This window comes from Schistocerca gregaria, chromosome 2 (assembly GCF_023897955.1).
Source record: "Schistocerca gregaria isolate iqSchGreg1 chromosome 2, iqSchGreg1.2, whole genome shotgun sequence".
NCBI classification, from domain to species: Eukaryota; Metazoa; Arthropoda; class Insecta; order Orthoptera; family Acrididae; genus Schistocerca; species Schistocerca gregaria.
This window is the reverse complement of record NC_064921.1, coordinates 1,042,928,269-1,043,486,200: the sequence shown is the minus strand read 5'-3', so window position 1 is coordinate 1,043,486,200 and position 557,932 is coordinate 1,042,928,269. Positions and strand designations below refer to the sequence as shown.

At 42.5% G+C, this 557,932-nt stretch overlaps 2 protein-coding genes and 1 non-coding gene across 5 annotated transcripts; 1 reads left to right on the top strand and 2 right to left on the bottom strand.

Annotated features, from left to right (window-relative positions):
• Positions 1–86,112: 86,112 nt before the first annotated feature.
• On the bottom strand, positions 86,113–556,527 carry LOC126335559 (UDP-glucosyltransferase 2-like). Of its 2 annotated transcripts, XM_049998978.1 has the most exons (8): positions 556,392–556,527; positions 541,727–541,905; positions 521,611–521,783; positions 507,341–507,800; positions 484,318–484,540; positions 467,901–468,120; positions 459,110–459,157; positions 86,113–87,304 (listed from the first exon to the last, which is right to left on the bottom strand). In XM_049998978.1, exons 1-8 carry the CDS (start codon positions 556,399–556,401, stop codon positions 87,067–87,069), a joined length of 1,551 nt encoding a protein of 516 aa, XP_049854935.1. In that variant the 5' UTR covers positions 556,402–556,527; the 3' UTR covers positions 86,113–87,066. The 2 variants fall into 2 exon arrangements, with proteins under 2 accessions (XP_049854935.1, XP_049854934.1); XM_049998977.1 differs by lacking the exons at positions 459,110–459,157; positions 467,901–468,120; positions 484,318–484,540; ... (2 more) ...; positions 541,727–541,905; positions 556,392–556,527 and adding exons at positions 97,342–97,561; positions 109,478–109,700; positions 129,274–129,733; ... (1 more) ...; positions 153,364–153,542; positions 183,571–183,695 and having other exon boundaries at positions 86,113–87,352.
• LOC126335560 (UDP-glucosyltransferase 2-like) lies at positions 220,651–342,561 on the bottom strand. Of its 2 annotated transcripts, none has more exons than XM_049998980.1 (7): positions 342,444–342,561; positions 308,010–308,188; positions 303,259–303,437; positions 291,081–291,540; positions 273,400–273,622; positions 244,585–244,804; positions 220,651–221,274 (listed from the first exon to the last, which is right to left on the bottom strand). In XM_049998980.1, the coding sequence occupies exons 1-7, from the start codon at positions 342,502–342,504 to the stop codon at positions 220,989–220,991; spliced, it is 1,608 nt and encodes a 535-aa protein (XP_049854937.1). In that variant the 5' UTR covers positions 342,505–342,561; the 3' UTR covers positions 220,651–220,988. The 2 variants fall into 2 exon arrangements, with proteins under 2 accessions (XP_049854937.1, XP_049854936.1); XM_049998979.1 differs by lacking the exon at positions 342,444–342,561 and adding an exon at positions 337,876–338,030.
• On the top strand, positions 437,491–437,563 carry Trnar-ucu (transfer RNA arginine (anticodon UCU)). The gene has a single exon. It is a non-coding gene; the product is annotated as a tRNA-Arg (tRNA).
• Positions 556,528–557,932: the final 1,405 nt, after the last annotated feature.

Genomic DNA, 557,932 nt, shown 5'->3' with positions numbered 1-557,932 from the left:
TATACTTCCATAAAATAACTGTTGAGGCCATCATTTGAAATACTTATGTATTCAGCATGCCTGATAAATGATCATGTTTCCTTGCAGTACATAGAACACCACTCTATTCCCCTTTACAATGTTTCTACATAATCACATATACGGGCTTTCTTGAGTGCTTTAAATTAAGCATATTCGTTTTTACACTACCATGGTTGCTCATAAAATTCCAAGTCGCCTCAGAATACAGCAGTGTTGGTGAACATTTTAACATCTTTAACGTATTGCGAGAATGAATCCGATATTGGAAAATATGCAGGAAATTGATAAAGCAATAAATAATAAAGAAAACTGAGAGACGGTGTGTAGGCAGTGCCATTACGGATCTCGCTTGTGTTGCCGAAAATATTGAGCTTGCAATAAGATCGGTCATACAAAATCCATCATTACTGTCTTAGATCATTCGCACAATTTCAGTCGAAAAGATGCGGAAGGAGTCACTTAAGAGTTTCGTATACACGATTTATTTGTGTGTAAGTGTGCATGCTTACGATTTACGGATTGTTAAGCAGCACAGTATATTAAGTTTTATAAAAAAAACAATAATATGCACTATGTGATACAAAGTATCCGGACACCCCCCAAAAGTATACGTTTTTCATATTAGGTGCATTGTGCTGCCACCTACTGTCCGGTACTCCGTATCAGCGAACTCAGTAGTCATTAGACATCGTGAGAGAGCAGAATGGAGCGCTCCACGGAACTCACTGACTTCCAACGTGGTCAGGTGATTCGGTGTCACTTGTGACATATGTCTGTACGTGAGAATTTCACACTCCGAACCATCCCTAAGTCCACTGTTTCCGATATGATAATGAAATGGAAATGTGAAGGGACAGGTACAGCACAAAAGCGTACAGGCCGACCTCGTCTGTTGACCGACAAAGACTGCCGACAGTTGAAGAGGGTCGTAATATTGAATAGGCAGACATCTATCCAGACCCTCACACAGGAATTCTAAACTGCATCAGGATCCACTGCAAGTACAATGACAGTTAGGCGGGAGGCAATAAATCTTGGATTTCATTGTCGAACGGCTGCTCATAAGCCACGCATCACGCCGGTAAATGCCAAACAACGCCTTGCTTGATGTAAGGAGCGTAAACATTGGACGATTGAACAGTGGAAAAACGTTGTGTGGCGAATCACGGTACACAATGTGGCGATCCGCGATCCGCTGACGGGGTGTGAGTATTGCTAAAAGCCGGTGAACGTCATCCGCGAGCGTGTGTAGTGCCAACAGTAGAATTCGGAGGTGTTGGTGTTAAAGTGTGGTCGTGCTTTTCATGGAGGAGGCTTGCACACCTTGTTGTTTTGCATGACACTATAACAGCACAGGCCTACATTGATGTTTTAAGCAGCTTCTTGCTTCTCGCTCTTGAAGAGCAATTCGGGAATGGCGACTGCAACTTTCAGCACCTGATCGTAATGCACGGCCTGCGGCGGAATGGTTACACGACAATAACATCCCTGTAATGGACTGGCCTGCACAGAGTCCCGAACTGAATCCTACAGAACACCTTTGGGATGTTTTGGAACTTCGATTTCGTGCCAGTCCTCGCCAACCGACATCGATGCCTCTCCTCAGTGCAGCACCTCGTAAAGAAGGGCTGTCATTCCCCAAGTAACCTTCGATCACCTGATTGAACGTGTGCGTGTGGGTGGACCATCACAATATTGAATTCCAGCATTACCGATGGAGGGCGCCACGAACTTTTAAGTCATTTTCAGCCAGATGTCCGGATACTTTTGACCACATAGTGTATTACTATTTGTCTGAACTCAACCAATTTAACAACCAAGTAAACATCTTCAACTATACTGTACATAGTACCAGAGCGTATCTAAATATTCGCCTACAGGCCATGTCGTCCAGAGTCATGATTTCAGATTAGACTTAAGATTTGTTTTTCTGTCTGTCACAAATTTTATGTTATTGCAGTAACCAAAGATTTTAGCGGTAGCATATCGAAACTTACCTAGAGTTACAGAAAGTTAGTTAAATACTACTTTCAACATTGCACCCCAGTCAGCAACTGTGATAATCTAATTTATAAGAAACTATCAACCTCTATTGCGGTAATGAAACCAACCTTTACCTAGGTTTCAGCCCAAGTAATTGTTCCTTCTTCAGAAGATATACCTGAATCTATAATTGGTCTAAGAGGGCATGGTCTGGAAACAAAACTGAAACACTCTGAATATGCGTAGTCGCATTTTAAAAATGCGGTACATAAGTGGTAAGTCAACACCAAAACTTGATTTAAGTTCTGGCTTGCGCCTCGTTTCCATGGACGCCGTCCGGAGGGCCTCGGGAGCTCACGTGAAACTAAGTAGGACTACATAACGCGCTGCAAATCAACATGGCGGAGAACACTGCGGATGTCTAAGTGAGACCATCACTGTAAAAGATAAAAACCCAACACAGTTATATCTTAAAACGAATAACTTATCTACATCTACACAATTACTCTGCAATTCACATTTAAGTGCTTGGCAGAGGGTTCATCGAACCACAATCTTACTATCTCTCTACCATTCCACTCCCGAACAGCACGCGGGAAAAACGAACACCTAAACCTTTCTGTTCGAGCACTGATTTCTCTTATTTTATTTTGATGATCATTCCTACCTATCTAGGTTGGGCTCAACAAAATATTTTCGCATTGGGGAAAAAAAATTTTGAAATTTCGTAAATAGATCTCGCCGCGCCGAAAAACGTCTTTGCTTCAATGACTTCCATGCGAACTGGCGTATTTTATCTGTCACACTCTCTCCCCTATTACGTGATAATACAAAACGAGCTGCCCTTCTTTGCACCCTTTCGATGTCCTCCGTCAATCCCACCTGGTAATGATGCCACACCGCGCAGCAATATTCTAACAGAGCACGATCGAGTGTAGTGTAAGCTGTCTCTTTAGTGGACTTGTTGCATCTTCTAAGTGTCCTGCCAATGAAACGCAACCTTTGGCTCGCCTTCCCGACAATATTATCTGTGTGCTCTTTCCAACTAAAGTTGTTCGTAATTTTAACACCTAGGTACTTAGTTGAATTGTCAGCCTTGAGAATTGTACTATTGATCAAGTAATCGAATTCCAACGGATTTCTTTTGGAACTCATGTGGATCACCTCACACTTTTCGTTATTTAGCGTCAACTGCCACCTGCCACACCATACAGCAATCTTTTCTAAATCGCTTTGCAAGTGATAATGGTCTTCGGATGACCTTACTAGACGGTAAATTACAATATCGTCTGCGAACAACCTAAGAGAACTGCTCAGATTGTCACCCAGGTCATTTATATAGATCAGGAACAGCAGAGGTCCCAGGACGCTTCCCTGGGGAATACCTGATATGACTTCAGGTTTACTCGATGATTTGCCGTCTATTACTACGAACTGCGACCTTCCTGACAGGAAATCACGAAACCAGTCGCACAACTGATACGATACCCCATAGACCCGCAGCTTGATTAGAAGTCACTTGTGAGGAACGGTGTCAAAAGCTTTCGGGAAATCTAGAAATACGGAATCAACTTGAGATCCCCTGTAGGTAGCGGCCATTACTTCGTACGAATAAAGAGCTAGCTGCGTTGCACAAGAACGATGTTTTCTGAAACAGTGCTGATTACGTATCAATAGATCGTTCTCTCCGAGGTGATTCATAATGTTTGAATACAGTATATGCTCCAAAACCCTACTGCAAACCGACGTCAATGATATAGGTCTGTAGTTCGATGCATTACTCCTACTACGCTTCTTAAACACTGGTGCGACCTGTGCAATTTTCCAGTGTGTAGGTACAGATCTATCGGTGAGCGAGCGGTTGTATATGATTGCTAAGTAGGGAGCTATAGTATCAGCGTAATCTGAAAGGAACCTAATCGGTATACAATCTGGACCTGAAGACTTGCCCGTATCAAGCGATTTGAGTTGCTTCGCAACCCCTAAGGTATCTACTTCTAAGAAACTCATGCTAGCAGCTGTTCGTGTTTTAAATTCTGGAATATTCCATTCGTCTTCCCTGGTGCTGAAATTTCGGAAAACTGCGTTCAATAACTCCGCTTTAGCCGCACAGTCGTCGGTAACAGTACCATCGGCACTGCGCAGCGAAGATATTGACTGCGTCTTGCCGCTTGTGTTCTTTACATACTACCAGAATTTCTTCGGATTTTCTACCAAATTTCGAGACCTAACATTAAGCCTCTGCACCAGGTTATGACTATGATGTAACAAACTATGCATGGATTTATATAAATTCGAACACACTGCCCCGACTTCCGCTATTAAAATATACCGACCCTTTCACAACGAATGTTGCATGACGCACCTACCGCTACTAATGAAAGATGACATAGGACATAAAACAGCGAAACTATAGAATGTTAACGGCGTAATGCAGTAATCTCCGTTAACCTGTTCAAAAATGGTTCAAATGGCTCTGAGCGCTATGGGACTCAAGTGCTGTGGTCATCAGTCCCCTAGAACTTAGAACTACTTAAACCTAACTAACCTAAAGACATCACACACATCCATGCCCGAGGCAGGATTCGAACCTGCGACCGTAGCAGTCGCACGGCTCCGGACTGTAGCGCCTAGAACCGCGAGACCACCGCGGCCGGCGTTAACCTGTACACAGACGGTCGAGTAGGTGTTTTTATCAGTTGATATAGATATAATTCTTATTGCTTACACGCACTGAATGAAGAATATTATCAAGATTAATATTTTTTCTCTTATTACTAAAAATAACGCGTGAGCGAACGAACAACGCCACTTCATCGCCATGTAATAGCAATTGACCAGCACAAGTCAAATGTCATGCGCGATGAAGTCAAGCACTCGGCACTGAAGTCAGGAAAGCAACCGGCACTGATGGGTAGTCCAGGGGTTTACCTACAAGACTCCGGCACAGCGTGGAAGCTACCCTAAGACTCCAGCGCTACGCGAGTGTGACGGCCTACCTCACTAGGGGACCGGGTTCAGTATTCAGCACGACATCACGGCATCTGACATCACGGTCCACCTGACGAGACAACACGGGCAGTGATCTGGAAGGAATGGAGTACTCCACGAAGCAGTGTTTGAATCAAACACACGCGTCGCACGCACCGCCTCCTGCAGACAAGGCGACCAATGGAGAGTGTCAGCAACTTGCCCTCCGAACTGATGCAGCGTCCTCAGCAGCCGTCAGTCCGCTGTTCGATTCAGCGGGTTCTCTGTCGGGTTTTCGCAGCCACCAGCATTCATAGAAGACACAGCAACGACTTATCTTCCGAGTAATAAACGGAATAATCTTTAATAGTGTTTTTTGTCGTCTAATGAGGCCACGCAGGTCCTGCGTCCACTTCCCGGGAGAACAGCAGGATAGAATGAAAATTCATTCTGGAAACGGCGCCCACGCTGCAGGTGAGCCATATATCCGCAATATCCTTTCTTCTAGGAGCGCTATTCCCGCAAGCTTCACAGGAGAACTTCTGTGAAGTTTGGACGGCGGGAGATGAGGTACTGGTGAATGTAAGCATGTGAGAGGGGTCGTAAATCATGCTAGGGCAGGTGTGTTGGTAGCACACTTGCCTGATAAAGGTCTCGGTACGGCATATAGTTGTAATCTGCCAAGAAAGTTTCAAAAGAGTTGGAGTTTCCAGACTGGCAGTGGGCGACCCATACATTTTGTTGCTGTTGTTTCAAAGGAAATGCCTTTTTTACATGGTGCACATCGAAATTTTTATTTTTATTTATGCACCCAGACGCGTTTCGCTTTCTTTACAAGGCCTCTTCAGTGGGTGTCTTGAAATATTACATGATTGGTCCATTTTTACGCATAGGTTATGGTTTCACATCTAGGTTATAGATTTAAAAACAGTTTCGTAACGTTTTTTTTATGAAATGGAAAGGTACTTACAGGTACCTTCTAATTCATTGCATCTAAGCGAACTGCTTTTTCCCATATGGCCACCAGGTGGACATCTTACAGTTCATTTTCAGTTCACTGTTTACGTTACACATGACTGTAACTGCCATCTTTTTAATACAGAGTTTCATTTGTTTTTCTAAGTGTTACCAACATTCTGAGTTTTCTGCATTCAACTGTTTTTTGAATGTGTGTGTGTGTCTGTGTGTGTGTGTGTGTGTGTGTGTGTGTGTGTGTGTGTGTGTTTGTGTGTGTGTGTGCGTGTATCATGGAGGGAGAGAGTATTTTCTATTTTTATTACTATCTTTTTTTCATTTAATTATTGTTAAAAATAACAATAATAATTATTATTATATTTTCCTGTATATACTTATGAGAGGAATAAGATGTGTAATCACTTGTTGGGATTTCTGTCTATTATATGATCAATCAGTGTAAACAGTGATTTGTTAGTCATATTTACTTGGTCATTTAACAGCTGTTTCTTTTCTGTCCTTTTCTTGTATATGTGATAATTTTCCTGTGATGTTAGGAGCTGTCTTTCATTATTTATTCTAATTATTTTCATATCATTTTCTCTTGTAGTAAGTTTGTGGTTATTTTCTCTCAAATGTTCTGCAAAGTTTTCAATTGTTATGATTTAGCTGATCTGTTGTGAAGTGCTGCACTTCTGTTGTGAAGTGCTGCACTTTGAGTTGTGCACTTCTGTTGTGAAGTGCTGCGCTTTGAGTTGTGCACTTTTTTTTTACCTTAAGCCCCTCCTCTTTTCATTGACAATACGGGGATGCTTCCGGTCTGGCAAGTTAAAAGTCGTTGCTTCGGCCTCCAACAGCTCCCGGCTGGTTGCAGGCAACCACCGCCGCTTCTGGGTCTGTGCACGTTCAAGGTCACTGGTGATGTAGCCGTACAATGATTTCCTCGCCGCAAAAATCGACAAGTTGATTATCCTGGTCCGCAATACGTAGTTCTAGATAGTCCAATGCCTGAACAGTTACTGGGAGGTAAATAGCGTTCGTAGGAGTATCACTGATATTACACCCTGTTCCCACGGACAGGAAGAATCCATGAATTGTACGAATCGATGTGTTGTTGGGATAAGAGTCTGCTGCTAGGCTACACTCGACACGTATTGTACTGATAGGAAGTATATCCACAGACTGATGGTATCTGTAGAATTTATTAGGATTCATCTTAAAATCATGTCCTTTTGTGAAACCCACTAGCCGTCCTATTGAATCTTGCACTCATCGTCTTTATTTAAGACTTAAGTGTATTCATATTTGGACATAGTGCAATCCCTTTTGCAGACGGTTTTAAAACTTCGTTTCACTCGTTAATATCGTATGCGTCAGGTTCTATTTCCACAATTTCTTTTTCAGCATTAATTTTCAGATGAAGTTTATTGCTTTCCTCTCTGATACTCGGAATGCTGTAGTAAGTCTCCAGTCCAGTCAGTGTAACACTCCGCTCAGTCTCAGAAAGGTCTGGACATACGTCTCTAGCTCCATAACTTTACTTTCGAGACACTGATATTTTCCATCTACACACAGACAATCTGTTTATGCACACCTATCGTCTTGGGTTGAGTGCCTGACATATGCTGTTGAGCAAGAAGGGATGCATGTGGCTCGCAGCTGTTAGATCTCCGATTACTATTAAAGGTCCCATGCAAGCGCCGGAGAATGTCTCCCATAGCGTAATACTGCTCCCACCAGCCTGAATTCACGGCATGCTGCACGTTTCGAGCCACCATTTATCTCGATGACGGCGTTTGTGAAGACGGCCATGGACGTAGTGTAGGAAAAACGTGGTTCACCCAAAGAGTCGACACGTTTCTATTAATGGAGGGTCGAATCCCAATGGTCCCGTGCAATCGCAATTGACTATGTCGTTCGGTCAACATGTGAACACGTAGGGATGGTCCACTGCGGAACTCCATGTTCAGTAATGAATGGTGTGCTCTGAAACACTTGTGCGTGCACCAGCATTGTGCAGATCACCATCTATCCTACTCTATAGCGTAGACAAGCCTCCGAACCCCACGTTCTGTGAAGAGTCGTGGACGTCCAACCATTTACTAGTGGTGGTTTCAGCGTCCTTCCTCTTTTCATAGACGCTCACGACAGTAGCCCGTGAACATTCGACCGGCTTCGTGCGTTCCGAGATGCTAGTTCACAGGCTCTGCGAAAAAAAGTCTGCGCTTTGTCAAAATAGCTTGTTCACTGCGCCACCAGGCAGTATCCAATATCCTTGTGGGCTTTGGTCGTAATGTTTTGTCGTATCAGTGTACGTGAGATTATGATTTTTTCAGGAGTGATTTATTTCTCCTTTGTAAATAACGATTTAATCTATTTACTCCTTCGGGAATATTCTGCGTACTGACATCTCATTATTTAATTCTAATTATTGTTCCTGTATCGTGTAAAAAGCTCTCCTGAAGAAAACTCATCGAACGTTGCTGCGACAGTAAATAGATCGTGGAATGCTCTTTCGTTTCACAGGAAAATGTCGGAGAACTTCCGAAGCCAGGAGGTGCAGGCACTCGGTGAGCCCTCTTAGCGGGGAAACACACCATAGGGATGGGAAAAATAACCGGTGTTTACGGTATTTGTTTGGTCTCCCTTGTAACAGGTGTTTTTTTTTGTTTACTTGTAACCGAATGAAAAAACGCCGAAGTAACACTTAGACACAGGAGCAGTATTAAAATTTTTCGTTTTTAAATAAACCTTTTTTTACAGAATGAGGAATTTTTATGCCTAAATTTTGTGTTGCTTTGAAATATCTCTTTAGTATAGAAAATGAGAAAAGCGTTCAGTGCTATTTCAGTAACAATGCAAACAGGAATGAGCAACAAACACGTGGCATAAGAATTGGTGCACGTCGTTGTTGAGACAATAGTGTAGTTGCTACCATGTGGTGTGGTTTATTAGATGGTACAAGTGTACAAACAGTGTGTAAGACTTGACGCATCTGGTCTACATGGTAGTTTTTCACCGTTGTCATCAGACATCTGTTGTATTACTCAATGGCACCATCCCTTCTCTGGTACAATACTTCCTTTGTTTAAAAAAATTAAGAAGCGTTGGAACCACAAATACCTTGTGACATAATATACAGAAAGAACCCAATATTTAGCAGTTCATTCATCATTTATAGTAGATTATATGCTGCCTTTGTCTACATAATATGTCTAACCCTTGAAAATTTATAAATTAACACGAAAACGTCAGTTTTCACCCTTCATCCGTAACAATTAGTAAAGTCCAAATAGAGGTATGAACACTGATTACAATATGATTTTCGAGAAGTGTTTCAGAAAATTAGAATCAGTAGGACAATACTGGCGATCTTTTTAGCAGCTGACTACTTATCCATTCTCGATGAAAGCAGCAAGTGGGGATGGGTTAAGTTTTCTTTCATTTGCCTGTATAACAGTTTGTTTATTTGAATCTTGAAACTGAGGAATTCAAAATTTTTGAATGTTTGTTCGATTTCCATGGTTCGATTGGCTCTGAGCACTATGGAACTTAACGTCTGAGAATATCAGTCCCCTAGGACTTAGGACTAATTAAACTCAACTAACCGAAGAACGTCACAAATATCTATGCCCGAGGCAGGATTCGAACCTGCAACAGTAGCGGTGGCGCGGTTCCAGACTGAAGCGCCTAGAACCGCTCGACCACTCCAGCTGGCTCGATTTCTATGTGACTACAAAAAAAAAAAAAAAAAAAAAAAAAAAAAAAAAAAAACACTAGAAATAAAAGCCGAAAATCGGTTATTTCTGAAACCTATGATTTTGAGAGGTTTTAGTATTTCGGTTGAACTGACGTTGAATAGCAAAATGCTATAGCTGAAAACCGGTTGTTTCGGCGATAACCGCCATCGTAGCATACCGTCGAGTGGGCACTTGGCAACAGGACCAACTTGCTCGAAAGAGGAGTCTACCATCGTCCAGGGCTACTCTGTGGCGCGGAGTCCAGGATTCGCTGCCAACAGTGGATGAGCATGCTGCCCAGGTGCAACAAGTGGGCTTGTCTGGGATGTGCAGACGGGGCCGACAGTGCAAAGTTAGCTATCTCAAGCCTAGAGTCCAGGAAGATAGCAGTCGGGCAACACACAGACAGCCGGTGCCCGCTCCATAGTGTGACCACCACACCAGTATTCGGAAGACATCAAGTCAGTTACTTTTCCTTGTAAGGTGGTGTAGTCTCCTGACCTTCATTTCTTACATATTCTGACCTCACCATCCTATTCTGCATATCAAGACTTTTCATTCGAGCCCAAACTCGATAGCGAAGAGTCAATTTTCCATGTTTCCATTTAATCGATATGCAAATCTATAAATAAATTGCAGGTGTGGTCCGAGATTAAAAAGTCGAGGCTGGCGTACACAAACATTCAAGACACGACAGCGACAGGAGTTTTTGTCCGGCAGCCCGCTGAAAAGTCCGTAGGAGGGTGAGTTAGTATGTAGCTGCACTAGCCGGCCAGGGACCAAAACAGCTTTTGACAGAGAAAAGGGATAATGGCCTGTGTGTTCACCTCAAAAGCGAAACCCGCTGTATTGTTTGGGAGAGCTCCAGCGTACGCATATTTTTGAGGGACATAGTGCGCAGTTTCAAAGTTCTCTCAAGTGGAGTGGGCAGTAAACGCCTAACGCAGTTGATATATATTACCGGATTGGTCGGCTTAGCCATTCTCCCATTTGTAAGAGTAAAGCTAACTGGTGGACTATTTCTTACACAATGACCCGGACGAGTGAGGGAAAGACAGCGGACGATATACCCTTTCGCTGTTTGTGTGGAGGGAAGTCATTCCAGCGACGCTCTTGTAGCAGGAACTCGTAGCGGGAGCGAGTGCGCTCGTGCGTGTATGCAGAGAGCGAGGAACAAAGTCTCTACTCAGTACTGCACTGAGAGAGCACCTCTGTCACTAGCGAATCGGAGTGATACTCTATATTGAGTCGCTCCTGATTAAGTATTTGTTCACGGTGTTGACTGCGACAATGTGCGGTGTGAACACAGAGTATCAGTTAGCGCCTGCGAGCGAACATTGAGTGGCATTGCGCTGGACTGGTTATCTGATTGGTGTACCACGCCAATAGTTAGACGAGGGTCAGATAGGAGTCCTTGACTTCATCAAGCCTTAGTGAGAGTTCGATTAATGAAGAGCAATCCAGATAGAAAAAGAGAGTTTTGTTATTTTTCAGCAGCAAACGATGCAGGCAGCAGTCATTGCAACTCACGATACCGTGCGGTACAGTTTAGGTGAGCCTCATCTTTCCTCCATTAGAAATAACATACTTCATTTACGTCACTCCATTACATTTCTCACGTGACAGCCTTGACTGTACTTAGAAAACTTCATTCGGATAATTATTCAAGTTGAATAGGTGCAACTCTCAGCCTTTCTGCCAAGTAAATAACATTCTTAAGGAACAGGGATAAAATAACTTTTCCATACTTTGTATATAAATGTCATTAAGTAGATTCCTACCCATAAAAGGTAATCTCCCATTCCTAAAACAACCCAGAAATTTGTGTATCAGTTTATAAATAAAAGTTTCTTTTGATTTTTCTTAAATTTTGCAATAAATAATATTTTCCGTTCTTTGAAAGTTTTCTTACACTAACTACATAAGAAAATACAACATTTTTGTGTCTTTTCCTCACAGGGCACGACTCCAGAAGATATTTATTGCTGAAAGTTTTTGAGGCATTTCGTTTTGGTATGTTAGGAGCGTCTGTCTGACTTCTGTAGTAGTGTGGAGTGGAAATTGCTTCTTGCAGGAGCCAAAGGGTACCTGTCAGGTCAGTCCGTTGCGCAACTCGTCAACGTAACGCCCACACACTGACACCCTCTGCTCTGAAGTCGAACAGGAGCCTCTGTGGGCATACAGTGGGATGCAGATTTTATAAAGAGTGATATTTAGGACTGGTTCTGTGCTTGGTGGACGAACATTGGGGACAGTGACGGAATCAGGTGCTACGTTGCCAATCACAGGCAAACCGTTTTCCAAAACCCCGGGGATTCTCGGCAACGACGCATTCATTTTCACAGCCCTGCCCGCAGTTAATTACGCAGAACACACAGAACCCGTCTTAGATTTCACTCTTTATAAAATACGTATCGCAGTGTACGATGACAGTTGTTATAGCTTCTCACGAACACCAAAGAGACCTTGAAAACAAACCCGAGCTTTCAGTTATTTGTTTCTGGTGTGGTGAGAAAAAGTTGCCTTAGAAAAATCATAAGAACGCTTTCGTGGATGATCGAAAAACTCTGTAAGTTAAGGTTACCACTAATAATCCATCTGCCTATAAGTTATAAAAATCTTATCAACATTGGTCAAATAAATATCAAACTATACATTTTTCAACTGAGCTGTTCGTAACTAAAACGCCGGTAACCGCACAGTCCCTGGTACGATCCAGAATAAAATACATGCATTGAACTTAAAAACCAAATTGCTCCACCTAGCATAAAGTAGAATGAAACAAGAAAAATTTTGATATAATTCATTTTGCGGTAAGCGTATTGGTTCCCCTGTAATTAAAGATTAAACTCAAATCTCCATAATAAAAAATCCGATAACTAGTAAAAGCAGGCCTGCTACTGCCGGAAGATCACCACCAGAGAACTATGCATGGGGGATCCTGCCTCGAGTTGGTTAAACTGTGATCGTGCTGTGACAGTGTGTCACTCGCCTTGGAATCATTGATCACCTGTCATAGTGGCGCCGGCAAGCGCATGATTGATACTTGATGTCCTATTTTATGTACTGTTCTCCCAGGCGAGTACGCAGTTCGTGGTCTATTGGCGAGTGTTGCTGCCTCTAGATCATGGGGTCCCAGGTTCGTTTACCGGCCAGGTTGGGGATTTTCTCAGCTCGGGGAATGGGTGTTTGCGTTGTCCTCATCATTTCATCATCATTCGTGACAGTGTCTACATTGAATTGGATAAAAAAATTGGACTGTGTAAAAATTGGGAATCTGCACGGGTGCTGATGACCGCACAGTTGAGGGCCCCACAAACCAAACATCATCATCACCACCCAGACAACGTGATAGCACAACTGCGAATGGTGTTTGGCTCAGTCTGAAAATATGAAAGGTTAGAGAGGGACAGGTTCCTCTCTGTGACAATGTTGTCTCCTTTTCTGAGTATTTGGCAATGTATTTGTTATTGTTGATTTATTTCATTATGAACTTTTGGGGTTTATATAGTTTGTGTCATTAATAGTGAATTTTCTGCCGGTCAAGATTATCTTCTACAATGTTTTGCTGTAGTGTCCGGCTTGATAGTGAGGGAACTTCTTAATATTAAAAGCTAGTCCTATGTAATATTTGCTGATTTTTGGTTGATCTTTAGCCATTTGTAAAATCTGGAAGGATCGTAGTGTGAGTGAAGTACGTTATTTTAAAAGAGAGAGGTTGTTAACTGGTCTTCCTTATTCTGTTGTTTCACTGGACGGGTTAACCCCATTTTTCTTTTTCGGAGTTAGAGATCTTTATTATTAACATCTTATGCATTCGTCTTAGAAGACCTTACTAGTCAGCGTTGATGGGGCTGAAATCTTGTCTCCCGAGATGCTACACGGAATCGTTATGATTGTAACTCTATTATTTGTACCTTCCTATTATATTGTTAAAGTTGCTTCGTTGTACGCCACGTAGTGTCATTAAATAAACTGTGTTGCTGTTGTGAATGATCTCAGTTTCAATTGCCTACCCCTTCCAGTCGTCAAGTAATCACTAATGCCTGGCTGCATATTAGTCATGATCAGGTCTTATACCCATTAGTTCCCATATTCATATTTTTCCTCTAATGATGGTGTCTTCCAGTTGCTTTGAAATAAGTGTCATTTCCCACCAAAATCACTGTAGAACTCCTAGTAGTTTCTAAAATTTTGCTTCATGAACTCCATCATTAGCAGCACGCACGTTTCCAAGACGTTCTTCCTGTCATATAAGACCAAAATCCTGATAATGAAGCAAGAATGAGTGACCAATGAAAATTGTATTCGGTCGAATTACGTAACATGGAAAGCTAAACGGGTTTAACGTTTGACTCTGAATAACTGCTGAAGAGGACGTAAGGGTGCGCTGAGAAATTATTATATTACCAGAGGATAAACCATTAAACCCGGTTGGATACCAGTGAGCAACACTGTAAAAAAGGCGGGATGTAACGAAGACGCTCTGTCTCCACGTATCAGAATGAGCGAGGTGGCGCAGTGGTTAGCACACGGTACTCGCATTCGGCAGAACGACGGTTCAAACTTTCGTCATGCCATCCAGATGTAGGTTTTCCGTTATTTTCCTAAATCGCTTCTGGAAAATGCCGGAATGGTTCCTTGCAGGGGGCACGGCCGATTTCCTTCCCCGTCCTTGAAAAAATCTGAGCTTGTGATCCTTCTCTAATGACCTCGATTTCGACGTGACGTTAGCTCCAATCTTCCTTGCTTCCTTTCCAGATATCAGCAGGAGGTGATGGCAAAGTACGCCCTGGAAATATAGTGTTCCGTTAGCAGCTGCACCCAGCAGAATACCCAAGATCAATATAAGCATTTTTTTTCCTTGTATTTCGCGCATCCATATCCCTGTTGCACGCACAAAAATAGATAAATTTGTTTTCAGTGAAAAACAATGGGTTTAGTGCATATTGCGTTTCGCAGAAGTTAGCAAGCAATGCTTCATTGCAATGATCGCTTCGTAGGAGCAGAAAGAAAGTCAAATCCAGTAATTGTGGGCCGGGCCGACCACAAAAATTGCAAAACTTTAAACGTTGAAAATATTTCGTACAACAAATTGAAAATAGACTTGGGTGATAAAAATCTATACTAGTTTAAAGAAATAAAATTGCTCCAACGTATGTGTTGCCTGCTGATAAATTATTCTAACTTCAGTAACTCGCTGCCAGGCACTTAAATGTGGTTTGCAGAGTACCCATGTAGAGGTAGGAGAAATTATGTAAATTTGTGGATTATGTGATGGAAATACATACAAACATACTGCTCGTAGTTTATACGTAAGCCACTTCAAATGTTTTATCGCTTCTACAGAATGAACCGACCAGAAGCTGTGTTTGCAGTGTTGCAGTGTTTTTCTCAAAGTCTGAGTAGTAAAAGAAAATGCACTTGGAAGTAGTGGATTTCCATGCAGTCTTGAAGAAGTAGTGATTTCCTTCCAATGGAAAGACAGTGCTGACTCTTGATATGCAGACAGGTAATGGGCCACAACAGAGCAAACCCACAGCAGAGTCAGTCGAAGTTTTAAAGAATATTGGTACGTAGGTCGTCACAGAGTAGACCCATTGTAGTCCTGGTACAGATTACGGTATTGGTGGGCCACCAGAGGTGCAGACCCACTGCAGTCCTTGTAGAAATAATGGTATTGGTGGGTCATCAAAGGTGTAGACCCACTGTAGTCCTTGTAGAGATGGCCAGCTGCCATCTGTTTGACTGTGCAGGCGCACAATCACCATTGAAGAGTCTTGCGGATAATATAACAAGTCCATAACCACCACTTGTGCACTCACAAAAATTGTTTTTGAAATGTCCTTAGAACCAGCAATGCTGTTATCCAGTCCCTTACTGAATTATTAACACACATGCAAACACTATCAGTCTTTACTTCTCACATATTGTCCATATACTATGACCAACAGAAACGTGTGCAGTGGAATGTAATTTACAAGTTACTTAATTTGATGAACTGGTGTCAGTTACAATTTTATAACATAAGAATGCAATAACAAAGGTACAAAATACATCTTTAAAGAACATAACAATACGAATAACATTTGCAGTAGTACAGGCTTTACAAAAGAATCGAAATAGCAAATACATCAGTGTTACAAAAATTACGACATAAGTACATACATAAAAGATCAGAATAACTTTTGAAACATCAACTTCACACATGAGCATTAGAACAAAACAGAATAAATAATGTGTAAACATCTTTACAAAGTAAATAACATGTTATTAATGCAAATTATATTTGAGGATAACAGTACTCCTCATCATAGTGAATGTAGCTTAGTATTACAAAAATTCTGCAACATAAGTCTTATCAGATAAACATATAAAGACAGAAAGAACATAAATACACAAGGGTACACAAACACATAGTGGGATAACACAAGGAAAGGACAGGGTTTGTTTTACTGCAGTATTTTGCCAACATAACTTTCTTTACTTCTCGGAGATCTCCCTTCGTTCTTCATTATTTTCAAAAAGTCCTATCTATACCTGATTTCTGTACTTTTCTCATCCTCTTTCAAAAATAGTTTTTCTCCACTATACACTACTTTTTTTGGCCAAATCATTTTCATATAGCTTCTCAATGCTTCTCTTCCAATTCATCATAGTTAGTTTCTTATATAGTCTACCCCCTTTTAAGCTAACTTAAAATCTACTGAGCTCAGATGCTAAACTAAGGGACGACGCAATGCAGCAGCACAAAACGATTAACACAATCAGCAATGAATAAAAAATGCAAGTAAGCATAGCAAGCAGCAATAAATGTAATAACTTATACCTAAACATGACAAACCCACAAGCAGAAAAAATAGTACACTAAAGACAACAATGCAGATAAGGGAAAGTTATAATCACATCTTAATGACTATGAAATTAAAATGGTGCACCACTACTTATTCAATGAAATAAATTACCAAGTACTTGAAAAGAAAATTATGTATGCAGTTCCTGTTATTAGTCGCTTCTTATTGCTCTTTCCATTCCAAGAGCTCCTTTTTCGCAGAATGTGGATCATAAAATAATTATTTAATAGATCTGTCGACACAAAGTGTTCACATTAGCAAATGCATTTAATTTTATAAAACCAAAGCTGCAACACAGCTGGAAAACAGATATCAAATGAAATAAGCAACTATAGACAAAGCCGAAAAATATCATTCAATAGTCATGTGACATTTTATAAGTTAGTAGAATTCTCTCAACTTTCGTAGAAAGACATTTTTATCATCAGGTGTCAGATGTAAGTATCTTTCTCAGTAATGAGCGTGTCGTATTTGCGGTGCTTTCTACAAAGGAATGTCAATAGAGAGGATAATGGCCTTTTTTTTTACCTGTGCCTCTGAAAGGCACACACTAATTGTTTTCTTTTGTCAGGTGGTTGTCGCGCAGCTGGGTGCCCACGACGCATTACGTGCAGGTGGTCACTTAACTGTCTTAACGAAATATTTACGACACCAGTTTCCGCTACAGTGGCAGTCTCATGTAAAAAATTTCGCAGGTCTAGAATTTGCGTTACACATCTGTAGAAACAAAATTCTATTAATATAACAGTGTCCAAAAATTTTTGGCGGCCTTGTGATACATTCACGCGTATACACACATTTCATAAACTCTTGAAGTACGATTCTTGGTTTCCAACATCCTTTTTCACAAACCAGAGTCCCTAACCACTACTCATTATTCCTTACCTTATTACACATATGTATATTCGTCGACACTTCTTCAATATGTCATCATAACAGATACGTAGCATAACCAAATAACTCATATAGCATCAGCTTAAGCATACTTCAGCAGCATAATTCACATCATCGTCGTAATAATAACATCATAACACCACAGTCAAATTCTCAAAATCTCCGTAGCTTCCTCCAAAAATTTCAAAACCTAAAAAAAAAATTCTCTGCTCATGTCAAAAGTGTCATCTGCCTCAAACGTACTTTAAAAATCATGATCCCATACCAAATATGTCATTCAAAGCTCTCATAGTATCACAATGGTTCCGAAAAAATATGAACAGTTCACAAAGTACAGACAAAATACAATTTCATAGGTGTTAAATCATCCAACTGTGTAATTGCATAAACATGTGTCATTGATGATGTAGTAAAAAAAATGTTTATCTCTCAGTTAAATGACCAGATAGCTGTGTAATTAATGTGTTAGAGAAATATGGTACCGATGTGTAAAGTTGTATAAGCAAATACCATATTAGCTAGGGCTCCTTGTGCTTGCCATACACATGGTACACAAAGTAAGCGTGTACCCCCCTGAGGATTAATGTAATTATATCCTCAGGTGTTGCAGATTACAGCAATGGAATGAAATGTATCATGGAAAACCTTTGTATCATTGTACTTCAAATATCTTTAAGAACAAATGTTTAAGTACAAAATTAATCACTCAAATACGTGTAAGGGTAGCGCTAAACTGTGCGTCTTGTTGTAAGATAATCTCTGTGGAAGTGTCGTAGTTATCGTCCTCCGAAAACTAAGTTCTGCAGAAGTCAATGTACTTACCTCATGATAAACAAAAGTGAAATGCTTTGTGTATAGATATCGTAGTAACTACGCTTATTGCCGTGATGAAGTAAGTACTGTACTGTAACGTATTGTTGTGCTACAGAAAAGGCTGTCTCATTGTAGCTATACCACAAAAGTTACTAGTAAAACATGTTTTACTTTCCAGAATTATTCAGAAAAACTGCAGATATAAAACAGATACACCGCAAAAGCAACATTGTAAATTGTCACTCATTAGTAGCGTCGTGATATAATCGTGTAGCTGTCACATATACTAACCACTGTGTCATCTGGTATCTCACAGAAAGTACTTTAAATCCAGAATGTATTTTCAAGTAAACCAAAATGTTGCATTAAAATCTCATTAGCCATACTGGTAAATGTTCTAAGTATGTGAGCCTTATAGTCGTTACGTAATCGTGCAACTAACAAGCAAGAATGTACACAAAAATGGTTCAAATGGCTCTGAGCACTATGGGACTCAACTGCTGTGGTTATCAGTCCCCTAGAACTTAGAACTACTTAAACCTAACTAACCTAAAGACATCACACACATCCATGCCCGAGGCAGGATTCGAACCTGCGACCGTAGCAGTCGCACGGTTCCGGACTGCGCGCCTAGAACCGCGAGACCACCGCGGCCGGCTAAGAATGTACACAAGCAATAACACTGTGATGTCTGTTCACTATAACAAAGCACTCGTAAATACTGTGTAAATATGTTCCGTAAGTTCTAGACTGGATAGTAAACTTCAAACATTGTTGCATGTTAACAGTTTCTCAGTGTGACAAAGCATACTAGAAATGTGAAGTGAAATGTTTTATGGCAAAGACAAAGTTAAAAAGCAGATTATCTTTCAATAAACGGTTTTACATGTGAAATGTGGTGTAAACCTTTACTCTTCCTCAGTATGCAGCAAATCAACTTGAAGTCAATCATCATGTGGTATACGGCAGTAAAGAACACTGGAATTTTGCTCAAGGTTAGCTTATGTTATTTTTCTCTGAGCCAGCCGGCGCACGCGGCTGCCTGCGGTGCGAGTCATTGTCTGTTACCTCTTTGTTGGCGCGCGTCGTTACTGGGAATAGGAGACCTAACTTCTACAAATTCACCTTGCCGTGGGGGCCCTACCCTGTTTGAGCTCGCCAGTTCTGATGGATTTCCGGTCTGTCATTATGATTATATTGTCTGTCGTCATGTCGGTTGTTCCTGTAATTTCTTGTTTGTCGGTCATGTGGTGGAGAATTTCTCCCTGAATCGTAACTGCGCGCTGGACCGTTGCGTCTGAAGTTATTCCGTCTCCCGTGATGATAATAGTTCTGGTTGCCATATTGTCTGTTTCTATGATTGTCTCTGTCATATTCATTACTACGGAAATGCGATCTTTCTCTGTAATTATTACTAACCTGCCAACGGTTGTCATATGGGTGGTGTCTGTTTTGGTCACGATTTGCGTTGTAGGAATAGACCTGTCGTGTCCAGTTATTGTTTCTGTCGTCATGGAATTGTGACGGATGTGACCTGTAGTGATTGTTTTCCTGTTTTCGTATCCGGCTACGGTCTGTGTCAATTTCTAATTCTTGTAAGAATCCCTGAAAAGCTTCAATGTAATCTCTGCAACGTCCCGCCAAAATCATATGTCGTAAATGTTCAGGCAATTTCATTAAGCAAATGTGGATGAGTTCTGTGGGGCTGTACGGGTTTGACAGGTACTGATTCTTATGTAACATGTCTTCAAAATATTTGACAAGACTGGAAAATTCAGATTGTTCGAAATGTTTCATCATTATGATGCTATGTTTTACTCGGTCTTGTGTGGCTTGGGACCAATATGCTGAGAGGAAGGCATGGTAAAATTCTCCTTCACTGTGGCAATCGTGAATGACCGATTGCATTCTTACAGCTGGTTCATTCTCTAAATAACCACACATAAATTCTAATCTGTGCCCTAGTGACCAGTTGGGAGGAAAACAATGAGAGAATTGATGGAGCCACGCTTGTGGATGAATGTCGTTGCCAGAATTCTTAAATGTTTTGAATTTACGTGTAGTAATGAACAGCTTATAGTCAAAATCATCGTGTCGGCGGGTCGCATATCGGTCATTGTTACGTCGTATCGGCGGTTCCATCTCAAAATTCGGTGTATTTTGCCAATTACTTTCATGATTTCCGAAATGCCCTGTGTTATTATTTTGTGGTTGTTCTGTATTGCTATGTCCCTCTTCCCATACTGGGGCGCGAGTGTCCTCTGAAATATGTAATTCTTGTATTACTTGAGCCAACTGATCTTGTACTTCCCGCATTTCTCTTTTGTACTGTGTGTTGATTTGATTTTGATCCTGTTTGAATTTCCTAATTTGTTCATACTCTTCAGTGTCAGTGAAGGCTACAGGTTTTGTGTCATTCAGATCATCATCTACCTTCGTAGATAAGTTAGTGAACAGATCTGCAAGTTCGGCTACTTTCTCCGATAGTGAACACATTTCCTCAGTGTGTTTTTCTGAACCAAGTTTCAGAGTGTCCATTTGTGTTGAAATCGAATCTACTGTGACCTTTAAGTTTTCCTGAGTTCTTGCAAGTTGCGTAACCGAATCGGTGGATGCAACTGAGTCAATTTTAGCTTGCAAGGTCTCATGATTTTCATGAACAATTGTTTGCAGTTCTTTTATGGCTGCTTCGTGATTCTGTAATGCATTTTCATGCCGCGAAAAAATAGGTTGGAAATGCTAACAAATTTGTGTTTTTACGTCATTACAGACTTTTTGACATTTCGATTCGATTTTATGTAATTCAGTAGTTAAATCTTCACGTGTTTGTTCAAGCATATGTTCCACTGTGTCTAACTTTTGAAGCTTTTGCTGTGTTTGTCTCTGATTTTGTTCCATTGTGTCTAATTTTTGAAGATTTTGTTCCATTGTGTCTAACTTTTGAAGATTTTGTTCCATTGTGTCTAACTGTTGCTGTGTTTGTCTCTGGTTTTGTTTCATTTGTTGCATTAATTGCAATAATAATGTATTAGTGTCTGGAATCTGATCATCTATGCTTTTCGGCAGTGCATTTGCACCGGCAACATTCACAGTTTGACAAGCAGAAAATGTGTCTCGGCTTATTTGAGAAAACGGTGAGGACGCAAAACCTGAATGTACAGTATTTGCAAGATTGTGTCCTGTCATATCGGATTCCTGACGCGAGCTGTTGCCGACCAATCGATCGATAATGCTTCCCTGTTCACTAATTGTTTCACTGCCTACACCATTATTTGCAACCCGCTCCATTTCCCTATGCACAATTACCAAATTACTACTTTGAACATTAGTTAATTCATTACATGGTGGCGCTAACACACTGCTTTCGTCTTCACTGTCATTTCTCAGTTTACTTTGGAGCCTAGTATTACGTTTTTCACACGCCATTATTGTCACAATATTTCACACGACAACACAAAAAAGCACAATTTGAAGAGCAAAAATAAGAGAACACATTAACATAGCACTGAAAATAATATCTAGTTAATTGCAAGCGCAGCTGCGTAATACTTCGTGCAAAACTACATGCATGCCACAACTATTTTACTGTACAACAATGAAAGACTGCTACTACAAAGGAAATTCTCTCTATGATTACGCGCTAGCAATAAACACTAACTACACAAACTACAAGAAAAAAAATCAGAAGATTCCAGTGAGGTATCCTCGGCTAAGGGTCGACATATGAAACGTCCCCTTTGAAAAATTTATACAAGACTGGTCTATATGAAACGTCCCCTTTGTACAATTTATACACGACTGTGCTTAAACTGACACACAATATTTTTAGCGCAACGCAATCTGACTTCCAAAAATCCCTACGAAAGAATGGCCCTGACTAGCATTAATCTATACCTTTCACAAATCACTTACCTCAGAAAAAATCTTCGTTACTCGAACTACTGCAATACAGCGAGCACCACTACTGCCAGCTAAATAAAAGATTCTAACTACGGAAGGCACTAACTACTGATAGGTATAGTTAGCAAATGAAAGATTTTAATAGAGAACAAACAGTGTATTTACCTTAATAGTCAAAAAGTATATGATAGTTCATGACATCCAGTCTTACAAATTACAAAACTCCGCCATCTCTCTCCCCACATCCACCACTGCTGGCGGCTCACCTCCAACTGCGCAACGCTACGCGCTGTTAGCATCCAGCTGCCGCTGCCCAACACTACAATGGCAGACAACAATGCAAAACCAGCCACAGACTGCACACGGCACAGCCAGTGATTTTTATACAGAGCGCTATGTGGCGGCGGCGTTACCAATAAAAAAACCTAAACAGCCTACTTACACCTTGTAAGTTCAAAATGGTTCAAAAGGCTCTGAGCACTATGGGACTTAACAACTATGGTCATCCGTCCCCTAGAACTTAGAACTACTTCAACCTAACTAACCGAAGTACATCACACAACACCGAGTCATTACGAGGCAGAGAAAATCCCTGACCCCTCCGGGAATCGAACCCGGGAACCCTCGCGTGGTACGTGGTACGATTTGACATTAGTTGACCTCTACTGCCCACCTGATCTAAGGTATGATGTCTTTGATACCAAAGGAATTTTCTCTGACGTTTCGGTAGATATTAATTGCAATTTCGTCTTTGTAATGCATAGCTGGAGTCATTGTGAACGGAAAGCGTCGATTTGTTTCTCTTTACAAAGGAAACGATTGTTATATGGGAATTTTAAGTGCCCACTCGATAGAGCAGTGCCAGTCTAGTCCAATGAGGTAATTGTTCTATTGATTTTTACCAAAGGGAGTAAAACATGAAAATTAGCCAGTACTCCAGTATCGACTAAGCAGCGCTGCTGCATGGCCGTAGCGCTCAGCCAAGACTAGGGCGGTGGTAGCGCTGCCAGAGCACCGGCTATTTTCGTGTTATGCGGTCCTACTACTTGTCGATAAAAAGGATATCGTACCTCTCTACCCAACGACAGCGTAAAACTCCGCATTAAAAACGTATTGTTTGTAATGGGGAACAAACTACACTTACTGTAGACTCTGGGCATCGCATGACATATATGATAAGTTTCCTTTAATTTACGTCTATGGTCACAATCTTTTCTGATTAACAGATTACCGGTTTCGGTCTTTAATGACCATCATCAGATCTGCAGCAAAAATGGGAAAAACATAAATACACTCGCAAACTGTATACAGCTTAAGACCAATACATAGAGCATATCGAAAAGTAATACTGTCAAAATTTATATTTGAGCGCTTTAAATATGAAGAGGCATACCTGTTTCATAAAAACAAAGTCCTAATGTACTGCAGCCACAGTGGCGTCGTCAAATGTTAAATGCGGAATCAGCACCAGCATCGTCAAATACATATGAATCACATCACATGCATGAGTCATGTTGCCAGTAAAACTACTGTTTAAAACAAGCTGCAGTACAGTAGCCTCAAGATGTTTGTGTAGTAAGTTGACCAGATGTAGCTACTGTCGGCATACACTAGTTTTCAATAATTAACTTAAACACCGAAAAAAGGTGGATACAATAGTTAAAGTCTGTAATAAGCTTATAAAGTATAAAAGGTGTTACAGTAATAAAAAGAAATAAAAAGAAGAACACGACAAAAGTAATATTGTTAAAAAACAGTGGTTGAAACATGCTCTAGTGCTCATATTCTAGATAATGACAGAAATATTGCACCGGGTAATATTAAACAACATAAAACAAATCGCTAAAGAGCCACAAATGAAAGACAATATAGTGCTGCACATAACCAGCGCCCTCTGTTATCGCTAACGCCAGAATTCCGCACAGGCGGGAAGTGGTTGGAGGAACGTGACGATGCTGGTGCTGATTCCGCATTTAACATTTGACGATGCCACTATGGCTGCAGTACATTAGGACTTGTTTTTATGATACAGGTATGCCTCTTCATATTTAAAGCGCAAAAATGTGAATTTTGCCAGTACTACTTTTCAATAAGCTCTATGTATTGGTCCTAAGCTATTTACAGTTTGCGAGTGTATTTATGTCTTTCACATTTTTGCTGAAGATCTGATTATGGTCATTAAAGACCGAAAATGGTATTCTGTTAAACAGAAAAGATTGTGACCATAGACGTAAATTAAAGGACACTTATTACATATATACGGTTAACTGTCTTTTTTCGCAGCTTGTGAAATATATGATATTTGTTTAGGCTGATTCCAGCCACACACTGCAAATATGAAATTACAAATAACTGCTGAAACACCAGAAAAAATGCGACTTAAGGAGGTAAACTCGGGATGTTTGTAGATGGCGATCAGTTTGGCTTTAGGAAAGCTAAAGGAACCAGAGTGGCAGCTCTTACATAGCACCTGGTAATGGAAGCAAGAGTTGAGAAAAAGAGAAAATCTAGGATGAAATAACAACAATATTACGAAAAGGATGGATAATTGTAAAATTGAAAACACATCCACAAAACACAGAAGGGCCTTGCTGAACCATTTCCGCTCCCACGTTGGAACTAGTAGCGACTTTAGTATCATCAGTGGCCTTAGAGAACACTTAACTCCAGTCCTGTAGTGTGGCATCTCAGTTCGCCGTCCAGTGCTGTTGGAGTTGCATCTGCGCGACGACTGAAGTCGTCTTTGACATACATTATTCATACAGCTACCGCTTATAGCTAACCGCAACTTCCGCTGCTGGTGCCCTATCACCACGGGACGCTGAATCTTAGCTTGCCCGGTCTCTGGTAAAACGAAGAGAGAGCGCGCTGCCTGGCGCTGCCCACATGACGTCACGCAGTACTGCGCAGCGGCACACAGAGATGCCCACATGTGCCTCACACGGAGAACATCCCATGGCACCAATGTGTAGACTGACAAGTTAAAATAAAAACTAGACCAAAGAAGTCCACAGGGCAGAAGGTAAGGTCAGGCACTTAATTTCTGTTTCTATAATGAAAGGTAAGATCACCAGACACTTTCATTTTGCTGCGAATCCACCTCCTTTAAGCAATACATCAACCGATTCACACTCATCTATTTTACGATAATCTCTGGTTCTCACTAGAGAGACGGCGACACCAGCCGGCGCCCAAGGTGACGTTCAAGTGGCCGAGGTGTTGAACGGGGACATCGGTCAGTCGTACTTCATGTCTAATATGCTATTTGTAGTGAGCACCAGGAATCGTCGAAACATAAATGAGTCAGAGTCTGTTGCTGTAGTTGCTATATGGTTTAAAGGAGGTGGAGTGTGTGCTAAGATTAAAGTGTTGATGTGGTCTTCAGTCCTGAGACTGCTTCGATGCAGCTCTCCATGCTACTCTATCCTGTGCAAGCTTCTTCATCTCCCAGCACCTACTGCAGCTTACATCCTTCTGAATCTGCTTAGTCTATTCATCTCTTGGTCTCCCTCTACGATTTTTACCCTCCACGCTGCCCTCCAATACTAAATTGGTGATCCTTTGATGCCTCAGAACATGTCCTACCAACCGATCCCTTCTTCTTGTCAAGTTGTGCCACAAACTCCTCCCCAATTCTATTCAATACCTCCTCCTTAGTTATGTGATCTACCCACCTAAACTTCAGCATTCTTCTGTAGCACCACATTTCGAAAGCTTCTATTCTCTTCTTGTCTAAACTATTTATCGTCCACGTTTCACTTCAGTACATGGCTACACTCCACAAAAATACTTTCAGAAACGATTTCCTGACACTTAAATCTATAGTCGATGTTACCAAATTTCTCTTCTTCAGAAACGCTTTCCTTGCCATTGCCTGTCTACATTTTATATCCTCTCTACTTCGACTATCATGAGTTACTTTGCTCCCCAAATAGCAAAACTCCTTTACTACTTTAAGCGTCTCATTTCCTAATCTCATTCCCTCAGCATCACCCGGTATAACTCGACTACATTCTATTATTCTCGTTTTGCTTTTGTTGACGTTCATCTTATGCCCTCCTTTCAAGACACTGTCCATTCCGTTCAGCTGCTCTTGCAGATCCCTTGCTGTCTCTGACAGAATTACAATGCCGTCGATGAAACTCAAAGTATTTATTTCTTCTCTATGGATTTTAATTCCTACTCCAAATTTTTCTTTTGTTTCCTTTACTGCTTGCTCAATATTTTTATTACAGAAACTGAAATAAAGTACCTATACTTTTCTCATGTCCCACGCAGACTTTTTTTTTTAGAGAACAGTCTACACATTGCTCTTGCCAAAAGCCTACGCGGCTACCGGGTGGTCGCATCGGCCTCAGACATGTGTGTGAGTTATGTATGTATGTTTTCTACTTCAGAAGAAGGCTTTTTGGACAATAGCTAAAATAATGTATAGCAGTGTCTTTGTGCAGCCTATCTGCAACTCAACGTCTCCTGTATACATGAGTAGTAATCTATATTTTCCATAATATTGTTGAAGAATCAAAAGAGCATCTAAGATTTTGCCAACCTAGAAAAAGTTCTCCACAATGTAAGATTTTCGAAATTCCAAGAAAAGTAGTTGTAAGCTATAAGAAAAGATGAGTGATATACGACACTAATACACAACATGCTTAAGAAACGAGATGGAGCTTTACGAATAGAATACCAACAACGAAATACTCAGAATGAAAGGTTGTAAGAAAGGGATGCTCTTTATCAATCTTAATGTTCAATCTATACACCGTAGAAGCAATGACGGATATATAAACTAGGTAGATGCCTGTAAAGTATCGGGCAAATCCAACACCTTCCACCAAAACCCTGGCATAATAACCAAATCTAGTAGTATGTCATATAGCTCCGAATAAATCGCGACATTAAATTAACCAAAGTAATACGAGTAGCGAGTGGGCAAATGGAATACCACAGACTAACACAAGAATGCCTAAATGCGTGTCTTACCTTCTCAGCGTGAGACCGACGCAGTTCCGAGGGGAGAAGCGAGAACAGAAGCCGAGAGCAGAACCGTGTTAAGCTAGAAGGCCCTACGATAAGGGACGGACTGGACACCCACGTCGGCAGCCTACCGCTAAGACTACCACCCGCACGTTTTAGTGTGAGACTTTTTCGCGTCTCTGTTACGTCAAGGACCACCCCCCAGCCCATGTTAAAAGCTAGAGCCCTCCAGAAAAACAGTATACATCTTACGATAGCACAAAAAGGGCCCCTACCACCCGCAAGTTTTAGCATGAGACTTTTTCGCGTTTCTGTTACATTAGGACCACCCCTGAGCCCATGTTAAAAGATAGAGCCCACAAGAAGAACAGTACAGGTCTTACGATAACGCTAAAAGGACCACACCAGCTGCAGGTTTTAGCGTGAGAGTTTTTTGCGTCTCTGTTACGTTGCCAACATCAAAAAACATTGCCCCACCACGAAAAGTATAACGTTTCTCATTGGATAGACAGAATTTTTGTAGGCGGAGCTTAAGATTAACATTGAGACCCCGATTGGTCAGATGAAAACACAGCCAGATAGCTTTTTAAAACCATCTTCCGTAAATTGTGGTGAGGAAGAGTTGTTTCCGAGATGGCGAAGTGAGCGGAGCTGTGCTGTCCGCCGCTGCCCTGGCGCTGCCTAAACATCGACAAGGTAATGAACGCACACGGTGCCGCATTTTTGAGCGCACAAGGCTTCACTCAGAACTGCAGAAGTCTCATCTGTTACACCCCCTTTTTGCGTAATACTAGTGCCGATCGTCAATTAAAACTCATGGTGTTCACATTTGCCACTTGAAGTAAAAATCTGAAACGCGATGATTTTTCTGTTGTATAGTTATTGAGAAGCCACATCAGCCACTGTAATTTACGACAAGTTAGATAAGTAATTAAAGATAATTGAGGGTCACTGTAGACCATTTTGATAGTTTTCTCTTCTGTGAAACTTAATTTAAACCTAGATTATAGATGTGATATGGCATAGGTCATCCTTCGATCGATTGTAGAACTTGGAAACCCATTCAGGGAATATTCGTTCACGTTTTTGTTGAACGCAGTTGGTTTCTACCATCCTGTATTAAAACATTTCCTTTTATCAATAGTGCAATTTATAAACGATGTTTTGTGGTTAGAATAAATTTCAAATGGTCAACTTCACTGCTTTTTAGACGTTATTTTACAAGCTAACTAAAAATAGGAAAGCCTTGAACCCCTTCCACTAAATTTAGTTAGTATTAAGATTCTTTTACAGGGAGTGCAGTGGAGCTGACGCTGAGATCATTAAGTATTTGGTTATATCATCGCTTGTCTCACTGAACTCTTCTGAATTCTACATGTCATGTGTGGTCTGGCGTCTCCTTACCAGCAACAGGTCCCAGGTTCAAACTAATTAATTCCCTAAAAAACACGCTCAGAGCGTCGTTGCGCGAAAGTGGTAGGGAGACACGATATAGAAGAAACAGGCACCACCATGAATGTTTAGATGGCTGAGGATTAAAATTCAGCTTGTAAGATTACCAATAATAATATTCGCTTATGACATTGCTATTCTCACTGAGAGCGAAGAGCAATTACAGGACATACCGGATAGAACGGACAGTCTACTGAAGACGGAATATGGATTGATAGTAAACTGAAGTAATGACGGGCAGCAGATAAAGAGATTAGAAATAAATTAAAATTCAAAATGGGTCTTCCAAGTAGAAGTAGTCAAGGAATTCTTCTTTGTTGAAAGAATAAGAATGTAGGACCGACGAAGCAAAGAGGACATGAAAAGCGGACTCGCGCAGACCAAGAGTGCATTTCCGACTAATAGAAGTCTAGTGGCATCTGCCATTGGCGTTAATTTGAGCAAGAAATTTGTGAGAACCTATACGTGATATTGCTTGAAAATGGGTCACGGATTGTGGGGGAACTGGAAAACGTGAGAATGGAAGAGTTAGTGAGACTTGGTGCTACAGAAGCTAAGGAATGAGGAAGTTCTCCTCAGAATCGGCGAGGAACGGAGTATGTGCAAAACAGTAACAAGAAGATAGGTAATAGGACATCAGGGAACAACCCCCGTAATAACAGAGGGAGCTGTGGAGATTGGAATATACAGCCACCCAAGATAGCTCCGAAACTATGATAGGAGCTGAAAAGTTTGTGGAACAAATGTTGCATGGGACAACGTGGGCCATAATATGACGTTGGGTTTTTGTTACTAGGTGGGGTCGCGTCAGAGATATGAAGGCCCACTGTTTTTTTTTTTTATGGGACGCTGTAGTCTGATACTTATTTTCTGACAGAGGCTATTAAGACGTATCCAATGATGTGTAACAGTATGGTCTTTGAAGGTCAACGAAGGTCACAAAGATGGCATGAACGTCCATTTACAAAAGGTGTTCGAAGTGATGGCCATTGGTATCAGTTCACTGCTGCAGTCTTCTTATCGTGGATTGAGTGGTATTCCTTATCACTTAGGCGCTTATCGAAGCACATGCTCTGACAATTTTCTCTCGTATATGGTGCAAATAGTAAATATTCGTCAAATGCGGCGAATCCATCTAGCGTGCCATTGACATATAAGCACGATTCTACGGTTTCTCAGTACAACACTAATAAGGACAGTAAGATTAGTACCGTCGAATCAAGCGAATGCGAATGATGTAACCCTTCGAAAAACATGTCAATATGCTTCTCAAAATGGTTCAGATGGCTCTGAGCACTATGGGACTTAACATCTGAGGTCATCATTGCCCTAGAACTTACAACCACTTAAACCTAACTAACCTAAGGACATCACACACATCCATGCCCGAGGCAGGATTCAAACCTGCTACCGTAGCGGTCGCGCGGTTCCAGACTGAAGCGCCTAGAACCGCTCGGCCACAACGGCCAGCTATGCTTCTCATTTACAGAGAATGCCAACGTAAGTCAGTGAGAGTTAGAGACTTAAACGGTGAAAGATATCCTCAACGTACGCACTCTACACGTCGTACATTTAAATCTGTATATGATAAATTGAGAACAACTGGATCTTAAACGCATCGGAAACATATCGGGCAAAGGAAAGTTACTAACAAGGAAATGGAAATTGGTACTCTTGACACTGTGGTTCGAGATCCTTGTGTTAGTTCACGTAAAACTGCAATCGAATTTGGCAAGAGCTACAGTAGTGTTGTTCGTGTTCTGCATCGCCATAAATACCATCCTTACCATATCAGTCTCCATCAAGAATTAACTGGTACGGACAGTATGCATCGCGTTGAATTCTGCCTGTGGGCTCAACTTCATTTTCAGAGGGATGACACATTTATTAATTTGATTTTATTTATTGACGAGGTTACATTCACGAACCATCGGAATGTTAATTTGCATGTTGGGCAACTGAAAATCCATGAGGGCTGCGTCTAATTGCACAACAAAAAGCGTGATCGCTCAGTGTATTGATGTGGAATTATGGAGGACCGAATTATACGCCCCTATTTCATCGACGGAAATTTTAATGGTGGGAAGTACACTACATTCCTGCAAGGAAACATCAAGTCTGTTTTTAGAAAAAATATGTTTTGGAAACAAGGAACAAAATGTGGTATCAACACGATGGGTGTCCGGCAGATTCTTCACTGATGGCTAGAAATGAGTTGCAGACACAATTCCCAAATCGTTGGATTGGACGCGGAAGGGATGTGTCGTAACCGGCTTGTTCGCCAGACTTGACGCTTCTGGATTCTTTCATGTGGGGAATTCGTAAAAGACATTGTTTGTAAGCATGTTAGAACTACCCCAGAGGATATGCGAAAGAGAACTGTCAGAGCATGTACTTCGATAGGTGCCGATGTGATAATATCACTCAGTCCATGAAAAGAAGACTGCATTGCTGCATTGACACCAATGGTCATCATTTGGAACACCTTCTTTAAATGGACGTTCTTGCCACCTTTGTAACCTTCAGTGACCTTTAAAGACCTTACTGTTACACATCATTGCATTCGTCTCGATAGCAGCTAACAGAAAATAAGTCCCGAACTATAACATTCCTAAGCGACCCCACCTAGCAACAAAAAAATCGACCTAATACACTCCTGGAAACTGAAATAAGAACACCGTGAATTCATTGTCCCAGGAAGAAGAAACTTTATTGACACATTCCTGGGGTCAGATACATCACATGATCACACTGACAGAACCACAGGCACATAGACACAGGCAACAGAGCATGCACAATGTCGGCACTAGTACAGTGTATATCCACCTTTCGCAGCAATTCAGGCGGCTATTCTCCCATGGAGACGATCGTAGAGATGCTGGATGTAGTCCTGTGGAACGGCTTGCCATGCCATTTCCACCTGGCGCCTCAGGTGGACCAGCGTTCGTGCTGGACGTGCAGACCGCGTGAGACGACGCTTCATCCAGTCCCAAGCATGCTCAACGGGGGACAGATCCGGAGATCTTGCTGGCCAGGGTAGTTGACTTACACCTTCTAGAGCACGTTGGGTGGCACGGGATACATGCGGACGTGCATTGTCCTGTTGGAACAGCAAGTTCCCTTGCCGGTCTAGGAATGGTAGAACGATGGGTTCGATAACGGTTTGGATGTACCGTGCACTATTCAGTGTCTCCTCGACGATCACCAGAGGTGTACGGCCAGTGTAGGAGATCGCTCCCCACACCATGATGCCGGGTGTTGGCCCTGTGTGCCTCGGTCGTATGCAGTCCTGATTGTGGCGCTCACCTGCACGGCGCCAAACACACATATGACCATCATTGGCACCAGGGCAGAAGCGACTCTCATCGCTGAAGACGACACGTCTCCATTCGTCCCTCCATTCATGCCTGTCGCGACACCACTGGAGGCGGGCTGCACGATGTTGGGGCGTGAGCGGAAGACGGCCTAACGGTGTGTGGGACCGTAGCCCAGCTTCATGGAGACGGTTGCGAATGGTCCTCGCCGATACCCCAGGAGCAACAGTGTCCCTAATTTGCTGGGAAGTGGCGGTGCGGCCCCTACGGCACTGCGTAGGATCCTACGGTCTTGGCGTGCATCCGTGCGTCGCTGCGGTCCGGTCCCAGGTCGACGGGCACGTGCAGCTTCCGCCGCCCACTGGCGACAACATCGATGTACTGTGGAGACCTCACGCCCCACGTGTTGAGCAATTCGGCGGTACGTCCACCCGGCCTCCCGCATGCCCACTATACCTCCTCGCTCAAAGTCCATCAACTGCACATACGGTTCACGTCCACGCTGTCGCGGCATGCTACCAGTGTTAAAGACTGCGATGGAGCTCCGTATGCCACGGCAAACTGGCTGACACTGACGGCGGCGGTGCACAAACGTTGCGCAGCTAGCGTCATTCGACGGCCAACACCGCGGTTCCTGGTGTGTCCGCTGTGCCGTGCAAGTATGGTGGGTCTGACACACCTGTGTCAATGTGTTCTTTTTTCCATTTCCAGGAGTGTATTATGGCCTCCGTTGTCCCATGCAATTTTTGTCCCATCAAACTTTTCTCCCACAGACTTTTCAGCTCCTATCATACTTTCGGAGCTGTTGTTGCTGGCAATAGTTAGTGACTCACTCCACATAGAACACACAATTGTCGAAGATGTGTGCAAGTACTGCTCTGAGTTGATGAGTTTGGCATCGAAGCAGTCTGAGGATATATATATATATATATATATATATATATATATATATATATATATATATATATATATATATATATATATATATATATATAATATATATATATATATCCAAGAATGTGCAGTTGGGTGCAATAAGAGGCTGTACAGTTTGGCAAAGAAGGAAGATTTATAGTTTAACTTGACAACGACGTCGGTTAGAGACGGGGGACCAACGCGAATTGCTTCAAGCTTGGGGTAGGAAATCGGCCGTGCCTCTTACAGAGAAACCACCCTATAGTTTCCATGAAGCTATTTATGGAAGTTGTGGAAAACCTTAATCTAGATTGCCTGACGGGGATTTGAAACGCAGTCATTCCAAACGACAGTCCTATTTCCTAATCACAGCGCAACCTCGCTCCGTAATAATGTATCGTATGCTAATTTTCGAGTTTGGAGAACTCCAAAACGAATCTTTGCTTGGGACCCTCTGGTAGCATATACTTCACTTTAGGCTTCTCAAATACCTGAAGTCACTCTCGGTGGATTTGTGCTCCCGTCGTGAGAGTTTCGTGTCTCGATCACAGTGGAATGAGAAGTGGATTCTCTGAATTTCCTTTGCTGATAATCAGTTGATATTGTGCTGGAGAAAGATATAGGGTAACTTAAGACACTAATTTTGTTGAAAACAGTTTTCACTCTTTAAACTATAAACGGAAGAATCTGCAAATGTGTTGAAAGTTAAATTTCAGTTGTTCTTTTGTTTAATTTCACATGACTATTGCCGTCCCGTCACGGGTTTACAGAAAATATGACTAAATCACATTTTATACTTTAATTTCCAGTAAAAGAAGTTAACCGCTGCCCTACTCGACATTCACCCTTTATCCAAGCAGGACCATTTTATCGCATGCCTTTTAACGAAACATTCATTCGCAAATGCACCCATCTGTTTCAGATCTTCATTTATACTTGCCATATTTTACTCTAACGTTTAGTGAACACTGTTCGAGCGCTCCTTTTTTTTTTTTAACAGTTGTAATTGCAGTCAGCCTCCATTTCAGTCGCATAAGAATATATGAACGCTACAACATACCCAAGACTTTTTGAAACCAAGGGTCAGAACAATAAATAATGATAATACAAATAGGTTTTCGTAATAGATTTCAGTCCGAGTATAAGAATGACGTATCTCTCCACACTGTTTTATCCTAAGCAACGAGAACTGTTTCTGCATATACTGATATCTATACATCACCTCAATTTTCTTCAGTTTACTAGCCTTCTCAATGGTGAAGCAAACTTGGATGATATTTACAGCTGCTCATCAATGGGACAGATCGCAGCATTCGCTTGGACAGATACGAGAAATTGTTTAATATGTGAATTATAATATCCGAACCCTTTCAAGACTGAGAATCTCCCTTACATTAGTTATCTTCCACTACTTCTATTCATTTTTGTGTATTATAGCTACCGTAACACAAATAAGTTGACATAAATTAAGACATGAAATTGTTTGCGGAAGTGCACGTCTGGAATAGCGTGATATGAAAGTGAAATGTGGACCATTGGCAATCCGGAGAACAAGAAGAAGAAGAAGAAACGTTTGATGTGTGTCGCTGTTCAAGTAAAGAATAAAGTGAAAAGGCGCTAAACGAATTAAGAGAGGAGTTCAGTCTACGGTAAAGCTTAACGCGGAAAATGGGCACGTTAGTGTGATTTCTGCTACGGTATACTCTAATATGACGGCATAACATGGGCTGAAATATACTAACATTATAACCCCTTTCCTCAGAACATAAAAGAGAAAAAATATTTTCCTGAATGTGGAGTTACCATTCATTGTATCTGGGCTTCGGCGGTAAAGAGTGCTCATGTTGTGTCGTACGACAGCCTCAAGTCACAAATGTAGATGAACGGTCTACGACAGCGGAATTGTCAGTATAAAGCACATGAGCAGAATATTATATTGAATCCTGGTATCTACGATTACATAGCGGATTTCCTCATCACGAGCTAAAAATTCGCGTTGGCTAATACGTAACTGATAAGACACTGCAAGTCATTCTGACACTACAAAATGATTCAAATGTAGAATAACGTTGCTTTCCGTCAGTAACATCAATAACGAATAATTTGGATGCACTGCAACGTGGACAATCCAATTAAAGCCCTGTGAAGGTCGTATCGTTTCACAAAATAACTGTTCAGACGGAACGATTTCCTTTTCGGAAACCTGTTGAAACACATGATTTTGCAGTCTTTCTCAGCGTATTCCACTGATGAATTCTTGTCGCGTTATTAGCTGTGGGTGGCGTCGTCCTGTCGAAACGTTTCAGTGAGTTTCGTACCCATCATCTTCTGGCGAAGAAGATGATGATGGGTACGAAACTCATCGAAACGTTGCGACAAGACGACGCCACAACTTGGCTGATAACCTGAGAAGAATTCATCAGCTATTGAAATACAGTAGAACTTTGGATCAAATACTTACGGTTTCATACCTTGTCGGCCGCTGATGAAAGTTGATTCAGAGTACAGTTATATTTTTCAAAGTTGTAAGAGCCTGAAAGAATTACTAGAACGAATCGGATATCTGAAACTTTGCAGAAAGTTGATAAAGTAATAAATATCCACGATTACCAAGTGTCAGGAGCACCCTCGCTTTTGTCAACGGTATAGAGATAAGATCAGGCACAGAAAATGAGCTGTTGGATAATTACATGCTTCTTAGAGTATTCCAAAAGTTTCTGTTGTAATGTTGTAGAAATAATCAGTTACCAGACCATGTATACAAGAGTTGCTTGTGTGTAAGAGTGTATGCTGCTCATTTACAGATTATTAAATTTCATACTGGCTTCAGTTTTATAAAACCTTAACACATTAGTTTTCGTCACTAGTCATATTCCAAGTGAAAAAATAAATTTAACAACGAAGTAGCATCTTTGTCTCGTTTAGTGTACATGCTAACACCGATTATTCAAACATTCGGTTATAGAATATGTTGTACGGCAGGAATGATTTCAGGTTAGGTTTTAGACTTGTTTTTCTATCTGTCAGACAATTTGGCTTATTGTTTCAACATTCATATATTTTGGTAGAAGCATATTGAACAATTTCCTGAGAGCGGCAGACAGTTAGACACTGCGTTAGTGGATGAATTAGTTTCTGGAATGTGAAAGTGAATTAGCTGCATTTCTTACGATTTTATGGCATTTGATAGCAGTCAGCTTCTTTCTCAAGACCTTCAGACACTGTTGATGCCTTTTTTAACCAATCCAAATCATTTGAGTTGATAGATTCTCGTTTGATTCCTTGACTCTACGATTGCAACATGGCTGCAGTAGGGACGAAAACAGTCAGGGATTGACGTCACAGTGAATTATTAATATATATGAGACAGTCCTTTCGAAAATCGCGAGTGATTCTTAGAAGGGGGAAGAGGGAGGTGTGGGGGGGGGGGGGGGGGAGGTATTCTGCGCAAGTTCAAAAACAGAGATAGACGGAGTTTTGCTTTCATATCGGTAATATGCTATAGCGAGCGAGGGATATGTGCGTTTTCCGAGAAGTTACATATACCTAAGATATAAAAAATAAATATCGAGGTTAAAATATCTGAAAATGTGCAGCTGGAAATGTCAAATACTGTTGGATCAAATCACAATACTGTGGTACAGTACGGTTTACATTGATATGCACCGAGTAAGATTATGAAGCATGGGAAATGCAGACCGTGGTCTGACACCAATATAGGCGCGGGATTAGTCGAGCGGTCTTAGGCACTGCAGTCATGGACTGTGTGGCTGGATAATTTAGGTTAAGTAGCGTGTAAGCTTAAGGACTGAAGCCCTTAGCAGTTAAGTCCCATAAGATTTCACACACATTTCAACATTTGATACCCATATCGGCAGGCTCCCGTAAATACTAAGAGAGTTTCACCACAGATTTAGATTAAACTAACTCTTACGAACTTCCAGAATGCTGAAATAATTGCAGGTCAGCAACTTCTATTAATCAGTACAGTGGAAATTTCAATTTTGACCTTTCCTACTTACACGATGACTAGTTCGGGTCCGGGACCCATTTTCAAATAATAGTAACGGATAGTCAAAATGGTATTTCAGAAAAAATGGTATTTCATGCCGAATATATGCTTATTATGAAGTGCAAAGCAACAGTTACAGCCCATACAGAAAAGTAACTAAAAGATAAGATGATTTGAAAATGGGTCTCGGCTGATAAAAGTCATCGAGTGAATAAAAAAGTTTGGTTGGTTTCCGTTGTACATAACAGAATCTTTTGAGAAATTAAACTGAAGAAAAAATAAGCTCCAGGAAAGCAAAACGTGAAACATGGCCAAATGTACGCCCCGGTGTGAAGATATCTTCCAAAAGGGTTTTATCTTATGTCAGTATACGAATCAAAGCCGTGGTGGTGCTGGAACGGACGAGCATACCGAAGCAACTGAAATGCAATATTCGAACGTCGTTTCGTTGAAAAAAAGCTGTACTAACGTTTCTCCTTTCCGTCGCAGCCTGAACGCGGAAGTGATAGTTACTGAGATGAGATCATTGAATATATAATCAGATAAAATCATTGATGAGAAGCGAGGTAACTGGACCTGATGATTAAGTCTTATACGATTTTTTTACAAATTATGTGACAGAATTTATACCATTTCTAAGCGGGCACAATCGTTTGGTTGTACAGCAGAAAACTATTCCAGTCGATAGGTAAGACACACCGCTGCTCCCTGTCATCCAGGAGGCTCCGATAAATCGTGGAGGACAAATAAATTTCTTTTCATTTCATCCGTTTTGTTTTTGTATCCCTACTTCACTGTATTTATCAGTGTCAAATTGCTGTCGAAGGCAGGAATAAATCAATGTCCCCAATCTACGTCACCTGGTATTATAGCTTCCTTAACTACTTAGTTGAATTTTCTTTTGCTTCATTCCTCTGTACGGTACTTTCAATTGTGTTCACAATATGTAGTTGCAGCTACACTTCCACAGATTTTCTGTTGCTTACAGATATAAGCACAACATTTAATTCTTCTACATATTTATAACTTTTTCTGTTAATATAAATGACTTGAGCTACAAACGACCACTTCAGAGCATTATCACACTATCTAATGAAGGTTCTCACCTAGTTTACTGAAGTGTCCCATTTTGGATTCCACTTTTCCGGGTACTCAAACACACAAAGCACGTACGGTACGTGGTCAGCGCCATGTACTGTGCCAACGATCCATTTACGGATACATGTGATCTCACCTGTATTTGACTGAAATTAATAGCAATATCATATATGCCGAGATGAAACAATTAAACTGTGGAACTACTAGTAGACATTCCATTATAAAGGAACACGAAGTTACATAAAATCAACTGTGGTTGTAAGAAGATTTTTGTAGCCTAAAGCTGATACATACTGCCACTTTTTGCGAATACATTATTACATTGTGGTTGTTTTAGCTCACCGTATAGGAGATAAAAACATTTCCTTGCTCCTAGCGGGATAATTTGATGAATATTATTCAGGATCCCCACACCCCGTAAAGTTATTCACAGTTTCGTCTTCACGACGTAACTTCAACAAGACTAGTACGTAATCGGAAAAATATTCCTCACTGCTACAGCAAATATTATATAAATATTGTAGTACTTGTACTGCAGAGAATATATTACAAGTTACATACATTTTCCCGAAACTAATAGCGCTTTTTCATTTTCACCTAAACATCTGGCTCAGAGGTTGATTATTAACCTCAGAATTTTAAACTGCGTGAAACAGGTGTTGACATAAATGCTCATTAATACTGCCGTCCGAGTACAACTACCTTCGTTCAACGGTGACAGCAAACTCAAATCTTATATGTGCAGACCCATATTATACATTTCGTAATAAATAAATAAATTCGCTACGTGTGCAAAATCAGCAGATGTCATTTTATAAGCATCTCTGTGAAGCTGAAGTGCGTATTTGGTTGCTTCTGTAGTTAGAATGTTACGAAAGTTTTCCGTTTTGATGCAGTAGGACATTAAGTATTTCATAATGTTTTGATACGATTTGTTTAACGAAATCTCAGAAGATGGTAGAAAGACAGATTTTGCGAGAACACGCGGCCAAATGAAATGTCCAAAATTAGAAGCTTGGCATGTGCTGCTGTCAACTTGTTGCAGAAAGTGCAGCGTATTGGAATACTGCGTAAGTAATTGAAATAACATGACGGTACATTCTCTTGTTCCACAGCAAGATACTGCGTTGGGGAGTAGCTACATGTGCGGTTGTAAAATATTTAATAAAGCTATAAGGCTGTTCACTTTCATTATCTTATGACTAAGTAAATCTTTTACACAGTGAAAATAATTATTCTGTGGGATATTACAGTTTTAGAGAAATCCAATCTTTAGTGTAAACATAGTCCAGACGAAAAGCATTAGCGACTAAACAAAGTCGCGAGCTCTTGATTTTGTAATTCTGTTTCCAGGAGGAATAATTTGAATCACAACATGTCGTGTACAAATATGGCATGTAAAGCAAGTCAGCAGCAGAGTTTAGGTACTAACATCAAATTTTAATCTTTCGATGTGGCGTTGAAAATTCAGACTGTAACATCATCCGTGTACATAAAGTGGAACTTGGTTTGCCATATGTGAATAACAAAGTCACGCCTGCATCCAACAGGTTGCTACTGTTAACAAAATGCTTCAACGATAAGACAACATGGCCATTCAATTGCAAAAATGTCCACACTCTAGCGCTGTAGCCTTGGCATATATGTGTGAAAAGCTGCTACACAAAGAGATTATAATAATACTTATAGGGTCGTAAATTGGAGCCCTTAATCTAGAAGTAACAGCCATATAACAGAATGAGAATTCATACTGAGAAATTAAACTACAATTTTCACCGTAATATATAACACGGCGATCTCCTTATAAATCAACAGTTGCCTCGCGCGAACGTTTTTAATGTGACACTCACAGATTGGACTCAGAACTGTAGAATATCAAAACATCGGCTTTTTCTAAAGGACAACAAATTAATAGTCAACCAGGTAATTAACTATTTTTGTGTCTGTTAACTTGATTCCACGTAGATTAGGGTAAAATTGTGAGCCACACCTAATCGGATGTTTGTTATTGTTTGGAAGAAACTGATCGATTCCATTGTAATACGAAAGTATTAAGCTAATTCCAGAATGAGATTTTCACTCTGCAGCGGAGTGTGCGCTGATATGAAACTTCCTGGCAGATTAAAACTGTGTGCCCGACCGAGACTCGAACTCGGGACCTTTGCCTTTCGCGGGCAAGTGCTCTACCATTGGTAGACCACATGCCCGCGAAAGGCAAAGGTCCATTGGTAGACCACATGCCCGCGAAAGGCAAAGGTCCCGAGTTCGAGTCTCGGTCGGGAACACAGTTTTAATCTGCCGGGAAGTTACATTAAAATAATTGTCTACTGCAGAGAATTTGTTAGTACTGTAACTGTGAATACTCAATAACTGGTTATTTATTGCCGGTGAACGGTCAACAGGCGAAATATCATATGGTGCGCAATGCCTGCAGGTGGACTTTGGAAGCCACCGCTGACACGTCCCGTATAACTACGGTTCATCTCTTTTATTGGATAATGACTGGCGTTTACAGGGTATTCTTTAGAACGGTAGAATGATAACACACCATTTGGAAGTAGCTGATATAGATTATCTCATTCCTTATCAATGCCACTCCGAAAGATTACATGACATCATCGTCATTAATGTGTTTCCCGGCGCGTACAACGTTTAGATAACTTACGGGAATGCAGACGGGTGACATCATCGACAGCCTTCGATATTTCGCCAGGTGACCACCCTGCCACTTTCAAGTAAAAGTTGCAGCAAGTGAGTTAAGAGCTGTGGAACTGAGTTTAAATAGACGACTTCCAGAGAAAATCCGGAAAGGTAACACTCAAACACACACACACACACACACACACACACACACACACACACACACGCACGCACACAGTTCAAATACTAGCAGTAGTAGACAACCACAGGTGTCCGAAGTCAGAAGTTACTCATAGTGAAAGGTTACAAAACAACCGGTGAGGGCCGGCCGCTGTGGCCGAGTGATTCGAGGCGCTTCGGTCCGGAACGGCACTGCTGCTACGGTCGCAGGTTCGAATCCTGCCTCGGGTATGGTTGTGTGTGATGTCCTTAGGTTAGTTAGGTTTAAGTAGTTCGAAGTCTAGGGGACTGACGACCTCAGATGTTAAGTCCTATAGTGCTTAGAGCCATCTGAACCATTTTTTGAACCGCTGGGGTAGCATTAACTCTATCCCCCTGTTTTTGACAAAGGAAAGAGCAAGATTCCAAGCAATATTTAAGCAAAAACCTGCATTTTTATTTCCAAGGTTACTTGCTAATATAATCTCAACTGCTTACTTAATAAGACTATCCCAACAGCTGAAAGTGCACGACAGAATCTTCATGTTGTATTCCAAAGGATGATCGGTACCAAGACAATATTCCGCAATAACATATTTGCTCGGTTGTTGTATGATGTTGATGACGATGATTTTGGCTTGTGGGACGCTCAATAGCGTGTGTATCAGCTCCTCTACAAACTCCCCACCTTTTCACATTACAGTCTCGCCATTTCCATGATGCTGAAATGATGAAGACAACATTAATACGCAGCCCCGAGCGCAGAGTCGGACCCGGGTCCTGATGGTTCAGAGGCAGCAGTGCTAACCACTAGGGGTGTGACGATTATGATAGTAGTTCGGTTCTGATGGCCTGACCAATATAGGACAGGCCACAATTGCAAAGAATACGGCAGACACCCGAGTTAAGCAAACCAAGATTATCATTAACGGAACCTAAACGGAACGTACTCTTATATGCAGGCGTGAAAATAAATTTCACATAATATTTTCCCTAAATACGACCAGTCGTGTTTCAGATGCTCCTCGTGTAAGGCAGAAAGGCCGAAGAACTTCATGCTAACTCGGTATTATCATATGTCACAAAGTGAAAGATTGGGCTATAACGCAACGTTCGTGCGATCTGTTTTCTGAAGGAATATGACGTCAAGATCAATAAACCCAGCTAACAAATTCTCAGGATATGAAATGACGTGGCCCTATGAATAGACGTAAGCAGTACGTCTTCACGTTGAGCCATCCGCTGATAACTTTCAACCTGCAGATGCAAGTCGGTTTGAGTAGACTTAAATAAAAAGCATGTTATAACCATCATCCTCCGTCCTGATCAAATACACTACTGGCCATTAAAATTGCTACACCAAGAAGAAATGCAGATGATAGACGGGTACTCATTGGACAAATATATTATACTAGAACTGACATATGATTAAATTTTCACGCAATTTGGGTGGACAGATCTTGAGAAATCAGTACCCAGAACAACCACCTCTAGCCGTAATAACGGCCCTGATACGCCCGGGCATTGAGTCAAACAGAGCTTGGATGGCGTGTACAGGTACAGCTGCCCATGTAGCTTCAACACGATACCAAGGTCCATCAAGAGTAGTGACGAGCCAGTTGCTCGGCCACCATTGACCAGACGTTTTCAGTTGGTGAGAGATCTGGAGAATGTGTTGGCCAGGGAAGCAGTCGAACATTTTCTGTATCCAGAAAGGCTCGTACAGGACCTGCAACACGCGGTAGTGCATTATCCTGCTCAAATGTAGGGCTTCGGCGGGATCGAATGAAGGGTGGAGCCACGGGTCGTAGCACATCTGAAATGTAACGTCCACAGTTCAAAGTGCCGTCAGTTCGAACAAGAAGTGACCGAGACGTGTAACCAATGGCACCCCTTACCATCACGCCGGGTGATACGCCGGTAAAACCGCAATCACGATAGGCTACAATCCGACCTTTATCAAAGTCGGAAACGTGATGGTACGCATTTCTCCTCCTTACACGAGACATCACAACAACGTTTCACCAGGCTACGCCGGTCAACTGCTGTTTGTGTACGAGAAATCGGTTGGAAACTTTCATCATGCCAGCACGTTGCAGGTGTCGCCAAGGGCGCCAATCTTGTGTGAATGCTCTGAAAAGCTAATCATTTGAAAATCGCAGCATTTTCTTCCTGTCTGTTAAATTTCGCATCTGTAGCACGTCATCTTCGTGGTGTAGCAATTTTAATGGCCAGTAGTGCAGATTAAGGAAAGGAAGGCAGCCGTTCTTTTCCCCTCCCATAGTGAAAGAAATGTTCAGGTGGACTGAAGTCATGTGTTCTAAAAAGTCATTCAAATTCTGTCATGACGCCAAACAACAAAAATACCATCTACATATCTGGAAAATACCACTTAGGTTCCAAAGCCGCTAGTTCCAAGGCACGTTCCTCGAAGTCTTCCTTAAGCAAACGGGCTTCCCCTCGCAACTCCTCCTGTCCGCTCATTGGAACCGTCATTGAACAAAAGGTGTGCGGAAGTCAACATGTCTCGCAATAGGTTTGTTAATTCAACACCAAGGCTAAACTGAGCTAACCGTAACGAATCACATAGAGGAACACGGCTGAAGAGAGAGGCCACCTCAAAACCGTCTAGAATACCAGATTCAAAAGTATCCACACTCTACAACAGTGACCCTGGCATATTTGTGTGAAAAATCTGCTACAGAAAGGGACTACAATAACACTTAAAGGTTCGCAAATTGGAGTCCTTAGTCCGCCATAGAAGTAACAGCCAGCTGACAGTCATAGAACAGAATGGGAATTCACTCAAACTGAGAAATTAATCAACTAACATATGTCAACAGTCGTCTGGACCTAACATTTTTAGTGCGACAATTACAGACTTTAATACTGGAATGAGAGCTGTAAAGTATCAAAACATCAGCTTTTTCCAAAGGACAGAAAATTAATCGCCCATCAGGTAATTAATTATTTTTGTCACTGTAATCGACCTAAGAAATCCGCTGAATTCTAAATGTGGTACTCACACAGACCAACTAGCGGACTCAACAGAATACCAAGGTGGTTCTGCTACACGATATGTCGGAGCACTGGTATAACTGACAATCGAACGAAGAGGAACCCCTTCTGGCCATATAACCGAGGGGGAACAGCACATTAAGCTCTTGACGGTTTCCTGTGAAAAGGAATTTTTCTTCAGGAAGCTGTCAGTTTCTCCGTCAACAGTTTGTTGTGGGGTCAGCACCGATCCAGCTAAACGCCAAACGCCAAACGCCAAACCAGATAGTAAACGCTGCATCCTTTTAACTTAATCCTCCTTGTCCAGAACATCGGTAATTATTATTATTATTATTATTATTTTAAATTTGAAGTAAAGTCGTATGGGACCAAACAGCTGAGGTTATCGTCCCTAGGCGTACATACTACTTAATCCAACTTAACTTACGCTAAGGACAACACACACACTCATGCCCGAGAGAGGACTCGAAACCTCGGACGGGGGGAGCCGCGCAAACCGTGGCAAGGCACCTAAGACCGCGGGGCTATTCCGCGCGACAGAGAGAACATTGGCAGTATTGCACTTGTCCTCCTGATCTACCCTTAAGTGAAAGTAAAGCAGCCCTCTCTTCTGCTGTTATTTTACTCTTTAGTGGACCACAGTCAACAAAAGACATACCTCCCTCCTAGTCCCTCCTGCGGCCTCAGAAGGTGGTACGTGCATGTGTGTGTGTATTTCGGCGGTTGTTGACGACGTCACAGCTGCATTCCCGTAATTTATAAGAGCATAGTCATTAATATTGCTACTTTCGAAGGTTAAATGAAGTAATCACTAATGAAACATTCCCTTAGAAAAATTTATGAATTACTGTGCTGATAAACCTCTTAAGTTATTTCATTTTGAAACAACTGATCAAAACTAAGACATTTCTCTCTTTACTTATTCTGATCATGACTAAATTTCCACACAATATTTTAAGCGCAATGCAATGCGGCTTTCAATAATCCCTACAAAAGAATGGCCCTGACTAACAATAACCTATACTTTTCATGAATCAACTACCTCCCAAAAATCTTCGTTACTCGAACTACTGCAGTACAGCGAGCGACAATACTGCCAGGTACATAAAAGATTCTTACTACTGAAGGCACTTACTACTGATAGGCATAGTTAGCAAATGAAACATTTTGATAGAGAACAAACAATGTATTTACCTTAATAGAGTTGAAAAGTCATCATATATATATATATATATATATATATATATATATATATATATATATATATATATATATATATATATATCACTTCATGACATCCAGTCTTACAAATTTAGTCTTTCTGATGGACAAATGTCCAGATCATCCGCTCTCAAAACTCCACCATCTCTGTCCCCACATTCACCACTGCTGGCGACTCACCTCCAACTGCGCACCTCAAACTGTCCAACACTACAATAGCGAATATTCCAACAATGCCAACCAGCCACAGACTGCACACAGCACAGTCAGTGATTTTCATACAGAGTGCTACGTGACGTTACCAACATAAAAACCTAAACAGACTACTTACACTGCTCATTTGATGAGACACTACCACGTCGTTGTTTAGCTACATTCAGTTCTATGGAAGAAGCTTTTAAGTTTCAATCTTCTAACTTGTGTGCTTGCATCGCCACTTCTGTTTTAAAAACAGATTAAACTTCCTGTCATCACTTTTATGTTAGGCCCTATAGTATTTAGTGGTACATGGCTTCGTATTATCTACGGAACAGACGATCTTATTTACAGACAAAACGTAGAATTCTCATTGCAGTTACCTTTTGCTGCCTAGCAGTAATTTTACTACGTGGGGAAAATTTTTTTGTTACTAAGTATGCGACAATTTGTGTCGTAAGCGACACTCTAGCATTTCCGATTATAACTATGAAAGAATATTTGAATCTTCAAATGAATTTAGTTTTGCACAGCTTTTGAAGCCGCTATTTATTTTATTTGTTCTTACTTATGGATACATTTGAGTTACGAAGAGCCCAGCAGGTCCTCAGTTACACCCAACCTGGCGTTAACATATTTTACCTCACATTAATTACCATTAGGTTGTTACAAGCACTCTGTCTTCAGGCCACTAGTGGCCCATCGGGACCATCCGACAGCTGTGTGATCCTCAGATGAGGATGCAGATAGGAGGGTCGTGTGGTCAGCACACTGCTCTCCCAGTCGTTTCGACTGTTTTCTTTGACTGGAGCCTTTAAAATTCGGTCGAGTAGCTCCTCAATTGGCATTACGAGGCTGAGTGCACCCCGACAAATGGCAACAGCGCATGGTGGCCCAGTAGGTCACCCATCCAAGTGCTGGCCACGCCCGTCAGCGCTGAACTTAGGTAATCTTACGGGAACTGGTCTATCCACTGAGTAAGTCACAAGGAGCGATCAAAATGTTTTGGTTCGTCTCACGTATGGTCCAGAATAGGTATGACAACGAGAGAGAATTTCCGTGTACATTGAGGCAATCTACCCGCCAACTACCAGGCTGCAGATATCCCTTCACAAAAACAGCGTGTCCTGCTGCGTAAAGAAGTCTGCAACTGCCTGTTACACATCCTAGTCCAACAGGAGTCGTCGACCCTGCAGGGCCTCTTCCAAGGGGACTATTGGTCTTCTCGTGCTCAGCTCTGTCCCACCTGAGTTGGCATCACTGATCGACAGGTGTCTTTTGTCGCATCGCGACGAGCACAGAATTTGACGCACAATCCAACAACTTTAATCTTCGACAGACTGCCCCATACACATCTTTCATTCTTCGATGGATGTCTGTCGGTGTTTGTCCTTCGGCAGCCAAGAGAAACAGCACGTTGATCGTGTGTGGACGAATTTGGTAATAACGTCAGCATATGTGACTTTTCGTTCTTTCTTTCTTTATTTGCGAATACAATTCTCGAGTCTGCCGCCAGACCGTATTGTGTAAATCGCACAACATTTCATCGATGCAACTGCTCGGCATCCTCATGTGGTGGTAGTTGCTGCTGTCACTGCTGCAAGACGCGGCTGATGATAACCGCGCTTTTTTTCCTTTATTGTTATTTTTATCACCTTATACAAGGTGGGCTGTCAGCAGCAGAGCACTCCGCTCTTCAGCCTTGAGTTTGACAAAAAGTAGTACACATAGGAGCCACAGAGAAAAACAATCAAAACGGCGGGCAAAAAATAGTAGACACTAAAAAACAAGCCCTTCACGCTGGACGAGAAATATCACTAACACTAGAGACACTCGAGAAGTTACTATTCGAAGGAGAGCTACCATAAAGGTGACGCATGTATTAACAATGTAAATACTTCCATCAGTGTCTGCTCATGTTGATAAATTCCTGCATCTCACAAGAAAATGATTTCTGAAGTGTAGCCTTGAATATGAAAATAGGTGAGAGAGTGACTTTTCCTCTCTGAATATAAGCACCGACATGTAGGCAAGGGAATACGGTGAAACCGTGCGTTTGGTGGTGAATTAGGAAACGTTGCAAGTACACGTCTCGGATTTGCACAATATTTCGTCGATGGAACTATTCGACATCTTCAAGTGGCAGTTGCTACTGTCGCTGCAGCAAGGCGCGACTGATGATAATCGCACAGCGGCGTCGAAATTTATCACTCCGGGAACAGACACTAAGAGTGCGGTGGGGAGACACTCGCCGTCGGAGGAAAGCGGCGCTCCTGCTGCCCCCTGCTGGGAGCCGCAGAGAGGCCTTCCGCGCGTGCGGTGTGGGCAATGACTGTGCTGCCGGACGCTCTTGTGGCTAAAATCTGAATTAAATCTTCGCAGTGCGTTGTGTCGCGTGATTTCGTGTAAGAGTTTGAGGAAAAGTACTGCAGTTCGCAAGTCAAACGTTCTTGCTTCTGACGGTATGTAGACGATACATTTGTGGTGTGGCCCCACGGAATAGAGGGATTACGTGAGTTTCTCTGGCAGCTGAACTAGCTCCATCCCAATATACAGTTCACAATGGAAGCGGAAAATGATGGAACTTTACCATTCCTGGATGTCATAGTCACAAGAAAAGCCGATGGTATACTGGGACATAGCGTCTATCGCAAATGAATTCATACAGAGCTATATTTGCAGGCGAGTAGTTCTCATGTTTCTGCGCAACGTTACAGTGTCTTACGCTCTTTGGTGCATAGAGCATATGTGGTCTCAGATGCCGAAAGTCTAGCCGATGAACAACAAAACCTAAGAACGGAATTCCAACAGAATGTCTATTCCGAGAGACAGATGCGCTATGCATTGCCTTTTTTCCTTTTTTTATTTTTTATTTTTATTTTTTATTTTGTGGCGTGTCTTCAAGAACAGAAAGACTCCTCAAAAGGGAGCAACTTTGCTTTTCGGCCACCAGCAAACTTAATGAATTTATTATGCTCGGTCAAGGACGGTCTTTGCCTTAGGAAACATGGCGTACATAACATCCCATGGCATCGTGAAAAATCTTAGGTTGGGTAGACAGCCGAACCGTGCAAGAACGTTGCGTCGAACACCACAATTGGGACAACATGGTAAAGCAGCAGTAACGGACCATTGCTTAAATACGGGGCGTCGTATGTTGCAGTGAAGTGTGGTGTGTCGCGCTACCTGCATGTTGGGTAGTACTTCGGGCTCTAAAGAATCTCTGGAGTCTACACTGCCCTCAACATGTAAGGGCCAGCAGTGGGGCAGCGCTGGTACCGTCAGAAACGGCTAATTGTTCTTATGTGACCAAACTGTGAACTGCACACTTGTTACTTTTATGCAAGCGTAATTTATGGCTCTAATGGAAACTAAGTGCTCACTTGCGCACTATTTATATACATACGAGTCTATTTTATGACCAAATACTTTTATCCTAATCTTAATTATCACACTCAATGATTCATAAAGCTGCCTAATCCCACCTCCCTCCCACTTATTCTCTTATGTTTATACAAGTCTAAATATATGAGAAAATGCTATCACCCTAATGTAACTACCATAATTTTTGATCAAGAATATGGCCATCCCCACTCTTAGTTTGTGGGCGTCATCCTATTTATGGTACGTCATGAGACTCATCGCTCATGCTCTTTACATCAACGCTCACCACGTAAAATCTGTGATCTGATCGACACTGGCAGTAGCATCTCGTTAATTAATCATACATGGCACTGCCGGCATAAAAAAACTGCTGGACTGTCGGGGCTACAATCCGTTTACGAAAGCTATCGCTCAGTTTCAATTATTAGAACTCTTAGATCAAGTACGCTGTAAACTCTGGAGTGGCAGTTTTACACGGTCACTAAAATTTTTGGTAGTCATAGGATACACTGTGGAGTTACTATCAGGATGTGATTTTTTCATGAGCATGCGCTGTGTGCTATGTTATGAAAAAAAGGCATTGTATTCTGAATGATATTTTCTCTCTGCAACGGAGTGTGCACTGACTTTTAATCTGCCAGGAAGTTTCATTTTATTCTGAGTTGCTTCCTGGGGAAAATTTTGAGTTTTGTAAACAAGGAGTTATATTTCCAACGTTTAATGTTCAGGCAAGTTGCTCTGGGTTTGATATACGGCATTTGGATGAACCCGAGGCCGACCAGCTTATGAAATTAGTTCCCTGGAGTTCTGACGGATAGGTTGGGGTTACTAACAAAATCCAATATGAGAACAGGTTAACGGATCAGGTACTGGTGAGGCAGGCAACCTGCTGACTCTCACTGCCTAAGAAGAGGGAGATCAGAAAGACAGCGGAGAGGTTGCTCAAAGATAGGGTGATAAGGCCATCCGTTTGTCCTTACGCAGGACCCATACATCTTCCGAAACCCAACAGTGGGGGATTTAGATTAGTTGTCGATTACCGGACGGTAAATCAAATGGTGGTCTTGGAATCGGTTCCTGCGACAGATCTACACAATTGTTTTGCCTGGTTAACTGGTGTAAGCATCTTCAATGTGTTCGATCTGAAACAGGCCTCCTAGCAAATACCGCTTGCAGGAAGTTCCAAACTTTTAAGTGCCTTTTTTACGAACTACATCTGTGCCCTTTGAGTTGTCCACCGGAGCGGCTATCTTACCCGGCTGTTCGGTTCTGTGTTAGGCTGCATGCAATTCAAGTGCTTTTATTTAGATGATACAGTCATCTACAGAGTGAGCTTTGACAAACATTTTCAGCACCTCAGGTCGGTATTATGACGTCTGAGAGAAATTGGCTTGACCATGAAACCAACTAATGTCCCACTGGCCCTCATAGAAATATCATTTATGGGCATATGGGGGGGTATGATAAAATCGCGAACCCGTCCTGTCTATGAATTCCCTTCGCCATGAAGTAAAAGGATATGACTACTTCCATTGGGATGATGATTTTTTTTCATAAAACTCGTGGCTAACATCGACTATGGCGGAAATGGGTGGAGTTGCCTTAAACAGTACATTCAGTACGTCTACGTCTACATTTATACTCCGCAAGCCACCCAACGGTGTGTGGCAGAGGGCACTTTACGTGCCACTGTCGTTACCTCCCTTTCCCGTTCCAGTCGCGTATGGTTCGCGGGAAGAACGACTGTCTGAAAGCCTCCGTGCGCGCTCGAATCTCTCTAATTTTACATTCGTGATCTCCTCGGGAGGTATAAGTAGGGGAAGCAGTATATTCGGTACCTCATCTAGAAACGCACCCTCTCGAAACCAGGCGAGCAAGCTACACCGCGATGCAGAGCGCCTTTCTTGCAGAGTCTGCCACTTGAGTTTGCTAAACATCTTCGTAACGCTATGTAGTGTAACGACGTAAGTATTGTATAAATGATTTTCTTTTGACATATGACCATGTGCAGACTTCGTCACCAACGTCAGTTACAAAACACTTCAGAATTATTTAAACTCTTTTTATAAGTGATCGCTGAATGGTTCTTGAACGAAACTTTAATTAAAACCTCATCTTTTGAGTCGTATGCGTAGAATTACGTCACTCAGTCCAATTGGTTTGCGCAAAACTTTTTCAATTTAGATGTCATTTGTTTCTTCTCAGAAATTATATTAATGCAAGTTATCTGCTTTACTAAATATTAGGACCACATTGAATAAACTTTCAAGACTCAAACTCGCGATGAACGTTGTCAAAATTAATTATCTTGTCAAATAAATCAATAATTCTTCATAAATAAATTCTCGGAACACGTAATAAACTTTTGTAGTATACACTAGTTTATTATTTTCCTATATACTACATAAAAACATGAACCTCAGCGTTGACAAGCTAGGACTGAACATTTACAACATGATTAAACTTTCTATGACGTTATTGTTGTAGAAACATTACAAATTCTTATTTTTTTCACTTTTCAGAAGCACGACGCAACAACTCGATTTCAGGATCTTCTGTTGTTCTTTGGCTGCCGACCCTCGACGTATAGTGGCCAGCAATTTTCTCTCTGGTCCCGGCAGCGAAGATGCTGTCTCCGTTCGTTGCGCCGCCCTCTCCGTACATAGAACATAAAAATAAATACCAAACTTTAGATAATTCACAACAATTATAAATATTACAAAACACTAAATTAAAGTTACATTCACCTGCAAACTGGGCTGACACAGGTGGATGAGTGAAGCTTCAATTTCACGTCCGACTACAGCTATCACGGCTACCAAATAACCCTGTAACGAAACGCGCCGCTCTTCTTTGGATCTTCTCTATCTCCTCCGTCAACCCGATCTGGTACGGATCCCACACTGATGAGCAATACTCAAGCAGAGGTCGAACGAGTGTTTTGTAAGCCACCTCCTTTGGTGATGGACTACATTTTCTAAGGACTCTCCCAAATGAATCTCAACCTGGTACCCGCCTTACCAACAATACTCCCAGATATTTTACAGAAGTCGCTGCTACCAGTGTTTGTTCCGCTATCATATAATCATACAATAAAGGATCCTCCTTTCTATGTATTCGCAATACATTACATTTGTCTACGTTAAGGGTCAGTTGCCACTCCCTGCACAACTTACTCTAGGGATTCCCGCTTTTAATAGTCCGTTCGTAGTCCACACCGACGCTTCCAACTCTAGAATCGCAACGGTCTTGCGCCAGTAATAGGAAGCAGTACGTCGTCCTCTGGCATACGTTTCGAGCGTGTAGTCCGGCCCTAAGTTTAATTATTCTGTGTATGATCTTGAGGCCATATTTCACCCTAGAGGACTTCAGATTCTACCTTGAACACAGACGCTTCAAGCTAGAAACCTATAAAGAAGTCCTGAGAAGGGTACTGGCTAGGCCATGCAAAATCGGCTTGAATAGCGCGCTGGGCCGTGAGAATTTTCGCCTCCCAGTTTGATGTTGTACATATACGAGGAACGTAGAACCAAGCAGCAAACCCGCTCAGCTGTTTGGTCAGTCAAGAAGGGAAAGATGTGGCAGAACGGAAACAGGGAGCGTCGAATTCTGCTAGCCTGGCAGAGGTGCCGAGTTTCCAGGTGGCCGCCATCATCTTAACCGAGATTCCTGAATTTTTTAGCGATCTCCAAGAGACTCAGTAAAATGATAACGAGCGTGGAATTATCCGAGAGCATTTGGAGCAGGGGCATCTGGTAAGTGGCTGTTAGTTGGAAAAGGGGTATTATATACCACACTCGACAGGACTGAAAGTTGAAAGTCAGCCTCCCTAAAATTTCTAAAAGCGTAGTACAAGCAGTGTTCAGTTATTCCCATAAGTTCTTAGGGCTGCAAAGAAGTAAGACGGAAGTCCGTGAACATCTAACCTGAGAAGGTATGGTTGCTGCGAAACAGAGTTGTCGAGTAAACCGAGGAAGGGCTTTCTGCGATCCGTAAGGGAGTTACGACGCTTAGACAACCTCTTTGTGGTCTATGTAGTACTTCTGCCCCCGAACCTCCACCGGAAATGGCTTTGCCTCTGTCGTTGTTGACGAAACAAGGCCCAATAATTCAGAAAAGAAAGTTTCATTTGTAATCTCAACTTCAAAAATATTAGTTATGTTGTTGTTTTTGTTGTGGTCTTCAGTCCTGAGACTGCTTTGATGCAGCTCTCCATGCTACTTTATCCTGTGCAAGCTTCTTCATTTCCCAGTACCTACTGCAGCCTACATCCTTCTGAATCTGTTTAGTGTATTCACCTCTTGGTCTCCCTCTACGATTTTTAACCTCCACACTGACCACCAGTACTAAGTTGGTGATCCCTTGATGCCTCAGAACATGTCCTACAAACCGATCCCTTCTTCTAGTCAAGTTGTGCCACAAACTCCTCTTCTCTACAATCCTGTTCAACAACTCCTCATTAGTTATGTGATCTACCCAAGTAATCTTCAGCATTCTTCTGTAGCACCACATTTCGAAAGCTTCAATTCTCTTCTTGTCCAAACTATTTATCGTACATGGCTACACTCCATACAACTACATTCAGAAATGACTTCCTGACACTTAAATTTATACCCTATGTTAACAAATTTCTCTTTTTCAGAAACGGTTTCCTTGCCATTGCCAGTCTACATTTTATATCCTCTCTACTTCGACCATCATCACTTATTTTGCTCCACAAATAGCAAAACTCCTTCACTACTTTAAGTGTCTCATTTCCTAATCTAATTCCCTCAGCCTCCCTTCGACTACATTCCTTTATCGTCGTTTTGCTTTTGTTGATGTTCATCTTATACCCTCCTTTCAAGACACTGCCCATTCCGCTCAACTGATCTTCCAAGTCCTTTGCTGTCTCTGACAGTTTGTATAGTTATGCATAAAAGCTTTTTGTGTTATAAAAAATATTTCACGATCTGAAGGACCGTTGAGCCGGTGGGTTTCTGGCGCCAGGCGATATCGATCCTTACTTCCATCATCTTTCATCGTTGTCCCTGTGCCTTGTTCTCTTTGCGTCTTTGAGGCAGGCTATTTGTGGTGGTGCGCATGTACAAGGTGAGAGGGTGGGTCCGCGCATGTGCCTCTAACACCCAAAACCTAGTGCTTTACTGATTTAGTTTGCTTGTGTTTTATTTAATGTTGAGCTTCTGTAAATGTGTTTGTTTGAATTGATAACATGAAATTGTATACTCCCTTCGTTGTAAGAACTTCGATTTCATGATATGATTCTATGTGATGTAGTGTATCTGTCATTTAAATTCTTTGTCCCATTTGGAGCGAAAAAAACTTACTGTATATAATTGTAATTTTGTGTGAATAATTTTTTGTAGAAATGTCAATATGTGGAAATGTTCTGTTTTATTTATTGTATTTGTTTGCTGTTATGTAAACTGCTGATCCTCACTTAGGGTTCTTAGATAGTTTGTATGTAAAAGGTGTAGTGGTTCCCCTCGGGTACGGAACTGTGTAGCGCGCGCAAATTGTGGTTGGACCATGTAGAAAAGGTGAAACAAGAGTCAGTCACCAGTCCCCTGCAGGCAATCGAACCCGGGCCCCATGCGTGGTAGGCGGTAACGCTACCGCTGCGCTACGGAGGCGGGAATATTTCCGTACTACTAATGCAACTCCACGGACAGTATTAACATACTCCACTGAATGTACTTACAAGATTATACCATTGTATGACGTACAAAGTTCAGGAGATATGACGTCACAAACATTGAGCTACATGGAATCGAAAATGCAGTGATAAAATCACTAGAGATTAAGGTGAAATGTGGTGTATAAATATTTGTGAGCTACGCTGATTGTGTGTAAAATATGTGTGAGCTATGCTGAGTGTGTGTAAAATATGTGTGAAATGTGCATACTGGTAAAATGTTCCTCTTAAAGCCCTGCATGAATTTCAAACAAAGCTGGTACATTTATTACTTACTGTCTAGAAAGAACCGTTTTAGGCATAAGAACTAGCACCCTCCTATTGGTGTGGGGTTGATGATGTGGAGAGCAAATGGGGGAAAAGGAGATAGAGAGGTCGAAGGAGGAGATTGTCAGAGAGAGGTGAGGGGAAAATGGATAGGAAGGGACGAGAACGAAATGGACAGAGAGAGGGGAGAGGATGGTCAAGGAGATAGAGGTCGTGAGAAGGGGATAGATGAGAGAGGGATATAGATTTAGAGTGTGAGGAGGAGATGGACAGATGGGAGAAGGAACATATGGACAGAGGGTGGACGAATAGAAGGAAAGAGCATCTGGACAGAGATGGTGTAAGAGGAAATATACAGAAAGATGAACAGGAGATGAACAGAGAATGCGAGAAGGGGGAGGGGGGGTTGAAGAGGTGGTCAGAAGGAATAGGGTGGACGAGATGGCCACATGGTGATGAGGAGAAGATGGACAGATATTGGGAAAAGAAGACTTAAATTAATAGAGGACTGGAGGAAGTACGCACCTCGACAAAGCCAGGTAGTCAGGTAATTTAAGATATAAATTGCCCTTCCTTCTCATTTTTCAGTTGGCAGTCTAGATCTTGTGGTGGAGACCCTTCCTGCAAAATAAAAACTCGTGTGCAGCAAAGGCAGAGTCGTTTTCCCGCCATTTAACCCCACCATCTTGGGTTACGTTATGAAACGGACGACATCGCTCTCTGCTGGTGGTACTGAGTACTAAGTCCAAAACTTGTGGTGAACACACTGTTTGACGCTGTCTTGGATAACTGTACTTGCGTCATCACCTGACGTCATGGCCGCCATCATTTCTTTGTCGACTACCAATTTTTTGGGATACAATCTCACTTGTAACTTAAATATTTGAAATAATGTCCTACAGATGGACCCCAGCTAGTATGTGGAAACACCCCCTGGCGTTATAGTGGCGCATGTATTTGTTTCTAATGGGCTGCTCTTCCTACACTGTGGCCAGCATCGATCGATAGCGTGAATACATTGACGGCAGCGGGACACCACCTCCTGTCTCTCTCCCCCACCCTCATCCCCGACACTGATTCTGGGAGAACGTCGAAGACGGAAACCTCACTGAAGCATGCGACGAGCCATAGGTTACATGTAATAACAAGAACACTGTATTAAGACACTCGTCAGTGACTTCAATTTCCTTAGACAACAAAACTTAAACTAACATGAAAGAAAAAGGAAGGTTTCACTTCCACCTGGAAGACATTTTTAAAGAATGGGCTCTCCCCCCCCCCCCCCCAACCCCATCCCAGCCCATTTGGGTGCAGAATCTAAAATCTAGGTCTCATTGTGGATGGATCCCTTCCGGATTGCTTTTACTTGGGACAGGTGTAATCTCAAGATGTGCTCACTGTTTGGAACCTGTGCCACCAAGGTTACCATCATCGCCTAATGCATAACCTATGTTGGACCTAAAAACCTACATAGAAATTTCCCCATCACTCTTTCTGACAAGCTCCTCTCTCTCTATTAAAGTTCATTCTGATGCATTCTCTAATGGACGTCCTTCATATCTTTGCCGCGAGGGGTTAGCCCAGGGGTCTAAGGCGCTGCAGTCATGGACTGTGCGGTTTATCCCGGCGGAGGTTCCAATGTTCCCTCGGGCATGGGTGTGTGTGTTTGTCCCTAGGATAATTTAGGTTAAGTAGTGTGTAAGCTTAGGTACTGATGACCTTAGCTGTTAAGTCCCATAAGATTTCACACACACATTTTTCCACTGTCTCTAATTTGTGCAGCATCACTTCCCTCCAGCAGTAAGTCGTTCATTGTCCACAAATATGAGAGGGGACTTTTGGGTTTGAAAGCAAACATGAGGGCGACTGGAATCTGCTTCGTTGATTCATTCAATGCTGTGTTAAAAGCATACACTACTGAGTATGGTCTGCATGGTAATATGTGGAGAGGGTGGCCCGCAGATTGCGATTAAGTCTCTCTGCGAACGAAGGAGTCTGATAATACTGGTTGATTGACGTATGCCACATTCCTCCTTTGAAACAAACATCAGACAGACCGCCAAGGTGAAATTCGCGACGTTATCAGCAACGAGTAACATAAGTGGCCAAAATCTGTCGAAGATCGTCTTAAAGGACATCATGGTAATCTGAGGACTTCATACTCCGCTTTGTAATCAATCAACACAGGAGAGCATGTAGCTGACGCCTTCTCGTGACCAAGGTAACGAGCACACATAACCAATGCAATGCTTTCCAATCGATTCTGCAGTCATTTAAGACCCTAGTAACACATGAAAAGCCCTGGTATCTTTTATGTTCAGTCCACAAGCCTTACACCCGTCAACCATACCCCTTATTTCTTTATCCGTCTCCTACCATGTAGAATTTTCCCTTATTTTCATCCTAGTTTCGAGCACACCCAGGTGTTTCACTACTTGTGTCTTGTGATAGCATTTAAACGCGAGTGGAACTTAGTGTTTAGAAAACACAGTTCAGTGCCCTCCGGCATGCTTTTGTGGCAGAACCACAGTGATGCCGGACACAGATGCAGCTATCTATACAGGGTGAGTCACCTAACGTTACCGCTGGATACCCAAATTTCCATGTGTCACACACGTATCTATTCCTCCTCATAGATTATTATTTCATTTTCCAGACTTGTACAGTTCATGATCCACATGCAGGTTTCGGAATCAAAACAACGAGAAGTCATGGACCATTGTTGTCATTTAAGAAACAGTCCCATCTTTGCCTTTCTATATAGTTACTTTTCATGACTAACTACGATTCAAACTCTTGAAATAGATCTTAACTGCGATAAGTATAGATGTAGTGCCTAAAGTGACATATGAAAATCTTGTGGTGGATCAGGATCAAACCTGGATTTCCAATTAATGCGAGTGTCCGCGAGTCCAGTTGGTGAAATCGAAACAGTGTCTTCTTGCCATGTGCAAGACTGCCCCACATGAGCTCCATCCTTCCGGATGGTACTGACTTGTAGGTTGCTGGCCACCAAGGGGTACCAACAGCCTCAATGCCCGTTGCAGCAACGAATTCGAGCCATCGTGATAGCAGCCACAGTCGTTCTGAACGCCTTGGTGTTTGGTTCTAATGTGTGCTCTTCACGCTCTGTGGCTGGCAGTAGGAGTTTCAAATGGTTGCTTGTGTGATGATGACAACCACGGCCATCATATCTTTACTCAGCGTGAGGGCTGGTAGCTGACGGCCTCCGTCTCGGATAGGCGTTGTGTTTATGTCCTGGGCGCTAACCTGATGCAAATCCTGGGGAGTGAGTGGAGAGGCTACGTTCTGGGAGCCCACAGTGAGAGAAACGGTCGTGGTTGCAGCAAAACACACACACAGTATTCTGTATAAATAACTGTGACTCATCACCAGCCGAGCAAGGTAGATTTGTTGCATCTTCATCAGTGATCTGGAAAAATGACCCACTATAATTACTACTTTCAGTGCTCTGAGAATAAGACTGAAGTGCGCTGACTGTTGCTGTGCAGTCCATCCTATTGATCGTCAGCTGGTGCGGAAACTGGTTGTGCCGGCTCCTGTATTTATTGGTGGGGCTGAAACCCATACAGTCAGTGCAGCACCTTCCCACCATACTTTCGACAGATCGCAGCAGAGGATGCTGGGCCAACTGTTGACAATTGTTTTACCGTGCTTAAGTGCTGATACTGACACTGCCAGTACTTCAGTACTTGCACTGTGTAACAGTTCCGTCAAAATCCTCGGAGCAGAGGATCCTGACGGAACTGTTTATTTATACGACGGTTTACGGAAAGTAAGGAATGATTGGTCGCGAAATGGAACCCACAGTGAAAATCAAAAATGTTTTCTTTGTACATTTAGCTACATCTTCCAGGTACTGCTCTACATAGTCACCGCTCCGATTTAGACATTTGTTGGAGCGTCATACCAAATTTGCAACACCATCATCATAGAAGGCAGCCGTCTGTACTTTCCGATTATTCTCCACGCTGGTCTGTAGAGCGTAGCTTGCGCCCAAGTGTTGTTTTCGCATCCATCGTTTCGTGTGAACAGAGATAATAGTCAGGATGAGCCAATTACAGCTGTCTTGTGGGTGATCGAACACTTACCGTCGAAAAGGCTGCAGGAGCGTCTTCACTGCCCCTGCAGAGTGAGGCTCAGAATAGCCATGAAGAAGGAAGTGCGTGGCAGTTGTGGCAGGGGGGATGCATTCATTAAGGCGAAGCCTCCCAGCAGGCCCTCCTACTTGGCAGGAAGCATTGCTTTCTAGGCACCTTTACTCGCTCACAGTGTGTTCACAACTGAAAAGACGGTCTTGATGCGATTGACGGGCATACCAGAGACACTGCGCAAAACGCCTGAGAAAAGCCTCATAGGATTTTCACAGTGGTTTCCATTTCGCGACCGATCGTTCCGCACTTTCCAAATAGCCCCCGTACACACACATATATATACAAGGGTGAGTCAAATGCAAACCTTAAATGTTTTTTTTATATTATTAACTGTGCAAAAGTGGTGCAAAGCTGTATCAATTTTCAACATAGTCTCTCCCACGCTCAATGCGAGTCCTCCAGCGCTTACAAAGTTCATAAATTCCTTTAGAAAAAAAATTTCTTTTGGTAGTCCGCACAACCACTCGTGCACCGCATGGCGTACCTCTTCATCGTAACGGAACTTCTTTCCTCCCATTGCGTCTTTGAGTGGTCCAAACATATGGAAATCACTTGGTGCAAGGTCTGGTGAGTATGTTGGATGAGGACGACACTCAAAATGCAGGTCTCTGATTGTTGCAACCGTTTACGGGCAGTGTGCGGCCTTGCATTGTCATGATATGATTCTATGCAACGTAGTGTATCGATCATTTAAATTCTTTGTCCCATTTGGAGGGAACAAAACTTACTGTATATAATTGTAATTTTGTGTGAATAATTTTTTGTAGAAATGTCAATATGTGGATATGTTCTGTTTTATTTATTGTATTTGTTTGCTGTTATGTAAACTGCTGATCCTCACTTAGGGTTCTTAGTTAGTTTGTATGTATAAGGTGTTGTGGTTCCCTCGGGGACGGAACTGTGTAGCGCGCGCAAATTGTGGTTGGCCCATGTAGAAAAGGTGGAACAAGAGTCAGCCACCAGTCGGGGACGAGCTACCAGTCAGGAACGAACCACCAAACTGTGCACTGCCATGTAAAAGATGCATATTGTGCTGGTCCCGAGAGAGGATTTTTCTGCTCCTTTCCAATACCTTGGATGGATGGATAAATAGCTGGAACTATTCTGGAATTTGTATCTATCATCGCCAACAAGAAATGACAGAGTCCAGCAATTCCACCTACCAACATGCAATCGCTACCACATTGCGCAATCACTGTAATGGAGCACCATAGTAATGTACAGTGAAGGATCAGCTTAATGGATGTGTTAGTGTGCTCAAATATAAGGTAATTTATAACTGAAAATATGTACCTGCCTATATTTTTCTCCTTATCATAACACCTCTCAGGTTCCTCTCCATTTGAACTAAAGTGATTACCAAGTGTCCTACTGAAATAACATTAAAGACCAGTGTTTTTGCTAATTAATGCCTCTTGAACATAGTAAAAGGAAAGTTAAAGTTAATGATGCTTGCAGAAAATAATTTTCCTAGTAAAACTGTTTATTAATGTATTGTTGCCAACTTCAAATTAAGAGTTATTAAGACGGAGGCTTATAAAGTTTTGTTTAGTAAATGATCACATTACTGCCTGTTGTAAATCGCAGAAGGTGAGTCAGTATCTTACATATATGTTAATTTTTTCTATGAATGTAGTAAAAGCGGAAAACTGCAGTGTGCAACGTTATATACTCATGTTTGCTAAGTGTTTGTCTCTCTTGTGTATTGCAAGTGCATATTAATAATATAACAGGATCCACAGTCTGTCTATTGTGTCAATGCTAGGTAACAAGTAATGGGAAAACCACTAATTATGAAAAACATTATTTCTTTATTCAAATGGTAGTGAGAAGCAACCTGTTAGTGGATTTCAATTAACTTTCATTTTAAATAGTAAAGTATTTAACTGAAAGAGACTTAACCTATATCCAGTTAATGATTCTGCAGTGAATAGTAATAATAACGTTATAAAGACCATTAAGTTTGTGTAAGCCCTGAAAGTAATAGTGTGTTTCGGTATTTGTTATAATTTTGCAAATAGTTTGAGCTGCTCTACCTGTTAGTTTCAATCTTACTATAAACACATGTATATGTCAGAGTTCACTGTACTCGTGTGTGACAAAGTATAGGTTGTGTTTATCTATTAAAGTTATTAATAACTATATTCTTGAACGAGAATGTTAATCATTCTCTTGCCTGGTTAGGTTGGCGACCGTTTTCTTTATCCGTTGAACAGTGCAGATAAGCAAAATATTGTTTGTACTGTTCAAATATTTACGTAATTCTGACTTTCATTTCCGATAAGCCACCTCCGTTAGGTACAACACGGTCAACATAACAAAGTTCCTCTCAGAGGGTAACACTGCTCTGTTGCTTTATACCATAACTGCTTTTATTTCACGACCTGCTTCCAACTTTAAGGTTATGGTATAGCAGCAGCAGGCAGACGGTAGTGTTATAAACCGAGTCAGTCTGTGACGTGACGTGCTTTCGGTGTTGTCATTGTGGGGAGTTGGCGACACCACATAACGTGTCATGGCCGTATGCCGTGAGGGCCAGTTGAGTTGGAGCAACGTAGAAGCATTAGCCGTTGCCGTAAAGTATTAAAGTTTTATTGACACGGCTGGCCAGTCGCAACCAGGATTTGCTCATACCTCGAGAGCTATGTGGATGGGTGGCGTGTGAATTTCACATGAAGAAGAAATAATTAATCTTGAAACTTTCGTGGTAGGTTCCTCCTTCTATATATAGTGAATATTAATGTTATTTTGTTCTTAAGGACTGTTGACTGTTATGCCGGCTGCGGTGGTCTAGCGGTTCTAGGCGCTCAGTCCGAAACCGCGCGACTGCTACGGTCGAAACATTTTTTTTTTTTTTTTTTTTTTTTTTTTTTTTGACTGTGATAGTTTCTCGTGCTAGTGGACAGCAAAACATTCACTGCAGTGGTGGCGAGGCGAGTTATTTTATGGAACGGCCATGAAATTATGTTACAGAAGTGGCTAGAAATAGCGCCTCGCACATGTAAGTTAGGATTTGGTGCTTAGTGACACGCTGAAGATAGCTCGTTCACTTACACGTCATTTCTTAAATTAGTTATAGATTTAGAACTTTATGTGTATTTTGGTCTGTGGCCATAGGGGCCGTGCTTATTGCATTACCGACCTATTGAAGTGACATTAGTTTTCTATTGCAATTTCAAATACCTATCCGAAGGTTGATTGTCACGTTAGGTACTGCACGTATGATTTATGTGGCGTCAGCCATTCACCAGAGACACATTATTTTGTAAGGTGGACCTTACGTCATTGGGTGTGGACTGACACATCTTTTCACGTAGTATCTAATCTCGCCCCTGGAGCTTGCAGTGTGACGGAAGTATTTGAACTCAAGGCCGATCGCAACCGGTTAACGCGCGATTTCTCTATTCCATTCAACGAGAGGCTTGTTTCAGGCAGAAGATTCCCTACTGCCCAAAGTTGAGTATAAGTTCACCCTTTCGATCGTGTGTTTGTGTAATCGTAATAGATATACGTTTGCTCGCGTCCATCACATGTTCATCAAATTGACGTTTTGCCTTAAGCTTTCATAAAGTCTAGAATCTTCCGGGCGTTGAGTGCAGTAGAATGTACAGTGTAAACAGAACAATTAATCGTACCCTTCAGGTCAGATAGCACCAAATTAATTTTACCTTTTCAGTCAGTGTAAAACTGAGTGAGAAAGGCGATAGCCGACATTGTAAACATTTGGTTATCTATTTCATATATTATTTTGGTTGCTGTTACCGGCACGTAAAGGAGCCGTTGTCACAAGTATCGCGGTTAATGTTGTAAATACTAATTGTGGATAGGGCCTTGATATGCAAATTGAGTAGTAGTGCTGATGAATTCATGTGTATGTGTAATCAATAAAGAAGTGTTGCAACTACAAACTGGTTGTGTTACTGATATACGGGGTTAGAGTGTGCAATCGCCACAAGGTGACTTTTCAATATGACTTTTTTTCTCCGGATACAAACTCTAGGGACTGAATGAGAGGGTACCGAACAAAAAATGTCTAATACGTTTTTGTAAGGAAGTACATGATTTTTATGAGAGAGACCATTTCTTCGATCACAGTTTGTTACAGAGACTGCTGTCTAATACGCGCTGTACCATGGAGCTACAGTTACAGTATACATGGTTTCCTCATAGAGCGTGGTACTGTTCCCAATATGTCATACCATAACGCCCTCTCCTGCCATAGTAATTGGTAATGTTGCGTCCGATTCACTTCTCTTGGCGACTCACCTTGTAGTAGATGTGACACAGCATTGTACACAATGGTTCCGTATTTGAATCGAGAGCTTGCCGAAACTGTTTACTTATGGAAAGGCAAATGGCAACGTGCTGCGAGCAGCAAGGTTGTATCAGAACACCTATCCCCGCCGACAACAGCCTCAGCATTCAATGTTTGCAACAGTGTTTCGTCGTTTCAGAAAGCAGGAAATCATTAAGGACGTACCCGAGATGTTCGGGTACCAGACGTGGATAAAAATGTGATTAACGCTGTGGAAGGCGACCACACGTCAGTACCAGGCAGCTGGACCACCGGTACAGGTGTGCCACAAGACGGTGGGGAACATTCTCTGTAACAGCTTTTACTACCCTTATATATATATATATATATATATATGCGAGTGTAAGTCAAATGAAAACCTCAAATTTGTAATAAAAAATCGAAATTTCGCGCCGTTATCCTGTAAGTTGGAATGCGTGGTACAAACAGCGTGCAGAATGGCCTGTAGGTGGCAGCATAGTGCAGATGCACACATACCGTCGCCGTATCAGTATAAAGATGGCCGCCCCACTTACGACCTGCACCAGGGAAGAACAGCGTTCTGTTATTCGGTTTATGCGTAGTGAAGTTGTGAAACCTATAGAAATTCATCGACGAATGAAGGTTCAGTACGGTGATGCATGTTTGTCACTGCAGCAAGTCAACGAATGGAGTAGGAAGCTCACAAATGGTGTGACTTCAGTGGAAGATGCTCCTCGTCCAGGTCAGGCACAAGAAGTTGTGACCCCACAGAACAATGCAGTAGTTGAAGCCATAGTGAAGAAAATCCGCCTAGTGACACTGAATGACATTGCAGCATGTTTACAAATTAGTCATGGGTCAGCACACCACATTGTGCATGATGTGCTCCAGTTTCACAAAGTGTGTGCAAGGTGGGTGCCACGGCTGGTGCCTCCTGAAATGAGAGAATGACGTGTTGATGCTTGTGAAGAACTTCTTCGGCACTTTGAACCAGAAGGTGATGGCTTCCTTGCAAGAATCGTTACTAGGGAAGAAACCTGGGTTCTGTTCCACCATCCGGATACTAAGGAAGTTAGCAAGGAATGGCGCCATACCTCATCAATAAAACCAAAAAGCTTAGAACACAACCATCAGTAGGGAAGGTTATGCTGACTCACTTTTGGGAGGAAAAAGAAGTCATTTTGGAGCATTACATGCCTAGGCGGACCACTGTCACCAGTGCATCTTACACAGATCTAAAAAAAATCTACGGCCTGCAATGAAATCAAAGTGACGTCCTTTTGCAACATGACAATGCAAGGCCGCACACTGCCCGTAAACGGTTGCAACAATCAGAGACCTGCATTTTGAGTGTCGTCCTCATCCAACATACTCACCAGACCTTGCACCAAGTGATTTCCATATGTTTGGACCACTCAAAGACGCAATGGGAGGAAAGAAGTTCCGTTACGATGAAGAGGTACGCCATGCGGTGCACGAGTGGTTGTGCGGACTACCAAAAGAAATTTTTTTTCTAAAGGAATTTATGAACTTTGTAAGCGCTGGAGGACTCGCATTGAGCGTGGGAGAGACTATGTTGAAAATTGATACAGCTTTGCACCACTTTTGCACAGTTAATAATATAAAAAAAACATTTAAGGTTTGCATTTGACTCACACTTGTATATATGTGTGTGTACGGGGGCTATTTGGAAAGTGCGGAACGATCGGTCGCGAAATGGAAACCACTGTGAAAATCCTATGAGGCTTTTCTCAGGCGTTTTGCGCAGTGTCTCTGGTATGCCCGTCAATCGCATCAAGACCGTCTTTTCAGTTGTGAACACACTGTGAGCGAGTAAAGGTGCCTAGAAAGCAATGCTTCCTGCCAAGTAGGAGGGCCTGCTGGGAGGCTTCGCCTTAATGAATGCATCCCCCCTGCCACAACTGCCACGCACTTCCTTCTTCATGGCTATTCTGAGCCGCACTCTGCAGGGGCAGTGAAGACGCTCCTGCAGCCTTTTCGACGGTAAGTGTTCGATCACCCACAAGACAGCTCTAATTGGCTCATCCTGAGTATTATCTCTGTTCACACGAAACGATGAATGCGAAAACAACACTTGGGCGCAAGCTACGCGCTACAGACCAGCGTGGAGAATAATCGGAAAGTACAGACGGCTGCCTTCTATGATGATGGTGTTGCAAATTTGGTATGACGCTCCAACAAATGTCTAAATCGGAGCGGTGACTATGTAGAGCAGTACCTGGAAGATGTAGCTAAATGTACAAAGAAAACAGTTTTGATTTTCACTGTGGGTTCCATTTCGCGACCAATCATTCCTTACTTTCCGTAAACCGTCGTATAAATAAACAGTTCCTTCATGATCCTCTGCTCCGAGGATGATGACGGAACTGTTTCACAGTGCAAGTACTGAAGTACTGACAGTGTCAGTATTATCACTGGAGCACTGTAAAACAATTGTCAACAGTTGGCCCAGCATCCTCTGCTGCGATTTGTCGAAAGTATGGTGGGAAGGTGCTGCACTGACTGTATGGATTTCAGCCCCAATAATAAATACAGGAGCCGGCACAACCAGTTTCCGCACCAGCTGACGATCAATAGGATGGACTGCACAGCAACAGTCAGCGCACTTCAGTCTTATTCTCAGAGCACTGAAAGTAGTAATTATAGTGGGTCATTTTTACAGGTCCCTGATGAAGATGCAACAAATCTACCTTGCTTGGATGGTGATGAGTCACAGGTATTTACACTCCTGTAAATTGAAATAAGAACACCGTGAATTCATTTTCCCAGGAAGGGGAAACTTTATTGACACATTCCTGGGGTCAGATACATCACATGATCACACTGACAGAACCACAGGCACATAGACACAGGCAACAGAGCATGCACAATGTCGGCACTAGTACAGTGTAGATCCACCTTTCGCAGCAATGCAGGCTGCTATTCTCCAATGGAGACGATCTTAGAGATGCTGGATGTAGTCCTGTGGAACGGCTTGCCATGCCATTTCCACCTGGCGCCTCAGTTGGACCAGCGTTCGTGCTGGACGTGCAGATCGTGTGAGACGACGCTTCATCTCCCAGTACCTACGGCAGCCTACATCCTTCTGAATATGCTTAGTGTATTCCTCTCTTTGTCTCCCTCTACGATTTTTACCCTCCGCGCTGCCCTCCAATACTAAATTGGTGATCACGTGATGCCTCAACACATGTCCTACCAACCGATCCCTTCTTCTAGTCAAGTTGTGCCACAGACTTCTCTTCTCTCCAATCCTATTCAATACTTCCTCATTAGTTATGTGATCTACCCATATAATCTTCAGCATTGTTCAGTAGCACCACATTTCGAAAGCTTCTATTCTCTTCTTGTCCAAACCAGTTATCGTCCATGTTTCACTTCCATACATGGCTACACTCCATACAAATACTTTCAGAAATGACTTCTTGACACTTAAATCGATACTCGATGTTAACAAATTTCTCTTCTTCAGAAACGCTTTCCTTGCCATCGCCAGTCTACATTTTATATCCTCGCTACTTCGACGATCATCAGTTATTTTGCTCCCCAAATAGCAAAACTCCTTTACTACTTTAATTGTCTCATTTCCTAATCTAATACCCTCAGCATCACCCGACTTTGTTCGACTACATTCCATTATCCTCGTTTTGCTTTTGTTGATGTTCATCTTATATCCTCCTTTCAAGACACTGTCCATTCCATTCAACAGCTCTTCCAAGTCCTTTGCTGGCTCTGAAAGAATTACGATGTCAACGGCGTGCCTCAACCTTTTTTTTCTTCTCCATGGATTTTAATACCTACTATAAATTTTTCTTTTGTTTCCTTCACTGCTTGCTCAATATACAGATTGAATAACATCGGGGAGAGACTGCAAACCCTGTGTCACTCCCTTCCCAACCACTGCTTCCCTTTCATGTCCCTCGACTCTTATAACCGCTATCTGGTTTCAGTACACATTGTAAATAGCATTTCGCTCCCTGTAGTTTACCCCTGCCACCTTTAGAATTTGAAAGAGAGTATTCCAGTCAACATTGTCGAAACCTTTCTCTATGTCTACAAATGCTAGAACCGTAGGTTTGCCCTTCCTTAATCTATCTTCTAAGATAAGTCGTAGGGACAGTATTGCGTCACGTGTTCCAACATTTCTACGGAATCCAAACTTATCTTCCCCGAGGTTGGCTTCTACTAGTTTTTCCATCCGTCTGTAAAGAATTCGCGTTAGTATTTTGGAGCTGTGACTTATTAAACTGATAGTTCGGTAATTTTCACATCTTTCTTTGGGATTGGAATTATTATATTCTTCTTGAAGTCTGAGGGTATTTCGCCTGTCTCATACATCTTGCTCACCAGATGGTAAAGTTTTGTCACTACTGGCTCTCCCAAGGCCGTGAGTAGTTCCAATGGAATGTTGTCTACTCCGGGGACCTTGATTCGACTCAGGTCTTTCAGTGCTCTGTCAAACTCTTCACGCAGTATCGTATCTCCCATTTCATCTTCATCTAAATCCTCTTCCATTTCCATAATATTGTCCTCAAGTACATCGCCCTTGTATAGACCCTCTATATACTCCTTCCACCTTTCTGCTTTCCCTTCTTTGCTTAGAACTGGGTTTCCGTCTGAGCTCTTGATGTTCATACAAGTGGTTCTCTTATCTCCAAAGGTCTCTTTAATTTTCCTGTAGGCAGTATCTATCTTACCCCTAGTGATATAAGCTTCTACATCCTTACATTTGTCCTCTAGCCAATCCTGCTTAGCCATTTTGTACTTCCTGTCGATCTCATTTTTGAGACGTCTGTATTCCGTTTTGCCTGTTTCATTTACTGCATTTTTATATTTTCTCCTTTCATCAATTAAATTCATTATTTCTTCTGTTAACCAAGGATTTCTACTAGCCTTCATCTTTTTACCTACTTGATCCTCTGCTGCCTTCACTACTTCATCCCTCAAAGCTACCCATTCTTCTTCTACCGTATTTCTTTCCCCCATTCCTGTCAATTGCTCCCTTATGCTCTCCCTGAAGCTCTGTTCAACATCTGGTTCTTTTAGTTTATCCATGTCCCATCTCCTTAAATTCCCAACTTTTTGCTGATAACGTCGCGAATTTCACCTTGGCGGTCTGTCTGATGTTTGCTTCGAAGGACGAATTTGCCATACGTCAATCAACCAGTATTATCAGACTCCGTCGTTCGCAGAGAGACTTAATCGCAATCTGCGGGCCACCCTCTCCACATATTACCCTGCAGACCGTACTCAGTAGTGTATGCTTTTAACACAGCATTGAATGAATCAACGAAGCAGATTCCAGACGCCCTCATGTTTGCTTCCAAACACAAAAGTCCCCTCTCATATTTGTGGACACTGAACGACTTACTGCTGGAGAGAAGTGATGCTGCACAAATTAGAGACAGTGGAAAAATGTGTGTGTGAAATCTTATGGGACTTAACTGCTAAGGTCATCAGTCCCTAAGCTTACACACTACTTAACCTAAATTATCCTAAGGACAAACACACACACCCATGCCCGAGGGAGCATTCGAACCTCCGCCGGGGTCAGCCGCACAGTCCATGACTGCAGCGCCTTAGACCCCTGGGCTAACCCCTCGCGGCAAACATATGAAGGTCGTCCATTAGAGAATGCATCAGAATAAGAATGCTAGGATGTGTCCAATCTACTGCAGCTAGGAGACAGAATGGGGATTAGGAACTTTAATAGAGAGAGAGCAGCTTGTCAGAAAGAGTAATGGGGAAATTGCTATGTAAGTTTTTAGGTCCAACATAGGTTATGCATTAGGCGATGATGGTAACCTTGGTGGCACAGGTTCCAAACAGTGAGCACATCTTGAGATTACACCTGTCCCAAGTAAAAGCAATCCGGAAGGGATCCATCCACAATGAGACCTAGATTTTAGATTCTGCACCCAAATGGGCTGGGATGGGGCTGGGGGGGGGGGGGGGAGAGCCCATTCTTTAAAAATGTCTTCCAGGTGGAAGTGAAACCTTCCTTTTTCTTTCAGGTTAGCTTAAGTTTTGTTGTCTAAGGAAATTGAAGTCACTGACGAGTGTCTTAATACAGTGTTCTTGTTATTACATGTAACCTATGGCTCGTCGCATGCTTCAGTGAGGTTTCCGTCTTCGACGTTCTCCCAGAATCAGTGTCGGGGGTGAGGGTGGGGGAGAGAGACAGGAGGTGGTGTCCCGCTGCAGGCAATGTATTCACGATATCGATCGATGCTGGCCACAGTGTAGGAAGAGCAGCCCATTAGAAACAAATACATGCGCCACTATAACGCCAGGGGGTGTTTCCACATACTAGCTGGGGTCCATCTGGAGGACATTATTTCAAATATTTAAGTTACAAGTGAGATTGTATCCCAAAAAATTGGTAGTCGACAAAGAAATGATGGCGGCCATGACGTCTGGTGATGACGCAAGTACAGTTATCCAAGACGGCGTCAAACAGTGTGTTCACCACAAGTTTTGGACCTGGTACTCAGTACCACCACCAGAGAGCGATGTCGTCGGTTTCATAACGTAACCCAAGACGGTTGGGTTAAATGGCGGGAAAACGACTCTGCCTTAACTGCACACGAGTTTTTATTTTGCAGGAAGGGTCTCCACCACAAGATCTAGACTGCCAACTGAAAAATGAGAAGGAAGGGCAATTTATATCTTAAATTACCTGAGTACCTGGTTTTGTCGAGGTGTGTACTTCCTCCAGTCCTCTATTAATTTAAGTCTTCTTTTCCCAATATCTGTCCATCTTCTCCTCATCACCATGTGGCCATCTCGTCCACCCTATTCCTTCTGACCACCTCTTCAACCCCCCCTCCCCCTTCTCGCATTCTCTGTTCATCTCCTGTTCATCTTTCTGTATATTTCCTCTTACACCATCTCTGTCCAGATGCTCTTTCCTTCTATTCGTCCACCCTCTGTCCATATGTTCCTTCTCCCATCTGTCCATCTCCTCCTCACACTCTAAATCTATATCCCTCTCTCATCTATCCCCTTCTCACGGCCTCTATCTCCTTGACCATCCTCTCCCCTCTCTCTGTCCATTTCGTCCTCGTCCCTTTCTATCCATTTTCCCCTCACCTCTCTCTGACAATCTCCTCCTTCGACCTCTCCATCTCCTTTTCCCCCATTTGCTCTCCACATCGTGAACCCCACACCAATAGGAGGGTGCTTGTTCTTACGCCTAAAATGGTTCTTCCTAGACAGTAAGTAATAAATGTACCAGCTTTTTTTGAAATTCATGCAGTGCTTTAAGAGGAGAATTTTACCAGTATGCACATTTCACAAATATTTTACACACATTCATCATAGCTCACACATATTTTACACACATTCAGCATAGGTCACATATATTTTACTCACATTCAGCATAGCTCACAAATATTTATACACCATATTTCACCTTAATCTCTAGTGATTTTCTCACTGCATCTTCGTTTCCAAGTAGCTCAATGTTTGTGACGTCATATCTCCTGAACTTTGTACGTCGTACAATGGTATAATCTTGTAAGTACATTCAGTGGCGTATGTTAATACTGTCCATGGAGTTGCATTAGTAGTACGGAAATGTTCCCGCCTCCGTAGCGCAGCGGTAGCGTTACCGCCTACCACGCATGGGGCCCGGGTTCGATTCCCAGCCGGGGACTGGGTGTTGTGTGTCCTTATTCATCATTTTCATCACCATTGACTCGCAAGCTGCCGAAGTGGCGTCAGCTAAAAAGGACTTGCGATACGGCGTCCGAACTCCCCCAAATGGAGCCAACAATGCAATACGAACACTTCCATTTCCACTAAATTGAAAGGTCAAGCCTGATGCGACAGTTTTTCTGCATGTACAGCGCAAATACAGTATTGCCTTCCATCATTTTGTAGAGGGTTCCGGTGAGTTGAAGAGGGTTTCAAATTATGTGTACAATTGGTGGCAAGTCACACTCATATATTAAAAGAATATAGTTTGGTTATTTGCGCATCTTGAGTTTCGCTTCGTTTTCATCTGAACCCCCACTCGTTTGAGAGATAGGTGGCTCTTATCCTACAGTTTCGTTGAAATCGATCAATTGGTTTAGGACGAGATATAGAACATACATAGATAGTGAAGCTATGCTTCCAGTTTAAGAGGGAGAGGATGAGCTGTGTATCGACTGTGCTACACCTTGTGTTTAGATTGCATTGGTTTTACTTTTCTTTCCCTGACGTGTTTGTTTGCTATGTTGTCTGTCATTAAGTGGTTGCTTGGTTGTATTTTCTCTCTGCTATCGAAATCTGCGTTTTTGCGTCCGGGAAACTGTTATGGAGGAAGTGAGACCTCCGACCGGTGGTAACCTCGTGTCGTGGCGCAGAAGTAGGGGCCTTGCTCTCAGAGTCTGGTGGACACGGGAGGGCAGTGTGGCTCTCCAGCGCGGACCAGGCGTGGTCCGTTGTACCGATTCGCCACGTGATGTGTGTCGGCTGTGCGTAACGAGCGGGTCGAGTTGACGGAAGAGTTCCCTGCGGGTTGGTTGTATACAGAATCACCCCACGAGTAGTTGCTGTTCGTTTCATCTTGGTGGGACGTTAACAAGCTTCTTTAAGTCCTCCGTTTCGACACTGGAGTTTAAAAAGGAGACATCTAACATGAAAGAGCGGTCACTACCCGTCAACGTTGCAGAGAAGACGTGAACTCCGGTGACAGAGCGTGTTGTCGCGTGACCGTGGCGTGTTGGGTACACTGGCGATGCGTGCGCGGTCGGATGTGTGGACCCTTGCCATCGGAGGTCGTGTACTGCCTGTTCGAGCATAACTCCAAGTTAAGTTAGTAGAAGGTTTAATCATTAAGTAATAAGTTTGCGTACCCTGCGTCTCTTCTGCCTTGTGGCCTCCAGCGATCGTGTTTCCTGTCCTCGGCATCGGTTCAATTGAAGACAGTGATCTTTCCTCCTCCTCTCGTTTTCACCCGATGGGAAGTGTAGTTTTGGCAGTTTAATTGTTTCGCTATTCTGTCGTGTGTTATGAGTAAATGCATGCTTGTTGTTGGTTGATCATGTGGTCTCTCATTCAGGACTGTGTGGTGTAATGTTTCCTTGCACGCGGTTAGCTCTGATTCTGTTAGCAGGTTAGGCCATCTTAATACAAGTTTTCGCTGGCTAAAAGTCGGTGCAGTGACCATCCTGAGAGTGGAAATTGTGTGTACGGGCGTATTTAAATTGGTCAGTATTCTGCCTAGCCTGAGCATCCCTCAGTGCGTGATTTGCGGCCGCATTACACGGGTCCGTCATTTCTGTGATGTTCTAATGATATTCCAGGACACTTTTGTTTTTAAACTTTTTAAAATCCTCCATTCCGTTATTGCCATTAATCGTGTTTGCTGAGACCTTTGATGTTTTATTAATGGCGGTGTTGGTAGCTTCACTACTTCACCATACTTTATTAACAAAGTTCTGTATTTACTTTAGTAGCCTGTTTACCAAAGTTCTTTAAATTTTTTAAACTGTTGCCATAAATTACTTGATTGCCGTTAGCGAAGTGTTTTGGTAGGGTGTTTATTGCCGTACTGCTAGTTTCTGTAAGATATGAATAAAACATTTGTGTGTATAAATCTTAACTCGACAGTAAACTATTAGAAATTTGGCCCCGTTTCCCAACTTGTGGTGTGGGTTGTATTAACCGTAACCACGGTGTGTGTCAGCTCTGGTAGCAGAGCGTGGTTGCGATCTCTTAGTCAGTTGTTTACTGTCGAGCTCGAGAAATTGTTTTAATATCTGATATCTTTGTGTGGTGCAAACGCTATTTAGTTTGTTCTGTTTCAGTGTCCTAGTAAGTATGGAACCGCGACAGTGCCCTGGAATAAATTGTTGAAGAGAGGACATTTGTTGTATGAATTGGCCATCCGCCAGCATCGCACGGAAGGAAGTGTGTCGGAGCTGGCAGGGCGTTTACGGTCTGCACTTTCGTCTCCGTTGGTCATCACGCCGGAAGTGATTGGTGAGCGTAAGGCGGCCTCAAAATTCTGGGGTGAGGCAGTTGATCGTCTCAGAGATACTATATCCTTCTTAGAGGATGCGCAGTCGAGTGGTAGGCAATTCGATAGGGTGCGGGAGCAGTTAGCACACCTCGGTAATCGGGTACGTGACTTAGGGTCAGTTGAATTAAGTGGCTCAGATAAGCAGTCGTTGATGGGGTTGCAGGAGAGAATAAGTGCACTGTAACTTGGTGTTGCTTGCTTGGAACTAATAAAAGGGACTCCCTGGGGGAAAAGAGGGGTTAGAGTTTCGGAATGGGATGAGTCGTGAGGGTGGCTGTGACTCTGTGAGTGCCGGACAGGTGGCGTATTCCAAGTTGCCTAATCCGACCATGTATCTGTTTAAGGATATCAGTGAGTTACGTATAGACCATCTTGAACAAGTAGAAGATTTCTTGTGGTTGTTGGCTCGGCTCGAACAGCGCGCACAAGCTGATCTTGGGGCTCTTGTATCCGTTAGCTTGAGATGAGTTAAGGCAAAAAAAAAGGCCAGCAAGATGGCCGCCGAGTAGGTCGCAGTGTGATGTGGCTCCGCATTCAGATGCAGATTTTCTCGGTAAAAATTTGATTGTGGACACTGATTTTTAATTATCGTGAACCGGGAGTGTTTTCTTACAGAGTCCGTTCTCGTTTGCTCTTTAAATACTGTAAATAAAAGAGACAGAGTGATAAAGGTGCTTCTAGTGTAGTGCGTTGGTCGTGTGCAACGCGTCAGCGGAGAGGCCATCGCCCTCCTGCTGGCCGAGCGCGTGTCGGTTTCGCCAGTCACCCGCGCCGGTTCTCCCGTGTCAGCACTCCGACACCTCACCAGCCGCAGCGGAGCCCGACGCGTCGGCAGCGGCCACCGGCGGCCACTGGCTGCCACTGGCTGCCACCGGCTGCCACTGGCTGCCACCGGCTGCCACCGGCGGCCACCGGCTGCCACCGGCTGCCACCGGCCGCCACCGGCTGCCACCGGCCGCCACTGGCCGCCACCGGCCGCCACCGGCGCCCACCGGCTGCCACCGGCTGCCACCGGCTGCCACCGGCTGCCACCGGCTGCCACCGGCTGCCACCGGCTGCCACCGGCTGCCACCGGCTGCCACCGGCTGCCACCGGCTGCCACCGGCTGCCACCGGCTGCCACCGGCTGCCACCGGCGGCCACCGGCTGCCACCGGCTGCCACCGGCTTCCACCGGCTGCCACCGGCGGCCACCGGCTGCCACCGGCGGCCACCGGCTGCCACCGGCGGCCACCGGCTGCCACCGGCTGCCACCGGCTGCCACCGGCTGCCACCGGCTGCCACCGGCTGCCACCGGCTGCCACCGGCTGCCCCGCCGTTGACGTTCGCAGTAGCGGCCGCCGGCTGTGCTCCCTGCTGTTGGTAAACAACCGCCTGCCTACCTTCGGCATTGGATTCCAGCCGACGAAGTAGCGACACCACCACACCAGAGGCCGACGGAAGAAGAAGGAAAGCGGGGGGTAAGACGCTAGCTCGAGCCATCAACGTCGCAACCGCTATGGAACACACGTAGGAAGAACTTGTGCCTGTGTCCCCCAGTCAATAGAGAGCAGCCATAGACGAAATATTGAGTGAAATAGGAGCAGAGTTAAAAGCTAAGCATGTTTCATCTGTCCTGTTAACCGTCATTAGAGACAAATTGTTTCCCTTGGCTTTCGATATAACTCGCCTTGAAGCTAAACTGCCCTGCCTGAACGATGGAAATAGGCGACCAAGACTAGAACTACAGAGAGCCTCAAATCCAGTCAAAGACTTACAAATACAAACTTTGCAAGAGAAGGCTGAGGAATTAGAGAACGAAAATAGGGAACTGAGTGTAGCGAACCAAGACTTGCAGCAACAAATAAGAGAACTTACTAATAAAGTCGCACAACAAGCACAGACACAAGCACAGACACTGACATATGCTGCCGCCTTAACTATAGAGCCCAAAACCAAAGAGGCTCGAAGAATAGAACAGGCTCAAACAAAACAGGCCACAACCCTCTATATGAAATCGACAGGAAATCGAGACTCCAAAGACAGACCGTCACCAAGAATATAAATCCCAGGAAAGAGAATATACATATAAAATCAATCAGAACCACACAGACTGCAGTTAGAGTAGAAACGGAAACACTGGAGGACTGTCGAAAAATAATAGAAAAGACTAAAGACCTGCACACCATTGTCTGTGAAGGACCGCGAAAACGCAAGCCACTCGTGGCAGTATGTCACATGCCAGATACACTTACCGACGAAGGGTTTTTAGAAAGCCTTTACGAGCAGACTCTGAGCGGTGACACCACGAAAGAAGATTCAAAACAGGGCATAGGGGAAGGGGTTTCAGTCACCAGATACTGGAGGTCAGCCCACACCTGTACGGAGTCCTTACAGTGAAAGACTATGTAAGTAGGCTGTTTAGGTTTTTTTATTGGTAACGACACGTAGCGCTGTAGGAAAATCACTGGCTGTGCTGTGTGCAGTCTATGGCTGGGTGGCATTGTTGTAATATTCGCTATTGTAGTATTGGGCAGATGGATGTGAACAGCAGTGGTGGATGTGGGGAGAGAGATGCCGGAGTTTTGAAATTTGTAAGACTGGATGTCATGAACTGCTATATATATATTATGACTATTAAGGTAAATACATTGTTTGTTCTGTATTAAAATCTTTCATTTGCTAACTATGCCTGTCAGTAGTTAGTGCCTTCAGTAGTTTGAATATTTTATTTAGCTGGCAGTAGTGGCGCTCGCTGTATTGCAGTAGTTCGAGTAACGACGATTTTTGGTGAGGTAAGTGATTTGTGAAAGGTATAGGTTAATGTTAGTCAGGGCCATTCTCTTGTAGGGATTACTGAAAGTCAGATTGTGTTGCGCTAAAAATATTGTGTGTCAGTTCAAGCACAGTCATGTATAATTTTTCTAAGGGGACGTTTCAACTATACAGTAGAAAACAAGTGTTTTAAGGGTTGCGACCTAGGACATACGACTAAAACCTGCAGAAAAGCCGACGTCACGTGTGCCAAGTGCTGCAAACAAGGACACAAGCGCAGTGAGTGCAGGTCCGCGGTTTGCGTCTGTATCCCCTGCAAATACAGAGGCCGCGTCTGCAATAAAACAAAAGGAGGTGACTGTCAGACCTATAAACAGCTGCATGACCCGCTCCTGGACAGTATAGACTATGGCAGCTAAAATCAGCACACACGCAAGAAACGCGAACGTCCAAAGCCAATCACCCAAAACACATAAATACAAATCATCGTCAACATTACAGAGAAGCTACCAAAGAGCAATTTCCTGGAGAAGCAAATAAATCTTCTGCCGGAGAATTACGCCGATAATGAACCCATCCCGCCCCTAACAAACTCAACGACGTTACAGGATAGCTGCATCAATACTATAGAATATATAGATGACATGACAATCTGTGCTTCTATCCACTACGAGGTGGCAAAGCAAATTAAAAGACAATTACGCCACTGGATAAACTTCCAAAAACCACTAATGCAAAGGATAGATGAGTTGAAAGATGAGCTTACATACACTGTACACAAGAAAATGTACAAACAAAACCGACATACTCCATCACAAATTCTCCCAGCCGAAGTACGTCACACCACACATACACAGGATGAACACAAACCAGAATCATCATCACATGGAGAACCCTACGACACACGTAAATGTGAACCAGTCAAATTTGTCTCGGGAGGCACTCTTCACCCCGGGAAAAAGGAACGAGGAACAGACAGGCACGCAGTCCCTGAACCAGAACACATCGAAACACTCAGGATACAGACCAATACAAAACTCAAAACTACCGGACTCAGACTTATAAAAGTAGACCAATTAGAGGAGGACAAATCTGAGGAAGAGACATGTGACATTTGCAACGATGTCAATGTGCGTCTAGCAACAACCTCCACTCCAACCACAAACAAACACAACATAACACGTACAGTCAGTCCCATACAAATCACCTCCATCGCCGACACCACTCCAGCAAGCACCACCAACATCAGTGAAAAACGTGTGATGGCAAATAGCATTGAAGAGGCGTGTGACAAAACGAAAAGTAACCGTGTGACATTCCAAAAAGGTCTTTAAGTGTCCCCCAATCAGCGGCCTACACCAAGCCACAATCAGTCCAGTGCCACCCCAGAGACCGCAACAGAAACCAGCACCAACAGCAAGCCAGCTGCACCTAATTATGATAATTTAGAACTTAACTTACTTTTAAGTAGGCTAGAGAAAAAGAGATACTACAGACAGCGCAGCGGATGCTACTTAGATTGTGCCATCCAAAGGGAGATTCTCTCTATTTTCCAGTAACTGAGCAAACAGACAGAATCATCCTAAAGACAGAAAATATTCCTACATCAGCAGAACCGCTGTTCGATCTCATGCTCCAGGTCTGCCTGCGCAGGTCAGAATCTGTCTACTTGGACAAAATATATATAGATCATGTAAGAGCACACGGACAAACATATTTTGATTACTCACAGACTGGCAGTAAATGTTTTGTATACGTAAAACACCCAGACCACATAGACAAAAAATGAATATCTTACAGCATAATACAAAAAACAATACGACAGTCAGCGCGGAAATCCCTAAAATAGCACAAGACCTGCAGGCAGACATCATGTGCTTACAAGAACCTTATAACAGAAACGTGCAACTGATATGTCTACCAAAACATGCTACCACAATAACAGGCAGCAATGACTGTAAGGCTGCAATAGTAATTCTAAATATAATTTATAACATAGTTAAGGTAACACAGTTATGCAGTCAACACTTGGTTACCATAGAGATAACTAATGGGAACGTCACATGGGTTATTGCATCCATGTACGCCCAATACAGCCATAAAATACAGCAGTATGCAGACTACATCAGAGACCTAGTAATGTATGCCAGAGGCAAAAAAATTGTGATAAGTGCTGACATTAATTACAGACCGACCCTCTGGAACTCAGACAGAACAGATGACAGACGACGCATAATCACCGATCTAATACAAGAAACACAATTACATGTAATGAATACGGAACAACCTATACCAACATATGCAGGGTTCGATGGTACGTGCAGTAATATCGACTTCACGCTAGCAAATAATGCAGCAAAGGCATACGTAACAAACTGGACTGTACACGACAACATAACCAGTAGTGATCATAATGTCATAACATACACACTAACTCACACTCAGAAAACAGTGACCAAATCACACAGCAGACACTTGCTGTTGCACAAAGCAGACTGGAACAAATTAACGGAAATTATCCAACGACACGATCTAGAAAACATCAATGGAAGTATCTATTTTAGAGCACACACGTTAACACAGGTGATATAACATGCACAAAACACATCAATACCGACAGCAAAGAACACAAATTGTTCACCAGTACCATGGACCAAATAACTTACGAGGCTCAAACAAGACGCAAGACGCAAACGAAAATTATATCAAAGGGCGTTAGCAGATAGGGACCGAGGAATAAGACTTGAAGCATATAGGCATGCACAAGACTTATACAGACAGACCCTATACAACACGCGTAGACAACAATGGGAGCTATTTGTAACAACACAAACAGAGCAAAATATATGGGGGGAACCATACAAAATACTGACAGAGAAGATAAAAACCCCACTAGTTCTGGGAACGCCAAGGCAGGATGACGGCATGATGACGAGGGGATGGAGGAATACAGCGGAGTTTCTGCTATATAAACTGCTCCCTGACGACGTTATCGATACAGACACACTATATCATGCAACACTAAGAGAAAACCTACACACACCATACAACACTGCAACTGTCACCTGTCCTTTTGCGCGAGAAGAGGTTGCCCTAGCAATCTCAGAACTCAAAAACAAAAAAGCTCCTGGACCAGATGGTATCCACTCGGAAACACTGAAAAAACTAGCACCGCAGATAACCCCGTTCCTAACAACGTTACTGAACGATGCCTTACGGCTGGGCAGGGTACCTACAGTATGGAAAACCTCCAAGGCAGTCATTACTAAGAAATCAGCGGACAGGGATCCTTCAGATCCAAAGACGTACAGGCCAATATGCCTAATAAACACCCTAGCAAAGATTCAGGAGAAGCTGCTGTGTAAGCGCCTGCAAACACACAGAGCTCTCAGGGGTATGAGCCAACACCAGTTCGGCTTCACATCTGGCAGATCAATAGATGATGCCATCAATCAGGCCCTGCACATAGTTAACACCACAAATCAGAAATACGACATGGCAATAATGATTGACATTGCCGGAGCTTTTGATAATCTTTGGTGGCCAGCACTGTTTCAGAGACTAAGACATCTGGAGGTACCGCAATCACTGTACAATAGTTTTCTGGACTACTGTAAAGACCGGATAGTCGAATGGCAGATGGACATCCGGAAAGTAATTAAAAGAATTACCAAAGGCTGTCCTCAAGGGTCGATCTGCGGCCCCATCTTCTGGGACATAACAATCGAACCCCTCCTACAACTTCTGGATGGGGATGACAGGTCAGACGGAATTGTCGCCTACGCAGATGACCTATTAGTTGTAGTCACTGCAAACAACAGAGCCCAGTTAGAAGAGAAAGCCAGTGGATTACTACAAACAATTACTCAGTGGTGTCACAACAACAAACTCAGGATAGCCGAAAACAAAATAACATACACTTTACTAAAAGGATCACTCCAAAGGAATCCTTCGGATAAAATTGGGGACACAAACATCAAACGAGCACGCATTACGCGCTATCTTGGTGTACACGTAGATGAAAAATTGAATTTCCACGAACACATAAGGCTAACAACAGACAAAGCAGAAAAAATACTCCACAAACTGGTGAGGCTAAATTCAAAACAGTACAGACTACCCCTACCAGTCATACGTACATACCACTGTGCACTCTTCGAATCAGTACTCAGCTTCGCAGCTAGCACGTGGGCACATAGACTGAACGTGGTCACCAACAAAGCATCCGTCAGACGAGGGCAGAGAAGTGTCCTACTTAGGCTATCTGGAGCCTTCGGTACCACCTCAGCGGATGCACTGTGTGTGGTGCTCTGAATATGGCCCATATATATCACGATCAAATAGAGAGCTGCAAGGAACTGGTTAAAGGTGGGGAGACTAGATAAGGTACACACAACAACCGGTGTGCCCATAGAGACGACACGTCACCTTAAAAGTTGGCGTTTGGATACGACTTCCTCCCTGACATAAGGGAGCGGTTGAGAATGAGACATATCGACCCCAGCCGCGGTATGGTACATTTCTTAACCGGGCACGGACCTTATCCCACGCACTTAAACCGCGTGAGTCTGAGGCAGACACCTACATGCACATGCGGGGAAGAAGGTTCCCCAGAACACACTCTTTTTCTGCGGGCAATACGTGATAATAGACATACACTACACTTAGATTACACAGATAGAGACATAGATATATACACAGCAATAAGAGACGAAGAACAATGGGCACAATTAAACGCACTGACAGACAGTATTTCAAAAACAACACATGAAGAGTATATGCGGACACGACATCACAGACATGCCTATGTGCAGCGTAACAGAAATCTCCGGAGGATGGACAGCGATACCGACAGTGACAGGAAAAATAGTGACAATGAAGAGGAACAGCAGGAGGAAGCTGAGACGTGACAGTAAATAAGCAAATTGCTGGCAATCTAGACAAGAAAACACCAAATGCTGTACATGGATGCGCACCTAATGTAGTTAATACATAAGATTAGTAACAAATAGGATAAGAAACATTATTTCTCTACTAATAACCATTTGTGTGTGTGTGTGTGTGTGTGTGTGTGTGACTGGCGGCAACGGCTGGATAAAACCATTCCGAGGTATTCACCGTCAGTCACACTCGGTGATGGTACTAACAAATCTCTCATCCATTCTACTTCTTTTTATATTCTTCTTAAACACAACAAAATTTTATTTATATTTCAACCTCAAATTATTGTTATTTTGAATCATTCTTTATAAATGTTATAGATAAAACAAAAGGAAAGAAAACTGTAAAAAGTTGGAAAACGAAAATTGTAAGATGTATGACCTGTTTTAAACATCCGGTAACAGGTCTATAATTTGGCAATAAATAAATAAAATAAGACAATTTATCTCGCAAGCAATGGAAGGAGGTTTGTCTTTAACTCAGTTAAGGCAGCGGGTCATTGATAAAAAAATTAACCAGAGGACTCGGGCAACAGCTGGAGTGCAATTATATTTGGCGTATGCAACGGAAGGACGAGGGGTTGCGACAGTATGTTGATAGAGTCAGGTTAGCGTCAGCGGCGTTGTTAGTAGGGTTTCCTGAGGAAGAACTGGTTTCGATAGTTTTAAGGGACATGCGAGCGGTGGATAAATCTGATTTCGTCTTCTGGCAGCGTCCTCTCAATTGGCAGGAGTTGGATGAGGCAGTGGGCAGTATCACAGCATTGTGTCTTGAGAACCAGCTGCCCGATGAGAGTAGGAAGCAGTTATCTCAAACTGATCTACAGGTTAAGGAGAGACGGGGAATTTCCAGCGATGTGAATAAGCAGGAGGATCGACGATGTTTCAGATGTGGAGGCGTAGGGCATTTGGTTAGGGAATGTAGTGGTCCTCGAACACCGAGAACTAACAGATGACTCCAGGTTTAAAATTCTCGAAGAGGGAGTCATTAGACCCTCGACTTCCCATGTTCCTCGTGCCCAAGGAGAAAGAGTGGCACTTCAGAGTTGTTGTTGATTATTGTCGCCTGAATAACAAGGTGATGTTGGAGTCGGTTCCTCTTCCCGACCTCCATAATTCGTTCACTTGGTTTGCGGGTGCAAATTGGTTCACGGTCCTTGATCTTAATCAGGCGTATTATCAAATTCCCCTAACGGAGGGCTGTAAGCATGTTACCGTCTTTTGCACAGATTTGAATCTGTTCGAATTTAGTAGGGTTCCCTTTGGTCTCGCTACCAGGGCAGCTGTATTGACGCGATTGTTGGACAATGTCTTAGGTGATCTGAAGTTGGTTTGTGGGTACCACTATTTAGACGACTTGGTCATCTATAGTTAGTCATTTGAAGAACATCTTGAGCATATCCGGCAGGTATTCATTAGGCTGCAGAGTGCCGGTTTGACAGTCAAACCCGAAAACGTCACCTTCGCTCGTCCGCAGGTCTCGTTTTTAGGACATCTGGAATCGGGCCGAAGTATACGTTTGACCAGGGCCGTACAAAGGCCTTAACAACACTACCGTCCCCTAGAGACAAAAGGTTAATTGCCAAATTCATTGGCATGGCTAATTATTGTCCCCCGCTTCGCCCAATTGGTGGCCCCACTTAATGAACGTCATCGGAGGGGAGTTTGAATGGGGAACCGCACAGCAGGCGGCCTTCGAACAGATCAAAGAAGCGATTGCCAATCCTCTTGTATTGGGCATTCCTGATTTTAGTAACAGGTTTATTGTGCAAACTGACGTTTCTAACACCGGGGTTTCTTTGGTTCTTCTCCAAGAAGGGGACGGGCAGAGGCATCTGCTGGCATATGCGTCGCGCCGGTTAACGAATGCCGAACTCAAGTATTCAGAGTATGAGTGCGAGGCGTTGGCGGTCCTTTTTGCTTTAGAAAAGTATCGATTCTATTTGGAGCATCGACCCTCTCATCTTGAAACTGATAATCAGGCCCTGAGTTGGGTTTTGGCTCGCCCACGTTAAACAGGGAGAATCGAGAGGAGGGCTGTGTTAATTTCCGCCTTTCAGTTTAGTGTTAAACATGTCAGGGGAACTGACAATATCGTGGCCGACGTGCTAAGTCGGATGTTTGATAGTTCATCCAGCGTTGATCACAATCAGGAGAGCGAGGAAGAGGATTTTAGATGTACGGTGTTGGGAGAGATTCCCCAGCTTTTCGTCGATCTACGTACGCAACAGGAACAGGACCCTAACCACGGTGACATTATGAGAAGGCTGAAAGCGGGCGAGGAGGTAGGCCCCTATGATGTGAACAAAGGGATTCTGTGCAAAAAAAGGGGGAGACGGTCGGAAACTTAGAATTTGTTTACTAGCAACCTTAGTACGACCAGTGTTTCGGCATTTTCAACAATCTGTTCTCGGGGGACATTCAGGCACCTATAAGACATTACAGTTAGTGAAGGAATTTCTCACTTGGCCTCGTATGGAGCGAGATATAAGAGAGATGGTAGCACAGTGTCGGGAATGCTGTATTGCTAAGCCTAGTAATGCACTGGGGCAAGGGTTGCTCAGTTCGGAGTATGAGGCTTAGCCTATGGACAAATTGTATATCGACTATGTGGGTCCGTTACCCCGGACTAGGCAGGGTAATCAATATATTCTGGTAGTGATCGATGCCTTTTCTAGGTTTACTTGGCTTATCATCAGCATAATCATCATCATTTAAGACTGACTATGCCTTTCAGCGTTCAGTCTGGAGCATAGCCCCCTTATAAATTCCTCCATGATCCCCTATTCAGTGCTAACATTGGTGCCTCTTCTGATGTTAAACCTATTACTTCAAAATCATTCTTAACCGGTTTATACCGAGTCGAAATGTAAATTCTGTCACTACCATTGCTCATTTACTCAACATCTTCAGTGTATTCAGACCGCCTAAACAATTGGTTAGCGATAAGGCTCCCGCTTTTCGTTCGGCTCAATTTAGAAGGTTTACCTTCAAGAACGTGATAAAGCATATTACTACAACTCCATATAATTCTCAGGGGTATTTTGCGGGAAGGGGCAACCGCAATTTCAAATTATTTACCATCACGATTCTCCTAGGAAGTGGTATTCAAATCTCCGTTGGATTAGTTTTGCCTTTAACACCATGTGTCATGAATCTATCAAGGCAACCCCAGCTTCTCTGATGTTTACTTTGCTGTTTATTCTCCCCTTACTAATTTGTGGAAGATTCGAGACCTAATTCCGGCGGTTATTGATCCCCAGCTTATTAAAGAAAACTCAGGTAGGGCCACGCATAACATTCTCGCTGCTCATAACAGACAAACTGTTTGTTATAAGCGGGATCGGTGTCAGTTTCAGGGCAAGCCTGGCGATCAAGTTTATATTCGTAATTACCCGGGGAGAGACGCACGACTCGACAGGCTGGGAAAATTGACTCCTTCGTTTTATTGGGCCGTGTACCATTGAGAGACGATTGGGTCCAGTGAAGCTCTTAGCTCAGGACATTCAAATGGGAAACACTATCGGGTTCATCTGAGGCAGGTCACGTTGAGGTGAGCATTTCTCTTGTAGGGTTCGGGAAGCTATGCTTCCAGTTTAAGAGGGGGAGGATGAGCTGTGTATCGACTGTGCTACACCTTGTGTTTAGATTGCATTGGTTTTACTTTTCTTTCCCTGACGTGTTTGTTTGCTATGTTGTCTGTCATTAAGTGGTTGCTTGGTTGTATTTTCTCTCTACTATCGACATCTGCGTTTTTGCGTCCGGGAAACTGTTATGGAGGAAGTGAGACCTCCGACCGGTGGTAACCTCGTGTCGTGGCCCAGAAGTAGGGGCCTTGCTCTCAGAGTCTGGTGGACACGGGAGGGCAGTGTGGCTCTCCAGCGCGGACCAGGCGTCGTCGGTTGTACCGAGTCGCCACGTGATGCATGTCGGTTGTGTGTAACAAGCGGGTCGACTTGACGGAAGAGTTCCCTGCGGGTTGGTTGTATACAGAATCACCCCACGAGTAGGTGCTGTTCATTTCATCTTGGTGGGACGTTAACAAGCTTCTTTAAGTCCTCTGTTTCGACACTGGAGTTTAAAAAGGAGACACCTAACATGAAAGAGCGGTCACTACCCGTCAACGTTGCAGAGAAGACGTGAACTCCGGTGACAGAGCGTGTTGTCGCGTGACCGTGGCGTGTTGGGTACACTGGCGATGCGTGCGCGGTCGGATGTGTGGATCCTTGCCATCGGAGGTCGTGTACTGCCTGTTCGAGCATTATTGCAAGTTAAGTTAGTGGAACGTTTAATCATTAAGTAATAAGTTTGCGTAACCTGCGTCTCTTCTGCCTTGTGGCCTCCAGTGATCGGGTTTTCTGTCTTCGGCATCGGTTCAATTGAAGACAGTGATCTTTCCTCCTCCTCTCGTTTTCACCCGATGGGAGGTGTAGTTTTGGCAGTTTAATTGTTTCGCTATTCTGTTGTGTGTTATGAGTAAATGCATGCTTGTTGTTGGTTGATCATGTGGTCTCTCATTCAGGACTGTGTGGTGTAATATTTCCTTGCACGAGGTTAGCTCTAATTCTGTTAGCAAGTTAAGCCATCTTAATACAAGTTTTCGCTGGCTAAAAGTCGGTGTAGTGACCAGCCTGAGAGTGGCAATTGTGTTTACGGGCGTATTTAAATTGGTCAGTATTCTGCCTAGCCTGAGCATCCCTCAGTGCGTGATTTGTGGCCGCATTACACGGGTCCGTCATATCTGTGATGTTCTAATGATATTCCAGGACACTTTTGTTTTAAAACTTTTTAAATTCCTCCATTCCGTTATTGCCATTAATCGTGTTTACTGAGACCTTTGATTTTTTTATTAACAAAGTTCTGTATTTAGTTTAGTAGCCCGTTGACTAATGTTCTTTAAATTTTTTTTTGAACTGTTGTATTGCTATGAATTACTTGATTGCCGTTAGAGGCGTGTTTAAAAGGCTGTTTATTGCCGTACTGCTAGTTTCTATAAGATATGAATAAATCATTTGTGTGTGAAAATCTCAACTCGACAGTAAAGTACTAGAAATTTGGCCGCGTTTCGCAACTTGTGGTGTGGGTTGTAGTAACCGTATCCACGGTGTGTATCAGATAGGTATACAGATAGATGGAAATATTTGTATAATCTATATGGATGCCGTAATACGGCAATATAGTCAGTTAGATGAGTAACGTTTTGTATTGAATAAAATCTTGAAACACATTACGAATGCTAGTTACCTCCTACCTATTGGCAGACTCAAATGTATAACATTTATCTTCAAGTGGTCATTATCTGGTAATAACCTGTTTCTTCTTTCATTTTCAAACAAAGAGCTACCAAAGCAAGGTAGTTACAGGCAGGTAACTGTAATTAATCTTTAAAATATTCTAATATCAACTCTTCTTATTGTAATTAGTTTAATGTTCACTGAAATCAGATGTGTTCGTATCGAAAGAGAGAGAGTTACAACAATACTTTCGTATTTGATTTCGGAAGTACAAATTCAAAATCATAAGATGATCATACAAAACACTGTAGCTTATAAAAATGAGTGAATATTGCAATAGTACTGATACATAGATTCCTAAGTACAGTAATATCTTTTAAAATGGTTCTATATATACCTTTTTATTTTGCAGGTACATTTTTTGTTTGTTTGCAGTTTATTTTGCATTCGAAACTTTCAATACCTAAATTATAAAATTTGTTTATCCAATACAATCCACTTCTGTATAAAGACTATAAGAAAAAGGATATTGACGAATATTGAAAGAGAGTGGAAGATTCCTTAAGGAACAAATTGAGTATCAGAAGCCCATGTCAGGGGACGAGACCGACAGCGCTACAGGGGTTTGACACACAACGGCCACTGCCGGCTGCCAGGTCAACCATTCTACACTGAAGGGTCGCCATGGCGTTTCGCCGTCCTCACAGCGTTATTACGTTAGCAGTGGACGCATTCGAAGCCATCTGACGTAGCGAATGCACCGAAAACAACTACTAAAAACTGAGTTTGTGGTCCGTCAACGTTCAGCGATGATAGAGGATGTTTCATGACATGGATAAATGTATTTATGTTCCTGAAGACACTCTCCACAATGCTTTCCAAGTCTGTCGGTATAGTTTTGTTACACCGAATTTACCATCACTGTGTGTCGAAGCGATGGACGAGCACAACTGGACACGACTTACAACCGCTGCCGGGTTGCAATCACGAGATAGTTGAGTTGCAGTTTTGATACATTTCATCGTAACTCCGATAGTGTCGTTCCAATGGTGGAACGAGAATCATACCACTCCACAGAAATGGCGATTCCACATGGAACCAACGTATCTGTGAGGATATGGAGATAAATGTTCGAGGCCCAGGTTCAGATAATTAGAACTGTCTGCAATGCATTTTCAGTGCATCACTGTTTCTTCTGCTTCTGCTTTTGTTTGCTGCCTCTGAAGAAGGAGACTACCCGCAGCGTGGCGAAGTAGACGAGGCAGAGTGTGAGTCCGGCGACCGCCAGCAGGAAGGCGATGACGTCGAGCAGCATCAGCTGCCACCAGTGCAGGTCGAGGGCGGCGCTGCGCAGGTGAGGGGCTCCCCTGTGGCGGATCACGTACTCCACCCACCACACGGCGCGCTCCAGGGAGTCCGCCCTGTTCTCGCGGAACACGGCCGACAGCCTCTTCATGTTATCCTTGTACCTGCAGATAGATAATATCACTGTGATTTTAACAAATGCACAAATGCTGAGGTGACAAAAGTCATGGGAATTATCAGACTGTAAACGTACTCTTCTCGCCATTAAAATTGCTACACCACGAAGATGACGTGCTACAGACGCGAAATTTAACCGACAGGAATAAGATGCTGCGATATGCAAATGATTAGCTTTTCAGTGCATACACATAAGGCTGTCGCCGGTGGCGACACCTACAACGTGCTGACATAAGGAAAGTTTCCAACCGATTTCTCATACACAAACAGCAGTTGACCGGCGTTGCCTGGTGAAACGTTGTTGTGATGCCTATGTGTAAGGAAGAGAAATGCGTACCATCACGTTTCCAGACTTTGATAAAGGTCGGATTGTAGCATATCGCGATTGCGGTTTATCGTATCGCCACATTGCTGCTCGCGTTGGTCGAGATCCAATGACTGTTAGCAGAATATGGAATCGGTGGGTTCAGGAGGGTAATACGGAGCGCCGTGCTGGATCCCAACGGCCTCGTATCACTAGCAGTCGAGATGATAGGCATCTTACCCGCATGGCTGTAACCTGTAACGGATCGTGCAGCCACGTCTCGATCCCTGAGTCAGCAGATGGGCACATTTGCAAGACAACAACCATCTGCACGAACAGTTCGACGACGTTTGCAGCAGCGTGGACTATCATCTCGGAGACCGTGGCTGCGGTTACCCTTGACGCTGCATCACAAACAGGAGCGCATGCGATGGTGTACTCAACGACGAACCTGGGTGCACGGATTAATCCAGGTTCTGTTTACAGCATCGTGATAGTCGCATCCGTGTTTGGCGACATCGCGGTGAACGCACATTGGAAGCGTGTATTCGTCATCGCCGTACTGGCTTATTGCCTGGCGTGATGGTATGGGGTGCCATTGGTAACACGTCTCGGTCACTGCTTGTTCGCATTTACGGAACTTCGAACAGTGGACGTTAGATTTCAGATGTTTTATAACCCGTGGCTCTAACCTTCATTCGATGGCTGCAAAACCCTCCATTTCAGCAGGATAATGCACGACCGCATGTTGCAGGTCCTGTACGGGCCTTTCTGGATACAGAAAATGTTCGACTGCAGCCCTCGCCAGTACATTTTCCAGATATCTCACCAACTGAAAACGTCTGGTCAATGGTGCCCGAGTAACTGGCTCGTCACAATACGCCAGTCACTACTCTTGATGAACTGTGGTATCGTGTTGAAACTGCACGGGCAGCTGTACTGGTACACACCATCCAAGCTCTGTTTGACTCAATGCCCAGGTGTATCAAGGCCGTTATTACGGCCAGAGGTGATTGTTCTGGGTACTGATTTCTCAGGATCTATGCACCCAAACTGCGTGAAAATGTAATCACATGTCAGTTGTAGTATAATATATTTTTCCAATGAATACCCGTTTATCATCTGCATTTCTTCTTGGTGTAGCAATTTTAATGCCAGTAGCGTAAAATGTTACTTGGAGCTAGACCCATGGGATATTCCATTTCCGAAATGGAGTGAAATTAGTGAAATAACTACAGAAATCAGTGTGTGACGTACGACGGACGTGTCTGTTGGGACAGTGCAGAGAAATTTGGCGTTAATACGCTTTGCCAGCAGACGACCAACGCAAGTGCCTTTGTTAACGACCGACCTAGCCTGAAGGCCCCCTCTCCTGGGCTTGGCACCATATCGGTTGGATCCCAGACAGTTGGAAAATCGTACCGCGGTAAGGTGAGAAGAGCTGATGGCAGCTGTTGTGTGTGGCACAGAACCCATGAAGCAATGGGCCCAAGGTGTCAACAAGGCCCTGTGGAAACTGATGGCGTCTCCATAAAGGTGTGGGCTCTGCTTTACATGAAATGGATTGGGCCCTCTTGTCCACCTGCACCGATCGTTGTCAGGAAATGGTTGTGTACGGCTACTCGGAGAACATTTGCACTTCCCAATCAACGATAGTATTTTAATGGGTGACGCTGCCCTGTGTCACCGGGCCACAGTTGTTTCTCAATTGGTTTGACGATTATTCTAGACAGTTCGAACAAATGATTTGGCTAGCCACGTCGCTCGACATGAATGCCTGACATTGACATAATCGACAGTTCATTTCGTGCACAAAATACTGTACGAGCAACATTTTCGCAATTGTGGACGGCTATAGAAGCAGCATGACTTAATATTTTTGCAGAGCACTCACTACGACTTGTTGAGTCCATTCCACGTCGAGTTACTGCAAAAGAACGGCCAAACTGAAGTCAGACTCGATATTAGGAGACATTCCGTGACTTTTGTCACCTCAGACTACATACTGAAACGAACTTCGGTATTGTCATCTTGTATATTGGCTGTTGAAGCTATGTAAACCTTATGAGAAGGCAGATTATCATGAAAGTGTCTTACTACCGGGAGGAAGCAAACACGAAAAAGAAAAAAAACCAACCCTGTATGAAATGCCTTCATTTCATATGCAGACGAGAGGTTTGCACAGTATGAACTGTAAGACTATAAACTGACCTGGGTTGATAAAAGTGAAACTACGAGAGCTTCAAATATATTATTTTTTCCACCGTGCACCAACTCTAGGCATTTCAATATTCGCAGGAGAGCTTCTGTGAAGTTTGGAAGGTAGGAGACGAGGTACTGGCGGAATTAAAGGTGTGAGGACGTGGCATGAGTCGTGCTTGGGTAGCTCAGTCGGTACAGCACTTGCCCGCGAAAGGCAAAGGTCCCGAGTTCGAGTCTCGGTCCGGCACATAGTTTCAATCTACCATTAAGCTTCAACTCTAGCTCATTGACCAATGATGTGATACGGAACAAAAAATGATCTAATAAACTTATGTCCGAAATGCATAGTTTCCATGCTAGAGGCCATTTGTTGAGTCACACTTTGCGCTCTGATACGCGCGGTAGCATGCAGCCACAGCTACAGCATGCGTGGTTTCCTCCTGGAAGTTGGTATTGTGCCTCAGGTGTCGTGCCTTAGCGCGCTCTCCTGCCACAGTAATTCGTAATGTTGTTTCCGGTGTACTTCTGTTGCTGACTTACGTTGTAGTGGATGTGATATAACGTTGTATACAATGGTTCCGTATTCGAACCAAGAACTTGGCGACATGGTATTTACTTACAGAAAGGCAAACGGCAGCGGGCGGTGGGCTTCAAGGTCGCATCATGAGAGCTGCCCCCGCCCACAAGAACCACAGCATTCAATGTTTGCAACAGCGTTTCGCCGTTTGACTGATACAGTGTCGTTTCAGCAAGCAGGAAATAATCATGGACCTGCCGAAATGTTCGGACAACGGGCTTGGAGGGAAATGTGATTTACACTGTGGAAGGAAACCGGCACATCAGTACCAGGCAAATGACCCGCCATTACATGGTACGCCAGACGATCGAAAAATGGTTCGAATGCCTCTGAGCACTGTGGGACTTAACGTCTGAGGTCATCGGTCCCCTACAACGTAGAACTATTTAAACATAACTAAGGACATCACACACATCCATGCCCGAGACAGGATTCGAACCTGCGACCGTAGCGGTCACGCGGTTCCAGACTGAAGCGCTTAGATCTGCACCGCCACACCGGCCGGCAGAGTTGTTGGAGATCCTCTTGAGGGATATTGTGCAAAATCCTAATCACCTGGGGCATTATATCGGCAAAATCTAGAGCTTAAAACGTTCTCAACTGGGCAGAGGTTCAAATGGTTCAAATGGCTCTGAGCACTATGGGACTCAACTGCTGTGGTCATTAGTCCCCTAGAACTTAGAACTACTTAAACCTAACTAACCTAAGGACATCACACACATCCATGCCCGAGGCAGGATTCGAACCTGCGACCGTAGCAGTCGCACGGTTCCGGACTGCGCGCCTAGAACCGCGAGACCACCGCGGCCGGCGGGCAGAGGTCCAGCGATATTTCTGGCCAAGGTGGGTTTGAAAAACATTAGAAATTCTCGCGGTTCCAGACTGTAGCTCCTAGAACCGCTCGGCCGCTCCGGCCGGCCCAGACGATCGTGTTTAACATTCTGCATGACAGTTGTTACTACCTTAACACTTAAAGCGTGTGCAGGGCTTGCTGAAGAGAGACTTTCTTCATCAGGAGCAGTTTTTTCACGGGTTTCTTCACTAGGCAACCACGATCCCACGATTTGTGTCATTCATCCTACTCACAGATGAGGCCCCTTGTACGCGGAGTGGTATCATATACTTTCATAACAGTGATTTGTGGGATAGTATGTGGAAACCCCATGGTCTGCAGACACCGAACCATCAGCGTCGGTGCAGCCGAAATGTGTGGGCCGGCATAATTGGTGACCGTATTTTGGGGCCAGTCTTACTTCTACGTCTACATCTACATCCACGTGGATACTCTGCAAATCACATTTAAGTACCTTGTAGAACGTTCATCGAACACCTTAACAATTCTCTATTATCCCAATCTCGTATAGCGCGAGGAAAGAATGACCACCTATATCTTTCCGTACGAGCTCTGATTTCGCTTATTTTGCCTTGGTGATCATTCCTCCCTATGTAAGACGGCGTCAACAAAACATTTTTGCATTCGGAGGAGAAAGGTGGCGATTGAAATTTCGTGAGAAGATTCAGTCGCAACAAAAAAAAAACGACTTTCTTTTACTGATGTCCATCCCAAATCCTGTACCATTTCTGTGACACTCTCTCACATATTTCGCGATAATACAAAACGTGCTACCTTTCTTTGAACTTTTTCGACGTACTGCGTCAGTTCTATCTGGTAAGGATCCCACACGGCGCAGCATAGTGTAGCAGTCTCCTTAGTAGATCTGTTACATTATCTAAGTGTACTGCCAATAAAACGCAGCCTTCCCCACAACATTTTCCATGTGTTCCTTTCAATTTAACTTGTTCGTAAGTGTAATACCTAGGTATTAAGTTGAATTTACAGCTTTTAGATTAGACTGTAACCGAAGTTGAACGAGTTCCTTTTAGCACTGATGTGGATGACCTCATACGTTTCGTTATTTAAGGTGAACTGCCTCTTTTCGCACCATTCCGCTATTTCTTCTAAATCGTTTTGCAGTTTATTTATCTTCTGATGACTTTATTAGCCGATAAACGACAGCGTCATCTGGAAACAACCAAAGACGGCTGGTCACATTGTCTCCCAAGTCGTTTATATAGATAAGGAAAAACAAAGGGCCTATAACACTACCTTGGGGAACGCCATAAATCGCTTCCGTTTTACTCGATGACTTTCCGTCAATTACTACGAACTGTGACCTCTCTGTCAGTGAATCACACATCCGGTCACATGATTGAGACGATATTCCATAAGCACACATTTACACTACGAGCCGCTTGTGTGGTACAGTGTCAAAAGCCATCCGGGAATCCAGAAATACGGAATCGATCTGAAATCCCTTGTGAATAACACGCAGCTCTTCATGTGAATAAAGAGCTAATGCTGTTTCACAAGAACGGTGTTTTCTAAACCCCTGTTGACTGTGTGTCAATAGATCGTGTTCTTCGTGGAAATTCATTATGTTCGAACACAATATATGTTCTTAATGGTTCAAATGGCTCAAAACACTATGCGACTTAACATCTATGGTCATCAGTCGCCTAGAACTTAGAACTAATTAAACCTAACTAACCTAAGGACATCACACACATCCATGCCCGAGGCAGGATTCGAACCTGCGACCTAGTAGTCGCGCGGTTCCGGACTGAGCGCCTAGAACCGCGAGACCACCGCGGCCGGCTATGTTCTAAAATCCTGCTGCATGTCGTCGTTAACGATATGGGCCTGTAATTTAGTGGATTAGTTCTACTACCTTTCTTGAATACTGGAGTGACCTGAGGAACTTTCCAGTGCCTACGGCACGGATTTGTCGCCGAGCGCCTAACAAGCCGTAACTATCGGCGTTTCTTGCGCGTGACTGTGCCTCCCGCACTGGAAGCAATGTCATTGATGACTCGAAGGATTATGTGGCTGTTACATGATGGCACTCCAGCCCACTTTACCTTAACTTCTGGACGCGTCTCAATCGTGTCCTCCGTGGTAGATGGATAGGACAAGGGCGTCCAGTTGCATAGCCTGCTCATTCACCGGAGCTCAGCTTGTTAGATTTATGGATATGGGACCACCTCAGAATTATCGTGTATGCAGAGACCATTCCAGATGTGGACACACTGGAGCAGCGTATTTATTCTACTTTTGACACTGTTCGTCTGCATCCTGGCCAACTTGAACGTGTGAGACAGAAAATACTACGGAGCGTATACATCTACATTCATAATCTGCAAGCCACCTGACGGTGTGTGGCGGAGGGTTCCTTCAGTACCTCTATCGGCTCTCCCTTCTATTCCAGTCTCGTTCGTGGAAAGAAAGACTGACGGTTTGCCTCTCTGTGGGCTCTAATTTCTCTGATTTTATCCTCATGGTCCTTTCGCGAGATATACGTAGGAGGGACCAATATACTGCTTGACTCCTCGGTGAAGGTATGTTCTCGAAGCATCAACAAAACCCAGTACCGAGATACTGCGCGTCTCTCTTGCAGAGTCTTCCACTGGAATTTATCTATCATCTCCGTAACGCTTTCGCGATTACTAAATGATCCTGTAACGAAGCGTGCTGCTCTCCGCTGGATCTTCTCTATCTCTTCTATCAACCCTATCTGGTACGGATCCCACACCTGTGAGCAGTATCCTGGCAGTGTACTGTAACCTACTTCCTTCGTTTTCGGATTGCATTTCCTTACGGTTCCTCAAATGAATATCAGTCTGGCATCTGTTTTACCGACGATTAATTTTATATGGTCATTCCATTTTAAATCATTCCTAATACCTACTCCCAGATAATTTATGGAATTAACTGCTTCCAGTTACTGAAATGCTATATTGTAGTTAAATGATAAAGGATCTTCCTTTCTATGTATTCGCAGCACATTACACTTATCTACATTCAGATTCAGTTGCCATTCCCTGCACCATGCGTCAATTCGTTGCAGATCCTACTGCATTTCAGTACAATTTTCCATTTTTACAACTTCACGATATACTACAGCATCATCCGCAAAAAGCCTCAGTGAACTTCCGATGTCATCCACCAGGTCATTTATGTATATTGTGAATAGCAATGGTCCTACGATACTCCCCTGCGGCACACCTGAAATCACTCTTACTTCGGAAGACTTCTCTCCATTGAGAATGACATGCTGCGTTCTGTCATCTAGGAACTCTTCAATCCAATCACACAATTGGTCTGATAGTCCATATGCTCTTACTTTGTTCATTAAACTACAGTGGGGAATTGTATCGAACACCTTGCGGAAGCCAAGAAACACGTCATCCACCTGGGTACCCGTGTCTATGGCACTCTGAGTCTCGTGGACGAATAGCGAGAGCTATGGTTTCATACTATCGTCTTTTTCGAAACCCATGCTGATTCCTATAGAGTAGATTTCTAGTCTCCAGGAAAGTCATTATACTCGAACATAATACGTGTTCCAAAACTCTACAACTGATCGACGTTAGACATATAGGTCTATAGTTCTGCACATCTGTTCGACGTCCTTTCTTGAAAACGGGGATGGCCTGTGCCCTCTTCCAAAATTTTGGAACGCTACGCTCTTCTAGAGACCTACGGTACACCGCTGCAAGAAGGGGGGCAAGTTCCTTGGCGTGCTCTGTGTAAAATCGAACTGGTATCCCATCAGGTCCAGTGGCCTTTCCTATTATTGTTTTTCTATCCCTCTATTATCTATTTCGATATCTACCATTTTGTCATCTGTGCGACAATCTAGAGAAGGAACTAGAGTGCAGTCTTCCTCTGTGAAACAGCTTTGGAAAAATCCATTTAGTATTTCGACCTTTAGTCTGTCTTCCTCTGTTTCAGTACCATTTAATCTACCTACCGCTTTGACATAAGACCAAAATTTCCCAGGATTTTCTGCCAAGTGAGTACATAGAACTTTACTTTCGAATTCATTGAACGCCTCTCGCATAGCCCTCCTCACACTACATTTCGCTTCGCGTAATTTTTGTTTGTCTGCAAGGCTTTGGCTATGTTTATGTTTGCTGTGAAGTTCCCTCTGCTTCCGTAGCAGTTTTCTAACTCGGTTGTTGTACCACAGTGGCTCTTTTCCATTTCTTACGATCCTGCTGGGCACATAATCATCTAATGCATATTGTACGATGATTTTGAACTTTGTCCACCGATCGTCAACACTATCTGTACTCTAGATAAACTTTTGTGTTGAGCCGCCAAGCACTCTGAAATCTGCTTTTTGTCACTTTTGCTAAATAGAAAATTTTTCCTATCTTTTTTAATATATCTATTTACCGCTGAAATCATCGATGCAGAAACCGCTTTATGATTGTTGATTCCCTGTTCTGCGTTAACTGTTTCCAATAGTTAGGGTCTGTTATCGCCACGAGTCGGTTCTCTGTTTAACTGCTCAAGGTAGTAAAATTTCTCTGGATTCCTTGTCCCTGCCACCCGTTATAAACGTTTAAGTCTCCCAGTCAATAACTGGTAAATTAAAATATCCACCCAAAACTATAACATGCTCGGGAAATCTACTCGAAATATTTTCCAAATTTTCGTTCAGGTGCTCTGCCACAACAGCCTCTGAGCCAGGGGCCTATAGAGACATCCACTTACCATGTTTGAGCCTGATTTAACCGTGACTTTCACCCAAATTATTTCAGAATCCAGTATGTGGATCTGGCGATAGCAGCTTAGTTCTGCCGAATGTAGCAATAGAAAAAGCTTCCTTTATATTGAATTAATCGACTTTTCTCCAGCCGACAGTGTCAGTTATTTATAATTTTTGTACTTCCTTCTCTGTCCGATCAACTGAAGTATCTCTTCTGTTACCCATAGTTTTATCGCAGTTACCTTCTTTGTGCCTAAGTTTTTCTTTCCAACTTTTGTCATTGGTCATTATACGATCGTTTACTCCTCTTCAACTAAATTGCCTATTGATCTGTTCATCATCGCAATATGTATAGCCTCAGAGAACTTCATCCATACCTCCTCATTTATTAGTACTTCCATATCCAACTTCTTTGTACACTGATTCTTCCTGGCTAGTCTCTTGATCTTCTGCCTACTTCAGCCTACTCTTATAATAATATCAGTTTTATTACTAGCGATAAGGACATGTCTATCATAATAGAACGGTTGTCTCAACTACTATACGCTTTACAATATACTAACTGAATGGCGTGGCAGAGGTAGGAAGAGCCCAAAGGTAGGATTTAATTTGTCATTGTTAGTACGAATTACAGTATTGAAATTTAGTGGAATAGTTACTGAGAAAGACGTAACAAGGTGTACAAAAAAAAAAAGAGACAAATGAAGAGACGGATGGAGAAAATAGAGAGAGACGTCAAAAATCAAATAAATGCATTTCTTTGCTGTTGAACGAGAAGAAAGCAAGTCTACGCTTCGGTTTTTGCAGCTGTTCTCATCAATAAAGTTACAGACTATAATTTCTGTCACTGTATAAATAGTGGATCCAGATCTGTCTGGAGTGTTCCAGAATGTTTTGTAGGAGAGAAAAGCGGATGTAAAGCTTGTGCCGCACATCTTGACTCCCGAACGGGAAAAGACGTATGCACACCTTGACTGAAATGGAAAATATTGACATTTATTTTCTGCGAAAAATCATTATTGGGGACGACGCTTGGTATTATTAATCCGAAACTAAAATAAAACGACAAATTCCAACATGGGTCCCTCATGGTTCGGCAAGCAGGAAAAAGTGGCCAATGTGACACGCAATTTGAACAACCTTCCAAAGAAGAACTTATATAAGTTTCAAGTGACCGTTACCTGCAAAGTCTTGGAACTGTCCTGAAAAAGTGTCACGTAGATGCTTCATCTCTGTAGTGTACTTCGCGTGCAATGAGCGCAGAAGCCTAGGGATGGCTGTATTTAGAAAACAATTTTAAATTGGCAGTAACGATTATAAAACGTTACTTTGACTTACTTCGTGTCTTCCAGAACCGTACGTATGGAACGTTGAAATGTATCTTTTGTGATGTCTCGAAGCTCCAGCCAGACGCCGATCTGCGCTTGCACAGCCTTGGCAGCGTTATGCTGCTGGTCAGCGAAGAACGGGATGACCATTAACGGAACCGCGTGGAACACAGCCTCGTTCATACTCTGGAGGCCGCCCTGAGTTATGAAAAGGCGGACGTTGGGGTGAGCTGCACGGAAAAGACAGCGCGTTAATTCAGCTATTGATATAGACTACACAAACATTACTGCATATGTTCAGCGACATACAAATATTGACTTCCCACTGCGATCGTATCCTAACAGCTATGCCTGTGGACTCTTAAGATAAGAAAACGTCGCGGCACGAAGGAATTACCCGAATGGCACAGAAATCGGTAGGTGTGATGTACATGTACAGACAAATAAATGATTACAGCTGCCAAAAAGTGGATGATTTATTGAGGAGAGGGAGCTTCACAAACTGAGTAGATCAATATCGCGTTAGTCCACCTGTGAGACTTGTTTTGTGGCCTTCAGTTCAGAGACTGGTTTGATGCAGCTCTCCATGCTACTCTATCCTGTGCAAGCTTCTTCATCCCCCAGTACCTACTGCAACCTACATCCTTCTGAATGTGCTTAGTGTATTCACCTCTTGGTCTCCCTCTATGATTTTTACCCTCCACGCTGCCCTCCAATACTAAATTGGTGATCCCTCGATGCCTCAGAACATGTCCTACCAACCGATCCCTTCTGGTCAAGTTGTGCACAAACTTCTCTGCTCCCCAATCCTATTCAATACTTCCTCATTAGTTATGTGATCTACCCATCTAATCTTCAGGATTCTTCTGTAGCACCACATTTCGAAAGCTTCTATTCTCTTCTTGTCCAAACTATTTATCGTCCATGTTTCACTTCCATACATGGCTACACTCCATACAAATACTTTCAGGAACGACTTCCTGATATTTAAATCTATACTTGATGTTAACAAATATCTCTGCTTCAGGAACGCTTTCCTTGCCATTGCCAGTCTACATATTTTATCTCCTTTTTACTTCGACCATCATCAGTTATTTTGCTCCCCAAATAGCAAAACTCCTTTACTACGTTAAGTGTATAATCTAATTCCCTCAGCATCACCCGACTTCATCGACTACATTCCATTATCCTCGTTTTCCTTTTGTTGAATGTTCATCTTATATCCTCCTTTCAAGACATTATCCATTCCGTTCAACTGCTCTTCCAAGTCCTTTGCTGTCTCTGACCGAATTGCAATGTCATCGGCGAACCTCAAAATTTTTATTTGTTCTCCATGGATTTTAATACCTACTCCGAATTTTTCTTTTGTTTCCTTTACTGCATGCTCAATATACAGATCGAACAACATCGGGGAGGGGCTACATCCCTGTCTCACTCCCTTCCCAACCACTGCTTCCTGTCCCTCGACTCTTATAACTGCCATCTGGTTTCTGTACAAATTGTAAATAGCATTTCGTTCCCTGTGTTTTACCCCTGCCATCTTCAGAATTTGAAAGAGTGTACTCCAGTCAACATTGTCAAAACTTTCTCTAAGTCTACAAATGCTAGAAACGTAGGTTTGCCTTTTCTTAATCTAGCTTCTAAAATAAGTCGTAGGGTCAGTATTGCCTCACGTCTTCCCATATTTCTATGGAATCCAAACTGATCTTCCCTAAGGTCGGCTTCTACCAGTTTTTCCATTAGTCTGTAAACAATTCGCGTTAGTATTTTGCACCCGTGACTTATTAATCTGAAAGTTCGATAATTTTCACATCTGTCAACGCCTGCTTTCTTTGGGATTGGAATTATTATATTCTTCTTGAAATCTGAGGGTATTTTGGCTGTCTCATACATCTTGCTCACCAGATGGTAGAGTTTTGTTAGGACTGGCTCTCCCGAGGCTGTCAGTAGTTCTGATGGAATATTGTCTACTCCCGGAGCCTTGTTTCGACTTAAGCCTTTCAGTGCTCTATCAAAATCTTCACGCAGTATCATATCTGCCATTTCATCTTCATCTACATCCTCTTCCATTTCTATAACATTTCCCTCAAGTACATCGCCCTTGTATAGGCCCTCTATATACTTCTTCCACCTTTGTGCTTTCCCTTCTTTGCTTAGAACTGGGTTTCCATCTGAACTCTTGATATTCATACAGGTGGTTCTCTTTTCTCCAAAGGTCTCTTTAATTTTCCTGTAGGCAGTATTTATCTTACCCCTAGTGAGATAAGCCTCTACATCCTTACATTTGTCTTCTAGCCATCCCTGCTTAGCCATTTTGCACTTCCTGTTGATCACATGTTTGAGACGTTTGTTTTCCTTTTTGCCTGCTTCATTTACTGCATTTTTATATTTTCTTCTTTCATCAATTAAATTCAATATTTCGTCTGTTACCCAAGGATTTCTACTAGCCCTCGTCTTTTTACCTACTTGATCCTCTGCTGCCTTCACTACTTCATCCCTCAAAGCTACCCATTCTTCTTCTACTGTATTTCTTTCCCCTGTTTCTGTCAATTGTTCCCTTATGCTCTCCCTGAAAGTCTGTACAACTTCTGGTTCTTTCAGTTTATCCAGGTCCCATCTCCTTAAATTCCCACCTTTTTGCAGTTTCTTCAGTTTTAGTCTACAGTTCATAACCAATAGATTGTGGTCAGAGTCCACATCTTGCCCTGGAAATGTCTTACAATTTAAAACCTGGTTCCTAAATCTCTGTCTTACCATTATATAATCTATCTGATACCTTCTAGTATCTCCAGGATTCTTCCATGTATACAACCTTCTTTGATGATTCTTGAACCTAGTGTTAGCAATGATTAAGTTGTGCTCTGTGCAAAATTCTACCAGGTGGCTTCCTCTCTCATTTCTTACCCCCAATCCATATTCACCTACTACGTTTCCTTCTCTCCCTTTTCTTACTACCGAATTCCAGTCACCCATGACTATTAAATTTTCGTCTCCCTTCACTATCTGAATAATTTCTTTTATTTCATCATAGATTTCTTCAATTTCTTCGTCATCTGCAGAGCTAGTTGGCATATAAACTTGTACTACTGTAGTAGGTGTGGGCTTCGTATCTATCTTGGCCACAATAATGAGTTCGCTTTGTTGTTTGTAGTAGCTTACCCGCATTCCTATTGTTTTATTCATTATTAAACCTACTCCTGCATTACCCGTATTTGATTTTGTATTTATAACCCTGTATTCACCTGACCAAAAGTCTTGTTCCTCCTGTCACCGAACTTCATTAATTCCTACTATATCCAGTTTTAACCTATCCATTTCCCTTTTTAAATTTTCTAACCTACCTGCCCGATTAAGGGATCTGACATTTCACGCCAGTTTTCTTTCTCCTGATAACGACGTCCTCCTGCGTAGTCCCCGCCCGGATATCCGAATGGGGGACTATTTTACCTCCGGAATATTTTACCCAAGAGGATGCCATCATCATTTATCCATACAGTAGAGCTGCATGCCTTTGGGAAAAATTACGGCCGTAGTTTCCCCTTGCTTTCAGCCGTTCGCAGAAGCAGCAAGGCCGTGTTGGTTAGTGTTACAAGGCCAGATCAGTCAATCATCCAAACTCTAGCCCCTACAACTACTGAAAAGGCTGCTGCCCCTCTTCAGGAACCATACGTTTGTCTGGCCTCTCAACAGATACCCCTCCGTTGTGGTTGCACCTACGGTACGACTATTTGTATCGCTGAGGCACGCAAGCCTCCCCACCAACGGTAAAGTCTATGGTTCATTGGGGGCTCTGAGACTTATGAAAACAACAAAACGAAGCAACTGCTTCCTGTTTATTGACAGAGTTGTTGGTCCAAATGGCTCTGGGCGCTGTGGGACTTACCATCTGTGGTCATCAGTCCCCTAGAACTTAGAACTACTTAAACCTAACTAACCTAAGGACATCACACACATCCATGCCCGAGGCAGGATTCGATCCTGCGACCGTAGCGGTCATGCGGTTCCAGACTGAAGCGCTTAGATCTGCACGGCCACACCGGCCGGCAGAGTTGTTGGAGATCCTCTTGAGGGATATTGTGCAAAATCCTATTCACTTGGCGCATTATATCGGCCAAATCTAGAGCTTAAAACGTTCTCAACTGTGGAGAGGTCCGGCGATATTTCTGGCCAAGGTGGGTTTGAAAAACATTAGAAACTCTCGCCCTGAGTGGAAGGACATTACTTTGCTGTAAAGTCAGCCCATGATGGCTTGCCATGAAGGGCAACGAAACGGGGCGCAGAATATCGTCGACCTACCACTGCCCTGCAACAATGCCGCGGATGAGAACCAGGGGGTTCTGGTATGAATTGCAGTAGAACATCCGACAATCTGGCTGTATGGCGTGCGATACCCCAACGCTGTTCGATACGTCTCCAGACACTTCTCCGCTGGTCATCTAGGCTCAGTTCGAAGGGGGACTTATCACTGAAGAGAATTCTACTGCATTACATCAGATTTAAGAGCTCGATGACCATCGAAAACGCCAGACAGGAGTGGGATACCTAAGTGAGTGTCACCTGCTATGCCACTTGACAGCCAGAAGTGGGGGTCTGGAATGGTATTTCATTTCATAGCAGGACCGCTTTGGTTACCACTGCGGCCGTGTTAGACCACAGCGGTACGTCTTCAGTACTCTGTGCCCACTTTTGTTGACCTTAATGGCAAGCTTTCCAGGGCTTTCATTTCTGCATGATAATGGCTGCCCACACACGGGAATAGTTTATACTGCTTGTCTTTGCGCCTGCAGAACTCTACCTTATCGAGCAAGGTCGATTGGTCTCTCCTCAGTTGAGAACGTTTGGAGCATTATGAGCAGGCCCTCCAGCCATTTCGGGATTTCACTATTTAACCTTGAAACTGGTCAGAATTGGGCACGATATCCAACAACTCTATCAATCAATGCTTGCATAGAGGCCAGAGATGGAGCACGTGTTAATGACTTGCTCTATTTTGGAAGCTCTTTCTCTTTAACAGATCATACAATTTTTGTAAAGGCATAATCGTCTGTAGACCTATGTCGCATCTGCCGATTTCCCTGCCATTCGGATAACTCCGTAGTTTTTCGTTTTCTTTTTTTGGCCCACGGCGTATTTCATTGTAAAGCAAAAAATAGTCCTCAGTCACATGTTTGCGTTAACAGTATGTTCTTACTTTTACCTCCACCATTAACATATATCTATTCAGGATTTAGCAATTATCCCATTACACTTATCTGGTGTTCTTTTAATAGTATGTGCAGTGAGTTTTATTTCAAAAGTAATTACAAAATTATTTTCATTGCCAGTAACTATTTAAGACCTTCTTATCATCCATTTAACCACTTCTACTAACTGATGCTGTGTTATAATACTACCTGACCAAAGCGGAAATGCATACTTATTTGGTCAAGCAGGTGGTGGTGTCCAATTTCTATAAGAATCTCTATTTAGCTTCTTCGTCAACCAAGAGGTTACACTCAATTTTTTTCTGTCGTCTATTACTGTCTGTCATACTGAACGCCAAGAAAGGGATGAAATAAACTTTTTGGAATATTCCATACAGCTTGTGCTGTATAATGAACTAAATTGATGTGAAACAATGAGAAGTCCAGGTTGGAATATCGACAGTCTTTTGAAAGGGTACACTGTTACTCACAGCAAAGATTACACGATGTGATGCAGACAGGCACAACGAAAAGACTATTACACATTTGAGTTTTTGGCTAAAGCCTTCTTTAGAAAGCAAAATACACCCACATTTACACAAACAAACATATCTCATGCCCACATGTCTCCATCCACTCTGGTAAGTTTGCAACTGTGTCATGTTGAATTGGAGCAGCATTCTGGATTGGGACAGTCAAGGGCGAAGGAAAGCAGGGGGCAGGATTGGGGGAACGAAATCAGTACTGCCAAGGCAGGGCATACAAGGACCAGATAATGACCAGCTGCTTGTAGCATGTGTCTGAGGTGTGGAACGTGAGGGTAATGGGGAATGGAAAAGTACAAGGGCAGAGTAGAATGAAATAACAGTGGGTGTGCTGGCAAAGATCATTGCACAATGAGGGTGAGAGGATGTGTGAATTTGGAGGAAGCAATAGGACAGATGGGCTGACACTTTTGGGTGGAGACTATAGGTAGAGTTCGTTACTGTAGGTTGAGCCTTGGGTTCGAAAACGTGTGGCCAGGATAACTCCCGTCTGTGCAGTTCAGAAAAGCTGGTGATAGAGGGAAGGATGCTGCTGGCTCAGGTTGTGAAGGAAGCACTGAATTAAAACATGTTATGTTCAGTTACATGCCACAGGGCACAAAATGTTTTCTCTTGGTTGCAATCTGGCGGTGATACAATAAGCTATGCAGTGATTGCATCAAAACTGCTATATGACATAGCTGCTTTCACTGATGGTCCAGCCACTGATGAGGTAGGGTAACCCTATGAAATGATTGGAATGTTAAGTACTGAGTAGGTGTATTGCCCAGCTCCTGCACCTGGATCTTCCACAAGTGTGTAATGTCTTTGACAAAGGACTGGGATTGTAAATAGAAAAGGGTGGTTGGCAGGTCGACAGAATGGCACTTTAGGAGGTGTGTAAAGGATTTTGGGTCTATCAACTCAGGGCGTGGTAATAAATAATCATGGCCCTGATGCAGAATGTGGTTTAGCTGTTTGAGTCTGAGGTGATATTGGGTGATGAAGAGGGTGTACCTTTGCAGGTGATTCTTAGGGTTGGTCTGAGTATTGAAGTATGCAGGCTACGGCACAGGAAATCTGTTTGTGGATAGGTCTGGGGATCTGTCTGTGAAGGCCTTTGTTAGGCCTTCAGTATAGTGGGCAAAAAAGTTCTCGTTACTGCAGATATTCTGTCCCAAGGTTGCCACTCTGTACAGAATGGATTTTTTCGTGAGGTAGTTTTGGCAGCTGTCGAAATGCAAGTACTGTTTGTGGTTGGTTGGTGAGGCAGAAGCTTTTTCTGCTGATATGATGATTTGGTCGAGATCTGATTTGAGGCTTTGTTTGTCTGTAGTCTCTTCTGCTGAGTGTTTTTCTTAGGAAAGGACCTGGGAGAAGATAGTGAGACACATGTGTAGTTAACGTGCTTCTGGAAGATAAACAGGGGGTCGTTAAGTGGGAGAGGGGAAGAAACACAATTGGATGGTGGTATAAACTGGGAGACAGGGTTTAGTGTCGACGTTAGGTGGGCTTTGGGTGGAGGGTTTGGCAGCAAAGAAATGTTTATAATGCAATACCGTTAAATTTGGGTGTCGGACTGCAGGTGGAAACTTTCTTTGGTACTGAAACTTCTATGGAGCTAAAGATGTTGTTTGAAGGATTGTTTTGTCTCTGAATTATGGGAAAAGTTGGCAGGGGGTTTGAGATGAAGTGGAAAGACCAAAACATCAAATGGGCACTGAGGGGATGCTATGAGGCTTTGGCCAGGAGGAACACTATTTGTAAAATAGGGGTTGAATAGTGGAGCTCGACGGTAGTAGTAAGATTTAAGCAGGCTGGATAACTTCTGGAATATTCCTCGAGGTGCTGGATTGTCAGGGAGTCAATTTCACACTGTTGTAGAACATTGCTCACTTTATTTCATTTTCTGATTCACCTTCCAGTTGATCAATCTCCTTCCCTACACCGTGAACTTTTCTGAACTGCATAGATTAGAAGAACCTTGGAAAATGTTTTCTACTCCAGAAATCATCCCAGCCTGAGCCTATGGTAATTTACTGCGCCCATAGCCTACACTGACCAGTTTCCGCCCTCTCTGTCCTACTACCTCTTAGTAGCTCATGTTCCCTCAACCTCTTTGTATGCTGATCTCTGATCTCTTTTTCCTCATCTCTTCTCTTGAAGTCCACTCCCCATTTCCCTCCCTCCCGCCCTCATAACCTCCCAGTACTGTGTTTGGCAGCCATTTCCTGGCAGCATCTACTGCCTGCATGCTCCATCAGACAGAACCAACTCACTCACCCCCCCCCCCCCCCCCTCCGGCCCTCGACTAATACCTGACTGTGTATACCACCCCTTCCCCACCCTCCTCTTCCTGCTGCTTCTGTTCGACATGATGGAGTTTCATATTTGGTGGAGCGACTAGAGATAGTTGTCATGTGTGCTTTCGGTGTGCATGCTTGTGTGAATGTGTGTGTCTTCCCAGTGTCTGTTTTTTAACTTCTACCTGAGTTTTTCGTCGCCTTCCAAACAGCACATGCTCCGGCATCCAAGCCACATTGTGAATGGTCTCAGCAGTGCGTGGCTTTGCGACAACGTGGGCTGTTGGTGCAGCATCTCATGTCCATTGCGTATTTTCATCTGTTATTTTCCACACCTCACTGTGCCACACGAAAATGTGGAACTTGTTCTCAGTCCCACCTTTCTCTTCTCCCGTACTTATGTTCGGTCCTTTTTCCCACGTATCTCAGTATTTTACGTTTCTGGGGCTCTTTGTAGGTATTTTAACCTGTATTTTATCACATTTATGTGTATTTTTTCTCGTTTTCATATATTTGTGAGTATTTTTGCACATTTTTACGTATATGTGAGAATTGTTTAGCATTTGTAGACATTTCTATGCCTCTTATTGCGTTTTCTTTCCAACCACCCAATGCTTTAATTTCCCATGTCTTATATTTCCCGTTTCCCTAAGGCCGTTCCTGCCACAATGTGCCACTGTCCATATTTCTGCACCAGTTCAGAAAAGCATCCCTTTCCCTTGCTACCGAGCGAGGTGGCGCAGTGGTTAGCACACTGGACTCGCATTCGGGAGGACGACGGTTCAATCCCGTCTCTGGCCTTCCTGATTTAGGTTTTCCGTGATTTCGCTAAATCGCTTCAGGCAACTGCCGATATGGTTCCTTTGAAAGGGCACGGCCGATTTCCTTCCCCATTCCTTCCCTCACCCGAGCTTACGCTCCGTCTCTAATGACTCTAATGACCTAGTTGTCGACGGGACGTTAAACACTAATCTCCTCCTCCTCCCCCTCCTGTCCCTTGTTAAAACATAATCCCACTGCCTGTTCCTCAAATGCTGCTTAAACTGCCAAGTAATATCCAACCTCTTCGTAATGTCATTTCACTGAAATTTGCTGTCTCATCCCAGCCTTCCTTTCACACGGACCATCAGATTTTTTCAGATTCCGCCAGTCCCTATCCCTCACAAACCTGGTGTAAACCTATTTTGCCGCCAACCACTCCAAAAAAAACAACATGTTTCTGAATTCATACCACCGTTCTCAACTAATCCTTGTCTGTCCCATCTGATCATACCCTGGTAACCTTCAAGAAATTATTTATTAACAGCTCGGCCTCACAATCCTTTCCCTGGTCCTTTCCTACAATCACAAACCTTTCAGCAAAAGAAAGGATAGGCATACATAGCCTCCAATCACATTCTGTCTGATTACAGACAAAGACTCCACTGCTGTTCTTATGAATCGTGGTGACTGAGTGACAGTACCCCTCTGCCAATGCTCTGGCTTTGCCACCAACAAACTGCAAGAATGATCCCATCCCAGAAATTCAACATAGCCTCCAGTGCATGTTCAACCGTGACACCCTCCTATGCAATAATGGTTATCGTCCGTCTAGAGCGAACTTCCCTACCCTCCAAAACCCTGGTCTATTCAGGTTCATTGGTGATATCTTCACAATCTGGTCTCAGGGATAAGGCATCTTATCCTCATTTCTTCACAAGCTCAACACCTCTTCTTCCACCTGATTTCTCCTCCTCAACCCAGCTCCACACGTTCGTGGATGATGACCACTTACTCTCTGATGGCTCCATCCATGTCTTTGTCCACATTAAAATCATCAGCCACCAACAGTACGTGCATTTTGAGAGTGGCCATCAGTTTTGCACCAAAGAATCTCTCTCAAGCAGCCAGGCTCCCCTCGGACAGCGTATCTCTGGCGACAGTGACTCCTTTGCCTAGAATTCTGAAGATCTCATAAAGTCCTTATTGGGCAGGCACTGTCATCCATCTGACATAGCGCTCAAACAGATTTTCCATGCCATGACCCGACAAATCTCTATCCCCCCATGACACCCAAGCATTACCTCGACAGGAGCGTATCCTATATCACTCTCAAGTGGAGGCCGCCAATTGTGAAATTCAGATTCGATTCATACTGAGCATAATAAAAGCTCATGGCCAGAGGTGTAATGTGGCAAAGCACCAAGATGCACTTCTCAGCCGTAGTCTAGAAAATCGTCAGTTAAGAGAAACCGTTGCGGTGAAATACTCTCTAAGATTAATAATTTTCTACAGCGTCGTGGCGCAGCGGTAAGCGCCCGGGTTCGCAATCCGAAGATCGCCGGATCAAATCTCGCGCCATGCAACATTTTTTCATTATTAGTTTTTTTGTAATTCAAATACACACACACATACACACACACACACACACACACACACACACACACACACACACACACACACACACGCACGCACACACACACACACACACACACACACACACACACACACACACACACACACACACACTTAAACCATTAATTTCTTATGCATGTTCGTCAAGGCGGATCGCTCTCCAGTTGTACCGCCTCCATTTTTCCGTTTGTTTCACAGCGTGTACCAAAGCTCTCATGTCGGCACTGATTTTCGACGATGTTATAAGTAGCGCTAGGGTCCGCTTCTACCTTCTTTCGAAGTTAGCAGCCAACTACGCCGTTATGCGGCGGTTCGTTTCGGCCCATTCAACATCGGTCCTTCAAGTGTAACGAGCGAGTAACAGAGTTTATATTTCATACCTGCCACAGCAAATTCGTGTTCTTGGGGTTTCTATTCTAATTTGAACGTTTGACTTACGCTATACGTGGTTAACATTATGAAGACAATTAATAACATTTGTGAAATACAACTTTGTTTGCGGAAAACATAATGATGTTCAAAGTCGTCAGTTTTTCCACGACAATCGACTTTCAACAACTTATTATATGCATAATTGTTGCAACTGATTGCCGGGAATTATATGTGTGCATACACACACACACACACACACACACACCCACACACACACACCCACACACACACACACACACACACACACATATATATATATATATATATATATATATATATATATATATATATATATAAAATAAATACTAAAAAAATGCATGGCGCGAGATTCGATCCGGCGACCTTCTGATTACGAACCCGAGCGCTTACCGCTGCGCCGCGACTCTGTTGAAAATTATTAATCGCACAGAGTATTTCACGGCAACGTTTTATTTTAACTGTCGATTTTCTCGACAACGGCTGAGAAGTGCATCTTGGTGCTTTTCCACATTACACCTCTGGCCATGAGCTTTTATTATGCGCAGTATGAATCGAATCTGAATTTCACAATTGGCGGCCTCCCCTTGTGAGTACCACCCCAGGCTGGAAGAAACCCTTCCTCAAGGCTTTATCTATTGTCATGCCCCGAAATGTGGGACATCCTACGTCTTCTGCTGTGTTCTCATGATGATAGAGACAAGTATTTGAATGACGAAATAGATGTATATCCCTGATGATGTTCCTCTATTGGCATGAAAGTAGGTTAATCATAAATAAATATTTATGCTACAGCCGAAGTGGTCTTTCTCATGGTGATTCATTACTAAAGCTATGGATGCCGACATTACAAAATTTTTTGGCTACTAAAGTGGAGTCCTGACGCCCCGCCAAACTCCAAAACATGTAAGTCTTTCTTTAACCGACTCACAATCCCAACCCCTTGCAATGTGAGTCTTTCTTCCAGCTCAAAGACCTGCTCAGTCCTACCCCAGTACTGTCACAGGCTTATCCTACTGCAGCAGAGGCTAGGCCACCTGTAACCGTAGCTGTGTCATCGACCAGCAATCATTGCACAGGTTTTTATATTAGTATGACTACCAAGCATAAGTCCACCAAGATGAATGGCCATGGCCAAACCGTGTCCAAGAGCAAAGTGCTCTACCCGTTGGAACAGCATGCAGAAGAACACAAAAATTAATGCTGATAACGTATTAATAATGCTATATCCATGTTGATAGAATGCAGTGCGGAGTAAACGAGTAAAATTAAGTATGCCTTTGGTAGTTCAGGCTATATATGATACAGGAGGACTGGAATTACGGACAGCTTACCCAGTACAGATGGCTGCTGCAGCCACTTTTTGGTCATGACGTTCTCTGGCTGAGAAGTCAGCGAGTCGCTCTCCCACTTCCAGAGGATACGCTGTGGCAGCTGTCTGAATACCCGCAGAATATCCTGGATCATCTCAGGTGGGAGGTCTTTGCTTCGCACGTTCGAACCGAGGCTGAAGTAGATCACGCCATGCTCTGCTCCGTCTAAGAACTTCTGGACATCCTGCGATAAACAAGGCCTTTGCAGAAGCTGGTATATTTCTTTAATTTTCTAAGGGTTTTTAATAGCAAAAATTATCTGGTAAACTTATTTTTATTCTACAATTTTATCTCCACTACATGAGTGCTTGGTGTCTGTTCATTCACGCATGTCAGAAAGAAGACGCATCATGTGGAATCCGCAGGTGTGTCACATGTAGTGTAAATTTAAGGTGGAGAGGGGAGAAAAGAAGGGAAAGAATTACTTATGTCAGCTGCATCAGGACTTTATGTGGGAATCAATCAATGTCCGAAAGAACAGACACCATACAGTCATACAACTGATTCGCGTTGATGGGCCATCAGTCCACCACCTTCAGTCGGATGCATTCTTACGTTCGACCTCCTGCGACAACCACAAAGTAGTGAGCATGGAGGACATGGAAGGCGACTGAGAACAGGTGGCACTCGTTGTGACCGAGGGTCAGACTGGAGGGGTACCGAGATAGTGCACGCAATTCTGGTAAACACTATGTCTGGATGCCTCAGTAATTAACGAAACTGCCTAATCACCAGGAGATCCTGGATTGGAGTCCTGATCCAGCACATATTTTCACTCGTCGCCACTGATTCTGCATTTAAGGCCTGATGCGGCTAACATCTGTAAGTACTTACCTTTCCTTCCCTTTCTTCCTCTCCACCTTCCACTTACATAATTTGGTCTGTCACTAGCCTTGCAAACACAAGTAAATAAAGACAGGAGGAGTCTGAAACTTTTTTATGAATATCAAAGCAAGAAATATCTGCTCTTACTCTCTCACTTTCGGCATTACTGTTTTTGTTTGAGTCATCACACTTCTGATAGATTTCATGTGGCAGCATTTGCATTTACGTCCTCAATTATATGCAGGCTTTATTCCAAATCTGTCTTCCCCTACAAGTTTTACCCTCTGAAAATACCGTTACTACCAAGGATGTTATTTCTGACGCCTTAGCGTTAGTCCCGTCATCCTTTGCTTTCTTTATGTTAGTTTTTGCCATCTGTGGAGAATCTCCTCATTCCTTATCATGATTTTCAAGATACTTGCGGAGCACCACATCTCAATCTCTTCTATTCTCTTCTGTTGCCTTTCTCCCGTGTCCATGATTCATTACTGTACAATGCTGTTCTCCAAATGTATATTCTGAGAAACTTTTTCCTAGTAAAAGCCAATATTTGATACCAGCAAACTTCTCTTAGCGTCGAATGCCCTCGTTCCCTGGTCGAATCTGCTTTTTATGCCCTTATTTCAAATGGTTCAAATGGCTCTGAGTACTATGGGATTTAACATCTGAGGTCATCAGTCCCCTGTACCTAGAACTACATAAGCCTAACTAACCGGCCTGCCAGTATGGACGAGCGGTTCTAGGCGCTTTAGTCTGGAACCTCGCGACCGCTACGGTCGCAGGTTCGAATCCTGCCTCTTGCATGGATGTGTGTTACGTACTTAGGTTAGTTAGGTTTAAGTAGTTCTAAGTTCTAGGGGACTGATGACCTCAGATGTTAAGTCCCATAGTGCTCAGAGCCATTTGAACAATTTGAACCTAACTAATCTAAGGACATCACACACATCCATGCCCGAGGCAGGATTCTAACCTGCGACCGTAGCTGTCGCGCGGTTCCAGACTGAAGCGTCTAGAACCGCTCGGCCACGCCTGCCGGCTGCCCTTATTTCGTTCGTGATGGGATAGAAGAATCCCTTAAGCTCCTCTGCTTCCTGACCAACAAGTTTCCGCAATTCTTATTTCTCCTACTTCTCATTACTTTCTCCTCTTTCGCTTTACTCCCCAGTCCATGTTGTACTTTCATTAGGCTGTTCATTCCATATAAAAGATTGTTTGATGTAAATTTCACAAAGGATGACAATGTCATTATCGTTGATATCTTTTCACCTTGAAATTTAATCCCATTCTTGAACCTTTCTTATATGTTCGTCAATGTTTCTTCTGTGTAGAGATTGGACAGCATGAGCAAAAGACTACATTCCTGCCTTACACAGTTTTAATACGAGCACTGCTTTCCTGGTCTTTCAGTCTTATTGTTCCCTCTTGGTTATAGAACATCCTGTATTTCACCCGTCTTTCTCAGTAGTTCTCGTCTATTTTTCTCAAAATGTCACCATTCAAAAAACTGCACCATTTCACATCGTTGAAACTGTTTTCTAGATTGAGAGATGCTATGAACGTACATTGATTTTTTCAGTCTTGCTTCGATTATGAAGTGCGAAGTCAGAACTGCCTTTCTGATGCCTCAACCTTTCCTAAAGCCAAACGTCGTCATCTAACGGATCCTCAGTATTCTTTTCCATTCATTCCGTGATCACCACTAGAGAGAGTAAAGTATTTTGTGAACAGAAAAGGGAAATTTATCTGTTCGCAAGGACAAGAGAAGATTCTGCTGTAGCCACATTTTAAATTACGAAGGAGAGCCATTTAAAATAAAGCAACCTGCACATTGAACCAGAAATCAGTAGTTCAGACAAGTAAAGTAAGTCTATATTGAACGTAGTTAGAGATGGAACAAAAATTGACAAAATGTGATAAAGTCACTATTAATTTAGATGGTATAACTATAAATGATCAGTCACAGTTAGCAAGTAAGTTTAATAAACATTCTTATGTCTACTAGTAGATAATGGAACAAGCAGTTCGACAGAAAAACAAAGCAGTATGGTAAAAAGGAAATCGATATGAATTTCAGTCACATGTAATTAAGAAAAATGTAAATTTATAGGCCTACATTTCTTTGAAAAAATTGTGCATCTGGATATGATGGTGTCACCCTGAAAGCACTGAAAATTCGTTTCCTTACAATATTGATCGTCCATTCCGAAGTAACTCAGGGTATTTTTCCAGAGATATTGAAATACGCATTTTTTTAGCAGTTCTTGCAAGAAAGGAGACAGGAGCAGTGTCGGTAACTAACGACCCCTATCACTACTGTCACCATTTCACTAAATCTCTGAGAAGATGACGTAATCCAAAGTAATACCGCACCTGCACAATAATAGTATACATTCTAAATAGCAGTTCGAATGTCAGAAAGGTTGCTCGACTGAAAATGCCAATTACACGGAAGAAAAAAAATTGCACCACCAGAAAATAATTAACGTAGAGTAATGAAATTTCAGGAATACATTTGTCTAGATAAAATATTTAAGTGATTAAAATTGCATCATCGCAGGTTATCTTAAGTGCGAAATAATCCATCGCAAATGAGAAATTCTGATACATTTTTAACAGGTGTAGCCGCCAGATTGTTGAAAGCAAGCATGCAAACGTTCACGCGTTGTGTTGTACAAGACGTCAGTTTTGTGGGATGAAGTTATATGCCTGTTGCACATCCTCGGTCAGTACAATGACGTTTAACGATATAAGTAGGCTGTTTACGTTTTCTTATTGGTAACGCCACGTAGCGCTCTGTATAAAAATCACTGGCTGTGCCGTGTGCAGTCTGTGGCTGGTTTGCATTGTTGTCTGCCATTGTAGTGTCGGGCAGCAGCAGCTGGATGCTAACAGCGCGTAGCGTTGCTCAGTTGGAGGTGAGCCGCCAGCAGTGGTGGACGTGGGGAGAGAGATGGCGGAGTTTTGGAATTTGTAAGAATTGGTGTCATGAACTGATATATATATGACTATAAAGGTAAATAAATTGTTTGTTCTCTATTAAAATCTTTCATTTGCTAACTGTGCCTATCAGTAGTTAGTGACTTTCGTAGTTTGAATCTTTTAGTTAGCTGGCAGTAGTGGCGCTCGCTGTATTGCAGCAGTTCGAGTAACGAAGAATTTTGTGAGGTAAGGGATTTGTGAAACATATACGTTAATGTTAGTCAGGGTCGTTCTCTTGTAGGGATTATTGAAAGTCAGATTGCGTTGCGCTAAAAATATTGTGTGTCAGTTTAAGCACAGTCATGTATAATTTTTATAAGGGGACGTTTCAACGATATTTGCGGATGTCGCTGGAGTTGTCGTCGATGATGTTCCATACGTGATGTATTAGAGACTCATCTGAAGATTGGGTAGGCCGAGGAAACAAGTCTACACCTCTAGAGTGTTTTCGCCTACAACAACGGTATGTGGACGAGCGTTATCGTGTTAGAAAATATCCCCTGGAATTCTATTCATGAATGGCAGCACAACAAGTCGAGTCAACATACTGACGTACATATTTGCAGTCTGGGTGCTCGAGATAACCAGGAGAAGGGCCCCTGCTCTCATACGAAATCGCACCCCAGATCATTACTGCAGGTGTAGGTCCGGTGTCTCTATCACGAATTCACGTTAGTCGGGCGTCCTTAACTGGCCTCGTTCTAACCAACACTCGGCCATCACTGGCACCGAGCTGAACAAGCTTCCATCACAACAGACCTCCACCAGGACCTACAATGAGCTCTCGCTTGGCACTACTGAAGTCGCCAACGGCGTTGGTTTGTGTCCCGTGGAATGCGCGCTATAGGGCTTCTGACTTCGACATGTCCTTGAATTAACCGATTTGTGGCAGTTAGTCGTGTCACTGTGGTGCCAACTGCAACTAAAACTGCTGCTACAGATGTAGTACGATGCGCCAGAGCCACACACCGAACGCGACTGTCTTACCTCTCGGTAACGCTACGAAGCCGTCCCGAGCCCGGTCTTCTCTTGACCGTATATTTTCCTAACCACCGCATCCAGAATAATGTACAGGGTCTAAATTCCTGCCAAGTTTTTCTGCAGTGTAGCAGAAGAAACTTCCACCCTGTCGTACCCCTATTACACTACTGCGTTCAAATTCAGTGAGGTATTGATAACTGCGTCTTTGTCGCCTTAAAGGCATTCTTCACTGACATCAACTCAATCTCAAAGGTAACTAACGTTCTCGAGCATTGCAGCGAGTATTTAGGACAAACCTGATTTTCAGTCTCATAGTGGCTCTACTACCGCCACTCGTACGAGACTGACATTAAATCTGAATAAACAGCATCTTTCACATTTGGAAGTACGCTTTCGTTGACGTCACACAACTCCTTCTTGGAACTACGACTTTTTTCACCGCCGGTGTCCTTGCGCATTCAGGAAATTTTGCAAGCATTTTACAGGGTGGTCCAGTGACAGAGACACGGCTAAATATCTCACGAAATAAGCATCAAACGAAAAAACTACAAAGCACAAAACTCGTCTAGCTTGATGGGGGAAACCAGATGGCGCTATCGTTGGCCCGCTAGATGGCGCTGAGATAGGTCAAACGGATATCAACTAGTTTTTTAAAAAATAGGATCCCCCATTTTTTGTTACATATTTTTGTAGTATGTAAAGAAATATGAATGTTTTAGTTAGACCATTTTTTTCGCTTTGTGATAGATGGCGCTGTAATAGTCACAAACGTATAAGTACGTGGTATCAAGTAACATTCCGCCAGTGCGGACGGTATTTGTTTCGTGATACATTACGCGTGTTAAAATGGACCGTTTACCAATTGCGGAAAAGGTCGATATCGTGTTGATGTATGGCTATTGTGATTAAAATGCCCAACGGGTGTGTGGTATGTATGCTGCACGGTATCCTGGACATCATCCAACCGTCCGGACCATTTGCCGGATAGTTACTTTATTTAAGGAAACAGGAAGTGTTCAGGCACATGTGAAACGTCAACCACGACCTGCAAACAAATGATGATGCCCCAGCAGGTGTTTTAGCTGTTGTTTCGGCTAATCCGCACATCAGTAGCAGACAAATTGCGTGAGAATCGGGAATCTCAAAAACGTCGGTGTTGAGAATGCTACATCAACATCGGTTGCACCCTTACCATATTTCTATGCACCACGAGTTGCATGGCGACGACTTTGACACTTCTGCCACCGGGCACAGAGAAATTACGGGACGTTGACAGATTTTTTGCACGCGTTCTATTTAGCGACGAAGCGTCATTCACCAACATCGGTAACGTAAACCAGCATAACATGCACTATTGGCCAACGGAAAATCCACGATGGCTGCTACTAGTGGAACATCAGCGACCGTGGCGGGTTAATGTATGGTGAGGCATTATGGGAGAAAGGATAATTGGCCCCCATTTTCTCGATGGCACTCTAAATGGTGCAATGTATGCTGATTTCCTACGTAATATTCTACCGATGTTACTACAAGGTGCTTCATTGCATGACAGAATGGCGATGTACTTCCAACATGATGGATGTCCGGTACATAGCTCGCTTGCGGTTGAAGTGGTATTGAATGGCATATTTCATGATAGGTGGATTGGTCGTCGAAGCACTATGCCATGGTCCGGACGTTCACCGGATCTGACTCCCCTGATTTCTTTCTATGGGATAACTTGAAGGATATTTGCTATCGTGATCCTCCGACAATGCCTGACAATATGCGTCAGCGCATTGTCAATGCATGTGCAAACATTGCGGAAGGCGAACTACTCGCTGTTGAGAGGAATGTCGTTACACGTATTGCCGAATGCATTGCGGTTGAGGGACATCATTTTGAGCATTTATTGCATTAATGTGGTATTTACAGGTAATCACGCTGTAACAGCATGCATTCTCAGAAATGATAAGTTTACAAAGGTGCCTGTATCACACTGGATTTTTTGCACGCGTTCTATTTAGCGACGAAGCGTCATTCACCAACAGCGGTAACGTAAACCGGCCTAATATGCACCATTGGGCATCGGAAAATCCACGATGGCTGCGACAACTGGAACATCAGTGACCTTGGCGGGCTAATGTATGGTGCTGCATTATGGGAGAAAGGATTATTGGCCCCCATTTTCTCGATGGCACTCTAAATGGTGCAATTTATGCTGATTCCCTACGTAATGTTCTACCGATGTTACTACAAAATGTATCACTGCATGACAGAATGGCATTGTACTTCCAACATGATGGATGTCTGGCACATAGCTCGCGTGCGGTTGAAGCGGCATTGAATAGCATATTTCATGACAGGTGGATTGGTCGTCGAAGCACCATACCATGTCCCGGAGGTTCATCGGATCTGACGTCGCCGGATTTCTTTCTGTGGGGAAAGTTGAAGGATATTTGCTATTGTAAACCACCGACAACGCCTGACAATTTCTGTCAGCGCATTGTCAATGCATGTGCGAACATTACGGGAGGCGAACTACTCGCTGTTGAGAGGAATGTCGTTACACGTATTGCCAAATGCATTGAGGTTGACGGGCACCATTTTGAGCATTTATTTCATTAATGTGTGCTGTAACAACATGCGTTCTCAGAAATGATAAATTCACAAATGTAGACTACATGTATCACATTGGAACAACCGAAATAAAATGTTCAAACGTACCTACGTTCTGTATTTTAATTCAAGAAGCCTACCTATCATCAACTGTTCGTCTAAAATTGTGAGCCATATGTTTGTGACTATACAGCGCCATCCATCGCAAAGCTAAAAGAGTGGTCCAACTGAAACATTCATATTGCTTTACGTACTACAAGAATATGTAATAAAAATGTGGGTTCCTATTTAAAAAAAAACGCAGCTGATATCCGTTTGACCTATGGCAGCGCCATCTAGCGGGCCAACCATAACGCCATCTGGTTTCTCCCTTCAAGCTAGACAAGTTTCGTTCTTTGTCGTTTTTTCGTTTGACGCTTATTTCGTGAGATATTTGCCCGGTCACGATCAATGGACCACCCTGTATAACAAAACAGCCCCACTCAGTAGTTTCTGTGATCTGTGTGAAACATTTGCATTTATAAATAACAGTATCCTCCTTGATGAACTGAGGTTTCATGGAATTAATGCTATACGCAACCAATGGATTATGTAACTTCTAACAAAAACAGAAAAAACGAACTATAATTAATAGTTGAGCCCTTTGTAACCAGGTGAAATAAATCCAGACTGGGGAGAGATCAGTTATGCCATTCTAGAAGTCTCAGTCACAGGTTTACTACTGTTTCTGATATAACTATGGAACATACCATTTAATATACAACAAACAAAATTGGTTCAACTTGTATATGTCAGTTTATGTTTCCATTATGATGAGAATTTGTAATGGAAATACCGCTTTTCTGAAATCGTAAACAACTTAGTTAAGCCACATTGGTACTTCAGATCTTGGAAAGAGACAAAACTGTAAATTAAAATGTTTTGCTAATTTTCGTTTAATAATGGCTTACGGAATACTGTACTGATGGAAGTCATACTTAAGAATGAAAATCTTTAGTGTTCCATAGTACGATGTAAGAATAATACGTATTTCTCACAAATGTTCATGCTGTAGATATCAAAATGGTTCAAATGGCTCTGAGCACTATGGGACTTAACTTCTGATGTCATCAGTCAGCTAGAACTTAAAACTACTTAAACCTAACTAACCTAAGGACATCACATACATTTATGCTCGACGCAGGATTCGAACCTCCGACCGTAGCGGTCACGCGGTTCCAGACTGAAGCGCCTAGAACCGCAAGGCCACACACCGGCCGGCTGTAGATATAAGTTTCAGGAGTTAGACATTTGGTCGTTGCTGCGTAGTATGTTTATTCACTCAAGAATGTAACTGTAAGTAAGAAACTGCAACTCAGAATTACAATATAAGAGGACAAAATTAGAAAAGTTTTAGCACAAAAATGTGTGCGCACTGTAGCCACCAACATTTCTGATCATTGACCTGATGATACGAAATGTCTGACAAACAGCGAAGTTAAATCTGAAAGCAGAAAAAGTTTATTGTTCCGCAGAAAATTGCCCTTTATTTTATGTATACAGTTACTTCCAGTAGGATGGAGCAACTTCCCATCCAGCCGGCCAAACCTTGGAGCACTTTAACACAATCTTCACCCCTGGCAGAGGGCAGTATGGTCGCGACTCTAGCTGCCCACCCAGATCACTGTACGTTTACATCTTATTGGGAACCCTCATGTCTAATGCATATTGCAACAACGCTCATAGTTTTCAAGAACTACACCAGAACATTTCGGATGAGACCGCTGGAATTACAGTAGTCCTGCTCCGATTTACCTACAGTAACTTACTGACCAGGGCCAAAAAGTTCCAAGAGATGAATGTTGGTCACTTTTAACAGTCAGGTTAGTATTCTATGTCTTTTCCTCTCCTGCTTTTCTTTGCACCAGGACCATTTTTCACTTTTAGTTTTCCCGCCATATATGTGTGTGTGTGTGTGTGTGTGTGTGTGTGTGTGTTTCCCTGTACTAGCATCTTTTCGTGTTGACAGAAATACCTTGCGTGAAACTTTGGACTAGATTTTATCTGCAGTACCGCGACGAGTGACATACCTCGTGTGAGACTCTTTCGATACAGTGGCAGAATTAGATATTTTCTTGTGAGATTCTAATTCAAGGCAATTAAACTTCGGTTCCCCTTTACTCTTACCTCTGACCTCTTCCTGTCAATCGAGCAGAAGTCGGCTGCTAGTCGCTGTGCTGTCTACATTCATGTTCCCAGTATTGCAGGTGAATTCGCTAAATGACTTTGGCTCGAAGAATTCATTGCAATTACAATGCTTCTATAAATTTTGACAAGCTTATTATTGTTACTCTCGATCTGTATTTCCGTAAAGTAAATTGTTTCATTTAGCTTTTGTATTCTGATTGAAAGCGAAGCTGAAGCGTTGTGAAATTATTTTTGTACTTCTACATCAACATCTACAACCAAACTCCACAAGCCACCTGACGGTGTGAAGCGGAGGGTACCTTGAGTACCTCTATCGGGTATCCCTTCTAGTCCAGTCTCGTATTGTTCGTGGAAAGAAAGTTTGTCGGTTTCCCTCTGTGTGGGCTTTAATCTCTCTGGTCTTATCCTCATGATCTCTTCACTACATATACGTAGGAGGGAGCAACATACTGCTTGACTCCTCGGTGAAGGTATGTTATCGAAACTTCAACAAAATCCCGTACCGAGCTACTGAGCGTCTCTCCTGCAGAGTCTTCCACTGGAGATCATCTATCATCTCCGTAACGCTTTCGCGATTACTAAACGATCCTGTAACGAAGCGCGCTGCTCTCCGTTGAATCCTCTCTATGTCTGCTGTCAACCCAATCTGGTAAGGATACCACATCGGTGAGCAGTATTCAAGCAGTGGACGAACATGTGGACTGTAACCTACTTCCTTTGTTTTCGGACTGCGTTTCCTTAGGATTCTTCCAATGAATCTCAGTGTGGCATCTGCTTTACCGTGGATGAATTTTAAATTGTCACTCCTAGTGCCTACTCCCAGATAATTTATGGAATTAACTTCCTGCAGCTGCTGACCTGTTATATTGTAGCTAAATGATAAAGAATCTTCCTTTCAATGTATTCGCAGCACATTACACTTATCTACATTCAGATTCAGTTGCCATTCCCTGCACCATGCGTCAATTCGCTGCAGATCCACCTGCATTTCAGTACAATTTTACATTGTTACAACCTCTCGATACACCACAGCGTCATCTGCAAAAAGCCTCAGTGAACTTCCGATGTCATCCACCAGGTCATTTATGTATATTGTGAATAGCAACAGTCCTACGACACTCCCCTGCGGCACACCTGGAATCACTCTTACTTCGGAATACTTCTCTCCATTGAGAATGACACGCTGCGTTCTGTTATCTAGGAACTCTTCAGTCCAATCACACGATTGGTCTGATAGTCCATATACTCTTACTTTGTTCATTAAACTACTGTGGGGAACTGAATCGAACGCCTTGCGGAAGTCAAGAAACACGGCATCTACCTGGGAACCCGTGTCTATGGCCCTCTGAGTCTCGTGGACGAATAGCGCGAGCTGCGTTTCACACGATCGTCTTTTTTCGAAACACATGCTGATTCCTACAGAGTAGATTTCTAGTTACGGAAAAGTAATTATACTGGAACATAATAGGTGTCCGAAATTCTAGAACTGATTGACGTTAGAGATATAGGTCTACAGTTCTGCACATCTGTTCGACGTCCCTTCCTGAAAACGGGGTTGGCCTGTGCCCTCATCCAATCTTTCAGAACGCTACGCGCTTCTAGAGACCTACGGTATACCGCTGCAAGAAGAGGGGCAAATTTCCTTGGCGTACTCTGTGTAAAATCGAACTGGTATCCCATCAGGTCCAGTGGTCTTTCCTCTTTTGAGCGATATTAATTGTTTTTTCTATCCCTCTGTCATCTATTTCCATATCTACCATTTTGTCATCTGCGCGACGGTCTAGAGAAGGAACTAGAGTGCAGGCTTCCTTGTTTGTGTTTCAGTGATGATTCAGAAGTTCCAGTATGCACTCGTCCGTCTGTGAAAGATATTGTTTTTTTGTCCAATTTTTAACAAGTTTTATGTCCAATTAATTACTGTTTTGAGATTGCTTTTGTTTTCCGTCATCAAGTGTTTAAAATGACTCACTGCTGTAGGCGATGCCATGCTGCCTTTCCCTATTTAACTTTACCTCTCCACATGTAGATACTGCAGATTCAGCAACACTACTGTTATCACTTTCATATTTCATTTTTATTTTATTTATTTCTCTATTATTCCTTGGGACCAAATTAAGGAGAAGTCTCCATGGTCATGGAACGAGTCAATACATGAAATTATAACACCATAGTAGATACAGATAAAATGAAATATAAGAAACATTTTCAGGCGACAAGTCTTAAGTTTAAATAAAGAAAAACAATGTAACACTGGAATTTGCTTAAATTTCAGCTCTTCCAGGAACTCGTCGACAGAATAGAAGGAGTGAGCCATGAGGAAACTCTTCAGTTTTGACTTAAAAGTGTTTGGGCTACACCTAATATTTTTGAGTTCTTGTGGTAGTTTATTGAAAATGGATGCAGCAGAATACTGCACTCCTTTCTGCACAAGAGTCAAGGAAGTGCATTACACATACAGATTTGATTTCTGCCTAATATTAACTGAGTGAGAGCTGCTAACTCTTGTGAATAAGCTAATATTGCTAACAACAAACGACATTAAAGAAAATATATACTGTTAGGGCAATGTCAGAATTCCCAGACTATTGAATACGGGGGACCAGAGGTTCTCGAACTTACACCACATATAGCTCGAACAGCCCGTTCTACCCGTTTTTCAGCCAAAAATACCCTTTTGAATCAGAAGAATTACCCCAAAGAGAATAGCATACGACATAAGTGTATGAAAATATGGGAAGTAGACTACTTTCCGTGTTGAACTGTCACTTATTTCAGATACTGTAATAATTGTAAATACAGCAGCATTTAGTTTCTGAACAAGATCATGAACGTGGGCTTTCCACAACAGTTTACAGTCTATCCGAACACCTAGGAACTTGAACTGTTCCGTCTCGCTTATAATATGCCCATTCTGTCTGATCAAAATATCGGTTCTTGTTGAATTGTGAGTGAGAAACTATAAAAACTGAGTCTTCCTGTGACTTAGCATCAAATTATTTTCCACAATCCACAAACTTATTTCATGAACTACATTATTTGATACTGTTTCAATATTACACACAAGATCCTTCACTACCGAGCTGGTATCATCAGCAGATAGAAATGTTTTTGAACGCCTGTAATACTAGAAGACATATCATATATATAAATAAGACACAGCAGTGGCCCCAGCAGCGACCCTTTGGGAACGCCCCACTTAAGAGTGCCCCATTGGGACTGAACATCACTACTACTGTCAATATTACGGAGAATTACCTTCTGCTTTCTGTTCTGAAAGTAAGAGCCGAACCAGTTGTAAGCTACTCCCCTTACTCCATAATGGTCCAACTTCAGCAGTAATATTTTGTGGTCAATACAGTCAAAAGCCTTCGTTAAATCAAAGAAAACACCTAGAGTTCACAACCTTTTATTCAATCAGTCCAAAACCTCTCAGAGAATAGAGAATATAGCATTTTCAGTAGTTAAACCATTTCTAAAACCAAACTGTACAATTGTGATGTGATTTTCACAAACTTCGCAGCTATCACTCTCCAGCAATCATCTCTTAACAAATGGTCACTTAATAGCTTTCTATTTTTTGTACAGGTGTACTGTTATTTTTCTTCTTAAGGCCTGTTTCCAAGGTGTTTATGAATAACACATGCCGCACACAAATGAATGGCACGAAACACTCCTCTAAGGAAGGCGGCCTGCTGCAAGATCAGTGACATCAGGTGACTCAAGGGACCGGACTTACATTTGAAACTGCCACTGCCGAGTTCCTGCTATCATTAAGCATCCTTCTTTGCTTTCGCTTGATACCTAGCGCCTGCCCACATGCTCTACTCTGTTAAACCTGATGCAGTGTATTCCAATCTCGGTAGTATCTTTTATAAGAGAATTCCAATGTGATGGTACATGATCCAAGACTTTCATCTTTTCGAATTGTATTTTATGTTCATTATTCAATTCACAGCCGGCTTCGCAAGTTCCGTTCGTTTGAAATATCGAGAAGACAGGCCGGTTGTTAAAGAAGCCTTGTATACCAGATTAAGTGGTGACCAAATTAATTGCCATATGCCGCTACCTCGCAGGCTTTATGGATTGCCGAAGACACACAAAGATGATGTCGCTTTTAGGCCCATTGTTAACGCAACTCCATCAGCCACCTACAGATTGTCAAAATGTCCGGTTCATTTATTAGCATCCAAAGGTGGACACTGTGAAAACCATCTTCCCCTTGGGGAAATGAAGATCTGCCAAAATGACATTAAGGGAACCTAGATGTGGTGTTACTTTTTACGTGGGTACCACAATAAGTCACGCAGGATTTTTTCGCCCGACGGTTTTCACCTGGGATCGTCCAGTTGTTCTGAGACGAATTAATGGTTCAAATGGCTCTGAGCACTATGGTACTTAACATCTGAGGTCATCAGTTCCCTAGAACTTAGAACTACTTAAACCTAACTAACCTAAGGACATCACACACATCCATGCCCTAGGCAGGATTGGAACCTGCGACCGCAGCAGTCGCGCGGTTCCGTACTGAAGCACCTGGAACCTCTCGACCACCGCGGCTGGCCGACGAATTAATGACCTTTCCATACCGTGACGAATGTTAGATTTTGGATGGGACAGTGAGGAATTGCTCACTCCTTCGGCCATTGTCAGCTTCTGCCTGGAGCGCTTTAGGGAGCCAATTCTGAACTCTGCGATATTGGGTCCTCCTTGATTTCTAAGGTGCATTGATGATACCTTCCTGGTATGGCCTCAAGGTGAAAATGTACTCCATGACTTTGTTGACCATATTAACGGTGTCCATCTGAAAATTAAATTTACTGTGCGAAGGAGCGCAGGTTTCCATTCTCGGACGCTTTAGTTGAGTAAAGGCCAGGAGGCCAGCTTGGTCACTTGGCGTACAGGAAACTAACGCACATTAACCATTACTAGAATGCAAATAGTGCCGGCCGAGGTGGCTGAGCGGTTCTAGGCGCTACAGTCTGGAACTGCGAGGCCGCTACGGTCGCAGGTTCGAATCCTGCCTAGGGCATGGATGTGTTGATGTCCTTAGGTTAGTTAGGTTTAAGTAGTTCTAAGTTCTAGGGGACTGATGCTCAGACCCATTTGAACCATTTGAATGCAAATAGTTTTCACCATCCTGTACACAAGACAGCAGTATCAAAACCTTAGTACACGGGGTAAAAATTATTTCTGGCGACATCTTTGAACTGCACCGTCTGAGGGGCTTGTCCATAGAAAATGGTTACAGAAAGCAAGGTGTTGTAGAACACACGAGTGTTTTCTCGGAAGTGAAGCGGCTTATAAACCGAGAAGATTATACACACTACAGGCCATTAAAATTGCTAAACCACGAAGATGACGTGCTGCAGGCCTTAAATTTAACGAACAGGAAGAAGATGCTGTGATAATCAAAATGATTAGCTTTTCAGAGCATTCACCCAAAGATGGCGCCGGTGGCGACACCTACAACGTCTGACATGAGGAAAGTTTCCAGCCGATTTCTCATACACAAACAGTAGTTGACCGGCGTTGCCTGGTGAAACTTTGTTGTGATGCCTTGTGTAAGGAGGTGAAATGCGTACCATCGCGTTTCCAACTTTGATAGATGTCGGATTGTAGACTATCACAAATGCGGTTATCGTATCGCGACATTTCTGCTCCCGTTGGTCGAGATCCAATGACTGTTAGCAGAATATTAAATTTGTGGATTCAAGAGGGTGATACGGAACGCCGTGCTAGATTCCAACGACCTCGTATCACTAGCAGTCGACATGACAGGCATCTTATCCGCATGGCTGTAACGCATCGTGCAGCCACGTCTCAATCCCTGAGTCAACACATGGGGATGTTTGCAAGACAACAACCATCTGCACGAACAGTTCGACTACGTTTGTAGCAGCATGGACTATCAGCTCGGAGACCATGGCTGCGGTTACCCTTGACGCTACATCACAGACAGGAGCGCCTGCGATGGTGTACTCACCAACTAACCTGGCTGCACGAATGGCAAAACGTCATTTTTTCGGATGAATCCATGTTCTGTTTACAGCATCATGATGGTCGCATCCGTGTTTGGCGACATCGCGGTGAACGCACATTGGAAGCGTGTGTTCTTCATCGCCATACTGGCGTACCACCCGACGTGATGGTACGGGGTGCCATTGGTTACACGCCTCGGTCACCTCTTGTTCTTACTGACGGCACTTTGAACAGTTGACGTTACATTTCAGATGTGTTACGACCCGTGGCTCTACCCTTCATTCGATCCCTGCGAAACCCTACATTTCAGCAGGATAGTTCACGACCGCATTTTGCAGGTCCTGTACAGGCCTTTCTGGATACCGAAAATGTTCGACTCCTGCCCTGGCCAGCACATTCTTCAGATCTCTCACCAATTGGAAAGGTCTGGTCAATGGTGGCCGAGCAACTGGCTCGTCACAATACGCCAGTCAATACTCTTGATGAACTTCGGTATCATGTTGAAGCTGCATGGGCAGCTGTACTTGTACACGCTATTCTAGCTCTGTTTGACTCAATGCCCAGGCGAATCATGACCGTTATTACGGCCAGAGGTGATTGGTCTGGGTACTGATTTCTCAGGATCTATGCACCCAAATTGCATGAAAATGTAATCACATGTCAGTTCTAGTATAATATATTTGTCCAATGAATACCCGTTTACCATCTGCATTTCTACTTGGCCTAGCAATTTTTCATGGCCAGTAGTGTAGTATTCCCAACATAATTCAAGTCCAAAATTTCAAAATAACATAATAAATGGAATGGCAATGCTGTTTTGTGGCAAAACACTCAACTTTTTATATATTTTTTCAATTAATTGCAATTATAAGTGTCCTTTCTGCTTTCTAATACAACATAAAACGCGTTTATCTTACTTAGCCTTTCATTCTGAAGGCATTAATGAAACAGTACCGCATTAAAAAGATGCTTTCCGTGAATGGTTGCCTAACTGAACAATTTAAAGTTGGTGGTAGTTATTGATTACATCGGCATGCAAATACAGATCACATACGGTAACGTTTCGGTAATAAAAACAGACTTTGCCAACCATCAGTTCCTAGCCATTGCACGTTAAATTGTAGACAGTGTGTTCTGTGTACTGTCTCTGTGTTCCTCAGTTTCCTTGTTGTGAATCAGTTCTACAACTGTGTCATCTCTCATTGCCCCTTTAAAATTTGAATCTAGGTAAGTTCCATCGCCACAGAAAAGATTAGCGTTGTAGCGCTGGATCAAATCGTGCACAATCTTCCCAAGAAACACTCAGTTTTAGCCAAAGAGATGTGACAATTTCTGGAAACCTGCAAATGTAATTCTGGAAAAATTGCTGTTTTAGTGATGTTCGTCAACTTCCTCCACTCTGTTACAAAGTTTGGCGTTTGATTTTGTGCCGAGTGGATGACTTCTTGTGTAGAGTATCCTCGCGTCTGTGCAGTTATGGACGAGTGTGGAGTGAGAGGAAGGAGAAGTCTAAATCTCAATGACCTCAAATAACCTGCTCTTCTCAAAATGGGGGTCTTAACAAAGTAAACGACACATCGATCACCATCGACAATGTGGCATGTTTTCATTGAATGAAAAACTATAGGGAAATAGGTGGATGCTATAAAATCTGTATATCTGACACCGCAGCACCACCTGTCGTGCTATTTCCAGCCAGATAACTGGGATGAAACCGTGAGACATCAGCATGTACCTTGTCGAATGCAGCTTCTTGTGTAAAATGCCACACAAATTTGTTTCATTATACACTACTGGCCATTGAAATTGCTACACCACGAATACGACGTGCTACAGACACGAAATTTAGCCGACAGGAAGATGATGCTGTGATATGAAAATGATTAGCTTTTCAGGGCATTCGACCATGGCGACACCTACAACGTGCTGACATGAGGAAAGTTTCCAACCGATTTCTCATACACAAACAGTAGTTGACCGGCGTTGCCTGGTGAAACGTTATTGTGATGCCTTGTGTAAGGAGGAGAAATGCGTACCATCACGTTTCCAACTTTGATTAAGGTCGGATTGTAGCCTATCGCAATTGCGGTTTATCGTATCGCGATATTTCTGCTCGCGTTGGTCGAGATCCAATGACTGTTAGCAGAATATGGCAATTAATTTGGTCACCACTTAATCTGGTATACAAGGCTTCTTTAACAACCGACCTGTCTTCCCGATATTTCAAACGAACGGAACTTGTGAAGCCGGCTGTGATTTGAATAATGAACATAAAATACAATTCGAAAAGATGAAAGTCTTGGATCATGTGCCATCACATTGGAATTCTCTTATAAAAGATACTACCGAGATTGGAATACACTGCATCAGGTTTAACAGAGTAGAGCATGTGGGCAGGCGCTAGGTATCAAGCGAAAGCAAAGAAGGATGCTTAATTATCGCAGGGACTTGGCAGTGGCAGTTTCAGATGTAAGTCCGGTCCCTTGAGTCACCTGATGTCACTGATCTTGCAGCAGGCCGCCTTCCTTAGAGGAGTGTTTCGTGCCATTCATTTGTGTGCGGCATGTGTTATTCATAAACACCTTGGAAACAGGCCTTAAGAAGAAAAATAACAGTACACCTGTACAAAAAATAGAAAGCTATTAAGTGATCATTTGTTAAGAGATGATTGCTGGAGAGTGATACCTGCGAAGTTTGTGAAAATCACATCACAAATGTATAGTTTGGTTTTAGAAATGGTTAACTACTGAAAATGTTAAATTCTGTATTCTCTAAGAGGTTTTGGACTGATTAAATAAAAGGTTGCGAACTCTAGGTCTTTTCTTTGATTTAACGAAGGCTTTTGACTGTGTTGACCACAAAATATTACTGCTGAAGTTGGAGTAAGGGGAATAGCTTACAACACAAAGCAGAAGGCAATTCTCCGCAATATTGACAGTGGTAGTGGGTTCAGGAGGGTAATACGGTACGCCGTGCTGGATCCCAACGGCCTCGTATCACTAGCAGTCGAGATGACAGGCACCTTATGCGCATGGCTGAAACGGATCGTGCAGCCACTTCTCGATCCCGCAGTCAACAGATGGGGACTTTTGCAAGACAGCAACCATCTGCACCAACAGTTCCACGACGTTTTCAGCAGCATGGACTTTCAGCTCTGAGACCATGGCTGCGGTTACCCCTGACGCTGCATCACAGATAGGAGCGCCTGCGATGGTGTACTCAACGACGAACCTGGCTGCCCGAATGGCAAATCGTCATTTTTTCCGATGAAATCAGATTCGATTTACATCATGATAGTCGCATCCGTGTTTGGCAACATCGCGGTGAACACACATTTGAAGCGTGTATTCGTCATCGTCATACTGGCATATCACCCGGCGTGATGGTATGGGTTGACATTGGACATTGAACAGTGGACGTCACATTTCAGATGTGTTACTGCCTGTGGCTCTACCCTTCATTCGATCCCTCTAAAACCCTACATTTCAGTAGGATAATGCACGACCTCACGTTGCAGGTCCTGTTCGGCCCTTTCTGGATACAGAACATGTTCCACTGCTGCCCTGGCCAGCACATTCTCCAGATCTCTCATTAATTGAAAACGTCTGTTCAGTGGTGGCCGAGCAACTGGCTCGTCACAATATGCCAGTCACTACTCTTGATGAACTGTGGTATCGTAGTGAAGCTGCATGGGCAGCTGTACCTGTACGCGCCATCCAAGTTCTGTTTGATTCAATGCCCAGGCGTATCAAGGCCGTTACTACGGCCAGAGGTGGTTGCTCTGGGTACTGATTTCTCAGGATCTATGCACCCAAACTGCGTGAAAATGTAATCACATGTCAGTTCTAGTATAATATATTTGTCCAATGAATACCTATTTATCATCTGTATTTCTTCTTGGTGTAGCCATTTTAATGCCAGTAGTGTATTACTTTCTTCAGGTATCTTTTGAGTGGAATTCTTGACCGGTAAATGAGCCATTACTCACGGCTTCTTCTGCGGTGCTGTAGAAAAGTGGGGTATAGGCTGTAGCTGTGGCAGAGGTGATCAGGATTAGGGCACTGCCTGTGGAAGGGAAGATTCCATCTTCTGATCTCCGTTCAGAATGCAGTTATAAGGTTCAATAAAACTACTCAACGTCAACATTGAAATATTCGTGACTCTGTGTGTTTGATTTAGTAATCTTACAAATAATAAAAGTAACTCACCTCAGGTAACGGCTCAACTTTCGTCGGTACGTGGATACCATTGATTTCAATGATGTTTGGCGTCAGTGGCCGTGCGTACTCCAAGGAGAAGTCGTTATTGGTGATGAGGAGGCTGAAGTTGTACTCCGTCTCGTAAACTGACGGTGGTTCCGTTCCGAAGAATTCTCGCATCACAGCCTCCTGTTTTGGCATTACGTCACAGAACCACTTGTAATAGACCCTTAGATAGAAGTACGTGTTGTACAGACGTTGCCAGAAGGTCATGTGGTCGGAAAAGCCCACCCAGACTTCGGGCAGGTAGGCAGGGTTCATGGGACTGCCCGAAGCGTGGTATACGGGCGCGAGCTCGGTCAGTGTCACAAATCCGACGAGAGGAGGCGAACCGACCAAGTGGGCCAGCCCGTAGTAGGCGTGGTATTGCAGGCGCTCGAAGATCACCAGGTCGAAAGTGTGGTTGCTCCTGCACAAATATTACACAAAACAATTCATTTTGATGTACATAACAGTCAAACCCAATTACATTCTCACATCTCAAATTTTAGATTAAAATGAACTATATATTTGTTGAAATAATTTTCAAATCCCACTATCACATTATTTCAGAAGTAAGTGACAGTATGAGAATAGATGGATCCGAGTAACGCACTATTCAGTTGATCAAATGAGCTTTGCTGTAGCCACATTTTGATTATGTATACGAGGATAATGGAATGTAGTCGAATTAAGTTGGGTGATGCTGAGGGAATTAGATTAGGAAATGAGACACTTAAAGTAGTAAAGGAGGTTTGCTACTTGGGGAGCAAAATAAATGATGATGGTAGAAGTAGAGAGGATATAAAATGTAGACTGGCAATGGCAAGGAAAGCGTTTTAAAAGAAGATAAATTTGTTAACAGCGAGTATAGATTTAAATGTCAGGAAGTCGTTTCTGAAAGTATTTGTATGGGGTGTAGCCATGTATGGAAGTGAAACGTGGACGATAAATAGTTTGGACAAGAAGAGAATAGAAGCTTTCGAAATGTGGTGCTACAGAAGAATGCTGAAGATTAGATGAGTAGATCACATAACTAATGAGGAAGTATTGAATAGAATTGGGGAGAAGAGGAGTTTGTGGCACAACTTGACTAGAAGAAGGGATCGGTTGGTAGGACATGTTCAGAGAAACCGAGGGATCACCAGTTTAGTATTTGGGGGCAGCGTGGAGGGTAAAACTCGTAGAGGGAGACCAAGAGAGGAATACACTAAGCATATTCAGAAGGATGTAGGCTGCAGTAGGTACTGGGAGATGAAGAAGCTTGCACAGGATAGAGTAGCATGGAGAGCCGCATCAAACCAGTCTCAGGACTAAAGACCACAACAACAACAACAACATACCTCTGCTATCTGTCTATATTAAACTACTGTCTCACGTATCCTGACAGATACCGTCACAAGAGATTCGGAATACCCTGTGGGCCATGGTCTTTTCATTAAAGTAGTTTCGATAGACAGTAAATCAAACGCTCTGTCAGTACGATGCCTAACGCTTTTTATATTTCGTTTAGACGAAAATGCTCGCATTACTGACGTCTTTAATCATGTACCAAATTTTAGTTTTAGATTTATTGGCTTTTCACCTAATGTACCGCACATATCACCAACAGCAATCAAACCTGCAATTGCGTGTCTTGACTAGAGGTATCTAAACACCACTCTGAAGAAGTACGTTGTACTGGATTTTGCTTCGCAATCCACTACCAGTACGTTACACTGACGGAATATCTAATCTGATTTTCTTTTTCGTTTTTTCGTTTGAGTCATCAGTTTTCTGATTGGTTTGATGTCGCCCGCCACGAATTCCCCTGCTGTGCCAACCTCTTCATCTCACAGCAGCACTTGCAACATACGTTCTCACTTATTTTCTGGACGTATTCCAGTCCCTGAGTTCCTCTACAGGTTTTCCCCCCTGGAGCTACCTCTAGTACCATTCTCCCTCTAGTACCATGAAAGTTATTCCCTGTTAACTTAAAAGATGTCCTACCATCCTCTCCTTTCTTCTTGTCAGTGTTTTCCACGTATTCCTTTCCTCTCCGATTCTGCTCAGTATCTCCTCATTCCTTACCTCTCCAGTCCACGTAATTTTCAAAAATTGCCTGTAGCACCACATCTCAAATGACTCGATTCAGTTCTGCTCCGTTTTCCCCACAGTTCATGTTTCACTATCATACAATGCTGTGCTGCAAACGTACATTCTCAGAAATTTCTTCATCAAATTAAGTTCTACGTTTAATACCAGTATACTTCTCTTGACCAGTAATTCCATTTTTGCCTGTGCTAGTCTGCTTTTGATGTCCGTCACTGCTTATTTCGCTTCCTAGGTAGAAGAATTCCGTAACTCCATCTACTTCGTGACCATCAATCCCGATGTTAAGTTTCTCGCTGTTTTCATTTCTGTTACTTTTCATTACTGTCGTCTCTCTCCGATTAACTTTCAATTCATATTCTGTTCTTAACCGGCTATCCATCCATTCATAAGATCCTGCAATTCTTCTTCACTTTCACTGAGAATACCAATGTCATTTGCGGATCTTGTCATTGATATCCTTTCACCCGGAATTTGTATTCCACTTTCGAACTTTTTTTATTTCCATCATTGCGTCTTCGGTCTATTGATCGAGCACTTGAGGTGAAGGACTGAATTCCTCTCTTACACCCTTTTGAATCCGAGCACTTTGTTCTTATACTTCCACTCTTATTCGTCCCTCTTTGTTCTTTTACATACTGTATATTTCCCGTCTCTCCCTATAGCTTACCCATATTATTCCCGGCATTTCAAACAATTTGCACCATTTTACGTTGTCGAACGCTTTTTCCCAGACGACAAACTCTATCAACGTGTTGAGTTTTCTCTAGCCTTGCTTCCATTATAAACCGCAGCGTCACATCTGCCTCTCTGGTGCCTTTAGCTTTACTAAAGCCAAACTGATCGTCACCTAGCGCATCCTCAATTTACTTTAATATTCTACGTTATATTAATCTTGTCAGCATCGTGGATGCATGAGCTGTTAAGGTGATTATGAGATAATTCTCGCACTTGCCAGCTCTTTCAGTATTCGGAATTGTGTGGATGATATTTTTCTGAAAATCAGATGGTGTATCTCGAGGCTCATGCATTCTACACACCAACGTGAATAGTCGTTTTTTTGTCATTTATTTCAATGCTTTTAGAAATTTCGATGGAATGTTGTCTATTCCTTCTGTATTATTTGTTCTTAAGTTTTTCAAAGCTCTTTAGAACTCTGATTCTAATTCTGGATCCCCTATCTCTTCTAAATCGACTCCGGTTTCTCCTTCTATCAGATCAGATAATTCTCCTCCTATCCGCTCTCTCCTCTGCATTTAACAGTGGAATTCCCTATGCACTATTAATGTTACCACCCTTGCTCTTAATTTCACCGAAGGTCGTTTTTACTTTCCTATATGCTGAGCCAATATATCCAACAGTCAATTCTTTTTAGATTTCTTCACATTTTTCATACAGACATTTCAAAAATGGTTCAAATGGCTCTGAGCACTATGGGACTTAACATCTTAGGTCATCAGTCTCTAAAACTTAGAACTACTTAAACCTAACTAACCTAAGGACATCACACACATCCATGCCCGAGGCAGGATTCGAACCTGCGACCGTAGCGGTGACGCGGTTCCGGACTGAAGCACCTAGAGCCGCACGGCCACCGCGGGCGGCTACAGATATTTCGTCTTAGCTTCCCTGCACGTCATATTTATTTCATTTCTAAGTGGCTTGTATTTTTATAGTCCTGAATTTCCCTGAACTTTTTTCTACTTCTTTCTTTCATCGGTCAACTGAAGTATTTCTTCCGTCACCCATAATTTCTTCGCAGTTACTGTCACTCCTTCCTCTACCACTCCATTCCAGTCCCCCACGACTATTAGATTTTCGTCTCCCTTTACGTAGTGCGTTACCCTATCAATATCCTCATACATATGTTCTGTATCTCATCTTCTTAAGCTCGCGAAGTCGGCACGTATACCAGAAATATCGTTGTCCGTGTGGGTTTCCTGTTGATTCTGATAAGAATAACACTATCGTTGAACTGTGCACAGTAACCCACTCTCTGTCCTACCTTCCTATTCATAACGAGTCCTACTCACTATACACCATTTCCTGCTCCTGTTGATATTATATTAGATTATAATCAAGTCTAAGTTTTTCTATCTTTCCTAGCACATTCAAGCTTCTTACATTCTACGCTCTGAGAGAATGTTATCCTTTCGTTGGTTAGACTATTTTTTTCTCATGGTCACCTGTCCCTTGGCAGGTTCCTCCCTGATATCCTAATGGGGGACTTTTCCGGAATCTTTTGCCAATGGAGAGATCATCATGACATTTTTTCAGTTACAGGCGACATGCCTTGTGGACACAGATTATGTGTTGTTAATTTAGTGGTTACCATTACTTCTGCATGCTCATGCCGATATTCATTGCTGATTCTCCCGCCTTTAGGGGCAGTTTCCACCGCAAAGGCACAAGAGTGCCCTGAACATCTGTGTTCTCCTCCACCCTGACTGACAGCGCCGTTGGCAGAAAGAGGGTGATTTCTTACGCCGGTAGTTTTCGGCCGCCGATTCCATTTTTTAACCAAATCTTTTGCGGTGGTAGGATTCGAATAAGGGCCCGAGGATGCCTCGATTACCCTTAGACCAACCAGAATATCGATACGATACTGTCCAATCATTGACTGAAGAGGTAAGACCACTTGGTGTCTGGGTATGGAGCTCTACAGCTTCTATTTGATATGTCATCCTATTAGATCGATTACGAATGAGTTGGACAAAATAATATCATCTATCAAAAGATACAGCATCTTTAGTGATAGGCTTTTAGCGCCCATTTTGGTAAAATTACTGTTTGCGTCGAACGTTAATGTAAGTAATGCACAGCCGACTCCACATGCAGGAGGGTCACTTCTGTAGAAATTGTCCTTGGAGGAGGAAATCGACAGTATACCACGTCCCATCAAATACTCTAAAAAAGTGCACTTATATTCGTATCTGTGTGCTGAGAGGGTCACACGAGATGCTGGAGTTGGTCATCGTGTTCGTTAAAGCAGTCTTGAACAGTTCCAGAGGTTTGCCAGGGAGCTTCCCGGTTTTCGTATACAGGGCGTTTCCCAACGAACAAAACTTGGGGCAGTGCGTGAATATCCAGTTCTCTCATACGGCACAATAAGCATGCGACCAACGGCATCACATGATCTCTAACGAGACTCACAACAGAGTAGAGACAATCACCATGACAGGTTTCTGCCTACCTTTATCGAAACTTTCTGTTGGTCGCCAATAACGTGAAGGATGACACATGTCACCCAGCCCGCCGAATATCCGAGCTTTTAAAATACAACTTCCGGGATAGGAGAACGGAGAACAGCCCCCTAATCGAATCTGTCTCTTGAATTAACGGCGAGAGCCGTTGAGCCGGCAGCCTGGATGTTGAATGGTCATATAAAACAGGTTTTACCAAAAGCAGATTCTTAGCTTTGATTCACCGGGCGAGGTGGCGCAGTGGTTAGCACAGTGGACTCGCATCCGGGAGGACGATGGTTCAATCCCACGTCCAACCATCCTGATTTAGGTTTTCCGTGATTTCCCTAAAACGCATAAGGCAACTGCTCGGATGGTTTCTTTAAAGCGAACGGCCAACTCCCTTCCCTAATTCGATGAGATCGATGACATCCACCCCCAAATCAACCACCCATAGCTTTGTTGCAAGCGACTAGAGAATATACACCGCTGGCCATTAAAATTGTTACACCAAGAAGAAATGCAGATGATAAACTGGTATTCATTGGACAAATATATTATACTAGAACTGACATGTGATTACATTTTCACGCAGTTTGGGTGCATAGATCCTGAGAAATCAGTACCCAGAACAACGATCTCTGATCGTAATAACGGCTCTGATACGCCTGGGCATTGAGTCAAACAGAGCTTGGATGTCGTGTACAGGTACAGCTGCCCATGCAGCTTCAACACGATACCACAGTTCATCAAGAGTAGCGACTGGCGTATTGTGACGAGCCAGTTGTTCGGCCACTATTGACCAGGCGTTTTCAGTTGGTGAGAGATCTGAAGAATGTGCTGGCCTGGGCAGCAGTCGAACATGTTCTGTATCCAGAAAGGGCCGAACAGGACGTGCAACATGCGGTAGTGCATTATCCTACTGAAATGTAGGGTTTCGCATGGATCGAATGAAGTGCAGAGCTACGGGTCGTAACACATCTGAAATGTAACGTCCACTGTTCAAAGTGCCGTCAATGCGATCAAGAGCTGACCGAGACGTGAAACCAATGGCACATCATACCGTCACGCCGGGTGATACGCCAGTAAGGCTATGACGAATACACGCTTTCAATGTGCGTTCACAGCTATGTCGCCAAACACGGATGAGACAATCATGATGCTGTAAACAGAACCTGGATTCATCCGAAAAAATGACGTTTAGCCATTCGTGCACCCAGGTTCGTCGTTGAGTAACACCATCGCAGGCGTCAAAGGTAACCGCAGCCATGTTCTCCGAGCTGCTGCAAACGTCGTCGAACTGTTCGAACAGATGGTTGTTGTCTTGCAAACGTCCCCATCTGCAGGACTGAGGGATCGAGACGTGGCTTCACGATCCATTACAGCCATGCGGATAAGATGCCTGTCATCTCGACTGCCAGTGATACGAGGCCGTTGGGATCCAGCACGGCGTTCCGTATTACCCTCCTGAACCCACCGATTCCATATTATGCTAACATTGCATCTAGACCAACGCGAGCAGCATTGTCGCAATACGATAAACCGCAATCGTGATAGGCTACAATCCGACCTTCATCAAAGTCGGAAACGTGACGGTACGCATTTCTCCTCGTTGCACGAGGCATGACAACAACGTTTCACCAGGCAAAGCTGGTCAGCTCTGTTTGTGTATGAGAAATCGGTTGCAAACTTTCCTCATGTCAGCTCGTTGTAGTTGTGAATGGTCTGAAAACTAATCATTTGCATATCACAGCATCTTCTTCCTGTCGGTTAAATTTCGCGTCTGCAGCACGTCATCTTCGTGGTGTAGCAGTTGTAATGGCCAGTAGTGTATACGTTATCCACGGAAGAACTGGCTTTAAGAAAATTCGATAATTCCTCGTCGTCGCTCGTCGGCCCGGAGCCACACTAGGTTGGATTAATAGAAGCTACAGAGCTGCGGGTTCGGTTAGTAAGCCGAAGAGCATTACGATGATGTCACGAGAGCGGAACATTGTATGTTTTACCGCTCAAAAAGTGCTGCCAACAACTGTGAAGTGGTATCCGTACAGATTACGCAGCCGGCCGCGGTAGTCTCGCGGTTCTAGGCGCGCAGTCCGGAACCGTGCGACCGCTACGGTCGCAGGTTCGAATCCTGCCTCGGGCATGGATGTGTGTGATGTCCTTAGGTTAGTTACGTTTAATTACTTCTAAGTTCTAGGTGACTGATGACCTCAGACGTTAAGTCGCATAGTGCTCAGAGCCATTTGAAACACTTTTTCTTACTGAGGTTCAGGACACTTTCTCTCTCTCTCTCTTGGAGTGAGAAACTGTCCCTAAATGGCAGAAGAATTAGCAATGATCAGCAGCATGAGGGTGCAGAAGGCAATGAAAACTAGGGCATTAAAGGCACATAATGTGTATCCGCAGGACGTGTTGTCTGTAAATGAAAAAATATCATGTTTATCTCTCCATTGGCAAAAGATTCCGGAATAGCCCCCCATTCGGATCTCCGGGAAGGGACTGTCAAGGAGGAGGTGACCATGAAAAAAAGTTGAATAACCAGTGGAACGATAACGTGGTACGAGTCATGGCGTGGAACATCGGAAGTTGGAACGTGGTGGGGAAGCTAGAAAATCTCGAAAAGGAAATGCAAAGGCTGAATTCAAATGTAATGGCGATCATTGAAGGTAAATAGAGAGAAAACTAGCATTCCTGGTTAGACAAGTATAGGGTAATATCAACAGCAGCGGAAAATCTTATAAATAGACCAGGATTCTGTACGAGTAGGAAAGCAGGGAAGACAGTGAGTTACTATGAACAGTTCAGTAACAGGATTATTCACACCAAAATCGACAGCAAATCCACACCCACAACAGCAGTTCAGGTGTACATGGTGACCGACGAAGGAAAGTATGAAGACATAGAAAACGCATATGAGCATACTGAACAGTTAATTCAGTACGTAAAGGGAGATGCAAATCTAATAGTCAAGAGCGGTTGGAACGCGATTACAGGGGAAGGAATAGAGGAAAGGGTTACGTGAGAATATGGGCTTGGTGGTAAGACTGAGAGAGGAGAATGACTAATTGAATTCTGCAATAAATTTCAGATTGATTGTAAGAGCGAATACTCGCTGCAGGAATAACAAGTGGAGATGGTATACTCGCGAAAGGCCAGGAGACATGGGAAAATTTCAGTTAGGTTAAATGATGGTCAAGCAGAGATTCCGAAGTCAGATACTGGATTATAAGACGTATCTAGGGCCAGATACAGACTCAGGTCACATGTTAATTTTAATGAACAGCAGGTTGACGTTTAACAGGAGACTGAGGAAGAATCAACGGGCAAAGTAAAGGGACACTGACATACTAAGGAATGATGAGATGTGCTTGAATTTGTCTGAGGTTATTGATACTGTGATAATGAAAAGCTCAGTAAGCAGCTTACTTCAAGATAAATAGCCATCAGTAAAAAGGGCAATACTGAATTTGGACACAAAAATGTCGATACTAGGACGGCAACTGCAAAGAAAGCACAGGTATGGAAAGTAATGTTTCAGTTGATCAACGAGCGAAGGAAACACAAAAATGTTCAGGGGATTTCGGGAATAGTGACGCAGAGCTCACATAGGAATGAAATAAATAGGAAATTCAAGGAAGATAAGGGGAAGTGGTTGAAGGAAGAATTTGTTGTTGTTGTTGTGGTCTTCAGTCCTGAGACTGGTTTGATGCAGCTCTTCCATGCTACTCTATCCCGTGCAAGCTTCTTCATCTCCCAGTACCTACTGCAGCCTACATCCTTCTGAATCTGCTTAGTGTATTCATCTCTTGGTATCCCTCTACGATTTTTACCCTCCACGCTGCCCTCCAATACTAAATTGGTGATCACGTGATGCCTCAACACATGTCCTGCCAACCGATCCCTTCTTCTAGTCAAGTTGTGCCACAAACTTGCCTTCTCCCCAATCCTATTCAATACTTCCTCATTCGTTATGTGATCTACCCGTCTAATCTTCAGCATTCTTCTGTAGCACCATATTTCAAAAGCTTCTATTCTCTTCGTGTCCAAACTATTTATCGTCCATTTTTCACTTCCATACATGGCTACACTCCATACAAATACTTTCAAAAATGACTTCCTGGCATTTAAATCTATACTCAATGTTAACAAATTTCTCTTCTTCAGAAATGCTTTCCTTGCCATTGCCAGTCTACATTTTATACCCTCTCTACTTCGACCAACATCAGTTATTTTGCTCCCCAAATAGCAAACCTCCTTTACTACTTTAAGTGTCTCATTTCCTAATCTAATTCCCTCAGCATCACCCGACTTTATTCGACTACATTCCATTATCCTCGTTTTGCTTTTGATGATGTTCATCTTATATCCTCCTTTCAAGACACAATCCATTCCGTTCAACTGCTCTTCCAAGTCCTTTGCCGTCTCTGACAGAATTACAATGTCATCGGCGAATCTCAAAGTTTTTATTTCTTCTCCATAGATTTTAGTACCTACTCCGAATTTTTCTTTTGTTTCCTTCACTGCTTGCTCAATATACAGATTGAATAACATCGGGAAGAGGCTACAACCCTGTATCACTCCCTTCCCAACCACTGTTTCCCTTTCATGTCCCTCGACTATTATAACTGCCATCTGGTTTCTGTACAAATTGTAAATAGCCTTTCGCTCCCTGTATTTTACTCCTGCCACCTTCAGAATTTGAAAGAGAGTATTCCAGTCAACATTGTCAAAAGCTTTCTCAAAGTCTACAAATGCTACAAACGTAGGTTTGCCTTTTCTTAATCTAGCTTCTAAAATAAGTCGTAGGGTCAGTATTGCCTCACGTGTCCCCATATTTCTACGTAATCCAAACTGATCTTCCACAAGGTGGGCTTCTACCAGTTTTTCCATTCGTCTGTAAAGAATTCGCGTTAGTATTTTGCAGCCGTGACTTATTAAACTGATAGTTCGGTAATTTTCACACCTGTCAACGCCTGCTTTCTTTGATATTGGAATTATTATATTCTTCTTGAAGTCTGAGGGTATTTCGCCTGTCTTATACATTTTGCTCACCAGATGGTAGAGTTTTGTCAGGACTGGCTCTCCCAAGGCCGTCAGTAGTTCTAATGGAATGTTGTCTACTCTCGGGGGTGTTGTTTCGACTTAGGTCTTTCAGTGCTCTGTCAAACTCTTTACGCAGTATCATATCTCCTATTTCATCTTCATCTACATCCTCTTCCATTTCCATAATATTGTCCTCAAGTACATCATCCTTGTATAGACCCTCTATGTAATCCTTCCACCTTTCTGCTTTCCCTTCTTTGCTTAGAACTGGGTTTTCATCCGAGCTCTTGACGTTCATGCAAGTGGTTCTCTTATCCCCAAAGGTCTCTTTAATTTTCCTGTAGGCAGTATCTATCTTTCCCCTAGTGATACTCGCTTCTACATCCTTACATTTGTCCTCTAGTCATGCCTGCTTAGCAATTTTGCCTACTTCAATTACTGCATTTTTATATTTTTTTCTTTCATCAGTTAAATCCAATATATCTACTGTTACCCAAGGATTTCTACTAGCCCTCGTCTTTTTACCTACTTGATCCTCTGCTGCCTTCACTACTTCATCCCTCAGAGCTACCCATTCTTCTTCTATTGTATTTCGTTCCCCCATTCCTGTCAATCGGTCCCTTATGCTCTCCTTGAAACTCTGTACAACCTCTGGTTTAGACTGTTTATCCAGGTCCCATCTCCTTAAATTCCCACCTTTTTGCAGTTTCTTAAGTTTTATTCTACAGATCATAACCAATAGATTGTGGTCAGAGTCTACATCTGCTCCTGGAAATGTCTTACAATTAAATCCTGGTTCCTCAATCTATTTCTTACTATTATATAATCTATCTGAATGTGAAGAAATCTAAAACTTAACGACTGTCGGAAGGTCTGACTCAGTAGAGAGGAAAGTAATTAATGCCAAGGGAGGTGGGAGTGAGAATGCAATTTCAATTCCACTGTTAAATGCAGAGGACATAGGTGATAGGTGGAAAGATTACATTGAAGGACTCTATGAGTGGGAGATCTGATGACGTGATAGCAGAAGAAAGAGGAGTCGATAGGGAAGAGAGATGGGATCTAGTAGTAGAATCAGAGTTTAGAAGAGTTTTGGATGACTTTAGATCAAATAATGCTGACGAGATAGACAACATTCCATCTTAATTTTTAAAATCATTGGGGCAAGTGGTAGGAAAACGACCATTCACACTGGTGCGTGGAACTTGTGAGACTGGCATTTGGCCATCAAAATTGCGGAGGAGCACTTTCAGAAGACTGCAAGAGCCAGCAAGTGTGAGAGTGGCCAACAGAGCTCTACTGGTATGAAACATACGCATTAATTTCAGGAATACATTTCTGAGAATGTGTGATTGGAGAACAGGTAGTGAAACATGGATTGTGGGAAAACCAGAACAGAAGAGAACCGATCTTAACAGCTCATGCAGCTCAGATGCCGACAAGAATTATACACAGAAGAATGGAAAAGAAAAGTGAAGAGCTATTAGATGACAAGCAGTTTGGCTTTAAGAAGGCTTACACGAATCAGAGAGGCGGTTGTGATGTTGCGGTTGATAACGCAAGAAAGACTGAAGAAATATCAAGACATTCTCATTGGGTCTGTCGAACTGGAAAAAGCATTCGACAACATCAAATGCAGCAAGATGTTCTACATTCTGTGAAAATTAAGCGTAAGCTATAGGGACAGTTGGGTAACACGCGATATGTACAAGCACCAAGAGAGAACAATAAGAGTGGAAAACCAAGAGGGAAGTGCTTGGATTGAAAAGGATGTAAGCCAGGGACGTTCAATACATACATCGAAGAAACAATGACGGAAATAAAAGAAAGGTTGTGACATCAAACAAAACAAAAAAATATTTAAGCGCGAGGTTTCGTTTGGATCATGAGTACCGCTTCGATGTCGCGCCTACGCGACCAAGGGAATGACTTCGGGCACGCTCCGGAATGGGCCTAAGGAATGGCACGTTGGCTACTGCCTACAAAGAGTTCCCTTCGTTGAGGCATTGTGGCCTCGGTTCCGCCACAAGCAGATGGATCGGACAGAGCAGTCAAAAATTCAAAGGTGGGCGAACGTGACGTCAATTTCGCCACTAACGCTCAGTTGCTTCTTGCGTATTGTTCGTATTTGCGCTCATGGATCGTAAGCTGTAACTGATACAATGAAGCGCAATACGTCATATTAAACAGGGAAGCATCACGGTTCTACTGACGTGCAGATTTAAAGTTGGAATCAGAATATGTAGAATGTTGCATCGCCGTTTTCGTAACTTTTCATTATTTAATGTACAAAAGAGATCGGAAACTCAATCTATAGCGAGGAATTAAGGATTTGTAGCATAATTCATTAGGCTGCGAAATACATTTAAATTGAATTTTAATTGAAAATTTAAATAATATCTGATACAAGAAAATTGGAGGGTGGGAATCAGTAACAGGCTTAGTGCCAAGAAAAATATTTTTTTGAGCTATACCCGAAGAACTAAGCTAAGTGTCACTGCCAACAATCTGAAAAGCGGGCTAAGCGCTACGAGCGTTTCTAGTAGAGCACGTATGGCGTGAAAAATAGTATGAGCGGTGTGTGCCGGCCCACTGCTGAGACTAGAGGGAGTCAAGTAGAACAAAGCCCTGTAATTGTCTGCAGCGTGTGACATAGATTTTGTCCAGACTGAAGACGTAAGAGACTGTAAGAACGACAGAGTGTCACTTGAAAGTAATGGAAAAGGCGACACCTAACAATCCATTTGTGGTTACTATGCTCCAGCATAAGGACTTTTTGTTTTTTGTTAAGAAAACAGCCGATACGTATATTAACACAACGAACGTAAATATTTCTGAATGAGTGAAAGGTTCATGCTGTGTCGCCATGATTGGAACATTGTTAACGAATTTAAAGGCTGGAGCACCTACAAGATTTTCAAGGAAGTGATTACCGCGTGTAGAAAGAGAGAAGTGTTTTGGGTCGTTGGCAGTGCGACAGCAGTACTTCGTGCAAATTCACTGTGGACTAAGGTGTCAACAGCTTGGCGACGGGTGCCCGTTTGAGATAAATAACATTTTACACTGCACTGGCGTGAACTTTCTGAAAGTAAACACCCTGCAACCATCGTCTGAGGGGTCCAGGACAGAGGAGCGAGGAGTAACTTTTGGGGAATGGGTTCGTGACTGTTGGTTGCAGTTCGTTGATTTAGGGGAGGGTACCGAAAAGCGAGATCATCTGTCCCATTGGATTAGGGTAGGATGTGGGACGTCGGCCGTGTCCTTTCAAAGGAACCATCCCGGCATTTGCCTGAAGCGATTAGGGGAAATCACGGCGAACCTAAATCAGGATGGAAGCACACAGGTTCGAACTGTCGTCGTCCCGTATGCAAGTCGAATGTGCTGACCACTGCGCCATCTCGCCCGGTGGCTTCGTGGAATTCCCAAGGTGATCTCATTATTCTGGAAGGCGCAATGGGCCAACACAAGTGCGCCCATCCTCACGCACTGTTTGTTTTCGCTCAGCACCATCCCGACTACCAGCACGACAATGCAACGTGTCTGACAATTTTTAGTGTCGGTGCGTGGCTAGGCGAGCACTGGGGCGAGGCTGACTGATCACCAAACTCCCCCATTAAGAACCTGTGGGGTCACTGCGATAGGGTTGTTCACACCACGGATCCTCCGCCGAGCTGTCAATGGCACTGACGTCAGTGTTGCTCCACATCGTTGGCGGCATGCTTCCAGAAACTCATCCACTGTCCTCCTTTACGTCTCGCGGCGGTCCGCACTGCAGATGGTTAACTCAGGCTTTTGGCAGGCGGCCATGTTAATGTCACTGGAGAGAGTACATTAAGATGTTCTGTATCGTAATAAATTAGACTGTGTCAAGCATTTTAATTAGATTTTAACTCAAAATTGATATAAAATCTGACGCTAGACAAGTGCACGTCCAGCAGGACGGTATGTGTTAGCGGAGATCGATACATACTACATTCCATCCTTAGTTGTGTCCGCCCCGATAGCTGAGTGGTCAGAGTGAGGGAGTGTCGTCCTGCGGGCCCGGGTTCGCTTCCCGGCTGTGTCGTGGATTTTCTCCGCTCAGGGGCTGCGTGTTGTGTTGTCTTCTTCACTTAAAACTTCCGGGCTGATAGGCCGTGGTCGAAGTATAATACTCTGCCCTGACGTTTCGTCTCCGACTGCGGGAGACAACCTCTGAGGTACAGCGGCCAACTGCGGAGAGAACTCGAGGAAGCGCTGATTATATAGGCAGTACAGAGGGCGCCACTGTAGATCACGTGGCGTTGGCTATGAGATTGTCTCTGCTAATGGCAACATTCTCGATTGAAAGTAATCGATCGTCACGCTTGCGGTGCAACGCTGACATCTAAATTTTATCCCGTTTAACACCTTCGTATTTCCTGTTGAATTTATTACGGTGTTTATCAATCTCGATAGCCTCTGTATACAAGCGTGCATAATAATGCGAGGTTTTTGATATGACGCTCGTCTCGCTGAATTTTATTTCATGATCACCTTCCTGGTAAACATGTTCCGCTAAGGCCGATTTATCCGTGTGACCCAGGTGGCAATTCCTTTTATGTTCAACAAGACGGGTGTTCACACTTTTCTTTGTAGTACCGATATAAACCTGTCCACAAATAAAGGAATTTTATATAACCCCTGCGTAGCCAAAGGGTGTCGTGCATCTTTTTCCGATCTTAAATATTCTGTTATTTTATTGGTGGGTCTGAAAATACTTTCCACCCTATACTTGCTTAAAACTTTCTGAATGCGATCTGTGACCTTACTGATGAACGGAAGAAAAACTTTGCCCTTGGGTGACTGTTGTTAGTCGTTGTTCCTGATTCTCTGCCTAGAGCGAAGTGCTCGATCTATATCCTTGTTAGAATAGCCATTCTTCACGAACGTTGACCGTAGGTGTTCAGTCTCATCTTTTAAATAAACCGGTTCACAAATTTTGTACGCTCTGTCTACCAAGGTTTTCACTACACCCCCTTTTTTGGCGAGGGTAGTGGTTTGAATCTTTATCTAGATAACGATCAGTATGTGTGACGTTTCTATACACCTTATGGCCCAACTTTCCGTCCCGTCGTTTAATCACAGGCACATCCAGGAAATTCAATTGCCCATTCCTTTCCGTCTCCACAGTAAATTGGATTTTCGGGTTAATGCTGTTTAAACGTGTCATGAAGGCATCCAACTCCTCTGCTCCGTATGTCCATACTACGAACGTGTCATCACGGTAGTGATACCATCTGGTTGGTCTCTTACTGGTAGTCTGCAAAGCTCGTTATCCAAAAGTCTCCAGAAATAAGTTAGCCACAACAGGACTGAGAGGACTGCCCAGGGCCACCCCGTCAATCTGTTCATAAAAGTTATTATTTTATTAAAAGTAGGTTGTGGTGAGGCAGTGTCGGAATAATCCCATAATATAGGTAGGAAAAATATTCGCTATGCATAAGATAGCTTCGTTTACCGGAATCATGGTAAATAACGACACAGCGTCAAAGCTGACGAGGATGTCATCGGGGCTCACGCTTGTTCCTTTAACTTGTCAATGAAATGAGCTGAATTTTTAATATGACTGCCCGTTCTACCAACACAAGATTGCAGCAATGAGGCAAGGTGTCTTGCTAAGTCGTGTATATGACCGCCTATAGCGCTGACAATTGGCCTCAACGGAATCTCAGGTTTATGCACTGTGGCTAACCTTTAAGTGAAGACAATACCGGCCGTGAAAGATTACATTGTATTTGTTGTGTTCATCATCACTTCATCCTCGTCCGGCGCGCAGGTTGCCCAAAGTGGCGTCGAATGTAATCAGACCTACACCAAGGCGGTCGGACCTGCCTCGTAAGGGGCCTCCCGGCCAATGACGACAAACGCTCATTTCCATTCCCATCCTTGGATATTAAGATTTTGAACTTATATTGGGTGCTTCATTAACTTCCTTTAAAATAGCATTGTTTTGCCCATAATTTGTGACCTGTTACAGATATCTCAATTCTGAATAGTGCACTGGGAAGAAGCGTACATATCTGATGAGGATGTGGTGTCATATCCGTAATTGCAGTTTTTGACAGCACGAAAAGTATGAACGGTTTACGAGCATTACAAGGAAGTTTTGCAGTTACCGGGTGATCAAAAAGTCAGTGTAAATTTAATAATTAATAAACCACGGAATAATGTAGATAGACAGGTAAAAATTGACACACTTGCTTGGATTTGCACGGGGTTTTATTAGAACTAAAAAAAACAAAGTTCGCATAATGTCCGACAGATGCGCGTGGTTTGGTGATGATCGTGTGCTGAGCCGCCACTTTCGTCATGCTTGGCCAGGTCCCCAGACCTCAGTCTGTGCGATTATTGGCTTCGGGGTTACCTGAAGTCGCAACTGTATCGTGATCGACCGACATCTCTAGGGATGCTGAAAGACAACATCCAACGCCAATGCCTCACCGTAACTTACAGTGCTGTTCACAACATTATTCCTCGACTACAGCTATTGTTGAGGAGTGATGGTGGACATATTGAGAATTTCCTGTAAAGAACATCTTTGCTTTGTCTTACTTTGTTATGCTAATTATTGCTATTCTGATTAGATGAAGCACCATCTGACGGACATTTTTTGAACTTTTGTATTCTTTTTGTTCTAATAAAACCCCTTGTCATTCCAAGCATGTGTGTCAAATGGTTCAAATGGCTCTGAGCACTAACAGACTTAACTTCTGAGGTCATCAGTCCCCTAGAAGGAACTACTTAAACCTTACTAACCTAAAGACATCACACACATCTATGCCCGAGGCAGGATTCGAACCTGCGACCGTAGTGGTCGCGCGGTTCCAGACTGTAGCGCCTAGAACCGCTCACCACCTCGGCCGGCCAACCATGTGTGTCAATTTGTACCGCTCTATTTACATTATTCCGTGATTTATTCAGTTTTCAAATTTATACTGACTGTTTGATCATCCTTTATTTAATCTTAAATACAGGATGAAATATTGCATGTAGAATTAAACGTAGAATACCGATACGAGCCAGAATTTTGTCGCCCCTTTAACGCTACAATGAGGATGTTATTTATGTATCAAAATGTGGAAGTTAAGCTGGTGACAATATGATACTTGTAAGTGACGTAGGTACTGCATTTTGGGGGAAGGGGTGAACCGAGACTACAGTACTCTGCGGCTGTCTTGCTCGAGAAAAGTGTTCGGAACCATTTCGTTAGCCCACATAGACGTGATTCTGAGCGTTGTCCAGCCGCGTGTTGGAAGACAGAAGTTTTTTTGGTCGTTGGTAGTGGGACAGCAGTACTTCGTGCAAATTCACTGTGGACTAAAAGTAATTCGGCACTAGTTAGGATTATGATTATTTTCTGCTAGCAGATCGGCTGAACTTGTGAAGTTTTTTGGCTGGAGTAGGTTTGGGAGTCTGATTCTGTACACTGAGGTTGGACTTTAACTCAGGTTGGCCTGTGACGGACTTAGATTTTTTCTGCTACTAATCTATGCTTCGGTTGTAGCGTTGTGTGTTGGTGTGACCCTTTTTAGGTGTGAGAAGACACGCGATTTATCTTCATTTAGGCTAACCTTTAGCTGTAAAGGCAGCATGCGTTTCACGAGCTGTTTTAAATTCTTTAATTTTATGGAGTGACTATTCCCTAATAGCTTTACTGCGTTCTCGACTCAATTTCTAACGACTGAATGGAGTAGTTGGTTTCACCACTTATCGAATTAATATGAATATTTTGAATACATTAAACATTATTAGGAACAAAATACTGTGCTGTGACTCGGTATTTATCGTAGTTTGTTCCTAAGTACAGCACATTTAACATTTGCATTGGGTTGATTAATATCATTAGGGAAAATGTATGTATTTATTTTAATTTTAAAAGACACTTAATGGTAAAGCGACGAAATTCTATCCACATTAAAGGTAACAAGGGCCATCGTCCGTGTTTTGAGCCCTTTTTGTCACAAAGAGAAGCATCCCACTGCACTACTATGTGATGATCAACGGCCGTATGGCCTTATGCACCGAAAGCGGTCACTTTGTGAATTCAGAATATATGACTGCAAATAAAGTGTGCAGATCCAAGACTGCTGAATGTCTTCACATAATTTGCGTCTTCAATCTGTTTTTCATTTTACTAATTTATTTAACGTATTCCCTGGGACCACGTGATGGAAAACTTTTTGCTCGTGGAAGGAGTCTCTGCATAGTTTATAGTATGCTACTTAGAAAATTTTCAAATAAAGGAATAAAATAATTAATAAAATACGAAACTTTGTGAGAGAATATAATAATAAAAAAAAATGTACGGAAAATTTTCTGTAGTGCTGCGGCGCTTTGATGTACAAAATAGAAGGAATGTGCAACGATTTTTATCTTCAGACCGCTGGAAACCCCCAAATAGAACATATCGTTTTGTAGTACGCTTAAGAAAGGGTTATCCTAGTGCATATCGTTTTTCCGTCCAATTTTTCGGAGTCTCTTTCTGACTGAGTCAACAACAACCTAATTATGGAATACGCGTACAGGTTAAACAGAGTTGAAATTTGGAGACTCGTAAACAAAAACATGGACGAAGCTTGACAGCTGCCACCACAAATCATCCTGACCACCCTTTCCTGGGCTAGAAATATTCTTGGTGCGCTCCATGAGTTGCTACAAAATGTAACATCATTCGACATAATAGACTGAACTTAAGCAAACATATCATCGCGTTTCAGTGTCACAGATAGCGGAGATCGTTCTTACAGAGATGATTCTGTTTCTGCACGAGATCTTGAGGGTGATGTTACCAAGAAACAGGTGTTCTAGCTCAATATGTGTGGAAAAGACTTACCTGATAAAATCCTGTACCACTGGCTCATTCAACTGCATTCGAACCGCCTCTCCTCCTAAGTCCATAATCAGGTTCAGAGTTTCCAGGGGTGACATGTAGGCCCAGGGTACAAAATTAATGTCCTTGGGAACTTTGTAAGTTGCAGATAGGTCAATTTCCGTGAGATTCTCGTGAGATACCTGCAAAGAACGTACTTATGACTCAGAGAATGTTGAAATTAACACAAACTTCTAATCATAATAACCGTATGATGTCACTGTCAACTTTTATTTTACTCTTGGAACTGAACGCAGATTTTTTGTTTCATTATCACCTGTGACACCCACGAGGTGGAGGGTCAATGTGGAGGCTGGCCGTGTGGCATCGCCCGCTCTGCCTATGAGTGGACATGTGGCCGCTCTTTCAGCAAGGTCCGAGCAGGTATACGGGGGGAAGGGTTTGTTAGTAATTGGTAGTTCCGACGTTAGGCGGGTGATGGAGCCCCTTAGGGAAATAGCGGAAAGGTCGGGGAAGAAGGCCAGTGTTCACTCTGTCTGTTTGCCGGGGGGTCTCATCTGAGATGTAAAGGAGGCCCTACCAGCAGCGATAGAGAGCACTGGGTGCACCCGACTGCAAATTGTGGCTCATGTTGGCACCAAAGACTCCCGCCGTCTCGGTTCAGAGGTCATCCGCACTTCCTACAGGCGATTGGCGGAGTTGGTGAAGGCGGAAAGCCTCTCTCGCGGGGTGGAATCCAGTGAAATTTTTTTAAGTGCATAATCTGAAAACTATCTTGAGCAGTTAAGCAGAAAACCGATTCGTGGTGATAACATACAGAATCCAAAGGAAATGGAGTCCGAAAACAAAGGAAGTAGGTTACAGTACATTTGTTTGCCCACTGCTTGAATATTGCTCACCGGTGTGGAATCCGTACCAGATAGGGTTGATAGAAGAGATAGAGAAGAGCCAACGGAGAGCAGCGCGCTTCGTTACAACATGATTTAGTAATCGCAAAAGCGTTAGGGAGATGATAGATAAACTCCAGTGGAAGACTCTGCAGGAGAGACGCTCAGTAGCTCGGTACGGACTTTTGTTCAAATTTCGAGAACATACCTTTACCGAGGAGTCAAGCAGTATATTGCTCCCTCCTACGTATATCTCGCGAACAGACCATAAGGATAAAATCAAAGAGAGGCCCACAGAGAGGCATACCCACAATCTTTCTTTCCACGAACAATACGAGACTGGAATAAAAGGGAGAACCTATAGAGGTACGCAAGACACCCTCCGCCACACACCGTCAGGTGGCATGCGCAGTATGGATGTAGAGTAAGTAGTAAAGAAGGAGTAAAGTGGTCATGCATGACGCGGCAGCTTTTCACGCACCTCAGTATTTGACGTCATATTTCCTCAACTATGTGTCGTTCAGTGACGCACTTTTATAGGTACATTTGTCGGCTTATGTGGGTATTGTCTGCGAGAAATGTTGCGAGCAGAGCTAGTGTCAACGCATCATGCGGTGGTTTTCCATGCATCTCGATTTCCGGTACTGCCAGGAGGAATGAACCGGGCTACACTTTGCTTCGCAGTGTCGAGTGAGGCGCTGCTTGATTGAGAAGTAGCGGCTTCAGGTCAAGGAAACTGACACGAGATTATATGAATGCGTGGCGTCTGCTCCTTCGAAAGAACAGACGCCACACAGATACTGCATCTGTGAAACACTGTATGTAAATGGAAGGGGGATCCCTGCTTCAGCTGCAGTAGGACATAAAAGGGAATAAGCGGCGACGAGCGAGTGTGTGTGCCATATCTGCGGATAGGTGGCGTTCGGTGAGAGTTTGGGTCGGCTGTGAGGTGCCCCGAGATCGTCGGTGCAGTTGCGATAACTCTGTGCACCGGATGGCACTATAGCTACCGCACCTGCCTAGTAATTTGGACATCCCGGTTCGAATACCGGTGTGGCACAAGACTTCGTTCGTCGCGGTTGGGTCCACTTGATGCCCCGCTGCAGATGACATTAGGGATACCCCCCTCCATTTACACTTCCGACTTGGTTTTCTCTGCAGTACAACAATGTAAGGGTTACTGAAGGATGTAGTGGCCTGAAAGCAAGTGAGCAAGTTGAGTGGTTCAAATCCAGTCCAGTCATTCGCAATGAGATCTTTGCTATATATAGACTAGGGCGTAGCTACCGAACAAAGTGACGTACAAGATATAGTTTTTCTCGTAAATTCGACGGTATATGTGAATACTGTCTGAGAAGTGTGTCACGATTACGTTTAGTAGTAAAGAAGTAATACATTGAAACGTAGGGATTTATGCGGCAGTTTTACAGCACGAACAGCGTAAACGTAGTAAGCGATAAACTCTTCTCCTTTATACACTACTGGCTATTAAAATTGCTACACCACGAAGATGACTCGAAATTATAATGAGGGGAAGAAGATGCTGTGGTATGCAAATGATTAGCTTTTCAGAGCATTCACACAAGGATGGCGCCGTTGGCGACACCTACAACGTGCTGACATGAGGAAAGTTTCCAACAGATTTCTCATACACGAACAGCAGTTAACCGGCGTTGCCTGGTGGAACGTTGTTGTGATGCCTCGTGTAAGGAGGAAAAATGCGTAACTTCCGACTTTGATAAAGGTCGGATTGTAGCTTACCGCGATTGCGGTTTATCGTATTGCAACATAGCTGCTCGCGTTGGTCGAGATACAATGACTGTTAGCAGAATATCGAATCGGTGGGTTCAGGAGGGTAATACGGAACGCCGTGCTGAATCCCAACGGACTCGTTTCACTAGCAGTCAAGATGACAGGTATCTTATCCGTACGGCTGTAAAGGATCGTGCAGCCACGTCTCGATCCCTGAGTCAACAGATGGTGACGTTTGCAAGACAACAACCATCTGCACGAACAGGTCAACGACGTTTGCAGCAGCATGGACTATCAGCTCGGAGACCATGGCTGCGATTACCCTTGACGCTGCATCACATACAGGAGCGCCTGCGATGGTGTACTCAACAACGAACCTGGGTGCACGAATAGCAAAACGTCATTTATTCGTATGAATCCACGTTCTGTTTACATCATCATGATGGTCGCATCCGTGTTTGGCGACATCGCGGTGAACGCACATTGGAAGCGTGTGTTCATCATCGCCATACTGGTCTCGGTCACCTCTTGTTCGGACTGACGGCACTTTGAACAATGGACGTTACATTTCAGATGTGTTACGACCCGTGGCTCTACCCTTCATTCGATCCCTGCGAAACCCTACATTTCAGCAGGATAGTGCACGACCGCATGTTGCAGGTCCTGTACGTGCCTCTCAAGATACAGAAAATGTTCGACTGCTGCCCTGGCCAGCACATTCTCCAGATCTCTCACCAATTGAAAACGTCTGGTCAATAGTGTGGCTGAGGAACTGGCTCGTCACAATACGCCAGTCACTACTCTTGATGAACTGTGGTATCGTGTTGAAGCTGCATGGGCAGCTGTACCTGTACACGCCATCCAAGCTCTGTTTGACTCAATGAGCAGGGGTATCAAGGCCGTTATTACGGCCACAGGTGGTTGTTCTGGGTACTGATTGCTCAGGATCTATGCACGCAAATTGCGTGAAAATGTAATCACATGTCAGTTCTAGTACAATTTATTTGTCCAATGAATACCCGTTTATCATCTACATTTCTTCTTGGTGTAGCAATTTTAATGGTCAGTAGTGTATATATGAAGATGGTATGTGTTCTCTCGAACATGTCCGGAAGAACGCACACCATCGGTGACCATGCTACTAGCAGGCCTCTCAGTGTTCTCATTGCCAATCGCTGGGGGGATGACTCTCGTCTTGTGCTGCACTACTTTTTCGTCTCCAACCAATCCGTTTGGTAGGTGAGTGGCTCTTACCAACGCAGTGATTTTTTCCAGATCGACAATCTGTGTAGAATACGTGCATGTCTATGAACGACTTAATACTGCTATAGCTGTGCCAACGCTGTACGCACTGCAGTCTGCAGCATAACCATCCGTTTATTTTGCATCGAATTTAAGGCTTTTCATAGCCCGCTTCACGTGTAATTCGAGGAACTTCCAGGTCTGGTACGATTCTTATCAGGGACGTCTGGTGAGATAATATCAACAACTGTGGCGATGCTTCGTAACAGTTCTTGCAACGTAACGCAGACAAGAGAAATGAATACTTTCCCTTCGATGAAAATCCACTGAAGGATAATATACACTGAGAGATTTGACTTGTGAGATTGTTTGCTATAAATTTACGACAATCTAACACATATTTGTGCGTGATGCTGCCTAAATGCAAGCACGAAGGCAGTGTGGTTCAAATCTCGTCCGTCTATTCACTTTGATATCTTTGCTATATTGATAAAGGCAGATTGAGGGATGACTCCCTTGAAAACAAAGCCAGTCGAGTTCCAGACCCATCATACCGCATTCCGAACCTATGCTCCATGTGCAATGACGTAGTCATCAGCGGAACGTTCAGACCTAACCTTGCATGTATCCTCTGCTAAGATGTTTTATATCTGACTGCCCAGAAATGAAACTTCCTGAACGTTACTCTCACTTCCATTATCTTGCTTACGTTGCAGGTTTATGAAAATGGTTCAGATGGGTCTGAGTACTGTAGGACTCAACATCTTAGAACTTAGAACTACTTAAACCTAACTAACCTAAGGACATCACACACATGCCCGAGGCAGGATTCGAACCGGCGACCATAGCGGAAGCGCGCTTCCAGACTGAAGCGCCCAGAAGCGCTCGGCCACGCCGGCCGGCGCAGGTTTATCATACATAAGATGTTACGGGACGAGATTCTCTACAGGATATCACTACGGTAGACTATACTGCAGCTTTCTTAAAACGAGTTTTTATGCAAACTTACCTTTAGAGGATTCGGAGTGAAAAAAGTGATCTTGTGACCTCGTTGAAGTAAAGCCTCAGTTAGTATATGAAACGGTTTCTGGTGACTTATGGACGGAGACGGAGCGACCACCAGTATCTTGGAGGCAAAGCAGCTGTGCACCAATACCAGCAGCAGCACATACGAGAGAACCCGGCAATCTGAAAGAAATCGGAACTACATCTAAAGCTTGCGCGTCAGTATACTCAGGTCGAAAACTTAATAGCTACATATATAATGCAGCTGAAATTTGCTTAGCAAACAAGTTATGAAATTCCATAATGCTACTCAAGTAAACAGTTTTGTGTCACAATGGTCTGCTGGCAAGCGACTAAAATATTATGGAAATGGAAGAGAATGTAGATGAAGACGAAATAGGAGATACCATACTGCGTAAAGAGTTTGACAGAGCACTGAAAGACCTGAGTCGAAACAAGGCCCCCGGAGTAGACAACATTCCATTTGAACTACTGACGGCCTTGGGAGAGTCAGTCCTGACAAAACTCTACCATCTGGTGAGCAAGATGTATGAGACAGGCGAAATACCCACAGACTTCAAGAAGAATATAATCAATCCAATCCCAAAGAAAGCAGGTGTTGACAGATGTGAAAATTACAGAACTATCAGTTTAATCAGTCACAGCTGCAAAATACTAACACGAAATGTTTACAGACGAATGGAAAAACTAGTAGAATCCAACCTCGGGGAAGATGAGTTTGGATTCCGTAGAAATGTTGGAACACGTGAGGCAATACTGAACATACGATTTATCTTAGAAGAATGATTAAGGAAGGGCAAACCTACGTTTCTAGCATTTGTAGACTTAGAGAAAGCTTTTGACAATGTTGACTGGAATACTCTCTTTCAAATTCTAAAGGTGGCAGGAGTAAAATACAGGGCGCGAAAGGCTATTTACAATTTGTACAGAAACCAGATGGCAGTTATAAGAGTCGAGGGACATGAAAGGGAAGCAGTGATTGGGAAGGGAGTGAGACAGGGTTGTAGTCTATCCCCGATGTTATTCAATCTGTATATTGAGCAAGCAGTAAAGGTAACAACAGAAAAATTTGGAGTAGGTATTAAAATCCATGGAGAAGAAATAAAAATTTTGCGGTTCACCGATGACATCCTAATTCTGTCAGAGACAGCAAAGGACTTGGAAGATCAGTTGAACGGAATGGATAGTGTCTTGAAAGGAGGTTATAAGATGAACATCAACAAAAGCAAAACGAGAATAATGGAATGTAGTCGAATTAAGTCGGGCGATGCTGATGGAATTAGATTCGGAAATGAGACACTTAAAGTAGTGAAGGAGGTTTGCTATTTGGGGAGCAAAATAAATGATGATGGTAGAAGTAGAGAGGATATAAAATGTAGACTGGCAATGGCAAGGAAAGCGTTTCTGAAGAAGAGAAATTTGTTAACATCAAGTATATATTTAAGTGTCAGGAAGTCATTTCTGAAAGTATTTGTATGGAGTGTAGCCATGTATGGAAGTGAATCATGGACGATAAACAGTTTGGACAAGAAGAGAATAGAAGCTTTTGAAATGTGGTGCTACAGAAGAATGCTGAAGATTAGATGGGTAGATCACATAACTAATGAGGAAGTATTGAATAGGATTGGGGAGAAGAGAAGTTTGTGGCACAACTTGACCAGAAGAAGGGATCGGTTGGCAGGACATGTTTTGAGGCATCAAGGTATCACCAATTTGGTATTGGAGGGCTGCGTGGAGGGTAAAAATCGTAGAGGGAGACCAAGAGATGACTACACTAAGCAGATTCAGAAGGATGTTTGTTGCAGTGGGTTCTGGGAGATGAAGAAGCTTGCACAGGATAGAGTAGCATGGAGAGCTGCATCAAACCAGTCTGAGGACTGAAGACCAAAACAACAACAACATTTCCTTTCAGTCTACTCTGATGAATGTCATACATAACATCGTACTGTGTGTGTGTGTGTGTGTGTGTGTGTGTGTGTGTGTGTGTGTAACAGAAAAATTGGTTGATAGCTGTAAATATGTGAATTTACATTAAATATACTGAAATTTCTAAGTACACTTAAGTCTTCATGAGGGTAAGAAGTTCCAAACCTACCCTTTTACAACATATGCCGCCATTATTTGCTGTGCGTAATGTTTCTGAGGTTCCTAGTCCTGTGTCATCACACCGCACAGCACGGGAGATAGCGAATCATATTTGTCACAACGATAACATACTGCAGAACAGGGGTTGCCGAGATTTCTGCTCGCCAAGGAGATCAGCCGGTCTTCACATTTCTCATATCGCCACGCCTCGCTGTCTGCGCGCTAGGAGGGGGAGAGGGGAAAACAGCTAACGCGCCATATTTAAGTGGCAGTACAGTTGCAGTGCGTAGGAAATGGTTTCATGTGTCACATTTCTCAGTAACACAGATCACGAACCAAACAAGATTCCAGTGTTAATTAATTATTTTTGGCACGCCGAAGACAGAATATAATTTTATTTGGCACAAACAGTCGCCATACCGTTGCCACGTAATGTTGACTATTTAGTTTGATGGTCGAAAATATGTGGATCGAAATATTGTGCCACTTTTGCAGCCTCATTATGGTGAGTTGAAAAATCCACCCGAGGAAAGCAATGTAGAGCTCCTGGACGGTTTTAACGTAAAAAGATTTCTCATTAAAACTAGGACTTAACCACCGAGGTCAGTCAGCTGCATTGGTGCGCTTTCAACTGAAATGGGAAACAGCTCGAAAACAGATGTAAGACTGACAGTGTCCTCAAAACTTTTATAAATCTATGCTTGTAATTCTTGCAAGGTCACAATGAATTCTTCAGACCCCAAGCTTTCTTTATCGTCAGTGAGCTTAGGAAGAGGCACTCTTTTGGTCAGAATATGTCCGTTCCACAACGCGATTTTTTAAAATCATCCCCCATCAAATCATAAAGTAGCTACCTTGCAATGTCTCACTATGGGCACCGTACAGGCAAGTCCATTTAAAATGAGAAATAAGCAGTCCATTCCGCACGTTCCAGTTTTCTATCTTGCACTCCTTTTTCCTTTATAAATTTAATAATAGCCAGTTTTAAATTAAAAAATCGTTGAGGCATGCGAATTGTTTTAACCAATGCACTTTTCAGTATTGTATGAGGTCTCCATACTCTTAGCTCATTACCACTACAAATTGTTGCTGTTGTCAATGCAATTATGTGTGTCACTTAAAAGATTTTACTATTTGTACTATCAATTTCTTATAGTACTCCATGGCTGAAAATTTAGCAAAAATTTAGCACAAAGTACTTCTTGATGAACAAAGAAACCGTGTAATGCTATTGTAAATATAATCCTGCCATTAATCTGTATATTTTAAAATTTTTTGTTACGTAATAATTTTGAAAAATTAAGCAAATACTATAACGAGCGTAAGCTTTTATTAAGTGTAGTTTATCTGTTTAAAATAATCTCTTTGACATTGGTGGAATAAATGTATCAAAACATATTTTGTAAATAATTCTGTAATATTTCAAGTACAACTGTAATTAATTATGTCAATTTTGTGTGTATATACTGTCATGCAATTGCAGATGGTTCATACTTAGCGTTTTTGTAAGCAGGAGTGTAAAATGAAAAGGTGTAGGGATCATAGGTAGAACGGAACTCCGTTCTGTGGTGGAATGGAAAAGGTGGTGGGGCGCGCGAGTTAGATTTGGCGCGCGTGTGGCTCAGACGGTCGGTAGCTGCCCTGCAGGTGGTGAACACGCATTACGTTGGTCAAGCACTAGAGGCACTGGGTTTTGGCCTCGGACGTGTTCTACATGATTGGCGCAGTACGGCAATAAATTAATAGCTCAGAAATCTGCAATTTTATCGTCGCCACCAAGAGGAAGACAGAGCTGTGTACATCAAGAGCCGTACCTGCGCAATGTTACTACGCAGCACCGCCTCAAAAAAGAAATGGTTCAAATGGCTCTGAGCACTATGGGACTCAACTGCTGTGGTCATTAGTCCCCTAGAACTTAGAACTACTTAAACCTAACTAACCTAAGGACATCACACACATCCATGCCCGAGGCAGGATTCGAACCTGCGACCGTAGCAGTCGCACGGTTCCGGACTGCGCGCCTAGAACCGCGAGACCACCGCGGCCGGCAGCACCGCCTCACGCCACCTTCGACATCAGTAACAGGCAAAGTACTTTATTTAGAAGTGTATCACAGTATGAACCATCCATCTTCAATCAGTGGAATATGAGTGTTAAATGTAGGTTTGTGTTTAACCGTGATTTTCCTATGTCGTTTACCTCAGTAGGGTCCTTACCTAAACGAATTTATTCCGAGTATCGTGATGTTTATTGAAGCTTGAATGATATTAAATTACTGACAACAGTACTGTTTTGATAGCAAATTCTGAAAATCATTATTAAATAGTAAAGTTTGTACGTATCAGTTTAAGGGCCACCGCTTTGCGTGACCATGAGGATAAGTTTTCAATAGCATTTCTGAAAGTAAAGTAACATAATTGTTTAACTGCAACCATCTTAACAGTAATTATTCGTGTTGCTTTTCCATTGCTATGGTCGCAAGTTCGAATCCTGCCTCGGGCATGGATGTGTGTGATTTCCTTACGTTAGTTAGGTTTAAGTAGTTATAAGTTCTAGGGGACTGATGATGACCACAGCAGTTGGGTCCCATAGTGCTCAGAGCCTTTTTTTTTTTTGCTTTTCCATGTCAAAGAAAGCCAGACAAATATTGGTGTTAGTAAAACATTAACAAATAACCGTCCTAAAGAAATGAAATTTAGTCGTGTTAAATAATAGTTTTGGTCATATGAATGATAGCTATAAGTTTAATATTTTTTTGTATCCTTGTTGAAACATATGTGTGTCTTCTTTAAATAATTACAGAAGTATAGTGATAAATTCCGTAAGTAACAGAAAGTGGGACTAATAGCACTTACTGCCAAGTGACCGTAGTATGTGAAAGTAGTTATTTATTCAGTGTCGAAAACTGACTTCATCTTTTTGTGTAGACACTGTGCCCGATTTGGGCTGACGGCCCTTAATCAAGCGAAACAGTTTATTGTTATAACAGGCTTTGTCTGATAAAAGGTTTCCAAAAGTAATTATTCACACTGTTTTTCCCCCAAACTGTATGATTCGGAGAAAAATAGTTCGATACTTTACCATTAGGTACAATATGGTTAAAATCTCTCTCCGAGAGTCGATGGTTTGGAGTGTTAGAGCTGCGTGATTTTGTGGTGGTGTTCCTGCCGCTACTTACTGCACAGTTCTGACATTCCGAATAGCGGATCTTCCGTCTTTACAGTGGTAGAACTTAAACGTTCTGGTACCGTACTGACGAGAACGCGAAAGAGCCGTTGCAACTGGTCTGTCAATAGTTGTAATTTTTTGCTGTTTCGTAGTCATTTAACGCCTAAATTCTTTCTACATGGTGCTGTAAAATCGTTCCATAGCAATACACGTCGCTATGACCATCGATCGCTAGACTAATTCTTTTTGTGCCAACAGCGACTGGACCTCTACACCTATTTCGGCTATGAACAGGTAGCGAAACGTAAAGAGCGCTGACACTACGACTCTACCGTACTCACAGAGTTGTGCTGAATGGAAAATGCCGCACCGCAATGCTAAGTGAGGCGTCGCGATGTTTTGGGTGCTTCCCAAAAGAACCGAGCAAAGCCAATTGACTGGCATAGATTTGTCTCGCACATGGCCCACATACGCTGCATGCGTAAAGTTTGGTATGCCGTACGTTGTAGGCCCTGCTTTACGACATTTGTCCAACCACAGTCACATGATAGGGAGCGTGGCAGTGGGGAGTTACTGGTGCTGGAGGTTTTACTAACCAATTATCAATTCATCAGTTATTAATGAAAGACTAGACATTACACATAATTATAAAAGTAACTTTGACTGATCACAACTGTTTGATCTCAAAGTACACTTTACAACAATTGGCCATAAGACAAGTAATGTCAACAATATGAGATAACGAGAATGAACTTTCACTCTGCAGCGGAGTGTGCGCTGACATGAAACTTCCTGGCTGATTAAAACTGTGTGCCAGCCATAGACTCGATCTCGCGACTTTCGCCTTTCACGGACAAGTGCTCTACAGCTGAGCTACCCAAGCACGATTCCCAACCCGCTCCTCACAGCGTCTTTCCATACTTCACAGAAGCTCTCCTGCAAACCTTGCAGAACTAGCACTCCTGGAAGAAAGGATATTGCCGATTGCCCTGATATGAATTCCCTGGCACGTAAAATCAATGTGAAATATACTTAATGATATTTAACCAGAACAAAATGAATATTTGACCATAGGAGTATAGCAAAGTATGTGCATCTGCAAAGTGTCATGCACGTTTTACAGAATATACAACAAAACTCAGATGCCCGTAGTATTTAGGCACATTAATTAAGCAAAGGTTGAGGCGTAGCGCCGTATAACGATCTTGCCTTGGAGGCGGTTAAGTGGGAGATGTGTCTCAGAGCTGGATAGTGGCAGATGGTGACACGAGACTGGACGCGCACGTATTTTGTGTATCAGCCTATAGAGGACAGTATTGGATAGGGGGACGGTGATTTTAGTTTCGATTGTGCCCACTACAGTGCACTAAAGTAATAGAATATTTTTCATGAAGTGTTCTAGTATTTTCATAAAGTGTTATTATGTCTTTTTGTGTATGTTAAATGTCATAAATGTGTGTTAGCAGTATGAATAATGCGTGAGTGTGGTTTGAGGTTGATATGAAGATAATTGTTTAACGAGTTATGTAGTAAGATTTAGTGTGGAAACATATCGAAAAATTATGGATATGGACAATAAGGATTTTTGAAGAACAGATTTGGAAAGTAAGTTTATGGTAAAGGGAAAGTTAACTCAATTATAAATAACAATAGTAAATAACTTTATGCATAAGCAAAACTTCAGCATATTAGATAATTACGTCGGTAAAAAGTGCCGTCGTTAGGTTTACTATTCTGCGACTGGTTATTGATGAAAAGCGTGGATTGACGAGAGAGAATGTTGTTTTGCTATTGGCTGTTGAGTAATCTGACCAATGGTAAAGCATATTCTTCGATTGCCTTTCTCTCCTAGTAAAGAAGACCGAGAGTATTCTAGAGAAGTGTGGGAGCCTAGCCATGAAACAATTCGGACGTGTGTAGCAGTAGTTCCGATGGAAACGATAAGTTGCCGGATCTAGCAGTGTTACATACATCAAAAGTGTGGTAAAGTGACGGCATAATTATTCCGATGGGCGTGTAGAAATTTCGGAATTTTTAAGTGAATTTTGTGATGAGAAAAGACATAAATTCCGCGTGGCGTATTGTGCACATCGGTGGCTAAAAACTTTGTGCATTTGGTACCGACAGACTTAATGTTTGGCGAGCATTATCAATCAAAAACAATCTGTAGTTTTCTAGCTATTACGTTTTCGGGAAATTCAACACCATAAACTTGCTAACGTGTTTGAAAGGGTTTATGAGTGACTGTGTTAAGACTAGCACGGGCTTGGCAGTGACACTTGTTCACCTAATTTTCAGAATATATTAATTGAGGACAAAATTTCCAACCTTTCACTTGTGTGAAATCTTTCTCCTGAAACGTAGATTAGTGACTTTAATTGCAGCCTGGTTCACGTCGAAGTACAGTAGGTTTCACTGGGCTTTCCTACTGATGATCTGCTGAGACAATGTTCACAGGCAGGTGCAGGTCCGTCGTAATGGGACGGAAAGAGCCGGGCCGCCGCAAGGTCACAATACTGAGTGCAAAGGAATAATATGAGACCAAAGACTGTCATGACAGATATTCACATCTACAGTTAGTACAACTAGGCTACCAGTAATACTTTCTGCTTATGAATCATGAATGGCATTTACAACAAATCACCAAATTGTTTATTGTAAATGTTCACAAAAAAGCTTTACATCATAAAAATATAGGTAACTCACGTATATCAATTAGTTTAGCCTTACTGCAATTGTTGCACTAATCCTAACAGTGGTGTCACATGCACAAACAGGCAAGATATTCTTTAGAATAAATATCGAACACAATGATAGAGGACAGGTTACTCCCTCATCTATTTTTCGTACATAGAAAATTATTAAAGATTTTATTACAACCTGACGCACCTTGAATGAGACTCTAGACAGTTAACGGCCTGAGCAAACGTTGATGGAGAATGGTAGGGCGCTAAAGGCATGAGGTATTTTAATGGTTCTTGTTGTTGTTGTTGTGGTCTTCAGTCCTGAGACTGGTTTGATGCAGCTCTCCATGCTACCCAATCCTGCGCAAGCTTCTTCATCTCCCAGTACTTACTGTAACCTACATCCTTCTGAATCTGCTTAGTGTATTCATCTCTTGGTCTCCCTCTACTATTTTTACCCTCCACGCTGCCCTCCAATGCTAAATTTGTGATCCCTCAGAACATGTCCTACCAACCGGTCCCTTCTTCCTGTCAAGTTGTGCCACAAACTCCTCTTCTCCCCAATTCTTTTCAATACCTCCTCATTAGTTATGTGATCTACCCATCTAATCTTTAGCATTCTTCTGTAGCACCACATTTCTAAACCTTCTATTCTCTTCTTGTCCAAACTATTTATCGCCCACGTTTCACTTCCATACATAGCTACACTCCACACAAATAATTTCAGAAACGGCTTCCTGTTATTTCAATCTATACTCGATATTAACACATTTCTTTTCTTCAGAAATGCATTCCTTGCCATTGCCATTCTACATTTTATACCCTCTCTACTTCGACCAATATCAGTTATTTTACTCCCCAAATATCAAAACTTCTTTACTACTTTAAGTGCTTCATTTCCTACTCTAATTCCCTCAGCATCACCTGACTTAATTTGAGTACATTCTGTTATCCTCGTTTTACTTTTGTTGATGTTCATCTTACACCCTCCTTTGAAGACACTGTCCATTCAGTTCAACTGCTCTTCTAAGTCCTTTGCTGTCTCTGACAGAATTACAATGCCATCGGCGAACGTCAAAGTTTTTATTTATTCTCCATAGATTTTAATACATACTCCGAATTTTTCTTTGTTTCCTTTACTACTTGCTCAATATACAGGTTGAATAACATCGGGGAGAGGCTACAACCCTTGTCTCACTCCCTTCCCAACCACTGTTCCACTTTCATGTCCCTCGACTATTATAACTGCCATCTGGTTTCTGTACAAATTGTAAGTAGCCTTTCGCTCCCTATTATTGACCCCTGCCACCTTCAGAATTTGAAAGAGAGTATTCTAGTCAACATTGTCAAAAGCTTTCTCCAAGTCTACAAATGCTAGAAACGTAGGTTTGCCTTTCCTTAATCTATTTTCTAAGATAAGTCTTAAGGTCAGTATTGCCACTCATTTCTACGGAATCCAAACTGATCTTCCCTGAGGTCGGCTTCTACCAGTTTTTCCCATTCGTCTGTAAAGTATTTTGCACCTTAGACTTATTAAACTGATAGTTCAGTAATTTTCACATCTGTCAACACCAGCTTTCTTTGGGATTGGATTGATTATATTCTTCTTGAAGTCTGAGGGTATTTCGCCTCTCTGATACAGCTTGATCACCAGATGTTAGTTTTGTCAGGACTGGCTCTCCCAAGGCCGTTAGTACTTGTAATGGAATGTTGTCTAGTCCTGGGGTCTTGTTTCGACTCAGGTCTTTCACCGCTCTGTCAAACTCTTTACGCAGTATCGTATCTCCCATTTCATCTTCATCTACATTCTCTTCCATTTACATAATATTGTCCTCAAGTACATCGGCCTTGTATAGACCCTCTATATACCCCTTCAACCTTTCTGCTTTCCCTTCTTTGCTTAGAACTGGGTTTCCATCTGAGCTCTTGATATTCATACAAGTGGTTCTCTTTTCTCCAAAGGTCTCTTTAATTTTCCTGTAGGAAGTCTCTATCTTACCCCAAGTGAGATAAACCTCTCCATCCTTATGGGAATGGAAGAGGATGTAGATGAAGATGAAATGGGAAATATGATACTGCGTGAAGAGTTTGACAGAGCACTGAAAAACCCGAGTCGAAACAACACACCCGAGAGTAGACAACATTCCATTAGAACTACTGACAGCCTTGGGAGAGCCAGTCCTGACAAAACTCTACCGCCTGGTGAGCAATATACGTGAGACATGCGAAATACCCTCAGACGTCAAGAAGAATATACTAATTCCAATCCCAAAAAAAGTAGGTATAGACAGATGTGAAAATTACCGAACTATTAGTTTAATAAGTCACAGCTGCAAAATACTGAGGCAATATTGACCCTACGACGTATCTTAGAAGAAAGATTAAGGAAAGGCAAACCTACTTTTCTAGCATTTGCAGACTTAGAGAAAGCTTTTGACAATGTTGATTGGAATACTCTCTTTCAAATTACGAAGGTGGCAGGGGTAAAATACAGGGAGCGAAAGACTATTTACAATTTGTACAGAAACCAGATGGCAGTAATAAGAGTCGAGGAACATGAAACGGAACCAGTGGTTGGGAAGGGAGTGAGACAGGGTTGTAGCCTATCCCCGATGTTATCCAATCTGTATATTGAGCAAGCAATAAAGGAAACAAAAGAAAAGTTCTGAGTAGGTATTAAATCCATTGAGAAGAAGTAAAAACTTTGAGGTTCGCCGATGACATCCTAATTCTGTCAGAGACAGCAAAGGACTTGGAAGATCAGTTGAACGGAATGGATAGTGTCTTGAAAGAAGGATATAAGGTGAACATCAATAAAAGCAAAACGAGGATAATGGAATGTAGTCGAATTGAGAAGGGTGATGCTGAGGGAATTGTATTAGGAAATGAGAAACTTAAAGTACTAAAGGAATTTTGCTATTTGGAGAGCAAGATAACTGATAATGGTCGAAGTAGAGAGGATATAAAATGTAGAATGGCAATGGCAAGGAAAGCGTTTCAGAAGAAGAGAAATTTGTTAATATCGAGTATAGATTTAAATGTCAGGAAGTCGTTTCTGAAAGTATTTGTATGGATTGTAGCCATGTATGGAAGTGAAACATGGACGATAAATAGTTTAGACAAGAAGAGAATAGAAGTTTTCGAAATGTTTTGCTACAGAAGAATGCTGAAGATTAGATGGGTGGATCACATAACTAATGAGGAAGTATTGAATAGGATTGGGGAGAAGAGAAGTTTGTGGCACAACTTGACTAGAAGAAGGGATCCGTTGGTAGGACATGGTCTGAGGCATCAAGGGATCACCAATTTAGTATCGGAGGGCAGCGTGGAGGGCAAAACTAGTAGAGGGAGACCAAGAGAGGAATACACTAAGCAGATTCAGAAGGATTTAGGCTGTAGTAGGTACTGGGACATGAAGAAGCTTGCACAAGATAGAGTAGCGTGAAGAACTCATGAAACCAGTCTCAGTACTGAAGACCACAACACCAACAACAACTGCCTGATCTCTAGACCGTGAGATTTTTGCATTTTTTTTTTCGTGTCCGCGACCGATACACGTCTCAACTCCACTGCACACACCTCGCAGCCTTGTCAGAGTCTACACATCTCAATCCCCACTTGCTCTTAGCACTTACATTGCAAAGCTTTTGTAGATTATCAATCAAAGTCCCTGCCACCCATAATCCGTGTCCACTGCCGTTTCAAATCAGCTGTTTGTTGTTTACAATTTACAATAAAACTTGTTTAGCATAACTTATGTCTGTCTTTGTTTTGGGAAAATAAATGTTAGTAAACTTCAATGTCACTCTGCAAAAAGGAACATACACGAGATGTATATCAATCAGCTTGACACACATAGAAGTCTTCACATAGTCTTTGCGCACCTGGTGCAACTAAACCTTGCAGAATGGAACGTTAATAACCTGGAATCAGTAGCCTTACACATATGGAACCGTATGACAGACAAGCTCAGCGCTACCAATGCTATAAATATTTAACGTTAATGAAATAGCGAGACGTTTGACCATTTAACCTCTCAATGAAACATAACAGTCCTCTGCAGCATGTAAAACATATAATTCAGATGCCAATACACAATCGACAACCCAAGCTAAACACTAACTTCAACCAATAAGGGCAAACAAGAAAAGTAGTTTGATATTCCAAAACAGGTTGGGTGAAAGCCTCATACATTGAGGTACGCACTTTAACAAAAACGTTAGCTCAGGCAACGATAACACAACTCAATGAGCAAGACAAACGTGACATCAAACGTACTAGAAAAAATATCCTGTACTGAAAAAAAAAACAGTGTACGATCCACAATGGGCAACAAAACAATGTTGCTCACTGTGCTGCTGGTCCCGGCGGAGTTTCGCGTCCTCCATCGGGCATGGATGTGTGTGTTTGTCCTTAGGATAATTTAGGTTAAGTAATGTGTAAGCTTATGGACTGATGCCCTTAGCACTTAAGTCCCATAAGATTTCACACACATCTGAACATTTTGAATATTGCTCACACATATGCTCGACCTCTTACAGTCGCAGCTGAGTAAACTGCCAATCTGATTCCGTCACTTTAGCATCAACACCAGAATGGATGTGTCAGGCCTTAGTATGCACATGGCCGCCGTATCCCTCACACAACAGAAAACATTGCGGTAAGCCGACAGCTCATACGGTTGCCAGTGTGCCAGCATCATTCATTTGGGCATTACATTTGGCGTCCGGCACTGAAGAAATGACAGGCAGACATCCTACATTCAAAGCTGGGTACGCCGTAATATCCATGGGTGTGTCTACTGCGTGACACTGAGACGTGGGAGACAAACAAACGAACTAGACTCAGCGGACGTGATTCAGATCTCCCCACTTTGCTCACGGTCGTGACCATCATTCCCAAACACAATCCGAGTGCTACTGAAACACCGTAGCCGACCATCGTCCCTGCCTCCACCGTAGGTCGACTCCATACTGGCCTCTTGTACCACCCAACGCTGCTGCACTTCTGCCTCAGCCACAAACAACAAGTCCCACACTGCATGCGCAGCAAGTCTCTGCAGTATCGGTACCCAGAGACATGCTGACGTGGCTGACTCGCCACATTTAACTTGAAGGTTGTTAGTCATAGAACTTAACAGATCTAGAAACACACCAAATCTTGTCAACAAGGACCACACGTACAAACGGAGAGAGAAACCAACAAAAATCACACTGTAGAAGAACTTCGCAACAAAAGACGAAACGCTAAAGTAATTTTCGCCATACAGCACCACACTATACCAAGATGTCCATTAACTCGACCAAACTCAAGCCATCATCTTAGAATTAAAATAAAAACTATCTAATGATATAATTGCTCTTCAGCCCCCATTTACAACTACTTTTCGGTACTAATGAAGTGATAGGGATGTGGTGTGGCGACTAGAAACGTGATGGGTGAATAAAATTTTACCAATAATTCATTAACATTAAGGGTCACCAAATAAACAGATAGTAAACGCTTAATGTGGAAGCTCTTATGGTTCTCGAGCAATAGCCTTGCAAGGCAAAATAAATACTTTAAAAATTGATTACAAACAGCCTTGACCATGGAGAACATATATTTTCGATGGTAACCGGTTTCAGAATGTGACCATCTATAGACCATGATGGTAGGCGATGGTGGTGAACCGAGCAACTGTCGTGAACGTCACCGGCCTTGGGGCCGAGCGGTTCTAGGCGCTTCAGTCTGGAACTGCACGACCGCTACGGTCGCAGGTTCGAATCCTGCCTTGGGCATGGATGTGTGTGATGTCCTTAGGTTAGTTAGGTTTAAGTAGTTCTAAGTTCTAGGGGGCTGATGACCTCAGCTGTTAAGTCCCATAGTGCTCAGAGTCAATTTTTTTTTCGCGAACGTCACTATTTTGCATAACATTACGGAGTGTTTTCCTATTAATGTCATTTACGTAACCATTTAGATTGATAAGTTATTTCTCTGTTTTCTCTGAGCTGCTACATGTCAATACAGCTAGCGCTACTTTTCTTGTGTAGAGCTTACAATGTATAAATTAATGTGAATTTTGAAAGTTATTCAGCAATTTGTACGAAAAATGAAAGTTATGTCATGAAATGTCTATCGAAAGATTATGTCTGCACTGTGTGGACCACGTTAGTCAAGTTCAGTTTTGTTAACATAATTCGACAATGAACAAATCGTTAAAAAAATATTTTAATTACAAGGTAATATATGAAGACAGTAACTGTTCTTGAAAGAACAGACCATTGATGACTGTGCAGCTTCTCTAGAATAAATGATAATTAACTGAAACCCTCAGCTCCCGATATTTGGTGTTGACATACCTTGATAGGGACAGCTGAAAATGTATGCCCTGACTGGGACTCGAACCCAGGTTCTCCTGCTTACATGGCAGACGCTCTATCCATTTTTCTTTTTTTATCTCATTTTTGTTCGCTTTTGTTCGTTGAATCTGCTCTGGGCGGACATCGTAATACATCCGTTGAAATTCGTTGTTGATCGATGAACTCAGTTTATTTTTTTTTATTACAGAAGGCAGCTAACCCTCTGACCAAACACGCGGAGCTACCATGCCGGCCATCCATCTGAGCCACCGAGGACATGGATGAATAGCGCGACTGCAGAGACTTAGCCCTTGCACGCTTCCTGTGAGACCCGCATTCCCAACTGTCCACAGCTGAGTGGATGGGCAAAGTATCTATTAGGAACATTACATATGTAGATTGTGGACAGCTGGGAATGTGGATCTCACGGGAAGTGTATGTCAACAACACCTGTCGGCAGCTGAAGGTTTCAACTAATAATCATTTATTTTACAAGGCTCATTACTACTCTTACACTTTGCTGTCATGTAAGGGTGATTTCGCTGCTTGATTTGCTAGGCGTATTCGGAAAATTGGCTCCAAAATTGAAACCACTGTGAAAATCCGATGGAACTTTGCGCAGATGTGTTGGGCAATATCCTTAGTGTGCCTGTCGCTCTTTTCCGTTCAGAGCGCAAAGTGGTCACGTAGAAATATTTAAAACAACAGTGCCTTCAGCCAAGTATGTCGGTTGCTGAGACATTTCGCCTGAAACTATGCAGCCCACATAACATAAGTGTCATGCATTTCTTTCTTCAAGGCAATTTTTAGCCGCATTCTGCAGGGGCAATCAAGACGTTCCAGCAGCGATTTCGATGGGGAGTGTTTGATCGCCCACATTTGGGCATAAACAACGGAAGGCCAACCAGCGTAGAGAATTGGTAGAAATCAGACACGGCTGCTTTCTATGTTGAGGGTACTAGAAAGTCTGTACAACGCCATGGCAGATCTGTAAGTCGCAGCGCCGACTATTTAGAGAGATAGCTGGGAAGTATGGCTAACTGTTACAAATAAAAGATATTTGATTTTCACTGTGGTTTTCATTTCGTGAGCGATCAGACCTTAGTTTCCGAACAGCCCTCGTAGATGGTGGGACAGTGAGAAAAGTTTGAGCTTACAATTAGATAAATATGGATGTGTTGTTATTGTTCTGAAATAATTGATTGCGTTCCAAAAATCCTCATTTTCATTTATCTTTACGTGAAGTCTGTCACATAATATTCTTTCTGATGTAAGTAGTCACTGATATGTAGAAATTAGTGGCTACCAACAGATACATGTAATAGCATCTTCATCTGAAACGTAACTTAAGCAACACATGACTATCACAGTAGCTGTTGTACGTCAAATGTAACTTCCCAGATACGAATAATAGATTCCTCGCCGCCATTGTAGTTCAGAGTCTCCTTTCCTAGCCAAAATAAAGCGTTCGTCTGTTTCTTGCACGGTCTCAGTGCAGAGTATACTCGTGTTTTATCATAACGAACGGTCCCTTTCTGTATACTTTCAACGACATGATTTCTCGTCCTGTTAGTATGTCTCCTACGTTGATCTTCTGCTGAATTTTCAACTCTTGGTTCTTGTCTTCTTTCTTTTCTGTCTTCTCTTGTCTGTTGACAGTTTAGAAAAATCTTAGTCTCCTCTCAGATTTTGATGTCACACTGCCACAGTGCTGCTATGGTAATTAGCTGGCTACTTATCCGTTTTGCTTCGTCTTTGTGCGTTCAGACTGTCTCCACTATCTCTGTATTGTAATTCTATTCTCCAAACTATACCTTACGACTATTACTACAAAGGAAACTCTCACTTTTCAAAAATTTACCGCCTATTTGAAAATAAAACTATACATCTCCTCTGCCCCCTTTTACACCACCACGTCCATGTTCGAACTGCTCTTTTTCATTTGTCACTTCCTTCTTATTAAACGTTTGCACAGATTATATATCTCCTAACGGACCAAAGCATTCTCTTCAATTACTGGTATGCGATCATTTTTATCGAAACTGCCAGTCGTCGTTGTTAAACTTAATTAAACTGATAAATAGAGCTACTCTAAATTAATTTCGATCGAGAAATGAACTATCAGTATTTGCAAAGTTAACGTCTGGGATTGCCGTGTCTAGCTACCGTACTAAAATTCTCTGCTTATCTCCTCTTCGGGAGGTTTGCGTAAACGAGTTGTTGAGAGTACTATTAAATGCATGTTGAGCGAAGCCTTACAGACGAGAGATCAGAGAGCCAATGTCGAGCCATTAGTTCCAAGGGGCGCAGGGCCCATTTCAAAGTTGACGTGCCACCTCTGCTGAGAGAGGTGAGACCCTAAGTAGGAAACAGCTACGCCGAGTGTAATTGTGCGTGAGCAGAGGCTCACAAGACAGCCACCATCTGCACTTTGTCGGAAGACAATGGTGCTTGTGTCCAAAGTGTCGAGTAAACAAAGACTGTTTTTAACATGGTGCGTTTGCCATTTCCAGGGCTGCGTCGCGACATTTGATCACAGGCTAACAGCCACAGGACGTGCAGAAGTGTAAACGTCTGAGCCCTGCAGGAGTCCTGCATTCTGGGAGACTCTGGGGTAGGTGCATCTCAGGGGTAAAAATCTAACAGGTGGAATGAGAAGAGATCATCCTGCACCTTTGTGCCAGCGAACTTAGCACCAGCAGCCACTAGGGCGGCGCCAGAGTGTCTGAGATTCTTGATTTTTGCTAAAATAGACAGTAAGAACTGCTACCACTGTTTAACATAGATAATTCTCTAGGTGAATAGAGAATGCCTGCGCATACACGGAGGAGGCCTTAATGGTAGGAACACGGAAAAGGACAGATAGTGGAAGTCAGATTCTGCCTGTTGTGAGCCCAGGCACCAAACAACCGCAATATTGTTAAACCGTATAAAAACTGAGTGCGGAAGGGAGACTATTGCCTTATTAAAAACATGTCTGGTTGGAAGTCAGAACTAGCACTGTCACTGGCGATCAGAATCAAGCACAATACTCCCTCTCCCTTCCTCTCTCTCTCTCTCTCTCTCTCTCTCTCTCTCTCTCTCTCTCTATACTGCCAAGGTGTTCTACAGTGCATTCCGAGCATCAAGTGGCTTTCTTTGTATATATATATATATATATATATATATATATATATATATATATATATATATAAAGAAAGCCACTTGATGTTCGGACTGCACTGTAGAACACTTCCGTTTGCAGCTGGATGGGGACACTTCAGCTGAGAGGGGACCAATTACAGGCTCTAGGGAAGAGCAGCTTCCGGTGTTGGATGACGGACTAAGAGTTCTTCAGCTACCGCAGCAGCCAGCCACTCCTGACTGCCAGTAACTCAAAGTATGGTGAGGAACAGCAGTTCTCACAAGCCGAGTTATAGGATGTACGCGAAGACCTCCGATCAAGGTTAGGAAAAATCACAGTTTTATTTTACATACGCTGATTATCAATTGCCGACTCAACATGCACTCAGCCAATGCAGCAGGTACATGCTTGGTCTTTTCCTGTTGTTTTTTCCTTCCTTCTTCATTAACAATCGGCAATCACTGTGCAACTTATGCAAACTTATAGTAGTTGCTTCCACAGATGCGAGCTGATGCTAAGTTTTTCACGCCGAATTCATTATTAAACCTTGTTCTTTATTTGTGAACTCTGAGTTCAACGTGAAGGCTACAGGTTGGTGCAATTAACATGAGTGTAACGCTGGTCTCACGGTAGCGTCGTGGACTGATAATCTAAACGTTCTCCTCCCCGGTTTCGAACAACACTACCGCTCAGATATTGAATGAAAATCATCAGCAGTGCCCTCCGAAGACTTGCGGTGTTACAAGTCGATTTCATTCTGTCAACGGCCTCCTCAAAGAGGGCGGTTGAGAGGACAGAGGTCTAAGCCACTTCTTGCCCTTATGTTGAAAACTGCACTTAAAAGACATAAGAATCAGCAACTATTAATGGCAAAGGGATTCAGAAGACAATGGGAAGCACACCATTAAACACATAACATGTATCCAGTGGATAACTGGCCTTGATGCTCTCTCCATTACCAAAAGATTCCGGAATAGTGCCCCATTCAAATCACTGGAAGGGGACTACCAAGGTGGAGGTGAGCATGAGAAAAAGATTGAATAACCAACGAAAGGATAACCTTCTACGAATAGTGGCGTGAAATGCCACGACTTGGAACGTGATAGGACAGCTAGAAAATGTGAAAACGGAAAAGCTGAACCTCTACATGTAATGGGGGTCTGTGAAGTGAAATGGAAGGAAGGCAAAGATTTATGGTCGGATGAGAATAGGGTAGAGATCTGTGCATTTAATAAAAAATTTCGGACTTTCAACTCACCTCGAAGATAAATGTTAGGTTTTATTGGTAAAGTCTATTACTTAGCAATCATCATATTTTAAGCATAGCATATCCACTGTGACGGTCTGCCTAGTGCAACCATTAATACTTCGTGCGATCCTTTAATATGTCGTCCAATTACGAGCTTTTAATGATAGCAGTTGTGATATTGTGATTTGCAATATGGTGTCTATTCAGATTCGATATATTATGGTGAAGAATGGAAAAGAGAATTCTGGATGTGTTCAATGACGATATTTTTGGCTGTCGGAAAAATAAGGGCATTGAACATGACCTGAGGTTGCGGTTGCCAATGGAATTAAGACTTAAGAAAATTCAAGACACGTTCAAACGGCTTAATGTCCTGGAAAATGCCCTCGACAATTTAAAATGGTTCAAGATGTTTGAAATTCGGATAAGAATGAGTGTAAGCTACAGTAAAAGACTGTTAATACAAAATGTGTACAAAAGCCAAGAGGGCATAATAAGAAAAGAAGACCAAGAACGAGAGGACTGGGTTAAAAGGGGTATATATTTTCGTCCCTTTTGTTCAGTCTACACATCTAAGGAGGAATGATCGTAATAAAAGAATGTTTGAAGAACGGTATTTAAAATCGAGATGAAAAGATATCAGTTATAATATTCAATGATGACATTGCTGAACTCAGTGTAAGTAAGGAAGATTACATGACGTCTCGAAAGGAATCGACATTTTAATCTGTACAGAATACGGATTGAGAATAATCCAAATAAAGACGAGAATATTGGAGACTATGCTGGCAAATTTAACATCCAAATGGGGATCATGAAACTGAAGGAATTCTATTACCTTAGAAGCGAAGCAATACAATATGGATGTTCAAAGCAAGAAAGACGTGAAAAACAGACTAGCACAGCCTAAAAGGCTCTCCTGGAATATATTGGTGCCAAACATCGGCCTTAATTTAAGGCAGGAATTTTCAAGGATGTCCGTTTGTAGGAAAAAAGTGTGTGGTGTTGAATCATGGACTGTCCGCACTAACAAAGGATAGAATCGAAGTGTTTGAGACGTGATGCTATAGAAGGACGTTGAAAATTACAAGTACTGATACGATAATCAATCAGGATATTTATTGAAGAAGCAGTGAGGAGACACACGTGTGGAAAACATTCACAATAAGATGGGACATTTTTAAAAGTGTCACGGACTGCCTTCCATTGTACTAGGTGGACCTATAAGAAAAGACTTCGATTAGAATATTTCGAATAGACAATAGAGAATAGAAACGAATCAAGGTACTGCATAACTCACTTTACTCTTAAATGGCACTGAAAATGCCAAGTTCTAGAACTGGTTTCCTATATGCCAGGGCAAATTACGTACTCACTGAACTTTAATGTTTCATGTCATCAAGATGGCAGGTAGAGCGAAATTTATAATTCCAGGGTGGCGCAGGAAGGAAATTTAATAACGTAAGATGTTGAGAAATTAAAAAACGAATAAAAAAGATTCAAGACTGCAGAACTCTACCAAATGCGCTTTAAATCCCTCCTCTTCACCTCCTCACGAACTGTCCCATCACTTTAGAGGCCACTAAAACGAGACAGCCAATCACATGACATGGTTTGAAACGAAAGATGAAGTTAATAACCTACGACAGGGGCTACGTAAATCACTATAATGTTGGGGTGACTCAGATATCAGTTTAAGAGACGGATTTTTCAGACGTAGTAGCAGAATTGTTTACTTTGGTAATTGTAATCGGCTAGAGCAGAGCAGTAGCGCTCATGTGTGATTTGCAATGTTATAGGACAAATTTTCGTCTATTTCGAACTGTCGAACTATGGTCAGCAACTAACCTATAGTTTATTTGTGAAGTGCTAATAAGAGATATGCTCACACTTTGACAAATGATACAGACAGTATAAGTGAGAAAAGATTTAGTCTGAAAGTCCATTATGCTTGCAAAGTTTGGCACAACAATCTCACTTAGTTCGTTCACAAACGCAGTTTAGCCTGTAAGCTATATCAGTTGACTTACTGTTGCAGTTGAAGAGTTTTAATGAAGCTTTATAGAACAATTAAGGAATGACGGCATTGCCAAATGTACATTGTACTAGATATCTTTATGTATTTTGATAAATAATAGACCATTTTAGAGGATCAAATTTTCACACGTGATCAGAGTGTTTTAGTTATACTTGAGTGTCACGATAACTGATATGTATATGATTTGTGTTAAAAAATCTTTAATTCTCTTCGTTAATAATTTTATTTTGGCCTCGAGGTCGTGTTTTCGAAGAATCGAAATTACCTTTTTCTGTCTATCATTGCTCTATCATCGTTTCTAGCTGCGTTCCCTTTAGTTTTCGTATTTGGTATTACAAAGTTATATTTGTTTATTATGAAAGTACGTATTTTAAGAGATGCACCGTATTAAAGATCTCGTCAACACTGTTAGTTAGGCTAGTCGTGGTAAGTTGTCGAAAAAATATAACGTCGGTGAATCCACATGCTACCGCAAGGTACATCCACGATAAAAAGTAATAATAATTAAAGCTATATTAACCCATGAATGACGTTACATATATATTTTTTGCATTATTCTATCCCCGTTCCCCCCCACATGATGAACATAACCACATTGAGGTGCCAAATGTCAACAATTACTGCAGCACGTTTTTTGTTTCTTTTTTAGCAGAACACCTTTATTTTATATACACTCCTGGAAATTGAAATAAGAACACCGTGAATTCATTGTCCCAAGAAGGGGAAACTTTATTGACACATTCCTGGGGTCACATACATCACATGATCACACTGACAGAACCACAGGCACATAGACACAGGCAACACAGCATACACAATGTCGGGTCGGCACTAGTACAGTGTATATCCACCTTTCGCAGCAATGCAGGCTGCTATTCTCCCTTGGAGACGATAGTAGAGATGCTGGATGTAGTCCTGTGGAACGGCTTGCCATGCCGTTTCCACCTGGCGCCTCAGTTGGACCAGCGTTCGTGCTGGACGTGCAGACCGCGTGAGACGACGCTTCATCCAGTCCCAAACATGCTCAATGGGGGACAGATCCGGAGATCTTGCTGGCCACGGTAGTTGACTTACACCTTCTAGAGCACGTTGGGTGGCACGGGATACATGCGGACGTGCATTGTCCTGTTGGAACAGCAAGTTCCCTTGCCGGTCTAGAAATGGTAGAACGATGGGTTCGATGACGGTTTGGATGTACCGTGCACTATTCAGTGTCCCCTCGACGATCACCAGAGGTGTACGGCCAGTGTAGGAGATCGCTCCCCACACCATGATGCCGGGTGTTGGCCCTGTGTGCCTCGGTCGTATGCAGTCCTGATTGTGGCGCTCACCTGCACGGCGCTAAACACGCATACGACCATCATTGGCACAAAGGCAGAAGCGACTCTCATCGCTGAAGACGACACGTCTCCATTCGTCCCTCCATTCACGCCTGTCGCGACACCACTGGAGGCGGGCTGCACGATGTTGGGGCGTGAGCGGAAGACGGCCTAACGGTGTGCGGGACCGTAGCCCAGCTTCATGGAGACGGTTGCGAATGGTCCTCGCCGATACCCCAGGAGCAACAGTGTCCCTAATTTGCTGGGAAGTGGCGGTGCGGTCCCCTACGACACTGCGTAGGATCCTACGGTCTTGGCGTGCATCCGTGCGTCGCTGCGGTCCGGTCCCAGGTCGACGGGCACGTGCACCTTCCGCCGACCACTGGCGACAACATCGATGTACTGTGGAGACCTCACACCCCACGTGTTGAGCAATTCGGCGGTACGTCCACCCGGCCTTCCGCATGCCCACTATACGCCCTCGCTCAAAGTCCGTCAACTGCACATACGGTTCACGTCCACGCTGTCGCGGCATGCTACCGGTGTTAAAGACTGCGATGGAGCTCCGTATGCCACGGCAAACTGGCTGACACTGACGGCGGCGGTGCACAAACGCTGCGCAGCTAGCGCCATTCGACGGCCAACACCGCGGTTTCTGGTGTGTCCGCTGTGAAGTGCGTGTGATCATTGTTTGTACAGCCCTCTCGCAGTGTCCGGAGCAAGTATGGTGGGTCTGACACACCGGTGTCAATGTGTTCTTTTTTCCATTTCCAGGAGTGTAGTTATAGAACAACTTAGATGTGAAAAATAGTGTTGTGGCATATAATCTGATTATCGACAGTTATGCTTTAGGAACCATACACACTGATTGAGTCAATATTTTGCCTGAGTCTGCAATTCTGTCACTACCTCCTGTGATTGACCCCTGGTTAGTGTGGTGCGACACTAGAAGAGGGAGTGCTTATCTGCTAGCACACAAGGATGAGAGACAGGTCTGTGAGTGGAGCAACGAGTGCTGACGGTTCTGGTCGGGGACTGATTGTTTGGCCGTAAGTCAAAGGCAGGTGTGTGTGTGTGTGTGTGTGTGTGTGTGTGTGTGTGTTTCACACACAGAGCAGTTATTGTAAACCTGCTGCGAGGAGCACTTGAGGTACTTATATCTGTAGCTTGCAAATATTGGTTGTATCGCACTGGGATTCCTTGCGTGTCACCCAAACGAAGAATACTGAGTTCATTGTGTGTATACATCTAGCTGCACCAAGAAGTATTATTTAGTTAAAAGGTTTTGTTATCTGATGTTTGCTTATACAACTTTATCAAACAACTAGCCTCAGACAGTGCATCGCTATACTGTGTTAATAACTGATGATGTAATGTGGTTGCTCACAATTTATTATGTCTGTTGTGTACATATAGATTTTGTACCAATAATATGTTATCAGTGTGACTATTGATTTGCTAAGTTTTTTTATAGGTTATGATCTTCAGTGTTATACTGTTGCACCGTGAGTAGCTTATGTTATTGATAGAGTAGTACACGTTTGTTTTATGTTTTTAATACCGAACTATTTGAGATTAATTTCTGTGGTAGTCAGATACTCGGGAATACTGTGGAATTTTTAGGTTCACAGAGCGCATGCTTTGTACGTGTAAATGTGAACTGAGGTGTCTGTTTACGGCAGTTTTCCAGCAGAAAACGCAGATGGTGCTTCAAAATGCAAGCCAATGTTCAAAAAAATGTTCAAATGTATGTGAAATCCTACGGGACGTAACTGCGAAGGTAATCAGTCCCTAAGCTTACACACTATTTAACGTAAACTATCCTAAGGACAAACACACACATCCATGCCCGTGGGAGGACGCGAACCAAGCCAATGTTCTTAACAGTTTATATTTATCGTAATTATTTTCTCTTTTACTCACTATATTGTTGAGTTTCCCTTGCACCTCCTCGAGCTTTTATGCTGTTCACATTTTAATTAGTATGTATATAGATTTAAAATTTATTCAGTCAGTGTCTGCTTCGAAAAAAATTGTTGCCGTTAGTAATATAATTTCTGTATCCACTGATCGTAGTCAGTTGCTGTAATGTGGTCTTAATTTTCGTACTACAACAGTCAAATTTAATTAATCTGAACCTATAATAACGATTTATTGCTTTATTAATATATGGTCTTGGGAACATTGTGTTTGTGAATTCAGTAGTTCTAGCGGGTTGGCCTCATCATGTCAAAGCTGTGCCTGCATGATGCTGTTTATACATGTTATCAATAAATTTATAAATATTGTACTGGTAACACACACTCCGTCTGTCGATCTCACCCTTTAACCTGCGGGGGTCCCAATGCCAGTATCAAATTACAGCAGTGTGAGCTCAACTGATTGAGTTAGGGTGGATATTTTCTGTATTAAGGTATTGCCAGTTTTGTTTACACTAGTCTGATATTTTATGAATACCTGGTGAACGATCAGGTTTCACTGAGAGGTGGTGAGCTAACGAACGAACTACAGAGAAGCAACCTAGAACCCCAAGATACAGCTCAGGAGCTGGTTGCACATGTGTGCCAGAACAGTCATGTGAAGTTAGTCAACAGATTGATATTGGAAGTGTTATATTCTTCTTGAAGTCTGAGGGTATTTCGCCTGTCTCATACATTTTGCTCACCAGATGGTAGAGTTTTGTTTGGACTGGCTTTCCCAAGGCCGTCAGTAGTTCTAATGGAATGTTGTCTACTCCCAGGGGCCTTGTTTCGTCTCAGGTCCTTCAGTGTTCTGTCAAACTCTTCACGCAGTATCATATTTCCCATTTTATCTTCATCTACATCCTCTTCCATTTCCATAATATTGTCCTCAAGTACATCGCCCTTGTATAGACCCTCTATATACTCTTTCCACCTTTCTGCTTTCCCTTCTTTGCTTAGAACTGGGTTTCCATCTGAGCTCTTGATATTCGTACAAGTCGTTCTCTTTTCTCCAAAGGTCTCTTTAATTTTCCTGTAGGCAGTACCTATCTTACCTCTAGTGAGATAAGCCTCTATATCCTTACATTTGTCCTCTAGCCATGCCTCCTTATCCATTTTGCACTTCCTGTCGATCTCATTTTTGAGACGTTTGTATTCCTTTTTGCCTGCTTCATTTACTGCGTTTTTATATTTTCTCATTTCGTCAGTTAAATTCAATATTTCTTCTCACCCAAGGATTTCTATTAGCCCTCATCTTTTTACCTACTTGATCCTTTGCTGCCTTCACTACTTCATCCCTCAAAACTACCCATTCTTCTTCTATTGTTTTTCTTTCCCCCATTCTTGTCAATTGTTCCCTTACGTTCTCCTCTGTACAACCTCTGGTTTAGTCAGTTTATCCACGACCCATCTCCTTAAATTCCCACCTTTTTGCACTTTCCTCAGTTTTAATCTACAGTTCAAAGCCAATAGATCGTGGTCAGAGTCTACATCTGCCCCTGGAAATGTCTTACAATTTAAAACCTGGTTCCTCAATCTCTGTCTTACCATTATATAATCTTTTAGTATCTCCAGGGTTCTTCCATGTATACAACCTTCTTTTATGATTCTTGAACCAAGTGTTAGCTATGATTAAGTTATGCTCTGCGCAAAATTCTGCCAGGCTGTTGTAAAAGTGAAGGATTATTTATGTGGAAAGATATCGGATACCACATGGGAAATTAACAATCTGAAACAATTTTAGGCTACAGTTTGCCAAATAATTCCTCCCAGAGCTCTGCAGGTGTTAATCTTTCATCAGTTTAGCCAAGAACAAAGAAGTCACAAATCATTACAGTACTAAGTGGATCGAGTTAAAAGGAGTGCTGTAAACTTGGAACTGGTGTATACTGGAGGCCACGTAGTAAATCATATTTCTGATGGGTTAACACCTGAGAATAGAGACGGAACGGTATTTTATCAGCTCAACAAAACGTCCACGCAATTAGAGGCAATCTGGGAATTCCAGACCATGGAATTTGTGGATTCACAAAGGGATAGCTCGGAGAATAAGGGTTTCGATGGGCAAAAGAGGGAATAAGACCATAACAGAAAGGACACCATGGAAACATTAATTCGTGACTGCATACGTCAAAGGCCTCATCTTTAAAAATTATTAGAAATTTAGTGATGGGAATGTGTTCAGGGCCGTTTAATTTGTGTGACTAAGGGTAAAGCTACTCCGCATTTTTTGTACATGTGACACTGAACAATGGGCCAGTGTGCACATTTCTTGATTTAGGCAGTGTGATGAGGCAGTAGATTATAAATAGTTCTGGGAAAATTAAAGATCAGTAAGTGGAGAAAGTTGTTAGTAAATGTGTTGCAATATGTTAGTGAAGATAAATTGAGTTTCATTGTTAAACAGATCAAATTCACATTTGGTGATTTTTTGGAAGGTTGACATTAAGGTTATGGAAAATTTAGCCACTAAGTGTATTTCGGGAACTAATTTTGTTGCTAATGCTTCAGGGCTTGTAGTCATTTGGGCTCGATAACTGTTTTATTTTAAATTGAAGTCAAAAGTAGAATTTCAGTTTTGCTGTAATGGACCACTAATGTGTTGGGGTGTACAACAAACCCACTAGGAAAGCAGATAGCATGGGTAAGTTAGACATTAGGTGAACAGTTAGTTGCTCTAGATGAATTTCTGTAAACAAATGTCGAAGCCATGAATACTGAATTCCTGGATTTCTTAACTGATGAACTGAGAGTTACTGGATTGCTGGAATACCATATTGAACTAACTGATCAGGTTCTGGTTAAGAAGCCACTCTACAGATTTTCACCACTGAAGATAAAGATAATAAGGGAATGAGTGTAAGAGCCGTTAGTGACTTGGCACGTAAGTCTCCTTAAGCTTCTCCAGTGTTATTCGTTCCTAAATCTAATTGCATATACTGCAAGGTAGGAGACTACTTTGAATTATACATAAAGGTAGCATTGAGATCAGCGCTGCTGCTGGATTTGTATTCGTATTCATAAATGAATGCAATGCATTTGAGTTTAACTATGTCCTCTTTGAACTGAATACTGGTTCCACTATTCTTTGTAGCAAATGGATGCCATATTTCATTATATAAATTTAGGTATGTTTTATATTGTGTAGTAGTGTGTAGAAGCTCGATTCAGGAAAATATACAGCATCTGCATTGGATTATGGAGCGATTAAAAAAAGCAGGCCTCAAAGCTAATTCACAGAAAGTTCTTTCAACGCGTTCCTCTATCAAGTTTCTAGGCCATATAGTTAAGGTGAAACGATTCAGACTGATACCAAAACAATGGACGCCATCATTCAGCTCCCAACCCTACTGAATGTCAAATACATTTTCAGGTTTGTCGGCATGGTCAACATGATTGGGAAGCTCATTAGCAATTTTATGGGGGAGGCAGTTCAGGTTAACGAGTAATGTGGAAATGGATCTGAATTTCTTTGGAGAGCTCTGCTGGATGTTTCATTTTTTACACTGCAGTCAGTTCTAGTGTCACCCCTACTGTCCAGTTCATTGCAGATTCATTTCTAGATGGATGGGTTGGCTCTAGGAATAGGAATTATTCTGTTAAAATAGCAATATGGGATTTATAAGGTGTCTGTTTATGACTCAAGGCGATTAAATGAAATAGAGAAAGGTATTTGATGCATTTGTTGGAAGTCTGGGCGGTTTTGCTGGGTATGGAGAAGTTCGTCTTCGAGAACAAAAACTAAGTTCTCAGTTGTGTGTTAGCCAGAACACGAGAAACTGGTCATATTTCCAGATGATCAAACGGAATCCTGATCTTTAATTTCTGGGTTACATGATACAAGGGCCTCAGAGAAAGTCGTTGCAGATGGGCTGAGTCGTATGTTTCATTACTGTGAAAAATCAAAGGAGATGATTAGCGTGGGGGTGGTGAATCCCACTCTCATTCAGGTTTCTCGTATATTTCACAACATCAGAGAATTCCAGAATCAGGATGGATGCGTTCGTCAAATTAAGCAGAGGCTTCAGAAAGTTGAAACTATAAAACCCCATGTTTTGTGAGGAAGGTAATATGCTATGTGGAGTTTTTAAATATCGCTCCATCCGCCATTTTGATGTCATGTGTTCGAAGGTAGTGAGGAGGTAATAGCCCCTGGCATGTAGGCAACCACACACACACTTGCTGTTTTCAAGGTCATATACGTGGAAAGTGGATCTGCTAGTACTTCGATATACTGCTGAGTGCAAGTGCTAGTATGAGATGAAGAGTGCCACAGGAGAATGACATTTGTGGGAATTTGCATCAAACCAGTCAGAAAACTGTTAGTGAGAAACATTTCTGTCCTATTTAATTCTGTCGTTCATGATGGCACTTTATGTCCACATACAGCAGTCAAACGAAGGAGGTTCAAATAAATTTCGTCAACCCATATTGCTTCACTAATTACTCTATTTAACACTCTGAGTACTTCCTCTAGGGCTGGTAAGAAACTTTAATGATGTAGGAACTCATTGCCGAGTTTGTCTTTCAGTTTTTAATTCAACACTATCTTCAGTAAGTTAGCGTACATCATACGCTCTTGACACATATTTCATTAGCTGTATGATTCCCAGGAAAAGTTGTTATTCCAGCTCAATGCTGTGATCCATAATTTGGTTTACTACTTCAAAATGTATCACTGTGCAGTACCTGCTTACATTACATTCTATTTTCGAACACTTAATTAATTTAGTCCTCATTTTCTTCACGTCACAGTAGCATCTACATCCAACATTCTAAATTAATTGAGAAGGTGTATGTTTTATGCCAACAAATATAACTTTCTGAAGTCGTAGCCCATGTTTGATCTTCCAGATTTATTTTTAGGGGGAACGCCATCTTTATTTCTGATAGTCTCTTCTTGTTTCCTCCTCGCGTTTTCTGTCATGTATCTTTCTTCCAAAGTAACTTCAAGCTACTTCGTCTGCTACATTTTAATCAACTGTGATTTGCTCCAGAACCCCGTAGAGTTCAGTATTGTTCCAATCGAACTTTGCAACCATATAAACCGTGTATACAACACAAAACAAGCGACAGATGGGGAACACATGAAGGGCTTATTTCAATAGTGGTACAAGTCCGTTTTTGTTCATTGTGAGATACAGAGTCGTAAAGTTAAATCAGCGCTGAAAAATCTGCAGTTGAGATACCAGAAATATTCAAGCATATGGCTTCTTGCTAGAGATGAACCTTTCTTTCTATTTGTTTGGATAATTAATTTCAGAAGCATTATAGGCAGAAAAGTGGAGGTAATGGACTTGTACCACTATTGAAATAAGCCCTTCATATGCACTCAGAAACACATAACAGCCGACAAGGTCATAGCGTTAGATTAACTTTACACGCAACATTCTCTGACATATGTTCTTTCGGAACGGAATACCTTCGAAACAAATTTTAGATCCTCGGGTTCATTGCCTTAGAATTGTCTACACACATTATTTAGTATTCGTGGAATATGTTATTCAAAATTAAATAGCAGACTGGCAAGCCGTAAGAACATATTGGAATGTGTCAGCCTTTAGGGAATACTATTCCACTACAGATATCCAAGGTCTCATAGTACTTCGTTAGCGTGTTTTTCGTTATACAGGCAACATCACAAACAAGTCATCGACTCCTCACATGATTAACCAGTGGAAGTCCACCGTTCTAGCGGACGAGAGTTCTTCCTCCAGGGCTGGTAAGAACATTTTGATTATCCTCACATTCAGAATATGAAATACTTATCTGAACAGCTAACGGAAGACTGAAAACATGTTTTCTATAAAGATATTTATTTTAAAACAGTTTAATTTTATTGCATCACAGCAATAATATTTAATAATATCTGAAACGTCAACAGAGTAAAACTACAGGAACCTGAAGAAATTACGAACTCACGTAGTTATTTAATCGGAGTTGAGGTCTTTTTAAATGATTTTATAATTCTAGTTCAATTTATTTTGGAACCGATTGTTTCGAGTAGTACGTAAATACATAAGAACTATGAGTACTACGTCTATAATTAAGTTCTTAGTACCACTAATCCGTCTTGTTTTAGGTACGCTTCAAGTCAACGTAACCTAATTGGAAAGGTCTTCTGAGGTTTTACTCACTCCTGTTTTTTTTCTCCTTTATATCTCACAGAAGGACGAGAAGCTATTCGTTGTTGAAGATTCACTCTAATGGTTGGTACTTACTATTCATTGTGTCTGGTAATGGCCGGTGAAGTGCTGCCATGCTAGAACGGGAGACAATCACACTTCTGCACGGAAGATTCTGTAGCAACCCGTAAGCCTTTGACGGTGGCAGGATGACACACTGTGCGTGCCGGATACAGAGCCGCACCGCATTTATTGATAAGTGTTATCTGTACTCCTCCAGCAGACACCATATTTCACAACCTTGTGAAGTGAACATAATTCCCTGATAAGGCAGTGACAGAACGACTGACGCTAAGGAGCCGTGTGATACTGTGATGAAAATGAAGGACACGAACTTTCTAGCCACAATAGTCAGAAGCCATAGCCATAGTCTTTGGTAAACATTTTCTTTATTTTATTTTATTTATTTATTTATTTATTTTTTGTCATCAGTCTTCTGGTGTAACGAAGCCACCCACTAATCCCTCCCATGTGCCAAACTTTTGATTTCAGTGTATCAGTTACCACCACTATTATTAGCTGGATATATTTCAATCTCTGTCTTCCTCCACTGCTTTTACCCTCTATAGTTCCCTGTAGAACCATGGAAGTTATTCCCTGATATCTTAACAGATGTCCTTTCATATCGTCCCTTCTTCTTGTCAGTGTTTTTTCCATATATTCCTTTCCTCTACGATTCTGCGGAGAACCTCCTTATTCTTTATGTTATCAGTCCACTTAATTTTCAACTTTCTTCTGTACTTTCGATTCTCTGCTTTTCTGGCTTTTTACCAGTCCATGTTTCACTACCTTGCAATGCTATGCTTCAAACGAAAAATTCTGAGAAATTTCTTCCCCAAACTGAGGCCTATTTCGAGACTAGTTGACTTCCAGAAATGCTGTTTTTGCAACAGCTAGTCTGTTTCTTATGTCCTGTTTGCTCTGTTTGGTGCTTAGGTAGCACAATTCCTTAATATCGTCTACTTCGTGATCACCAGTTCTGATGCTATGTTTGTCTCTGTTCTAATTTCTTCTACTTCTCACCACTTCTGTCTTTCTTCGACTTAACATCAGTCCATATTCAGTATTCAGTGACTATTCATTCAGTTCAACAGATCCTGTAATTCTTCTTCACGTTCACGAAGGATCGCAATGTCATCAGCGAATCTTGTAATTGATATCCTTTCATCTTGAATTTTAATCCCACTTTTAAATCTTGCTTCTTGGAGATATCTACCAACTACCAATACCATTCGGTGATGGTACCCTCTCGTTGAAGCTTCAGGATTCTTCTGCAAGGGGAATCAGCGAATGGGTCTGCAATGAGTGAAGGAACGTTTCACCACACATGGGCGACTTTCGCACGTAAGGCACAGAAGTCGGCGAATATAGCAACATAGAGCTAAAGATAACACAGTCGACCGCTTTAAAGATCTTGAGGAAACGACTTCTTCATCATTTTCGCGAATTCTTAAACAGGGAATTGAGAAACCGATGGGTCGGTCGTGGAGGAGTTGATGATAAGCTATTTGTGTCATGGCTTCCACACTCTTCCGACCCAAAACTATGCGATTTTTTACGCCTCCTCTACCAACAAACCCTCCAGAGCTGGGAGATTACACGAACAGTCCTTTTGAACAGATTGATAACATACAGAACCGAACGTGGGAAGAACCTTGACTACCGGTATCTGACGAATCAGTGGTGTGCGGGGGTGGGGGAAGGCGCACAAATTGAGCACTTGTAATATCTCAAAAAGACTTTCTGAGTTTTTCTACGTGTGCGCAAAGACCTGACGATGTGTCAAATTATTTAACTATAGCAAATTTTGTGAAATAACTTCAGTCGTTTAGAATAACCTTGTAAGACTGAAACAAGTACGTGAATACGCCATTAATGTTGACGATCTTACAACAACATTTTGTTCTTCATACTAAGTAAAAAATAAGAGTTTCAAAATTTACATGTTCCCCATCTTTCTGTGTTCCAAACAAAAACAGTTAACTCATTCAGTCGATATTACTTAGTAGCTAACTTACACGAAACTCTTGGTTCTTTTATCAAGTCGAGCGATTTTAATGAAAACATCTAAATAGGATATTACGGTACTCTATATTCAAAGATACACAGCGTTCTATGGTGGTGGAAGTGCCAAATGTCAAACACATATTTTGCTTATGAGTACACAATTCAATCTCTTAAACCGTGACTAATAACAGTTTTTGATGAATATATATATATATATATATATATATATATATATATATATATATATATATATATATATATATGACTACTCTGCAATTCACATTTAAGTGCTTGGCAGAGGATTCATCGAACCACAATCATACTATCTCTCTACTATTTTCACTCCCGAACAGCGAGCGGGAAAAACGAACACCTAAACCTTTCTGTTCGAGCTCTGATTTCTCTTATTTTATTCTGATGATCATTCCTACCTATGTAGGTTGTGCTCAACAAAATATTTTCGCATTCGGAAGAGAAAGTTGGTGACTGAAATTTCGTAAAAAGGTCTCGCCGCGACGAAAAACGTCTATGCTGTAATGACTTCCATCCCAACTCGTGTATCATATCTGCCACACTCTCTCCCCAATAACGTGATAATACAAAACGAGCTGCCCTTTTTTGCACCCTATCGATGTCCTCCGTCAATCCCACCTGGTAAGGATCCCACACCGCGCAGCAATATTCTAACAGAGGACGAACGAGTGTAGTGTAAGCTCTCTCTTTAGTGGACTTGTTGCATCTTCTAAGTGTCCTGCCAATGAAACGCAACCTTTGGCTCGCCTTCCCGACAATATTATCTATGTGGTCCTTCCAACTGAAGTTGTTCGTAATTTTAACACCCAGGTACTTAATTGAATTGACAGCCTTGAGAATTGTACTATTTATCGAGTAATCGAATTCCAACGGATTTCTTTTGGAACTCATGTGGATCATCTCACACTTTTCGTTATTTAGCGTCAACTGCCACCTGACACACCATACAGCAATCTTTTCTAAATCGCTTTGCAGCTGATACTGGTCTTCGGATGACCTTACTAGACGGTAAATTACAGCATCATCTGCGAACAGTCTAAGAGAACTGCTCAGATTGTCACCCAGGTCATTTATATAGATCAGGAACAGTAGAGGTCCCAGGACGATTCCCTGGGGAACACCTGATATCACTTCAGTTTTACTCGATGATTTGCCGTCTATTACTACGAACTGCGACCTTCCTGACAGGAAATCACGAATCCAGTCGCACAACTGAGACGATACCCCATAGCTCCGCAGCTTGATTAGAAGTCGCTTATGAGGAACGGTGTCAAAAGCTTTCCGGAAACCTAGAAATACGGAATCAACTTGAGATCCCCTGTCGACAGCGGCCATTACTTCGTGCGAATAAAGAGCTAGCTGTGTTGCACAAGAGCGATGTTTTCTGAAGCCAAGCTGATTACGTGTCAATAGATCGTTCCCTTCGAGGTGATTCATAATGTTTGAATACAGTATATGCTCCAAAACCCTACTGCAAACCGACGTCAATGATATAGGTCTGTAGTTAAATGGATTGCTCCTACTACCCTTCTTGAACACTGGTGCGACCTGCGCAATTTTCCAATCTGTAGGTAGAGATCTATCGGTGAGCGAGCGGTTGTATATGAGTGCTAAGTAGGGAGCTATAGTATCAGCGTAATCTGAAAGGAACCTAATCGGTATACAATCTGGACCTGAAGACTTGCCCGTATCAAGCGATTTGAGTTGCTTCGCAACCCCTAAGGTATCTACTTCTAAGAAACTCATGCTAGCAGATGTTCGTGTTTCAAATTCTGGAATATTCCATTCGTCTTCCCTGGTGAAGGAATTTCGGAAAACTGCGTTCAATAACTCCGCTTTAGCGGCACAGTCGTCGATAACAGTACCATCGGCACTGCGCGGCGAAGGTATTGACTGCGTCTTGCCGCTTGTGTACTTTACATACGACCAGAATTTCTTCGGATTTTCTACCTAATGTCGAGACAATGTTTCGTTGTGGAACCTATTAAAGGCATCTCGCATCGAAGTACGTGCCAAATTTCGCGCGTCTGTAAATTTTAGCCCATCTTCGGGATTTCGCGTTCTTCTGAACTTCGCATGCTTTTTCCGTTGCCTCTGCAACAGCGTTCGGACCTTTTTTGTGTACCACGGGGGATCCGTTCCATCTCTTACCAATTTATGAGGTATGAATATCTCAATTGCTGTTGCTACTATATCTTTGAATTTGAGCCACATTTCGTCTACATTCGCATAGTCAGTTCGGAAGGAATGGAAATTGTCTTTTAGGAATGCTTCTAGTGGCACTTTATCCACTTTTTTAAATAAAATTATTTTGCGTTTGTTTCTGATGCATTTGGAAGAAATGGTATTGAGCCTAGCTACAATGACCTTGTGATCACTAATCCCTGTATCAGTCATGATGCTCTCTATCAGCTCTGGATTGTTTGTGGCTAAGAGGTCAAGTGTGTTTTCGCAACCATTTACAATTCGAATGGGGAAGAAATGGCTTTAAATATTTTAGTTACTTACTCTTTCAGTACGATATTTGTTCTAGAACCCCTTTTTGTACGTGTGGTAATAAAAATTCATTTAGACAGAATTAAGCACATTTAAAATTACGTGAACTTTAGCAATCCTCTCATGCTGATAAAATTCAAACTAACTAATTAATAACATTTATGACTTTGAAAATTATTTAAATCAAATTTTTTACGTATTTCGGCCTTGGCACGTATTTTCCAGAAGCAGTGGGTTTTTAAATATTTACTGAATTCTTTCCCGGCGTTAGCTATGGAACACAAGACTGTCTCTGTTAGCATAAAATGGTTAAATATTGACAAGCCGACCTGAACATTTAATTATCATTGACAAAACACACTTCACTATACGTTTAAGCTATTTGCTTTAGAAATTGAAAGAACCAACAGATTAACAACTTCAACGTTAATTATCCGCCTATTGATGCACAAATGTAAAACCAGTAATAAATTCAGTCAGCCTCGGATCACTGTAAAAGAAAAATATCTCGTAATTTACTAGTTATTTTACCTGCTCCCGATTTACGGATTTGGTTAATTTTATAGCGGAACAATTTTTTAAATGTGCCGCCGCTGAAAATCGTTCGGTCGCGGCACAGCCCAGCAACACCAACGATAATCGCTAAAAGTGCTGAAAATTCTTTTAAGAAATATTATAGATGACATGGGCAATCTAATTCACATTAGTAATACACCATTTTGATAAATTATAATGTATTTAGACCATAACAATTATTAAAATTACACACCTTTATAATTTCTCCTCTAATGGAGGCTAAAGATCGATAGAGACAAAAGAAGTCTACTCATTCATATAATGCTACGTCACAGGTTCCTCTCTCTCTCAGATCTCGAGGGAGACGACAAAGAATGCACATTATAGAGTGCTATTTATACTACTGCTGATAATGAATATCTCTTTGTAATCTTACAACATTATTTTCCTCTGTGGCTATATTTTACATTTTTTCATCGCAGATATTAACATATTTCGTAATTACATTATGAGTATAGAAATATTACAATCATAAATACATCGAGAATATTAATACAGAAAATATTAGAATAATAAGCAACGTCCTTTATACAAAATTAAATAATATATTTTGTAAAACAATTACAGTACATACTAATTGCTTCATAGCGGCGTACATAGTACAATTAAATGTCATTTCAGTTTATTAATAGTATGTGTGCTGCCAGGGAAAGTTACACAGTACTGAAGCTGCTGCGCGTGCTGCAGCTGACAACAATAGAACCAACTCACAAAGTTCAGACAGATTTGTGTATAAATTTATTTTACTTAAGAAACGCATTGGCTGATGAAGAAATTGCAATACGTTCATTCTTTAGTCGGACAAATTCGAATGTAATGTGTGCTACTGACGGCTTTTCTGTTGTATAAAAGCAATGTTTGCATTTTGTGGATTATATTTCAATGCATCTCAGAAAAACGCGTAATACAAATCATTAGGACTTAGCTTTTCAACCGTTCGGTTACATATGGTGTAAAATACCAATTTGAAAGTGTACACGTTAAAAGTGAGTTTCAAAACCATCCACATCAAGAGCGTACCCAGGAACTCAGTTTTGCAGCCAATGGCTAAGTATACTAAATAACACAATTAACGGATCACTTTCTCGAAAGGCCGTATTTATCTCTCATTACGAGGTATAAGTTTGAATTTTGGTCCAAAGGTGGCTACAATGTTTCTAATGTGACGTCACCATCTGGATCGGCAACGCATCAAACAACGAGGTGTCAGGACTTTCAAAAAGAAGGGCAGCATGCTGAAGTTAAGTACAGCGTAAGGTAGGCTCGTGGTGTCACACTGCGATGCGTCTGAAGGTCACTTTTGTACGTTTCTCCTGAATATCTCGAAAACAGTGCTCCCACCGTAAACACATGCCACTACAAAATTTAACGATATTAAATTTCCTACAAATAGACGCGGTTCATTTTCACTGTAGGACAAAGAGCTTGCGCGAAGTGAGCGAGAGAATATGAACATCCTACGCATGGTTTCTAAGGTCAGATGTAACATTACGAGCTACATAAAATGACATCGCCAGGGCAGCTAAATCAGCCTATACATACATGTAAACAAGGTGGTCCATTGATAGTGAGCGGACCAAATATCTCACGAAATAAGCATCAAACAAAAAAATACAAAAAACGAAACTCCTCTAGCTTGAAGGGGGAAACCAGATGGTGCTATGGTTGGCCCGCTAGATGGAGCTGCCATAGGTCAAACGGATATCAACTGCGTTTTTTAAAATAGGAACCCCCATTTTTATTACATATTCTTGTAGAACGTAACGGAATGTGAATGTTTTAGTTGGACCACTTTTTTCGCTTTGTGATAGATGGCGCTGTAATAGTCACAAACATATGGCTCACAATTTTAGACCCACAGTTGGTAACAGGTAGATTTTTTAAATTAAAATACAGAACGTAGGTACGTTTGTACAATTTATTTCTTTTGTTCCAGTGTGATACAGGCACCTTTGTAAACTTATCATTTCTGAGAATGCATGCTGTTACAGCGTGATTACCTGTAAATACCACATTAATGCAATAAATGCTCAAAATGATGTCCCTCAACCGCAATGCATTCGGCAATACGTGTAACGACATTCCTCTCAACAGCGAGTAGTTCGCCTTCCGTAATGTTTGCACATGCATTGACAATGCGCTGACGCATATTGTCAGGCATTGTCGGAGGATCACGATAGCAAATATCCTTCAAGTTATCCCATAGAAAGAAATCTGGGGAGTCAGATCCGGTGAACGTCCGGACCATGGCATAGTGCATCGACGACCAATCCACCTATCATGAAATATGCTATTCAATACCGCTTCAACCGCAAGCGAGCTATGTACCGGACATCCATCATGTTGGAAGTACATCGCCATTCTGTCATGCAATGAAGCACCTTGTAGTAACATCGGTTGAACAGTACGTAGGAAATCAGCATACATTGCACAATTTAGATTGCCATCGATAAAATGGGGGGGCAATTATCCTTTCTCCCATAATGCCTCACCATACATTAACCCGCCACGGTCGCTGATGTTCCACTAGTAGCAGCCATCGTGGATTTTCCGTTGGCCAATAGTGCATGTTATGCTGGTTTACGTTACTGATGTTGGTGAATGACGCTTCGTCGCTAAATAGAACGCGTGCAAAAAACTGCCATTGTCCCGTATTTTCTCTTGTGCCCAGTGGCAGAACTGTACACGACGGTCAAAGTTGTCGACATGCAATTCCTGGTGCATATAAATATGTAACGGGTGCAATCGATGTTGATGTAGCATTCTCAACACCGACGTTTTTGAGATTCCCGATTCTCTCGCATTTTGTCTGCTACTGATGTGCGGATTAGGCGCGACAGCAGCTAAAACACCTACTTGGGCATCATCATTTGTTGCAGGTCGTGGTTGACGTTTCACATGTGCCTGAAAACTTCCTGTTTCCCTAAATAACGTAACTATCCGGCGAACGTTCCGGACACTTGGATGAAGTCGTCCAGTATACCGAGCAGCATACATAGCACACTCTCGTTGGGCATTTTGATCACAATAGCCATACATCAACACGATATCAACCTTTTCCGCAATTGGTAAACGGTCAATTTTAACACGGGTAATGTATCACGAAGCAAATACCTTCCGCACTGGCAGAATGTTACGTGATACCACGTACTTATACGTTTGTGACTATCACAGCGCCATATAACACAAAGCGAAAAAAGTGGTCCAACTATTCATATTTCTTTACGTACTACACGAATATGTAATAAAAATGGGAGTTCCTATTTAAAAAGCACAGTTGATCTCCGTTTGACGTATGGCAGCGCCATCTAGCGGGTCACCATAGCGATATCTGGTTTCCCTCTTCAAACAAGACGAGTTTCGTTCTTTGTAGTTTTTTCGTTTGATGCTTATTTCGTGAGATATTTTTCCCGGTCACGATCAATGGACCAGACAATACTGCGGGAACACTGTAGTGAAATGCAGGAAGATCATGTGAGCATCGACGACTGGAGCAGGGAAACGCAGTTGCCCCTGATTGTCCGTAAGAGAATGTACAATATTGTGAGTAAACAGACGAAAGTATCCATTAGATTAAACTGTTGGTGGGAAATCACTGAAAACTACCGGAAATTACCTAAATGTAACAAACAGGTGCCACCTAATCTGGAGGGACCGCATAGTTAACTGCACGAAAAGGCGACGTCATTCTGAGGATTAAGTTAGTTAGTTAGTTACGTGTTCCATTGATCAATATCACAGAAAATCCGTTATGATGTGGAACGTGTCAAACGTACATGAAATGCGCACAAGAAACAACCTTTTTTTGTTTTTTTTGTTTACATTATAGTGTTATACCTAAATATTTCTATGTTCGCGTTTATCCCAGTCCCTTAAATGGCACGTAATGCATATATTATTTCTCCAGATTTATTTACTCATATTCATATTCAAGAATTCATCTACGGTATATTCTGTGCCAAGGATAGGTTAAGTAAAGGATAGTGTACGTCTTTCTTTTTTCTGGTGTTGTAATCATGAATGTCGCTGATGATTTTAACTGGCCCATGCTGTTGAGAAAAAATTTCATTACTGACAAAATGTTCTGTGAAGCAGTTGTAAGAATTCCTAACCTTTTAAACAGATGCCTACAAGATGTGCGGCTATGAACCTCACACATTATTCTAACTACTTTCTTTTGAGCAGTGAATACTTTTTGGCTAAGTGTTGAGTTGCCGCAGAATATTATTCCGTATGACATGAGAGAGTGGAAGTATGCAAAATATGTTGGCTTACTAATTTCTACATCCTCAAAATTGGCACTTATTCTGATTGCAAAAGTTGCTGAACCTAGTCGCTTTAGGAGATCCAAAGTATGAATTTTCCAATTAGGATTCTCATCGATATGTACACCGAAAACGTTAGTATGCTCTACCCTGGCTACTGACGTTTTTTGATGTGTTATGTTTATTGAAGGAATTATACTTTTTGCAGCAGAAAATTCGATGTAGTGTGTTTTTTCAAAGTTCAGAGCAAGCTCATTCGCAGTAAACCAATTAATAACTTTTCCAAAGACCTTATTGGTATCATTTTCTATCAGACTTCCTTTTACTGGATTAATAATTATGCTTCTATCATCAGCAAACAGTGTCAGTTCAGCATCCTGTTTCACAAAAGAAGGGAGGTCATTCACATATATCAAGAACAGGAGGGGACCCATGATCGAACCTTGTGGAACACCTAATGTAATTTCACACCAGTTAGATGAAGTAGTTAAATCCATTGAATCACTTGAAGCATATAAAGAGACTTTTTGCTTCCTGTTCTGTGGATATGACATAACCACTCATATTCTCTAACATAATGAATGGAGGATATGCAACTAATCCGCGAATGAAGTGACTTACGAAACATTTATTCGACCGACTCTTGAGTACCAGTCGTCAGTCTGCGACCATACCAAAACCGGTTTGAGAAATTACGGAAAACATCCAGCGAAACTTGTCCGGGTCGCTGGATCGTTTAACTAACACGAGTGACTTATGGAGATGTTCAAAGCACACCAGTATAAGCGCCGGCAATCGTTATAGGAGAGGGACCTAATGTTGAACGTCGGAGAATAACGTCCAAAGAAGAGCAGAACAGCGTATTACTTCCTTCACATATGTCTGCTCCATTGCCGGAGCTTCACATTTTTCTCAGACTTTTTTTTCTGGAAACCGTTCCAAGAAAGCTTTGCAATATATAATGCTAACACGTTTCATAAGAACATCTCAATTACAATCTTAAGATGCTGACTGCTTTTTTCAGGAATACAGATGGGAAGTTGCGGTGCACAAACTGGAGACCAAGCGTCGTTGTTGGGATCCTGATGTCAGCTGATAAAGCACACTATGGTTGGTGTTAAGCAATGAATGAAAAATGTTACACTAGCTTCTTATTCTATGGAATAAATCATTTGGGAGGAACAGTATTTAAACACTCTGGCCCTGTATTCTGCAGGATGGAGGCTGAACTCCACATTCAGCCATCCTGATGTAGGTTTGCCATGGTTTTCTTAAAATGTTGCAGGCAAATGCTAGAATCGTTCCTAATACACTCCTGGAAATGGAAAAAAGAACATATTGACACTGTGGCGTCGCAACTAGTGCGAGCGCACAGTTTTCTATCAAATATTTACTGTGAAATGTAGACAGACTGTAAAGTAGCCATCAGATTAGCATATGTGCTGTAGCGGGCAGATTACCGGTGTCCGTTCGTCTGACGTCACGACCATATGGCATGTCTGTACCGTGAGAATGTAAGACCTGTGCGCTAACTAGCCGCGTGTATAACGTGGAACTTTCATCTTTAATAACTTCTAACTGAGGAACCTGAGGAAATTAAAAGTTAATATACTAGTTTCTGTTATGAATAAAAATAAGTCATCCAAATTTGAGCTTTGAAACCTGCATATTTTGGAAATTAGAAAAATCTTACAGAAAACGCAAATTTCTACAATTTTCGAGTCTAAATAAATACCATTATGTATAGATCACCTTCAGTGACCATCCAACTATGAAACAAAATCACCTTCCGTGCTTTTGTATTTATTTTGAGAATTTTACTTTTAGAAATTCACTTATAACTTTGTTAAAACCATAAATGTTTTGAATTTTTGTGAACAGTTATTTTATATGAGTAGGTGAGAGTGAATGAGTGTGCCAGAGTGAATGAAAGAGGGACATTCGCCATTCTTTGCAAGTGTATAAAATCTAGGTTGGAACTCGCAAGTGTTCAGACGATGTAACCGTGGGAACAGAGTCGCCAGTGGTTCCCCATCTTAGTGAATGTCGGATGTCCAAGAGTGTATGGTATTGTACAAGCAGCCAGAACGTTCGCGAGTATTTAGATAATTTCTGGAAATAATGTAAAGTCTAGTTTTCCTTTCGGTTTGTTAAATTATACAGTAAATTTTGTGTAACAAGAAATCATGACGTAAATGATTCAGAAGTCATGACTGGTGCGTGCTAGATTTTGGCGCGAGGCGCACCCAAAGAGTTAATTCTGATTGGCTGTGTGATGTGTGAGCCAATGAGATGCGAGGACGGTTAGCAGACTAGGAGAGTGAGTCGCGAGTGGATGAGGAGGTCGCGAAGGAACTGTGATCGAGAAGAGACATGCTTGATGTGTCCTCGCGAATAATGTGTAAAATGAAGTCATAAAACGGCTTCATCGGTTCGATACTGTGCGATTTGAGACTGGAAGAGTCCAGTAACGCGTAGTGTGAGTTTGAGTGAGTTGTGACTTTTCGTTCCGCGAAAGACGCGAGTAACTTTAATAATTAAAAGCGTGGCGGTACTTCGTAAACTTTTACTAAGTGCTTATGGCGAGCATTAACGTTAAAAAACGAACTATTATTGAACATCGACTGCAAACGTGTATGTTAGAAAATCGTCTGTGTTGCAGTTAAGTAAATTCCGTAACTTTGAAAGCTAATTCTGGCGGGGTTTGAGTGTGGATAGAATTGTGAACTGAACTTTCTTCAAACGTAGATTAGCGGGCTGATGATCAGGCTTAAAGACAATAAAGAGCTTAAATAGAATTACCAACTTCGCGTTCTCGTTTGAGTAAACAATTACTACCATTCCAATAACTCAATTTATTTAGGAAGATTGCTCATAGATTGTATTTCAGCAAACATGTATCGCGGCCTCCGGTGAGCGGCTATTAAATTGCAGTTTCTTCAACACTGCTTTTCTGCAATTTTTCCAGTAGCTGCTATCAGGAGAGGCGAGTGCAGCAACTACCTAAGAAACGAGGTAGGTGGATTTTCTTTCAGGGAAAGGAAACTGCGCGATAAGAGCCTGACCCGTCGCAACACCGGTGTGTCAGACCCACCATACTTGCTCCGGACACTGCGAGAGGGCTGTACAAGCAATGATCACACGCACGGCACAGCGGACACACCAGGAACCGCGGTGTTGGCCGTCGAATGGCGCTAGCTGCGCAGCATTTGTTCACCGACGCCGTCAGTGTCAGCCAGTTTGCCGTGGCATACGGAGCTCCATCGCAGTCTTTAACACCGGTAGCATGTCGCGACAGCGTGGACGTGAACCGTATGTGCAGTTGACGGAGTTTGAGCGAAGGCGTATAGTGGGCATGCGGGAGGCCGGGTGGACGTACCGCCGAATTGCTCAACACGTAGGGTGTGAGGTCTCCACAGTACATCGATGTTGTCGCCAGTGGTCGGCGGAAGGTGCACGTGCCCGTCGACCTGGGACCGGACCGCAGCGACGCACGGATGCACGCCAAGACCGTAGGATCCTACGCAGTGTCGTAGGGGACCGCACCGCCACTTCCCAGCAAATTAGGGACACTGTTGCTCCTGGGGTATCGGCGAGGACCATTCGGAACCGTCTCCATGAAGCTGGGCTACGGTCCCGCACACCGTTAGGCCGTCTTCCGCTCACGCCCCAACATCGTGCAGCCCGCCTCCAGTGGTGTCGCGACAGGCGTGAATGGAGGGACGAATGGAGAAGTGTCGTCTTCAGCAATGGGAGTCGCTTCTGCCTTGGTGCCAATGATGGTCGTATGCGTGTTTGGCGCCATGCAGGTGAGCGCCACAATCAGGACTGCATACGACCGAGGCACTCAGGGCCAACAGCCGGCATCGTGGTGTGGGGAGCGATCTCCTACACTGGCCGTACACCTCTAGTGATCGTCGAGGGGACACTGAATAGTGCACGGTACGTCCAAACCGTCATCGAACCCATCGTTCTACCATTCCTAGACCGGCAAGGGAACTTGCTGTTCCAACAGGACAATGCACGTCCGCATGTTTCCCGTGCCACCCAACGTGCTCTAGAAGGTGTAAGTCAACTACCCTGGCCGGCAAGATCTCCGGATCTGTCCCCCATTGAGCATGTTTGGGACTGCATGAAGCGTCGTCTCACGCGGTCTGCTCGTCCAGCACGAACGCTGGTCCAACTGAGGCGCCAGGTGGAAATGGCATGGCAAGCCGTTCCACAGGACCACATCCAGCATCTCTACGATCGTCTCCATGGGAGAATAGCAGCCTGCATTGCTGCGAAAGGTGGATATACACTGTACTAGTGCCGACATTGTGCATGCTCTGTTGCCTGTGTCTATGTGCCTGTGGTTCTGTCAGTGTGATCATGTGATGTATCTGACCCCAGGAATGTGTCAATAAAGTTTCCCCTTCCTGGGACAATGAATTCACGGTGTTCTTATTTCAATTTCCAGGAGTGTATAAAGCCACGGCCGGCTGCCTATTGCGCCCTTGTGCAACCTAACTTGCGTGTTTTTTTATGTAGTCGTGAAAAGTTTTCGACAGATGAATAAGGCTACTACGAGAACTAAAATGTCTTTTGTGCACTCTCATTTGCAGCAAAATGGATGGTATTCCCATTTTTTCTGCCGTAATGTAATATAACCCCCAGCCTACCCCCTACTCCAAAAAAAAAAGAATAAATAAATAAAAAATAACAGAAAATAAATAACAAACTCCCTTGGATTTATCTAGTTGAAGATCGAAACGCTGGACTTCTCCACCATAACAATAGTCTCAAATGTCACAGTCACTAAAACGTGCCAGCTGGAGTAGCCGAGCTGTTCTAGGTGCAACAGTCTGGAAACGCGCGATCGCTACGGGCACTCGTTCGAATCCTGCCTCGGGTATGGATGTGTGTGATATCCTTAGGTTAGTTAGGTTTCAGTAGTTCTAAGTTTAGGGAACTGATTACCTCCGATGTTAGGTCCCATAGTGCTCAGAGCCACTAAAACGGAAAGTTTAATTATTCTGATTATTTTCATTCTATTATATTCTATTATTACACACTGGTGCAGTTCTTCAGCAAGGTGACTCTGACAATACGTTTCAGTTCGGCAATATCGTGAAGATCGTTTTTAAAATACCTACGTAATCCTACCACCTCATCCTCATACATATATTTCCTTTACAGTTTTCCACTTGCCAAAAATCAGTTATCAGTGATTTTTCTGAACTCTGTGTTCAACGGAGGCGATCGAGTGACTTATCAGTATTACTGGTCCATCTTATCTACGTTGCATAACGTGTCGAGTGCTACCACGTGCTCTGTAGTGCTGTTTCCCACGGTGTAGCGTCGGCTATGTGAACTAGTTGATTACAGCATGACCACCACAGTAAACGAAAATATGGGTTTTGTGTAAAATAACATTTTCCAGAAGCTCTTTTTCTCTCTGAATGTTGTTTCCGACGGTGTAACGTCGGTTATGTGGACTAGTTGATTACCGTATGACCACCACAGTAAACGAAAATAGGGGTTACGTGTAAAATATCGTTTCCCACATCTTCTTCGTCTGATGGAATCGAATGCACCTATTACTGGAGACCATACGGGTACACATTTCTTGAGACCAAAAACAATTAGTCAGCCAACGGCCTTGCCGCACACCGCTTCTCGTAAGATCACCGATTAAGCGCTATCGGGTTTACTACACGTAATCAGCATGGCTTCAGAAAACATCGCTCTTGTGCAACGCAGCTAGCTCTTTATTCGCACGAAGTAATGGCCGCTATCGACAGGGGATCTCAAGTTGATTCCGTATTTCTAGATTTCCGGAAAGCTTTTGACACCGTTCCTCACAAGCGACTTCTAATCAAGCTGCGGAGCTATGGGGTATCGTCTCAGTTGTGCGACTGGATTCGTTATTTCCTGTCAGGAAGGTCGCAGTTCTTAGTAATAGACGGCAAATCATCGAGTAAAACTGAAGTGATATCAGGTGTTCCCCAGGGAATCGTCCCTGGACCTCTGCTGTTCCTGATCTATATAAATGACCTGGGTGACAATCTGAGCAGTTCTCTTAGACTGTTCGCAGATGATGCTGTAATTTACCGTCTAGTAAGGTCATCCGAAGACCAGTATCAGCTGCAAAGCGATTTAGAAAAGATTGCTGTATGGTGTGTCAGGTGGCAGTTGACGCTAAATAAGGAAAAGTGTGAGATGATCCACATGAGTTCCAAAAGAAATCCGTTGGAATTCGATTACTCGATAAATAGTACAATTCTCAAGGCTGTCAGTTCAACTAAGTACCTGGGTGTTAAAATTACGAACAACTTCAGTTGGAAGGACAACATAGATAATATGGTCGGGAAGGCGAGCCAAAGGTTGCGTTTCATTGGCAGGACACTTAGCAGATGCAACAAGTCCACTAAAGAGACAGCTTACACTACAATCGTTCGTCCTCTGTTAGAATATTGCTGCGCGGTGTGGGATCCTTACCAGGTGGGATTGACGGAGGACATCGAAAGGGCGCAAAAAAGGGCAGGTCGTTTTGTATTATCGCGTTATAGGGGAGAGAGTGTGGCAGATATGATACACGAGTTGGGATGGAAGTCATTACAGCATAGACGTTTTTCGTCGCGGCGAGACCTTTTTACGAAATTTCAGTCACCAACTTTCTCTTCCGAATGCGAAAATATTTTGTTGAGCCCAACCTACATAGGTAGGAATGATCATCAAAATAAAATAAGAGAAATCAGAGCTCGAACAGAAAGGTTTAGGTGTTCGTTTTTCCCGCTCGCTGTTCGGGAGTGGAATAGTAGAGAGATAGTATGATTGTGGTTCGATGAACCCTCTGCCAAGCACTTAAATGTGAATTGCAGAGTAGTCATGTAGATGTAGATGGATGGGTGACCATCCGGTCTAACGAGCGCTGTTGGCAAGCGGGGTGCACTCTGCACTTGTGAGGCAAACTGAGGAGCTACTTGACTGAGAAGTAGCGGCTCCGGTCTCGTAAGCTGACATACGGCCGGGAGAGCGGTGTGCTGACCACATGCCCCACCATATCCGAATCCAGTGACATCCGTGAGCTGAGGATGACACGGCGGCTGGTCGGTACTGCTGGCCCTTCGTGGCTTGTTCACGTGGAGTTATTTTTTTTTTTCAGAAAGTATTAGTGACAGGGTTTTCTAGACCGTCCACTCACTCTGGCAAGTTTCTCTTTTTATTTTCGTAATTCAGTTTGCAAATAGGCAATAATTTACATGTTGTCATTTATTTCTGTTATGGAATACGAGACATTAATCGGTGATTGAGCTCACAGTACCCATATGTCTGGGGATTTTCGTCGCTGAGAGGGTGGATTACTTTTCTTAATACTACGTTTCGTTTGCTGTAAGTGGCGGCTTCATTTAGCCGATGTAGGGTGGTCAGGGGCGCGCCAATGTGGCGAGTCGGGGACCCAGCCGGAAAGAAGCGAGGACAAAACGTGAAGGCAGTGAAGGGCTTCACAGTCACATTCCGTCTTTTAAGCTGCTGCCGAGTTGCCCTGCCTCGGCTCTGGGCAAATCGCTTTACAGCTAGAAGCCTTGTTTTGTTGTCATGTGTCAGAGTGCTGGATTGAGGTGCCTGCACTGCTTGCTGTGTTAGAATTGGCAGAAATTGCCCTCTGACTATGCGGGACGCCCGCTGGAGAGGCAGCGTATGTAAACCAGCAAATTTACATATCCTGTCATTGCACCTCACGCTTGAGTTGTCGCACACGTGGACTTCGTCGGCCGTGTGATTGGTGTTCGTACTGTGCTACCGGACCACAATTAAAGCCGCCTCTGGCTTTGGCGAGACGCCCTGAGGATGGCGCAGGGCGTTTTTCTGCATTTTATTTAATTATATATTTATTGGCATCCTGGAAGGTAGTGAAACATTTAATATGGGGAAACAGGGACAGAACAGAATCGAAGCATCTGAGATGTGGTGCTACAGAGGAATGTTGAAAATTAGGTGAACTGTTAAGGTACAGTAGATTTGAGGAGGTTCGTGCAGAATCAGAGAGGAAAGGAATATTCGGAAAACACTGAAGAGAAGGGACAGGATGATAGTACATCTGTTAAGACATCAGGGGGTAAGTTCCATTGTATTAGAGGGATCTGTAGAGAGAAAAACCTGTAGAAGAAGATAGAGACTGAAATACATACAGCGAATAACTGAGGTCGGAAGTTGCAAGTGGTGTTCTCAAATGAGGAGGTTGGCATAGGACAGGAATTCGTGGCAGGCCACATTAAACCAGTCAGACGACTGATGAGAAAAAAGACTGAGAGAGATTCGTGTTGAGTTGTGTTCATCTGGACACCCGGTCCAAAGTTAACTTTTGACGTGCCCTTGAAATAATCGTGCTCCGATCCGGAGTACGGCACACGGGACGCTGGGCAGCTGACGAGTCTCCTAGCTCCGACATCGTCAGCATGCACCTTTCGGCATTAGGTCCTATGTCTACCATTTTGGTAAAGTGTCGCATCACCAGCAGATAGGGAACTCTGAGCTACCTAATTCCACATCAAGCAGGTTTTAGGCCTGGAAAGTCCTGTACCAGTCAAATTCTGGCATTGACGGAACATATCGAGGATGGGTTTGAGAATAAACTAATCACTGGGCTGGCACTAGTCGACCTAAGTTCCGCCTGTGGTACAGTAGATCACCGGACACTCCTGCATAAAACCTACGAGACCCTGAAAGACTACCACCTATTCGAGATAATCGAATCCCTGCTCCAAAATAGACAGTTCTTCGTCATGCTTGCGGGGAAAAAGAGTCGATGGCGGAATCAGAAAAATGGCTCGCCCAAGGGAGCGTGTTGGTGCCAGTCCTATTCCACATATATACAAATGACCAACCAACTCCAGACAAAACTAAAACTTGTATATGCAGTCGACCTGGCAATAACAGTTCAAGGCAACAGGTTTGAAGCCATCGAGGAGAAACTCGAAACCGCCCTTTCTATAATGTCAACCTACTACAAAAAGAATTCTCTAAAACCCAATCCGTCCAAAACTCAAGTGAGTGCACTCCATCTGAGCTTGAGGCAGGCAAAGTACAGGCTCAATGTTACCTGCGATGGGACATTACTAGAACACACAGATACTCCCACCTACCTTGGCGTCGTGCTGGGCAGAACATTGTCATGCAAATATCATTGCGAAAAAACACGCAAAAAAGTAGAAGATCCGCCCACGCAAAAAAGGTAGATATTAGATTGAATGAAACATGCAGTATAGTGACAGGCTGCATGAAACCAACCCCCATAGAAAATTTTTACAGGGCAACAGGTTTCACAACCCCTGACTCACGTAAGAAAGCCCATGAACATACCGACAAGCTAAAAAAAAAACTTTGATGCCCATCACTCAATATTTGGCCTAGAGTGTGGCCCCAGCAGACTCAAATCCAGACGCCGTGTCCTAAGTTGCGCCTTAGATGAGCGCCCCTTCTACTATCCACTAAGAGAGGATCAACCAAGCGGCGTTTCTGGTAATTGGAAAACCTGGAGAATGCTTAACCGCATCAGAACTGCGGTGGCTCCTGTGAAATCTAATCTGATCAAATGGGGTTTGTTGGACGAAAATGACGACAAATCCGACTGCAGCACTCGACAGGACACGGAACATCTACAATGCTCTGCCTGCCCCCACAGATGCACCCTCGATGATCTATGGCTGGCTAAATAAGAAGCATTGGACATTGGCCAATAGTGGGCAAACAAATTGTAGTTTCCGGACACGAAAAAGTAAAGTAAGTCTGAGCTACCTTACCAAAACCTGCTACCTTGTTGCCACTCGCAGTAGTCGCAGTCACCACAAGTCTGCATGCAAAGCCACGTCTTTTATACCTGTGATCAACCATTATGTGGAGTCAGGCAAAATTCTTAATTAGTATCAATGGCCCTCCACCTACAGTTGTATCCACAGCACGTTTAATGCAGTCAAACTAGGAATATAGGCGAGTCTTGATAGCGAATCAGCTGCAATCTTTGCACATGTTGAGAATGTTATGTGCAGCCTGCGACTCTAATATTCTGGGTCAAGACACGAGTTTTACTTTTGTGCTTACGAAAATAAATTTATTTGGTAGAACTTAGCACATTGCCTTCGTGCTTCGTGATTATATCTTAATTTCCTCTCCTAGCTCAAAAATTTAGGAGGGCTTACCACGCAGTTTCCTTAGCAGCTATAATTACAAAAAATTAACCACCTCGTGTACGAGGACGAATGAAAATTAGCGTTCGATAATCCTTCTTTCACAATATCAGCGTGCGTCCTGTAGAGAATTGTGGGTATCTAAATTCTTCCCTTTTTGTCATTGGCCAATGTAAATCAGTCAGCCCTAAATAGTACTGACCACAGGCTAACTTTCAAAAATTTCAACTATTTTCAGCGTACAGCAGCATGTGTACATGAACCAACAATGCTGTAGAGGACCACCCCTTTTTCCCCCACTTCTGCATTTTTCACACTCTGTTTTGTATCTAAAGCTGAAAATGGTTCATTATCTTCAGGCTACGAGCAGACTACTGACAGTAGAACAATTAGGGATACGTATTTAATTTTCTCGGAAACTAGTTATTTTTAATATTCTTAACTTTAGTGTCTAGAGTATTTGCAAACATAATTCAGTGAGAACGATTAGGAACACTATGTACGATTGTAACCAGCAATAAAGTACGAGGGCTGTTCGGAAAGTAAGGTCCGATCGGTCACGAAATGAAAACCACAGTGAAAATCTAAATATTTTACTCCCAACAGTTAGCCACACCTTCCAGCTACCTCTCTACATAGTCGCCGCTCTCAGCTCTGACTTAGACATTTGTTGTGGCGTTGTACACTCCTGGAAATGGAAAAAAGAACACATTGACACCGGTGTGTCAGACCCACCATACTTGCTCCGGACACTGCGAGAGGGCTGTACAAGCAATGATCACACGCACGGCACAGCGGACACACCAGGAACCGCGGTGTTGGCCGTCGAATGGCGCTAGCTCCGCAGCATTTGTGCACCGCCGCCGTCAGAGTCAGCCAGTTTGCCGTGGCATACGGAGCTCCATCGCAGTCTTTAACACTGGTAGCATGCCGCGACAGCGTGGACGTGAACCGTATGTGCAGTTGACGTACTTTGGGCGAGGGCGTATAGTGGGCATGCTGGAGGCCGGGTGGACGTACCTCCGAATTGCTCAACACGTGGGGCGTGAGGTCTCCACAGTACATCGATGTCGTCGCCAGTGGTCGGCGGAAGGTGCACGTGCCCGTCGACCTGGGACCGGACCGCAGCGTCGCACGGATGCACGCCAAGACCGTAGGATCCTACGCAGTGCCGTAGGGGACCGCACCGCCACTTTCCAGCAAATTAGGGACACTGTTGCTCCTGGGGTTTCGGCGAGGACCATTCGCAACCGTCTCCATGAAGCTGGGCTACGGTCCCGCACACCGTTAGGCCGTCTTCTGCTCACGCCCCAACATCGTGCAGCCCGCCTCCAGTGGTGTCGCGACAGGCGTGAATGGAGGGACGAATGGAGACGTGTCGTCTTCAGCGATGAGAGTCGCTTCTGCCTTGGAGCCAATGATGCTCGTATGCGTGTTTGGCGCCGTGCAGGTGAGCTCCACGATCAGGACTGCATATGACCAAGGCACACAGGGCCAACACCCGGCATCATGGTGGACGGAGCGATCCCCTACACTGGCCGTACATCTCTGGTGATCGTCGAGGGGACACTGAATAGTGCACAGTACATCCAAACCGTCATCGAACACATCGTTCTACCATTCCTAGACCGGCAAGGGAACTTGCTGTTCCAACAGGACAATGCACGTCCGCATGTATCCCGTGTCACTCAACGTGCTCTAGAAGGTGTAAGTCAACTACCCTGGCCAGCAAGATCTCCGGATCTGTCCCCCGTTGAGCATGTTTGGGACTGCATGAAGCGTCGTCTCACGCGGTCTGCACGTCCAGCACGAACGCTGGTCCAACTGAGGCGCCAGGTGGAGATGGCATGGCAAGCCGTTCCACAGGACTGCATCCAGCATCTCTACGATCGTCTCCATGGGAGAATAGCAGCCTGCATTGCTGCGAAAGGTGGATATACACTGAACTAGTGCCGACATTGTGCATGCTCTGTTGCCTGTGTCTATGTGCCTGTGGTTCTGTCAGTGTGATCATGTGATGTATCTGACCCCAGGAATGTGTCAATAAAGTTTCCCCTTCCTGGGACAATGAATTCACGGTGTTCTTATTTCAATTTCCAGGAGTGTACAAACTTTCCAGTAACCTCGTCACAGAAAGCAGCCGCCTCTGCTTTCTGGCAACTCTCTTCGGAGGTCTGCCATGCGTTGCTTGTGCCAAGATATTGTCTTCGTAGCCAGTGCACAAACACCTGAATTATGAAACTATGGAATATACAATAAGTTTGACACGAAAACTTCTTGTGTCATGAACCTGTTCTCATCAAAGACTTAGTCGAAATATTTCATAATTCTCTGTATACCTTGCGCAACTCGTCTGTTCTATAGAGGATGTCAAGTTAAACGCTTTTTAGGCGTCAGTTTTCAACCTTGCTTTTTAGGACAACCAACTTAAGCGTTTTATTACGCCATCTTCAGGCACCTGACTGACGTGTAGCAATAATCTACCTCGATTGTGATCACACCAAGGCCCTGCAATACTAATATTAGGAGACATTTGTTGGAGTAACTACTTCAACCATCACCTGCCGACAGGAGAAATATTGTTGCAGAAGAAACTCGAATTTTGTGATTTAAGGTTGATGCAGAGCTTCTTACAACTTTTTTTTAAATTTCTGGATCCCAAAGTTTTATTTATCGATAGTCATTTTTCATTTCTAGTCCACTGTTGCTATTTCAGTTTACGTATGATTATTTTGTGGTTTGGAGGTAGTGAATGGAGCCGTGGACACGAAAAAATTGAGTACCAAGTGGATAAATCGGAAAATTTCGGACATATTCCTTTGTTTGAGTTCAGTAGAGGGGTGACAGCAGCGAAGACAATTACAGACATGTACCCCATGTATGGGGATAATGCTCTGTCCAACAGTTTTGAGATTAATGATTCTCAACGTTCAGAAAGACGTCCGCAGTTTGATGAAGGTCCTCAATGACCCACATCAGTTTACTGGAAAACTGGTAAATCTGAAGAATTGTGATCATTCCATCAGCATCTAGTCATATGTCCATCTCTGATTGTTCATCATCCATTGTCTCCTGAACAACATCGATCATTTCTATGCTGTATTGCTACTGGTGACCGAGAAGTGACGCCTTTAACCTAACATAAGGAAAATAAAGAATTGTGTGAGCCCAAAGAATCCAGCAACTTCTCGTATAAAGATCTATTCGTACCCGCAAAAGATAATGTTATGCATTCTATGGAACACCGACGACGTGATGTACTACTAATCACTTCCCCGAAATGTAACCATCGCTGCTGAGATTTATTGCCAGTACCTGAGATGTGCTGCAGACGCAGTCCAAGAACAACAACCAGCAAGAATGCATGAAGTGAGTGCTACTCCTCGAAAACGCCGGTTCGCATTCTGCTAGGCTGACAAAAAGCACCAAACAAGAGTTGTGTTGTGAAGTCATTCCGAGTACATCTTACTCAGTTCATCTAGCGCCCTCAGATTTTTACCTCATAGAACTACCTTCAAGGAACTTCGTTTCCAAATAAAAATGCGCTCCGAATATGACTCGACGAGTTCTCGAAACTATGTAATTTTGTGGTCGCAGAATCAGAAAAATACCCCAGCGCTGTCAGACTGTCGTAAATAGTGAAGGAGAATATATTATTGATGACTTAAGTCTCCATTATGTGTATCTGTTGTGTTTATCAGAGGCATGGAAAAATGCTACGAACTTATGCTCGAACCAAAATACAAACCGAGGAAGAGTTGTACGCGGCTACTACCATCATCTGTTTGTTAGGATACTTAGCTTAGATCGAGTTCGAGAAACACACTGCAGATATCTAATGTGTAACCGTGACGCCAATTGCTGTCTGACTAGAGATAATTCGCGCTGATTAGTTCGGTGCGAAGATCCATCGCGATAACAAAAATCCAAAGTCCATGATAGTTTATCTGATTATTAGGACATGTCGAATTTACTTTAAAATGAAAACCTTTAAGTGCAGCTGCCACAGTCATTAAGACAGTACATAGATGGATCTTTGGATACTGTGGGGTACGTGAATACCTTCCTTTGCCAGATTGCAAAATTATAAAAACGCTTCACTGAAGAGAGCCTGAGCTCATTTATTAGCAATGCTGTGTTTTTTTATCGATATGGTAAATCGATTAACAAAGTTGGCTCACATTTTTTGATAATTCTGCTTATGCCTCACCAGGGGTTTCTTTAGTATGCACGATATTTTTACGGAGATTTTAACCTTCCTTACAGTAATTTTAATTAATATGACTGTGGTAGTCGGACTGCTTAACAGAAGTGAAGGAGTGAATTAAAGAATTCGTTTTTTATCATGGCGGAGTACCCCCATTATGAACACAAAGTCTTTGTTATTTTTCTGTACTCTTACTGACTAGAAAACTATGAATAATTACAGCGCAAGTCAAGTTTGGGGACACGTTTGGAATTTTAGATACTAATGAATACGATTTATTGCTCTTACATCCCTGCTGTTAAAATTGTAATTACACCTATCATTATTCATAAGGCTGTTACTAACGAATAACTACCACTGCCTTGTATATATACTTCAATTTCCATCACGCGGCCATGTGGCTCACATTCATACCACGAACCCGTCCTCCCACCTGGCCCTATGGCTGGATGGACTCCACACTTTTCCCTTCAGACATTGCCTGTCCTTTACACTGTGGCAGAAGCTGGCAATGCTCTCGTCTTACTTAGAAGTGATATAGAAATGTCGTGTCAGTTGATGAGAAAGACGTCATATTGACTTCGTTGTATTTCGCTGATTTTGTATTGTAGCATGCAATATGATTTTTCGAGGCAACAGTTCACTGAATATCTGTGGCAAATATATCACACATGGCGCAATTTTCTGTAATTAAGCGTCAGTTAATGACGAATCAGCGGTAAAAACTTTTAGGGTATATGGAGACGAACAACACTGAAAATGTAATACGCATATACTATAATCGGCAATAACATTATGCTGATTGGCGACTCCATAGAGAGCTGTGTGCACAACGTCCATAAACGTGAAATTAGAAGGAAAGTCAGCGTTGGCCATAACTTTGATGGTTTATTGACAGCAAAATCGATTTTCAATCACATAATGATCATCTTCAGTGCTTTAGTGTACAAACTGAAGCTCATAGGCACTTGAGTTAAGTTATTATTAGTAACCAAAGCTATGGAACGATCACAATAACTGTTATTGTGATCGTTTCATAGCTTTGGTTACCGATAATAACTTGAAAATCGATTTTGCTGTCAATAAACCATCAAAATTACGGGCAACGCTGACTTTCCTTATAATTTCACAACATTATGGTCACCCACCTAATATCCGGTCTGTCCACTTTTGGCACAGATAACAGCGGTGACGCCAAGTACCATGCAAGCAATGCGATCTTGGTAGGTCTCTGGAGGGAGTTTCACCACATCTGCACACACAAGTAACCCGTTTCCTGTAAATTCCTAGGGGAAGTTGGGGGGGGGGGGGGGGAGAGAGGACAATGAGACAATGAGCTCTAACGCCACGTTCAATCACATCCCAGATGTGTACGATCGGGTTCTAATCTGGAGAGATGGGGGCCAACACATCAATTGGAACTCGCCTCGAACCACTTCAACACACTCCCGGCCTTGTGAGTTCATTATTTTGTAGAAAAATTACACTGATATCGGGAAACATGATCGTAGTGAAGGTGTATATTTCGTATGCAATAGTGCTTCGTCCCGCAGTATAAGTGTCAAGGAGCTGTTGCCCTGGAAGACGACTGATTAGCGCCCTCCCAACGGCACGATGAAGAAGGTATCAGGATTCATGAGAGCACGCAACTCTCTTTCACTCTTCCAACATCCAGTGCCGCTGGTCACATGCCCATTTTAGTCATAGCTGCCGATGTCGTTGTGTTAACATTGGCTCATGCATGGGTCGTCAGTTACGGACGCCCGTAATTAGGAGTGTTCGGTGCACTGTCTGTTCAGACATACTTATACTCTGTGCAGCCTTGAAGCCTCATGTTAGTTCCGCCACAGTGTGTCACCTATCGTTTTTACCCATCTGCCCAGCCTAAGCCGTCCGACATCTGCAATGAGAGGTGGCCGCGCAACCCCACGACGTCAGGACGTGGTTTCACCTTCGTTTTGGCACGTGTTGAAGACCTCACCACGGCATTCTTCGAACGCCTCACAAGTCGTGCAGTTTCCGAGAAGTTCGTAAAGAGCCTCTGGGCCATCACGATCTACCCTCGGTCAAACTCTGAGTGTGCCTTCCCCATTCTTCACACTGGACAGTACGCTCACTGGTGCTACATTTACTGCCCGTATGTCTGACTAGCAGTCTGCATCTACATCTCCATGGATACTCTGCAAATCACACTTAAGTAGCTGGCAGAGGGTTCATTGAATCACAATTATCTATTTCGGCACTCTCGAAAAGCGCACTGAAGAAAACGATCTTCCCGTGCGAGCTGTGACTTCTCTTATTTCATTATGATGATCATTTCTCCCTCTGTAGGTCGGCTTCAACAAAATACAGGGTGTTTCAAAAATGACCGGTATTTTTGAAACGGCAATAAAAACTAAACGAGCAGCGATAGAAATACACCGTTTGTTGCAATAGGCTTGGGACAACAGTACATTTTCATACAGACAAACTTTCGAAATTACAGTAGTTACAATTTTCAACAATAGATGGCGCTGCAAGTGATGTGGAAGATATAGAAGACAACGCAGTCTGTCGGTGCGCCATTCTGTACATCGTCTTTCTGCTCTAAGCGTGTGCTGTTCCCAACGTGCAAGTGTGCTGTGGACAACATAGTTTATTCCTTAGAAAAGAGGATTTTTCTGATGTTGGAATTCCACCGGCTAGAACACAGTGTTGTTGCAACAAGACGAAGTTTTCAACGGAGGTTTAATGTAACCAAAGGACCGAAAAGCGATACACTAAAGAATCTGTTTGAAAAATTTCAACGGTCTGGGAACGTGACGGATGACCATGCTGGAAAGGTAGGGCGACTGCGTACGGCAACCACAGAGGGCAACGCGCAGCTAGTGCAGCAGGTGATCCAACAGCGGCCTCGGGTTTCCGTTCGCCGTGTTGCGGCTGCGGTCCAAATGACGCCAACGTCCACGTATCGTCTCATAAAAAATTCAAACGCGGCAACCCCTCAGCGCCGCTACCATTGCTGCACGAGAGACATTCGCTAACGATATAGTGCACAGGATTGATGACGGCGATATGCATGTGGGCAGCATTTTGTTTACTGACGAAGCTTATTTTTACCTGGACGGCTTCGTCAATAAACAGAACTGGGGCATTTGGGGAACCGAAAAGCCCCATGTTGCAGTCCCATCGTCCCTGCATCCTCAAAAAGTACTGGTCTGAGCCGCCATTTCTTCCAAAGGAATCATTGGCCCATTTTTCATATACGAAACGATTACTGCATCACGCTGTCTGGACATTTTTCGTGAATTTGTGGCGGTACAAACTGCCTTAGACGACACTGCGAACACCTCATGGTTTATGCAAGATGGTGCCCGGCCGCATCGCACGGCCGACGTCTTTAACTTCCAGAATGAATATTTCGATGGTCGTGTGATTGCTTTGGGCTATCGGAAACATACAGAAGGCGGCGTGGATTGACCTCCCTATTCGCCAGACATGAACCCCTGTGACTTCTTTCTGTGGGGACACTTGAAAGACCAGGTTTACGGCCAGAATCCAGAAACAATTGAACAGCTGAAGCAGTACATCTCATCTGCATGTGAAGCCATTCCGCCAGACACGTTGTCAAAGGTTTCAGGTAATTTCATTCAGAGACTACGCCATATTATTGCTACGCATGGTGGATATGTGGAAAATATCGTACTATAGAGTTTCCCAGACTGCAGCGCCATCTGTTGTTGACAATTGTAACTACTGTAATTTCGAAAGTTTGTCTGCCTGAAAACGTACTGTTGTCCAAGCATATTGCAACAAACGGTGTATTTCTATCGCTGCTCGTTTAGTTTGTATTCCCGTTTCAAATATACCGGTCATTTTTGAAACACCCTGTATTTTCGCTTTCAGAGGAGACAGTTGTTGATTGAAATTTCGTGAGAATATTCGTCCGCAACAGAAATGCCTTTCATTTAATGATGGCCACCCCAAATCCTGTATCCTGTCAGTGACACTCTCTCCCCTATTTCCCAATAAAACAAAACGTGCTGCTCTTCTTTGAACATTCTCGATGCACTCCGTTGATCCTACCTGGTAAGAATCCCAGATCCAGCAACAGTACTTCAAAAGAAGACGGACAAGCGAAGTGCAGACAGTCTCTTTAGCAGATCTGATACATATTCAAGTGTTCTGCCAATAAAACGCAATCTTTGGTTCGCCTTCCTCACAACATTTGCAATATCTTCTTTCCAATTTCACCTCTTCGCAGTTATAATTCCTAGGTATTTAGTTGAATTTACGGCCTTTAGATTTGACTGATTTATCGTGTAACCGAAGTTTGATGGATTGCTTTCAGCACTCGTGTGGATGACCTCACACTTTTCATTATTTAGGGTCAATTGGTATCTTTCACAACGTACGGGTATTTTTCTAAAGCGTTTTGCAACTTGTTTTGATCTTCTGATGACTTTACTAGACGATAAATGACAACATCGTCTGAAAATAACGTAAGACGACTGCTCAAATTGTCTCCTTAATCGTTTATGTAAATACGGAACAGCAGAAGGCCTATAACACTACCTTGGGGATCGTCAGAAATCACTTATGATTTACTCGATTACTTTTCGTCGGTTTCTACAGACTGTGACCCCTCTGACAGGAAATCACGAATCGAGCCACATAACTGAGACGATATTCCATACGCACGCAATTTCACGGCAACCCCTTGAGTGATACAATGTCAAAATCTTTCTGGAAATCTAGAAATACGGAATCATTTTGAAATACCTTAGCAATAGCACTCAGCACTTAGTGTGCGTAAGAAGCTAGTTGTGTTTCACAAGAACTATGTTTTCTAAATGCGTATTGACTGTGTGTTATTAGAGCGTTCTCTTTGAGGTAATACATAGTGTTCGAATACAATATATGTTGCAAAATCCTGCTGCATCTCGATGTTAATGACACGGGCCTGTAATTTACTCGATTACTCCTACCACCTTTCTTGAATATTGATGTGACCTGTGCAACTTTCCATTCTTTGGGTACTGATCTTTCGTAGAACGAACAGTGGTATACATTTGTTAAATATAGAGCTGCTGCATCATCATACTATGAAAGGAACCTAATTGGTATACGGTTGAGAGAGGGCAATTTTCTCCCTCACTAATTTTTCATAAATATTTTGTTTGAAATGATATTGCTGTTTCAACGTTTCGCAATCGGTGCGAGACCCCAGAGGTTAACAGCCTGAGCAGACGTTGATGTAGGTAGAAACATGAGGAATGTTTATGGTTATTGGTTCTTAGAAACGGCATGTTCGAAGCTGAATGCAAGTGGCGGCGAACCATCCCTTAGTTGACCTTGCCGGAATGTCCCAAGGTCGCAAAGGTGCCGACAGAGCTCCCCCTAGTCAAGACGGGTTTCCAGCAGGACATTGTCCGCTTTTCATGCATCGTCGCCAGCGGAGAGCTGGGCTGGGGGCGACAGACTGAAGCGACGGCTCTACACACTGGGGTTGTAAACAGGGCAATGTGGACCGCGCAACGCCTAACAAAAATTTACCAGTTTTTGTGTTCGCCGAAAACTGCAAATGGGCCAGTGACCCACTTCCATCGGCCGCCTTGGTCGTGAAGGAAACGCAGGCGTCTGGGAGACGTTTAGAGACAGAATCTTTATTACACCACATAGCTAGGACTAACTTGCTCCAAGGCACTGGCAATTAAGATAAACATCTGTAATATTGTATCTGTTCGCTTGCTGCCGTGGGAAGCGACACGACTTCGGGGAAAACATCTGTTCCCACCGCGAATCTTAAAATTGGCTGTAATTGGGGGTTTCTTTTTTTCTCCAGAGACGCAGGTCTCTTAACTCTTCCTCCGGTTCGTCGTGAGTTTGTGCTGGCGTGTAGGAGGGGAAATTTAGCACCTCTAAAACTCTGTGTTTGGCTCAAGTCGAAATAGAGGGCGTGGTCGTTCGTTTACCGTGCCGAAAAGCGGGATTTGTTTCAAACTGGTGCGAGGCTCTCTGGCTCGGACGTGGGTCTGCGAGGCACTCTAGCTCTGGACTTCGGTCTGGAAGCAATTTCTGTTCGAAGTTCTGGCAGGTGTGGCTGGTACTTGGGACCCGTCCTAAGACTGACTCAACCTGTGGGAAGTTAGACTGGGGAGCCTGTGGTAAAGTTCTTACTGTACCGACAGTGTGACTTCAAACGTTTCGAACTACTCGTTGGCCGAGGGCAAACTTATTCGATTTGGTTTACCAGTCTCGATGTTGGCATCCTTCTGCGCTCTGCCGTATAAGTGAGCCGAATTGGTCCTTGGTACGATCAGCAAACGGGTGTGTCACACACAGAAATCTTCCGTGTTTTCAGGGCTCTAGTAGGGAGTAAATTACGATCCGTCTGCCTGATCGCTAGATCGTGGGATTTTTTATTTCTTTCGTGGGCGGAATCGACTTAAAGGTGCCGCCTTAAGTTTCGCCACTGCCGCACACGACTCGCTAGCTGCAAGTTACATCGGTGCACGAAACAAACGGGCTAAAGTACTGCTGCTCTGGCCTTGTCTAGGCGTACAAACCCAAATCGCCCCTTGTTCTCAGCTGCACCCACATAGCCTAAGGTAGACTGAGCAAGCCAAAATATGCTCAGCTTCAGATTATCACCGAGAGCATTATCCCCATTTTTAGGGCCAGTGCATTTGTCTCTCCTTTGCTACCCAGGATCCTTGTCCACTGTGGTCTTAAACCACCTATTAGTTGTTTAAGGTATTCGAAAATAATCTGGTTGGCTTTAGTTAGACCGGTCTTCGTTTATTTTGTTTTTTTTTTTGTGTTTTGAAATATAAATGTTGTCAGTAAACTAAATCATCACTTAAATATATTAACCCCAAGTGTTAGTTTTCTTTGCAAGCAACGTTAACAGGTAGCCTTTCATTGTGTACGATATTGCCAGGATCTCTTACTTTTTATCGTCGAGTTGAATTGGCGTCCCCTTGCCAGGAATTCGAATTGGTAGTACCTTATGTGACCGTCAGATCCTGTTGATTACCTGACGTCCCTTGAGCAGAACTTTGAATTCATGGCACCTTCTGTGACCGTCATATTGTAGATAGTGTTGCGTAGTGAAGTTTCTGTCCCCCAGTTTGGTGCACTGAGTAGAACACATTCGCGTTGCTGCCGCCTAGACATATTATTAATATTTCATTATTGTCTGTGTATTTTTTCATGCTTCGGGTTGTGACTTCTGTGTCACCTGATTGTTTGTTTCAGACGGCGAATGGCATTGTGCTGATTTGTTAAGATTGGTTGAAATTTTATTCTGTGATTATAGACAAGCGTGCTGTTGTCTGAATTCGTTGTCAGGAACTATGAATCAGTAGCTCACGAGAGAGTAATTTAGAGTAGAATCTGTGTGGCATAGAAATGTGTAGCTTTTAAATTTCGTTTGGGTCAGAATTAGAGTGCATGCTTCCTAGAAGCAAAGCACGTTTGCTACAGAAGAGCGGAAATAATTGTGTTGTGCTAACTCCCTTCTTGGGAGTTTGTGGGTGGCAACCACACGGGCCCTTAGCTAAGTCTGACAATTATATCATTTTCTTGTGCCAGACTTCTACTTCCTTCTTTCCTGTCAGCCTCTTTTGGTCAACTCTTGCTCCTTCAACCCCGACGATAATAGGTTGCGAGGCCCGAGGGTGTCTTTCATTTTCTTTTCTGACTCGTGGCTGTTAACCGAATTTCACCCGGTGTAAGTAGACCAACGTTCCCAAGTGCCAACTGCCACTAATCGGCGGACGAGCGGGTAAGCAAGGGCATCCCCTTGTCGCAGGGATGAGAAATTGTCCCAAAAGGCAGAGGAACCATTACCATGGTCAACAGTAGGAGAATGCAGAAGGCCAGGGGGAAACCACTGCTTTAACGATACCGTAAAGAATTCTTAAATAGAAACATGGCTACGTCCAATTCAAAATTTTCCGGAGATTCAATTCCCCCATTCGGATCTCCGGCGGGGAAGGTCTTGAGCAAGGCTGTAAGGAGTAAAGGAATAAAAGAACAGATGAGAACTGGAACATGGAATGTCAGAACATATTCAAAGCTGGGAAACTAGAGGAGGTTAATATGCTGATGGAAAAGTCACAGCTGGACATATAAGGAATCAGTGAAACTAGATGGGACGGTAATGGTGATTTTGTCAGGGGAGTTCAGGACCATTGACAGTGTTAGTTCTCGAACAGGAAGAAATGGCGTCGCTATAATTTGAGAGGGAAATGAAAGAACAACCACTGCAGTGATAGGATGTTGTTGTTGTTGTGGTCTTCAGTCTTGAGACTGGTTTGATGCGGCTCTCCATGCTTCTCTATCCTGTGCAAGCTTCTTCATCTCCCAGTACCTACTGCAGCCTACATCCTTCTGAATCTGCTTAGTGTATTCATCTCTTGGTCTTCCTCTACGATTTTTACCCTCCACGCTGCCCCCAAATACTAAATTCGTGATCCCTCGATGTCTCAGAACATGTCCTACCAACTGATCCATTCTTCTAGTCAAGTTGTGACACAAACTTCTCTTCTCCCCAATTCTATTCAAGACCTCCTCATTAGTTATGTCATCTACCCATCTAATCTACAGCATTCTTCTGTAGCACCACATATGGAAAGCTCCTATTCTCTTCTTGTCTAAGCTATTTATCGTCCACGTTTCACTTCCATACATGGCTACACTCCATACAAATACTTTCAGAAACGACTTCCTGACTTTTAAATCTATACTCGATGTTAACAAACTTTTCCCCTTCAGAAACGCTTTCCTTGCCATTGCCAGTCTACATTTTATATCCTCTCTACTTCGACCATCATCAGTTATTTTGCTCCCCAAATAGCAAAACTCCTTTACAACTTTAAGTGTCTCATTTCCTAATCTAATTCCGCCAGCATCACCAGCCTTAATTCGACTACATTCCATTATCCTCGTTTTGCTTCTGTTGATGTGCATCTTATACCCTCCTTTCAAGACACTGTCCATTCTGTTCAACTGCTCTTCCAAGTCCTTTGCTGTCTCTGACAGAATTACAATGTCATCGGCGGACCTAAAAGTTTTTATTCCTTCTCCCTGGGTTTTAATACCTACTCCGTAATTTTCTTTTGATTCCTTTATTGCTTGCTCTATATACTGATTGAATAACATCGGGGAGAGTCTACAATCCTGTCTCACTCCCATCCCAACCACTGCTTCCCATTCATGCCCCTCGACTCTTATAACTGCCATCTGCTTTCTGTACAAATTGTAAATAGTCTTTCGCTCTCTGTATTTTACCCCTGCCACCTTCAGAATTTGAAAGAAAGCATTCCAATCAACTTTGTCAAAAGCTTTCTCTAAGTCTACAAATGCTAGAAACGTAGGTTTGCCTTTTCTTAATCTTTCTTCTAAGATAAGTCGTAAGGTCAGTATTGCCTCACGTGTTCCAACATTTCGACGGAATCCAAACTGATCTTCCCCGAGGTCCGCTTCTATCAGTTTTTCCATTCGCCTATAAAGAATTTGCGTTAGTATTTTGCAGCTGTGACTTATTAGACTGATAGTTCGGTAATTTTCACATCTGTCAAGACCTGCCTTGTTAGGAATTGGGATGATTATATTCTTCTTGAAGTGTGAGGGTATTTCGCCTGTCTCATACATCTTGCTCACCAGATGGTAGAGTTTTGTTAGGACTGGCTTTCCCAAGGCCGTCAGTAGTTTTAATGGAATGTTGTCTATTCCCGGGGCCTTCTTTCGACTCAGGTCTTTCAGTGCTCTGTCAAACTCTTCACGCAGTATCTTATCTCCCATTTCATCTTCATCTACATCCTCTTCCATTTCCATAATGTTGTCCTGAAGTACATCGCCCTTGTATAGCCCCTCTATATACTCCTTCCGCCTTTCTGCTTTCCCTTCTTGGCTTAGAACTGGGTTTCCATCTGAGCTCTTGATGTTCATACAAGTGGTTCTCTTATCTCCAAAGAGATTTTTTCCTGTAGGCAGTATCTATCTTACCCCTAGTGAGATAAGCTTCTACGTCCTTACATTTGTCCTGTAGCCATCCCTCCTTAACCATTCTGCACTTCCTGTCGATGTCATTTTTGAGACGTCTGTATTCCTTTTTGCCTGCTTCATTTACTGCATTTTTATATTTTCTCCTTTCATCAATTAAATTCAATATTTCTTCTGTTACCCCTAGGATTTCTACTAGCCCTCGTCTTTTTACCTACTTGATCCTCTGCTGCCTTCACTACTTCATCCCTCAGAGCTACCCATTCTTCTTCTACTGTATTTATTTCCCCCATTCCTGTCAATTGTTCCGTTATGCTCTCCCTGAAACTCTGTACAACCTCTGGTTCTCTCAGTTTATCCAGGTCCCATCTCCTTAAATTCACACCTTTTTGCAGTTTTTTCAGTTTTAATCTACAGTTCATAACCAACAGATTGTGGTCAGAGTCCACATCTGACCCTGGAAATATCTTACAATTTAAAACCTGGTTCCTAAACCTCTGTCTTACATTGCATAATCTATCTCATACCTTTTAGTGTCTCCAGGGTTCTTCCATGTGTACAACCTTCTTTCATGATTCTTAAACCAAGTGTTAGCTATGATTAAGTTATGCTCTGCGCAGAATTCTACCAGGCGGCATCCTCTTTCATTTCTTAGCCACAATCCATATTCACATACTATGTTTCCTTCTCTCCCTTTTCGCACTCTTGAATACCAGTCACCCATGACTATTAAATTATCGTCTCCCTTCACTACCTGAATAATTTCTTTTATCTCATCATACATTTCATCAATTTCTTTGTCATCTGCAGTGCTAGTTGGCATATAAACTTGTACTACTGTAGCAGGCGTGGGCTTCGTGTCTATCTTGGCCACAATAACGCGTTCACTATGCTGTTTGTAATAGCTTACCTGTAATCCTATTTTTTTATTCATTATTAAACCTACTCCTGCATTACCCCTATTTGATTTTGTATTTATAACCCTGTTTTCACCTGACCAAAATTCTAGTTCCTGCTGCCACCGAACTTCACTAATTCCAACTACATCTAACTTTAACCTATCCATTTCCCTTTTTAAATTTTCTAACGTACCTGCCCGATTAAGGGATCTGAGTTTCCATGCTCCGATCCGTAAAACGCCAGTATATATATACAAGCATTTATGTCGATGTATAATTGGTTTGTGTTTAGGATCTTCGGTAGTGTTAACTCTGCCGCATGGAGCGCGAGCAGAGCGAGTCTGGCTGGAGTAGGGCTGTGGAGCAGGTGTGTTGTGTGACGCTCCCGCTTGCCGCGCTTTCGGGGTTTAGCAGCATGTAATTGCGCTTGACTTGCTATGATACACTCCTGGAAATTGAAATAAGAACACCGTGAATTCATTGTCCCAGGAAGGAGAAACTTTATTGACACATTCCTGGGGTCAGATACATCACATGATCACACTGACAGAACCACAGGCACATAGACACAGGCAACAGAGCATGCACAATGTCGGCACTAGTACAGTGTATATTCATCTTTCGCAGTAATGCAGGCTGCTATTCTCCCATGGAGACGATCGTAGAGATGCTGGATGTAGTCCTGTGGAACGGCTTGCCATGCCATTTCCACCTGGCGCCTCAGGTGGACGAGCGTTCGTGCTGGACGTGCAGACCGCGTGCGACGACGATTCATCCAGTCCCAAACATGCTCAATGCGGGACAGATCCGGAGATTTTGCTGGCCAGGGTAGTTGACTTACACCTTCTACGGCACGTTGGGTGGCACGGGATACATGCGGACGTGCACTGTCCTGTTGGAACAGCAAGTTCCCTTGCCGGTCTAGGAATGGTAGAACGATGGGTTCGATGACGGTTTGGATGTACCGTGCACTATTCAGTGTCCCCTCGACGATCACCAGAGGTGTACGGCCAGTGTAGGAGATCGCTCCCCACACCATGATGCCGGGTGTTGGCCCTGTGTGCCTCGGTCCTATGCAGTCCTGATTGTGGCGCTCTCCTGCACGGCGCTAAACACGCATACGACCATCATTGGCACCAAGGCAAAAGCGACTCTCATCGCTGAAGACGACACGTCTCCATTCGTCCCTCCATTCACGCCTGTCGCGACACCACTGGAGGCGGGCTGCACGATGTTGGGGCGTGAGCGGAAGACGGCCTAACGGTGTGCGGGACCGTAGCCCAGCTTCATGGAGACGGTTGCGAATGGTCCTCGCCGATACCCCAGGAGCAACAGTGTCCCTAATTTGCTGGGAAGTGGCGGTGCGGTCCCCTACGGCACTGCGTAGGATCCTACGGTCTTGGCGTGCATCTGTGCGTCGCTGCGGTCCGGTGCCAGGTCGACGGGCACGTGCACCTTCCGCCGACCACTGGCGACAACATCGATGTACTGTGGAGACCTCACGCCCCACGTGTTGAGCAATTCGGCGGTACGTCCACCCGGCCTCCCGCATGCCCACTATACGCCCTCGCTCAAAGTCCGTCAACTGCACATACGGTTCACGTCCACGCTGTCGCGGCATGCTACCGGTGTTAAAGACTGCGATGGAGCTCCGTATGCCACGACAAACTGGCTGACACTGACGGGGGCGGTGCACAAATGCTGCGCAGCTAGCGCCATTCGACGGCCAACACCGCGGTTCCTGGTGTGTCCGCTGTGCCGTGCGTGTGATCATTCCTTGTACAGCCCTCTCACAGTGTCCGGAGCAAGTATGGTGGGTCTGACACACCGGTGTCAATGTGTTCTTTTTTCCATTTCCAGAAGTGTAGTTTGTCGCTTGCGGTTAGGATTAGCTGGCGCACATCAAGAGCCCGTTTCGCCTGGTGACCATGTCGAGAAGAAGGCACTCCAACATCCAGCTTCTGCAACAGCGATGGCCGACAATGAGTGTCTGTCACCACCTACCCGATCGACGGCTTCAAACCTTCAATCAACCAACAAGGAAGACTAAAAGCACGTAAAGTTTTAGAACTGTATGGCAGACCTCATCTTTTCAAACTGTTGCATCACAAAAATACAGCAACTTAGCATGAAACTTTGTTGCTCACTGTCCAATTGCATTACCAAGCAGGGTCCCTTCCATTTCTGGAATGAACCCGAGTGTCGTTGAAATTCATACCCCAGCATTAAAGTAATATCATTTCATTTCACTGCTTTAATTTCAAAGTTCGGTTTAAGTATTCATAGCTGGCTACTATATTTAGATTACATAAGCAGAAATTAAGAGTGCGAGTTTTGTTACCATATTTTAGCTTACCTGTGACTGCAGCTCAGCTTGGTACGTACTAAATTTTACTATTGTTAATTGTTCAGAATCATTTAATTCAAGTTCAAAGTTAAATCTCTTATTTCTAAATGGCGTAGATTCAAGTAGCTTTTGAAATAATTGGTCAGGTAGCCCAAGACTAACCTTATTTTACTGAATTTACTTTAAATTTTCCAGTTTTATTTTGCTAAATTAAATCAGAGTGTAGAGAAATTTATTGCTTGTGACAAACATTCAGTTTTCACAAAACACGTGTGAAGCTCCAGTTACCACGCTTTTAGTGCTAATTATATGTGCATTAATCTTCCATTTTCAGTTAACTTCTTCATAACTTGATGGTATAAGCTGTGCTTCCTGAAGTATTATTCGCAGAGAAGCACACATTTTGCAATACTGGTGAGTGTGCGGTTCCTAATGAAAGATTTGACGGAATCCGCTTTCAGTTGATCACTGTTTCTTCTGCTTCTGCTTCTGTTTGCTGCCTCTGAAGAAGGAGACTACCCGCCGCGTGACGAAGTAGACGGCGAAGAGTGTGAGTCCGGCGACCGCCAGAACGAAAGCGATGACGTCGAGCAGCACCAGCTGCCACCAGTGCAGGTCGAGGGCGGCGCTGCGCAGGTGAGGGGCCCCCCTGTGGCGGATCACGTACTCCACCCACCACACGGCTCGCTCCTCCGACTCCGCCCTGTGCTCGCGGAACACGGCCGACAGTCTCTTCATGTTATCCTTGTACCTGTAGAGAGCAATATTATCACGGATGCAGAAATTACGGCCCAGGAAATACCATGTAAACAGAACTAAAATTACAGAATGCGGGTGAATGTCAAAGAGAGTGTTCCTACACGACAACAGGTCGTAATGTGTAGTGCATATTTCTGGAGGTGATTATGAGCCATGTTAAGTCCACTTAGATGCCTGATTTACTTTCTGACAGGCCATGGACGTAGTATGAATATTTACACACTACTGGCCCGAAAAGAACGGTATGAAAAGTTTATGGGTAAATTTGGAGAGGATATGGAGGCCAACAGAAACGCAGAACAACTCTTGGATTTCTGTGCCTGTATGGGCTTAGTAATCACAAACTCCTTTTTTAAACATAAGAACATTCACCGGTATACTTGGGAAGGCAGGGGAACCAGATCTGTCATGGACTATATAATAACAGATCAGGAATTCAGGAAGGCTGTGAGGGACACACGTGTATTCAGGGGATTCTTTGATGACACTGATCATTATTTAATCTGCAGTGAAGTTGGGATTGTGAGGCCGAAAGTGCAGGTGGTCAGGTCCATATGTAGGAGGATAAGAGCGGAGAAACTTCAGGATAAGGAAATCAGGCACAAGTACATAAGAGAGATCTCAGAAAGGTACAAGTTTTTTGAATGTAGTCAATTACAGTCATTGGAAAAGGAATGGACAATGTACAGGGACACAGTACTAGAAGTGGCTAAAGAATGTCTTGGAACAGTAGTGTGTAAAAGTAGAATGAAGCAAACAGCTTGGTGGAATGACACAGTCAAGGCAGCCTGAAAAAGGAAAAAGAAGGCGCATTAAAAAATGGCTACATACTAGAACTCAGGTAGACAGAGAAAGTTATGTTGAAGAAAGAAACAAAGCCAAACAGATAATTGCAGCATTCAAGAAGAAATCTTGGGAAGACTTTGGAAACAGGTTGGAGACTATGGGTCAAGCTGCTGGAAAACCATTCTGGAGTGTAATTAGCACTCTTCGAAAGGGAGGTAAGAAGGAAATGACAAGTATTTTCGACAGGTCAGGAAAACTGCTGGTGAATCCTGCGGATGTCTTGGGTAGATGGAGGGAATATTTTGAAGAGTTGCTCAATGTAGGTGAAAATACGATCAGTAATGTTTCAGATTTCAGGGTAAAATGGGAGAGGGAATGAGGATGGAAATATGATCACATTTGAGGAAGTGGAGAAAATGGTCAATAGATTGCAGTGCAATAAAGCAGCTGGGGTGGATGAAATTAAGTCGGAACACATCAAATACAGTGGAATGTCAGGTCTTAAATGGCTACACAGGATAATTGAAATGGCCTGGGTGTCGGGACAGGCTCCATCAGACTGGACAAAAGCAGTAATCGCACCAATCTTTAAACTTGGAAACAGAAAAGATTGTAAAAACTACAGAGGTATCTCTTTAATCAGCGTTGTTGGTAAAATCTTCTCACGTATTGTTGAAAGGAAAGTGAGAGAATTAGTTGAGAACCAATTGGATGAAAATCAGTGTGGGTTTAGGCCTCTTAGAGGTTGTCAGGACCAGATCTTTAGCTTACGGCAAATAATGAAGAAGTGTTATGTGTGGAACAGGTAATTGTATCTATGCTTTATAGATCTAGAAAAGGCATATGACCGGGTTCCTAGGAGGAAGTTATTGTCTGTTCTACGAAATTATGGAATAGGAGGCAAACTTTTGCAAGCAATTAAAGGTCTTTACTTGGATAGTCAGGCAGCAGTCAGAGTGGACGGTAAATTGAGTTCATGGTTCAGAGTAGTTTCAGGGGTAAGACAAGGCTGCAACCTGAGACTGGCTGGGTGAGATTAAGATATGTGAACACAAAATAAGCAGTCTTGCATATGCGGATGACTTAGTTGTGATGGCAGATTCGATTGAAAGTTTGCAAAGTAATATTTCAGAGCTAGATCAGAAATGTAAGGACTATGGTATGAAGATTAGCATCTCCAGAACTGAAGTAATGTCAGTGGGAAAGAAATATAAACGGATTGAGTGCCAAACAGGAGGAACAAAGTTACAACAGTTGGACGGTTACAGTTGGACGGTTCCAAGTACTTAGGATGCATATTCCCACAGGATGGGAACACAGATAAAGAACTAGAAGCGAGGTGTAGCAAACCTAATGCAGCGAGCACTCAGCTACGATCTACTCTCTTCTACAAGAAGAAAGTCAGTACCAAGACTAAGTTATCTGTGCACCGTTCAATCTTTCGACCAACTTTGTTGTATGGGAGCGAAAGCTGGGTGGATTGAGGTTACCTTATCAACAGTGTTGAGGTTACGGATATGAAAGTAGCTAGGATGATTGCAGGTACTAGTAGATGGGAGCAATGGCAGGAGGGTGTCCACAATGAGGAAATCAAAGAAAAACTGGGAATGAACTCTATAGATGTAGCAGTCAGGGCGAACAGGCTTAGATGGTGGCGTCATGTTACCCGCATGGGAGAAGCAAGGTTACCCATGTGACTCATGGGTTCAAAAGTAGAGGGTAGGAGGAGTCGGGGCAGACCAAGGAGAAGGTACCTGGATTCGGTTAAGAATGATTTTGAAGTAATAGGTTTAACACCAGAAGAGGCACCAATGTTAGCACTGAATAGGGGATCGTGGAGGTATTTTATAAGGGGGACTATGCTGCAGACTGAACGCTGAAAGGCATAATCAGTCTTAAATGATGATGATGATACTGGTCACGTGACGTGCTACAGACGACAGGAATAAGATGCTGTGATATGCAAACGATTAGCTTTTCAGAGCATTCACACTAGGTTGCTGACATGAGGAAAGTTTCCAACCGATTTCTCATACACAAACAGCAGTTGACCGGCGTTGTCTGGTGGAACGTCGTTGTGATGCCTCGTGTAAGGAGGATAAATGCGTACCATGACGTTTCTCACATTGATAAAGGTCAGATTGTAGCCTATCGCAATTGCGGTTTATCGTATCACGACATTGCTGCTCACGTTGGTCGAGATCCAATGACTGTTAGCAGAATATGGAATCGGTGGGTTTAGGAGGGTAATACGGAACGCCGTGCTGGATCCCAACGGCCTCGTATCACTAGCAGTCAAGATGAAAGGCATCTTATCCGCATGGCTGTAACGGATCGTGCAGCCACGTCTCGATCTCTGAGTCAACAGATGGGAAAGTTTGCAAGACAACAACCATCTGCACGGACAGTTCGACTACCTTTGCAGCAGCATGGACTATCAGCTCGGAGACCATGGCTGCGGTTACCCTTGACGCTGCATCACAGACAGGAGCGCCTGAGATGGTGCACTCAACGACGAACCTGGGTGCACAAATGTCAAAACGTCATATTTTCGGGTAAATCCAGGTTCTGTTTACAGCATCATGATGGTCGCATCCGTGTTTGGCGTCACCGCGATGAACGCACATTGGAAGCGTGCATTCGTCATTGCTATACTGGCGTATCACCCGGCGTTATGGCATGGGGTGCCACTGGTTACACGTGTCGGTCACCTCTTGTTCGCACTGACGACGCTTTGAACAGTGGACGTTACATTTGAAATGTGTTACGACCCGTGGCTCTACCGTTCATTCGATCCCTGCGAAACCCTACATTTCAGCAGGATAATGCACGACCGCATGTTGGAGGTCCTGTACGGGCCTTTAGGATACAGAAAATGTTCGACTGCTGCCCTCGTCAGCACATTCTCCTGATCTCTCACCTATTGAAAACGTCTGGTCAATGATGGCCGAGGACTGGCTCGTCACAATACGCCAGTCACTACTCTTGATGAACTGTGGTATAGTGCTGAAGCTGCATGGGCAGGTGTACCTGTACACGCCGTCCAAGCTCTGTTTGACTCAATGCCCAGGCGTATCGAGGCCATTATTGTGGCCAGAGGTGGTTGTTCTGGGTACTGATTTCTGAGGACCTATGCACCCAAATTGCGTGAAAATGTAATCACGTGTCAGTTCTAGCGTAATATATTTGTCCAATGAATGCCCGTTTATCATCTGCATTTCTTCTTGGTGTAGCAACTTTAATGGGCAGTAATGCAGAAGATAAAGAAACGTTCGAAAAATATATGATCACGTGGCAACATTGGTACACGAGACCATATTGTTCTAGTGTCCGGCCTACGAAGATTTGCGGACTCAAGTAAACGGTATTGGTACACTAAATAAAAAATATTACCTCGTGACCGATGTAGCCAGAAACTTAAACTGAATTTAGAGTGTAAGAGCAACCGAATTATAAGTGAAAACGCTGAATAGAATATTGAGAGACTGAATGAATATCCCCGAGAATTCACCGACGCCGGAATCAGCGTCTTCGCAGAGGACGACTTGAATCAAGGGATATGACATCAATAACATGGCAACCCGCAGTATGACTGACAATTTTAAGTGACTTCAGAGGGTCTCCCAGCAAGAGGAGGCTGCAGGGGTTTGGTGTTGAGCACCCTTCAGGCTACACTGGTTGATTCCACAGGGACTGCGGACGAAGTCGCTACCTCACCTGCGACCCCCTCGCTGAGCCGACGCGCTGCAGGTTCGGGATTGCTTGACGACGGTATGGGCTTTCTAGAATTTCGGTTCTAGAGATTTGCCATACTGTCCCCAGGAATTAGTGTCCGCTCCCATGAAAGAAAGTAGAGCTGCGCAACAGCGACTTCCTGAAAAATTTAACCTCCTTAATGCTGGTACCTACCAGCGATAGAAATTGGGCACTGCCAGGAAGCTATCTGCTGTGGCATTGGTGTAGACCAGAGGCCTCCAAAATACGGCCAGTGGACCACATCCGGCCCGCTAAGGACGTAATCTGCCCTGCGCTTGAGTGAAAGCTTGTTAAAGAACCGTGCGATACTTCTCGCTAATTCAACTTTTAAGAGAGGCCTCTGAGTGTATACCTTGACTTGTTCATAAATAACAGAGATAGCTTCAGCTAAATCTGACTACCAGGTTGTCTTTAATGTGTTGTTAACCCCGGTTTTCTTTCTTTCCAGTATATGTGCAATATAAAAGTAAGACAAAATTAGATACTGAGTGACATATCTTCTACAAAACGCATCGTGAAAGACCCGTTACAGAGAAAGACAACAAACCAATCTGCGTTATCTGTAACGAAACTGTTGCTGATCTTAAGGACTACCATTATCATCATCACTACAAAAAATGCATGCGCACAGTTTGACAAAATCAAGGGCAATGTACGTGAGCACAACTTTAAACATTGAAATCTGGACACTGTGTTTAATAAAACAATATTAAGATACGTATTTAGCAAGTTTACTAATTGACAGTGAAATCGAGAAATAAAGCAAGCCATTCTCTGGCGGTGATTACACAAAGACCTGCTTTTTAACTCTTTCCTTACAAAAATAAGGAATGTAAAGCACTTACTTTTTTAGGTACTATAATGGAGCCCCAAGTTGAAGACATGAAACGGCATCTAAGTTTGCTTGATACTCAATAGTTTTCACTGAAACTGCGCAAGTTCTGTTGTTTTTTGGAGCTATTTACACAGTCTTTGAAGTTACTGAAGAACTAGGACATCAGAAGCCGGCCGCTGTGGCCGAGAGGTTCTACCCGCTTCAGTCCGGAACCGCACTGCTGCTCCGGTCGAAGATTGGAATCCTGCCTCAGGTATTGATGTTGTGATGGCCATGGGTTAGTTAGGTTTAAGTAGTTCTAAGTCTAGGGTAGTCAGACGTTAATTCCCATAGTGTTTAGAGCCTTTTGAACCATTTCAACCAAAGGTTGTAGAGTGTTTCAGGGAAGCATTATGCAACGATTGACTAGAACAGGAGAAAGAAGTAGAGTACAAAACTAATGGGTAGCTTTCAGGTGAGAGAGTATTGCGAGAAGAATTTTACATAACGTTGAAGATCTAAGTCAACACAGGTCCCGGGATCAGATGACATTCCGTCTGAACTACTGAGAGCTTTCTGAGTGGTAGTCATGACAAAACTCCATCTGGTGTGAAAGATGTGTGAGACAGGCGGAATACGCTGCGACTTCAAGAAGAATATAATAATTCAAGTTACAAAGAAATCGGGTGCTGACAGGTATGAATATTACCTAAATATTAGCTTAATAAGTCGTGGTTGCAAAGTAACAACATGAATTCTTTGCAGAAGAATGGAATAGCTGGCAGCAGCCGACGTCGGAGAAGATCAATACTGACCCTGCGACTTCTCTGAGAAGATAGGTTATGGAAATACAATCCTTAGTTTATAGCATTTCTTGACTTAGGGAAAGCTTTTGACAATGTTGACTGGAACATTCTCTTTGAAATTCTGAGGATAGAGGGGTAAAATACAGGGAGCGAATGGTTGTTTATAGAAGCCAGACGGCAGTTATAGGAGTCGAGGGGCACAAATAGCGAGCCATGGTTGAGAAGGGAGTGAGACACGGTTGTAGCCTTCATCCTATGTTATTCAGTTTGTACATCGAGCAACCATTAAAGGGAACCCAAGAAACATTTGGAGTGGGAATTAAAGTTCAGGGAGAAAAAACAAAAACTTTGAAGTTTGCATATTGCACTGTCGTTCTGTCAGGGAGAGCAAAGGACTTTTAAGAGCAATTGACACGAAACGGACATTGTCTTGAAAGGAAGATGTAAGAGGAACATCAACAAAAGCAAAACAAGGATAACGGACAGTAGTCGATTTACTTACTTCCAGGTTCCCTACATTATTTTAAAAATTCTCTTATCGAAATAATGGGGATCAAGTCAGTTTACAGGACATGCGTACATGATTATTATTAAAATGAACGAACACATCATGATTTCTGGACCTACAGAAGCAGCTACACCTTCTTTAACTGGGTGATGTTGAGGGAAAATAACTGATGACGAACCGAAGTGGAGAGGAAGTAAAACGTACACCGACAATGCAAGAAAGCGTTTTTGAAAAAGAGTAATTTGTTAATATCGAATAAAGATATGAGAGTTAGGAAGTCTTTTCTGAAAGTATCTCTATGAATTGTAGCCATGTATGTAAACATAGACAATAAATTGCTTAGACAAGAACAGAATAGAAGCTTTTGAAACGTGGTTGTACAGAAGAATACTGAAGATTAGATGGGTTGGTAGAATAACTAATGGGGAATGTACTGAACAGAGTTGGGGAAAAAAGAAACTTCTAGTGTAACGTGATTATAAGAGGGGATCGTTTGGTAGGACACATACTGAAACATCAAGGAGTCATCAATTTACTACTGGAGAGAAGTGTATGTGTGTGTGTGGAGGGGGGGGGGGAAGGGGGGGAGAAGTATAATCGTAGATGTAGGCCAACAGATGAATACAGTAAACAAATGCAGACTTTCCCCAGAGTTCAAGGGTAGTGTATTTGATCAATAACAAAACGTTCACAGACCCCGGTTCAGTACCTCCCACCATTTAAATTTAGATCAGAAACCAGCAGTGGCAGCCGAATACTTCCAGCAAAAGAAGTACTCATTCTGTCAACGGCCTTATCAAAGGGGACGAAGGAGTGGATTGAGGTTGAGGGCATTTTCGTGTCTTTGGAGTGGGAAACTGTCCCTAAAGACGGAAGAATCTCTGTATTCCCCTGAACAATTTAGTGCTTAAATGTAAAGGAAGCGTTTGATATGAAATTTTTATTGCCTTGATCGCCTGGATTACCAGTTTCGACAGGACTAAGCTGCTATCGACAGAGCCACAGTGTAAATCATGCTGGCGGCACCCAACTGAGACTTAAGGTGCACTTCTTGACGTACCACACTTGTACGTCTCTGTCTTGCCATGAAGACACAGCTATGTTTTTTAATGTTTTGCTCTTTTTTATTATGAGTCCGTTGCGGTTGTAAGGAAACAAACGTGTGGTTTATCCAACAGCATGATTTCATAACCTATACTCTGTGGATCTGACTATAGCAGTCTACTTGTGTCAAAGCCAGGTGTATATACAGGAGACACGTGATCAAGGCAACAAACAATTTCATATCAGCAGCTTTCTTTATGTTGAATTAATTGATTACTCTCCAGCCGACAATATCAGATCTTTATAATTATTGTACTTTCTTCTGTCGTCGAGTAACTGAAGTATTTCTCCTGTTACCCATAGTTTTTTCGCAGTTACCATGTTTTAACCCATGTTTTTCTTTCCAAAGATTTTAACTGGTCGTTATAGAGATGCCCATTCCTCTTCAGCTGAAGTACCTACTGAGCTCGCACTATCTGTAGCCTCTGAGCACGTCATGCTTTATTACTTCTGCGTCCCACTTCTTTGCGCACTGATTCTTCCTGACTACCCTTTTAAACTTCAGCTAACTTGGCATGCTTTTCAGCTTATTCTCACAATAATATCATTTCTACTAATATTGCGATGGATGTACACTATGTGATCAGAAGTATCGGGACACCTGGAAGAAAATGACTTACAAGGTTCGTGGCGCCCTCCATCGGTAATGCTGGAATTCAATATGGTGTTGGCCCTCCCTTAGCCTTGATGACAGCTTCCACTCTCGGAGGCATACGTTCAATCAGGTACTGGAAGCTTTCATGGAGAATGGTAGTCTATTCTTCGCAGACTGCTGCACTGAGGGGAGGTATCGATTGCGGTCAGTGAGGTCTGGATCGAAGTCGGATTTCCAAAACATCCCAAAGGTGCTCTACAGGATTCAGATCAGTCCAAAACTGGGATGCTGTTGTCGTGTAACCACTCCGCCACAGGCCGTGCGTTATGAACAGGTGCTCGATCGTGTTGAAAGACGCAATCGCATCCCCATATTGCTCTTCAACAGTGGGAAGCAAGAAGCTTCTTAAAACATCAATGTAGGCCTATGGTGGAATGGTGCCACGCAAAACAACAATGGCTGCAAGCCCCCTCCATGAAAAACATGACCACAACATAACACCAGCGCCTCCGAATTTTACTGTTGGTCCTACACACGGTGCAGATGACGTTCACTGTACATTCGCCGTACCCACACTCTGTCTTCGGATCGCCACATTGTGTACCATGATTCGTCACTCCACACAACGTTTTTCCACTGTTCTGTCATCCAATGTTAACTCTCCTTATACCAAGCGAGGCGTCGTTTGGCATTTACCGGCATGATGTGTGGCTAATGAGTTGCCGCTCGACCATGAAATCCAAGTTCTCTCACCTCCCGCCAAGTGTCATAGTACTTGCAGTGGATCGTTATGCAGTTTAGAATTCCTGTGTGATGGTCTCGATAGATGTCTGCCTATTACACATTACGACCGTCTTCAACAGTCACCGGTCTCTGTCAGTCAACAGACCATGTTGGCCTGTACGCTTTTGTGCTTACGTGTCCCTTCACGTTTCCATTTCACTATCACATCGGAAACAGTGGACCTAAGGATGTTTAGTAGTGTGGGAATCTTGTGGGCAGAGGTATGACACAAGTGATGACCAGTCGTCTGACCATGTTCGAAGTTCATGAGTTCCGCAGAGAGCCCCATGCTGATCTCAAAGGATGACTAATGACTACTGAGGTTGTTGATATGGAGTACCAGGCAGTAGGTGGCAGCACAGTACACCTAATATGAAAAACGTATGTTTCTTGGGGCGTCTGGATACCGTTAATAATACAGTGTATTTATCTTATTTATGGATTCTTCCATCGCTTCTTGATAGAACAATTCTATATTTAAGGTTGAATAACACTTACACGGTTCTTTGTTCTACTAATTCCTATTTGTATGAGCTAGTTTTCGGCTTATTAGGTCATCTTCAGATAACTGCTGCCTACTGTTTACAAGGAGCTTGTGTTCTTACAAACCAAACATTCTGGACTAAGATTCAGCGTACATACATACGATCTTTAGTTGTGGTGTTGTCTTTGGAATTGTCAAATGGGTCTTTGGACTTTTGTTCTAAGAAGCTGTTCTTAAATTAATAAATGACTTTTTATGGTTTGTCAGTATCATGTATGACAACAATTAGAATTATTGTAATACACATTGTTACCAAATTACAATGTTTTGGTATTTGTTGTGAACAGTTGCACCTAACACTAATTGTTGGTTGTACCACAGCGATGTTTCCTTTTGGGTTACATTTTCTTATTAGAAAATTGTGCATTAATATATACTTAATATTACATTGTTACAGTTGAGTTAAACTTAAGAATGTAAACACATAAAGGATATTACGTTATATTGGGGTGGGAATTTGTTTACTATTGGGACACTCTTTGGTTAGTAGCAGGTAAACTTAATAGTGTAAAGCTTTAGGCTGATGATGTGCTCAGTTGCACTTGGTTATTTAGTACCAGGTGGGGATTTAGGGCTAAGTGTTTGTTAATTTCAAGTGCTTCTTGTAGGCTGAGTTTTCTGCCTTTGTTGGCTGCATGTAGCACTTCTGTGTTTGTTAGATATTTGTGTCCTTCTTTGAGCATGCGTTCAGCAAAGGTGGAATGTGATTTATTCAATCTCCAGCTGCATTAATGTTCAGTCAGCCTTGTCGATATTGCCCAGCCCGTTTGACCAATGTACAGTTTATTGCAGTCAGTGCAGGTTATTTTGTAGAAGCTACTGTTGCTTAGTTTATATGTATTGTCCTTGCTGTTGAGTAGGAGATTATCTGTAGTGCCTCTTACATAAAATGATGTTTTATGGTTTTAGGATTTCAGTGTTTTGGCTGGTTTGTCTCATAGCTTACCTAGATATGGAATAGTACCCCAGTTGGTTTTTGGTGTGCTTGATGTTGCAGAGCGGGCATAAATGTAGGGCAAGATTTTCCGTATTTGTTTCTTGTGCAGTATTTTGTCAACTAATTCAGGGTTATAGCCCCTAAAACAGCACTGAGAGCGGACCTCATTACCAATCCTTCTAGCTGTTTGTAAAGAATACTTTGAAACTGGAAGTAGTTTTGTTTCAGACATATTTGGGTGGCAAAGTTTATGTCTTCTACTTGTACTGGGTTGTCACCTGCTCTCTATAATAGTTCTGTCAGAATATCAAGAACGAAAATCATACCCTACATTTATGTCCCTTCTGCAATAACAGTCGCACCAGAAACCAACTGGTGTACTATTGCATACCTAGGTAAGCTATGAGACAAACCAGCCAAAACACTGAAATCCCAAAACTATAAAACATCACTTTATATAAGAGGCACTACAGGTGATCTCCTACTTAACAGCAAGGACAATACATATAAACTAAGCAAAAGTAGGGTCTACAAAATAAACTGTACTGACTGCAATAAACTGTACATTGGTCAAACGGGCTGGGCCATATAAACAAGGCTGACTGAACATGGACGCAGCTGGAGATTAAATAAATCATATTCCACCTTTGCTGAACATGTGCTCAAAGAAGGACACAAATATCTAACAAACACGGAAGTGCTACATACAGCCAACAAAGGCAGAAAACTCAGCCTACAAGAAGCACTTGAAATTAACAAATACTTAGCCCTAAATCACCACCTCGTTCTAAAACACGAATTGCAACTGAGCACATCATCACCCTTAAATTTTACACAATAAAGTTTACCTGCTACTAACCACAAAGTGTCCCAATAATAGACTAATTCACACCCCAATATAATGTAATATCCCTTATGTGCTTACATTCCTAACTGTAACTCAACTGTAACAACACTAGTGCACTATTTTCTAATAACAAAATGTAGTCCCCCAAGAAAACGTCGCTGTGGTGCAACCAACAATTAGTGTTGAGGGCAACTGTTCACAACAAATACCAAAGCATTGTAATTTTGTAACAATGTGTATTCCAAATAATTCTAATTGTTGTCATACATGGTACGGACAAACCATTTAATGTGATTTATTAAGTTAAGAACAGTTTTACAGAACAAAAGCCAAAAGACCCATTTGACAATTCCAAAGACAACAACAACACAACTAAAGAACGCATGTAAGTGCGTTGTATCTTAGTCCAGAATGTTTGGTTCGTAAGAACAAAAGCTCCTTGTAAGCAGTAGCCAGTAGTTACCTAAAGATGGCTTAATAAGCCGAAAACTAGTTCATACAAATAAAAGTCAATGGAACAAAATACCGTGTAAGTGTTATTCAACCCTCAATAGCTTATTCATCATAATACAACGTTTTCTTAACTTTAGTAAGTTACATACTAATTGACTGGCACGACAGAAGTAGGAAGAAGGCGAAGGGAGGATTTAATTTGTCACTGGGAATACGAAAAACAATCAGGAAAATTACTGGAACAGAAAATGAGAAAGACAAAAAAGGCATATAGAAAGTAGAGACAGAAGAAGAGAGAGATGGAGAAAGCAACGGTAGATGTCGAAAATGAAACATATGCGTTGCTTTGCTCGTGGAAAAGAGGGAAACAAGTCTGAGCTTATGGTTTTACAGCTGTTTTTATCAGTAATTTATAGACTAGCATTTCAGGCACTGTTGTAAGTGACCTTCATGAGAGTGGTGTATTTAGTAAGAATCCAGCGCCGTGCGCCGATGTAACACAATCTATCTCCACCCTAGGCCTAACTTCAATTTCTCATTGGACTTTCAAGTTTTTCTATCACTTTGCCCCCCATGAACCATGGACCTTGCCGTTGGTGGGGAGGCTTGCGTGCCTCAGCGATACAGATGGCCGTACCGTAGGTGCAACCACAACGAAGGGGTATCTGTTGAGAGGCCAGACAAACTTGTAGTTCCTGAAGAGGGGCAGCAGCCTTTTCAGTAGTTGCAGGGGCAACAGTCTGGATGATTGACTGATCTGGCCTTGCAACTTTAACCAAAACGGCCTTGCTGTGCTGGTACTGCGAACGGCTGAAAGCAAGGGGAAACTACAGCCGTAATTTTTCCCGAGGACATGCAGCTTTACTGTATGATTAAATGATGATGGCATCCTCTTGGGTAAAATATTCCGGAGGTAAAATAGTCCCCCATTCGCATCTCCGGGCGGGGACTACTCAGGAGGATGTCGTTATCAGGAGAAAGAAAACTGGCGTTCTACGGATCGGAGCGTGGAATGTCAGATCCCTTAATCGGGTTAGAAAATTTAAAAAGGGAAATGGATAGGTTAAAGTTAGATATAGTGGGAATTAGTGAAGTTCGGTGGCAGGAGGAACAAGACTTCTGGTCAGGTGACTACAGGGTTATAAACACAAAATCAAATAGGGGTAATGCAGGAGTATGTTTAATAATGAATAGGAAAATAGGAATGCGGGTAAGCTACTACAAACAGCATAGTGAACGCATTATTGTGACCAAGATAGATACGAAGCCCACACCTACTACAGTAGTACAAGTTTATATGCCAACTAGCTCTGCAGATGATGAAGAAGTTGAAGAAAAGTACGATGAAATAAAAGAAATTATTCAGATAGTGAAGGGAGACGAAAATTTAATAGTAATGGGTGACTGGAATTCGAGTGTAGGAAAAGGGAGAGAAGGAAACATAGTAGGTGAATATGGATTGGGGCTAAGAAATGAAAGAGGAAGCCGCCTAGTAGAATTTTGCACAGAGCGCAACTTAATCATAGCTAACACTTGGTTTAAGAATCATGAAAGAAGGTTGTATACGTGGAAGAATCCTGGAGATACTAAAAGGTATCAGATAGATTATATAATGGTAAGACAGAGATTTAGGAACCAGGTTTTAAGTTGTAAGACATTTCCAGGGGCAGATGTGGACTCTGACCACAACCTATTGGTTATGACCTGTAGATTAAAACTGAAGAAACTGCAAAAATGTGGGAAATTAAGGAGATGGGACCTGGATAAACTGAAAGAACCAGAGGTTGTACAGAGTTTCAGGGAGAGCATAAGGGAACAATTGACAGGAATAGGGGAAACAAATACAGTAGAAGAAGAATGGGTAGCTCTGAGGGATGTAGTAGTGAAGGCAGCAGAGGATAAAGTAGGTACAAAGACGAGGGCTGCTAGAAATCCTTGGGTAACAGAAGAAATATTGAATTTAATTGATGAAAGGAGAAAATATAAAAATGCAGTAAATGAAGCAGGCAGAAAGGAATACAAACGTCTCAAAAATGAGATCGACAGGAAGTGCAAAATGGCTAAACAGGGATGGCTAGAGGACAAATGTAAGGATGTAGAAGCTTATCTCACTAGGGGTAAGATAGATACTGCCTACAGGAAAATTAAAGAGACCTTTGGAGAGAAGAGAACCACGTGTATGAATATCAAGAGCTCAGATGGCAGCCCAGTTCTAAGCAAAGAAGGGAAGGCAGAAAGGTGGAAGGAGTATATAGAAGGTTAATACAAGGGCGATGTACTTGAGGACAATATTATGGAAATGGAAGAGGATGTAGATGAAGACGAAATGGGAGATACGATACTGCGTGAAGAGTTTGACAGAGCACTGAAAGACCTGAGTCGAAACAAGGCCTCCGGAGTAGACAACATTCCATTAGAACTACTGACGGCCTTGGGAGAGCCAGTCATGACAAAACTCTACCAGCTGGTGAGCAAGATGTATGAGACAGGCGAAATACCCTCAGACTTCAAGAAGAATATAATAATTCCAATCCCAAAGAAAGCAGGTGCTGACAGATGTGAAAATTACCGAACTATCAGTTTAATAAGCCACGGCTGCAAAATACTAACGCGAATTCTTTACAGACGAATGGAAAAACTGGTAGATGCAGACCTCGGGGAGGATCAGTTTGGATTCCGTCGAAATGTTGGAACACGTGAGGCAATACTGACCTTACGACTTATCTTAGAAGAAAGATTAAGAAAAGGCAAACCTACGTTTCTAGCATTTGTAGACTTAGAGAAAGCTTTTCACAATGTTGACTGGAATACTCTTTTTCAAATTCTAAAGGTGGCAGGGGTAAAATACAGGGAGCGAAAGGCTATTTATAATTTGTACAGAAACTAGATGGCAGTCATAAGAGTCGAGGGGCATGAAAGGGAAGCAGTGGTTGGGAAAGGAGTGAGACGTGGTTGTAGCCTCTCCCCGATGTTATTCAATCTGTATATTGAGCAAGCAGTAAAGGAAACAAAAGAAAAATTTGGAGTAGGTATTAAAATTCATCGAGACGAAGTAAAAACTTAGAGGTTCGCCGATGACATTGTAATTCTGTCAGAGACGGCAAAGGACTTGGAAGAGCAGTTGAACGGAAAGGACAGTGTCTTGAAAGGAGGATATAAGATAAACATTAACAAAAGCAAAACGAGGATAATGGAATATAGTCAAATTAAATCGGGTGATGCTGAGGGAATTAGATTAGGAAATGAGACACTTAAAGTAGTAAAGGAGTTTTGCTATTTAGGAAGTAAAATAACTGATGATGGTCGAAGTAGAGAGGATATAAAATGTAGACTGGCAATGGCAAGGAAAGCGTTTGTGAAGAAGAGAAATTTGTTAACATCGAATATAGATTTATGTATCAGGAAGTCGTTTCTGAAAGTATTTGTTTGGAGTGTAGCCATGTATGGAAGTGAAACATGGACGATAACTAGTTTGGACAAGAAGAGAATAGAAGCTTTCGAAATGTGGTGCTACAGAAGAATACTGAAGATAAGGTGGATAGAGCACGTAACTAATGAGGAGGTATTGAATAGGATTGGGGAGAAGAGAAGTTTGTGGCACAACTTCACTAGAAGAAGGGATCGGTTGGTAGGACATGTTTTGAGGCATCAAGGGATCACAAATTTAGCATTGGAGGGCAGCGTGGAGGGTAAAAATCGTAGAGGGAGACCGAGAGATCAGTACACTAAGCAGATTCAGAAGGATGTAGGTTGCAGTAGGTACTGGGAGATGAAGCAGCTTGCACAGGATAGAGTAGCATGGAGAGCTGCATCAAACCAGTCTCAGGACTGAAGACAACAACAACAACAACAACAACTATCACTTTGGGGATGGATACAGACGTGTACACAAAGCTTAATCGCTCACTCATGTACAGAGTGTACAGGAAACATACCAGTATTGGTAGATAGCTAGGAGTACACTCAGTCTCTCACCATCACACTGTACACATTGATAATAGGGCACACTGTATCAGACTGTTCATGAGCTACCTTTTCCATGCAGTTGTATTTTATACTTGTGAGCAGTTTGGATGTTTGAGCCGTTAATTTGAATGTTCTCGCTTAACGGTAATGTTGAATAGAATCGAACAGTTACGTACTATTTTTCCCGAAAACAAATATTCACGGGGTCAGTACCTTTCGGACAAACCGGAAGTATATAATGAAAAGGTAAAATGGATATGTTATACAAATGTTAGGGCTTTTCCTTACCTAAACGACGTAAGTTGGTCGCAAACTATATAAAAGTTACCTGTTTTGGACCAGGCACGGATCTGGTTCATCTAAACAAAGCTAATTTGTAGCAGGTATACGAAAAGTGTCAGTAGTGGATCCAGCTCTATCTGGATTGTTCAAAATGTTCTGATGAAGAGAAATGTGGATGCAAAGTTTGTCACGCATTCCTGGGCTCCCGAACAGAAAAACACGCATGGGCACCTCCCACCACATGACTGAAAGGAAAAATACTGAAATCTATTTTCTGAGAAAAATCATTAGTGTAGACGAGGCTTGGTGTTATTAATACAAACCTACTATAAAATGAAAAATTTCAAAATGGGTCCCTCATGGTTATGGAAGCACAAAGAAGGAGCCAATGTGACGCGCTAGTTGAACAACATTCCAAAGAAGGACTTACATGAGGTCCACGTGGCTGTGTGAACGCTCTGTGCCTTGTACGACAGTGGAGCGAGATTACTTATATCACCCGAAGCATTAAAATACCACATAAACTTTTCTCCTCTTTTTGTTAATCAAGCCTCGAACATTTTGGGCTGGCGAGTTAATTAATGCGTATTTATAGTCTTCGACTCGTGTCAGTGAGGTATGGAATTTTATTGCGAGAACCATTCAAAAGAGACGATTGCTCAGTAGTAAATGAGAAGATGCCGGTTGTGAATCGCTATTATTGACAGGAGAGTTATCAGCTAGGTCACGGAACAGACTAGAATAGATGACAGAATTAATGCTATAATGTATATTAAATAGAGGTGTGACGGAAACGTAACAAGGCAAATGGATGCAACATAAACGGAGAAAATTCGCTGTCAGTTTCCAAGACATAACACAGCGGCGAAGACCAAACGCAAGGCGAGTACGTGACATTAGAAAACACGCTGTAGCAATATGTACATACGAGTTGACTTCGAAACGTTAGTTACAGATCCCATCCCACGCTAGGACCATTGCGTGGTAACCGTAGCGCATTGTCAGGAGAGAAGGTACATGTTACGGGTTTCCTGCAGAGACAGTTCTGCTGCGATGCGGTTAACAGGCGAATCGCATTGTACGAGTGATACAGGGTGGTACTCGGAATGTTCTCTTACGTAAGCGGGACAGACGAATTCTTGTAGGGGGGGGGGGGGGGGGGGGGGATGTCTAAATCGCCCATAGATTCACGGCAAAAGTCTTGGCGCTTATGGACCAGATGAAATGCCGCGCCCAACCGTATAAAATGGTGTCAATTATTTGACCAAGGGCGTTGAGGTGTGAATGATGGTGAGCGGGAAAGAAAGCGACTGTGCATCAACCGCGTACGACAATGTCCAGGCAATCGCTGAACACGTCCGCAGCAGTCAGACATTATCCGACGATGAAGACGCTCACACGGTATTTTTGGAATGGCTTCGTGAACACTATACATCTACACGATTACTATGCAGTTCAAGATTAAGTGCGTGGCAGAGAGTTCATTTAATCACCTTAAAAATATTTCTCTGCCGTTCCAATCGCGAAGAGCGCCCTGGAAAAACAAACTCTTAAATCTTTCAGTGGGAAATCTTGTTTGTCTCGTTGATTATGATGATCACTTCTTCCTGCGTGGGTGGGCGCTAGCAAAATATTTTCACACACTGAGGAGAAAGTTCGTGATTGACATTTCATATAAAGATGCTGCCACAACGAAAGAGCCTTTATTTTAATGATTGCCACCCACACTCACATATCACATCTGTAACATTCTCTCCCCTATTTCACGTTACTACAAACCGAGCTGTCCTTCTTTGCACTTTTTCGATGTCCTCAGTCAATCCTAACTGATGGGGATCCCACAGTGCATAGCAACACTCAAAAACAAGGCGCACAAGTGTAGCGTAAGCAGTCTCTTAGTAAATCTGTCACGTTTTCTATTCGTTCTGACAGTAAATCTTAATCTTTGGCTTACCTTTTCCACAAAATTATGCATGTCATTGTTCCAGTTTGTTAACCGTAATTGTAATCCGTAAGTATCTAGCTGAATTGAAAGTCTTTAGATTGGTGTGATTTATCACATACCCGAAATTTAGCGGAATCCTTTTAGTATCCAATATTTAGAGTTAATTACCATTTCTCGCTCCGTACACATATCTTGTCTCAATAACATTGCATTTGTTTTCGATCATCTGATGGCTTTACAAGACGATAAATGACAGCATCATCTGCAAACCATTTATGCGGTCTGCTGAGACTGTCTCCTAAATTGTTCAGATCAGGACGCCACAGGGCCTATAACATTTCGTTGGGGAACGCCAGCTATTACTTCTCTTTTACTCAATGATTTTCCGTTAGCTATTACGACATGTGACCTTTCTGACCAGAAATCACGAGTCCGGTCAGACAACTGATAAGATACTCCATAGGCACGCAGTTTAATCAGAAATCGCAAGTGAGGAATGGTGTCAAGAGCTTTGTGAAAATCTAAAAACACGAAATCAATTTGGTTAATCATGTCATTAGCACTCATTACTTTCTGAGGATAAGGAGCTTACAGTGTTTCACAAGAACGGTGTTTTCTGAATCTGCGTCGGCTGTTTGTTAGTAAATCGTTTTCTTAGAAATAATTCATGAAGTTGGAACACAGTATTTGTTCAAAAACTCGCTGCAGGTCTACGTTAGTGATATGGGTCAGTAATTTAGCGCATTGCTCCTGCTTCCGTTCTTGGGTCTTGATGCGACTTGTGCAAGTTTCCAGTCTCTAGGTATGCGCCTTTGAACCAGCGATCTGTTGTACGTGACTGCTAAGCATGGAGCTATTGCATCAGTATACTCTGAATGAAAGAAACCTGACTGGCATACAGTCTGAACCGGAAGCCTTGCCTTTATTAAGTTATATAAACTGCTTCCCACACCGACAATCTACTTTTAAGTTACGTTGTCAATTCTTATGGAATATTTACTTCGTCTTCTGTTTTCAGTAACTCTAATTCAGTGTCACTGTAATGAGTAACATCACCGTTCTTGTCACACAATGAAGGTACTGTATGCGACCTGGAGCGTATTTATGCGGTCAAGATGCTGAACGTTTGGTAGAACGTCCCGACCGTTAGCTACAGGGACCTCGTGACTGTGCTGAAAAATAGTGTCATGTGAAAGAGACGTTTCTGTAGTGTTGTTGTTGTGGTCCTGATTACTTGTTTCATGCAGCTCTCCATGCTACCCTATCCAGAGCAAGCTTCTTCATCTCGATGTACCTACATCAACCTACGTCCTTCTGAATCTGCTTAGTGTATTCATCTCTTGGTCTCCCTGTATGATTTTTACCCTCCACGCTGCCCTCCAGTACAAAATTGGTGATCCCTTGATGCCTCAGAATATCTCCAACCAACCGATCCCTTTTTCAAGTCATGTTGTGCCACAAATTCCTCTTCCTCCCCCCCCCCCCCCAATTCTATTCAGTACCTCCTCATTAGTTACGCGATCTACCCACCTAATCTTCAGCATTCTTCTGTAGCACCACATTTCGAAAGCTTTTATTCTCTTCTTGTCCAAACTACTTATCGTTTACATGGCTACACTCCGTACAAATACTTTCGGAAAAGACTTCCTGGCACTTAAATCTATACTCGATATTAATAAATTTCTCCTCTTCGCAAACGCTTTCCTTGCTATTGACAGTCAACATTTTATATCCTCTCAACTTCTACCATCATCAGTTATTTTGCTCCCCAAATAGCAAAACTCAACTAGTACTTTAAGTGTCGCATTTACTAATTGAATTCCCTCAGCAACACCTTATTTAATTCAACTACATTCCATTATCCTCGTTTTGCCTTTGTTGATGTTCATCTTATATCCTTCCTTTAACACACGGTCCATTCCGTTGAACAGCTCTTCCAGGTACTTTGCTGTCTCTGATATAATTACAATGTCATCGGCAAACCTCCGAGTTTTAATTTCTTCTCCATGGTTTTCAATTCCTACTCCAAATTTTTCTTCCGTTTCCTTTACTGCTTCCTCAATAAACAGATTAGTATAACATTGCGAATAGGTTAAAACCCTGTCGCACTCCCTTTCCTAACACTGCCTCCCATTCACTCCCTCCTCGGCTCTTATAATTGCCATCTGGTTTCTGTACAAATTGTAAATAGCCTTTCGTTCCCTGTATTTGACTCCTGCCATCTTCAGAATTTGAAAGACAGTATTCCAGTCAACTTTGTGAAAAGCTTTCTCTAAGTCTGCAAATGCTAGAAGCGTAGGTTTGTCTTTCCTTAATCTATCTTCTAAGATAAACCGCAGGGTCAGTATTGTCTCACGTCTTCCAACATTTCAACGGAATCCCAACTGATACCCCCAACGTTGGCTTCTACCAGTTTTTCCATTCGTCTGTAAAGAATTCGTTTTAGTATTCTGCATCTGAGACTTATTAAACTGCTAGGTCGGTAACTTTCACACCAGTCACCACCTGATTTCTTTGGGATTACAATTACTACATTCTTCTTAAAATCTGAGGGTGTGTCGCCTGTCTCATACATCTTCCTCACTAGAATGTAGAGTTTTGTCACGGTTTGCTCTCGCAAGGCTATAGCACTGGTTGTAATGAAATGTTGTCTACTCCCAGTGCTCGTTTCGACTTATGTCTTTCAGTGCTCTTCCAAACTCTTCACGCAGTGTCATATATCCCATTTAATCTTCATCTACGTCCCCTTCCATTTCCATACATCGCCCTTGTATAGACACTCTATATACTACTTCCACCTTTCTGCTTTCTTTCTTCGGTTAGGACTGCATTTCCATCTGAGCTGTTCATATTCATACAGGTGGTCTTCTTTTCTACAAAGGTCTATTTACTTTTCCAGTAGGCAGTATCTATCTTACACCTAGTGATATATGCCTCTACATTACATTTGTCCTCTAGCCTTCATTGCTTAGACATTTTGGACTTCCTGTTGATCTTATTTTTGAGAGGTTTGTGTTGATTTTCGCCTGCTTCATTTACTGCATTTTTATATTTTCTCCTTTCGTCAGTTAAATTCAATATCTCTTCTGTTACACGTCGTCTTTCTACGTACTTCTAGCCCTCGTCTTTTTTACCTACTTGATCCTCTGCAGCCTTAACTATTTCATCTCTCAAAGTTACCAATTCTTCTTCTACTGTATTTCTTTCACCTGTTTTTGACACTCGTTTCCTAATATCCTCTCTGAAACTCGCTACAGCCTCTGGTTCTTTCAGTTTATCCAGGTCTCATCTCCTTAAATTCCCACCTTTTTGCAGTTTCTTCAGTTTTAATCTACAGTTCATAACCAATAGATTGTGCTCAGGTTCCACATCTGCCCCTGGAAATGTCTTACAATTTAAAACCTGGTTTCTAAATCTCTGTCTTCCCATTATATAGTCTATCTGAAACCTTCCTGTGTCTCCAGTCTCCTTGCATGTAGACAAACTTCTTTCATGATCCTTAAACCAAGTATTCGCTTTGATTAAGTTATGCTCTGTGCAAAATTCTACCATGCGGCTTCCTCTTTCATTCCGTACCTCCATTCTATATTCACCTACTAATTTTTCTTCTCTTCCTTTTCCTACTATCGAATTCCAGTCCCCCATGACTATTAAATTTTCGTCTCACTATCTGAATGATTTCTTTTATCTCATCATATATTTCTTCAACCTCTTCGTCATCTACGGAGCTCGTTAGTTTATTAACTTGTCCTTCTGTAGTAGGCGTGAACTTCGTGTCTACCTTGGCTACAATAATTGGTTCACTTTGCTGTTCGTGGTAGCTTACCTGCGCTTCTATTTTTTATTCATTATTAAACCTACTCCTGCAATAGCACGATTATATATATATATATATAAACCAAAAGTCTTTTTCTTCCTGCCACCGAACTTCATTAATTCCCACTATATCTCACTTTAACCTATCCATTTGCCTTTTTAAATCTGTCATTCCACGCTCCAATTCGTAGAACGCCAGTTTTCTTTCTCGTGATAACGACGTGTCCCTGAGTAGTCCCCACCCGGAGATCCAAATGGGGGGACTATTTTACCTCTGTAGTGTAGCATTCAATGAAACTTACTTTTCCTCCTATGAGCGCATAGGTCTAGCGATGGCATCACGTTCTCTGCACCGATGAATGTCGCATGTGCCTTCAACCAGACAATCACCGGAGACGTATTTGAAGGCAACCCGGTGAGGCTGAACGTTTGAAACACACTGTCCAGCGAGTGCAGCAAGGTGGAGGTTCCCTGCTGTTTTGGGGTGGCATTATGTGGGGCCGACGTACGCCGCTAGTAGTGTTGGGAGGCACCGTAACGGCTGTAGGATACGTGAATGACGTCCTCCGCCCGATATTGCAACCATATCGGCAGCCTATTTGCGAGACATTCTACATCTACATCTACATCCACACTCCACAAGCCACCTGACGGTGTGTGGCGGAGAGTCCCTTGGGTACCTCTATGGGATCTCCCTTCTATTCCAGTCTCGTATTGTTCGTGGAAAAAAATGTGGCAGTGAACGTACTCGAACACGGGACCTCTTATCTACTGAGCGTAACGCTTACCGTTACGTTAATAGCTGACATGTCGTCTTCATGAACGACAGTTCGTGCCCCCATCGTAGAAGACGTCCTTCAGGATAACAGCATCACTCAACTAGAGTGGCCAGCATGTTCTCCAGAAATGAACCCAGTCGAACATGCCTGGAATAGATTGGAAAGGGTTGTTTACGGAAGACGTGACCCACCAACCATTCTGAGGGATCTACGCCGAATCGCCATTGAGTTGTGGTACAATCTGGACCAACAGAGCCTTGATGAACTTGTGTAGTATTCCACGACGAATACTGGCATGCATCAGTGCAACAGAAGGCGCTACTGGGTATCAGAGGTACCGGTGTGTACTGCAGTCTGGCCCACCACCCCTGACGGTCTCGCTGTATGGTGGTACAACATGCAATGTGTGGTTTTCAGGGGCAATAAAAAGGGCGAAAATGATGTTTATGTTGGTCTTAATTCAAATTTTCTGTACAGGTTCCAGAACTCTCAAGACTGAGGTGACGCAAAACATTTTTTTATCTGTGCAGAACATAATTTTTAGTTGGCAGTAGAGCTTATAAAACGTCACTTTGACTTACTTCGTGTCTTCCAGAACTGCACGTATGGAACGCAGAAATGTATCTTTGGTGACGTCTTGAATATTCAGCCAGACGCCGATCTGTGACTGTGCAATCTTTGCAGCGTTGTGGTGCTGATCAGCGAAGACCGGGATGACCACCAATGGCACCGCGTGGTAGGCCGCCTCGTTCAGGCTCTGGAGGCCACCCTGCATTATGAAAAGGCGGACTTTGGGATGAGCTGCAAGGAAAAGACAACTCGTTAATTCAGCAACTGATACACAGTACAAAAATAGTACAACATAATTATTTTCAGCCATAATGGCTATGTTTGTGAGCCGTGACTGTGTGGGATGATTATTTATTTATAGTTTCTGCTACCACTCACTTTTTATTTTATGCTTAATATAACATAATGCAACGCGTTTCGATCATGTTCTGTTCAGCTCCAAGCGTTTGTACATACAAACATACATACATACATACATACATACATAGAGAAAAAAGTTACTTAAAAATAAACAGTCTTAAACTAGATTAATCTAGAAAACTTTGTTTTTTACTGTAGTTGCTGGTGTGGCATTTTGGGGGGAAGGAGGGGTGCAGTGTATATCTAGAAAACGAAGTCAGTGATGTCTTCTGCTGGTTTTCTTCTTTGTTGTTGACTATGAACATCACAGCCTGTGTCGGATGCGGATAGATTTACATCAGTTACGTGTTACGAAAACAGTGTGACAGTTGATCACTTACAATTACTTCATCTTGCTGCTTCACTTGCATCACTGGTGTAATGGCGGAGCTGTTGATTGACATTACACTATTGCACATTACATTTTATCACTGACTGCCACTGCACAAATTGCTTCGATGTTATACACACAACGCACGATGGCGGACTGTAGCATTTGAGTCTGCATCGATTATAGAGGTTTTGTTTCGATATTCTTGGTTCTAGTTAATTATTTACATTGACACTTCTTGAATCTATTGAGTTACAAACAGGAGTAGCAACTCACATTAAAGACACAGGCCACCTTTTGAAAATCGAAGACAATCTCAAAATTTTACACAAAATAGGAAAAAGTAAAAGAATGGATATCATGGAACTAATGGAGAGTTTCATACATAACACAACGCATGAAGATAACTTTCTTAACGAAATAACCGTATTCAAAAACTCAAAATTTTTCAGCAATCTTAAGCCAGTTCCAAATCAATAGATTCAAGAAATGTCAATGTAAATAATTGACTAGAACCAAGAATATCGATACAAAACCTCGATAATCGATGCAGACTCACATGCTACAGTCGGCCATCTTGTGTTATGTGTATAACATAGAAGCAATTTGTGCAGTGGCAAAAAGTGACAAAATGTAATGTGCAATAGTGTAATGTCAATCAACAGCTCCGCCATTACACCAGTGATGCCAAGTGAAGCAGCACGATGAAGTAATTGTAAGTGATCAACTGTCACACTATTTTCGTAACACATAACTGATGCAGATCTATCCGCATCCGACACAGGCTGTGATGTACATAGTCAACAACAAAGAAGAACACCAGCAGAAGACATCACTGACTTCGTTTTCTAGATATACACTGCCCCCTCCTTCCCCCCCAAATGCCACACCAGCAGTTACAGTAAAAAAACAAAGTGATCTAGATTAATCTACTTTAAGTAACATTGCTCTATGTATGTATGTATGTATGTATGTATATACAAACTCTTTAACATGAACAGAACATGTTCGAAACGCGTTGCATTATGTTATATTAAGCACAAAATAAAAAGTGACTGGAAGCAGAAACTTGCAATAAATAATAGTACAACATACTCAGACATACTTGCCGCTCTGCAGTAGGATCCTAACCGCTATGAATGTACACTCTAAGACAAACACCGGGCTTCACGACGGAATGGAACTGAAATCGGTACATGTACGGACAAAACATGATTACCGTTGAAGAAATGGATGATTTATGGAGGAGATGAAGCTTCACAAACTTAGCACGTCAATTTCGCATTGGTCCTCCTCTGACCCTTATTGAAGCAGTTATTAAACTTGGTGTTTAGTGATGTCTTCTTGAGGACTGTAGTGCCAAATCCTGTTCAACTTGCGCATTACATCAACAAAATCTCGAACTTCAAAAACCCTCACTCGGGAAGAGGTCCGGCGACCTTTCTGGCGAAGGCAGGGTTTGGCTAACAGTAGAAACTCTTGCCCTGTGTGGAAGGGCATTATCTTGCTGAAAAGTAAGCCCAGGATGGCTTGCTATGAAGGGAACAAAAGCAGGTCACAGAATATCGTCGACCTGCCACTGCCCTGCAACAATGCCGCGGATGACAACCAATGGGGTCCTGGTATGAAATGCAGTAACACCTCAGACAATCTGGCTGTATGGCTGGCGAAAGTGAGGTTGCTATCCCACCGCTGTCCGAGACGTCTCCAGATATTGGGGCTCAGTTCTAAGCCGGCCTCATCACTGAAGATAACTCTACTGTATTAAATTTAATTCCAGATTCCGACGATCAGCGAAGATGTGTATGGGGGTCGCGCCAGGCAGCGGTGGGCTAACAAAGTGACTGTCACCTGCCATGCTGTCTGACAGCTGAAAGTGATGGTTTGGGAAACCATTTCATTTTATAGTAGGACCACTTTGGTTATCATTCGCTGCACTATTTAACCACACGGGTACGTCGACAATATTCTATGCCCAGTTTTGCTGCCCTTAATGGCAAACTATCCAGGACTTACATTTCAGCATGATAATGTCTGCCCGCACACGGCAGAGTTTCTCCTGCTTCACCTTCTGTTTGCCAAACCCTATCTTTGCCGGCAAGGTTGACTTGTCTCTCCCCGGTTAACGTTTGGAGCATTATAGCAGGGCCCTCCAGCCAGCTCAGGATATCACGATCTAACTTAGCCAGTGGACAAAATTTGGCACGATATCATACAGAAGACATTCAACGGACCAACGTTTTCTTGACTCGCTGAATTCGTGAAGCTCATTCTCTTCAATAAATCATCCACTTTTTGTGAAGTTGTTTGTCAACAGATATTCGTGGCTTCCACCGATTTCCGTGCCATTCGGAAAATTCATTCGTGGTGCGTCATCATTCTTTTCTTGGTAATTTCTTTGTCTTAAGGTGTATCTCATTGTGTAATTGCGTGGGCTTCCGCGGCCAGAGTCAGTCGACATAAAAGTTTTCTGGGTATGGTACCGCGTCATAATGCAAAAACTACTGCTGCTGCTGGAGAAAAACAAACGTTTCGGCCACGGTTGCAGCGGCCTTCTTCTGGGTCTAGACACACTGTGTTACAAAAGTCACATGTTTGGGTTAATTCGTCAATGTATTAAGCCAATATGTTATTCTTGAATTTCTTGTTTTTAGAGTCTTCCCAATATTTTAACTGACTTGAGCTCCTTGAATATGCTACATACACAACCAACAAACTTGTACTCCACTATGGATGCACCCATAATTGCACTATTCCTTTGTTACTTACCCGAGTCCTTTATTAATGGATGTAAAGTATACTAGTACCGAAAATATGAATAATACTGCCCAAAAAAGTTAGTTGGGGAATAGTTACACATTTTTCTTGTAGAGAAGAGGAACAAATGAAACAATTATTCGAGGGACAAAGCACACTTTGCGAAGGGATGATAGTTCTTGAAGAGAAGAAAAGAAAACAGAAGTGAGACAGAATTAAGTGAACTAAACAAAAAGTTCATAAAAGTTATGAGATTTTAAGGGAGACAGACGATAACAAGTGTAATGGGAGGAAAATGAAACGGGTGCTCGTTTTTGCAATCACGCTATCAGACGTCTCTGTCGTGAGGAACTTAGGGACCATCAGGAAAAGTGTTTGAACATTTCTTCAAAAGGCCATGGAGTGCAACCAAGGAAAGGATCACTCAGATAACAGAGTGTGAAAATGAATGAAAAAATGAGAGAAATCTGGCATCTTGAAAGACGGAAAAATCTCTGAAAATGACAGAACAATAGTAGAAAAAGGAAAAGAACGGGAAGAAAACTCGGATACATGGAATTTTACTGTTTAAGAACGATATCAGACAGCTGGAACTACTGTGTAGTAGTTGTGATTCACAATGAAAGGACCAAGAGAGGTATGAAGAATTGCAGGCCCATTAGTCTTTTGTTAGTAATATACAAGAGTTTTACAAGCATCCTTACAACTTATGTAGAACATATCTTATGGATATATATAGGTGGCTTTATAAGTTAGTATAGCGCAATAACAGTCTAGAGATTGTACACAATGTTTTACGAAGAGGTAACGCATATTAGTTACAATACTGTATGGGGTATTCAAACTGTGAGAAAGCGTTTGACTCAGTCTCAATAAACCTCTGTCGGCAGTAGTTGAGAACCAAGGAATAGAATGTAACTGTTTTAGTTTGTTCCAGAACATGTGGAATAAGGTTATAGCCTCCATTCGATTAGATAAAGAAAGCGAAAATCTCCGAACGAAGAATGAAGATACGCAAAAGGACTCGATTACGCAGACACGATTTTCCACAATCTTCGGAGGTGTACTGCAATTAAAAGACTTTGATATTAAAAAAGGCATAATCAGTAATTGTCTCACCCATAATGAGTATTCAGGATATTGTTTTTTTATGGTTGTTCTTGATCCAGAAGAACTCAACAGTGGAAGTATGACAGTGGGTTTGAATATTAATTAGTAAAACAAAAATAATCAGTAACACAGCAATAATCAGTATTCTGATAGGACAATGTTAAGGTACAGAAAGAGTTGATAATTTTGTGTATTTAGGAAGAGTGAACAAAACAATGCGATGGAAACACTTTAACAGTTCGAGGACTGATGCAAAGAAACTTCGTAGGCTTAATCGATAGGAAATCAAGTGCATAAGATAGAATTTAAAATTTGAGGTATGGCGTGACTTTTTCGAAATTTAAATTACCATGGCAAATTAAGCCAAGTAGTGACGGGAGATGGACGAAGGGTAACTGATGTTCGATTGTCGGTGATACAAACGGGACCTAGAAAAAGATTTAATGAAGTATGAATTGACAGTGTGTCGAAATAAGCAAGACAAACTTGGATGAAAAAAGATGCGGTTCGTACTGTATGGAGAAATCTGGATAGTGCCTATATCCAAGTGTAGTTGATCAATGGGTAATAGCAATTTTGATACGTATCATTTCTGTCAAAGTTTTCCAATTATCAGACCTACAAGGACCATGTGAGTAATTCTCAGTTAAATAGTCATATCTGACAAACTGACATTCTGAAAGTTAAATTGCTGTCTTTAAATGAAAATCTGTCTCCAGATGTCTCTTATATCCAGTCGTCAATAGCAAGTTTGGTAATTTTATTCTATGGGTTCATATAAGACCAGTGACATTGTCATTAATGATAGGAAGGTAAAATTGTTTAGGTCATGATCTGTCGATTGTGTTAACACTAATACATATAACTGTGTGAATGAACTGCCTATTTTGTTCTGTTATAGAAAATGGGATGAGCAATTATCACAACTCTTGGCTAGACTAAGGCAGACGTAGAGAATGGCTGCTGAACATACCAGACAAATAGCAATCAGTATGGCTGCACAAAAGTAAAATAGATACTTGACTCACACACAAGTTACTAACTGATGAGGTCATGCCATTTATAATATTACAGTAGCTGGTGATTATGGAATGTATGCACTAAGTTGTGCTGCACAGCAGCAGAACAGAACACACATTAAGCAGAATTATTTCATCATGTGGCTAAATGTTGTTACTCATGACGGATCAGGCCTCTCATGGCATGGTCCTGTGTCAAGGAAATGTTAGTTTATGGTGTTTCATTGTTTACTGCAATACAGCAAAATACTCTACATGCATTAAGATTAGTATACATGATGTTCACAAGCCGCCTGAAAAGCTTGTAAAAATTTTGTAGGATAGATTGTGGTTAGAAATAGTTGTTAAGAAAGGAATTCGACAGATTGCGCCTTTTCTGAGTGGCCAATGAGGCCACTTCGCGCTAATTCAAGTGACCTACCAGAGACGGTATCACTGAACGTGTCCTTTGTTTGTTTTTCTAAAACCAAACAAGTGGGCAATACAAAAACTGGATATGGTATGATAGTGTAGACTGAACTGTCGCTAAAAGCTGAGCAGTCTCATGTGCTGTCACCTACACTGTGAGAACAACTGGCATTAACTGTGTCTGGTGAGTCGCTTTAATCTGAACTTGTCCCGACTTCCTATCTCCGATGTTAATTAACTTGTAATTATGTAATAGGCGTATTTAAACTGTTTTAGCATGTAATTATCTGAACTGTTTCTTATTTAAATTGTTTTGTTAATTAAATTGCATTGTGTATTATTGAGAAAGAGCGGGAAACCGCGCATAGATACATTTTGAGAAAGAGCGGGAAACAGCGCGCAGTAATACATCTGTAATGGTAGCAGGGATTGTCTGCACCAAAAACCATTGTTGGCGGCGAGACCGCACTTTTGTAGCATTGAGCGTTGGAAGCGAGCAGTTGCGAGTAAGATGTGAGACGAGGCAGTCGTAGCTAGCGAGACATGAGAGGAGGTCGCTGTAAGCGAGGTATGAATTAACACTTCGAAAGAAGCGGTGTGCTCGCCAGCCACTCGCTATATGTAGCGCAATGCTAGTTTTTAAGAATTTTTGTAAAGAACTATGCCCCTTGTAATTGTTTGTCAAGATCGTTCTCAGAATATAGTTATGTAATTTTGATGGAAAATTAGGTATGTAGCGCAACGCTACTTTTTAAGAATTTTTGTAAAGAACTATACCCCTTGTAATTGTTTGTCAAGATCGTTCTCAGAATATAGTTAACTTCTACCAGATTAAATGCATTAAGAATTTTCTATCCCAAAATCATTCACGTAAATGCTTTACGCAATTTATTGTTATCTTAAAAGAAAAGTCTAAACTGAGCTTCAGCTTTTATCAAATCTAAATTAACTTCAACTTAAAGAATTCCAGTCACAAAGTATTATGAAACTCCACCAGCAGCTTATAATTATGTTAAAGAGAAGTAAGTATATTCATTCCACAGTTTGCTGTAGCAGTCAGATGGCGATCCAGTATAAATAATTAAAGGTAAGAATCAGTCTTAATAATTTCAGGTAACGACTGAGGGTCACGGCGACAACACATTTTATGTTTCGTCGTAATAATCAGCAGGTAGTCTTGACAGAGCAGCAGTTAAAAGATTTTAAGAGACGCAGCGTTCTGTCAGCAAGCAAACGTTCATCCAATATTAGACGGGAAGGTTTCACTTGGCGATATCCATTCAGTACGACATTTTAGTGAATCTACTGTGGATATGAATATACTGACTTTGATAATAGTGTGAATAAGTTACTGTTAAGTGGCGCAACGCATATACTAAAGTGTATAACTTTTATTCACAGGTCATCGGCAATTCTGTTTGCTTTATTGATTCGGCGTTGAAAAGTGTTTGTTCAGTGTTGAATCCGCTTTGAACAGTGATATATTTTGTTGCGTGTGATGATTATAGACAATGTCCCGCAGAATAATTACTCGTTCTCAAACTGATAAAACTGTACAAAATACTGACGAGAGATTCTTTTCTGGAATAGGCAGTAATAATACGTGTGAAAACCCTGATTCTGAAACGTTAGGTGAACAGACATTTAATAACTGTAACAATATGGAAGCGTTTAACGAACAAGTAACTTCAGAAATGCCCACAGACAATGAAACGGTAGTGCAAAATAATTTGGCATTAAATGCAACAGACGGTACACAATCACAAATTCCGCATAGTAGACATAACAGTTTCAGTAACGAAACCACTACAATGCAGTCAGACAGAGAGACTCCATTAAGCACTGATTTAGATTCAAACGGTACACAGCTACACAACCTGCGTAGCAGATCCAACAGTTCTCATGACCAAAATTCCGAAATTACGGAAAACGTGACGCAGTCACAATCATCTGAGGATGTTCAAATGAACACAGATCTACAGCCTTTAACAACGAATACAAATACACACAGAAGTCAATCCGAAACGGATCCAATAATGGCATTTTTGCTACAAATGAGACAAGACATGAATCAAAACTTTAACAGAGGCTCACAAGAATTAGAAAAAAGGTCACAAGATCTAAAAAACGAAATTAAGGCAGAACACGCACACACAGATCAGAAATTAGACAACATGTACCAAAATCTAAAACACGAAATCAAAGTAGAAATTCAAACAGTCGCTGAAAAATGTTCACAATCAACACAAGAATTACGCGACAAAATTCAAGAAATATCCGATAACCAAGCAACATTTGCAGTTAGTATACGGGAAACAATGACAGAAAACTTTGCTAAACAAAACGCTCAGATTGATGAACGTTTTAACAATCACACAGAAAACTGTTTGATACGTCACCGTAAACTGGTGCGATCGCAGGATAAAGAACGAAAAGAATTACTACAAACAATCACTAAACAGCGTCAGGACGACAAAAAGAAAGTGTTTGCCCAGGGCAAAACATATGTAGACAATCACATACAGTCGATCTCGGAAGAAATCGAAACGGTCAAAGAAACAAATAATCAAATACAAGACAGGCTTACAGAAATCCAAACACAGACAATCGATGTGAAAACTTCTACAGACACTGAAATCCAGAATGTTAAAGATAAATTAACAGAGGACGTTCAGACACTAACTGACAAAATAGAACACATAGAAATTAACCATGACACAGAAAATTTAAAGGCAGATTTTAAGAAAGTCACCAAAAGCAACCGTAAATTACGAAACGAACTGACAGAAAAGATCAATGAACTCACTACAAGAATAGATCTTTTAGATACTAACAATGACGAGAGATCAGACGACACTGCACCAGTCCCAGTGCAACAGAACTCTAATAGTAATAACACGCCATTGACAAATATACAACAAACTATCACAGATCTAAAATCGCGTAATGATTCATTGCATCAGCAAATAAATTCTCTACAGCAAGAGATAGCGGACGCACAAGAAACCGCCGCACATAATCATTTTCAACAGAACACACACCGTTACGAAATGCCTCAGATCCATAATACATATAATGTTGGTAGACTTCAGAGAGTAAGAGATTTTACCCAGGAAGAAAGACACCCGAATCCATATTCAAGACAATACGACAACACTTACACACACAGACATGACAGTTTTGATCACAAACATTTTCTTTCAGTTAGAAAGTTTAAAACATTTAAAAACGACAGGGCGCAAATACATCCGTTGGATTTTATCCAACAGTTCAGGGGAGCACTTCCACCATCATGGCCAGTACAACATAAGTTAGAATTTATTGTCAGTTTTCTTGAAGGAGAACCAGCACGACGAATGCGACCAATTGCTAGACAATGTTTTTCCGTAGAAGCATTTGAGGAAGCATTTTTATCAGCATATTGGTCTGACACTACACAAAACAGCATCAAAGATCGGCTACTTAGTTTGTCAAACTTTGAAAATTCTACCTTTCCAACAATCACACAATTTTTCGAGTACATGGTGGAACAGAACCAGTACCTCAACGAGCCATACAGTCAATCGGCATTAATACAGCTTTGCATTTCAAAACTGCCCAGAGCTTTGAAAGTGTCATTACTGACAGGGCAACAAAAGGACAATGTATCCGCTTTTAGAGACATCTTACAACTATTAGAAGCACACCAGGCAGACTACGCATTTGTTAACAAAAATTTTTCACGACAGAACGGAAAACAAACAAACTCAGCTACTTTTGAACAAACACGATTTGGTAATAACAATCCGAGTAAACGCTTTCGCAGCGAAAATGACAACGAAAACAGGAGTAATGAAAAACATTATACTGACACGGTAAATTTATATTCAGGACAGCAACAGAATCCGAGACTTAACACGCAACCGAATAGGTCAAATTTCCATATGAATCATCGCTCAGATAATGCGACCGGGGAAGGCCATTACGCGGGTCGACCGCAAAATGAACAAAAACAAACGTTTCTACGGGGTGCAGGTGGGCTGCCGTACAGTCACAGTTATAACGACAGGAGAAAAGAAAACGAACACAGACCGCCGAGGACGTTCCACAATGACAATTTTAACGGAAACTACAACAGGGCCCAACAGCTGCGTTACCGTATGAATGTACCAGACACCAGATTTCATCCACCAGACACTGCTAATAATCAAAACGGCAGAACTGTACAGTTGATAGAACACATACCAAACTCCCAAGCTGAAAATCACATATCGGAAGAATTATGACTAGAGGAAACCTGCAATGAATCTCTTAATGTCGATACTATGAAACCACACAGAGAAAACATAACGACCGAAAATGCCATTATATTTGACGACGTGAGAGACACATTGTTACAGGAAAAACCAATCCTACAGAAAACAATATATCACCCAATAATAGAGATAAATTTACAGTCGCACAATATTTTAGCGATAATTGATTCAGGTTCACCTATGTGCGTAATTAACGAAGACACATTTAACAGATGCAATAGCAATAATGATTACCCAGTATTTCCTTTAAACAGAACGAAGGTCAAGGGAGCTTTTGCAGGAAAAGGCATTGAAGTTAAAAGACAGACACAATTAACATTTGTTTTTGCAGGGGAAACGTTCCACAGTGATTGTTGGATAGTTCCGAATTTAACAACAGACATGATATTAGGAATAAATTTTCTTGTTCAGTACGATGCGAAGATTGACTTCAAATCGCCATACCTCACACTACAAAAGGAAAACAGGGAAGTGATCGTAAGATTTCAAAACACAGTATCCTCCGAAGAACAAAATATGCACAGGATCGAGATTATTACTGATTCTCAAGATAACGATTGTTATATCGCACTATACACGAACACACTTAATAATGACTTGGTAGAGGAACAGGAGTACAATATGTTCGAGACAATTACACGCAAGGTAGACAATAGTGTAGCAAAATGCGACGCAGAACGCACAGAACTTGAAAATATTCTGGTACAACACAAAGCAGTTTTTGCCAATGTTCCAGGAACAATGACAGGATTTATGTACGAATTTCAGGTGAAACCACACGAGACTTTCAAAGCAAAGCATTATCCAATCCCACACATACACACAGAAGCAGTTAAGAAAGAATTACGAGCAATGATCGATCAAGGAATAATAGAACCAGCAGCCAGCCAATATATAAATCCACTACACATTGTTGTAAAGAAGGATGGATCACTACGTTTAGTTTTAGATTCACGTCAAGTTAATAAAATAATCATTACAGAAACCGACCGACCACAGACGTTAGAAGAGTTACTGCAAAAATTTCATGGCACTTCCATTTATACTACACTCGACCTCAAATCAGGGTTTTGGCAAATCCAACTACACCCAAATTGCCGAAAATATACGGCATTCCTTTGCTTTGGGGAATGCTATCAATTTTGTAAACTTCCGTTTGGACTAACGATTTCGTCTGCCGCCTTTATACGAGGCATGAATACTATTCTACCACAAGATCTGAAAAACAAAATTACTACATATGTCGATGACATTTTAATTGCAGCAGAAAACTGGGAACAACACAATCATTCTCTTCAACAGTTACTGAATACATTCGAGCAGAATGGTATAACTATAAACTTGCGTAAATCTGAATTTGGTAAAGTGTCAATAAAATTTCTAGGGCACATTATCTCACAAACAGGTATCGCACCAGACCCTGACAAATTGCAAGCACTGAAAGACATCGACGTGCCAACAAACAAAAAGGAACTTCGGAGCTTTTTAGGTCTTATCAATTATTTTAGAAAATTTATCCACTACAAAGCATTAGACACGCCCTTGCTATACCAGCTTACAAGTAAAAACACACTTTGGTCATGGAATGAAGACGTTGAAGCTGAATTCGAGAACTTGAAAGAAGCATTATTAAAAGCACCTTTGTTATCACACTCTGACCCAACACAAAACTTTTCCGTTGCAACAGATAGTTCAACCACAGCACTAGGAGTACATATTATCCAAGAAATAAAGGAAGAAGATAAGACAGTCGTGAAACACATTGCTTTTGCAAGCAGGATACTTTCTCCAGCAGAGCGCAATTATTCTGTAACAGAATTAGAGACACTATGTGTAATTTACGCTTTTAAGCGATTCCGTCATTTTCTATATGGCCGACATACAACAATATATACCGATCACTGAGCAATCCAGTTTTTATTGTCAGCAAAACTTACGCACGATAGATTAAGCCGCTGGAAATTATACTTACAAGAGTTTGATTTTACCATTATACACATTCCAGGCACGCAGAATACTGTTGCCGACGCATTGTCGAGGTCCATTTACAATAAACGCATGGAGAAAGAAAATACCTTTTGCTACAACAACCATAGTATTATGTATATTAAACAAATAGCTTTCGAAAACTTTATATCAGCAGCATTACAGGATATAGAGAGAGAACAGCAGAAAGATGAAACACTGAAAGAGATTGTAACGCTTTTGAAAGACAGAAGTAACGCTAAAGTCAGACTTCATTACACTGTACAACAAAATATACTCTTTATTCGATCATACCGAGACGGTAATAATTGGCTTTTATGCATTCCGGAAGGGATCGTAAATAAACTGATATGGTATACACATCTAAGTTATGGACACTACGGAGCGAGGAAATGCTTTCTGATTCTGCGACAAAATTGCCACTTTAATTACATGGAAAAACACATAAGAAAAGTAATAGCATCATGCAAGATATGTCAAAAAGCTAAATCATCAACAGTGTCACACATTCCACCATTGTATCCCATCATACCGGTTAAGTTAAGACACATGGCAGCAGTGGATCTTTTCGGTCCAATCCCCAGAACAAATAATGGTTATAGTTATATTTTTGTAGCTGTAGAACTAACATCCAAATTTGTAACATTTTCTCCACTAAGGAAAGCAACAGCAAGAACAGTATCAAGAGCGTTTGTAAGAGATTTTCTATCAGTAGTAGGACGTGTACAGAAGGTTATTTCGGATAACGGTCCGCAGTTTAGGTCAGACGTATGGAAGAAAATGTTAGAAAGTAAGAACATAACACCTATTTACATATCAAGATATCACAGTTCTTCCAACCCATCAGAAAGAATAATGAAAGAGATCGGGAAGTTATGCAGAATTTATTGTCATAAAAGACATACAACATGGGATAAATATATTTTACAGTTTCAAGAAGTGATAAATGCAATACCCAATGAATCTACGATGCTATCACCAACCGTAATACTGACAAATAAAGACCCACCGAACAAAATTACCGAACTAATTACTTTTCCTAAGACGCGTAGGCTTCGACATTGTGAAATAATAGACACAGCATTAGCAAACACTAAAAGAGCTGCAGATCGGCATAAGAAACAACAGAAGCAGGTAAGTCGACTACAGAAGTACGAGATTGGCGACAAAGTACTGATTCGCACTCATTTTCTTTCCAACAAAGGTAAGCACAGATGCCGTAAATTCGAACTTCTGTATGCAGGCCCTTACAGAGTTCGTAATATTCCACACGCTAATGTAGTGCATGTGGAAACGCTACGTAAGAAGAAATCATTAGGGAATCATCATGTATCCAACGTGAAACATTTCTTGACTTAAATTTTTGCATTTCAGCTGACGAAAGGACGGCGTGACACGTAAGTATGCAACAATGGTAGTTTCAGCGCGCTTCAGTAACAAACAAAGCCGCGACACGCAGCGGGCCGCTAATATTTCACCGTACCTTAAAGAACACAGCAGTACTTAATGATGCTACGCCAGCCAAGACAAATAAAAACACGAGAAACATTTCCTAACTTAAAGAGAACATGCAGACAACGACACGACGTATGAATTTGTGCACTGAGAGCTCATAAATGAAAGAAATTTTTTTTTATAACGTGACATAATTACTTAAGAAAATGTCGATTTTTGCAATAGCTAAACTGATAATATAGATCGTTCATTAATCAATTATTTTAGTGGTAACATTAACATGTACTCTTTATTCCAGAATGCAGCATTGTTGTCACACGTCATCAAAATGAAACGTAGTTTTAGTTAGAATAAGGATGTGAATCTTTAGGTCACGCAGATAGCTGACGCTAATTGTCATTACAGAAATTTTATAGGTCATGCCGGGAGCTGACGTGATTTTGCAGCAGTTAATATTATGATAAAGTGTTTTATAGGTCATGCCAGGAGCGGACGAGAAGTACCAGAAGATGTTTATTGAAGTCATGCCGTGCACTGAAGATAATTAATACTGAATGTTTTATAATAAGTCATGCCGTGCGCTGACGTTAATTAATGCTGAATGTTTATAACAGGTTATGCAGAGAGTTGACACAGATGCAGAAGAAGAATGTGTATGTTATGTTAGTATATAAGAAATGTATAATGTTAAGAAATAATTTTGCTAGCATGTGACACATTGCAACACTATGGATGGGGACCACACATTACAATGTCTAACCAGAATAATGTTTACCTTAATTTTCAGCTGCAAAAGAATACTTTAAATAATTTTATGACAGTAATTTTATTGTATATTATGACCTGACATTTGACGACTCATAACTGACGACTACACCCCTGAATGGAAGATAAAATTTTAGGACAGTAAGTCAAGAAATGCATTGTCAACAAAATTTATAATTAATGATGTAAGAAACTAAGATATGTAAATACAGAATAAGTAATAATGTACTTGTCTATAACAAATCTGTATACTATCAAATACTGAATAAGTAGGAACTTTTATGTCTTTTATATATGGGAATAATTTTCTGGAAGAATTCTTAAATTAAAACTACATATTGTTACAAATTACGACACAACATATTTTGTCATAGGGAAAATTATTTGGTAGTCAAATTATGGTACCAACAATGTCCGTGAACCCATTGCCAAAACAATTTTACCCGTACCTTAATTCCTGTGCATCCCCATGGTTATTGAGCACAGAATCAGTGAATTGTGAAACACGTGACTTCAACCAATGATGTTCTCGACGAGGTGTTTGCATACCTAGATGCACACCACAGCCCGATGTATGTCAATTGGTGCCTGCATACCTAGATACACACCACAGTATGATGTACGACAATAGGTGTTTGCATACCAAGATGCACACCACCAACCTTAATGGACCATTGGAGATGGAACTTAATCCTGATGTGGCTGCGGCAACTCAGGCTATTCGACGGCGTACTTAGTGTTTGGGTACACTAAAACTATGGAGCAAGGCGATGATGGAACCACATGGCGAAACCTGGTGTTGTGCTATGTGAGGGAAAGGAACAGACTTTTGAGTGCATTCACAGACAGTTGCCAGTGCTTTGACCATGCTATCCAATTCCTTTTGTACCTTCCTTAATTGTGGTACTAAGAGATGCCAATTTGAATTAAATGTTTCATAATGTAAACTTTCAATTGCTTCATATGATCTGTATATTGATTTTCACATTTACTCTTATTCTTGTTGTTAAACTTAAGGGAACCAAATTTTACTTGATGTACAATTCCTACTAAAACCCTTTCTATTTACATATTCTCTTCATTAGAGATAGACAAATCATTTCGTATGACAGCATTTGTGTATACACTTTGTTCAAACTATTTTCTATAATCAAATTTTATACTTATGTTGAGTCCATATGACTCAACAACGTAGTAAAATTTTAAGAAAGCCGAGTAGCGGCATATGTAATTATGTAATAGGCGTATTTAAACTGTTTTAGCATGTAATTATCTGAACTGTTTCTCATTTAAATTGTTTTGTTAATTAAATTGCATTGTGTATTATTGAGAAAGAGCGGGAAACCGCGCATAGATACATTTTGAGAAAGAGCGGGAAACAGCGCGCAGTAATACATCTGTAATGGTAGCAGGGATTGTCTGCACCAAAAACCATTGTTGGCGGCGAGACCGCACTTTTGTAGCATTGAGCGTTGGAAGCGAGCAGTTGCGAGTAAGATGTGAGACGAGGCAGTCGTAGCTAGCGAGACATGAGAGGAGGTCGCTGTAAGCGAGGTATGAATTAACACTTTGAAAGAAGCGGTGTGCTCGCCAGCCACTCGCTATATGTAGCGCAAGGCTAGTTTTTAAGAATTTTTGTAAAGAACTATGCCCCTTGTAATTGTTTGTCAAGATCGTTCTCAGAATATAGTTATGTAGTTTTGATGGAAAATTAGGTATGTAGCGCAACGCTACTTTTTAAGAATTTTTGTAAAGAACTATACCCATTGTAATTGTTTGTCAAGATCGTTCTCAGAATATAGTTAACTTCTACCAGATTAAATGCATTAAGAATTTTCTATCCCAAAATCATTCACGTAAATGTTTTACGGAATTTATTGTTATCTTAAAAGAAAAGTCTAAACTGAGCTTCAGCTTTTATCAAATCTAAATTAACTTCAACTTAAAGAATTCCAGTCACAAAGTATTATGAAACTCCACCAGCAGCTTATAATTATGTTAAAGAGAAGTAAGTATATTCATTCCACAGTTGGCTGTAGCAGTCAGATGGCGATCCAGTATAAATAATTAAAGGTAAGAATCAGTCTTAATAATTTCAGGTAACGACTGAGGGTCACGGCGACAACACATTTTATGTTTCGTCGTAATAATCAGCAGGTAGTCTTGACAGAGCAGCAGTTAAAAGATTTTAAGAGACGCAGCGTTCAGTCAGCAAGCAAACGTTCATCCAATATTAGACGGGAAGGTTTCAAACTCAGAAATGTCCTCCTCGATAGCTGAATGGTCAGTGCGACGGAATATCATGAAAAGGGTCCCAGGTTCGATTCCCGGCTGAGTTGGATATGTTCTCCGCTCAGGGACTGGATGTTGGGTTGTCGTCATCATCATCATCATCATATCATCTCCATCGACGCACAAGTCGCCGAAGTGATGTCAACTAAAATAACTCACAACAGGCGACTGGTCTACCCAACGGGAGGCTTTAGTCACAGAACATTTAATTTCAACTCATAAATGATGCAATAAATCGGATTTTTTCCTAAGAATTATTTCGCAGCAGAATTCATACTCCAAAACATTTACAAACTACTCAGACTGTTTCCCACCATCCTGCATATATTCAAAAGGCCTGTTAAGGGAATTAATATGAAACTGCAGTCCCCAGTGGTTACTATGCCAGAAGCTGTGAACAACTGAGCAGATTGTTTAATACAAATTATTTAAATAGCTATTGTTAATAATTCTATGAGGGCTAATGATCTATCCAAGTGACCATAACAAATCCTCTATTATAAATCAATAATATTTTGTATGATTAATTGTAATGGTAAAACACTGTTTCACCTTATCTGTTACTAATAGAGACAGATCAACAGTATAAAGTAAATATGTTCAAGTAAACCGTACTCCAAAATGTTACAGGGTGTCCCTGATTTCAAAATTAAATATCTCGAAAACGAAGATCGATAGAGGAACGCAGTAAACGGTATGTTTATTGTGAAAGCTCTAAGAAGTTTATACAGCAGTTTGAAATAATAGTTACAAAAGCTGGTAACAGATGGCGCTGTATTCACCATACGTAATGCCTGGTATAAATAGTGATCTGAAGCCCAGAGCGATCAGTTCCACTATTGAAACATGAAAGGAGGTTAGCGTACCGAAGGAAGAGATTAAAACAATGTACTCCATTGAACAACGCTTTTTTCTAGTGCTAGAGTACCACAGGTTAGAATATAGTCCTACGGCAACAAGGCGAAGTTTTCAAGCACGATTTAATGTTCCAGAAGGACCCGCTGCGAAAGCCATTTGTACGCTCTTCGCAAAATTTCAGCTAACAAGCAGCGTAACTGATGATCTTGTAGGGCATGTTGGCCGCAAGCAAACCGCAGTTACGCCTGAAAATATTGCCACAGTTTCTGGAATTATTCAGCGAAATCCCATGTCATCCGTCCGTAGAATTGCATCTGAGACTGGTTCGAAGCGTTCCAGCACGCAGAAAATACTGAGAAAGAGCCTACACATGTTTCCATTCAAAATTCAAACGCACCAGGCCATATCCGTACGAGCTGTGCAACAAAGGGTTGCCTTTGCTAATCAGATGCTCATAATGATTGATAGTGAAGGATTTGATGTTGACTGCATCTGGTTTACAGACGAAGCACACTTCCACCTGAATGGATACGTGAATAAGCAGAATTGTCCATTTTGGGTCTTTTTTGGGGTTCCGAAAAGCCATACTGGTGTGAAGTGAAACCCTTGTATTCTCCTAAAGTTACTGTGTGGTCTGCACTATGCTGCAGAGGCTTTATTGGCCCTTTTTTCATTCGAGAAACGGTCACTGGTTCACGTTACGTTGCAATTTTGGAACAATTTGTCGCCACACAGCAAGCGTTAGAGGATCGAACAGGTACTGAATGGTTTATTCAAGATGGAGCCCGACCATATCTGACCGAACAAGTGTTTCGCTTTCTTGAGGAATACTTTGAAAATCGAGTCATTGCTTTGGAATATCCCAAATTTACTGGTGCAGCCATGGATTGGCCTTTATATTCGCCGGATTTGACTTCCTGTGACTTTTTTGGTGGGGCACAGTGAAAGACATGGTTTACCAGAAGCATCCCGCCACGCTGGACGAGCTTAAATCGGCGATCTCTGTGGCATGTGAATCCATTTCGGTTGAGACACTACGAAATGTGAGGGCGAATTTCATTCTTCGTTTGCGCCACCTCTGTAGTGCCAATGGTGAACATTTTTAAAACATTGTGATGTGATTGTTTGCAAAGATTGTTTTCATACGATTATTTCACTTACGTATGCTGATATGAGCTGTACAACGTACAGCGCCATGTGTTAGCAGCTTTCGTAACTATTATTTCAAACTGCTGTATAAACTTCTTACAGCTTTCACAATAAACATAAGTTTATTGCATTCCTCTATCGATCTTAGTTTTCGAGATATTTAATTTTGAAATCAGGGAACACTTTTCTGGACACCCTGTGTGTAGAAAAGTAAGAATAAAATTCTAACTTTCTGTGACAACTACGTTTATATTTATAAATATATTGACTTAATTAATGAAATAGATTACTTCAGATAATTATTACATTAATTAAATCATGGTATTTATTATAAAACTTTATAATACAAACCATTTAATTAAAATTACCTTCTGTTTCAACAAATAAGATATCATATTTTGATAAATATTTAATTAAACTAACAATTAATATTAATATGTGAAAACTTATAACAATATATTTAACTAAAACTGACAGATAAATATATTTTGAGCAAGCAGTAAACAGAAAATCTTACAAAAATGAAGATGTCATATAAATTTAAGAAATGCAAACGAATAAATTATTTTATACATTACACAACAAAAAATAATAGAGGGCATGGCAGAAGGCATACCTTCACAAGGTAAATAAAGTAAATGAAACTGTCTTCATAAAAATTACATGAGGGAATTAAACTTCCTTCTTTAGCATCAAAACCCAATGTACAACATACACTTTTATGTAATATCATAAAAAGCTAAGCTGTCCATGCTAAATGATTCATACTACACTTGTGGAAATATTAGTTCACTCCTTTCCAATGACCAGAAATGGCACAATACTTCCCTTTGTATCAACGTTATGACATATTCGATCCTGGTCGCTTGATGATACTCCTAATTTGGACTTTGAAGAGAATTACAGATATAATATCATTCATCATTCTATCATCAAACAACAACAAAATTATAACTGAATTATGAATTAAATGTTTAATTTTTCAATGTATGTCATCAATAAATTTTTATTGACTCAAATAACATCCCAAATACGTTGGGGAAAAAACCACCAATAATAGACTATTGTTTACAATTAGAGATGCTTCAGTTCATTTCTGAATCCTTGATCTTATAATAACATCAAGATGAATCAACTGCCTAACATTAACAACAATCTGAAATATTACCCCAGTTATGGGTATGACTTATTGTATTTCATTAAGAAGGTTTATCTTTACTGTTACTATTCTCAGAATTACTATGAAGGCCTTATAAGGTTTGAATGGAAGGTAACTGTGATAACTTGTAGCAGACTCTACAACTAGAGGCTTAGGATTATAAACTGCAAAAGAAGTATTTGAGAAGTCTACTTCCTTGTTTCCTCAGTACTGAGAGTGATTATAGTCTTTGTAGTCAAAGAAAAAATATTTTTCAACATTAATTTTTCTCAAATGTAAGTGTGAAACAACGATTAAATGTATAATATATTTATCCTTACTATTATTTTGCTAATCACCAATTTTTCCACGATTCTTACCAAAATTAATTTCCATATAGTTAGGAGCACAAAGTCAACAGCACCCTAAACCCTAATAACAATTATAGTACTACTAATTTATTGTTACATTATGCTATTGTATACAGATTCGATTTTCAATTTTAGTTGTGTTTTGTACAAAAAGTTTTTAATCAATAGGTATTAAATGATTAATATTAAGTACCATTCTACCAAATCCAGTTAAAAGCTCAACACTAGTATCAAAGTTCAAATATACTTTAATCTCCTTTTTTAGGAACTCCAGTTAAAAAGACTACCCACCTGCAATTTTTTGTGTTTAATCATTTCTTATGGTCCCAATTGAAAATTTACATTGGAAATTTACACTTGCGCAATTGAAGTCTACAATTATAATTCAGTACACAGCCTAATTTAGGGAAGCGAGGAATAGTGTTATAAAAATTATGCTTATGAAGCATCAAGACATTTGGTATCTCTAGAGATTTTTGGGAGCTTGGGCAGGAATATTAGAAACCTCAATTACAATACCTATTGCAAATGAATTAGAACTACCTGGCAGACTGATTTGGGATGATCATACACTCCTGGAAATGGAAAAAAGAACACATTGACACCGGTGTGTCAGACCCACCATACTTGCTCCGGACACTGCGAGAGGCCTGTACAAGCAATGATCACACACACGGCACAGCGGACACACCAGGAACCGCGGTGTTGGCCGTCGAATGGCGCTAGCTGCGCAGCATTAGTGCACCGCCGCCGTCAGTGTTAGCCAGTTTGCCGTGGCATACGGAGCTCCATCGCAGTCTTTAACACTGGTAGCATGCCGCGACAGCGTGGGCGTGAACCGTATGTGCAGTTGACGGACTTTGAGCGAGGGCGTATAGTGGGCATGCAGGAGGCCGGGTGGACGTACCGCCGAATTGCTCAACACGTGGGGCGTGAGGTCTCCACAGTACATCGATGTTGTCGCCAGTGGTCGACGGAAGGGGTACGTGCCCGTCGACCTGGTACCGGACCGCAGCGACGCACGGATGCACGCCAAGACCGTAGGATCCTACACAGTGCCGTAGGGGACCGCACCGCCACTTCCCAGCAAATTAGGGACACTGTTGCTCCTGGGGTATCGGCGAGGACCATTCGCAACCGTCTCCATGAAGCTGGGCTACGGTCCCGCACACCGTTAGGCCGTCTTCCGATCACGCCCCAACATCGTGCAGCCCGCCTCCAGTGATGTCGCGACAGGCGTGAATGGAGGGACGAATGGAGACGTGTCGTCTTCAGCGATGAGAGTCGCTTCTACCTTGGTGCCAGTGATGGTCGTATGCGTGTTTGGCGCCGTGCAGGTGAGCGCCACAATCAGGACTGCATACGACCGAGGCACACAGGGCCAACACCCGGCATCATGGTGTGGGGAGCGATCTCCTACACTGGCCGTACACCTCTGGTGATCGTCGAGGGGACACTGAATAGTGCACGGTACATCCAAACCGTCATCGAACCCATCGTTCTACCATTCCTAGACCGGCAAGGGAACTTGCTGTTCCAACAGGACAATGCACGTCCGCATGTATCCCGTGCCACCCAACGTGCTCTAGAAGGTGTAAGTCAACTACCCTGGCCAGCAAGATCTCCGGATCTATCCCCCAATGAGCATGTTTGGGACTGGATGAAGCGTCGTCTCACGCGGTCTAGTACATGTACACTCCATCAGACAGTACCAACGTATTTCGAACCTCCTCCCCTCAGCCACACCAGTCCTCCAATCAACACCATGTATACCTCATCCTTCCCCTTCCCTCCTCTTCCTGCTGCTTTTGTTCGACATGACGGAGTTTCATTTTTGTTGGAGCAACTATAGATAGCTGTCATGAGTCCATGGGGTGTGCATGATTGTGTGAATGTATGTGTTTGATTGAGTGTGTGTGTGTGTGTGTTAGTTTCTGAAGAAGGATTTGGTCAACAGCTCAAGTGTTTAACAACATTTTCATCATTCCTGCCAGCAACTCAACATGCCATCCTTACAGTGGATATCGGTCTATTCGTTTTATAACATTGTTCATATTCCAACGTGGCCATTTTATTGTTTGATTTTGCCTAACAGCTGTTTTTGATGCCAAAACAGAATGAAGTATTTGTTTGCAATTATTCTCTAAAGCATTATTCGTCTTAATGTCTATTTTTAAACTTCTTTCCTGTGGTTTTTCCTCGCCTTCCAAACAGCACATGCGCTGGCATCCAAGCCACACTACGAATGGTCTTAATGGTGCAAGGCCATGTGAGCATACGGATTATTGGGGCAGCATTTTATGTCCGAAGTTGTTACCTCTGATGATTATGATTACTCCTCTTGATCTCATTTCCTCTCATCCTCACGTATTTTCGTGTATTATTTTCCACACCTCACTGTGTCAGACGAACATGTGAACCATGTTCTCAGTCGTAACTTTTTCTTCCCTAATCCCAACACACTCATTCTCCCATACCTAATCCGTTCCGTCCTTTTACCTGCGTTTCTGGACTCCATGTCGCGTTTTGGGGGTGTTTGTAGTATTTTAACTTGTCGTGTTTCAACATGTTTGTGCTTATTTTGGCGCATTTCTATGTATATTTATCCGTCTTATTGTGTTTCCTTCTCAACCATCTCCTGTATTTCCCGTTTCCTCAACTCCATCGCTTCCACGATGGGCCACCGCCCCATATTTTTGGACCAGTTCAAAAAAGTATCCCTTTCTCCGGGTGAAACACAGCCCCACGTTCTGTTCTCCAAATGCTGCCTGAACCATGAAATAACTCCCAACTTCTTCCTAATGCCCTTTCAAACTGAAAATCAGATTTTATGATTCCTCCAGTCCCTGTCCCTCACAAACCTGGTGTAAAGACTTTTTTGCTGCCAACCCCTTCAAATAACGCCTATCTAATAACATTGAACCCTGTCTCTCTGGACTCATACCACCATCCAAAACTAACACTCCCCAGTTACAACTGACCATCCCCTGATAACCTTCAAAAATTATTTATTTACATCTTGACCTCACAATGCATTCCCAGGTCCATTCCTTCTATCACAAACCTTTCAGTAGAAGAAAGGAGAGACATAAATAGCCTCGAATCAGATACTGCCTAACCTTCAGGCAGAGATTCCACTGCTGTTCTTATGAATCATGTTAACTCCCTGGAAGTGGCCATCTGCCATTGCTCTGGCTTTTCCAGCAATCAGCTGTGCCGGAATGATCCCATCCCAAAAGATTAACATAACCTCCAGCTCATGTTAAAGCGTGACACCCTCCTATGCAAAAATGTTTATGGTGCATCTAGAGCCAACTTCCCTATCCTCCCAAAACCCTGGTCTACTTCAGGGTCATTGATGATACCTTCAAAATTTGGTCTCAAGGCTAAGACATCCTATTCTCATTCCTTCACAAGATAAACACCTCTTCTTCCACCTGCACCCGCTACTCCCCCTCAACCCAGCTCAACATCTTCATGGATGATGACCAGTTCCGCTCTGATGGCTCCATCTAAGCCTTTGTCCACACTAAACCCACCACCATCAAAAGTACCTGCATTTCGAGAGTGGGCATCTTAGACAACCAGACTCCCTGGGGACAGGATATCTGCAGTGACTATGACTCCTTTGCCTAGACGCTGAAGGTCTCACAAAGGTCTTACTGGGCAGGCACTATCCACCTGACACATTGTGGAAACAGATTTTCCATGCCATAATTCCTGGCACCTCTATCATCCCACCACATCAAAGAATTAGGTAGAAAGGAGCGCACCCTACATCACTCTGTACAACCCCAGACTAGAACAAGCCCTCAAGGTTTTATCTACTATCATGCCCCAAAATGTAGGTCATCCTACCTCTCGTGGTGTACTCTCATGATGAAATGTGCCCAGGTTCCCGGGTTCGATTCCCGGCGTAGTCAGGGATTTTCTCTACCTACTGATGACTGGGTGTTGTGTGACGTCCTTAGGTTAGTTAGGTTTAAGTAGTTCTAAGTTCTAGGGGACTGATGACCATAAATGTTAAGTCCTATAGTGCTCAGAGCCATTTGAACCATTTGATGAAATAAATAAGCATTCCTAATGTTGTGGCTCTAACGGCATCAAAGTAGTTTCACCATAAATAAATATTTATGATACAGCTGAAGTAGTCATTTTCATCATGATACATTACTAAAGCCACAGGTGCCGACATTACAAAATTTTTTGCCTCCTAAAGTGGAGTCTTGTCTCACGTCGATCTCCACAACTGCTAGTCCATCCCTAAGCCACGCACAATCTGAACCCCTTGCAACATGGATCTTTTTGAAAGGTGCAAGATCTTCTCAATCCAGCCCTCCAGCATTTCCTACTCCATTCTTGTTGCAGGCTTATCCTACTGCAGGAAAAGCCAGGCCAACCATGAAAACAGCTTTGTCATACACCAGCTCTGCCGGTATGACTAGCAACCATAAATCCACCAAGATGAATGACCATGGCCAAATTGTGTCTCAGTGCAAAGCGGGCTACCCTTTGGTATAGCGTACAGCAGAACATATGCAGCACAACATAATAATTTTGAGTTGTAACACCATAGCCCTAATGCTGTACGGATTTATTTTGCCTTTTGCTTTGGTTTAATGTTATAACATTGGGTATCTGTGAATGTGTTTGAATCGATAACATAAAATTGTATACTCCTTTCTTTGTTAAAACTTTGATGTCATGGTTTGATTCTATGCAATGAAGTATATCTGTCATTTAAATATTTACTGTATATAATTGTGATTACTGTGTGAATAATTTTTTTGTAGAAATGTCAATATGTGCAAATGTTCTGTTTTATTTAAAATGGTTGTTTACTGTTATGTAAACTGCTGACCTTCACTTAGAATTCTTAGTTATCTTGTGTGTAAGAGATAGTGTGGTTCCCCTCGGGAACGGAACTGAGTAGTGCGCGCAAATTCTGGTTGGCCTAGGTAGAAAAGGTGGAATAAGAGTTAGTCGGGGACGAGCTACCAAGCTGTACACTGCCCATGTAAAAGTTGTATATTGTGCTGGTTCCGACAGAGGCTTTTCCTGCCGCTTACTAATGCCTCGGATGGATTGAGTAATAGCTGGAACTATTCTGGAATTGGTATCTATCATCGCCACCAAGAAGGAACAGAGTCCAGCAATTCTGCCCGCAAATCCACCTACCAACATGCAGCTGCCACCACATTGCGCGATCATTGTAATGGAATACTATCATAATTTACAGTGAAGGATCAGCTTATTGGATGTGTTAGTGTGCTCAAATATATGGTAACTTAAACTGAATTCACGTACCTACCTTCATTTTTTCCCTATCACAACACCTCTTATAAAGTGTTGCTTAGTTAATGATCACAGTGCTGCCTGTAGTATATTTTAAAAGGTGAGTCAGTTTCTTTCAAAATTGTCAACATTATGTTTCACTGTAGTAAAAGTGGAAAACTGAAATAGTGGATAGTTATGTATTCATGTTTGCTAAGCGTTTGTATATCTTGTGTATTGGAACTGTATATTAATAGTATAACAGGATCCACAGTTTGTCTATTGCGCTAATGCTAGGTAGCAAATAACGGGAAGACCACTATTTATGAAAACAATAATATCTTTATTCAAAAGATAGTGAGAAGCAACCTGTTAGTGGATTCCAATTAACTCTCATTTTAAATAGTAACGTATTTAACTGAGAGAGACTTGACCTATGTCCAATTTATGATTCTGCAGTGAATGTCAATAGTAATGTTATAAAGGCCATTCAGTTTGAACAAGCCCTGAAAGTAATAGTGTGTTTCGGTATCTGTTATATTTTTGCAAATAGTTTGTGCTGCTCTAGCTGTTAGCTTCAATCTTACTGTGAACATATGTATGTGTCAGAGTTCATTGCAATCGCGTGTGGCAAAGTATGGGTTGTGTTTGTCCGTTAAAGTTACTCATACCTACTTTCTTAAACAAGAACGTTAATCCTTCTCTTGCCTAATTACGCTGGCGACCGTTTTCCTTATTCTTTAAACAGCGTGGCTAGGTAAAACATTATTTGTTACTGTTCAAATATTTACGTAACTCTGACTTTCATTTCCGATAAGCCACCCCCATTAGGTACGACTCGGTCAATATAACAAAATTCCTCTCAAGAGGGTAACACTGCTCTGTTGCGTTATACCATAATTGCTTTAACAAGATAGTTTTATTTCACAACCTGCCTCCAACGTTAGGGTTATGGTATAGCAGCAGCATACAGTAGTGATATACATGGTTTTTCTGTGATAGGACTAATTGTTCTGTTGGGGCATCGTACATAGTAAGCCAAACTTGGTATTTGATTGAAGAAGCTACGTAAATGCTGTTGCAGTGTTATAGAGTCAATGATGGCTTCACAAACTGGGCCATATAGATACTCTCCTCCAACACCAGCTTTTCAGAACTGTGCAGATGGGATTTAGCCCTACACATTTTCCAGCCCCACAATCTTCCTGATCTCAACTTCCAGTAACCTATTGTCCTCACGCCCTTCGCCCAACAGTTTCTCCCCCCTCTGCTTATTACCTCCGCCCAAATCACATCCCATTATCTTCATTCTGCACTGCTCTCTAGCCGTTATCCACCAGTTTTTCCTCCTCTATGCTTCTCTTCTCTTTTCCTCACCATCTCCCCCTCTCCCTCCTCCAACATCCTACCATCACTGCCCCCTGGCTGCCATGTCCTGCTACTATCTAGTCCCTGCACACCCCACCAGGGAGCACTGATCTCTCTCTCCCCATCTTTCCCTTCTCCTGCGCACACCACTCCAGACAGCTGCTTAAGTTCAGTGTGACAGAGTTCCACTGTGGCCGAAGTGGTTGAAGATAGTTACGGTGTGTGCGTCAGGTGCGCTTCCTTGTGTGAATGTGTGCGTGATTTGCATCCTGAAGAAGGCTATGACTAGTTTGTCTTCAAGGATAAGTCATAGTGTCACTTCTGGCTCATTTGTTTCTCAAGAACCCAGATAAATGCTCTCCAAGTTTCTGGTGTTTCCGTTCTTCCATAACAGTGCATGTTAGGATAATACAGCATGCAATATCATATTTGGAACTGAAATTATTACTTTCTTCTCTAAGTGTGAGATCATTTCGCCTGTCAGCATGTACCTTGCATACCAAGTGGTACACATAGGTCGTGACACGTTTTGCTAATGACATCAATATTTCGCAGGGAAGATTGTCTACCCCTGGTGCTTTGCTTCGACGTACGTCTTTCAGAACTTTGTGAAATTCTTCTTGCAGTGCCGGCCCGAGTGGCCGAGCGGTTCTAGGCGCTTCAGTCTGGAACAGCGCTACCACTAGGGTCGCAGGTTCGAATCCTTTCTTGGGCATGGATGTGTGTGATGTCCTTAGGCTAGTTAGGTTTAAGTAGTTCTAAGTTCTAGGGGACTGATGACCTCAGCTGTTAAGTCCCATAGTACTCAGTGCCATTTGAACCATTTTCTTCTTGCAGTAACATGTCTCACCTCTCTCCATTTACTTCCACATACCGTTCCATACAATTGTCTTGAAGTTTGTATCATTTACACAGTCCTCTTTATATCTCCTACAAGTTCCAGCCTTCCCATGTTTGCCTTCTACAGGCATTCCATGTTAGCTCTTAATAGTCATACATGCTTTTTCTTTTCCAAAGGATTGTTTCTGATATCAGCAGCATGTGTCTTGCACATAGTCCTGCATGATTTTCCATTTTCCTTGTAACTGTTCCTCCTTTGTCATGTTGCGCTTTCTGATAGTCTCTTAATTTTCTGCTTTTCTTCTGTTTTCTATTTTCGATGCTAAATTAAAATGTTTATATGTATTCATAAGGCTCGAGATATTTTTCTGCTGCAGTGTGAGTCAGAAAAATTAATGATGATAATTTATTAATAATAGTAATATCATGTAGATAGAATGCAGTGCAGTATAAAGGTGCAAAATGAAGTATGCTTTTTGGAGCACAGAAAGACGGGAATTGTTACCAGCTGTTTGGCTACTAAAATGGAGTCCTGTCGCCCCGCCAATCTCCAAAACATGTTAGTCTTTCTTTAAGCCACTCACAGTCCCAACCCCTTGCAAAGTGGATGTTTCTTCCAGGTGTAAGACCTGCTCAGTCCACCCCTCCATCATTTCCTATCCCATTCTTGTCACAGTCTTATACTACTGCAGCAAAGGCCAGGCCACCTATCACGGTAGCTGTGTCATAGACCAGCTCTGTCGCAATCAGTGCACAGCTTTTTATATTAACATGACTACCAAGCATAAGTCCATCAAGATAATGGCCATGGTCAAACTGTGTCCAAAAGCAAAGTGCACTACCCGTTAGAACAGCACACAGAAGAAAACAAAAATTAATGATGGTAACGTATTAATAATACTATGTTCATGTTGATAGAATGCAGGGCAGAGTAAATGAGTAAAATTAAATATGCTTTTGGAAGTTCAGGATATGTATGGTACAGGAGGACTGGAATTACTGACACCTTACCTAGTACAGACGGCTGCTGCAGCCACTTTCGGGTCATGACGTTCTCTGGCTGCGAAGGCAGCGAGTCGTTCTCCCACTTCCAGAGGACACGCTGTGGCAGCTGTCTGAATACCTGCAGAATGTCCTGGATCATCTGAGGTGGGAGGTTTGTGCTTTTTACGTTCGAACCGAGGCTGAAGTAGATCACACCATGCTCTGCTCCATCCAAGAACTTCTGGACATCCTGCGATAAACAAGACCATTAAAAAAGTTGATACATTTATTTAATTTTCTCAAAGTTTCTGATACGAAAAATTATCCGGTGAAATTATTTATACTCTACAATTTTATCTCCATCACATGAGTGCTTGGTGTCCGTTCTTTCAGGTGTGTCGGAAAGAAGAGGCACCATGTTGAATCCGTAGGTGTGACACATATTGTGTAAATATAAGATGGAGAGGGGCGAAAAGAAATGGAACGGAAAGGAATTATTGATGTCAGCTGCATCAGGAGTTTATGTGGGAATCAGTGCATGTCCGAAAGAACAGACTCCATACATTCATCTAAATGATTCCCCTAGGCGTGGAAATGTCTTCGATGTCCAGTCCTAGCATGGAACATGAGACCACAGAAATTACAAATATGGAAGGTGGAGCACGCGGCTGGGCCTGGAGGAATTAACGTCACTGAAGATTGCCATTCTCCAGTCTTCGACGTTCCCGTTTAAAGTTCTGATAAGCATTTGAGGTAGTTGAGCGCCAGCGACTGCGATCTCCTGCTATGGTGGACCAGTTACTCGAATCGATGTTCAATTTTTTCAGATTGTTCTTATATTGATCCTTATAGCGTTTAAGAGGGCCACCTCGCTGCGTTTTACCTGTGCTCACTTCACTGTACAGTATTTGACATAGAAGTCTGTCATCTCTCATCCGCTGGACATGCCCACCCCATATTAGTTGGTGCCCAATAATGAAAGCTTCTATACTATTCATTTTCCCTTTCTCAAGAACGGTGGAATTCGATATAAAAACATCCCATTTCATGTTCGTGATGTATCTTAGCTTCTGTTGGTGGAAGCGTTCTAGTTTCTGCAGATTGCGGCGGTATAAGGTCCAGGTTTCGCAATCACAGAACATCGTTGAGACGATAACAGCGTTATACGCTATCAAATTGTTCAAATGGCTCTGAGCACTATGGGACTTAACTTCTGAGGTCATCAGTTCCCTAGAACTTAGAACTACTTAAACGTAACTAACCTAAGGACATAACAAACATACATGCCCAAAGCAGGATTCGAAACTGCGACCGTAGCGGTCGCGCGGTTCCAGACTATAGCGCCTAGAACCGCTCGGTCACCCCGGCCGGCTTCCGCTATCAGTTTGGTCTTGGGTAGCACGTATTGTGTTCTCTGCGTCTTCTTCAGATGAGAAATTATGTGACAATAAGCTTCGCCACTTTTTCCACGGGTGTATCAGAAATGGATATCCTGAAATCTGGAAGAAAAGAGCCAGGAGCTGGATGTACGAGCACCTTTGTCTTGTGAATATTGATGGGAAGACCAAATCGTTTTTATGCCTTGCTGAAACAATCAACTGACAGCTGCATATCTGCAGGTGAATGAGCTGGAGAGGCATTGTCGTCAGCATATTGTAGCTCTGTTACATGACTGGTACTTTTGAATGTTTTTGTAAAACAAAGTTTTAGAGACAAGAAACTTTCTGATGGTAAAACCAAAAGAGGCAGGTTGACAGAGAAAATGATTGATGAACTATAGCAGTAGTATGGAATGACCATTAGATACTGAAGATTTGTTGAAAATGGATCAGGGAGTGCGGTCTACCTTCTTCCAGAGACTGCCAACTGAAGAAAAACCAGTAAACCGCCTTTGTCCTCCTGGACCTGATTCATGCTGCAATTACCGCAATGCCCAGTACTCAAACAGTTCATACAGCCATAAGCATGCCATCCCAGCAGCAGTTATGGATATCACAAAACCTATTTACAGAGACCGGGCATATTGTCAATTATTGAAAAAGTGCCTGCATGGTCAGACTCAAAATTCCAATACGTCGTTCAATAATCTTATAGGGACTCGCTTACCAAAAAATGTTTTTGTTGGAATGAGGACATTAATATGGGGTGTCAGTGAAGTTGTTATTGCTTTTAATGATGACAAAATTGGTAGGGTGAAAGTGCTACAGCATATTGGAATTAATCCTGGAACAAACTGTATCATAGAACTTGAACAAAGCAGAGTATGCAGCACAGTTGGCCACTAAGGAGTCCAGATAGAAGAAAAGAAAAATAAACTTGGAAAAAGATCAAGATGATGATGCAGGGTACTTCTGATTGACTAAAAGTAAAAATTAGAGTAGTGTAATTTTCAGGGAGTAATTACATACATATCCTGAATCTAGCGAAATGAAAGAAGAACATAAGGTTATGTATAATGAAAACGTACAAAAAATACACAAAATTTTAACTGTGCAATTAAAAAATTGTATTTTCGAAAGCAGTGGTTGAAGTGTAATTACTATAGTTCAGTAGACTCAGAATATACAGTTTAATGTGCTGTAAAAGCTTCATGTCAATGGCTACACTTGTTCCTTAATGCAGGGTAGCCATGTCACTAAATTTAACATTGTCGGGTTAGGGCGTTCCAACTACCCTGAAATGCTGATACATTAACAACATGTGTAACCACCAGAATGTTGAATGCCAGAATGCAAATGTGCGGCTGCCAGTTTGTGGGACAAATTTATATAACTGTTGCACTTCCGCGGTCACTACAGAGACGGTTAACCATGTTTGTTTATGACGCTGGAGTTTTCGTCCGATGATGTCCCATATGTGGTTGATCAGACACTTACGTGGTGATCGAATAGGCCAACGCACATGCCTACACTCTGTAGAGCATTATTGATTACAAGAGCGGTACGTGAACGAGCGTTATCATGTTAGAAAACACCCAGTGGATGTTGTTCATGAATGGCAGCACAGCAAGTCGAATCAATAGACTGACGTACAAACTTGTAGTCATGGTGCGCGGGATAACCATGAGACAGCTTCTGCTGTCACACGGAATCGCATTCCAGACACTAGTTTCAGGAGTTGGTTCTAAGTTACGCAGAAAGCTTATTTGTACGTCCTTAACTAGCCTCGTTCTTACCAACACAAGGTTGTCACCAGGACAGAGGCAGGCTCAGCTCACATCAGAAAACATAAGAGGCCCCCTCCCTGCCCTCCAATAAACTGTTGCTTGACACCACTGAAAGCACAAACAGTAGTGGTTTATGCTCAGTAGAATGCACGCTAAAGGACATCTGACTTCGCGTTCGTAATGTAACCAGTTTGTAACAGTTCGCTGTGTCGCTGTGATGCCAACTGCTGCAGATGTAGTGCGATACGCCAGAGCCACACGCCGAACACAACAGTATTCCCTCTCGGTAGTGCCCCGAGGGTGTCCGGACCCGGTGTTCTTGCGACCGTACATTTTCGTGATCACCGCTGCGAGTTATAATGCACAGTGTCTACATCCCTGCCAAGTCTTTCTGCAGTATAGCACAAGAAACATCCACTTTCCCGTAGCCCTGTTAAACGATCTCGTTCAAATTCAGTGTGGTGTTGATAATGGTGTGGCTCTGAGCACTATGGAACTTTACTTCTGAGGTCATCAGTCCCCTATAACTCAGAACTACTTAAACCTAACTAACCTAAGGATATCACACACACCCATGCCCGAGGCAGGACTCGAACCTGCGACCGTAGCGGTTGCGCGGCTCCAGACTGTAGCACCTAGAAACGCTCGGTCATACCGGCCGGAAATAATGGCGTCTTTGCCACCTTAAAGGCATTCCTCGCTGTCATTAACTCGCCACGTCGTCACAAAGGTAAGTAATGCTCACGCCCATACAGCGTGTATGATTTTCAACCTCGTAGTGGCCCTACCAGGGTCACTCCTATGCGACTGGCATGAAGTCTCAATATCCGTCATCTGTAAGACGTAGGAACACACGTACCAAATTTCGTTTACGTCGCACAGCTTGATGTTGCGATTTGTAACCCGTTAGTGTACTTGTGCACTCGTCATATTTTACAACAGCATCACTACGTATTTTCTGATGAGACCTGTAACATATCTCGGGGTGGGGGGTGGGCCTTCGTTAGCTGAGTGGTGAGCGCGGTGGAATGCCACGCCAAAGTGCCCGGGTTCGATTCCCGGCTGGAGCAGCAGATTTTCTCCGCTCAGGGACTGGGTGTTGTGTTGTCCTCAGCGTCATTTTATCCCCATCTTCAACGCGAAAGTCACCCGATGTAGCGTCGGATGTAATAAGTACTTGCCCTCGGCGGCCGAACTTCACCGAATGGGGGACTCCAGGCTCACAATCCCGTACGCTCATTTCCATTTTTTCTGAGACCTGTGTAAGACATTCGCATTTGCGAATAACGGTATCCTCCTTGACGAACTGAGGTTTCATATAATTAATGCCATAAACAACCAATTGATTATGTCACTTCTAACCACAAACAGGAAGGAAAGAAGAACTGTAATTAACAGTCGAACCTGACATAATCAAGGGAAATAGTTCCAGACTGGGGAGAGACCACTTATGCCATTCCAGAAGAGAAGCCTCAGTCACAGATTCACTATTGTTCCTGATATAACTGTGAGACGTTCTTTTTAACTTACAACAAAGAAAGTTAGTTCATCTTGCATACGACAATAGTATGTTAGTCAGTCCAAACACAAATAACACAACAGAATAAATGGTAAATAGTTTACTTAAAAGTATTATTGGATGTTTTAATTTTTTTTCTGGAACTAGTTGCACCTTCATTTTCAAAACAGGACAGCATATGCAGTTTCCCAATGTAACAGTAATACACAAATGATATATGATATATCAAAGGGAAATAAGAAGAAGGGTGGAAAATTCAGAATGATTATGTGTTTATACTGACGAGAATTTTTAATGGAAACACTGCTTCTTTGAACATATAAAACAACTTAAGCCACGTTGGTGCTTTAGATCGCTGCAGATCTTGAGAAGGGACAAAACAGAAGATAAAATAATTTTGCAAATTTTCATTTCATATGACTAATACGATACTGTACTGACGGAAGTCGTATTTAAGAAAGAAAATTTTCACTGTTCGGTAGTATGATGCAAGAATAATACGTGTGTCTAACCAATGTTCATCTTGTAGACATCAGTTTCAGGAGTTAAGCATTCTGACTGCTCCTTTATATTATGCTTATTCCTTTAAGAAGTTGTCCGTAAGTAATCCATAGCAGCCCAGAATTACAATATCAGAGGAGATAAATTACAAAAGCTTCAACGCAAAAATGGGTGCGCATTGTAGCCGTCGAAATTTTTGATCACTGACCTGATGGTATGAAATGCCTGACAAACAGACTAGCTATATTTCAGAGCTGAAAAAGTTTCTTGTTCAACAGAAAATTGTCAATTTATGTTATAACGCCACAACCACATAGATGGTCACATACTTCCAACGTGTTTTACAAAGTTTGTTTTATTAGTTGTGCTGAACATTATTCTTGTATGTTATCAAGCTGCGAATGCTATTTGTTATTTAAGAAAGCGAATACGCATGGGATTTTAACATTTGTAAGTAGAGACGATGGCCTAGTCAGGAAAAAGCTATTGTCAAAGAGTATAATAAACTGTAAATGCAGTTCGGAGTCGTGTGGAGACTGTTGTTGTAGTTGGTTGTGTGTATTCACCAGTATGCCTACGCAAAAGTGCAGAGATAAAAAGTCTGTTTCCGAAGTGCGGAGCAGTGAAAATTGAAATGGTTTTTTTTGGCGGATTTTAATATGCGCAAGCTATTTGTATGGCATTTGTTGAGCACAGTACAAATGCAGCGAGATGAAGTCACATATCATCGAGAGTTTTCTGAGCCCTTGTTATTAGCTATAGTATAGCAAGAAGATCAACCTGCACCCTATTTTACCGCTAAATAAATCCGATCGACAAACCAACGAGATCATAAAGTGAAGTAAGATCTATACTTTTTGCAACTAGAAGTGTAACCGGCTGACCAGCGCAGTTGGAGTTTTATTGCTTAAATAACATTGTTTTCGTGAATATTGTCATGTAAATAATTTTCCTTAGTTTTTGTCCAAGTATTATCCATCCTATACCCTTGCACAAATCGAGATAATCAGAAAATGTACTCGAAATGAAGTGAACATTAATTTATTAGATTATGAAAACAGAATTTTCCAATTTTTGGACAATTAGATAATAATGAAATCTTTAGTTGTAGTATGAATAATGTCAAAACAGAATGATGCAAAAGCCAGTATTAATTCATCTGCCAAAAATAGACTAACGTTAATAATAAAAAATTGGAAGTAAAACTTTAGGTAACTTGGACACTGAATATCATTGTGAAAGCACGGTTTCTAATTTATGGCTTGTGGGACAATTTTTTCTATTTGAGAATTATCTGAATACTGTGGCATGTGTGGTGTGAAGTACTTGAAAGTGTGTGGTAAGTAGTGTTCCTTTGTCATGACGCCAATAACTATCCTTCTGTAAGATTGCTTACGAGTGTAAAGGTCAGTTTCAATTTAATTATTCTTTTTCCTGTGCGGAACTGGCGACCGTCGATTATTTTCATTAATGACATAGTTTGAAAAGCTTTTTTTCCAAATTTTCTACTAACTACTGTTAATTAAAATTAGTTTAAGTAAAAAAATGCGTAAAGTTAAGCGAACTGTGTTTCTAATCGGCATTGCTAAAGTAGTGAGCAGTGGCGATTCGGTTATAACCTCATCTACTTCTCTCGGTTTTGCATTATTCTTCCGAGTAGATCTTTTTCCCCACAGATTAGGGAGTTTACGTACATGCTCATATAGGAAAGCCTAATTAGCCTGGGAGGTAGGAGGGCTATAATGTGTATAGTTTGTTCGAGCAGGATGCACATTTACACAATCGTCTCCTTGACAATGTTGTTAGCAGAGGTCAATATGGTTGCGGCTCCAGCCGGCCACCCATGTCACCTGATCTCTCAGTGTGCGGTTACTTTGTTTGGGGAATCCTCAAGTCCAAGGTGTATCGTAACAACCCTCATTATCTTCAAGAAACCCTCATAGTCTTCAACAACTGCAACTGAACATTTGGGATGAGATTGCAGGAATTCCAGCAGTCCAGGTTCGATCCGCCTTCGGCAACTTGCTGTCCAGGGCCTAAAAGTGTCAAGAGATGATTGGTGGTCGCTTTCAACATCTTCTATAGTCAGCTAAGTCTTTTGTGTCCTTTGCTCTTCTGTATTTCTTTGTCTTGAAACTCTGTTCTCCATATCACTGTTTTATTTATTTATTTTTTTATCTGTTGTACCAGGAGGAATGACTTTCTCATGTGAGGCTCTTTCCATACAATGGCACCATGAAATGATTTGCTGTAAGAGTGTAGGCACTTACACTTCGTTTCTCCTTCACTTTTACTCCTGTTCTTCTTCTTGTCAGTCGAGTTGTCACCTAGTAATCGGTGTGCTGTCGGCATCCATGTTCCCAGTTTTGCAGGCGAGTTTGCAAAATGACTTTGGCTCGAGGAATTCATTGCAATTACAATTCTTCTATAAATTTTGACAACCTGATTGTCGCTACTTCCGATTTGTGGTTGCACACAGTGAATGCTTTCATTTAGCTTTTGTATTCTGATTGTAAGCTAATCTTAAGGCTTGTGAAGTTACCTACTTTTGTTCGTATTTGTATTTCAGTGTTGATAAGTAACCTTCAATAAGCAATTGTCTGTCTGTAGAAGGTTTATTTTTACCAAATTTCTAACAAGTTTTATGTCCTCTAAATTATTTTTTTGAGACTTCTTTTGTTTCTCCGTCACGACATGTTTAACATCACGCCCCGCTGTAGTCGATGTCATGCTGCCATTCCCTATTTAACTTTACCATTTGACATATAAATTTTGCATATTCAGCACACTGCTATTATCACCTTTATATTATGTGATTTTCACCACTCACAAGTAATTTATGGAACAGAAAACTGTGCAGTTATCGGTTTCCAGCGATCAACTCTTAACACTTAACAGTTTTCTGTTTTGTATGCAGATGTTCCGCTGTTTTTCTTCTTAAGGCGTGCGCCAAGGTGTTGTGAACCATACATGCTGCACACTTATATGAATGGCACGAAACATACCTGTAAGGGAGTGACGCATTCAAAGTAAGCCAAGTTTGACAGCCCCTAGTAGCTCCGGCCTGGTGCAGGGTTAGTGACATCAGGTGACTCAAGGAACCGGCGCCACATTTGAAACTGCCACTCCCGGTCCCTGCAAGCATCAAGCATCCTTCCTTGCTTTTGCCTGATATCCAGTACCTGCCCTTATGCCCTACTCTGCAAAAACTGCTACAGTTTATTCCAATCTCAGTCGTCTGCTTTACAACAGAATTCCAGTATGATGACATATCAACCAAGTCTTTTATATTTCCGTATTTTATTTTATGTTCATTATTCAAGCCACACGCTGTTTCACAAGTCTCGTTCGTCTGAAATGTCAGGAAGACAGGTCAGTTGTTAAAGAAGTCTTGTATGCCAGATTAAGTGGTGAACAAATTAACTGCCATGAGCCGCCACCTCTTAGGCTTTACGGATTCCCGAAGACACACAAAGAAGACGTCGCTTGTAGGCCCATTGTTAATACCCCACCTACAGACTGTCAAAACATCTCGCTCAGTTACTAGCAACCAAACGTGGACGCTGTGAAAACCATGTTGTTAACTGGTAGTCACTCATTGAGACCCTCAGGAAAATTAATATTCACCAAAATGACATTAACTTAACCTAGAAGTGCTGTAACTTTTTACATGGATACCACTATAAGACACGAAGGATCTTTTAGCCTAACAATTTCCACTTGGGATCGTTCGCTGGTTCCGCGACGAATTAATGACCTTTCCATACAGTGACGAATGTTAGATGATGAATGGGCAATGAGGGGCTCCCCAGTGCTCAGTTATCGTCAACTTCTTCTTGGAGCGCTTTGAGGAGCAAGTCTGAACTCTATGATGTTGCGTGCAACTTAATTCCTATGGTACACTGATATACCTTCCTCATATGGCCTCGTCGTGAAAATGTACTGCATCATTTCTTCGATCATATGAACGGTGTCCAACCGAAAATTAAATTTGCTGTCGAGACGGAGGGCAGGAATCCGTTCTTGGACGCTTTAGGTGAATAAAAGTCAGGAGGCCAGCTTGATAATTGAGCGTACAGAAAACCAAGACAAGTCCATTACTTGACTGCAAATAGATTTCACCATCCTGTGCACAAGAAAGCAGTATGAAAACGTTAGTACACATACTGAAAATTATTTCTGGCGACATCTCTAGTCTGAATTGAAGCGTTTGAGAGGCTTGTCCAGGGAAAATGACTGCAGCAAGGGAGATACTGTAAAAGCTTTTAGGTAGCAGCGACGAAGGATAACTCAGAGTGTGCGAAAGAGTAGAAGCCGGCTGCTCTCCTCCCACACTGTTTAGTAACGACCAGCAACATACGACACATGCTGCAGACACGTGGACTGAGGCCAGTCGCACTTCAAAGAGACAAAACGTGTTCCGTTAAAGACAACGCACATCGTGTTCGAATTAATACGCCACGCTTTTCACACAGTTACTAAGTGATGCTCTGAGCCCTCACGACTTGCTAAGAGAAGGGAACCTCAGAAGTCTGGCGTGGCAATGCTCGGAACACGGACATAAAAAAAAATTGGAACGACGACAGTCTTGCTTGAAGGCGGATGAGATTAGAACAAACCGCAACTGATTTAACAGACACCAAGGGTGTGTACTTAGAATGGCACGGTGGTGGCAGTTTGACATCGAAAGAAAGCAAAGACGGATAGCAAACACTTATAGGGATGCGGATGTGGCAGTCTGAAACAGTCCTTGACCTGGAACACTAGCCTTCCTGCAAATGCGCCACTTCAGCCCTCTCTGGAAGTTTCCAGACACTGCTGTTCAACTTATGTAAGCGAAACATCGTGCCAGAACAGCCAGTTCGTGACATTTATTCCCGATGACGATGGAGAAGACAGCTATCGAAAACTCGACTGTTTTCTGCGAATTGAGGCGGCTTCTACAGCGAGAAGATTATGTTATATTCCTAACATAGCTCAACTTCAAACTTTTAAAATCACGTACCAAACCGAATAACACTGCTTTCTCCTGCCACGAAACACTCAAATTTTTATATATTTTCAATTAGCTGCAATGATCGTGTAAATGTCATTTCTGTTCACAAACACAACAAAAACCCGTTTTTATTACTTAGCCTTTTATTCTGGACTCCTTAATGAAACAGTACCGCATAAAAACATTCTTTCCGTGAATGGTTGCCCCATTGAATAATTTAAAGTTGTTAATCATTTATTACCTCGGCAGGCAAAATGGTTCAAATGGCTCTGAGCACTAATGGGACTTAACTTCTAAGGTCATCAGTCCCCTAGAACTACTTAAACCTAACTGACCTTAAGGACATCACACACATCCATGCCCGAGGCACGATTCGAACCTGCGACTCGGCATGCAAATACATATCACATACACATACACATGACATACAACATATCACTTACATTAGTAAAAACAGACCTTGCTAACCATCAGTTCTTAGTCATTGCACGTTAAATTGAAGACAATATGTTCTCTGTACTATCTCTGTGTTCTTGAGTTTCTTTCTTGTGAATAACTTCCAACAGCCGTGTCATCTCCCAATTGTAACTTAGCAACTGCGTTATGTAGTACCGTATAAAAACACCCACTGTATTTTGCAATTTTATTTAAAGGCTTCAATAGTAATTTTAATAATGATGATAATAATAATGTTCTCCCCCCCACCCCCATGAACCATGGACCTTGCCGTTGGTGGGGAGGCTTGCGTGCCTTAGCGACACAGATAGCCGTACCTTGGTGCAACCGCAACGGAGGGGTACCTGTTGAGAGGCCAGACAAACTTGTGGTTCCTGAAGAGGGGCAGCAGCCTTTTCAGTAGTTGCAGGGGCAACAGTCTGGATGATTGACTTATCAGGCCTTGTAACATTAACAAAAACGGCCTTGCTGTGCTGGTACTGCGAACGGCTGAAAGCAAGGAGAAACTACAGCCGTAATTTTTCCCGAGGGCATGCAGCTTTACTATATGGTTAAATGATGATGGCGTCCTCTTGGGTAAAATATTCCGGAGGTAAAATAGTCCTCCAACCGGATCTCTGGGCGGGGACTAACTTCATTATCAGAAGAAAGAAAACTGGCGTTCTACGGGTCGGAGCGTGGAACGTCAGATCCCTTAACCGAGCAGGTAGGTTAGAAAATTTAAAAAGGGAAATGAATAGCTTGAAGTTGGATATAGTACGAGGAACAAGACTTTTGGTCAGGTGAGTACAGGGTTATAAGTACAAAATCGAATAGGGATAATGCAGGAGTTGGTTTAATAATGAATAACAAAATAGGACTACGGGTAAGCTACTACAAACAGCATAGTGAACGCATTATTGTGGCCAAGATAGACACGAAGTCCACGCCTACTACAGTAATACAAGTTGATATGCCAACTGGCACTGCAAATAACGAAGAAATTGAAGAAATGTGTGATGAAATAAAAAAAATTATTCAGATAGTGAAGGGTGACGAAAATTTAATAGTCATAGGTTACTGGAATTCAGAAGTAGGAAAAGGTAGAGAAGGCAACGTAGTAGGTGAATATGGATTGGGGGTAAGAAATGAAAGAGGAAGCCGCCTGGTAAAATTTTGCACAGAGTACAACTTAATCGTAGCTAATACTTGGTTCAAGAATCATAAAAGAAGGCTGTATACATGGAAGAAGCCTGGAGATACTGACAGGTTTAGGATAGATTATATAATGGTAAGACAGAGATTTAGGAACCAGGTTTTAAACTGTAAGACATTTCCAGGGGCAGATGTGAACTCTGACCACAATCTATTGGTTATGACCTGTAGATTAAAACTGAAGAAACGGCAAAAAGGTGGGAATTTAAGGAGATGGGACCTGGATAAACTGAAATAACCAGAGGTTGTACAGAGTTTCAGGGAGAGCATAAGGGAACAATTGACAGGAATGGGGGAAAGAAATACAGTAGAAGAAGAATGGGTAGCTTTGAGGGATGAAGTAGTGAAGGCAGCAGAGAATCAAGTAGGTAAAGAGACGAGGGCTAGTAGAAATCCTTGGGTAACAGAAGAAATATTGAATTTAATTGATGAAAGGAGAAAATATAAAACTTCAATAAATGAAGCAGGCAAAAACGAATACAAACGTCTCAAAAATGACATCGACAGGAGGAAGTGCAAAATGGCTAAGCACGGATGGCTAGAGAACAAATGTAAGGATGTAGAGGCCTTTCCCATTAGGGGTAAGACAGATACTGCCTACAGGAAAATTAAAGATATCTTTGGAGAAAAGAGAACCACTTGCATGAATATCAAGAGCTCAGATGAAAACCCAGTTCTAAGCAAAGAAGGGAAAGCAGAAAGTTGGAAGGAATATATAGTGGGTCTATACAAGGGCGATGTTCTTGAGGACAATATTATAAAAATGGAAGAGTTCATAGACGAAGATGAAACAGAAGATATGATACTGCGTGAATTGTTTGACAGGGCACTGAAAGACCTGAGTCGAAACAAGGCCCCGGTAGTAGACAAAATTCCATTAGAACTACTGACAGCCTTGGGAGAGCCAGACCTAACAAAACTCTACCATGTAGTGAGCAAGATATATGAGACTTACATAATATCCTCGGACTTCAAGAAGAATATAATAATTCCAATCCCAAAGAAAGCAGGTGCTGACAGATGTGAAAATTACCGAACAATCAGTTTAACAAGTCACAGCTGCAAAATACTAACGCGAATTCTTTACAGATGAATGGAAAAACTGATAGAAGCCGACCTCGGCGAAGATCAGTTTGGATTGCTTAAGGAAAGGAAAACCTACATTTCTAGCATTCGTAGACTTAGAGAAAGCTTTTGACAATGTGGAGTGGAATACTCTCTTTCAAATTCTGAAGGTGGCAGGGGTAAAATACAGGGAGCGAAAGGCTATTTACAATTTGTACAGAAACCAGCTACAAGAGTCGAGGGACATGAAAGGGAAGCAGTGGTTGGGAAGGGAGTGAGACGGGGTTGTAGTCTCTCCCCGATGTTATTCAATCTGTATATTGAGCAAGCAGTGAAGGAAACAAAAGAAAAATTCGGAGTAGGTATTAAAATCCATGGAGAAAAAAACTTTGAGGTTCACCGATGATATTGTAATTCTGTCAGAGACAGCAAAGGACTTGGAAGAGCAGTTGAACGAAATGGATTGTATCTTGAAAGGAGGATATAAGACGAACATCAACAAAAGCAAAACGAGGATAATGGAATGTAGTCGAATTAAGTCGGGTGATGCTGAGGGAAATATATAGGGAAATGAGACACTTGAAGTAGTAAAGGAGTTTTGCTATTTCAGAAGCAAAATAACTGATGATGGACGAAGTAGAGAGGATATAAAATGCAGACTGGCAACGGTAAGGAAAGCGTTTCTGAAGAAGAGGAATTTGTTAACATCGACTATTGATTTAAGTGTCAGGAAGTCTTTTCTGAAAGTATTTGTATGGAGTGTAGCCATGGATGGAAGTGAAACATGGACGATAAATAGTTTGGACAAGAAGAGAATAGAAGCTTTCGAAATGTTGTACTACAGAAGAATGCTGAAGATTAGATGGGTAGATCACGTAATGAGGAGGTATTGAATAGGGTTGGGGAGAAGAGAAGTTTGTGGCACAACTTGACTAGAAGAAGGGATCGGTTGGTAGGGCATGTTCTGAGGCATCAACGGATCACCAATTTAGTATTGGAGGGAAGCGTAGAGGGTAAAAATCGTAGAGGGAGACGAAGAGTTGAATACACTAAGCAGATTCAGAAGGATTTACGTTGCAGTAGATACTGGGAGATGAAGAAGCTTGTACAGAATAGAGTACCATGGAGAGCATCAAACCTGTCTCAGGACTGAAGACCACAACAACAACAACAATAAGAATGTAAGGGCTGCATCCAAATTTAAACTGAAGTAATTCACGCCCTCAAGGTGATGTGAATAAATATATTTTCAATGTTAATCAAAGCAAAATTAAGTCAAAGTATGCAGAAGGCAGTGGGCAGGGATACGTTGAACGATCGGTATAGAAGGCTCTGAGTCATCTTGAGCCGGAAGGCACGCTGGTTGATGTGGCTGGATGGGCCAGTTGCGCAGGAAAATGATGGGTTTCTAGTACCTTTTAGAACAATTTCAGTGTAGTAATACTGTTCTGATATCAGGAAATGCGTGGTATTGTGAATGCTGAGGTGAACCTACCCTGTAGAACTCGACGGCGATATTGCGAGATATCGGCGTCGAGAGAATATAGGCCCTTCACTATAAGAAAGATATATTTTAAATGTAATATAAACCACGTAATTGAGAAAGGGTTTAGGAAAACTCTCTCCTCTCTTACATGCTATTTTATTTCATTAGCTTATAAAATAAGTAACAACGTCATTACTCATCGGCGCAGAGGTACGAATAAAGTGGAGGGGAGCGTTAGTTTTGGCGTTACCATTTACGCTCTAGAGGGTCGCCCTGGGTCCCTCATGATAGACAGACCCGTATCTGACCGCTCTGTTGAAATTCTAACTTTATTCAGTCAGTAAGTACTTATACCGCACAAATGGCTTTCCAGGCACTGCTCTGGTTGTGGTTTTGACTGTGTGGTACGAAGTCTCATTGGAACTGTAATGAACATTAAAACAACGATAGAACCACGTATCGCAACTAAGATGCGGCGTCATTGACGTGGGTAAGTGATTTCTTGCATGGTAACTCTTAAAGGTTTACCGTATGCAAGATGGCCATCGACTCGAGTGCAGTTGAACGAGCCTAAATTTATTGTGTCAAGCGGTAATGTTCAGGCGAGCGAGTGTTTGTTGTAGTTGCATCAATAGAAGTCCTGCGTGGCATTGCAGAATTAATTGTTTAATTCTGAGTGAAACCGGTATCTGAATTCTACGCACGCAAAGAGAAGACTGTTTGTTCTAGAAGGGGCCAACGTATATTGCATTGTTCTGAAGGGCAGAGCGTGATTGACTGTGAAGATATTTTGTGGACATACTGTAAATGAGAGATGTGTCATAATAGCCGGCCGGTTTGGCCGAGCGGTTCTAGGCGCTACGTCTGGAAGCGCGACCCCTAATGTCGCAGGTTCGAATCCAGCCTCGGGCATGGACGTGTGTGATGTCCTTAGATTAGTTAGGTTTAAGTAATTCTAAGTTCTAGGGGACTGATGACCTCAGCAGTTAAGTCCCACAGTGCTCAGAGCCATTTGAACCATTTTTGTCATAATAATGCGCGTAAGGGAAAACGTTAGCCTGATACTCTGTCATTTGTGTGCTCTCGAATTAACTACAGGTGCCAAACATTACTGTAATAGCAATGGCTCCAGTGGTGGGGACTGTGCCTCTCATTTATATTTTACTTATAACGTTAGATCCGTGTTCTTATTTGCTGCAACGCCCATTTCCATTACAATATTACTTGGTTGATTGCTTCCTTCGCAAGACGGCTTACAGTGAGTAGCATCGAGAGCAGGATTATCTTTAAGAGCCAAACAGCTTCGAGGAAAATAAAGGTCGTGGTCTGTGGTGCTTACGACACGTAACAAATGTTGGTAGGACAATGGCCTCCTGCCCGCCTGATTTAATACATTCTATGTATCAGCAAGGCACCCAAATGAGTGAACACTGACACCGATACATAAATAATAGTAAGCAGTTCATGTTATATCACATTCTATTATTCGGCTTAGTTGCAATGGTAGTCAGGTGGAATAAATCTCAGAGTAGTAAACTACTCCTCTGACACATCTAACTTCCACTATAGCAAACGCAAATTTGAATCTAGGAAAGATCCATCGAGCCAAAGAAAAGGCTAGCGTTAGACTGAATATGGGAAAACCTTCCAAAGAAAAAGTCCGTCTTAGTCAGTGAGATGTGGAAATTTCTGGAAACCTGCAATGTAATTCTGGGGAAATTTCTTTTGGGGGTAGTGTTCGATACATTCCTCCAACCTGTTACGAAGTGTGATGGTTGATTTTGTGCCGAGTGGGTGACGGTCTTCATTGCAGAGTATCAACATGACTATGTAGTTATGGACGAGCGTGTATTGAGAGGAAGGGAGATTCTAAAACTCATTGTCTCAAATAGCCTGCTCTTCTAAAATGATGGGTTTAACTACGTCAGCGACGAATGGATCACCGTCAACGATGTTGCACGGTATCACTGAATGAAGAACTATAGGGAAGTTTGTGGTTTAACACAGTACATCACTGTGAGGAAGGTACAGGGTGATCAAAAAGTCAGTATACATTTGAAAACTTAATAAACCACGGAATAATGTAGATAGAGAGGTAAAAATGGACACACATGCTTGGAACGACATAGGGTTTTATTAGAACCGAAAAACAAAGTTCACAGAATGTCTGAAATATGGTGCTGGACAGCAAAACTGCTACCGTGATGGGTGAGAGGTACGCCGATATGTTACAGAATCGCATCATCCCCAGCCTGGCTGATAAACACCTGCTGGAACGTACGATGTTTGTGCAGGCTGGCGCTCCACCCCATATTGCTAGACGCGTGAAAGATCTCTTGCGCGCGTCGTTTGGTGATGATCGTGTGCTCAGCCGCCACTTCCGTCATACTTCGCCTCCCATGTCCCCAGACCTCAGTCGGTGTGACTATTGGTTACCTGAAGTCGCAAGTGTATCGTGATTGACCGACATCTCTAGGGATACTGAAAGACAACATCCGACACCATAACTCCGGACATGCTTTACAGTGCTGTTCATAACATTATTCCTCGACTATAACTATAGTTGAGGAATGATGGTGGACATATTGAGCATTTCCTGTAAAGAACATCATCTTTGCTTGGTCTTACTTTGTTATGCCAATTATTGCTATTCTGATCAGATGAAGCGCCATCTGTTCGACATTTTTTGAACGTTTGTATTTTTTTGGTTCTAATAAAACTCCATATCATTCCAAGCATGAGTGTCAATTTGTACCTCTCTATCTACATTATTCCATGACTTATTCAGTTTTCAAATTTATACTGACTTTTTGATCACCCGGTTTATCGAACACCGGAGGACCACCTGTTTTGTTATTTCCAGCCAGATAATTCGGATGAAACAGTATGACATCAGCGTTAGTCTTGTCGAATGCAGCTTTTTGTTTCAAGTGGGTGACAAATTTGTCTGATTACGTTATTTACTTCGCTTATCATTTCAGTGGAATTCTCAAGAAACTTGTTCGATGACTGAAAGACTAGACACGTTTTACAACTAACACACTATCAGTGTAAGAAACGTTCTGGTGTATTAAAAATTAGTGTCGGACCGGAACATGAACCGTGACTCACAGCTTTCGTGAGCAGTGGTGTAGAGAAGTAGGGTGAAGGTTGCGGCAGAGGTGGTCAGATTGGGACATTGAAGATGGAAGGCAGGAGTCCAGCTTCTAAACTCCGTTCAGAAGGCAGTTTTAAGATTCAAAACAAACATTGCACTTGCAGTGTATAATATTTGTAGCTCTGTGTGTTTGACTTATCCAGCTTACAAACAATCATCGTAACTCACCTCGGATAACGGCTCGACTTTCGTCGGTACGTGGATACCATTGATTTCAATTATGTTTGGCGTCAGTGGCCGTGCGTACTCCAAGGAGAAGTCGTTATTGGTGATGAGAAGGCTGAAGTTGTACTCCGTCTCGTAAACTGGTGGTGGTTCTGTTCCGAAGAATTCTCGCATTACCATCTCCTGTTTTGGGATTACTTCATAGAACCACTTGTAATAGAGCCTTAGATAGAAGTACGTGTTGTACAGACGTTGCCAGAAGGTCATATGATCAGATAATCCCACCCAGAGATCGGGCAGATAGGCAGGGTTCATGGGACTGCCATAAATATGGTATACGGTAGCTAATTCGGTCATCGTCACAAGACCAACCAGAGGAGGCGATCCGACCAAGTGGGCCAGCCCGTAGTAGGCTTGGTACTGCAGTCGCTCGATGATCATCAGGTCGAAAGTGGGTTTTCTCCTGCAAAGATATTAAGCAGAAAAATTCATTTTCAGGTACACAACAGTCAAACCCAACTAAATTTTCATACTTAAAATGTTATATTAAAAAAGCTACATATTTTTTGTAACAATTTTCTAATTACGCTTCCCAAGTGAGCAAAATTATCAAAATATTTCAGAAGAAAATAGTATAAGTGTCTTACGTTCAGTATGAGAATAAATGGATCCGAGATATGCAGTCAATTGATCAAATGAGCCTTAGCCTAAAAACATTTTGGTTATAAATATGCTATGTGTGCTGTTTCTCAGAGTTAAACTTCTGTGAGAAGAGAAGTATAGATTTAAGTGTCAGGAAGTCGTTTCTAAAAGTATTTGTATGGAGTGTAGCCATGTATGGAAGTGAAACATAGACGATAAAAAGTTTGGTCAAGAAGAGAATAGAAGCTTTCGAAATGTGGTGCTACAGAAGAATGCTGAAGATTAGATGGGTAGATCACATAACTAATGAGGAGGTATTGAATAGAATTGTGGAGAAGAGGAGTTTGTGGCACAACTTGAAAAGAAGAAGGGATCGGTTGGTAGGACATGTTCTGAGGCATCAACGGATTACAAATTTAGTATAGGAGGGCAGCGTGGAGGGTAAAAATCGTAGAGGGAGACCAAGAGATGAATACATTAAACAGATTCAGAAGGATGTAGGTTGCAGTAAGTACTGGGAGATGAAGAAGCTTGCACAGGATAGAGTAGCATGGAGGGCTGCGTCAAATCAGTCTCAGGACTGAAACCACAACAACAACAACAAGCTTCTGTGTCAGGTATCCTGACAAATGCCACCACAAGAGATTCGGAATACCTCTGTGGGCCATGGTCTTTTCATTAAAGTACTTTCGACGTGTAGTAAATTAAAATGTTACAAAACCTTAATACATTTCTTTCTGAGGAAAGTGATTACGTCACTGAGGTCTGAAACAAACATATGTATCATATTTTAGTGGCTCTTCACCTAACGTATACACTATAAGGTACCGCATACATCACCAACTGCCGTCAACCCTGACTTTGCGTGTCTTCACGAAAGGCATCTAGACACCACCCTGAAGAAGTACGTTGCATTGCACTTTGCTTCGCAAGCCACTGTCAGTACGCTACCCTGTCAGAATATCTAACGTGATCAGTTGTCTGACTGGTTTGATGTAGCCCGCCACGAATTTCTCTGCTGTGCCAACGTCTTCATCTCAAAGTAGCACTTGCAACCTACGTTCTCAATTATTTTCTGGACGCATTCCAGTCCCTGACTTCCTCAACAGGTTTTCGCCCCTGCAGCTACCTGTAGTACCATTCTCTCTCTAGTACCATGAAAGTTATTCGCTGTTGACCATCCTCTGCATGCTTCTCGTCAGTGTTTTGCACATTTTCCTTTCCTCTCCGATTCTGCTCAGTATCTCATAATTCCTTACCTTTCCAGTCCACCTAATTTCAATATTCGCCTGTCGCACCACATCTCAAATGCTTCGATTCACCCCTTTTCCGGTTTTCCCACAGTCCATCTTTCACTACCAAACAATGTTGTGCTCCACACACACATTCTCAGAAATGTCTTCCTCAAATTGTGGTCTATGTTAGATACCAGTATACCTCTCTTGGCTGGGAATGCCCTTTTTGCAAGTGCTAGTCTGCTTTTGATGTCCGTCACTGGTTAACTTGCTCCCTAGGTAGTAGAATTCCTTAACTTCATCTACTTCGTGACCATCTATCCTGATGTTAAGTTTCCGGCTGTTTACATGTCTGTTAGTTTTCGGTATTGTCGTCTCTCTCCGATTAACTCTCAATCCATATTCTGTTCTCATTAGGCTACCCATTCCATTCAGCAGATTCTGCAGTTCTTCTTCACTTTCACTGAGCATACCAATGACATTTGCGGATCATGACATAGATATCATTTTACTCTGAATTTTAATTCCAGTCTCGAATCTTTTTTTATTTCGATCATTGCTTCTTAGATCTATAGTTTCAGTAGTGTAGATGAAGGACTACATCCGTGTCTTATATCCTTTTCAATCCGATCACTTCCTCCTTGGTTTTCCACTCTTATAATTCCCTCTTGTTTTTGTACACGTATACCTCTCGTCTCTTCCTATAACTTAGCTATATTTTCCTCTTCACCTTGCACCATTTTAAACTGTCGAACGCGTTTCCCAACTCGACAAATCATATGAACGGATATGCTTCTTCTTTAGTCTTGCTTCCATTATCGACCGCTATGTCAGCACTGCCTTTAGCTTTCCTAAAGCCATACTGATCATCATCCAACACATTCCCAATTTCTTTTTTCTTTCTTGTGGATATTATTCCTGTCGTCACTCGAAGGCATGAGCTGTTAAGCTTATTGTGCAGTAATTTTCGCAGTTGTCAAATCTAGTCTTCGAAACTGTGTGGGTGATATTTTCCCGAAAGTCAGATGCATTCTACACGCCAGTGTGAATAGTTTTTTTAATTACTTCCCTCAATGATTTTAGCAATTTCGGTGGAATATAATCCGTCCCTTCTGTCTTATTTGATCTTAAGTCTAGCCAAGCTCGTATGAATTCCGATCCTAATATCGCATCTCCTATCTCTTGTAAATAAATTCCTATGTCTCCTATCACAACAGACAAATCTCATCCTATCCGCTCTCTCCTCGGCAGTTAACAGTGGAATTCCCGTTGCACTCTTAATGGTACCACACTTGCTTTTGATTTCACCGAAGTTTGTTTAAACTTTCCTATATGCTGATTCAGTATTTCTTTCTCGATTTCTTCACGTTTTTCATGCTGCCTTTATGTCTTAGCTTCCCTACACTCTCTATTTATTTCATTTTTAAGTGACTTGCATTTCTGAAGTCCAAATTTTTCCTGAACATTTTTTACTTCCTTCTTTCATCGTTCAATTGAAGTATTTCATCTGTTACCTATGGCTTCTTCGCAGTTACCTTCTTTGTACCAAGGTTTTTTTTCCAACGTCTGTGAGTTCCATTTTTTCATCTTTGCAGGACCTGACCATCATTTTACAGGACAATGCTGAAGCACGTACAGTGCAAGCTGATACTGATTTGTGTGACTGATGGGGGTTGCTAAGTGCTATACCACCTGCTACACTCACCTGACTTAAGCCCTCGTGAGTTCAACTCGATTTCTAAAGTGAAGGAAACACTTCACGGCATTCGCTTCAGAGCTGCTACAAATTCGTCGGGCAACAGACCGCGCCGCTCGAACTGTCAACACAACTGACACTGCTAACAAAGGAACCTCCCCATCGCACCCCCCTCAGATGTAGTTATAAGTTGGCACAGTGGATAGGCCTTGAAAAACTGAACACAGATTAATTGAGAAACAGGAAGAAGTTGTGTGGAACTATGAAAAAAATAAGCAAATACAAACTGAGTAGTCCATGCGTAAGATAGGCTACATCAAAGAGAATGTTAGCTAAGGAGCGCCGTGGTCCAGTGGTTAGCATGAGCAGCTGCGGAGCGACAGGTCCTTGGTTCAAGTCTTCTCTCGAGCGAGAAGTTCACTTCCTTTATTTTCGCAAAGTTATGATCTGTCCGTTCGTTCATTGACGTCTTTGTTCACTGTAAGAAGTTTAGTGTCTGTGTTTTGCGACCGCACCGCAAAACCGTGCGATTAGTAGACGAAAGGACGTGTCTCTCCAATGGGAACCAAAACATTTGATCGCAAAGTCATAGGTCAACCGATTCCTCCACAGGAAACCACGTCTGATATATTCTAAACGACACTGGTGACGGCATGTGCGTCACATGACAGGAATATTTTGTCGACCCACACTTGTACACTTGGCGAATGGGTAATAAGATTCTTCTACCTTGCCCGATTTAGGTATTCCTATGGATGTGATCACTCCCAAAAAACTGATGCAAACATAAGAGTTTGTCACATAAACTGCAACAAAGGAATGCAACAGTTTCACAGTAGCACAGTTTTCCCTGTGCTCTGCCAAACATATGTTTTTAACGTTTTCAAATTTTTCCGTGTGTAGTCCGTCAAATCCTGCATATGTCCAAGTAAATCTGGATATGTCCTTAAATTTTGGAGAGCAAAGTTGATTATGGGTGAGTGCCTGAAAATTAAAAATTAAACTTTTCACTCGGGGGAAAACTTGAACGAAGGACCTCTCGCTCCGTAACTGCTCACGCTGACCACGGGACCACCGCGCTCCCGAGCTGAGAGCGACCTTCATGTTCGCTATCTTGCACATGGCTAACTCAGTTTGCACATTTTGCTTATTTTTTTTTCATAGTTCCACACAACATCTTCCTGTTTTGTCTATTGATCTGTGTTCAGTTTTTCAAGGCCTATATCCATTGTGCCAACTTATAACTAAATCTGAAGGGGGTGCGATGGGGAGGTTCCCCTGTAACAGTATCCTAACACTTCCACATCGCTGGCCACGGGTTGTACACAATGCTGGTGACTACTTTGAAAGTGAGTAAAACTTTGAAACACGTACCTATTTTGTACGAGCTGTACATAAATAGTTGGCACTATTAAAGTTCTAACCCTCGTACAAGCAAATCATTTAATGGAGTTTATTATACTAATTGAATTGACAATACTTAACTTCCGTTTCTGCATAATAGGTCGCAAGCAGTTGGCGACAAGCAAATTAACAATGTCCTTTGAGAGGCACAATATCTATGCAAGCCAATTACACAAGTTCATGAGCCACTGCTGTCTTCAATATCACTGCACCTCTTCTAGTGCGCTCGCAGCTAGGCAGCGCGTCTTTTTTATTCTCTTCGTGTAGAGGCCGCTCCTGTCGTGGTGGCGCCACAGTCAGCGTGCTGCTGGCTGACGTCGTCTAACAGCCGTCTCTGCTGTGTCGTTCTTGACCTTCATACCGGCACTTGTCGTTACCCCGGAACAACGTGTGCGCAGATTGTTTGCAAAGCTACACCATGTACAAAGATTTTGTTGGGCGCACGCTTTCTGACAGAATATGCTGGTAACATGAGTTACCAAAACAGATTCATTGAATTGAACGCTGGCGCAAGACGGAACAACGTTCGTTTCAAATGTTTACTTGCTGGTGAAATTTGGTAGACAGTTTGTTCATATGTAGATGTTGGGGAGTTTATTTTTGTATATCTTTGACGTCGGTTTGCAGTAGGGTTTTGGAGCATATACTGTATTCAAACATTATGAATCACCTCGAAGGGAACGATCTATTGATACGTAATCAGCATGGTTTGTCCGCCCCGGTAGCTGAGTGGTCAGCGCGACAGATTGTCAATCCAAAGGGCCCGGGTTCGATTCCCGGCTGGGTCGGAGATTTTCTCCACTCAGGGACTGGGTGTTGTGTTGTCCTAATCATCATCATTTCATCCCCATCGACCCGCAAGTCACCGAAGTGGCGTCAAATCGAAAGACTTGCACCAGGCGAACGGTCTACCCGACTGGAGGCCCTCTTGTGCAACGCAGCTAGCTCTTAATTCGCTCGAAGTAATGGCCGCTATCGACAGGGGATCTCAAGTTGATTCCGTATTTCTAGATTTCCGGAAAGCTTTTGACACCGTTCCTCACAAGCGACTTCTAATCAAGTTGCGGACCTATGGGGTATCGTCTCAGTTGTGCGACTGGATTCGTGATTTCCTGTCAGGAAGGTCGCAGTTCGTAGTAATAGACGGCAAATCATCGAGTAAAACTGAAGTGATATCAGGTGTTCCCCAGGGAAGCGACCTGGGACCTGTGCTGTTCCTGATCTATATAAATGACCTGGGTGACAATCTGAGCACTTCTCTTAGGTTGTTCGCAGATGATGCTGTAATTTACCGTCTAGTAAGGCCATCCGAAGACCAGTATCAGTTGCAAAGCGGTTTAGAAAAGATTGCTGTATGGTGTGGCAGGTGGCAGTTGACGCTAAATAACGAAAGGTGTGATGTGATCCACATGAGTTCCAAAAGAAATCCGTTGGAATTCGATTACTCGATAAATAGTACAATTTTCAAGGCTGTCAATTCAACTAAGTACCTGGGTGTTAAAATTACGAATAACTTTAGTTAGAAAGGCCACATAGATAACATTGTGGGGAAGGCGAGCCAAAGGTTGCGTTTCATTGGCAGGACACTTAGAAGATGCAACAAGTCCACTAAAGAGACAGCTTATACTACACTCGTTCGTCCTCTGTTAGAATATTGCTGCGCGGTGTGGGATCCTTACCTGGTGGGATTGACGGAGGACATCGAAAGGGTGCAAAAAAGGTCAGCTCGTTTTGTATTATCACGTAATAGGGGAGAGAGTGTGGCAGATATGATACGCGAATTGCGATGGAAGTCATTAAAGCAAAGACGTTTTTCGTCGCGGCGAGACCTTTTTACGAAATTTCAGTCACCAACTTTCTCTTCCGAATGCGAAAATATTTTGTTGAGCCCAACCTACATAGGCAGAAATGATCATCAAAGTAAAATAAGAGAAATCAGAGCTCGAACAGAAAGGTTTAGGTGTTCGTTTTTCCCACGCGCTGTTCGGGAGTGGAATGGTAAAGAGATAGTATGATTGTGGTTCGATGAACCCTCTGCCAAATACTTAAATGTGAATTGCAGAGTAGTCATGTAGATGTACGTATGCGTAATTTTATTGTAATTAATCCTATGGATTAATTCATGGTGTATTGAAGTTGGACAGAATGTTGTAGTTTTTATTATATTGTGTGAGTATAATAAGCATTTAATTGGTTTTCTGTTGTATACGACACCGCATACCTCCAGAATTGGTACATAGTGGCTGCAGAAACTCTCTTCCCAGTTTAAAAACTTCCGCTGGCCATCAAACTCCCCAGACATGAACATTATTGAGCATATGTGGGAAGCCTTGCAACGAGCTGTTCAGAAGAGACTTCCACCCCGTCGTACTCTCGTGGTTTTATGGAGAGAGCTGTAGAAGTAGTGGTGTCAGTGCCCTCCAACACCACTTCAGACTTTAGTCGAACCCATCCCACGTCTGCGTTCTCGCGGCGGCCCTAAACGGAATGAGGCAAGTGTACCAGTTTCTTTGGTTTTATCAGTTTATGTTGTTCTGTGTAGTTTCCAGATACTTTCTTTCTTTCTTTCTTTCTTTTATCGTCGCCTTGTCCCACGTCACGTAGGGTCGGCGCTGCTCTTCTGGATCCTTCTCCTCCATAGTTCTCTATCCATTGCCTCTTCCTTCTTCCATCCTTCCTCCCTTAGGCCCCCAGATATCTTATCCTGCCACCTCATCTTCGGTCTTCCTCTCCTTCTCGCTCCTTCAATCTTTATATCTTCAACTCTGTTTCCGATATACTCTTCCCCTTTTCTCTGTAAGTGTCCGTACCACCTTAGTCTGCTCTCTTGTATCTTTTTCCCCATGGATCCCACTTTCACAGTTCCTCTAACAAATTCATTTCTAATCCTGCCCTTCCTTGTTACCCCACACATCCACCTCACCATCCTCATTTCCGCCACTTCTATCTTCCTCTCCTGGGCTGCTGTGATTGGCCTCGTCTCTGCCCCGTATATCATAGCAGGCCTTACCACCGACTTGTACACTTTCCCTTTCAACCCAATGCTCATCTTCTTGTCGCACAACACTCCACTCATTTTCCTCCAATTGTTCCAACGGCAATTTATTCGAAACAAATTTATGCGTGTTTAAATTATAATGCGAAATACGCACCCCACAAACTGACCTTGCCAATAAACAGAATGACACACTTCTATGTTTATTTGTTATATCGTGGTGATTACTTGTGGATGTCTTCGATAAGCTGTTTTAATTCATAGTGTAGCTCCGCTTATGTTAGTAACGAAGTCACAAAAAAGGTAATTTTATGTATTGATAAATGATGCACTGTTATTTACGTGGAAATGTTGGTGTGTGTTGGCAGCTAGATTTCAATGTTCTGTGCTCAGTGACGAAAAGGCCAGCCATGGACGCGCCTGGGGGCGGACCTGACAGGGGGCATTTCGGCTACAGCCTAGAGACAGCTCCCTGCACTGAGGTGTGGCGTCCCCAGTTCAGCGGATGACCGCTGATCGGCAGACAGGTCACCTGTTCCTGTCAAAACTTCAGGCGGACAGACGTGACGTCAGTTACCCCACTTAGCACACTATAGCTTTTCACATAGTGTTCGGTTTGCGCTCATACAGCGTAGATTGTAATTGGATCAGTAAAGAGTGAAACGTCACCTTGAAGAGGGGAGCACCGTAATCCTGCTGGCGCACGGATATTAACTTAATCAGAATAAATCAAAAGATACAGCACCGTGAAATAAATTTCTTGTAGCTGTAAATTAGCTATTGTTTAATAACTGTTGACGAAATTACTGCCCAGATGAACAAAGAAGCTACCAACAGTGGCTCCTCAACTACTGTTCAGCGAACATTGCTGCGTAAGGGCCTTCGCAGCAGGCTCGAGGTTTGTACACCCCTGCTAACTGCTCCTCATTGGCGAAACCAGTCCCGCAGTTGGAAACACAGCATTGAGACGGGTGGTCTTTTCAGATGAATCACATTTCATGCCTCATCGGACCCTGCAACAATCGTCGGAGGGGTCCAGGACAGAGGAGGGAGCAGTTAGTTCTGGGGAATGGTTTCGTGACATTCCCTGAGTAATCTCGTCATTCTGGAAGGCACAATATGTCAACATAATTCCTTCTTCACAAGCAGTTCGTTTTTCCTGAGTACGATGGCACCTACCAGCAGGGCAGTTTCCAACTATTTGCAGCGTTCGACGAGCAGTAGGATGAGTTTGCCTTAGTAGCCTGACCACCAAATTTTCCTATCAATAATTCGTGGGGCCACAGAGCCGTTCACACGGACAGAGCCGTTCACACCACGGATCCTCCACCGTGAAATCCAGCGCAGCTGACAATGGCAATGACATTGGTGTATCTCCACATCCCTTACGCCACAGAACCTCATTCTAACTCTTCCAGTATGCTTCTCAGCAGTCCGCACTGAAAAAGGTTGTTACTCAGGCTTTTGACAGGTGGTCATGTTAATGCGACTGGAGAGCGTACATTCAGATGTTTTGTAACGCAGTTAATTAATCCTTGACCAGCATTCTAACTAGATTTTTATTTCAAAATTGACATAAAATCTGACACTACACAAGCACCCATCCAGCAGGACGGTATGTATTGGCGGAGATCGATACACACTACATTTTACCTGTAGTTATTAAGATTTGTAATTTTTATTAGATGCTTTATTAACTGCCTGTAAAATTGCGTTGTTTGGCCAAAATTCGTGGCCTGTTACAGGTATCTTAATTTTGAATAGTGCACTGGAGAGAAAAGTGTAGATCTGGTGATAAAGTTGTGCCATATCTGTAATTGCAATTTTTGACGGCTTGGAGAGTATTGAATGGTCACGAGCTCTACAAGGGAGCTTTGCAGTTATTTAATCTTAAATACTGGACGAACTATTACATGTAGATTTAAATTTAAAATATCGATATAAACCATAATTTTGGTTCTCATGTAATGGTGCACTGAGGGTGTTACTTACGTATCAAAAGATGTAAGTTAAGCAGGTGAAACTACGAAACTCGTAAGTGACGTGGTGTAGCATTTTTCGGGAATGGGTGAATCCAGACTATAAAAGGGCGGTCGTCTTGCTCGAGGAAAAGGTCTAGAATCATTTGGTTGAAGTCACATCTATGTGATTCTGCCACGTGTAGGAACACAGAAGTTTTTTGGGTCGTCAGTGGTTGGACAGCAGTATTTCATGCAAATTCCCTGTGGACTAAGAATAGTTCGGCACTAGTTAGAGCTGAAGTAGGATTGGGAGTCTGATTCTGCAGACTGAGGTTGGACTTTGACTCAGGTTGGCCTCTGAAAGACGTGGACTTTTTCTGCTACTAATCGACGCCTAGGTTGTAGCATTGTATTAGATGGTACGCGATTTATCTTCATTTTGGCTAACTTTCACCTGTGAGCACAGCACGCATTTCACGAGCTGCTTTCAGTTACTTAATTTTATATAGCGAGTGTTCCCTAACCGCTTTACTGCGGTCTCGACTCACTATCTAACCACTGTTTGACTTCACCAGTCTTCGAATTACTGTGAATATTTTGAATACGTTAAACATAATTAGGAAAAAACTATTATACAGGAACTCGTTATTTATCGTAATTTGTACCTAGGTACAGCATAGTTAACATTTGCATTGTTGATTAATATCATCAGGGGAAACTTTATTCTTTGTTTTTAATTTTAGAGCGTACTTAAGGGAAAAGCGACGAAATATTAACCCCAGAGAAGACAACAAGGTCCACCGTCCACATTTTCAGTCCTTTTCGTCTCAAGAAGGAGCAGGACAGCGCATCACTATGTGACGACCAGCGGCCGTATTGTCGTATGGACCGAAGGTGGTCATCTTGTGAATTCTGAAAATACGATTGCGAATTATCTATGTCTTCCCATAATTTTCATCCTTAATTTGGTTTCGGTTTTATTTATTTATTTAACGGTTTCTGAGGGACCACTTGATGGTAAACTACTTGGTCATGGAAGGAGTTTGTATACAGTCTATTTGGTGTCACCGCCAGTCACCACACTTGCTAGGTGGTAGCCTTTAAATCGGCCGTGGTCCGGTAGTATACGTCGGACCCGCGTGTCGCGACTATCAGTGATTGCAGACCGAGCGCCGCCACACGGCAGGTCTAGAGAGACTCCCTACCACTCGCCCCAGTTGTACAGCCGACTTTGCTAGCGTTGGTTCAGTGTCTACATACGATCTCATTTGCAGAGACGACAGTTTAGCATAGCCTTCAGCGACGTCATTTGCTACGACCTAGCAAGGCATCATATACAGTTACTGTAATTACTTCAAGAATGCATTCTGAACAGATAATATTGTGAATAACGTACCGTCAAGAGCGAAGTTCATCATTAATGGATTAAAGTTAAGTATTAAACTAATTACGTCCGCTTTCTGAATTCTCATTCCTTGTCATGTTCGTGACCTCACGTCCGTATAGTTCTTCCCTCCTCACGCTAGCCTGCGTGAGCTAAAACGCGTGCATTTCGGCCTCCACTCGTAACACGGTGTTGGCTCTTCAGCTAACACAGAAGTCTATAGAATGCTTGTTAGAAAATTTTTGTATAAAGGCATTAAGTAACTGACAAAACGCGAAAAACTGAGAAGGAATATAAGAATAAAAAACATGTTACGGAAAAAGCTCTATGTTACTTTGTCCGAGTAATGTACAGAATACAAGGAATGTATAGCAATTTTTATCTTCAAACTGCTGGAAACCTATTGAAAATGAAACCTGCTATATAGAACATATCGTTCTGTACAGTGCTTAATCAAAGACTATACTAGTGCATATCGTTTTCCAGCCTAGTGGTTCGGAGTTGTTTCTGAGTGAGTCAGCGACAACCCGAATTATGGAATATGCGTACAGGGTTAGCAGAGTTGGAAACTGGAGACCCTTCAACAACCTGCACGAAGTCTCACAACTGCCGCCACAGATGAACTCGACTGCCCTTTCCTGGGCTAGAAATATTCTTGGTGCGCTCCATGAGTTGCTACAAAATATAACGTTATTACATATAATAGAGTGAAAGTAAGCAAACAGGTCTTCTCGTTTCAGTATCACAGAGAGCGGAGATCGTTCTTATAGAGAAAATAATAGTACTCAGTTTTTGCACGAGATCTTGAAAGTGATTCTATCAAGAAAAAGATGTTTAAGACCAAAATGTTTGGAAAAGACTTGCCTGATAAAATCCTGTACCGCTGGCTGACTCAGTTGCACTCGAACTACGTCATAACATAGGTCCAAAATCAGGTTCAGTGTTTCCACAGGTGACATGTAAGCCCAGTCTACAAAATTAACCTCCTTGGAAACTTCGTAAGCTGGAGCCAGGTCAATTTCCGTTAGATTCTGGTGAGCAAGCTGCAAAGAAAATAAGGCTATGACTTCAGTTTCTATTTTTGTACAGTGTTTAATCTAGAACGCAGAACTTTAATATTTTTTTATTCAACTACTCTGGTAGAATCCTACCTCTTACCCACTGATAATTGCCAGTGTCTTTTAGGTACTGTAATTTAGAATGTTATGATGTTAACTCACATTGTACACTGTGTGATCAAAAGTATCCGAACACCTGGCTGAAAATGACTTACAAGTTCGTGGCGCCCTATATCGGTAATGATGGAATTCCATTTGGTGTTGGCTCCCTCTTACTGTTGATGACAGCTTCCACTCTCGCAGGCATACGTCCAATCAGGTGCTGGAATGTTTCTTGGGGAATGGCAGCTCATTCTTCACGGAATTCTGCACTGAGGAGGTATCGATGACGATCAGTAAGGCCTGGCACGAAAACGCCGTTCCAAAACATCCCAAAGCATTCTGGTCAGGACTCTGTGCAGGCCAGTCCATTACATGGGTACCACTCCGCCACAGGCCTTGCATCATGAACAGGCGCTCTATAACGTTGAAAGATGCAATCGCCATCTCAAAATTGCTCATCAACAGTGGGAAGCAAGAAGATGCTTAAAACACCAACGTTGGTCTGTGCTGTGATAGTAACACGTAAAACAACAATGGGTGCAAGCCCCCTTCATGAAAAATACGGACACAGCATAACACCGCCGCCTTCGAATTTTACTGTTGGCACTACACACACTGGCAGATGACGTTCACCGGGCATTCACCATACCCACACCCTGCCATCGGATCATCACATTGCATACCGTGAACTGTCACTCCATACAACGTTTTTCCACTGTTCAGTCGTCCAGTGTTTACGATCCTTACACCACGATAGGCGTCGTTTGTAATTTACCGGCGTGATGTGTGGCTTATGAGCAGCCTCTTGACCATGAAATCCAAGTTTTCTCACCTAGCTGTCATAGTACTTGCAGTGTGTCCTGATGCAAATTGGAAATCCTGTGTGATGGGCCGGCCGCGGTAGTCTAGCGGTTCTAGGCGCTCAGTCCGGAACCGCGCGACTGCTGCGGTCGCAGGTTCGCATCCTGCCTCGGGCATGGATGTGTTTGATGTTCTTAGGTTAGTTAGGTTTAAGTAGTTCTAAGTTCTAGGGGACTGATGACCACAGTAGTTAAGTCCCATAGTTCTCAGAGCCATTTGAACCATTTTTGAACCTGTGTGATGGTCTGGACAGATATCTGCCTGTTACGCATTACGACCCTCTTCAACAGTCAGTTGTCTCTGTCAGTCAACAGATTAGGTGGTCGGGCTATACACTTTTGTGCCGTACGTGTCCTTCACGTTACCACTTCCACATCGGAAACAGTGGACCTATGGATGTTTAGGAGTGTGCAAATCTCAATTACAGACGTATGACATCTACATCTACATTTATACTCCGCCAGCCACCCAACGGTGTGTGGCGGAGGGCACTTTACGTGCCACTGTCATTACCTCCCTTTTCTGTTCCAGTCGCGTATGGTTCGCGGGAAGAACGAGTGTCTGAAAGCCTCAATGCGCACTCGAATCTCTCTAATTTTACATTCGTGATCTCCTCGGAAGGTACAATTAGGGGGAATCAATACATTCGATACCTCATCCAGAAAGGCACCCTCTCGAAACCTGGCGAGCAAGCTACACCGCGATGCAGAGCGCCTCTCTTGCAGAGTCTGCCACTTGAGTTTGCTAAACATCTCCGTAACGCTATCACGGTTACCAAATAACCCTGTGACGAAAAGAGCCGCTCTGCTTTGGATCTTATCTATCTCCTCCGTCAACCCGATCTGGTAGGGATCCCACACTGATGAGCAATATTCAAGTATAAGTCGAACGAGTGTTTTGTAAGCCACCTCCTTTGTTGATGGACTACATTTTTTAAGGACTCTCCCAACGAATCTCAACCTGGTACCCGCCTTACAAACAATTAATTTTATATGATCATTCCACTTCAAATCGTGCCGCACGCATACTCCCAGATATTTTACAGAAGCAACTGCTACCAGTATTTGTTCCGCTATCATATAATCATACAATAAAGGATCCTTCTCTCTATGTAATCGCAATACATTACATTTGTCTAAGTTAAGGGTCAGTTGCCACTCCATGCACCAAGTGCCTATCCGCTGCAGATCTTCCTGCATTGCAATTTTCTAATGCTGCAACTTCTCTGTATACTACAGCATCATCCGCGAAAAGCCGCATGGAACTTCCGACACAAGCTACTAGGTCATTTATATGTATTGTGAAAAGCAATGGTCCCATAACACTCCCCTGTGGCACTCCAGTGGTTACTTTAACGTCTGCAGACGTGTCTCCATTGAGAATAACATGCTGTGTTCTGATTGCTAAAAACTGGCAGTAGTTGGCAGCACAATGCACCTAATATTAGAAACGTATGGTTTTTGGACTGTTCGGATAATTCTGATCGCATTGTGTATCTTAATACACTACAGTTTTAAAGTATCCACAACGGTAGTTGAGTGCGCAGTGTGGCTTTTTCCTTGAGGGGCGACTGGCACCCGTGAGGTCAACTGACGCACCACTTCACTGAGAAGCAGCAGCTCCAGATCACGAAAACTGACAACGGGGCAGGAGAGAGGGGAGCTGAACCCCAGGCCGTCCATCTCTTCCTTCTCTTCCTCTCTGTCCACCGCCACCGCCTCCTCTCTCTGTTCTCCGCCCTCCTCCCCCTCCCCCTGTCATCCCCTCACTTACTACCATCTCATCCTGCTTCTCTCTCTCATTCCCTCCCCTTTTTCTGTGCTTTTTCTCCTCCCTCCTCCCCCCCCCCCCCTCGTTTGTTCAACTCCTCCTACGGCTTTATAACGGGTACTGCAGCGTGATGCGGCCTCAATGGAAGCAAGTCATGTGATTCAAATCCCATCAAGCCGTTCAGATTGAGGTCTTTGCTCGTATATCGATTAGGGCTACTGAAACACAAGATGCAATTTTTCTGGCAAATTTGGTGGTATAGGTGAATACTGTCTGAGAAATGTGTCACTATCACTACTACGGTAAGTAGTATAGAAGTACTACATCAAAACATAGCGATTCATGCGGCAGTTTTACAATATGAGCAGCGGAAACGTAGTAAGCGACAAACCTCTTTCGTTTAATCATTTCGTCACAGAGAAAAAGTTTCGTAAACGTGCAATTTTTGTTTCAGGGCTCTCAGTGCTCTCTTTCGCAAACGATGGATAAGTAAGCAAAGCTATTCACGCATCGTGGGCTACACTTCTTTTTCATCCTCACCCAACCGCTTTGATGGGTGGGTGGTTCGTACCCCCGCAGCGATTTTTTCCAGAAAATAAATGTTATACGTAACTAGTCTGATTAAATCGGTCCAGTGGTTTACTAGCAGATGTAGAGCATATACGTGTACACACATACGTCATACGAAAACCCATTTTCATAATTTTATCGGTTTCAACGTGAAGCGAGAAAGTGACTTGGCGCACGGTAGTTCAACCACTACCCCTCGCCAACCTGCCATGCCTACCGAACATCACAGTGTATGAAACTCGTGAAGTTGCTGGTTTTTAATTCTAAACAATAACTTGCATTACAGATTTGGTTTCATTGATAAATGTTTGAAGACAAGGAATGCTGTTTGTGTGTTGAGCTGAATGTTAAAGAAAGAAAAGATAATAATGTGGACTACATTTTACATCACAGAGATAAAACTATAACTAATTTTAATTTTTCGAGTTATCTGCTGTTAAACATAGTCGGATAACCTACAATGAAGACAAAATTGTGAGAGAGATCACTACGCACTGAAGAAAATCTACGTTTGCTACTATATTAATTACTGTCTGCGAAGCCTGCGGTTTTCCAGATCTACAGTCGATGTAAATTGCTTCGATAATTTTGCATCGAAGTTAAGGCTTCTCATCGTTCGCTCCACGTGTAATGCTTCCAGGTGTGGTACTATTCTTATCAGGGAAGTCTAGTGAGATAATATCAGTAGCTGTGACAATGCGCCATAACAATTCTTGCAACGTCATGGCGACAAGAGCAATGAAAACTCTGCCTTATGAAAATCCACTGAAGGATAATACACACTAAGAGATTTAACTTGAGATTATTTGCTACTAATTTAAGACCAGACTTGCAATATGGCAATATAATGGATATTGGAGCGTGATGTGGCCTAAATGCAAGCATGGAGGCGAAGTGATTCGAATCCCTTCCGGCCATTCACATTGATAACTTTGCTAAATCGCTTCAGGCAAATGCAGGGATGACTCATTTGAAAAAAGAGACGGCTGACTTCCATCCCCGTCATATTGCATTCCAAACCTGTGCTCCGTCTCTAGCGACGTCATTATCAGAGAGACGTGGGAAGCTAATATTTTATCCATCCTGATATAAGATGATTTATATTTGACTACCTTTATCTTGTTTGCATCCCCGTTTCATCGTACATAATATGTTACACAAAAGAATTCGCAGGGCGAACGAGATACCCATCAGGATATCATTACAGTAGCTTACACTGCAACTTTCTTAAAAGGAATTTCCGTGAAGCCTTACCTTGAGAGGATTTGGAGTGAAAAAAGTGATCTCGTGACCTCGTTGAAGTAAAGCCTTAGTTAGTGCATGAAACGGCTTCTGGTGACTTATGGCAGGTGATGGAGCGACCACCAGTATCTTGGAGGCGAAGGAGCTGTGCACCAATACCAGCAGCAGGAGAAACGAGAGAACCAAGGAATCTGAAAGAAATCGCAACTACCTTAATAGCTACATATATAGTGCAGCTGAAATTTGCATAGCAAGCAAGGTATGAAATTTCTTAATGCTACTCAAGTAAAACTGCATTATCTCACAATAGCTTGGTGGCAAGCGACTAAAATAATGAAAGGGACAAAAATCTCGTTTATTTTGCTAACGAAACAGGTAAGATACTACAAATCGTCTACAACAATATCTGGTCAGTATGGGACCCCCTGTTCCTATTTCCATAACTATGCCACAATACGTGAAACACTCTGACGTGCATAACCTACTATATACACTTTCGTACGGTGAGCAGCTCACTATTTAACATTTTGTAACTATATTTTTCAGTCCACTTTGATGTATGTCATACATAACATAGCCCTGTGTGTGTGTGTGTGTGTGTGTGTGTGTGTGTGTGTGTGTTTGCGTGCGTGCGTCCGTACGCGCGTGCGTTTATGCGCGTGTGTAACAGAAAAATTGGTGGATGATTGTAAATTTGCGAATTTATAATAAATATACTGAAATTTGTAACTACATTAAAAGCTTCTTGACGCAAAAAAGTTCCAAACCGACCCTTTTACAACGTATACCGTGATTATTCGCAGTGCATAATGTTTCTGAGATTCCTAGTCATGTGTTATCGCTCCACACAGCTCGGGAGATAACGACTCATATTTGTCACAACGATAAGATACTCCAGAACAAGGGTTGCCGAGATTTCCGCTGGCGGCCCATGCTGTGGCCCGAGTGACAAGACGCTCGGCCTCACTTGACATTTCCATCACCTCCACGCCTCTCTGTCTCAGCGCTTGGCGGGGGAAGAGGGGAAGATAACAAATGCGTCTTATCTAACTGGCAGTGCAGTTGCGCTATATACGACATCGTTTTATATTCCATATTTCTCAATACCGCAGATTACCAACAAAACATGTTTTCAGTATTAATTAGTCATTTTTGGCAAGCAGAGGACGGAATATAATTTTAGTTGGTACATATTATTTACATAAGGTTGCCGCGTGATGTTGACTTCTTTAGTTTCATGGTCGAAAATATTTCTGTTACACTAATGTATCGATGAAAATTTTGTGACACTTTTGTAACCTCGTTATGGAGAAAGATATACGTGAGGAAATCGATGTGCAGGTCCTGGACAGTTGTAACGTAAAACTATTCCTCATTAAAACTGGAATTAGCATGCAGGTCAATGAGCTACATCGGCACATGCACAGAGGCGCTTTCAATTGAAGCGCGAAACGGTATTGGAAACAGATGTGAGACTGACACTGTCCTCAAAACCTTTACAAAACTATCCTTGCAATTCTTGCAAGGCCGCATTGAATTCTTCAGACGTCACGCTTTCTTTAACGTCAGTGACCTTACGGAACTGGACTGTGTTTCTCAGAATGTGTCCCTTCTACAACGCGATTATTTTTTTTTAATGCATCCCCATTAAATCAGAAAGAAGTTAGCTTGCAATGTGTCACTGTGGGCAGTGTACGGTCAAGTCCGCTTAAAATGCGAAATCTCGAGTGCGTTCCAATTTTCGTTCCTGCACTCCCTTTTCCTTCATAAATTTAACAATAGCGAGTTTTGAACCTAAAAATGGTTCGAGGTGTGTTCCTTGATTTAACCAACGTAATTTGCAGTAATGTATGAGATCTCCATACTTTTCACTCATTTCCACTGCCAACTGTTGCAGCTGACAATGGAATCATGTGTGTGACTTAAAAAATTTTACTCTTTGTACCACTAATTCCTTCAAATGCTCCATACCTGAAAATTTAGCGTAACGTGCTTTTTGATGAACACAGAAAAGAAACCGATCTGTCAATAGTTGCAATTTTTTGCTGTTTCATTGTCATCTTAATATTTAAATTTCTTTTGTATGGTACTGTAAAGTCGTTTCATAGCCACAAACAGTACTCATAACTTATGCGAATTGAGAATTCTCATCCTTCTTCTTCTGTCGTTCCCATTCAGTTTAAGGGATTGTGACGATACATTGCTAGACTGCCACTTTTTATGCAAAAAGCCACACTGGAGCTGTGCACGTACTTCAGCCACGAACAAGTAGCGAAACGTAAAGTGCGCTGACACTACAACTCTACCTTGCTCAGAGAGTTGTGCTGAATGGAAAATGCTAAGTGAAACATCGCGATGTTTTGGGTGCTTCCTAGAAGGAGCTAGCAAAGCCAACTGACAGGTCGGGGCTTTTCTCGAACGTGGCCCACATACGTTGCACGCGTAAAGTTTGGCATACCATGCGTGGCTGGCCGTACCCTAGGACATTTGCCCAGCCACGGTGACATGGCAGGGCGCGTGGGAGTGGGGAGTTAATGGTGGTAGTGGTTCTGATAGCCAAATGTGATTTCATCAGCCATTAATAAAAGACCAAATCTAGACATTATACATAACTATAAGAAAAACTTCACAGTTTGATCTCAAAGTACTCTTTATCACAATTGGTCGTAAGGCAAGAAAAGTTAACAGTACAGTGTCAAGATGAAATATAATTAATGAAGTTTAAGTAGAACAAAATGAATATTTGACGTCCGCAGCTCGTGGTCGTGCGGTAGCGTTCTCGCTTCCTACGCCCGGGTTCCCGGGTGCGAGTCCCGGCGGGGTCAGGGACTGGGTGTTGTGTGATGTCCTTAGGTTCGTTACGTTTAAGTAGTTCTAAGTTCTAGGGGACTGATGACCATAGATGTTAAGTCCCATAGTGCTCAGAGCCATTTGAACTATGAATTTTTGACCATGGAAGTGATAGCAAAGTGTGTGTGTGTGTGTGAAGTTCCATGCGCATTATACAGTAAGTACAACGAAATTCAGATGCCCATGCTATTTAAGCACATTGATTCAGCAAAGATCACGATACTGTACGCAAAGGGTCGATATGAAACCAAATACTGTCATGACAAACATGCAAATCTACAATTACTGCAACTAGGCAGCCGGTTATACTTCCTTCTTCTGAATCATTACTAGCATTTTCAATAAATTACCAAATTCGTTAAGTAAAGTTCACATGAAAACATTACTTAATTAAAATATAGATAAGTCAGGTACGTCGGTTAGATTAACTTAAGTGCAGTGCAACTGGTGCGTTAAACCTTACAGGATCGAGTGGTGACCAGACAAGATATGCTATACAATAAATATCCAACACGACACTCTGCAGAATAGAACATACATGAGATGTATATCAGTTGGCTTAACACACATCAAAGTCTTCACACAATCTTGGCAACTGCTACACTAGACCTTGCAGAATCGAACGTTAACCTAAGATGGGTAGCGTTACTCATATGGAACCATCTGATTGACAGCCTCAGCGTTATCAGAACAATAAATATTTAACGTTAAAGAAACAGCGAGACGTTTGACAGTTTAACCTCTCAATAAAACACAACAGTCCATTGCAACACGTAAAATACGTAATTCAGACACCGGTGGACAAACGAAAACGCAAGCTAGACAGTAACTCCAACCAACAATGGCAAACAGGAAAAGACGTTTCACATTGGAAAATAAATTACGCAGTTGCTTGAAAGCCCCACTCACTGAAGTACACAGGCCGGCCGGTGTGGCCGACGGTTGTAGGTGCTTCAGTCTGGAACCGCGCGACCGCTACGGTCGCAGGTTCGAATCCTGCCTTGGGTATGGAAGTGTGTGATGTCCTTAGGTTAGCCAGGTTTAAGTATAGCCTGTCGGTAAACTGAAGAGCGATCGCGCGAGTCCCCACTCTGCCTACCCTGCTACGTCACAGGGCGCTACTACAGGCTGTTTCCGGCCCTGCCGCGGCGCGCGCTTTAAATCTGTGGCGGAGCCGCCTACAGATACGTCTCGGCTGCATTCATTTACAGACAAATGCGTTAAGAGTATAAGGAAAACAAAAGACAATAGCTTCTTCGAAACAAAACATTAGAGAGTAAATAATATTAACATAAGAACGGAAGTCCAGTGTGTAGAACTTAAGGCTTGTTCTTACTTTGTGTTTCTACTAAAAGGTAGAAGTTCTCTTTGAAGGGCTGCATTAAAACTTAACAATTCTTGTAACACGAAGAGTGTTTAAAAAGTAACCAGAAATTTTTAATTACTTGTGTGGTATTAGTTCGATTCGCATTGCTTTTTTTGTCATTGTCTTCGTAAACATGTCTGGAAAGTATTTCCAGGTAAATCCTATTTCACGCAATGTCTTGTGTAAAACATCTTTCTGCAACGAAAATGTATTTTTTGTTTCACGCCAGTGAGTAATTTCCGTAATGTGGGCATTATTATTTGGTTTATGTAAAAGTTCTCCATCGTTTCTCGAATGATCGATTTTGTGAAACTGTCTATAACGATGCGTTTCCTCCCTAAATTATTAGCTTTTTTCGCGCCGATTCCAGTAAACCATGCGCCTTGTTTTCACGTTCCTTCCTTATGCGTCCTGTTTTGGTGAGGCTGACGTCTGCATAAACTGCAGCCCTTTGATTGGGACTGGTAATACTAGCCAACAGTTCTTTTTGTGTAGCCTGCTTAACACAAGTTGCAATAACGTTAGAGACGTTCGAACGCTCGTTCTGCGCAAGTATCTCCTTCGTATTCTGCACATTTTTTTGCAATGCAGGGCGATTATCCATCACTTCCGGATACTGAAGTCACGCCGAACTACAACGCTAGATAGGTAACGGGCAAGTGGCAACTGATTTTGGGTGGCCCTGTAGGCCAGTGGCAGGGTTCTTCCGGGAAAGGCCACTTCCCCCACCAAAAGCGCTGCTCGCTCTTGAGTTTACAGACAGACTACAGTTCTACGTCCTAGGGGACTGATGACCTCAGAAGATAAGTCGCATAGTGCTCATAGCCATCTGACCCATTTGAAGTACACAGTTTAACAACAACGCTTGTTCAGGCAACACTGACGCAACTGAATGAACTGGACAAACATGACATCAAACGCATCAGAAAAAAATCACAAGATTGCACGATCCACAATGGGCAACAAAACAGCATTGCTCACACTACGCTTGACCTCTTACAGTCGCAGCTGAGCATCGTGCCAGTCTGATGCCGCCCCTTTAACTTCCACAACAACGCGGGAGTGACAGGTGTAGTACGTACTACAGCGCCGTATTCAACTCACAGCAATCGGCAACTCGACGTGCTACATTCGTTGCACGTGAGTCTACAGCATCGATTCGGTCATTGTTTTTGGTACATGGCAGCGAAGAAATGACAGGCAGATATGTTGTATTCAATGCCGGGTACGCTGCAACATCCATAAGCGCGTCGTACTGCACGCGCGACACTGAGACGTGGCAGACAAACTAACAGTCCGCACGACCCAGGTCTGCCCTCCTCACTCACCGTCGAAGCCACAACTCCCGTACGCAAACCGAGTGCCGCACGAGGCTTTCCCTTTCACCATGGCTTCTCAGCGCCTTTCGTAGATCGACTCCACACTGAGCAGCCGTACCACCCAGCGCTGCTGCACTTCCACAACAAGCCCCACAGTGCATTCGTGGCATGTCTTCGTGGTCTCGATACCCAGAGACGAGCTGGCACAGTTGTCTAGCCACATTAAGCCTGAAGGTGGGTGGCCAAAGAACTGCAACGTGACAGTCCGACAAGTAGACCGATCTTGTCCAGAAGTACCACTCGCACGAGAGGCTGGGAGAAACCAACGAAGAACAGATGCACAAGAACTCCGCAACTAACAGTGCAAGGACTAAGGCTGATTCTTCCTCACAGAATTTAAAACCATAAAATATAATCAACACCAAAATATGTTGTGCCACACAGCACCACAACTCGACGAAGACGGACACTAACCTAACCAAGCTCAAGTCAGACTCTTATAATGACGGTCTGATATATTAATGATTGTTCGCCCCCATTTACAACCGTGCGTAGCTGCCACCGAAGTGACAAGGAGGTGGTGCGGCGACTGATAAGCATACAATATTTCGACAAAAATTTATTAACATTAATAATCAGCAAATAATCAAATAGTAAATGTAGAAACTTTTCATGCATACCATCTTGCAGCTGTATGAAAATCTAGAATTTATTTAATTTATGAAAAAAAAACAAATGAGCTGTTATATTTTAAACTTAATGTTTAAAAAAACACAAATTTTATAGTTAATAACCTCAATTTTTTTCACAGTTTTAAATAGATTTTGAAAATCCTAGAGTTTCATACACCTTTACGTATGGTTTCTATGCTGTGCAAAGTTCATCGAAGAATCTCTCTTACTTATGAAGAAAAGTGTACATAGAGCACCAAATGCAGTCATTAGTAAGTGAAAAAAAGATGAAACTTCACATGTAAAAAAAAATTTATTTCGATTTTTTTTCGAACTTCCACTGCTGTCTTCAGTCCTGAGACTGGTTTGATGCAGCTCTCCATGCTACTCTATTCTGTGCAAGCCTCTTCATCTCCCAATACCCACTGCAACCTACATCCTTCTGAATCTGCATAGTGTAGTCATCTCTTGGTCTCCCTCTACGATTTTTACCCTCCACGCTGCCCTCCAATACTAAACTGGTGATCCCTTGATGCCTCAGAACATGTCCTACCTACCGATCCCTTCTTCTGGTCAAGTTGTTCCACAAACTTCACGATGGTTCCTTTAAAAGGGCACGGCCGTCTTCCTTCCCCGTCCTTCCCTAATCCGATGAGACCGATGACCACGCTGTCTGGTCTCCTTCCCCAAACCAACCAACCAACCACAAACTTCATTTCTCCCCAATCCTATTCAATACTTCCTCATTAGTTATGTGATCTACCCATCTAATCTTCAGCATTCTTCTGTAGCACCACATTTCGAAAGCTATTCTCTTCTTGTCTAAGCTATTTATCGTCCATGTTTCACTTCCATACATGGCTACACTCCATTCAAATAATTTCATGAACGACTTCCTAACATTTAAATCTATACTCGATGTTAACAAATTTCTCTTCTTCAGAAACGCTTTTCTTGTCATTGCCAGTTCACATTTTATATCCTCTATACTTCAACCATCATCAGTTATTTTGCTCCCCAAATAGCAAAACTCCTTTACTACTTTAAGTGTCTCATTTCCTAATCTATTACCCTCAACATCAACCGACTTAAATCGACTACATTCCATTATCCTCGTTTTACTTTTGTTGATGTTCATCATCCTCCTTTCAAGACACTATCCATTCCGTTCAACTGCTCTTCCAAGTCCTTTGCTGTCTCAGACAGAATTACAATGTCATCGGCGAACCTCAAAGATTTTATTTCTTCTCTATGGATTTCAATACCTACTCCGAACTTTTCTTTTCTTTCCTTCACTGCTTGCTCAATATACAGATGGAAAGACATCGGGGAGAGGCTACAACCCTCTCTCACTCCCTTCCCAACCACTGCTTCCCTTTCATGTCCCTCGACTCTTGTAACTGCCATCTGGTTTCTGTACAAAATGTAAATAGCCTTCCGCTCCCTGTATTTTACCCCTGCCACCTTCAGAATTTGAAAGAGAGTATTCCAGTCAACATTGTCAAAAGCTTTCTCTAAGTCTACAAATGCTAGAAACGTAGGTTTCCCCTACCATAATCTAGCTTCTAAGATAAGTCGTAGGGTCAGTATCGCCTCACGTGTTCCAACATTTCTAAAGAATCCAAACTGATCTTCGCCGAGGTTGGATTCTACTCGTTTTTCCATTCGTCTGTAAAAAATTAGAGTTAGTATTTTGCAGCTTTGACTTTTTAAACTGATAGTTCGGTAATTTTCACATCTGTCAACACCTGCTTTCTTTGGGATTGGAATTTTTATATTCTTATTGCAGTCTGAGGGTATTTCGCCTGTCTCATACATCTTGCTCACCAGATGGTAGAGTTTTGTCATGACTGGCTCTCCCAAGGCCGTCAGTAGTTCCAATGGAATGTTGTCTACTCCTAGGGCCTTGTTTCGACTCAGATCTTCAGTGCTCTGTCAAACTCTTCACGCAGTATCTTATCTCCCATTTCATCTTCATCTACATCCTCTTCCATTTCCATAATGTTGTCCTGAAGTACATCGCCCTTGTATAGCCCCTCTATATACTCCTTCCGCCTTTCTGCTTTCCCTTCTTTGCTTAGAACTGGGTTTCCATCTGAGCTCTTGATGTTCATACAAGTGGTTCTCTTATCCCCAAAGAGATTTTTTCCTGTAGGCAGTATCCATCTTACCCCTAGTGAGATAAGCTTCTACGTCCTTACATTTGTCCTGTAGCCATCCCTCCTTAACCATTCTGCACTTCCTGTCGATGTCATTTTTGAGACGTCTGTATTCCTTTTTGCCTGCTTCATTTACTGCATTTTTATATTTTCTCCTTTCATCAATTAAATTCAATATTTCTTCTGTTACCCCTAGGATTTCTACTAGCTCTCGTCTTTTTACCTACTTGATCCTCTGCTGCCTTCACTACTTCATCCCTCAGAGCTACCCATTCTTCTTCTACTGTATTTATTTCCCCCATTCCTGTCAATTGTTCCGTTATGCTCTCCCTGAAACTCTGTACAACCTCTTGTTCTTTCAGTTTATCCAGGTCCCATCTCCTTACATTTCCATCTTTTTGCAGTTTCTTCAGTTTTAATCTACAGGTCATAACCAATAGATTGTGGTCAGAGTCCACATCTGCCCCTGGAAATATCTTACAATTTAAAACCTGGTTCCTAAATCTCTGTCTTACCATTATATAATCTATCTGAAACCTGTCAGTATCTCCATTCTTCTTCCATGTATACAGCCTTCTTTTACGATTCTTGAATCATGTGTTACCTATGATTAAGTTGTGGTCTGTGCAAAATTCTACCAGGCGGCTTCCTCTTTCTTTTCTTTGCCCCAGTCCATATTCACCTAGTATGTTTCCTTCTCTCCCTTTTCCTACTACCGAATTCCAGTCACCCATGACTATTAAATTTTCGTCTCCCTTCACTATCTGAATAATTTCTTTGATTTGATCATACATTTCATCAATTTCTTCGTCATCTGCAGAACTAGTTGGCATATATTCTTGTACTGCTGTAGTAGGTGTGGGTTTCGTATCTATCTTGGCCACAATGCTGTTTGTAGTAGCTTACCCGCATTCCTATTTTCCTATTCATTATTAAACCTACTCCTGCATTACTCCTACTTGATTTTGTGTTTATGACCCTGTAGTCACCTGACCAGAAGTCTTGTTCCTCCTGCCACCGAACTTCACTAATTCCCACTATATCTAACTTTAACCTATCCATTTCCCTTTTTTAAATTTTCTAACCCTTCCTGCCTGATTAAGGGATCTGACATTCCACACTCCGATCCGTAGAATGCCAGTTTTCTTTCTCCTGATAACGACGTCTTTTTGAGTAGTCCCCGCCCGGAGATCCGAATGGAATATTTTACCCAAGAGGACGCCATCATCATTTAATCATACCAGCACAGCAAAGCCGGTTTGGTTATTGTTACAAGGCCAGATCAGTCAATCATCCAGACTGTTGCCTCTGCAACTACTGAAAAGGCTGCTGCCCCTCTTCAGGAACCACACGTTTGTCTGGCCTCTCAACAGCTACCCGTCCGTTTTGGTTGAACCTACGGTACGGCTATCTGTATCGCTGAGGCGCCTCCCCACCAACGGCAAGGTCCATGGTTAATGGGGGGACTTCCACTGCTATGAGTGTGAATTCTGAATCCTTCCTGGTCATGCTAGCAAAGTTTATGAATTTATTTGTAAAAGTATATATAGTGGAAAGTAAAATTTCCTGTGATGCCTCTCCTGCTCCAAGTCGGTCCGTTTGACGTCCAACCCCCCTTAATAGTTTGTAGAGGAAGCTGTTTCATGTATTTTCCATTAACGACCAGATACCAGATCTCACGAGCGCTCTTGTCGAGGAGGACATGGTGCACTGAAGGCCAAACCACGAGCCATGCGATCGTAGGATATCGGCTTTCCACAATGCCGCAGGATTCCTGGTTGAGCCGCCGGCCGTGGTGGCCGTGCGGTTCTAGGCGCTGCAGTCCGGAACCGCGGGACTGATACGGTCGCAGGTTCGAATCCTGCCTCGGGCATGGATGTGTGTGATGTCCTTAGGTTAGTTAGGTTTAAGTAGTTCTAAGTTCTAGGGGACTGACGACCTAAGATGTTAGGTCCCATAGTGCACTGAGCCATTTGAACCTGGTTAAGCCGTGCGCGGCTTGCGGTCATGCCGGTTATTGCTCGTCATCTTGTCTTTATCGTTCTGGCGCCTCGTTTTTTTTTTTTATTTACTAGCGTCACTAAGTTGCTCGCTTGCCTGCCCGTGAGTGGAAGCACCAGCGCTTATCGATAAGTGCACGGTCGTACTATCTCTGGAGCGACCGCTAGTATTTCCGAGTCATCGTCTGTAGGATTTCAGTCGGTGGGAACGGAGCGACAGTGAGGTGCGGACAGCCAAGACTCGCCGACCGTTGCCGACACACACAACTTGAGTGCAGTCGACCGTGGTTGGTCGTTCGGTCGGTCGTCTCTCCGGACGAGACCGCTTATGGAAACTCTGTGTGTTTCGACTTGTCATTTCTCCTTGTGGTTCCACGGTGATTGGTTTCAGGATTGTCGGAGTTCTTGGTGCAAGTGCTTACGAGGAAATGTGTGTAGCTTCTGTGATTTCCACTGAGCACATGAACGCTGTCCGCATACTGGAGTAGGCAGTCGTTCGGTTCGGACATAGAACCGAGTGTGTGTTTCCTCGCCGTGTTGATGTTGTCCGGCACGGCGTCTAGTTCCACAGCCTTTGGTGCTGGTCATATTTTTCAGTGGATATTCTACCTTGTCTGTTTTTAGATGCCAATTTTGAAGATGTAGCGCTGATGGTATCTTCGTCCTCCACTGATATTTTCCGTCCTCTTGCGGTTGGTCGACGAAGGGAATTGATTAAGTTGTTGGTCGGTCCTTGAGCCGTCCCTGGGTCGGGTTGCCATCTGATTACTTGATCTTATTCTTGGCTGCCTGCCTTATCTAATCTTACGTTAGAGTTATCTCCTCAGGCCGACCCTGGGAACACTTCTGAACACCATTGGTCTGTTGTTGTTTTTTTATTGCGATTTTTAGTCTCAAGTACTGTGCGAGGCCTTGAGCCGTCTATTAATATAGCTTGTTTTCACTTTAAGATAAGGCCTTCAGCCATCTTAAATTAAAACCTTAAAGATTCTTGCTTAAACCTATTTTTTTTAAAAAAACGGTATTTTTCCCATTGTAAATCATTATTGTTATTCTGGCTTTAAGCCTTGTGTTGTTCTATGTTCAGTATGTGGCCTTCAGCCGAACTTCACGTGAAATTAAGATAAGGCCTTCACTCATCTTAAATTAAAATTTGAAAATCACTTGTGTAAAACCTCTTAAAATTTTCTTCTCTATCTGAAATCCATGTTATCCAGGTCTTAAGTCGTCAGTTTTTCTATGCCCAGTGTGTGTGGCCTTCAGCCGAGTATTAATGTAAAGTTTTGGTAACTAAGACCTTCAGCCGTGTGTATTATTTCAGCAATTTTAATAACTTGTGTTCGGGCCTTCAGCCATATTGTTTTTAAATGCCTTTAAGGCTTGTGTAACAGTAAGTGATCTTGGCCCCTTTCCACAGCCATATCCTGATCCGCTCTGTCCTGCAAAACCAGATTTCACTACTGCTAGGCAAGTTAGCATTCACATGTCTGTATTCGATGAAAAAGGTGCTGACGTGTGAGAGAGAGGAAGGAATGTGGGCTACTGCAAAGGGTGCCATTCGAGAGGGAGGGCCTGTTCGTCAACCAGACTTCGCGATAATCTTGTTCGCCGGCCGGTCCAAAAACTGACATAAAGGGCAGCTGCTCTCGCTTGAACGTTGACTCTGCCGAGGCCGATATCTCGAGGAGGAAGTATCAGTGTGTTGTTGTGGACTCTGAAGATAAGACCCGCGCTTACAATGCAGGCGAACGCCGCCTGGAGTGCTATTGCCTTTGGCATCGGTAAGATATGTGCTAAATGAGGTAGTCGCGAGAGTAGATGAGTGGTAACAAAAAAAACCACCCATTGTAAAATGTCCAATACTCTCAGAAGGTTGCCACGAACGTTCGTGCCGATAGCTAGCGTTTATAGTTAGGTGAGATCGTGTGCTGTGTATCACACGTGAAGGTGATCCCCAAACATTTGATCTGGTCCACTAATGCCAATGGTGCCACACCTCTTCTGATAGACCTCTACTGACAAGCATAGCACCAGATTTCGTCAGGTTTACACGGCCTCCCGCAGCAGTCCCGTACTGGTTTATCCTCGCGAGTGCCTCTCGCACTCCGTCCTCCGATAGAACCAAGAACACCACATCATCTGGATAGGCGAGGCAGATGAAAGCATGCCCCCTTCTTGTTATCCCTGTAACACTGGCTCAAGGGCAATGGCGAAAACAAGCATCGACCGCAGACGGACCAACCGCATGATATTAATAGGGCCCGCCACACAGCCATTGACCAGCACTCGCCACGTAGCACCTCGGACGAGCCGCACGATGATGTGTATAAACCTGCGGGGAAAGGTCATCCGTCGGAGTACGTTTTCTAGTCAGTCGTGACACACTGGCAAAGGCGTAGCCGAACCCCTCTGTCACTAAGGCACGGCGACTGTGGCAGGTCGTGGCCAGAGCAATGACGTCACGGTAATCGCTGAGTTCCGTCTGAATGTTAATGTCGCCACCAAAGAACGTTTGATCCAGAGAAATGACTTGTGGGATGACTCGCCGAAGGCGAGCGACAATAATCCGGGTAAAAATCTTGAAGTCACAATTTTACATGGTCAATGGCCGATGACGCCCAAATTGCCCGGCCTCCCGATGCATTGGAGACCGGCATAAGCAACCCTTCTACGAATTAGGGTGGGAGGAGAAGATCAGGGTTCATCAGTTCTTCATACATCGCACTCCAGCGTGAGCGTATGATGTTGTGGAATGTGCTGTAAAACCCCAGCTGAAGCCCGTCAGGACCTGGGGCTTTGCTCGCCACACCCTTATGAAGAGCATCAGCGACGTCATCTCCGTAATTGTCGCTGTGAGAACCTCCGCAGGAGCCCCGTCGAGGGAACCTGTCAAGGAGCGGAGGACATCAGTCGTTAACCCAATGTTCTGCTAGTCTGATGTATAGAAGGCGTTTACGATATTATTCAGGGACGTCAAACGGCAACCACTGGCGTATCGAGGGCGTTGACCAGCTGTCTCCAACACCCTGCTTCTCTCGGATAATATAATACATGGACGAGGGTTCTCCTAGTACACAATCGCGACATCTTGCTGGCACAATTGTGCCAGTTTTGAATAGAATCGCGACTGTTCCCGTCGCTTGGCCGTGCCCGAGTGAGCGTAAACATCGATAACTCGGACTCCGTGTAAAGTCACAGCAAGACCCTTAGCCGATGGTAGGTAAATCACGTCACCTACCCCAATACCTTCGTCTAAAAGAATAACCATCCCACTGTCACCGTCAGCACACGACGTGAGATAAGAAACATAGCCATAGATATCGGGAAACGTCGCTAGGCAAACTTCCGGGAGAAGAGCAACATCGAGGTCCGTCTAACTCAACATTTCACGGTGCGCCTGTAGTTTGACAGAGGTGCCAATAGTGTTGACATTGATGGAGCCAATCCCGTAAACTTGTCGCGTAATTAGGACTACTGGGACGCACATGGAGGCACGGAGAGCAGCAGCGAACAGTAACGTTGTCCCAGCAGGCTGCACACCCCCATCCAGTAACCCTCTCGATTAGCAGTCGTGGCGTGGAGCAGCAGCATTCGCTGCTGTCACAACGGTGTATTAAAATTGGAACAAATGAGCCCTCGGTCACAAGTTTTTAATCTTATTAACCATATTTCAACACTTCTAAGAGTGTCTTCACCACAATTTAGACATTTAAAGTGGTCTATAATATAATTACAAATTTGGAGGTATAAAAAATATTTTTATATAAAACAGTGTAAGTACTGGCTAACAATACAAGACAGAGACAGTACCTACATGTTACGTATAAAATGAATAACAAGCCAGAAGGGCGTTAGTCACAAAATATTTAAAGGGAATGTGTGAAGGCGAGTCCCTAAGGGCTGCTCATACCTGTATAGCCAGGTATTAGCAGCCCTTAGAGGCTCCCCTTCACACATTCCCTTTAAATACTTTATGACCCCGCACCCGCTACCAAGGCAAACAGCAGAAGTCCCGATAAAACGAAATCAAAATGCAAGCAACTAGAGTGCGCAAAAAACAAAGCGACTTATAGCAAATAGCCATACTTAAATTTGTGATTAAATCAGAATTAATTACAATATCCACATACTGTCACTGAAGAAATTCTTGTACTTTCATTAACAGAATCAGTTTCAGACTATTTAAACACACAATGACAACTGGCCTCCCAGTAACTCGTAAGAATTTATGAAACTACTCATTTAGAATTAGACACGCGTCTCTCAGACACACTACTGCTACATCTACATCTACATTTATACTCCGCAAGCCACCCAACGGTGTGTGGCGGAGGGCACTTTACGTGGCACTGTCATTACCTCCCTTTCCGGTTCCAGTCGCGTATGGTTTGCGGGAAGATCGACTGCTGGAAAGCCTCAGTACGTGCTCGAATCTCTCTAATTTTACATTCGTGATCTCCTCGGGAGGTATAATTAGGGGGAAGCAATATAGTCGATACCTCATCCCGAAACGCACCCTCTCGAAACCTGGACAGCAAGCTACACCGCGATGCAGAGCGCCTCTCTTGCAGAGTATGCCATTGGAGTTTGCTAAACATCTCGTTAACGTTATCACGCTTACCAAATAACCCTGTGAAAAATCGCGCCGCTCTTCTTTGGATCTTCTCTATCTCCTCCGTCAACCCGACCTGGTACGGATCCCACACCGATGAGCAATACTCAAGTATAGGTCGAACGAGTGTTTTGTAAGCCACCTCCTTTGTTGATGGACTCTCCCAATGAATCTCAACCTGGTACCCGCCTAACCAACAACTAATTTCATATGATCATTCCACTTCAAATCGTTCCGCACGCATACTCCCAGATATTTTACAGAAGTAACTGCTACCAGTGTTTGTTCTGCTAACATATAATCATACAACAATGGATCCTTCTTTCTATGTATTCGCTATACATTCGCAACACATTACTTCAGATAGGAACGTAACAGTAATGTTAGTGCAATTCATGGCAAAACATATCCAGGGCCAGCTTGACTTCGTCGTGTGATGTAAATACAATAACCAGGAGCACTTAGACGAGGACCAGCCAGCCTGTTTTCAATTACGGATAAACACTGACAGTAGCAACCTACAAACAGAAGGTATCAACACTCCAGGCCCTAGTAAACGTTCATCGTCACATCACATACAGCTCTCACTAAAACATTGCGTACCAAGCAAGTTGAAATTAAAGACACTTGAGGACACACCCAGTGGGAGTAGCAACGGCCGGCCAAGAAACTGAAGTCAACAGCATAGAACCCAGTGGTCGACTCCGGCCACAATTTATAACGCAAGCAAGGCCTTTACCCTCTTGCTTGTTCGACGAAGCCAGTTGCCAGTTGGCCGCCGTGGCCGAGCGGTTGTAGGCGCTTCAGTCCAGAACCGCGCTGCTGATACGTTCGCAGGTTTGAATGCTGCCTCGGGCACGGCTGTGTGTGATGTCCTTAGGTTAGTTAGGTTTAAGTAGTTCTAAGTCTAGGGGAGTGTAGCCATGTATGGAACTGAAACATGGACGATAAATAGCTTCGACAAGAAGAGAATAGAAGCTTTCGAAATGTGGTGCCACAGAAGAATGCTGAAGATTAGATAGATAGATCACATAACTAACAAGGAGGTATTGAATAGAATTGGGGAGGAGTTTGTGTCACAACTTGACAAGAAGAAGGTACCGGTTGGTAGGACATGTTCGAGGCATCAAGGGATCACAAATTTAGCATTGGAGGGCACCATGGAGGGAAAAAATCGTAGAGGGAGACCAAGAGATGAATACACTAATCAGATTCAGAAGGATGTAGGTTGCAGTAAGTACAGGGAGATGAAGAAGCTTGCACAGGATACAGTAGCATGGAGAGCTGCATCAAACCAGTCGCAGGACTGAAGACCACAACAACAACAAGTCTAGGGGACTGATGACCTCAGATGTTAAGTCCCATAGCTCTTAGAGCCATTTCCTCCATATGAGTCAGTTGCCGCACATCCCGGTGCCAGGAGAGATGTAGCAAGCGAAATACACCAACGGCTACCCAGTAACGTGACTGCTTCCATGCCGGCGTTATTTGCTACGGTGCCGTCACCCGCGTAAACAGCCCTTTTTAGGTGTGCTCTTCCTGCTCTTCCACCGCCCATGAACCACGTGGGGAGGCTTGCCTGCCTCTGCGACACAGATGGCCGTACCTTAGGTGCAACCACAACGGAGGGGTATATGTTGAGAGGCCAGACAAAAGTGTGGTTCCTGAAGAGGGGCAGCAGCCTTTTCAGTAGTTGCAGGGCAATTAGTGAACTTCGGTATCAGGTGGAACAAGACTTTTGGACAGGTGAATACTGGGTTATAAATACAAAATCAAATACGGGTAATGCAGGAGTAGGTTCAATAATGAATAAAAAAATAGTAGAGCGGGTAAGCTACTACCAACAGCATAGTGAACGCATTATTGTGGCCAAGGTAGACACGAAGCCCATGCCTATTACAGCAGTACAAGTTTATATGCCAACTAGCTCTGCAGATGACGAAGAAATTGAAGAAATGTATGATAAAATAAAAGAAATTACTCAGATAGTGAAGGGAGACGAAAATTTAATAGTCATGGGTAACTGGAATTCGAGAGTAGGAAAAGGGAGAGAAGGAAACATAGTTGCTGAAAATGCATTGGGGAAGAGAAATGAAAGAGGTAGCCGTCTGGTAGAATTTTCCACAGAGCATAACATAATCATAGCTAACACTTGGTTCAAGAATCATAAAAGAAGGTTGTATAGATGGAAGAATCCTGGAGATACTAGAAGGTATGATGGTACGACAGAGATTTAGGTACCAGGTTTTAAATTTTAAGACATTTCCAGGGACAGATGTGGACTCTGACCACAATCTTTTGGTTATGAACTGTAGATTAAAACTGAAAACACTGCAAAAAGGTGGGAATTTAAGGAGATGGGGCCTGGATAAACTGAACGAACAAGTGGTTGTTCAGTGTCTCAGGGAGGGCATAAGGGAACAATTGACAGGAATGGGGCAAAGAAATACAGTAGAAGAAGAATGGGTAGCTTTTAGGGATGATGTAGTAGAGGAAGCACAGGATCAAGTAGGTAAAAAACGAAGACTAGTACAAATCCTTGGGTAACAGAAGAAATGTTGAATTTAATTGATGAAAGGAGAAAATATAAAAACGCAGTAAATGAAGTAGGCAAAAGGGAATACAAACTTCTCAAAAATTAGATCGACAGGAAGTGCAAAATGGCTAAGCAGGGATGGCTAGAGGACAAATGTAAGGATGTAGAGGCTTATCTCACTAGGGGTAAGATAGATACTGCCTACAGGAAAATTAAAGAGACCTTTGGAGATAAGAGAACCACTTCTACATCTACATCTACATCTACATGACTACTCTGCAATTCACATTTAAGTGCTTGGCAGAGGGTTCATCGAACCACAATCATACTATCTCTCTACTATTCCACTCCCGAACAGCGAGCGGGAAAAACGAACACCTAAACCTTTCTGTTCGAGCTCTGATTTCTCTTATTTTATTTTGATGATCATTCCTACCTATGTAGGTTGGGCTCAACAAAATATTTTCGCATTCGGAAGAGAAAGTTGGTGACTGAAATTTCGTAAAAAGGTCTCGCCGCGACGAAAAACGTCTATGCTGTAATGACTTCCATCCCAACTCGTGTATCATATCTGCCACACTCTCTCCCCTATAACGCGATAATACAAAACGAGCTGCCCTTCTTTGCACCCTCTCGATGTCCTCCGTCAATCCCACCTGGTAAGGATCCCACACCGCGCAGCAATATTCTAACAGAGGACGAACGAGTGTAGTGTAAGCTGTCTCTTTAGTGGACTTGTTGCATCTTCTAAGTGTCCTGCCAATGAAACGCAACCTTTGGCTCGCCTTCCCGACAATATTATCTATGTGGTCCTTCCAACTGAAGTTGTTTGTAATTTTAACACCCAGGTACTTAGTTGAATTGACAGCCTTGAGAATTGTACTATTTATCGAGTAATCGAATTCCAACGGATTTCTTTTGGAACTCATGTGGATCATCTCACACTTTTCGTTATTTAGCGTCAACTGCCACCTGACACACCATACAGCAATCTTTTCTAAATCGCTTTGCAGCTGATACTGGTCTTCGGATGACCTTACTAGACGGTAAATTACAGCATCATCTGCGAACAGTCTAAGAGAACTGCTCAGATTGTCACCCAGGTCATTTATATAGATCAGGAACAGTAGAGGTCCCAGGACGCTTCCCTGGGGAACACCTGATATCACTTCAGTTTTACTCGATGATTTGCCGTCTATTACTACGAACTGCGACCTTCCTGACAGGAAATCACGAATCCAGTCGCACAACTGAGACGATACCCCATAGCTCCGCAGCTTGATTAGAAGTCGCTTGTGAGGAACGGTGTCAAAAGCTTTCCGGAAATCTAGAAATACGGAATCAACTTGAGATCCCCTGTATGAATATGAAGAGCTTTGATGGAAACTCAGTTCTAAGCAAAGAAGGGAAAGCCGAAAGGTGGAAGGAGTATATAGAGGGTGTATACAAGGTCGATGTACTTGAGGACGATATTGTGGAAATGGAAGAGGATGTAGATGAAGATGAAATTGGAGATACGATACCGAGTGAAGAGATTGACAGAGCACTGAAAGACCTCAGTCGAAACAAGGCTCCGGGAGTAGACAACATTCCATTGGAACTACTGACGGCCTTGGGAGAGCCAGTCCTGACAAAGCTCTACCATCTGGTGAGCAAGATGTATGAGACAGGCGAAATACCCTCAGACTTCAAGAAGATTATAATAGTTCCAATCCCAAAGAAAGCAGGCGTTGACAGGTGTGAAAATTACCGAACTATCAGTTTAATAAGTCACAGCTGCAAAATAGTAACGTGAATTTTTTACAGACGAATGAAAAAACTGGTAGAAGCCGACCTCGGCGAAGATCAGTTTAGATTCCACAGAAATGTTGAAACACGTGAGGCAATACTGACCCTACGAATTATCTTAGAAAATAGATTAAGGAAAGGAAAAGCTACTTTTCTATCATTTGTAGACTTAGAGAAAGCTTTTGACAATGTTGACTGGAATACTCTCTTTCAAATTCTGAAGGTGGCAGGGGTAAAATACAGGGAGCGAAAGGCTATTTATAATTTGTACAGAAACCAGATGGTAGTTATAAGAGTCGAGGGGCATGAAAGGGAAGCAGCGGTTGGGAAGGGAGAGAGACAGGGTTGTAGCCTGTCGCCGATGTTATTCAATCTGTGTATTGAGCAGGCAGTAAAGGAAACAAAAGAAAAATTCGGAGTAGGTATTAAAGTCCATGGAGAATAAATAAAAACGTTGAGATTCGCCGATGACATGGTAATTCTGTCAGAGACAGCAAAGGACTTAGAAGAGCAGTTGAACGGAATGGACAGTGTCTTGAAAGGAGGATATAAGATGAACATCAACAAAAGCAAAACGAGGATAATGGAATGTAGTCGAATTAAGACAGGTAATGCTGAGAGAATTAGATTAGGAAATGAGACACTTAAAGTAGTAAAGGAGTTTTGCTATTTGGGGAGCAAAATAACTGATGATGGTCAGAGTAGAGAGGGTATAAAATGTAGATTGTCAGTGCAAGGGAAGCGTTTCTGAAGAAGAGAAATTTGTTAATATCGAGTATAGATTTAAATGTCAGGAAGTCGTTCCTGAAAGTGTTTGTATGGAGTGCAGTCATCTATGGAAGTGCAACATTGACAATAAATAGTTTGGACAAGAAGAGAATAGAAGTTTTCGAAATGTGTTGCTACAGAATAATGCTGAAGATTAGATGGGTAGATCACATAACTAATGAGGAATTATTGAATAGGATTGGGGAGAAGAGACGTTTGTGGCAAAAATTGACAAGAAGAAGGGACCGGTTGGTAGGACATGTTCTGAGGCATCAAGGGATCACAAACTTAGCATTGGAGGGCAGCGTGGAGGTTAAAAATAGTAGAGGGAGACCAAGAGATGAATACACTAAGCAGATTTAGCGGGATGTAGGTTGCAGTAAGTACTGGGAGATGAAGAAGCTTGCACAGGATAGAGTAGCATGGAGACCTGTATCAAACCAGTCGCAGGACTGAAGACCACAACAACAACAAGTCTAGGGGACTGATGACCTCATATGTTAAGTCCCATAGTTCTTAGAGCCATTTGCTCTATTTGAGTCAGTTGCCGCAAATCACGGTGCCAGGAGAGATGTAGCAAGCGAAATATACCTACGGCTTCCCAGTAACGTGACTGCTTTCACGCCGGCGATATTTGCTATGGTGCCGTCACTAGCGTAAACAGCCCTTTTTAGGTGTGCTCTTCCTGCTGCCTCGCACGACACCTGTACTGTCCACCAGACTTGGCAAACGACGTTACTGATAGGCGTTCCAAAGCAAAATTCTCGCTACTTGCTAGAGCGTAACCCTCGCTTTCCCATCGACCCGGTAGGTGGAGCCACAGCGCCACCGGAAAGATGACCCACACCGGCGGAGGGAATATCGCTCATCGAGCCACAGGGCCTAATACTAATACTACGCAACATTGGGGCAAAGTAGGTTTTATGTATGGTAGAGAAAACGCGATTCTATGGAAAGGATGGGAATAAAGAATTGAAGCAGTTTAGATAAGGTTTCCATTTGGCTTAACATTAAGACTCACAGTGAGAACTGAAGACTTATGGTCGCAATCAGAGATGAAAGTAACAATAACAGAAGATAGTAGATACAGCGTCCCCAGCGAAATAATAAGAAAAGACTTAAAAAAACAGTATTTATAAAGAAGAGACATTTAAAATTTGAATAATAAGTGGACACTAGCCGTTAAGCCACTAAGTTTCAAGTGCAAAGAAATATAACAAAATTATCTAAAGAGACGACAAGATAAGCTCTTTTCTTAATTTTATAGTCGTCTTCACTTCTTGTCTTGTCTGGGTTGCGTGTAGACGGGCATCTTGCGAGTGCTGTCAAATGTAAGCATATTTGTACTAATTAAGCAGATAATTTATTGATTTAATATCATTGTCCACTTTTAATTTGCAGGAGGTGATCCCGACGTCATCTCCGGCTTCCTTTGAATTAACCTGCATTCGAGTAATTTACAGTTCAACAATCGCAGTGGCCGATGCAGCCAACGACGCCATTATGTGGAAATATTAACTTATAAAATTTAGCGGAAGGGAAAAACTCACCAGCTATTAACATAATATACATTTTTCTCCACAGCCGCCCGACGTTGCAGAAAATACGTAGGTTTAAGATTGTTATTTTCAGTACAGGGCTCCGACTACGAGGCAATAGTTAACGGAGCTAGGAAAAAATACTCTCGCGCGTGTTGTAATTAATAACTAATGATTTTTTTGTTTAAAGTGAGCTGACTAGCCGAGGAAATTAATATGAAAAGCTTATTCCATTGTTCAACTTGTTGTTGTTATTGTGGTCTTCAGTCCTGAGACTGGTTTGATGCAGCTCTCCATGCTACTCTATCCTGTGCTAGCTTCTTCATCTCCCAGTACCTACTGCAACCTACATCCTTCTGAATCTGCTTCGTGTACTCATCTCTCGGTCTCCCTCTACGATTTTTACCCTCCACACTGCCCTCCAATGCTAAATTTGTGATCCCTTGATGCCTCAAAACATGTCCTACCAACCGATCCCTTCTTCTAGTCAAGTTGTGCCACAAACTTCTCTTCTCCTCAATACCTCCTCATTAGTTACGTGATCTATCCACCTTATCTTCAGTATTCTTCTGTAGCACCACATTTCGAAAGCTTCTATTCTCTTCTTGTCCAAACTAGTTATCGTCCATGTTTCACTTCCATACATGGCTACACTCCAAACAAATATTTTCAGAAATGACTTCCTGACACTTAAATCTATATTCGATGTTAACAAATTTCTCTTCTTCAGAAACGCTTTCCTTGCCATTGCCAGTCTACATTTTATATCCTCTCTACTTCGACCATCATCAGTTATTTTACTTCCTAAATAGCAAAACTCCTTTACTACTGTAAGTGTCTCATTTCCTAATCTAATTCCCTCAGCATCACCCGACTTAATTCGACTACATTCCATTATCCTCGTTTTGCTTTTGTTGATGTTCATCTTATAGCCTCCATTCAAGACACTGTCCATTCCGTTCAATTGCTCTTCCAAGTCCTTTGCCGTCTCTGACAGAATTACAATGTCATCGGCGAACCTCAAAGTTTTTACTTCGTCTCCATGAATTTTAATACCTACTCCAAATTTTTCTTTTGTTTCCTTTACTGCTTGCTCAATATACAGATTGAATAACATCGGGGAGAGGCTACAACCCTGTCTCACTCCTTTCCCAACCACTGCTTCCCTTTCATGCCCCTCGACTCTTATGACTGCCATCTGGTTTCTGTACAAATTGTAAATAGCCTTTCGCTCCCTGTATTTTACCCCTGCCACCTTTAGAATTTGAAAAAGAGTATTCCAGTCAACATTGTCAAAAGCTTTCTCTAAGTCTACAAATGCTAGAAACGTTGGTTTGCCTTTTCTTAATCTTTCTTCTAAGATAAGTCGTAAGGTCAGTATTGCCTCACGTGTTCCAACATTTCGACGGAATCCAAACTGATCCTCCCCGAGGTCCGCATCTACCAGTTTTTCCATTCGTCTGTAAAGAATTCGCGTTAGTATTTTGCAGCTGTGACTTATTAAACTGATAGTTCGGTAGTTTTCACATATGTCAGCACCTGCTTTCTTTGGGATTGGAATTATTATATTCTTCTTGAAGTCTGAGGGTATTTCGCCTGTCTCATACATCTTGCTCACCAGCTGGTAGAGTTTTGTCATGACTGGCTCTCCCAAAGCCGTCAGTAGTTCTAATGGAATGTTGTCTACTCCGGGGGCCTTGTTTCGACTCAGGTCTTTCAGTGCTCTGTCATACTCTTCACGCAGTATCGTATCACCCATTCCGTCTTCATCTACATCCTCTTCCATTTCCATAATATTGTCCTCAAGTACATCACCCTTGTATAAACCTTCTATATACTCCTTCCACCTTTCTGCCTTCCCTTCTTTGCTTAGAACTGGGTTGTCATCTGAGCTCTTGATATTCATGCACGTGGTTCTCTTCTCTCCAAAGGTCTCTGTAATTTTCCTGTAGGCAGTATCTATCTTACCCCTAGTGAGATAAGCTTCTACATCCTTACATTTGTCCTCTAGCCATCCCTGTTTAGCCATTTTGCACTTCCTGTCGATCTCATTTTTGAGACTTATATGCTCAAATCTTAAGATTCAACGAGTCTAACATTCATTAACGTTAAAAATAATTTAAGATTAACATTGTTAAAAATGAGAACTTCACAAAAGCATCTAATCGTAAATCAAAATTGAATGAAATATCATTTTTATTAAGGCCCACCATGTAAGTCGGCAACAATCAAATAATAATATATTAAATTACCACGGCCGACGTACGCGAGATAGACCATAACAAAAGAAATTGTATGACAACATCAAACGCATACCACTTGAGCACATGCGGCAGGCAAGCAATAAATTTTAGCCAAACTGGAAGATAAGCAGGAGGACGTCCATTTGCCTTGCTATGTGCCTCATCCAACTCCATTTCATTTCATTGCGGTCTTCCACACCACATTTGTCCCTTTTCATTTTGTTACCCTGTCCCTTCAAGTAATCGCCAGTGTGTGACACTGCTTGCTTAACGAAGCTATGTGTCTTTTTCCACAGATCAAGCCCAGTCGGGTAGACCGTTCGCCAGGTGCAATACAAACTTCCTGTTACTAAACCATGTGGCGAAAGAATTTACAGGCAACCGACACTACCGGCCATGGATTGGCCGTAATTAAAAAATGAAGTAACCTCTGTGAACTAATAAAATGAATTAAAATTTTCCTGTCGGCTGGCTCATCCTTTAGAGCAATTTCAGTTTTGCTGGCATGGACCAGTATGATGATGGGTTTTCCAATAAACCCAGTACCGAAACAGGTAGCGTGGGGAAATCTGACTTTAGGTGATCGATTAGCTCCTTTAGATGAAATCCTCAAAATAAATATCAAAGACGTGTGCGCTGGATTCCTGGATCTGTTGACTGGTGGACTGGGAATTATTCTACTGAGCTGCTGGAATATCATATTTAATTTAACTAAGTGAACAGGCTCTGTTTAAGAAGCCACCCTATAGACTGTCACCACCGTAGATAAAGATAGCAAGTAAACGTTTGGAGCCGCGCGGGATTTGCCGAGCGGTCTAAGACTCTGCAGTCATGAACTGTGCGGCTGGTCCCGGCGGAGGTTCGAGTCCTCCCTCGGGCATGTGTGTGTGTGTTTGTCCTAAGGATACTTCAGGTTAAGTGGTGTGTAATCTTAGGGACTGATGATCTTAGCACTTAAGTCCCATAAGATTTGGAAACGTTTGGAAAAGTTGTTAGAACGCGCAGTGTTTCGAAAATGTAAGTCTTCTGCTGCTGCTCCAACTTTCTGTTTCCTAAATGTAATGTAATCCGGTACTGGACTACCAACAATTAAATAAAATGTAGCATTGAGATCAGTGCCACTGCTCGATTTGCATTCGTGTTTCAGATGGTTTGGCGCAGTGAGGTTCTTTATCATCTTAGATTTCAGTCAAGTATATAATGAGATACCCTTTGAAGAAAATTTACAGACAGCGTCGGCGTTCATAACTGAGTGGATTGTATTTGAGTTTAACTGTCTCAGCTTTGCATTCCATACCGACACCACTATCCATAGCACGTAATGGATGCTGTATTTTTCGATATAAAATTTATGATGCAGTGGTGTATAGTAGCTTCATTCAGAAAAATGTACCACATCTGCAGGAGGGTCTTCAACAATTAAGAAATGCAGGCCTGACGGTTAATCCACAGACAGTTGTTTCTTTGTGTTCCTCTATCAAGTTTGTGTGCCTTGAAGTTTAAGGTGAAACGTTTGAGATTGACACAAAGAGAACGGAAACCATCAAGTAATCCCCAACCCCACAGTATGTCAAATAAGTTGTCAGGTTTGTGGGAAAGGCAAAATTTTTTAGGAAGTTGTTACCAATTTTGTGGAGAACGCTTTACTGTTTAATGAGTTTTATGGAAAATGGTTCGGTTTCCTTGAGGATCTTTACAGGCTGCCTCATTTTGGGCACTGAAGCAAGCAGTGAAGTCAGCACCAGAGTAATTTCTACTAGACTTCCATCTGGATTCGTTTTCAGACATATTTATTGGCTATGGGAATATGAATGGTATTTTTTTTTTATAACAACATGAAGAGGGTAAGAAGGAGGCTGTCTGTGCCTCAAGGGAGTTAAGTGAACGAGAAAAAGTTAATTCATTAATTGGAAGTGTGGGCGGTTTTCTTAGGCGTGGTAAAGTTTAGATAGTGTCTGCAATGTAGAAAGTTCATGTTATAGACTGACAACTAAGTGCTGACTTGTGTGTTAGCCAGACCATGGAAAACTGGTAATACTGCCGGATGGGAAATGAGAATACTAAGCTTCAAATCCGAGGTACATAATATAAGAGCCTCAGAGAAAGTGGTGACAGATGGGTTGAATCTTATGTTTGATTACCGTGAAAATAAGCAAGGAGATGGTCAGCATGCGCGAGATTGTTTTTTGGATCCGCAACATTAGAGAACTCCACGATCAGGTGGGACGAGTTCGTGAAATTAAGAGGAGGCCTGAGAAAGTTGAAACAATAAACCCTAAGTTTTGCCAGACGAAGTAGTTTGTTGTTACGTCATGTGCAGATAATGTGTTTGAAACAGTGGTTCCAGAGGAAATGGTTCCGTAGCTGTTCCAGGTAACGATAAGCTGCCCTTAGGCATGGCATGTAAGAGTACATTAGACACATGAGAATATCCGGCAGCAGATTATATAGCCCGATTCTTATTAACGTTCAAAAATCCAAGAAACGATGTAGATGATGCTGAGAGAAATAATTTAACATAAATCACATGGGGCGGAAATGTCGGGAAATAGCCCAGAAGTGGGCGACAAATTTGGACACATGACGTCAGCAGATGACGTATCTCGTCGCACGTGCAGTGGTGAAGCCGATCCCTCTGTTATACCTGATCATCCCAACCCAAGTCCAGTACTCACATCGGTGTGGCTGCAGGCCTATATGCACGACTTTCCGTGTGGGGCTCAGGGTTCGATTCTTGCTCCTGGGTGGCAGTATTGCTTTGCACTGCGTTAAACAATTATGTTTTTACTCTGAAGTAACATTTGCTATTTCATTTAGCTGTATCCCGGTCTCCATTGGTTAAACGAGAAGTACAGTACAGCAAAAAACTATCGCATTGCGTCACAAGTAAATAAGTATAATATTCCGAATTGCGCGCCAACAACAAATAAAATCTGTAAGCAAATGGACAAAGTGAAAGAAAAACATCATTAGAACAGCTTTAGCTTAGTTACAGCGAGGAGAATAATTTTGTAACTTATTGATATACAACAAATCACATTTACAAAAGGTGTTCGGAAGCAGGACAGCCTCACGGAGCGATGTGTAGGACTGTGCCCTATCGCTGACGGTAGAATCGACCTGCCCAATCGCTGTACGTAGTTCATCTGTTGTTGTTGTGGTCTTCAGTCCTGAGACTGGTTTGATGCAGCTCTCCATGCGACTCTATCCTGTGCAAGCTTCTTCACCTCCCAGTACCTACTGCAACCTACATCCTTCTGAATCTGCTTAGTGTATTCATCTCTTGGTCTCCCCCTACGATTTTTACCCTCCACGCTGCCCTCCAATACTAAATTGGTGATCACTTGAGCCCTCAGAACATGTACTACCAACCGATCCCTTCTTCTGGCCACGTTGTGCCACAAACGTCTCTTCTCCCCAATCCTATTCAATAATTCCTCATTAGTTATGTGATCTACCTATCTAATCTTCAGCATTCTTCTGTAGCACCACATTTCGAAAACTTCTATTCTCTTCTTGTCCAAACTTTTTATCGTTCATGTTTCACTTCCATACATGGCTACACTCCATACAAATACTTTCAGAAATAACTTCTTGACACTGAAATCTATATTCGATGTTAACAAATTTCTCTTCTTCAGAAACGCTTTCCTTGCCATTGCCAGTCTACATTTTATATCCTCTCTACTTCAACCATTATCAGTTATTTTGCTCCTCAAATAGCAAAACTCCTTTACTACTTTAAGTGTCGTGATTCATCTAGTGAGTCACATGTTCAACATTTGTCGTCCACGTTTGGGGTATTTCCCGACCTACGCGGTCCCTCTTATCTGATACTAAATTACTTGTCTCAGCATCATCTAATTCGGTTCTGGATGTTTAAAAGTTAGAATGAATAACCCTGTATCGCTATGCATGGACAAGGAAATTCGTAAAAGAGTGTACATTTTTAATGTGTGAGCTGTTAGTGAACTAATGTGGGACTACAAAGCATAACTGGACTAGTTTCGCCACATTTTTTTAATTAAATCCCCTGACACCTTGCATGCTTTTTAAATATCCCTCCATCCTCCATCTTAATACCACGTATTACAAATCAGTGATGACGTAATTGCACCTGACATGTAGGCAACCTACAAAGGCGTTTGCTTTTGTCAAGGTCATTTATGTGGAATGACTTCGCTTTCTACAAGGATGTTGGGTGCAAGTCTACGCGGAGATAAATAATTTGATGCAAGAGGGCAATATTCCTAGGAGCCTGTATCAAACCAATCAGAAAACAGATAGTGAAAAACATTTCAGTCCTATTACATTCTGGCATTTATTACAGCAGCTTACCTGCACAAACAGGAATCAATATTAGGTCACTAGCATAACAAAAATGATTAAGCGGTAAATTTCATTAACACACATTGCTTCACTGATTACTCTGTTTAAGAATCTGAGTACTTCCTCTGGGGCTGGTAAGAAAATTTTGAGTTATGAGAATTCATTACCCATTTTCTCTTCCAGTTTTAATATCAACACTATCTTCAGTATCTTAGCATAGGACGAACCCATGTCATGTTTCTCATGTGCTCTTGATGAATGTTTTGTTAACTATATGATTTGCAGATAAAATTTTAATTCCAGCTCATTGCTCTAATCCATTATTTTGTTTGCTACTTGCAATTGCAACACTGGGCAATACCTGCTTACAGTAATAACTTATTTCATTACCCGGTTAAAATCCAACTAATTTTTAATTATATTTAGGAAAAATTAATTATTTTCGTCATCGTTGTCTTCATCTCAGAGTAACAACATTTACATCCAGTGTTCTAAATTAATTGTAAGGTCTATATTTTTCACTAAAAGAAATTGCTTTCTGAGCTTGAAGCCCATGTTTGGTTTTCAAGATATACTTTTAGTGAAGAACACCCTTTTTATTTGCGATGGTCTGCTTCTTGTTTCACCATTTCTTCTTTCATCATGCATTTTTCTTCCAATGCAAAGTCATGCCACCTCATCTGCTGCTTTGAAATCAATTGTAGTCTGCTTCACTACTCTGTATAGCTCAATGTTGCTCCAAATTTCATCCATAAATGGAAATTTGTAACCATATAAACCACGTATGCAACACCAACGGGACGACAGGTGGGAAACGTGTATACTCAGAAACAAGTAACAGCCGACAGTCATGATATTATATTCATTTGATATGTATCGTTCTCCGATATATGTTCTTTATTATCGAAATATCTTCCCGGCACCTTTAGGATCTTCGGGTTCATTGCCTTAGAACTGTACTGCACTTTATTCGATATACGTGGAATATGTTAGCTTCCTCATAAATTGTAGCAAGATTAAGCAGCAGATTTGCCAGCCATAAGAAAAAATTGAAATATGTCAATATGTAACTGGTATTATTTCACAACAGAGTTAAAAAGTTTCGTAGTAGTTCATTAGTGTGTCTTCTGTTATTTATACAGCATCAAAAATAATTCATCCACTTCACACATGGTTAATTGGTGGAGGTCTTTCGTTCTCATGGACGAGAGTCCTTCCTCACGGCTGGTGAGAAAATTTTGATTATCCTCATGGATACAATCTGAAAAACTTATGCCAACAGCTAACGGATGAACGAGGAACGAAAATATGTTAGTTATAAAAATTTTTATTTTAACACACTTTAATTTTATTGTATTAAAATTGATTTATGATATTTCCAAAGTTACCCGAATAAAGTTAAAGGAACTTGAAAAAATTCTTAATTCACGTAGTGTTTAATCAGATTATGATTTTATTGAACGAGCTCAGCTGATTTTCGAACTAGTTGTATCCAGATTTCCCATTTAAAGTATTGCATAAATATATAAGGTCTAATCCATTGTTTTGGACACACTTCACGCCAACGTAACCTAACTGAAAATGTATTCCTAAGCTTTTCGTAATACTCTTAAAGTAAACTGCGTGTTTTCTTTTACGCCTCGCAGAAGGCAGAAAATCAATCTGTTGTTGAAGTTTCATTCTCATGGTTAGTACTCACTGTTCATTGTGGCTGGAGATTGACGGCGAAGCGCTCTTATGCTGTGACGGAAGACGACCACGCTACCTCACTGAAGACGCTGTCACAACCGATTAGCCCTTGACGATGGCAGGGCAACATACTGCGCGTGCGGGACACGTATTTTATAGATAAGTGTTATCTGTATTCCTGTAGTTGGCCAGAAAGCAGATTGTGCATCAGTCTGAAATAAACACGCTTCTCTGATACGACAGTGATAACTCAGCTGGCTACGAGGAAATGTGTAAGTCGATGGTACTGGTATATTCTCAGCTGTAATAAAAATGAAAGACACCAAAGTTCTAGCCGCATTTGTTAGGAGTCACAGTGGTTCTTAAACTTCATTCTTTTTTGTTCACTATTAGTCTTATGATGGGTCTGATACAGCCTGCCAAGCGTTCCTCTCCTTTCGCAAACTTTTCATCTCGTAGTGGCACTTACAACAACCTACGTCTTCAGTTATTTGCCGAATGCATTCCAATATCTGTCTTCCTCTGTTATTTTACACTCTGCAGCTCCCTCTAGTACCGTGGAAGATAATCCCTGATGTCTTAAGAGATGTTGTGTCATCATGTCCCTTCTACATGTCAGCGTTTGCCACACATTCCTGTCCACACCGATTCTGCAGATAAACTCCTCGTTCCTTGCCTTATCAGTTCACCTAATTTTCGACAATGTTCTGTAGCTCCACATCTCCAGTCAAGTATCTTCTGTTCCCTCTTTCCCACAGTCATTGTTTCACTACCAGACAATACTGGGCTGCAAACGCATATTCTCAGAAAATTCTCCTCAAACTAAGACCTGTGTTTGGTAATGGCTGACTTGTCTTAGCCAGGAATGCCCCTTTTGGCAGCACTAGCCTGCTTTCCAAGTCCTCCTTGCTCTGTCCATGATAGATTATTTTGGTGCCTGGGTAGCAGAATTCTTTAAGTTCGTCTAGTTAATTTGACAATGGTATGCTTACTTCAAAGCTTCACGATACATCTACAGATGGAAATTGCGGGCTGGCCTTCAGTGAATGAGGAAATAGTTGAACACATGCGCACAGATGTCCGTTTGGAAGATCTTAAGACTGCCATCGTGATGTTCGTGAAATCTTAAACAGGAAATTGGAAAACTGATGAATCGGCGATGGTGGAGTTGATGATAAGCAGTTCTTGTTATGGCCCTCACACTCTCCCGTCCGAAGCATGTGACTTCCGTGTGTAGGGTTATGCGAAAGACTCAGCGTTGACACCTCTGCTACCAACAAACGTATCAGAACTGGAGCTCGCATCTACAGTCCTTTTGAACAGATGGATAGAGACATGATGAGCTGAATGTGAGAAGAGCTTAATTATCGACTTGGTACTTGCAAGATCAGTAGGGGTCACATATGGATGACATGTAATATGCCAAAAAGACTTCTTTAATTTTTCCATGTGTGTGCAAAACCCTGTGAGAAAGTGTCCTACAATTTATCTGTAGCATTATCTGCAAAATCGTTTCAGTCACTTATGATAAGCTTGTACGCTACCCATCTCACTACAATATGTAAATAAAATTGAGACAAGTACATGAATATGCAGTTAATGATGAGTAAAGTTGTAGAACAACTTCTTGTTCTTCATACTAAGTGAAACATAAGAACGTCACAGTTCAAATGGCATTATAACGGCATCCCCTACCTCTCCTCTCATTAACAATTCTTCCATTACTTTAGATGTTATTAAAAAGGAGTAACCAATGACATATACCTCTGGTAGCATGTCAATCCACCAATCACATGACAAGGGATTTGAATTGCAAGATGTAGTTAATACCCTAGGAGGGAGGGGGGGGGGGGGAGAGGGAAGCACTATAAAGTCTGGCTGATCCTAAGTTTTAAATACGACTTTTTCATTAATTTGGAAGTTGTTTACTTTTGTAATTATCGTCGACTAGAGTATATTACACGGAAAGTTACATCAGCAGTAGTGCTCATGTATATTTTGCAATGTTACAGGAGGAATTTTAATATTTTTAATGAATATAATGCATGTTATGAAGATCGAACTAGGGTCACCTATTAGTCTACAGTTCACTCATACATGTGAAGCGCCAATAAATGAGACGCTCTTGCTTTGAAACGAACACAGACATTGTAAATGTGGAAACATTTAATTTGAATGTCTGTTGTGGTTGCAAACTGTGATACAACCCTCGAATTGAGCGCATCGAAAAATGCAGATTAGAATGTAAGCTATAACAGATGCTCCAATATTTCAACCATTTTTTTATTTTATACATCAATTAAGCAATGACAACAAGTTCAATGTAATTTGTACTCTACAACTTTATGAATTTTGTAATATAATACAGACGATTTTGCTGTGGGGGAAAGTTCAAATTTTCACATATCATCCTAATTCTTTAGATATAGATATGTGATCTACATATGTTTTTTGCTAAAAAATCTCTAATTGTCTTCATAAATAACTTTATTTTGTTGTGAAGACCGTATTTGAGAAGTTTCGAATTTAACTTTCGGTATGGCATCTTGTTCCATCATTTTCTGCAACCGTGGTGCCTTTAAGTTTCTCATTTGATGCAATACAGTGTTATACTTGATTTTTTAAAAAAATGCTGTGCATTAAAAATCTCGTTAAAATGTGCCACTTTCAGTTAGGTTAGTTGTGGTAAAGAGGTGGAAAATATAACGTTGGTGGATCAACATGCTACCACAGGTATACTCATGATCAGAAGCATTAAAAAGAAAGCTATATTAGCCACTCAGTAAAGTTATTTGCATTGTTTCCTGTAATATTTTCTTGCCCCTTATATGAGGCTTGGTCAGTTCGTTTTTGAAACATAACATCACTTAGGTCTAACAAGTTCAACGATTACTGCATCACATCTCTCTTTTTTAGCAGAGATCCTGTATTTTGTACTGTCGTAGAATAATTTAGATGTGAAGAATAACGTTGTGCTGTTAATCTGAGTATCTACAATCATATTTTTAGGAACCACACTTGCGAAGTGTGGAAGTTTTTTCGTAGGTTTCCTGCACTGGCACTAAATCCTCTGATTGGCCACTGGCTAGTAAGGCGCTACCCTCTGGTAGCGCTGATTGGATGCCAGTAAAAAGTTTGGCATCAATTCGAGAAACATATGTCTGTATGAGGTTGCCCACGATATGGCAGTTATTGTAAGCCTGCTGAGATGAGCAGACTTGAGGTTCTGCATTCTGAGCTTACAGTTACACACTTTTTAACAATTGCATGTTATCAGTTGGACAGTCGATTTCCTAGATATTTGGTACATTATGATTTACAGTTCTGGCACCGTGCAACACGAACACCGTATGTTAGGAACGGGATAAAATATGTTTTATGTTTATGATACTAAACTGGTTCAGGTTAGTTTCTGTGATACTTTCTTGTGCTTTGTTCGTAGACATATGGACTGAGCTTTATATTTCTGGAAAATTTCTAGCAGCAAACATCTATGGTCGTTTAAAAGGGAGAGTAATGTTCTTAAATGTTATAGCATTTATGGTAAACATTAGATTATTTAATTACATGTAAATTCATTTAAATTTTATTCAGTTAGTCTTATATGAATTAGTTGTTGCTGTTGTCAATATTTTATTTTGGAATCATTCGATCTATGAATTCCATGGTTGTACTTGGTTGTTGTGTTCTGGTCTTAATTACGATGGATCAAATTTTATTTAATCTGAGTCATTAGTAGCAATTTATTGCTGTATTGATATTTGTTTTGGTAATATTCCGTATGTGTATGGACTGGTTAGAGCCTGTTGGTCTGATGAAGTAAAATCTGTACATGTATGATGCTCACATTATCAGTAACTCGAATTCAATCAGTCTGTTCCTTCCTTCAATCCCAAGGGAACAACTGCAAGTATCAGGGAGTAGCAGAGTGAGCTCAGTTGACTGAGCTACGGTGGACATTTTCTGTATTAATTAGTCTTCGGTTTCGTTCATAATAGCTTAATATTTTCCAGAATTCCTGGCGATGTAAAAGATGTTTCATTGACAGGACGCAAGCTGATGTACGAAATACAGAGTAGGAAGCTAGAGCCCAAAGCTACTACCTGGTAGTTGGCTAAACAAGCTTGCCAAAATAGTCTTCTGCAATTAGTCAACAGATTACCGAATCCAGTTAACGAATATATGTTTGTTATAAAAATGTTTATTTTAATACAGTTTAATTTTATTGCATGAAAAATTATTTAATGATATTTCCAAAACTACCTTGAAAAAATTGTTAATTCACACAGTGTTTAATCAGAGTAGAGCGTTATTTAAACGATTTTATAGAACGAGCTAAGCAGCTTTTGGAATTAGTTGTATCCAGATTTCCCATTTAAAAACTGCATAAATGTATAAGGACTTAGTATCGCTAATCTACTGTTTTGGAGACACTTCACGCCAACAGAACATAACTGAAAATATATTCTGAAGCTTTTCATATTACTCTTAAATGAAACTGCGTGTTTTCTTTTACGCCTCGCATAAGGCCTAAAAGCAATCCCTGGTCGAAGTTTCATTCTCATGGTTAGTATTTACTGTTCATTGTGGCTGGAGATTGACGGCGAAGCGCTCTTATGCTGTGACGGAAGACAACCATGCTACCTCACTGAAGACTCTGTCGCAACCGATTAGCCCTTGACGATGGCAGGGCAACATACTGCGCGTGCGGGATACGTCTTTTATAGATAAGTGTTATCTGTATTCCCGTAGTGGGCAATACAACAGATTGTGCATCAGTCTGAAATAAATACGCTTCTCTGATAAAGCAGTGATACCTCAACTGGCTATGACGAAATGTGTAAGTCGATGGTACTGGTATATTCTTAGCTGCAATAAAAATGAAAGACACTAAATTTCTAGCCACATTAGCCAGGAGTCATAGTGGTTCTTAAACTTCATTCTTTTTTATTCACTATCAGTGTTATGATGGATCTGATACAGCCTGCCAAGCGTTCCTGTCCTTTTCCAAACCTTTCGTCTCGTAGTACCACTTACAACCTACGTCTTCAGTTAGATGCCAAATGTATTTCAATATCTGTCTTCCTCTACTAGTGTACACTCTGCAGCTCCCTCTAGTGCCGTGGAAGATAATCCCTGATGTCTTAAGAAATGTGTCATCATGTCCCTTCTTCATGTCAGCGTTTTCCAAATGTTCCTGTCCTCACCGATTCTGCAGATAATCTCCTCATTCTTTGCCTTATCAGTACACCTAATTTTCAACACTGTCCCGTAGCACCACATCTCCTATGTTTCTATTCTCTTCTGCTGCTTACTTCCCAGTCATTGTTCACTACCAGGCAGTACTACGCTCCAAACATATATTCTCAGAAATTTCTCCTCAAATTAAGACCTGTGTTTGGTAATGGCTGACTTCTCTTGGCCAGGAACGCCCTTTTTGTTCGCACTAGCCTTGTTTCCCCAAGTCCTCCTTCATCTGTCCATTATAGATTATTTCGGATCCTGGGCAGCAGAATTCTGTAAGTTCGTCTCGTTTGTGGACTCAACTCTGATGCTATGTTTCTCGCTGTTCTCATTTCCAATATTACTCATTGCTTCCGTCTTTCTTCGATTTAGGCTTAATTCACAGTTCTTACTCTTTAGACTGGTCGCTCCACTAAACAGATCCTTTAATTGTTCTTCACTTTCGCAGAATGTAGTAATGTCATTGGTTAATAATATCATTGATATCCTTTCACCTTAACCTTAATCTCACTCTTGTACCCTTCTTTAACTTGCGTCATTGCTTCTTTGATGTAGACACTGAACAGTTAAAGTGAAAGATCGCATCCGCGTCTTACATCCTTTATATTCCTTACACTTCATTCTTGATCATACATTCTCATTGTTTCCTCTTGGTTCTTATACATGCTGTACGCAATTATTATAAATGATTGAAGATATTTCATAAATTCGCAGTAGCTATGTTAACTGACATACTGCCACAAAACTCAATGCTCACATAGAAAAACTCAAAAAGTTTTGTACTGTTGCAGCTGCACTTCATGTTTCTGCCACAAGATCGCAGCTGTGAGCAGTTAGTCAAAATGGTGACAGTCGTCGAGAAAGTATGCATTATTCTTGAAATTGCGTTCACGTCACAATGAGATTAAGCAAATATCCACCAAGTGCGAAATCCATTTGGCAATGGTATGCTCACTTTAAAGCTTCACGATACATCAACATTTGGAAATCAGCAGGTCGGCCTCCGGTGAATGAAGAAATAGTTGAACACCTGCTCACAGATGTCCACAAACAGAGGAAGCAAGAGAACTGAACATACCACAGGTGACCGTTTGGATGATCTTGAGACTACCATTGTGATGTTCGTGAATTCTTAAACAGGAAATTGAGATACTGATGAATTGGTGCTGGTGGATTTTATGATAAGCAGTTCGTGCCATGGCCCTCAACCTGTACCGTCTGCGTGGATGCGACTTTTGTGTGTAGGGTTATGTGAAAGATTCGTTATTGACACCTCCTCTACCAACAAACCGATCAGAGCTGGAAGCTCGCATCAACAGTCCTTTTGAACAGATGGATAGAGACATGGTGAGCTGCATGTGAGAAGAGCTTGATCATCGACCTGCAGAATCAGTAGGGGCCACATATGGATGACATATAATATGCCAAAAAGACTTCTTTAATTTTTCCATGGGTGTGCAAAACCTTGTGAGAAAGTTTCCTATAATTTATCAATAGCAAATGTGTAAAATCGGAGTGGCCGCGCGGTTTGAGGCGTCCTGTCACGGACTACGCGGCCCTTCCGCCGCAGGTTCAAGTCCTTCCTCAGGCATGGGTGTGTGTGTTGTTCTTAGCATAAGTTAGGTTACGTAGTGTGTAAGTCTAGGGACCGATGACCTAAGCAAATTGGTCCCTTAAAAATTCACACCCATCTGAACATTTTTCTTTCTGTTTCAGTCACTTATGATAAAGTTTTACAGTACCCATCTCACTACAATACGTAAATAAAATTGATACAAGAACATGAATACGCAGTTAATGTTGAGTAAAGTTGTCGGAAAACTTCTAGTTCTTCATACTAACTAAAACATAAGGACTTCACAATTTAAATGTTCGCCGATTTTTCTGTGTTCTGAGCACAAATGGTCCACTCAGTACACCGATTTTACTTGGAAGCTTACTTCTACATAACACTTGGTTTTCTTATCAAGTTTAGCCATAGAATGATAGAGTACTCTATATTTAAAGATGCACAGTGTTCTATGTGGGTGGAAGTGATAAGTGGCAAACACACATTTTGTTTATGAATATACATTTTAATCTTCAAAAGGCTGGAGTAATAATTATACAGAAGCTACTGCTTATCACACAACACAAAACAACAGAGCCAACTTACAAAGTTCAGTCAAAGTTCTGTATAAATGTCTTTTACTTAAGAACACTACTGGCCATTGAAAGTGCTACACCAAGAAGAAATGCAGATGATAAACGGGTATTCATTGGGCAAATATATTATACTAGAACTGACATGTGATAACATTTTCACTCAATTTAGGTACATAGATCCTGAGAAATCAGTACCCAGAACAACCACCTCTGGCCGTAATAACGGCCTTTATATGCCTGGGCATTGAGTAAAACAGGGCTTGGAAGGCTGCCCATGCAGCTTCAACACGATACCACAGTTTGAAACGTCCCCTTAGAAAAATTTATACACGACTGTGCTTAAACTGACACACAATATTTTTAGCGCAACACAATCTGACTTTCAAAAATCCCTACGAAAGAATGGCCCTGACTAACATTAACCTATACGTTTCACAAATCACTTACCTCACAAAAATCTTCGTTACTCAAGCTACTGCAATACAGCGAGCGCCACTACTGCCAGCTAAATAAAAGATTCAAACTACTGAAGGCACTAACTACTGATAGGCATAGTTAGCAAGTGAAAGATTTTAATAGAGAACAAACAATGTATTTACCTTTATAGTCATAATATATATATCAGTTGATGACACCAATTCTTACAAATTTCAAAACTCGGCCATCTCTCTCCCCACGGCCACCACTGCTGGCGGCTCACCTCCAACTGCGCAACGCTACGCGCTGTTAGCATCCAGCTGCCGCTGCCCAACACTACAATGGCGAGTATTACAACAATGCCAACCAGCCACAGGCTGCACACGGCACAGCCAGTGATTTTCATACAGAGCGCTACGTGGCGGCGGCGTTACCAATAAAAAAACCTAAACTGCCTACTTACATTGCCCCCATGCTCCCCACAAAAAATTTTTACAAATTGTTTTGGGCAGTGGCCAATAATGATTTGATAAAATTTTTCATAATTACTATAACAAAGATATCAAATGCACACACTTATTGATACAATGTTGGTCAGAAGCTAAAATTCCCTCACAGTCCATAAAGACAGTCCTGATCGTTCATCATAGTAAAATTGCAGTGGTTTTTTTTTTCAAAGTCTCAGCAATAAAAGAAACTGCACTTGGAAGTAGTGGATTTCTAAGCAGTCTTGAAGAAGTAGTGTTGTCCTTCCAACGAAAGACAGTGCTGACTCTTGACATGCAGACAGGTAATGGGCCACAGCAGAGGCAGTCGACGTTGAAGACTATCGGTAGGTAGGTCATCACAGACCAGACCCACTGTAGTCCTGGTAGAGATTACTATTGGTGGGCCACCAGAGGTGCAGACCCACTGCAGTCCTTGTAGAAATAATGGTACCGGTGGGTCGTCAAAGGTGTAGACCCACTGTAGTCCTTGTAGAGATGGCCAGCAGCCATCTGTTTGACTGTGCAGGCGCACAATCACCATTGATGAGTCTTGCGGATAACATAGCAAGTATATAATTCACCACTTGTCCATTCACAAAGTTTTTGGAATTGTCCTTAGAACCAGCAATGCTGTTAACCAGTCCCTTGCTGAGTTATTAACACATGTGCAAACACTATCAGTCCCTACTTCTCACATATTGTCAATGTACTATGACCAACAGAAACGTGTGCAGTGAAATGTAATTTACAAGTTACTTAATTTGATGAACTGGTGTCAATTACAATTTTATAACATGAGAATACAATAACAAAGGTACAAAATACATCTTTAAATAACATAACGATACAGAGAACATTTGCAGTAGTACAGGCTTTACAAAAGAATCGAAATAACAAATTCATAGGTGTTGCAAAAATTATGACAGAAGTACATAAATAAAAGATCAGAATAATTATTGAAACATCAACTTCACACATGAACATTAAAACAGACCAGAATAAATAATTTCTAAACATATTTACAAAGAAAACGACATATTATTAATGCAAATTATATTTGAGGATAACAGTATTCCTCATCATAGTAAATGTAGCTGAATATTAGAAAATTCTACAACATAAGTCTTATCAGATGAACATATAAAGACAGGAAGAATATAAATACACAAGGGTACACAAACACATAGTGGGATAACACAAAAGGAAAGGACAGGGTTTGTTTTCAGTGTAACGTTTGGGACTGCAGTATAACCCAAAACTTCATTCTGTAGATCTTTCGTCATATCTCAACATTTGTTTCCACCAAAAATATCCTATCCAAGCATGCTTTCTGTATTTTGCTCACATCCTCTTTCAAAAATAGTTTTTCTCCACTGTACACTACTTTTTTGGCCAAACCATTTTCTTAAAGCTTCTCAATGCTTTTCTTCCAATTCATCATAGTTAGTTTCTTATATAGTCTACCCCCTCTTAAGCTAACTTAAATCTACTGAGCTCAGATGCTTAACTAAGGGATGAGGCAATGCAGCAGCACAAAACAATTTACACAAACAGCAATGTTAAAAAATGGAAATTGGCAAAAAAAGGCAGCAATGTTGTTGTTGTTGTTGTCTTCAGTCCTGAGACTGGTTTGATGCAGCTCTCCATGCTACTCTATCCTGTGCAAGCTGCTTCATCTCCCAGTACCTACTGCAACCTACATCCTTCGAATCTGCTTAGTGTACTCATCTCTCGGTCTCCCTCTACGATTTTTACCCTCCACGCTGCCCTCCAATGCTAAATTTGTGATCCCTTGATGCCTCAAAACATGTCCTACCAACCGATCCCTTCTTCTAGTCAAGTTGTGCCACAAACTTCTCTTCTCCTCAATACCTCCTCATTAGTTACGTGATCTATCCATCTTATCTTCAGTATTCTTCTGTAGCACCACATTTCGAAAGCTTCTATTCTCTTCTTGTCCAAACTAGTTATCGTCCATGTTTCACTTCCATACATGGCTACACTCCAAACAAATACTTTCAGAAACGACTTCCTGATACATAAATCTATATTCGATGTTAACAAATTTCTCTTCTTCAGAAACGCTTTCCTTGCCATTGCCAGTCTACATTTTATATCCTCTCTACTTCGACCATCATCAGTTATTTTACTTCCTAAATAGCAAAACTCCTTTACTACTTTAAGTGTCTCATTTCCTAATCTAATTCCCTCAGCATCACCCGATTTAATTTGACTACATTCCATTATCCTCGTTTTGCTTTTGTTAATGTTCATCTTATATCCTCCTTTCAAGACACTGTCCATTCCGTTCAACTGCTCTTCCAAGTCCTTTGCCGTCTCTGACAGAATTACAATGTCATCGGCGAACCTCAAAGTTTTTACTTCGTCTCCATGAATTTTAATACCTACTCCAAATTTTTCTTTTGTTTCCTTTACTGCTTGCTCAATATACAGATTGAATAACATTGGGGAGAGGCTACAACCCTGTCTCACTCCTTTCCCAACCACTGCTTCCCTTTCATGCCCCTCGACTCTTATTACTGCCATCTGGTTTCTGTACAAATTATAAATAGCCTTTCGCTCCCTGTATTTTACCCCTGCCACCTTTGGAATTTGAAAAAGAGTATTCCAGTCAACATTGTCAAAAGCTTTCTCTAAGTCTACAAATGCTAGAAACGTAGGTTTGCCTTTTCTTAATCTTTCTTCTAAGCAATATTACAACTAATATAAGGCAATGCGCAGTAATAAAATTGGCTTAACCTAGTAATACAAAGTGACATTCAGTAGCACTATGCCTGGCACATAGCAGCAGCAAATGCTATAAATTATACCTAAACATGACAAAGCTCAAGCAGAAAAAATATTACGCTAAAGACAACAATGCAGATAAGGGAAATGTATATTCACATCTTAATGTCTATATAATTAAAATGGTGCACCACGAAAACTTATTGTTCAAAAAATATTACCATGTACTTGAAAAGACAATTCTGTATGCAATTTCTGTGAAGGGAAATGTCTTTTCGTGCTACATCGTTTTTTTTTTAAGTGCATCATAAAGTTATTATTTACTGGATCTGTAGGCATAAAATATTTATATTAGTACATCCATAAAATTTATTTTAACCAATGCTTCAGTGCAGTTAGAAACTAGATATTAAACAAAATGAGTAAATAAATGCATAAAGCAAGCCACATGGCATTTCTCTCAACTAGCAAGACAATAGCCATGAAATGTTTCTCGTCGTTTCATTAGGCATTTTAGTAAATATCATAAATTAAGAGCTCCACAGTGTAATCATATGTTTTCAAGTTTGGGCGTGTAGTATTTGCGATGCTTTCTACAAAGGAATCTCAATAGCGAGGAGAATGATCTCTTTTTTTTTCTCCACCTGTGCCTCTGACAGGCACACACTAATGGCTTTCTTTTGTCAGGTGGTTGTCACGCAGCTGGGTGCCCACGACGCATTACATGCAGGTGGTCACTTAACTGTCTTATCGAAATACTTACGACACCAGTTTCCGCTACAGTGGCAGTCTCATATAAAAAAATTCACAGGTCAAGAATTTGCGTTACAAATATGTGGAAAGAAAAATCCTTTAAATAGAATAGTGTCCAAATAATTTTCGCCAGCATAGTGATACATTCACGCATATACACTCATTTCATAACTCTTAAAGTACGATTCTCGGTTTCCAACATCCTTTTTCACAAACCAGAGACCCTAACCACTACTCGTTATTCCTTACCTTATTACATATACATATTCGTCGACACTTTTTCAATATTCCATCGTAACAGATATGTAGCATAACCAAATAACTCACATAGCATCAGCTTAAACATACCCCAGCAGCATAATTCACATCGTCGTCGTAATAATATCATAACACCTCAGTCAAATTCTCAAAATCTCCGTAGCTTCCTCCAATAATTTCAAAACCTAAAATAAAATTCTCTGCTCATGTCAAAAGTGTCATCTGCCTCAAACGTACTTTAAAAATCGTGATCCCATACCAAATACACCATTCAAAGCTCTCATAGTATCACAATGGTTCTGAAAAAGTATGAACAGTTCACAAAGTACAGACAAAATACAATTTCATAAGTGTGAAGTTATTCAACCGTGTAATTACGTAAACATCTGTCACTGAAGTAGTAAAATAAATATTTGTTTCTCTCAGTTAAATGATCAGATAGCTGTGTAATTCTGAATTAGAGAAATATGGTACCGATATGTAAAGTTGTATAAGCAAATACCATATTAGCTAGGGCTCCTTGTGCTTGCCAAACACATAGAACACAAAGTAAGCGTGTACCCCCCTGAGTATTAATGTAATTATATCCTCAGGTGTTGCAGATTACAGCAATGGAATGAAATGTATCATGGAAAACCTTTGTATCATTGTACTTCAAATATCTTTAAGAATAAATGTTTAAGTACAAAATTAATCACTCAAATACGTGTAAGGGTAGCGCTAAACTGTGCGTCTTGTTGTAAGATAATCTCTGTGGAAGTGTCGTAGTTATCGTCCTCCAAAAACTAAGTTCTGCAGAAGTCAATGTACTTACCTCATGATAAACAAAAGTGAAATGTTTTGCGTATAGATATCGTAGTTACTACGCTTATTGCCGTGATGAAGTAAGTACTGTACTGTAACGTATTGTTGTGCTACAGAAAAGGCTGTCTCATTGTAGCTATACCACAAAAGTTACTAGTAAAACATGTTTTACTTTCCAGAATTATTCAGAAAAACTGCAGATATAAAACAGATACACCGCAAAAGCAACATTGTAAATTATCACTCATTAGTAGCGTCGTGATATAATCGTGTAGCTTTCACATAAACTAACCACTGTATCATCTGGTATCTCACAGAAAGTACATTAAATCCAGAATGTATTTTCAAGTAAACCAAAATGTTGCATTAAAATCTCATTAGCAATACTGGTAAATGTTCTAAGTATGTAAGCCTTATGGTCGTTACGTAATCGTGCAACTAACAAGCAAGAATGTACACACGCAATAACACTGTGACGTCTGTTCACTATAACAATGCATTCGTAATTTCTGTTTAAATATGTTCCGTAGGTTCTAGACTGGATAGTAAACTTCAAACATTGTTGCATGTTAACAGTTTCTCAGTGTGACAAAGCATACTAGAAATGTGAAGTGAAATGTTTTATGGCAAAGACAAAGTTAAAAAGCAGATTATCTCTCAATAAACGGTTTTACATGTGAAATGTGGGCTTCCTAGTACGCAGACTGTCAACTGAAAAGCAATTATCATGTGATTACGTCGGTAAGGAACACTGGAATTTTGCTCAAGGTTAGCTTATGTTATTTTTCTCTGAGCCGGCCGGCGCACGCGGCTGCCTGCGGTGCGAGTCATTGTTTGTTTCTTTGTTGGCGCGCGTCGTTATTGGGATTAACTTCTACAAATTCACCTTGCCGAGAGGGCCCTGCTCTGTTTGAATCCCGCCAGTTCTGAAGCAATTCAGGTCTGTCGTTACGATCATATCGTCTGTCGTCATGTCGGTAATTTCTGTAATTAATTGTTTGTCGGTCATGTGGTGGAGAATTTCTCCCTGAATTATCACTGCGCGGTGGACCCTTGCGTCTGAAGTTATTCTGTCTCCCGTGATAATAATTATTTTGGTTCCCATATTGTTTGTTTCTCTGATTGTCTCTGTGATAGTCACTACTGGGGAGAGGTGATCTTTCCCTGTAATAACTACTACTCTGCCAACGGTTGTCATACGGGTGGTGTCTGTTTTGGTCACGATTTACGTTGTGAGAATAGCCTTGTCGTGTCCAGTTATTATATCTTTCATCGCGGAATTGCGACGGATGTGACCTGTAATTGTTGTGTTCCTATTTTCGCGTTGCGTGATTGTCAATGTCAATTTCCAGTTCTTGTAACAGCCCCTGAAAAGCTTCAATGTCGTCTTTGCATCGTCCTGCTAAAATAATCTGTCGTAAATGTTCAGGTAATTTGATTAAGCAAATGCGGATGAGTTCTGAGGGGCTGTATGGGTTTGAAAGATACTGATTCTTATGTAACATGTCTTCAAAATATTTGACAAGACTGGAAAATTCAGATTGTTCGAAATGTTTCATCATTATGATGCTATGTTTTACTCGGTCTTGTGTGGCTTGGGACCAATATGCTGAGAGGAAGGCATGGTAAAATTCTCCTTCACTGTGGCAATCGTGAATGACCGATCGCATTCTTACAGCTGGTTCATTCTCTAAATAGCCACACATAAATTCTAATCTGTGCTCTAGTGACCAGTTGGGAGGAAAACAATGAGAGAATTGATGGAGCCACGCTTGTGGATGAATGTCGTTGCCAGAATTCTTAAATGTTTTGAATTTACGTGTAGTAATGAACAGCTTATAGTCAAAATCATCGTGTCGGCTGGTCGCATATCGGTCATTGTTACGTCGTTTCGGCGGTTCCATCTCAAAATTCGGTGTATTTTGCCAATTACTTTCATGATTTCCGAAATGCCCTGTGTTATTATTTTGTGGTTGTTCTGTATTGCTATGTCCCTCTTCCCATACTGGGGCGCGAGTGTCCTCTGAAATATGTAATTTTTGTATTACTTGAGCCAACTGATCTTGTACTTCCCGCATTTCTCTTTTGTATTGTGTGTTGATTTGATTTTGATTCTGTTTGAATTTCCTAATTTGTTCATACACTTCAGTGTCAGTGAAGGCTACAGGTTTTGTGTCATTCAGATCATCATCTACCTTCGTAGATAAGTTAGTGAACTGATCTGAAAGTTCGGCTACTTTCTCCGATAGTGAACACATTTCCTCAGTGTGTTTTTCTGAACCAAGTTTCAGAGTGTCCATTTGTGTTGAAATCGAATCTACTGTGACCTTTAAGTTTTCCTGAGTTCTTGCAAGTTGCGTAACCGAATCGGTGGATGCAACTGAGTCAATTTTAGCTTGCAAGGTCTCATGATTTTCATGAACAATTGTTTGCAGTTCTTTTATAGCTGCTTCGTGATTCTGTAATGCATTTTCATGCCGCGAAAAAATAGGTTGGAAATGCTCACAAATTTGTGTTTTTACGTCATTACAGACTTTTTGACATTTCCATTCGATTTTATGTAATTCAGTAGTTAAATCTTCACGTGTTTGTTCAAGCATATGTTCCACTGTGTCTAACTTTTGAAGCTTTTGCTGTGTTTGTCTCTGATTTTGTTCCATTGTGTCCAACTTTTGCTGTGTTTGTCTCTGATTTTGTTCGACGGTTTCTAATTTTTGAAGATTTTGTTCCATTGTGTCTAACTTTTGAAGATTTTGTTCCATTGTGTCTAACTGTTGCTGTGTTTGTCTCTGGTTTTGTTTCATTTGTTGCATTAATTGCAATAATAATGTATTAGTGTCTGGAATCTGATCATCTATGCTTTTCGGCAGTGCATTTGCACCGGCAACATTCACAGTTTGACAAGCAGAAAATGTGTCTCGGCTTATTTGAGAAAACGGTGAGGACGCAAAACCTGAATGTACAGTATTTGCAAGATTGTGTCCTGTCACATCGGATTCCTGACGCGAGCTGTTGCCGACCGATCGATCGATAATGCTTCCCTGTTCACTAATTGTTTCACTGCCTACACCATTATTTGCAACCCGGTCCATTTCCCTATGCACAATTACCAAATTACTACTTTGAACATTAGTTAATTCATTACATGGTGGCGCTAACACACTGCTTTCGTCTTCACTGTCATTTCTCAGTTTACTTTGTAGCCTAGTATTACGTTTTTCACATGCCATTATTGTCACAATATTTCACACGACAACACAAAAAAGCACAATTTGAAGAGCAAAAATAAGAGAACACATTAACATAGCACTGAAAATAATATCTAGTTAATTGCAAGCGCAGCTGCGAAATACTTGGTGCAACTCTACATGCATGCCACAACTGTTTTACTGTACAACAATGAAAGACTACAACTACAAAGGAAATTCCCTCTATGATTACGCGCTAGCAATAAAAAAAATATACATTAATTACACAAACTACAAGAAAAAATCAGAAGATTCCAGTGAGGTATCCTCGGCTAAGGGTCGTCATATGAAACGTCCCCTTTGAACAATTTATACACGACTGGTCTATATGAAACGTCTCCTTTGAAACATTATACAAGACTGTGCTTAAACTGACACACAATAGATTTTAGCGCAACGCAATCTGACTTTCAATAATCCCTACAAAAGAATGGCCCTGACTAACGTTAACCTATATGTTTCACAAATCACTTACCTCACAAAAATCTTCGTTACTCGAACTACTGCAATACAGCGAGCGCCACTACCGCCAGCTAACTAAAAGATTCAAACTACGGAAGTCACTAACTACTGATAGGCACAGTTAGCAAATAAAAGATTTTAATAGAGAACAAACAATGTATTTACCTTAATAGTCGTAATATATATAGCAGTTCATGACACCAATTCCTACAAATTTCAAAACTCCGCCATCTCTCTCCCCACGTCCACCACTGCTGGCGGCTCACCTCCAACTGCGCAATGCTACGCGCTGTTAGCATCCAGCTGCCGCTGCCCAACACTACAATGGCGAGTATTACAACAATGCCAACCAGCCACAGGCTGCACACGGCACAGCCAGTGATTTTCATACAGAGCGCTACGTGGCGGCGGCGTTACCAATAAAAAAACCTAAACTGCCTACTTACAAGTTCATCAAGAGTAGTGACTGGCGTATTGTGTCTTGCCAGTTGCTCGGCCACCATTGACCAGACGTTATCAGCTGGTGAGAGATCTGGAGAATGTGCTGGCCAGGGCAGCAGTCGAACATTTTCTGTATCCAGAAAGGCCCGTACAGGACCTGCAACATGAGGTCGTGCATTATCCTGCTGAAATGTAGGGTTTCAGAGGGATCGAATGAAGGGTAGAGCCACGAGTCGTAACACATCTGAAATGTAACGTCCACTGTTCAAAGTACCGTCAATGCGAACAAGAGGTGACCGAGACGTGTAACCAGTGGCACCCCATACCATCAAGCCGGGTGATACGCCAGTATGGCGATGACGAATACGCGCTTCCAATGTGCGTTCACCGCGATGTCGCCAAACACGGATGCGACCACCATGATGCTGTAAACATAACCTGGATTCATCCGAAAAAATGAAGTTTTGCCATTCGTGCACCCAGGTTCGTCGTTGAGTACACCATCACAGGCGCTCCTGTCTGTGATGCAGCGTCAAGGGTAACCGCAGCCATGGTCGCCCAGCAGATAGTCCATGCCGCTGCAAACGTCGTCGAACTGTTCGTGCAGGTGATTGTTGTCCTGCAAACGTCCCCATCTGTTGACGCAGGGATCGAGACGTGGCTGCACGGTCCGTTACATCCATCCGGGTAAGATACCAGTCATCTCGACTGCTAGTGATACGAGGCCGTTGGCATCCATCACGGAGTTCCGTATTACCCTCCTGAACCCATCGATTCCATATTCCGCTAACATTCATTGGATCTCGACCAACGCGAGCAGCAATGTCGCGATACGATTAACCACAATCGCGATAGGCAGCAACTCGACCGTTATCCAAGTCGGAAACGTGATGGTACGCATTTCTCCTCCTTATATGAGGCATCACAACAACGTTTCACCAGGCAACGCCGGTCAACTGCTGTTTGTGTATGAGAAATCGGTTGGAAACTTTCTTCATGTCAGCACGTTGTAGGTGTCACCACCGGCGCCAACCTTATGTGAATGGTATGAAAAGCTAATCCTTTGCATATCACAACATGTTCTTCCTGTCGGTTAAATTTCACATCTGTAGCACGTCATCTTCGTGGTGTAGCAATATTAATGGCCAGTAGTGCAAGAAATCGTCTAATGAAGGAAGTGCAATACGTTGATTCTTTAGTCGGATAAATTCTGATGCAATGTAAATTTCTGTTGTATAAAAAGCAGTGTTCGCACTGTGTGCCTTATATTTCAACGCGTCTCGGAAAAACACAGCATCAGGATTCAGCTTTTTAATGGTTTGTGTTCGTATGCTTCAAATACCTAGTTGCAAATATCACACGTTAAGTGTGAGTTTCGAAACTAACCCCACCGAGAGCATACTCGGAAACTTGGATTTGCTACTAATGGTGAAATACACTAAACAACGGATCGCGCTGTATTTATGCCTCACTGAGAGCTACAAGTTTGAAATTGGCACCTTCAACCTTGGTGCCTACAAACTTCCGCTGAAATGGGACGTCATCCACGAGCTCTGTGACGCTTCAAACAGCAAGTGTCAATACATGCGGATAAAAGGACCGAGCCCTGAAATTCACGTGCAACGTGAGGTGGGCTAATGATGCCACATTGGCACCACATTCCATCACAATTTTGGCTGACGCCAACGTGGAAGTGACAAATGATGAAAAGGACGTCATACCCCCTTTTGAGGCCTCAGGGGGTGCCGTGAAGTTTGTCATTCACCTCTTACCTTGGGGCGTTGATTCCCACACATTTCTCAGTCGAAACCGACAATTCGCAGTGTGATGAGTACCAGAATGACGTTCTTGATAACCTGAAACAATGCCGACTCCCCCCCCCCCAGACGACTCTACCCTTCTCCAAGTACATCGTGAGACAGCAGTCGGATTGGACATCGTCGTATCAAATTAAAGTGTAGTGAATTGCTGTGGTGTGCAGGATGGAACCACTAAGGACCGTTCAAAACTGTTCGAAGAAATCTGGACACGATACAAAACAGCAAACGGTACTCATGTTATTTCAGCATTCCTGTTTCGTACCTCCTGCTGCGCGATCGCTGAGGGTAAGGCACTGATTCATGAGTGAGTGAAACGGCTAAGGGTCCTTCTAACAAGAGAAGGCCGCGACGTCTGGGTCACAGATTTAATTCATTCTTTGTTCGCCTTTAGTAGTCAACTGAAACAACGTAATGTGCTAGTTGTAATTTGCACTACTCAGGCAATTTCAAGAAAATGTCAAGAGAAGTTTTATGGTCCTGTTTTGTCAATGATGTAGCTGTGGGGAAGTGCCGCACGTAACAGGTCATTATGGTCAAGCGATTAGCATTCATGCGATGCCAGCGCGTCGTGCAAAAGGCGGCGATTCGAATCCCACCATCACGTACTTGTGCAGTCAGCAATTTCCATCACTGATCATCGTATGTAATTTATATGACGTTTGAGAGAGAAAATAATTTTGTATTTGCATGAAGTTTCAATTTATGTTTTCCATTTCTGCAACTTATGTTTTTTAGAACGCATCCGACGAGTAATTCTACATTACTCTTGTGTCCTTGCAAATTTTGGCTTACTATTTTACTGATTGTGAATAATGTCATTCGGATCACTGTTTATCGAGATTTGACTTGGTATTTCCAAGCCTGCCCCTCGTCCTTGAAAATTTTATTACAATAGTAAATAGTCAAATAACATAAGAAATTCACCACAGCTTCATGAAAATGCACTTGTTTTTTTCATTATACTACCTCTCAAACATCATATGAATAAAATAATGTGACTGGTGACGAAAGATGTTGATTAAAAAATTTAATTGTTCGAACGATTTTAACTACAGCGTCCTACACAACTCCTTTGCGATGCGTGAACGCTAACCGCTGTACCACAACGACTTTCTGCAAATGGCTCCTTTGCACATATATGCGGTACATAATGGACGAGTAAAGCTTCTCTTGTGATTTTCTCGGAATTGCCAGAGTAGCGCTCTTTACTACTTGCACATATGTTCATTTAATGTCCCACCAACGGCTTACAAAGTCTGAAGTAAATCCGTGACCCCAGCGACGCGGCCTCGTATTGCAAGTTCCCCACTCCACCCCCAACCACTTTCGGCAATAACATCTGTGCCACCTGCCAACCTTTGTTGAGCACTCTAAAATTGTACCAGTACATCTACATGGATACTATGCACATTACATTTAAGTGCCTGGTAAAGGGTTCGTCGAACGAACCACCTTTATAATTCTCTATTATTACATTCGCGTATAGCGCTCGGAAAGAACAGACACCTATATATTTCCGTACGAGCTCTGATTTCGCTTATTTTATCGTGGTCTTAGTTTCTCCCTATGTAGGTCGGTGTCAAAAAAATATTTTCCCATTCGGAGGAGAAAGTTTGTGATTGGAATTTCGTGAGAAGATTTCGTCGCAACGAAAAACGCCTTCCTTTTAATGATGTCCAGCCCAAATCCAGTATCTTTTCCGTGACACTCTCTCCCATATTTCGCGATAATACAAAACGTGCAACCCTTCTATGAACTTTTTCGATGTACTCCGTCAGTCCTAACTGGTAAGGATTCCTCACCGCGCAGCAGAATTCTACAAGAGGACGGACAAGCGTAGTGTAGACAGTCTCCTTAGTAGATCTGTTACATTTTCTAAGTGTCCTGCCAATAAAACGCAGTCCTTGGTTTGTCTTCCCCTCAACATTTTCTACACATTCCTTCTTATCGTCCAACCGAAGTTTAACGGATTCCTTTTAGCACTCTTGTGTATGATCTCACACTTCACGTTATTTAGGGTCAATTTCCAATTTTCGCACCATTCAGATATCTTTTCTAAATCGTTTTGCAATTTGTTTTGATCTTTATTAGTCGATAAACGACTGCGTCATCGACAAACAACCTAAGACGGCTGCTCAGGTTGTCTCCCGAATCGTCTATACAGATAATGGACAGCAAAGGGCCTATAACACTACCTTGGGGAACGCCAGAAATCACTTCTGCTTTACTCTATGACTTTCCCTCAATTACTACTGTGACCTATCTGACAGGAAGTCACAAATCCAGTCACATAACTGAGACGATATTCCATAAGCACGCAATTTCATTGTAACCCACAGTGTCAAAAGCCTTCTGGAAATCCAGAAATGCAGAATCGATCTGAAATCCCTTGTCAGTAAACTCAACTCTTCATGCTGACAAAGAGCTAGTTGTATTTCACAAGAACGATGTGTTCTAAACCCGTCTTGAGTGTGTGTCAATAGACCGTTTTCTACGAGGTAATTCATAAAGTTCGAACACAATATATTTCCATAATCCTGCTGAATATCGACGTAAGTGATATGATGTAATTAAGTGGATTACTCCTACTACCTTTCTTGAATATTGGTGTGACCTATGCAGCTATCCAGTCTTTGGGTACGGATCTTCCTTCGAGCGAACGATTGCATATGATTGTCCAGAATGGAGCTATTGCATCAGCACACTCTTAAAGGAACGTAATTGGTATACAGTCTGGACCAGAAGACTTGCTTTTATTAAGTTATTTAAGGTGTGTAACGTGTATGCACAGGACATGTGGCCTGTAGCTGAAGTGTCATGATGATCTCTCCATTGGCAAAAGATTCCGGAATAGTCTGGTCAATGAGTATCGGGTAATATCAACAGCAGCAGAAAATGGTATAACAGGTGTAGGATTCGTTATGAATAGGAAGGTAGGGCAGAGGGTGTGTTACTGTGACCGGATTGTTCTAATCAGAATCGACAGCAGACCAACACCGACAACGATAGTTCAGGTATACATGGCGACGTCGCAAGCTGAAAATGAACAGATAGAGAAAGTGTATGAGGATATTGAAAGGGTAATGCAGTATGTAAAGGGGGACGAAAATCTAATAGTCATGGGCGACTGGAATGCAGTTGTAGGGGAAGGAGTAGAAGAAAAGGTTACAAGAGAATATGGGCTTGGGACAAGGAATAAAAGAGGAGAAAGACTAATTGAGTTCTGTAACACGTTTCAGCTAGTAATAGCGAATACCCTGTTCAAGAATCACAAGAGGAGGAGATATACTTGGAAAAGGCCGGGAGATACGAGAAGATTTCAATTAGATTACATCATGGTCAGACAGAGATTCTGAAATCAGATACTGGATTTTAAGGCGTACCCAGGAGCAGATATAGACTCAAATCACAATATAGTAGTGATGAAGAGTAGGCTGAAGTTCAAGACATTAGTCAGAAAGAATTAATACGCAAAGAAGTGGGATACTGAAGTTCTAAGGAATGACGAGATACGTTTGAAGTTCTCTAACTCTACAGATACAGTAATAAGGAATAGCGCAGTAGGAGTACAGTTGAAGAGGAACGGACATCTCTAAAAAGGGCCATCACAGAAGTTGGGAAGGAAAACATAGGTACAAAGAACGTAGCTGCGAAGAAACCATGGGTAACAGAAGAAATACTTCAGTTGATTGATCAAAGGAGGAAGTACAAAAATCTACATCTACATCTATATCCATACTCCGCAATCCACCCAACGGTGTGTGGCGGAGGGCACTTTACGTGCCACTGTCATTACCTCCCTTTCCGGTTCCAGTAGCGTATGGTTCGCGGGAAGAACGACTGTCTGAAAGCCTCAGTGCGCGCTCGAATCTCTCTAATTTTACATTCGTGATCTCCACGGGAGGTATAAGTAGGGGGAAGCAGTATATTCGATACCTCAACCAGAAACGCACCCTCTAGAAACCTGGCGAGCGAGCTACACCGCGATGCAGAGCGCCTCTCTTGCAGAGTCTGCCACTTGAGTTTGCTTAACATCTACCTATCGCTATCACGGTTACTAAATAACCCTGTGACGAAACGCGCCGCTCTTCTTTGGATCTTCTCTATCTCCTCCGTCAACCCGATCTGGTACGGATCCCACACTGATGAGCAATACTCAAGTATAGGTCGAACGAGTGTTTTGTAAGCCACCTCCTTTGTTGATGGACTACATTTTCTAAGGACTCTCCCAATGAATCTCAACCTGGTACCCGCCTTACCAACAATTAATTTTATATGACCATTCCTTTCAAATCGTTCCGCACGCATACTCCCAGATATTTAACATAAGTAACTGCTACCATTGTTTGATCCGCTATCATATTATCATACAATAAAGGATCCTTCTTTCTATGTATTCGCAATACATTACATTTGTCTATGTTAAGGGTCAGTTGACACTCCCTACATCAAGTGCCTATCCGCTGCAGATCTTCCGGTATTTCGCTACAATTTTCTAATGCTGCAACTTCTCTGTATACTACAGCATCATTCGCGAAAAGCCGCATGGAACTTCCGACACAAGCTACTAGGTCATTTATATATATTGTCAAAAACAATGATCGCATAACACTCCCCTGTGGCACGCAAGAGGTTACTTTAACGTCTGTAGACGTCTCTCCATTTCCATGTTCCGGGAAAATCAGCAAAACAGAAATACAAGTCGCTGAGGAATGAAATAAATAGGAAGTGCAGGGAAGCTAAGACGAAATGGCTCCAGAAAAAAATGTAAAGACATCGAAAAAGATATGATTGTCGGAAGGACAGACTCAACATACAGGAAAGTCAAGACAACCTTTGGTGACATTAAAAGCAACGGTGGTAACATTAAGAGAGCAACGGGAATTCCACTCTTAAATGCAGAGGAGAGAGCAGATAGGTGGAAAGAATACATTGAAAGCCTCTATGAGGGTGAAGATTTGTCTGATGTGATAGAAGAAGAAACACGAGTTGATTTAGAAGAGATAGGGGATCCAGTATTAGAATCGGAATTTAAAAGAGCTTTGGAGGACTTACGGTGAAATAAGGCAGAAGGGATAGATAACATTCCATCAGAAATAACATTCCCCATTAGGGGAAGTGGAAACAAAACGACTTTTCACGTTGGTGTGTAGAATATATGAGTCTGGCGACTTACCATCTGACTTACGGAAAATCACATCCATACAATTCCAAAGACGGCAAGAGCTGACAAAAGCGAGAATTATCGCACAATCAGCTTAACACCTCATGCATCGAAGCTGCTTACAAGAATAATATACAGAAGAATGGAAAAGAAAATTGAGAATGAGCTAGGTGACGATCAGTTTGGCTTTAGGAAAAGTAAAGGCACGAGAGAGGCAATTCTGACGTTACGGCTAATAATGGAAGCTAGGCTAAAGAAAAATCAAGACACGTTCATAGGATTTGCCGATCTGGAAGAAGCGTTCGACAATATAAAATGGTGCAAGCTCTTCAAGATTCTAAAAAAAGTAGGGGTAAGTTATAGGGAGAGACGGGTCATATACAATATGTACAACAACCAAGAGGGAATAATAAGAGTGGACGATCAAGAACGAAGTGCTCGTATTAAAAAGGCTGTAGCCTTTCGCCCCTACTCTTCAATCTGTACATCGAGGAAGCAATGATGGAAATAAAAGAAAGGTTCAGGAGTGGAATTAAAATACAAGGTGAAAGGATATCAATGATACGATTCGCTGATGACATTGCTATCCTGAGTGAAAGTGAAGAAGAATTAAATTATGTGCTGAACGGAATGAACAGTCTAATGAGTATACAGTATGGTTTGAGAGTAAATCGGAGAAAGACGAAGGTAATGAGAAGTAGTAGAAATGAGAACAGTGAGAAACTTAACATCAGGATTGATGGTCACGAAGTCAATGAAGTTAAGGAATTCTGCTACCTAGGCAGTAAAATAACCAATGACGGACGGAGCAAGGAAAACATCAAAAGCAGACTCGCTATGGCAAAAAAGGCATTTCTGGCCAAGAGAAGTCTACTGATATCAAATACCGGCCTTAATTTGAGGAAGAAGTTTCTGAGGATGTACGTCTGGAGTACAGCATTGTATGGTAGTGAAACATGGACTGTGGGAAAACCGGAACAGAAGAGAATCGAAGCATCTGAGATGTGGTGCTATAAACGAATGTTGGAAATTAGGTGGACCGATAAGGAAAGGAATGAGGAGGTTCTACGCAGAATCGGAGAGGAAGGGAGTATGTGGAAAACACTGATAAGGAGAAGGGACAGGATGATAGGACATCTGCTAAGACATGAGGGAATGACTTCCATGGTACTAGAGGGAGCTGTAGAGGGCAAAAACTGAAGAGGAAAACAGAGATTGGAATACGTCAAGCAAATAATAGAGGACGTAGGTTGGAAGTGCTACTCTGAGATGAAGATGTTAGCCCAGGATAGGAATTCGTGGCGGGCCCCATCAAACCAGTCAGTAGACTGATGACCAAAGGTGCTTCACTACTCTGAGGATATATACTTCTACGCTGCTCATGTTGGCAGCTGTTCTTGATTCGAATTCTGGAATATTTACTTCATCTTCTTTTGTGAAGCCATTTCGGAAGGCTGTGTTTAGTAACTGTGCTTTGGCAGTACTGTCTTCGATAGTATCTCAAAAAAATGGTTCAAATGGCTCTGAGCACTATGGGATTTAACTGCTGAGGTCATCAGTCCCCTAGAACTTAGAACTACTTAAACCAAACTAACCTAAGGACATCACACACATCCATGCCCGAGGCAGGATTCGAACTTGCGACCGCAGCGGTCGCGCGATTCCAGACTGTAGCGCCTAGAAACGCTCGTCCACCCCAGTCGGCGATAGTATCTCCATTGTTATCGCGCAGAGAAGGCATTTATTGTTTCTTGCCGCTAACATACTTCACATACTATCAGAATATCTTTGGATTTTCTGAGAGGTTTCGAGACAAAGTTTCGTTGTGGAAGCATCTCACATTGAAGTCCGCGCTAAATTTCGAGCTTCTGAAAAAGATAGCCAATCTTGGAGAGTTTGCGTCTGTTCAATTTTCGCATGTTTTTCCGTAGTTCTTGCAAACAGTGTTCTGATCCGTTTCGTATACCAAGGAGGATCAGCTCCGTCGTTTGTCAGTTTATTTGGTATAAATCTTTCAATTGCTTCCGATACTATTTCTTTGAATTCAAGCCTCATCTGGTCTGCTCTTACATTGTTAATTTGGAAGTAGTGGAGATTGTCTCTCACGAAGGCGTCAAGTGAATTTTTATCTGCTTTCTTGAATAGGTATATTTTTCGTTTATTTTTGGAGGATTTGTGGGTTACAATATTCAATCTCGCTACCACAACCCTGTATTCACGAAACCCTGTATCCGTTTTGATGGTTGTTGTTAGTTCAGCATTTTTTTGTTGCTAAGAGGACATGTGTGTTTTCAAAACCGTTTACTATTCGCTTCAGCTTATGAACTAACTGCTCGAAGTAATTTTCGGAAAATGCGTTAGCACAATTTCGGCGATGTTTCACGCGTACTTCCGGAATTAAACATGTATTTTTGCCAACATATCGAGGGTAAATTTAAGTCGCCACCAGCTGTAAGTGATGGAAATCAAACTCAAGTTTTCTTTGAACCTTTCAGCAACTATATAATCTGAACTGGGAGGTCGGAAAAAGGATCCAATTATTACTTTATTCCCGTTGCCTACAATGACCTCTGCCCATTCTAACTCACAGGAAGTATCTACTTCAATTTCGCGACAAGATAAACACTTCTAGCAGTAACAAACGCGCCACCGCCAACTGTGTTTAGGCTATCCTTTCGGAACACCGTTAGGTTCTTCGCAAAAATTTCGGCTGAGCTTATCTCCAGCTTTAGCCAGCTTTCAGTGCCTATAACGATTTGAGCATTAGCGCTTGGAGCTCTGGTACTTTCCCAACACAGCTATGACAATTACAACTGTTATACCGATGGTTCCTGAATCTATGTTCTTCCTGTGTTCGGCCCGCACCCTTTGTGGCTGAAGCCCTTCTCGTGTTTTCCCGAGACCCTCTAACCTAAAAAACCGCCCAGTCCACGCCACACAGCCCCTACTACCTGGGTAGCCGCCTCCTGCGTATAGCGGAAAACTGACCTATTCACCGGAACCCGAAACCCAAACACCCTTTGGCGCATGTCTAGAAATCTGCAAGGCTAGCAGCGTACACGGTCACAGAACCGTCTGAGCCTCTGACTCAGATCGTCCACTCGGCTTGTAACCTCCCCGTCACTTAACAACCTTAATGACAGTGAAAAATTAAACCGCGTGTACCTAATGGAAATTAGGGAAAGCAATCGTCACCGAAGTTAATCTGTCGGTAAAGAGGTAGGAAAGGGTTACATCTAAGTGAAAGGAAAAATGCAAATGAAACTGGTGGAAATTAATTTTGAAAAAGGGTAAAGTTAATAAAGAAAGTAAATGTGCGGTCGTTACGTTAACAATTAACTAGCGGTAATTAGATATTTGAGATTTGGGGGAAATTACGGTCGCCAGTCCTATGGACAATTACTATAGTAACTGAAAAAGAAAGGTTATTGCACATATAATTAGCATTAAAAGCGTAGCAACTGAAGGTTGACACGTGTTGTGTGAATACTGAATGTTTGTCAGAAGTAATAAATTTCACTACACTCTTACTTAATTTAGCAAAAGAATTAATAAAACCCGAAATTGAAAGTTAATTTAGTGACTGAAATTAATAGTGACCTTTGTTTCTGAAGCACTACGAAATTCAGTAAAATAAGGTTAGTCTTGAGCTACCTGAACAATTATTTCAAAAGCTACTTGAATCTACGCAATTTAGAAATAAGAGGTTTAACTTTGAACTTGAATTAAAGGATTCTGATCAATTAACAATAGTAAAATTTAGTACGTACCAAGCTGAGATGGAGTCACAGGTAAGCTAAAATATGGTAACAAAAGTCGCACTCTTAATTTGTGCTTCTGTAATCTAAGTATTGTGGCCAGCTATGAATACTTTAACTGAACTTTGAAATTAGAGCAGTGAAATGGAATGATATTACTTTGATGATGGCGTTTGAATTTCAACGACACTCGGGTTCATTCCGGAAAAGGAAGGGACCCTGCTTGGTAATGCAATTGGGACAATGAGCAACAAATGTTCATGCTACGTTGCTGTAATTTGGTGACACAAATTGACCAGTTTAAAAAGCTGAGGTCTGCCATACGGTTCTAAAACTTTACGTGCTTTTAGTCTTCCTTGTTGGTTGATTGAAGGTTTGAAGTCGTCGATCGAGGAGGTGGCGACAGTCACTCATTGACGGCCGTCGCTGTTGCAGAAATTAGATGCTGGTGCACCTTCTTCTCGACACGGTCTCCAGCCGAAACGGGCTGTTGATGTGCGCCAGCTAACGCCTTCCGTCCGCGCCACCATGTCAGGAACTAACATAGCAAGTCGGGCGCAATTACATGCTGCCAAACCCCGAAAGCGCGGCAACTCGCGGGAGCGTCACACAACACACCTGCTCCACTGCCCTCCTCCAGCCAGACTCCCTCTGGTCTGCCCGAGATCCACGCGGCAGAGATAACACTACCACAGATCCTAAACACTTTAGTTCTCCACACGACCTATCGATGTATTCGTGCGACAGCATAGTTTTCCCTAGGTAAGACCCAGCGTAAAATACAAATAATATTTACAAAACAAATCAATTATACATCGACATATATAGTAAAACAATTACAATATATAAAGGCACAGAAATGTCATATATTCAGGTAACAAAGTAAGGAAAAATTTTATAGTACAATAGATGGTAATAATATGCATTACCGGCGTTACAGGCTCTTTACCAGAGGTCAGCAATCACGCCTGTCGACTATACTGAAAATGGTCAGCTTTGCTTTCATCTTGCAAGCAAGACTGGCAGCCTTTACCACTTCTGTTAGCCGCTCGAAATCAGAGAGAATCTCTTCTAATCCAAAGTGACACACATCATTGGTACCGACGTGAGCAACCACCTGCAGTTGGCTACACACTGTGCTCTTCATGGGATCCGAGAGGACTCGTTTCTCATCTGGAATGACTCCATCCAGTTTGCACACGGGAGTGCACATTGGTTTTCTTTCCCTTCTTGGCAGCCATGTCCCTAAGGGGCCCCATAACAGGCCTAACGTTGGATCTCCCAACTATCAATAATTACACCCTCTGCTATTTTCCGGATCTTGCAGGTTGAGTGGTTTCCTCTGAAACAGGACAGGCGGCAGCTTCTGGCTTATCGACAGTGTCAGTGACATACAAAACCTAGATCCTGTTTGTCAGACAAACCGGGGAGACCTAACGTACAGCTGCCTGGGAAGTCTCTCGCCACCTACTGCGCCCTAGGGCGACCTCCCACTCGACCATAGGTGAGGGGTCAACCTCAGTGCAAGCAGTAACTGACTGTCCATCGGTGAGAACCGATCGGAGGCCTCGGCCGAGCTGGACGTCAGTTGGACCCTCACAGCCGGCCCATAACAGTGGTACCCATCCACTGCAGCCTCAAGCTGTGTAATCGAAGTCGTCACAGTGCGAAGCTGAGAGTGAAGTGTCACCAACTCGGGTCGCATTCGCACACGACACTCCCTGTCCATACTAAAGACCGTGGAAAACTAAACTATGCCGATAAACGTGACTATCGGTACGTGCTGAGCAACTTTACTGTATCCGAAGAAATTCTGGTCGTATTTAAAGTACACAAGCGGCAAGACGCAGTCGATACCTTCGCTGCGCAGTGCCGATGGTACTGTTACCGACGACTGTGCCGCTAAAGCTGAGTTATTGAACGCAGTTTTCCGAAATTCCTTCACCAGGGAAGACGAATGGAATATTCCAGAATTTGAAACACGAACATCTGCTAGCATGAGTTTCTTAGAAGTAGACACCTTAGGGGTTGCAAAGCAACTCAAATCGCTTGATACGGGCAAGTCTTCAGGTCCAGATTGTATACCGACTAGGTTCCTCTCAGATTACGCTGATACTATAGCTCCCTACTTAGCACTCATATACAACCGATCGCTCACCAATAGATCTGTACCTACAGATTGGAAAATTGCGCAGGTCACACCAGTGTTTAAGAAGGGTAGTAGGAGTAATCCATCTAACTACAGACCTATATCATTGACGTCGGTTTGCAGTAGGGTCTTGGAGCATATACTGTATTCAAACATTATGAATCACCTCGAAGGGAACGATCTATTGATACGTAATCAGCATTGCTTCAGAAAACATCGCTCTTGTGCAACGCAGCTAGCTCTTTATTCGCACGAAGTAATGGCTGCTATCGACAGGGGATCTCAAATTGATTCCGTATTTCTAGATTTCCGGAAAGCTTTTGACACCGTTACTCACAAGCGACTTCTAATCAAGCTGCGGGCCTTTGGGGTATCGTCTCAGTTGTGCGACTGGATTCGTGATTTCCTGTCAGGAAGGTCGCAGTTCCCAGTAATAGACGGAAAATCATCGAGTAAAACTGAAGTGATATCAGGTGTTCCCCAGGAAAGCGTCCTGGGACCTCTGCTGTTCCTGATCTATATTAATGACCTGGGTGACAATCTGAGCAGTTCTCTTAGGTTGTTCGCAGATGATGCTGTAATTTACCATCTAGTAAGGTCATCCGAAGACCAGTATCAGTTGCAAAGCGATTTAGAAAAGATTGCTGTATGGTCTGGCAGGTGGCAGTTGACGCTAAATAACAAAAAGTGTGAGGTGATCCACATGAGTTCCAAAAGAAATCCGTTGGAATTCGATTACTCGATAAATAGTACAATTCTCAAGGCTGTCAATTCAACTAAGTACCTGGGTGTTAAAATTACGGACAATTCAGTTGGGATGACCACATAGATAATATTGTGGGGAAGGCGAGCCAAAGGTTGCGTTTCATTGGCAGGACACTTAGAAGATGCAACAAGTCCACTAAAGAGACAGCTTACACTACACTCGTTCGTCCTCTGTTAGAATATTGCTGCGCGGTGTGGGATCCTTACCAGGGGGGATTGACGGAGAACATCGACAGGGTGCAAAAAACGGCAGCTCGTTTTGTATTATCACGTAATAGGGTAGAGAGTGTGGCAGATATGATACGCGAATTGGGTTGGAAGTCATTAAAGCAAAGACGTTTTTCGTCGCGGCGAGATCTATGTACGAAATTTCACCAACTTTCTCTTCCGAATGCGAATATATTTTGTTGAGCCCAACCTACATAGGTAGGAATGATCACCAAAATAAAATAAGAGAAATCAGAGCTCGAACAGAAAGGTTTAGGTGTTCGTTTTTCCCGCGCGCTGTTAGGGAGTGGAATAGTAGAGAGATAGTATGAGTGTGGTTCGATGAAACCTCTGCCAAGCACTTAAATGTGAATTGCACAGTAGTCATGTAGATGTAGATGTAGATACTCTGACGAAAACGTAGAAATTGTGTCTAATAAATTAGATTAACACGCAGAGATTCTGAAACCTAGCTACCGAAGCACGCAGGTAAGACTAAATAATTCGCCCCTGATTAGGAACTTGTAATATGTCACAAATTTTATTTACTTTACGACGCCAACGAAACCGCGAGACCGGTGGCAAACTACGACGGTGTTCTAGATGTTTTCAGACAGGAAACCACTTGAACCCCCGCTGATTCCATATGTATACTGGCAGGCGCATGAGTCTGCTTTCAGGAGGCTAGGAGAGTTTGTCTTTGTAAAGTCAACAAACGCGAGTGGGTAACACTGAGGGGTGTAGTGGAACTGGAGTTGGGCGTGTGTTTGGAGGGGGTGGGGGGTGAAGGGACCTTCAACTAATAGTTGCACAGGCATCAGTATCGCAGACTTCCGTGATCACGCCACGGGAGGACGCGATAGATGACGCCTGAGAAAGCATAAGCATCCTCAGCTGCTTCGGATAGCTTTAAAAGTCATAGAATGGTTTTCATGGCTCCCTAGTAGTTCCACCCTGTAAAATATCGCTGTCGCACCTCGCATCAAATGGGTGCAATCATGTTCAATAGGGTTGCACTCCCGTGATGTCCGTCGAGAAGGGTTGAATGCACAGAAGCTGTCAACAGTGCCAAAAGTTGTGCCAGTCAACGGCCCAAGGGAAGGTGTGGTTTCATTGACGCACTTTATGCCGGTCCCTGAGAAATTTTCTTGTCGGTTCAGACTGAGGTTGACTCTGAAATGTTATCCTCAGCCAACCATAAGAAAACCCCCTGATTTCTATGCTGGGCGTCGCGTTTCTGAACTCTATCGCTGAGCTGTCAAAAGAAGACGTAAACCGTCGGTAAGAGCGAGTGGGACGACCTTTCCTTCGTGATACTCGCCCACGGTGGCTTGGGCAGAATTGTGGTGGAATTTGGTGCCAGTGTGGCATTATTAACCCACCTCACACCTCACACGAACCTCTGAGCTCTGGTATATTTTTCACAAGACACCTTGCTATTTGAAGTGGTGCCGAACCCGAGGGTGACGTCACATCGCGTCCCGCTTTTGCACCGTCAGAGAGGAAAGTCACTGACACCTTCGAGTCAAATTTCAAACTTCTGTCACGCAATGGAAGACAATTATGGTTTTTCGAAAAAGTGATGCTTTAATTGTGTTGCGCAGTATAGTTTTGATATTTCACATGTGACTCTGGGTGTACCTTCTACAGGTAAATTTGCTCTACGTGTTCAGGCTTCTTCAAATTGAGTATTATACTAATATACACTTCTGTGTGGTGGGACAGAATGCTATTTTGGTTTATCTGGAATACATGTTTTCTTTGTGTGGGGAGAGGGAATGGGGGAAAGGAGAAAGGAGGTAAGTTATCTTTCCGTGCTCCTCTCTGGAGTATTTCCTTTACCTGCCCATGTTCTTTTAAAGAAAGAAATTTACTGAAAATGGAAAATAGTTGCGGATAGCTATCCAAATTAAATTATTCTCTTTCTGAACAGCCGCTCGGGGTAGCCGCGTGGTCTACGGCGTCTTGTCACAGTTCGCGCGGCTGCCCCCATCGGAGGTTCGAGTCCTCCGTCGGGCATGGGTGTGTGTGTGTCGTCCTTAGCGTAACTTAGTTTAAGTTAGATAAAGTAGTGTGTAAGCCTAGGCATCGATGATTTCAGCACTTTGGTCCCATAGTCCTTACCACAAATTTCTAAACTTTTATTCCTGAACATTAATATCGCGCTCGTGATTCCCTGAATTTTCTGCCTGCCGTAAAAAATAAGTACCTGAACTAGAGACCAAAGTTGCGGTCCTTCAGGAAAATGAAAAATTTTTTCAAATGTTATGAGATGAAATTTTTAAAGAACCCACTGAAATAACGTAACTCATCTACAATCACAAAATACTTTTGTTACCTATTTCACTTTGAATCCAAAATTTCGAACATGGTACAATGATTGTTGCAGTCATCAAGCTATTAATTAACTTCCATCCAATTTTTCGATTGGTGTTTCGTTTCTCAGATGCTGTGTCCCATCTCTCATTCACAATTAACAAATAATCGCAAAAAAATCTATGGATTCGTTCGAAATGCTTATAAACATTACATAGAGATTCATTTTGCATTTCCTTTTAATGTGGATTTAACAGATGAGGTACTCATCTTGCACAAAACGTTCTCGTAATTAATTCTTGACATGAAGTTTAAATTTCTGGTTTTTTCCTTGTGTGTTGATGTTATCAGCTGTTCTACACCGAAGCACCGAAGGAAATGATATAGGCATGCATATTCAAATACATAGATATGTAAACGCGAAGAATACGTTGCTGCGATCGGCAACACCTATTTAAGAGAACAAGTGTCTGGCGCAGTTGTTAGATCGTTTACTGCTGCTACAATGGGAGGTTATCAAGATTTAAGTGAGTTTTAATGTGCTGTTATAGTCGGCGAACGAGCGATGGGACACAGCATCTCCGAGGTAGCGATGAAGTTGAGATTTCCCGTATGACGATTTCACCAGTGTACAGTGAAAATCAGGAAACCAGCAAAACATCAAATGTCCGAAATCGCTGCGACCTGAAAAACACCCTGCAAGACGGGACAAACGACGACTGAAGACAATCGTTCAACGTGACGGAAGTACAACCCTTCCGCAAATTTCTGCAGATTTCAATGCTGGACCATCAAAGAAGTGTCAGAGTGAAGACTATTAAACGAAACATCATCCATAAGGACTTTCGGAGCCGAAAGCCCACTAGTGTACTTTCGATGAATGCGCGACACAAAACTTTATGCCTGGTCTGGGCCAGTCAACACCGACATTGGACTGTTGATGCCTGGAAACATGTTGCCCGATCAGACGAGTGCCGTTTCAAATTGTAACGAGCGAGTGGTTGTGTACGGATATGGAGACTACCTTATTCATCCATGGTCCTTGCATGTCGGCATGCAACTGTTAAGCTTGTGGAGGCTCTGTAATGGTGTGGGGCGTATGCAGTTCGAGCGACATGGTAACCCTGATACGTCTAGATACGACTTTGCAAGGTGACACGTATGTAAGCATCCTGTCCAATCACCTGCCGCCATTTCCATCCATTGAGCATTCCGACACACTTGGGCAATTCCAGCAGGACAATGCGACTCTCCACACGTCCAGAATTGCTACAGAGAGCCTCCAGTACCATTTTCCTGGGTTTAAACATTTCCGCTGACCACCAAACTACCCAGACATGAACATTATTAAGCATATCCTGGATGCCTTGTAATGTGCTTTTCACAAGAGACCTCTACCTCCTCGTACTCTTACGGATGTATGGACAGCACTGCAGGATTCATAGCGTCAGTTCCCTCCACCACTACTTCAGGCATTAGTCGAGCCCGTCCCATGTCGTAATGCGGCACTTCTGCGTGCTCGCGGGGGCCATACACGATATTGTGCAGGTGTACCAGGTTCTTTGGCTATTCAGAGTACATGAAATAGAGCACATGCACAGCTGTCAGTTGTATGACTGTTGAGTTTAAAAGATGTTCAAATGTTTGTGAAATCGTATGGGACTTAACCGCTAAGGTCATCAGTCCCTAAGCTTACACACTACTTAACCTAAATTATCCCAAGGACAAACACACACACCCATGCCCGAGGGAGGACTCGAACCTCCGCCGGGACCAGCCGCACAGTCCATGACAGCAGCGTCTCAGACCGCTCGGCTAATCCGGCGCGACTATTGAGTATGGAGCCGGTTATACACACATACAAACATCTTCAGAATGGATTCCATTAAGAAATTTGAGCAACACAACCACACAAGTATTACAAACAACTATCATTTGTCTTATGATCTGGAACAGTTCTTTATTATCGCACATCGATTTCAATCACAGAACGATCATCTACAGCACTAGACTCAATCCAGTGGACTCATATAGCCATTCGTACAGATAACTTCAAACGTACGTTTTCCGAGTGAAGAACATGCCAACTAGTTGGTGAGATACAAACTGAGCCAGCTGCTTACCTAATTGCTGCTTACGTATTTGCAATAAATGCAATTGACAGCGGGGTATATGCTTATTTGACATCTCTGTGCATTGCTGATACTGTCATGGGTTCTATTTTGGTGTAAACATAGTTGCATGTGAGTGTCTTTTCTGTGGGTTTACCCTCATGTTTTCAGTGGTCAAATGGCAGTGTGTAAGATGTAGTGGTTTCATAATGCAGAATTTATGACCTGAAAATGGTAATGTAACTTTGCTGAAATCAGGGTATATAGTAACTGCGAACTGGGCAATAAAACTTCCATTTTGGAAACTTTTGTACTTACATCATTGTTTTACCTGGTTTGCCGAGCCTAACCAGTTCTATTATCAGGTCCCCTGTCTGAAGATTCCAAGCTGGTAACTGCCTTTTACACCTATTGGAATCCGTGTGAACTTAAGCAAGTTTCATTTAGCTTGTTCATTGTAGCAGCCGTTCCCTCTCGGTTGTTGAATAATATCATGGACGATCTGAAATATAATTCGTTTTACAGTTACTTTTTAGGATGTGGTGATAAGTAGTGCCACATCTGAAACACTCTTCAATATCTTAAGCAGCTGTTATTCAGTTTTCGTGCTGCCGGACTCACTGTTACGCCATTAAAAGTAAGTCTTGCAAGCAAGTAAATTTCCTTCCTTTCAGCATTTAGTGTCAGCCCATGGTGTGTGGACGGATCAGAAAGGGAAAAGGGTTTAAATAAGTTTCTTCCACCTAAGACCAAAAAGGATGTCACATGGTGTATTGACGTAGACTTTTTTTTAGGAGATTCGTAGCTCACTTCACTCTGTTGACGGCTCCATAGAACCAACAACGTAAGAAGTACGAGGCGTTCAGGTGGGGATAATCTCAAAATTTAGCCTTTGGTTATATGAAGACTGATTTGGAAAACCCACTGGTTCTGGTTGTCTCTGATTTTCGAAAAACTTTTATTGTGTACGTGGATGTTTCTAATTCAGGCATGGCTGGCTGCTGTTTCACGAAGATGAAGCTGATCAGTGCTCCATAGTGTATGCGTCTATAAGGCTCTGTCCAACTGAATTAAAAGATTGCAATTACGCGTGGGAAGCCTTGGAGAGAGTTCGTTTTTATCTTGAGCATTGTCGTTTTTAACTTGAAACCTATAACCAGTCTTTAAGCTGGGTCCTGGCCTAAGCCAAGAAGGCTGGGCATATTGCCCGGAGGGCTTTGCGCGTATCAGCCTTTCGTTTCACGGTCAAACACATAAGATTCAACGATAATTCTGTAGCAAGCGCATTGAGTCGGACATTCGAAGAGGATAAGCAGAATGATCAGGGCAGTTGCCACATGAATAACTGGAGATGAGTAATGTGGGCCCCCACGGAATTCCCTGAACCGTTTAGTAATGTGAGGAAAAAGTAGAGAAGAAACTAAAAAACAGTTTCTGGACTGTAAGTAGGTGCTGGTTTAAGATGCTGGGTGAAGAAAAGCACCGTTCTCTACCGTACCATGGGCGGTAAGCATTTCAAGAGTTGCTTACCTGGTGAGGTAATTCCAGTTATTTTTAACTTCTTTCGCAATTTTGTAGTGGGAGTTCTTTGGAGTTTAGTGGGTGAATACTACGCTTGTAAGACAGTCAAGCCTGTCCTAACACTCAGAAAGGGTTGTTACAGTCTACGAGGAGAATGGTCTGATGAACAAGCTGTTCATCAATTACATTGGTCCATTACTTAAAAAACGGTATGGGAATGATTGTACACTATGTGATCAAAAGTATCCGGACACCCCCAAAGAACATACGTTTTTCATATTACGTGCAGGGTGCTCCCATCTACTACCAGGTACTCCATATCAGCGCCATCAGTAGTCATTAGACATAGTGAGAGAGCAGAATGGGGCGCTCCGCCAAATTCACCGTCTTCGAACGTGCTCAGGTGATTCGGTTTCACTTGTGTCATACGTCTGTACAAGAGATTTACACATTCCTAAACATCACTAGGTCCACTGTTCCCGATGTGATAGTGAAATGGAAATGTGAAGGGACACGTACACAGCACAAAAGCGTACAGGCCGACCTCGTCTGTTGACTGACAGGGACTGCCTTGACTGACAGGGACTGCCGACAATTGCAGAGGGTCATATTGTGCAATAGGCAAACATCTATCCAGACACATGAGTTCCAAACTGCATTAGGATCCACTGCAAATATTATGACAGTTAGGCAGGAGGTGAGAAAACTTGGATTTTACGGTCGCGCGGCTCCTCATAAGCCACACATCACGCCGGTAAATGCCAAACGACGCCTCGCTTGGTGAAAGTAGTGTAGACATTGGACGATTGAACAGTGGAAAAACATTGTGTGGAGTGACGAATCACGGAATGCGATGTGGCGATCCGATGGCAGCTTGTGGGTATGGCGAATGCCCTGTTAACGTCATCTGCCAGAGTGTGTAGTGCCAACAGTAAAATTCGGAGGCGATGGTGTTATAGTGTGGTGGCGTTTTTCATGGAGGGGCTTGAACCGCTTGTTTTTTTGTGTGGCACTATGTCAGGACAGGCCTACATTGATGTTTTAAGCAATTTCTGGCTTCCCACTGTTCAAGATAAATTCGAGGATAGGGATTGTGTCTTTCAGCACGATCGTGCACCTGTTCATAATGCACGACCTGTGGCGGAGTGGTTACACAACACTAACATGCCTGTAATGGGCTGACCTGCACAGAGTCCTGACCTGAATCCTATAGAACACCTTTGGGATGTTTCGGAACGTCTACTTTTGGCCAGGCCTCACCGACCGACATCGAAGCCTCTCCTCAGGGCAGCACTCCGTGAAGAATGGGCTGCCATTCCCAAAGAAACCTTCCAGCATCTGATTGAATGTATGCGTGAGAGAGTGGAAGCTGTCATCAAGGCTAAGGATGGACCAACACCACATTGAATTCCAGCATTACCGATGGAGGACTGCACGAACTTGTAAGCATTACCGATAGGAACGGGATATTTCGCTCTCTTGGTTAAACTTGGTTTTCAGTTGCGTTCATCATTAGGCAAACAAGACTACTCCAGTTTCCTCAATGCTGAGTTATCCCCTTCACTCCCCACTGGACAAATCACGATCGACTAATGATCTTCTTCCCAAAACGGAAAGCCTCATGCCATTAACGAAAATTGAGAGCGTGTTCGTAGGAATGTGAAGCTCACACACCAGAAACTGACAACATATTACAACAAAGGACGTCGCCCCATCAGGGTTGAGCTAAGATGTAACGTTTCTGTCCCTAATTTTACTTTCAGCAGATAGAGTAATAAGACTATTTGTAGCAACTTATCCCCCTGTTTTTAGGGTACCTGTGAAGTTTAAATGGTAGTTAATTCCATCACTATGTTGGTCGGAATGTATGACTCTGGAAGACCTCCTAGTCAAGAGAAGGGGATTGTGGGGATTTCGCATTATTCTTCCCCAGAGATAGGGAGGGGGGTCTTTCAGTTTTCTGTGGGGCAGGATGAGCCACGTCGCTCGCATGCGATATCTTGAAGTGGGCACTTCCACTATCTTCCCGGTTTGGGCTTGACTTCGGCCACATCGCTATCTGCTGACAGTCTCGCGCACCTGGGAGTAGTGACTCCGAGACACAAAGAGTGAGGCATGGACACCGGTAAGCAGCGGACGCTTCGTTCTCCCGAATGGCGCCGAGTGTTGATTCTGTACGTGCTGGCTGTGTGGATACCTAGAGCAAGAGTGTAGCTCCTGCTTGGTCTCTACTGTGGGTATCCGCTGTGACCTGTTCGTTTCCTGGGGAGTAGCCACCTTCTTTCGCTGGTACGATACTTTCCTACCACTGGATTTGCTGATGTCTGGTTCTTGCAAGCGAGGGTGGGTGACGGCGTTCATGTTGGTTATGCGACACGCTTCTGATGTTCTCTCTGAAGTTGTAACCATGTTATGACTATGATTGTTTTCTTGAATCCATAACATCATATATTCTTTCTTTTATTTCCATTCTCCTTATTACCTCGATGTTCCTTATCTTTTCTTTCCTGGAGATTCTTGCCGATCTTCTCCAAAAGTCCATCATTAGAGCTTGTAATTTTTTAATGTGCTTCATGTTAATTGTCCAGGTCTCAATTCCAAACAGAACCACACTCTCTAATATGGATTTGTATATCAATTTTTTAGTTCTGCTCATCACATTCCTGCTCCTTAAGTCTGAGTTAAGCATCCCAATGACCCTCGGTCCGCTACTAATTCTTTCACTGATTTCTGACTGATTTTCCCTCGATTTCTAAAATGGATCCCAAATAAGAGAAAGTGTTTATCTTTTTGATTTTCTTTCCTTCAATGTGTAGCTCATCTGAATCATTAGTCAAGTATTCTGTTCTTTGGTAATTAATCTTAAAACCCCAAGTTTTGTATGCTACTGCTAGTTGATTGCTGGATCAACATAAGGAGGAATAAATTCTTGAGAACCACGTCCATCCCTACATGTAGTTTGTGTTTCCTCGACACGATGGCGTCTACCAACAGGAAAATGCAACGTTTCACACAGTGTGGCAGGTGGCAGTTGACGCTAAATAACGAAAAGTGTGAGGTGATCTACGTGAGTTCCAAAAGAAATCCGTTAGAATTCGATTACTCGATAAATAGAACAATTCTCCAGGCTGTCAATTCAACTAACTACCCGAGTGTTAACATTACGAACAACTTCAGTTGGAGTGACCACATAGATAATATTGAGGGGAAGGTGTGCCAAAGGTTGCGTTTCATTGGCAGGACACTTAGAAGATGCAACAAGTCCACTAAAGAGACAGCTTACACTACACTCGTTCGTCCTCTGTTAGAATATTGCTGCGCGGTGTGCGATCCTTACCAGGTGGGACTGACGGAGGGCATCGAAAGGGTGCAAAAAAGGGCAGCTCGTTTTGTATTATCAAGTAATAGGGGACAGATTGTGGCAGATATGATACGCGAGTTGAGATGGAAGTCATTAAAGCAAAGACGTTTTTCGTCGCGGCGAGATCTATTTACGAAGTATCAGTCGCCAACTTTCTCTTCCCAACGCGAAAATATTTTGTTGAGCCCAACCTACATAGGTAGGAATGATCATCAAAATAAAATAAGAGAAATCAGAGCTCGAACCGGAAGGTTTAGGTGTTCGTTTTTCCCGCGCGCTGTTCGGGAGTGGAATGGTAGATAGCTAATATGATTGTGGTTCGATGAACCCTCTGCCAAGCACTTAAATGTGAATTGCAGAGTAGTCATGTAGATGTAGATGAGGATGTAGATGTGTGGTTCGATCGCAATCAGGATAAGTTTGCCGTATTCCCGTAGCCACTACTGCCCCTGGCTTAAAACCCAGTCCACTATATGCGGGACCATCTCAATCCGGCTGATCGAGCTATGGGTGGTCAACCGTGAAACCTACCGCACCTGGCCAGGCACTGGAGTCCATATCCCTGTCGGGCCTTCCAGAATCTCAGCGACTCTCTTCCTGCACCTCCGCCCTGCAAACGGTGGTTATTCAGGATTCCTGCAGGTGGTCACATTAACATTAGTCGACCGTGTAATTAGATACACGGAAAAAAACAAGCCATGCTGAGGTTCATCGAAAGAAATGTAATCCGTCCTCAAATGAAGCTACATACAGAAGATTCATTCGAGTACTGGTGATTAGTCTGCGCTTTACCGAAAAGGGTTAACAGAAAGCGTCGCATTTCGTCACGGGATAGTTTAGCCGACACAACAGCTTTAAAGATATGCACGGCAAACTCCAATGACAGCATTGGCAATCAGTGCAGGAGAGGCATTATGTATCCCATAAAGGTTACTGTCGAAATTGCGAGAGGATAGTCCGAAGAAGAATTGGGCAAAATTTTATTTTCGTCACATAAGCTTCGTGAAGTGAACTTCCTCAATTCTTCACTTTATTTGTCTGACAGGGTACTTATTTTCTGGAAGCCGTCCAAGAACGCTTTGCAATAAATAACACTAAATTCTTGTTAGTTTATTTATTTATTTAACCTAACCTGATTAGGCACATGGCCAACGGCCTTACCGCAGTGGTACAACCGGTTTCCGTCAGATCACGGAACTTAAACGCTCTCGGGCTGGGCTATCACTTGCATGGGTGACCACCCGGTCTGCCGAGCGCTGTTCGTAAGTGGGGTGCACTCAGCCCTTGCGAGGCAAACTGAGGAGCTACTTGACTGACAAGTAGCAGCTCCGGCCTCAGAATGCGGTCTGGTGGCCACATGCCCCTCCATATCCGCATCCAGTGTCGCCTCTGGCCTGAGGATGATACGGCGGCTGGTCGGTACCGTTGGCCCTTCATGGCCCGTTCAGAAGGAGCTTAGTTTTAGTTTAGATTATGCACATCAGGCCATCTCTTTTTACAAGTTTCTTTTACAGATCCTCTCTCTAAGTCCAACATTCACTTATAATGGTTGAATGTTGACTCAGTTTTCAGGAATGCCAGTGCAAAGTTTCAGTACACAAACAGGAGGCTACACATCATCGTCACGATCCTGATGCCAGGCGATAATGTGTGCAGTGGCTGATGTTGAGAAACGAATGGAAAATGTACCACAAACTTTTTACATGATGAAGTACCTCATCTGCATGAACCGTGTAAACAAAATAGTAATGTACACGAGAGAAGAAGCGAATGATGTAGCACTATTTCAAACAGACTGACCTCGCATTCTGCAGAATGGAGTCCAAAATTTATGTTCAACCGGCCTGATTTAGGTTTTCCGTTGTTTCGTTAAAATATTACAGGCAAATGCTGGGGTCGTTCCTACCGTAAGGCAGGCTACCTGTCACGACCTCGTGTAACCATGTCTATAAATACATCAATGCGTGTATATATGACACAAGGCTATAGCCTTTTAAAAGTCATCCACAGATGAACAAAATTACCAATGGTAATAAAGTGACTGTTGTGTACCTCCATATACAGTAACGTATGCCCTGAGTTATTGTCACTATTTGTAAAGATTCCTCAGAGGAAATTAAGATAAATAAAAATGTCTCTTGAAAGCATCTAATTTAAAATCTAAATGTTACAGTCCTCCTGCATAAGAATATACTCTAGTATCATGAAAACTGGAAATTTAATTAACTTCACTCAATTTTGTGCTATTATTATATTCTGGAGCTGCTCTGTGGTGTTATGAAGGATGCCCTTAGTCCACCAATGATGAGCGGAACGGTGCGTTTCAGTTCGGGAATAGAGTGAACATCGTTTTTCAAATACTTTATTGATCATACTCCATCATCCTTACACATACTCCCCTTTTACAGTTTTCCCCCTGTCAGACTCAATTTTAAGTGACTTTTCCTATTTCTAAGAGGCTGAAAAATTAGCCAACCAGTTGCAAATAAAGGTTCAGAAGTAGTGCGCCTTGTTGCATCAGATGATGGTACATTAGATTAGATGGAGCCGAGCGGCTCTTGTCATAAACAAAATTGACAAAAGAAGAATTACAGCAAGCCATGCTTTAGGTAGTTACTAGGTTGCATAATCGTACTCCAGAATGAATGTTCGCTATTAAATGCCCACAAGTAGAGGTTCTTGTCAACATAAAATCTTAATAGGCGTCACAGGATAAATTATTTTCATAAGTTGGCTATACCTTATGCCAGACGCTAAGGTCAATTACGTGTTCAACGAAGCCGATCGAATGACTTATCAGTATTACTAGTCAAATCTTATCTACGTCGCGGAACGTGTCTTGTGGCACCACGTGGCCCGTACATGTAGTTCTCCACGTGGCCTGTACATGCTGTTCGAGTGGACTAGCTGATTAGATACGTTGTTCATAAGTCAGGGCCACATCATAACATGTTTCTTTAAAGCCAGTACCGCCATTAGACTGTTGTTTATTTACGGTGTTACATTCACACATACACAATCATGATTTCGGCTTCTAAGTGCCATTATCAAGTGTTTTAAGTGTTATAAATTGTCTAAGATAGCATACTGTCGTATTAAAATACACTGTTAGACACACTATTAGACACACTAAGGGACATTTTGTATTCATATCCTTCCTGATCATAAGGCTGTGAGGACGGGGCGTGAGTCGTGCTTAGGTAGCTCAGTTGATAGAGCACTTGCCCGTGAAATGCAAAGAGCCCGAGTTCGAGTCTCGGTCGGGCACACAGTTTTAATCTGCCAGGAAGTTCCATATCAGCGCACACTCCGCTGCAGAGGGAAAATCTCATTCTGATCATAAGTATCTTACTGTTCATTTCTGAATATTTTGCGATTTCAGAGGATGCGGTTAGAACAAAATCCAAAGGGTTTTTTCTTGACCAGCAATGCCCTTTTTTATTGAGATAAACTTCTTCTTGCTGGATTCATCATGGGTTATTTTGTTGTGTAAATAGCAGTATACCTTAACTTCATCTACTTTGTGACTCCAATTCTGATGTTAAGTTGCTCGCTGTTCTCAATTCATCCACTTCTCATTATTTTCATCTTTCTTCTCAATCCCTATACTATACTCATTAGACAGTTCTTTCCAAACAAAAGATCCTGTAATTCTCCATCACTTTCACTGACGTTAGCGTTGTCATCGATGAATCGTGTCGTTGATAACTTTTCACCCTGAATTTTAATCCCACGCTTGAATCTTTCTTTTAATTACGTCGTTGCTTCTTCTGTGTAGAGATTCTACTGTAGGGGCAAAAGACTACATCCTTGTCTTATACCCTTTGTAATCATGGTATTTCGTCCTTTTTCTTCCAGTCTTATTGTCCCCTCTTGTTTCCTGTACATACTGCATTTCACCCATTCTTCCCTAGAGTAATTTTTCTAAAAGTTTGAAACATGCTGCATTATTTTAGACTATCGGACGACTTTCCAAGTCGACATATCGTATGAACATCTGTTGATTTCTCTTCAGTCAACCGCAACGTCAGTTGTGCCTTTACTTTTCACAAGCCGGCCTGGGTGACCGAGCGGTTCTAGGCGCTACAGTCTGGAACCGCGCGACCGCTACGGTCGCAGGTTCGAATCCTGCCTCGTGCATGGATGTGTGTCATGTCCTTAGGTTAGTTAGGTTTAAGTAGTTCTAAGTTCTAGGGGACTGTTGACCACAGTAATTCAAGTCCCATAGTGCTCAGAGCCATTTGAACCATTTACTTTTCAGAAAGCCAAAATTATCGCCTCTACAGATCCTCAATTTTCTTTTCCATTCAACTGCATGTTATATTTGTCAGTAACTTGACTGATGAACTGTTATTCTTACTGTGCAATAATTATCGCAAGTAACAGCTCTTGTAGTCTTCATAATTGCGTGGGTGAGGTATATCCGAAACTATGGCGGTATATCACAAGTCCCATAGATCTACACACGAACGTGAATAGTCGTTACGTATCCACCTTCCCCAATGATTCCAGAAATTCCGATGGAATGTTATCTGTCCCTTCTGCCTTTTCAGATCTTTAGTCATCCGAAAGTCTTTTAAAATTCTAATCCCAATACTGGATTCCCTATCTTTTCCCTGTTGTCTACTGTTTTTTTTTTCTGTCAACTTTTAGTATTTCTTATACATGTAGTTGTCTCTCTCATGGAAATTCTTTGACTATGTATATATATTTCAGTTATGTGAAACTTTTGAACGATGTTGTTTAAAACGAGCTTGTAAATTTAAATAACTGCTGAAACTATTGTTGTATAATGTACTGTAATGACTTGGTCTACTGTTAGGGAACATAGTGTGGAATGAAAGGATGTGGGGAAGCTCCCGCAGCTACGGAAGTAGCCTGGCAGAGTGGGAAAAGGGTGGTTGGTGCGCAAGTGGCAACTCGTCCTTTGTGGCGGGTAAGGAGTCTGGGCTGAGCAGTGCTGTGGCTAACACCTCGCTAGCAGCAACGGATCATAGGGGCTCGTATTCCTGGAGTTTTGAGGCCAGAAGAACTTAAGAGCAGTATTTATGGGCCTCAGATGCTGCATTTGGTGATACAATTATCATGGCATGATTTTTGGCCTTGTAAATATAATTACGACGCCAAGAATATATGTAACAGGGCGAGGCCAACAATACTGCTATGACTGCAGTGCCACCAGGTTAATATCCACTGCAAATTATGCCACAAGTACCACCAGCCTTCCACTAATTGTTTTTTTATATTTGGCACTCTGTAAGTGGACCAGATAATTGTGAAATTTGGTTGATTTTACAATAATAATTGTGGTGTCTCTAAAAACGCTATCTTACACCCTCGATTATCCCAAGTCACAAACATGGACAGGTATCCTGCCCTAGTGAATTTAATTCCGAGTGTCCTAATTTATAACGAGAATGTGGTTGAACTTGAATTTAATGTTGTGTCGCCATATGCACAAACAGATATGCTTTTGAGAAGGTCAAAAGACTGCTTATGAAAGCAAATTTATTATTTAAGGAGTTAGAGTTTGTTGTGCTGTACTCAATTAATAATTAACTATAGGAATACTTACCATTTCTCATACATTCTGGTGTTGTTTTGTTAATGAGCAAGGTTCTTCAAACCATGAGAGTTTAAGGGTCCTCGTGTACTAGGCTAGTTGAATAATGAAGCAATGCAAAGGCTACTTCAGAGTCATTGTAGTTGGATTTGCATTCAATCTAGTTGCCCCAAACGGAGTTTAAGAAAGAACTATTTAGTGTGTTATCTCTTCTAATGCAAGCTGGTTAATGCACAGGCATAGAGACCATGTACTAAGCAATGAAATAATAGATTATGATCATTAGCAGACCCCCTGTTTTAAATTTAGGATCATTTCAAGCTTTTTCCTGTTGAGCATTGCCACTAATTTCATGTGTGTCAGTAATTGGTTTTATAAACGTTACACCTAGTTCATTTAAGGTACGTGTTGAGAGCCATATGTTACTGTTTACTATCTCATTGGCCATTCAGTGTTAGCAGCACATTTATCTGCAAGGTTAGCTTACTGAGTTGTAGTATGAACAGTTACAAGGAAACAGTTTGGTGTGCGTATGTCAAGAAAAGTTAGGTTAGCCTTAGCACTGCCATCTGCTTTATCATTTTGCTCAACACAAGAATGCCTAATTAGGCGGCCAACCTGTTTTAATATGTAATGTTACAACTTGCTTTGTGTTGGAAGAACGGTTGTTCCTGACTGAGCATTTACTGTTGGTTATATTTTGCTGGAGTGTTTCTGAAACGAAACCTAGTTTGATTGTTCTGTTTCCATTAGGTCACCTCGCGGTCACAAGTACTTAAAAATTTCTCGTAGAGGTATAACGTTAGCATCGATAGCCGTTTGAAGGCGACCGCTGTTATCGTTACACAATGACCCCCGCTATATCTAGATTCAGCCTTAGCATTCCCGTTTTCAGATTTTTTGTATTACCTACCACGTACCAACACCACACATTCCACTTCCCACTCGTAGAGTGCTACCCTTTCGTTGGTTAATCTTTTTCACGTGGTGACCTCTTCCTCTCCCAGAGGTCCTAATGGGGAACTGGTCCGGAAACTTATAACAATCTTGTTTCATTTACAAGCCACATTTCATAATAAGACACTTCATATGTGTATGTAATGGAGTGGTTTCCATTGCCCTCTGCACCTTCATGCCGTTGGTCATTGCTGATGCTTTCTCATTTTGGGACAGTTTCCCACATTAAGGGCAAGACAGTGTCCTCGAAGCTTCTCCGCGCCGGCCGCGGTGGTCTCGTGGTTCTAGGCGCTCAGTCCGGAACCGTGCGACTGCTACGGTCGCAGGTTCGAATCCTGCCTCGGGCATGGATGTGTGTGATGTCCTTAGGTTAGTTAGATTTAAGTAGTTCTAAGTTCTAGGGGACTAATGACCACAGCAGTTGAGTCCCATAGTGCTCAGAGCCATTTGAACCATTTGAACCAAGCTTCTCCGTTCCTCCTCCCCCTTTGGCAAGGCCGTTGCGAGTACGAGGATGATTTGTTGTGCCGAAAGTCATCTGTCACCGTTGCTGATGATTTCCATCCAGAATTCAAGCAGTAGTGAGGCTCGAACACAGGACTGAAAAGTGTTGATTACTTGTCAAAGCCGCTACCACTAGACCGTGGGTTCCTGTACAACGTCTCATACAACATAGTATGCCGACTTGAGGGATAAAGGTGTACCTACGGACCGTGGCTGTACCCAATGTCTTAAAACTAAACGGTTTCTGGGTGTATTTTTTTCCAGTGGCTGCTCGTCTAAAAATTTTACCAATTTGCTACAATGTTGTATTATAGACTTCTGACTCACAAGGATAGTAATCGTAACTAAATCGAATATATTTATTGTACATATACAAATTGAATTGCTTAAATATATTTGATTTTTATAATTAATTGTTTAACATTGCGAGGAATAAAATAAAATAAAAAATGTTTATATCACTGTAGGAACTGGAATCGAACCTCAGCCGTTGAATTGCCAGTCAGTGCATTTTACCATTTGTTCTCTTTCTTTATTTTCTTTCTTCCCTCAGTCGCTTATTGAATTATTATATCCAGATTCCAGTAACAATCGTTAGAATACTACATCGCAATCACTTTAAAGAATACTGTAGATGACCACGGCACTGTTACGTCAAATGCTCCTCAAGAATTCCTCATAACCTATGCTTGCACAATACGGTGCAAGCACTTTCAAAGAAAAATACTGCCCTGGTGCTGTGACCAGAGTAACCCTCGTAATGCTGGAAGGGATGAACTCACATCAGCGCACGCATAGTTGGAAACAGACAGTGGCGTCCCTTCTCTGAGTTGAAGGTGGCGTGGCTGAGCATCATTTCAGCACTCGGTATAAGTTTCTAATTATCGTGGATAGACCGTAACAGAACATGTTTGCATCTGTTTTATTTGTATAACAGCACTGATTCGAAGATCAATGGCGCTATTTTAGTGCCGTTTCCAGCTCGCACTAGAAGACAAACGGCTGAATTTTATTGCAATTTCTTTCGCACATTCAATACAAATGGCGTAATTTTATTGCGATATTTACAGTGTGCTGTGACACATTAGAACATGGTCAAAGACGGCACTAGAAGACAAACGGCTCAATTTTATTGCAATTTCTTTCGCACATACAATACAAATGGCGTAATTTTAGTGCGATATTTACTGTGTGCTGTGCCACATTAGAACATGATGAAAGACGGCTGCCAGTATTTTCTTCTGGGTGTAATAGTAAACGTTTGGTTTACAGTATCACACCAAACCATCACTTCTACCGCGTGTCAGGTACATCCTTCGCAATTTTATCTGCTACAGCGTAGTTATCGCGAAACGTCTGACATACAGTAAATGTCGAAACAGGTTGGTCTGAAATCCCTACTCTCCGGCTCTGATTAGGTAGTGACAGTTTAAACAGGCAGACGGCAGTCTGTCTTTGTAGCTTCTAGACAATGCAGGCCTTTAGTATGGCACCCTGAATTTAACATGCGGCATATTACTTCAAACTGGTTACACTGACATATTTCCACTCGCAATGCTACAGCATAGAGCGAACACTGAGGAAAGCTACAAGTTCCGCTAGGGTCAAGCCGATAGAATGACGCCTCAAACTGTAGCACTCTGCCAGAAGACGTTCGAGATCCCTGTACATGTGTCTACCACAGTGGCATCTGGTGTGCTTACTGCTATCCTTCTCTTTAAGGGGATGTCACAGGTCAGCTGGCTCGTCTGAAATCAAAATTAAGTTGGCGTTTTCGAAGTATATAAGATTCTTTAGGAGTTGTACCTCGCTTAAGTTGTTTGGACCATAGGAAACAAAATGGCTGCCATCTGAAAAAAAAAGGTTTTTTTCCATCGATTTTTAGACTTCATCGGCCAAGTAAAAATATTTATAGTTGATGGATCAGAATAAAAGCGGTACAGCTGCTAGACAATTGAGTTAGCTTCGTCGGAAACAAAGAATCATGCCAATCAGTTCAGCAGATTTGAAGTTACCACTCCGCGCGATTTAAAAAAAAAAAAAAAGGTCATTTCGACTAAAACGCGTTTGAAGTTTTGACTACATATAAATGCAATAATATGCAACGTATGTTGAATCTGGTATTCCGTGTCCACGAAACAGTCCTTCGACTTCCTCATATAGGGCGTTGATCTGGGTCATCCTGAGCCGCTCGTACGGCCGGTGACGAGCGGTTTCCGGCCGCTTGAATCCGGTGGTCGTCAGAATGCTTGGCGAACTCCATCGAAGAGTCCCAGGGTGACGCCCAACGTTGTCACGTTCTTCAGAATTGCTGCACATCCTTCCTTGAAGTTGCTCACTGCGAGGAAAGTCGCAACCTCCACAGTATTTGCACCAGAATGCAAATGCTTGGAGGCTAACTTCCAAACACACGCTTTCAAACTTTCATTTTAATTTTGCGTGTTTTCTCCCAAACACCGGTACAATAAATCGTCCTCGGAAAGAAAAAAAACTGGTGTGTGATAAAGGCAGATTTCAGGCAGGTGCGACGGCCAGAGTGGCCGAGTGGTTGTAGGCGCTTGAGTCTGGAACCGCGCGACCGTTGCGGTCACAGGTTCGAATCCTGCCTCGGGCATGGATGTGTGTGAAGTCCTTAGGGTGGTTGGGTGTAAGTAGTTCGAAGTTCTAGGGTATTGATGACCTCAGAAGTTAATTCCCGTAGTGCTCAGAGCTAATTGAACCTTTTTTTTTCAGGCAGCTCCATTTTTTTGTTCAACCGCGAATAACAAACATTTACGATCCGTATTAGGAAAAATCGTTTCAGGGGTAGATTCTAAACACTTTTATGGACCCAAAAATTCAATTTTACAAAAATCGATTTTTTGAACCAAAAGATAGCAAACCTCCCCTTAAGTCATCAGGCAACTCACTGGTTTGATGCTGCCTGCCACGAATTCACCTTCCTGTGCTTAGCTCTTCATCTCAGTGTAGCTCTTGCAACCTACGTCCTCAATTATATGCTAGATGTACTCCAATCTCTGTTTTTTTTCTTCAGTTTTTACCCTTTACAGCTCCCTCTAGTACAATGAAATTTACTCCATGATATTTTAACAGATGTCATAACATCCTGTTCATCCTTGTCAGCGTTTTGCATAAGTTCTTTCTTCCTCGATCCTGTGCAGAACCTCATCATTCCTTATCTTACCGGTTCACCTAATTTTCAATGATGTTCTGTAGTGCCACATCTCTAATGATTTTATCCTCTTCTGTTCCAGTACTCCCACAGCCCATGTCTCACTACCCTAGAATCCTTTGCTCGAAACGTATATTCTCAGAAATTCCTGGCTCATATTAAGGCCTATATTTGATATTAGTAGACTTCTCTTGGACAGGAAGGGCCTTTTTGTCAGTTTCAGTCTGTTTCTGATGACTCCCTTGCTCCATACTTCATGGGTTAGCAAGATTGCTTAACTTCGTCTACTTCGTGATCACCAATCCTTATGTTAAATCCCTCGCTGTTCTCATTTCTGCTACTTCTCATTGCTTTCGTCTTTCTTCGATTTACTCTCAATCCATATTCAGAACTCATTATATTGTTCATTCCATTCAAGAGATGCCGTAATTCTTCTTCGCTTTCACTGAGCATACCAATGTTGTCAGCGATACTTATCATTGGTAACCTTTCTCCACGAATTTTAATTCCACCGTCTACACCGAGCGAGGTGGCGGAGTGGTTAGACACTGGACTCGCATTCGGGAGGACGACGGTTCAATCCCGCGTCCGGCCATCCTGATTTAGGATTTCCGTGATTTCGCTAAATCGCTCCAGCCAAATGCCGGAAAAGTTCCTTTCAAAGTGCACGGCCGACTTCCTTCCCCGTCCTTCCCTAATCCGATGAGACCGATGACCTCGCTGTCTGGTCTCCTTCCCCAAACAACCAACCAACCACTGTCTACCCTTTCTTTTACTTTCGTCATTGCTTCTTCGATTAATATATTGAACACAAGGAATACGTTGCTGCCTTATATTCTTTTCAATTCGAGCATTTCGTTCTTGGTCTTGAGATGTAGCGCATTATACCAATCCTGCCTTGGAGGCAGGGAGATGTGTCTCGGAGCTGGATAGAGACAGATGGTGACGCGAGACTGGATGTTCACGTAGTTTCTGTATCAACCAATAGAGGACAGGATTGGATAGGGTCTGTGATTTTAGTTTCGATTGTGCCCACTTCAGTGCACTAAAGTAATAGAATGTTTTTCGTAACTGTTCTAGTATTCTCATAAAGTGTTATTACGTCTTTTTGTGCATGTAAAATGTTATAAATGTGTTTTAGCACTATGAATGATGCGTGAGTGTGGATTAATGTTAATATGAAGATAATTGTTTAACGAGTTATATAGTAGGATTTAGTGTGGGAACATTTCGAAGAAGTATGGATGTGGACAAAGGGGATTTTTGTATAATAGATTTGTAAAGTAAGTTTATGGTAAAGGGAAAGTTAATTCAGGTATAAATAACAATAGTAAATAAGTTTATGAATAAACAAAACTTCAGAATATTAGATAATTACGTCGGTAAAAAGTGCAGTCGTTAGGTTTACGATTTTGCGATTGGTTATTGATGAATCGCACGGACCGACGCGGGAGAATGTTGTTTTGCTATTGGCTGCTGAGTAAACTGACCAATGGTAAAGCAGTATTCTTCTGGCGCCTTTCTCTGCTGGAAAAGAAGACATAGAGTATTCTAGAGAAGAGTTGGAGCCAAGCCATGAAACAGTTCGGACGTGTGTAGTAGTAGTTCCGATGGAAACGTTAAGTTGCCGGATCTAGCAGTGTTTCATACATCAAAAGTGTTGGAAAGTGACGGCATAATTATTCCGTTCAGTGTGTGGAAATTTCGGAATTTTTAAGTGAATTTTGTGAGGAGAAAAGAAATAAATTCCACGTGGCGTATTGAGCAGGTCGGTGGCTAAAAACTTGTGACTGCGTTAGGCACCGACAGACTTAATATTTGTCGAGCATTCTCAATCGAAAACAATCAGTATTTTTCTAGCTATTACGTTTTCGGGAAATGCAACACCATAAACTTGCTAACGTGAGTGAAAGGGATTGTGAGCGACTGTGTTAAGACTAGCACGGGCTTGGCAGTAATTCTTGTTGACGTAAGTTTCAGAATATGTTGAGGACAAAATTTCCAACATTTCATTTGTGTGAAAACTTTCTCTCGAAACGTAGATTAGTGACTTAAATTGCAGCCTGGTTCACGTCGAAGTACAGTAGGTTTCGCTCAGCTTCCCTACTGATGATACGCTGAGACAATGTTCACAGGTAGGTGCAGGTTCGTCGTAAAGGGACGGAAAGAACCGCGCCGCTGCAGTCTTTCAATCCTATGTTACCTTTTGGCTGTTGTACATATTGTATAGACTCTTCTTTCCCTATAGCTTAGCACTATTTTTCTGAGAATTGCTATCGTCTTGCACCATTTTATACTGTCGAACTTCTTTCGAGAAAGATAAATCTTTTCTGTAGTCTTGTTTCCATTATGAACCCTGCGTCTCGGTTTTCTTTTCCTTTCTTCTGTGTGTTATTCTTGTCTGAAACTTACATGCATAAGCTGATAAGCTGATTGCGTGATGATTCTTGCACTTGTCGGGTCTTGCAATCTTCGGAATCGTGTGGATGATGTTTCTCCGAAAATCAGAAGGTATGTCCAGACACATATATCATATACACCATCTTGAATAGTCGTTTTGTTGCCGTTTCCCCCTATTATTTTGGAAATTCTGGTGGAATCTCCCGGCCTTTTCCAAGTATATCTCCTTTCAATGTGATTGCTGAACAGTGTATTCGCTATCAGTAGCTGAAATTTATTGCAGTACGCAATTAGACTTTCTCCTTTCTCATTTCTAGTACCATGCCCATATTCTTCCTTAACCCTGTATTCTACACCTCCACCTACAACTTCATTCAAATCCCACATGACTATTAGATCTTCATCCCCCTTTACGTATTGAATTACCATTTCAACATTTTTACATACTTTCACTATCTCTTCTTCAGCTTGCGACGTCGATAAGTATTCCTAAGCTGTGGTTGTAACTTTTGATTTGCTGTCAATTTTGAACCCTATCACTGAATTTTTCAAGGTAATTCACTCTCTGTCCAACCTTCGTGTTCATGACGAATGCTACTGCCGTTACACCATTTCTTGCTGCTGTTGATATTACCCTGTACTCATCTGGCCAGAAATCCTTGTTTTGTTTCCGTTTCACTTCACTGACCCTCACTACATCTAGATTGAGCCTTAACATTCCTCTTTCAGGGTTTTTCTCTTTTAGGGTTTTCTACCTTCACTACCACGTTCATATTCGTACTTCTGACATTCCATATCCCGACTCGAAGAACGTTTGCTTCTATTCGGTTATTCAGTATTTTCCTATTGGACACTTCCCCCTTGGCTGTTCCCTCCCAGAGATCCGAGTGAGGCACTTTACCGATATCTTTTTGCCAGTGAAGAGATCATCATGACACTATCAAATACAGATCACTTGCCCTCTTTTTCATTGCCTTCTGTATCATCATGCCATTGATTATTGCTGATTCTTCCTCCTTCAAATCAGTTTCCCGCCCCAAGGGCAAGTGATTGCTCTGAACCTCTGCGTGCTCCTCTGCCATCTTTGACAAGGCCCTTAGCAGAATGAAAGTGTCTTGTTATGCAGGAAGTCTTCGGCCGCCAATACTGATGATGTCTGTTCCAAATGTGCGCAGTGGCGGGGTTCGAACGTCGGACTTTAAACGTTTAGATTACTAATCAGGGACGCTGTCTCTTTCTTTTAAGTGCTCCTTCAGTGTCTTTTACTCGTTTTTTTATATATAATTTCGTTTGGAAAAACCAAAGACAAACAGTAGAGAAATGTCTTGTGACGGTACAAACTCCCGTTACTAGATGAATATTTCTAGTATGCAAGGATTGCTTTGTGGTCTCGGGCGGCCACGTGGCCCGAAGCTTGGGGCATTGTTTGGTGTTTCGCGCATTACACTAAAACTGTGTAACTTACGGTGAAGAGCACCGCGGCAGTGGATTGTGGTTGGCAGTATGCACCTTCTGAAAGATCGATCTTTATTTCAAGTCACGAGACGCAAAAGTTTTAGTAACCTCAAAATCGGTTAATATCACGAATACTGAAAGTTTAATAAAAACAGTAAATATCAACTTACAGGGATGAGCGAGCACTCATTAAAAATGTTTCGTCATAGCGGATCGAGTGCCGTAGTCATATGTTCAGATTCATAAATAATTAAGCCTGTAAAGAGCGATAGACAAAGTTTGAGGGAAAATTGTTTATAAAATTCAATAGAAAATTCATGACGTAAGGAACGGCACTGTATAACATCTTGGGTGGCATCACACGTATTTTAAACTAGTTAAGTTATACTATACACTTCACTTGCAATAGTTTTCATTGTTTGCAAATTATTATCAACATTGCAATAGTTTTCATTGTTTGCAAATTATTATCAACATTTATCGCCCATAATTAATTAATTATTATAGATATGAAGATTTTTGAGCAGCTCAGTTTGTAGATCGCTATAGGTTACGTATAAAAACGGTGATATATACAGTTCTATGTTAAAACTTTGCAGCACGGATGTAAACAAACAAATCTGCGCTAAGTGGCGAAAATTTGCAAAAACTAAAACTTGATTTGCAGGCGATAGAATAATTCTAGAAATTAATGTAAAATAGTAAATAAGGTGTATTTTTTAGCGTGGTTCCGATGATGTATTTACTTCTGTCGAGGGATGTATATATCAAAATTTGTAACCATAACTGGTGAGATTGGTACTTAAATAACCAGGTGTTGGACATCCGAGCCTATATAACCGAGCGGCCATCTAGGGCAGCGCTCAGTCATTGGTCAGTCCATTTTGAGGGTGGGTGGCGAGCAAGATTCACTTGAGGGTGGCCCATGTGGTCGTCTGAGTGAGAATTTTTCGCGCCGATTTATTTCGACAAAGGGTGTAGTTTAATAATGCAAGTGTGCAAGCATATATTTGGTGAACTGGAAGTGCTACGATTACTTGTATGCGTGCGAATTACGAGGTATACATCGGCGTAACTGAACATGTGGCGATCTGCGATTTCGCGCCAAAACTGCTAGAACAAGGAGGACAGTGGGACTTGTGGTTCTGTTCGAACTGATTGAGTAATTTTCGTTTATAGCAGCCTACATTACTGCTATAGGGGGCTCGGGGTCAAATTATTATTAAAGTACAACTGTAAACCGTCTCACCAGTGCTAATTTCATTGTGTGAAAGAAAAGGACAACGCCAATAAATAGTGATTGAACTGTGTCGTGAAAAAACAGATTTTCCCTAGCATAAGCTGTACTCATGCCTGAGTGAATAATTAATTCAAAAACTATAACTTATGCGCGGGTGTGGGGCAGTGTTCTAATGGACCAAGTGTGGAAATCATCCCCTGAGACTTACGCGAGAGACAAAATTTGCAACAACATTTTTTAACCAACATCTTTATATGCATATTTCGTGTGAACTCTATGCAACCGCACTTCTTTATTTTACCGCCCCGTCGAAGGCTTTACGGTGTAATGTACTTTATAAGGAAGGGAAGGGAAGAGGAGAAACACTCTGGGCCATACATACATCCGTCCATCGGCGTAACCTGACGGCAGTGAGGATGCATAGGAGGGAGTGGGTGTGATAGTTAGAGTGTGATTGGGAAGACTCCGTTTTATTTATTAAATCCCAATTCAAGTGTCATAGTGGTGCCTGATATGGGCTACCTTGTACGGCGAAAGATAAGTTCGCCTTTGTAACAACCTCAGCAGTCGGGGCAAAATATGCAGATGTACTAAGAAGAGCCGAAGGAGAAGTCAGAGGGGTAGAGGGGTGTAAGTGGAGATAACGAACAACTGTGTGGAGGGACCTGAACACACCACGCAAGTAGTTGGCAAGCAGGGCCTGATGCTTGGATCGTCGCTCGAAGTCGGCGGGTGCGTTCTGCAACCTGCGCCTGATCTGTCGCCGGCGCCGTAGATGTTTCTGAGCGTCCAACCTTTTATCTAGAGTATGGTGTTGGTTTTGGCAGCTGGGAAGTATATGTTCTTAGGAGAGATGCGCATCTTAGGTTCAACCATGGTCGGAGGAATGCTAAGGAAGGAGGTGACAACCTAGCGGCTTAGTTCCCAGACGTCAAGGGTCGATGAGCATGTGAGTTGGTCAATGTCCTCGTGGAGATTTTGGGAGGCAGCACATAATGGAGTGTCAGCTAATGCAATTAAATATAACTTCGGTTGTGCCGCCATTCTGCCATGTGTAATGAAGTACTATGTTGCTCTAAAATCTATCGGGACGTAAATTTGGAGGATATATCGCCACACATTTGACCAGCTGATTGCAGGATACTTCTTTCCGATAATGTTGTATGTCACTCGACGTAGCAGGTTGAGAAAGATATCTCTGGCCATCGGAGGTTGCATGGTTAAGAATTCCGGGATGCATATAACTACAGGTCACGATAAATTTCGCAATATTTGAGAATGAGGTATGAATGTGACCAACTGCCACTGGTGTAAGGATGTAAGCCGGCAAGAGAACGTCCACCAATCAGCGTATAATGGATGTCCATTGTCAAGTCCATTGCTTCCGCATCGCTCACATATACAGATGACTAGCCCTGTGCTGTATGTTGAGTAGATAAAGTTATCTCTCAGATGGTGGGAAGGTGAGCTGTTAAAGATTATTCCCGCTGTCAGGTAGTAGATAACGGCCGCTTTGGAAGTTCAACCCTGTGCAATAAGCTTAGAACTTGTGTAACATACACCAACTTCGAACCAACATAGCGACTGAGGTAGACCACCCGCAGAAGAGGGTCGAGATGGTGGAGTGGATTGTTGTACATCTCGGCGCGAACGCTCTGCAACGCGCGCCGATAATTAATGGCCGTTGTGCGGGATGTATTGGGAGTGAAGCAATGGGCAGGTGCTTGGTTGTCGCCATCCGTAGGAAGGGGGCTACGTCGGCATTGGAGGAGCCGCACTCTATTGGGAACGCATCAGATTTATTGACATTCATCGAGCTGCCCGCGTCTGCACCGTATGTTCAGTGGTCTGTTGTGTTTCCACTCCCGAGGGAACCAAGAGGAGCAGATTATCATCGTATGCTCGACGACAGAAGATGTGGTGTCGTAGCGTGATTCCCATGAGCGCAGATTTGAGTTGCCTACGAGTGGCTCCAGGGCGAAGCCATGTAGGAGGTTGATGGTTGACATCCTTGTCGGATAGATGGCTGTATCGGACCTGTACTCGTCAAGCGAAGATTTAGATGTGAGAGTTATCGCTGTCATAAATGCCATATATTAAGTTGTGGAAGGGGGGGGGGGAGGGGGTTTGGGAAGCCCGTCCGAGCCATCACTGAGAATATAAAGCCAAGAAGTACTTTGTCAAAAGCGCTATCGAAGTCGATTTCGACCATAGCTGTGCGGAGCCGACACGTTATAGTCAGTGCTATCACATCACGACATTCCCCAGTTGCCATCTGAATATTCCCCTGTCCACCTTGGGTCGTCTGTTGCAGTAGAGGGATGCAAAGAATAACGGGACGAAGGCGCGCCGCCAAGATGTGGGCCAAGATTTTCACGTCCACAGTAAGGAGCGTAAGCGGACGGTTTTAGGTGACTGCCGCACCACAGCGTGGCTTATGTACAGGAATTATGATGCCTGAGGCAAAGATGCGAAGGGTAACACGACCTGGCATGAAACGTTCTTGAAACATGCTAGTCCATCTCGGGTCCATTAACATCCAGGAGGCCCGATAGAAGTCCTTAGAAAGACCATCGATGCCAGGAGATTTGTTGTTGGCAGCCTTGTCGGTGACAGCGTTCACTTGGTCCCTTGCGATCAGTTCAATGGGGTATTCTCCCCATCGGGAATGGGGTGGGGGATGTAAGACGAGACCCGACCAGCTGCTGTTGCGTCAGCAAACCCAATGCCATAGATGGCCCAGTAATGATCGGCAAATGTGGTAGCTGTTTCAGGAGTTTAAGTGAGAGTCTGTGCCTGTGGGGTGACAAGCCTGGTTAAAGCTTTCGTTGTCGGTCACGATATGACACACGACAGGTATCCCGTGCTCCAGTGAATCCTGTAAATGCGTTTTCACGAGGACTCCCTCTGGATGGCATCGGGCCATCATCACTAAGTTGTCTTAATCTGCTGCCGATCCCTCTGAATGCCTGGATACGGTCATTGGGTGACTAAGTCATGGAAGATGGTATAATAGTAGTTTTATTGACTATCGGCGCCATTCCGCAATGTCTTCCCAAATAGGATCAGGGTTCGCCCTAACCACCACTCTAAGGTTGTTCTGTAAGTATGTGGTCGTCGTTCACATGTCGAGCAACTCGCTGTTACACATCGTTGACATTCCGCCTCCTGGAGATGTGTGACGTTCATTTTCCACGGGGTACAACTAACCAGAGTGGTTGCGATTTGAGGAGAACCGTTCACATGTATGCACTGTGGACTGAAAAAGTCAGTAGCCATAGTTCATCGTCTCGGACATCAGATCCTAGCTCCCAGTAGGTGTAAATTCTATCAACTCGACTTTCTGTATGGCTTATTTGATAAGTAGGGCCACAGGCATTGCCAAATTTCTCTTCCCATGTGTCACTGAGTCAGAGTTCTTTATAAGATCTTACTGTTGCAAGGCACAGTTGAAGTTGCCTCCAAATAAACAACTAGCATTACGTCCTAAGAAAAATGTGGCATGTCTTCAGTGTAGAACGTGACTTTCTCTTGTAGGTGGCAGGAACCAAATGGGGAGTAGTATTGCTTCATGAACATATGCAGGCATTCCCCTGCCAAGGGGCCAGCGGAGGTATAAGTTAAGTATCTGGCAATGTGAGACAAAGCTGCCAATTTTATTCCTGTAGGAGTGTAATGTCAACATAAGATGCTTATGTCATGTCTCGTAACAGAGATAATTTCGGTGGCGAACTGACGTGGTTGGTATTGATTATTGCAGTCCTGTATGGGTATGTTTGGTACCACGCTGTAGGTAATCGATGGTGAACAGAAACGTCATAGGTGGTCCTGTCCAGCCTCCAAGATTGCATCCTACGTATTGTTTGCGGCAGCAGGAGGCGCAGCCACCTACAGTTCATGGTCGATTTCGATGTACTCGCTCCATGAGGCAGAGTGGAGTCCCAGCAAATCAGCTATGGCGTCGCAGGTTCTAATCCTGCCTCGGGCATGGATGTGTGTGATGTCCTTAGGTTAGTTAGGTTTAATTAGTTCTATGTTTTAGGCGACTGATGACCTCAGAAGTTAAGTCGAATAGTGCTGAGAGCCATTTGAACCATCTACATCTACATCTACATGACTACTCTGCAATTCACATTTAAGTGCTTCGCAGAGGGTTCATCGAACCACAATCATACTATCTCTCTACTATTCCACTACCGAACAGCGAGCGGGAAAAACCAACACCTAAACCTTTCTGTTCGAGCTCTGATTTCTCTTATTTTATTTTGATGATCATTCCTACCTATGTAGGTTGGGCTCAACAAAATATTTTCGCATTCGGAAGAGAAAGTTGGTGACTGAAATTTCGGAAAAAGGTCTCGCCGCGACGAAAAACGTCTTTGCTTTAATGACTTCCATCCCAACTCGTGTATCATATCTGCCACACTCTCTCCCCTATTACGTGATAATACAAAACGAGCTGCCCTTTTTTGCACCCTTTCGATGTCCTCCGTCAATCCCACCTGGTAAGGATCCCACACCACGCAGCAATATTCTAACAGAGGACGAACGAGTGTAGTGTAAGCTGTCTCTTTAGTGGACTTGTTGCATCTTCTAAGTGTCCTGCCAATGAAACGCAACCTTTGGCTCGCCTTCCCGACAATATTATCTATGTGGTCCTTCCAACTGAAGTTGTTCGTAATTTTAACACCCAGGTACTTAGTTGAATTGGCAGCCTTGAGAACTGTACTATTTATCGAGTAATCGAATTCCAACGGATTTCTTTTGGAACTCATGTGGATCATCTCACACTTTTCGTTATTTAGTGTCAACTGCCACCTGACACACCATACAGCAATCTTTTCTAAATCGCTTTGCAACTGATACTGGTCTTCGGATGACCTTACTAGACGGTAAATTACAGCATCATCTGCGAACAATCTAAGAGAACTGCTCAGATTGTCACCCAGGTCATTTATATAGATCAGGAACAGCAGAGGTCCCAGGACGCTTCCCTGGGGAACACCTGATATCACTTCAGTTTTACTCGATGATTTTCCGTCTATTACTACGAACTGCGACCTTCCTGACAGGAAATCACGAATCCTGTCGCACAACCCCATAGCTCCGCAGCTTGATTAGAAGTCGCTCGTGAGGAACGGTGTCAAAAGCTTTCCGGAAATCTAGAAATACGGAATCAACTTGAGATCCCCTGTCGATAGCGGCCATTACTTCGTGCGAATAAAGAGCTAGCTGCGTTGCACAAGAGCGATGTTTTCTGAAGCCATGCTGATTACGTGTCAATAGATCGTTCCCTTCGAGCTGATTCATAATGTTTGAATACAGTATATGCTCCAAAACCCTACTGAAAACCGACGTCAATGATATAGGTCTGTAATTAAATGGATTACTCCTACAACCCTTCTTGAACACTGGTGCGACCTGCGCAATTTTCCAATCTGTAGGTACAGATCTATCGGTGAGCGAGCGGTTGTATATGAGTGCTAAGTAGGGAGCTATAGTATCAGCGTAATCTGAAAGGAACCTAATCGGTATACAATCTGGACCTGAAGACTTGCCCGTATCAAGAAACTAATGCTAGCAGATGTTCGTGTTTCAAATTCTGGAATATTCCATTCGTCTTCCCTGGTGAGGGAATTTCCGAAAATTGCGTTCAATAACTCCGCTTTAGCGGCACAGTCGTCGATAACAGTACCATCGGCACTGCGCAGCGAATGTATTGACTGCGCCTTGCCGCAACAGCGTTCGGACCTTTTTTGTGTACCACGGGGGATCCGTTCCATCTCTTACCAATTTATGAGGTATGAATATCTCAATTGCTGTTGCTACTATATCTTTGAATTTGAACCACATCTCGTCTACATTTGCATAGTCAGTTCGGAAGGAATGGAAATTGTCTTTTAGGAAGGCTTCTAGTGACACTTTATCCGCTTTTTTAAATAAAATTGTTTTGCGTTTGTTTCTGATGGATTTGGAAGAAATGGTATTGAGCCTAGCTACAACGACCTTGTGATCAGTAATCCCTGTATCAGTCATGATGCTCTCTATCAGCTCTGGATTGTTTGTGGCTAAGAGGTCAAGTGTGTTTTCGCAACCATTTACTATTCACGTGGGTTCGTGGACTAACTGCTCGAAATAATTTTCGGAGAAAGCATTTAGGACAATCTCAGAAGACGTTTTCTGCCTACCACCGGTTTTGAACAAGTATTTTTGCCAACATACCGAGGGTAGGTTGAAGTCCCCAGCAACTATAACCGTATGAGTGGGGTATTTATTTGTTACGAGACTCAAAACTTTCTCTGAACTGTTCCGCAACTGTATCATCGGAGTCTGGGGGTCGGTAGAAGGAGCCAATTATCAACTTAATTCGGCTGTTAAGTATAACCTCCACCCATACCAATTCGCACGGAGTATCTACTTCGACTTCACTACAAGATAAACCACTACTGACAGACACAAACACTCCACCACCAATTCTGCCTAATCTATTTTTCCTGAATACCGTCTGAGACTTCGTAAAAATTTCTGCAGAACTTATTTCGGGCTTTAGTCAGCTTTCTGTACCTATAACGATATCAGCTTCTGTGCTTTCTATTAGCGCTTGAAGCTCAGGGACTTTTCCAGCGCAACTACAACAATTTACAACTATAATTCCGACTGTTCCTTGATCCAAGCACGTCCTGTAATTGCCAAGCACCCTTTGACATTGCAGCCCATCCCGCACAACCTAAAAAAACCGTCCAGTCCACGCCACACAGCCTCCGCTACCCGTGTAGCCGCCAGCTGAGTGTAGTGAACTCCTGACCTATTCAGCGGAACATGAAACCCCACCACCCTATGGCGCAAGTCAAGGAATCTGCAGCCAATACGGTCGCAAAACCGTCTGAGCCTCTGATTCAGACCCTCCACCCGGCTCTGCACCAAAGGTCCGCAGTCGGTTCCGTCAACGATGCTGCAGATGGTGAGCTCTGCCTTCATCTCGTAAGTAAGACCGGCAGCCTTCACGAAATCAGATAGCCGCTGGAACCCAGAGAGAATTTCCTCAGATCCAAAGCGACACACGTCATCAGTGCCGACATGTGCCACCACCTGCAGCTGGCTGCACCCTGTGCTCTTCATGGCATCCGGAAGGACCCTTTCCACATCAGGAATGCACACGGAGTGCAAACTGGATGTCTTCCCCTCCCTAGCCGCCGTATCCCTAACGGGCCCCGTTACGCTGGAGCTCCCAATTACCAGTAAGCCCACCCTCTGCGATTGCCCGGACCTTGAAGGCTGAGAATGATCCTCTGAAACAGGGCAGGCAGCTGCATCTGGCTCAGCCAGAGACAGTGCCTGAAACCGGTTTGTCAGACGCACCGGGGAGGCTTTCTGATCAGCCTCCGGGGACGCCTTTCGCTGCCTGCCACGTTTTGGAAAGACCTCCCAATCAACCACAGGCGAGGGCTCAGCCCCACTGCGGGCAGCAACCGGGGCAACCACAGCGGCAGACCGATCTGGGGACAGACGGGACGAGGTTGACATCCCCGTGATACCCAAGTCCGGCTCCCCACAGTGGTGCCCATTGGCAACAGCCTCAAGCTGCGCGACCGAAGTCAGCGCCGATTGCAGCTGTGGGCGAAGGGATGCCAAGTCAGCCCTCATCGGAACACAGCAATCGCAGTCCCTGTCCATTCTAATCGATGTTGAACAACAGTTACTGAAACACGAGTCCGTGCCTAGATAACGCAAGCGAAACACGCAAAGAATGTATCAACTAACCTGTACAAATGCCTAACGACTGCGCTACAATCTGCTGAATTTACGATTACAGTAACTAAAACTCGAAATTGCACCTCCTATGCGAAACTCACACGCAATTTAAATAAGAATCTACCAAGTAAACACTAAACCAGTTAACGAATTGGTGACTGCTGAAAGAAGCATCTCAGTGAACGAACTGTCACGCTACGTTGGGATAGGGAAAGGAAGTGTTTGCAGAATGCTGAAAGTGTTGTCGTTAAAAAACGTTTGTGCCAGGTGGGTTCCCAAGATGTTGACAGTGGCTCACAAAGAAACAAGAAAAACGGTATGCAGCGAACTTTTGGAACAGTACGAGAATGCTGGATATGACTTTATTGGAAGAATTGTGACAGGGGATGAAACATGACTCCATTATTTTTCACCAGGAACGAAGAGGCAATCAATGGAGTGGCATCATGCAAGGTGACGCAAGAAAAAAAAATCAAAACACAACTTCTCCCAGAAAAGTTATGGCGATGGTGTTTTTCGATTCCGAAGGACTCTTGCTAGTGGACATCATGCCAAGTGGAACTACCATATATTCTGATGCATATGTGACGACACTGAAGAAACTTCAAGCTCGACTGAGTCGTGTTCGACCATATCGGCAAAAGCAGGATGTTTTGCTGTTGCACGACAATGCACTGCCAATGTCAGTCAAATAACTATGGAAGCGACAACGAAACTCGAATGGACAACACTGAAACACCCACCTTATGGTCCTAACTTAGCTCCATGTGACTATCATCTCTTTGGGAAACTGAAAGACTCTCTTCTTGGTACAAGGTTTGAAGATGACTCCCTTGTGCACACTGCCAAACAGTGGCTCGAACAGGCTGTACCAGAGAAGGCGCCGCCACCGGCAGGGGTTCATGATCGATTTCGATGTACTCGCTTCATGCGGCACAGTGGAGTCCCAGCAAATCAGCTATGGCGGTGTAGGGTGCTTCACTGAAGACGAAGCGTCTCACGGGATGAAAGCGTTCTTAGGTTCGAAAACCGTTTGACTTGCAATCAGGGCTAGTGGCTGTTCGTTCATGAGGGTCGTTCCGGCACAAATTTTGTTGGCAGTATTGTCGTTGAAGTAAACTCCGTCGAGTCGTCTGCTGGATGATCGGCGGTAGTGTCGACATGGCGTTTTTGCTGGGGAGGCCGTGTAACGGTGGTATCAGTGGCGTCCGATAATGTCGCCGGTACATGATGAAGGCGGTACTGCGAAGTTGCAGGAACAAAGAGAGCCGTCGCGTAGGAAATTAGAAGGGACATCGGTTGTGGTGCGAGCGTTACGTCAGAGGACGGCAGTTTAGTAATGCGACGAGGGAGGGATTCTGATCCAACGTGCCCTTCCTTATATGCCGCATACTGACACGCCTGCGGTTGGCCATCGTAAATGACGACCCCGCGACAGCCACATACCTGGAGGCAGGATGGCACAAGACGATGGGGGTCGGTGGTTATCTGGCGAACCGGGTGTTTTAAATTCGGTCCTTCGTTCGGCAACATGGCCGCGATCAGTGCCATAAGGAAGGAAGGCATCCGCGACGTAGGCCGCCTGGAGTTCGGACGGCAGTTCGAAGACTGGAACTGTTCACCTGCCTAATCCTGCGAGATCAACCGACACCGGACAAACGTAGCCGTCGGGTGGCAGACATGGGGCCCCTGCTGCGTGTTACAAAGTATCTCACTGCAAGTCACGTCATCGGTGACTTTAACATTCGCAGTACTGTTCAGTATTGATAAATGGATGCCCACTATGTAGTTTACCGAGATTTTAACTTCATCACGAAGAAGCGTTCTACCTCAATAGTCTTTGATCTTCCATAGTCATTGCAACACGTGAAACTGAGTGTTGATTTATGGAATCTGTTTGCCATTGCTCTGGAGTACTTCACGGCTCGAAAGTAACGGCCATAAAAGGTAAAAGAAACAACGACGCACCAAGGGCTATGTTGTCAAAGAATTTATATAGTGCGTTTGAACTATTATATGCCTCAGATAAATTTTAGTATGTTTCAGAACACAGTTGTTTTCTCGGAAATGCTATGGAGTGATGTGCGTACTTGGGAATTTTTAATATCATACTGTCCTTGCGGCTGCTTTAATAGTTTTGTAGAAAGAAAAATATTTCTCATTATCTTAATGCTGAAAATATTTTCTTTACAATATTTCTAGCTGGGTTCCTAAATCCTTTGGTTAACTTGTTAAAAGACAGTTAACTCGACATGGATTTTGATAAGAGCTTAGATTAATTTCTATTACCGTAAGAGTTTTAATTTTGATGCACAGCTGTGTTGGATTTCTATCTAATTAAAACAGTTCGTGCCGGCAGGAAAGTGTCGTTAATACTCCCTTGTACTCCATTGCTGGTACGTGTTACCTACCTAGGATTGGACCCCACTTACTACCGCCTCGTCGGATTGCTTAGCTGACTATCTGTGTCATTTGGAGTGCTAATTCTTGGCAGCTCAGGCCGCTGTCTGTCTTTCTCGCTGTTTCGTCCAACAGCAGCCACACTACTTAATGTTTCTCTTCAAGATTATACTTGGTTGTATCCATTAGTTTGTGGCTTTCGCCTTAACCAAAAATCGATGTGGCTTGGGATCCCTACATGTATCTTAATCTGTTGTAACTTAATAATTCTTGTGTTATTGATAAAAATTGTCTTAAATCTTCAGTTGATCTGTTTTTCTGGGTTTAAATTTATCTTGCTTAGGTATTGTGTTAAACTTTCTCATTGTGTTTGAGTATAGCTTTGTTTGTTTTCAATCATTCAAGTGAAATTCATGATTTTGTCTCACCATTTTATTATTAAGGTCGTTGTGGTCAGTTCGGGTACTGCAGTTTAGATTTATGCCTGATCTTATTACGCCTTTAGCCTTATTACATTCTGTGCCTTACATAGGGTGTGTCTTGCCTCAAAGAATATTAACTAGTTTTTAGGTTAGAATTAACTTTAGATTTTTCTGTAAGTTATTTAAATTTGCATTGGATTTTAAGGGAGTTTCTCGTTGCTTCACCTTTTAATTAATTAAAAAAGTCTTAAGTGGCTGCTGTGTAATTGAAATTGTGCATAATAAATTGTTGTACCAGTGAATGAAGTGTGTAAGATTCCCAGTGGTCCAGTGCTTCGCTATTTTCCTTCATGCCTGGATTACGTAGCCGTAATTAACACCATTTCAACAGGTAGCAAAGCATGGTTGTGCTCTGTTCGGTCGAAAGATTTTAGCCTAAGGACCTTCATTCACCTGCTGTTTCATTTTTCCGATTTTGTATTATTGTTCTGTTTCAGCTATATATTGCTGTACTACTAAGGCTCGAGTGAGTCGTGAAATAGCCAATGTAAATGAATTGGCAGCATGTTTACGTCTTGTTACTGAACACCCGGTGAACATCGCTCCTAACAGCATTGGTGTGGTAGGTTCGACTATTATTTGCTACTCTTAAGCTCTTTTAAAACTGGCTCATAGTATTACCTTTCTTAATGGTTCAAATGGCTCTGAGCACTGTGGGACTTGGCATCTGAGGTCATCAGTCCCCTAGAACTTAGAACTACTTAAACCTAACGACATCACACACATCCATGCCCGAGACGAACCTGTAACCGTAGCGGTCGCGTGGTTCCAGACTGAAGCGCCTACAACCGCTCGGTCACACCACCCGGCTACCTTCCTTAAAGACATTCAGCCTACTCTTAGACAGTGGTGCCGGGTGCAAAACCGCGTGTCTGACTTCAGAGCTAACAGGCTAACAGGATAGTTCCGTGGAAAAAATGCTTTGCCAAAGTAAAGAGCTCCATGTTAAGATTTGCCTTTTTGGATTAGAAGAGGGTGTCCTATTCAGGGTCAGCGTGGAATTACTGGGAAGGTTTCGCGGAGTACTGTTGACTCAGAACTACTGACAAGTGGGTCTTTTGGTGAGGACTCTGCTAAGTCACTGAATCCTGAGAGGAGTCACTGATCTTTCGGTATAGAATTTGCCAGCTTGACAGTTCTTTGCAGTTAACAGTCAAATTCAAATATCATGCGAACGTGTTAGAAGCTTTAGGAAATGATATGATGCCGTTCTTGTGTCCATTAACTCAGTGGTTGTTAATTAGGATTCTTTCTGAGGTACTCTCAAATCAAGTTTTATTAAGTGCACTGAGGAAAAGAACACTACAGCTTAAAGTAGCCAAACTTAACTGATTGTATTGAGAGGGTTCGTACAACCGTGATCGCCTTGGAGATTCAGGTCACAGAGTTAGACACTGTGTGTAAAGTTCTTAGGGGGTTGAAACAGGAGGACCGTTCGCCGTTTACCTTCGCCACTAAACTCAGTCCTCTGGCTGAACGTGGTCATTTGCTTGCCTCTGTTGAAGAAATGCGGTTGTCCGATGAATTCCGTGACAAAACGGGGAATGCCCATTATTGCGTTTGCCTTAATCTGGAGAGATCGGAAAGGGTTCCTTTTGTTCACCCTAAGGTCAGGAGCAATTATCGAAATTTGGTACGAGATTGCACCTCCAGGTGGGGTCAATGTCCAAGCAGCTGACGCCACAAGAATATGGTGGGGTAACGCCCCTAAATCACCTAAACGGTGCGTCCATATTACACCGGCAGTGGGTCCAAGACTTCTTTATGTCTGCGCGCTGTTTAACGAGGATCCTGTTTGTGCTCTTCTTGACTCTGGTAGTATCTTTTCCTTGAGTATCAATATTATGTCGAGCTTCGTGCCACTTGCAAGTTGTCCTCCTTGCGAGCTTCTGATCAGGGATACCGTGCTGTCAATGGGCGAATACTGCTTCCGATAGTCGAAAAGCGGGGGAAACTTAGGATCCTGCGGTTTTCATGGCCCGTTAATTTGTTAGTAGTTGATGATCTGACTCTTAATTTACAATTGGTGAGCTATATTATGAACTTGTTCTTGGTTATGAGGGTAACATGTTGTATTTCAAGTTCTTCCTCACGTATGTAGTTTTCTTTGCTCTGTCAGGCGCGTTTTATTGTTAACATGGTGCACGAGCGAGGTCATGGATTAGATCTTGTCACTTGGGCGTTGGCTGAAGTAGGAAGTTGTTCCAGATCCTTCAGGGTCTCCGGGGAAACTAAGTGCTGGACTTGGTGTTACTAGTAGAAATGAGTGTAAGATCCGTTTGAAAGGTGATGTACCTGTTAAGCAAGTCCCTCCCAAGATAAAGGTCGCTAGGGGAGTAATCAATGTTATGATTCGTGAAGGGGTTATTAGGGCATCCACCTCCCATTAGGCGATTGTAGAGCGGTTGTCACTTATAGATTTCTCAATGAAAAGGTCATCTTAGAGGCTGTTTCTTTACCAGACCTGCTTAGTTCTTCTACTTAGTTTTCGAGGGCGCATTATTTTACTCTTTTGGCAACGGCCTTGAAGCAGTGGGTCTACATCCACATCTACATTCATATTCCGCAAGCCACCCAACGGTGTGTGGCAGAGGGCACTTTACGTTCCACTGTCATTACCTCCCTTTTCTGTTCCAGTCGCATATGGTTCGCGGGAAGAACGACTGTCTGAAAGCCTCCGTGCGTGCTCGAATCTCTCTAATTTTACATTCGTGATCTCCACGGGAGGTATAAGTAGGGGGAAGCAGTATATTCGATACCTCATCCAGAAGCGCACCCTCTCGAAACCTGGTGAGCAAGCTACACCGCGATGCAGAGCGCCTTTCTTGCAGAGTCTGCCACTTGAGTTTGCTAAACATCTCCGTAACGGTATCACGGTTACCAAATAATCCTGCGACGAAACGCGCCGCTCTTCTTTGGATCTTATCTATCTTCTCCGTCAACCCGATCTGGTACGGATCCCACACTGATGAGCAGTACTCAAGTATACACCGGATCCCGTCAAATCACCAAAGTTAAGTGCTGTCGGACGTGGCCGGCACTTGTATGGGTGACCACCGGGGCCGCCATGGGCTGTTGCCATTTTTCGGTGTGCACTCAGTCTCGTGATGACAATTGAGGAGCTACTCCACAGAATAGTAACGGATCCGGTCACAGAAAACCAACGACTGGGAGACCGGTGTGCTGACCACATGACACTCCTATCCGCATCCTCATTGAGGATGAAACAGCGGTCAGATGGTCCCGATGGGCCACTTGTGGCCTGCGGACAGAGAGCTTGCTTTATTAATTTACTGTTTTTCATCTAAATCAAGCTTACTATCAGATTCCCTTCACTCAGGACTGCAAACATGTAACCACTTTCTGTACTGACTGGAATCTTTATGAGTTCAATCGGGACTTCCACCGGGTTCGCTGTATTGTCTTGTTTGTTAGACAATGTGCTAGTAGACATCTCATTTAAGTAGGTTTACATCTACCTGGGCTATGTATCACTGCGTGCTTTGATGAAAATCTGATTCATCTTCTGCAAGTGTTACTTTGTTTTAGAGGACAGATCTTACGGTCAAATCATCTGACGTCAACTTTGCTAGATCACAGGATTCCTTTTTGGGTCATATAATTTCAGGTGATGGAACCAGGGTAGACCAAGGGCGTACGCATGTTCTGCACAACTTTCCACCAGCTAAGAATAAGAAAGGCGTATCGAGTTTTATTGGCATGACCAATTTTTGCCGAAATTCGTCCCAAGTTTTTCTCAACTAGTCGGTCCCCTTGGTAAGTTACGTAAGGGTGGGGAAGTCTTTATTTGGGGTGAAAGCGGGCAGTTCTCCTTTGAAGGCATTTCCCGTTTTAGGAATTCCTAATTTTGTACTTCCTTCTATCGTTCAAACTGACGCATCGAACTCGGGTGTGGCCGTTGTACTTTAGCAGGAGTTAGAGGGACAAAGTCGTTCTGTAGCTTATGCCTCAGAAGGATTATCACCTGCCGAATTAAAATATTCGATTTATGAATGAGAAGCTCTCGCTGTTCTTTTCGCCCCAGAGAAATTCACATTTTATTCAGGACGGAGGGAGTTCTAGCCTGAAACAGAAAATCAGGCTTTATGCTGGGCACTGATGCGACACAGACACCCGCATATAAGTTCCAGTTTACACATGTGATCCTTGACTAACATGTTGCTGTTGGCACGCAGCGCCCTCTGATGTGGCGGTGCCGGGCGTGGTGGTCAGTTTCGTAGACGGTATGAGTGAAGGAACGAAGCCGTAACGAGGCTTCCGTTCGGGCCCTCCGCCGTTGTGCTAGCCGTTGGAGGGGGCGACAAATATTGTGGTGATGTCACCCTTGTAAGCTATCGAGTGCCGATGTGGCTTGTGCTGTAATTTATCCGAAGGGTTCCAAGCTGGCAAGGCCCTATTCTCTATCGTTTTGGTATGCCTTCCTTCTGTTTGTTGCCTATGGATACCCGTGTCTCCGTGGTATTCAAAGGGGAACGTGATTGCGAGATATCGTAGACATTTTAGGCTGATTCATTGGCTCACAGCTTATTATAACTTCTTTTATGTGCTAAAGTTGATTGCCGGCCGCGTTGGCCGAGCCGTCCCAGGCGCTTCAGTCCGGAACCGCGCGACCATGTTCCAGAAGAAAGCTTATTATAAATCTTTGGGGTGTGCGTTAGCAATTGCGTTACGTATTCTTCTTTACTTTCCCTTAATTCTTCGGATTTTTCAATCAAATGATTGGTCATGTAATTTCCAACTGAAGACATAGTGAAATGTTTAGTATTATCAGTTACCACGGGTGACTAAATGTTCATGTTAAAGTGTGTGTGTTTCGCGGTTTCTATTTGCGTTTATATAATTTTCTTTTATACTCTGGTTTCTTTGAAGCTAATACCAAAGGCCTATGTTGCCTAAGAAATTCTATAGTGTGTCTGTAGTATTTAAGTGGATCAGATAAATCTGTCTTTTCCAGGACGGATTTGTTTCCTTCGAATTACGATGGGGTGACGTGTTTACTGACGAGTTTTGAATGGCATGCGGTTGTCCGTGTTGTTGCTTTGATTTTTTGGTAGATAGTACAGTACAATTTTTCTGATATTATCTTAGTGCTCAAAACACCTCTTTAAAAATATTTGTAGCTGGTTTCTTAAATCCTTCGGTTAACTTGTTGAGACAATTAAGTCGTCATAATTTCTGATAAGAGAGATTAATTAATTTTACTCTAAAATATTCTCATTTTATACTCAATTCTACATCTACATCCATACTCCGCAAGCCACCTGACTGTGTGTGGCGGAGGGTACACTGAGTACCTCTGTCGGTTCTCCCTTCTATTCCAGTCTCGTATTGTACGTGGAAAGAAGGATTGTCGGTATGCTTCTGTGTGGGCTCTAATCTCTCTGATTTTATCCTCATGGTCCCTTCGCGAGATATACGTAGGAGGGAGCAATATACTGCTTGACTCTTCGGTGAAGGTATGTTCTCGAAACTTTAACAAAAGCCCGTACCGAGCTACTGGGCGTCTCTCCTGCAGAGTCTTCCACTGGAGTTTATCTATCATCTCCGTAACGCTTTCGCGATTACTAAATGATCCTGTAACGAAGCGCGCTGCTCTCCGTTGGATCTTCTCTATCTCTTCTGTCAACCCTATCTGGTGCGGATCCCACACTCGTGAGCAGTATTCAAGCAGTGGGCGAACAAGCGTACAGTAACCTACTTCCTTCGTTGTCGGATTGCATTTCCTTAGGATTCTTCCAATGAATCTCAGTCTGGCATCTGGTTTACCGACGATCAACTTTATATGATCATTCCATTGTGTGATAAAATTCTAATTAAATTTGTTGCTGCTGCAGGAAACTGTCGTTAATAGTCTCTTGTACTCCACTGCTGCCACGTACTGTCTAGGACTGGGCCGCACTTACTCACACCTCGTCTTCTTGCTTAGCCGACTGTTTACGTCATTTTTAGTGCAAACGCTGGGCTGCTCTAGCTCCCGTTGTTTCCACCAACCGCAGCCACACTACTTAATGTTCCTCTTCACGTTTATACTCGGAATTATTCAAATCAAATATTCAAATGTGTGTGAAATCTTATGGGACTTAATTGCTACGGTCATCAGTCCCTAAGCTTACACACTATTTAAGCTAAATTATCCTAAGGACAACACACACACCCATGCCCGAGAGAGGACTCGAACCTCCGCCGGGACCAGCCGCACAGAATTATTCAGAATCTGAATCTGTTACTTTGTTTCCTTCACCTTAAGCAGATTTTGATGGGCGTTGGGATCCCTACATATGTCTTAATCTATTGTAACTTAATTATTCTTGTTATTGAAAAAATTGCTTTTAGTCTTAAATTAATCTGTTTTTCTAGGTTTATATTTATCTTGCCTAAGTATTCTTGTTAAACTGTTTCACATTGATTTTGAGTATGGCTTTGTCTTCTAAATCAGTCAAGTTTAAACCATGTTTTATTCTCAGCACTTTATAATTAAGGCCTTTCTGGTCTGTGCGGTACTGATCTTCAGCTTCGTCTGCCTTCATTACTCCTTCAGTCTTGTAATATTATGTGCCTTATATAGTGCGTGTCTTTGCATTAAAAAGCATTAACTCCTTTCAGGGTTAAAATTAATTTTAAACTTTTCTGTAAATTATTTGAATCGTATTGAATTTTAAATGAGTTTTTCGTTGCTTGGCATTTTAATTAATTAAAAAAGTTTAATTGGCTGCTATATATTAAAAACATGTAAAATAACTTTTTGTTCTACCAGTGAATGAAGTATATAAAATCCCACCGGTCCAGCGCTTCCCTGTTTTCCTTCCTGGCCGTAATTATCACCATTCCGTGACTAAAAGTGCTTGCCGCTTGTTTTTCAGTAACAAACGAAGGAAACCACTAACGCAACTGTCCTCACATAGTAATATCTAACTAAGATTTATTAAAATCTATTTGTTTCCAAACAGAGGAATTTTTCGAGACACAGAAAAGTTTATATTTACCATGGACACTTCTGCAAAAATGTCAGGACGCCGTCAGATGCCTTTAAACGTAAGAGGAGACCCGGACGTATGGAAGCCCTATGAATCTTACTTTCATAGCCCACGAGGTCAATGGTGACACATAAGGTGACCAAAGTCATCATCCCTAGTCCACATCTGCATTGTGTGGTGATGGAAACTAGGGTGGCCTTCAAAGTAGATTGCCACAGGCTGAAAGATCTTCCAAGTGGCATCATTGAAACAGAACTGGAGAACAGTTTAAAAAGGTATACATGTGGAACACACCATATTACTGCAGCAAAACGTAGATGCGGGAAACCGGGAAAGAAAAAGATAGAAGCAGTTTCGAAAGTGGTGCTATGGAAATTACGTGGACGAGAATAGAATGAAATCAAGAATTACTGGGAAGATTGGTTAAGTAATGTAGTTCACAGATGTTACAGTACAGTGAAACATCAGAGACAAAGTGCATGAATGGTTAGTTATGAATTGGGAGAAGCATTGTCGAAGACATATTGCTGCTGAGATCTACGATAGCAAAATTTAAAAGTGAGTTGACACCTCTGCGATGGAGAACCGAAAAGCTATGCCCAGTGTTGAAATACCGTGGTTATCTTGTGGATGACCTAGGAAAACATTTCAGATTCACGGCCGCCCGGAATCTACCCGGGAAGGCCGCATGGTGTGGAATAAAGAGCGTCACCGAAATCACCCTTTCCCTCGGGCGTTGGTTCCCAAACATTTTGCAGTCGAAAACTACAGATCGCAGTGTGATGACCAACAGGGCGACTTTCTTATCAACCTCTAACACTGCTGACACCCTCCCGGACAACTCAACCATTCCGGAAAGACACCACGGTACAGCACCTCCACTGAACCTCATCGCATCTCATTGAAGTGAAGTATTCCCAAATTTTTTGCTTTGGCGTGCGCGATGGAACCACTAGGAACCGTCGAAAACTATTCGAAGAAATCTGAACGCGATCCAAAACAGTAGAGGGTTTTTTTCAGCTCTCCTGTTTCACGCTCTCTTATATGACATGATCACTGAGCGATACAACACTCATTGGTGAGAAAACGACTAACGGTCCTTTTAAACCCCCACCCTCCTTCGGCAACACCATCGGTGCCAGGTGCCAACTTTTGTTGAGCAGTCTAAAAATGTACCTGTATAGCTGCAAATTGTGACGAAGTCATAGATAGATGTTTGCAGATAGGAAACCGCTTGAAGCCCACCGATTTCATAGGCATACAGGCAGTGAGGCGTAGCGCCGTATAACGATCCTGCCTTGGAGGCGGTTAAGTGGGATATGTGTCTCGGAGCTGGAGAGTGACAGATGGTGACGCGAGACTGGATGCTCACGTAGTTTATGTATCAGCCGATAGAGGACAGGATTGGATAGGGGACTGTGATTTAGTTTCGATAGTGCCCACTATAGTGCACTAAAGTAATAGAATGTTTTTCGTAACTGTTCTAGTATTCTCATAAAGTGTGATTATGTCTGTTTTGTGTATGTAAAATGTTATAAATGTGTTTTAGCAGTATGAATGATGCGTGAGTGTGGTTTGAGGTTAATATGAAGATAATTGTTTAACGAGCTATATAGTAGGATTTAGAGTGGGAACATTTCAAAGAAGTATGCATATGAACTAAGGGGATTTTCGTAGAATAAATTTGTAAAGTAAGTTTACGGTAAAGGGAAAGATAATTCAGGTATAAATAACAATAGTAAATAACTTTATGCATGAACAAAAGCATATCAGATAACTACGTCGGTAGAAGGTGCAGTCGTTAGATTTACTATTTTCCGATTGGTTATTGAAGAAAAGCGCATACTGACGCGGGAGAATGTTGTTTTGCTACTGGCTGTTGAGTAAACTGACCAATGGTAAAGCAATATTCTTCGCACGCCTTTCTCTGCTGGTAGAGAAGACTTAGAATATTCTAGGGAAGAGTCGGAGCCTAGCCATGAAACAGTTCGGACGTGTTTAGCAGTAGTTCCGATGGAAACGATCATTTGCCGAATCTAGCAGTGTTTCATATATCAAAAGTGTGGTAAAGTGATGGCATAATTATTCCGATGAGTGTGTAGAAATTTAGGAATTTTTAAGTGCATTTTGTGGCGAGAAAAAACATATATTACGCGTGGCGTATTGAACAGGTCGATGGCTAAAAACTGTGACTGAATTTGGTATCGACAGACTTAATATTTGGCGAGCATTCTCAATCAAAAACAGTCCGTAATTTTGTAGCTATTACTTTTTCGGGAAATGCAACACCATAAACTTGCTAACGTGAGTGAAAGGGATTGTGAGCGACTGTGTTAAGACTAGCACGGGCTTGGCAGTAATTCTTGTTGACGTAAGTTTCAGAATATGTTGAGGACAAAATTTCCAACATTTCATTTGTGTGAAAACTTTCTCTCGAAACGTAGATTAGTGACTTAAATTGCAGCCTGGTTCACGTCGAAGTACAGTAGGTTTCACTCGTCTTTCGTACTGATGATCTGCTGAGACAATGTTCACAGGTAGGTGCAGGTTCGTTGTAAAGGGACTGAAAGAACCGCGCCGCCGCAGCAGGCGCATAAGCCTACCTGCAAGTGCCTAGGATAGTTTGTCTCTGTAAAAAAGGCGAGCGGGCACCACTGAGGAGGTAGCCGAATTTGGGTTTGGACCCTTCACCATTCTATTCGCACAGGCGTCAGTGTTGCAGACTTCCGTGTTCACGCCACAAAAGGGGGCAAAAGAGGAGGGCTGTTATATCATAAGAACCCTTAGCTGCTTCGGATCGCGGTCAAAGTCGCAGAATAGTTTTCACCGCCCCCAAGTCGTTCCATCCTGTACAAACATCGCTGTCGCACTGTACACCAAAGGAATGCAATCATGTTCAATGAGGTTGCAGTCCCGTAATGTCCGTCGAGAAGTGATGCATGTCCACAAGGTGCCAACAGTGTCAAAGGTTAGCAAGAACGTCATACAGTTGCCCGTCGCACTATGAATTCTCGTTTTTTACTGCGAAATGTGTAGTAGTCAACGCCCCAAGGGAAGGTGTGGTTTCATTGATGCCTCTTGTGTTGTCCTCTGAGGCATTTTCGTATCGATTCTGAGCGATTGCCTCTGAAATGTCATCCTCGGGAAACCATAAGAAAACTGTCTGATTTCAAAGCTGGGCGTCTCATTTCTGATCTCCATCGCAGAGCGGTCGAAAGAAGGGGTAAAACGTCGGTAAGAGTGGGGACGACGACCTTTCCATCTTCGTGATTCACTTCCACCGTGGCATTGGGCAGAACTGAGGTTGAATTTAGCGTGAGTGTGACATCGTTAACCCAAGTAACACTTCACATGAACTTCTGAGCTCTGATCATTTTTTGCTGTTCGAAGAGCTTCCGAGCCCGAGGGTGAAATCTCAGGGTGTCATGCTTTTGCACCATCAAAGAGGAAGGTTTTAGACCTCTGCGGCCAAATTTCAAACTTCTGCCTGACAATGGCAGACAACTACGGCGTTTTGAAAAAGTGATCCTTTAATTGTTTTGCGCAGTATAATTTTGATACTTCGCGACATGTGACTCTTGGTCTATTTTCTACCGGTAGATTTCCATTACATGTTCTGGGTTCACAAGATCGATTATCAAAATGATACACATTTCTGTGTCATGGGGCCATGGGACACGATGCGATTTCGTTTCACATGTAATATGTTATTTTATTTGTTTGTGGAGGGGGAATGGGTGAAAAGGAGGGAGGAAGTAAGACATGTTACGCTGCTTCTCACTGGGCATGTCCTATCTACACATTTTCCTTTAGAAGTATAAATTTACTGAAAATGAAAAAAAAAGTCTGAGCAGCTATCCAAATTAAATTAGAATTATTTCTGAACTTTAATATTGCGCTCGTCAGACCTTGAACTTTCTGTCTGCCGTACAGAATAAGTTCATGGACTAGAGAACATGGTTGGCGTCCATTCAGGAAATTAAAAATTTTCGTCAGATATGAAGAGATGAAAATTTTAAGGAACCCAGTGAAATCACATGACCATCTTCTAAGTCACAGAATATTTCTGTTATCTATTTTACTCTGAATGATAAGTTTCTAACGTAGTACTATAACTGCTCTTCTTCTTGATGATTTGGTTTGATTTGTACTTGGCCTCGGCTAAAACTCGGCGACAGTCGGTAGTGTGTTGAGATCGTTATCAAGTTACGAAGACGACACTACACAAAATAACAGTGCTGAACCTAAATGTCGACGCGCGTGAGATATTTACTTCACCAAGAATCGTAATTAATAGTTCGTAATCGATGTTTAACTGATTAATGATGAAATATTAATGATAAAACCAAGTCACATCCACAACAAATTCCCTACAAGCTGGTCGTAGGTTCAAGTATCTAAGAAATCCTAACAGTGGGCTTTTTATTTGAGTCAAAGATTCTACACAAGCGCCGAGCGCTACACTCAAATATTATCGCTGCGCGTAATTATTGCTCGGGAGTTTCGTGTCAATAATTTGATAGAATTTTAAATCACAAATGGGCACGAGAGGGTGTTTTATTGCACAATATCAGTCACTTCCTAGCCGAGCCTTGAGAAGAAAACTTTCCCAGGTGTTGGGGGGATTTTTCGGACCTATCACTGAAGTTCCATAAACCACTGGCTATTATGAATGAAAATTATCTATCAGTGTTCGTCGTCTAAATCACTGTCTAAGTAATGTTTAGTTCAATTATCTAGTTAAAAGTTCACTTTATTCTAGTAGGTAAAAGTCCTCCGTTCTAATTCTAATGCCGTGGTATTTGAAGTCAGAAGACCGTATTACTGCGTCATAATAGATCGCAATTATTCAGTCTCAAAAACAATCTAAGCGCGCCTACATGTACAAGCATTCAAATATATGACCTGCTTCGGCTAACTCTCGTAACGTAGTGACAATGCATTGAATTATACTTAGCCATTACTCACGATTCCCAAAAAGTATTCTTTGGGATCGTTGGTTCTATTTTGAGAATGTTGATTTATGCTAATTTTGCGATTTATTATGATTTTGATTTTAATTTTACTGAAATTTAATCTTTCTTTCGTAGATTGCTAAATTGTTAAGTCCTAGATTCCTGATTTAATTACTTCTTATTGTCCTAATAATAATGATAAATGGAACTTCGTTCGCTTATTCACTTTTCTGGGAATTTGGGACTTGTGGGTAAATCTTTGGGGTATTGGGAGCTAATTTTTGATTTTTATTTCTCGTCCGAGGAAGTGTCATTACAGTACGATGACTGCGGCAGTCATCAAGCTATTAACTGGCTCCCACCCACTTCTCGACTCGTGTTTTGTTTTTCACGTCCTGTGAACCCACCACTCAGTCACGGTACAAATCCTACATGTGTTGGATTATTTTGAAACGTGTTTAAACAGCACATAGGGGTTCGTTTCTCATTTACTTTTAATTGGGGTTTAACAAATGAGTTACTTATCTTGCACAAAACTTTCTCTGAACTAATTCTTGATGTGAAGTTTGAATTTCTAGCTTTTTGTGTGGTTAGGTTATTAACTATTGTATTATAGCTTCAATAGCCGGCAGTCATACGCAATAACTGCGCACCTCCTGTTCGATTTCGTGTGTGGTCACCATTTTCAAGTTTTTTCATGCGAATCATCTTCGAGACAAGTACGGCGATCATCGGATCTATGCGCCATTTCGTAATGGTTGGAAATGAAGAATCATATTGTTCACGAACAATCACCAACGTTGGATGAATTTTCGATAATGATAAAACGTCCAAAACAAAGGATGTTTTTACAGCAATACGAAATACAACCGTTTAAGTTAATTTCCCTGATTAACTTTTAGACTCAACACTGCATTTTCGTCGTCAACGTAAAAACGGTAGTGAATTATCAACGTACGGGTTTTCCACAGGTAGACGTTTCAATATAACTACACTTTATGTCATACGAGGTTCAGTTATTCTACTGCTGAACGTCCTATTTCAATACTAAATGGCTTATGAAGATGTAAAGTACTAGTATATTTGTTTATCTATTGTGCACTGATTCTTAAAATCAAGTTAAAAAAAATAGTCAGCAGTTTCAGGTCAGAAACGTATCCTTCCTTTACAACCTTTTTCTGATTAATGACTGAATTATTTCTGGTCTTTCCCTCCTTTACAAACTGTGCACAGCCTTAACCAAAACAGGTTACTATCTGTTGTGAGAAGCATCGCAAAGCAAAATGATGAAACCCACTGGACTGGAATTAGTTCTGCTCCAGCTGTTTTGTTTTTTATCTCTGCTTTAGGTAAAGTCATATAGAAATGTTGTACGGAAAGCTACAAGGGTTAAATGGAGTCACCTAACCATGAAGGTTCAGATACAGTGTGTATTTTCCTATTATTGATGTATTGTAATTGGTTTATTTGAATCAATAACGTAATTTTTAGGTAGCCAGGTTAATTAGTTATGGGCGAAGACTAATGACCAGGAACGAGAATAGGATAGACCAGAGGCGGTAAACAATGTTATACTAGTGAATAAAAGTTAGTATCCAAGTAAGAAGGGTATTTATTCCTACCGTTTCAAATCAGTTGCAAGCTCAAACATATTACACATGGATCTGCACACAAATGAACTACATGAACCGTGTTGCTCAAGTGCAGTATCTCAATGTGAGCATATTGTGCTATCTTTCCGTTGCGCTCTTCGCTTCGGCCGCAGTTCCCTCTGCTGGTTGGTTGATTGATTGATTTGGGGGAGGGGACAAACAGTGAGGTCATCGGTCCCATCGGATTAGGGAAGGATGGGGAAGTCGGCTGTGCCCTCTCAAAGGAACCATCCCGCCGTTTGGCAGAAGCGATTTAGGAAAATCACAGTAAACCGAAATAAGGATGGTCGGACACGGGTCTGAACGGTCGACCTCCCGAATGCGAGTCCAGGGTCCTAACCACTGCGATCACCAAGCTCGGTCTGCTGGTAGTATCGCTCGACTGGGAAGAGTGGCTCCGGGTTACAGACAGTGGGAATGGACACCGATGAGCAGCGGACGCTTCCTTCATCCAGATCGAGTGTTGATCCAGTGCGGGTTGGCAGCAGGGACACATCGATTCGCAGTGGGGTCGTTGCGCGTCCCAGTCCCTTGATCTGTGCCGTGGATGTACAGCGTGACCTGTTCGTTTCCTTGGCACCGGCTACTGTGTTCCTCTGGTACAGTATTTTCTTACCAGTGAGAGTGGGTGAGGGCGTTCTTGTTGGATATGCGACTCACATATGATGTACTTTCGCAGCTTGTAAACATCTTTTCAGCTACGAGAATCACTCCAAAAGAAATGCACACTATTTTTGTAAAAATACAGTTTTCATTCTGCATGTGTGAGAGTTTTACAGTGTGTAGATACATCCTTCCCGCTTGTTTTCAAACTTAGTTCAACCTGTTTCCATGAGTGGCGCCTCACAGCATGTCTTCAAGATGGCTGCTGCAGTTGACGTTCGTCAGAAGCATCGTGCTGTCACTGAATTCCTGTGGTGTGAAAACGAGACAGTGGGAAACATCCACAAGAGATGGAAAAAGCTGTATGGAGATGCTGCTGTCGATCGCGGTACAGTTAGTCGGTAGGCGAGCAGGATACGTGATGAAAGCGGGCACGACAATATTGAGGATTGTCCTCGCAGTGGAAGGCCTCTTACTGCACACACTCCAGACAATGTGCAGAGAGTTAAAGAATTGGCCGGCCTGAGTGACCGTGCGGTTCTAGGCGCTACAGTCTGGAACCGAGTGACCACTACGGTCGCTGGTTCGAATCCTGCCTCGGGCATGGATGTGTGTGATGCCCTTAGGTTGGTTAGGTTTAATTAGTTCTACGTTCTAGGCGACTGATGACCTCGCATATTGCTGAGAGCCATTTGCACAGGTTAACGAATTGGTGACTGCTGAAAGAAGCATCTCAGTGAACGAACTGTCACGCTACGTTGGGATAGGGGAAGGAAGTGTTTACAGAATCCTGTAAGTGTTGGCGTTAAAAAAGGTTTCTGCCAGGTAGGTTCCCAAGATGTTGACAGTGGCTCACAAAGAAACAAGAAAACCGGTATGCAGCGAACTTTTGGAACAGTACGAGAATGGTGGATATGAATTTCTTGGAAGAATTGTGACAGGGGATGATACAAGGCTCCATTATTTTTCACCAGGAACGAAGAGGCAATCAATGGAGTGGCATCATGCAAAGTCACCCAAGAAAAAAAATTCAAAACGCAACTTCTCCCGGAAAAGTTATGGCGATGGTGTTTTTCGATTCCGAAGGACTCTTGCTAGTGGACATCATGCCAAGTGGAACTACCATATATTCTGATGCATATGTGACGACACTGAAGAAACTTCAAGCTCGACTGAGTCGTGTTCGACCATATCGGCAAAAGCAGGATGTTTTGCTGTTGCACGACAATGCACTGCCAATGTCAGTCAAATAACCATGGAAGCGACAACGAAACTCGAATGGACAACACTGAAACACCCACCTTATAGTCCTAACGTAGCTCCATGTGACTATCATCTCTTTGGGAAACTGAAAGACTCTCTTCTTGGAACAAGGTTTGAAGATGATGACTCCCTTGTGCACACTGCCAAACAGTGGCTCGAACAGGTTGGACCAGAATTTTACCGTGCGGGTATACAGGCGATGGTTCCAAGATGGCGTGAGGGAGTTGAGATGGATTGAAATTATGTGGAGAAATGAAAATATATGAAAATATTGTTCCTAAAGAATGCATCTACACACCGTAAAACTTTCAAACATGTAGAATATAAGATTGATTTAAAAAAAAAATAGTGTGCATTTCTTTTGGAGTGATACTCGTATGACTGTTTTCATGAACATTGGTTCCCTAATGTGAAGTAAACCCACCGTGTTAAGTACTGGTGCTTGGCCAGCTGCCCTCCGTGCGTGAAGCCGTTGTTTCGCCGGCCACGCCTTGTTGGTCCGGCTTTTGGTTTTGCGTCTGGCCGTGATGGCTTCCATTTATGCGTAGGCATTGTAAGAGTGCGCTAGCAACACGAGCGAGGCTCTCAAATTTCGTTGATGTCCTTTAATGGAGCTCATTTTACTGTTGTTAACAATGGAGATTTGATTGCCTTGTGTGGATTTACGAAGATTTGTTTCTGGATTGGCATTTTTAGTGCGTGTCTTGCAAGGTTAAATTCTATCTGGCTAATGCTTCATTATATACACGCTGTAACCGCTGTGTGCGTTAGTTACCTTTGAAATTCGATGTGGTGTCTTAATGTTAGTCAAGATTTGCCATCAATGGTGACAAACACGCCATTACCAACTCGTCTCTAGGCTTGAACGAGATCGTATAATAGGGCTACGAGAAGCTGGATGTTCCTTCTGCGATACTGCAGAAAATGTTGCCAGGAATGCAGTCACTGTGCATGAGTGCTGGCAGTGCTTGTGACGTGGATCTACGCTCAAAAGAAGGCGTGGCTCCGCCGGCCACATGGCAGAACCGAGAGGGATGACAATCGCGTTCGGTGAATGGCTCTGGCGCATTATATTGCATCTGCAGTGGCAACCTGAGCAAACTTCGGCACCACAACCTGATAAATATTAGTTACTTCAAAGGTAGCTCCGACCCAGACCCCAAACCACAGACTTTTTTCTGACGTAGTTGGTGTCAGGCAAGCCCTCATAGTAGGGCAGGGTGGAGGGCTCTTGTGTTTTGTGATGAAAGCTGCCTCGTCGCCAGTGACGACCGTGTATTGCTTAGAAGACAGTTGAGGTCCCGCAGCCAGCCTGTCTGCATACACACTGGACCTACACCTGAGGTCTGGGGTGCGGTTTTGTACGACAGCAGGAGCACTATCGTGTCGTACGCAACATTGTACGTCAGTCTGGAGATTCGAGTTGTTACGCTGCCATTCATGAACTGCATTCCAGGGGGGTGTTTACGAACATTATAACGCTAGCCCATATACCACTGTGGCCTGATCGATCACCAGATCTGTCTCCAATAGTGCACACATGTGGCACATCATTGGACGACAACTCAAGTGACATCCATAACCAGCAGTAACCGCATCTGTGTGGACTGTCCAAGTGAAAACAGGCATGTAATTCCATCCCACCTACTGACATCCAGTACCCGTATGACACAAGTCATTCGCTTTTGCGTGCTTGCATTCAACATTCTGGCTGTTGCACCGTTTATTAATGTAACACCATTTCGCGTTTGCAGTGGTTTATCTCGCGTTTACATTAACCTGTAATGTTCCATAGTTAATCACTAAAATATGTTACCTAGGGAAATGTATACCAAAAATTTCATTACTCTATGTTAATAAATTTTTGTTGCTGCGAATTTTTCCCAAACCCGCGAAAGCGCGGAAACTTGCGGGTGCGTCACACAACACACCTGCTCCGCCGCCCTAGTTCAGCTAGACTCTGCTCTGCCCGCGCTCCACGCGGCCGAGTTAACACTACCCAAGATCGTAAACACTTTGTTCTCCACAGCACCTATCGATGTAATCGTCCGATAGCATAGTTTTCCCTAGGCATAAAAATACAAATAAAATTTACAAAACGGACCAATTATACATCGACAGAAATTATATATATATATATATATATATATATATATATATATATATATATATATATATATATACAAATTGTAAAACAATTACAATACATAAAGACGCAGAAATGTCGTATCTTCAGGTAACAAAGTAAGGAAAAAATTTACAGTCCAATAGATGGAAATAGGAGGCTATGCATTACCGGCGTTGCATTCTCACATTGTCTGAGGATGTTCATGCCCCCCCCCCCCCCCCCGCCCCCACAAAAAAGCGGAAATGCATATGCTCAAAACATCAAGAAAATGTAGCATCAGGCTAATTAACTACAAATCAGTTTTTAGACCATAATAATTGACTGGAGAGACTCCTAATCCTATTCCACACTGGCATCTTGTACGAAAGATAGCAGGTAGACATCATAGAAAACATATAAAATGGTTTAGCTATTCTAAAATCATCAAAATTCCTAACATGGTCATAAAAACAGGTAGATCAAAATGTTGTTGTTGTTGTGGTCTTCAGTCCTGAGACTGGTTTGATGCAGCTCTCCATGCTACTCTGCCCTGAGCAAGCTTCTTCATCTCCCAGTATCTACTGCAACCTACATCCTTCTGAATCTGCTTAGTGTATTCATCTCTTGGTCTTCCTCTACGATTTTTACCCTCCACGCTGCCCTACAAAGCTAAATTTGTGATCCCTTGATGCCTCAAAACATGTCCTGCCAACCGATCTCTCCTTCTAGTCAAGTTGTGCCACAAACTTCTCTTCTCCCCAATCCTATTCAATACCTCCTCATTAGTTACGTGATCTATCCACCTTTCAGCATTCTTCTGTAGCACCACATTTCGAAAGCTTCTATTCTCTTCTTGTCCAAACTAGTTATCGTCCATGTTTCACTTCCATACATGGCTACACTCCATACAAATACTTTCAGAAACGACTTCCTGATACATAAATCTATACTAGATGTTAACAAACTTCTCTTCTTCAGAAACGCTTTCCTTGCCATTGCCAGTCTACATTTTAAATCTTCTCTACTTCCACCATCATCAGTTATTTTACTTCCTAAATAGCAAAACTCCTTTACTACTTTAAGTGTCCCATTTCCTAATCTAATTCCCTCAGCATCACCCAATTTAATTTGACTACATTCCATTATCCTCGTTTTGCTTTTGTTGGTGTTCATCTTATATCCTCCTTTCAAGACACTGTCTATTCCGTTCAACTGCTCTTCCAGGTCCTTTGCTGTCTCTGACAGAACTAAAATGTCATCGGCGAACCTCAAAGTTTTTACTAGTTCTTTATGAATTTCAATACCTACTCCGAATTTTTCTTTTGTTTTCTTTACTGCTTGCTCAATATACAGATTGAATAACATCGGGGAGAGGCTACAACCCTGTCTCAGTCCTTTCCCAACCACTGCTTCCCTTTCATGCCCCTCGAATCTTATGACTGCCATCTGGTTTCTGTACAAATTGTAAATAGGCTCCCTGTATTTTTCCCCTGCCACCTTCAGAATTTGAAAGAGAGTATTCCAGTCAACATTGTCAAAAGCTTTCTCCAAGTCTACAAATGCTAGAAACGTAGGTTTGCCTTTTCTTAATCTTTCATCTAAGATCAGTCGTAACGTCAGTATTGCCTCACGTGTTCCAACATTTCTACGGAATCCAAACTGATCCTCCCCGAGGTCCGCATCTACCAGTTTTTCCATTCGTCTGTAAAGAATGCGCGTTAGTATTTTGCAGCTGTGACTTATACGCAAATTAATAATTAATTACATAGAATACACATTTTATGTAGCCTTCTCATAATTAATATTCTCGCCATGGGAGTCTACTTAACGCTAAACAAGATCGAAAAAAACATAAATATTTACAGCAGAATTCTTTCACATCAGCTGTCCGGGATGAAAAACAACTCCGCCTTCCGTACTCGCAAGTACAAAGAATGCCCACAGCGGCACAAGAGCCGACAGCGGCTCCGCCTCGCCAGTATTGTTGAGCCCGCCTGTGCGGCACGCTTGATCTCACTTTCCCTTGCAACAGCATTTCCAGAACGCCCGTTTCACTTAATTCTTTCGGAAAAACTCACTCCCCAGTAATCTCAAGGAGCCCATTAACTCTATGACAGTGGATAACTCAACACTGCCCGTTATCACCACATGTACTAGCCTGAAACTTAAAACAGCGTCTAAGTACATCGGCAATGACTAGTAAAACACATTCTCATCACATTTACATTGCTTAACCTACTGTGACTCCGTTGAAAACTTAAACTACCAGCTTGGATTTTTCAATTGATTAATAATCAGTTACTCTTAAATCATTTAATCTAAATTAATTAATTATTATTAACAACTCCTTGGCCAGGCAAAAGCATGGCACATGGCAAATCCTTAAATCTTACACTCTATACTTACATACTGTACAAATAACCTATTCTGTGGTATTAATCAATCCTTGGTTGGTACAATTTCAAGTCTACGATGTTCTGTATACCTAATAGTTTTCCAGAGCTTGGATCCTCGAAGCAATAACCATTTGTGTGAGGTATACCAATGACTTTATATGGTCCATTATAAACAAACTTTAATTTAGAGGTATCATTGTCTATCTCGCTCGATTTCTCATGAGCTTTTTACAAGTACTAAGTCTCCAATTGAAAACTTAGCAAAACGCGCTTTAGCGTCATGACGACGTATGGAGCATCGGCTTTTAGCTTCATTATTTCTCGCAAACTATCTTTTTTCACACCAATACTAACGTCAATCCGTGGAGGGTATACCACTAACCTTTTACTTCTGTCATCTAACAGGATTTCCTCTCGAAAGAATCACACAAACGGAACACTTTTGAGTAAGAGATTATTCACGTTTTCATCATTTAACACCTGTCTTTTCACAAATTTACGGTAAAATCCTGTGAGCCCTAGAAAACTTTTCAACTGTTTCCTAGACTTGGGTGGAGGACAGTTCTTTATTGCCTCTAGTTTCTCTGGGTCTTTCGTAATACCAGCAGTGGTAATTACACGTCCTAAAAATTTCAGTTCCTGCTTCACTAATTCGCATTTCTTTGGTTTTAGAGTCATTCTGCCACGGCCCAATGCTCTAAGAACTTCATCTAACATGTCACAATGGTAATGCCAAGTGGCATTGGCCAACAATAGGTCGTCAACATATACAGTTAATCTTGAACTCAAAGCTGGGCCTAGCATTTTATCTAGGGCCCTCATGAATACGGACACAGATGTGTCCAAATGGCAGTACTCTAGACTGATAACACTTGCTCGCAAACAAGGCGGTGTATGGCCTAGATTCTTCTTCGACATCTATTTGCCAGTAAATAGCCGGGAGACCGAGGCTAGTCATGAACTTAACGTCATGAAAACGTTGCAAAATCTCCTCCATACTCTCTGGTCTGTCTGTTTCGCGATGAATGACCCTGTTCAACGTGTGTGCGTCAATCACAATACGCACAGTACCATCCCGTTTTGCTACAATGACGAAACCATTATTGTATGAACTCTTACTTCTTTACACTCCCCAATCGAACATCTTATCTGCCTCCCGTTGCACTGCTTACCTTATGGGCAGCGGTACAGCATACGATGTCATGAAGAATGGTTCGTGCTGAATTACATTCAGCTTGCATTTGTGTGCGTCCGCAAGTCCCGTTTTGTCTGAAAACACACTCTTATTCCTCATTATTACTTCATACAGGCCTCGTCTTTGTTCGTGTGTTACGTTTGACACACTGTCTACAATACTTTCCAATTCACTTTCTACACTATTGTCAATGCCGATATTCTTCACGTTACAGCAGTTCAAATTCAGGCCTATGGCATCCGGCCAGATAACAATGTGTAAAGGCTGGTACTGCCTATGCACACCGTTCCCTGCCTCGTCAAAACTAACTACTATTGTTTTATCTTGTGATGCACATGTCGAAGTTTTGCTTTCGCAATTAATCACTGCACGATATTTTAATTGCCAATCTTACTCCATTAATTACTTCCGTAGTTAAGTCTGGCACAACGACAAACTCATGTTCAAATCGTGCCCCATATATCTCGAAGTTGACAAAAATCTGTCTTGTGACCGGTTTATTGGCCTTCCCAGTAGCACCGATAATTTTCACTCGTGTTACTGGCATAACTATGATACCAGGTCTGTCTTTCAGTAACTCTAATATTGTCCCAGGCACTGGTGACAATCAACACAATTAGTTGTAGGTCCTGCATATTAACAGACACTACTATCTGTTTACACTTGTCCTCAACTGTTCCTTTATTTTCCCACAATAAATCCTCATTTATCTCCAGTTCATTCCAGAAAAAAATGATCCAACTTTGATCCTAAAGCCGGCCTATTGGGCGACTTGTAACATTATGTAATTGCCTTATCATTTTAAATCATTCACTAATCGAGCAGTCGCTCGGCAACAGCTACAGTTAGCAATTAATGTTGCGAGAATGTAAAAGGTGAACGACCTGTGACGTAACTTGTTTATTGTCGAAGCACCATCAGAGATGCAGTGCGTTATTGACTTTGAAAACCGCGGCGCGAAAAACGGACAGAAGAAGAACACTTTTACATATTCTCGATGAAGTTACACAGTTACTCATTCTTCTCTTGTCTCTTGTAACTTGTGTCGGTCTCGCATGTCTTGCCGCCGTATTATTACCGTTAAAAATAATATTATTTTAGTGTAAAGTAAATGTGCAATACTAAAAGTGCAATACTGCATAGCAGTGGATTTATTGTGCAACGTGTATGTGAAAACGTTAAAGGAATTATTTTCATTACGAGAAGAGAAGTGCCAGTCAAAATGGCATCCATGTTAAATCCTTCATTGCAGTGTAAGTTCATCTATTAATTGCCATAAATTCAAGAGTTAAATGGAAATGGTGCATGGACTATTTATTTAATATAGAATCTATGTCTCACTCCTTCACGAAGTTACTTAATTTTCTTTATGTTTTGCCAAATAGAGAGTTCACAGTCACGAATTCTTTCGTCAAAATCGGACGGAAGTTGTATGCGGCGAAATTTTTGTCTCCGCGCCACATTCTACTGGTAAATGCATGATAAACTACGGTCCATTAGGAAATTCATGTTGAGCTATCCAAAAATAATTACATTTTGAATAGGCATTTACTCTCCTCTGCAATGCAACTTCCGATTGATCAGACGATCCAACAAGAAACAACCGCACACGGTCGGCGTTCGCAAATATATTTCCACCGTTGATTATAGCTATATGTTATAGCACAAAAGTAAACATATTGTTATAATTAGAGTCTTCGAACGGGGAAATTTATAACTGTATGTTTATCTATACACATTACATAAACATATCGTTATAATTGGCGCCCGAACAGGGACGCGAATTAAAAAAAAATTAAAGGAATAAAAAGTTATATAAGATACCCATTGTGGGAATATTCATAAAAATTTTTAGCTAATCTTGTGCATTTTATTTGTTACATGGCATCAAACACCATCCAATAAAATTTCCATTGAGCGAAAGAAACGAGGTATTCAGAGTAATTTACGGAAGAGAGACTTTTTTTTGGAACCGAATTTGTGCGAAATTCCAGTTGCAACGCCCAAGGCAGTCATCAGCAACGTAAGTTAAAATTTCGTTAGCCGTAGCCAAGCTTCCTTAATTTCAGCAGACATTAATCAATTTGTGACAATCTTTAGTAGTTGCAGTAAAATTTGCTTTGAATTCAGTAGATTGCATTTAGTAGATTGGTAATTTCTTTAAGTATTGTTTAAATTCCATTGTTGTGTATTGCATATCATTTGTTTTTAAATGTGCACTGCCTGTTCACGGAGCTGACCAGACTTAGTTTTCATTTATTTTGAACAGTGTGCAACCATACTTTCTTTACGGTCCAGAATAGTCTCTTGTTCTCGTGACGTGCTTCTCCCGACATTCCGATCTTGTGACATAGCAGTGACAACCGACTCGCCACCGATAAATTATATCTCTGTCGCTAGCTGACGGCCGTAGCTCAAACGAAATTCATTAACTTACTGTTTGTAAATAAGTGAGCTATGGCAGACGATAAAATGTCATCAGTAGACTCAAATGAACAGAATAGATTCAAATGAACAGAATGAAACGAGTGAAGCGTCGCATCGCTTACTGTCCCGCACGATAATTAGAAGGGCTGAGACACCAATCGAAACAATTGTAGAAAGTGAAGTGGGAAATCTTATGGACTTTGATGCCTCACACCATAATGTTACCGGTACTGAACTAGACAATGTCAGCATAGTTTCTGCCACATGTAGTCGTAGCCATATACCGGTTACAACCGAGGCAGGTGAAAGCAATTCAGGGGTAGTGACAGACGATGTATTCAAAGAGCTACTGAGTCAAATAAGTCAAATGATGCACGACGGAAATCGCCAATTGAAAGAGGAAAATCGCCAAATGGTGAATTCCATTAAAAATTATTTGAAACACGAAAATAGACAAATGTTAGCCTCGGTTTAAGATAAACTTTCTGCAGTAATTGAAGACAAACTTTCTACAGTAAACGAAGAAATAAAAACTGTTGGAGAAAACGTAGCCAAAGAAGTAACAAAGCAAGTTACGGATGCTGTTTCTCAAATGCGAAGTGGAATAATTTTCGAACTGAATGACACTTTAGCTACCATGCAAAGCGAGACAGCTGACATCCGAAACGCAACCAAGAATCTTGACTCCACCGTAACCACGGTTAATCACAGATTAGACAGAGTAACTACTCAGGTAAAAAAACTAACCGAGGGAATGTCAAATTTGACTCTGGCAACTGAAAGTAAAGTAAAGGCGTGGCTAGATAGTCATGAGAAACAAAAAAAAATGGTTCAAATGCCTCTGAGCACTATGAGACTCAACTGCTGTGGTCATCAGTCCCCTAGAACTTAGAACGACTTAAACCTAACTAACCTAAGGACATCACACACATCCATGCCCGAGGTAGGATTCGAACCTGCGACCGTAGCAGTCGCACGATTCCGGGTTGCGCGCCTAGACTCGCGAGACCACAGCGGCCGGCCATGAGAAAGAATTTAGAGAAAAGTATGAGAACTGGATCGCTGGAAGGGACAAATCTGTCGAAGATAAAATCAACAAAGACCTAGGAGAGACTGTGAAAGCAACCACTCTTGGTATCTTGTCAGCTCCTGGAAGCTCCGGAGATACCGTAATGTCTGAACTCGGTAGCATTAGGCGTACCCTTCAGCATGAATTACCAAATAGGAAGCAAGAGGTAACGGAACAGCTAAATAACCTGAAGGCACAAGTGAGTAGTACTTCCCGAATACAGAGACCAAATTATCCTAACTCTTTAGCCTCAGAGGAAGAAGATGAATTATTTCGGCAATTCCGAATACCTGTTCCATCTAATAAACACACTTCACCACCACATATTCCAGTCAGTCACCGAAACCAAGAATGTGACTCAGTAGTTAAAATGATGAAGGAAGAAAGCATGATAAAGCATAGAGTTTTTCAAACTTTTAACGCGGAAAAACGAAATATCCACCCAATTGTTTTTCTTCGTGGATTCTCTGGCATTTTTCCAAATTCGTGGACTGATAGACAGCGTATCCAATTTGTTACCGGATATATAGGTGGCGAATCGGCAGTATGGGGAACCGAAATGGTTGATAAGTGTCGAACATATGAGGAGTTTGAGCAGTTTCCTCAGCAAATTTTGGAGCCAAGGTGTTCAGAAGCGCCTTCGTAAAGAAGTATATAATGCAGAACAATTTGACCCCAGGAATAGTATCCTAAGAAAGTGCTTCGAAAAATATCTTGGCAAAATCAGGTATTGGGATACCCCTATTAATAGTAAAGATGTAATATGATTCTCAAGTCTATATTACGCATATCGATTCGTGAAAAGCTGATAGCCATACCAGATGATGATCCAGATACCTTTCTGTCGATATTAGATTCCCTAGGCCTGATCTATGAGGACATGAGAGCTACCAAACCGCGGAATACTCCGCACAGTTCTTAGCCACAACATTATGAGAGTAAGGGCTATGAAAAGCCACGGAACGGTTACAAAAATAGTAATGATTGGCAAAACGGAAATAAAGGCAATGGGTAACCGCACATAATCAACACAACCGATTCAATCCCGTGTATAATACGACTGGTAACCAGTACGGCAATCAACCGTACAAGCACAAGTTTGAAATGGTTTCAGTTAAAAAGGTTCGCAACAGCAGAGCGGATCGCAATGGAATGCACCGTACTCGCGCAGCCAACACTCAGATTACGGGCAGCAACAAACAGCTGATAACGCCCACTCATACCAACACAATTCCGCGCCTAGTAAAAATCAAGTGCAGGGAATGTACAGTAACACCCAGTTTAACGGCAAACCACAGTGTCAAGGTGGATTTCACAGTAACAATTCCGGAAATCATAATAGTAATAAAAATCATCAGATATCGCGAAGGCATTACAACCCTCCTGTATTTTTCGCAAACGAACCCTCCTGTATTTTTCACAAACGCGGAAGACAGAAACACGTATTGGACACCAGAACAAACGCAGCAACATTTTGACGCAAGGTTTGTGCAAAACAGTAATTTTGTTCTCAGTGTTCTCATAATGTTAGATTTTTCGAACTTTCAAATGATGAAGGCCAATCAAAACCACACAAGCAGGAAAACTAAGTTCAGCATCTGAAAGCTCTCTAAGTGATGCTGTGAGACAGAATGGGGGCGACCACTTCGACGGAGAGACTAACCATGACGTACTTATACTGAGATACAATGACGGGATTGACATAAGACAAGAATTATTACACGCGAAAGAGACGACTGACGGTGATGAACCGATTGATGACCAAGTGCAAGCTATGAGAAAACCTCCTATAGCCGGAATTTTGACGGCTGTAATCCTAGATACAGGTGCAAATAGTAATGCTATGTCCTTATGTTTCTATAAGCAAGTAAGTACATTAATTAAAATTCCAGCGTTACCCGACCAAGGATGTTGAAGGTCAATTCAATTCTTAAGTGTAACAACACAAGTGCTAGTTTAGACGCCAGAATAAGGCAAACTCTAACAACGTTGATTACCCAAGCCAATTTACGCAAAAAGGCGTATGACAAACATATTAATAAGGTGTTAACTTATAAAGTAGGCGAAAAGCTCTTGCTAAAAACATACTTTAAACCATCGTTGCTCTTACGCAAAAATCGAAAATGGCAAAGTCTTTTTGAGGGACCTTACGAGATCCTTCGTATACCGCACACAGGTTGTTATCTAATTTCTGATCCCGTAAATGGAAATACAAAAGGGTTATACCATCACTCTGATCTTAAAAAGTATCATGGTACAGAATAAGTCAAAAGGAAAGCTTTGTAATGACAAGAGAAGGTTAGCCGCTAGTGACTGAGTGACAACTAATCTGGCTTCGTAAAAAAAAATAAAAATAAAAAAAAAATCTTGAGCCATAATTTAAGTACAGACAAGCTGATAAATAATGTAAAAAACTCTTGTTTAACAAAGAAAGTGATCAACTCCAATAACTCTAGTTTTGAGATTTAGTTTTGAGGAGATAATATTTAGGAGAGAAAAATGAAATACAAAGCGAAGGATGTGCCTAACAAGCCGGCTTCTGCGATATGAAATGCTAAAGAAGTGAAAATAAAACATAGTATGTAAAAAAAATTAAGTTCAAGGAGCAATGATCGAGAAATGAAATTTATTTTCGTCAAGGACAAGGGTCGCTTGACAATTATTGGTTCCTGATCCCACTAAAAAGAAAAACAAGTAACTAGTTTCTAAGTCAGCTATGTCTAGCTTAAGTTCCAATGTACATAGAAATCTGGAATAGGTTCATTTCTGCATTAAAATAACGTAATGTTTACGAAGCATGTGAGTTACTTGTAAGTACCAACTTGTCCACGAAAGCATTATCCTTCAGCTAGGTAAACAAACTAGCATTAATTGTAATTGTAATACGCAGGTCAGATACATTCAAAGCCGTAAGTGAAATACATACCAAGTATAAGAGCGTAAGTGGCAAGGACAAAGCAATGATGACTTACGGTCATACATGGAGGTCAATGCAGTGTAGCGCAAGCTGCCGTCAAGGCGAGAGTAAAATGACAATGAAACAGCCGGCAAAACAACGCAACTAGTTCTTAATTGGAGCGCGTACGCAGACGTACGGCGCAAAGGAAAATTAATTTGTAAGTCATAAGGAACAAGGAGTTCTTTGATAGATTTCTTCTTCTATGTACTATTATATCTATGTCTTTCTTCTGAATTTGTGTAAATATCCTAACACGCCTAAACCCGTCCCGTAAACTTGACGTCACAGATTGAGAAATGCGGATGATGTGGAAGGCTTGTTTGGCATACGATTTTGAAAAGGAAACCCGTGAACGAAATCGGGAAAAGCTAGTTTTGAAATGTTTTTACTTGTTCCTTTTAAGACGGAAACCGAGATCGCGATAAGGAATTAGAATATTTTCTTGAATGATGTACTGTTCTCATGTGAGAGGGGGATCAAATGTGACTGATTGATCCTCACATCTAGTAAAACGGAAATTTTTGTTGAAATGACAGTGATATCTTACATGAATCTAATGAATAGATAGAACGATTCAAATGAATTAAAGTAATAATAATAATAATAATAATAATAATAATAATTGCTAACAGATCGGAGAAACAAATGTATTGTGACTGTGAACTAAAAGCATGATTAGTCTTAGAGAAAGATGATGAACAATGTAAAGGGAAATGTTACAGATAGTTACCAATAAAGTAACAGAAATCTAAATGGACATGATAATCAAAGCTCTCAATTAGCAAGCTTCAAAGTGAGACAAACTATTTGATTATAAACCGTAAAAAAAATTGTGTACATAGTAGTGTATAAGTGAAGGCTTAAAATCCTGTGGAAGTCTGCCACAGACACGAAGCAATGCATCGTTGTTATAAGTAAGTGGTAATTTCATTCACGATGAAGATAAAAAGTGTTAAACGTGCAGATAGGCCGACGGACAGTGATAGTCCGGTTGTGTAACCGAAGACGGTGATGTGATTACGTGCAGTGCATCGGAAACCAAGTGTGTCAGCTGCTCTGCAAAGTGCGAGCGCTAGCCTACCTTAAAAGCTTCAAAATCGGCTGGAAAATGTGGAGGCAGGAATGGTTTCAATGGAGTCTCTGAGCCTGGTAATCCTCGTCCGTCCGCACAAGCTCAGCAAACCACAAAATACCACAACACCATCGACGCAATGTGTTCACTGAACCGTGCGCGGAAAAGCTGAAATACTGCGTGGAGGCTAGTGAGCGCCTCGAGTTGCGAATCAGTTTTAACAATCAGCCTGTGCCAACGTCCATCGACGCAACAAACGTGTTAAATTTAAAGTTATGTACAGCACAGCACTGCCGCTGCAGTTCGACGAAACGGACTTTCCATGAAAACCGCTCCCAAACTAAAAGACTCTTATATGAGTTCGCAACATATCACATACTATGCTAATGTTATATTCCGTGAATGTAATGCTAACAGCCAAACCACACGCGAATAGTGACAAAGTCAAATTCCTATGAATCCCAAGTCCTAAAATTAGATTTAAGCTTAGTTTTTAGACTAATGGGTATTTATATTTTTTGTTAGATGTAACGTGTGTACCTAACGTGCGAGCGAGACTCGCCCACCAGAGCTGATGAAAAGTTTTCTACTCTGGGAACGCAAAGTAGCGATCCAACTTCTCAAGGGATAAGCTTCACCTGGAGAAGAATCAAATTTTAACTTACCTGTTAAATACACGAACAATGAAAGCGTAAAAACCATGACAACTAGTGAGCAATGGAAAATGGACACGTGTGAGAAATTCCATGTGTGAGAATTATATGTGTATAAAACTGGACACGTGTGAGAAATTCCATGTGTGAGAATTATGTGTGCATGTGTGCATAAAAAGATAAATCCTATGTGTTTTCTTTCATGAGCAAAGAGCCTATGGGCTCTGGACAATAACTTGAGGCCACAAAGATGGTCGTTATGAACTCCGTAAAAAAAAAAAAAAAAAAAAAAAAAAAAAAAATCTGTAATGAGCATAATGTATAATCTCCATTGTAAACTTTGTAAATTTTACTGTCTTAGTTTTTAAATTTTTTTGTGTATCTTTACCTTAAGAATTGCTATTAACAAAATCAAGACTCAGTCCAGCAATATTGACGTCAGTCTAGCAAGATAGAAACTCAATCTGCAGAAATTAAAGCTCAGTCTAAAAAATTGACAGGAAGCTAGACAATCAGAACAAAGATATTAATGTTGTTAACAACAATGTTGGAGTAGTTAACACAGAAGTTGATAAAATCAAAGAAGATATTGTTGTGATTACTGCCCAGATCGGTTTTCTTAAACAGGGAATGATAGTTCAGGCGGAAATTACGAGCATAAATACTCGTTTTGACTCCGAAATTAGCAGAATCGAGAAAAGTGTACGGGAAGCAGTTGCTCCGATCATCGAGAATAAGACGGCGGAACAAATTCAATTAGTGACAAAAGACGATCAACAGAAGGTGGAAACTTTAAAGGCTTTAGTATCCGAGGCAGATACTAAAGTGAGGAAGCAGGATAATACCTTGCGAAGGGAAAAAGAAGGAAGTGGAAACGCTTGCGACACCCACTTACCAAGTAACTACGAGAGTGTTGGAATTAGAAAAGAAACTTGACAAAAAAACAGAGCTATGTGCCAATCTGTGCACATAGTTCGGAATTGTTGACGAAAGAGGAGCGGTTCGACCTCTTGAAAAAAGGCGGTATACACGTGACCAATTTCATTAAAAATTGCGAAAGAATTTTACCCAGATCATATACTAATGGGAGAAAAATTAATGCGGTTATTGACATGTTGGCTGGTGATGCCAAGCGTTGGGGCTTAAACCTCAACATCACGAACCTCACTTTCGACGAGTTTAAAAATTTGTTTCTGGCTGAATACTGGTCACAGCAAAAACAAGTGTCTGGCGCGAATTTGTCGTATCGAGGCCTTCCGATGCGAATTCGCGCGGCTCGATGAAGGAGTTTTGTGAGGGCTGGATGCGCAAGTTGGAATATTTGCGTAATCGCCGCACAGAACCCGAATTAGTCTGGGAACTCTACAAGAAGCTTCTAGATGATACAAAACGCTACGTAGGAAGCAATTACACGATAATCAATGATTTCCTGGAAGATGAGAACAATTGGCGCAATAATTTGCGACAATGGTAGAGACCGTGGTAACAACAACGAGTACCACAACAACAATAACCATGGGAATAATGCATACCGCAACCATGGCAGCAATAACAACAATGATTCGGACCGTAATGACAATCGGTAAAAAGCAAATAACAGGAATGACGGAAACCAGTATCATACTAGCGTGATACGGGCTACACAGAATAGTAATAACGCCAGAGGGTGTGATCAGCCGCCTCAGCAGCATCTGGGGGGCGGATCTGATGGGACGAGACACGGAAACCATTAGCCGCGACGGGTGTGGAGAAATTTTGGCGGCCCAATAACAGGAGAAAACCCAGGTGTCGTCGTTATGAAAATTCCGTATGGAATAATCAACGGCGGGAGAGTGTGCCAGTGTTAGGAGAAAGGAGTGCGCCCACAAGTAGCAAATAAGCTGTAGACACGGCAGTAGAAAATACCTTCACTGTCAGTGAGAACAATTGAAGTAGTGTTACGGAAATCGATTATAAAGTGGCAGCTGTAACATCCACAGCAGAACCGGAGATTGAGTTTAAGAGTGACTCGCAAGTGTGAGAGATGATCAGATGTCGGATGTCATCGAGCGAGGGGATGCAGAGAGGGAAGAGGCCTGGTTAAGGCAGTTCGGTCGCTTAAACGACGAACTAAGAGATTATAGGGACCTGTATGGGAGAAGTGTTTATGGGGAGTGCGCGCAGAATTTGCCGCGTCTCGTCCCGCAAGAAGATGGTGTTTGTGAAGCGATAGAAATTTCTGGCCCTTACCGGCAGACTTCACCAGAAATAGTTGAGGTTAATGGGGCGCACGAGAAAGATTCGTCGTGTTTCGTCTTGCAGGCGTTGGATGTTGAAGTAGAAACATGAAGTTCTGGCCCTAACCGCCAGACTTTACTGAAAGTTATAGTGGTAGAAGTAGCCGACCCATTCGACGCACGTAGATTACAGCGTGTACGAGGTTAGAGCTGACGTTACACGGTCGGACGGTAGCAGTGTGGGTTGCGCAGATCCAGAGGAAATAATTGCAGATACTACTGGGCACATTCGTCCAGGTAGATTGGCAGATGAGATCAGTCTGGCCAAAGAGGAATCAACGAAGGTGCCAATTAGTGAAGTGACAGCAAAGCAACACTCACTAGTTGACGAGTTACAGGAAAAGGTTTCGGTATTGGACACGAAGCTACAGACTAAGCCTCAGGACAAACGTGTTGAAATTAAAACTGTATGTGAACAGAGGCTGAAAAAGCCTATAACGATATGTTTACATAATGTGTATACACAAACATACAGTTATAAATGTCCCCGTTCGTAGTCGCTAATTATAACAATAGGTTTTCTTTTGTGTTGTAACATATAGCTATAATCAGCGGTGGAAATATTAATTTTCAATATAAGTGCCAAATCTCAAATCTAATTAGGATTCCTCCCACTACTTATTCTCGTTGACGTAACGGCCTGTTCGTATGCAGTACTTCGTTATGAGATGTGCACCATGCAAAATTCGTGTCCGGAATAACCTCAAATCCGAATATTGTCCTGGCACCAGGTCGCCCCGTGTAACCTCCCCCTCACTTATCGAACTTAATGACAGTGAAAAATTAAACCGCGTGTACCTAATGGAAATTTGGGAAAAACAATCGTCCCCGAAGTTAATCTGTCGGTAAAGAGGGAGGAATTGGCGTTAATTAGATATTTGGGGGAAATTACGGTCGCCAGTCCTATGGACAACTACTATAATAACTGAAAAAGAAAGGTTATTGCACATATAATTAGCACTAAAAGCGTGGCAACTGAAGGTTGACACATGTTGTATGAAAACTGGATGATTGTCAGAAGTAATAAATTTCGCTACACTCTGATTTAATTTAGAAAAAGAATTAATAAAACCGGAAAATTTAAAGTTAATTTAGTGACTGAAATTAATAGTGAACTTTGTTTCTGAAGCACTACGAAATTATATAAAATAAGGTTAGTCTTGGGCTACCTCAACAATCATATCAAAAGCAACTTGAATCTACTCAATTTAGAAATAAGAGATTTAACGTTGAACTTGAATTAAAAGCGCGGCAAGTCATGGGAGCGTCATTCAACACACCTCTCCACCGCCCTACTCCAGCTAGACTCTGATCTGACCGCGCTCCACGCGGCAGAATTAACACTACCCAAGATCCTAAACACTTTGGTTCTCCACACAACCTATCGATGTAATCGTTCGATAGCATAGTTTTCCCTAGGCAGGACCCAGCATAAAAATACAAATAATATTTACAAAACAAACCAATTAAACATCGACATAAATGCATAAATATATATACACAAATTGTAAAACAATCACGATATATAAAGACACAGAAACGTCATATCTTCAGGTAACAAAACAAGCAAAATTTTATAGTACAATAGATGGAAATAGGAGGAATGCATTTCCGGCGTTACAGTCTTTTCTGTGGGTTTACCTTCATGTTTTCAATGTGCCACATGTAGTGGCTTTATGATGAGCGTAACCAGGGTTAATATAACTTTCCTGAAAGTATCATCAGGATGCACAGGGTGTAAATTTTAAGTTGACAAGCCAGAATAACTCGAAAAATAAGCCTCACACGAAAAAATGTGTAAAATCTAAAGATTATTTTCGAGGGGACATCTGATAGTGCTAAAATTAGCCCGCCGTTCTTGTAGAACCTCTTACATCTGAGCTCTAGGTATGCACAGCGTCGCTTTGGCGCAGAGGATAGCGCGTTGGACTTCTAATCCAAAGGTCGTGGGTTCGATCCCCACAAGGGACGGGCAATTTTTAAAAACGTGTGCCAATCTCCAGATGGGTACTGACGTACGGGTAAACACAAGCCTCTGCAAAAGTTGAAAATTGTTGTGACCTCAGTTGTATGCTAAGGATGTAGGACTTACACATATAAGCCAAATTCTTGTAGATCTGTTATCCATTACGCTGTTATGTGTAAATGCAGTAAAAACGGAACCATAACTTCACGTGCCTGTTGACGGGAATTTTCTTTCAATACCCAATTTTTACCTACAGATAGAAATGTAGCAATAGAACGCACATTTCGTACAGAAACAAATACAATGAAGAGTGAAAAAATTTTGAATTACTTCATGAGTCAATGTATGTAATCCCAGTGATGATCCTTAATTCTTCCAGCCCAAGGTAAGAGGGTTTCAGTTTTCTCGGCTACAAGTGAGAAAAGTAGACAGTTCTACAACAAGATATTCTGCTATGTTTCCTTAAGTGCTTCCATTAAACAATGGCACTCTGTATCTATAGAAACGGCGGCAATTTTCGCTTCAGCACAGGGGGCTTTTACTGGAGACTGTCAGGGGGGGACTTGCTAGATACATGAAGGGAGAAGATCAGACTGAGACGTCTGACGCTCCGCTGACCACCTCGGGGTGGGACGGGAAGCAAATTTAAAATTTTGAATTGGAATCCCTATTTTTTATTGCAGAATCAGATTCCACATAAAAACTACGTACGTTTTGTATTAAACATTTGTTATGATTCTTGGTAGTTGGCGCTGTAATTCAAGAAAATCCATGTTCTCAATTTTGCGTGGAAAATGGTTACGGATAAATAAAAAATAAAAAAAAAATAAAAAATAAAAAATACATTCGTAAGTTTTTATTCGCCAAAACCAGGACTCTCCCTCTCTCCCCCTAGTGTGGGGTCAGATTCGGATAAGCTTCGTTTGTTTCGTGGTAATGAGGCCAGACAACTTTTAAGTATCAAACAAATCATCTGACTAGCTAAACCAAACATTCTATTTACTAATCTTTCCCCTCATAGAGGCCTACCTACTACCCACTCTGTCCTCCACATTTTAAAAGTGGAACTCCCATTGCTGTCTTAATGTTACCGCCCTGGTTTTCAATTTCACCGAAGGTTGTTTCACTTTCATATATGCTGAGTCATTCCTTTCGAAAATAATATATTTTTTAAACTGTTCACAGTTTTCACGTACGCGTTTCACCTTAGCTTCCCTGCACTTCCTATTTACTACATTCCTAAGTGATTTGTATTTCTACATTCCTGAATTTCCGTGAACGTTCTTGTACTTCCTTCTTACGTTGATCAACTGAAGTACCTCATCTGTTACCCATGGTTTCCTCGCGGTTACCTTCCTTCTACCTACATTTTTCTACCCAACGTCATGCCCTTTTTTGGATATGCCCATTAAAGTACTTTCATATCCCACTTCTTTGCACGATGATTCTTCCTTATTAGTTTCTTAAACTTCAACCTACCCATCACCACTATCAAATTGTGATCTGAGTCAGAATCTATGCCTGACCATGATGTAACCTAACTGAACTTTTCCTGTATCACCTGGTCTTTTACAAGTATAGCTTCTCCTCTTCTGATTCTTGAACAGATCATTCGGTATTACCATTTGAAATTTATTACATAAGTAGTCTCTCTCGTCTCTTGTTTCTACTACCTAGCCCATATTCTCCTATAACCCTTTCTTTTACTCCTTCCGCTACAATCGCATTCCTGTTCTCGATCACTTAGGTTTTCATCTCCCTTTACGTAGTGAATTACCATTTCAGTATCTCCACATACCTTTTCTGTTTCTTCCTCTAGTGCAAGCGACGTCGGCATGTACAACTATCGTCGTCGGGTTTGGTTTGCTGCCGACACTGGCGAAAACAAGGGTATCAATGAACCGTTCACAGTAATTAACTCTGACTTGTATCTTCCTGTCCATAATGAATTCTACTCCCGTTATAGCATTTTCTGCTGCTGTTGATGCACTGCTACACTCGTCTGACTAGAAGTCATTGTCTTTTTCCATTTCACTTCACTGACCCCGATGTATCTAGATTGAGCCTTAGCATTTCCATTTTGAGATTCACTAGCTTCGCTACGACTTTCAGACTTCTGTCATTCAGCTCCCTGACTAGTAGGACATGACTTTATTCAGTCTTTTTCTCATGGTCAGCTCCCTTTTGGCAGTCCCCTTCCTGACATCCGAACAAAGGACCCATTCCGTAATCTATTGCCAGTGGAGAGATCATCATGACAATTTTTGAAAAGCTGGTCACAAGTCCGGTGGATACACGTTAGGTATCTTCAGCACAGTGGTTCCCATTGTCTTCTGCATCCTCATCGTTGATCACTGCTGATTCCTCTGTATTTTAGGGGCGGTTTCCCACCCCAAGGGCGAGAGAGTACCCTTCCATCTCTGTCCACTCCTCCACCCCGATTGACAAGGTTCAAAAATGGTTCAAATGGCTCTGAGCACTATGGGACTTAACATGTGCGGTCATCAGTCCCCTAGAACTTAGAACTACTTAAACCTAACTAATCTAAGGACATCAAACACATCCATGCCCAAGGCAGGATTCGAACCTGCGACCGTAGCAGTCGCGCGGTTCCGGACTGAGCGCCTAGAACCGCGAGACCACAGCGGCCGGCGACTGACAAGGCCGTTGGCAGAATGAGGATGACTTCTTACGCCCGAAGTCTTCAGCCGCAAATGCTGATGATTTTGATTCAAAATCTAAGCTGTGGCGGAGTTCGGACTCGTGACCGAGGATGTTTTGATTACTGATCAAAGACGCTGCCCTTAGACCATGGTTTCAACGATATTTACCGGTCTGAATAATGTTCATTGATAAATCTGTGAGAACTATTAGGTGGGCAAACCACTTTTCATAGGCTTGCTGTCCCTGTTACCCAACTAAAACCGCATCCAACTTACGTATGAGGACTCCAGTATTATCCGTGCAAGTAATTTGTAGGGAGTTTCCCTCTCATACAGTTTTCAGCTTCCCAGAAAGCCTGTCCTGTTACTGATGGAACTTTTTCATGGTATTCATCTAAGAATCCATCTTTGCAAGTTTGCAGTGAGTTGCTGAAACACACCGTAAGGACACTTCAGCTGAGTGGTCGAATGGCACAGGTCGGATTGTCCCATTTGGAGATGTACTGTGTGTGACGCCCATATGTTGCTACTATATGTTACACTACTGGCCATTCAAATTGCTTCACCACGAAGATGACGTGCTTCAGACGCGAAATTTAACCCACAGAAAGAAGATCCTGTGATATCCAAATGATTAGCTTTCCAAAGCATTCACACAAGGTTGGCGCTGGTGGCGACACCTACAACGTGCTGACATGAGGAAAGTGTCCAACTGATTTCTCATACACAAACAGCAGTTGACCGGCGTTGCCTGGTGAAACGTTGTTGTGATGCCTCGTGTAAGGATGAGAAATGCGTACCATCACGTTTCCGACTTTGATAAAGATCGAATTGCAGCCTATCGCGATTGCGGTTTATCGTATCGCGATATTGCTGCTCGCGTTGGTCGAGATCCAATGACTGTTAGCAGAATATCGAATCGGTGGGTTCAGGAGGGTAATACGGAACGCCGTGCTGGATCCCAACGGCCTCGTATCACTGGCAGTGGAGATGACAGGCATCTTATCCGCATGGCTGTAACGGATGGTGGAGCCACGTCTCGATCCCTGAGTTATCAGATGGGGACATATGCAAGACCACAACCATCTGCACGAACAGATCGACGACGTTTGCAGCAGAATGGACTATCACCTCGGATACAATGGCTGCGGTTACCCTTGATGCTGCATCACAGACAGGGCCGCCTGCGATGGGGTACTAAACGACGAACCTGGGCGCACGAATGGCAAAACATCATTTTTTTTATGAATCCAGGTTCTGTTTACAGCATCATGATGGTCGCATCCATGTTTGACGACATCGCGGTGAACGCACATTGGAAGCGTGTATTCGTCATCGCCATACTGGCGTATCAACCGGAGTGATGGTATGGGGTGCCATTGGTTACACGTCTAGGTCACCTCTTGTTCGCATTGACGGCACTTTGAACAGTGGACGTTACATTTCAGATGTGTTACGACCCGTGGCTCTACCCTTCATTTGATCCCTGCGAAACCCTACATTTTAGCAGGAGAATGCACGACCGAATGTTGCATGTCCTGTACGGGCCTTTCTGAATACAGAAAATGTTCGACTGCTGCCCTGGTCAGCACATTCTCCGGATCACTCTTCAATTTAAAACGTCTGGTCAATGGTGTCCGAGCAACTGGCTCATCAAAATACGCCAGTCACTACTCTTTATGAACTGTGGTATCGTGTTGAAGCTGCATGGGCAGCTGTACTTGTACACGCCATCCAAGCTCTGTTTGACTCAATGCCCAGGCGTATCAAGGCCGTCATTACGGCCAGAAGTGGTTGTTCTGGGTACTGATTTCTGAGGATCTATTCACCCAAATTGCGTGAAAATGTAATCACATGTCAGTTCTAGTATAATATATTCGTCCAATGAATACCCGTTTATCATCTGCATTTCTTCTTGGTGTAGCAATTTCAATGGCCACTAGTGCAGATATGGTGCGACTGTAGAAGAAACATCTGTTTCAGGAAGGTGTTACATACATATAGCAACATGGTGCCAATCAAACTATGGAACATGGGATGATAATCAGTAGAAGACGCATTGTTTGGGATATATCAGAGGATACACAAGAATTCACGTTTCAAAAGTCACAGTTTCTATTGCGCGTCTTCAGTAGCACAGAGACAACGTTTCCACAATCGTAAACTGCCTCACAGAACGACCACATCTGTCTGACGAGCAGCTGCCACTGATCCGAATATGGGGCAGCGTTTTAGGGAAATCTGTCCCCATTCCTAACAAAACTTGCAACCGCGCGACCGCTACGGTCGCAGGTTCGAATCCTGCTTTGAGGATGGATGTGTGTGATATGTTTGGGTTAGTTAGGTTTAAGTAGTTCTAAGTCTAGGGGACTGATTACCTCAGCAGTCAAATCCCATAGTGCTCAGAGCCATTTGAACCATTTGAACCTAACAAGGCTGTGCAGATAAATATGTAGCGCCCAGACTCAACAACTGACGACCGCTTCGCGTCACCCTGCCTTCCCTCGCCTTCCCCCCACCCAGTTTATGGTTTCATAGACCACGAACGTGAAACTTCCCTACATACAGACGAAGTTACTTGTCAGTCTTCTGATTACACACTGTCTGCAGAAACGATGTCACTGTCTGCAGAAACTATGTTTATTCTGCATATCATTAAGTGCTCAAAGCAGTCAGAAGCCATTACAAATATGTATATGAGCGACTTTTATTCGTGTAATATGCTTTAGATGCTCTGTAACTACCGAATTCAGCTGCCTGTCAGTGCCTAATCATAACGCAACATTTTGTCTTCAGTAGTGTCACCGTAATGTATGTTAGTAAAACACAACAACTCACTATGGTATCTATCGAAAATCATTCGACTTTAATTTATGAAGTAACAAAAAGTCTGTCAAGGTCCTGTTAACATCGATTATTATAATCTTGCACAAATAAGAAACACCAACAGCCGTAATTTTTGTGTACTATGTTAGTCACGTGACCAGATTCGCACAAATGGTTGGATATTACCATTCATTTTGGGTAGGGGCCTAAAGATGACTCCAGTACAGTGTTGAAACTGGTCGTGTAATTAATACATTTCATAAAAAGTACGGGTAGTTTGTACTCCTTATTCTCACAAGTCTATGACCAAGTTAGTGATGGGTCATCTCAAAATTGTTACGGACGAGTTCGTGAACAGCAGTGTAAATAAGTGAAGTTTTTCGTGTTATTAATTGTTTGTTCCTACACTCTGGTAACATTTACTTTTAACTCAACACTAGAGTGAGGATATATGTTTCAATTACAGTTTATTTTAATTTCTACCAACACGTGATAATGTTCTTTAACGTGCAGCGGACAGATATATCGCAACACATTTCTTCAACACGTAAACAGAGCGTGCCTAGTATCTTGGGAGAAAAGCAGTCGTTTCAGATTGAATAATAAACCTTCGACTTCATTATAGAAAACTTTGTCATTCACAAAAATATGGTTCCGGTTACAGCGTAATTTATAATTGCACGTAGATATTACAATATTTAGTGACTATGAATTATTCATTATCTTTCATTAACATATTTCATTCGACTTATTTCCACTTCTCATTGACACCTGTCTGTGGAATCTGTAAAATGTGATTCCTGAATGACATGTAGAAAAATTTATTGGTGTGACGGTTACCCTCAGTTAAAACACTTCTCATTAGTGACGTTCTGAAAATGTTCATTTTGCTCGAACCTTCCATTTTCTACATTCAACTGAAGTTTCACGACTAAAAGAAAACTAACACAAATCATGCCATACAGAATGCACTCCGAAAAATTCGTGCGAAACCCGACTCACTCTTTTCTTACATGCACTTCTGATAGCTAAAGATCAAGCCACTGCGTACCACGTGTTAGTGAGACTCGTAATTCCATTCAACAGGTAATTCTCCCTCAGTTACATTGAAAACAGCAATGATATCACACTCAAATCCCCACAAGGAAGGAGCGTGCCATCGGAGACGCCGGCAATCATGGGGGATTCCTCCGCAATGGATTTCTCTTCTTCTTCTCTCTCGACTTCTGCCCAAAAACGGAAACTTGACCAGCCATCAGTGACAAAAGTACTACCGCCTGCCCCACAGTTCCTCGTAGTTTCTCGATCTGAAGACGGAAAGGATTTTTCATCTGTCAACCCTTTCGTTATCCTTTTCTTGACCTTTGATAGTGTTCAGCTGCCGTCGCGCATCAAAGCGGGCTACGAGGTTATTTCTGTTCGCCCTTATGTTCCGACACCTACACGCTGCTTCCAGTGTCTGCGCTTTAATCACACTCGCCAGTCTTGTTCCAATGCGGGTAAATGTGTCACTTGTGGCTGGGATGCCCATGAGGGTGACTGTCCACCTCCGTCTCCTCGTTGTGTGAACTGTCAGGGTGACCATGCAGCGTCCTCCCGCGACTGTCCCATCTACAAGGAAGAACGCTGTATACAGGAAATTCGGGCCAAAGAGAAAGTCTCCACCTCGGCTGCTCGCAAGCTATTCGCTAGTAGGAAGCCCACGTTGCTCCCAGTGGGGAAGTACAGTACTGTCCTCGCCTCTCCTCGGACTACCAGGCAGGTGGCGACGCAGACATGCGATCTGACCTTCAGCACTACGGTCGTCCGTTCGGCCAGTGCTAAGATCGCCCGGTCGACGTCTCCTGTTCCTCCCGTCACCCCTCAGACACAAACACCTTCATCAGCTTCTACCAAGACGAAGACCCAGAAGTCAGATGCACGGGCCTTCAAGAAGGAACCGTCCCGTGCAGACTTCCTACGTACCTCGAACTCCCAGTCATCGACCAGTACTTCCACTAAACGACCTTCCAAGAAGGTTCATAGGAAGCACAGTTCTCCTTCTCCGCCACGGCGCATTTCTTCTCCTGCGCCACGCAGCGGTTGCCGTCACAGGCCATCATCCGATTCGCCTGGCCGCACCGCTGGTAGCGGAACATCTGGTTGTTCACCGGCGGAGGAAGCTCCCCCTCCCGGCCATCTTAACAAGATGGCCGATGAACCTATAGAACCAATGGACGGTGACTGTCCGCCTACTGCTAGCGGCGGCAGTGCTCGTTCGAAGCCGGGCCCTCAGCGGCCTTCGAGATGACCCCTTCTTGCATCTTCTTCTCACGATGGCACTTATTCACTGGAATATTCGTAGCATTCGCTCTAATCGAGAGGACTTAAAGCTGCTGCTCCGCTTGCACCGTCCGCTCGTCGTAGCTCTCCAGGAAACGAAGCTACGCCCATGCGATCACATTGCCTTGGCACACTACACCTCTGTGCTTTTTGACCTACCCCCTGTGGCAGGTATTCCGGCTCATGGAGGGGTTATGTTGCTGGTCCGGGATGATATTTACTACGATCCCATCACATTACACACCGGCCTGCAGGCAGTTGCCGTCCAAATTACTCTCCCCACTTTCACATTTTACATTTGTACCGTTTACACTCCATCGTCGTCTGCCGTTACCAGGGCAGACATGATGCAAATTATTGCTCAGCTACCTGCACCATTTTTGTTAACTGGAGACTTCAATGCCCACCATCCCCTTTGGGGCTCTCCAGCATCCTGTCCGAGGGGCTCCCTGTTAGCAGACGTTTTCAACCAGCTCAATCTTGTCTGCCTCAATACTGGCGCCTCCACTTTCCTTTCGGACACAACTCACACCTATTCCCATTTAGGCCTCTCTATATGTACTACCCAACTTGCACGCCGGTTTGAGTGGTATGCACTTTCTGATACATATTCGAGCGACCACTTCCCGTGTGTTATCCATCTCCTGCATCATACCCCTCCCCGTGCTCAACTAGTTGGAACATCTTCGAAGCAGACTGGGGGCTCTTCTCTTCCAGGGCGACCTTTCAGGATCAAACCTTCACAAGTTGCGATAGTCAGGACGCACACCTCACGGAAGTCGTTCTCACTGCTGCTGAATATTCCACCCCTCACACTACTTCTTCTCCACGTCGCGTATCGGTCCCCTGGTGGACTGCAGCATGTAGAAGCATGTAGAGACGCTTCACGTGCTCCTCGACGAGCTTTACACACCTCTAAACGCCACCCTACAGTGGCGAATTGTGTCAATTATAAACGATTACGTGCGCAGTGTCGTCGTATTATTAAAGAAAGCAAGAGAGCCATCTGGGCTGCTTTCACAAGCTGATTCAACAGTTTTACTCCTTCTTCTGTTGTCTAGGGTAGCCTGCGCCGGCTATCTGGCACTAAGCTCCATCCACCAGGTTCTGAATTGACGGTCGCGAATGACGTCCTTGTGGCCCCTCAGGATGTCTCCAATGCCTTCGGCCGCTTTTTCACAGAGGTTTCGAGCTCCGCTCATTACCACCCTGCCTTCCTCCTCCGAAAACAGGCAGAGGAGGCTAGGCCACCTAATTTCCGCTCCTCGAATCGTGAAAGTTACAATGCCCCATTCACCATGCGGGAACTCGAAAATGCACTTGCCCGGTCACGGTCCTCCGCTCCAGGGCCTGATTCTATTCATATTCAGATGCTGAAGAACCTTTCTCCTGCGGGTAAAGGTTTCCTTCTTCGTACTTATAATCTCATCTGGATTGAGAGACATGTTCCCGCATGCTGGCGCGAGTCTATTGTTGTACCGATTCCTAAGCCGGGGAAGGACAAGCACTTGCCTTCCAGTTATCGACCCATCTCGCTTACCAGCTGTGTCTGTAAGGTGATGGAGCGAATGGTTAACTCTCGTTTGGTTTGGCTGCTCGAATCTCGACGCCTACTTACCAATGTACAATGTGGATTTCGTAGGCGCCGCTCTGCTGTTGACCATCTGGTTACCTTGTCGACGTTCACTATGAATAACTTCTTGCGGAAGCGCCCGACCACGGCTGTGTTCTTTGATTTGGAGAAGGCTTACGACACCTGTTGGAGGGCGGGCATTCTCCGCACCATGCACACATGCGGCCTTTGCGGTCGCCTCCCTCTTTTTATTCGTTCCTTTTTAATGGATCGACAGTTCAGGATACGTGTGGGTTCTCTCCTGTCAGACACCTTTCGCCAGGAGAATGGGGTGCTACAGGGCTCAGTTTTCAGCGTCGCTCTCTTCGACATAGCGATCAATCCAATAATGGATTGCCTCCCAGCTCATGTATCAGGCTCCCTTTTCGTGGACGATTTTACCATCTATTGCAGCGCGCAGCGTACATGTTTCCTGAAGCGCTGTCTTCAGCGTTCTCTTGACCGTCTTTACTCCTGGAGTGTCGCCAACGGCTTCCGTTTCTCTGCCGAGTAGACGGTCTGTATTAACTTCTGGCGCTACAAAGAGTTTCTCCCGCCGTCCTTACGACTCGGTCCCGTTGCTCTCCCATTCGTGGAGACAACAAAATTTTTAGGTCTTACATTTGACAGGAAACTTAGCTAGTCTCCACATGAGTCATATTTTGCTGCCCGTTGTACCCGTTCTCTAAATGTCCTCCGTGTTCTCAGTGGTATGTCGTGGGGAGCGGATAGAACAGTTCTACTTTGGCTATATCGGTCGATCGTCCGCTCCAAGCTGGATTATGGGAGCTTTGTATACTCCTCTGCACGGCCGTCCATCTTACGCCGCCTCAACTCCATACAACATCGGGGTTTGCGTCTTGCGATCGGAGCGTTTTACACTAGTCCCGTCGAGAGTCTTCAGGTTCGCAGGAGAGCTTCTGTAAAGTTTGGAAGGTAGGAGACGAGATACTGGCAGAAGTAGAGCTGTGAGTGCCGGGCGTGAGTCGTGCTTCGATAGCTCAGATGGTAGAGCACTTGCCCGCGAAAGGCAAAGGTCCCGAGTTCGAGTCTCGGTCGGGCACGCAGTTTTAATCTGCCAAGAAGTTTCATATCAGCGCACATTACGCTGCAGAGTGAAAATCTCATTCATGTTCGGGTTTGTTTGGCTGAAACTTTTCGGAATCTCATCTCTCTCTTACATTCGGCAGGCTAACTTCAGTAATCGTTCTGTTGTCACTCACTTCTACCTTTTTATAAATTCTGAAGGAAACTTACTTAATTCTTACATCTTGTTGCTGTAAAGTAGCGTTTGCAAAGCTCTTTTAAACTGTAATATGGATCCCATACGTCTTCTAAACCGACATTCATTTCATCTGTCTCAACAGACGATTCTTCATCGTTCGTAGAGGCCGTCAATCCACTCTTTGCACTTATTCGCTCTGCACTTAATAGAGAAATTCATTTCACACTCCTGTTGACACCTTGGTTTTAATGTCCTTGAAGTTTCCTTCCAACTAGTGACCTTGAAATGGGTAATTACGTGCGTCACAGGAGGCTATGAGATAGATAAAGAGGATATTTGACGAAGAGGGCGAACTGACTTTCACACGTTGCGTTGTGGTATACCTCACATGGCAAACTGAGTAGCATATTCTCTTAGAATACTGTTTTGTACGCAAACGTGATATAATGTGTGACATACCACGCAGATACGCTACTATTCGGGGCTCCAGTACACAAGGAACAAGAAACGTCTGGTGGATTACAACCACTACATTAATCATTTATTTTTACATCAGCAGGGTTTGATACAGCCCACGTTAAGTTTCTCTCCTATGCCAAGCGCTTCATGCAAGAGTGGCACTTGCATGCATCTTGCTGCGTTATTTGTGGGAGACATTCCAAACACTGTTCTTACCTTCTTCAGCTCCTTCAAATACCATGGACGTTATCCCCTGGTTTTCAACGTGTGCTAACATTATGTCCCTTCTTCCTGTAAATGTTTACAGCTATTTGTTTCCTAGGTGGTTTTGCCGATAACGCTCTCGTTTTTCACAGCGCACCTCACTTTCAAAACTTCCTATAGCAAAATGTATTCAACACTTGCTCTACTTTTCCACGCAGTCCACGACTTACTTGCATTCAGCACTGGCGCTTCAAACATTTTCTCAGAAATTTATTCCTCAGTTTTGGCTAATTCTTGATACTAGTGGTGTTCATGGTATGCTCTGGTGGAAGATGATGGGTCGGGGTGAGTCGGAAGCCGCTCGGGAGCTCTATAGTCCCTTTATTAGGCCCAGTAGTAAAACAGCTTAGACCAACATCAGAAGACGGGCCTCGACCTATGGACCGGGACAGCAAAGCTTTGTAGTGGGATTCTGGCCTTTGCAGAGCTTACAAAATGGTTCAAATGGCTCTGAGCACTATGGGACTCAACTGCTGTGGTCATTAGTCCTCTAGAACTTAGAACTACTTAAACCTAACTAACCTAAGGACATCACACACATCCATGCCCGAGGCAGGATTCGAACCTGCGACCATAGCAGTCGCACGGTTCCGGACTGCGAGCCTAGAACCGCGAGACCACCGCGGTCGGCGCAGAGCTTACAAATCGACCGTACGAACTTCACGTACATGAACAGGGAGAAGCAACTCCCCACCTTTTTCGAGAGAATCGGTTTTGAGAATTTAGTCATTCTTACATACTTCGAACGTAAAGTAGTAAATGAGTTTTGCTATTTGGGGAGCAAAATAACTCATGATGGTCGAAGTAGAGAGGATATAAAACGTAGACTGGCAATGGCAAGGAAAGTGTTTCTGAAGAAGAGAAATTTTCTAACAGCGAATATAGATTTAAGTGTCAGGAAGTCGTTTCTGAAACTATTTGTATGGGGTGTAGCCATGTATGGAAGTGAAACGTGGACAATAAATAGTTTAGACAAGAAGAGAACAGAAGCTTTCGAAATGTGGTGCTGCAGAAGAATGCTGAAGATTAGATAGGTAGATCACATAACTAATGACGAGGTACTGAACAGAATTAAAGAGAAGATAAATTTGTGGCGCAACTTGACTAGAAGGAGGGATCGGTTGGTAGGACATATTCTGAGGCATCAAGGGATCACCAATTTAGTATTTGAGGGCAGCGTGGAGGGTAAACATCGTAGAGGGAGACCAATGTGTGAATACACTAAACAGATTCAGAAGGATGTAGGTTGCAGTAGGTACTGGGGGATGAAGAAGCTTGCACAGGATAGAGTAGCAAGGAGAGCTGCATCAAACTAGTCTCAGGACTGAAGACAACTACAACAACATACTTCGTATGATCAGTAACATTCAGGAATCCGCAGCAAGTAAGCACTCAGTTTCATAACAGCGAGGTCTCTGGATCGAATGTTTTATTTATTTTTTTCATTCCCCGTAATTCTGACAACATATATGCTGGGTAGTTGACGGAAATTTGTGATGACGGAGAACCGTTTATGAATGTAAACCAAGTTTGGTTTGGAATAGGCACAATGAAAAAACCATACATATGTTCAAATTCGGCTTTCCTTACACGTGCTGTATGTCGTAAGAATTGTCGTTGATGTTTCTATAACCAGTATCAGTCTGAGTTGTGACTACTGTATTCGGCACACATTTTACTTTTCACAATTGTAAATACAGTAATGCAAATAAAATGGTAGACTGATTTGGCTGAAAGTTCTATTGCGTTGTTCTTATATCCTAAAATATCCTAAGAAACAAAACTTCTTGTTTTCCAAGATTATGAAAAAATTAAATAACAATTTGCACAGTCAAAATAAATGTGTTGGAATTATCTGGTAATGATAGACAGAAATGAAGCAACAGTGAGATTCGATCCAGAAGTATCGCGCTTACGGAACTAACAGCTCAGCCGCCGAATCCTTAGTTAACAGATATAACACAAAGTACATCAGCAGGCCTAAAATTATCGAACTCTATTTTCTCGATAACGTTTGAGAGTTACGTCTTCCTGTTTCTATATGTTGAGTTCTTACAAGGAGCAACTTGAGTGTTAATCGCAAAAGGCCAAAAATGTTTACGGCATTCGACGCCCCACATATTGTCCTCCACGGAACCACAATATTGCCCCGGCTAATGGCAACAGGGGGCGGGGCTTTGGTGAGCACAGCATGAGGCTACGGAGCGCAGTTGGACTCTACTAATAACTTAACTGTGTTACACTGCTATTGGTGGTGACACAAAGCGGAACACTGGCAACGATAAACAGAGCAAACAGTACATTAAGCCTACAGCTACAGTTTCCGAAGTTGATATTTCGTCAGAAGAGAACCCAAGCAATTTGGCAGAGCGAGAAAGAAGTGACAGATGAGATATTAGCGTTTGTGCAAGATGAGGCAGTGGAATGAGTTGTGCCGTGTAAGCTCGACTGTCTGGAAAATGCACTTATGGAGTGCAATGATGACGGAGTTGTGTCAACATCAACTAAAATCAGTGCCTTAACGCATTCGTATACGGTTATGCCGACTGTTAATCCGGATGGTAAAACTGGCTGGAAAGCTATTTAATGTGCTGCGAAAAGCTGGAGGTGCATTCCTCCCTACGATTCTTTCTCGTGTGCGTGATCTTGCAAGGGCACTAGGGAATATTTATGCCACAGCAACCAAGAGTGGGAAAACGGGCGTAAGACAACTACATCAATGGTACAAGCACTGCTTTTGGCCAGTAATAGTCAGAAAACTTGCTTTTTCTTGATTCCTGGTCTGCGTATAAAAGTTGCACTCCTTTAGAGCAAAGTATTCGTCCTGAAAAGAGTGTGATATTTTTGTAAGGGGTCCATACGCCCTTACTATAACTTTTCACTCGGCACAGGTCGATAGGGCGAACAATCGATTATGACGTGAGTGCGAGATGCGCCAGAGTGGTTGGCGGGAATGGTGTGTGTGTGTGTGTGTGTGTGTGTGTGTGTGTGTGTGTGTGTGTGTGTGTGTGTGGAGGCCATTATTGGAATACAGGGTTTTTAACCGAGAAGAGTGTCATAATCGCCGTGGTTAGACCCCTAAATAATAAATTAATACCGGGAAAGCGAAGAAGTATCTTTATAAAAGTGATCAGTAACGTTACTAGTGCCGATATTTAGTTTCGCGTCTACCGCGCTGGCCTAACCTTCGATTGCAGTGTTGGATGCAGTGATGGATTATCGTGTGACGATAATGGCAAATGAAGAAAGCCTGTGCTGAGATTAGCCGTAATTAGATATGTATGACTAAGGCAGTGGCTGTCTCCTTTTTGTGTTTTGAGAAGAATATAAGTTTGTAATTAGTAAAACTGTGTTGGTGTTCCTTATTAACATACATTCAGTATCATAGTATTGAACAGGACGAACTGGAAAGTAACAACTTCTGTAGCAGTCAATTCCGATTACCAGCCCCATTAGGTTCACAGTCATGTTAATAATAAATATTGGGCTGCTATTCGATCAGATCAGATCAGGTCGGGATAAAAACCGAGGTGTTATATACTGTAATTCATACCACCTAGGACCACTGGACAAATTCAGCCTCTCGATATTTCTTCTGGGCCTATAAAACATTATCGCACTATCTCTAGGACAGCCAGTTTCACGATAAGCTGCACGACAGACTATTTTGTATTCGGCTACACGCCCTCACATTCATCAGTTCTGATCACCCCGTCACACCAATAAGATTCTATATGCAATCCTGAAGAGTGAATACCTAGCTGGACGTTCTTCAAGGTCTCTAACTCCCGAGGAGCTCGACTTCCATCTTGTTGGAGCGAACCCTTGTTATCACTGTGGCACGTTGTTCTTCACTCACTGTTCACGATGTAACTCATACATCCCATAAAAGGTTGACCTCTGCGCCTCCCTCCTGATGCACGTGGCCACTTGCTAGCAGCTAATATTTTTCCTGTCATAATTGTTGTTCAAATGAGCCTTACTAAGAACTGAAGTATCTGTCTCGCATTCAAAGGGCTCTTTGTTATTCATGTCGTCCAAAACTTGTCAGTGTGAATCATATCGCTGGAGGGAAATTCGTATGGTCCCGTTGCTAGCGTGAACTCTCTGGTTACACGCCGCTGTGTCCAACCAACACTACATACTACAGGCCTGCGCGCACACTTGTGACGTCACATGCTGATGGCCGGGTCTGTATCGGAACGCTCCTGTTAAGCACTCTGCAGCTACAAGAACTGTACGAGTTTTAGAGCTGAGACCGAAAAGGTATTCTCGTGCTTTCCTCTTCTGCATGTCCTTGTAATGAAAGTTTGGAAGTTTATATAATTGCGAAAGTAACTGAACAAAACTGCCCTATGTTATTTCAAGATGTAAAATTGTTTTGACGATTTGCCTTAAATACGCGTTTCTAGGCTACGCTTTCTTGCAGTAAAAAATCGGCAATACGCAACAACAAGCAGACGTGTTCGGTTTTAAATAAAGCAGCTGCAGCTTCTACAGAATTTAAGAATTTGTTTCCCTGGTTATTTTCGAACATTTTTCTCTGCACTTCAAAATTTGCTGACCTCACACGAAACTCAAATCATTCCACGAAATTGAGCACCTCCTGACATAATGTTTAATAAATCAAAAAAACCGAAAAAAATTTCCCTTTTTTCCAGAACACTAGAATCTTAAACATGAAAAGATTGTTTCTCCTATATCCTTCATTGAAATTCGTGTCACAGAGTGCTGTTAATTTAATTATAATGCACTTACGTCGAAATTCTGCTTTCTATACTGCTTAATCTGTCGAACACTGAATTCATTAAAGCAATTTTCTAAGGTAATTTACTCGAATTGAAATTATTTCCGAATAGCTGTATATGTAAAACTGAACAAACTCATTCAGTAGCTCTTCCAAATAAAAGTACTGGAAACTCAATCTGTTAGGAATGATAAGGTATACTAAACATTTTCGAGCCACACTGATTAATATAACTATTCTGTGTGACAATAGTTGCAAATATGAGAGACATTTCACAGCCAGCTTCGTATTAACCTTGCAGCAATGGTCCAGAATTAAGAAACAAATGACACTGGTACATGATACATACCATGTAACTGCTTTTAAAAACAATTGGCAAATGTGATGCAATGGAAACAAATAAGATGCTACAATTTTTTTTTTATTTACTTACCCTTGAATAATGCATAGACACAAATTCCTGTCTGGGAATAGCTGCAATCCAGCGATTTCTCAACTTCCCACATTTGGGAAATCGAAACATGTGCACTTTCATGCTTTTTTGGGATTTATAATTTCCCTGGCGAAATGAAAGGCAGCACTTGCATCCCATACTTCGCAGAACTGTAGGCGAATACTGTATGAAATATGTATTGTAACAACAATGACGCTGTGCTATTGTACATGTAAGTAATTTTTTTACGATCTGATTTTTCGATAAACTTGTATAATTGATGTTTTGATTTCATTTCTTTTTGTTTCATGCCATCATGTTAAGAAAACTGTAAATAAGTTTCAATGTGTATATTAATGTTTCTGTCCAATGTGAAGCAATATTGTAATAGAATTGAAATGTAACAAATGTTCAGCCTTTTGTAAGATGTTAAAAATTGTAACTGTGCGTCTGGTCCATACGTAAGCAATGTGGTAGGATATGTAGAATGCAAAACCTCGGGTGAATACACGGTCTGTCAGAGAGCGGTAAAAGGTGGATGGCTGGTGAGCGCGGGGAAATGTGCGCGGGCTGTGCTCGGCACAACGGGCTCAGCAGCAGTAGTTGGAGTCTGGCACTGGTCTGAGCAACACCTTCTGGAGCGAGGAGGCTCTCCTGGAAGACGTAGCTTCACTGAGCCTCGGGTATGCCGTTCCAACGCCCATACAGCATGGCAAAAGTCCATAGGCACTAAATGGAAAAGTATTGCGACGCTAAGAAGAATTAAAGTGCCGTTACATCAAGAGTCATAGCTGTGGTTGTATGTGTGCTCTGTGCCTCGCCATCTTGCCGCCCGCCAACCGCCACATCGATACAAGCAGGTTGAAACTTCTAGTACTGTATTCGTATAGACCATAGAGTGACTCTGTTCAATAATAACCTAAATTTTACCAGAACTTTACCATAATTTAATCATCCTTACAACTAACCTAGACAGGGTCTTTTCCAAATGTTGTGCAATCCGAGTGTCCCGAAATGAAAAATGAAATTTTTTGTTAATAATAATTACTTGCAGACCTAGCTATGTTAGAATTATGTTTAAAGAACTGTTTTATTCATGAACCACTAAATGAATAACGAAGACCTAACAAAGTTGAAAGATAACTTTAATATTGATATAGTTATGAAGTTTAATTATTTCGAGACAGATATAAAGGTATTTAAATGAGCAGTAAATAAGATAAAAATAGTAGTAATTCATATACTAGAAATCTTGAACGCGTAATAATTTCAGTAAATATTTTTTTTAATATAGTGATCATAACAGTTTCAGGGTCCCCCCCCTTTTTATTCCTTTGAATTCTGAAGTGTTCAAAATCTATCAGTATTTTATCTTTATCAAAATTGACATTTTGTGTGTCACGAAAGTGCTATTGCTAGGCTAACCTATGCCCGATTTTAATCAGATTAATAGACAGTATAAAGTTTTGTAGTATACATCATAGTGTGGTGTTACGTATTCATGGTTTTTTCATATCAGTACAGAACGTAAAACTATCACTTCAATAGATTTTATGGTTCTAAAATTCTACTATATTATGCAGTGTTACTACTTGTTGTTTTGCATGAATATCTGCCAACTTGCACAGGGAAGAAACTCAGTTAATCCCTAATTAGGCTGGCGACCGTATTATCATTAAATTGGTAGCATGTTCAGTGTTGCTTTAGGTCTATCCTGACGTGTAGTTGCATTTTGGACTTGCTTGACGGATCATTGTTATTACAGAGTGGATGTAAGTCTGATTTGCCACCATTCAGGTACACACGGTCGATATCTATACGAAAATCCTTTCTCATAAGGTGAACCCCGCTCAGTTACGAACGAATATTGTGTGCCCCCGCGCACGTTACAGTATCACATTCACGTGTCACACACTTTCAACACAATATACATGCCAACAGGACTGCCGACTGAAGATAAGATGGCCAACAGTTTGTGACGTCACGTGCCAATATGGGCGCTGTGAGTAGGCCTTGTATCTAGAAGGGTTTGGTCCAACCGGGCCATGGCATCTAACTGTCGCGAACGTCTAGGGAGCGAAAACCAAACCGGAAGGCGAGTAGTGGCGGCTGGCTCGGGCGAGCGTCTCTGTGGCTCGGTGTCTAGGAGCGCCTCTGTTGGACCCTCTGCCCATCAGGTGGTTGGTGAACCCTTTAGCTAACGTGCCAGGATGACGGCAGAATGACTGCGTCCACATGGCGGCCAGTATTTGTTTATGTTACCGTCTCGCAGCATCAGGCGTCGCGTGTGCCATTTGTCAAAGTGTCGCTGGTTGCAGTAGCTGTCAGAGAAATGATGAGCTCCTGGAGAGGACCTTTGCGCAATGGTGTTGAAATGTTTCAGCAAGGGTGGAGCTAGAAATGCTAAGGTATCAACGCACAAGAAATATAACACTTAAGCCATAAAAGACAAATTTATTGTACAAGGAACTCCATATTCTTACTACGTATTTCTTCAGCATGTAAAATCTAAGCAAATGCAACCAGAGCTACAATACAAATTTAGTTCAAAATGTTCAAATGTCTGTGAAATCTTACGGGACTTAACTGCTAAGGTCATCAGTTCCTAAGCTTACACACTACTTAACCTAAATTATCCTGAGGACTAACACGCACACCCATGCCCGAGGAAGGACTCAAACCTCCGCCGGGAGCAGCCGCACAGTTCATGACTGCAGCGTTTCAGACCGCTCGGCTAATCCCGCGCGGCGCAAATTTAGTATTAGAGATTGTACAGTTTAGTATTACAGATTGTACAATTTAACTTGAGACTTCATATCATAACACTGCGTCTAGTTTCAGCCCGCCCCGATAGTTCTGCTTCAACTTGAAAATCCAATAATAATTCGCATAATATAATATAATAGTATTCGGTCTGCTACGCCAGTTGTATTTTTTCTGTCAAAACAAAGTCACAATGATGGAAAATATTTTAATAACTACTATTTTAATACACAAATACCCACTTTTTTCTAAGTTGCCTGTGTACAGATGCGAAAGTACCGTGGGTGCTGTCGCTCAGCACAGAGTCGCCAGGCGGTGTTGCATTGCATTCAGTGAATCCGCACTCGATATGCACATCGACTAACTCTTCCCTATAAACCTATCCGCACTGCTGTGTACCAAAACGTACAACTAATACTACCGGAAAAACAAACCAGAGAGCGAACCGAGCATCACTGAATACAAGCTTGAGGACGAAGAGTAAAGTGGGCGTTACTGCTGTCAGGAGTTAGTAAATGGAACCTAGTTTACTTCCTAACAGGACAAACAGTGAATACTGCTGACGATTGCACTGTGTGCAGGTATCTCCATTGCAATTCATATACAGTGAAAAATGGGGTTATACATTGAAACGGTACAGTAGTTTCCGCTCTATAAGCAGCAGGTTTCGCAGCTCTCTCGCACCGGGAAATAGAAACAGAGGCGGCTCCGCAGCCAATTTTATTACACGACGCGGCCGGCCGCGGGTGCAACAGAACCCATGTGGACGGGTGGAAAGAAATGAGTCAGGCTTCATAATACATATAAATATGCGTCGTGTATTATGCATTTCCTGTACGTGAATGTGAATCTGCACATGAACTTTCCTAATTCTTTTCGCACCTTTCCGTAAAGAGTGGCCAAATCTTTGTTGGGAAGTAGTTCTGTAGTATAGTAGAGCCAACCTTACTCCTGGCTAGGCGATCAGAGAGACAGCACAGGCAGGTAAAAGTCAAAGACTTTTCAGTGTCACAAGATTTGGGGTGGAGAGGTGGTCACGGCCAAGTGGTTCGGCCACCCTCCTCACCGGGGCCCAGGAAGACCTCCGGGTGCCCGCCATATTCTAGGAGTGTTACAGAAGACGGGTAAGTGAGCAGACGTGCCCTCAGTGCGTCTGTCTCAATGTTCAAGCATGGAAGAGAGGTATCTGAATATTTGTAGTAATTCTTTTATTTCCAGCTTCGGATTGTGTAAGGAAATGAATGATCGTTAATGTAGGAAATTTGACCCCCTGTGTTAATGTATCTGGTCCCCAGTTTGCCTGTTATCCTCCTCACGTAGTGGATGTCCCATTTAAAATATTGGGAGGCTTTGGTGGTATACATTTGGCCAATGCAATTCCGTCTTGCCCGTAGAAAAGTGCGTGCAGATTCCTATATAATGTACTCGAGCTATAAGTTGTAAAATTGTAATATCTGTAAAGTCGAGTAATAATGTTTAAAATAAATAGGAAATCAACTGTCATCAATCTTTAACATACCTTAAAAATCACAAAGAAGTCAATTTAAAGGAATTTATTTAAAATAAAAGCTATAGAATGCATGTACACACACATCAGCGTGTGGGCCCTCCAGCCCCTTGCCTAGTATCGTACAGAAAGGACACACTCTCTAGGTAGCGCTGTCAAGCTCCCCTCCCCAGTTATCCGTTGCGCAATTTTGATTCAGGGCTTGACATCAACTTTCATCTGGCGTCCCTAGGCAAGGAGGTAAGACGGTAAACTTTCAATATCATACGAAGTACAGCCACTCTGCAAGGAGTCACTGATACCAAGATGTCCAGTATCAAAATACTGAGGAGATATCGTTGAATAACCTACGACATTTTATCAGATTTACCCTGCACATAATGTGACATAAACTCTGTAGTTATTTCACAGAAAAACTTTTCAGAGAGGCGGTAACCTTTAAATATTTCTGAATGTATAGTGTTGGTGGAAAAGAGTCTAGAATTGTTCATGAGTGTGTCACTGTTTCTTCTGCTTCTGCTTGCTGCCTCTGAAGAAGGAGACTACCCGCCGCGTGACGAAGTAGACGAGGCAGAGTGTGAGTCCGGCGACCGCCAGAACGAAAGCGATGACGTCGAGCAGCATCAGCTGCCACCAGCGCAGGTCGAGGGCGGCGCTGCGCAGGTGAGGGGCCCCCCTGTGGCGGATCACGTACTCCACCCACCACACGGCGCGCTCCAGGGAGTCCGACCTGTGCTCGCGGAACACGGCCGAAAGTCTCTTCATGTTTTCTGCGTATCTGCACAAGAAAACAACATTATACGTCTAGGAACACAACCTGAAGTAACCTTATTCCAAGTATACCATCCTCAAGACGAGTGACAGGTTAACATAGAGCAAAGATTTACGAGATCAACATACATGAAGTAAACAGACTGACAACAAAACCAAGTTCTGTTTAGTAGTTCAGCCCTTGCTTGATGAAGGTCACTGCATTAGTATATCATGTGCAAGTTCCTTTAGTTCTGCTCAGCTATCACAAGAAGCATCCAGTTTCATTTGTTGGGCTCGCTCTACGAACTTTACCTGTTTCACGCCCACAACTACGCCTCTTCACGTTGTCAAATGCTTGAAGTCTCAAGAACTGCCTGTCAAACAGTTCCTTCCTTTATCGTAGTTGTGTTTGAGACGGGTGTTACGATTAATCAATGAAAACCTTCAGTTGGGAAACGGGGCCAAAATTAGCTCATTACTGTAGAGGTACAATGCACAATTTCTTCAACCATTAAAAGTCATTTCTTTATCACTTGACCAAGAACAGATCCAAAACAGCTAGTAGGCATTAGTGCCTTTTCAAAACAATTTACTTTACAGTTAAAAGCCAAGCCATTTTACTCAAAACAGACTTTGATAAAGCATTTAATAACAAAATTAAAAATTTTCAAGTAATAAAACAAAAAACCACCAATTTGCATACAATTTCGCTACCGAACATGTAGGAAGCCAACTTCTTTTAAACTTTGGCACAACATGATATTAAATTACAAGGGCTCGCTACCACGGAGAAAGAACTACCATTTTCAAAGGATGCCAAGTAGATTAAAACACTCAAAGTAAAGATACAGTCAAATAGCTCTGAGCACTATGGGACTTAACATCTATGGTCACAGTCCACTAGAACTTAGAAGTACTTAAACCTAACTAACCTAAGGACATCACACAACACCCAGTCATCACGAGGCAGAGAAAATCCCTGTCCCCGCCAGGAATCGAACCCGGGAACCCGACCACGACCACGAGCTGCGGACAAAGATACAGCCATTCACCTTTTAGAATAACTAACTATTTTAAAGCCACGTAATTTTAAAAACTCACCAATGAAAGGCAAACTTAACCTTTTTAAACAGTGGTAGAAAAAAAAACAGAGTGAAATACAACCGTTTACATTTTACAATAACTAACAACTTTAATACAATTTCCTGCCTCCAAAATGTCCTGGAATAGAAATAATTAAGCTACCGGGTGTAAGGGCGGCCACAATTTTCTCCCGAAGGATGCTCACAACGCCTCACATTCACCAATCACATCGACCTCACGCGAGGCCAGGGGAGGAAGCCGAATCAAATCAGGAACCAGAATCCCTGCCCAAAAATACACTTCCTCCCAGGCAGTACTAATAAGAACCCAAAAGATCACTGTCTTTAATTACACCGGCGACAGGGACAGGAAACCCGAACGCAGGAGGCCACAAGGCAGAAAGGACGCTGGTTGGACAAACCAAAATTCTCCAGTTAACATCTAAACCTTTAACCAACTTAAAGTTTATCAGAGGAACAGCAGGTGAACTCCGATGCGAAGGCTCCTCACACCCCCTACCGTGTATACGTCGCCAGCGTACCCAACTGGCCACAGTCACCCAGCCACGCGCTCTGCCACCGGAGCCCTCGTCTTCTCTGCACCCACGGCGGCGAAATACCACTCCTCAGGTTAGGCGAGTTACTAGTCCATCATTCCCGCCTCCAGACGGACAATTTAAAGACGTCCGTTGCCGCTCGCACCAAGTAGTGACTCGGAACCACAGCCGTGGCCCCCGGGTGCTCACGCATAGAGCTTACAGCCTTGTCCCGTCAACTCGTCCCACACGCCTCGCACCGCCAGGATAGACCACGCGACTTCTCGGAACAACAACCAACTCTCCGCCGCCACGCCACGCCTCGGACGTGCTCTGGTTCCCGATTTTAAAAACCGACCGACCGACTCGTCACCGCTAGGCAACCAAATGGCCATCCACCCAAAGATCTTGTTCCCTTACACAAGGCTAGCAGGAAGCAACGACTCTAAGATCGATAAGACCATACGCGCCACCAGAGGGGAATCTCAACAGAATCGTAAGCAGCATAACGATAAATATGAAAGAATCAATTAACGATGGAATGGAAGGACTCAGAACAATCTTAACAGCGCGATGTATGTTGAGAGCCGACACACGGCTCAGTGTTATAAACCGTTTTCCGCCGATTAGGTTCACTATGTCTTCATAACTTATCCTTCACTCCATCTGAGACAACACATTTTGAATTCACATTTAGTCTGTTCAGTTCATCGTCCTCCTTCACTTCCATTCATGGCGACATTCCAAATACTTTCAGAAAAGGCTTTCTAACACTTAAATTTATATTACATGATAAAGTCCTCTTTTCTTGCTGCTGAAACATTGCAGGTAACATTTTGTTGCCCTAATAGAAAAACGTGCCTACTAATTCTAGTGCCTCATTTCCTAATGAGTAGAAATTTATTTCATTCTACTATCCTTATCAAACAAAGTAAACTGGAATTTCTGCCACTTACTAATATTCTACTTCTGCTAAGTAATTGATTTTTCCCCACTGATATTCTAGCTATATTTGAGCAAACATATTGTGAAAATACTACATACACTAGCAAATTACCAAAATGCAAGATGTGATATCCAATAAATCTAATAATACTTGTTAATTATAAAAAAAATTAATTTTGCTGCAAACCACTTTAATGAACAATAAAACTTAAGTGAAATCGCAAAACAGTATGTAAATACAAAATTTGTGAATGATCAATCTGGAACAACTAAAGAAACAGCTATCTGAGAGTATGAATTCCAACAAGTCCATTATTTCAGTAATGGGAGTGGACGTTTTCTCTCTGTTTTTAGGATAGCATTAATTATCTGTAGTGTAGGCTCTACTGATTTACAACAATAACGATTTTGTATTTCAAATAATGCAAGTGTGGCTCCATCATAAACTTTTATATTTTTTCTATTATTATTGAAAGTGTATGTTTGAAGAGATTTTTATTCAGTTTGTAAGTTATGCTGCTCCGTGTAATTCACTATAGGCCTGATTGGGATAAGATTTTTGTATATCTTTGGTTGGGACCTAAGGCAAGGTGCTTGTTGGCTCATTGCTGCAATATAGCTTGTCGAATGGTCAGCAATAATTCTGTGTTATCTGAGATGCGTTTAATCCTTTTTTCTTTAATTGTGGTCGTTGGATCTTTTGGCATTTTTGTTAATTTGTAGGGTTGAAAGAAGTCTTAAGTGATATGTAAAGGTGTTTTAAATTACCGCTACCAGTCACAAACTTGGTTAACTATTTTATAATTTATTTAGCGACATGTTTCGAGGGAAACCTCATCTTCAGGCTAAAACATTACCAAAACTATTTTACAATAAGGTCATGCTGATGTTACGTAGTCTTCTCATAAATGCTGTGGTTATCTTAGAACTAAATTATCCGTAATTACGAACTATCGGCACAGCACAAAAATAATAGACTACAGAACTTATTATAAGTAAAACTGCAAGTAAGAAATGAATTGATTATTAAAAGAAAACGGAACTCAAGTAAGGCCAACGATGTACAACAGTCGGTAATGGCTAAAGAACGCTTAGGCGGAAGCCGTTACTGCCGTCGACATACGAGACTTGAATGAAAAGTAATGCCCCTACCTTCGTTTTGAGTGTCGATGGGAATATTTTAATAAATCAAACGCAAAAATAATCCTTAGAATGTGAACTTTAATTACCAATACTTCCTTTTCCACGTAATCACCAGTCAATTGGACACATTTCTGCCAACAATGAAGAAGTTTTCTGCAGCCGTCATGGAAGAAGTCGACGCTCTGTTTCCGTAACCACAACCTCACAGTTCTCTCAACATCTTCTTTAGAAGCATAATGATGTGCCCGAAAATCTTTTTTCGTTATCGGGACAGATGGACGTCAGACAGTGCTAAACCTGGACTGTATGGAGGATGCTGTACGCTGGTGAGTTTCAATCTCTGAAGTCAGCATCAGGGGTACCCATCGTGCACAGATCTTCCGATAGCGAAGCAAAGCAATAATGTGACCCACACTTTCTTATGAAATGCCGACTGTGCTTGCAATTTCTCTCTGCGTGATACGACGATCGTGCTGAATCTATCTGCCAACATTTTGCTTTTGAAGCTCGGTGGTTGCTGTCACAGGACGTCCAACTCTTTGTTTGTCACGCAGGTCAGATGTTCCTGTCTCAACGTCTTTTAAACTTACTCGCCCAACGACGCACTGTACTCACATCAACACAATCACCATAAACTGCTTTCATTCTCTGATGAATCTCCTTTGGGGTGACATCTTCTGTCGTCAAGAATTCGATGACCGCACGTTCCTTAAATCGCATTGACCGACCGTCAGCGCAGGGTTCCATAGTTTACACCGTAACAACACAACTGTTCAACGCTGAGGCTTCCCGCCTATTGGAGCTGTAGAGAAGAGACTACGGAACATGTACATCTACATTTATACTCCGCAAGCCCTCCAACGGTGCGTGGCGGAGGGCACTTTACGTGCCACTGTCATTACCTTCCTTTTCTGTTCCAGTCGCGTATGGTTCGCGGGGAGAACGACTGTCTGAAAGCCTCCGTGCGCGCTCGAATCTCTCTAATTTTACATTCGTGATCTCCTCGGGAGGTATAAGTAGGGGGAAGCCATATATTCGATACCTCATCCAGAAACGCACCCTCTCGAAACCTGGCGAGCAAGCTACACCGCGATGCAGAGCGCCTCTGTTGCAGAGTCTGCCACTTGAGTTTGCTAAACATCTCCGTAACGCTATCACGGTTACCAAATAACCATGTGACGAAACAAGCCAGTACCTGCCGCATGCCAATGCTGCCAACTGTTGACGAGTTACAAAGGTGGAGGCATTACTTTTCAGTCAACCCACGTATCATCGATATATCGGTAGTTTATATCTATTAAATCTATCGATGGACTGTTTGTCTATCAGTTGCGCGTATCTGTTTTTCATTGTAAGACTGGAAATCAAAATTCAAGCGGTGATCAAAAAGTTTCCGATCGAAGGCCGTACAGTCCAGAATCGGTATGCCACACAGGCAAAATCACCCTGGGCATTGAGACACCGATGCACCAGACTGAAGAAACCCATTTGAGTGAACAAGTGCGTAACTTTCTTCCGCACATCCTCGTCGATCCTTCAAGGCCTCTCTTAAGGGAATGAAGGCTTGATAATCACCAAGGGAGAATATTAGAACTGCATAACGGGTGTCTCCCTCTTAAGTTAGCGTAACTTGTGCGTTGCGACATTTGCGATACGGGAACGTACGTCATCACCAAGTAGCAGCACCCTGGGCGCCCCTTTCCACGACGCTGCTTTTCGACAGACATGCTTCCCCATACACATTACTCATTCTCCGATGGATTACCGGTAGCCTTGAAACCTACCCCTAGAAAAATTTATGAATTGCTGTGCTGGTAAACCCCTTACGTTATTTGATTTTCAAACAGCTGAGCAAACTGAACGTACTCAGACATTTTTCTCTTTACTTATTCTGATCAACACTAAACTGACACAAAATATTTTTAGCGCAACGCAGTCTGACTTTCAATAATCCCTACAAAAGAACGGCCCTGGCTATCATTAACCTATACGTTTCACAAAACACTTGCCTCACAAAAATCTTCGTTACTCGAACTACTGCAATACAGGGAGCGCCACTACTGCCAGCTAAATAAAAGATTCTAACTACTGAAGGCACTAACTACTGATAGGCATACTTAGTAAATGAAAGATTGTGATAGACAGCAAACAATGTATTTACCTTAATAGTGTTCAAAAGTCGTAATATATATATATATATATATATACATTGGCGTCACCAACATAAAAACCTAAACATCCTACTTAGAGCCTGTCTGCCCTTCAGCAAAAAAGGAAAAGACCAACATCACACTGGTCATGTTTGGACGCATTTGGTAATAACATCGCCATTTACCGCACACATGTGGGAAAGGCACGAATGCGAGACTAATCTCTTGCCGACATGTCGGTGCTTCTATACGTGCATCGGAGTCGCGCTACGTTACGTATACGCTGCAGGAGCGCTCTCAAACGGAAACTTTTTGACTACTCCTTATATCCTCCTATTTCATTACACTGCAACTAAAGAAACAAAACACCATCCGAACAGGCTCTGAAGGCCCAACGCTACAGATCGGCCATCTTATCCTCAGCCCTTACCAGATGCAGATGCGGAGGAGCATGTGATCAGCACACCACTTTACTGGCCGTTGTCAGTTTTTCGTAACTGGTGCTGCCACTTCTCTTTTACGTAGCTCCTCCATTAGCCTCACAAGGGCTTGTAACACCATAGCTCTGATGCTGTACGGATTTATTTTGCTTTTTTCCTTTGAGTATCTGTAAATGTGTTTGAATCGATAACATAAAATTGTATAATCCTTTCATTGTTAAAACTTTCATGTCGTGGTTTGATTCTATGCAATCTCGTATATCTGTCATTTAAATTCTTTGCCCCATTTGGAGGGAACAAAACTTGCTATATATCATTGCGATTTCAGTGCAAATAATTTTTAGAAATACCCATTTGTGCAAATGTTCTGTTTCATTTAAAATGTTTGTTTACTTTCATGTAAACTGCTGATCCCCGCTCAGGGTTCTTAGTTATTATGTGTATAAGAGGTAGTGTGCTTCCTCTCGGGAACGGGACTGTCTAGTGTGCGCAATTTCTGGTTGGCCTAGATAGAAAAGGTGGAACAAGAGTTAGTCGGGGACGAGCTACCAAACAGTCCACTGCCCATGTAAAGATTGTATATTGTGCTGGTTCCGAGAGGGGCTTCTTCTGCGACTTTCCAATGCCTCGGATGGATGGATAAATAGCTGGAACGATTCTGCAATTGGTATCCATCATCGCCACCAAGAAGGGACAGAGTCCAGCAATTCTGCCAGCAAATCCACCTACCAACATGCAGTTGCCACCACATTGTGCAATCACTGTAACGGAATGCTATAATAATGAACAGTGAATGATCAGCTTACTTAGTGTGCTCAAATATAAGGTAACTTATAATTGAATTCATGTACCTACCTTGATTTTTTCCCTATCACAACACCTTTAAAGTTCCTCTCCATTTAAACTATGATTACAGAGTGTCCTAGTTTGTGGAAAAAATGAAGGCCTCAGATCATTAATTAATGTTGTTTGATCTTTGGTAAGAAGGGAATATTCAGATTTACCGTGGATTCAATGAAATTGTGGGAGGTAGTGAATGTAGTCTTGTGAAAGCCTCCCAGGAATGGAAACAGTCTAATTTAAAGTATTGTGGAGTTTCAAAGTCACCTATTTAATCATTTACTTGCAAGTAGAAGACTGTGGTAATAAAGACAATTTGCAGTTTCTCTTAAAGATTAAAAGCTCTTAAAACTGAGGCTTATAAAAAGTTTTGCTTAGTTAACGATTATAGTGCTACCTGTAATAAATTCTAAAAGGTGAGTCAGTTTCTTGCAATTTTGTCAACATTGTGTTTCACTGTAGTAAAAGTGGAAAACTGCAATAGTAGAAAATTATATGTTCGTGATTGCTAAGTGGTTGTCTCTCTTATGTATTGGAAGTGCATATTAGTAGTATAACAGGATCCATAGTTTGTCTATTGTGCTAATGCTAAGTAACAAGTAACGGGAAGACCACTATTTATGAAAACCATAATTTCTTTATTCAAAAGATAGTGAGAAGCAACCTGTTAGTGGATTCCAATTAACTCTCATTTTAAATAGTAAAGTATTTAACTGAGAGATACTTAACCTATGTCCAATTTATGATTCTGCAGTGAATGTTAATAGTAATGTTATAAAGGCCATTCAGTTTGAACAAGCCCTGAAAGTAATAGTGTGTTTCGGTATCTGTTATATTTTTGCAAATAGTTTGTGCTGCTCTAGCTGTTAGCTTCCATATTACTGTGAACATATGTATGTGTCAGAGTTCATTGCACTCGCGTGTGGCAAAGTATAGGTTGTGTTTGTCCGTTAAAGTTACTCATACCTACTTTCTTAAACAAGAATGGTAATCTTTCTCTTGCCTAATTAGGCTGGCGACCGTTTTCTTTATCTGTTAAACAGTGCAGATAAACAAAAATTTTGTTTGTTACTGTTCAAATATTTACGTAATTCTGATTTTCATTTCCAATAAGCCACCCCCGTTAGGCACAACACGGTCAACATAACAAAATTCCTCTCAGAGGGTAACACTGCTCTGTTGCTTTATACCATAATTGCTTTAACAAGATAGTTTTATCTCACGACCTGCCTCTAAGTTTAAGGTTATGGTATAGCAGCAGCAGACAGTAGTGTTATAGGCTGAGTGCATCCCAACTGCCAACAGCACTCGGCAGACCAGGACGGTCACCCATCCAGGTGCTATCCACGCCCGACAGCGATTAACTTCGGTGACCTGACATTAACAGGTTTCACCACTGCCGGAAAGCACACTGCAACGACGTAAGGGGGGGGGAGGGGGGAACTCCCCGGCGACCTGTCGCTACTTACGTCCTTGATGTGTGTGAAGTGAAGATATGAAATCTAGTCCATTCGTTCTAGATTTAACGAGTTTTAAATTAGCGCTATTTGCTATTAAAATTTGATCCACAATGAGGAATGAAACATTGAGAAACTGTCACCAGATACTTTTTAAGATACATCAGAGACTTACTTCGTATCCCCCAGGACGGTACGTATGGAACGTATGAGGGAGTCCTTGGTGAGGTCCCTGAACAGTAATCTGGCCCCGATCTGCGCCTGGGCGACCTTGGCCGCGGTGTGCGGCTGATCACCGAAGAAGGGAATGACCAGCAGCGGAACGGCGTGGTACGTCGCCTCATTCATACTCTGGAGTCCTCCCTGCGATATGAAGAGGCGAACGTTCGGGTGATCTGTGAACAAAGCACCACATGACAGAAGTGGACGTACAGTACAAATGTCAATTGTTGTTCTTTGATGATGATTGTAGTGGTGTCTGCTTGACAAGCTGCAGTGTGTGAAAGAATTTTTTTAAAAGTTGAAATAGAATTTAAATGAAATGTTCCCTTGCAGGTGGGTGACGTAGATAAATGAATCCATAATGAACTTTCACTCTGCAGTGGAATTGCGCTGATTTGAAAATTCCTGTCGGATTAAAATTGTGTGTGAGTGCAACGGTCATATGTATCGTATTTATCGTGTATTTAACATACCTCGCCTCTTCCAAAATTATGCCATTTATTTTGGCAATGTTGAAAATTTAAGTCGTTTGGAAATGCTAGCTCTACCAGCAGATACATCACAACCAATCAGCATGTCGAAAATATATTAAAAATTGATTCCAGTAAACGAAGCATCAAAATTTCTCTAGCTGATTTTCTCAGAAGAAAAGAAGAAAATGTTATAGAATATACCCACTAATCTTTTATTGTGTCCCATTGCCATACGCAATATGAAAATATTGTAGAGTCATAACCCAAATCGAGTCCAAATCGGAAAAGAAGGGGATCAATGAAACAACACGTATCACTAAAAGAACTTTTATTATGGACTCAAACGGGCAGCCGGAATAGGACTGACCTCCTGCACGAAAGAGTGGAGCTGTTTGTACAAACATTGAATAGCACACAATGCTGGTATTTAAACACGTCGTATATTCCAACTTATACAAACATACACTCCTGGAAATGGAAAAAAGAACACATTGACACCGGTGTGTCAGACCCACCATACTTGCTCCGGACACTGCGAGAGGGCTGTACAAGCAATGATCACACGCACGGCACAGCTGACACACCAGGAATCGCGGTGTTGGCCGTCGAATGGCGCTAGCTGCGCAGCATTTGTGCACCGCCGCCGTCAGTGTCAGCCAGTTTGCCGTGGCATACGGAGCTCCATCGCAGTCTTTAACACTGGTAGCATGCCGCGACAGCGTGGAGGTGAACCGTATGTGCAGCTGACAGACTTTGAGCGAGGGCGTATAGTGGGCATGCGGGAGGCCGGGTGGACGTATCGCCGAATTGCTCAACACGTGGGGCGTGAGGTCTCCACAGTACATCGATGTTGTCGCCAGTGGTCGGCGGAAGGTGCACGTGCCCGTCGACCTGGCACCGGATCGCAGCGACGCACGGATGCACGCCAAGACCGTAGGATCCTACGCAGTGCCGTAGGGGACCGCACCGCCACTTCCCAGCAAATTAGGGACACTGTTGCTCCTGGGGTATCGGCGAGGACCATTCGCAACCGTCTCCATGAAGCTGGGCTACGGTCCCGCACACCGTTAGGCCGACTTCCGCTCACGCCCCAACATCGTGCAGCCCGCCTCCAGTGGTGTCGCGACAGGCGTGAATGGAGGGACGAATGGAGACGTGTCGTCTTCAGCGATGAGAGTCGCCTCTGCCTTGGTGCCAGTGATGGTCGTATGCGTGTTTGGCGCCGTGCAGGTGAGCGCCACAATCAGGACTGCATACGACCGAGGCACACAGGGCCAACACCCGGCATCATTGTGTGGGGAGCGATCTCCTACACTGGCCGTACACCTCTGGTGATCGTCGAGGGGACACTGAATAGTGCACGGTACATCCAAACCGTCATCGAACCCATCGTTCTACCATTCCTAGACCGGCAAGGGAACTTGCTGTTCCAACAGGACAATGCACGTCCGCATGTATCCCGTGCCACCCAACGTGCTCTAGAAGGTGTAAGTCAACTACCCTGGCCAGCAAGATCTCCGGATCTGTCCCCCATTGAGCATGTTTGAGACTGGATGAAGCGTCGTGTCACGCGGTCTGCACGTCCAGCACGAACGCTGGTCCAACTGAGGCGCCAGGTGGAAATGGCATGGCAAGCCGTTCCACAGGACTACATCCAGCATCTCTACGATCGTCTCCATGGGAGAATAGCAGCCTGCATTGCTGCGAAAGGTGGATATACACTGTACTAGTGCCGACATTGTGCATGCTCTGTTGCCTGTGTCTATGTGGCTGTGGTTCTGTCAGTGTGATCATGTGATGTATCTGATCCCAGGAATGTGTCAATAAAGTTTCCCCTTCCTGGGACAATGAATTCACGGTGTTCTTATTTCAATTTCCAGGAGTGTATTTCATGCAGTATCAGGAATGAGAAATACTGAAGAACAACTAACAAGTGCTGGTGGTCAGATTCGAACTGGCGACTGCGGCACACGAGCGGCAAGCGCTAAGCACTACACAACAAAGCGTGGCAGTGTAGCTATCCTGGAGAAACAGCGGCGTGCTGTTCCAGAAGTTCTTATTGGAGCCGACTATTGGACCCTGTAGCCAGATCTTACCAATGGTTCTCCGAATGATAACACTGACACATCCTCCTATTCTAGTCGAATTGTGTCATCTTCTTCACTATCGTGAGCATCGTGATCGTCGAGTGGGTCTTGGACCTCCCATCATTGATCTGCGCCTCAGGACCACCTTTGGCTTCATACAGAGGACATGGACGACCTATCCCCATTTTTGTCTTCCAGATGGAGGGTCGTAATCATCACCACCATACGTGACGTCCGATGAGCGCTAAAGGATACGGTATGTCACTAACGCTTTATTAAACTTTCGATATCCCCAATTCTCGTTAATACATAGAATTCCTTACCAAGTCTCTTTTGGTGTATGTCATTAGCCAAAGCTCGGACTTTCTCCTGGACATCCAGGATCCATAAGAGAGCCAACTGCCCTGCTTGTTTGGCTGTAGTGATGATGTATTTCATACACTCATCCTGAAGATGAATGAAACAATAACAATGCACCTATTGTCGTTTCGGCCTCGCCACCTTTGAACAGAAATAACTGTTTGGAGGCTGTAGTGTATTGCTTCGCTCTGTGAGACCACTCGTCTGTGGATGTTAGGCATCTTTCTTCCTGCGACTGATATCGCAATGTGAAAGTTACCTCTGATAATAGTCTCGACTGGAAAACTTTCCCAAGATCAGAGATCATCACTTGTGATCCTCTATGGTTCAAAATTATGTCTTCTACAAGGAAATTCGAAATTTCTGGAGTTTTGGCAGTCGGCACAGCTTTGTTGACGATACAGTGCGTCAGGTAATCAGTGCAGACCACGTTCCATCAGCTCTCGTTTATCGGCAGTGGAAACCTGCAAAGGACCTCTAATCCAGTTAGGTAGAATGGTGCTTCTGCTGGCAGGGCTGGTACCAGACACCCCAGAGGTAACTGTAGCGCCTGCTTCTGTCGTTGCCACTGCCAACAGTGGCTTAAATAATGTCTAGCGGATCGGTAGAGACCTGACCAGTGGTACCTGCACTGATTCTGTCTTGAGTTTTCACGAGACCCGAATGGCCAGGTGTTTAAGCATCGTGGAAATACTTCGCACAGCTGAACATAGATGAATTGACAGAGGAAGCAGCCATTTCTGCCTCACTGTATCATAGGTCTTCTTACACAATACTCTTAATTGACTGGAATCGTCCTCTGTTCCTCAAAGGCTTTAAAAGTTTTCAGCACTGCTGGACCTTCCCTCTCTTTAGAAGCAATGTCATTTAACACACCAATAACTAAGAGTTCATCAGAGCTGCTTTCTGACAAAGAATTCCTTGTGATTGGGCTGCTTTTGGGTACCATTGTGACGTTGTACTCGTGAAGCATCAGTTCAATCTCACCAGGTGTCCCTATTCAGCCTTCAAAGCTAGCAGAGAGGATGGTGGTCTATAACAGCTGTGAATAATCTGCCAAATAAGTAAGGTCGGAACCTATTGATGGCACACTTTTGGAATATACTCTAGAAGCATACACTATCGCATTTCGGGACATTACTATATTTGTGCTAGAACTGCCAATATTATGAAACCACAAGTATCGATACGAAGTTTTATGTCCTCGTGACAAAATTCTAGAATTGTGGAAGATGCTTCGTTCCAGGAAAATTAGGAGTCCCGTGCAGTAGTTCTTGCATTGCACATGGCTTGATATGTAACTCCTTTATGAATGCCGGTAAGACGACCACCTTGAGAGAAAACATCCTCATCACTAATGTGACGAGGAGTCGGAAATTTTGTGACCGTTCTTATTGCCTTGTCGATTGGGACAGACTATCGCCATCCATTTGGTCCCCAAAGACTTATTTCTTTGGCGATGAAGAGATGCTTTCTCGGTTTGAGGCACAGACACACAGTCTGAACACTCCTCAACACGGTTTTTCTTCAAATGTCTTCAATAACAATGAGAGTGTTATCCAGATCGCGAAGAATGTCTCGTCTATGTAAGCTGCCAAATCAGGTTGACCATCACACGTTCTAAGGCGGCTGGAGCTCTAAACCGACAAAAGGGATCATTTTGAACTCGAGAAGGCCTCCAGGAGCCATGAAAGCAATATTTATGAGTCATCTTTGACGACATTGACTTGCCATTAGACCGACTACAGGTCATAGCTGAGAAATTCTTTGCTTTTTTTGGCGTCACAGACACGTGGCGACGTATTTTTCTTCGTTTCTTTGGCAATAATCTAAGAGCACTGCGCAAACAGAATTAAAGGATCGCTCTTTCGAAATCTTGTAATTACAACCAATCGTAACATTTAAGTTTGAAATTTCGCTTACAGGCGCAAAAGCATGGCGCCCTGTCACGTCACCCTTGACCTCGACGACCCTTCATATAGCAAAGTGTCGACACCTGTGGAAGAAAGATCACAGCTCAGTAGTTCATGTGACGTGCAATTCGGGTTAATAGTGCCACATTGACTCTAAATTTCCCCATCTCTCTGCCCAATGCCACCGTGGGTGTGTCACGCGATCTGGAAGACGTCAAACACCCTCTTACCCACATTTCACGCCTCATTTTGAAGCCCCTGCGATGGAGGCCAAATAATGAACGAAATAACAATACCAGACATACCGCCGCTAAGAATTGGCACAAAAAGGCAGCACGGCGTGGCACAAGCGGCATCAATGAGTGTACCCCTTTCCCTTGGGTGTAAGTTCACACACATTTCGCGTTCGAAAACGACAGTCAGCAGTGCAGTGAGCAAAACGAAGACGTTATTTACAACCTCTGACATTGCTGACATCGTTGCTCGTTTCAAGCATTCTCTAAGAACATCATGGAGAGGCAGCCCGAGCGGTTCTGATTGCACCCATTCGGAGCGCAGCGCAACCACAGTTTTTGCTCTCAAGTACGTGCTGGAACCACTTGAGACCGTTCAAAACAATTTGAACGTGACCCAAGAGCTTATGCTTTTTTCAGTACTGTTTTGTGTCCTCCAATCACTTAATCATGGGAGGTTGAAACTCTGACGCGTTAACAAAATAATAAAGGGTCCTTTTAAGGATATCGGTAAACCCCTAGGCGCCATCAGCTCACCTTTATTAGGAGCTTTAAAAGTCTGCCTCTACAGATACAACACATGATGAGAGTACCATGCGCCTGCAGGCAGGCTGCAGTGCTGCTCACTGAGCACAACTGTGCTGGTCTTCCGCCTGATAGTAGGCCGTCCGAAACCAGGGAGTGTGTAAGTGGTTGCCGATCTGCAAGTGCCTAGTACTTGTCCACGGGCTCTGTCCGTGCAGGTAGATTCTTAAAATCTTGATAAACATGGGCGTGTCAAGGGGTAGGTATCCACTAGTAAGAGACTGAATAAAGAAGAGTAGGTAACATTCTATGTGTTGGATCATGTAACGTGAAAGAGTAGTAGCTGACTACGGGGAATTTAACAAGAAGATCGTCCCCTTTTCTATTGCTTGATTCACGTACTTTTCTTGGCTGCTTTTCTGGGTCTCTGAATCATACCACCTCGGAGTTGAATCAGGCATATTACCAAATCACGCTACATGAAGAAGTGCATTGCGGTTAAAACTATGGATTAGAATTTGTGTGAGTTTAACAGGGTGCCATTCGAGCTGACTAACAGCGCCGGTGGATTTGTCTCAGCTGTTGGATATACATATTATTTTCTTACGTTAAGTTTAAATTTGTGTACCACAATAAGGACGATATGATAACTTTTAGCAGAGACTGTCAGTAACATATGGAGCATTTGAGGGAGGTGTTTGAACTCCTTAGTAATTCGGGTTTAAGAGTTAAAGATGAGAAATCAAGGATCGGATTCACAGTTAAGTCATTCCTTGGATATACAGTACATCAACGCTACGTTAGAGTTGACCAGAAGTCAACCAAGACTACCAGAGTGTCCACCCTCTCGGAGTGATCAGAAAATAGCTAGGTTCGTGGGAATGGTGGCTTTCTTTAGAAAATACATGGACCATTCTTATTAACTAGCCAACCCACTGAACGAGTTCCTCAAGAAGTGTTGCCAGTTTCAGGGTGGCGAAACTCTGTAAACCACTTTCGAGGCTATGGCGGCACCCCTTAGTTGGTTGTACCTGCACTCGATAAGCAGTTCATTGTACCAGTGGATCCTTAGAAGTGGGTGGCGGGGCAGTGGGTCTACCTCACGAAAATCCTAAACCAATAGGGCCAGTATTGTATGCTTCTAGGTGGCTAACGCCTTTGGAGAAGAAATATTCCGTGTATGAACTGGAAGCATTATTGATTATGTGCGCCCTGTAGAATTTCAGATTCATCTAACACATAGATCCTTCTTGTTAGAGACCGGCGAACAAGCTTCAACCTGGTAGCTGGCACGGCCGGACATACTGACCGTATCGCCAGATGGGCAGTGCGTAATCCAGCAATCACTTTGAATTTTGATATGAGAAGGGAACTGACAATGTTGCTGAGAACATGATAGTGAACTAAGATGTTAGTGAGTGGGAAATTAGTTTTATTTTGGGTTATTTTATAGCACTCTTTGATGGAATTGGTAAATATCAGTATAATGATGGTTCATTGTGGAAACTGTACAGAAGAATGGAAAGGGAAAGCACTCAGGCGATGTTAGATAAGGAAGGGATTCTTGTACAGCAAACATACTGGCGTAGTAGCCCTAGGATAATGGTGCTCACAGAAGTAAGGCCCATGTTGTCGGAAGAGAGGACGTTTGGGGGAAGGGAGTTTTGAGGAGGCGATTTAAAACGTGGGTCAAAATCCGGAAAGAGCTCAAATGAAAGAGTGTGGCTGGGGATATTCAGACGGTGTTTCGAGCGTGTATAATCTGCTCTATGACAGTCCGATGAGTACAGAATATGGATTGAGAGTAAATCGAATAAAGACGAAACTAATGAGAAATGGTAGAAAACGGAATAGTGAGGAACTTAAAATCAGGACTGATGGACACGAGGTAGATGAAGTTAAGGAATTCTGCTACCTCGACAGGAAAGCAATCAGTGACAGACGGAGCAAGGAGAGCGTCGAAGGCAGACAAACACTGGCACAAAGGGCCCTCCTGGTCAAGAGAAGTCTACTGCTGTCAAACATTTGAGGAAAAAATTTCTGAGAATGTATGTTTGGAGTACAGTGTTGTATGGTAGTGAAACATGGAATGTGGGAACACTGCGACAGAAGGAAATCGAACTATTTGAGATGCTGTGCTACAGACGAATGTTGAAAATTAGGTGGACTGATAAGGTAAGGAATGGGGAGGTTCTAGGCCGAATCGGAGAGGAAATATGTGGAAAACATTGACAAGCAGAAGGGACAGGATGAGTGTACATCTGTGAAGACATCCGGGAATAACTTCTATGGTACTAGAGGAAGCTGTAGAGGACAAAACCTTAGAGAAAGGCAGAAATTGGAATACATCGAGGAGATAACTGAAAACGTATGTTGCAAGTGCTACTCTGAGATGAAGAGATTGGCAGAGGAGAGGAATTCGTGGCGGGCCACATGAAACCAGTTAGAAGACTGACCAAGCTTGGTGCTCTAGATTGTAAGCCGATGGGTCACCACAGGAAAATGTATATTGATAAAATGTATGTTGATAAAATGTATATTGATACTTATTTTGTGAGTCCTTTTCCAAGGTCACGAATACGGAGGATACCTTTTCGAGGTTCTCTTGGTTATTTCCTACTGGGTCTGTGAACACACTATCTGCTCTATACTGGTTGTGCAAGATCTTGGTGCCGGCCGTTATGGGCAAGCGGTTCTAGGTGCTTCATTCCGGAACCGCGCTGCTTCTACGGTCACAGATTCGAATCCTGCCTCGGGCTGGGATGTGTGATGTCCTTAGTTAGGTTTAAGTAGTTCTAATTCTAGGGGACTGATGACCTCAGATGTTAAGTCCCATAGTGCGTAGAGCCATTTGAACCATTTTTTTTAAAGATTTTGGTACATTTGGTCCTCGCCGGATATTGATTTCTTACAATGCCACGACTTTCACCTTTCGAGTATTTACGGAGTTTCTGTTTGCTTGAGGAATTAGGCATTCAATAATTACACCTTATTACTCAAATCCTTCATTTGCAGGGAGAGAAAATCGTAACCTAAGAGCTGCTTTGATTGCTTGCCATCACTCTGATGACGCTAGGTAGGACCCAACTCTGGGGTAGCTAATGTACGCTTCTTTACATTTGCTAATAAGACTTTAACTAAGGCCGCATTTTCTCTTTAAGACTAATTCTCCGTTAGATAATTTGTGGTCTACAGAAGGTCTGTTTCCAGGCAAGATATCCACTGGGAAGCCTAAGAGCAGAGACTCATAGTTACACCAAACGGACACGCTCGAATCTGTACAAGGTTGAGAATCGAGTATGTCGTAGGAACTTTGAGAAGATGTATATGATGGAGGCCAGGTTAACGCGTAAGCTCCTGCCAAGCTTTAAGAGCCCCTTAAAAATGGTGCCGTTTGTTACCCCGGTTAATCTGTTGATTGAATAAAGAGCTTTCTATTGCTAAGCAAAACAAGAGAGAGGTTACCCAGATTAAAGCATATTATGAACAACATAAGTTGTCTTTGTAATTGTGCGGCATTGCTGTTGCCTCATATCTGTTACGGTGTTATTCCTTTTTGGTACTGTGTCTGTTCTCCAGGCTGGAGGCAAAATTTTTGGAGGAGTGGTGGCTTTGGGGGGGGGGGGGGGGGGGAGGTTGTACCCTGTCCGAAGGATAGCTATTTCCTCCGGCACCAGCAATCTCGTTCTTGGGTGTGTGACACTGACGCCGCCTGACGGTGACTGCAGCAGGACACAGAACCACTGTGATGATGCTGCCGTAGAGATCTTGGAGGGAGGCCATTGAGTGACTACAAGTTGCTGGAGAGACATCAGGAAAAGCAGTTTTGCGAACATGATCAGTATAGTCAGTGCTGAAATGTGAACAACGACCTGTTGGAGCAGGTATTGCTTTATCCTGTCATATATACGACATTGCACAAACGCAAGGAAGGACTTCTTCAGATTGCAAGGAGCACAATCAGAGTGATTTTGAGCTAATGTTGGTATCCTGGTGCCCTTGTGCTCAAGCTGATCACAGTATTAAGTGCAAAGGTGCATTAAGTGAAGTCAGTTATAGCTGACTTCTTCCGAAAGCCACGAGTGTCGAGTTACGGCTTGCATGACGGGCAATACTGTGTACACTGAGATGAAATAGCGATAAGCACATATACAGACGGCGGTAGTATCGCTTACACAAGGTGTAAAACGGCGGTGCATTCGCAGAGCTGTCATTTGTACCTACGTGATTCATGTGAAAAGGTTTCCGACGTATTTATAGCCGCACAATGGGAATTGACGATTTTGAAAGTGGATTGGTAGTTGGAGCTAGACGCATGGGACATTCCATTTCGGAAATCTTTACAGAGTTCAATATTCAGACATTCACAGATTGTGCCTAAACACCAAATTTCTGGCATTACCTCTCACCACGGACAAATCAGTCACTTAACGAATGAGAGTAGCGGTGTATGAGTAGACCAGCAACACTGCGTGAAATAACTGCAGAAATCGATGTGGGACGTTCAACGAATGTATCCGTTAAGACAGTGCAACGAAATTTGGCGTTAACGGACTGTGGTAGCACATCATCGACACGAGTGCCTTTACTAACAACACGACATCGCCTGCAGCACCTCTCTTGCACTCGTAACCATACACGACTGGAAACCCGTGGTCTGGTCAAATGAGTCTCGAGTTAAGCTGCTAAGGTATTATGATACGGTTCGGGTGTGGTGCAGACCTCACGAAGCCGTGGACTCAATTTGCCGACAAGGCACTGTGCAAGACGGTTGTGGCTCCGTAATGATGTTGGCTCTGTAATCTGCGTCTCTTGGTCCAGCTGAACCTATCATTTGACTCGAAATGGTAGTGTACGGCTCCTTGGAGACTATTAGCAGGCATTCCTAAATCTGCATGGTCCCGAACATTGGTGGAACTTTTATTGATGACAAGAAGCCATGTAAATGGGCCACAATCGTAAGCGATTAGTTTGAAGAACATTCTGGAAAATCTGAGCGAATGTTTTGGCCTCCCAGATCGCCCGACATCAATCACATCGAAGATTTATTGGTTGTGATCCAGTGGTCAGTTTGTACGTAAAACGTACAGAAAACAATACACCGGAAACACTATCGCAAATATGGACAGCTATAGAGGCAGCATGGCTCAGTATTTCTTCAGGGGACTTCCAACGACTTGTTGAGTCCATGACACGTCGACTTGCTGGAAAACGTCAGTCAAAAGGAGGCTCGACGCGATATTGGGAGGTGTCCCATGGCTTTTGTCCCCTCAGTGTACAGCACATGGGGAGTGCTAAAGTGAGTAATGGCCCATAAAGTAAGCTGGTTCCCATCAGCAGGGGCAGTGCATGTGATAGTGCAGAAGTATAATGTGTTTGAAAACTTGTCACAATCAGATTCTTTCCGTACTATGTTTTCATGGTGATTCAGATATTGAACCTGTGGTTCATTCATGTTGTTGTTGTTGTTGTCTTCAGTCCTGAGACTGGTTTGATGCAGCTCTCCATGCTACTCTATCCTGTGCAACCTGCTTCATCTCCCAGTACCTACTACAACCTACATCCTTCTGAATCTGCTTAGTGTACTCATCTCTCGGTCTCCCTTTACGATTTTTACCCTCCACACTGCCCTCCAATGCTAAATTTGTGATCCCTTGATGCCTCAAAACATGTCCTACCAACCGATCCCTTCTTCTAGTCAAGTTGTGCCACAAACTTCTCTTCTCCCCAATCCTATTCAATACCTCCTCATTAGTTACGTGATCTACCCATCTAATCTTCAACATTTTCCTGTAGCACCACATTTCGAAAGCTTCTATTCTCTTCTTGTCCAAACTAGTTATCGTCTATGTTTCTCTTCCATACATGGCTACACTCCAAACAAATATTTTCAGAAATGACTTCCTGACACTTAAATCTATATTCGATGTTAACAAATTTCTCTTCTTCAGAAACGCTTTCCTAGCCATTGCCAGTCTACATTTTATATCCTCTCTACTTCGACCATCATCAGTTATTTTACTTTCTAAATAGCAAAACTCCTTTACTACTTTAAGTAGTAATCTAATTCCCTCAGTATCACCCGATTTAATCTGACCACATTCCATTACCCTCGTTTTGCTTTTGTTGATGTTCATCTTATATCCTCCTTTCAAGACACTGTCCATTCCGTTCAACTGCTCTTCCAAGTCCTTTGCCGTCTCTGACAGAATTACAATGTCATCGGCGAACCTCAAAGTTTTTACTTCATCTCCATGAATTTTAATACCTACTCCAAATTTTTCTTTTGTTTCCTTTACTGCTTGCTCAATATACAGATTGAATAACATCGGGGAGAGGCTACAGCCCTGTCTCACTCCTTTCCCAACCACTGCTTCCCTTTCATGCCCCTTCACTCTTATAACTGCCATCTGGTTTCTGTACAAATTGTAAATAGCCTTTCGCTCCCTGTATTTTACCCCTGCCACCTGTTAATTGCTATATTCTCTTACATGAAAGAATTCTTTATATATATAACTTTTACTGATCACTTAGACGTGTGTGTACCTGAGCAGTATACTGGAAGTTGGTGTCTTGCTGACTGGGGAATACCTAGTAGCACCCACACAGCAACTAGGTAGTAGCGATTTTATTCAGCTTCCTATTACAGATAAATGAATACTTACTGGTGTAGTAAGTTATTGTTGTTGTTATTATTGAAGGCAGTATATCATATGTTGTGAAGTAATGAATTCGGTTTCACATGTACGGTCATATTAGACTGTTTTGTATTACTTGAAAATCATTTTCTTTTGGCCTTTATCCTGCTTCAAAGCGCGGTCGGCCTTGTTACTATAAATTTGGCAGTGTCATTGTCAGAGGGTGGCAGGATGCCCTTCCTGTCACCACCCCGAACACCCAGGGATGGAATTAGTGTACCTCAGCTGTCCGCGTCTCGTGTAGGCCTTGGAATAGTGCAAACGTTTTTCAAATGTCTGCGAGTCGTGTAACAGGGGCTGAACGTGGAGACCAGCCCGGTATCGATGTGAAAAACGGCATAAAAGCCACATCCAGGCTCGCCGCCATACCGGACCTCATCATTAAACCGTCACGCGTTTTCCATCCGGTGCCGGCGCGCCTACCCGAGTCCAGGAAGCAGCGCAAGAGCGCTCTCGACTGCCCTAGCGGGTTATTACTTTAAAAAAATAATTTGTAATATTCAAGCTCTGTCAAGTTTCTTCAGAACTGAGTTTTTTAAGCTACACTACTGGCCATTAAAATTGCTACACCAAGAAGAAAGGCAGATGATAAACGGGTATTCATTGGACAAATATATTATACTAGAACTGACATGTGATTACATTTTCACGAAATTTGGGTGCATAGATCCTGAGAAATCAGAACCCAGAACAACTACCTCTGGCCGGAATAACAGCCTTGATACGCCTGGGCATTGAGTCAAACAGAGCTTGAATGGCGTGTACAGGTACAGCTGCCCGTGCAGCTTCAACACGATACCACAGTTCATTAAGAGTAGTGACTGGCGTATTGTGACGAGCCAGTTGCTCGGCCACCATTGACCTGACGTATTCAATTGGTGAGACATCTGGAGAATTCGCTAGCCAGGGCAGCAGTCGAACATTTTCTGTATCCACAAAGGCCCGTACAGAACCTGCAATATGCGGTCGTGCATTATCCTGCTGAAATGTAGGGTTTCATAGGGATCGAATGAAGGGTAGAGCCACGGGTCGTAACACACCTGAAATGTAACGCACACTTTTCAAAGCGCAGTCAATGCGAACAAGAGGTGACCGAGACTTGTAGCCAACGGTACCCCACACCATCACGCCGGGTGATACACCAGTATGGCGATGACGAATACAGGCTTCCAATGTGCGTTCACCGCGATGTCGTGAAGCACGGATGCTGTAAACAGAACCTGGATGAAATCCGAAAAAATGACATTTTGCCATTCGTGCACCCGGGTTCGTCGTTGAGTACACCATCGCACGCGCTCGTGTCTGTGATGCAGCGTCAAGGGTAACGGCAGCCATGGTCTCCGAGCTGATAGTCCAAGCTGCTGCAAACGTTGTCGCATTGTTCGTGCAGATGGTTGTTGCCTTGCAAACGTCCGCATCTGTTGACTCAGGGATCGAGACGTGGCTCCACCATCCGTTACAGCCATGCGGATAACATGCCTGTCATCTCCTCTGCCAGTGATACGAGGCCGTTGTGATCCAGCACGGCATTCCCTATTACCCTCCCGAAGCCACCGATCCATATTCTGCTAACAGTCATTGGATCTTGACCCATGCGAGCAGCAATATCGCGATACGATAAACCGCAATCACGATAGGCTACAATCCGACCTCCTTACACGAGGCATCGCAACAACGTTTCACCAGGCAACGTCAGCCAACTGCTGTTTGTGTATGAGAAATCGGTTGGAAACTTTCCTCATGCCAGCACGTTGTAGGTGTAGCCACCGGCGCCGACCTTGTGTGAATGCTCTGAAAAGCTAATCATTTGCATATCACAGCATCTTCTTCCTGCCGGTTAAATTAGCGTCTGCAGCACGTCATCTTCGTGGTGTAGCAATTTTTAATGCCAGTAGTGTTCCGCATGCCATCTTCGCCTCTAGTGGAGCGAGTGTCGTTTTGCAGGTGACAGTGTGAGCAGGGAGTCTGGGGACGGCGGACGGCGGAACAGGAAGGGCTCTTCAGGCACGGCCTGTTGTGATCTGAGCCGTGCGATTTCTCTGTCTGACGACTGGACTTTGGAATTCCGCTTCGGATTGCGTGTCCGAGAATAGTTTTCATCCTGGAGGCGTCAGGAGTCGCGAGGTGGCCGAAGCGATTTCTACTGCGGAAGTCCGTGACTGCAGCGCATTCGTTAAGAGATAAATGTGTCGTCTTAGAACTGTGGTGAGGCATCTGACGTCTGTCTGGTGAATTTGGTGACAGCGTGAGGTGCACTAAAAGTTCCTTTCTGTTGTCGGTCCCAGTATGTTGGCGTCCGCTTATGCGCCTTACCCGCCTTCACGGCCATTAGGACTATAAAAATACCGGCGTAATCTTCCCGCTTGCTTAAGCCCTGGTCGCGTGTAATTTGAGTGTGAAATCAAGAGGCCTACCCGTTTCTGTGCCAACTGCTTATTGTACCAGCATAAATTTGTAATTTTCTATAAAATTAAGTCATACTGTGTTTCTGCCTCATATACGACACCACTGTGGACTTTAAGTTAGCTCGTTTTTTGCTTGCTAGTTAACTTGTAAATTCTGGAAGAAAAGGATTTGGGCTATTCTCTTTGTATTTAAGGGACTGTCTGCTTAATTTAATCGAAGTTCGTTTGCCAACCGTTTGCTTCTCTTCAAATTTGTTGTTTTTCCGTGCCGCGTGGTAGCCCCTTCCTGCGGTTACGCCATTGAGCGTTTTGAAACTGTATTGCGGTTGGCGGGCGAATCTTCTTACAACCTTGTTGAGATTTTGGTGTGTGTTCAGTAATAAGCACGTGACTTTTGTTTTGTTTTTTTGCTATTAATACCGGGGTATTTGGTCTCTGCCCGCTTTGCTCGTATGACTGGCAGTTACTAGCGTCTTGACGGAATTGCCTCTACTATCCGGGAGATGTCTATGTCTGATTTACGCAGAGTAACTACCTGGGTGCAGCTAGTTGGATTCTGGAGTTGCGGGTGTGCTATCTCAACAGTACTCGCATGGACCATAAAAGGATTGCTTGACGCAACATTATACCTGTCTTGTTTTTTTGCATTATCTGTGTGTGTGTGTGTTTATTTTGGGGAATAGAACGTAAATTTTAAGGTTATTGTTTTAATAAGTTTTCATGTCTTTTGTTAGTAGTGTTATGGAACTTTTCAAATACCAATGAAGGTGATTCGATGAACCCTCTTCCAGGCACTTAATGTGATTTGCAGAGTATCCATGTAGATGTAGACCAAGCAATTGCGAAGCAGTAAACAGACTGTCAGAAAATACTGTAAAGTGATTTGCTAAATTTTTTGAGACACAATTTCTTCTTGTTGTAGCTGTAATTTTGCATCATTCTTCTGTCACATGACCTTGTACTAAAATGTTTTCTGCATCGTAGTAGTTACATAGTAACTCATTATAGGATATGAAACTTGGTGATAAATGATTAATTCTCAAGTAACTGTAACGTATTTCCTTGCCTCTGTGATGTATTTTGCTGAAAGTATTTGCGGTTCTAGACGCTTCAGTCCGGAACCGCGCTGCTGCTACGGTCGCAGGTTCAAATTCTGCCTCGGGCATGGATGTGTGTGATGTACTTAGGTTAGTTAGTTCTATGTCTAGGGGACTGATGACCTCAGATGTTAAGTCCCATAGTGCTTAGAGCCATTTGAACCACTTTTTTGAAAGTATTTGTTTCCGTAATTGTGGTAGTTAAGTGCAAAGCTCATTTGTTGTCTTTGAACATGAGACTTCCTTAAGTATATACACCATTTTGGGCCTCCTAGGTTTTTAATAGTACATTGTAAACACTGCAGTATATTTTCGGGAATGTGCCAATTTATGAAATTTGATCTTTTGTCATTCTTAACGTGTTTTTAATTAATTGTTGTAAGATTACAAATAAAATTTTCTTAAGTAGTTAGATGAAATTTTTAAAGCAATGTTGTTCAATAAATATTTTGGTTATGAATGATGTCCAACCTTTACTTGAGCGTAGTCCCTCCCCTCCTAGACAACCACACGCAGTAGCTGTGTACCAATTACATCCTGGTAAAGTGTACACTTAAGTTATCTTGAAGAACAGCTCACCCAGTATGGACTGCTGCGGCAGCCATTTGCCGACCATGACGTTATCCGGCTGTGAAGGCAGGGAGTCGTTCTCCCATTTCCAGATGACGCGCTGCGGCAGTTCTCTGAACGCCTCCACGAGGGCCTGAATCTTCTCCAACGGAAGATCCTTGCTTCGGACGTTGGAACCAAGGCTGCAGTAGACGACGCCATGCTCCGCTCCGTCTAAGAAATCTTGGATATTCTGCAACGTTTGTAAATCACACCACTGAATGTCTAAGTTTGAGAGGGCGTTACAAATTTCTCAAATTACTTACATGTAATTCTACTGTCGGTCATTTTGATGCAAGTATTCACTATTACGTTCAGTCATCGTCATGGATAAACTAACAGTTGAAACAGAAAAAGTGTTTATGCCGCTATTCCTCTCTGCATTTAAGGTGTCACGCCATATTGAAATGAGAGGATTGAAAATGAAACTATAAAGAGGATTTTTTTTTGCAATATATCTTTCGAAAAGGTAAGCGCTTGCTGAGAGTCCTCACTACGAACGTTGTAAAACACTCGTCTTGGTGGTCAATTTTGTTTACCAGTTAGTGCCAGTATGGTCGCAAATTTCCTTACAAGCTTATTGACTAAACTGGTAGAATTTGGTTTCACTACTTATCATAACTTCGTGAAATTGATTCCTCCATAGTCTTTCACTTGAATGGAGGAAAACGATTCCGCGAACGTACGCTCTGATCACCGCATTGTGCAAAAGTGATTCAAAGACTGTGTGAAAGCAGGAAAAGAAGAGAACAGAAGCGTTTGAATGTCGTGCTGTAAAAGGACGTTGACAATGAGATAGACTGAGACAAGAAAAGAAGAGGTTCTCCGGAAACTCGGGGGTGAGAAGTGGGGGGTGGGGTGGGTTAAAGAGGGGATGGGAGAAAGAAATGCAGGGTGAAAAGTATTTAAACCGACAAACTCTGGGAGGTTGTAGGGAACATCAAAACAAATATTTTTCATTAGTGTCATTATTTCCTATGAGGATTATTTAAACCGGTGGAGGCCGTATTACGCTCTTCAGTTGTTAGATGGCGTATTACGCTCTTCAGTTGAGGCAACTGCTGTCCACCAGTGTAGTAGTGCATTTTCTCTGTTTACTAATGGAGCAATACACCTGGAGTGAGTAAACTGGTAATACATAGTGCACCACAACGGACGAGCTGCACAGCGGGTTTATCAACAACAATATCCTAATCGACGTATCCTGCATCATACGACCTTTGATGCTGTGGACCAACGTCTGCGTGAGACCGGGTCATTTAGCAGATTACCAGGAGAGGGATGCCGTCGCACGGTAAGAACGCTGCAATGTGAGGAAGCTGTCTTGCAGCATATGGAGCGGGATCCTTCAATCAGTACTCGTGCAGTTGCGCGTAACATGGGGACGAATCAGACGAAGCAATTGTTACGTCCATTTCACTTACAGCGTGCCCAAAACCTGGAACCAGTTGATTATCCACGCACAGCACAGTTTTCGCAGTGGTACCTGGAACAGTGTGAAATGCATCCTACATTTCCATCCTTTGTGTTATTTACCAATGAAGCAACGTTCGAGCGTGATGGAGTCTTCAACATTCACAATTCGCAAGTTTGGAGTGGGGATAATCCACATTCCGCAGTTACTAGCACTCATCAAGTGCATGTTCTTCGTTAATGTGTGGCTCGGTGTTGTTGGGGACTGTTTAATTGGGCCGTATCCGCTACGTAGGCCATTAAATGGCAGGCACTATTACAATTTTTGCGCCAGAGCATTCTCAGAACTGCTGGAAGACATCCCGCTCCCAAGAAGACAACGCATGTGGTTCCAACATGACGGAGCGCAGGCACATTTTAGCCGTCGTGTGCATCGATTCCTGGACCGACGGTTACCAGAAGGATTGGCAGAGGTGGTCAATGGCCTGCTCGATCCCCAGATATGTCCCCTCTGGACTTTGTGTGGGGAGAGGTGCGTAATCTTGATTCTGCAGCTCTTTTTGATCAGAAGAGGATCTGGTTGCCCGGATAGTAGCAGCAGCAGGAACAAATCAGGATACTCTTGGGGCTTTTGCCCTTCTCAGACAGAACATGATACGACGGTGCAACCTTTGTTTACGTACTAGGTTTGTTCTGCTCAATTCACTGGGAAATACTTAACTAACAATATCCTCTGTTTAATGACAACAAACACGGCAAACATTCACGAAGTGTAAAAAATAAACAATAATTTCAAAAATATTACAATGGTAAACATGTTAGGATACCAATATTGTGATAGTGTATGGGCGTCGTTTATATGTCCTTGATAGCGCAACGAAAAGAGAAGTAAAATTATTTACAATAGTTCCTACTTATGCTGTGTATTTAGGAAAATGGTTCCAATGGCTCTGAGCACTATGGGACTTAACATCTGAGGTCAGCAGTCCTCTAGAACTCAGAACTACTTAAACCTAACTAACCTAAGGACATCACACACATCCATGCCCGAGGCAGGATTCGAACCTGCGACCGTAGAGGCCGCACGGTTCCAGACTGAAGTGCCCAGAACCGCTCGGCCACAGCGGCCGTATCATATTTAGGACTACACATACAAATAATCTGTATAAACGAGAGCAAGCACTGTACATAAGCACTATAAGTTACTTTTTCTGTGACAGTAATACAGCTAATTGCAACATTGAACCTATAATTGCATTTTACATTATAAATAGTAATGTTTTAATACGCCAGACTATGAATACAATTGAATTGTGAACTATAAGTAAAGGTTTAAGTAGTGCATACTGCATTCATACAAGAAATATATTAATGAAGCAACTTTTAAAGTACTACAGCCTAATGAACTATGGAGATATTACGCTGGTTTAAGCGATGAAGAAACTTCTTTAGGGAAGAAGTGTTGGCTGATTCTTTGTTTATTCAGAAAGAGATTAGGCAAACTGTTCTTATACTAATGAATCTCGTCCATAAGATTCATTTTGGTAATTTTATCTGAAAAGTCTAAGAACCAAATGTTGTTTTCTGTAGTGTCTATTTATGATTATTTTCTGTGTAGATTGGTGGCAAAGGCAGAGTTGCTGAAGTTATTCCGTCGCAGGGCATTCAAGTGTTCCTTAAACATTGTTTCGAAAATTCTACCTGTTTTGCCAGTGCAGAATTTGGCAAAGTTACTACAGTTCAGTTTATAGATGCCTGATCTGTTTTTGGTGGTGTTAATGTCGGGAAATGCGTATACAACTAACTGTTGAAGCTTATTTTTGGTGGAAAGGCTGAGTTTGATAGTATTCATTTTGAATGGGTTGAAATTTTACTGATGTATAGTACGATTGCTTAATTTATTGATTTTTATGTCTTTCACAGTTGCTGCAAATATTGTTTGTTGAGGGATATAGTTCAGTAATTCTTGCTGCTTGGAGAGCTCATCTATTATTGCCGCGTCATATCCATTATTGTGGCAACTCATTTAATTATAATGATTTTCTTCTGCTGTTAGGCGGGGCTGAAGGAGAATTATGCATGTAATGAAGCATTGGCCTAAATGTAGCCATGGCAGGATGTGTTACTAATGGTGACATCTGTGGTTTTTGCCTTAGAAAACTTGTCAAAGCGATATTTAAGATCTAGGAACTTAATGCTAACTTTGGTTGATGTTTAACAGTAAATGTGGCAGTGTTACGTAATTTTCTCAGGTCTCACGCTAGAATACCAACTTCGCTGCTGTATAGCTTCAATTATAGTGCCTTCACGTATAAATGCTCTTTTTTCAGTAATTTCCAGCTTTGTTTACAAAAATCTATGTTAACAACTTCACACAACGTTCCTTAACAGTTGGCAGCCCTGGCGCAGACTACTTGTGCTTGAATATTGAGATCCTGAATATAAGTAGTTGATTCTGTAACAATTGTCAACTGAGTTAACATTTCACCGTAAAGAAGTTGATTAGAGCCTATTTCGTATCTATTGAAGGTTTCACTTGTTTCAAAGTATTTCTCAAAAAACAAGAAAGAAAAAAGGAAAGAAAGAAGAAAAGGAACATGTCCTAAGGGCCTGTTTCTGCGTATTTTAGACGCATGTTTTTATAAAAATTTGACTTTCGCGTAAGCATTCAGTGAACAATTTATGTTGTTTGCGTTATGCGAATATTTAGTATTGGCGTATCTGCTCGGGGAATTAAAGGTTTTAAGTTCTATGCTTTCTTTCTTTTCAAAGCACTTAAAGTCCATATCATACATACGCATTGTTATTCCTAATTTTTCGGGTACACAAGTGTCGAGTTTTAGCGATATTTTAAGTGCATTACGCTTAATAGTGTAAACATATGTTGGTGTTCCACATAGCTATAGTGACTCTTAATTTGTAGTTAATAATATATTACTGTTATTGTCTGACAAATACTTGGAAAATAATTGTAAACAACCATGAGCACGTAATGTCTGAGATGTCCTTGGAAATTAAGTTTTGGGGTCCTATGCAGCTATTGTGACAAATGGTTACATTGGAGGCAATGTAGTGGCATGGGAAGTGGGAAAGTGAATGGGTCTCTTCCATGGTATTGCGAAGTGTTGTTGTGCTATAATTCAGACAGAGAGAAGCAAATTACTGTTTGTGGGAATTTCAATGGAGAGTTTCTGAAAGTGTCTGTTGAATGTATGACCTTGAAATATTGCTTGATTCTTTCAGTTTGTCATTTGTTTTTCCTACTTCGGTAGCACAGGAAAGCATCACACTGATACATAACGTTTTCCTGGAACAAGATAAATAAAATCAAAGGAAAACTTTTCCTCTGAAGAATAGTCTTTCTGATCATGATGCTCAGATAGTTACATTATATTACATGGTTCCATACAATAACGTAGTGCAAAATAGTGCATTCAGTTAACAATTTAACATTTGCAAATTTTAGGGGAAGTTGGCAACCGACTGGAATTATGTGCACAGGGAACCTGATGATAATTTAAAATCTACCCTATTCCATTACGTCTTTGCGAGTATATCTGAAAATGGCTTCCCTAAGAAAACAATGAAGCATAACTGTAATAAACTATCTAAAAAGCTGTTCTTTACTAAAGGGAGAAAAGTATCTAGTAAACAGGAAAGGGGAAATGAGACTTAAAGCGAGAAGCAGTAATGATCCAAAAACAGACAAAAATTATAAAATTTCCTGCATTATGTTAAGAAAAGTTATTAAAAAGTCCAGAAGTATACATATTTGTCTGAGATTAGCACAACTAAATATAAGATTAAAACAATTTGGAATATTCTAAAAACTGAGTGCATAGGAAGACTGTATGCCTGTCAAACTCTATGTAAATTATTTAACAAAGATAGGGGTAATGCCTATGCAATTTGATAAAATTTAAATTCAACTCAGCTCTCTGAATTAGGAAAGAACTAAATTCACTCAAAAGTGAAAGCCCCATGGAATTGATGACGTTTCCAAAAGAGCACTAAAAGCTTATTACCGACAGAGAAATAGAATTCACAGTCTATGTAGTAAAACACTGAAACAGGGTATTTTTCCAGAGAGACTGAAATTTGCTGTTGTTAAACCATTCCATACACAAGGAGATATATTTGATACTAACAGCTATTGCCCAGTCTCACTTCTGACAGCCTTACACAAAACTGTTGAAACAGTAACATATTCAGCAGTTGCGTGACACATTTGCGGAATTGAAGTACTAACAAAAAGCCAATTTGCTTTTCAGAAAGACTTTTCAACAGTGAAATCTTTATATGCTTTCATTGATCAAATATTAAATGCTCTGAACGACCTAACATCACCCACCGGGATTTTATGTGATCTCTCAAAGGCTTTTGCTGTGTGAATCATGAAAATCTTCTGGATGAACTGAAGTATTGTGGAATGAGCGGGACAGTGCACAGACGATGTAATTCATCCTGAACTGGAAGAATGAAATAGTTAGAAATTAACAGTATAGATACTCTGCAATAACACCAGCAGTGTTCTCTAACTGGGGAGGTTTCAAGAACGATTTGCAACAGGGTTCAGATTTGGGTCCCTTATTGTTTCCTAAAATACAGTATGTTAAACACTTGTCAGTCTCTACTCAAGAAGACACAAACCCAGTTCCTTTTGCTGATGATACAGGTGTAGCAATGACATCCAACAAGAAAAATTAGCTGAGGAAATTATAATAGTGTTTTTGGAAACTTATTCATTCTCTGCAAATGGACTGTTTTGAGATAAAACAGTACATGCAGTTCTGTACAGTAAATGGCATAACACCTTTGATAAATATGGACTTTGAACATAAGTCCGTTTTCAAGCCACAGTATTCAAAATTTCTGGCAGTGTGCATTGATGAGAAACTGAATTGTATGAAACACATTGACGATCTGCTGAAACGTCTAATTTCATCTGCTTGTGCCATTTTGGCGTTAAACGTATCAGTAAATTAGCCTTCTATGTCTGTTTTCATTCACCGCTTTTGCACGGCATCGTATTTTGAGGTAACCCATCTTGCAGAGAAAAGTATTGACTCCACAAAAGCTGGACTGTCTATAGGGTCCTCTGGCCCAAGAGGAATTGCCTCCAGTCGTTCCTCTGTCATGCAGACTCTCGTCTCGAGGATTGTTACGTCGGGAATTTCATGTGTAGCGTTTGACAATACAAGACCCGCAGATGATAACCTTGCCAAAAGTGTGTTATATAGATATGGAGTGCTGTTCTTGGAACCATCACTTCAGACTTAAATAGACTGATATCAGTGTGAAGACGCCGTAAGAGGTAAAAACATTTACAGCCGTCGTGTGAAGGAGTTAAGCAGCGGGAGAGTGACCGGAAGGTGAGTTATATTTTTATTGATGAAGACATTGAGGAAAACTTCTTACACATTAGTTTAAGAAACTATTTTCGTTATCTGAGGACAAGGAGGCACGTATTACATAGCCTTTCTTGGACTTGGCTTTATTTGTTGTCCTTCATAGAAACAGGTGTCCTTTATTGGTGTTTGTTACATTTCTTGCCATTGATGAGAATAGGTGAAGGAGAAACTGGCGATAGTTGTCACGATAGCACTGTTCATTTGCTGCCTGGTGCCAGCCGTGCTTATGGCTGCTGTGGTCTGCAGCGCGCCTGCGTTGGTCGTTTTGAGAAGGCTCTCGTCCCGTAGTGCAGTTACTGCTGGCAACCGAGACCCTGGTACTCTGTACCCGTCTTCCCTGTTCATTTTGTCTGGTTGATTAGCTGTTTCTGTCGCCTCTCGAACCATCGTCCTCAAGGTAAGTGGCTCTTTCGCCAGTAGACAGGAACCTCGAAATATCGCTTCGTCGCACTCAACCTCATGTTCTCCCCAGGGCAAAACTTGGCGTGCTGTCTCAGACGAAAGTGTCATGCAGAGATATCCGTGTGCTAATCAGAGGCCCCGTCTCGCCTACACTATCAGTCTACACTACAATCCTCCAGCAGTAGGTAGGTAGGCGATTGCTTCTTTCGTAGAGCCCAGTTTTTTTTTTTTTTTTTTTTTTTTTTTTTTTTTTTTTTTTTTGTTACTTGATACCAGGTCGGTGGAGAATCTTCCCACTCCCTGGTAATAGGAGGATGTTTTCTAGTTCTTTCTGCTCTTCCCTATTGCCTCTAACCTTTTCTCCGAAATTTTAGCTATCATCTTCATCTCATAAACGTTGGCTCCAAAGATGAATCTGGGGTTTTGTACGTAAAAGCAGGCCTCCGCGGTCGCTGTGACAGTCAATAAAATTCTTCTGGATTTCAGGCCGCATTGACTAATGACTCATCCCACAAGTGCCACAGGCACCAAGAATATGTGGTGCACCAAAGATCCATAAAGAAGCCTTTCCTTTACTACCGACAGTGAGTAGTCTTACCTCAACGACCAACAAACTAGCGTAAGAATTGCACGCGAAGCTTAAACGTCTAGAGAGTCACACAGATTCGAACGCCAAGGACTCCAGCCACTTTGTAGCACTTTTGAAAAAAAGCGTGTTCCATTACGGATCTGATGGTCAGCTATGACGAGACGTCTCTATTCAGGAATGTACCAGTGCTGGACACCATGATCATCTTAGAGGAGGGCATGGCACCTGACATCTGCGAGCTACTGCGCCACTGTTTGACGACCACCTATTTCAGGTGGAAAGGGGATTTCTACGAGCAGACGGACGGTGCAGTTGTGGGTTCCCTCAACCGCATGTCGCAGCAGACATTTTTATGCAAGCGTTCGAAGAAAGGCACTCCACTCCGCACCATTACGCCCAGAATACTGGCTACGATACGTTGACGACACCTTTGTCAGCCGGCCACACGGAGAAGAAGGGCTTCAGAACTTCCACCAACATTTCAATCAGCAGCACAGCAAAATTCACTTCACCAAAGAGATGGAAAAGAAAGGGTATTGTCGTTTTTTGGCGTGTAAGTTTGCCGTAAGCCTGACGGGAAACTTGGACACGGAGTTTATAGACAGTCAACCAACACGGACAGGTACCAGAATGCATTCCTCCCACCACCATCCTATGCAAAAGAAACCGGCCCTGCAAACTTTACCGAGTGAGGTGGCACAGTGGTTACACACTGGACTCCCTTCGGGAGGACGACGGTTCAATCCCGTCTCCGGCCATCCTGATTTAGGTCTTCCGTGATTTCCCTAAATCGCTTCAGGCAAATGCCGGGATGGTTCCTTTGAAAGGGCACGGCCGATTTCCTTCCCCCATCCTTCCCTCACCCGAGCTTGCGCTCCGTCTCTAATGACCTCGTTGTCGACGGGACGTTAAACACTTATCTCCTCCTCCCTGCAAACTAAGAGAGCCTACAGGATCGGCGATGAAAAACACAGAGCTGAACTACATAATTTCACGTCCATTTTTGGAGCTAATCCCTACGACATGTGGTCTATACGTAAAACTATGGCGCCAAAGGAACAGGGCAATAGAGAAATGCAGAACAAAGCACGGAACACCATCCTGCTACCATACGGGGTTACTGAACGTCTGGGAAAAACTCCTGTCGGGAAGGTATTAAGCAGATTTTTCGTAGCAACGACAAAATAAAAGACGCTCTGGGCTCGACGAAAGATACAACGGACAAGTTGCCTGCTGCCGGAGTTTATGAAATCTGGTGCGAATTTGGTCAAATGTATGTATGTATGTGAGACTGGGTGTTCAATAATCACAAGGGTAACTGAACACGAGAGATTTATCCGCCTCAAACAATACGACAAATCAGCCGTGGCAGAACACCAGAAACAGTGCAGGATGAAGATCGAATTTCGGGAGCCCCGCGTACTGGCGAAACAGCCGTTTAGTTTGAGGAGGAAGATTAAAGAGGCTGTAGAAATAGCCAACGTCTTGGTTGCCAGCAGTGACAGCTCTCGCAAAGCAACAGGCTCGCGGTAGGCCACAGAGTGCTGACTCGCACTGGTCGATACTAGGCAGTTAGTAAATAACGCTACACCGCAGTCGCCGCTCAGTTTTCTGTTCGCCGATTTCCACCAGTGGCAAGCAATAAAGGAAATTCCAGTGACAACACGCAATGCAAAGACCAATAAAAAGACACCTCACCCACATATCCAATGACAGCACTCCTCCATAGTACATAAGTAACCAAACTAGTACTCATTCAGCAGTTAGTTCACCCTGAGAAAGGGATCTTGCAATAGTTGCTGAAACTTAGGAATTTTATAGTTAATAATGAGGCCTCAAATCCAGAAGAATGTTAATGAGTCCTGAGGTTTTGAAGTTCCGCTTCAAATATTTTTCATTGCGGATCCTCTTGGCTGTTGTTAGTAGGAGACTGGTAGACTTTCTATATACTTTGTGCCAAGTTTACCAATAGAATTTCGATAAACGTCCACGTCGAGGGAGGACGGCAGCCAGTTCTGTTACGACTCCGTAGAAAATTGGATTTTGCTGACTAAGATGTTGAAGAAAACTTCGTAGCTCTTCTTGTCCACGCAGGAAGATGACGAAGGTATCATCAAAGTGCCGCAGCCAGCATTCAGGACATAATTCGGGACATAATAGTGCGCACTGGAGCACTGTTTCTGTAAATATTTCTATGAAGATGCTTGCTGAAACAGACGAGAGGTGTTAACCCATAGCCATACCGCCCCTCTGTTTATACATTCACCTGAGACAATACATCAAGCAAGTGGTGACGGAACACCAGGACAAGTGCGACAAACTGATAATATTGCCAGGTGCCCACGTACTGGTGAAACAGCAACATGCGTTGAGATGGAATACTCTAGAGGCGACCCGCCTGCATGAAAAGAAACGACAGGTACACATTTCATGTCTCTGGGATGCCAGCGGTAAATGCGCAGTGGGACAGCAGACTTCGCAAAGCAACCCACACAGGAGTGCGGTAGATGACAGCCGTCGTAGGTACGCAAGTTGCAGGCACCCCTCAGCCGGCAGCAAATAAACAACGTTACAACAGCCGACCGATTCTCATTCGCCTGTTTCCCCCAATGGCGGGAAATAAAGCAGACATCAGGGAAGGACGTCAGTTGACACCAATGACCATACATGAAGCAAACATCACTAATGTACGTCTGACAGCCTCCTCCTTATGCTCAATACCATGTCAAACTACGAAAGTAAATTATTATACACCGGTGGAAGACGCTACGTTTATCCCAGCTCAACGCAATAAGGAAGGTTGTGCGTAACAGTGACCGAAACGCTGCAGACTTTTTACGTATTCACAATGCGCTCACATACACTAAAGAGTTTTCTCAACAGTTGGAACGTCCTACCGACCTGAAACCTTAGTTTCTCCCGGCAAGTAAAATGTCCAAATAACTTTTGGGAAGTAGCTCTTCAGGCTTTCCCGGCGATCTAGTGACATCTTGGGTTGTCGGGTGTTATGCCGGATATCAGCGTCGTACTTGCACGATATTTCGGTCACGTAGCTAGTAACCTTCATCAGGTGCGACCTGAGACTGCTCCTCGAGTTTACTTTTCTTTTCTTTGTTTTTAGCACATTTCATTCCCTTCCCTTAAGGGGGAGGGCGGGCTATTCTAGTGCTTGCATTGCACTTTTTAGCCATAGGCGTGATTTACAATTTTCTTTTCTTTTTATTACAATTGAAGTGCTTGCTGAAAGGTGCTTTACAGGTTTTTTGCACTTTGTAGTGGTCATTATCAGTATACGTTTTGAATAACAATACATGATTAACAAGTATAAATATTTAACAAGGTTCTATTTTGGTTTAACAAAGTATATAGTGCTAGATTTTAACAATGAGACATAATTAAGAGTTATAGTTTAGTTTCTCAATGTATATTTTACTAGAGTTAACAATGTTTATAATAATAGAATAGTAATAGAATTTAGAAGGGGAGAAGGTAAGGGAGAGGTTTGGGGGGATGGTAGGAGATAAAGATGTAAGTATTGGCATAAAGTAATATAAGATTATGATTGTTCACATTGTTGTGTATTGTGTTGCTGTGCGGAATTTACATGGGATGTGTCTTATTTTATTGATATGTGTACAGTACAGTGTGCGGGTGTATAGTGTTTCTGTGTGTGATTTGTGTGTAATATTTCTTAATTTAAGTCTGCGTTCGGTTGTGGAGCAGAGCAAATGAGAACAGGTTTTTGAAGTTAGTCTGTAGGTAACGTATAATGATGTTACTATTGTTACTAGTTTTTGTTGTACGATTATGGCTATTTTCTATTTTCATATTTGTCAGTGGCAGATCAGGATTGAGTAGTTGAAGAGTGTGCCGGCTTGTTTAAGTGTGCGAGTGTAGTCGTCTTGTTGTTTTGTGTGTGTGTTGTGTGTGTGTGTGTGTTGTGTGTGTGTGTGTGTGTGTGTGTGTAAGAGAGAGAGAGAGAGAGAGAGAGAGAGAGAGAGAGAGAGAGAGAGAGAGGGTGTGTGTGTGTGTGAGAGTAAGAGAGAGAGAGAGAGAGAGAGAGAGAGAGTGTGAGAGTGTGATGTGATTGGTGGTTGGGTGTTGGTTTCCGTGTTATATGTCTGTCCATGTTTTATTGTCTGACGTCTAGGTGGGGAGGGGTAGTGGTGTGGGTTATCTGCGGTTCCATAGTGGGGGATAACTCTGGGAAGTGGGTTGATGTATTTTGTGCTACTGTACGCGCTGGGCAGATATATTTGTGTTTGGGGAGTCGTTGAGTATGAGGTCTTGTTGTAATTAGGTTTTCCATGTCAGGTCTTTGCGTTAGTATTCGTTGTCCGTAGTTCGCGCACAGTTTTGTGAGTCGTGTCTGGAGTGGTTCCACGTTAACTATTTCGTATACGTCGTTGCTGGGCGTCCTTGCCGGGAGTGTCGCGAGGTTGCGGAGCAGTCGTCGTTCCGTGCTGTATAGTGTGTCTGCTACCGTGTGCGGGATGCCTCCCAGTGGACAGGTCTGATACAGGTTTTGTATGTGTGTACGGCTGTTTCCATGCTGCAGCCACAGAGGCGTCCTTGTACTTGTTGTATCAGTCCTTGGCGTTTTCTGGTCTTGTCGAGGAGGTAGTTGAGGTGGGTAAGCCAGTTCTTGTGTTTGTCTAGGAACACGCCAAGGCACCTGGCCGTGTTGACAAGTCTGAGTGGCGTGTTCCAGAGTGTTAATTGTATGTCGTTGTCGTTTTGTTGTCTCTTTTTGGTCAAGTTTCTGTGTCGAAAGAGTACAGTTTGTGTCTCTGCTGGGTTTGGTCTGATTCTCCACTTTTTCGTCCAGTCTTCGAGTCGCTTTAGGTATGCGTCCGTCTTTCTTTGTATAGTTGGCGTCCTGAGTGATGTACACCAATAAGCTGTGTCGTCTGCGTAAAGGGCTATTGTTTCGTCTGGGGATTGGGTGGTCGGTATATCTGCTGTGTACAGCGTGTACAGCAGCGGAGACAGGATGCCGCCCTGTGGCACTCCTGCTTGTGGGGTGAAAGTTTGGGAGGAGGCGTTGTATACATACTCGGTCGGTGAGGTATGCTTTTTACGAGCCGGACCATTTTGATAGGGATCCCTATCTCGCACAGCTTGTATAGGAGTCCGTCATGCCATCGCTTGTCAAACGCCTTCTCAATATCCAGGAATACTGCGAGGGTGCTCCGTCCATTGTTAAATCCCTGTGTGATTCCGTTCACAAGTTTGAACGGTGGATCATTCGTGGAATGCTTACTGCGGAAGCCAGCTTGGATCAGGGGAAGGAGTTCTTTCTGTTCTACATATGTCTTGAGTCTTTCTGTGATGCTTCTTTCATAGGTTTTTCCCAGTACGTCTAAAAGACACATGGGTCTGTAGGATCGTGGATCTGTTGTTACTTTGTCTGGTTTAGGGATCATGATTGTCTTGCTTGTTTCCCATGCAGTTGGGATGGTCTCTGTGCTGATGCAATAATTGAATATGAGAGAGAGGATAGGGATGACTGTAAGGAGGGGTGCCTTTTGTAGGTGAATTCGTCGTATGTCGTTTAGGTCCGGCGCTGAGTTGCGTCCCGTCAGTATCGCGTCCATTATTTCCTTGTCAGTTATCGGTTTAGTTAGGGAGTTTTCGTTTTCTGTCTCTACTGTGTGTGTGTTAAGTAGTCGTGGGAGTCGGAGCTCTACTATTCGTCTGAAGACTTCGTCGAAGTTGTTGTCATGTGGGAAGGAGTATACTTTTTCTAACACGTCTTTATAGACGTCGGCTTGTTGTTGTGGGTCTGTCGTTGGCTCGTTGTTTGTAATTAGTGTGTTGGTAGTTGTTGCTCTTTGTCCCATCAGTGTTTTAAATCGTTTCCAAAATTGTCCTCCGTTTCTGTAGTTAAGTCTCTCGCATGTTTCTTCCCATTGTCTTTGTCGATGTGTCGAGATGATTTGTTTGATGCGATTGTTCAGTCGGTTCCAGGTTTGTCGTAAGTTCGGGTTGTTGGTTCGTCTCATCTCTCTTTGTAGTCGTTTTTTCCTTTGTATTAGGTCGAGAGCTTCTCGGGGGATAGTAGGTTTCCCGTTGTCTATGGTAATTTGCTGTATGGTTTCCTCTGTTGCGCGTTTAAAAGCTGATTCTATTTTCGTCGTGGCGAGTTCAGGGTCGTGGGGGTGTGTCACGGTCATGGGGGTGGATAGGTCTTGTCCGAGTACGTCTTTGTACTTGTTCCAGTCGGCGTTCGAGTACTGCCGTATAGTCCGTCTGATTGGTGGAGGATTCGGTGGGGCTATTGCGTTTGTGGAGAAGAGGATGGGAAGGTGGTCACTTGTTATTGAGTTGCCGACTTCCGCATTGGCTATTGTGTCGCTCATGGTAGGGCTGTACAGGACGTGATCGGGCGCTGCCGTTCCTCGGTGGCTTATAAAAGTGCGTTGGTAGATGGGGAGATGGTGTACAGGTTCGGTCGTCAGAAGGTCGAAGAGGATTTGTCCGTTGAGATTTGTGCTGTGGTCACCAAGTCTCTCGTGTCGTGCATTTAGGTCAGCTAGTAAGATGAATCTGTCTTTCGTCATAAGGTGTCGTGTCGTGTGGATCGGGAGAGGGTTATTTGGAGGATTGTATAAACACGCAATTGTCACAGTCCTTGCGTTGTGGCCCTTTAGTTTAACCGTGACGATCTCTATGTCCCCAAGCTGTGCGGGGGGAGGGATTTCCGTTGCCGCTATTGTGTTGCGCACGTATAGCGCGACGCCGCCTCTGCCGTCTCTGTCCTTGCGGGAACAGTTGAACTTCGGTATATTGCACTGCTTCCCATCAGACAGCCACGTTTCGGCGATGCCGGCCAGGTGTATGTTGTTGCGCAATAGTGTATGCATGAGCAATGTCATCCTGTCTTTAACTCCTCTCGCATTGGCGAAGAGGAGATATAGCTGTTGGTGGTCGGCCATGTTCGTACAGCGACTTGGGTTTACGAGTGGACCTGGTCCAGTATTTATGCCTATGGCCTTCCCCCTCGACCAACGGATGCAGGCGCTTCCTGTGGTCCGCGCCAATTCCCTGCGACCTACTGGAGCGTTGCTGCTCCGTTTTCCGTCCGCTGCGGTTCTAGGTGTTCCCTCTGCGGTCCGCGCCCACCAAACCCGCTCCTGGGAGATTTTGGGACAGTGTTATAAGAGAATCGATAGAAATAAAAATGGATGCCGATCTTATGAACCGTGACACATGGTACCAGCTAAGCAGAGCCTGGGATCCGGCGCTGGGATTGTTAAAGGAGCAACGGGGCCAGCTGCAACACTACACAAACAGAAGAACCAGACACATGGAGATGGAAAACGAGACACTGACGGACTGCCAGGCGCACCATGCCTCTCCTCGCGTGGATCTGCACGAAGATAACTTTTCCTCCGATGTGTGATGGAGTTCGCAGCAGTTAGTGCTTTGCCTCCCATGCATGCCGATTTAATGCGACTTCACATGTAGATTGTCTTCTTGGGTGTCTCCTCAGCACAGTTCTGCAGTGCTGGGTATGCAGCGAGCAGGTGTGGCCAGCGGGTGGCGACGCTGCGCGGCAGTTTGCGGCCCAGCGTCCGGATTGGGCGTTGTGTGACCGGCCAGCACGTTCGTAAAAGGTGCGGGCGGCCACCTGGAAGAGGTCACGGAGCAGAGGTACTTCCGCGATGTCGTGAAGATGAGCGGTGGGGAAATCGTAAGGCAGGTGCAAGGCCAGCCGAAGGATGCGATTCTGCATTGTCTCCAGCTTCTTCAGGTTCGAGTCGGCGGCGTTCCCCCAGACGACGGCGGCGTATTGGAGTACAGGGCGGAGCAGCGCCTTCTAGAGAGTGATGCCCAGACGCGGTGGTAGTCGGGAGCCGGGGTTCAGCACCGGGCACAGGATGCGGAGCAGGTTCCGCACTTTGGCCTTCACTTCGCGGATGTGCGGAACCCACGTGAGTCGCGGTCGATGGTGACGCCGAGGTAATGCGCCGTGGGGTGCCACGGGACATGGCTGCCACCGACGGTGAGCGGTTGCAGACCCGCTGGAACGAGTCGCCTGGTGACGGTCAGGAACTGCGTCTTGGCCCCATTGAATTGTAGACGCCACTTGACGGCCCAGGCTGCCAGGGTGTCAACGGTGAGCTGCAGACGGCGGTGCATGACGGCGGCATTGAGGCTCCTCGTATATAGAGCCGTGTCATCCGCGTACAGGGCGAGCCGCACACGGTCGATCTTCGGCGCATCAGAAGTGTACAGCGAATACAGGAGTGGTCCCAAGACCGAGCCCTGTGGCACACCGGCATGGATGCGGCGGACGGAGGACAAGCCATGCGCGGCCCGCACATGGAAGGTCCTATCGGCAAGATAGGAATGGATGAGGGACGTGTGACGTCGGGACCCCAAGTTCAAATAGTTTGAACAAGAGGCCGCGGTGCCACACACTGTCGAAAGCACGCGACACGTCCAGGAACACCGCGCCGAAGAACTCGCGTTGTTCGAGGGCGACGAACGCATCTTCTACTAGCCGGAGGAGTTGTTGAACTGCCGAGTGGCCCCTGCGAAAGCCGAACTGCTCTTCGGGCAGGAGGCCTTCCTCGTCAACGTGGCGCTGCAGCCGCCTGATGTACACCCTTTCAAAGACCTTGGAGACGGACGGCAGTAAACTAATAGGTCTGTCGTTCGCGGGCTGACGCAGATTCTTCCCAATCTTCGGAATCGCCACGATCTCTGCATGCTTCCAGGGCTGAGGAAAACTGCAGGACTGGAGGATTACATTAAAGACGGCGGCGAGATGAGTGACAGCCACCGGCTGCAACTTCTGGAGTAGGGCGTTGGAAACCTCGTCTGGGCCCGCAGCTTTCCTGGGGTTCAGGGCACGCAGGATGGACGACACCTCCTCCGCCGTCGTCTCTTCAATGACGTCATCGTCGTCGCGTGCCTCCAAGTAGCGTGGGAGCCGGTCAGCAACCAGGTCGTCGTGGACAGCGTCGGTCAGGTCTTCGATCGGCGTAAACGCAACCTCAAAGACGTCTGCGAGGGCATCAGCCTTCGCAGCTGGTTCGCAGACAGCCTGACCATTGACCAGCAGCGTAGGGATACGTTGCGTGCGGCGTAGGAAACGCTTCGTCGTCTACCAGGCCGTGCCGTCGTCAAGACAGAGGGTGGCGACCTTGTTATTCCAGTCGCGATTGCGATGGTTGTCGATGGCGACCCGGATGTCCCGCCGCATCCTGTTGAGGAGACGCTTCGTGTCGGCATTTCTTGTCCGCTGCCATTCCCGATAGGCCCGGTTCTTCTCAGTGATGGCCGCAAGGATGTCCGGTGGCAGCTGGCGGAAGTAGTCAGGCAGAGTTCAAGGTCTGGATGGCGTTGCTATGTTGGCAGCGTCGATCGTGGTTGCCGCAAAGTGCATAAGTGCTGCGTCCGCTCCAGCTTCCTCAGGGGGCGGCGCGACGGCGAATGAGTCCGTCACAGCTGCTTGAAACCTGCCCCAGTCGATGCCAACAAGTGAGATGTCTCGCCTGGGCAGTTGCAGGGCGTCTAAGTCGATATCGAAAACCACTGGGACATGATCAGAAGACAGGGCAGTCCTCGTCGTGGCGGTGATCTGATGAGGGATGCCCTTGACGACCGCGATGTCGATTATATCCGGGAGGGCACGGGCAGGGAAGATTGTCGGGTCGTAAGGCCCCACCATAAGCGCACGGTGGCGTTCCGCTACCCAGAACAGGCAGCGGCCAGCGGCATTGGTGATCCTGGAGTTCCAGGAGAGATATTTACTATTGAAGTCCCCGGCGACGAACACCTGCCCCCTCAAGGAGAGCAGAACATCGATGTCAGCAGGGTCCAGTGGACGAGACGGCGGTCGATAGGCAGCGACGAACGTGATGGTGCCCGCCGAGGTGTGAACGACGACACCAGTGGCCTCCAGGGTTGCCAGTGGTGGAAGTCGTATAACGTGATGACGAATGCCATTGCGGACATAAACGGCTGTCCCACCACCCGCCGTCAGTCGATCGGTGCGATAGCTGGAGTAGTTGGCTGCCCTGACGTCGACCCCAGGCTTCAGGTGGGTTTCGTTGATAAGGCAGACGTCGACGGCTTCATTTCGAAGAAATTGGCCAAATTCACCAGCTTGAGTGCGGACGCCGTTGGCATTCCGCGCGACGACCGTGAGCCCTCTAACGCTGCCCATGGTGCAGCTGGTGAGTGTCGACAGCGGTCGGGGCCGGAGAAGCCAGCGGCACTTCAGCGGTGAGTTGCTGCGACAGAACTTCAACTTCGTAGCACTGGTCGCCAAGGCAGTGAGCGGCGTGACGAGGTTGGCCAGGTCAGCGGTGGAGGCAACCGGTGCGGCCCCGTCGCTGAAAGGGGGAGGCGTGGCTGACTCGCTGTGAGAGTCCACCTGGGGCTGCTCGACTGACGGTGCTGAGCGCTGGGTACCCACGGGGCGCTGTCCAATGCGCCGGCGATTGGCTGGGCGCGGTCCGGCCGACTTCCCGGGAGAGGCAGTACCCGGGTCCGCCACTAGCAGCTGTGGTGGAGGCGCAGGAGCCTCCGGTATCGGCACGGCATCAGACGCGGCAGGAGCAGGAGCAGCCGACGCAGCCAGGACGGCGGAGGGCGCCCCTGACGTTGCCGCCGCGAAAGAGACGCCGGGCCGTCTCGTTGCTGGCTTCTTCGGACGCGGCACTGGTGTTTGGCCACGTTGGCGAGCGATGGCACGCTTCCACACCTCACACGCACGATTGCTGGCCACGTGAGCACCGCCACACAGTGCACATGTCGGCTTCTCGGTGGGCGGACGAGGGCACGTACTTCCTGCCGGCGCATTTAACACATCTGTCCGGCATAGAGCAGTGGCGTGCGACGTGATTGATCCCCTGGTAGCGAAAGCACTGCACAGGGCCTCTCCTGGAGCGAAGATCTTCGGCCTGAACCGGAACGTCGGCGACCCGCGTCAATTGGTATAGTTTGCGGTTCTCCACGGTGTCGGAGCAGACGACCAGGAAGAGCGGCATATCATCGCGCGATTTAGGCGACTTCATCTTCACGACTGCCCGTGTGTAGAAGCCCAGGTCAGCGAGTTCACGATGCAGGTGATCGGCTTCCATATTGAACGGGAGGTCACGGATGACAATCGTCAAGACCTTGTCAGTAGCGGAAGCGTGGGTACAGAACGGGATACCACGTTCAGACTCCTCCTGAGTGACCCGGCGACACTCGGCAGCAGTGCGGAGTGTGACCCTGTAGAGGTCACGCCCGGCAGGCTTCACGGTGTACACGGCCGTTGTCCAGCTGCGTAACAACTTCTGCAGTTCCCCATAGGGCGGCCGAAACTGGAGGACCACCGGCGGAAGATGGGAGTCTTTCTTCGGCGCAGGATCGCGCGGCAGCTGGCCCGGCGCGTTAGCGAGCGCGTCGAATGAGTTGGCGACGGCAGTTGGAAGCGTCGTCGATGACTGCATGCGTCTTGCAGTGCTCCGGGCCGGGACAAAACCATCAGCGTCAGGGGCGAAATCTTGCTTGGCCCTCTTCTCGATCGGCGAGCTGCGAACAGCGGACGTCGCGGCTGTTGCCCTCCTCTTCTGTTTCCCACTTCGTCCGCGTGGCTGAGGGGCGGTGGAGCTCTCATCTTCAGAATCGGGGGGCGGAGGAGACAGCGCTGTCTTCAAAGTTTCCGGAGCTGTGTCCATCAAATCCATAGCCATAGCACTGGTCGTCATATGTGGGGGGGGGGGGGGGGGGGCAGATGGGGCCGCCGACAGCGCAAGCGCGGCCTGACGGCGATCTGCCACACCCTTCGCGTCGCTAGCAAGAGCAGGTACGTCCTTTTCGCGGCTGCACGTCTCAGCGACGCGCACCAGACCGAAGATGGAACACCTAGAAGTGAGACTGGTGGGCGCGGACCGCAGAGGGAACATCCAGAGCCGCAGCGGACGAAAAACGGAGCGGCAACGCTCCAACAGGTCGTGGTGAGCGGACGCGACCGCAGGGGGAACACTTGGTACCCCAGACCGTAGATGAAACCCCCAGGAGCGGGTTTGGTGGGCGCGGACTGCAGAGGGAACACCTAGAACCGCATCGGACGGAAAATGGAGCAGCAACGCTCCAGCAGGTCGCAGGGAATGGGCGCGGACCACAGAGGAAGCGCCTGCATCCGTTGGTGGAGGGGGAAGCCCAAAGGCATAAATACTGGACCAGGTCCACTCGAGGAGCAGTCTCAGGTCGCACCTGATGAAGGTTATGAGCTATGTGACCGAAATATCGTGCAAGTACGACGCTGATATCCGGCAGAACACCCGACAACCCAACATGTCAACTTTTGGGAAGGCAGGCAAGTGACATCTTAGGCAACAGTCGACCACAGGCACAAATACAGGAGGGAAGCACTGTGCAAGGGCATTCAACACTTTGGCGTGCAGAGCACATCTGGGAAGACAACAGTCACAAATACACACTCACAAACATACAAACACAATACGTAATACACATTAGAACCAGCACTCAACCAAAGAAGACCAACGTCATGCAGTGATAAGGTAGTAATAAACGTGTCCCTGTGTTTTTGTCAAGGGAGATAGTGGGATTCCACGCAGAATTTAAACAGAAACCTCTATCTTTGTGTACAAGGTCGTTCGCTAATTTAATTTCAAATGCTTCCTCTAATAACGGTATCCCAACTGCTAGGTCCTGAATCCTAGGACCCGTAAAGGGTGATCTTGTTTTGCGTAAGGCGTGTGCCTGTCGTATTCCTTGTAGTTGCGGCGCGTCATATATTAGTCAGACCATCAGGACCGTGGAGGACCTGTGCACTGAACATAAGTGTCTACGACAGCTGAGCAGCTCTTTACTGCCGACCTTTCTCTCCTACCTGGAGTTTCTGACATGCACTTCCAGGTATTGAGATAGTGGTATTAAGGAACCAATTTTGTCTCTCTCTCTCTCTCTCTCTCTCTCTCTCTCTCTCTCTCTGTGTGTGTGTGTGTGTGTGTGTGTGTGTGTGTGTGTTCTTTCTGGATATGCTTTGGAAAGCAAAGATTTAGATTCCCTCGCACAGCGCTTCCTTTCCATATGTGTGTCTTGAAAATAACAGGGTGCACACCTATCGAAATATCGGCGGTTGGTGGAGATGTCTAGCTGTATTCACGTGAGTAATTTGAACGTTCTACCAGTCAACTCCTCATCGATAGGAAACTGCTCCTTGTTCACATAGACGTTAAGAACTGCTTTGTGTGATACCTTTCCTTCTGATGTTCTTTTAGCTTGGTGAAAAGATGGAATTTGCATGGTGCAAGAAGTGAACTTCCCGTACATTGTCACCCACGCCTGTGAGACGTTTTTCAAATCGGTGACACAACTTCACTACTTCTATACGCAACATTGTATCTAGTCCACATACCACCAGAATTTCATAGCTTAAGAGTGTGGAGCTTAGACTTGAACCACACGAATCGTACCGTCCTGCGAATTCAATTTTGCAGTATGCTTCCAGTTGTCACAGAATTTCAGCCGCACACTATATGTAGCAAAACAGCCTCTTTTCTGACAAAATGCCACTCTTATTGCGCAACGATATTAGTGTGGTATGACGTCCGTTTCTGTAAACTGATCTTCAAACCAACTGGTTGTTACAGTTTCGCCGGCCGGTGTGGCCGAGCGGCTCTAGGCGCTTCAGTCTGGAACCGCACGACCGCTACGGTCGCAGGTTCGAATCCTGCCTCGGGCATGGATGTGTGTGATGTCCTTAGGTTAGTTAGGTTTAAGTAGTTCTAAGTTCTAGGGGACTCGTGACCTCAGATGTTAAGTCCCATAGTGCTGAGAGCCATTTGAACCATTTTTTGTCACAGTTCTTAAACCATAATTGTTATTTCCGTCATGTGTATGACAATATTGTCAGCCAGTCGGATGTGATTCTGAGCTCTCTCCTTTCCCAGTATAGGCTTTTGAATTTAAATTCCAATCACGAGATGCTGCCCCCCCCCCCCACCCCTCCGTTCCCCCACCCCACCCCAGAGAACTCCTTGGCTACTTTCAGTTAACTGTTAGATCTTGATACATGATATATCTGACCATAACCGTCGCCTGTTCACAAATATGATTTAGACGACTTATAAATTTCTGATTGTGCTGGCATCCGTAAGGATTTTCATCATTGCAAACATTTCCCCAGAATCAGAGGCTTTAGGGTCTATTCAAAACGAAATGTAACATTCTTATATGGTCCACAGAATTTCGGACATGAAGCTTTGCGAACTCCACGACTGCATGTCCCAAATTTGATATGCATATTACGTCACAAAAAGCTGCAAATGTACAGTCTACATTTGATCAACAGTTGTAAATTTTAACGATGTGATTGCTGAAAATCTAGTTCACCAGGGAATCGATTCATGGCTTTCGTTCAATGAGGCATCATTGGAACAAGTTTCAGTGAGCATGAGGTCACACCAAATAAAATTCTTCATCAGGTTGCCCTCCATGGGGTGGGTGCACGCAATGACTGTGGTTATATTGGGTTAGATAGAGCAGCAATCAGTCGTAGAATTAAGTTGCTTTAATATGACATTTATAGTGCGTTGTGACTATAAATGTCATTCTAAAGCAACTTAATTCTACGACTGATTGCTGCACTATCCAACCCAAATAAAATTCTGTTGCTTTTGTTGATTAACCAGGCCCACAAACCTACGTGCTCAAGTTATGTATCCAGAACAGCTGTTCTAAGAAAAAGATTCGAAATCTGAGAAGCACTGTTTCAGCACTAGAATGCACACTGAAAGTAGTGCCCTAAAACCGACGATGAGCGGACTTTCTGCCTTTTACCGGCTTCTAGTCTCTAACCTCATAACATTGTTTTGTAGAGTGAAGCAATGGTATGTTGTTGACGATGCTTCATGCGAGAAATGTATTCGATAAGACTGTGGGAACCTATGTCAGTATCTAAGTCCTTCCACTTCATTCATAATGTACGTTAAATATTCTAGCCATCCTGTCATACATGGAGAAAGACAGATCATGTCCTACTATTTAGCTAGTACTACTGTCATGGAAATTTGTACTGACAAATGACAGGGTTACCAATATTATCGAGAATTTATATGATGATTTACGATGCTCACGTACAAATCAACCAAACAATGTCATTATGTGCAGTTCAGATGATCAGCTTGCAAAACTATTTTTGACTCACTTTCGGTAACTTCTCGATCTTGGTCGATACGTGGATTCCAGTAATCTCTATAACATTCGGCAGCTGCGGTCGGGGGTACTCCAGCGAGAAATGGTTGCCGACTATGAGTAAACTGTAGTTGCGCTCAGTTTCGTAAATCGAAGGTGGTTCAGTTCCGAAGACTTCTCTCATGAGAGACTCCTGTTTCGGGAGCACTTGGTAGAACCACGTGTGGTATAACCTCAGGTAGAAGTAGGTGTTGTACAAGCGCTGCCAGAAGGTCATGTGATCAGAGAGGCCGACCCAGATCTCGGGCAGGTAAGCTGGGTTCATGGCATTTCCCAAGGTATAGTACGCGGGTGCAAGAGCAGAGAATGTGACAAAGCCGACCAGAGGAGGTGAGCCGACCCTGTGGAACAGTCCGTAGTAGGCTTGGTAGGGCATCCGCTCGAAGATCACCAGGTCGAACGTGTGGTTTCTCCTGCAGAAATGGTACAAAACTGTTAAGTTACATGTCACAGGCAACTGGAGAAAAAACGTTAAAATACCACTAGTGGGCAAAAGTTTCCAGAAAATTGTCCAGGATAATTTAAAGATACACTGCGTATTGTAAGAAACCTTTGAATGGCTCACAGGACTTTGAGGCAATTGTCACACATAGCATAGGAGAAACGAGTTCCCAACAACTAATCCAGAATGAAAGTGAGCACATATTGAGCCAGGATTTCTACTCGTATCCAGCAGTTCAAGGATTTAATTTTCAAGAAGTAGTGTTTTACAATACTAACAAATTCGTAGACGTTGTCTATAAAGTCATTTCTGAGCTATAAAGAGGTTACATCTACTTGGTGGAAGCTGTTTAAGGGATGAGAAAGAACTCTCGTGATCAGCTTTCCTACGTTGATGAGGGATATTTGCTGAGTGTGTTAGTATTGTTGTTACAAGTTTCAACGTTTACATGTACCCACTGGTCCCACTTAATCCTACAGGTTTGCTTGGCTACTGAGTGGAGGTTGCCGGAAGCGGAAGCTTGCACATTGGATGCTGACAGCAGGCATTTTACAGCATATAAAGGAAACGAACGTGTAATGTATTAATGCGATCCGAAAGTGGCACCAAAGTTTATGGTCAGTCGCTAGAAGCACCAGGTACAGCCTCTTCTCTCACTTTTGTAAATAATTTTAACAATTAGTGCGCACAAGCTACACGGATCACACTGCGTTCACAACGGCTGCTTATTGTTGGAGCGCACAGTGGTGGTACGTAGCTAAGGTTGGCAACGACCGTAAACATTCCGGATCGGCACGTAGTCAGCCGACTTCCACCGATTACAGACTAAGTGTTAGTGTGCCTGGGTATACAGGGTGAATCACATGAAACTTAACCACCAGATATTTCGGAAATGCGAAGTGCTGTTAAAAGGCGGTTTTCACAGAAAGTATTGGTAGTCAGAGGCCCGTATTGTTAGCCAGTAAACATATTGTAATAATACTTAGAAATTGTACCTTTGTACAAATATACAGTTTTTTAAAAGGAATATTGTCTATTGACAAAAGAAGGTTAAATAAGAACTCCAGTAGAGTTTGTTGCAGGATGCTAGTGCGAGTCGTTTACGAGCTATTGTATTTCGATAAGTTCCCACACTGATACTTGTACAGCGCCTGTGGTAGCACACACTAAGGAACAATGTAAGTGCGCACACTAGTTATGTTTGCCAAGATCGATAATAATCACCTTTATTCTCGACAAACGGTTTCGGTAATAAATGATACCAGGTTCAGATTTCGACAGACAGATTATTCCATATTTCTTAGGTTAATCTGCCTGTCGAGATCTGAACTTCGTAACACTGACTACCGAAACCGGTTGTCGAAAATAGAGGTTATTCCGAGGGTTGTCCAGAAAGTAAGTTCTGATCGGTCGCTAAATGGAATCCACAGTGAAAAGCAGAAACATTGTATTTGCAAGAGTTAGCTACGCTTTTCACATACTTCTCTGCATAGTCGCCGCTCCGACTTAGCCATTTGTCGGAGCTTTATACAAAATTTCCAACACCATCGTCATAGAAGGCAGCCGCCTGTGCTTTCCGATCAATCTCTACGCTGCGCCCAAGTGTTGTATTGACGTCCAGTGTTTCGTGCGAACAGAGATGATACTCTGTACGACCCAATTAGGGCTGTGTTGTGGGTGATCGAACACTTACCATCGAAAAGGCTGCAGGAGCGTCTTCACTGACCCTGCAGAGGGCGGCTGAGAATTGCCATGGAGAAGGAAGTGCGAGGCAGTTGTGTCAGGTGGGGTGCATTCATTGAGGTGAATCCTCTCCTCCTACTTGGCGGGAGACATTGTTGTTCTAGGCACCTTTAGTCGCTCACAGTGCGCTCACAATCGAAAAGAGCGTCTTGATGCGATCGACAATCATACCAGAGACACCACCCAACACATCTGTGCAAAGCTTCATCGGATTTTCACTGTGGTGTCCACTTTGCGACCGATCGGGAGTTACTTTCTGGACAACCCTCGTATTATCGGCCTTGACAAATAAGTTTGTCTTCTCTAACTTACTGTCATAGATCGTCCTTCGCGACTCAAAATGAGTAAACGTAAGAATTCAGGTGACATGCAAAAAGCAGGGAAGTCAGCCATTTTTTGTGACTAATGGTCACGCAGCCAGCCTCCTCAGCAAGAACAGCTAGATGCACCACCAATGTCTGCAGTACTTGGCCTCATATTCTGTTAGCAATGGTGAAAGAAGATCAGAAAGTAACGCACAGTAATTTTATGACTAAAACGTTTAATAGGTAACAAAAAATGCACAAATGAACTTGCATCTTTTACCTACTTTACTAAATAATCACCAATGTTCTCTAAACATTTCTCACGTCGTGGCACCGACTTCTACATGCCCTGTTCGTAGAAGTCCGTTTGGCTGAAATATAACCAATACACGGACTGCAAGTTTCACTTCTGCGTTTGTCACAAAGTGATGGTCGGGTAGGGCCAAATAGATGAAAGTCCCACAAGCTGCGACATGGTCACGAATAAAACAGTGACCGGAATATAGAATAAATTTCCTTTACTTTACTTCTATGGTCACAATTTTTTTGTCGTCCGACTACCGGTTTCGGTCTATAATGACCATCTTCGGATGTGTTTTATAAAAACATGCCGTAATATACTGGAGCCATAGTGACATCGTCAAATGTTAAACACGAAATCAGCACCAGTATCGTCAGATATATATAAATAACAGCATATGCAAGAATCATCATGCCAGAAGCACCAATGCTCAGAACAACAGTCCGGAGGTGCAAGATGTGGACTATATGGTGGATGCTGGAGCACGTCCTACCCACATTTGGCGATTTTCTCACGAACAGGGCAGCAACATGTTGCGAGCATTGTCATGAAGAAGTTTGACACCTTAGCATAAATGTTGTGGCGTCTGTCACGAAAGACACGACGCAACTTATAGATTCATGTAGGCTGCAGCACTCACAGTGGTCCCGTATTCGGTAAAGTAAACCAATAACACGCCGTGCACTTCCCAGGGGCAGCAGCTGTTACGAGCTGCCCAGATCGTGGCGAATCACCAAGGTTCACACGGCCCTCTAGGAAGAATGCGCGCCGGCCGGAGTGGCCGAGCGGTTTTAGGCGTTACAGTCTGGAGCCGCGCGCACCGCTACGGTCGCAGGTTTGAATCCTGCCTCGGGCATGGATGTGTGTGATGTCCTTCGGTTAGTTAGGTTTAATTAGTTCTAAGTTCTAGGGGACTGATGACCGCAGCAGTTAAGTCCCATAGTGCTCGGAGCCATTTGACCAATTTTTTTAAGAATGTGCATGGTCTCTCTTCCACTACACGCCATTTGTGTTGTCCCCGTAATTTCCACGCGGTTTATGCCCTTTTGCCTACAAATATCGAACTACGCTGCTCTTCACAAATTGACGACAGTAAGATGTGTGCCGTGTTTTTTTCGAAGCTCAGGCTTCTTTCGCTAGAGCTGTACATGAAAAAAAAAATACCTCTATAGGACAAACTTCAAACTATATCGTCGCGAAATTGTAGCATTCCAGCTACAGTACCAGGGGATAAAAAAAAATTACTGTGCGTAACTTTCCGATCCTCCCTAGTAAATATTATGCACTTTGTACAATCCTATCAATGAACGTGGCAATAAGCGCACAGGTGCTTAAGCTGCTGCTTCTCGTAGTTAAACTTTAATCACAGAACTACAAAAAGAAACAGTGTGTCGCACTTTACCCTTCAGTTACAAGTTCGCTTTGCTCTTAGCGAAGCTTGTGACGAGCGGTGTAGTTACAACCTCCCCATAAAAATAAATGTTTATTTTGTGGTGTCTGAGACTGGAGCTGACTAGCATTTCTGTGACACTCTCGGTTTTGTTAAGGTAACGGATGACATAATGCAGGGTTATTCGATGGACCTTCTCTGCCTCTTCGATTAACTGATTCTGGTAATGGATAGCGCCTCAGTAGCTGCGTGGTCAGAGCGGAGGGCCCAGGTTAGATTCCCGCTGCTGCCAGGCATTTTTCCTCACTAGGAGAGCTGGAAGGCGGTGCAGCCACCATCGCGATGCCAGCTGAGGATCTACTTGACCAAGTTGTTGCGGCTCCAGGTCACGAAAACCGATAACGACCGGGAGAGCGGCATGCTGACCCACGGTCCTCTATACCGCATCCAGTGACGCCGCTGGCAAAGGACGAAACTGGCGCCAGTCAGTACAAATTGGTACGCTAGGGCCTGTGGACAGAATTTCTGTATTTTTTTCAGACAAATGAGCAATATCGGTTGAACAAAGATTCAGTAGGGTATTTACTTCATGATCAGCATCAAGGAGATTTAGATGTTACCCATCAAAACGTTTAAATGACCTGTAAACAGTGCCACATCACTCAGTGGACGTATGAGGAAAGCTACTTCTATGTGTCACCATTAAGAATGAAATGTTGAATAGGAAGTCTCCAGTTCAACCATATATCTAGTCAGATATTCTGTTAATTCATGTCCTAGTTGTCAGGTGGCAGTATATAATTGTACTGAACGCCTTCCGCAAATCAGCTAACACTATCAGTCGTCAAAAAAATAGCTCTAAGCACTATGGGACTTAACATCTGAGGTCATCAGTCGCCTAGACTTAGAACTACTTAAACCTAACTAACCTAAGGACATCACACACATCCATGCCCGAGGCAGGATTCGAACCTGCGACACTAGCAGCAGCGCGGTTCCGGACTGAGGCGCGTAGAACCGCTGAGCCATCAATCGTCGTTTTTTCGTTTTACGTCGTTCCTTAGTTGCTTCAAAATTCGTGGCGGTACATTCCGTCTTCGCAAGTGACAGGCAGTTTGTTTCTTATTACAAATGGCTCTGAGCACTATGGGACTTAACTTCTGAATCATCAGTCCGCTAGAACTTAGAACTACTTAAACCTAACTAACGTAAGGACATCACACACGTCCATTCCCGAGGCAGGATTCGAACCTGCGACAGTAGCGGTCGCTCGGCTCCATACCGTAGCGCCTAGAACCGTTCGACCACTCCGGCCGGCTTTTCTTATTACACCGTTTAGTTTCTTTCATTTATGAAGCATCTTCAGTAGCTTGTAATACACGTGTTTATTACATATAGAAAGAAACATTATCAGCTGAACAAAGAATCAGCGGGCTATTTCCTTCATGATGACCATCACGGAGATTTAGACGTTATCCTGTCACTTAGTTGCAAAGTCGCAATATACGACCACGAATTTTGAAGCAACCAAGGAACGACGTAAAACGAAAAAATTATGATTGACATGGTGTTAGATGATATGCGGTAGGCATTCAGTACAGTCCAACACTATCCCCTGCCAACCAGGGTATGAGTTAACAGAATATCCATTATATATAAAGAGAAACATGTATTACAGCCCCTTGAAGATGCTTCATACATGAAAGAAGCGAAACCCGTATGGGAAACATCAAACTGCCTTTCATTTAGTTGCAAAGACGAAACATACCACCATCAACATTATCGATCTTGATACCGGTATATACTGTCATGATGAACTTAAAACAAAATATTTTATATGTACTTAAGAGACAGCATGCGCTAGAAGTATGTTCAAAACGGCGCGCATTTTTTTAAAGGTTTTTTCCCGGGGCTCATACTTCGAGTTCTGTTCGTGATAGAGAATCTGTTGCCTCCAACATACACTGCGCGTAAGTACCACGAATTTAAGGTACATCAAATTACGGCTCATATGGAAATATATAGGCAGTCGTTTCCCCTCGTCCTATTTGCGGGCGGAGAAGGAAAGGAAAGGACTAGTAGTGGTACGGGGTACCCTCCACCACGTGCCGTAAGGTGGACTGCGGAGTAGCGATGTAGATTCAGATGTAGATAAAGTGTTCTGGATATCCTTTTGTCTAGGGACCATTTGTATAACCAAAACATGCATCATCTTACTGTAACGACCCTACAGCACTGGATAAAAGCTTGAATATTACACACTTCCTCCAGTATAGGCAAATGGAGGCAATCGGTTGATTCTTTGTGCATTAGATGTGATCTACGGTGCACCTTAAGGTGCTTAGGCAGCCACTGTTTTGTTCATAGGTGGTTCCTGAGAAAACACGAGAAAAGCTGTTTCACCAAATGTTTTCGCCGTCAGCAGCGCCTATCTAAATAAATAAAATCAATAAATTGTTCAGACTTTAATGGTATCTTTAGGCATTTCTGTATAAGTTACATCTTCCCATCTAAAAAGAAAAATCTTTTCGATTATCAAGAAACACCCCGTAAACATAGTCTCTGAGTTCCAAAACCGCGGATTTCAAGACGGTTATGCACAGAAAATCGCTGTAATTCAAACGATGTGTTTCTAAGATCCATATCTCTAATAAGTTTGAAAATGTTCTTGATTTCTTTATACGTTTCCGAGATACAGAGGCTCAAAAGTACCTACTTTGTACATGTAAAATACTCATATAAATTCCAGTGTGAGGCGAAACATACTTTATAAGGTGACGTTGCACCATTCATATGCAGCAATATGTCTCCCTTAGAAGGATTCTGGTAACCCCACCTAAGTAAACCATCAGAATTGTGTTTGCCCTTAAAGTTCTTTTCGTATGAGTGACATGCCCTGCTGCAGCATGCAAAAGAAGTGAAGCAGCAGAACATTCCTCCCGTCAGAGAACAAACAAAAGTGAATAGGCTCCTATCTAGAAGACTGACTGAACAGTGGGGTACCAGCTTCCTCATTCTACCTTCCTCAGCAACTTAAAAAGTTTTAGCATGCGAACATATTCGCGGTTTTTTATTCTCAGATAGAAGGGTACAGTGAGAGTGGGAAAGAAAGAGAAAAATTATAAATTCTGGATGTTAGTCGACAGTGGTCGTTATGTAGAAAGAAAAAAAGATGCAATGGTAGTGGGAGAGAAATAGTTGGACGCAGTGGGAATGAAATACAGTTGACAGAGGAAGGACAGTGCTGTGGAAAGAGTGACGTAGACATTAATAGTGGGACAGGAATGGAGAGAAGGAGGAAGTGAAAGTTGGTGAAAGCATGTGATGAGAAAAAGAATCTAGGGGGAAGAAAGAGATGGTGATAGAAGAAAGAACAGAAGTGGGAGTGAATGAATGAATGAATGAATGAGATAGTAGCAGTAAGACGGAGACAGATGAGACAGTAGTAGTAGGGAAACGAAGGAGACTGTGTAAGGCAGGAAATAGTAACGTTAGAAAGACTCAAGGAGATAATAAGGATGAATAGTGCTGAGTGAGTGTGTGGGAATGGATGGGTATGTGCGACTTGCAGTGCTGGACTAGTGGATGTGAGAGAGTTACGATCAGGAGAGCTTGTGAGAATCACAGGTGAATATGTTTTCAGACCAAAATTTTTGTGAAAAATTTTAGAGGTGCTGAGAAAGGCTGAATGAGGCAGCTGGTACTATATGTTTTAGTCAGGGTTAAACAGGGCGGCCACTTTCACCTTTCTGTGCTCCAATAACAGCATTTTTCCGGTGTTATCATTCTGATGTTTACTCTGTCGTAAGGTATTAGAGCATGTTACCGTAGGAATGTATTCGCTGCGTTAAAAGTCGCTGTGACGTTTGTAATATTTCTTTTGACTCTAGCCTACTTGATCTGATATTCATCTCTATATTAATATAACTAATTCAGTTCCAGATTTCTGTTTTTTTGGTTGCTTCCGCTGACTGCCGTTGAACCATTACCTGTAGCGCTGGAGGCTTTAGAAGGGGGCTATAGAAGATCTCCTTACCAAGGCACGAACAGGGGTTCTAAGGCACATTGTTGGGGAAGCACTGTGGTTGGCTTCAACATTTTTCTACTAGTTTGTTCTACACCTATACGCAACTGTCAACCGACTCTCCTTCTTAGGAGTGACGTTGTACATTTCCTGTACTCGCTTGCAACTCCGTCCTGCTACAGAGACTTACAGTGAACTGGTGATACAGTTCTGTTATACAGAATCGTACCCCTGTAGCATAAAATGCAGTCTCTTACTCTCTGCTGAGTGATTTCAATTAGTCTTCTGTTGTCGCATCACTTTTTTCAACGTCCGTCAATTCAGCAGTCATATGACAGCTGAAACCACTCACCATAGTATAATGTTACTGAGTGAAACAATTTTGGAAGACGATAATTCGCTCTTCTGAAAAGAAAGTTCCGGATGACTGGAAGAAGATGAGTATAACATCAGTGTTCAAGGAAGGAGGAAGTAGGAGAAAGTATTCTGATTATGTTATCACTCTGTGTTCAGACACTGGAAATGTTTATTCAGAAAAGATTCAGATCACTGTTAGAAAACGAGTTTGAAGTGTTACAACATGGATTCAGAAGCATCAGAGAACAACAGAACGTATGTGCACAAAGAGAGTTCCTGGAAAAAGTATTGGGAAAAAGTTAAAGATCTCATGAGAATGTTCCTGGTTTTCGAAAAAGCATTTGGAAGTATGCCACGGTGCAAGATCTTGGACCTTGTTTCAGGGTCCCTAATAAGGAAGCTGCAAATACAACATGAAGGCTGGAAAAGTTGTGTACAAGTATGTAAAGGCATATCGGACTGCTTGCTTCAGGAGAGGGAGAAGGGGGGAAGAGGGGGGAGAGGGGAGAGAGAGAGAGAGAGAGAGAGAGAGAGAGAGAGAGAGAGAGAGAGAGAGAGAGAGGAGTGCAGTAGTGTGGTGCACGTACCCCATTACTTTTTGTTACACTTGTCATAAAGGAAATCAAGGATATAGGAAGTGGTGATCCCATTGCTTTAGTCTTTGCTAATGATGTACCTATTTGCGGAGCAACAGATGTAGAGCTACAGTGAAGATTAGATGCGTGGTACTACCAGCCGACAGTGAGAGCAAAACTATAGCAATGGTTACGATAAGGATCTGCCCAGGGCAACCTGGACGCTCGATGGAGAGAAAATTTGAATCTGTGGAAGCTGTAAGTAAACTCAGAAGTACAATATCAAGAAATGGAGCTGCCAAAGAGTAAGCGAGGTTTCTAAATTGTTTCGTGGTCCTTTGAGAGCCAAACAGACCATATTTAAGGGTATTTCCTGCCGAGTATGGCATACAGTTTAAAGTGCCCTTTGATGTCAAGGTAGATTTCAGCAAGTTACATTCATGTGAAATTAAGTTTCGTGATCGGCCTTGCAGAAGACTAACAGAGACAGAAATAGAATTCGAGGCATGAGAGTAGAGATGCAACTGCATCTGTTTTGACATTTATACATACTGAGGCTGTGCTCCAGAAAAGGATTTCTCTTCCCATTTCATGACATCATTTCTGCAGCTGTTAGGCCCTGGTTGTCCTTCACATGCTATTCTCTTCTAAGGAATTTATACCTCTGCATTCATGTCATTAACATTTTTATTTTTCCCTGTTTCGTCGATTAACTGATTTTATCTGCTATTCTTCCTCGTCTGTCTAACATATGTGATCACCCTGTTTAGAGATTGCATTTCTGTCTAAGTGAACTGCGTTCTGTGATATTTCTTATCGCAGTTACTTTATCCTTAATGTAATTAAAGTGTGTGCCGCAATTCCTCTGTACTTCAGTATTCCACTTCCTTCGACATTGGCTCTTTCAGACGATTCTCTTAATTTTCAGTCTACTCTTCTTCATAATTAAATTGTGGTCTAGTCCATGTCTGCGCTTTCCCTTACAAACCGTAACATAATTTACAAATGTCTGCCTGACTATGATGTACCCCACCTGGAACCATCCCATGTCACTGTCTTTTTCAAGTAAGCTTAATTTCCTTGTGATTCCTGAACAAAGTATTCGCTATTATCATCTGAAATTTATTGCAGAACTAAATTAGTCTTTCTGCTCTCCCATCGCTACAGGCAAGCCCATAATCTGCCTTAAACCTATCTCCCATCTCTTCCCATACAACCGGCTTCCCATCGCCCGTGACATTACACACTGAATTAACTGTTCAATATCGTCATATACGCATACTTAATCTCTTCATCTGCTGCTTGCGACGTTACCACTTATACCTGAACTATCACTTCGCTGTCTAATTTAGTTAAGACAACCCAGTCAGGGAACTGTCCACAGCACTCTGACCGAATTTACTTTTTCATACCTAATCCTACTCCATCTATACCATTTTCCACTGCCGTTGATTTTGCCCTATGCTGCTCCGAACACAAATCCTTGTCTACTATCCGCTTCACTTCATCACCCATCAAATGATACTGAGCCTTTGCATTTCTCTTCCCTACCTCAAGGGAAGTGCCCTCAACTTTCGACCACTCCTCCGCCCTTTTCGACAACGGCATTGGCAGAACGAGGATGACGTCTTATGCCAGAAACCTCCAGCCGCCATTGATGGCGAAGTTTGATTGACCCAGGACGTTTTGATTAGTATTCAAAGTTGCTAGCCTTAGACGACGGGTTCTTGTTGAGAGAGATATTAAGAAGTGATCTAAGAGGGCCTGACTTGTGAGTAGAAACGAGTCTGCGCCAAGTCAGCTCTTATCGATACTGCACACAGTTATGCTCTTTGACTGTTACCCTGCGACGGGTTCACGCACTGTGGCCAAGAGGATGCGTGTAGAGATTTCTAAGACTTTTACAGCTGTACCGGGATGGCGTGGTGTCTCTGCTTGGGGGTCAAGAAGAGAGTTCCCATCTGGCAACAAGTGCGCCGACTCCACTTCGAACGGACTGTCTGGGCGCGTCCTTCACAGCACCACATGGCAGGGGAGGGATGGTGGGTTGGGGTGGGAGGGGTACGACGTCGGAGACGGGGCCTACACGAGCAGGCTGACAGGAGGTGAAGTGGGCAGCCGTATATAAGGTGCAGGAACTGTCGACTTGCGGGGCGGAACCAAAGAAAGCTTGGTGTACCGGCTGCCACTTGGGACAGCAAGTATTCAACCAAAAATAATTGAATTTGGTGAGCACGTTGCAGACAATTTCCTCCTGCTGTGCACTTGTGCCGCAGAGCCAGTTTTGACATACAGCCCAGCCTGCCTAGTGTTGTTTTCCTGGCTTCACTCCTCATTGAGATGCAGCTGGTTTGTTTCCTTGGAGTTTTTTATTGGTTCCGAAAGACTTGAAAACGTTTTATTGTTTATTGCTCCCTGTTAAATTGCTTCTGTCCATTAATTTGTTCTTTGTATCACAGGTTGCAATTAAATGATTTTTACTTTAGGTTCTAATTAGTTATTTATTAATTTCAGTACCGAGGTTTATAAGAAGAATATTTTTCAGTGTTACAGTTGGTCCCCCTCTCTCTCCCTTTCTCTCTCTCTCCCTTTCTCTCTCTTTCCCTTTCTCTCTCTCCCCCTTTCTCTCTCTCTCTCTCTCCCCCTTTCTCTCTCTCTCTCCCCCTTTCTCTCTCTCTCTCCCCCTTTCTCTCTCTCTCTCCCCCTTTCTCTCTTTCTCCCTTCCTCCTTCCCTCCCTCCCTTCCTCTCTCCCTCCCTCCCTTCCTCTCTCCCTCCCTCCCTTCCTCTCTCCCTCCCTCCCTTTCTCTCTCCCTCCCTCCCTTTCTCTCTCCCTCCCTCCCTTTCTCTCTCCCTCCCTCCCTTTCTCTCTCTCTCCCTCCCTTTCTCTCTCTCCCTCCCTTTCTCTCTCCCTCCCTTTCTCTCTCCCTCCCTTTCTCTCTCCCTCCCTTTCTCTCTCCCTCCCTTTCTCTGTCCCTCCCTTTCTCTGTCCCTCCCCCTTTCTTTCTCTCTCTCTCTCTCTCTCTCTTTCTCTTTCTCCTCCTCCACCCTTTCATCCCTATCTCAGAATCTCAACCGATACGGTTATTTATGCATAATTTTGCCATTGTTGGCAACATAATTATTGCACTTAAAGTTTCCAATTCTCACTTGATTATATAAATGACTATGAAATTTAAGCTATATAAACTTGACAGAATGGGATCACCTGAAGTATTTAATCCAACGCGTATATTCAGCAACTCAAACAAAGATTTCTACAATCCTTTAAAATTTATTCTGAAACAATAATGGTGTTATGATACATATGCTTTGTTCTTAGAGATGATGTTTCTCTTTTGCTGTATGTTCTTTGCACCTTGTTGTTCCAGACACCGTCTTTGTTTACAAAATATAACACCTTATATGTTATGTGTCACAACAGCGAAAAGAAACTGTGACCATTCGAGGTATTCTATTTTATTTAGTAGTAGCTTTATTCATCCTTAGATCTCTTTTTACAAGGGTTTAGGACAAGTCAAAGTATTTACAAGTTTAGACCAATTTAAAATCAGCTAATTCGTACACACATACGATTACAGACTTCTAGTTAGTGACAATAATTACATTTACTTCCGGAACACAATACTTTGTTTTTACAAGTAACTTATTAAATAATGTAATGCCACACTGTTCACTCGTATCTCACTATCAGTCACTGCACACACTATACGCACACACGCACACACGTTGGTGATATCTGGGCCTTTTTCTGTGCCACAATTTTCCATTTTCTATCCTGAAAAACTGAGTCAGCATCTCCCTTCTCCCCCCGTGAGTGAAATGTTGAGCTCATAAAGAGGAAGAGGTGTTATTGTGTTATGCTTAGCTTGGGGTAAGGATTTCTAGAAAGAAAAAAGAAGGATAAAACATAGTGTGAAGGTGTTATGTGGAATGTTTGACGTTTTATAATAATTGTTATTTATTTGTATTACTTTTTTATCAAACCCCTACTCTATTTTATCTAAGTAATCTTTCAATGTATAAAATGTATTAATAACAGGTACTTTTAGCTGCCTTATTTAAATAAGCGTATTTTTGCAATTAATTTTAATTCTTTTGGTAATTTATTGGACAGTCTTCTTCCTTTGTTAGAAAATGCTCTTCTGAGTTTTAGGTTTACTTTTTCTTGGCAAATGTAAGCTGAGTCTAACTCTTGTTGCATGGTCATGGACAGAGCTGTTTGTGCAGTAATTACCAATCTTATTTTTGATGTGAATCACTGACTGGTAAATGTACTCTCACGGAGCAGTTAAAATCCCCAGTGTTTTGAACAGATCTTTAGAAAGAGCTCAACTAGTGTTTTTGGTTATTATTCTTTTGGATCTTTTCTGAAGTTTGAAAATTGTGTTTAAATTTTGTGCATTTGTTCCCCAAAAAAGAACGCCATAGCTAAGAATTGAGTGTACATATGAATACTATGTAACTAAAATACACTGCACGTTACACATTGTCCAATCTGTGATTGCTTTTGTAGCAAGTTTTTGACATTGCTATTGAGCGACGTGGACTCTTCCCCATTTCCTATAATCTTGCTCAGCGTACATATTTCTGAAGTTAACAGCACAATATATTTCACTTATACTCCTTGATACTTCCTATTTCGTTCTGAGAGGCAAATGTTTGACGTTCATTGCTCTGGAAGTCACCAGACTGTTTCCTTTCAGACAGAGTATATGCCTCCTGCAGTCACTCAATCTGTAACACACGGCATTGCTCCCTTGCCTTACCTAACCAAACAGTCATAAAGGTCCATTTGCGATTTGATTTTCTAGTTGCTCATTGTAATTTCCGGAAGGTCTTTCGGAGAATGGAATCGCGCTTCTAGAAGTCATTTACTTTAGGAAGACTTGCACATGTGTTGCACAAATAATTTAGAGGAGATAAACGTCAATTGTGTCCTTGTTAAATACAAACAGGAGTAAAAAATTAGTTCATTAGGTCATTTCAGTTTATTCGACGTAAAGAATTGTTATAGCATTTACCATAAGCAAAACATGGAAAAATTATACGAAAACTATCCTCCTTTCACCCCAGAGAGATGCTCACCTGATGAAATCCCGTACAGCTGGCTCATTCAGTTGGAAGTGAGCCCTCGCGTATCCCACATCTCGGAGATCCGGAAGAGTTTCCTCAGGTGACTTGTCAGCCAAACCCACGAAGTCATTTTTCAGTTTGGTGGTTTGAGATATGTCAACCTCTGTTAGGTTTTCCTGGGAAGTCTGTGAAAGAAAATTTTAATGAGTCAATAGTTGAGAGATTCGAAGAGTCATGCACAGATTATAATGTCCAATAGGCAGCTGATAACGTTACGTGTCACAGTTATCCAGAGACGAAAATACTATCACAAGACAGAGAAAACAGTATTATCAAATTAGTCGAAATGACAAAAATCAAGACCAACTGAAATACCTGACTTGCTGTCCGGAGGAAATAAGGATTAATGACTTGCTCCAGCCAGATGTGCTTGCAGGTACTAGCCATCCTAAAAGCGTACTACTCCTAATACCTATAATTATTAGTCTTCAAATGAAGTAAATACTGACTTATTATTGTTTAGCAGACAGTCGTAAGTCGCAAATAAAAATTTCTACCATATTTTGATGCCATGGATGATCATTTGTTAGTATGAATGTCAGTGTCATTCATACTGTTAAGTGAGGAAGAAATGAAAGGAAGATTACAATTTAACGTCTTGTCGATGACGAGATATAGTCGAAAACGTTTCAGTGATACCATGAAAACATTCGTCCGAAGTGACGGGAAGAATCATGGACAACCTAACTGAGACATATACTTAATTGCGAAAGTCTTTCTCAACGCATGATGGCCGAAATGGTTATTTACAGCCTTTAAGATGAATAAGAAACTTCCTCTAAGATCATGTAAATTTCATTTTTTAGATGTTTCGAAAAATTGCGACAGATGGAAGAGATGAAGTAATTCATCGAAACACTATTTACAAGGAACGTGCTCCAGTTGAATTCTTAGTTGTGGAAAAAGAAATCTTCATGAAAACGTTCAAGTGCAAGGTATGGTAATGACACAGTTTGTAACACCGAAAATGCAGGATGCATGGCACCTGCTACCAATATATAACCTTTATTTAATTGTGTGTAAATATTTGTAATCAAATGCTTTCTTTCAATAAGTAAGTACATTGCTTCACTATATGTGTACATTTAGGTAGAACTCTGTTGACGTTTCATTGTATTTATCTGTGTTTTACTTTGACACCTGGGAAAAAGCGGAAGGAATTGTTATTTTCAGCGACTAGCAACGATAATAGCAGTCCTTGTGCGTTGTAAAAGCTTTGAGCGGGGAGTGGTTGCGCTGAGCGCGCTGAGAGAGGGGAGAGGGCTTCCAGCCCTTGTAGTGTGCGGTAGTGTGGTGTTGACGCTCTCGCAGTAGAGAGCTCCATTTCGGCGGCTTCATGTACGCCCGCCGGCCAGATGTCCAGAGCAGGAGTACGGAAAGTGGACGGGCGGAATAGGCTATATTAATTACGATTGCCCGCTCCTGTAATTAGCCGTGGCTCCACAAGATGCTACCGTCTTCAACAACAGCAGCAGTTCCAGCAACACAGTTTCGTCGTCGCCTTCTAGTTTCGTCGTTTGCACAGCACTGAAGTAAGACTGTTCATTGGTAGGAAGTATTAACGGCTAACCCAGCAGCATAACTGAATGTGATTTGACTGCTAAGATTTATTTAAATAATAATCAGTTAAACGCAGGGCGAGTGTGTGCTCATTGCCCCCAGGCATTGTTACCAAGCAGGTTCCTTGTTCCTTTTCTTCCTAATATGCCAACTGATGGTCATAGGAAACAAATTGAATAGTTACAGCCAGTTTATTAATGAATAATTTCTCTTTTAAAAAATTTAGCCTCACTCTACTTTCAATTAACTGTTGTGCAATTGTGCAACAGAAGCTTCAGTATATTAGTAAAGCAAAGCAATGTCATATTTCAAGTTTAAGAATCAATCACTGGAAAAAATCGAAAACTGAAGAAATGCACAAATTAAGAGTGCGGAACTTTTATTTATTTTACATATGGCTTGAAGCACGTGGCTGTTTGGTTTGTATTCTAGTATTTAATTCTGTTCAAGTCAGTAACAAAGGCTCAATTGTTCAAACAATAAAATGAAATCCAATTTGCAAAATAAGTAAAGACAAAGTAAAATTTCTTGCTTTTTTTTCAAAATTTCTTTGATGAAGTTATGTTGAGGTCACTGAAAGTCATCGTTCACGTAACGAAGTGCAGTACTAACATACAGTTTAACTGCTTATTTTCAAAATTTAATGTAAGAGTGACTTATTAGTTAATCATTACATAATCACTTAAAATTAGTTTCAAAAACGTGGCACCCTTCAGTTGCCACGTCAGTGTTTAATAATACATGTTTTTCTTTCCCGTCATCTTCTACAGGATTTTGGATGTAAATTTCCCTAATGGGATGGTGACGGTTAATTATTTCCTTTTCGTTCATTAGTGTAACTTCTGGATTCATAATCAGTGGTACCCCTTTTCTGTACAGTGTTGTTTGTGAGTGACTGCACGAAATAACTTTCATTTGCCAAATGATAGCCCTGTTCGGTTTAATTGCTTTTATTTTTAGTAGACTTCCATCAGAAGGGTCGGTTGTACACTTCCCTCCCACTTATCGTTATCACTTCTTCAGGAAAGATAGCCTTACGCAATTAGAAAAAATCCATTAGGCATACTCGCGATCCACGGTCATATTTTATATCGCAAGCCGATTAGTAAGAGGGGGGTTACAAGTTGACAGGAGTACTGATGGGAATGATGAAAGAGAGTTAAAGCATCAGGAAGTGGAGACAGCACAACCCCATGATCAGCTACGACCATGACGCCCTGTCACAACCATTGCTCCCGCCTTGGTGATTTGGCTTGTTGACTTCCTTCCTACTTTTTTATTTTTTTAATTATTTTTTCGTATAGGAACCGCCAGACGACTGGAGCGCATCGCACATTTGAGGAGACGCGATAGTGCTGCTCTAGTGCTGGAAATTTGGCGGCAAGATGCGGCTGGAGGCGTCTGAGGCGCAGTAGCGTTATTGCGATCTGAACTGAGTCAGAACGACACAGAAGGACAGAGTCATCTGCACGGAGTGTACTACGTTCATCACAAGACTAAACGTGATACAAAAGCTTTGACTGGTCAGCACCCGTACCACACGTTCGCTGATGTTACGTTCTCGGAAGTAGGACCTACTTACCTGTTAGATATTTTGTAATTGTGTTACGGTAATTAAAACTAAGATATTCTAGTATATTAGCAGCCATCATCGTTTTTCTTAATGACGCCTTAGCTATGGAGTTTTTATTTCAAAAATCGGGTACAGTCGCAGTCTATTCTGGGGTGGTCTGACTGCCGAGCTGTTAGCTGATGCTGCGTCCCGTTCTGTAGTCAAACACACACGTTGAACGTCGCCAAGAAGTGGAGAGAAACAGATTATTCTTAATGTTTCCCACAGGTTTACAGAGAAAAACCAGATTTGAAGTATTCCGAGTAACTGTATTTACTAAATGTATGTCTACGAAATTCGCATCTGTAGCTGATTCTATAGCTTCGTACAATGTTTAACTGCAACTATCCATTGACTGATGGTTGAAATTCCGCTTCCGGCTTTCTTATTTTTGCGCTTCATTTGGAATACCTATATATTTTAAATGGAAAATTCATCAAATACGTGCTAATCAACATTTATCTACTCAATATTTTTAATGAAAAATGCACTTCACTTTTTCACAATTTCACATTGCACGCAAAATTCCAGTGTTCAGTGGAAATACGTATTATTAATTTCTGATTTTTTATAAAAGATTTTTAATAAAGGTTGTTAAAGGAACACGCAAATCAATCATACGAGGGTTGTCCTGAGAGTAAGTTCGATCGGTCGCGAAATGGAAACCACACGGTAAAACCGTTAAAGCTTTGCACAGGTGTGTTGGGCAGAGACTTTAGTGTGCCCGTCCATCGTGTCGCATCGCTCTTCTCAGTTCTGAGTGAACAGTGCGCACGCAAAGACGCGTAGGGAGTAGCGTCTCCCACCAAGTATGAGGGCCTGGTTAGAGGTTTCGCCTGTGTCACGCAGCCCACATAACACAACTGTCGAGCAGTTCCTTCTTCATGCCGATCCTAGGCCGCACAGTGCAGGGACAATGAAGGCGCTCCTGCAGCGTTTCCGATGAGGAGTGTTTGATCGCCCACAGTACAGTCCGTAATTGGCTCCCCCCCGAGTCTCATGTCTGCTCACAAGAACCGCTGGTTACGAAGACAAAATTTTCCCACAGACAACGAGCTGCAGACCAGTGCACATAACTGTCCAAAAGCACAGGCGGCTGCTTTCTCTGACGAGGATATTAGGAAGTTGAGAACGACGTAACAAAGGTGGAGCGGCAGCTGTGTAAAGAAGTAGGTGGAAGGTTTAACTAACTATTGCAAAGAAAACGTTTCTGGTTTTCACTGTGGTTTCCATTTCGCGAGCGATTGGAACTTGTTTTCTTGACACCCCTCGTCTTTTTAAGACACTAAGGAGAAACCAAATACTTTTTATTTAAACTATTTCCGTGGTTATACACGACAGACGTGGTCTCTCACGTACAAGAGCAATAAGCATCACGGAAATATGGAAAACAATGATTTTCACAGCATCGAGCACGCCAGAGAAATGCTGAAATTTACAGTAGCCATCGTACCACCGCAATGTGAAAGCAAAAGTATTGATTTCGAAACACGTTAGTGAATATTTCGCGAGAAGTAAGAAGACATTTATGGTGCCAGACGTACTGGAACTAATGCACGAAGCTTTGTGACACCTCACTGCCGAACGCTGGCGGAATACGGAAAGGCACGTCATAAAAGATGGTGAAAATGTGGCACTTCGATGGCTTCGTGGATTCTGTTGTTGCTCGACTTGTTATGTGTAACAGATGGTAATTCCAGTGCTGATATGTGTTTCTCGATTTCGGTTATGGAAGGAATTCAAAGTTTACCAGACAACTTACTTGAAGTAACACCTTCAGTGACTTCAATTTTCAAGTATGCAGCGAAATTCCTGCAGTACGCTGTTCCATCATATATATGTTCCGGAAAAAAACACTGTGTTTAAAATAAGAATTTTCATCACATCCGTATTTAATTACAATACTATGTTAGCTAAGAACGAAAGCAAGCTATTCTTTTCGTCTGGTCCTCTAAGGATAGTGTCACATTACTGGAATTCAGCAAAATTTTATAATTCTCTCTAAAAAGTAATTAAAATTCGAAGGTATATTATTCCTCTGCTCGTCTCTTCTTAAGTCGTAAGTGCACCTGCTCCCATCACGCAGGTTAGTTGGACCAGGTGGCTGGCCAGTGCTGTGCAAGTAAAATGCTCCGGCAAAGCTGTAGTCCCTTACTATCGCTCAGGCGATGTGCGCGTAACGCTCAGCGTAGAACGTATCCCTGTTACCGTAACTGAATGTTCTCTAGACAAGTTGCCTTTCGCTCCACGTGGAACGAACTCCAAATAGATTCCAGCAAACGCGGAAGGATACATGCAGTACTGTTTACATCAGGTGTATTCTTACGATGACCACATTAGAATACAGACGACATCAACCGGAGACCAGCGTCGCTGCCGCGGTGTAAGCAAGAGGTGGTTCAAATGGCTGTGAGGACTATGGGACTTGATTGCTGAGGTCATCAGTCCCCTAAAACTTAGAACTACTTAAACCTAACTAACCTAAGGGCATCACACACATCCATGCCCGAAGCAGCATTCGAAACTGCCACCGTAGCGGTCGCACGGGTCCAAACTGTAGCGACTAGAACCGCTCGGCCACAACGGCCGGCGCGGTGTAAGCAGTGGACAAGCCTGTGGCGCACCGTCGAGCCTACGTATCCAGTGTTGCGAGCTGTATTTGAGCACTGGAAGTGATTATGCAATGAAATACACTCTTGGGTATTCAGAAATGTGCTTCATAAGGGCTCCATGGAAGCACCCAAAATACTGCAAGACTGAGAAAAGCTATTTCATTTGAGCCGTTGCAGCTGTTTGACCAGTGGTGATATCTTTCTGTCACGGATCGTTACAGCTGGCAAAACCGTTGAGCGTCACTTTGAGCTGGATAGAAAAAGGCAGTCACTAGAGTCAACCATCAATAAATTGGCAATTCGAGGCACTTCCCTCTGCTAGCAAGACAGCGTGATATTCCTCTGAAATAGTGTCGTTGTCTTTCTCTTTGTAGGGTTGCGAAAAGGGACAGCCATTAATTTAGAGGCACTGTAGGTTGTTAATCAGTAAGTAATGGTCTTATATTACAGCAAGATAGCCTGTACCTCCTACATGTTATTGACATATGTCTTCTTCCCCTCCCCTCTACATCCCCCCCTCCCTTGCTATACCATATCCCCTTATGTTTTAACAAATTTCATATTCATTGATAAGTTCATCTTTGTTTCCATAACATATATTTCTAACAAATATTTCACAGCTCCCCTATCCCCCTCTCATACCTGCATTTCATGCAGTATTTATTTTTACTGGAATTGATTGTCCAATTCATATTGTATATCCTTCACGTGTAATCTGTTGCCCCCTCACATTCACATTTTATTCATGAGACATGACTTTACAAGTAATTATACAATGTTCTATTATACATCTTTAATATTTTTTATAGAAGGTATCCCTTTAATGTTTCCTATTTTGTTAAAACAACCTAATATGTTTTCTAATACCTGCTTGACTACTTACATTGTTAAAAGGTCGGTGTACAACATCCCTTCATTGTATCTACGGTCGTAGCTTTAAGATGACAGTGTTTGAAACCCTATTGTCTATATGCTCGTTTGACTGATATGATTAAAACTCATTAATTCCTCTTTTCACTAATGTATAACACATAGCCTCAGAGGAGGTTAATTCGATGTTTTCTTATTTACTTTTTATTAATTTCACATTTCACGTTTTGTAAAGATATTTTCTCCACGCATGTCACTTGACTGTATGCCTTTTTATGATAATACTTTGTTAATATGGTTTGTTAAGTACGTTGTTCGTTAATCCACTTCACTGCTATCATCGTTCCCAAATTTATGTACTCCAAAATACTCCAAAGATCTCACACTCACCTGTGATAGGTATACATTATCGATGTTACTGCTATAGACACACTCTTACGATCTGTATCCAATATCCACAGCTATATACTTTTAATCTTTGCTATTAAAAAGTGTTTTTGCTAAACGTCCGTTACAATTTTCTTCAGTCTGAAATCTATGATGGTCTTGTCTGCGTCTCCTACATATCTGTGTCCTTTGGAGAGTATTTATTGTACCACAAGCTATGTTTTCGTACCTCATCGAAGTTGCTTACTTGAAATGTTGGTTACGCTTTGTAAGTAATTTCTACGTTATTTAACACCATGATCTTTATTTTGTCAGCGCGTACTTCAATGCGTGATGCTTTTAATAATTTCCACACGAAATTCTGTCTCGAAAGCAAGCAGAACCGAAAGAGATTCTGGTCAAACATAAAGCACACTAGTGGCAGGACACAATACCTTCACTGCGTGGTAACAACGATAAAATCATTGATGACAGTGCCACTAAATCAGAGTTATTAAACACGGTTTTCCGCAACTCCTTCACAAAAGAAGACGAAGTAAATATTCCTGAATTACAATCAAGAACAACTGCCAAGATGAGAAACATAGAAGGAGATATCCTCGGTGTAGTAAAGCAGCTTAACTCACTCAATAAAGGGAAGGCCTCCGATCCAGATTGTATACCAGTCAGGTTCTTCTCAGAGTATAATGATAAAATAACTCCATATTTAGCAATTTTATACAACCACTCGCTCACAGAAAGATCCGTACCTAAAGACTGGAAAATTGCTCAAGTCACACCAATGCCCAAAAAGGGAAGTAGGAGTAATCCGCTGAATTACAGGATTATATCACTAAGGCCGATTCGCAGTAGGGTTTTGGAACATATACTGTATTCGAACATTTGAAGTAATTCGAAGAAAACGATTTATTGACACAGTCAGCACGGATTCAGAAAATATCGTTCTTGTGAACCACAACTAGCTCTTTACACTCACGAAGTAGTAAGTGCTATCGACAGGGGATGACAAATTGATTCCATATTTTTAGATTTCCAGAAGGCTTTAGACACCGTTCCTCACAAGCGACTTCTAACCAAACTGTGTGCCTGCGGAGTATCGCCTCAGTTGTGCGACTGGATTGTGATTTCCTGTCAGAAAAGTCACAGTTCGTAGTAATAGACGGAAAGTCATCGAGTAAAACAGAAGTAATATCCGGCGTTCCCCAAGGGAGTGTTATAGTCTCTCTATTGTTCCTCATCTAGATTAATGACATAGGGGACAATCTGAGTAGCTATCTTTATTTTGTATTCAATGCGAGATGCTTTTAATAAGGACATACAGGATGGATGAGGCCACGATATGCAATCCAATTTGGCGAAATGTTCTCTGGTTCTCAGAATTGTCTGTGGGAGTACCTTGTTGTGTTAGTGCATATAACTTTTGTATTCCCGTCAGGCCAAACACACCAGAAACGGTTCTTTGTTCAGAGTCTTCTCACGTGCCTCTGAATTAAGAATTGTGATGAGGTGAGGCTATACACCTGGCAAATAATTGTGAAACTTCAGCTGTTTATTTTTATAATAAATACTACCTACCGGTTTCGATCAGTAGGCCATTATGAAGCCGATGCCTAACGGACAGTTAAAACCGTTAAAGTGCACAGATCACAATATCTATATCTACGTGATTACTCTGCTATTCACAATAAAGTGCTTGACAGAGGGTTAAAGGAACCACCACTACCATTCCACTCTTGAAAGGCACGCGTGAAAAACGAGCACTTAATTATTTCTGTGTGTGCCCCTCTTCTCTCGTAAATCCACTAATTTCGGCAGTTTAAGTAATGCCTACATACAACACATTTTGTATATGATGAGAGCGTAATTCATTCAGTGACAACGTGGTTATGACCACAAGAAAAGACCGTTTCCCAACAAGAAATACACATTATCGTACAACGCCGATGTAAAGACATAACAACGTGCCGTGACGTCCTAATCAGTGGCCTCTGACAGCACCACGCATATCATATACGTCGTGTGGGTTGCAGCAATCTCAGGCTCTACAGCTCACACGATCGCAACTGTGGAACTCCGGCAAGGCAAGCAGAGGGCATCCACAGCGTTCCCGCCACGCCACAGGCGGTGTACACTGTGACACTAGACGCCGTTGCCTAGCCACACCTCTTGCTATCTACATGACACGTGCTGAAAATAGGCTCTCAAGTATCCATCCATGAGGCTCTATTTAGTCCGGCGCACGAGCTCTGGAATACAGTCTCGGCGAAGCCAGAAGCCGTAAGGCCCTCATCTGCACCTCGCCAAGGACTCAGCAGCCGCCCTGGACAGCACGCTACACCCTCGGCCCCAGGAACCAGCGTTTGGTGATGTGCCAGCTGGAACTTGGTATCATTTGCACTGTTTTTCTGCTGACTGACAAGACACAGTCATAATTTAAAGTTTTATAGAAAGTTTTCCTCTCCATGGTGTCGTGATACAGCAGTGTATTAAAACTACTGCTTATTTATTCACTTTGGTGAATAAGTAAACTAATTTCAACGTCGCAAAAGAGACGTTCAATATTGTTGGACTCTTGAAACATCTTTAAGTGGAGTACGTATGTAATATTTAGTCAGGTGTTTCTTGCTTCTATAAACCGAAGTTGGATGCGGACTTATATACTGAAACCGAGTCGAGGAAAGCTTTCTTCCTGTTCCAGTGAAAGTTCTGAACAATTCTTTATTTGGTTACTCTAAGTTGTTATTCCGGAGCCCCGGTAGCCCCTGGGGCCCGACAACCCATATTACACCACAGAGGTCAGGGTCGTCTATATCCAAGGCGTACCAAAATCACCATGGTAAACACAGGCTATTTATATAAAAGGTAATGAAAACAGACAGTCCGAGTACTGCTTCCTGCAGGGGGATCTCGAGCCACAGCTTGAAGGATGTATCACTACGCCGAAACCAGATTGGCTGGAGACAACTATTTAGGGGCTAGAGCCAGCCCCGAAGTTCAGTTCACTCCAGATGCCGACCTCGTGAACTTCGACCGTTGTAGATTACGTCTTCGTCTCTGAATTGGACTTTCACTAGTGTGTGTGTGTGTGTGTGTGTGTGTGTGTGTGTGTGTGTGTGTGTGTGTGACCACGAACCTTTGTGGAAAATTAGAAGTTAACTTTTTGTTTGCCTCAGGAAACTTTTACTGTTACCGTTATTGTTACCTTTCTTTTGTTGTTCAGTCATCAACCTTGTAAACGTACATAAATAAAAGTTGTGTTTGTGAAAAACTGCGAACTGTCAGTCACTACATGAGTGACTGACAATTTCATTGATGAAGAAATTTCATTTATTTTGTTCCGAACACTTTTGTTCTATTCAACTTCACAGAAGTGTTGCGACTGTCCTTTTAACAAATTTGTGCGATTCTGACTGCTTACCTTCTTTTTCGGATGTGTCTCGACAAAGGGACTAATTCCATTGTGATAGGGAATTTGTAGAAAAATAGTACATATAAAAGAGATCTGTCTGATATTGTTAGCAATTTCTACCTCTTAAGAATAAAAAACGTTGTTCTGAGTTAAAATTTCTGGGCTTTTTTCATTGAATTACAACTCCTAATTTAGTCTCTGAATCATGTTAGAACTGCTCCTAGCTAGTGGATTAGAGAGACGCTCCTTTCTCTGCGACACTGATGCGTAAGATGCCACAAGAACGTTCAGTAGGAAATGGCCTCTACGGCTTGGGTTCCTCTCAATGCCTGCCCACAGATCAGGCAACAAGATCAAGATACTCGCTGGCGTGTTCTGAGGAAAATTTCTGCCCATGTTGTAGACTATCGTCAGCAACCTCCAGTTCTTGTTTGACTTTGTTCTGTCAATGTTCGCCAGGACTGTTTTTTATTCTGCTATATATTAAGAAATGTGACTTGATAAGAAACACCTAATTTTGCCAATGAATTCAGCGCATCAAAATTTTAAATCCATGCATTTGCACACCAGACGCAGAAAATTTAAAGTTAGTTGACTAACTTTATCATCTCTCTTTATACACTGAAAATCCCCTTCAGTATCCTCATATACTTTTCTGTAACTTCATCTTCTGCTTGTTACGTCGATATGTGTAACAGAACTGTTGTTCTTGGTGTTTGTTTGCGTCGATTCTGAGGAGATTAATCCTGTCACTGAACTGTTCATAGTAACTCACTCTTCGACCTGTCTCATTATTCGTAACTAATCTTATTTCTATTTCATCATTTTCAGCAGCTGTTGATATTACCCTATATTCGGGCAACCATGACACGTTTTTAGTTACACACTACATATACTGTTGGTACTCATTGGTATATTTAATGCAGTGGTTTCCATTGTCTTCTGCATCCTTATTCCCTTTATCATTGCTGGCTATCATGTTTTCTACGTGCAGTTTCTCATAATGGGAATCAACAGGTTGCCTCAATGCTCTGCCCACTACTACAACCTCTTTGACATGGCTTTTGGCAGAATGAGCTGGACTTCTTATCCTGGAAGTTTTCAGCCGCCACTGTTGACCATTTAAATGTAAGAAGTAACTGTTTGTGAGCCCAGGATCCAGGACGTCCCCCACCACTTCTGATGAAACATTTACGTTTGACTTTTCCTAACTTAAATATTTTCATAATTGTACATAAAAAGCAAAGAAAATCTAACTCGTGGACCTAGAAAAAGTAATACTATAGTATGTAATAATACACTCATTCACTCTTAAAACGTAATTTCTCATTATTCTGAATTCCTTTATATCTCTTCTTTTTAAAATTTATATCTATTCTCCTTTACAAATAAATGATTTCTGATATTTTGTCGAAATCTCATCACTTTGACATCTAAAGTAACTCAAGTCTTGCTTCTTCCTTTGGTAAGAAAATACATTAATAAAACAACTTTCTTCTCCTTCGTTGTATTTTTCCTTTTTACCTCTTTTACCCTACTTCGAGTCTGTACATTGCTTTGAAGATACAAGTAACATAATTAGGAGAATTAATCACAAACAGGAAATGTAAGAGTACTCATCAATGTACATACTGGTCGTTATATCTCAGATGCAAAGATACCACGCTTCTGTAAAGTTTACAAATTGTTTTGTAATTCCATTTTGTCAGCAGTTCATGAGGTAATGTGGTTGCTCCACACTTTGCGGAATCGCTAAACCCTGTCTTTCTGATGTTGCCACATAGTGCAGACCTACGAATTGTCCCGATAGCAAAATTATCGGATCGAGTATCGCTTTTGTTCTGTTATCACAGATTCTTGTATAGTACCATACTGCGTTGCTGTCCTCTGTAGTTACTGAAGCGTTTGTTGCGTCCATCCCCAGATTCCGCGTGGTGACACTTTAATCGGTGTGTAAGTGTACCCTCTGTATCACACGTATCACAAGTGGATGAATCCGCAAGATCCATAAAATATAGTTCTGTGCACACTAGAACCATTTCATTCAAGACTTTATAACAGTTTTTCGTGACATCTTGTGTAATCTGTTTGTTGTGAATATTCTCCCACATCCCAGGCAAATTACATAAGGGTATTGAGATTCCATTCTGTTAGGACTGGACTTTTATTACCAATGTGCTATTACTTCTTTCGCCTGCACCTTATTCCTCGCCTCCGGTAGTAGTACTCCACTATGGCTGTGCTGAGGCACACGAGCTTTCAATTTATTTTTCTTACACTAACAGTTGGTACTTGGCTTCCAGTTTGAACTGCTTTTATTCGTAGTTTCCTCAGGTTGGTAGAGCTGAGTTTTGATCTACTAAGGGCTCTATGTACTAGTAATACTTTGCATTCATCGTCACTGTCTGTTAATGCAATTCCACCTCGTTCAAAGGGTAATGTTAGTGTGTTCTGCCTTACTTTCGATACTGTAACGGCATACGAATTACCCAATAGCTTATAGCTCAATTTTGACCATTGGCGTTGGTGCAAGCGAAATGGCCGCTATATAATACACTTTAGATAAGATGAACTGGTCCAATAGTTTTACTTCCTGGATCATAGTGACGCTTGTCTTGGGCTGTAGTTGTATCCTCGATCACATTTTGTTACTTCTTGTTTTTGTTCCTGTGGGTAACTATCGTCCGTCTGGCTCTAACCGTTTCCCTAAGTTCATTACCTGGGATTTGTTGCAGTTAATCGTGGCCGCTGTAGCTTCATGGTAAGTGTAGGTTAAATGCCTTGGGGCGTGAGATATCCGGTCTGGAGCTGACACATATGTGGTCAGATCATCTGTAAGTACGCGACTTATGATTTTCTTTCTTAATAAGATCGAGCCTGGAACGAGCTGTTAGGTTCCCTGAAGACAAGTCCATCAACAAACAGCAACCGTGACTGACTGACCGTTGCACATCGAATGGTCCAGTTACGTGGATATTGATCACGATTTTGCACTGGGCTCCTTGCCAAATTACACTGACAAGATTCTTAATTTCTGCGTTGCTTATAGTAGAAAACTGTGAGTGAACTTACCGAAAACTTTAAAAAAGCAATAGATATTACCTAGCCCATGTTTTAACGATACTGTTTATGGCTATTATGTCAAGGCTGTCAGAGAGTCGATTATACTGCGACCAGGGACCGCGCATGTTTGGAAATCTGCTTCCATATTTTTCATTACGTACCTTAAGCCTGCATTTACGGTCGAACTTGCGTTCACCAACCTCATAGGCCTGAAGGATTCGATGTTTGGTTCAAATGGCTCTGAACACTTTGGGACTTAACATCTGAGGTCATCAGTCCGCTAGAACTTAGAACTACTATAACCTAACTAACCTAAGGACATCACACATATCCATGCCCGGGGCAGGATTCGAACCTGCGACCGTGGCGGTCGCGCGGTCGCATACTGAAGCGCCTAGAACCGCTCGGCCACACTGGCCGATGGATTCGATGTTTGTTGACGTATTTCTTTGGCACCAGTACGATGAGCCCCTCGTGAAAATATGAAGCGAGCTGTTGGACGTTCTATGCGTCATTTAATGTGTTAATTAGCTCTTCGTTTAGTATATCCCAATAAGTGAGAAAACTGTTAACCGCTTCTGCCACTTTACGATAACTTTTATTTGCGCTGATCTTCCTTTATATCTCAAAAGTATCTGTTTTCACCTATTGAATACCGTCTTTTGCAAACATCACTATATTTGCAGTTTAAGAGCTCTTGAGACTTACATCGTTTCCTGCAATTTCATCGGCATTGTTAGTTTCAACTTCCTACAATAACGCAGTTGTACTTAACTGGTTTAAAACAAAGCATTGGGCTGTATATGTAATGACACGAAGGAAACGAATCTGGTTTCTGCGAGAGCAATGTGTGAAACCTTCGACGATTACCAAAGGAGATTACTGCCAAAAGATCTTTCACAAAAACCAAAGAAATTGCGGTCGTATGTAAACTAACTGACAAGAAAGTTACTGTCCAATCACTCATAGACAAGACAGAAAGTCAAACACAGTAGCAAAGCAGAACCAGAGAGGCTTTCCTCTGCACTGGAAAACCCAAGAGTATTGCCCCAATTTAACCCTAGTACCACCGAAAAGATAAGTGAATTAGATGTTACTGTTATTGGCGTTGAGAAACAGCTGGAATTTTTAAAATCAAACGAATCTCAAGCGCTCGATGGAATCCCTATGGTATTCGATACCCAATTTAGGGCTGAGTTACATCCTCGTATAATCTGCCGTAGATAGCTCAAACAGAAAACCGTGCCTATTAGTTGGAAGAAAGCGCAGCTCACACCTGTCCACAAGAAGGGTAACAGAAGTGATCCACAAAACTACTATCCAATATCCTTGACATCCATTTGCTGTACAATCTTAGAACATATTTTTTGAGCTGAAACATAACGAGCTACCTCGGACAGAACGACCTTCTCCCTGCCAACCAGCAAGGATTTCGAAAAGATCGATCACGTGACACCCAGCTAACGCTTTTCTTATACGACATCCTGAAAAGCATGGATCAAGGCAGTCATACAGATACAGTGTTTCTCTATTTGCAAAAAGAATTTAAAACAGTGCCACATGTGCGCTTGTTATCAATCGCTTATCAAGTGGAATTTGTGACTGGAATGAGGAGTTTTTGACAGGGACGACGCGGTATGTTATCTCGGATAGAGAGTCATCAGCAGTTGAAGAAGAAACTAAACTTTGGGTGTCGCCTACAGAAATGCATTGGGTCCCTTTCTGTTCATACTGTATGTTAACGACGTAGCGGACAACATTATAGTTAACTGAGACTTAGAGATGATACAGTTGTCTACAATAAACTATAGTCTGAACAAAGCTGCACAAATATTCATTCAGACTTTGATAATTTCCAAATCTCTGCGCAGAGACTGGCAAGTTGATTTAAGTGGTGCACTTAACGAAACGAAAAAAAGTAGTTTCATATGACTGTAATATCAGTGTGTTACAGCTGGAATCGGTTAGCTAATCTGAATATCTGGGTGTACAGGTATTCAAGACATGAAATGGAATGAGCACATAGGCTCAATCGTACAAAAAGCATGTAGCAGACTTCCGTTTATTGGTAGAATACTACGGAAATGGGATCAGTCTAAAAAAGGATTGCTTACAAATCACCCTTAAGACCACTGAAGTGTGTAAAACCCATATCAAATAGGACTAGGAGGTGACATGAACATATACAGAGAAGGGCAGCACGAATGTTAACAGGTTTGTTGACCCACAGGAGGGTGTCACAGAGACGTTGAAAGAACTTAACTGACAGACTCTCTTCAAGAGATGAAAACTATTCTGAGGAAGTCTACTAAGAAAGGTCCAAGGAGCGGATTTAAATTGTGACTAGGAAAACACAATAATCACCATCGTACGGCTCCCGTAAGGATCGTAAGGACAAGTTTACATTAAATATAGTACCCACAGACGAACTCTAACAATCATTCGCCCAGCGCTCCAAACGTGAACGGAATGGGGAGAAAGCTTAATAACTCGTACTGCGGGACGTAGTCTTTCCCATGCAATTTACAGTGGCTCAATTCAGTCAACAGATGCAGAATGTAAATACTATGTCTATTTCAGCCACGTATGAAACGGAAGATGAAAATTTAATTGCAGTTGGGAACTGGGATTCGACAGTACGAAAAGAAAGAGAAGCAAAAGCTATATGTAAATATGGACTTGTGGGAAAGGTATGAAACAGGAATCCCCCTGGTAGAATTTTGCAGAGAGCATAGTTTAATCATAGCCAACGCTTCGTTTAAGATTCATGAAATAAGGTTTTATTCGTGGAAGAGACCTGGAGACACTAGGAGGTTTCAGATTGTTGTATAATGCTAAGACGGAGATTTCGGAACTGGATTTTAAATTTTAAAGCATTTCCAGGGGCAGAAGTTTACCCATGCCACATTTTATCGGTTATGGAACGTAGATTGAAACTGAAGACATTGCAAGAAGGAAGAAACTTCAGAAAATGGGACCTCTTAAGTGTGAAAGAAACGGAGATTTAGAATTTCGGAGGGAGCATTGCTCAACGGTTTACTAGATACAGGGGAAAGAATACAGTCGAAGTAGTTTCTGCCCGGGACCCATTTTCAAATCATCGTAACATAGTAAAAAACGATATTCCCGAAAATGCAAAAAGCATGTCAAAAATGTGCAAACAAATGTTTCAGGGCATCTGCATGCCCTGTAACTGTTCGTAGGCACATTTGTGACATCGGTTTTGCATTTTCCAAAATACCATATCTGATTATGTTACGACGATTTTAAAATGTGCCCCTGACTACTCAGTGACTGAATAACAGAAATGAATTCTGCAACTTTGTCTGGTTTTTCGTTATACTGATTAAAAGAAATTACTGGCCCATAATTATTCCAGCATGCTGGAATTCCGAATGGGAACCTTGGAGACATGAAATACTGAAGGCAGCAGAGAATAAAATAGCTAAAAACACAAGGTCTAGCAGAAATCCATAGATAGCACAGAGATAATCGATTTAACTGATGAAAGTAGAAAATACAAAAATGCTGCAAATGAAGAAGGTGAAAGTTAATACAAACGTCTGAAGAATGAGACTGGCAGGAAGTTCAAAAGGCTAAGCAGGAATGGCTACAGGAGAAAAATAAGGATTTTGGAGCATATGTCACTATGCGAGAGATAGATATAGACTGCAGGAAAATTAAAGACGCCATGGGGCAAAAAAACAATTGTATGAATATCAAGCGGTCAGATGGAAAATCAGTCCTAAGCAAAGAAGGGTAAACGAAAGGTTGGTTGGTTGGTTGTTCGGGGAAGGAGACCAGACAGCGTGGTCATCGGTCTCATCGGATTAGGGAAGGATGGGGGACGAAGTCGGCCGTGCCATTTCAGAGGAACCATCTCGGTATTTGCCTGGAGTGATTTAGGGAAATCACGGAAAACCTAAATCAGGACAGCCGGACGCGGGATTGAACCGTCGTCCTCGCGAATGCGAGTCCAGTGTCTAACCACTGCGCCACCCCGCTCGGTAAACAAGAGGTGGAAGGAGTCTATACAGGGTATGTGCAAGGCAGATAAACTATAAACCAGTATTATGGGAATGGAAGAACGTAGATGAAGATGAGAGATACGATACTGTGAGAAGAATCCGACACAGTACTGAACGAGTTAAGTCGAAACAAGGTCTTGGGAGTAGACGTCATTCCTTCAGTACTACTGATAGGCTTTGAAGAGCCAACCATGAGAAACGTCCTCCATCCGGCGTGCAAGATGTCTGAGGCAGGCGAAATACCACCAGAATTTAAGGAGAATGTTATAATTCCAATTCCAAAGAAAACGGCTCCTGGCAAGTGTGAAAATTACCCAACTATCAGTTTAAAAACTTATGGCTGCAAAATACCAAGTCTCATTCTTTACGGAAGTATGGGAAAGCTGGTAGTGTCCGGCCTAGGAGAAGATCAGTTTGGATTCCAGAAAAATGTAGCAACACATGAGGTAGTACTGACTAATACTTATCTTAGAATACAGCTTAAGTAAAGGCAAACCCATTTCTATAGAATTTGTAGGCTTGGAAAGTAATTGTAAAATGCTGGCTGGAACTCTCTCTTTGAAATTCTGAAGGTAGCAGAGAGAAAATACAGGGAGTGAAACGACATTTACAGCTTGTACAGAAACCAGTGCTAACTCGAAGGGCATGAAAGGGAAGCAATAGTTGAGAAGGAAGTCAGGTTTGTACCCTATCCCCGATGTTATTTGTTCTGTACATTGAACTAGCCGTTAAGGAAAGCAAACAAAAGCTTCGATTATGGATTGAAGAAAGGGAGAACAAATAAAACTTTGAGGTTATCTTATTACGCTACAGTGGTGTCAGAGACAGAAATGTCTTAGAAGAGCAACTGAATGGATGACGGTGTCGTGAAAGGAGCATGTAAGATGATCCCTTGTTGTTCCTGATCTTGTAATGTGTCCGGAATATGAACTGAGAATAATGCGCTTCGATCTATATCCCCGCTTGCTTCTGTTTGACCCTGCAATCCCCATCTTCTTCACTACCCTTCTTCCCACAGGATTTTCCGCAGATAACTGGTTCAGCTTCAGAGTGAGGCACTTATACATTCTATCTCGCTTTGCCATAGGTTGTTTATATTGTTTTGCCCCTCTTCTTTACTACTCGGCACAAGTAAGTCTTCTTAGACTATTCAGTCGAAACTTTGCATTTCTATACCAGTACACTCAGTTTTGCACGTCTGTAAGTCTCCTTGGGTTTCTAATGGTGAATCCGCAGTTGCTTGGGCTGGAGTTCCACGGAACCGTCAATCGCGTCGTCCTCAATGAGCCCTATCGCGGATGTTTCTGAGCTTTTTGTTGAAAACAGTTCGACCACAACTGCAATTTTCTTTGCAGGTCTGGGTGTTTGCCGTTTGTTATCTTTATTTTACTAATGCCAGCTGATCTATAATCTTCAACTTCATTCGTAGCCTAGGCTTCAATGTCAGGTGATGGATAATTATTTGGCGTTACTGAGTCGTTCTGACTTTTCCTACTTACTCCTAAAAAAGAAACGCACGTCCGTTTCAGACATTTGTAATATCACTGTTGTGTTCAGGATCACTGTCTACACGTTCGGTGTCATTCATAGCAAATGAATTACTTTAGGCTTATACGGCACCGTTTGCTACCAATTCGGCACTTATTCCTGCTAGGAACTCCGAAATGTTATTGTGTAGTTAGGTGGTAATCAAGATAGAATTTTCATCCGGAATAGTCCTGTTTAACGCGATCTGTTTCATTTCACATGAAGCAAGCTGGTAATTGCTCCATTTGTGAAATGTGTGCTTGACAGCCATCAGTATTCATTCTGGACGATATCTTATTCCGTTTTGGGTGGGAAACTGATAAAAATTTGCCCATACCTCGTTCAGGACTGCACAAACATTGACAAGTCAGCAAATTGAGTTTTTTTACTGTGTGTGGAACTTTCAAAGTACGTTAGAGACTCGCACATTTGTCAAGTAGGCTTCGACTGGATTAACAGCAAACTTATAGACTGAGCATGTTGCTAATGTTAACTTACAGTTGCCAAGAAACTCACGCATGATTCGCTCTTACACTAAGTTGGAGCAAATTAAGTAATAGTAGAACAACTTTTCATTGTTAAGTGGTATGTTGTGTACTTCATCTCTTGTTAGTTTCGTGTAGGTAACTACCCATTTCTTAATTTCTGGAGTTATTGTTCGCCCATTGCTGTTTATACTTTTTCACCACTTACGAAAGTGTAAGGACTATAATTTCCCTCTTAATGGAGCTGCGTAATAGGTGCTAATCGAGACGGGAGGACTGGTATTAGCAGTGGCTGCACCGTACTGAAGTCAACACTGCCCCAGACCAAGTATAGTACTTAATGCTATAACAACACTACTATGTTCAACTTCCACCAGCTCTCTCATTTTCGTTTGGCATTTCAGCTGGAGATTCATATCAAGTAAGAGACCTCGGTAAAATTACGAAAATCCCGTATACTACCCTACCGCAAGTTTCGTACTTTAAAACTAGAAGCAATCCGTTTATAAACTTACCTTGAGAGGCCTTGCAGTAAATAAAGTGACCTCGTGGCCCTTTGCAAGTAAAGCATTCGTTAAGATGCGGAACTGCGTCTGATGACTGTGAGATGGGGTTGGGACCACTACCAGTATCTTCGAGGCGAGGGTTCCTAGTACCAACACCAACAGCAGTGTAACTACTCGGAAGAAGCTTCCTGGAACGAGAGAAAAATCAACATAGTTTCAGACTTATTCCATAGTGTTTTGAAGACACAGAAAGCAATGGACTAAAACTGACAAGGGGACCAACAGACCTATTAACCACGGATTCTGATGAGTCTTAGGTATGTTAAGAGGGACGTGTCCTGAATATCTGACTAGGGCTTTTTGTGTGATGGCCCCTAGTTTTCGAGAAAACCGATGTTGAAGTATTATGCGTACCTCCAAAACCCGTAACGTTAGTCACAGACCGTTTTTATACGTACTGATAAGAGAAGAAAAATTAAATACGATTTTTTTTATGTACTTGACATCAGAATTTCACCGGCTTAAACAGGTAGAAGATTATCGGAAAACATATACAAACCTTCTGAAGAGAGCCTTTGTGTAGACATTTATGTTTACCGGTCACTCTTCCTTTTAAAGATTTTATTTTCATTTGTTTACGAATTACATTTAAAGCTGTTCCTTTAAGTTCTAAAGAACCAAAGGGTTTTGTTCAGTGCTTTGGCATAGATTGACAGTTGTATCACATGCCGACGAAGGCAAACTATGTTACTATATGATGCTTCTTTGCACCACTTTAACAAAAGCAGTAGATGAAATTTTTCATGTACAAGAAAATCCGAAATTATGGGAACGGAAATATTTTTAGTTTGATTTTTCAACATGCGCGGCAGGAAACACCGATAAAAAAAAGGAAAGAAAACCGGCTTAGGTTAACGGCAACCACGCACGCAGTACTGGTTTAAATCCTGCACGACTATTTATTCTTGTTAATTTTTCAATACTAGGCTATTAACAAATAGTAACTTCCGTCGTAACAATTTCTTCAAAGGCATATTCCACTTGTTACAGAATAAATTACGGAATTGTTTTACTTGCTATCGCTTGATATACTAGAATAGTATTCCGGATGCTACGCTACTGGCCTTTAAAATTGCTACACCACGAAGATGGCGTGCTACAGTCGCGAAACTTAACCTACAGGAACAAGATGCTGTGATATGCAAATGATTAGCTTTTCAGAGCATTCATGCAAGGTTGGCGTCGATAGCGACACCTACAACGTGCTCTCATGAGGAAAATTTCCAATCGATTTCTCATACACAAACAGCAGTTGACCGGCGTTGCCTGGTGAAACTTTGTTGTGATGCCTCGTGTAAGGAGGAGAAATACGTACCATCACGTTTCCGACTTTGATAAAGGTCGGATAGTAGCCTGCCGCGATTGCGGTTTATTGCATCGCGACATTGCTGCTCCCGATGGTCGTGATGCAATGACTGTTAGCAGAATCTGGAATCGGTGGGTTCAGGAGGGTAATACGGAACGCCGTGCTGGATCCCAACTGCCTCGCATCACTAGCAGTTGAGATGACAGGCATCTTACCACATGGCTGTAACGGATCGTGCAGCCACGTCTAGATCCCTGAGTCAACAGGATGTAATCCCATGTCAGTTTATCATCTGCATTTCGTCTTGGTGTAGCAATTTTAAGGGCTAGTAGTATATTTGTTGCAGAAGAAACCGAAATGCAAACTCGCAGGAGAGCACGTAAGTTTAATGTAACCTTCTGTCTTGCTGATACGCGGATTTTTGAAGCGATACCGGAAAAGACAATTCGTTTAAAGTCTAAAGGATTATTCTTTCTTCAGTCAACTTCGAGGTGAACCTTGTATATTTCATCACTCCTATGAACGAACCATGCATATTGGATGACTCCTGCCAATAGAAGTGCACTAAATTGATGCAGAATTAATGAATGTTCCCTCGAGGACGTGAAAGAGAGAGAAAAAAATACATAGGTAGCGTTGAGACCGGTACCGCCAACGTGATGGACTTGAAAGTTCGCTGCTGCGCTACGATGTCTAGGTCGAAAGCATCAGTACAGATTTTCTCTAAAAGTAGGAGCCGTCGCATGAAAAGCCAATATCCAGGTACTCAGTACAGCTCCCTCTACAACATACCTGAAGCTCAGAAAAATCCTACGTTAACAGGTCTCATAGTCTCCTTGTGAGAAAATTTTGTATGTAAATAGCCTATAAGACGACACTAGCTAATGTGTGAACGTAGGAATGGAAAATTTGTAGATTACAGATAATTAACGGTTTCATGACGTTTTTTATTATACAGGATTCGCACATAGTTCTTCGCTATATCATGAATTCTCTAAGTTTTTCAGCGACGTTAGACTAACAGCATTTATTTTGTATGTCTGATATCCAGGTGGTAATTTCATTCATGCCCAGCACATAAAGCGAGTTTGATGTGGTAGTTTCCACGTCTGCAACAACGTACCATTCCAGTTTTGCCAGAATTAGAAATATACAAAATTTACACCAGAAAACATTACACAGAAAAATACAGCCTACCGAAAACTTTTCTGAACGGGAAGAACTGTTTGCTGGTGGCACTCTATGAGTCCATCTATCCTCGTGGTAGGTGCCAGTTTAGTTACGCACGTATACCTAACATGCTTCTGAAAATGATCCCTTATGCCTGCTCTAAGGCTTAGACCTAAAGTGATAACCAGCGTCCCACAGTGTTCAGGCATAGGTGTCAAGTGTAATATTTACGTAGTATCAAATTACGAAGTTTGAAACTTATTTCGATGCTAGAGGTAATCGACATTTATTGTACGACAGACATTTCATACACGCTAACCCTTCAAAATAGTACGTAGCTGTTGCTTCTACCGACTTGTACCAATAAATGAAATATTCTTTGATTCCTGATAACTACGATTCACGGCGTACTCGGCATTCACGCCTGTGATGAATTTGTCAGTGTATTCAGACATCTCGAGAGGAATTGGGTTGATGCATTTGTTTTCTCGTGGCAGGCCTCCTGCAAGATGCTGCAGGAAAGAAAAGTAGATGTTCATGATCAGGCTGTAGGTTCCTGTAGCTACTTGTCGATACGAGTGTGAGATCAGGAGTATCATGTATGTGTCGACCGTGCATCTGGATGCATATCTATACTTGTCTCTGCAGTGAGCTACTGATTCTTTCAAACAGCTTCGGATCATGTAGTAAATCACGACAGTTAGTTGCTCCAGTGCTTCAGCCGTACCAGCGGGAATGCAGCACTTTTCGCTTTTGGGACTGCCGCTGACACCAAAGTGCAGAGGACTGAGATCGGGTGAGCTGGAGCTCTCAGCTCGACCTATCCATCTTGGACCATACTGGTGCAGTAGATGCCTTAGATCAACTGAAAATTATGGTAGTCGACATATATCCGTCAGGAGAAACAGCAACAATATTGATATCTATATAATTATATAAAAGGCTACGTCCGGACTGACTCACTCATCATCGTCATCCAGCCCTAAACGCTAAGGGTAAAAACTTGAAATTTGGAGATGATGTTGATTTTATACTGTAGGCGTCATTTAAGGAGGGATTTTCCGAAATACTATGGTGAAATAGGGGATCAATAGTTTTTTCCTTAACATGTCGATAATAAGGCCATTTCGAAGCTAGATCTACGAAAACTGGAACGTGTTGTGTCTGTCAGAAATAAAGAAATATGTGTTTCAATATTTTTGGAAATTTAGCACCTACGAGAGGTAAATAGTGAAAGAAAGTTGTTTATGAAAAGAAATTATTATTAAATAACCACTATCGTATTTTTAAAGCTTGGATTCGTTAAAAGTTTTTCATTGTTACTGGAAATTCACTTATCGACCTTAATGACAGTGAAAAATTAAACCGCGTGTACCTAATGGAAATTTGGGAAAAGCAATCGTCACCGAAGTTCATCTGTCGGCAAAGAGGGAGGAAAGGGTTACATCTAAATGAAAAGAAAAATGCAAATGAAACTGGTGGAAATTAATTTTGAAAAGGGGTAAAGTTAATAAAGAAAGTAAATTTGCGGTCGTTACGTTAACAATTAACTAGCAGTAATTAGATATTTGAGATTTGGGGGAAATTACAGTCTCCAGTCCTATGGACAATTACTATAGTAACGGAAAAAGAAAGGTTATTACACATATAATTAGCACTTGAAGCGTGGCAACTGAAGGTTGACAGGTGTAGTGTGAAAACTGAAAGTTTGTCAGAAGTAATAAATTTCGCTACACTCTGACTTAATTTAGCAAAAGAATTAATAAAATCGGAAAATTGAAAGTTAATTTAGTGACTGAAATTAATAGTGAGCTTTGTTTCTGAAGCACATCGAAATTCAGTAAAATACGGTTAGCCTTGGGCTACCACAACAATAATTTCAAAAGCTACTTGAATCTACGCAATTTAGAAATAAGAGATTTAACTTTGAACTTGAATTAAATGATTCTGAACAATTAATAATAGTAAAATTTAGTACGTCTGCCATACAGTTCTAAAACTTTACGTGCTACCAGTCTTCCTTGTTGGTTGACTAAAGGTTTGAAGTCGTCGATCGAGGAGGTGGCGATATTCACTCATTGTCGGCCGTCGCTGATATATAAACGCACAGAAATGTCATATTCAGGTAACTAAATAAGGAAAACATTTATAGTACAATAGATGGAAATAGGAGGATATGCATTTCCGGCGTTACATACAGAAGAAAGACTTAGCAGGAATATATTTACTTATATGAATAGACACTATATCCATATAAGTAAAGCCGGCAGGGGTGGCCGAGCAGTTCTAGGCGCTAAAGTCTTGAACCGCGCGTCCGCTACGGTCGCAGGTTCGAATCCTGCCTCGGGCATGGATGTGTGTGATGTCCTTAGGTTAGTTATGTTTAAGTGGTTGTAAGTTCTAGGGGAGTGATGACCTCATAAGTTAAGTCCCATAGCGCTCAGAGCCATTTGAACCATTTGATTGAAAGGGTGGAGAGGTGTTTTCTGATGAAGGCTGGTTCTGCGTCGATGCCAGAGATGGCCGTGTGTTGGTAAGCTACCAAATGAGGACTCGAACTTGTCTGTGTGCTAGATATACTGTATCTGCACCTGGATTTACTGTTACTGGGTGCGATTTCGTGTGCCAGCAGCAGCACTCTCCTGGTTATCCCACTCACCATGATTGCAGATCCGTGCTTCTGTCCGGTGATTCGACCTGTTCAACTGCCATTCGTGAACAGCATTCCAGGGGTTTTCCAGCAGAACAACACTCACTCAAATATCGCTGTTGTAACCCAACGTGCTCTGCACGGTGTTGCTTTGGACTGCTATATTACCATATCTGTCTCCAGTCGATCACGTATAGGGGTCATCATCGAACGATCACTTCAGCAGCATTAACCATTCCTGCACTGACCGATCAATCGCAACAGGCGTGAAACTACGTCCGACAAAATGACATCCGGCACCTGAGTAACACAGTGCATGCACATTTACGTGCTTCCACTTAAAATTCTGACGCTTATACCGATTAATAATGTCCAAGCACTTCGCATTTCCAACGGCTTATCTCGCGATTACAATAACCGTTGAATTTGAAATGTTAACCATTTAAATGTATTATCCGGACAATTGTGTTCCCTTAATTTCAATATTCTACAGTAACTATTTGTAGCGTCGCTTTTTACCGTCAGTGTATTGAAAAAATTTAAAGTTAAATATAAGAAAATTGAATGTAAAGAAATATGTGTTAGGGGATGAATATTTCTACTGAAATATCACCATGGAAACGCTGCATGATTAACAAAAACCTTGTACTCCAGCCAACAGGATTGCTTTTTGGTCAGAAGTACAATCGAAAAGACCGTGCTTCTAGGGCCTTAATTAACAAAAAAGTATAGGAGGTGCCGCAATTTGAGAACATAAAAAACGTCTATTACGGAAAACCAAAATGTCTGTGCAGATCATACAGCCCAGTGAGCGAAGCAGCGGCCGCAAAGCCGGTTCAAAATAATCATTTATTCTTCAGTCTCAGTTACACATGACATGTTTCGATCACTCTGTATCATCAGAGTACTCGGAGTTTCTCAGGGGAAACTGGTTAGACTCAAAGCCGATCCAGAGTGTTCGAAATGTCTCATGTAACGAGAAATGTTCAGCTGAGACTAAAAACTGAATGAGAATTATTTTGAGAAAATCATGCGCCTCCAAATTTCCCAACTGTGAATCGTGGGTGAGATGCGAACGCAGTCAAATGGGGACTTAAACGGTTTACGTTCGAAGAAAGTTTCTACTAACTAGGAAAATATTTTACACTGAAGTCAGCAGCAGCTCACAACTATAAATTCACAACCACTTCGAAAACGGATCGTCGTATAACCACGTGTAATGGAACCTTCTAGTTTCGATTATCGTGTATTTTCAACTTGACTATTACAAAGGCTGCCCTCCAACCTCCTAGAATAACAATGAAATAAAAATTTCGCTCCTCGAATTACGCTTCTTTAACATTTATGTACTCTTTCATGCATTTTAAAGACTTCTAGAAACTTTTTTTCCCACTCTGATGTTGACAGCTGAAAAATATCACATAATAACGGTTCAACAACTTTTTATGACGAAGAAAATCCTTATCCGAGCATTTTTTGCCTGAAGTACTGGAAACAAAAACAGTCGTCATTTATTTGACATCAACGGTATGGATTTGTTCTTAAAATAATCCGCTGTTCAGCGTGTTGTATTACATTTGGAACTGTCATGATGCAAGATGATAGGGCGTTTCCAGTTGTTTTCCTTGATTTCGTCGACAACCTGCGGAAAACAGTTTGGCTGGCTTAAAATATTCAGGCGGATTGAAAGCATGTTCCGGACCTTGACTCGAAACTATGATATTGCCCTCCGGGGGCAAGTGCTTTGGCGACTGAGCTATGCATACACGATTCACGACTCGCCCTCGGAGTTTGCATTCCAGTAGTACCTTTCCTCCTACCGTAACAATTGCACAGGAAGCCTTAGGATTAGTTTCCGGTTACGATCTGTACATTTTATCTGCCGCGTAGATACAGGTCAGCATACATTCCCCTGCAGAATGAAAATCCATTCTGTAAACATTTCCCTGTGCTGAGGCCAGGCCATTTCTTTGTACCAGCCTTCTTTCCAGGAGTGATAGTAACGCAAACTTTGAAGGAGAATTTCTGCGATACTTGGAATATAGAAGTTAATATACTGGAGGAAATACAGCTGTAAGGGGAGGTCGTGTATCATGCCTGGATAGCCGGAGCATTGTTCGTGATAGCTGTGTACCACAGTGGAGTCCCGGTCGGGCAAAATTTGTGATCTGCCAGGAATTTCCAGCAGCGCTCGCCTCGTTTGCTGTCAACACCACAGGCCATTGCTTGAGCTAAACAGAAGACTGTGTATATTCGTTGAGTCTGACTTGAAGCAGCAATGCGAAAAATTACTTTCGAATTTATTTATTTCTAATTACCAGTCAGTTTTTTATTTTATGTTTAAACTAACGCGATTCGAACATGTTCTGTTCATCTAAAGGCGTTTATACATACATACAGAGATGTGTTACTTAAAAATAAACAGTCTTAAACTAGTTTAATCTAGAACTCGTTGTCCATTGTTTCTGTAGCTGCTGGTGTGGCATTTGGAGGGGGGGGGGGGGGGTGGAGGAGGGGGCAGTGGATGGCTAGAAATTAAATCAGTGATGTCTTCTGCTGGTTTTCTTCCTTGTGGTTGGTTATGTATGATATCACAGCCTGTATAGCATGCAGATAGATTTGCATCAGGCTGTGATATACATAACCAACCACAAGGAATAAAACCAGCAAGAGACATCACTGATTTCGATTTCTAGCCATCCACTGCCCCCCTCCTCCCCCCCCCCTTTCAAATGCCACACCAGCAGCTACAGCAACAAACAAGGGACAAAGAGTTGTAGATCAATCTAGTTTAACAATGTTTATTTTTAAGTAACATTTCTCTGTGTGTAGGTATGTATGTATGTATAAACGCCTGAAGATGACTAGTACATGTTCGAAACGCGTTGTATTATGTTAGATTAAACATAAAATAAAAAAATGACTGGTAGCACACATTAGAAATCAATAATTATCCCACACAGTCACGGTTCACGAACATAGCCATTATGGCCGAGAATACTTTCGAATTTGCTTTTCCGTATGAAACCCCGATACAAAGTAGCGGATGTGGGTATTTGGTTACATGTTGCGACAGGTTTGAGAGACGGCGATGTACTAGATCTACAATATCATTTTATTTCAGCTGCACTTTACGTGTGAAGCTACAAGAATTGAAAATCCCTAACATAATCAAATAAACAGTCTGAGACTAATTTATATTATGAAGTTGTGAAATCATTGTCCTTGATATTTATTGATTCGAATTAGAACTTACAGCACTGCGTGTAGGTAATACACCATATTCACGAGAAGTAAGCAATATACAAAAAGCCCCATTCTAGTTCGACGAGGTAAATGGCTGAATTATAAATATTTCAAGGTAGATCGTTAGGATAGACTTGCGTCGCACATGATAGTCTTCATGCATTAGTGATTTACGATGCAAATTTACAGGCCCACCTGCTCGACGCATGGGTCTTAGGATTATTTAAAAGCAACTTCTGCTCGTAGAAAGATGTGGAAAAGTACACAGAGCATAACAATAACGATAAACAAAGAAATTTAAGCGCCTATTATATACAGGGTGGTCAGAGAAGCCTGCGAAGCTTGTTGCGTCTTGTTGAGTAGGTTGTACTGGGGAATAACTTAAGAATAATATTCGATACGTTGCACCGTTTCCAATATAATTAGCGTTAAAGTTAACAAATCATATCATTGTGCTCGCTAATTCAAGCAGTCTGGCAGCGACGGTATTGCCCAACGTTTAGTTGGTTTGGTTTCCTCAAACCGAACAAGCAAGCGAAACAACAATCGGAAAATGGCCAGTAACAAGGCTAGAAATTGCAACCGTCCACTGTTTTCCCACTTCTTCCTTTTCGGTTTCAGCTAACCATACGAAGAACATGTTTGGCAACACAACCTCTGCCACGCTGCTTGGACCTGCCTGCACGATGACATAATTGAGTAATATTAAATCGGCGACGGGATAACGTATCGAATTTTTTCCTTAACAATTATTTCTCATCACAACTTAATGTGCAACACCCTTAAATTTTTCTAGATTGTACATACCCGGCTTTTTTGTGACGGTCTTCCTTTTCCCCTTCTTAACTTCATAGTTTCCTATCTGTCGAATCTTCTTCCTGAAGGCCCCTTTAATTCATCGTATCTTTAACATTTAGCATTCCTTTTTCTGGGTGGTCTGCCATATTTTCGTCGCTCAGCTGGTGTCCAGTCATAGACTCTTTTTGGCCGTCGGTAATCATCCATTCGTTGGAGGAATGATGGAGGAGATAGTGAAGATCCAAAGAAGAGCTGCGCGTTTCGTCACGGGATCGTTTAGCTGGCAAGAGAGCATTGCGGATATGCTAAACAAACTCCACTGGCAGACGTTACAAGGGAATTCGAGAAATTAGAGCCAGTACAGAATCTTACCGGCAATCATACTTCCCACACACTATCCGCGAGTGGTACAGGGTTGGAGGGATCAGATCGTGTCACCGAAAGTACCCTCCACCACACACCATTATGTGGCTTGCGGAGTATGATGTAGATGTAGAGAGGGCCACATTAACTGGCTATCTATGGCATCGAGAACCGTCCTTCCCATTTCTAGTCTCTTTTCAGTGAAGTGTTTAAGAGTAGAAATGCTATCTGTACATGAGCGTTCGGCTGTAATCACATTTTGCTCCTCTCCTCCACTACTTGTGCTACCATTTTACATCTTATTACCTTACGGGCTGTTGTACAAATAACACAAATTCCTTTGTAACTTACACAGTCGTGTCGGTTTCCTTTTTTATGTATGGCAGAGCAACAGTTCTTTTCCATTCATTTGGTGGTTCCCCGCTACTTTAACATCTGTGAGATATTTCTATCAGAATTTATGAAACTGCTTGGGGCGGGGCGGCTGCCGTTCCGATGTCCACAGGTACCTTTCTCATCCTGTAGTTCTCCAAGTTCCTGATTTCTTGGAAAGCTTTACTCGCATCTTCTGAGTCTATTAGTACTTACTATAAGGTTTATGTTGAGTTAGCAGAATGCTGTTCATAATTGGCTGTTTATTCTGACCCATTATCCGTAGGTGGTTGTAATACACGCATATATTTTATTCAAAAAAATATTTATTGCATCGTTGTGTGTGGCATCTGAATGAACAGTCTCATGATATTAATAAAAAAAGGGGCTTCATCGTGACTAAAGTAATACATAATTATTGTCAGTGACATAATTTAATATTCTGTAAAAACCTTATCTAAGACAATACCTATGGATAAAGATAATGAAAATTTTCATCTTTTGTTATCTATCATCCTTTTAGAATAATCCTTGTTCGAACTGTTGTACTGACCGGATGTCTTGTAGCACTGTAGTCTGTAAAAACTGTATTATGTTGCGAAGTAATATTTGAAAAATAGAGTTTCTGTGTCAACGAAATCAATAAGTGTTTTTGAATATTTATTTTAATATGATTTTCGTCTTAACAAATTTTAAACTTTCTGTTCAGCTACAATGGAACGGAGCCATTAGTGCTGTTGATCTACAGCGCTGTTTATTGGTAAAATGCTGAATAACATGTGATTAACATTGAGAGATACTTTTAAATGTTAATGCGTTTAGTAAAGGTACAAAAGAGATTTACTCTATATTATTTGTTAATAGTAAAACATTGCCTGAACCAGATACGATAAGAGATTGTCTTATGTTACCCGCCATCTTAGTGAAAAATTGCAGCGTCAGTATTAAACTGAATTTTTAAACTGAAGTTAATCTTGACAGTTATTGTGGTAATTATTGTGTATTGAAAGCCCAGAACCGATTCAGAGGTAATAAATTACCCTTACATTGTGAATAATCTTTAAATATAGTGCAAACAGCATCTTACGTGATAAAAATTATTCTGTTAAGGTGCGAAGCCCGAGTATTTTGTAAGAGCTTTTATGAAATATTTTTGATAGGAAAGAATACATTAGTGTTGTGCTCGTGTGGTATTGTGTGTAAAAACTGTTCATTTTGCTTAAAGAAAAGTGTTGCTACCTAGAATATCAGTCACTTTCGTGACGAACTTAGTCCCACTTATACTGCTTGAGAGACAGCATTGCTACATCCTGCCAGGTGGAGATTTCTTTAACAAAATAAGGACCATTAGCCGGGAGAGGTAGTGACTAAATAAAACCTCATGTCACGCTAGTAAGTAATTGGTTTTGTTGTAGTCCTGCTCAAAATTGCCAAACAGCGATACCAATGGGCGCCACTGTTTTACGCCATGAATACAAGACTCATTCCTGCTACAACTATATGCTGCATTCGTATTTCTTTTTTGACTTTCGATGCTTTATTTACTTTTGTGTTGCCTACTTCTGTTTTGATACTTCCGCTTATTCCTAACCTTTGTCGTTTTTGTGCTCTTCTTCCGTCATTATAATTTAGTCTAACCTGAGTGTCCTGCGTAGACAACCATTTCTCATAAACATCTGTCTTCTCATCTAGAATCTTTTCTATATCTCCACTCCACTATGGTGTGTCTTTCCAGCAGCTTTCAGGGACTGTTCTTCCTGCGAGGATTTCATTTACAGTTCCATCAGAATTTCATACATTTCATTTACCGCTCCGTATGTTATTTTCCCAGATTTCGTGGATAGCCTCTTCTGGTACAAGAAGTTAGCTAAGTATTTTCCTAGATTCTTGATATTGTAGTTGATATTATTCATTAACTGCAACAAGCAATTACCAAATGCGAGCCCACACAAAATAATTTAGCAAACGAAGCTGTTTCAAGTCGAATATCGAAAACAGGGCAAATAACTCGCTAAACGCCAAAACAGTGGAGAGAGACACGATTTATCAAACCATTTACAACAATAAAGAAAACCTACCAAACGGTACACCGTAGTAGCAAGCCGTATTAACAAAAACCATCCGCGACAATCTGTAGTATTGTATGTTCACAACACAATATTCAAGAGAGAGGGGCTTCATTGCTGGATTTTCTTTTGGTCCTGGACTGAAAATCTTTGTGTTTAAAATATAATATCTTAAAGAGGAATACTGATAACAAAGACTATTTCAGTTACTAAGAGGATTACTATGAGTACCCTGTCGTAAGAAAAAGCAACATTTTGCTAACTGAGGTTGAGCGACACAAAACGCGTAAAGAGAGGTGACGTAGTCGCCTAGACGCCAAAAGTGATACATAGTTAGAGCACAAGAAAACCGAAGGATTCTTCGATTGCAGATTTTTTTTCTGTAGTGTGTAGTGTGCCGACGGGGGACCTACGTCACAGGCCATGAGTGTTCAACGCAGCTTTATTCTGTTTCTATATTACGTGTCGTTACCAACAACGGCTGTCTATTTTATTTGCTGTTTTTCCTAAGTTTGAGGAGACAAATCAATCTGATGATGATACTTACGATCGATACCACTTACTAAGCTGAATAAAAGAAATCTGCGGTCAAAGATTGCTTTGGTTCCCACGTATTCACATAACTTAGTTGATTGAACTGATTTCACTTATAAAATGAAGAATTGATCTTATTTTTGAAGTACAGTTGGTCCTGAGTTAAAGATATCTTCTTTCTTTTCTTCGTTCGTAACATGTAAAATAGTGAAGAATGCCACTCCAAGGAGGTACCTTCGGCATGAGTAGGGAGGGGCTAAATGGGAGGTAGGAGACATTCCCTCCCTCCCCCACCCCTCCCATACACATACGTACAAAAGAATATAGCAGCAGAATCGGAAAAAAATCACTTAGTTGGCAGAACGTTTGCTCCCGAAAGGAAAAGTTCATTAAGGCTCCAGTAAGCGCACAGTACGCTGCAGAGTGAAAACTGATTCTAAGCAATTCAGCATTAACTGTTCTTCGATACCATGAAGTATTTGTCGCACGGTGTCCGGCGTAACAAAAGAAATGAGTGATGGGAAGGACTTCGTGAATGAAATGTCGTTACTGGTGTCGATTAATCTAAGAATAAACAAACACTTGTATGAATATATTCAGGTATTATCGAGATGGCTACGTTTCCTTACACCACTCAACACCAGCCTATTTTCCATCTTCGCTCAAGATGTGCAGAACATGTCGCAAAAATTTCATACCTCAACAGAATATAATGTAATGCAACCTTCGATACATCTGTCTTACATTAAGTTCGATTCCGATACTCTTCAACCTTATTACATGCGATATCGTTTTTTTTTGGAAGAGCAGACGCTTTTTGTCGACCTTCACTAGGTTAGTCGTTGTCGAAAGCAAACCAGTTTAAAAAATTTTCTAAAGGTGATCATCAAATTTCAGATTTTTTCAGGACACCGTTTCTTTAACCACTGTCTGTAAACGAGCTATTCGCCTTATTTGTAGGCTGGCATTGTTTAACAATAACAAATGACAGATTTTAAAACAAAAACAGTGTCACATCTCTAACGTTCTATCTGCTCGTAGGCTGTAACAACTAAATGACGCTGCTATCTTCCCATACGAAGCTAAATATGAGAGAGTTCTTGAGTAGATTCACAGCATTCGAAATGCAGGAACATATTTAGTAGTGGGAGAAAATAACGGAGACGTGTGAGCATTTATGTGATTCCAACTTGGAAGGCCGTCGTCATAACTGAATATACTAAGTGAAGACGGATATTTTACAGCCTGTCTCATTCGCCCTAGTGTCAGCTTTCACACACAACTCCTATGGGCGCAGGAGCAAGCCCGCAGTAAAATGTTCATGCTGTTTCACTAGGCTGATTGACTATGTTGAAACCTGTGACACTACACATCCGAGGTCGAAACACGGGGGCACACCAATAGGCCACGAGAAAATGGTTCTTTGTAATATGATCACATTTCACTTTTCAGTCAAGATAGTGGCAGTTATTCACTCTTTACTGATTCCACATATTTTACTGTGCATTTTCGCCATATTACACTCTTTCGCATTGAACCCAATTACTGAATGCAATTTACATGCATCGTTAGTCTTTGCTTTTGCAGCCTTACTTAACAGTAACGACAATATCAAAACCTGTTTTACCCGTACACAAACGGCCTTCGTATTATGTTGTACAAGTGCAATACTACCACTAAAGGTTGCCAAATTTTCTAAAGAAACGATTCCTGTTTTTAGATACCCTTTGGAGGAAAGCAACAAATATTTCACGGCTATATGGTCAATGGTCGCACCAATCTTTTGCGGTGCACTTCACATAAACAAACACATCTTTTATGCCACTGAAATATCATGCAACCAGGCCTTGATGAAATTACCTTAACGACGATGACCGCTCTTCCAAAATATGGTCCGCTTTTTCCGACACAAATTAGAATTATACAGCATTATTAATCTTGAGTTACCCAGACTGATTTCTTAAAGGCATTTTGTTCCTGTTTCTCATAAACTACGTGGTTGTTTGCAGGCTATGCAACCGTGAAACACTCCGTTCTACTTAACATAAAGCTACATTATAGCGATGTCCTGTTCTTACATGTAAAACATTACAGTAACGTGGTACTTACCACCGGTCATCGTAGCTAAAGACTGCCGTTATAGCGCGCTGAACCTCTCTCGTAAGCTGCTTAGCAGCACTGACTCACTCTGACTCCTGCTACGCTTTTTCTGCTGCAGGTGACGTCACATACACGTCCTTCGTGACGACAGAGGCAAGCGACTGCGCTAGATGCAGAGCGGCAGAGAACTTTATACGTCCCCGTTATCTACGTGTCTGGTGCGGCTGCCACCGTCCCGTGACGTAACGTGACTGATAAGCTCGACGATGTTTGATTTCATTCTGTTGAGCGCGACAGAAGGACAGTGAGACAACTTGATTGCGCTGTTATTAGGTACTAGCTGAGCGCCCTCTGCTTCGCTGGCTGGGGACTGTGTAGTATAGTCTTCACCCTGCTGTTCTGTTCGGGTATAAATTACCAAAAATGGTTATAAATTCGTTACTTATTATTTAAATATCAATACAACTTAACGACATTTGATGACTTTGTCTGAAAATAAAAGGACAGTGCGTGTTTCAAAAAACGTTTTAATATACTTTACGTCATTTAGTTATAATCTTTGGTAGTTAAGTAAATAACGTTCGGCTCATAGTGACTCAACATTAATAAAATCACTCTAACGTCAAATACTTTTTGACTGCCTGTTATATATTTTAGCAGTAATGACACTCATTAGTCATATCTACTCTCAACATCTAACAAATCAACAACATGCTTCGAACGTCGTCAAGAGTATCCCGGGAGTTACCAGGTATACAGGAAGCAGAAGGAGTGATGTAAAAAGTTCATCTGAAGTAGTACTTTGTACAGCGCTTCAGAGTGAAATAACAGAGGTGTCAAATATTGAGTGGCGACGGGTTTATGGCCAACAATGGACAAACACTGATGATTATATTTTTCACGCATACTTATATTACTTACTCCTTGCGGGGGTATGTCTATCATTTGGGGAATCTATAAGAAGTTTGCGGGATAACGATACTGGGAGGAACATGCTTCGGGCAAACATGTTCCTTGAAACATTGTGTGAAAATTCGCGTGTATTGCGATTTGATAAGAAATTCAAGAAATTCACAAGGGAGAAGAGACGTCGTACTGATAAACTTCCGGCAGTTCGTAGTATCTGGGAGAAGTGTCTAGAGGTCCTGAAGTGGATAATCCAGGAGAAATTGGGATCAAGATGTAGACTCTTGTGACAGAAAATCCTTATATGTACCGAAAGCCCAAATCTATACAGCAAAGGAGACCGGAGCGGCACCAGGAAAAAAATCAGGGAACAAGAGTGGCTTAGTTGGAGATCATTACCTGTAAAAGGCAGGTTCTAGTCCCCGACCAGTACACAGCTTGGATGTGTTAGGAAGTTTCAAAATTAGCGTACACACCGTTGCTGTTTGAAAATTTATTGTAGAAGTTTTGGTTTCCATTTCCCATTGTACAGTGTAATATCCGAAACTGTAGCAACTCATTCATGTGCTACCTTATTGTTATTATTGCTATTACTATTATTGTTATTGTTTCATGTATTCTGTGTGTTCGAGAGTGCATGTATC

Coding starts and splice junctions, on each gene's coding strand:
- LOC126335559 (XM_049998977.1), bottom strand. CDS start 183,610: ATGGCAGCACTTCACCGGCCATTACCAGACACAATGAATA. Junction 129,734..148,476: donor GTGGTACAGGATTTTATCAG/GTAAGTCTTTTC, acceptor ATATTTGTGCAG/GAGCAACCACACTTTCGACC. Junction 97,562..109,477: donor GCAGCAGCCATCTGTACTGG/GTAAGCTGTCCG, acceptor TTTTCCGTGCAG/CTCACCCCAACGTCCGCCTT.
- LOC126335560 (XM_049998980.1), bottom strand. CDS start 342,504: ATGGTTGTCTTCCGTCACAGCATAAGAGCGCTTCGCCGTCAATCTCCA. Junction 244,805..273,399: donor GCAGCAGCCGTCTGTACTAG/GTAAGGTGTCAG, acceptor TTTTCCTTGCAG/CTCATCCCAAAGTCCGCCTT. Junction 221,275..244,584: donor GCAGTTCTGGAAGACACGAA/GTAAGTCAAAGT, acceptor TGCTCTCTACAG/GTACAAGGATAACATGAAGA.